General features: G+C 40.2%; 1 protein-coding gene across 6 annotated transcripts; it reads left to right on the top strand.

Annotated features, from left to right (window-relative positions):
* The first annotated feature begins 179,978 nt into the window (after positions 1-179,978).
* LOC136862726 (protein ST7 homolog) lies at positions 179,979-554,622 on the top strand. Of its 6 annotated transcripts, none has more exons than XM_067138948.2 (12): positions 180,041-180,177; positions 222,084-222,315; positions 239,703-239,785; positions 240,062-240,224; positions 284,601-284,771; positions 330,114-330,347; positions 360,344-360,441; positions 439,059-439,249; positions 443,521-443,623; positions 460,196-460,439; positions 495,629-495,768; positions 553,995-554,622. In XM_067138948.2, exons 2-12 carry the CDS (start codon positions 222,228-222,230, stop codon positions 554,088-554,090), a joined length of 1,611 nt encoding a protein of 536 aa, XP_066995049.1. In that variant the 5' UTR covers positions 180,041-180,177; positions 222,084-222,227; the 3' UTR covers positions 554,091-554,622. The 6 variants fall into 6 exon arrangements, with proteins under 6 accessions (XP_066995048.1, XP_066995052.1, XP_066995053.1 ...); XM_067138949.2 differs by lacking the exon at positions 180,041-180,177 and adding an exon at positions 191,105-191,196; XM_067138947.2 differs by lacking the exon at positions 222,084-222,315 and having other exon boundaries at positions 179,979-180,177.
* The last annotated feature ends 22,094 nt before the right edge of the window (positions 554,623-576,716 follow it).

The following is a 576,716-nucleotide window of genomic DNA, read 5'->3' as shown; positions in this document are numbered from 1 at the left end:
AGGTGAACGTTTCGATCCATGTCAAATTTCGCCCACTTTTCACAAATTGAAAAATAATTTTGCCAACTTGGCAGACAGCTACAGTCTTGAAACTTTGCAGGCAGGTTGGCGATGAAACGACCTATAATTTTGCTTATTTGAGTTTTTGCCGTATCTCAACGGGTTTCGCCATAAATTGCTTAAGAATCATAAATTAGGCCGAAATTTCAATAGTGTTTCCACATGTACCCTCCGTTTTCCCATACTTGCAAGGCAGCTAGAATAACGAAAGTCGGTCTACATATGGCCAATGACGTTGCCAAGGAGCGTCCTGAATTTCGTTCATCTATCCATCTTATGAGTGTGTGAATCAGTAAAATCATTTAGTGAAATTTAACAAAAATGAACGATCCCGGGAATATGAAGCTCAATCTAAGGTAGAAGGAGTCGAGATACGACAAAAAGTCATAGGACCAAAGTTGTAGATCTCTTCATTTTAGGGGATGAAAGTGCAGTCCGTTTATTGATAACAATTACCGTTTAGCCACAAGAGAGCTCGAAACGAAAGCCTGCACCGTCATTTAATTTGGCTTAATATTTCGAATTTTTTAGTGGATGAAATATTAAATATTTTAACTTTTTACAATTTCTACGTCGGTTACAGGCTAGGAGCTAGAACTTTGCCAAATATTAATTTTGTGGGGCACTGCATCACGGTATCCGCCATTTTGTTTGGGGGGAGGGGGGCAAAAATTTAAAATTTAAAATTTTTGGAATTTTTCCGTGGGTTACACGCTAATAGCTATCACCTTGCCAAATTTCAAGTTTCTAGCGCATCTGGAACTGAAGGATCTAACCCGAAATTTGTTTATTCCGTGGGGGGCTACGTACACAAAAATTCGAACTTTTTGGAATTTTTCCTTGGGTTACAGCCTAATATCTATCAGGTTGCCGAATTTCAAGTTCCTAGCTCGTCTGGAAGGGTCTAACACGAAATTTCTTTGATTGGGCGGAAGGGGGGCTAAATATAAAAAAAAATGTACTTTTTGCAATTTTTCCTTCGGTTGCACCCCAATAGCTACCAGACTGTAGAATTTCAAGTTCCTAGCTCACTTGGAAGTGGGCAAACATTAATGTCAGTCAGTGAGTCAGTCAGTGAGTCAGTCAATTAGCCTTGTGGCTTTATATATATAAGATAAGATAGAGCCAGGCAATGTGCACGCTAAATAGTGCAGGCTTTCGTTTGGAAATTTATTGCGAACAAACGGTGCGTCGTATCGAGGTACGGATTGCGGCGTTAGGCGACCCTTTTAGTGGTCTACATTACTGTCTTAGGCGCTTTCTCCTATCCCGCATATTTATGCCATAGAAAGAGGTGAACGTTTCGATCCATGTCAAATTTCGCCCACTTGTCACAAATTGAAAAATAAATTTGCCAACTTGCCAGACAGCTACAGTCTTGAAACTTTGCAGGCAGATTGACGATGAAACGACCTATAATTTTGCTTATTTGAGGTTTTGCCGTATCTCAACGGGTTTCGCCATAAATTGCTTAAGAATCATAAATTAGGCCGAAATATCAGTAGTGTTTCCACATGTACCCTCCGTTTTCCCATACTTGCAAGGCAGCTAGAATGACGAAAGTCTGTCTACATATGGCCAATGACGTTGCCAAGGAGCGTCCTGAATTTCGTTCATCTATCCATCTGATGAGTGTGTGCATCAGTAACATCATTTATGGAAATTTAAGAAAAATTACCAAAACCGGGAAAATGAAGCTCAATCTAAGGTAGAAGGGGTCGAGATACGACAAAAAGTCATAGGACCAAAGTTGTAGATCTCTTAATTTTAGGGGACGAAAGTGCAATCCGTTCATTGATAGCAATTACCGTTCGGCCACAAAATAGCTCGAAACGAAAGTCTGCACCGTCCTATATATTGAATCGGTGGGAGGGGGTTAATTATTAAAAATTTTAGCTTTTCGGATTTTTTCCAGGGGTTACAGCCTAATAACTATCAGATTGCTGAATTTCAAGTTCCTAGCTCATCTGGAAGGATATACCCCGAAATTTTAGTCCGATACTTTGATTGGGTGGAGGGGGGCTAAATAGGAAAAGATTCAGCTTTTTGCATTTTTTCCTGGTGTTACAGCCGAATAGCTATCAGATTACCGAATTTCAAGTTCCTAGCTCATCTGGAACAGAAGGGTCTGACCCGAAATTTGAGTCCGATATTTTGATTCCGTGGGGGGCTAAATACAAAAAAATTTAACTTTTTGGAATTTTTCCTTGGGTTACAGCCTCATATACATGAGGTTGCCGAATTTCAAGTTCCTAGCTCATCTGGAAGGGTCTAACACGAAATTTCTTTGATTGGGCGGAAGGGGGGCTAAATATAAAAAAATTCAACTTTTTGTAATTTTTCCTTTGGTTGCAGCCTAATAGCTATCAGACTGCCGAATTTCAAGTTCCTACCTCACTTGGAAGTGGGCAAACATTAATGTCAGTCAGTGAGTGAGTGAGTGAGTGAGTGAGTGAGTCAGTTAGCCTTGTGGCTTTATATATATAGGATTTAAGGAAAAATATGAACAGCTATTGAAGAATGAACGGGAATTACTACAACAAATAAAAAGGCAATTACTTCAATGTTCGGACATATTTTTTTCTCCAGGCAAAATAAACATTTTAATGAACTGTGAAAATAAAATCAAAAGTAAAAATGTTCCTTGGACTTCAGACGATAAATGAAATGAAATGGCGTATGGCTTTTAGTGCCGGGAGTGTCCGAAAACATGTTCGGCTCGCCAGGTGCAGGAACACCGTAGGCGACCTGCGCTTCGTGATGAGAATGATGATGAAGACGACACACATTCAGCCCCCGTGCCAACGAAATTAACCAATGATGGTTAAAATTCCCGACCGTACCGGGTATCAAACCAAGGACTCCTGTGACCAAAGGCCAGCACACTAACCATTTAGCCATGGAGGCGGACTTCAGACGATATACCAGCAGCGATATTATTGCCAAGTGTCAGTCCAAAGGCATACCGTTGCCTAAGAGCCCCACCATTACCCATTTCTGACTCCTTCAGTATTGAGCTCATGGGCAGCATGTTTCTACAGGGTATATACTACGCGATTTGTTTGTTTTAATGAAAACCAAGGCCCGTGAATTATGCCGCCAGGAGCATTTAACTGTTCTGGTATTTGATGAAATGTATATATCGAATGAAATTTGCATCGATAAGAAACTGCAACAGAGAGTAGGATCACACAAGACTTGTCAAATTGTCATAGCTAGAGGCTTAGTTAAAGTGTGGATGACTCCAGGACACATAAATATGCCCGAAGCTTTCGAAGTTACGCCATCAAAAGAAACAATTAATCAGGAAAGCTTGAAATACATTGCTGGCTATATCACTCACAAGTTTCGCAACAAATATTCCTATTTAGGTACAACTGTGTCCACCTCTGTGGTGTTGTGGTTAGTGTGATTAGCTGCCATCCCCGGAGGCCCGGGTTCGATTCCCGGCTCTGCCACGAAATTTGAAAAGTGGTACGAGGGCTGGAACGGGGTCCACTCAGCCTCGGGAGGTCAACTGAGTAGAGGTGGGTTCAATTCCCACCTCAGTCATCCTCGAAGTGGTTTTCTGTGGTTTCTCACTTCTCCTCCTCCCACCTCAGTCATCCTCGAAGTGGATTTTTGTGGTTTCCCACTTCTCCTCCAGGCAAATGCCGGGATGGTACCTAACTCAAAGCTACGGCCACTTCCTTCCCTCTTCCTTGTCTATCCTTTCCAATCTTTCCATCCCCTCACAAGGCCCCTGTTCATCATAGCAGGTGAGGCCACCTGGGGGAGGTACTGATCATCCTACCCGGCTGTATCCCCCGACCCAATGTCTCAAGCTCCAGGACACTGCCCTTGAGGCGGTAGAGGTGGGATCCCTAGCTGAGTCCGGAGGGAAAAAACCAACCCTGGAAGGTAAACACATTAAGAAAAAAAGAAAGAAAGGTACAACTGTTCGACAGCCACAAACAAACAAACAAACTAACAAGCTGGCTCCAATGTGTCTCAAGAGGAAATTTAATGAGACCCAGTTACGAGTTACTGAAAGTTACAAATATACTGGAGAAAGAATTTAATGATCTTCGCGGTAACTACCTTTGCGGGGAACCCTGCATATCTGAGAAACTAACAGAAAGAACCATGAACCATGAAAATTCCTCGTGAAGTGAGTTAATTTAATCTTAGCGCGCACAAGATCTTGTATTCGCTTGAAACAGTTAAACAGGAAGAAAATCAGATAATATACTCTGAGAGAAACGTCCAAGAAAATGTCAAACATTACAAACTACTAGAGCTACTGTATAACGCTTATGTGTAAGGCATTCATTACATGTAATAGTAAAATACACTTAGAATATTAATGACATAATAATAAACTGACTGTAGTAGTAACATGTTTGTGGTCTCTCGATTGTAAATGGATACCTTCTGAACGATGCCCTCTCTTCACAGAGCGAGGAATATTACCGGCTTCCTTGCTTTGCTACCAGCGTGACGTCACTGCGGTAGACTGACACGCCATTATACTTACATCATGGACCACAGAAGGCTGCCTACGATAGCGTTTATGAGCGCGACGTCGTTCTTTTATAGCTGCTGCAATTTCTACGTTCCACCAAGGAACGACTTTCCGTCGAAGAGTTACAGAAAAAATTGGAATTGTCTCCACAGCAGCAGCAAGAATAACTTGTTGTATAAGTTACATCATCGTCTACACTCCGGCTATTCGCGTCGTTGAAGACAGCTAGTAATGTGAACTGTGGCCAATCAGCACATTTAAGAAACCATCGGGGAGGAGGGTTGATTGATTTCTGTTTCAACAAGATAAGAATAGTGGGGAAACGGTCACTATCACAGAGGTCATCGTGTACATTCTCCGAAGAAGGTGAACGAGCGCACGGCTGCACAGACCAACTAAGGTACCGTGCGCTACGCTGAAATGCATGATTTCCCCTGTATGCAAAATGCATAAATCCAGTTCTCCCTTCCTCTGGAGCAAGGCATTTCAGAGCCCTATAAGAAAGAAACTTGACTTTTATCGAGTGGCTCGGCTACATGGTATAAGGGGTGTGGTTGTAAGCTTGTATTTGGGGGGTGGTGGATTCGAAACGCACCGTCTCACACACACACACACACACACACACACACACACACACACACACACACACACACACACACACACACACCGTTACCTTCTAAGTTCTTTTAACCATTCTTATTACTCCGACGCTGAAATTCTTCTTACTTAATGTGGTGTTAAACAGCTCGAACATTGAAAAAAAGGAACCAAAAATATTGCTTGCGTTCTTGAGTGGCTCTACTGCATCTGCTTAGGTGATGTCACGATGCTGAATAAAGCTCGTTATAGCCCTCAGTCTAGGAGGTGAGGTGCATGTTATTCTCTTCCTTCTTTGCTGTTTCAGAAGTTGATGGGAGGAGTCTCATAAATGACAGATCGCATTATAGTACCCAGTAAGGGAAACCATAACCAGTGATGATCAGAATGAACTAACCGATCAGTAGAGACAGGCATAATATGAAGAAAATTTTGTCTCAAAATAAGATGATGTGTAAAATATGAAGAAAGATCAAACAAGTAAAATTCAAAATATGAAAAAAATATGATGGCAATAATTGAAATCATGAAATAGATATTTTAATGCTAAAATATATTTGTCCTTAAACCGTATAAAGCAGGTTTACATCATTATTTTCAAAACAAGCCTTTATAATGTAGATCAAATAATAAAAAATAAAATAATAATAATAAAAGGAGAAAACACAATTATCGTAAAGACCAACCTACTATCAATCATTGGCATGTATGTTCAACCACATACATACGTCAACAGAGGACACAATCGAAAGAATAACAGAGGCCTTGTTACAAACGCAAACAGATGATAGAGTAATCTTCGCAGGCGACCTAAATGCAAGGACTGGCAAACCAACCGTCAGAACAGAATTGATTAAAGAGGCACTGGAAGAAGCCGGCTATGTCCTTGTTAATAGCCCCAACATCAAGACGTGCATAGCCTCGAATGGAACCAGCGCCATAGACTTAGTATTTTTCAGAGGTACAAACATTATCAAATTCAGTCAAAAAGCATTATGGAATTCAGCCATAGCCCCGATTAGGAAAATATACCAATCCCGACAGTCTTTGAAATCACTCATAAAGATCAATTGCCAATACAACCAAGAAAGAAAATATCCAGGATATTAGATCCAGAGAAACTAAGACATATCAGTGATGAAATAGATAAAGCAAGGTTATTAGTTCAATGACATGAACTAACTGAAGCAGTGGAAATGTGTACAAGAACCATTCAATCATGCCAAAGTCACACGAAAGTAAGGAGATCACAACCATGGTTCAATAAAAACTGTTACACTGAACGGAAAAAGACCCTGCTGGCACTATATCGAGCGAAGAACACATCGAACCCGAGTCACCTGGCCCAATACGCCAAACGAAGAAGGAAATATAAATCACTAATCAAGAAAACAAGAACGGAGTACATTGGGGAAGGCACCAGGAGACGTGCTGCAAACGCCCAAAATGACCCATTCCTAGTGCTTAGGAAACCAAAAACTTCAGCAACAAATAATATCTCAATGGAATCATGGGAAAACCATTTCAAAACCATTCTCAACTTCCAGCACCAATCAACAGCTTTTGAATTAACTCCAGTAACAATGACGGGAAATCACATCCCCATAACGAGGCAGGAAATATATAATACAATAACAGCAGCGAAAAATGGAAAGGCCCCCGGGCCAGACAGCATCTGCACAGAACACCTGAAAGACTCTCTACCTGCCATGCTAGACTACTGGGTAGAACTATTCAACACATGCATGCACACTGGGGAAATTCCAGAGCAACGGAGACCGGCTCCATGGCTAAATGGTTAGCGTGCTGGCCTTTGGTCACAGGGGTCCCGGGTTCGATTCCCGGCAGGGTCGGGAATTTTAACCTTAATTGGTTAATTTCGCTGGCACGGGGACTGGGTGTATGTGTCGTCTTCATCATCATTTCATCCTCCTCACGACGCGCAGGTCACCTACGGGTGTCAAATCAAAAGACCTGCAACTGGCGAGCCGAACATGTCCTCGGACACTCCCGGCACTAAAAGCCATACGCCATTTCATTTCATTTTGTCACCAATCAAAATGATGTTTAAGAAAGGAGAAACTAACAATCCTGATTCATATGGAGGTATAGCCCTCGAAAATACATCATTCAAAATCTTCATGAAAATCTTAATAACCAGGCTTGCAGAAGAAATAGACTCCCAGATACCAGAAAATCAATTCGGCTTCCGAAAGGGAAGAAGCACGCTACATGCCGTAAAATACCTAATAGAACAAATCCAAGATACATTGAGGCATCCAGGAAAGAATATTTTGTAGTCTTCGTAGACTATCGTAAGGCTTTTGACCTTGTTGATAGAGCAACACTCGTCCGGAAACTCAATTACCTAATAGGGGCTACACATCCGATAGCACTCATAATCTTGAATATCCTCAAATATAACTTTGTCCAAATATCAGACAACATAACCCTATCCAAAAACGTAACCCAAACAAACGGAGTTCTACAAGGTGACCCAATCAGCCCAATTTTATTCAACATCATGACAGCAGACATCACAGAAATAATCATAGATACCTCAACATTGCTTATACTTTACGCAGATGATATGGCAATGGACTCAGAAAACATAGAAGAGCTCCAAGAAGTCTTCAACAGGCTCACATCATGGGCAGAAAGAAACGGTTTGCAAATAAACCATAACAAAACTAAACAAATGACCTTTAGGAAAGGAGGAAAACATGCACCATGCACAACAAACCTCTAGAAGTAGTGCCGAAATTCAAGTACCTTGGAGTCACCCTCCAAACCTCCAAACCCTCCAAACTACTCTAACATCCTACAATATCCACGTTAAAGAAAGAGCAGCCGCAGCAATAAAAGCCATCTACAACATTCAACAACTTCAACAAATATCATTGGCTACTGTTCAGGACAACCATATCACCAATAGCAACCTATGGGATTAGCATCACCTGGGAAAAACTCACACTCAGCGACCGGATGACAATAGGAAAAGTCAAGGCCCGATATCTCAAGAGAATTCTAGGCATTGGGAAGTCAGCCCCTTCAAGGTTAACATATGTTCTAACCAAAGAGGACTACTTCATTGACGATATCAAAACACAGTTTTGTCTACCAAACACCAAGCCCTACGAAAATGCACGCCGAACCTTAAACGAGAAACGAAATGCTATTTGGTCATAACGACGGAAGAGTGGAAGCAAGCAAATTACGAGCTACGGCACGTAATCACACGTTACGCCACTCATGGGTTTCACCACAGATTCTGCCAAACCAAAATTTTCCACCCGCCGAACGAAGACTGTATATGTAACCTGTGCAACGATCATTGTGAAATATAACATGCACAAAACTGCAAAATGAGGACAGCCTCCGGGCTGAGCAGCGGTCGCTTGATAAGCCATGGCCCTTCAAGGGCTGTAGTGCAATGGGATTATTTTAATTAGCATAATTGACCATCTGTACAAAAATTGTTTTTGCACATTGTGCGCTTTTCATTTAACAAATGAAATACCATAAACCATAAAAATTGTGTACTCTATCAACATCATGAGACCCTTACACTGAGAGAACAATATAAATATTTTTTCTATTTGTTTTACGTCGCACCGACACAGATAGGTGTTATGGCGACGATAGGATAGGAAAGGCCTAGGAATGGCAAGGAAGCGGCCGTGGCCTTATTTAAGGTAAGCCCCAGCATTTGCCTGGTGTGAAAATGGGAAACCACGGAAAACCATCTTCATGGCTGCTGACAGTGGGGCTCGAACCCACTATCTCCCGGATGCAAGCTCACAGCTGCGCGCTCCTAACCGCACGGCCAACTCGCCCGGTACAAAATAAATAAGGGGACATGTAATACATCACAGTAAGTCCGACTCCTTAGCTGAATAGTCAGGGTTTGTATCCCGACCGGGTCGGGGATTTTAATCACCCGGGGGTTGGGTGTTTGTGTTTGTCCAAACACTTTCCTCTTCATTTTCAGACAACATACTACACTACCAACCACCACAAAAAACACGCAATAGTTACCGGTATTACATACCTCCATGTAGAGTTGGCGTCAGGAAGGGCACCGGCCGTAAAACGGGGCAAATCCGCCTGGAGGAGGTAAAACTAGAACGTCTGTCGGTGTTACCAGACTGCTGTTGGTAGGAGTGAATTGAGTTCCCTTTTCTGTCTTAGATTTTAGATGTGTATCCTGGAAATTTTTCTTGATGGAATATCTGGAAAAGACAGTTCATTTCTAATGGAAATATTATAAGAGAAGAAAAGGCGTGTAAAATATTTATAAACGTTACAAGATGTCTAATTTTAAAAGCGAAATATTGTAGGTATACACTGATCAGCCAGACATTAACACCACCTACCTACTAGCGATATAAACCCGTCGAGGCGATAGCAGCGTAATTTGACGAGGAGTTGACTGCTGGTCAGACATACGCACGGTGCATGTGTAGAATGGGGAAGGCGCGCGACCTATCTGAGTTTGACCTAGGGCAGATTGTGATGGCCCTGAGGCTCGGCACGAGCATTTCAGACTTGTCGTGTGTTCGAGAAGTGCTGTAGTGAGTGTCTTCAACAAGTGGCGAAACTAAGGTGAAACCACGTCCAAACGTCGAGGGGTTGGGCGGCCACCCCTCATTACAGATGTCGGACGTCGTAGGCTGGGCAGACTGGTAAAACAGGACAGTCGATCAACTGTGGTGGAACTAACATCAGACTTTAATGCTGGGCAGAGTACAAGTGTGTCTGAACACACAGTACATCGAACACTCCTAAGGATGAACCTCCACAGCCGACGACACATGCATGTGCCATTTTTAACACCACGACACCGGCAACTACGACTGAAATGGGCACGTGACCATCTTCACTGGACGTTGGCGCAGTGGCAGAGCTTTGCATGGTCTGATGAATCCCGACACCTGTTTCATCAAGCCGATGGGAGGGTGCGAATCCGTCGACATCTAGGGGAACAGCTCCTTGACACCTGTACTTCGGGAAGGAGACAAGCTGGCGGTGGCTCAATTATGCTCTGGGGAACATTCACGTGAGCATCCATGGGTCTAGTGGAGCTCGTGCAAGGCACCATGACGGCCGAGAAGTATCATACACTGGTTGCAGACCCTGAAACCCCTTCACGACGAATTTACGGAATTTACGGGAATTAGGTGTCTTGTGTGTGCAGATGTGGTGCCAACTCCCTCCAGAGACCTACCAAGGCCTCACTGCTTCCATGCCAAGCCGCGTCATCGCTGTTCTCCTTGCCGAATATGTACATACCGGCTATTAGGTAGTTGGTCATAATGTTCTGGCTGGTCAGTGTATATCATACGAAATATGAAACAATATGGAGATTTTCATGAAATATGAAAATTCTATCAAATTATTGTGAATAATGAGTCAGGCTACTTGGCTGAATGGTCAGCCTTCAGTTCTGTCAGACAGCAAGAACACAAAACCTGCATAACCCCCTCTTCTTCCCGGCCTTTTTCCCAACTACTTGGGGTCGGTACTGCGTGTGGATTCAGCCCAGTTTCACGGTCAGATTACTTTCTTGATGCCAATCCTATGTGGAGGGCTGTATTTAATATTGTCTGTTCCTGTGGTGGTTTGGAATGTGCTGTATGTAAATGAAGATACACTATGTACTGAGACGAACACAAACGAGCCGGACGTGGTTAATATCACCGGCGCGGCGTCTAACCCGGGGCCCTCTAAACCAAAAGCCACTACGCTGACCATTCAACCATGGAGCCGATCATTAAGCGTAGCACCAAAACGATTACAATTTACTATCTGCGTCGCAGGAGAAATCGCGGCAGCTTGTAGGCACGGTACGAGTAACAGATACTACACTCAAACATTAATCGTGTCAGAAAATGCGAGCTCTCTAGATCATGATCAAACTGTTTATTATGCAGTAAATGTGTAACGAAGGCACAATTACACTACCACTTTGAAACTTCACGACAGAACTTCAGTTCGCAAGAGTCACCGCGGACGGTGCAGGTGTTTATTGTCAGGCCTTGAGACTTGAGACAGGCGCTTGCACGGCGGCACCAGAGTCTTGCAGCCAGGCCCACCGCGCAGCACTTCAAACCCACGGGCTCGGGCAGCCCAGCCCGTGCAGCGCCGTTCTCTTCTGACGCAGCCGCGTACTGGCCCACAGCACTGGTCTCATACAGCCCACCGCAGTCCACCGTACTGGGCGGGCTCAGTAGAATAACCTTGAGTACTTTTCCACAATAACATGTGCACCGTGCACAACGAAATGTTCATATCACACTACTATTCGGATCACTCACTCTACGAATTCCCGTACGCTAATAACATATTTCAAAGTAGGCTAATAGCATTTTGAAATTAAACGGTAGAGATTTCTTCTGCACTGTAATAATAATAATTGAAAACAAAAAGGAACTTTATTATAAACCAATATTCGTCTGCAATTGACATCAAGTTAACTGAAAATTAATCAAAATAACACGGAAGCTTATTCATAGGAATTCATTCGCGTTTACCCCAAAATAAAATACAAACTGAAATGACGTGCAGTATGCCAACAACAAAAACAAACCTGAACATAGCTTTTACTTAGTGCGCGTAATTTATTGGTCATTGCTTATGGTGGTGGAATGGAATTATTGTGAATGAAAAGAAGAGCATCAAGATTGTCTGGTTGCAGAAGAGACCGTCGTGCGTTGAGAATGAAGCCCGCTGAACTGAAATTTCTCTCTGAAGCTGAACTTGATTCTTGCATACATAATACTTTCTTAGTGATCTGGTGAAATTTTGGAGAGTTTTGTTAATTTGTTCTCCAATAGGACGCTATAGCTATTTTCTTCCATTCCACAAGTTTGCTTTAAATATCTTTCCAGCTCATCTGTTGGAATAGAAGCATCATGAACGTCAGTCCACGAAGAAAACTTCATTACTTTGGCAGCTTGTGGCATAGTCGTGGAGTCTGATGACACGGAAATATTAGAATCCTCGTCATTCAAGCACACCTCGTTCATCATTAGTCTTTTTTTATCTAATCATAAAAATACAAAATCAGCCCGACTCCTTTCATTTATACTAATATAATAAAGAGAGAGCGCGAATTTTGTTAGTTTGTGTATATCTGGAGCGTAATCTCAGAAACAACTGGACCGAGTCTAAAAATCTTTTTACTAATGTAAATATACATTATCCCTGAGGGACATGGGCTGTATTTTATTTTAAAAACAATTCGAGGTGGGGGGCGACGGGGAGATATGAAAATAATAGGCTAATTTAGGCGAAATATCGAATTTGTCGTGCAAGGACGAGACAAAGCTCATTTTAAGCCCCTTGACGCAAAGAACAAAACTCGGTAAACCCTATGGGCCCGAAAACCATGTTGTGAGGCTCTAAAACTAACCGTTATGGAGATATTGGCACCATACTATCCCTGCTCTCGGAATCGGATAAAGAAATCAACTGCCGTAACCGTGGCAACGTCAGCTCCAGGATTCCACAGCAGCGATATTATGCGTGTACGTTTGGGCATAGCTGCCAACCATAATTTGTACACATAATCCCTGAGCATATCTACAATATATCTCAAAAACTTAACATGTTACAGAGGTGAAACGGTATTTATAATCTCTTTTAAAAATAGAGACATGTATTATTTTGTTTTCGGAAAAACACGGGGGGGGGGGGGTTAAAAGGACTGAAATGTGGGTTGGCGTGAATTTTTAAGATGAGTATATCTACAGTATATCTCAAACACTTAACATGTTATTGATGTGAAAATTGATATTTTTAATATTTTAAAAATAAAAAACAGGTATTATTTTGTGTTTGGAAAATCCACTTAACGTGGGGGGGCGGGGGGGGTAAAAGTGCCTGAAAAGGGGGTTGAATTATTTGTATTAGGTTACTGATATCTCAAAAACTGAATTTGTTACAGACGTAAAAATTGGTATTTACAGTCTCCTTTAAAAAGAAAGAAATACGTATTATTTTGGTTTGGAAAAATCCACTTATGGGGGGAAGAAAGAACTGAAATATTAGTTGAATTATTTGTATGAGGATACTTATATCTAAAAAACTCAAGATTTTGCAGACGTGAAAATGGGCATTTGAAATCCCCTTAAAACACTCATTTGGGGGTGGGGGTGAAATACGTGTTGAATTCTTTTCATGAGGGTACAAATATCCCAAAAACTGAAGATGTTACAGTCGTGATAATTTGTATTTGACAGCTCCTTTATCAACAAACACGTGTTTTTTGTTTTCGAAAAACCACTTAAGGGACTGAAAAGAATTGAAAAAGCAGGTGAATTTTTAAAATGATTACCAGAATATCTACACTGTATGTCAAAAACTTGACATGTTATAGGCATGGAACTTGGTACTTGGAATGTCCTTTAAAAATAAAGAAACATGTCTTTTTTTGTTTTCGGAAAATCCACTTATGTGGGGTTGGAGGAAGGACTGATAAAGGGGTTGAATTATTTTTACGCGGATACTTATATCTCAAAACCTGAAGATGTTACAGATGTGGATATATTATGTATTTGGAATCTCCTTTAAAAATAAAGAAACTTTTTTTTTTACTTGAGAGAAGACGTTCTCACGTGTACAGTTCTATGTCGCATGGTCATCTTAGCCCTAAAAGGCAATACCACAAACTTGGTTTACAAAGAGTTTCTGGGGTTAATGAAACTCAGTTTTTCAGTGAGGTTTTATGCTTCAGGGATTTTCAGATAATGTCTTAGTACAGTACCGCGGAACGATTACTTTTATCAAATTACGAAATCCACGCGAGAAGCCGCGGGTAACTGCTAGTGTGTACATAAAGTTCACCGCAGATTGTACAACACACAAAATTAACGTCTTTCCCATCACCGTCAACTGCAGGCTTGAATACCAACCAAATACGACTTTTAAGTTTAGGATCCGGTTCAGAAGTCTTGTATTGTATGGTTTTTAGTTCGTTTGTTTCTTCTTTTTTTACTTGACGTTTTTGCCACGGTTTCTTTTCTTTTGGAACTACAGTCTACATTCGTTTCCGATAACAGGATAGACGGAGAAGTCAAACTGAAAACCACAGCAAACTTGATCGTCTCCACTCGACCGTAATGCAACGCACTCCGTTGACACGCAGTACGCTGTACACATTGAAGCAGTCAGCTCATAGAACTACCACTGCGCTGTCCTAAGCTCACCGCGTACGAATGACATAGGGCTGCCCAGACCGGCCCGTGCGATGACGTCACGGACTTCGTATGTTCGAGCCTTTCAAAGCCCATTGCAGTTGTTGTGTGTCCTTCGCTGTCTCAGCTCTGCGCCTGATAGCTCCGCAACACGCTGCAGTCCGGATCTTTCCAGACTCTACGATTTACTGCAGTGCGCTTGCTTGTGACGTCAGCCAGCGCTATAAAAGAAGCTGCATTCCGCTCCTTCCCAGGACTCCCCCAGTGTCCAACGCCAGATTACACTGCAAGTCGAACACGGAGGCTATCCCCCTTAAACATGTGTATCGAACAGGTGGACTGAAATTCTGGTTGTGAGGTCTCACCTCTAGACACTGCCTCACCGCCCGCTTCCTGTAACCAAGTCGAGCCCCGATGTCAGTATTCTACTCATCCCACAGTCTTCAATTAGGCTCCGACATTAACATTAGTATTCTACTAATTGTGAACATTTATGTCAGCTCCTGACAAACCTACGGCAATTACTAGCATTCTGTTAGTACGAACTTTCATTGCAAGTTACACTAGTAATTCTACAAGGCAGATAGTTTTCGACTATCTTGAACTCTTTCTTATTTGACAGACTATCTCCGCAAGATAGATTCGTGTGTATATAGAACTCTCATGTATATAAAGTATATTTCAATAGATCCTCAGTCTGCTGTAATATCGTCATTAGTTGCGTACAAGTTCATCCAACTTCAAGAAAAGGTTAGTTGTATTTATGTATATATTGTGTAAAAAACCTATTGAATCAATAAATTTATGTTGCGTTTTCTGTATACCGATTCCTTGTATACAACAGCAGTCTATTGCCGAAGCAGCTTATGGGCTGGGGCGCTCTGCAGGACTCTGCCTCGCACCTCATACACCGCACCCACGCCACTTCTCGCCAGAAAGCCATAGTAGTATGAACACCTGTATTATATACCCACTCTCTCCTATCCGCGCCTCACGATAAGTCGTGGCAGCTTGTAGGTACGGCGCGAGTAACAGAGCCGGTTTCATCAACGTGGGTTATACCTTAACCCCGAGTTATTCAGTTTTAACTCTGAAGTTGACTATTCATTCTGTTTCATCAAGGAGGGTTAATTTTAACTCTAGGTTAAGGCCGGAGTTACGTTAACCCCTCCTTTCACCAGGGTTAAACTGTTAAATCGACGTTGAAAAGCAAAATGGCCGCCATAAATCATGCGTTTGGTGCAGAGTTGCTTCACTTAGATTTGTCAAATGGTATTCCTAATTGAAATAGGCCTATAATAAGGAGGAACGACTTTCAAATATATCTGAGGAACAATTTCTAAAGAGGTATAGACTGTCAGAAACTGTCGTCAATAAAGTCGTCAATGAAATTCGCGAGAGGTTAGAATACACAACTGCCCGAAACAAGCCTCTCTCACCTATATTAAAGGCATTGATGCATTAAGGTTTTATATCACAGGCTCGTTTCATATAATGGTCGGAGACAACTAGGGTTATTTTTCTGTCAGCTGTCAGTGATACTAATCTCTAAATTTCCGTCTTCCATTATTCGATCACTGCAATCACTTCTGTCAAGATCACGAAAGAATAATATCCACCACGGAACTGAGGAAGAAAACGAAATACCGCGCAAGAAATAAACAAAAGAACAATGCAAGCAGTGTGTTCACAATCTCTGATTTTCAGTTACTGCCTCCTTGATTGGTACGGCAGCTGTTTCCGGCGAGGGGTAATACGGTTTTAGTTAACCATCTACCGAAATAGCTTGGTGAAGCGCGTGAATCGCAAGAATGAGTTAAAATATTATTCCTAAATTAAGAAACACAGGGTTAGAAGATATTTAACCCACGTTGATGAAACCGGGCCTAAGCTACAAACATTAGTCGTGATAAACAGTGCGAGCTCTGTGAAAGAGATGCATGTTCATTATTGAACTGTTAATTATGCAGTACTTACTGTAAATGTGGGACTAAAGAGCAATGGCACTACCAATTTGAAATTTTACAGCAGTACCTTAGTTCACAAGAATCGTCCGGACGGAACCAATGTTTATTGTCAGGCCTTGAGACTTGAGACTGGCGCGTGCGCAACAGCCATGTTTACCCCGCACAAGCACGCGACTTCTCGTCACACGACCATAACTAACATCACCTTCGCTGTCACCTATATTAACAACTAACTTCAGTCGAACCTCGATATCTCGAATCTACATTACTCGAATTTTCAGTATCTCGAAGTAACTTAATTTTCCCGGCCGTTTGTCCTATTCTTCACGTGGATTTATTTCTCTATTACTCGGAATTCTGTTACACTAATTTCTCGATTTCTCGAAGCAAACATTTCCTGCCTTGAAGCAAAAAAAAAAAAAAAAAAAAAAAAAAAAAAAAAAAAAAAAAAAAAACTCTTATAACTCGAATTTTGTGCAACATTAGCTGTGCAATGCGGCATTTGTGGTTTGTTTGTGGGGAACAGTTAACAAGTAAAGAATGGTTTATGTTGGGAGCTAATACGACGGGAACCGAAACACTACAAGTTCTAGTAATCGGAAAATCGGTGAAGCCTCCCTGTTTCTCGGGTGTGAATTATGTACTGGGCACGTACGAAACCAACCCCCGAAGTCGCGGATGACAAGATCCATTTACGAATCTCGGCTGCGTGGTATTGACGAGAAGTTTCGTCGTCGAGGGAGGAAAGGTTAACAGTAACAAACTAACGGATTTTTTTCCAGACGTGTTAACCGGGGTATGTTCCTTGTTTCACTATTTATGTACTGTATTTTGTCGTCCAAAAAATTACTATAATAAGTGTTATAATTAAAGTAATGCCGTAAAATAGAGTTTGTATATTTTCAAATACTGTTAACAATAATGTATTCAGTATAAGCCCGTAGATACATATGATTCAACTATGTGCTATACATGCTCAAAACCGGCATTCTCTATATCTTGAAATTTCGATAACTCGAAATAAAATTTATCTCGCAATGTGATTCGATATATCGAGGTTCCACTGTAATTCGTAATTATGAAAATCCCGAAGAGTATATTCTAGTTCTATTTCTTCCAGTTGTCAATGCATTGCATATTGCACCACTGAGCTTATTCCACGTGGAGTAGACATGCACGCGTCACTGCTATTGGTGAATGAGATTAGAGGTTCCGCCTCCCTGCTAACATTGTCATTTGCTATTACCAAAGGACTGAGCATACCTAGTAGCCAGGACCGTTAAGGCGTGAGGTCTTTAATGTTTTGAAACCGTGGTTAGCCGGTTCGAGTCCTGTTGGTGGAAAAAGAATCACCAGCAGAATGTTGGCCGGGAGGGTAGGAGATTACGTGCCAAAAACCTGGAATTATTTCCATACCTTTCCGCAGTGTTCATATGGAATGACCGAGCTCGATAGCTGCAGTCGCTTAAGTGCGGCCAGTATCCAGTATTCGGGAGATAGTGGGTTCGAACCCCACTGTCGGCAGCCCTGAAAATGGTTTTCCGTGGTTTCCCATTTTCACACCAGGCAAATGCTGGGGCTGTACCTTAATTAAGGCCACGGCCGCTTCCTTTCAACTCCTAGCCCTTCCCTGTCCCATCGTCGCCATAAGACCTATCTGTGTCGGTGCGACGTAAAGCAACTAGCAAAAAAAAAAAAAGTGTGGGAATGCATTATTTAAACATATGGAATGAGGCATATGGCGCTGTTGTTGTGATTCGTCCGTCGGATGGGGACGTTAAAGCCTTGAGCAGGCCCTTTGGTGTTACTCGACAGGAGTAGGATATTTGCCGACACCGGGTTTCACCTTCTCCCCATCTGATTATCATCAGATGATTGGTTGTGGTGATTATCACTTTAAGAGGAAATATCATCATAACCTCACACCCAGATGGGCGTCCGGCTCCATGGTTAGTGTGCTGGCCTTTCGTCACAGGGGTCCCGGGTTCGATTCCCGCCTAGGTCTGGAATTATAACCATAATTGGTTAATTTCAATGGCACGGGGGCTGGGTGTATGTGTCGACTTCCTCATCATTTCATCCTCATCACGACGCGCAGGTCACCTACGGGATTCAAATCAAAAGATCTGCATCTGGCGAGCCGAACTTGTCCTCGGACACTCCCGGCATTTAAAGTCATACGCTAAATAAATAAATAAATAAATAAATAAATAAATAAATAAATAAATAAATAAATAAAAAGGTCTGCCAGCCGTTACCACGCGAGAGGTCGCACCCGCGGCAATTTGCCGCACTTTTAAATATTTGTTATTAATTTCGTTGCTAGCCGCTGTAGGGCTTAGGGCTCTCGTTTCATCCCTCCCCTCCCTCTCTCTCTCGCCTGACGTTGATTATCGTCAGTGTATTGCCTGCTGCGTTCCGGAGTAGTTTAGGTTTTCTCTCACTCTCGCATCTGCCGCGGCATATTGCCGTCATGCGACCCCTCGCGTAGTGCATTCTTACATGACTGCATTTCCAAGAAAGTTTCTTAAGTAAAGTTCATGAGGTTTATGGTGGCTTTCAGTTAAGTGTGATGCTGTAGTTTTATCTTGAATTGTGACCAAATCATTCATTGAAATGTACAAATGGAAACGTTGCGGCAATTTGCTCACTCGCGACCTCTCGCGCTCTTTAAAAACTCTCCTAACTTTACCAGATTTTGCGACAAAATTCATTAATTCTTTTACATTTAAAAAATATTGTTACTGGGTAATTATGTTAGTACTAGTCGAACGGCAGTTACACAGGGTACATATTAATATTTTTATCAGAGCATTCACCGCCAAAGGAAAATAGCAGCTCATTAAAATATGAAGCGTGAGCAATTTGCTTTCGCGCGACCTCTCGCGTTCTAAAACGGGTGCGACCTCTCGCGTGTTAATAAGGTTAACGCGCCTATAATAAACTCTGTGGCTTATGGAGTGTCTTTCATCTTTCTGACGATGAGCGATGGCGATGAGCCGCTATGGCAATTGAGCGAGCGAGACTCCCCGATGAAAGCCGATACAAGCTCCGCGATCTGCAGTTACGGAGTAGATGCATATGATTATTATTATTATTATTATTATTATTATTATTATTATTATTATTATTATTATTATTATTATTATTATTATTATTATTATTATTATTATTATTATTGCCATCATGAACATGAGTCCGATTCGTTGGCTGAATGGTCAGCGCACTGGCCTTCGGTTCAAAAGGTCCCGGGTTCGACTCCCGGCCGGGTCGGGGACTATTTTAATCGCTTCTGATTAATTCTTCTGGCTCTGGGACTGGGTGATTGTGTCCGTCCCAACACTCTCCTCTCCATATTCAGACAACATACCACACTAGCATCCACCACAAAAACACGCAATAATGATTACATCCCTCCATATAGGATTGGCGTCAGGGAGGGCATCCGGTCGTAAAACAGGGCCAAATCCACATGTGCGACTCAGTGCGCACCCATGACCCCACAGGTGTGGGAAAAGCTGTATAAAAAGAGGAAGAAGAAGATCATGAACATACGAGACAAACCGTAGCACCGTAGGGCAGCATAAGATTCTAAAGAAAATGTTGTTAATGTTCACCATTTGCTCGAAGGGAGACAGCAACTGAAGTAGTCGAACACAGGCATCATCAAACCTTTCTTCAATTAAAATGTGCCACTTTCCCTTCTGCCCCGCAGTCTTCAATTTGTCAGTATTCCATGAACTGTCCTGTTGGTTGGGTTAACACCTGTAATGTACAGTATTGATTTTTTTTAAATCTTTGCATACGATACATACCTCGACAGAAAGCACACATGTACTCCTAAACTGAATTTACCAGCTAACTCACTGAAGCAGCGTCTCTCATGCGTCGATACGTAAGGTGAATCCCAGCAGCTGCGCAGGGCCCACTACGCCCAACAAGAACTCCACACCGAACTGCTGCAAAACAAACAGAGATCTTTGTCCTGTCATTACTAACATTCTCACTAAAGCATTCATCTAAACACTTTTGTGAACTGCTTTGTAAGAGATAATTATACTGACAACATTTTGTTTTCAAAAGGAGACATCTACAGTAATTAAAATGGTTCATAAAGAAAGAGAAGAATATAGTGATATCAGATGGCTACTGTGTTCAAAAGATAAAATATACCTCCAGAAAAGAAAGACTCAACGGCATTACGAAACATGCCATCAAGAACACAGCGTAGTTCACGGCATCCATCACTTGATCCTTGAAAACGTTTTCGTAACATGGAGCATTAGATAAAACACTTCTACAAATATATGAAATGCAACTATCACACTCATACCTTTGCCAGTCTGGAGAATTTAGTATAACAGAAATTCAAATTTTGATACCTGTAGGTGAGTTAATCGGCTTTGTTTAAATTAAAAATATGACTTGGTCCGTTTTAGTTTCCAGATTAGGCCTACTCCATTTCTTACTGTGACATGAAGTGGTCTGGTCCAGGAAAGGTAAAATAATCACACTTTTACTCCGCAGCCAATATTAAATAACTTTATTTCGCAATGCCAATGACAATTAACTTGCTATTTAATAGATAAGTGTACCGCCATACAAAAAGAATGAAAGAAAGTTTGTCCACTACAAACGTGAAAGCACAAAAATTCGAGTGCGTTATCCATTTAGTCTCTTTGTGGTATTTCCCATGTTATACTAAAGTTCAAATTAGAACAGCCCGCTGCAGGCTTGCTTCTTCTATAAAGCTGATAGCGTGCTTATGTTGGTCCACTTTGCCTATGGCTAATTTCGAGGTTGGTCAACCTGAATGCGTGTTTTATGCCAAAATGGAAAGTGTTGGAGCTTAGTCCGTTTTACGAAAAGATGGAGCTCCTTTCGTACTGTGGGTTAATCCAAGAGAACAGAAACTTCAGGAATTGAAGATTCGTCCACTCTGCCTCTTAACGCCTCGTTCGTTTCCTGTACACCCAATTTGAACTACTATTTGAGGGATTTGACGGAGGAAAAGCACCAATTACTGGTCGAGAGAGATATAGCTATAAGTGCCCCTCAGAATGTTGTATAGCATCACAAAGCAATTTTCCACAACCGTAGTTAAACTGGAAGGGAAAATGATTTCATATTCTGTAGCGTACGTAAGACCATACGAGTGCTGTGATTGCTTCAAATAGATATTTCGCTCACAAGCGATCACACATATCGCAATAGAATACATATAGATGTCATTCGACGTAAATATGGTGTATAGGATCCTTCTTTACGTTCAGCCACTCGGCCACACGAACCACCGAGATCGATAGCTGCAGTCACTTAAGTGCGACCAGTATCCAGCATTCGGGAGATAGTGGGTTCGAATCCCACTGTCAGCAGCCCTGAGGATGGTTTTCTATGGTTTTCCATTTTCACACCAGGCAAAAGCTGGGGCTGTACATTAATTAAGGAAGGCCACGACCAATTCCTTCCTACTCCTAGCCCCTTCCTGTCCCATCGTCGACATAAGACATATCTGTGTCGGTGCGACGTAAAGCAACTTGTAAAACAATGGCACATGAACCGCAGGTGGTTCTTCACCTTCGCGCAGGTTACAAGAGATGACACTGTAGGAGATTGGTGTTAATTCGTCCAACACACTTTTGTGACATAAACCTAAAAAGCATCCAGCGACGGGCAGCGGCGCAGTTCCACTTAGAAAGTCGTCATGGCGTTTTGAAAGTCAACCATATCAGCGCATAAATGCAAATTTCATGATGATTCGGAATACATACGTACATACATACATACACACATGCATACATTATCACTATAGACTGTTATGCCTTTCAGCATTCAGTCTCCAAGCCTCTGTGAATTTACTAAACGTCGCCACAATCCTCTGTTCGCAACTAGTGCTACAGCCTCATTAAGTTATATACCTCTTATCTTTAATTCGTTAGAAACTGAGTCTGACCATCGTTGTCTTGGTCTCCCTCTAGTCCTCTTAACCTCCATTACAGAGTCCATTATTCTTCTAGGTAACCTATCCTCCTCCATTCGTCTCACATGACCCCACCACCGAAGCCGGTTTGTGCGTACAGCTTCATCCATTGAGTTCATTCCTAAATTAGCCTTTATCTCCTCATTCCGAGCAACCTCCCGCCATTGTTCCCACCCCTTTTTACCAGAAATCGTTCTTGTAACTTTCATGTCTGTTACTTCTAAATTATGAATAAGATGTCCTGAGTCCACCCAGCTTTCGCTCCCGTAAAGCAATGTTGATCTGAAAACGGACCGATGTAAAGATAGTTTCGTCTGGGAGCTGACTTCCTTCTTACAGAATACTGTTGATCGCAACTGCGAGCTCAATGCATTAGCTTTACGACACCTTGATTCAATCTCACTTACTATATTACCATTCTGGGAGAACACACAACCTACATACTTGAAACTATCGACCTGTTCTAGCTTTGTATCACCAATCTGACATTCAGTTCTGTTGAATTTCTTACCTGCTGACATCAGTTTAGTCTTCGAGAGGTTAATTTTCATACCATACTCATTGCACCTATTTTCAAGTTGTGCTTTCGGCACAGCCTGCCATTAAGACCAAGTCGTCAGCATAGGCCAGACTGCTTACTACATTTCGACCTAACTGAATCCCTCCCTGCCAATTTATACCTTTCAGCAGATGATCCATGTAAACTACGAACAGCAAAGGAGAAATATTACAGCCTTGTCCAACCCCTGTAAGTACCCTGAACCAAGAACTCATTCTACCATGAATTCTCACTGCAGCCCAATTATCAACATAAATGCCTTCGATTGATTTTAATAATCTACCTTTAATTCCATAGTGCCCCAGTATGGCGAACATCTTTTCCCTCGGTATCCTGTCATATGCTTTCTCTAGATCTACGAAACATAAACACAACTGTCTATTCCTCTCGTAGCATTTTTCAATTACCTGGCGCATACTGAAAATCTGATCATGACAGCCCCTCTGTGGTCTGGAACCACACTGGTTTTCATCCGACTTCCTCTCAAACACTGATCACACCCTCCCTTCTAAGATGCCAGTGAATACTTTGCCTGGTATACTAATCAATGAGATACCTCGATAATTGTTGCAATCCTTCCTGTTCCCTTGCTTATGGGTAGGTGCAATTACTGCTTTTGTCCAATCTGAAGGTACCTTACCAACACTCCATGCTAATTTTACTACTCTATGAAGCCATTTCATCCCTGCCTTCCCACTATACTACACCATTTCAGGTCTAACTTCATATATTCCTGCTGCTTTATGACAATGGAGTTTATTTACCATCCTTTCCACTTCCTCAAGCGTACGTAATTTCTCCAACATCATTTTCCTCCTCCCCACGAACTTAGCTGTTCGCAACACCACCAGGAAGAGTTCGTTTTACGCTGAGAAGATGATCAAAATATTCCCTCCACCTGTCCAGTGATTCCCTGGGATCAATTATGAGTTCACCTGAATTACTTATTACTCGGAAGAACAATATTTCTTCTGCGTTACCAAAGGAGACAACGTCCTTTACCTTTTATGTCTAAAGTGCTAACTATGCCAAATCAAAATACAGATCTCGTTTGAGTAATGAATTCTCCTGGTGCAAATGAAACTAGCTTAAACTGAAACAAGTACGGCCCCGCAGTGTAGTGGGCAACGCGTCCGCCTGTCACCCGGCAGCCCCGTGTTCGATTTCCGGCCAGGTCATGGGTTTTTAATTGTAAATGATTAATATCCCTGATCTGGGGATTGGGTGTCTGTGTCGTCCTTAACGTTCCTTTTCCCCTCACATTCAACACTTTACACTTCCGCCATTTACAAAATACACGCAGGTTCCTCACATATGTTGCAAGTAGGGGCAAGAGATCTTTCTAGGTCGACGCCCCGAACAAATAGCATTTAAAAAACTGAAACAAACCCAGATTTAGTAAAATAATAGCAAATGTAAAGGGAATGTAATTAAAAGTAAAATCTTATAATTCTAATGTCATATACAAACGGTGATCAGTGTTTGTTTGACAATCATCAACTGACACTGCTCTCATTTTCCGTGTGTGCCTCCACCTTCTGGTTCGTTTCGTATTAGGTGCTGGCTTTGTGGGTTGCTTATCATGTGGTTACAGATTTTCCCATACATGTTACTAAATTTTCGGCAGTTCAAGACAGTGCTCAAACCGATTGAAGATTACCAGCCTTAACAGTATTCACTTAACATCGTTGACGAGGAATTCAATTTTAATACTAATGTGAGTAATACACAATGAGTTCTGTTCTTCTGACTTCGCAGAGTAAGATACTCCTGAACTGTAGCTGGACACGATGACTTCACCATCAGGCCAGAAAGGTTCCAGGTTCAACTCGAGCGGATGTTTGATGTTGACATGCATATGGTTAGTAAGACTGCCTGCAGCAACTGTGATCAGGAACTCTGTTTCCGGTAGTTTATACTTCATGTACATGTGCCTCGTCATAAACTTTTATCAAGAGCCGATAGCAATCAATTTTTTGAACTCACTTTTAAAGCCTACTCAGATTAGTCCGAATAGGTATAAAGGCAATGTCTTATCAGGTAAGGCTTTATCACATTCTCTGCCAGCGAAAAGTGGACGGAAATAGCATAGGGTCTTGATACAGAAATTGTGTAAGCATAAATAGGCTATACACGAACTCCGCCACTGGGAGATACCACGGAAATCCCAATGCCACTCTCAAGCCTGGACATAGGAGGAGGGTCAATGGCTGGTCATTGAATCTCAGTGTGGGCACCAATGCCGAGTGGGTGTCTACGGTAAATACTGAAAAATGCTCGAGTTGGAGGGTTCTCCTACCGACGTAACCAGCAAATCCTACTCCCTAGGGAGATGGGCGAGGGCGAGTATCCGGCGCCTTAAAACGGGATGTTCTCGGCTATGGTATGGTAACCCAGAGAGAAGGTTCCCTGGTCCTCCAGGGTGGGGGTTGTGCGCAGGGCTAACACACCAGCCACGCGAAAAAATCTTGTTACGAGACTTACTTACAGAGATAGCCGGATGGATAAATTGATGATAAGTTGTGGATTGCTGCACTGCAAGACTGGAGAAGGTGTGCAGCAGACAGAGATGGTTGGGCAACAGCTGTAGGAGAGGCCAGGGTTCTGTATGGACTGTAGCGCCAGGAGAGTGAGTGAGTATAAATATACACGAGAATAAGCACATTGGATGAATAGTTCATAGGTGCTGTTAGGAAATGAGCAATTGGAATTTTCAGTCTTCCAGATAACGTTGTCAAGAGCATAAGAGACATTGCATTCAACCGGAAATGCACCTTTTTTCCAGGTGAGCTTAACCATGTGATTGAATATTAGATCGCTGAGCAGATTTATACAGAGTGTATCAGAAATATACCGACAAAAAGACAACAGAACGATGGTGCAATTGGATTGGCGGAGAAAAGTTTTATTCACGAGAAAATGAGGTTAATTTGTTACTTCTGGGCACGCGATTCCAATTGACGAACTCGCCGTATTCGCTATGCCAGAACAAAATCCGCTGCCGTGCTTCAGGGAAAAGAAGGGGAGGGAGGGGAAGTGGGGTGTATGACGGAGACAGAGATAATGCTCCGCGCGTATGCACAAGTTTCCTTGTTCGACTCGCAAAGGGTTGCCCTGGTCTCTTACAGGCAATAACCCAGTTCGTTTATTAAACAGCCGTAACTGCACAAACAGTATAAGAACACGTTAATTTAACCGTACTGGTCAGTCAAGGAATACACCAGATTATTTCTTCACTCGTCTGTTGGTCGCAGCAACGTTAACATGCTCGAATATGCAACGCTGCCGCCCCACAATTGTGCATTCCTTCACTCACAACGTCGTAAATGGAATTAAACACTAAACAAAGGGAACAATACTCCTAATGGTTTGATTATAGTAGATGTTCAATATCCCCGCACCCCCTTCCTCCTACTTCGATGCACAGTTCACAATGGTGTAGTATTGAAACGTATTTAGGATGTGTGGTGTGTCGCGAAAGCTGCCTGTATTCTTGGCACAAGTTCATCTTCTCTTTCTACGGGGTTCGCATAGTAGTCGATTCGTGCAGAACAAATATATACTGCCTTCTGCCTACCAGAATGCTCAGGAAATAGTAGAGCTAGAAGTATATGTGAAGATATCAGCATCCAAGCAGATATAAGCAGGAAAGTATTAAAATATTGGTTAAGATTAAAAAGGGTAGAGGGTAAGACACCTAGATGAGGATTATTGGTTATCGAAAGTAAAAATTATGCTAGATAAAATAGGAATGGGAGAATATTGGGACAAAGAGATGAAGAGCAAAGAGAACAGATTCATTAAAAAATTAACGATTACAGTGAAGGACATAGAGAAACAGATGATTAGGGCAGAATGTGAAACTAAAAGAACACTAGCAGAATTTTGCGGAATTATTCAAAACATGTCAATAAGAAAAAAAAAGAATTCCAAATAGGGAACTAAGTGGTGCGTTGTGGTGACTTATGGGATTATATATATAAACAAGGGATTTTTTTTGCTATTTGCTTTACGTCGCACCGACACAGATATGTCTTACGGCGACGATGGGATGGGAAAGGCCTAGAAATGGGAAGGAAGCGGCCGTGGCCTTAATTAAGGTACAGCCCCGGCATTTGCCTGGTGTGAAAATGGGAAACCACGGAAAACCATCTTCAGGGCTGCCGACAGTGGGGCTCGAACCCACTCTCTCCCGATTACTGGATACTGACCGCACTTAAGCGACTGCAGCTATCGAGCACGGTGAAACAAGGGACTAAGAGAGAACCATAATGAAAATCGTTGTTTATTCTGTGGCGAAATAATGGAAGAAGCTCATTTACTGAGAACATGTAAGGGAACAAATGCACTGAGAACTAAATACCTTGGGGAGAAATATAAATTAAAAGTAGAAAGAGAGAAGGAATTTTATACACTAACCAAATTGTTAAATAAAGAATGGATCACTCCAGGAAGAGTAGCTAAGTTTTTCTGTATTTTAAGAAACATGTGGCAGAAAGAAATAAGAAGAGATTAACAATAACTGAAAGTAATGCCATTGTTAGTACCAAATGTTAGTAAATGTGATGTTGATGAGTGTGATGATAGACAAGTAAACTGGAATTATAAGTAGTATTATGAGGAATGAGGGGTAACATGTAAACAGAATAATGCACATGAAGAAACATGAAGACAATGTAAGACACAAGTTCAGCAGAGATGTAATATGATGACTGTACAACAAGTGGTAGTGGATCGTGTCAGGAGAGGTAGAAGTGGAATGTTATGACTTGCTGTGTCAGACAGGTGAGTTAAAGGAGGATATTTCCCACTGTCGGCAGCCCTGAAGATGGTTGCTGTACTTTAATTAAGGCCACGGCCGCTTTCTTCCCATTCCCAGGCCTTTTCTATCCCATCGTCGCCATAAGACCTTTCTATGTCGGTGCGACGTAAAGCAAATAGCAAAAAAAAAAAGAAAAAAATGGAGGATATTTACCTCTACATAGGTGCCAGTGTGCCGCAATGCCGTAATTCATTTTAAATTTGCCATTCTGATTTTAACTTCTCACTTTAATGTAGTAATATAAAAACTGTTTAATTAGTAAGATAGGCAGGGGAAGACACATGTTGTCCTAGACTATATAATATTGTTAAGGTCTAGGACAAAATAAATTATATTCAGTATAGTCATCATCATCATCATCATCTGTTTACCCTCCAGGTTCGGTTTTTCCCTCGGACTGAGCGAGGGATCCCACCTCTACCGCCTCAAAGGCAGTGTCCTGGAGCTTCAGACTCTTGGTCGGGGGATACAACTGGGGAGTATGACCAATACCTCGCCCAGGCGGCCTCACCTGCTATGCTGAACAGGGGCCTTGTGGAGGGATGGGAAGTTTGGGAGGGATAGGCACGGAAGAGGGAAAGAAGCGGCCGTGGCCTTAAGTTAGGTACCATCCCGGCATTCGCCTGGAGGAGAAGTGGGAAACCACGGAAAACCACTTCCAGGATGGCTGAGGTGGGAATCGAACCCACCTCTACTCAGTTGACCTCCCGAGGCTGAGTGGACCCCGTTCCAGCCCTCGTACCACTTTTCAAATTTCGTGGCAGAGCCGGGAATCGAACCCGGGCCTCCGGGGGTGGCAGCCAATCACGCTAACCACTACAGCACAGAGGCGGACATTCAGTATAGTAATAGTCAATAAGTGCGAAAGGGAAATGTAAGGCATGTATCAAATTTAATGAATTGTAATAAACGAATGCTCTCTCCCCAGCTTCAGGTGATCCTGAACTGGGAGACGGGAGTATTCATTCATTCATTCATTCATTCATTCATTCATTCATTCATTCATTCATTCATTCATTCATTCATTCATTCATTCATTCATTCATACTGCCTTCTGGAGATGAGAAGCGACTATGCGAACCGAACGAGAAACTTGTGCATTCGCATGGAGCATTGCCTCTGTCTCCCACTTCCCACTTCCCCTCCCTGTCCTTCTCTGACGCACAGCAACAGGCAGCGGTTGGTTTTCTGGCATAGTAACGTCAATTTAGAATTGCGCGTCCAGAAATAACAAAGTAAACTCATTTTCTGTCCGGTCCCGCGGTGTAGGGGGCAACGCATCCGCCTATCACCCGGCGGCCCCGGATTCGATTACCGTCCAGGTCAGGGGTTTTTAATTGTAAATGATTAATATCCCTGGCCTGGGGACTGGGTGTTTGTGTCGTCCTTAACGTTCCTTTCCTCACATTCAACACTTTACACTTCCGCAATATCCAAATACACGCAGGTTCATAACTTATGGTGCAAGTAGGGGCAACTGATCTTTCTAGGTCGACGCCCAAAACAAGTAGCATTTTTTAAAAACCTCATTTTCTTGAAAATAAATATTTTTACTCCGCCAATCCGAATGCACCATCGTTCTTTACATAACACGAAGAGCATCCCTGTTTTTTTGGTCGGTGTAGTCCTGATACGCCGGCCCCGCGGTGTAGAGGTAGCGTGCCTGCCTCTTACCCGGAGGCCCCGGGTTCGATTCCCGGCCAGGTCAGGGATTTTTACCTGAACCTGAGGGCTGGTTCGAGGTCCACTCAGTCTACGTGATTAGAACTGAGGAGCTATCTAAAGGTGAGACAGCGGCCCCGGTCTAGAAAGCCAAGAATAACGGCCGAGAGTATTCGTCGTGCTGACCACACGACACCTCGTAATCTGCAGACCTTCAGGCCGAGCAGCGGTCGCTTGGTAGGCCAAGGCCCTTCAAGGGCTGTACTGTCATGGGGTTTGTTTTTGTTTGTTTGTAGTCCTGATACACTCTGTAGATAAGCGTACGAAGGTTGGAGACAGCATTACCGTTCTGGGGGACGTTGTCAATGTTGTCGAGCAAAACTCGCTCACAAAAGCGTTTGACAAATTTTTCCATCGACGGAAAGGCAAAAGTAAAAAATGGAACTAGTTAAGTTGCACTGCTTGAAATGGTTCTTATCTCTTTGTGTTCATCCGAAATAGCAAACAGATTTCGTCCATGCAGTGAAAGTGAATCAAGAGCCAGACAGCAGTTTGCTTAAAAAATGGAAGAGAGACAAAATTGCTTCACCATTCTTGACGAATATTGTAATCAATTCGACCACAGCGGCACTTTGTGAACGTTCCTTTTTAGTGAAGTGGTTACAAATGACGGAAATCCTTACTTTTCTCTCCCCCAAGGAACTTTATGACCTGTTCGGAGGAGACTTTTCCTTACAGGGATAGGAAACATGCCATTATGGGTCGAAATAGCGGGGATGAGGATAATTAAAATGAGGATAGAGATCAATCCTCTAACTTCCAATTTGCATCCAAAGTCTCCTACGAAAAATGTACGTTTGGCAACCATAAATTTATCAGATAGGAGCCCCGACAGTTATTCTTCTTGATTTCACTTTCATTTATACTTTCGAACGGCAATAGGATTGAATGAATTTTTGTATTCGTGCAAAATCTCGACATCCAGCTTTTGCCGGATTTTGACGTTTCATGATCCTTAGATACTGAAAAAGTAATTTTTGCAATATGTCTGTGATTTTTAACATGTCGTGAAGTTCCTTCCTAGGCATGTCAAGGGACTAGGAGTCACGTAAAACTACAGTACAACATAGCTTGTATTATTATTATTATTATTATTATTATTATTATTATTATTATTATTATTATTATTATTTTTTTGCTAGGGGCTTTACGTCGCACCGACACAGATAGGTCTTATGGCGAATTATTATTATTATTATTATTATTATTATTATTATTATTATTATTATTATTATTATTATTATTATTATTATTATTATTATTATTATTATTATTATTATTATTATTATTATTATTATTATTGTTGTCTTACTCCTTGGCTGAATGAACAGCCTACTGCCCTTCGTTGCAGAAGGCCCCGGCTTCGATTCCTGGTCGAGCCAGTGATTTTAACTGCGTCTGGTTAATTCTTCTGGGGTTGAGTGTTTGTGTTGGTCTCAATACAATTCTCTTCATCTACATACATACAAACAACACATTACGCTACCAACCACGACAGAAACACACCATAATGAAAAGGCTACATCCCTCAGCGTAGGGTTTGCGTCAGGAAAGGCATCCAGCCGTGAAAATGGGCCAAATCCATATAAACTGCCGACCACATATAATCCGGAAAAGGAGCCGGAAATAATAATAATAATAATAATAATAATAATAATAATAATAATAATAATAATAATAATAATAATAATAATAATAATAATCACCTGTGGCTACTGTTAGTCAGGTTAATCTTGTACGACAAACACTCCGTAGAGGGTGAGCGGCTTCTTCCACCTATGAGAAAATGCGCGTTATTGTTATAGTGCTATATATCATTGCAAGACTATTGGGGACAGCAAAAATACCCAGTCCTCGAGCTAATGGAAATTAATCGTTTAGGATAAAAATCATTTGACGGATCTCAAAGTGTAACAATGTCAAAGTCCATCACTCAAACAAATGGTGTGCTACAGGGAGACCCCATGAGCACTGCAAAAGGCAATCGACGCACTGGACCAATGGGCACGTATAAACGAACTGACAATCAACTTAGAGAAGACAGAGCATACGACTTTCAGGACGGGAGGACGGCCAGCCGTAGACGAAAAATATATTTACTATTATTTTGTTTTACGTCGCACCGACACAGACAAACCTTATGGCAACGTTGGGACAGGAAAGGGCTAGGAGTGGGAAGGAAGCGACCGTGGCCTTAATTAAGGTACAGCTCCCAACATTTATCTGGTGTGAAAATTGGAAACCACGGAAAACCATCTTCATGGCTGCCCGCAGTGGGATTCGAACCCACTATCTCCCGGATGCAAGCTCACAGCTGCGCGTCCCTAACCGCATGGCCAACTTGCTCGGTTGTTCTGTTGTCATGAAGTATTGTGTATTTTGGGGAAGATCTCCGAACATCACATGAAGTGATGGGAGAAAACTTCACTGAAGACAGTTCATCTGGTTTCACCACCTCACCTCGTAGTATATTGGCTACTTTAACGCTCTCTTGCCACCCTGGGTTTCGTTGCAGGACCCTATGAACCTTTTTCCTGATAGCGGCTACTTTCCCAGATTTTTGCTCAATACTTAACCTAGCTTATTTTACATATGGACTCCACAAGGGCCATGCAACTCCTCTACAACTCTGTGATGGCTCTCAGCAACTTGGTGAAGATGCCTTCAGGCACGCCAAATCTGATCTAACCGATGGGCAGGAGCATGGTTTTCTTCGCTTCTCATATACAGATAGCATCCTCATGGTCAATGGCCTGAATAATACAGCGTTAAAACAAACTAACTTGCCACAATACGTAAATTAGTAATCGTATAAATGCGATGGCGAAATGAAAAAATGATAAAAGGGACAAATGAACTTACTTCCTTACTTCAGGCTTGCCAGAAGACTATCCTTCCATCGGTAGTAAAGTTGGGATATCCTGTGAGCCACTGCTTCATCCAGTAGGACTTGGACCGAGCTCGATAGCTGCAGTCGCTTAAGTGCGGCCAGTATCCAGTATTCGAGATATAGTAGATTCGAACCCCACTGTCGGCGGCCCTGAAGATGGTTTCCCGTGGTTTCCCATTTTCACACCAGGCAAATGCTGGGGCTATACCTTAATTAAGGCCGCGGCCCCTTCCTTCCCACTCCTAGGTCTTTCCTGTCCCATCGTCGCCATAAGACCTATCTGTGTCGGTGCGACGTAAAGCAACTAGCAAAAAAAAAAAAAAAAAAAGTAGGACTTGGAAGATTTTTTTTTACGCATTGCCGAACACACTCCTTCAGAGTCGATCTCAACACGATCTTGAGACATTGTGTCCAACAATTTGCAGCGAAGGGGAGATATGGGTGTGTACAACATAGGTCGACGTTGATTGGTTGACGCATATCATCTGAGGAAGTGGGAGAGGTGGAAAACTTCGAACTCAGATTTTTCCTCGTATGTTCTGAAATGAATTTCCCAAGCGCTACTTCTGCAGGCTTCCGAGAATTCTCCTTATTGTTACTGGATTGAACAGATGTTGAGAAACGAGAAAATAATTATCCCGACCACATCAGCTACAGTATAGTACATTGGAAGAAAATTTGCATCTTAAAAGAGTGTCAAAATGCATTAAAAAGGCAATTATACTCCAAATAGGCACGAACCCTTTATATGGGCATTTATAGGCACAATAAAACCAAATAATTCTTAATAAAACGGGTTAATATCTTAAAAGCCTACTTTTCCGTACACAAGAATAACATAGGTAAATAGGCAAAATCTCATCCCTACTTATAATAGACACCAGTAGTGTACCCAGGATCGCCCGATTGGAGGGCGGGGAGGGGGGGGGGGGAGGTTGTAGTAGAAAATAATGGTAGAACACAATGAAGGTGCATGCATGACTTGTCATTATGTCTCTGAATGTTTATTTAATTTATTGTTTATTGTCAGTTTCGGTTTATTTTCTCTGTTTCTTCTTTCTTTCTTTCTTAATATGTTTACCCTCCCGGGTTGGTTTTTCCCTCGGACTCAGCGAGGGATCCCACCTATACCGCCTCAAGGGTAATGTCCTGGAGCGTGAGGCGTTTGGGTCGGGGGATACAAGTGCGGAGGAGTGCCAGTAACTCACCCAGGGGGTTCACCTGCTATGCTGAACAGGGGTCGTGTGGGGGTGGGGTGGTAAGATCGGAAGGGATAGACAAGGAAGAAGGACCGTGGCCGTGACTAGGAGTGGGAAGGAAGCAGCCGTGGCCTTAATTAAGGTACAGCCCCAGCATTTGCCTGGTGTGAAAATAGGAAACCACGGAAAACCATCTTCAGGGCTGCCGACAGTGGGATTCGAGCGGCCGTGGCCTTAAGTTAGGTACCACTGGGCGAGTTGGCCGTGCGGTTAGGGGCACGCAGCTGTGATCTTGCATCTGGGAGACAGTGGGTTTGAACCCCACTGCCGGCAGCCCTGAAGATGGTTTTCCGTGGTTTCCCATTTTCACACCAGACAAATGCTGGAGCTGTATCTTAATTAAGGAAACGGCCGCTTTCTTCCCATTCCTAGGCCTTTCCTATTCCATCATCGCCATAGGACCTATCTTTGTCGGTGCGACGTAAAACAAATAGCAAAAAAAGTTAGGTACCATCCCGGCATTTGCCTGGAGAAGTGGGAAACAATGGACAACCACTTCGAGGATGGCTGAGAAGGGAAAGGAACCCCCCCTCTACTCATTTGACCTCCCGAGGCTGAGGGGACCCCGTCCCAGCCCTCGTGTCACGTTTCAAATTTTATGGCAGACCCGGGAATCGAACCCGGGCCTCCGTGGGTGGCAGCTAATCACACTAACCGCTAAACCACAGAGGTGGACGTATTCGTCTGATTAAATTAATTATCTAAAATATAAATAGTATAACATTTCTAAACTCTTATGTCAAAAAATCTGGTAGGGCTAAACCCGCCCCTGCGAATAACACTTTAGTATATTCCTATTCATCTCAGATCGATTTCTAGTAGGACATAGCGTTTAAAGTGCACTGTATCTTCTGATGTGGGCTAGGAAAAAGTGTTACTAACACTGACTTGCCTCAGTCTCACCCTTGGCGTTTACTTTATAAAAGTGACTAAGATATGAGCGCTGCTAGTAATGTCATTCTTTATGCAAGCAGTCCTTATGAATGGACTGCTAGTGTCACTCAGAGAGTCAGTGCGTGTATTTCAGTGGACTTGGCAGACATATGTTATAGCTCCAACTGGATCAGGCAGGACAGAAACGGGGAATCATATCTCTCATTTCCCAAGCATGTCTATTCAGTGAGCCTAGACTGTCTATGGCAGCAGATGGAGGACCTGTTATGGATGCAACCAGCCTGCAGGCTCAGGACTAAACATAAAACATATATTTAAAACACTAGTCTGATTTTTTGCTATTTGCTTTACGTCGCACCGACACAGAAAGGTCTTATGGCGACGATAGGATAGGAAAGGTCTAGGAATGGGAAGGAAGCGGCCGTGGCCTTAATTAAGGTACAGCCCCAGTATTTGCCTGGTGTGAAAATGGAAAACCACGGAAAACCATATTCAGGGCTGCCGACAGTGGGGTTCGAACCCACTATCTCCCGGATGCGAGCTCACAGCTGCGCGCCCCTAACCGCGCGGCCAACTCGCCCCGTCTGATTTTTGTGAGCGCGATTTTGAGAGAACGGCTCAACCGATTGACATCGTAAAGCATCCTGACAAAAGCTCTTGGCCTGTAGATTTCTAGTGCCCTTAAAGGAATAAACATTTCTTGTGGTATATTTTTAAATTATTAAAGAAAAATGTAGCATTTTGATTGGCCAAACCGCTCGCCACTACTTCAAGACAGCCTGAACCGTGAGAGCGCTGAGCAGGGGGCACGATAAGTGAGGTGGAAGGGGCATGGGCAGTCAGACGTCTTCCTCGTCAGCTGTACTTTGGGGACAGGAATAGCCGCTGTTTTGCGAGTTTTAACAGTGCACATTACACTTAAATTCCTCTAAATTTAAATGAGAGTTCGGTGTCTGGATTAAAGTTGAATTGCAAAGCAACTGACAATATTCGATTAGCCCGGATCAGTATGGGATAAAGCCCCAATGGCAAATAGTCATTAATATGTGTGAATCGTCTTCTAAAATATATCATAGTAAAGACATTCCATTCCCTCTGGTGGGAAAATGATTGTTCTTGGGGGAGATTTCATAAAGGTTTTGCCTGTTTTGGCACATGTTTACCGCCAAAAAATTATTTATTTATAACTATATTAATACTCTCTTCCTTGGCCCTTCTTTAAAAAACGCCGCTAACATAGAAAAATGCGGGCAAAACCACAAACAAATGGAATTCGCTGATTTTTTGCAAGAAATCGGTAACAGCGACTACCCAGAATTTTGGCACATGGTGATGTGATTGAAATTTATAGCAAAGTGTTCATTTCTGCGAAAGATGTCATCATTTTCTCGAAAGCTGTCATTCTTAAGTCATTGGTCTTATATCCGATAGTTCAAAACTACTCGCTAGCGTCAACAGATTAGCACTGTAGATGAAAGCAGACTACTTCAGTTTCCTACATGATTCTTGAATGTGTAGCCATAGTTAGAATATACTCCTTAAAAATGGGCACGTTTCTAACTGTTCCTCAGTCGAACCATATTGGTGCCTAATTCTAAGAAGTATGTACGAAAATGGTTTAGATTTGGAACTAACTCCGAAGCACACACCACATGCAGTATTGAGAGGTTAACTTCATGGGCACCGCAATCATATACCATACAAACTGTATCTGTTTTAACCACATCTTCATATGTCGTCCTGACAATGTCCAACAACATTTCAGCATGATCTAACAAGCACCACGAGAGCATCTCATTTTATTACTTTGGTTGATGTGGAAACACCATCTAGCAGTTCTCCGTCAGCTGGTGGTTATTTACAGCGGCGTTCAATGACTCGCATACGGCTATTGTAAATGTTGCCATGTCAAGAGAGCTATATTTTAAAGTTCCAATAGTGCCAGAAGGTAATTGTACAAAGAATGCACCGAGCAACTGGCTGCTTGGTTTGGGTTACGTAGCTATCAGCTTGCATTCGGGAGATAGTGGGTTCGAACCCAACTCTCGGTAGCCCTGAAGATCGTTTCCCGCGGTTTTTCCATTTTCACACCAGGCTGTACATTAGAGTAATTAAGGGCACAGTCGCTTCCTTCCCACGTCTAGGCATTTCCTATTCAGTCGTTGCCGTAAGACCTATCTGTGTCGGTGTGACTTAAAGAAAATTGTAAAAAAAAAAGTACAAGGAATTGCGTATATAAGGGAATCCTTCAATAAACAAATACCCCATTGGTAGTCATGTCTTGACGGGATTCAGCTTATTATTAATTATGTATGTTGGGTATTCAGCCCGAAGTGTGGTTTGATCCTCCACAGTTCCGCCAAACAGCTGTCATAGATTGCCTAGACGTCTCTGAAGAGGCATACTAGGGAAATGAGGAGTGAGGTAGCTCCCCGTTGCTTTCCTCACCGAGCCAGACGTTGCTATTACATATCAGTCTGCCAAGCCCACTGAAATGCATGCACCAACCGACCCTATGAGTGACATTTTCACACCATTCGTAACAGGGACTGGCTGCATAAGGATTGATATTTCTAGCATCACACATACCCCGGTCACTTTTATATTGTCAAAGCCTGAGACTGAGACAGGTCAATGAAGGTAACAAATTTATTCTAGCCCATACCAGACCACATCTTTCCAGCAAAGGCACCATCAATATTATTATTATTATTATTATTATTATTATTATTATTATTATTATTATTATTATTATACCGTAAACTTTTAATTAGTAACTGATCATTTTAAACAAACTGCGTACAGCGTTCCTTGATAGCGTGTACTGTGGTTTAAGCCAGTAGGATGCGACTAAGAGGAAGATTTGAAGAAACGAGCTGTGTCCCCAAAGAAGTGAAAATAATGAGTTTGTGGAAGTCAACTTATTAAATAATACAATGTGTATTAAAGGGAGAGTAGCCCCAATGTTCCAAGAACTCGAGAGTTATCCGTAAGCGCAGCCCTCAACGGTACAACAAAAAATGATTAGTTTTCCCGGAAGTCTACTCTTTCTCCGAAAGACTTTCTTCCCACTGCCGAGAGATTAGACATACACAAAAGAGAATTGTATGAGCACACCGGTACAATCAGTGAGAGAAAACCGTGACCAACTGCTGTACATTTATTATTTCTAATTCTGAGAATAATGTCCATATTACCTTCTGTTCGCGTAAAATCATTTAAGAATTATCAATTTAATAGTGTTCTTACAACTGAATATATTACGAGAGTCACTCATTATTGTTTGAGGTTTACCTCTGAACTGAGAATTGTGGTGATGCTAAGAGAAAATTACACTGCAGGCTCTTCCACATATTTCCGCATTTTAGTATGCACCAGTGTTGGACAAAATTCAGTCAGATTATGGACTGAAGCCTAATGACTAGAATGTAATCAAGATTGGTTATTAAAAATTAATCTGTTCCAATCATCGTCCATGATAAGTGATTGATTTAGCTTACATTGCAATCAATCAATAAATCATGATTAAGTGGTATTACATATCCAACATTCAGTCAGAGGTACAGGACTCTATATTATACCTAAGATTCTTTCATCATCATCATCATCATCATCATCATCATCATCATCTGTTTACCCTCTAGGTTCGGCTTTTCCCTCGGACTCAGCGAGGGATCCCACCTCTACCGCCTCAAGGGCAGTGTCCTAGAGCTTCAGACTCTTGGTCGGGGATACAGCTGGGGAGAATGACCAGTACCTCGCCCAGGCGGCCTCACCTGCTATGCTGAACAGGGGCCTTGTGGAGGGATGGGAAGATTGGAAGGTATAGGCAAGGAAGAGGGAAGGAAGCGGCCGTGGCCTTAAGTTAGGTACCATCCCGGCATTCGCCTGGAGGAGAAGTGGGAAACCACGGAAAACCACTTCCAGGATGGCTGAGGTGGGAATCGAACCCACCTCTACTCAGTTGACCTCCCGAGGCTGAGTGGACCCCGTTCCAGCCCTCGTACCACTTTTCAAATTTCGTGGCAGAGCCGGGAATCGAACCCGGACCTCCGGGGGTGGCAGCTAATCACACTAACCACTACACCACAGAGGTGGACATCCTAGGATTCTTTACTGCGCGGAATATATATCTCAAAACAATATAAAAAAATGAAGTAGAAAAAGAAGAAGAAGATGAACACTCACATTATGACATTTATTGTGACAAAATCAATCAAAGTAAAGTTCTAAAAGCAAAATAAAACGTGAATCAAGTCATGAAATAAAATGTCAAGATATGCCATTTCCTGTAAAGTAACGAAAGTGTTGCCCGGCCCTGCGGTGTAGGTGGCAACGCGTCCGTCTGTCAACCGGCGCCCCGGGTTCAATTCCCGGCCGGGTCAGGGTTTTTAATTGTAATGATTAATATCCCTGGCTTGAGGACTGGGTGTTTGTGTCGTCCTTAACATTCCTTGCCTCACACACAACATTCCACACTACCGCCATTCCAATTACACGCAGATTCATACAATATGGCGCCAGTAGGGGCAAAAGATCCATATAGGTCGACGCCCCGAACAAATAGCATTTCAAAAAAGAAAAAAGTGTTTCATAAAGTAACAATAGACTGTTCATCATACCGAAAATCGAGTTATTATACAATAAAGTAAAAACACAAAAGCCGGGCTGTGTGGCTCTGATGATCCCAACTTTCGATCCTGGCTCAGTCCGGTGATGTTTGAAGGTGCTCAAATACGTCAGCTTCGTGTCGGCAGATTTACTGGCACGAGAAAAAGAAGTCTGAGGGACACAATTCCGGCACCTCGGCATTCCGAAAACCGTCAAAAGTAGTTAGTGGGACGTAAAAGAAAATAGACCCTAACATTATTATTATTATTATTATTATTATTATTATTATTATTATTATTATTATTAAAACATAAAATAATACGAAGGCATGCAAATGGAATAAGTTTGTATACCGTATACAAACATTTCATAAAGAAATTTAAATTGCTCTTCAATTTATTTGAAATAAAAAATCAAGTTTTCATTACAAAACGAAAAATTAAAGCTATGAAACACAATATCAACGAAGACGTACAAACACAATAAGTTAACGCCTACCCATATTTGAAGTAATATAAATTGCTCTTGAATACTGAATTTTCACGACCGCATTGTAATCGAAACAGACTTTCAACGTATTAGGTCGTGTTACGTACATGTAGTACGTGTTGAAGAGATGTTAAGTACAGAACAAAAATGACCAGCCGGACACCAGTGGGATCCGACCCACAACCTCCCGATTTCGCGTCGGTTGCTCTACCAATTGAGCTATGGTGGCCTAGGCCATCTTTGTTCTGTTTGAAAGAATCTGAGCTACAGGTCTGGCACTGCTGCTAGCACACTGTAGAGTGCGTTTAAGTCGCCCGTTGTGGGGCATGTCAATGAATATTGAATTTTCACGACCGCATTGTAATCGAAACAGACTTTCAACGTATTAGGTCGTGTTACGTACATTTAGTACGTGTTGAAGAGATGTTAAGTCATCATCATCATCATCTGTTTACCCTCCAGGTTCGGTGTTTCCCTCGGACTTAGCGAGGGATCCCACCTCTACCGCCTCAAGGGCAGTGTCCTGGAGCTTCAGACTCTTGGTCGGGGTATACGACTGGGGAGTATGACCAGTACCTCGCCCAGGCGGCCTCACCTGCTATGCTGAACAGGGGCCTTGTGGAGGGATGGGAAGATTGGAAGGGATAGGCAAGGAAGAGGGAAGGAAACGGCCGTGGCCTTAAGTTAGGGACCATCCCGGCATTTGCCTGGAGGAGAAGTGGGAAACCACGGAAAACCACTTCCAGGATGGCTGAGGTGGGAATCGAACCCACCTCTACTCAGTTTACCTCCCGAGGCTGAGTGGACCCCGTTCCAGCCCTCGTACCACTTTTCAAATTTCGTAGCAGAGCCGGGAATCGAACCCGGACCTCCGGGGGTGGCAGCTAATCACGCTAACCACTACACCACAGAGGCGGACGAAGAGATGTTAAGTACAGAACAAAAATGACCAGCCGGACACCAGTGAGATCCGAACCCACAACCTCCCGATTTCGCGTCGGTTGCTCTGCACTTAACATCTCTTCAACACGTACTACATATACGTAATACGAACTAATACGTTGAAAGTCTGTTTCGATAAATTGCTCTTCTGGATAACACGTGTTAAAAGCATTGATCACATAAATGTGAGATTTCGGCAAATTAGTAATGGTAACACTGCCGGTCCCAGTATCTAGGAGGCATCGGTTTCGATTCCTGGCCATGTCAGGGATTTTTACCTGTATCTGGGGGCTAGTTCGAGGTTCACTCAGCCTACGTGATTACAGTTGAGGAGCTGTCTGACGGTGCGGCAGCAGCCCCGATCTAGAAAGCCAAGAGTAACGGCCGAGAGGATTCATGCGCTGACCAGGTAGCACCTAGTAATCTGCACGCCTTCGGGCTGAGAATTGGTCGCTTGGTAAGCCAAATACCATCAGGGGTGTTTTGCCACGAGGTTTAGTTTAGTCTCGGTAACAAAGGAGAACATTCTCACCACAGGTCAAAATGATGCATTGGAGTGTTGTAGTTTTAAAATACATTTTTAAAGATTGGGGCACCTTCTAGAAGTTTTATGTCATGACTTTCTTCGTTGAAAGAATTGGACGTAGTAATTTTAGCTCTCTTCCTCTGGCAATCTGATCATTTCTTTTGAGTTTCACTATCGGAGCCTGATTTGATGATGATAATGATGACGATGGTGCTTGTTATTTAAAGGGGTCTAACATCTAAGGTCATCGGCCTGGAGGAGCCTGATTTGAAATCACGTAAGTCGTTATTATTTGCTTTAGCATTTGTATTCCTTTCAATTTAGGCTTCAGTCTTTTGTAAAATTAATAATAATGTTATTGGATTTACGTCCCCCTAACTACATTTTACTTTTTTCGGAGACGCCGAGTTGCCGGAATTCAGTCCCACAGGAGTTCTTTTACGTGCCAGTAAATCTACCGATATGAGGCTGTCGTACCTGAACACCTTCAAATACCACCGGACTGAGCAAGGATCGAACCTGCCAGGTTGGGGCCAGAAGGCCAAATCCTTTACCTCTGAGCCACTCAACCCTGCAAAGTTTGTAAAATTTGACTGACTTCTGTACAAATTGCTGACTTTAATACATTGGTACGACTTTTGTTCTTTGTTTTCTTTTTACAATCTGCTTTACATCGCACCGACGTCTTGTGGTGACGATGGGGTAGGGAAGGGCTAGGGGTCGGAAAGAAGCGGCCGTGGCCTTAATTAAAGTACAGCCCCCAGCATTTGCCTGGTGTGAAAATGGAAAACCACAGAAGACCATCTTCAGGGCTGCCGACAGTGAGCACCCACTGTCACCCGGATGCAAGCTCACAGCTGCGCGCCCCTAACCGCACAGCCAACTTTTAAAAATAATTTTTTCCTGATGTTTTCTTATTTGTTTCATTCTTTACTTGTTTTTCCTCTTTAATTTCTATTTAAGTACAACACACACACAGCCTCGATCCAGTGAAAATAACCAATTAAATTTTAAAATCCCCGAACTTGCCAGGAATCAAACCCGGGGCCACTTCAACCAGAGGCCAGCACCATAACCATTTAGACAGACAGCTCGCCCGGTAGTACCGAGTTCAATGGTTATCACTCCATCTTGGATAATAAGCTATATCGCACAGCTGATACACACTTTTACAAAATCTTGAACAAAAAAATACCAACCGGCTGTTAATACATCGCTCGCTTCACAGATCCCAACCAAACCACTTTAAATGAGGTAGGCCTATAAACACACAAATTAAATTCCCTACTTAACCCTAGTGTCTACATGCTTTAAAATAAAACCTCTGTGGAGTAGTGGTTAGTGTGGTTAGTTGCCATCCCCGGAGGCCCGGGTTCGATTCCAGGCTCTGCCACGAAATTTGAAAAGTGGTACGAGGGCTGGAACGGGTTCCACTCAGCCTCGGGAGGTCAACAGAGTAGAGGAGTTTTGGTTCCCACCTCAGCCATTCTGGAAGTGGTTTTTCGTGGTTTCCCACTTCTCCTCCATGCAAATACCGGGATGGCCACGGAAGGCCACGGCCGCTTCCTTCCCTCTTCCTTGTCTATCCCTCCCAATCTGTTCAGCATAGGAGGTGAGGCCGCTTGGGCGAGGAAGTGGTCCTCCTCCCCAGTTGTATCCCCCGACCCATAGTCTCACGCTCCAGGACACTGCCCTTAGGTGGTAGAAGTGGGATCCCTCGCTGAATCTGAAGGAAAAACAAGCCAGGAAAGTAAACGGAATAAGAAAAAAGAAATAAATAAAGAAAGAAAAACACAATGAAATGCGCCTCCTACACTCACTTGTGTGCTCCCTAGGAAAGGGCCACATCTCTCTAGACCAAGATTATCCTAGCCTCATATTGACACTGTGGTTGGGAAGTTGCAAATTATAGACCAACATTGCTAACACTGGATTAATCTTCTTCACTATGAATCAGTAGACTTGATTCTTTAATACTTTCACATGCCACACTCCTATCACTGCTGAAAATAATTAACACCGACGAGAATGAACACACTTTCACACGCAGTACTGGATCACAGCAGGTTTCACTACAAGGAAGTTCCACTGGTTTACATACTTCTCTCCCTGGACAGGTAGACCGCGGCTGAAATCAGACACACTCCTAAAGTGATGATTGATGACCACTGACTCTCTTACCCACAAGTTCTCCTTACTCGAGCGTTAACCTAGATGGCTCAATATGAACAACCTGGATTCATAAAATTCGCGCACAACATTGAAGATACCGTAACCGGCGTTCACATGAACTGCTAAGAAGCTTTCGGAACGTGATTATTGAACCTTCTTTGGAGTTCCTGCTACTAGCGATACATATTCTCACACTGGAAATATTTACAAATTATTTTTTTTCTATTTGCTTTACGTCGCACCGACACAGATATGTCTTATGGCGACGATGGGATGGGAAAGGCGTAGGAAGTGGAAGGAAGCGGCCGTTGCCTTAATTAAGGAAGAGCCCCGGCATTTGCCCGGTGTGAAAATGGGAAACCACGGAAAACCATCTTCAGGGCTGCCGACAGTGGGGCTCGAACCCACGATCTCCCGATTACTGGATACTGGCCTCACTTAAGCGACTGCAGCTATCGAGCTCGGTATCTAAAAATTTAAAGCATGACAATGCCGTATGTGCAAGACAGCGTCCCGCCAAAAACAAGGGTTGTACAAATGTTCCGAGGGCCGAGTGCGGGAGATTCAAACTTAGCGTCCTCACTTTTCTTGCTTGAATTCTAAATTATTCTTCGCTCAAACGCTGTCACTCTGAGCAATCTGGATTAGATTTAACCTTGCAGACCCATGAAAACCTGCCAAAATAGGACAATTTAAAAGTTATTACATCTGGAATTCCAGTAGTACCCCCACATTTTGGCACAGTCTCGTTTTTGACAGTGTCGGAGGCATATTTGATCATAAGACATGTTACTGAACTGACAACTGGCTAATTACAAAATATGACAAAACGTTAATAAATGTTGTCTTATTTATTTATTTATTTATTTATTTATTTATTTATTTATTTACTTATTTATTTACTTACTTATTTATTTATTTATTTATTTATTTACTTATTTACTTACTTATTTATTTATTTATTTATTTATTTATTTATTTATTTATTTATTTATTTATTTATTTATTTATTTATTTATTTATTTATTTATTTATTTATTTATTTATGTTTTCGTCCATAAAACTTATTCTAACTATAATTATTTATCTATTGCGTAGAACCTTCTTCGACACGTGCAGCTTCTAACGTCATCGAGATTAAAATAGTGGAGCATCAAGAAGAACTAGAAGTGGAGTGACACCATAATTTGCTTAGCACAGCCTTAGACTGAGGGCGCTGTATCTATGTATGTATGTATGTATGTATGTATGTATGTATGTATGTATGTATGTATGTAAAAGAAAAGTAATTGGAGACAGTTCTGTGAATCTCCAAATGAGAACTCAAACATGGCAGAAAATAAACAGTTTCCTGAATAAAGATGTTACTCGAGAACCATCTACGAGCAACTGTTGGGTAGAAGACCTTATGTATAGAATTGCTCTCTCTACGACAGAATGTCCTATAAAACCATTTGACAAATCTTCTGGAGATAATTTCCTTTTGTTTCTCACTCACTCTTAATCGAACTTCAGATAGCAATCAAAAGTAAAACGAATACTTCTCATGCCATAGATGACATACATTATTCTATGTTTAAACACATCCCATTGGCAGCACTACAGTTGCTTGGATACGCAACATCTTTTGGACTGAAGAGGACATTCCTAGAGACTAGGCTGCGTAGATCATTATCCTTGTTCTCAAAATAGGAAAATATCCCGGTATAGCATCTTCTTAAAGACCAATAGCACTCTCATCGTGCATTGTGTATATTTATATTGAATATTCCAACTGTCAGACTTTTTTGCAATGTTCTATATATTGTTCAATGTGGCTCCTTTCTGTCACTCGGAAGATATCCCACCTGTATGAAAATTCATCCCAGACAAACGTCTATCTGAGCAACACAACATCTTTGGCCACAACCCCAGAATGCGTTCCGGAAATGTCGTGGCACTTACGATCATTATGCTTTACTAACAATGGGCATTCAATGTTCCTTTCAGAAGAATTAGTATTTAAGTGGTCTCTTTTTGTATATAACTTCAGCGTGCGGCAATGTTCAGATACCCGTTCTTACTGACAAATTGCTAACTTTGGACCTGCCTAGTCAATTTGTGTCAGGAATATATAATATAATACTCAAAGAGATGGGTATATATCCGACACCAGCACCAACTCACAGGACCAAGATGGACGTTTCAAGACCTTTCTCGGGGATCAGTTCTCACCCCTTAACGTATCCACAAGGACGCACACGAGATGCTGTCAATTGGTACAATTATTTTATTTACAAGTATCTACATATTAAACAGACACATAACCTTAATCACTGTTGTCAAAACAAAACACTCACATCACAAACCGCCATTTAAAACAACTACCAACACTTCAATATGGCGAATGCATCCAATGCATGTCACGAGTATAATCTTGCTACACCATAACGCTACTGAACAACAACTCGTCAACCACTCTCTCCAACCAATAACTAACTTCCAATAATTCTCTTCCAACAACTAACTTCACTGTCAAGATCGTCTCCTTATATATATCCTGGCCAGGCTTCCAGAAAGATACGTTACAAGAAAAAATATCTTTGTGAAAATTCTAGAGGGCCTAATACACAGATTACAATGTACGTTCTCGTGCTTATTGCCATTCTGGAAGTTACAGTGTGTTTTACAATTATGGATTGCAATTTATACATACAGGTAAGAATAAATTATAATAATAATTTACAGGTATTTACATTAAATGAACTGATATACATTTCTATATACAGTGCATGTTTCATGACATAACCTCAAAAACAACGCGATCATATCGTATGTACATATGATGTAATAATATTAATACTAACTGTATGTAACACTTCACAGTTATACACACAATAATAATGATCGCAAAATAATAATAATAGTAAAATAATAATAATAATTATTATTATTATTCGAGCTCGATAGCTGCATTAGTTACCCATGGGTGAGAGAATATTGTTTTCAAGTTATACCTGTTATTACACTTTTGTCACCCTTTACTGTATCCTTTGTACACTCAAGACTTAGAAGAAAGAATACCGTAACAGAAAGTTACATTCTTCTGTACGCTGATGATAGGCTATATGCATTTACGCTTCCGGAAAGACAACGGGAGACACAAAATTGCATATGCTTCAATTCAAAGACGGCTTCTGGTAGATGGACTGGACCTTTCCACCAACAAATCTCCTACTCCTAGATATTTTGGAGTATCACAGTGAGACAGTTGTTGTCCCCGCCATGTTATGTTTAACTTCTTTCTGGCTTCCCTATTTCTCAGATGAAATGCACATACCTGAGTCTTTTCCTGATTGGGCTTCAATTGATTATTATCATAATATTTGGCCAGGTCTTCAAGTGCCGTAGTCAGCTTCATCTCTATCTCTTCAAACGTTCTGCCTTGGACGGCAGTAGCTATACCACCTGTATAAATGAGTGCTCTTACCCCAGGGCTGATTGGTTGGTCATTTGTGTAGATATTATATAATAGCGGGCCCCACACTGCCCTGTGGTAGACCATTTTTCTGAGTTCTCCAACGACTCTTCTTATTGTGCAGGGTGACAAAAAATATCATATTTTGCAGGAAACACTTGATGAAGTGTGTTAGGCGGTGGTCTTTTGTGCTGGAATATACTTTTCTGATCAGCTTCTTGTAGTTGACCGTATCATACGCTGCTGAAAGATCAATATAGCCACACCTATAACCTGCAATCTTTCATATCCGTCTACAATACACTGTGTGAGGTTAAAGATTTGACCACAGCATGGCCTTCTTGGACGAAAACCTGATTATTCCTTATTAGAGCTTTATCAACATGCTGTGAGATGCGATTCAGAATCAGTCTCTCCAAGACCTTATATAAATGGCAAGAGTAGTGATACTTGACGGAAGTTTTTTGGAATTGTTGGTTCCTTTCCGGGCTTTAGCAATGTTACAACTTTTGCTTTCCACCAGATTTTGGGGATCTGCATTTTTGAGATACAGATGCTCATTAAATTTAAAATCCAGTGCTTCGTTGCTGGTCTAGACATTTTAGTTAACTCTGTTCGCAGTCCATCTAAGCCTGCAGATTTATTGTTTTTCACAGAACTGGAAAACTACAGTACTTCCAGTTCATCACAGGCGAAATAATATATATAATAATATATTCACCAGAAGATCTATCAAATTTAAATAATAACAGTGATATGGCAAATTAAAATCTCATCCCAGGTCGCGTTCACGAACTCTGGGCCTTATACAATATCCCCTGAAAACGATAGGACTGAGCAAGAAGATGCCACAAGGGTTTCTCAACGAAACATCGATAAACGAACAAACTTAGAAGAATAAATATAATTAAACATTTCAAAACAACACTTGATATAGAATAATCAACAGAATCCGATGAGAAGGCATTCCCTACAATTTGTACAATTTATACACTTCTCCCCTATACTTCCGTTGTAAATACCTTGATGCCTTTTTGTTCGATATTTTAAGAGGGCCACATTTGTTCTCCCAAGTTTCTCATTATTTAGTGAGGTTCGAGTTGTCTAAAGCTTTTGAAACATGCAGGATACGTAATGGTTAGCATCTCGTTCCACCTCCTTGACTCGAACAGCTTCCTTCTTCTCCGTCAGACGGTTGAAGCGCTGCCTTTCTGACCCCCAAATTGGCAGGTTCGATCATGGCTTAGTCCAGTGGTATTTGAAGGTGCTCAACTAAGCCGGTCTTGTGTCAGTAGATTTACTGGCATGTAAGAGAACTCCCGGGCGACAAATTCCGGTAACTAGACGTCTCCGAAAACAGTAAAATTAGTTAGTGGGACGTATTATTATATTATTATTATCCTCTAGCTCTCTTTCTTTCTTTCTTTCTTTCTTTCTTTCTTAATCTGTTTACCCTCCAGGGTTAGATTTCCCTCGGACTCAGCGAGAGATCCCACCTCTACTGCCTCACGGACAGTTCCTGGAGCGTGATACTTTCCGTCAGGGATTAAAACTGGGGAGGAGGATCAGTACCTCGCCCAGGTGGCCTCACCTACTTTGCTTGTGTGTGTAGGGGGGAGGAGGGCGGGAGATGGGAAGTGATAGACAAGGAAAAGGGAAGGAAGTGCCGTGGCCTTGAGTTAGGTACCATCTCGGCATTCGTCAGGAGAAGAAGTGCGAAACCACGGAAAACCACTTCGAGGATGGCTGAGGTGGGAATCGAATACTCCTCTACTCAGTTGACCTCACGATGCTGAGTGAACCCCGTTCCAGCCCTTGTATCACTTTTCAAGTTTCGTGGCAGAGCCAGGAATCGAACCCGGGCCTTCGGGGGTGGCAGCTAATCACGATAACCACTACACCACAGAGGCGGATTATTATTATTATTATTAGACCAAAGCATACATTTCCATTCATACATCAAATCTCCTCCGTGACGTCGTGGGTGCGAACTGTGTAGTACATGTGTACTTGGCCCTGTTCTACGGCCTGATGCACTTCTTGACGCCACCCCTTTGTGAAGGAATGTTTTCACTGTTGTATGTTCTGTGGTGGTTGATAGCATAGTGTGTTGCGTTGTATGAAGAGGGGCATCTTGGGGCAAATACCCAGTCGCCGAGCCGGGATAATGGACCGGACACGATTAAAAACCCTGACCTCGCCTGGAATCGAATCCGGGACCCACTGAACTGAAGGCCTCGACGTTGACCATTCACCCAAGGAGCCGGACTCACACGTGACTCAGTTATCCTAGGACTGGCATTAGATAGAATTTGCTTTACGTCCCACCGACTGAGCTCGGTAGCTGCAGTCGCTTAAGTGCGGCCAGTATCCAGTATTCCGAAGAGAGTGGGTTCGAATCCCACTGTCGACAGCCCTGCAGATTGTTTCCCGTGGTTTCCCATTTTCACACCAGGCAAATGCTGGGGCTGTACAGTACTTAATGCCACGGCTGCTTCCTTCCCACTCCTAGCCCTTTCCTGTCCCATCGTCGCCGTAAGACCTATCTGTGTCGGTGCGACGTAAAGCAAATCGTAAAAAAAGTCTCACCGACACATATAGGTCTTATGGCGACAAAACAAATGAAATGGAGTATGGCTTTGAGTGCCGGGAGTGTCTGAGGACATGTTCGGCTCGCCAGGTGTAGGTCTTCTAAATTGACACCCGTAGGCGACCTGCGCGTCGTGGTGAGGATGAAATGATGATGAAGACGACACATACACCCAGCCCCCGTGCCAGCGAAATTAACCAATTATGGTTATAATTCCCGACCCTGCTGGGAATCGGACCCAGGACCCCTGTGACCAAACGCCAACCATGGAAACGGACTTATGGCGACGATGGGATAGGAAAGGCCTAGGTGTGGGAAGGAAGCGACCGTGGCCTTAATTAAGTTACTGCCCCAGCATTTGCCTGGTGTGAAAATAGGAAACCACGAAAAACCATCTTCAGGGCTGTCGACAGTGGGGTTCGAACCCACTATCTCCCGGATTCAAGCTCACAGCTGCGCGCCCCTAACCGTAAGGCCAACTCGCCCGGTGGCATTAGATATATCAGCAATCTCACTTTGAGGAATAAATCGGCTACAGCTATGTTTTGTTAATGTACTAGTGTTTGACTTTCTTAATACATACTGTCCAATTTTGCACTGGACTAAGTATGTTTTTTTTCTTTCACCTTTATCGCCAAGCATTATACAAAATCTGTCCCATGACATGACCTTTCATTTTGGATTCTCTGCTACAGCATAACTTGTACAAGTGAAATGTTCCGCCACTCTATCTACCGTTGTTGTTGTTGTTGTTGTTGTTGCCATTACAACTGCTCACTGCACTGGCAAAAACAGAGGTGCTCAGCTGGGCGACCGTTGAGGCTAGCCCAGTGCTGCCGGGCTGGCGTGACGTACATGTGGGCAGCTTACGTAGTATGCATACGTCACAGTGAAGCGAGAGAGCGAACACACTTTGCAGAAAGCGAGGGAACAGTGACGTTTGATTGTGATTACGAAGCTCTCCTCCACAACTCAGCGAAGTGATGATTGGGATACATTAATTTAAAATAAAACTCTATAATCGCAGCAAACAAAACCTGAACTTTTCAAGATATTCCGGTTTGATTTACACTGCACTCGCTATAAACAGTCAGTTTTATTTTCTTATATTTATTCATTCATTCAAAGAAAACTGGCACGTTATAATTTTTGTGTTACAGTCTACAAAAGTACAGGATATAAGAGTACAAGCTATGATTCACAATTCCTTGGATGGGAATGACAGTATTTTCATTAAGAAAAGTAAATTTCCTATTATTCATTAAGCAAAAAATAATATAATACCATAATGTAACGATGATTTCGCACAGTGTTGCATTGTTGTGTGACTTTCCCTGTTCACTGAATTTCTGAAAATAGTACTTAAAATTTTTTTGCTAGTTGCTTTACGTCGCACCGACACAGATAGGTCTTATGGCGACGATGGGATAGGAAAGGCCTAGGAGTGGGAAGGAAGCGGCCGTGGCCTTAATTAAGGTACAGCCCCAGCATTTGCCTGGTGTGAAAATGGGAAACCACGGAAAACCATCTTCAGGACTGCCGACAGTTGGGTTCGAACCTACTGTCTCCCGAATACTGGATACTGGCCGCACTTAAGCGACTGCAGCTATCGAGCTCGGTGTACTTAAAATTTAACAGGCGCCCCGTGATAACAGCTAGCCTCCAAATGGAGAGAGGGAGTTTCATCACGAGTGAGGACACAGATATTTACAATCTAAGGTTAAAGTACAACAACAACAACAACAACAACGTAAATGTATCTATAAAATAGATATACAGTTTGCCTTCAAATAAATAACCTCATTGATTTTTTTCCCGGTAAGCAGCCGTGGCCACTTTCAGTATTGCCCGAAACCTACTCTGCATCCAGGACGCCACTCGCCGCTCGCCATTCGCCCGTGTGACAGCCCACACTACTTACTAGCGGCAAGTTGAATACATCTTCATTAGTGAGGTGACATTTTTGTTGCACATCTGGTAAGGTTTTTTTAATTGGCTTTACGTCGCACCGGCTCGGCTAGGTCATATGGCGACGTTGGGACAGGAAAGGGCAATGAGTGGGATGGAAGCGGCCATGACATTAGTTAAGCATGATTGGGTTGTTGGTGAGTTTATCAGATAATTTAAACCCAAACAACCACAAGCCACAGCTTAGCCACCGTAACTCCATTATTATATGTATTAAAGCTGTTTCTAAAACACCTCTTAAGTTGTAATACTGAAAATTGTAATTGATTACGTACATTATTAAAATATTTGGGGTTATAGGCCTGACTCTTTATTGTATCCGGTCAAAATACATTAACTGTAATAAACATAAATACCGTAACTTCATGCCTCTTCTGGCAGGACCTAGTGTTAACAGTGCACTATGTCTTCTGGTATAGGCTAGAGCAATTTTTTTACTTTCATTGATCTGTCTCTGTCTTATCCTTGGCTTTGACAATATGAAAGTGACTGAGGTATGAGCGATGCTGGTAATGCCTTTCCTTATGCAGCCAGTCCCTACTATGAATGGTGTGAAAATGTTGCTCATAGGGTCAGTTGGTGCATGCATTTCAGTGGGCTTGGCAGACTGCTCTGTAATTGCAATTCCTGGCTCAGTGAGGAAAGCAACGGGAAACTACCTCACTCCTCATTTCCCTTGCATGCCTCTTCAGTGATGCCTAGGCCATTTATGACAGCTGATGGTGGAGCTGTTGAGGATCCAACCAGCCTTAGGGCTGTGGACTGAACATACATACCGTAACTTATTTCTTACAACGTAAACTGAAAATGACGTAGATTTCTGCCTCCATTTCAAACTCGGGTATCGCCGCAGTGATCGAGAGCGACTGGGAGAACTTCGCCTAACCTCTATGGCCCGTGACGTAGCCAATCATAGGCTGCGCTTATCGCCTGCCAGTCCGCCCACTTACAGTGCTGGGCGCCCGCAGCGTGAGCACCTCTGGGCAAGAGCGACAAAGCAGGAAAGGGCCGCTACGTTAGTATTGCCCCTTAGTAGCTGCTTACCCGCATAACCCATGTTCGTTAACCCACGAGGTCTTTACCTGTCGTCAGGAAAGAGATTAACATCCGTAACTGCGAAACCTGTTCTCTTACTAGCTGCTACCCGCTCATGAGAAATTGGCTTCGCACTATGTTCACAGTTCATCGTTGCTTATCTCTGGCGGCGGCACGCAAGGGGTCATGGAACACGATCCGCGTTCTACTCCACCTTTCATAAACTGTAATTAACAAACAGTAGTACTGTATCAAACCGTACTTCTTGGTTTACTATCCTTTTCTTCATTAAACAGTCAGCTTTACGTTGCACTGGCACATATAGGTCTTATGGTGACGAAGGGACAGAGAAAGGCTAGGAGTGGGTAGGAAGCGACCGTGACCTTAAGTAGGTTACACCGGGCGAGTTGGCCATGCGGTTAGGGGCGCACAGCTGTGAGCTTGCATCCGGGAGATAGTGGGATACTGGGTTCGAGCCCCACTGTCGGCAGCCCTGAAGATGGTTTTCCGTGGTTTCCCATTTTCACACCAGGCAAATGCTGGGGCTGTACCTTAATTAAGGCCACAGCCGACTCCTTCCCACTCCTAGCCCTTTCCTATCCCGTCGTCGCCATAAAACCTATCTGTGTCGGTGCGACGTATAGCAAGTTGTTAACCGAGCTCGATAGCTGCAGTCGCTTAAGTGCGGCCAGTATCCAGTATTCGGGAGATAGTAGGTTCGAACCCCACTGTCGGCAGCCCTGAAAATGGTTTTCCGTAGTTTCCCATTTTCACACCAGGCAAATGCTGGGGCTGTACCTTAATTAAAGCCACGGCCGCTTCCTTCCCATTCCTAGCCACCTACCTCGCCCATCGTAGCCATGTGACCTATCTGTGTCGGTGCGACGTAAAGCAACTTGTAAAAAAATGTACAAAAGTACATAATTGTTATTTATAAAAGCAGCGGAATATATTACAGTGCAAAGAGATTAAAAGTATGTAGTACTATACTGAACCGGGCGAGTTGGCCGTGCGCGTAGAGGCGTGCGGCTGTGAGCTTGCATCCGGGAGATAGCAGGTTCGAATCCCACTATCGGCAGCCCTGAAGATGGTTTTCCGTGGTTTCTCATTTTCACACCAGGCAAATGCTGGGGCTGTACCTTAATTAAGGCCACGGCCGATTCCTTCCAACTCCTAGGCCTTTCCTATCCTATCGTCGCCATAAGACCTATCTGTGTCGGTGCGACGTAAAGCCCCTAGTAAAAAAAGTACTATACTGCAAAAAGAAAACTGAATTAAAATTCAAATACTGTACTGCATTGTCACAGGTGAACAATGTAGTGGAAGTGGAAAATGTTTATTGAAGACTTTATTTGTAAAGTGTGGTTATTTTTTTTTATTTGTATGCCATGTAATGACCTAACCTGTACAGTGTAATATTTGATAACATATGTATTTGTAAATAGTAGTACTCAGTTCTATATTTACTGGAAGTATCCAGAAACTTTTGTTACATAAATTTTTAAACAGGGTGTGTTGCCTTTTGTTGGTTAGGTATTCTAGAATGTATTTTCTGACTGTTCTGGAAATGGAAGGTTCGCGATCGCGTATTCGAGAATGTAGGTTAAGTTCGCGACTAAAGTTGGAGTTGTGATTGGTGAATCTAGGGGGCGATAGGGGGGCTCATGCATTCTGATTGGCTACTCCAAGGCCAGGGTTTTCCTTTATAAAGAGCGCGAGGCAACTTTCGTGAGGAATTCTGTCGGTCTTGGTCTATCTGTCTGTCTGTGAGCAGCCTATCTGGTTGTCCGAAGTTTTGACGTCGCCTCGCTACCGGGATGGCACATCTTCGGGTAAGCACTCTTGAATTCCGTTCTGGCTAAAATTTCCGTAATGTTCGGTTGCTATTTTGTATAGGAGTCTGCCCTAGCCTAACCTAGATTCGCCAAATTAATTATTTATGACGCCTTAGCTTTTCAGCTGGGCTCGCCTGTTTGTTTTCGAGGCATTCCCATTTCTTATTTCACTAAATATGTAGATTGTAGTTTGATACATTTACCTTGGGGTTTGCCTCTGGTAGTTCAGTGTCACTTGATGTACGCTAGAGTTTTGGAGAGTACGTTTACTTCACTGTAAATTGCATTGTACAACTGGATTTGTAACTAGATGTATAGTTGGTTTGGAATTTTGTAACTTGTACGTAGATATTATCAAAGAACCTCTAAGTTATGTGTATCACGGAGTTGCAAGTCGTAAGTTGCAAGTTTGTGGATTTGGCTTCGGAATGTATTTGTAAAATTTCAGTTGTAAATAATATGTTTTTCAAATTTAAGGATCACGGCGAATTATTTCGGAATCTGCAACCTAAGCCATGTCCTTGGCCTCAGTAGGTCGTAGTTCCTTCCACCTTCCTGGTTTATTGTCCACTAGTTGGCCCTACTGATATTTACGTAGGTTTTGGTCGGCGGAGATCCGCGTAATTTCAGTTAATGTTTCTGAGTGTGTAGTGGTTTCTGATGTTGTGTAGTTGCTCTTACCTTCCCCCCTTTGCTGTGTTTAGTGCTTTGTTTTGTGTAACCACTGTAGTGAAGGTTACAGCATAATTAAATCAGGTTAAGGCTCAATGTTTAGGAAAGTTCAATATAAATCCTTTTTGTAGACATATTATGAAATAGAAAAGCACCATGGCTCTGAAAAATCCAAGAACAAGTTAATTTTAATAAAATAAAAATGGTTCAATACAAATAATTCGGTACAGTTCAAACCGAATGATTGTCTATAGGCCTGATGATGTCCAGGGCGAGGAACATCTCGGACTGATGGAATATCTTGATTCTTTTTCTGAGTCCCCTGAAACATTGTAGAGATATTTTATTATTTCTTGGATTGAGCTCGTTTTTGACAACAAATATTTTGTATAATGTGGAGATGCATAACTTCAGAGACGTGCTATTGTTGGCTCTTTTCTGCGAATTTCACAAAGGTGTTTAAGGCTTGCGAAGACTCAGGCCATGAGACGTTCGGTTTAGAAACCATAGTCACTGTACGTATGAACCTTTCACTGTGCTGTAGTCTTTTTAACTATCGTACACACAGCTAAACTTTGATACAGTAAAATGAGTTTATTAAATAACTGTGAAAGAAAATCGCACTACACTGATGCAAATGCAAGTACCGTAACTTCAGGTCTACGTGAACGAAGTATGCTAGTGATGCTATCACGAAGCCAAGATGGCGACTGGCTGATGCCGCCGAAAGTATGCTCGCACAGTGAGGCAGTCGGTTCCGATATCTCCCGAACGGGTCCAAAAGCACTGCTAATCGTGAAAGTGCTGAATCCCTTAAAATACGGGAAAAATCGATTTCTGATGCGTGCCGGACTATCGAGTGCCGGATTATCGCGGTCCTATTATATAGCCTCAAGCTTGCAAGATCGGGTCACGTAATCCACTCGTCATCTATCTATCTACACACGTTTCCATTCCGTTCCTGAAGGGGAGGGCGGGCCTCCTAGACTGTAACGCCGTCTCTCAGGCCAGGGAGACTTAATTCGGTGAAGCAGATGTTCGGATAATGTGAGGGGGTTGGCAGCCGTGGCCTATATTGGGAACTGTTGCGGCATTTACCTTAGTGCTGGAGAAAAGAAAACACGGAAAACCATTCTCAGGACAGCCGACGGTGGGGACCAGCTCCTCTCCATCTCCCGAATGTAGAGGTATAGAGCCACAGTAGATCCGTGGCCACCCGTCCTCGACTCGATTTGGTCGGACGGAATGCAGAACTGTCGGACAACTTTTTTCTTCGGGTGGGCCCACGAGCTCGTTCCCCCCGCGTGGCGATCGACTCTAATCTACATCGCCCACGACATGCTATTAGTTCTAAGAAGAAAAGGATAGCAGGGAGGATTGGGAGTGTGATACTACAGGAGTATCTGCCTGTCCCCATGCTCAGCATGTTACCAGGCCAGATGAGGTGATGGGTATCAGTAGCGGTAAAAAAAAAAAATGGCGTATGACTTTTAGTGTCGGGAGATCCAAGGAGGGTTAGGCTCGCCATGTGCAGGTCTTTTGATTTGACTCCCGTAGGCGACCTGCGCCTCGTGATGAGGATGAAATGATAATGAAGATAAAACATACACCCAGCCCCGTGCCAGGGAAATTAACCAATGATGCTTAAAATTCCCGACCCCGCCGGAAATCGAACCCGGGACCCGTGTGACCAAAGGCCAAGACGCTAAACATTTAGCCATGGAGCCGGACATCAGTAGCTTTGTAATCAGGTAATAAGGGTCAGTACAAAACCACATAGGCGGAAGTAGAAAGGTGCCTACATGTAAAACCTAACATGGAGCAGCCGTGGCCACTTACAGTATAGTCCGAAACCTACTCCGCATCCGCCGACGCCACTCGCCATTCGCCCGTGTGACAGCTCCCACTACTTACTAGCGGCAAGTTGAATAAATCTTCATTAGTGAGGTGAAATTTTTGTTGCACATCTGGTAAGGTTTTTTAATTGGCTTTACGTCGCACCGACACGGCTAGGTCTTATGGCGACGTCGGGACAGGAAATGGCAATGAGTGGGATGCAAGCGGCCATGACCTTAATTAAGGTACAGCCCCAGCATTTGCCTGGTGTGAAAATGGGAAAACCGGGCGAGTTGGCCGTGTGGTTAGAGGCGCGCGGCTGTGGGCTTCCATTCGGGAGATAGTGGGTTCGAATCCCACTGTCGGCAGCCCTGAAGATGGTTTTCCGTGGATTCCATCGTCGCCGTAAGACCTATCTGTGTCGGTGCGACGTAAAGCCCCTAAGCAAAAAAGTGGGAAACCACGTAAAACTATCTTCAGGGTTGCCGAAAGTGGGGTTCGAACCCATTATCTCCCGAATGCAATCTCACAGCTGCGCAACCCTAACCGCACGACCAACTTACTCGGTAAGGTGGGATTTGTTACACTCGTTTTAATGAGGAAACTGGAAATAATGCAATGTCACAAGCTGTCATTTATAGTAAATTTATTGTGTAATTACTCGTTTCTAACACAAAAACAACACACACAAGAATAATTACAGTACAATAATTTCGTGTGGCTATTTCTAGCCGAGTGCAGCCCTTGTAAGGCAGACCCTCCGATGAGGGTGGGCGGCATCTGCCATTTGTAGGTAACTGCGTGTTATTGTGGTTGAGAATAGTGTTATGTGTTGTGTGTGAGTTGCAGGGATGTTGGGGACAGCACAAACACCCAGCCCCCGGGCCACTGGAATTAACCAATTAAGGTTAAAATCCCTGACCCGGCCGGGAATCGAACCCGGGACCCTCTGAACCGAAGGCCAGTACGCTGACCATTCAGCCAACTAGTCGGACAATAATTACAGTAATCAAAAACATAATCTGAAATATAGATATAGGAGAAATGTCAGCAAAACCACTTTCTGTTCATAAATGTAATACACTGACTGACAGAGCAAATGCAACACCAAGAAGGAGTGGTTCGAAAGGGATGAAAGTTGGGGAAAAAACAGAGACGGCACGGACGAATAATTGATGTTTATTTCAAACCGATATGCAGGTTACACAATGCGCACGGCATCGACTCAGTAGGATGTAGGACCACCGCGAGCGGCGATGCACGCAGAAACACGTCGAGGTACAGAGTCAATAAGAGTGCGGATGGTGTCCTGAGGGATGGTTCTCCATTCTCTGTCAACCATTTGCCACAGTTGGTCGTCCGTACGAGGCTGGGGTAGAGTTTGCAAACGGCGTCCAATGAGATCCCACACGTGTTCGATTGGTGAGAGATCCGGAGAGTACACTGGCCACGGAAGCATCTGTACACCTCGTAGAGCCTGTTGGGAGATGCGAGCAGTGTGTGGGCGGGCATTATCCTGCTGAAACAGAGCATTGGGCAGCCCCTGAAGGTACGGGAGTGCCACCGGCCGCAGCACATGCTGCACGTAGCGGTGGGCATTTAACGTGCCTTGAATACGCACTAGAGGTGACGTGGAATCATACGCAATAGCGCCCCAAACCATGATGCCGCGTTGTCTAGCGGTAGGGCGCTCCACAGTTACTGCCGGATTTGACCTTTCTCCACGCCGACGCCACACTCGTCTGCGGTGACTATCACTGACAGAACAGAAGCGGGACTCATCGGAGAACACGACGTTCCACCATTCCCTCATCCAAGTCGCTCTAGCCCGGCACCATGCCAGGCGTGCACGTCTATGCTGTGGAGTCAATGGTAGTCTTCTGAGCGGACGCCGGGAGTGCAGGCCTCCTTCAACCAATCGACGGGAAATTGTTCTGGTCGATATTGGAACAGCCAGGGTGTCTTGCACATGCTGAAGAATGGCGGTTGACGTGGCGTGCGGGGCTGCCACCGCTTGGCGGCGGATGCGCCGATCCTCGCGTGCTGACGTCACTCGGACTGCGCCTTGACCCCTCGCACGTGCCACATGTCCCTGCGCCAACCATCTTCGCCACAGGCGCTGCACCGTGGACACATCCCTATGGGTATCGGCTGCGATTTGACGAAGCGACCAACCTGCCCTTCTCAGCCCGATCACCATACCCCTCGTAAAGTCGTCTGTCTGCTGGAAATGCCTCCGTTGACGGCGGCCTGGCATTCTTAGCTATACACGTGTCCTGTGGCACACGACAACACGTTCTACAATGACTGTCGGCTGAGAAATCACGGTACGAAGTGGGCCATTCGCCAACGCCGTGTCCCATTTATCGTTCGCTACGTGCGCAGCACAGCGGCGCATTTCACATCATGAGCATACTTCAGTGACGTCAGTCTACCCTGCAATTGGCATAAAGTTCTGACCACTCCTTGGTGTTGCATTTGCTCTGTCAGTCAGTGTATATTTCAAATCATATAGGAGAAATTTACTGCCATTGTTTTTTTTTTTTTTGCTAGTTGTTTTACGTCGCACCGACACAGATAGGTCTTACGGCGACGATGGTACAGGAAAGGGCTAGGGGTGGGAACGAAGCGGCCGTGGCCTTAATTAAGGCACAGCCCCAGCATTTGCTTGGTATGAAAATGGGAAACCACGGAAAACCATATTCAGGGCTACCAACAGTGGGGTTCGAACCTACTATCTCCCGAATACTGGATACTGGCCGCACTTAAGCGACTGCAGCTATCGAGCTCTGTATTGTATTTATATCAAGAATTAATAAACTCCTATTCACTACTATAGTGGAGGTAAATGTCACTGCTTTATATGAAGATAAGTTTAGAGGGCAAAATGAACGTACAATTTCAGTGAACATGTACCACATACTGGTGTTTTACAATCAACGCATTTGATGATGTTTTAATTATTCTTTTTACAATTTGCTTTACGTCGCACCGACACAGATAGGTCCTATGGTGACGATGAGATAGGAAAGGGCTAGAGGTGGAAAGGAAGCGGCCGTGGCCTTAATTAATGTACAGCCCCAGCATTTGCCTGGTGTGAAAATGGGAAACCACGGAAAACCATCATCAAGGCTGCCGATAATGGGGTTTGAATCCACTATCTCCGCGATGGCAGCTCGCAGCTACGCACCTTAACCGCACGGCCAGCTCGCTTGGTGATGATTCATCCCCTAATTCATCCTCCCTATAGGATATATCTTGTTCCGTTTCATTGTTATGATCGCCTTGAAACCTAGGTGCAGCCTGGTGCATCACCGCTATAATAGCTATCTTCATCTTAGGTAGTGCCATTTACCCTGTCCCTAAACCCGAGATCATTCACATACAAATCTGCTTTCGAGAACGTCATTAATAAAACACAAAGAAAGGTTGAACGACATAAAAACTTGTAAACTAAAATACTGTCCCCATACAATATTCAAAATTACATCGAACTACTCAGTCATAAATTGTTACATTCCTGGGGAGCTGAAGTTAGGTGAAACCCCGATGCTAAAAAATGACAATAATTCTGAAGGCAAGTTGCGGTATTTCTATCCACTCAGGCGATTACTAATAAACTGACTGAAGGATGCCTGGGCTATAATTGTCTCCACCACATTATTAATCGAACAGTGGCGGCTTTTATTTTGTTGGGGTACAACAAACCCCACCTTCCCATTTAATGGACAGACTCGGCCATACCAGGAGTAGTAGTTTACCCGACAAAATTAATTAAATCCATAGATGCCCAACAGAGTTTCGGTTTACTCGGTCTGCCATCTAGTAGCCCTAGACTAAAACAGAACGTCGAAATTGACGAGCAGACAGCCAGATGGCGTCAAATTGAAATGTCTGCACATGGTAGCTGAGACCATACGATTATTATTATTATTATTATTGTACCGGGCGGTACACCTCCGCTCCGCTAATTCAAACATTGCGCCAGTTGAAACTCCTCTACTGGAGGAAGCCGGAACTTTAACTTCCACTTTAATTCTCTGAGTTCTCAGAAGATGTCTCTACGGTAAATTTTGAAGTGTTCTGAACTATGTCAGTTTCGATGTGTATTTGTTTGCTCTGTAGTAAGAAGTGTGAACATTCTCTTCTAGATGGCACCTCTTAAGAACTACAATTGTGCACCCTAGTGCGAAGTGAAGGAACCTTTTTTTGAAGAAATTTAGTATTTATAAGTTTGTTCTTTATTAAATTTCTTTCAGCCATTGTTTAAGTTGGCAATGTTAATCCTTTCCTTCCGCCAGTTTTGAAATTGGCCAATCGCAAATTTCTGTAATTAATTTTCCACCAATCCTGGTTTTCTTCTCCAGTTTTGACATGTAATCTTTTGGCCGTCCAATAAAAAGCTTGTGGGCGGGTGTTATCATTCATGAAAGGTCTCGAATGTTCCACGAGGGTATATAAACTGCTGATTTTTGGGTCTCCGCGCCACTTCAGTAACATCTCTCATTGCGTAATTATGTAGCAGGGGGCGGGAAGCGCCTCATTCTTCGGGCAGCAGTTCAACCATCAGGTAATGGCCGTTTTATAACTTATTTTCTTGCTAGCTCAGCAGTTTAATCCTCGGGGCGGGTTCGAAACTTTCCTCATGTAACCTATATTTAAAATGTAGAAGACACTTGGTATAAATTCTGTTTCTTTAACTACAAATTGGGATAGAGAGTGCCTAACCCTCTCGAGCTCCCATTCATTTTGTTTTGAGGTGACTACGTTTTTATAATAGTTTCCCTTCTACTCGTAATGTCATAACATTTTTCAATCGTGTCACCTCCGTAGTATGGGATTAGCCCTTGCATAAGCGGCCTAGTGCCAAATCGGTTTTAAAGAAGTGTATTAGGAGTGCAGTTACGCCTCCTCTCAAGTTGGTATTTTGGGGGCCATGTAATTGTCCTGTTTCTTTATTGAATAGGCCTCAGTAAGTTGGGTATTTTTACCCCTGTTTTCATGTGCTTGGAGGACAGCTTGAAGGTGGAGTTTGGTGTGGCCTTTGATAGGCTTGAACTTTGGTTTCTGTGTGCCTCGAGCAGGGTTTACTGAGTAATAGGGAGCAAGTGCTCCTGGGCATGATTGGGGTTTTCTGCCTCTTTGTCAAACCTTGTATTTGGGTAAAGTTGGGCTAATTGCTCAAGAATTGTGTGTCTGGGTCTCCGAGCCCAAATCCTGTAACAACAGTAATTGTACATTCTTGATTTGTTGCTAGGCTACTGAGTACCTGTTATATTTGTTATTTCTTGATCTTGAAAAGAAAATATAACCTTGTTAAATTTTAAATTGACTTTAATTTCGTATATTGAGACCTATTCATCCCAGCACCTTCTTTCACCTCTGCTGATCCACCAAACCACGGTAACAAGTATTATTATTATTATTATTATTATTATTATTATTATTATTATTATTATTATTATTAATCCAGTGTATCTGTGGAACGCAGAGGTGATGAGAGAAGGTGCGGGCTTGAATGGGTCTAACTACAATATCAAAATTAATTTAAAACTTAAACTGAAGGTTATATTTTCAGAACTTCAAACTTAACAATTTTTCATAACAATGAAACATCAGGTACAGTGATAATCATAAAACAAGTCTAGGAAAAGACAAGATAAGTGGTCTTAACAGATCCTGGGCTTCAAGCCCCTCGCTTTACATTTCATGAGCTCCTAGATCAAATTTGCAAAAGAGCGCAAATTATTCAAGGGCAAAAATCCCCTAATTCACGAGCACTAGCTCTCCAAAATATAAATATCTAGCCTTTCAGAGGCACTCTCTACTATTAAAAAACTTGAAAAATTGCTAACAGGCTCTTAGTTTTCCAACCCTACTCAAGGCAGCATCAACTTACAATTACTGGCCTCTCAAGGCACCATTACATCAATCTCGGGTCTCTCAAACCACCATTTACAAATGGAACTTATTTTTACAGGGGTATTAAACACCCAACCTACTGGGCCTTCGTGGAATAAGAATAACAGGTTAAATTAATGGCCCGAACACAAAATGAATGGAGGCGTATACTTGCACTCCTAGATAAGAACACTAAAAACCCCTAAGGGGCTCTAGGCCGATGAAACAGGGGCTATTCCCAAACTACTGAGGTGACTCGTATAGAATTACTTTTACAAATTACAGGCAGAAAACCGTTACAAGACGAAGTCACCTCAAACCAAGATAAAGGGGAGCTCGAGAGGGCACATCACTCTCTATCCCCGATTTACAGTTAAAGAATTTATAAAGGTTTTACATTAGCCGGAAGAAAGTTACATTTTAGAAAAGATTGTTACATAACTAAAGAGTCGGACCTTTTCCTCGGGTTAAACTGCGGAGGTAGCAAGAAAGAATAAAGTTATGTGGCCGTTACCTTGTAGATGTTCTGGTTGCAGACGAAAGAGGCCGCCCGCCTCCTGCTTAACACACACTCAGATAGAGGTCGATCAATTGGCCAATAAACGTGAAAAGCCGCAATTTATAAACACTCAGGGAAGATTCGAGATCATTCAAGACTAAACCGGCCACACCCTCTCAATTTAATTGGTCAATTTCAAAGTTACACTTAGAATCGAACAAGAAGCCTTTGATAGGTTGAAAATTAAATACAGAAATTAGGGATTGGCTAGATTCAAAACTGGCGGAAAGGAAAGGTAAATATTGCCAACCCAAAAATAAATGAACATCAATCAGTTACAAAAACCTAGAAATACAAAACTTCTTTAAATTATAGGTTCTTTCACTTTGCACAAGAAGGCATGATCATAAATTTTTGTAGTGCCATCTGTGGGAGAATGTCCAAACTTCTTGATGAATGGCAAACAAAACAAGGAGAAATTCACTCAGTTTAGCAAACTTCACAATAACAAAATTACATAATATTTCTCTGGTGACATCTTCTGAGTAAAGTTCTAAGTTCCTGTTGTAGTAGTTTCCACTTTAGTTCGATAGAGGAGTTCATTTAGGCGCTAATTTTGAATGCGCGGCGTTGAGGTGTACCTCCCGTACTACCTTGTAAGGCAGACCCTCCGATGAACGTGGGCGGCATCTGCTAAGTAACTGCGTGTTGTTGTGGTGGAGGATAGTGTTATGTGTGGTGTGTGAGATGCAGGGATGTTGGGGACAACACAAACACCCAGCCCCCGGGCCATTGGAATTAACCAATGAAGGTGAAAATCCCCGACCCGGCTGCGAATCGAACCCGGGACCCTCTGAACCGAAGGCCAGTACGCTGATCATTCAGCAAACGAGTCGGACAATCAACGCAGTAATTAAAACTGAGAGGACTTTTCCTATTTGTGAAACTTACAACCTGACTTTTAACCCGATTTGTCATCATACCATTGCCCGCCGTCCATCTCACAACACTATCGAGGTCACCCTGCAGCCGCTCACAATCTTGTAACTTATTAATTACTCAGTACAGAATAACATCATCTGCAAACAGCCTTATCTCTGATTCCACTTCTTTACACATATCATTGATATATATAAGAAAATATAAAGGTCCAATAATACTGCCTTGAGGAATTCCCCACTTAATTATTACAGGGTCAGAAAAAGCTTCGCCTACTCAAATTCTCTGAGTTCTATTTTCTAGAAATATACCCACCCATTCAGTCACTCGTTTTTCTAGTCCAATAGTACGCATTTTTGCCAGTAGTCTTCCATGATCTACCCTATCAAATGCCTTAGACAGGTCAATAGCAATACAGTCCATTTGGCCTCCTGAATCCAGGATATCTGCTATACCTTGCTGAAATCCTACAAGATGAGCTTCAGCGGAATAACCTTTCCTAAACCCAAACTGCCTTCTGTCAAACCAGTTATTAATTTCGCAAACATGTCTAATATAATTAGAAAGAATACTTTCCCAAAGCTTACACGCAATGCATGTCAAACAGACTGGCCTGTAATTTTCAGCTTTATGTCTATCACCCTTTCCTTTATACACAGGGGCTACTATAGCAACTCTCCACTAATTTGGTACTCCTTCAACCAAACAATAATGAAGTAAGTATTTCAGATTTGGTACTATATCCCAACCCATTGTCTTTAGTATATCCCCAGAAATCTTATCAATTTCAGCCGCTTTTCTAGTTTTCAAGTTTTGTACCTTACTGTAAATGTCATTTTTACATACATACATACATACATACATACATACATACATACATACATTATCATTATAGACTGTTATGCCTCTCAGCGTTCAGTCTGCAAGCCTCTGTGAATTTACTAAACGTCGCCACAATCCTCGATTTGCAACTAGTGTTGTGGCCTCATTTAGTTCTATACCTCTTATCTTTAAATCGTTAGAAACCGAGTCTAACCATCGTCGTCTTGGTCCACCTCTACTTCTTTTACCCTCCATAACAGAGTCCATTATTCTCCTAGGTAACCTATCCTCCTCCATTCGCCTCACATGACCCCACCACCGAAGCCGGTTTATGCGTACAGCTTCATCCATCGAGTTCATTCCTAAATTAGCCTTTATCTCCTCATTCCGAGTTCCCTCCTGCCATTGTTCCCACCTGTTTGTACCAGCAATCATTCTTGCTACTTTCATGTCTGTTACTTCTAACTTATGAATAAGGTATCCTGAGTCCACCCAGCTTTCGCTCCCGTAAAGCAAAGTTGGTCTGAAAACAGACCGATGTAAAGATAGTTTCGTCTGGGAGCTGACTTCCTTCTTACAGAATACTGTTGATCGCAGCTGCGAGCTCACTGCATTAGCTTTACGACACCTTGATTCAATCTCACTTACTATATTACCATCCTGGGAGAACACACAACCTAAATACTTGAAATTATCGACCTGTTCTAGCTTTGTATCACCGATCTGACATTCAATTCTGTTGAATTTCTTACCTACTGACATCAATTTAGTCTTCGAGAGGCTAATTTTCATACCATACTCATTGCGCCTATTTTCTAGTTCCAAGATATTAGACTGCAGGCTTTCGGCACAATCTGCCATTAACACCAAATCGTCAGCATAGGCTAGACTGCTTACTACATTTCCACCTAACTGAATCCCTCCCTGTCATTTTATTCCTTTCAGCAGATGATCCATGTAAACTACGAACAGCAAAGGTGAAAGATTACAGCCTTGTCTAACCCCTGTAAGGACCCTGAACCAAGAACTCATTTTACCATCAATTCTCACTGAAGCCCAATTGTCAATATAAATGCCTTTTGATTGATTTTAATAATCTGCCTTTAATTCCATAGTCCCCCAGTATGGCGAGCATCTTTTCCCTCGGTACCCTGTCATATGCTTTCTCTAGATCTACGAAACATAAACACAACTGCCTATTCCTCTCGTAGCATTTTTCAATTACCTGGCGCATACTGAAAATCTGATCCTGACAGCCTCTCTGTGGTCTGAAACCACACTGATTTTCATCCAGCTTCCTCTCAACGACTGATCGCACCCTCCCTTCCAAGATGCCAGTGAATACTTTGCCTGGTATACTAATCAATGAGATACCTCGTAGTTGTTGCAATCCTTCCTGTTCCCTTGCTTATAGATAGGTGCAATTACTGCTTTTGCCCAATCTGAAGGTACCTTACCAACACTCCATGCTAATTTTACTACTCTATGAAGCCATTTCATCCCTGCCTTCCCACTATACTTCACCATTTCAGGTCTAATTTCATCTATTTCTGCTGCCTTATGACAATGGAGTTTATTTACCATCCTTTTCACTTCCTCAAGCATAATTTCACCAACATCTTTTTCCTCCTCCCCATGAGCTTGGCTGTTTGCAACACCACCATGACGATTTCCTATTACATAGAGAAGATGTTCAAAATATTCCCTCCACCTCTCCAGTGATTCCCTGGGATCTATTATGAGTTCACCTGAATTACTCAAAAAACTGTTCATTTCCCTTTTCCCTCCCTTCCTAAGATTCTTTATTACTGTCCAGAAAGGTTTCCCTGCTGCTTGACCTAGCCTTTCCAGGTTGTTACCAAAATCTTCCCAGCACTTCTTTTTGGATTCAACAACTATTTGTTTCGCTCTGTTTCTTTCATCTGCGTACAACTCCCCGTCTGCCTCGGCCCTTGTTTGGAGCCATTTCTGATAAGCCTTATTTTTACGTTTACAAGCTGCTGTCACTTATTCATTCCACCAAGATATTCGCCTTTTCCTATCTTTACACACACTTGTTCCTAGGCATTCCCTTGCTGTTTCTACTACAGCATCCCTGTATGCCATCCATTCACTTTCTATATCCTGAACCTGCTTACTGTCTACTGTTCGAAACTTCTCACTAATCATATCCATGTACTTCTGTCTAATGTTCTCGTCCTGGAGATTTTCTACCCTTATTCGTTTGCAGACAGATTTCACTTTCTCTACCCTGGGCCTAGAGATACTTAGTTCACTACAGATCAGATAGTGGTCTGTATCATCGAAAAATCCGCGGAAAACTCGTACATTCCTAACAGATTTCCTGAATTCGAAGTCTGTTAAGACATAGTCTATTATGGATCTGGTACCCCTAGCCTCCCATGTGTAGCGGTGAATAGCCTTATGCTTGAAGAATGTATTCGTAACATCTAAACCCATACTAGCACAGAAGTCCAGGAAAACGCTTCCCATTCCCATTAGCTTCCATATCTTCCCCACATTTACCAATCACCCTTTCGTATCCTGCAGTTCTATTCCCAACTCTCGCATTGAAATCGCCCATTAGCACTATTCTATCCTTGCTGTTGACCCTGACCACGATGTCACTCAATGCTTCATAAAACTTGTCAACTTCATCCTCATCCGCACCCTCACATGGTGAATACACGGACACAATTCTAGTCCTAATCCTCCAAATGGCAAATCTACCCATATCATTCGCTCATTTACGTGCCTAGCAGAAACTATGTTCCGTGCAATGGTATTCCTGATAAAGAGCCCTACCCCAGACTCTGCCCTTCCCTTTCTAACACCCGTCAAGTACACTTTATAATCTCCCATATCTTCCTCGTTATCTCCCCTTACCCGAATATCACTTACTCCTAGAACATCCAGATGCATCCTCTTTGCTGACTAAGCCAGTTATACTTTCTTTCTTCCATAAGCCCCATTAATATTGATAGCTCCCCATCGAATTCCATTTCGTTCGCCAAGTTGTTTCCAAGGAGTCCCTCGCCTGTCAAATGGGAGTGGGACTCCATTACTCCCATAGGTCCGAGGCTTGCTTAAAATGTTCTGAGCTCGGTAGATTCATGAAGCAGGATGCTACCCTACTTACACATAGTCCAAGCGAGGATCTCTCCTCTAACGGGTTATGGACCACCGGTGGATTGTATAGTCCTAGCCGCCTGAGCACAAGGAGGGCCAGGACTCAGAATATGTCCGAGATGCCCACTCCCATTCCATAGCAACTGGTATCCCGACTCTCAGGACCACTTACTACGCCATTCAGCCGTTGCCCATGGTTCACGAACTAGGACGTGACTACAGTAACCCACAAACATGAACCATATGTCATTGTTAGCATAGGTAAATTTTAATACTTCTTTAGTATTACTCACCTCCCCTATCTGGACATTATCCTTGTAACCAACAATCTTTACATACTGCTGACTGAATACTCTTGCCTTTTGATGATCCTCGCATACACACTCCCCTTGTGCATTAATGATTCCTGGAATGTCCTTCTTTGAACCTGTTTCTGCCTTAAAGTACCTATACATACCCTTCCATTTTTCACTAAAATTTGTATGACCACCAATTATGCTTGCCATCATGGTATACTTGGCTGACTTCTTTGCTAGATTCAATTTCCTAGTAAGTTACTTCAATTTCTCCTTACTTCCATAACCATTTCTAACTCCATTTGGTTCCAACCTGCACCTCCTTCTTAGTCTCTTTACTTCTCTATTATAATATAGTGGATCTTTACCATTCCTTACCACCTTTAAAGGTATAAATCTATTTCCACATTCCTCAACAATTGCTTCCAACCCATCCCAGAGTCTGTTTACATTTTTATTTACCATTTTACAGCGATCATAGTTACCTTTTAAAAACTTCCTCATGCCTGTTTTATCAGCCATATGGTACTGCCTAATATTCCTACTTGTAATACCTTCCTTTCACATTTATTTTTAACTACGACAAAAACAGCTTCGTGATCACTAATACCATCTATTACTTCGGTTTCTCTATAGAGAAACAACATTATCTTGCATGTCTTTAATTCTTCGTGAAACTGCATTGTTTCAAAACAGGATTGTGTTAATTTTACGACTATTATCCTGTCCTAATATGCACTGTAGGCTACATCATTTTATACATGGAGATATCAAATCCTTAGCAATTTTTTGGTTTCAACCGTACTTAGCAATGTGATAGCTAATTACGTAAGAGGCTTCAGCAGCATTTTCATTGTCTTTATTACCTGCCACTGGAAATGGTGAAACATGTGATTCTTTTTAAATAGTTTTTTGACAGTTGCTCGTAAAACTTATTTCTTTATTTTTGTACTGAGCATGTTAAATATTTAGATGACGCATATGAAAAGAAAAGAGGTTTCCATGCTACTGTTATTTAAAACCTCCCCGCATACTCATCTGAATATTGCCGTTCCTTCGGATCAGTTCCAGTACGTGAAATGTGAATTTTACTACTGTCACGTAACTGCGCAACAGTCATGTCCTGGGATGTGCCCTGTCTACCTGGCCACTACGCACTGCAGGATCATCGTTTTTTCAGAGTTCAAGTTTTTCAACCACTTATCCATAACGGATTACTCACAATAATAATGTATGGTGGAGCTAGTTTTAACTAAGGTGGGTCAAAGGGAGGGGGAGCTGTCCGCCCGTCCACGGCTGTCGGGAGCGAGCACAGGCTTGTGACGGTCAGATGACAGGTTACAGGCAATGCATCGTGAGAGACAAAAGCATAGCGTCCGTCATTACTGTTTATTTTTTGCGTATCCCTGAGTGGTCTGTTGCGCACCCGCCATTGGTAGGATAGGAAAGAGAGGAGCCGTTCCCTGGCCCATCAGATTACCCGATCTTTCACCACTTGGCTTCTTCCTGTGGAGTCAATTAAAGCAGGAAGTGAATGCACAAGAACCTGAAAACTTTGGCCACCTTGGGCAATTGACCACCGAGGCTTGTCACAACAAGCAACGAGCAAGAATGTCTTTACAATGTCGTGCTGAAATCTGTACAAACCAAGATGGTCAACATTTCGAGCACATGCAGCATTGAATATGTAGGGTAGCCTGCTTTCCACCTGCGAACTATCACGTCATAGTCCAACCTGGTCACGTAATATCCGCTAAGACGGTCTTTTTCAGGGCCAACAAATTTCATTCGTTGCAACAAGTAGGTGCGTGGCCATATCACATCAATAGTAACCGTCATAAAGCGAAGAAGAATAGATAAAAGGACGTGTACAAAGTCTGAGAATTGAATCTGTTTCCTGGCAGCTTACCTCCGCAACAGTAGCGATACGTGATTTTGCCGCCTTAGCTACGGAGACTGGCACGTACGGAATCTGTTCGTAGTCGTAATAGACATTTCCTCTCTAAACGTATGGTAGTGACATTCGCTACTGAGATCGTTTCAAACATTCATAGTAGTTTACGGCATTGAAAGAGCATTGGCGCTAATCATTTCATCTATATTCTCGAACTTGAACTCAACGGTATAGTCGTGGTGAGGCATTATAGGATCAGGTATGAATGTTTTTAGGTTGGGTATGATATACGAGTTCGCTAGGTTGCATATCTAAAAACATAAGGGGCGGGAGGGCCACCCGGTATAACAATAATAATGTAATAGCTAAACGATAGTTATAACAATATAAAACAAAATATATATCTACATTTGCCAACTGAACTGTAGCAAAAGATACGCCTGTATGACATATTGCAGTACCAGTGTGTGCTTGAGTCATCAGTCCAGTCATCAGTCATCAGTCACATACCGCAGATATTCAAATGGAAACAGCTGAGTGGCTCAGACGGTAGAAGCTCAAGTTAGGGCGTTTGATTCCGGCTCCGTATATTTGTATCTGAACGAGCTCATATATTACGGTGTGCGCCAGTCTTAAGTAGGTATATTTACCAACAAGTAAAAGAACTCCTGCAGGACAAAATTCTGGCATATCAGCGTCTCCGAAAACCGGTAAAGTAGTTAGGAGGACGTAAATCCACATATTCATTCAAATAAATTTTTGCGTTGGTTGGCTCACATCAACGATTTTTTTGTTCCTGAAAAACTAGTATAGTCTATTTGGGATGCGTGGTTTGTAGAATTAACAACCCCCACCACGGCACTTAACGCCCTTGGAAGGGCTTTGGCCCGCCCAGCGACCGCTGCTCAGCCCGAAGGCCTGCATATTACGAGGGGCCGTGTGGTCAGCACGACGCATTCTCTCGGCCGTTATTCTGGGCTTTTGAGACCGGGACCGCCATCTCACCGTCAGACAGCTCCTAAATTCTAATCACGTAGGCTGAGTAGACCTCGAACCAGCCCTCAGGTCGAGAGAAAATCCCTGACCTGGCCGGGAATCGAACACGGGGCCTCCGGGCGAGAGGCAGGCACGCTACCCCTACACTACGGGGCCGGCAGAATTAACAATTCTTACTATAATTTTTTGATGGATGCAGTATTTTTTGCTTCTCTCACTCGGCACAGGCCAGAGGTAATGTAGTTTCCACCGAAGTCCCAGTCTCATTTATGGCTGTGACAGAACGAAAGCTTCTGAAATATGGGTGGATCTAAGCAGTGGCATTTGAAGCACGATTAGCGCGTCTGGGTGTTATAACACTTATAAGCCTGTTTGTTTTGCAATAACACTTTCTGACCCAATAAGGAAACCAATGGCAAACTATTTCTCTCCATATCTTGCCTATACCCGTAATATTAAGAGAAAAGTTTTGACATTCAGGGCTGGAAGGAGGAACATTGCACGTGCCATTTCACGGTGTTGCCACATTCCTGCATTCTTTTCTCCTACCCTCCGCTTCCGGCTCTCTTGTTTGTTCATTCAGACCGCTGTGTTCTGTTCTATGCAACTTAGAAGTGAGAGGTTTAGCAACTCCTAGCAACATGAGCCGGCCAGCAATCCGGCAACCGCAGTGGGTTCGCTTTCGTTTCCATGGTAACCATACCTCCTGCTCCCTTCACCCCACCCAGGCAGCCAGTAAACGGACCTCCGTCTAAGAACTGTCATAAAGCATCTTTCAATATTACGGCTACAGTATACCCCATTATAACACCACCATCGGTCTTTTCCGATTTCCTTACAACCACACAATATTTGGTAATGCTTTATGAGGATCCAAACAACTTCCGGACTGAAGACTTAACAGACAGAATTAGCAGTTCAATAGGATTGTCAGTGACAAGTGCTTGAATTTTAAATGGCGCCCTCTGAAAAGGAACGGTAAGCTCGCCACAATAATGACCTCTACACATACGCCCACAGGCAATAGACGCTGATGGCGACGGGCGCACGCAAGGCAGGTGGCACGCCTTGGACACTCAACAACTTCACAGAAGCGATACGATCGCCCCACTTGAAGAATGTTAACAGGACGACGGTTCTGAGGAATGTCTTTCGTAAGACCTACTATGAACTCAAATTACAATACTGCACTTCTTCCTTGTTACTTTAACTCGTGCAGCTACTTAACTTCCTAAGTGTTAGATTAGAGTTCTGCGGATTATTGAGCAACATAGATGTTTAAAGCTTGCCTTGTGCGTGATTTGCACCTTGTTCCAGAGTAATCACAACCGTGCATGTCAGGAGACCGTAACTACATGCCGGCCTCACATTCATTCAGCTTGAATGGCTCCACAGAATAAGTCGAAGACTGCAAGTTTTTAATTTAATTTCATTTTATTACTAATGGCGTTCCGCCTCGGAAGATCATGTGGTCAATGTTTATACAGTGAGAGAGCATATCATTATATATATCTTCGTGGCTAAAATAGATTTATATCTTACTAGGCCTAATTCTTCTTCTTCTTCTTCTTCTGCCGCTTATCCAACACCTGTGGGGTCGCGGGCGCAAATTGCGTCGCATAATTGGACTTGGCCCTGTTTTACGGCCGGATGCCATTCCTGACGCCAAACCTAGGAGGGATATAATCTCCATTGCTTGTTTCTGTGGTGGTTGGTTAGTGTGATGTGTTGTCTGAATATGAAGAGGAGAGTGTTGGGACAGACACAAACACCCAGTCCCCAAACCAGAAGAATTAATCAGAAGTGATTGAAATCCTCGGCCCGGCCGGGAATCAAACCCGGGACCCTCTGAACCAAAGGGCAGTACGCTGTTCATTAAGCTAAACAGTCGGACTTAATAGGCCTTAGACAGTCTGATAAATATTGAGAAATTACGGCACATAATTGTGGAGTTAGGTTTGATACGGGGATGACACTTGAGGTTGGCAGTGGGGTATTTACTTCACTAGACAAGAATTACAAATGGTTGTGGTACTGTAGGATGTGGTTCAAGTCGGCTTTTTCTCCAGGGTCTTCTGGGCTGTGAGGAGTGTCCAATACCTTGATCCTGTGGAAATGACTCGGATAGCATCCAGGACTAAAACGCATTTTTAAATTTGCTTTACGTCGCACCGATACACATAGGTCTTATGGCGACGATAGGATAGGAAAGAACTAGAAGTGGGAAGGAAGCTGCCGTGGCAATTAAGGTACAGCCCCGGTATTTGCCTGGTTTGAAAATGGGAAACCAGTGAAAACCATATTCAGGGCTGCCGACAGTGGGATTAGAACCCACTATCTCCCGAAAGAGACGCATTCTTTTTTAGATGTGAGGTGTCTTCAAGACAGCATGTAGGAGTTACTGGTTGACGGTTTTGTTTTGTAATTGCGACAGAAGATAGTCTTGTTGGTTCTACGTCCCAGGAACTACTTCTACGGTTTTCAGAGACGCCGAAGTGCCGGAATTTCGACCCACAGGAATCTTTTAGGTGCCAGTAAACTTATCATCAAGAGGCTGGCGTATTTGAGCATCTTCAGATACCATCAGACTTAGCCGGGATCGGCTCATAAAGACAGCGCTCTAACATCTGCGCCAGTCAGCCCAGCAACATGCCTCAACTAAAAACAATAGTGAGTTAGTGTAATGACAGTCCGCCTCTGTGGTGTACTGGTTAGTGTGATTAGCTGCCACCCCCGGAGGACCGGGTTCGATTCCTGTCTCTGCCATGAAATTTGAAAAGTGGTACGAGGGCTGGAAAGGGGTCCACTCAGCCTCGGGAGGTCAACTGAGTAGAAGGGGGTTCGATTCCCACTTCAGTCATCCTCGAAGTGGTTTTCCGTGGTTTCCCACTTCTCCTCCAGGCAAATGCCAGGATGGTACCTAACTTAAGGCCACGGCCGCTTCCTTCCCTCTTCCTTGTGTATCCCTTCCAATCTTCCCATCCGTCAGCAAGGCCCCTGTTCAGGATAGCAGGTGAGGAAACCTGGGCGAGGTACTGGTCATTCACCCCAGTCGTATCCCCCGACACATTATCTCACGCTCCAAGACAGTGCCCTCGAGGCGGTAGAGGTGGGATCCCTCGCTGAATCCGAGGGAGAAACCAACACTGGAGGGTGAACGGATTAAGAAAGAAAGAAAGAAAGAAAGAAAGAAAAGATTTATAATTTTAGGAATAAATAAAGAATATATTCTCTTAAACTTTATTATACCGGGTGTAGGTGAGTCAGCCGCGTCTGACGTTTTATGCTGTTAGGCATCCCACCGAACGGCGCTTGGTGTCGCTATGGTCTATTTTCTCCTTTGCCATCCATACATTAAGCATCAATCGCCTTCAATCACTCACTGCAACATTACCGTTGCAAAAACATGCACCGTATGCGACAGGCATTTACACAATGCATCAAACTGTCATACGGTTATGTAAAATTTACGTGCCAATTATGAGCTTTCCGTAGGGTATGAAATGAACCCTAAAGAGATGGCATACTGATAGAAAACGTGTGTGCATTTGTGAAGTGGAATTAGTAGTCCATCTAGTAGGCTTTTTGTAAGCCTATTCGCTGGAGTCGCCGTGGTGTCATATGTTAAGTGGCGGTGCTGTTAATACTGCTGGGTTCGAATCCCACTGGAGCGTGTGTATTCTATTCGCATTTTGTACTTCGAGAATCATCCACAGAGCCAATGTATCCTAATCCCCGCACGTCGTGGGTTATTTAATTAATTAATTAACTAACGTATTTTTAATTTATTTATTTGTGTATTTATTTATGTATTTATTTATTTATTTATTTATTTATTTATTTATTTATTTATTTATTTATTTATTTATTTATTTTGGCACTGTTCTGGGCCATTAGGGCTGCTTATGTGGATGTTTTATAAGCAGGGCTGGGCGAGGATAGAATGGTTGGGGGTTTGAATCCGCTTGACTGAGCAACAGCCTGTTAGCGCAGTAAGTGTAATGCGCGTTTCAACACGCCGTTGAACTGCCATTCGGGCTCTTTCTAGCATTGTAGGTGTTACGAATTCACAGGCTTCCGTAATAAGGTTTCGAAGGCTTTCAGGAATTTTTCGGCTGCTGAGTGTACACTAAATCCATCTAATAGCCCCATAGGAAGAAGTCCAATGGCATCAAATGGGGCGATCTAGCAGGCCAGGTGACAGGTCCTCCCCTTCCTATCCATCGACCGGGATTTGTTACATTCAGGTAGTAGCGAACATCTGCTGACATGTGAGGGGGAGGGACGTCGTGTTGATACCACATGGTTACACGCTCACCCAGGGGCACATCATCTAGCAGAAATCGTAGTTGGTCTTGAAGAAATTGTAGGTACTAGGTTCCTGTCATATGATCCCCAAAGAGATATGGTACAATTAGGTGATCACCCAGTATACCACACCAGACATTTACTGCCCATCGTGCCTGAAATGCTGGGTGCCTTACCCAGTGGGGATTTCCAACACTCCAGTAGTGCATATTATGACGATTCACAGAGCCATTATTATGAAAGCGTGCCTCGTCCGAAAATAAAATGTGAGATACAAACGCTGGATCATTTCCCACTTGCGTCAGTATCCACCCACAGAAATCAACACGAGTTTCGAAATCTCAATCAATCAATCAATCAATCAATCAATCAATCAATCAATCAATCAATCAATCAATCAATCAATCAATCAATCAATATTGATCTGCATTTAGGGCAGTCGCCCAGGTGGCAGATTCCCTATCTGTTGTTTTCCTAGCCTTTTCCTAAATTATTTCAAAGAAATTGGAAATTTATTAAACATCTCCCTTGGTAAGTTATTCCAATCCCTAACTCCCCTTCCTATAAATGAATATTTGCCCCAGTTTGTCCTCTTGAATTCCAACTTTATCTTCATATTGTGATCTTTCCTACGTTTATAAACGCCACTCAAACTTGTTCGTCTACTGATGTCATTCCACGCCATCTCTCCGCTGACAGCTCGGAACATACCACTTAGTCGAGCAGCTCTTCTTCTTTCTCTCAATTCTTCCCAGCCCAAACTTTGCAACATTTTTGTAACGCTACTCCTTTGTCGGAAATCGCACAGAACAAATCGAGCTGCTCGTCTTTGGATTTTTTCCAATTCTTGAATCAGGTAATCCTGGTGAGGGTCCCATACACTGGAACCATACTCTAGTTGGGGTCTTACCAGAGACTTATATGCCCTCTCCTTTACATCCTTACTACAACCCCTAAACAAACTCATAACCATGTGCAGAGATCTGTACCCTTTATTTACAATCCCATTTATGTGATTACCCCAATGAAGGTCTTTCCTTATATTAACACCTAGATACTTACAATGATCCCCAACAGGAACTTTCACCCCATCAACGTAGTAATTAAAACTGAGAGGACTTTTTCTATTTGTAAAACTCACAACCTGACTTTTAACCCCGTTTATCAACATACCATTGCCTGCTGTCCATCTCACAACATTATCGAGGTCACGTTGCAGTTGCTCACAATCTTGTAAATTATTTATTACTCTATACAGAATAACATCATCCGCAAAAAGCCTTACCTCCTATTCCACTCCTTGACTCATATCATTTATATATATAAGAAAACATAAAGGTCCGATAATACTCCCTTGAGGAATTCCCCTCTTAATTATTACAGGGTCAGATAAAGCTTCACCTACTCTAATTCTCTGAGATCTATTTTCTAGAAATACAGCAACCCATTCAGTTACTCTTTTGTCTAGTCCAATTGCACTCATTTTTGCCAGTAGTCTCCCATGATCCACCCTATCAAATGCTTTAGACAGGTCAATCGCAATACAGTCCATTTGACTTCCAGAATCCACGATATCTGCTATATTTTGCTGGAATCCTACAAGTTGAGCTTCAGTGGAATAACCTTTCCTAAAACCGAACAGCCTTCTATCGATCCAGTTATTAATTTCACAAACATGTCTAATATAATCAGAAAGAATGCCTTCCCAAAGCTTACATACAACGCATGTCAAACTTACTGGCCTGTAATTTTCAGCTTTATGTCTATCACCCTTTCCTTTATACACAGGGGCTACAATAGCAACTCTCCATTCATCTGGTATAGCCCCTCCGACCAAACAATAATCAAATAAGTACCTCTGATGTCGTACTATATCCCAACCCATTGTCTTTAGTATATCCCCAGAAATCTGATCAATTCCAGCCGCTTTTCCAGTTTTAATCTTTTGTATCTTATTGTAAATGTCATTGTTATCATATGTAAATTTTAATACTTCATTGGCCTTAGTCTCCTCCTCTATCTCGACATTTTCCTTGTAAACAACAACCTTTACATACTGCTGACTGAATACTTCTGCCTTTTGAAGATCCTCACATACACACTCCCCTTGTTCATTAATTCTTCCTGAAATGTCCTTTTTGGAACCTGTTTCTGCCCCAAAATACCTATACATACCCTTCCATTTTTTACCAAAATTTGTATGACTGCCAATTATGCTTGCCATCATGTTATCCTTAGCTGCCTTCTTTGCTAGATTCAATTTTCTAGTAAGTTCCTTCAATTTCTCCTTACTTCCACAGCCATTTCTAACTCTATTTCTTTCCAGTCTGCACCTCCTTCTTAGTCTCTTTATTTCTCTATTATAATAAGGTGGGTCTTTACAATTCCTTACCTCCTTTAAAGGTACAAACCTGTTTTTGCATTCCTCAACAATTTCTTTAAACCCATCCCAGAGTCTGTTTACATTTTTATTTACCGTTTTGCACCCATGATAGTTACTTTTTAGAAACTGACTCATGCCTGCTTTATCAGACATATGGTACTGCCTAATAGTCCTACTTTTAAGACCTTCCTTTCTATCTTATTTATTTTTGACTACGACAAAAACAGCTTCATGATCACTAATACCATCTATTACTTCAGTTTCCCTATGGAGCTCATCTGGTTTTATCAGCACCACATCCAGGATATTTTTCCCTCTGGTTGGTTCCATCACTTTCTGAATCAGCTGTCCTCCCATATTAACTTATTTGCCATTTGTTGGTCATGCTTCCTGTCGTTCGCATTTCCTTCCCAATTGACATCTGGCAAATTCAGATCTCCCGCTACAATCACATTTCTTTCCATGTCGTTTCCCACATAGCCGACTATCCTATCAAATAATTCCGAATCCGCGTCAGTGCTACCCTTTCCCGGTCTCGTCCGTGGAGTTCTTAATGTAGTTGCAGGTAATACGGACGAAAAACTGGAATGCAATATCCTTAAAACAGACGACTGGCTGATGTTGGCCTGTTGTGCTACTGCCCGGGTAATCATGTGAGGATTCTCCCGGAAAGTGTCCAAACCCATCTCAGGAGTTTCACCTAACGTAACTGGTGCCTCCCTCACAGGACCTGTTCGGGAAATTGACGTAGTTATACGCAAACGTCGCTCCACCCTCCTAAACATATTTGCGTTTGGTTGTTGTCTGTGTGGAAATCTTTCCTGGTACAGGCGCTGTGCTTCCTGTGCGTTCTGCCTTGCTTCACCGTAGATGAGGAGCATGTCAACATATTCACCTGTTAGGTACATAGCGAAGAAATGACCAGGACTGCTAGGCTACACCAAGTGTCAAGCCACTACACATTCAACATGCATGCTATTGGTCGAATGTGGTACGAATATCCTCTTATTTGATCCTCAAAGTTTAAAATGTGAATAAAAATACTTATCGCACGTAGTATTCGAACCTACCTACCAACACAACATGCGTCAACACGTCTGCGGTTGGTCCACTACACCACGGTAACTGCTGCCTTCGCTGTATCAGAAAGCATACTTGGTGTAAAACTACGTCCCGCTCCACAAACACACACACGTTTTCTATCAGTATGCTATCGCTTTTAGTGATAATTTCATAGCCAATCAAGAGCTCGTAATTGGCACGTACATTTTACATAACACGAGACTGACCAAATACAATCGGGCTGAGCCAGGGTGGAACCCGCAAAGATGGCGTCAGAAGGCCAGCGCCTCAACCGTCTGAGCCTCTTAGCCCGACTAGATGAATGAAACAGAGTGAAACACATCAGTGTAGAGACAAAGAAGAAATCGGGAGAAAACTTCGGTAACAACCTGGATAGGAATGGGATGAGGTATATAAGAGGTTTTTATATCTTCTATCTTAATCTGTTTACCCTCCAGGTTTCCTCGGACTCTGCGAGGGATCCCACCTCTACCGCCTCAAGGGCAGTGTCCTGGAGCGCGAGACATTGGGTCGGAGGATACAACTGGGGAGAATGACCAGTACCTCGGCCTCACTTGCTATGCTGAACAGGGGCCTTGTGGGGGGGATGGGAAGATTGAAGGAGATAGACAAGGAAGAGGGAAGGAAGCGGCCGTGGCACTTGCCTGGAGGAGAAGTGGGAAACCACGGAAAACCACTTCCAGGATGGCTGAGGTGGGAATCGAACCCACCTCTACTCAGATGACTTCCCGAGGCTGAGTGGACCCCGTTTCAGCCCTCGTACCACTTTTCAAATTTCGTGGCAGAGCCGGGAATCGAACCCGGGCCTTGGGGGGTGGCACCTAATCACACTAACCACTACACCACCGAGAAGGACAGAGTTTTTTTAAGTTATTTTGACAATGTGCTTTACGTTGCACCGACACGGATAGGTGCGGATAGGTGTTATGAAGACGATGGGATAGGAAAGGGCTAGGAGTGGGAAGGAAGCGGCCGTGGGCTTGATTAAGGTACAGCCCCATAATTTGCCCGTTGTGAAAATGGGAAACCACGGAAAACCATCTTCAGGGCTACTGACTGTGGGTTTCGAATGCACTATTTCGCGAATGCAAGCTCACTGTTGCACTCCCCTAACCGCACGGAACAACTCGTTCGGTACTTGTGGTTTTAACGTCGCTCCGTCCGGCTCCACGGCTAAATGGTTAGCGCGCTGGCCTTTGGTCACATGGTTCCCGGGTTCTATTCCCGGCAGGGTCAGAAATTTTAACCATCATTGGTTAATTTCGCTGACACGGGGGCTGTGTGTATGCGTCGTCTCATCATCATTTCATCCTCATCACGACGCGCAGGTCGCCTATGGGAGTCAAATCAAAAGACCTGCATTTGGCGAGCCGAACATGTCCTCGGACACTCCCGGCACTACACCATTGCATTTCAACGTCGCTCCGATTTAGACAGGTTTTCGGCAATGGTGGGATTACAAAGTGCTAGGACATTAGGGAATTATCAAGGAATATTTAATTAAGGAACAGCCCTAGCATTTGCCTGATGTAAACATTGGAAACCACGGAAAACCATCGTCAGGACTGTCTGTGGTACAGTTCTAATTCACCCTCTACCATATGCAATCTCACAGTTAAACGGCCTGTACTGCACAGCCAACTTGCTCGCCTCAAGTTCCAGTATGTTACACTACTGTATTAATACAACCCATCATTTAAGCCGTATGTAAAAGAGTCTTTTGCTTGTAGTTTTCCCACCTAACTGAAAACCACGCTACACAATTATTAATACTTCTCAGAAGGATATTCACGTCCAAACGAAAGAATAATAGTGCCTTTTCATACAGACGAACATACTTCAAACAAAGAACTTACTCCACCACTGCAGGCCTGACTGGCTACGATGCCAAAAGCGCTGGTCTGTTGAGCCCGCGTTGGCGGGTTTGTTTCCAGCTTACTCCAATGGAGTCTGAATGTTCTCACATACGTCAGCCTCGTGACTATCCAGGTGATTATTATTATTATTATTATTATTATTATTATTATTATTATTATTATTATTATTATTATTATTATTATTGAAATGCGTATCTCATAATTTTCGTTTATACAGAGTGTCCCCAGGAATCACCGACAAGGCTTAGTATGTTATGCGGGATGGCGGAGTGATCGGTTTTATAAGGAGTTCCTGTCCGAAAATGCACGGTTTGAGCGCTGGAGAGCGTCTTAGTCTGAGAACGGTTGTGGCAGTTTGTTCCCATTTGGTGTCTTAATATGCAAGGTATGTAACCCTTCAGCCATCTGTGTACTGCGGATGGACAACTTCAGCCTAATAACATTAATGCGCCTGCGCTACATTCCTACACACAGTTCTTGACGCGCATCCTACTGCGTTACTTCTGCACTAGAGTCTGCCTGTCACCCGGCGGCCCCGGTTTCGATTCCCGCCCCCTGGCCTGGGGACTGGGTGTTTGTGTGATGCTTAACGTTCCTTTCTTCATATTCAACACTTTACATTTCCGCAATATCCAAATACACGCAGGCTCATAACATATGGTGCAAATAGGGGCAAATGATCTTTCTAGGTCGACGTCTCGAACAAATAGCATTTCTTAAAAAAACCGTTGTTAACAGCAGTGCGACATGTACAAATTCACAGCTGCGGGAATGACCGACATGGTGCTTGCACACGGCAAAGCGGATTGCAATGGTAGAGCTGCTGCAAGATTGTATGCGGGAAGTTTTCCAAACAGATGTACCCCACATCATTCCACGTTCGCGGCCATCGAGAGACGACTAACAGCAGACGGACAGTTCCACGTAGGTAGTATGAAAAATATGGTGTATGACACTCCTGTAACGTCAGCGGAGGACCTTGTTGCTCGAATCCACAGAGCAATTGAAATTTTTCAAAGATAACCGCAAGTGTTGGGCCTTGTGCTTGAGGCTCAGCACCGCCGATGTAGGCTCTGCAATGACATACGAGGTACACACTTCGAACCCCGTTTGTAATGATCCCGATGTGCTACTCATGTTGGGTTTATAAATCAATCAATCAATCAATCAATCAATCAATCAATCAATCAATCAATCAATCAATCAGTCACTACTGATCTGTATTTAGGGCAGACGCCCAGGTGGCAGATTCCCTATCTGTTGTTTTCTTAGCATTTTCTTAAACGATTGCAAAGAAATTGGAACTTTATTGAACATCTCCCTTTATCTTCATATTGTGATCTTTCCTACTTTTAAAGACACCACTCAAACTTATTCGTCTACTGATGTCCTCCCACGCCATCTCTCCGCTAACAGCTCGGAACATACCACTTAGTCGAGCAGCTCGTCTCCTTTGACGACATGCGGAACGCACACCTATCTCCCACTTTTCGATGCGCAAGAGCGTCCACGCCGTGCGTTTCCGGATATGCGTTCCTTCTTGGAAACGGGCCTGTTTGCCTTCCTGCACAGCATACTAAGCGTTGTTGACGCTTTTTTTGGGACACCTGTATATCGACATGCACAGCTATTGTAACCCTAACAATGGCATTAAAACATGATATGCCTTCTATTTAATTAACGTTTTTTTTTTTGCTACTTGCTTTACGTCGCACCGACACAGATAGGTCTTATGGCGACGATGGGACAGGAAAGGCCTAGGAGTGGGAAGGAAGCGACCGTGGCCTTAATTAAGGTACAGCCCCAGCATTTGCCTGGTGTGAAAATGGGAAACCACGGAAAACCGTTTTCAGGACTGCCGACAGTGGGGTTCGAACCTACTATCTCCCGAATACTGGATACTGGCCGCACGTAAGCGACTGCAGCTATCGAGCTCGGTAAATTAACTTTTAAGTCAGTACAATGCATATAGAAAGTTACGTGTATTATTATAAAGACCAGTCTAGCATATTTATTATTTACCCTCTAATATTTAAACGGCCGTAGCCGTGTTGAAACACCGGATCCCGTGATATCTCCGAAGTTAAGCAACATTGGGCGTGGTCAGGAGTTGGATGGGTTGCCACGCGCTGTTGGTTGGGGGGTAAGGGAATGGAGGAGCGGAAAGGAACTCGCCACCCTACCGCACGTAAACTCCGGCTCAGGAACGCCTCTGCGGAGGTTCGGACCTGCCTTCGGGCAGAATAACCCTTACCTACCCTTCTAATATTTACACAGTATTTAAATATGACTAAGGAGTCCGACCCCCAGGACGGAGTGGGTAGTGTCTTAGCCTTCAAGCCTCGGGACACCTGGTTCGATTTCGGGCTGGATTGTGGGTTTTAATCATAGATGGCTCATTCTCTTGGTTCGGGGACAGTGTGTTTGTGCTTCCACCAGCATTCCTGGAACCCACACACAACAATATCCTCCACCGCAATACGCAAGTTCCTATACATAGCAGATGCCGGCCACTCATCGGAGGGTCTGCCTTTCAAGGGCTGCATCCAGCGGTCACTATGAAATTATTACTATTATTATTAATATTCCTTCATCCGTTTACCGTACAGGGTTGGTTTTTCCCTCGGATTCAGCGAGGAACCCCACTCTACCGCCTCAAGGGCAGTGACCTGGAGCGTGAGACATTGGGTCGGGAGGACACACTGACGATGAGGACCAGTCGTTGCCCAGGCGACCTCACCTGCTCTGCTAAACAGGGGCCTTGCGGGGGAATGGGAAGATTGGTAGGGATTGACAGGAAGAGGGAAGGAAGCGGCCGTGGCCTTAATTTCGGTACCATCCCGGCATTGCCTGGACGAGAAGTGGGAAACCACGGAAACCCACTTCGGGGATGGCTGAAGTGCGAATCAAACGCCCCTCCCCCCTTCAACTCAGCACCTCCCGATGCTGAGTGGACCCCGTTTCGGTGTTCGTACCACGTTTCAAATTTCGTGGCAGAGCCGGGAATCTAACCCGGGCCTCCGTGGGTGGTAGCTAATCACACTAACCAGTACACTACAGAAGCGGACTATTATTATTATTATTATTATTATTATTATTATTATTATTATTATTATTATTATTTGCTAGGGGCTTTACGTCGCACCGACACAGATAGGTCTTATGGCGACGATGGGATAGGAAAGGCCTAGGAGTTGGAAGGAAGCGGCCGTGGCCTTAATTAAGGTACAGCCCCAGCATTTGCCTGGTGTGAAAATGGGAAACCACGGAAAACCATCTTCAGGGCTGCCGATAGTGGGATTCGAACCTACTATCTCCCGGATGCAAGCTCACAGCCGCGCGCCTCAACGCGCACGGCCAACTCGCCCAGTATTATTATTATTATTATTATTATTATTATTATTATTATTATTATTATTATTATTATTATTTAGGAAAAGGGAAGTTAAATTCATATTTCTGTACAAGTACATTCGTGTCTTCGTCCCCAGTTGGTGCAGCCCGTTTCAGGCACACTCTCGATGGAGGTCAGACGCATGTACCAGTTCAACAATGTACCAGCCGTCCTGATATTGTTAAATCTCAGACACACAGGGAGAGCTGGCCGTGCGGTTAGGGGTGCGCAGCTGTGAACCTGCATCCGGGAGATAGTGGGTTTGAACCTTACTGTCGGCAGCCCTGAAATGGTTTTCCGTGGTTTCCCATGTTCACACCAGGCAAATGCTGGGGCTGTACCTTAATTCAGGCCGCGGCCGCTTACTTCCAACTCCTAGTTCTTTCCTGTCCCATCGTTGCAATAAGACCTATCTGTGGCGGTGCGCCGTAAAACAGATTCTAAAAAAACTTCTGACAGTACCGGGAATCGAGCCCAGGCCTTCGAAGACAGAAGCTAGTAACGTCAACCATTACACTATGGAGGCGGATTATACTCACATGAATCATGCAAGTCACTATTTGTCAGATTGTACCACACCACCGTTTTTCTGTTAGCGTCTTGCACGTTTTCGCAATATCACACGCTGAGTCTGTGCGTAACTAACTCCACTAGACTGTACGTTATTTCTGCCGTCTTCTTCTTCTTATTATTATTATTCTTTTTCTTCTTCTTCTTCTTCTTCTTCTTCTTATTATTATTATTATTATTATTATTATTATTATTATTATTATTATTATTATTATTATTATTATTATTATTATTATTATTATTATTATTATTATTATTATTGTACCGGGCGGTACACCTCCACGCCGCAAATTCAAATATTGCGCCAGTTGAAACCTCTCTACAGGAGAAAGCCTGAACTTTAACAAACTGTATTAACTCAACGGTTTCTCGGAAGATGTCACTACTGTAAATTTGGTAATCTTGAAGTGTTCTGAACTGTGTCTATTTTGATTTGTGTTTGTTTGCTCCGTATCAAGAAGTTTGAACATTCTCTAACAGATGTCGCTACCCAAAACTATGGTAACACACTCTGGTGCTATGGAATGAACTTTCTTGAAGAGATATTGTATTCCTAAGTTTTATTTTGACTAAATTTTGTTCTGTGGTTTGTGGGTTGGCAATATAAATCCTTTCCTTCCGCCAGTTTTGAAATTAGCCAATCATAAATTTCTGTAATTAATTTCCCACCAATAAGGTGTTTCTTCCTCATCTTGTGTATTAGTTTTTGCTGTCGGCCAATAAAAGTTTGTGGGCGGGTTGTTATCATTCATGAAAGGTCTCGAATGTTCCACGAGGGTAAATAAACTGCTGATTTTCTTGTCTCGGTGCCACTTCAGTAACATATTTCTCAGTGTGTGAATATATAGCAGGGGGCGGGAAGCGCCTCTTTCTTCAAGCAGCAGTTCATCTACAAGGTAATGGCCTGTTAACATCTTCATTTCGTGCTAGCTCAGCAGTTTAACTCTCGGGGAGGGTTCGAAACCTTTAGTATGTAACCTACCTTTTTAAAATGTAAATTCTTTCTGTCTATCTATAAATTACAAATCTATAAAGCGGGGATAGAGAGTGCTTCACCCTCTCGAACTCCCCTTCATTTATGAAAAAAAAAGGTGACTACGTTTTCATAACCGTTCTTCTCTTCTTTAATATAGTAAGTTTTCTCATACGTGTCACCTCCCTAGATTGGGATTAGCCCCTGTATTATCGGCCTAGCGCCACATAGGTTTTTTGACACAAACGTTATGTTGGAGTGCAAAGTCATCGCCTCCATTCTATTTTGCACTATGGGCCAGTAACTTAACTTGATGTTTGTTTTCCTCATGTAAATGCCCTGTAGGTTGGGTATTTAATACCCCTGTTTCTTGGTGTGCCTTGAGGGCAGTCTGAAGTGAAGGTTTGTTGTAGCCTTCGATAGGCTTGTAAAATTGAGAGCTGGTTTGCTCTTTTTCTTAACATTGTAATTAGGAGCAAGTGCTCCTCGTACTTAGGGGTTTTCTGCCTTTTAGCAATTGTGGTGGTGAGCTGAGAGCTCAGAAATTAATCTTGGGGCTCGAAGCCCAAATATTGTAACAACGGTAATTTCTTAACTTGTTTTCCTGCTACTTGGTACCGGTTACACTGTTGTTGTTATCTGTTGATTTTGAAAAGAAAATATAACCTTTGTTAAAGTTTTAAATTAACTTTAATTTTGTAGTTGAGACCTATTCCAGCCCGCACCTTCTTTCACGTCTGCTGTTCCACAGATACATCGGAACAATTATTATTATTATTATTATTATTATTATTATTATTATTATTATTATTGTCCGCCTCTGTGGTGTAGAGGTCGGTGTGATTAGGAACCACCCCCGGAGGACCGGGTTCGATTCCCGGCTCTGCCATGAAATTTGAAAAGTGGTACGAGGGCTGGAACGGAGTCGACTCAGCCCCGGGAGGTCAACTGAGTAGAGGTGGGTTCGATTCCCTCCTCAGCCATCCTCGAAGTGGTTTACCGTGGTTTCACACTTCTCCTCCAGGGAAATACCGGGATGGTACCTATCTTAAGGCCACGACCGCTTCCTTCCCTCTTCCCTGTCCATCCTTTCCAATCTTCCCTTCTCCTTATAAGACCCCTGTTCAGCATAGCAGGTGAGGCCGCTTGGGCGACGTACTGGTCCTCCTCCCCAGTTGTATATCCTGATCCAAAGTCTCACGCTCCAGGACACTGCCCTTGAGGCGGTAGAGGTGGGATCCCTCGCTGAGTCCGAGGGAAAAACCAAGCCTGGAGGGTAAACGGATTAAGAAAGAATGAAAGAAAGAAAGAAATGTTATTATTATTATTATTATTATTATTATTATTATTATTATTATTATTATTATTATTATTATTATTATTATTATTATTATTATTATTATTATTATTATTATTATTATTATTATTACGTCCCACTAAGAGCCTTCGTGGCTCAGACGGCAACGCGCCGGCCTCTCACCGCTGGATACCGTGGTTCAAATCTCGGTCACTCCGTGTGAGATTTGTGCTGGACAAAGCGGAGGAGGGACAGGTTTTTCTCCGGGTACTGCGGTTTTCCCTGCCGTCTTTTATTCCAGCAACACTCTCCAATATTATTTCATTTCATCTGTCAGTCATTAATCATTGCTCCAGAGGAGTGCGACAGGCTTCGGCAGCCGGCACTATTCCGAACCTCGCCGCTGGATGGGGTTTCATTCATTCCATTCCTGACCAGGTCGACGGACTGGAAACAGGCTGAGGATTTTCATTTTCATTACGTCCCACTAACTACTTTTTACGGTTTTCTTCCTCTCCACCCGGAGGCCCCAGGCTTGAATATATCTTTTTCTCAGCCCGAAGGCTGTTTGGATCCCCAATAGCTAGGTATTTTTTTGCTGTTTTTCTCGCTGGGCCAGAATGTGTTAGTCTGCCAAACCGCTGATCCGCACACTAACTGACACTGTGAGCTACACATTCATAACATTCACAACAGGAAGTGACTGCCTAATGAATGGTATTACAGTACTATAGCATATATTTCCACGTGCACAACAACTGTAACCTTATCAACAGCATTAAAGCGTGATATGTCTTCTGTTTAATTCCCTCAAATACTTTCTAGTTGTCAAAGCCAAGAATAAAACTCAGAGGGGTCATTTTTTTCTAGCTCATGCCAGATTGTAAAAATTATTATTATTATTATTATTATTATTATTATTATTATTATTATTATTATTATTATTATTATTATTATTATTATTATTATTATTGTGGAGCCTCCGTGGCTCAGACGGCAGCGCGTCGGCCTCTCACCGCTGGATACCGTGGTTCAAATCTCGGTCACTCCATGTGAGATTTGTGCTGGAAAAAGCGGAGGCGGGACAGGTTTTTCTCCGGGTACTCCGGTTTTCCCTGTCATTTTTCATTCCAGTACCACTCTCCGTTCTCATTTCATAGCATCTATCAGTCATTAATAAATCACATTGGGAGTGGCGACACCATCGTACTAATAGCCTGTATCTGCTTCATTCATTCCATCCCTGACCAGGTCAATTACTGGAAAACAGGTTGTAGGTTTTCATTATTATTATTATTATTATTATTATTATTATTATTATTATTATTATTATTATTATTATTATTATTGTATAATTCGCTGGGGCCATCAAGGTCCACGTTAAGTCTTCTTGCATTTGACACTGAACTTGGCCTTCTTTAGAGCCCAAATTTCCCTCATTGTTTGTGAGTGGGCCTGCTTACGCTCCTCTGTCCAAGGGGCACCGTGTCTTCTCTTCGGTTGCTCGTCTCGGTTTAGCCCGTTCGTCAATATTTTCTTGTGGAAGCAATCTCTGTTAAGGGCATCTTCCGCTGAGATATGTAGCATTTGCAGGTCTTCTTTGGTATTTCTAAACCAGGGAATTGTGTCTTTGGGATTTGAATAAAAAAGTGAAAGATCCCTTTAGTTAACTTTCTTCCGTCCATTCTTTTCAGATGACCGTAAAATTGTGCCCGCCTTTTTCAGATTGTGTCAGTAATTTTCTCTATTTTGCTGTAGACTTCTTCGTTGGATCTCTTTTGATGGATTCCATTTCTGTACTTTGATCCCAAGATTCCTCTCACAATTTTGCGCTCTTTATTCTCCAGTTCTTCAAGGAGTCCTTTGTTGGCATTTAGAGACAGGGTTGCAGCTGCATATAAAACTACTGCCTTCAGAACTGTTTCATAGTGACGTATCTTGGTGGTTTGGGAAAAGCATTTTTTTGCTGTAGATTGCGCGGGATGTTTGGTAGGCTATTTCCAGTTTTTTATTATTATTATGTTTATTCATTATATTATATTCATGTTTGTGGGTTACTGTAGTCACGTCCTAGTTCGTGAACCATGGGCAACGGCTGAGTGGCCTAGTAAGTGGTCCTGAGAGTCGGGATACCAGTTGCTATGGAATGGGAGTGGGCATCTCGGACATATTCTGAGTCGTGGCCCTCCTTGTGCTCAGGCGGCTAGGACTATACAATTCACCGTTTTTTTTGCTAGGGGCTTTACGTCGCACCGACACAGATAGGTCTTATGGTGACGATGGGATAGGAAAAGCCTAGGAGTTGGAAGGAATCGGCCGTGGCCTTAATTAAGGTACAGCCCCAGCATTTGCCTGGTGTGAAAATGGGAAACCACGGAAAACCATCTTCAGGGCTGCCGATAGTGGGATTCGAACCTACTATCTCCCGGATGCAAGCTTACAGCCGCACAATTCACCGGTGGTCCATAACCCGTTAGAGGAGAGATCCTCACTTGGACTATGTGCAAGTAGGGCAGCATCCTGCTTCATGAATTTACCGAGCTCAGAACGTTTTAAGCAAGCCTCGGACCTATGGGAGTAATGGAGTCCCACTCCCATTTGACAGGCGAGGGACTCCTTGGAAACAACTTGGCGAACGAAATGGAATTCGATGGGGAGCTATCAATATTAATGGGGCTTATGGAAGAAAGAAGGTAGAACTGGCTGAGTCAGCAAAGAGGGTGCATCTGGATGTGCTAGGAGTAAGTGATATTCGGGTAAGGGGAGATAAGGAGGAAGAGATAGGAGATTATAAAGTGTACTTGACGGGTGTTAGAAAGGGAAGGGCAGAGTCTGGGGTAGGGCTCTTTATCAGGAATACCATTGCACGCAACATAGTTTCTGTTAGGCACGTAAATGAGCGAATGATATGGGTAGATTTGTCAGTGGGAGGAATTAGGACAAGAATTGTGTCCGTGTATTCACCATGTGAGGGTGCAGATGAGGACGAAGTTGACAAGTTTTATGAAGCATTGAGTGACATCGTGGTCAGGGTCAACAGCCAGGATAGAATACTGCTAATGGGCGATTTCAATGCGAGAGTTGGGAATAGAACTGAAGGATACGAAAGCGTGATTGGTAAATGTGGGGAAGATATGGAAGCTAACGGGAATGGGAAGCGTTTGCTGGACTTCTGTGATAGTATGGGTTTAGCTGTTACGAATACATTCTTCAAGCATAAGGCTATTCACCGCTACACATGGGAGGCTAGGGGTACCAGATCCATAATAGACTATATCTTAACAGACTTTGAATTCAGGACATCTGTTAGGAATGTACGAGTTTTTCGCGGATGATACAGACCACTATCTGATCTGTAGTGAACTAAGTATCTCTATTGCAAGTTATGAATCTCATTCCGTATTGACGGTTATCACTTTACAAAAGAAAATATTTATAAAATCCTCCTATCAATACAATTCAAGTAACAATTAATCTAACAGATGACTTGAATTGTATTGATAGGAGGATTTTATAAATATTTTCTTTTGTAAAGTAAGTATCTCTAGTCCTAGGGTAGAGAAAGTGAAATCTGTCTGCAAACGAATGAGGGTAGAAAGTCTCCAGGACGAGGAAATTAGACAGAAGTACATGGATATGATTAGTGAGAAGTTTCGAACAGTAGACAGTAAGCAGGTTCAGGATATAGAAAGTGAATGGGTGGCATACAGGGATGCTGTAATAGAAACAGCAAGGGAATGCCTAGGAACAACTGTGTGTAAAGATGGGAAAAGGCGAACATCTTGGTGGAATGATGAAGTGAGAGCAGCCTGTAAACGTAAAAAGGAGGCTTATCAGAAATGGCTCCAAACAAGGGCCAAGGCAGACAGGGATTGGTACGTAGATGAAAGAAACAGAGCGAAGCAAATAGTTGTTGAATCCAAAAAGAAGTCATGGGAAGATTTTGGTAATAACCTGGAAAGGCTAGGTCAAGCAGCAGGGAAACCTTTCTGGACAGTAATAAAGAATCTTAGGAAGGGAGGGAAAAAGGAAATGAACAGTTTTTGAGTAATTCAGGTGAACTCATAATAGATCCCAGGGAATCACTGGAGAGGTGGAGGGAATATTTTGAACATCTTCTCTATGTAAAAGGAAATCGTCATGGTGGTGTTGCAAACAGCCAAGCTCATGGGGAGGAGGAAAAGGATGTTGGTGAAATTATGCTTGAGGAAGTGGAAAGGATAGTAAATAAACTCCATTGTCATAAGGCAGCAGGAATAGATGAAATTAGACCTGAATGGTGAAGTACAGTGGGAAGGCAGGGATGAAATGGCTTCATAGAGTGTGGAGAATTGGTAAGGTGCCTTCAGATTGGACAAAAGCAGTAATTGCACCTATCTATAAGGAAGGGAACAGGAAGGATTGCAACAACTATCGAGGTATCTCATTGATTAGTATACCAGGCAAAGTATTCACTGGCATCCTGGAAGGGAGGGTGCGATCAGTCGTTGAGAGGAAGTTGGATGAAAACCAGTGTGGTTTCAGACCACAGAGAGGCTGTCAGGATCAGATTTTCAGTATGCGCCAGGTAATTGAAAAATGCTACGAGAGGAATAGGCAGTTGTGTTTATGTTTCGTAGATCTAGAGAAAGCATATGACAGGGTACCGAGGGAAAAGATGTTCGCCATACCGCGGGACTATGGAATTAAAGGTAGATTATTAAAATCAATCACCAGGCAAATGCTGGGGCTGTACCTTAATTAAGGCCACGGCCGCTTCCTTCCCACTCCTACCCCTTTCCTGTCCCATCGTCGCCATAAGACCTATCCGTGTTAGTGCGACGTAAAGCAACTAGCAAAAAAAAAAAAATAATAATGCCATTCCTTCTGCAGCCAGTCCCTGCTATGAATGGTGTGAAAATGTTGCTCATAGGGTCGGTTGGTGCATGCATTTCAGTGGGGTTGGCAGACTGATATGTAATAACAACTTCTGGCTCGGTGAGGAAAGCAACGGGAAACTACCTCACTCCCTAGTACGCCTCTTCAGTGATGCCTAGGCTATCTATGACAGCTGATGGTGGAGCTGTTGCGGATCCAACCAGCCTTAGGGCTGAAGACTGAACATACATACATACATACATACATACATACATACATACATACATACATACATACATACATACAATGTTTGTATTTCACTCCGCCCTTCGTCTATCCATTCAACTCATTTCTGCTGAAGACTCTGACAGACGAGTTAATTTATATTCCACTAAATCTACCTACACAAGGTTGATGTATTTGAGCACCTCCATATACCACCGCAATGAGCTAAATTGGGCTCAGAAGTCCAGCAATGTACCGCCTGAGTTACTCAGCACAAATGTAACGAATACTACACTCACCTTGTGCTGTGCGAGGCTCGCTGAAGAGTGGCAGAATGGAGCAGCTAGATCCCGATACCGAGAACTGTGAAGGCATTGTTCCAACTGCCTTCTCTCTTGTTATCAAGCGAAAGGAAACTATTCCATTCATCTCTTTGTTCTAGACTGTATTACCGCACTGATTAGTCTAATGGAAATAGAGCCTATGCTTACGTTTTAAGTAGTACCATTGGCCGCCATGCACGAGAGCCACTTCACCAATGCCGACAATCAACTCTTGGTCTCTTAATAGCTATGACGTAGTACCTGTTTGGTACAAGAGTGGAGATACGACGTCATGAAGGTGGTCGAAACAAATACGAACTACATGAACAGGACGGACTGAGGACTTAACAAACATATATATAGTCTCTCAAAAAATATATGAGCGCATGTATTGTATGTACTTCTAATTTAATTTATCAGACTTAATTATTATAAAAATGTCCGCCTCTGTGGTGTAGTGGTTAGGTGATTAGCTGCCACGCCCGGAGGCCCGGGTTCGATTCCCGGCTCTGCCACGAAAATTTGAAAAGTGGTATGAGGGCTGGAACGGGGTCCACTCAGCCTCGGGAGGTCAACTGAGTAGAGGTGGGTTCGATTCCCACCTCAGCCATCCTGGAAGTGGTTTTCCGTGGTTTCCCACTTCTCCTCCAGGCGAACGCCGGGATGGTACCTAACATAAGGCCACGGCCGCTTCCTTCCCTCTTCCTTGCCTATCCCTTCCAATCTTCCCATCCCTCCACAAGGCCCCTGTTCAGCATAGCAGGTGAGGCCGCCTGGGCGAGGTACTGGTAATTCTCCCCAGTTGTATCCCCGACCAAGAGTCTGAAGCTCCAGGACACTGCCCTTGAGGCAGGATCCCTCGCTGTGTCCGAGGGAAAAGCCGACCCTGGAGGGTAAACAGATGATGATGATGATAATGATGAATTATTATAAAAATACCATTCAAATCTCATGTAGACAAAAAAACAAAAACGTGTGGATAGTCACAACAACCATTATATCTACAGAGGCAATTGTTTCTGGGAAAAGCACACCTGCGAGGAACTTCAATCAATCAATCAATCAATCAATCAATCAATCAATCAATCAATCAATCAATCACTACTGATCTGCATTCCCTATCTGTTGTTTTCATAGCCTTTTCTTAATTGATTTCAGGAAATTTATTGAACATATCCCTTGGTCCTGCTCCCATATTTCAAGGATGGAGTGAAATCATCCCTGATTTGGAAGCAGATAACGCCGCATCATTCAAATATGCAACCTAGTAATCCTAGGAGGAGAAAAGCTGTCACCCCAAAACACAGAGTATCATTCATCGTTCAGCGTCACCTAAGTATTGTACGTAGTTCAGATTAGAACGCAAGGCAGGGCACACATTGGGACGGAGAAGCATCTAAAGCAGCGCAGCGCAGAGCAGATTTTTGTAATCCACACAATCCATTGTAAAATCGCACGTTGAGAGGCAATGCAAGGCGGGACGGGACGGGACAGTTCTGCACCTACTTCCTTCCGCCTACCTCTTTTTTTAAAAATTTATTTTGGCATTTGGTCCGTAAGACCATGCTGCCAGCTCTGTACATTTAGAAAACAGGAAAGTCAAAGAGCAACATCTTTACAACATGGGACCGTTCATGGCATTATGACTAATTGGTGATGGAAAGCCACGGTACAGGAACTTTGGTTGGATGAGAACAGTTTAACTACAGACTACAGAACAAGCTTATCACAATGTTAAATTAGCTTCACTTAAAAATTTGGCTATTGCTTGATATATACGGATGTCATAGCTGCTGAACAACGACGAAACGGAAGTGGGAAGTGGAACTTTCAGTTGTATAAGCGTTTGATATAAGTTGGTCACTTGTGGTTTGTATCTAGTGCATCCTAAAATTGTATGGTTGAGGTCTGCTTCTTGATTGGGGTCAGAGGTACAATTTGGGGAGTCTATGACTTTGAGTCTGAACAGATGACTGGGGTAAGATGCATGCCCAAGTCGCATTCTGATAATTGATGTCATATGGCGGCGAGTTTCTGTGGGATGTGTCTCTGGATAGCGGCGTAATGCTTGCCTTTGATGCGTTGAGTTGTTGCCCAGTAATTTGACCATTCTTTGTAAGCCTGTTTCTTGACGTGGCTTTGGAAGTCCGTGTATGGTAGGCGTAGTGCTTGGAACTGGCCTTCTGTTATGCTCTGCTTTGCCAGTTGGTCTACGGTTTCATTGTGTATAATTCCAGTGTGACCTTTGATCCACATAAGATGAACTTCTTTTCCGTTTTCCTTAGCTTGGTATATGCAACTTAGGATGTCCATGATGTATTTATTCGAACGCGTGTTCCTGCATGGTTGTTCTAGTTTTTGAAGTGCACTCTTGGAGTCCGTGAGAATTAATATACTGCTGAAGTGCTGGACGCCGTACGTGATGGCTGATTTAATGGCAAGTATTTCAGCTGTGAATATTGAAGCTTCGTGGGGAAGGCAGAACATTTTGCTAGTGTTGAATGCAGGGCAGTAGTACGCATATCCGACTCCTTCATTGGTCTTAGACCCATCTGTGTATATTTGAGTATAACTGCCCCAATATGCATCGATAAAATTTGTTACTTTTTCGTTGATATTGGTATTGCAGATAATAAAATCTGGAAGATGGAATGTGGATGGTTGAAATACTGAAAGTTCATACCTCTGTCGAAATACTGGAAGCGCTGTATCTTGAAGAGTAAGGGGTATGATGTGCTGCAATTTCTTGATACTTTTGACCAATAGAGGTGTCCGTAGTCTTCTGTTTGTTCCTCTGTCACACAGTGGAAGGAGGCGGTGCAGTTTAGATGTTATAGGGTGGCTAGTTATGGACGAGCGTTGCAGAAGAAAGTTGTTGGCAAGCAGATCTCGTCTTATCTGAAGGGGCATTTCTTTAGCCTCTACCAGTAGTGCGTTAGTAGGACTTGAGTTCATGGCTCCGAGACATATTCTGAGTGCGCGGAACTGCAGGACATCTAGTTTTCGAAGAACATACTGCGGTGCGTTGCCGAAAAAGATGCAGCCATAATCTAGTACAGATCGGATTAACGATCTATATAATAGTAATAGGACAGATGGGTCAGCTCCCCACCATACTCGACATAATGCTGTGATTATGTTTAACGTTCGGCCCACTTTAGTTACCAGGTACTCGACGTGGGTTCTCCATGTAAGTTTATTATCGAGGTATAAGCCTAGTAGCTTGGCTGAAGTCAGTAAGGGGAAGGAGTATGGCCCAAGATGTACAGATGGTAATATTGAGTGGAATTGCTTTCGAGTGAAGACAATAATAGAGGATTTTGTTGGGGATAAATTAAGACCTGTTTGAAATGTCCAGGCGTGGAGTTTCCTTGCAGCGTCATCTAGCCACAAACATGTTAACCAAAGAGACTGCGATGATGCGTAGATACATACGTCGTCTGCATACTGAAGAACTTTGACTGTTTGTTTAAACATGTGATCGAGATCTGCAGTGTAGATGGCATACAGTAAAGGACTCAGTATAGCACCCTGAGGGAGTCCTTTTGTTACTAGTCTGGGCCCATACAAGGTGTTATCCTGGGTTCGAATATAGATTGTCCGCCGGAAAAATAAGTTATATATACCTCGCACGTATATTTCGGGAAGACCAAGGTCATGTAGCTTTTCAGAAAGTACTTGTATACTAACGCTGTCATATGCCCCAGATATATCGAGAAATATGGCGGTAAGGTAACCATGGTTTAGAAATGTATGTTTAATGTCCGTAGTCAGAATGCTAAGATGGTCGTAAGTAGAACGACTTTTCCGGAACCCATATTGAGATCGAGGCAATAAATTGTGAAACTCTAACCACCACTCCAGTCTTAGTTTCAACAGCCGTTCAAAAGTTTTAGCTATGCATGAAGATAGAGCGATGGGTCTGTAAGAAGAAGCTTCGTTAGGATCTTTACCTTGTTTTAAAATTGGGACAATAATCTGCGTCGTCCAGTCGTCGGGAAAATTAGTTTCATTCCAAATATATGTGAAAAGTAAGAGCAATATTTCCTTGGCATTGCGAGATAAGTTAGAAAGCATACAGTAATGTATATGGTCGTATCCAGGCGCAGAGTTAGCAGTAGTTTTTAAAACTTGTTCTAATTCATGTAGCGTGAAAGGTGATGTGAGAATATCTTGCGTAGGACGGGAAAGTTCGAACGGTGGACGTTGTTTTGGAGGAAGTGAGGTCGTAGGTGGAGCAATAAGATCTGAAAACTCTTCTGCCCAACATTTAAGTGCCTTAGGGGTTGGCGTTTTTTTCTTCATTTTGTTAACCATCGACCATATTTGCGATAGGGGTGTATCCTTGTTCAGCTTTTCACAATAAGATCGCCAGCTATTCTTCGTTACCCTTTTCAGAAAGCGTTTGACTGCTGCATCTATATTCTTGTAATTGAGGAAATTTTCCATTGTAGTTGCTCGCTTTAACTTGCTGAGGGCCTGATTTCTCTTAGCTATCTGTCGAGTGCATTCGGAATTCCACCATGGAGCAGGGAATCTTTTTGAGATGTTGGTTTGTTTTCGTTCAGGAATGGATATGGCGGCAGCTAAATTAATGGTGTGTACGAAGGCGTTGTATTTATCAAGCGTGGTTTTTTGATGTAACACAGAGAGTATATTTGCGTCTATCACCCTTCTGTATTTGACCCAGTCAGCGTTTTGAACGTTCCATTTAATAGTGGGTTTGACCGGTGAAGGACGAAATGGTAAAACAGGCGAAATGATGATAGCATAATGATTAGAACCCATTGGATACGGCGAGATTTTCCAATGAAAATCAGATGAGATATTAGAAGAACAAATGGTTAGGTCGACAGCGGAGAGACGTTGTCCCGGTACTGGTAACAGGGTAGCCGATCCATCGTTTAACACAAATAAATTGAACTCATCTACTATTTGTAAGACAGCATCACCATATGTATCATTTAACTCGCAACCCCATGTTGTGCTATGTGCGTTATAATCACCACAAAAGAGAAAAGGTGGCTCTATCTGTTGCGTAAGCCGATACCATTCTTGAAGTTGGATTTTTGTTCGTGGTGGGCTATATAATGAGACCAATGTAATATCTTGGTTGTTAATGCGAACTCTTGCGGGAACGGCCTGAAAACTTGCAATCTGCGAGTGATCAATAACTGCTTCTACGTATGGAATTGTATTCTTTATTAATATTGCTACCCCTCCATATCCGTCTTCTCGGTCCTGTCGGATGACATGATAGCCAGGAATGGTTAGATTAGAATCGTTCTTAAGCCAGGTTTCACTCAAGGTGGCGAAATCAATACCTTCAGTGTATAAAAATCTTCGTAAGGTCTCTTTATTCGCAAGTACGGAACGTGCGTTCCATTGAAGTATTTTATTCATTACCTGAAGTAAATATACTTGCGATCATGTTATGTATTATAGCCGGGTTAAAGGCCTCGGGCGTTGTAGATTGAGCTTGAGTAAGGAGGAGCATGATAAGGTAAAATATCTTTCCGATCAAATGCTCATAATTTTGGGAGGCGGTTGTCATGATGTTGTGTGGTTGAGGGGGATAGGGGTTGTGGGAAATTAGTGTTACAGGCAAATGTGGGGGAATATACTGACGTTGTTGAATCGATGGATAATTTGGTTGCGGTGTAGATGGGGGAGGAAGTCTCTGGGGCCGTTGCAATTGCTGTGATATGCGAGGATGCACTCTCATCGGCGAGTGTTGTCTTTGAGGAGGCATTATTTGTTGTTGACGGTGCTGTGAGGTTAACGACGTGTTGGTCAAGTTGTTTACTTGCTGAGAAACCTGTTCTGGATACCGAGGCTGCATGTTAGCCGGCGGGATATCCGTGCGTGGTAGATGTGGCTGAAAGTCCGCTGGAGACGGGACCGCTGATTGTGAGAGAGGAGGGAATTCTTCCCTGCTTTGCCAATTGAAAGACGAAGCCAGTACAGCAGTAGAATAATTTCTGTTATGGTACATTTTGATTGCTACTTCTTGAGATACATTATTCTGAGCCATAAGGTATTTGATTTCGGACCATTTCTTGTACTCGGGACACTCCCTATCCGTGGCTAAGTGTGGACCGTGGCAATACATGCATGTTGGTGGTGCAGTGTCAGTACAAGTTCTTACGTCATGGGGTCCCGCACACCTACTGCAGCGTTGCTGTCCTCTGCATTGAGATAATGAATGGTTATATCTTAAACATCGGTGACATTGCATCACTGGAAAGATGTAAGGTTGAACTTCGCACCGTGTTCCTAGGATATAAATACACTGACTGACAGAGCAAATGCAACACCAAGAAGGAGTGGTTCGAAAGGGATGAAAGTTGGGGAAAAAACAGAGACAGCACGGACGAATAATTGATGTTTATTTCAAACCGATATGCAGGTTACACAATGCGCACGGCATCGACTCAGTAGGATGTAGGACCACCGCGAGCGGCGATGCACGCAGAAACACGTCGAGGTACAGAGTCAATAAGAGTGCGGATGGTGTCCTGAGGGATGGTTCTCCATTCTCTGTCAACCATTTGCCACAGTTGGTCGTCCTTACGAGGCTGGGGCAGAGTTTGCAAACGGCGTCCAATGAGATCCCACACGTGTTCGATTGGTGAGAGATCCGGAGAGTACGCTGGCCACGGAAGCATCTGTACACCTCGTAGAGCCTGTTGGGAGATGCGAGCAGTGTGTGGGCGGGCATTATCCTGCTGAAACAGAGCATTGGGCAGCCCCTGAAGGTACGGGAGTGCCACCGGCCGCAGCACATGCTGCACGTAGCGGTGGGCATTTAACGTGCCTTGAATACGCACTAGAGGTGACGTGGAATCATACGCAATAGCGCCCCAAACCATGATGCCGCGTTGTCTAGCGGTAGGGCGCTCCACAGTTACTGCCGGATTTGACCTTTCTCCACGCCGACGCCACACTCATCTGCCGTGACTATCACTGACAGAACAGAAGCGTGACTCATCGGAGAACACGACGTTCCGCCATTCCCTCATCCAAGTTGCTCTAGCCCGGCACCATGCCAGGCGTGCACGTCTATGCTGTGGAGTCAATGGTAGTCTTCTGAGCGGACGCCGGGAGTGCAGGCCTCCTTCAACCAATCGACGGGAAATTGTTCTGGTGGATATTGGAACAGCCAGGGTGTCTTGCACATGCTGAAGAATGGCGGTTGACGTGGCGTGCGGGGCTGCCACCGCTTGGCGGCGGATGCGCCGATCCTCGCGTGCTGACGTCACTCGGGCTGCGCCTGGACCCCTCGCACGTGCCACATGTCCCTGCGCCAACCATCTTCGCCACAGGCGCTGCACCGTGGACACATCCCTATGGGTATCGGCTGCGATTTGACGAAGCGACCAACCTGCCCTTCTCAGCCCGATCACCATACCCCTCGTAAAGTCGTCTGTCTTCTGGAAATGCCTCCGTTGACGGCGGCCTGGCATTCTTAGCTATACACGTGTCCTGTGGCACACGACAACACGTTCTACAATGACTGTCGGCTGAGAAATCACGGTACGAAGTGGGCCATTCGCCAACGCCGTGTCCCATTTATCGTTCGCTACGTGCGCAGCACAGCGGCGCATTTCACATCATGAGCATACCTCAGTGACGTCAGTCTACCCTGCAATTGGCATAAAGTTCTGACCACTCCTTCTTGGTGTTGCATTTGCTCTGTCAGTCAGTGTATGTTGAGGTAGGTGTTGGGCACGAAATGTTATGAGGCAGACTGGAATTGGTCGCGTGTCTCCATTGGGAAGCTTCTTTGTAAATCGTTTCACTTGGGAAATGGGAATAGCACTCTGAATTTCCTTTAGAATTTCATCTTCACTAAATGTCGTGTCTACATTTCTGATAATCCCGAGCCTGTGCACAACACTGTTGGGAATATAGACATCAAGGTGCTTTTCCTTCAAAGAGTTTGATTCAACTAGCTTGTTTGCTGCTATTCCGGATAAGGTCTCGATACGAAGTCTATTCTTACCGGAAGGTTTAATGTCCAGAACTTGTTGACGGGGAATTATATTTTCACTAAAGATCAATCGTCCTATTGACATCGGATGTAAGTTCCCTATATTATCCTTAGTCCCTTCAAGAACAACAAGGAACGGTCCGTTATCGGTATTATTGTACCTATTATTTTGACTGAGACGGGATGACGACGGTGTACCCCCAGTAGAAGATGATGGGGCAACTAATGGGGTATTAACAGAAAGTTGGTTTGATGCATTTGTGTTATTAGTTGTGTCGGAAGAGTCCATTTCATTCTCAGTATCCATGTCTGTTAACTGTTCCGTATGTAAGTTGGGATCGGTACGAAAACGCTTAGTTTTAGGGTCTAAATTGTACTTCATATTAGAACTATTATGACTATGTGTACCTGTACTTGATCCTCGTTCTGTTGATAAGTTGCCGGTGCGGACGTTGCTCTCTTCATGATGTCGAGTACGTAAAGTGTGATGTTGCTCCACTGGGAGGGCTTGTTGCTGTTGATCTTGAAGACTTGATTGAAAATCAAGAGGATTTAATCGTAAAGGTGTTGTAGCTGGATCTGCATAACAAGTCTGTAGGGCAGAATTAATGATCTGCCCCGTATCGGGCGGATCATTCATAGTCCAGTTGATAATGTTAGCTGCAGTTCAAGAACGATAAATATCCTACACGAACACTGAAAGCTGTACGACGGAAATACCAGGCTATGGATGAGTCACACGTAGCGAGCACGAAAGCGACTGCACTCCACCAAGGTTGCGAACGTACTTTCCGCCTACCTCACGCAGTGTTCGAAAGTTTCCTGCGCACGCGTGACGTAGTTTGTTGAGAAACAGAGGGGAAAAACGTATGCAATATCATGCGCTCATTCGGTTTTTTTTAATGCCGGACGGAGTGGTTCAGACGGCTGAGGCGATGGCCTTCTGACCCCAACTTGGCAGGTTCGATCCTGGCTCAGTCCGGTAGTAACTGAAGATGCTCAAATACGTCAGCCTCGTGTCGGTAGGTTTACTGGCACGTAAAAGAACTCCTGCGGGACTAAATTCCCGCACGTCGGCGTCTTCGAAAACTTTTTTTTTACTATTTGCTTTAGGTCGCAGCGACATAGCTAGGTCTTACAGCGACGATGGGATAGGAAAGGCTTAGGAGTGGGAAGGAATCGTCCCTGGCATCAATTAAAGCACAGCCTCAGCATTTGCCTATTGTCAAAATGGGAAAACACGGAAAACCATCTTCGGGGCTGCCGACAGTAGGGTTCGAACCCACTATCTCCCGGATGCAAGCTCACAGCTGCGTACCCCTAATCGCACGGCCAACTCGCCGGGTACCCCGAAAACCGTAAAAAGTAGTTGGTGGGACGTAAAGCCCATAGGCCCTAACATTATTATCCTTTTTTGAGTTACTATACATACATACAGACATACAGTCACTCCCATAAATATTCGGCCACTGATAAAATCCGTAAAAAAGTGATGACAATATCGTAACCATGAGCAGAATGTGTAACCAAATTTGTCTAAGTAATGGAACTACATGTGGTTGCTCATGCCGAAGAGGAATCACGGAGCATTGATTTACAGTGTGCTGTAAAAGAAAGGACATTGCTCACATGAGTGAAATGACACGCCCCAAATATATTCGGTCACCCGGAAAGGCCGGGATTGCCGTTGTGTTCATTAACAGAAACAGGGCAGATAGTTCTGCAAAACATTCAGTTCAGTAGTTCGGTGCCGCAAGACACGTCGTGCCGAAGTCATTTGCTGCAGTGTTGCGGACTGGTATCAAATGGGGTGCAAAAGACAACACAGTACCACGTTTGAATTACGCCAGCTCGTAATATTACATCATGCTCGAGGTAAATTTTATAAAAAGATATCGGAGATGCTTAACATAGCAGAATATTAGTTAGAGATATAATTAGACGATTCAAAAATAAAGACAGAATTGATTCAGCTCCCCAGACAGGCAGACCTAGAAGGCTGACAGAACAAGAGGAGCGGTTTGTGCTTCGCTATGTGAAATGAAATCTGAAGATTTGAACCCATAATTCTACGGTGAGAAATTTTTTTTTCTCGATATTTATTTGGTATCAAGAAGCTACTTTTATTTGTGAGGGCAGCCATGTTGCGCTCCTAAGAGCCCCGATGTCGCGTGGGAAGGATCTCACTCACGGCAAGCTCGTGAAATACCGGGACACCTCGGCGGAACTCGAGTGCCCGACAATTCTCTAAATTCATGGAATTCTATACAACGAGGGATTTTGGCAATACAGTAAATAAAGAAATAAATAAGTAAAATTATTCGTACACCCTACGTGAAGACAGAGCCCCCAGGGAAAAACATAAATGCAGTTAAGCCTAAGTACATGTTAGCGTCAGATCAGTGAACCAGCTACACGTGCCAAGGTCAGGGGATGAAGAAAACGCGCGAAACGCACGGGCAGAAATAATTTATTTCCCCTGTTGTGAGTGTGGTAAAATTATAAGATTAACATCTAAAATAAGTCCAAGCCTGTCCGGAAGTCTGGGACAAGTCTCAACAAAATCGGTCTATTGGACGCAAAATTGGCAGATTACACAATCAAGCTTAATAGTGGGGATAGCGTCCCTTCTGAGATTATAAAAGAAACCCCCCACCGTATATTTTTCAGTGTCGATCTGGAACTTGAAGCCGCGGGAGCTTGTGCCCGTCGTCATTGGAAATTCGCGCCAGATTGATCGACAAATAATTAAATACATGTCCGTGGCGAAGGTCCACATACTCGGTTAAGAAGAGAAGGTGATTGGAAAAGTTCTGAACGTTTGCCGACGAACTAGGAAAGTGTAGGCGTTGGTTAAAATATACACAGCAGATTTTATTTATATCATTTCATGTACGTTTGAAAGTGAAGAGGGTTGGGGAAGCTATTCAGAGTAGTTCTGCTCCCTTTATCTGTTGAACACCTGTTTTATTGGAGTAACGGAGAGAGACAACTCTGGGAACGAACCAGACAGTCGCAGCCGACTGCAGAGCGAGGGAAGTTATTGGTGCAAATTACAGAGAAAAGTGCGCGATTTATGTGGTAATTTTAATATCGTGTGTGAGAAGGGTAGTGGTTGTAAGAGTGAGATGTTGGAGATGATAATGTTATCTGTGAAAATGTACGGCTAAGCGCGAGGTCAGCTGGCGACGATGTAACCAGAATACTGGGAATGGCGCCATTGTGCAGGTCTGTCTATATTTGTATTATGTTGTAGTTAGTTTTATTTGTTCTGTCCCAACAAATTTTTCCAGATGATTGTCGGGTTGATATTCGTAATTATCAGGCGAAAGGTGTTGTAATTTTTGGTCAGCGTGTGAAAATTTCAGTGTGTAAATTTCATGCCAAGAAACGGTAAAATGCGACGTTTAAAATTTGGTGTTAATGTTCGATGAGATATTGTCCAAAAAGCGTGGATTTTTGGAAAGTTATAAGTGTAAATTAGTCGTGGCGAATATCTAAATTTCAAATATCAGTTGAATTCGGAAATGTTTGTCGATAATAATAATACACTGACTGACAGAGCAAATGCAACACCAAGAAGGAGTGGTTCGAAAGGGATGAAAGTTGGGGAAAAAACAGAGACGGCACGGACGAATAATTGATGTTTATTTCAAACCGATATGCAGGTTACACAATGCGCACGGCATCGACACAGTAGGATGTAGGACCACCGCGAGCGGCGATGCACGCAGAAACACGTCGAGGTACAGAGTCAATAAGAGTGCGGATGGTGTCCTGAGGGATGGTTCTCCATTCTCTGTCAACCATTTTCCACAGTTGGTCGTCCGTACGAGGCTGGGCAGAGTTTGCAAACGGCGTCCAATGAGATCCCACACGTGTTCGATTGGTGAGAGATCCGGAGAGTACGCTGGCCACGGAAGCATTTGTACACCTCGTAGAGCCTGTTGGGAGATGCGAGCAGTGTGTGGGCGGGCATTATCCTGCTGAAACAGAGCACTGGGCAGCCCCTGAAGGTACGGGAGTGCCACCGGCCGCAGCACATGCTGCACGTAGCGGTGGGCATTTAACGTGCCTTGAATACGTACTAGAGGTGACGTGGAATCATACGCAATAGCGCCCCAAACCATGATGCCGCGTTGTCTAGCGGTAGGGCGCTCCACAGTTACTGCCGGATTTGACCTTTCTCCACGCCAACGCCACACTCGTCTGCGGTGACTATCACTGACAGAACAGAAGCGTGACTCATCAGAGAACACGACGTTCCGCCATTCCCTCATCCAAGTCGCTCTAGCCCGGCACCATGCCAGGCGTCCAGGCGTGCACGTCTATGCTGTGGAGTCAATGGTAGTCTTCTGAGCGGACGCCGGGAGTGCAGTCCTCCTTCAACCAATCGACGGGAAATTGTTCTGGTCGATATTGGAACAGCCAGGGTGTCTTGCACATGCTGAAGAATGGCGGTTGACGTGGCGTGCGGGGCTGCCACTGCTTGGCGGCGGATGCGCCGTTCCTCGCGTGCTGACGTCACTCGGGCTGCGCCTGGACCCCTCGCATGTGCCACATGTCCCTGCGCCAACCATCTTCGCCACAGGCGCTGCACCGTGGACACATCCCTATGGGTATCGGCTGCGATTTGACGAAGCGACCAACCTGCCCTTCTCAGCCCGATCACCATACCCCTCGTAAAGTCGTCTGTCTTCTGGAAATGCCTCCGTTGACGGCGGCCTGGCATTCTTAGCTATACACGTGTCCTGTGGCACACGACAACACGTTCTACAATGACTGTCGGCTGAGAAATCACGGTACGAACTGGGCCATTCGCCAACGCCGTGTCCCATTTATCGTTCGCTACGTGCGCAGCACAGCGGCGCATTTCACATCATGAGCATACCTCAGTGACGTCAGTCTACCCTGCAATTGGCATAAAGTTCTGACCACTCCTTCTTGGTGTTGCATTTGCTCTGTCAGTCAGTGTAATAATAATAATAATAATAATAATAATAATAATAATAATAATAATAATAATAATAATAATAATAATAATAATAATAATAATAATAATAATAATGTCTACCGCGGGATAAAGAAATTTTTCTATGTTAAAAGTGCATTTAACCAGTATATTTTTACAAGGATCGCAGGCATATTTGGATAATTTCAGTGAAATTTGATAGAGTTACAGTTATTCATGGGAAGTAAAATTTTGAGACATCGTGTATATCAATGATACGAAAAGTCGCGGTGTGTTCTTGGATTCTCGGGGTCCGAAAGTCGTAATAACAGTAAAGTAAGAGACGTGTTTTCCAGTGGTTGTTGTTTTCACCAGGGGATTGAATTATGAAAAAGGGTTTTGGAAATATAAGAAAAGGGATTGAGAGCGACGAATTTATATGTATGTGGAGATGAGAGAGATGGATGAAATGAGGCCTGGATTTTAAGTGATACCGCTGGAATAAAGCGAGGAGAATGAGTGTGAGACAGGCTATATTTTTGCAGAGGAAGTATTTAGGAAACAGGCTGTGTTGAGGCAGGCTGTATTGTTTTCCGCTACCAATCCGAATTTGAGACGACTACTGTGTGAAGCACCGTAGATTTCTAGTAAGACCCCAAGTGAAAACGACTCTAGTAAAAGGTTAAAATCTTGGTAGTAAACGTCCAGCGATGTGTTAGTTAAAGCCCGTATGAATAGTAAGATAATGCGACCTCAAGGATAAAAGAGCATTTTGGACCCATGGTTGGGGTGTATTGAATTTGTTCACTGGATATGTCATTGATATAAATAGTTGGAATTGACGATAGGCGATTTGAGAGTTTCGAATGCGGTAGTGATGATTATTAATTTGAAGGCATCCACAATGGTAAACGTGTGTTGGGAATTATCATTGCTTCCCTAAAACTTCAGTGCACAGGCTGAGATTGTGTTTGAGGTGGAGATTTGTTCGTCACGTATATTTATTTTTGAGTTCACGTATTGTAACGAGGTAGAGACTTACTGTATTTTTTGACTTGCATTCGTTTGATAGTAAGAGACGTGGTTCCGTCGTGCGTTATTTGTCTGACCAGGTTTAGTATTGAATGTCGGAGTTGTTTGAAATTGCTAGTTCGCCTGATATGTTAAGGGAGGCGTAGTACGACCCACTTTGACGCCCAACGATAGATTTAGGACGTCACATGTTATCCTTGGAGTCACTGATGATGAGACGTCCTAGTTCACGCCCGACGATAGAATTTGGAAGGTATCATGTACATAGTGATTAGTGTTAGGATGTACAGATTTCAAGTGAGCCCGACGATAGGTCTGGGATGGCAGCTGTACACACTCAAGTCTCAGATTAGATGTTTCTTTTGTTTTTTTGTTGAAGTGGCCTGGACGAAGGTAGCATCTACAGTATGATATGATTTATGAAGAGGGTCAATGCGTAGCTCTCCTTGAGATAACGGGACCGCTAGTGAGTGAGGGTTGCCCAAATGTTGGACATCAACCTGATCTAAATTAAATATTTTTACTGTGATTCTCCGTGCGTGTCGAGCTTTAGTGAATTCGATATGTTAATTTATTTTACGGACTTAATTGTTTTATCGTTTTGACGTCCGTTTCGTTTGATAGTGTGCATATTGACACTCAGTGTATTAGTGTGAGACTTGAGTTGCGAATGCGGTTTCGATTCGTCAGCCAGTAACAATATTTTTATTTTCAATCTTGTCGTACTTTCATTTTATTCATAGTTGAAAGTAATTAAGTAATCACTTTATAAGTAGTGTGTTGGGACAGACAATAAATAGATAGATCTGTACTGGTAGCATTGTTTTTCAAGGGAAAGAATTCCTTAAAGTTGTAGTAATTTTTAACGTGGACTGGTAATTTTATTAAGCATAACAAACCCATTTCTAACCTGAAAATCGGTTCGATAATAATACTTTTCAAGTGACTTTCCACTTTTTAATTAACTTCAGTGTTTGGCATTTCTTCTAAATGCATGATGAATAAGTGTTTCCTGCATTTCGCAGTTTTGTTCCTTTAGAACGACATAACGTAAGATCCTCACGGATCATGTTGTTGTTGGTTCCTTCCGAACAGCTGTTTTGGGTGATGCACATTTAGCATCGGGATTACCTTATCACTTAAGGGTGTCATGAATGACAAATACATGGTGGGATTTTATTTCAATTGTGAATGATGCTGTTAACTCGTAGTGAACACCATGCTTTCCCATAATATTTCGCAACCTATCCGAAGCAACTGATAGTCAGTTTGGTTCGATTAAGGGTCCATTCGGCGGGTGTTCCGTATCCGTAAAGGGTATTCGACTGGTGGATAACCTTAATTGAGAGAAAATCAGGCGTTCTACTTGTTGAAAGTCAGATTTTCCACGGATCGTGTGGATTAACTCTCAGTTCTCGTTTGGAATAATAGGTGCCCGGTTTTCAGGTCTTCCCTTTTTCAGTTTTTCAGTTTCGCTGTCCACTAATATATTAACTTCTCCGAAGCAACTCTTCGATATTGTAAGAAGCAAATCAACGCTATGTAATGTGACTGTGTTTGAAACATTCAAAAATCAATAATTTATAAATATTTTTTGTTTTCAAGAACGCAGATTAAATTAATAATGTTATCGTGCTATTTCAATTTAATAAAAGTTAGTAAGCACATTTTGCTCCTCATTTCAAGTAGTTAGGCTCTCTTCTGAACCCCATCGTTTGGTTAAGATCGTGACCGAATTTATTCCCGCAACGACCCATGATTTAAGAGTTCTAGATTGTTCTACTGTGGCAGCCGTGGCCGACCAACGATGGAATGGTAAGTTCAAGGGTTCAGATTAATGCTCCGAAACTGGCAGCAGCGGTTTTAGAGGAGTGTGGAAAGAAAGTGGGTACTGAAACCGTTCGAAGAGCACTGCGAAGGAATGAGTTCTTTGGGAGAAGAGCTAGGAGGAAACCATTCATTAGCGCGGTACATGAAAAGAAGCGGTTCGATTTCGCTAAAATCTACGTAAGCAAACCCAGTGCTTAGTGAGAGGATGTGTTATTTGTTGATGAGTCAAAGTTCGACGTCTTTGGGTCCGATGGAAAGTAATTGGTGTGGCGGAAACGTCACGAGGAACGGAAAGCAAGCAATTTACAAGCAACTGTAAGATATAGTGGAGGAAGTGCAATGGTATGAGGATGTGTTGCATCGAACGGGTTTGGTGCACTTAGTTTCACCGAGCTCGATAGCTGCAGTCGCTTAAGTGCGGCCAGTATCCGGTATTCGGGAGATAGTAGGTTCGAACCTCACTGTCGGCAGCCCTGAAGATGGTTTTCCGTGGTTTCCCATTTTCAAACCAGGCAAATGCTGGGGCTGTACCTTAATTAAGGCCACGGCCGCTTCCTTCCAACTCCTAGGCTTTTCCTATCCCATCGTCACCGTAAGACCTATCTGTGTCGGTGTGACGTAAAGCAACTAGCAAAAAAAAAGCACTTAGTTTCACTGAACATATTTTGACAAAAGAGGGCTATCTGCCTATCCTCAAAAACAATTTGCGACATTCTGCGGAACGACTTGGTATACAGCGTACCCAAGCACAGGTCGTAACGTGTTATGGAGTGGCTGCTGTACAACTGCCCGAAGGTTCTGGAAACTCCACCACAATCACCCGACCTGAATCCCATCGAGAATGTGTGGAGTAAAATGAAGGCAGCTTTGCAATTGCTGCCGCCAAGTTCCCTCACAGACAGCTACAAGAATGGGCGGCATTAGACCCTGATTATATCAAGAAAGTTACCGCCAGTATGCCCAATCGACTGGAAGAGGTCATACAATATCAAGGTGGACCTACAAAGTACTGAATGTGTAACAGGGTTGTGAATTATGCGAGTTTATTGCTTTTTTGTACAGTGGCCGAATATTTTTGGGGCGGCACTTGAATTATTGCTTTTGTTTAATGTACGACAGATGGCGTACTGATGACCATCAGAAGAGTTTGACTTACATCACAATGATTCTAAAACGTGGCTTTATGTTTTCCAACATTTCGTTGTATTATACATTACCATTATAGTGTAAGGATAATTGCCCAATAAAAGTGTGTCAAAAATCATAGTGACCGAATATTTATGGGAGTATCTGTAGGTGGGCAGAATGGCTCAGACGGTAGAGTGCCGGAACTCTTAGCCCAGGTTGTACGATTCGATCCCGGTTCTTGTTTAGGTCATCAGTCCATACACTGTTTGATGCAGCTTCCGTGTCACCCTATCTTGTTCTAACCTTATCGGGCGAGTTGGCCGTGCGGTTAGGGGCGCGCAGCTGTGAGCTCACATCCGGGAGATAGTGGGTTCGAACCCTACTGTCGGCAGCCCTGAAGATGATTTTCCGTGGTTTCCCATTTTCACACCAGGAAAATTCTGGGGCTGTACCTTAATTAAGGCCACAGCCGCTTCTTTCCCATTCCTAGGCCTTTCCTCTCCCATCGTCGCCATAAGACCTATCTGTGTCGGTGCGACGTTAAGCAAATAGCAAAAAAAAAAAAAAAAAAAAAAAAATTGTTCTAACCTTTTAATTTCTACGCAACTACATCTTATACCTACTCTAATCTGTCATGTTCATTTCTTGGTCTACCCTTACACTTCCTTCAAAAATTAACTGAGCAGACCTGAATGTCTCAAGATGTGTCCTAACACGCTCTTCATCTAGTCCAATTCCACCAAACCATTCTATTCCCAAAAAATCGCTTCAGTATCTCTTCATCCGTGATCCCATCTACATATCTCTCTTTCAGCATTCTTCTGTACCACCTAGTTTAAAAAAGCTTGTATTCTCTTTTCTTACCAGCTATTTATTGCCCATGTATCACTTCCATACAACGCCATACTCCATACACATTTCTTCAAAAACAGATTTCTCTTAGACTACGTAGGCTTATGTGAATGTCTAAATTCAGCATTTTTTTTCTTAAGAAAGGCCTTCTTTGCTTGTGCTAGTCTGAATTCTGCTGGGCTGAGTGGCTCAGACGGTTAAACCGCTGGCCTTCTAACCCCAACTTGACAGGTTCGATCCTGGCTCAGTCCGGTGGTATTTGAAGGTGCTCAAATACGACAGCCTCGTATCGGTATATTTATTGGCACGTAAAAGAACTCCTGCGTGACTAAATTCCGGCACCTCGGCGTCTCCGAAGACCGTAAAAGTAGTTAATGGGACGTAAATCAAATAACATTAAGTCTGAATTTTATGTCTTCCTTACTTCAGCCATCGATGTTTATTATCCTACAACCCAAGTAACAATATTTATCTCCTAGTCTAAAATTCCTGCGTCACCCGACTTCGTTCAACCGCATTGTCCATTGCATTTATTATTATTATCTGCATAGTCCTACACATACCGTTTAGGCTTTATTTCCATTGATATAATAATATATATATATATGTATTTTCTTCAGCTTATCCAAGGTATTTCTGGGGTCACTGGAGGCACTGACGCTCATTTTGGTTTTGGCCGGGGGTTTGAGACCGGATGCCCTTCCTGACGTCACGTGTCTCTTGAGATGAAAATCTCGACCCAGAATCGACCGCGATTCGAGCCTCAGCCTTCGGGTTGGGAAGATAGCAGCTAAGCCACTGAGCTAATCACGCCCCCTCCCCATATGTATGTATGTATGTATGTATGTATGTATGTATGTATGTATGTATGTATTGTAGCCTTTAAATGTCCTTTTTTTTACCATGAGGGCCGATGACCTTAGACGTTAGGCCCCATTAAACGACAAGCATATTTTTTACCATGAGTAGGTAGTCTCGTGGGTTTTGCCTCGGCGCTGCTCAGATAGGTACCATTTCTTCTCTCATACCAAGGCACAGACCGCCCGTCAATTCGTCATCGTTTGGGGTACATAAATGATCCTAATCCACAGGTTAAGCTACTATGATGAATTTATTTAACAAAGGAAATCGAAATTAATTAAAACGGTTTTAAATTAAGTGAAACCGTACTACAGTAATTTAAAAAACATGGAAAAGTTAAAAACATAGAATTATATAAACTGTGAACAAAATAAAAATGAAATCACATTGAAATAAACTGGGATAAAACTTAAATTGAATAACATTTAAATACAAATGTATTTAAATAAGATTACTGTAATTGTGCCACTTGACCAACGTAGCCTCACCCTGACCTTGAAATCAATACATTCATACTTCATTATTATTAATGAAAATAATTAATTAGTTTAATTACTCACAAATGGATTGATCGATTCATTTAAAGTTAATTAAATGAGAATTTTAAATTAATGTTGAATTATAGTAAATAAAGCTGAGTTAAGTCCGTTAAAATAACGTTTCTTGAAACATAATCTACATGACAGTTATCAAACTCCAAAATGTCAAATGTTAAACTACAGCAATAAAACACACATAATTTTTATGCTCAATAGCATCTGAACTGGTTTACAAGAACTATGTTATGTCACTCTGGACATGCGTAGTACAGTCTTTGAGTTCTGAGACTGACCGCATGATGGCGCTGTTGTGCACTATTGCGCATAGGTGGCGCCGTGGTATGGTATGGTACCATGTCAGTTAGTCTCTCCTCCCTGCAGGAGACAGTTGAGTGCATGCACTAGAAGCAAACGTACGGTCGTTGTTGTGACGGTGCATCTGTCGGACCTTGACATGTCACAGTTTGAGCAACGGGCAAACATCAAGTTCTGCCAGAAATTAGGCAAAACCACTGCCGAAACGTTCGAAATGATGCAGCAGGTTTACGGTGAGGACGCATTGAGTCGCAGTGTTGTGTTTAGGTGGCACCGACGGTTTTGTGCAACATGCCTCGTGTTACCCAGCACAGTGTGCCACGAATCCTGTCGCAAGACCATCGTGATGATTGCATGACGATTTGTGGTGACCTCATCAGTAGTGCCGACGGTTCTCAACCGGATAATAACTGGAGACGAAACATGGTGTTTCCTTTACGATCCGTAACTGAAACGACAATCCGCCACTTGGAAAACGCCGTCATCACCACGACAGAAAAACCCCGACAAGACAGGTCAAAAGACAAGGTGATGCTTGTACTGTTTTTGATTCAAATGGAATCGTTCACATGGAATTCCTCCCAGACGGTGCAACGGTAAACGAAACCCGCTACAAGGAGATCCTTGGCCGTTTACACGATGCAACTCGTCTTAGGTGACCTGGGCTTTGGCGTAGAAAGAATTGGCTGTTGCTACACGACAACGCCCCTGCACATTGCTCTGTCCTTGTCCAAGAGGAACTTGCAAGGCAACAGGTGACAGTTTTGCCACACCCTCTGCACTCACCTGATCTCGCACCATGCGATTTTTTGTCTGTCCTCGCCTGAAATCACTCCTAAGTGGGCGCAGATTTCATTCGTCCGAAGGGATCATGACGGCCACAAGAGAAGCCATACGGGACCTTCCTGCCAACTGCTTTCAGCGGTGCTTCCAGCAGCTATACCAACGTGAGCAAACGTGAATAACGGCCAACGGCGACGTTTTTGAGAGTGCATGTGGTTATGTTTAAGTGGTTAACGGCCAACGGCGACTATTATGAGGGTGGATGTGGTTCTGTGTAGGTGTACGCAGTGTAATGCGGCATCATGTGCAACAAACAGAGTCGTGTTGGTGCCTATCCTCCAGGCGTCAAGTCTCAGAACTTAATGACTGCACTACGTATAACTCTGGACCTTCCACTATAGTGGGCCTTTTTAGATTCTCATCGCTTAAAACTTCCCTCAGGAATGATTATCCACGCAAACAATACACTAGTTAACTTTGGCCATCTAATTCATTATACTTTGCATTTTATGATATTTATTCACACAGCCAAATGTACGCCTTGCTTAAAATATGTTATCAACTAAACAGACGCTGACGACATTGTACTTGTCAATTAATTAATTAATTAATTAAACATCAACCACACGTTAAATACTTGAAAAAACGATCACCAATAATGAAATCGTCACAATAATCCAACAATCACATTAAAAAGCACATGTTCAGTGATAACCTGTTGGAATAATGCTGTTATTTTAAGAATGCTGTTTACAGTTACCCTGTACTAGTAGTCATCCTAATCCCTGTCTATCATTGCACATTGAGAATCGCCGGTCAGTTATGTACATTATAAACATCATCGGTTTCATGCAAAAGCACAAACAATAAATACCTACATACAATTAAACACACTCACATATGAAAAAGAAAAACCTTTAAATCACACGCGATACCCAGGAAGACCTATAAAAGAAAAATACATAAAAATACACTCGCTAAAAATACTGTACAAGGGTTAAGTTCTCGCGTTTTGATTTAAGCATTGATGATTTATTAATTGTAACTGTTACCACATGTGATTTATAGCCGGCAAGCCTCAGAGACTGAACAATATGTCACTGTCCATGGCGTAATGTCCTTTCATGTCAGTCTGCGTATTATCAAATCTCAGTTTCTCGAACACCAACACCTTGAATACAGTCATAGAATATGTCTTACTTAGTTGAATGATACCTCCAAAACACGGACCTAAAACTAACGAGTTATCTTCGCTTATAAACACTTATCATGGCTGCGAGGAGCAAGCTGTCGCAGAAAAAGGCGAAGAAACGTTCCGGGAGAAAGGTGAGGAAGCATGCTGGGCATGGACTCATCAATACGGTGATTGATCTTCTTCCTTTTCCGCTTCATCTTCGTAGTTACCAGTACTGTGGCCCTGGAACACGACTTGACGTCCGCTTGGCACGTGGTGATCATGGTATTAATATGTTAGTTGCTGCCTGCAAAGAGCATGACATTGTTTATCGTCAAAACGATCCAGACCTAAGACGTGTAGCTGATGAAAATCTGCTTCGTAAAGGTATGCAGCGTGTGTCGTCACCTAATGCTTCAGTTGCTGAGAAGATAGCAGCACTTGTCGTTGCTGGTGCAATGAAAGGAAATCTGTTACTAGGTAGTGTCATTAAACAGCGAAGACAATAAAATAATCTATGAAAGAAAGGGCATAACAGATTTACTTGAAGGAAAAAATGTATATATTCCATAATAAATACGAATTGTGACACATATTGCAGGTGTTGTTTAATTTTTAATACTAATCCTACCCTACAGCATGTCCTAAATTATCTAGTAGTAATAATGTTGTCTTGCAAGTATAATCTTGTCTTATGATGTAGAAGAAAGGAGAGACAGACGTTCAAGAACAAAAACACATGATTTAAAGTACTTCCCTCTTTCTTCTTCTTCTTCTTCTTCTTCTTCTTCTTTCGAATGGGCCACCAGAGGACCACGTGTCAATTTCAATTCCTTCTTCTTTGTTCTTTCCTTTTCTTCCAGTACGCTTTCATCTGTTCACTATGTTTCTTCTTTCTGTCTTCAGACCACTTTGAACCAGTCTTTTTTTACTTTCCTACCTTGGAATCCTTCTATTTTCAATACCTTTTCCCGAAAGCTTTCTCTATTACTTATTTCTTCTGTTGTTATATTGTTTTTCTAAATCCTTTCTTACTTCATTGACCAAGCTTGTCGTTGATTTCTTACCCCACAAATATCTGAAAATCTTACTGGTTAATCTACTATCTTGCATTCGATATAAATGTCCAAAAAACATAAGTCTCCTTTTCCTCATTACATCTGATATATTTTCTATTTCTTGATATATTTCAGCATTACTTCGTAATTTCCAACCTTCTGCTGTGTTTTGTGGGCCTAATATTTTCCTCATGATTCGCCTTTCTAGTATTTCTAGCTTATCTAAATTATAGTTTAATGCCAGACATTCGCTTGCATATAGGCATTCTGGCTTCACTACTGTGTTGTAATGCCTTATTTTTGCATTTTTGGATAGGCATCTTTTATTGTAGATATCTTTGGTGACAGCATAAGCTCTCTCCATTTTATGTACCCTCTCCTCTACTGCAGATTTTTCTAAACCATTTTCTTGGATTATTTCCCCTAGATATTTGATTTTTTTTACCCTTTCTATTTGGCCAATATCTGTTTAGAGAAATTTTGGTGCATCCCACATATTTGTTAAAAATTTTGTTTTTTCTGCAGAAATTCTTAAGCCAGTTCTGCTGGCGATTCTTTCCAAGACATTTACTTGGGTTATAGCAGATGTCACATTTTCAGAAAGTATTGCAAAGTCATCTGCAAATGCAAGACAATTTATTTCGATCCTTTTGTTTCCTCTTCCTAACCTTATCGGTGAAATGTTGAGTTCAATAAGTTTTCGTTCCAAATTCTCACTATTTTCTCTAGGACACAATTAAAAAGAATTGGGGATAGTCCGTCGCCTTGTCGTACAACAGTTTTTATTTTGCAAGGCTGTGATATCTCTCCCAGAAATTTCACTTTAGAGACTGTGTCTGTAAGTGTTTCACGGATCAGATTTGCCAGTTTAGACTTTATGCCAAATTCTCGAATTATTTTATATATAGTTTCTCTGTCAACAGAATCAAAAGCCTTTTTTGAAATCTACAAACATGACTACGATGTCCTTTGAATTAAGTAACCTGTGGCGAATTATTGACTTAAGATTACACATTCGTTCTGAGCATGATCTTCCTTTCCTGAAACCACCTTGATATTCACCTAAATGATTGTCTAGTGTTGTTTCTACTCTGTTTAATAAAATCTTGGAAAATATTTTATATGCCACAGCTAATAAAGATATTCCTCTGTAGTTATTAACGTCCTGTTTATTATCTTTTTTGTGGAGTGGATGTATCAAGGCTACTTTCCATTCCTCAGGAACTTTTTCAGTTTTCCAGATTTCATCAAAGAGTAATTGTAGCTCATTTATTAATCCGTGAATTAAAGTTGTTATTTAAACCAAGCCATTTGACATACAGTTTATTTTCCACAACGACGAATAACACGTTCGATTAAATCGAAACAATCCGGTGTTATTAAAGCCGGGGATGTGGTTGTTTGAAGTGTTCTATGCGAATGTTTGGCTTCCGAAACGATCCGCAGTATTATTAAAGCAACGTGAATGAAAAGTCATATCGTAATTGAATTTTCAATGAGATGTTCGTTTTTTTCAACTGTGAAAATTATTCCATCGCGGAGCGATGTACGCTGAGTAGTCTGCTGCAGGATGATAGGCAAGTTATTTCCTTGGAGAATCTTTTCTAGAGATATATACTGTACAATTAATTTTTTATGAAGGAGCATGCCATTCTGTGCATTTTTTCTAAATGTGTCCGTTGGTGTTCAAGAACCAAGCCCATTAGCTAACAGCTTTCCCTGGATGCAATACCTTGATAGTGAGCTATGCCGTATTTTTACTGCGGTACACAATCGAGCACCTGTTGGGAATTTGAATCGTCTATACCCTGTAGATATCATAATCTCGTTGTAATTTACCAAGCCATGCAGAATGGCAAAAAATTTTGGCCTCGAATGTATACGATTTGCAACAGTCATTATTCTACTTCTGTAATATAACCTTTACGGTGTAATAAATTATAAAAACTTAAAATACGCACGTCTTACCAAATTCTAACCTATTTTGCATTTCTGTACTGGACCCCACATTGGAAGATTTTCAGTGCATGCTGTTTTAGGGTAGATTTTCACACCAGGCAAATGCTGCGTGTGTATCTTAAGGCTACGGTCCCTTCCCTCCCACTCCTAGGCCTTTCCTATTCCATCGCCACCGTGTCGTTGTGACGTAGTTAGGACATTTGTTTAGAAGGGTTATAGGAAGGTACATTCAGGGAAACAGGGTGGCCTAGGGAGCGGTGTTAAGGGAACAGGGAACTGGAAATCAAGTACGGATGGCATAAAAATGTTAGTGCTCAACAGTAGAATTATTGTGAAGAAGGGAATAGAATTAAGTAACTTAATAGATATATACTTACCAGTTGAATCATGGCTGAGAAATGATATAATGGATGCAGAAATGTTCTCACGGAACTGGAGGGTATATCGTAGAGATAGGATAGGAATGGTAGGAGGGGGAGTATTCATTCCGGTGAAAGAAGAATTTGTAAGCTACGAAAAAATTAAAGATGACAAACACGAAATTCTAGGGGTAAGGCTCATCTCGAAAGATAATAGGCACCTGGGCGACTGCCCTAAATGCAGATCAGGTATTGATTGATATTATATTATATTATATTATATTATATTATATTATATTATATTATATTATATTATATTATATTATATTAAATTGCGACATTTGTAAACTTATCTTGGTGTTAAATCTGTTGTTCGTATTTCTTGACATCTGTTCCTAAACTTTATCTGCGAAATTTCGTTGCAGGGAGACGAACCCACAGGCAAAGGACAACCAAAGTAGAATTTCTGGATAACGGCATTCTCAATACCATCTGTGGAGACAAACTATCGCCTCAACGTCAGAGAACTGAACAATGGTCTCCTATTATTTACTTCTGCTCCCCGTGGGTAAGTTAAGAAAAACAGTAATTGTTTGAGATTTCCAGTACTTTTCCTCACTGCGAATTTCCCTCTAACGACAGCTGAAAACTTTTTGGTCAGTGGCTTCACTGGAGTGAACTTCCGAAGCAGGTACGTAAATCAGAATTGTCTTTACAGAAAGTCATGTTGACAGTTTGATAAAGTGATCGTGAATCATACACTGCGGATTTTTTTAATGATAGGTAAATCTTCACCTTGCACATATACAGTTACGTAATTGATTGAATGTACATGCGAGCACAGAAATGGTGTCCCGGTAAAAACAAAGCATGGTATACCCCCACCTCCACGCTTAAAGCATTGCTGCAGGTAGACAGCCCGCTACAAGACTGTTGTGGTTGAAATGGGCACAGTGGTGGATGTATAGCAATACACACACCTTGCCTTCAGCACTACCCGTTCTCTCCCTACCCTCTTTCTCGGTACTGGAGTGGCCTTCGACACTACCCCTTCACTCCCTCGCCACCTTTCAGTACTGGAGTGGGGCAGTGTTGATTGTTTACGTCGGGACACCATTTCTGTGCTTGCATGTACTAAACAGGAGTGGTGGATGCAATAGGGTGTTACGTATCAATTACAATAGATAGACATAAGGATTTCACCTAATCTATATATATATAAAATAACTTGTCCTGACTGACTGACTGACTGACTGACTGACTGATTCATCATCGCCGAGCCAAAACTACTGGTCAAAAAAGAAATGAAATTTTGGGGATATATTCATATTAAGATGTAGGTGAGGCTATGCTGAGCAGGGGCCTTCTGGGAGGATGGGTAGATTGGAAGGGATAGACAAGGAAGAGGGAAGAAAGTGGCCATGGCTTAAGTTAGGTATCATTCCGTCATTTGCCTGGAGGTGAAGTGGGAAACCACGGAAAACCACTTCTAGGATGGCTGAGGTGGAAATCGAACCCACCTCTACTCATTTGACCTCGTGGGGCTAAGTGGACCCCGTTCCGTACCACTTTTCAAATTTCGTGGCAAAGCAAGGAATCGAACCCGGGCGTCTGGGGGTGGCAGCTAATCACGCTAACAACTACACCACAGAGGCGGACATAATAATAATAATAATAATAATAATAATAATAATAATAATAATAATAATAATACCGGGCGAGTTGGCCGTGCGCGTAGAGGCGCGCGGCTGTTAGCTTGCATCCGGGAGATAGTAGGTTCGAATCCCACTATCGGCAGCCCTGAAAATGGTTTTCCGTGGTTTCCCATTTTCACACCAGGCAAATGCTGGGGCTGTACCTTAATTAAGGCCACGGCCGCTTCCTTCCAGCTCCTAGGCCATTCCTATCCCATCGTCGCCATAAGACCTATCTGTGTCGGCGCGACGTAAAGCCCCTAGCAAAAAAAAAATAAATTAAAAATAATAATAATAATAATAATAATAATAATAATAATAATAATAATAATAATAATAATAATCTGTTGTAAATATTTGTAGATATCTCCTTGCTTAGGTCGAGTCAGCCCATTATGTTACAGACACAAGCCGAATCGTCCTAAATCGATGTAATAATAATAATAATAATAATAATAATAATAATAATAATAATAATAATAATAATAATAATAATAATAATAACAATGTTACTGCAACACTTGGTTGTAGGTTGAATTTTTGTTTTGATTATATTAGTAATTAAACAATAGTGGTCTTGGTCTCTATTATTCTTAGGATATGTTGTAAGGATGTCAACATTAGTGTTAAAATTAGATTGGAAGGAGTAGTAAGCTTGCATAAATCGATAGGTGTTAGGTTTATTATCACAGAATATTATTGAACATTTCTCAGGATTTGTGGTAAAGATGTTAGTCAATTCTCTACAATGTGATACTTGTAAGGAAGCAGGTGTACAAAAAAGAAAATCCTTATCCATTCGTTTCTTTGAAGAATAGGGGTCGTCTCTGTGTTCCTACGAAAGATGTTCATGTGTGAAAATTATGGAGATGTATTTTAGAGAGAATACATATAAGTATTTAAGGTCAGCCATGAAAGTGAACATGCCTAATGAAGCCACAGCTTATTTGTAAGAAAGAATTTTTTTTTCAAGTTTAAGCTCACATGCTTCAGATCTAAACCCAACGGACACGCATGTTTATCGCATTATTAGCATAATTTCATCACTGTTCTTGAAAATACGTGTGAATTATGTTGTAAGAGAGTTGAATGGAAACAGATCCGACCATAGATCGGTATTAAGAGGATGGCGATTTTTAAGCATTTGTAAACTAATATACCAAAGTTTATTTTTAAACAGTAAAATAAAAGAGCTAATAGGTTTAATTAGTCCGTAGTATTGTTATTATTTCGATGTGCTTTTAATTATTTTAATTATCTCCTGTCCAATATTCCCGTTTTGAGTACTATTTTACATTAATGCATCAGGATAGTATAATGACGTAAGATGGCGGCGGCCGCACGCTTCCTGCTTCAGAATCCTGCTGTTCATTGCAAGTCTAAATCATTGAACTATAGGTAATACTGGAATGCTGACTGTAGTAGTAGCTCTCGCAGAAAACTGCTTCCTGTTCCTTGGCTAGTCACGCCCACTCGTGTACGGCAAAGTTGACAAGATACAGAGACTGGAAGTCAGCTGATGTGTTTGAGGGACTTTATTTTTGTAATATCTAACCTCCCCTGCGAACCATGTGACCTTGCCGCGGTGCGGAGGCTTTCGTGTTCCAATGAAGCAGATAGCCGAGCCGCAGGTGCAACCATATCGGATGGGTATCTGTTGAGATACCAGACTAAGGAATGATTCGTCGAAAGGGGGGTAGCAGCCTTTCGGAAGTTGCAAGGGCGGCAGTCTAGATGATTGACTGATATGGCCTTGTAATAACACTCAACATGGCTTAGCTGTGTTGATACTGCTACACGGCTGAAAGCAACGGGAAACTACAGCCGTAACTAACTCCCGAGGACATGCAGCTCTCTCCGTATGAATGATGTACTCCCGGGTAAAATATTCTGGAGGTAAACTAGTCCCCCATTCGGATCTCCGGGTGGGGACTACACGAGAGGGGGCGATCATCAGGAAGATGGATACTGACATTCTGCGAGTCGGAGCGTGGAATGTTAGAAGTTTGAATCGTTGTGGTAGGTTAGAGAATCTGAAAAGGGAGATGGATAGACTGAAGTTAGATGTAGTTGGTATAAGTAAAGTTCGTTGGCAGGAAGAACAGGATTTTTGGTCAGGGGACTACAGAATTATCAACACAAAATCAAACAGGGGTAATGCAGGAGTTGGTTTAATAATGAATAAGAAAATAGGGCAGCGGGTAAGCTACTACGGCCAGCATAGTGAAAGAATTATTGTTGTCAAGATAGACACTAAATCAATGCCCACCACAATAGTGCAGGTCTATATGCCTACTAGTTCAGCGGATGATGAGGAAATCGAAAGAATATATGAAGAGATAAAAGATTTAACACAATATGTAAAAGGTAACGAGAATCTAATTGTGATGGGAGACTGGAATGCAGTGGTAGGCCAAGGAAGAGAAGGTAATACAGTAGGAGAATTCGGATTGGGACAAAGGAACGAAAGAGGAAGTCGGCTGGTTGAATTCTGCACTGATCATAATTTAGTCCTTGCCTACACTTGGTTCAAACACCACAAACGACGGCTTTATACGTGGACGAGACCTGGAGGCAATGGAAGGTATCAAATAGACTTCATTATCATTAGGCAGAGATTCAGAAACCAGGTGTTGGAATGCAAAAATTACAAAGCAGCAGACGTGGACTCTGACCACAACTTGTTGACTTCATTATCATTAGGCAGAGATTCAGAAACCAGGTGTTGGAATGCAAAAATTACAAAGCAGCAGACGTGGACTCTGACCACAACTTGTTGGTCATGCAATGCCATCTGAAGCTGAAGAAATTGAAGAAAGGAAAGGATGCAAAAAGATGGGATCTAGACAAGTTGAAAGAAAAGAGTGTGAGGGATTGTTTCAAGGAACATGTTGCAGAAGGGCTAAATGAAAAGGCTGAAGGAAACACAATACAGGAAGAGTGGACAGTCATGAAAAATTAAGTCAGTAGGGTTGCTGAAGAAATGTTAGGAAGGAAGAAAAATCAACTAAGAATCAGTGGATAACTCAGGAGATACTAGACCTGATTGATGAACGACGAAAATACAAGAATGCTAGAATATTTTTTTTTCTTTTTTGCTAGTTGCTTTACGTCGTGCTGACACAGATAGGTCTTATGGCGACGATGGGACAGGAAATGGCTAGGAGTGGGAAGGAAGCGGCCGTGGCCTTAATTAAGGTACAGCCCCAGCATTTGCCTGGTGTGAAAATGAGAAACCACGGATAACCATTTTCAGGGCTGCCGATAGTGGGGTACGAACCTACTATCTCCCGAATACTGGATACTGGCCGCACTTAAGCGACTGCAGCTATCGAGCTCGGTATGCTAGAAATGAAGAGGGCAGAAAAGAATACAGGCGATTAAAGAATGAAGTGGACAGAAAGTGCAAGGTAGCTAAGGAAGAATGGCTGAAGGAGAAGTGCAAGGATGTCGAAAGTTGTATGGTTCTAGGAAAGGTAGATGCTGCATACAGGAAAATCAAGGAAACCTTTGGAGAAAGGAAATCTAGGTGTATGAATATTTAGAGCTCAGATGGAAAGCCACTTCTAGGGAAAGAAGACAAAGCAGAAAGATGGCAGGAACATATCCAACAGTTGTATCAAGGTAAAGATGTAGATAATTTGGTTCTGGAACATGAAGAGGCTGTTGATGCTGATGAAATGGGAGATCCAATTTTGAGGTCAGAGTTTGACAGAGCTGTGAGTGACCTAAATAGGAACAAGGCACCTGGAATTGATGACATTCCCTCTGAATTACTGACTGCCTTAGGAGAAACCAGCATGGCAAGGTTATTCCATTTAGTGTGTAAGATGTATGAGACAGGAGAAGTCCCGTCCGATTTTCGGCGGAATATTGTTATACCTATTCCCAAGGAAGCCGGTGCTGACAAGTGTGAAAACTACCACACCACTAGTTTAGTATCTCGTGCCTGCAAAATTTTAACACCTATTATTTACAGAAGAATGGAAAAACAAGTTGAAGCTGAGTTGGGACGTTGCCTACGAGATATACAAGGCCGGGACATAGCCACTAATTTGTCGCTGAAAAACCGTGTTCACGGTTTGGCCTTTTTTTTTTTTCGGGGGGCCCCCGAAGCCCGCTCCCCCCGCGTGACCAACGACTCAATCTACATGGCCTCCGACATGCTATTATTTCTAAGAAGAAGAAAGAGATAGCAGGGAGGAGTGGGAAGTGATACAAGGAGTATCTGCCGGTTTCCGAGTCAGACTCGCTACCACGGCAAAGTTTGTGTTGGTTGGATAGTGTTAAGGTATGGTATTGAAGGGTCAGGGAAAAACCACATAGGCAGAAAGAAGAAAGAGCCTACATGTAAAACCTGACATCTTGTGATAGCACATGCAAGGATGTGGGCTGGAAAAAGACCAGAGGTTGTGTTAGTTAGGAACAGGTAACATGCACAAAACATAAACCAATTCCTCGCCATTCCATCGCCTGGGGATCAGTCCGTCTGGGCACTGCTGGGACTAGCGCGGTCCTTGCCGGCTGCGGAGCCATGCGTCAAGTACCACTAGGGCCTGTCGCACGACTCCACCTCCTTGGGGTACCTCGTACCCAGTCTCCGATCCCGGAGAATGAGACCAAGCCCGCCGAGGCGGGGGCCTCCTGGAATGGGGTGGGTCATGGCGCCGGGCCTCCCTCCTCTCTGCCCGCGCCATGGCCCTGTAGACTGGGCAACTGCGGTGGGAGGCCGGGTGGCCCCCCGCGCAATTGGCGCCTCCTTAAGTGTTGCGCAGGCCGTGTAGTGGTGATCACCACCACAGCGGTTGCACTTCACTTGGAGTCCACAGCTAACTTGACGGTGGCCCCACCTCAGACAGCGGAAACACTGCAAGAGCTGCTGAGGGGGACGTTTGACTCTCACCTGACTGCCGCTACCCGCTGAGGTCCTCTCCTGATTGGCTCCTCGGTTGACTGCTGTCCTGGGAGCAGTCCTGGGTTGCGGCTTGGCGGTCCTCTCCTGGTGAGCCAGCGACGCCTTCTGCTTCCTGGTGCGGCGTCGTCTTCTTCTTCTTCTTCCCGGGGGTTGCTTCTCGGCGGGGGAAGAGGCCTCGTCCTGGTGGCCCTCCTCCCGGCCTGGTGACCCCAGGGTAGCTGGTGGTTCCGCTGCGTCGCCGTCTTCTTCCTTCTCCTGGCTGGCGGCGGCGGCGTCGGTCGCTGCTAACGCTTGACTGCGTTCCCTGTCCTGTGGGGCGCACATCGAGGTCTGCAGCTCGACAGACGTGCTGTCAGGCTGGGCCTGGACAGCAGCCTCAGAACGCCAGGGGGCGTCCTCCTCCACAGAAGTCGCACAGTCGAGACGCCAGGGGGCGTCATGCCCCACCTCCGTGGTGGCGTCGCTGGTCGCCGGCTGGGTGGCCAGGACTAGGTCGGTATTAACCGCCCTATTCCTTAGCCTCCTCGGCGTCTCCCTGGTCTCCGTCGCGGCCCTGACTGCGCCGGTGTTCATCCCTGGCACTCCGTCCCTCCCTGGTAGACGGATGACCTGGAACAGAGAAGAAAGCTCCCTCTCTGCGTCGCGCATCCGCTCCTGGTCGTGATGCCTGATGATGAGGCCTCCTGGTAGGAAGCTCTCGACGGCCATGGTTGTCGAGATGATCCTGCCTCCTCGGCGAGGGCGCCGCATTCTGTCCAGGACGAGGCCCCGTTCAGAAGTTACAGGGCGCCCCGGCCTGTAGTACACGAGCAGCGCTTCGTGCGCCGGGTCGGTGTAGCCTTCGGAGAAGAAGAAGCCGTTAGGGGGGTCACACCCGTCCCTGTAAGGCTCCGTCTCCACCTCGATCTCCGGGTCCTCCTGTGGCAGCTCCGGCTCGGGTGCCGGGGTCTCCGGCTCAGGTTCCAGCGTCTGCGGCTCCGTGTTGCTCTCCGGTGTCGGTGTCATGCCGGTGAAGAGATCTCGGAGCAAGTGCCCGATCGCCACCGCCCGTTCCTGGGTCGTCATCGTATCCGCCTGGTTGTCCATCCTGGTCCTCCTGTAACAAACTCTGAAAGAGAAAGAGCGAGCACTGAGAAGTGCTCAGCTCAGACAATGCTCTTTCGGAGATGTACTAACAAGTACAGCTGCCTGACTAGTACTGGGAAAGTACAGAGCGCCTGGCAAGGAGAGAGAGAGCGAGCGGGAGGAACACGTCCTTCCACTACGGCTGTCGAACTCGTCCTTCCACGGTTTGGCCGCTAGATGTCAGGTTTCCTTTCTGTTCTTGGCAGAGTTTAACATTGTGATATGCGGAGTAACTGAGTAACTGTGATGCTGTGTTGATTTTGTGCAATTCATTGTGGATATTGTTTCTGTCGGTGAGTGTCTGTGAGGTTGAGAAGAAGGTGCACTGTTGTGTACATCTCTGTATTTAGGATGACACTAACAAAGCATGAAAATTGACGTTCCATAGTTTCCCTTCCGAGTGCGGTTTAAGGGAGAAATAGAAGCAAACTATTTCTAGGCAAGGTGATATAGTAGGATCTCTTTAGGTACCTAGCAATTCTCATAAAACAGATTTCAGTGTAAGCACATCAATCAAACTCCCTTCTGTTTTCATTGTGTATCCTGTTCACAAACAGGAAAATGTCAAACGCAAGAAGCGTCCAGCTCCCAAAAATGATGTATTGCCAACAAAAAAAATTTTTAGTGGCTTTACGTCGCACCGACACAGATAGGTCTTATGGCGACGATGGGATAGGAAAAGCCTAGGAGTGGGAAGGAAGCGGCCGTGGCCTTAATTAAGGTACAGCCCCAGTCCCGGATACAAGCTCACAGCCGCGCTCCCCTAACCGCTCGGCCAACTCACCCGGTCCTTCAAAATTTAGTAAAAGTTCCGATTCAGATAACGATGAAAATACCATATCTTCAGAAGTCAGCCACAAACGAAAAAGGAGTACAAGTCTCGTTTCTATACCAAAGAAAGTCTACGAGTACCTCTGTTAAATCTTAAAAAAAAAATACGAATGAGAAAATTAAATACTAGATTACAGAAAAGCAATCTGTAAATTGAGAAATAGGATACGGGTAGTGAAATCAGAAAAAAAAAGTTTTACGGTATCTGAACTTGACCAAAAAGAAAGCAAACCAAATTGAAATGCATGCTAAAATTGGTAATTTAGGAGCTTTATTCCTGTTAGAACGAATTTAATTTTCTTCTTCATTCTTCATCCGTTTAACCTCCAGGGTCGGTTTTCCGTCGGACTCAGCGAGGGATCCCACCTCTACCGCCTCATGAGTAGGGTCCTGGAGCACCAGACTTCGGGTCGGGGGATACAGCTGGGGAGGATGACCAGTACCTCGCCCAGGCAGCCTCACCTGCTATGCTGAACAGGGGCCTTGTGGAGGGATGGGAAGATTCGAAAGGACAGGCAGGGAAGAGGGAAGGAAGCGGCCGTGGCCTTAAGTTAGGTACTATCTCGGCATTTGCTTGGAGGACAATTGGGAAACCACGGAAAGACACTTCCAGGATGGCTGAGCTGGGAATCGAATCCACCTCTACTCAGTTGACCTCCCGAGGCTGAGTGGACCCATTGAAGCCCTCGTACCACTTTTCAAATTTCGTGGCAGGGCCGGGAATCGAACCCGCACCTCCGGGAGTTACAGCTAACCACACTAACCACTACACCACAGAGGCGAACACAAATTTAATTTTACGGGAAGAAAAAAGAGAAATACGGTGAAACGACGCTAAATATTTGCGTAACGGGCCTAACATCGCTCAAACAGCGGCTTCAATACGAATGTCAAAATATCAGATGTGCGGAGGAAAAGATTGGATCGCTGATAATTGGTGAAAGGGCGGTTAAACCCAAAGTTATTTATGATCGCAATCTCGATCCGCTTATCGGATACTCTGAGGCACAATTAAAGGAATCGGTAAGAACTGACAAACTCGCTATCAGATTTCTCTGCTTCTTTCGTGAATTACTTATTTCGTTTAAGCATATTATAAGAAATACGTTGTAGAAAATAAGTCAAACAATTGCTCTTGGTCTATCTTTGATCTCATATCAGTTTGCTGCCTTCTGAAATGACTAGTTTTAATGAATTTTTATAGTTTTTCATATATGAACGTGTTGCAATGAACGGGAGAGACAGAATAGTAAAGAGAACTCTAGCGGCGCTTTCGGAAGTATCTTGAGGACAAGTTTAGTGTGCTGTATTTCCCGGCCTTGTGTATCTCGTAGGCAACGGTTGGGAGAAGATCAATTTGGCTTCAGAAGAAATGTAGGAACACGTGAGGCAATCCTGACTTTACCTCCGATCTTAGAGGATCGAATCAAGAAGGACAAGCCCACGTACATGGCATTCGTAGATCTAGAAAAGGAAGGCATTCGATAATGTTGACTGGACCAAGTTATTTAAGATTCTGAAGGTGATTTGGATCAGAAACTGAAAACGAAGAATTATCTACAATCTGTATAAAAATCAGTCCGCAGTGATAAGAATCGAGGGCTTTGAAAAAGAAGCAGTAATCCAGAAAGGAGTGAGGCAAGGCTGCAGTTTGTCCCCCCTCTTTTTCAATGTTTACATAGAACAGGCAGTAAAGGAAATCAAAGAGGAATTTGGAAAGTGAATCACAATCCAAGGAGAGGAAATCAAAACCTTGAGATTTGCCGATGATATTGTTATTTTATCTGAGACTGCAGAGGATCTCGAGAAGCTGCTGAATGGTATAGACGAAGTCTTGGGTAAGGAGTACAAGATGAAAATAAATAAGTCCAAAACAAAAGTAATGGTGTGCAGTCGAACGAAGGCAGGTGATGCAGGAAATATTAGATTAGGAAATGAAGTCTTAAAGGAAGTGGATGAATATTGTTACTTGGGTAGTAAAATAACTAACGATGGCAGAAGTAAGGAGGATATAAGATGCAGACTAGCACATGCAAAGAAGAGCTTTCATAAGAAAAGAAATTTGCTCACTTCAAACATTGATATCGGAATTAGAAAGATGTTTTTGAAGACTTTCGTGTGGAGCGTGGCATTGTATGGATGTGAAACATGGACGATAACTAGCTCAGAAAGAAAGAGAATATATGATTTTGAAATGTGGTGTTACAGAATAATGCTGAAGGTGAGATGGATAGATCGAATCACGAATGGAGAGATACTGAATTGGATTGGTGAGAGGAGATCGATTTGGCTAAATTTGACGAGAAGAAGAGATAGAATGATAGGACACATCTTAAGACACCCAGGACTTGTTCAGTTGGTTTTTGAAGGAAGTGTAGGTGGTAAGAACGGCAGGGTTAGACCAAGATATGAATATTGTTGTATACAAGGAACTTGGTATACAAGGCACAACATATGCTTCAACACATTTATACAATATGTACATGAAATAGAACGAAACTTTTCTTGAAGCTTGTTGAGTGTTAATAATAATATTTACATACGTAAGAATTGAGATTCCTATATACATTCAATCTTGTCTTGATGAGACAGTCTGTTCAAATGAAAGAATGTTTTTGATAGTCGAAAACTATCGGTCATGTATAATAACAAGTGGAACTTGTAGAGAGCGTTCGTATTAGCAGAATGCTAACAGGAGGCGTATAACTTGCAAGGAACTTGCGTCTAGTGTTCATATATAGCAGAATGCTATGTTTGGAGTCGGAGCACTGAAGGAGAATTGAATGAGTAGCAGAATGCTTGAATGGGTGCTCGACGTGGCTACAGGATGCAGGATGAATGAGGCAATGTCCAGAGGTGAAACCTCACGGCCAGGAATCAGTCCACCTATTCAGAACACATTTTTAACCCTTTCCCACGGAATATCTTTGACTCACTCTCGGGCGAAACCTAGAGTAATAATTTGCTTGTCAGGTATAGTTGTGGAGTACCTTCACTAAATAATTTATTCTGTAAAAACCACTTAAGATATCAGTTTCACATTTTGTAACAATGTAAAATACACTATAATTATTCTAAAATGATACAATGAGATAACCTAATTACACGCAACCCCCCCCCCCCGTTCAGAATGATACATCAGGAAGCATCCAATATTGTGCATAATGTTAAATTGCTTGTTCTTGAAGTCAGTCTAAATTACTGGACATGATGGGGCTCGTATTTCGTTGATAATGCAGAGAACGCAGGAATTCACCCTAAATCTCCCAATTTATTTCGTTTTCAGGATCAGTCGGATGAAGATATTTAGATAGCAAATCGTGCTTCCTCTCGGACATACAAAACTATAAACAATTTTTGACTGAATGGGATTGGAAGATAAATTGACATTAGTTGGAATAGGCTATTATGTAATTAAGTAGAGGCTCAAAGTCCGAAACAGAATTAACTGAAGAATTAAAACTGATAATTATGTTTTTACAAATAGGCCTAATATTTTAAACGGAGACGGTACCTGAATGAACATTTCCTGTTCTGAGCCATATTTCGATTTCTCTCAGATTCATATCCTGTCCCAAATGCTTCCCATACCATTTTTATTATCATACCTACAACTTCAAACTCACTACCATTGCATTTGTCAACATATTGATCTAATTTGTAACAAATATCCTCCGCATTCAACTCGTTATGAGCAGCCATGTTGCTGCAATGTGTTTACATTCAGTCAGCTGTCTGTTCTATCTAAGAAAACGTATAAAAGAACACTTTATTATAGGATTCCGTGCATGCCAGTGGTATCTAGGAAGCGCAGGGAATTCACTGGTTCTAAAAAGTTACATGTTTATCAGACCGATGGCAGAGGAAGTCGGTTTGAAAGTCGAGTACGCTTTACTACGCAACCCGCGGGAGACAATGTGCGACTCCAGTACGCTTTACTACGCAATCCGCGGGAAAGATTTAAGAGGGTACCTCCGTGTCTGACTTGCGGTATACTCTGGTCGTTGGACACTGTAGGAGTCCTGGAGAGGCGAGAAACGTTGCTCCTTTTATAGCGCTGGCTGACGTCACAGGCGATCACGTCAGCGCACTGCAGTCTGCCGCGTGGTCTCTGGAAACGTCATGTTCGGCGGGCTGCGTAGATTGTAGGCGCGGAGGACACACACAACACCCTCCCCTCCTAATTACGCCGGTACGGCGCGAAGCGGCGGCAGCGATGCTGGGCTGGAGAGTCGGCCGTGTCTGTTGTGTTGTCCGGAGACTGGTCTGGGCGCAGAAGCGTAGAATCGTCCTGAAAAGAACCCATGTTGATTAAATGGTCCAGAGCTCGGTCTGCAATGGATTGTTGAGATGTTACAAGGGAATCAACAGAAAGAGATGGACGATAGCGGAGGCGTATCTGGTCCTGGTGGCGACAGATGCGTTTCTCGGCGGTCTGGATGTCGTAGAGACGATGGCCCAAGGTACGGCAGATGATGCCTCAGCCCGATCCGAATGTTGTCGGTACCTCAAAGTGAGCACGTGCTCTGTTCATGCTCAGTGTGGACGGTTGATGACGGGAGGGGTAGTCCGAACAGTATGAGCAGATTGCTTCCGCTATGCATATGCGATCTCGCTCGTGCAAGTGAAGTGAAGGAAGTGTGTGAGAGATAATTTCAAGTTGAAATGTAATTGTCCCAGGATAATTCTCTTATCCTCCTGGGGTACTAGGGCCTACCACAAGTATCCCGTTCTGTGGAACCTCAAGGACGAGTTCTATTACAATACCTTAAAAAAGGACGATGCTTGGAGTGAAATTGCTGTCCTCATGCAATATTTCCAAAAGTGCCGCAAGAAAATTAACATGTAAACACCTGCAGCTTCATCAATACTTAAGAGTATTTTTTCTCTGTATTTGCTATAATAAAATTATTCTTCATCAACTATTTTTATATTTAATTATTATCTTGCTCACCCTCACATAATCCTTTACGATGATTTGACACACTTCAGGTATGATTCTGCCAATGGCTTGATTCGAAATTTTGAAGAGGTACTGCAAACTCGTGTAAGAGTCGGCAGATATGGCTTTCCCACATGTATTGTCCTCTCTCTCAATCGTAGCCCTGATACTATGCAACAACCATTCAAAATCCTCGGATGACATTCTCGTAAAACTTTTAAAATTGCCATCTGTGTCATGTCCGATCGTTTTTAACAATTGAGCATTGCATCTCTCTTCATTCAGTTTTCTTTGCCACCACCGCTTTCTCCGTTTTGTTTTCAAGGAATGCAATAAATACATATAACAATAACTGGCGACTATCAATTTTCGATTCACCATTGTAGCCTTAGATCAGGCAAAACACTACACTACACTACACCTAAACACAGACGGTGTTCTCGGTCCGCACGAGGTCCGAACACAGTGGAAACTTGCTCAACAGATTGGCATGCGGGTCGTGCTTGTGCGCTCCCGCATCGGCAACGCATGCTCATTCGGGGCGTATGCTCAAGTGTATACGCGGCTTTAGAGCTAGGCATCGGAGACTGATATCGCAGCCCAGACTCTCATTCCTCTCCCCTCTACTCCCCCCCCCCCCCGCGGCTTGCTGTTGTATATCGGATAAGAGCGAGACTGGGGGTGGGGAATAGGTGTGCTGTCCGTCAGATCGCCACTGCTATCAACCATGCGTTACTCATCGTATATACTTCCACACCTCATACTTCTGACTTAATTATATAGATAAGAGTGCTGGTATTTCACTTCCGTTTACTTCTACATCCTCGTAGGAAGACACTGCATGGCTGCTATTATAGGAGTAATACAGTTTTCTTTTTATAGGTAGATCTGCTAAATGGTATGCAATCTTTCAGGTTCTCTTTTGATGGTTGGAATCGAACCCGTGATCATGGCTCGGACACCAGCACTGATCTCCGGAGGGAACTAATAAACCAGTGAACGATGGGCACGATCGCTGTAAAATTCAGCATTTGTATTTAATAATAATTGTACCGGGCGGTACACCCCTGAACTGAACTAGTTCTACGGTTTATCAGAAGATGTCACTGAGTGTTTGTGATTTACTTTTGTTTTTCATGGATCAAGAAGTGTGGACATTCTCTAACAGATGTCTCTACAAAAAACGATGGTAATACACTCTGGTGTAATGGAATGAACTTTCCTGAAGAAATTTAGTATTCATAAGTTTTGTTTTTACTATATTTTGTTCTGTTATCTTTGGGTTGGCAACATTAATCCTTTCTATCCGCCTGTTTTGAATTTAGCCAATCACAAATTTCTTTAATTTATTTCCAACCAATCATGTATGTCTTCTTCGACATAGATATGTTGCTCTAAGCTATCCAATAAAAGCGAAAGGGTGTGTCTACTCATTCCTGAAAGGTCTAGAATTTTTCACGAGGGTACAAAAACTGCTGATTTTCTTGTCCCGTTGCCACTAGTATAACATCTAATTCAGTGTGTGGATATGTAGCAGGGGGCGGGAAGCGCCTCTTTCTTCTAGCAGCAGTTCTTCTTCAAGGTAATGGCCTTTTAACATCTTCGTTTCTTGCTAGCTCAGCGGTTTAACTCTCGGGGAGGGTTCGAAACCTTTAATGTGTAACCTACCTTTTAAAATGAAAATTCCTTTCCTGTCCATGTAAAATCTACAAATGTCTTTCACTGTAAAGCGGGGATAGAGAGTGCTTTACCCTCTCGAACTCCCCTTCATTTTGAAACTGAGGTGACTACGCTTTCATAACCGTTTCTTCTCTTCCTTTATGTATTAAAGTTCTCATACGGGTCACCTCCCTAGCTTGGGATTAGCCCCTGTGTACCGGCCTAGAGCCACTTAGGTTTTAAAGGTGTATTTTTGGAGTGCAAGTTCACGCCTCCAGTTCCTTCTATACTTTGGGCCAGTAACTCATCCTGATGTTTTGTGTTTTTTCATGCAAAGGCCCTGTAGGTTGGGTATTAGATACCCTGTTTCACTGTATGTGTGTCTTGAGGGCAGTTAGGAGTAAGGGTTGTTGTGACCTTTGATAAGGCTGGTAAAAAACGAGAGCAGGTCAGCTTTTTCTGGTATTTTGGAAAGTGCCTCTAGGAGGCCTGATTGTTAAGCGGGAGCAAGAGCTCCAGGTACTGAAGGGGTTTTCTGCCCTTTGTTGAATTGTGGGTGTAAGCTGGGAGCTTAGACTTTGGGGCTTGTAGCCCAGAATTGTAAAGCTGCTGTGTACCTGATTTAACTGTTGTTATTTGTTGTACGCTCAAAATTCTATGTTACCATTGTTAAGTTTTGAAAATATAACCTTTGTTGAAATTTTAATTCATCTTTCGAACTTGTAGTTAGACCCATTCCAGCCCGCACCTTCTTTCACCTTTGCTGATCCACCAAAACACGGTAACAACAACAACAACAACAACAACAACAACAATAATAATAATAATAATAATAATAATAATAATAATAATAATAATAATAATAATAATGCTGTATGGCATCTGTATAGGCTTTGTGGTGTCTTAATGAGGACAAAATGAATGGCGAAGACGTCATAAACATCCACTCCCCAAGCCAGGAGAATTAACAGTATGAGGGGGTTGATTATGCAAATTGTTCCGGGGGCATTGGACCACAAAGGCAAGCATTCTATCCATTTAGACACAAAACCGGGCTTTAATCTGCTAAGCCTTGGGTTACCATCTCCACTGATCAGGGGTTGAGCATTGGCAGTAGCAGAGGCCAGGGCAGTAGCTAGTGAACCAGCCTTCTTTATTTTTTTACTACTGTACCGTTCCCGTCTAAAATACAGTCTACAGGCGCCAATCGGAGAGCTGCGTGTTCGGTTCGTAAAAATATGATCAGGGCAAAAATAAATTAAAAGTCTCAGGATTAAATTTATACCATGGGTATGTGAACGGGAAACAGTAACATAATTGCGAAATGAAAATCAAATTAAGGGGTAAGATGGATTTATTATCAAAGAAAAACATTATTAAAAATCGAAAATAAACAAATTAATATAAAAACCAAAATAATATGGCTCAAATAAATACCAGAAAATCAATATATGCCGTGCACATAATTAACGCAAAAATAATTACAAAAAGACGGGCAATGTGGCGTTTTTTAAAATAAAATATTTACAAAATAAAAACAACGACCTGGGGAAGAAATACACACTTCGCCTCGATTCAACGCAGTTAAGTTCATCTTATCGAATCCTGACGGATATCGTTCCATTTACGGTTTTAGGACATGCCGCGACAGAATAAAATTATGCTAAATCCGATCCATAATTAAAAATTATACACTGACTGACAGAGCAAATGCAACACCAAGAAGGAGTGGTCAGAACTTTATGCCAATTGCAGGGTAGACTGACGTCACTGAGGTATGCTCATGATGTGAAATGCGCCGCTGTGCTGCGCACGTAGCGAACGATAAATGGGACACGGCGTTGGCGAATGGCCCACTTCGTACCGTGATTTCTCAGCCAACAGTCATTGTAGAACGTGTTGTCGTGTGCCACAGGACACGTGTATAGCTAAGAATGCCAGGCCGCCGTCAACGGAGGCATTTCCAGCAGACAGACGACTTTACGAGGGGTATGGTGATCGGGCTGAGAAGGGCAGGTTGGTCGCTTCGTCAAATCGCAGCCGATACCCATAGGGATGTGTCCACGGTGCAGCGTCTGTGGCGAAGATGGTTGGCGCAGGGACATGTGGCACGTGCGAGGGGTCCAGGCGCAGCCCGAGTGACGTCAGCACGCGAGGATCGGCGCATCCGCCGCCAAGCGGTGGCAGCCCCGCACGCCACGTCAACCGCCATTCTTCAGCATGTGCAAGACACCCTGGCTGTTCCAATATCGACCAGAACAATTTCCCGTCGATTGGTTGAAGGAGGCCTGCACTGCCGGCGTCCGCTCAGAAGACTACCATTGACTCCACAGCATAGACGTGCACGCCTGGCATGGTGCCGGGCTAGAGCGACTTGGATGAGGGAATGGCGGAACGTCGTGTTCTCCGATGAGTCACGCTTCTGTTCTGTCAGTGATAGTCACCGCAGACGAGTGTGGCGTCGGCGTGGAGAAAGGTCAAATCCGGCAGTAACTGTGGAGCGCCCTACCGCTAGACAACGCGGCATCATGGTTTGGGGTGCTATTGCGTATGATTCCACGTCACCTCTAGTGAGTATTCAAGGCACGTTAAATGCCCACCGCTACGTGCAGCATGTGCTGCGGCCGGTGGCACTCCCGTACCTTCAGGGGCTGCCCAATGCTCTGTTTCAGCAGGATAATGCCCGCCCACACACTGCTCGCATCTCCCAACAGGCTCTACGAGGTGTACAGATGCTTCCGTGGCCAGCGTACTCTCCGGATCTCTCACCAATCGAACACGTGTGGGATCTCATTGGACGCCGTTTGCAAACTCTGCCCCAGCCTCGTACGGACGACCAACTGTGGCAAATGGTTGACAGAGAACCATCCCTCAGGACACCATCCGCACTCTTATTGACTCTGTACCTCGACGTGTTTCTGCATGCATCGCCGCTCGCGGTGGTCCTACATCCTACTGAGTCGATGCCGTGCGCATTGTGTAACCTGCATATCGGTTTGAAATAAACATCAATTATTCGTCCGTGTCGACTCTGTTTTTTCCCCAACTTTCATCCCTTTCGAACCACTCCTTCTTGGTGTTGCATTTGCTCTGTCAGTCAGTGTATATACAACACTAATCAACAAATCAATGTTTCAGGGTACAAACTTATTGCTACACAGAATCTAATAACAGACCGCTCTGTTACAAATTGGATGGCATGAAAGCTTACTTCCCAGAAAAATGAGCTCGGCTTCATATAAAAAAACAAATCTTTATCAACGATGACAATGACATGATCAACAATAAACATATATCACAATTCAATAAAAACAAAACACTTCAAATAAACCTGTAAAATTCATGCAAATAAAATAAACAAAGAAAATCTGTGTATCCGTTATCTGAAATACGAGCAATTAGATGCTAAACTCCTTCATATTAAAAGAACACGGAACTCCTGGCTCAGCTGTCCATATGTTGGTCTTCACTTGACACGCCGAATTATAACTCACGTAACACTTCTAATGAGCCAGCTATGAAGCATTTTGCCCCGCAAGAAAAGAAACTAACTAATTGGATTGGTAATTCCTGCCTGAGAGATTTTAATATATCTGGGAATATAAATTAACGCTGCCACTCACTTCTCTGTTTATGAAACTAACACAAGGCCTCGAACTCAACTTAAGGCTTCAATACACATTCATTTGGCCTTAAATACATATTCCAGCTTAGCACGGCTATGATACGACTTACGGCACATCTGACCTAACACTTCGGAGACCATGGGTTCGACTCTTATATTATCACTGAACATTCAAGGCAAATCAAGCCTCTTTCGCTTATCATGCAGCTTACACCATTATATTTAACCTCTTTTATATACCAGGCACCCACGTCCTGTATAAACACACATTGTAATCTCAGTATCCGGCTAATATTGCCTTTTTCTCGTAAATTTATAAGACAATACCAATTAGCTAGTCTTCTTTGCCGATCTAAAAGATACTAGTTCAACGATGCACGTACACGCTGGTTCCACTCCTGTAAACATGCAACATGCCTTTAAATAAAATGTTCCCTACTGAAATTTATCCCAAAACACGCTTTAGGCTGTGCAGCCTTTTTAATAAAAGAGCTAGATCTTGTTACAAAAAAATGGAATACACAGTTACCTCTTGACAAATATATCCTCATCTACACCTAACATTTCCCTCTTTCCCATCTAATAAAAAGGAAATAAAATAATATATAAAAATCAGGGTTCAAACATGCATCTTCCCTGAAACATGACATTAAACTAAAAAAGGAAACATAGCTCAGCCGCACAAGGACTGGCATTTATAGCTAAATTACTATAGGATCGTATTAGCCTAATTTCTTCTATCTAAGCGTGCCTAGAAGGTTTTTAAGATGAACTTATCTGTTTGTCTCTGCTTCTTCATGGTCCCAGGCCGCCGTGTCAGGAAAATTACGCCATATTTGCAACAGACTGCATGGCGTTATCAAATACACTGCTGGTCCTTTCTTTTACCATCATCCTTGAAATGTGGTGCCCGGCACACACCATTAGATTGTACCGGAACGATAACGACGATTCGCACACGTTTTTCGCGATTCCCGGACGCGTATCGATCACGGTATTTGCACAATCCAAATGCAAATTAAAAATACGGGTTCGGAAATATCGACATTAACTATCGTCTTAGGTATTCACTTGTATATAGGTATTATATTCTCAAAGCAATAACGTTTCAGCTTTCACAAACTATATAGACTCGTTTGATAAAAAATCGTCACTGTAAAAGTTACTTTCATACGACACTGGCTGAATATAAGGAACACCGACCCGCACAGTTATCAGCTTCAAGATAGAGTGCCTTTCCATCTCCAGAAGATGCTATATACACCAAACTTCCGGTATCAGTCATATCTTCGGGGATTCCGCTGATGCGATGACGCTATTGCTCGCCCACTACTCTGCAAAAGCGCTGATTCAATAGAAATATGTTAATTACTTTATTAATTCAAATGAAGTATTGCAACTGTCTACAGGTAGTTTTTTTAATGCTTAACTGGCTTCTATTTCATATCAAAAATGTGGAGTATGGCTTTATAACAGCTTGCCTAATAAAATAAAGAGTAGTGCAGCACTGTAAATCTCAAAGTTGGTAAGACTGACTTAATTTGTTTTGTAAATCCCTTCATTCTGCCATATCGCTTCCAGGGCTGTAATTGGTACTTTTTATAATCGGCCGCTCTCAAACACTCTCGTAAATCTCCGATTGAGTCATACGGAATACCCGAGATATTCGCTGTTGCTATGAAAGATGAGCAGTTATTACTGAAGCCACGCGCTGCCGGGATACTGCATTACGCAACTTCTATGTTACATCATGACTCCTTCTTGTATTAAATACTCAATATTACACCATATTATATAATTACTATTTGGGGCGTATATGATATGGCACACTACTGTACTGAAATTTTTGCTTATTTTTCTCATTCTTTCTGTGTTTTCCTTGTACTTTTTGTTAGAGGACGACACACACACCCAGTCCCCGGGCCAGTGGAAATAGCCAATTAAGGTTAAAATCCCTCACAGGAAAAACTGGGTCAAATATTCGTTTATACGAAGAGGAGTTAATTGGAATAACTGGCCAAGGGAGATGTTCAATAAATTTCCAAATTCTTTGCAATTATTTAAGAAAAGCCTAGGTAAACAACAGATAGGGGATGTACCACCTGGACGACTACCCGAAATGCAGTTCACAACACAACAGGCTTCTCCGTTGACCATAATTTATAGCTGGCCATTTCGCAGCCTCAGCTTTGGGGCCAGATCCGACAGGACGCCCGCCAGGCGTGACCTTCAGAGACCCGGCCTGCTGCTCGCCATCAACTGTGACACCAAGCCTGTCGTGTTGTGCAACATAATCTGTCAACATTCCAGACCCTCCCGTTAATGGAATGATCCCTTTGTTCTCGGCAGGCCAAGCCTCATCCACTGCCCTTTCAAGCTGGCCATACACGGACAGATTTTTTCGCAGGCCTCGCCTTTGGGGCCAGATCCGACAGACAGCCTGCCAGGCGTGACCTTCAGAGACCCGGCCTGCTGCTCGCCATCAACTGTGACACCAAGCCTGTCGTGTTGTGCAACATAATCTGTCAACATTCCAGACCTTCCCGTTAATGGAATGATCCCTTTGTTCACGACAGGCCAAGCCTCATCCGCTGGCCTTTCAAACTAGTTTGAAATCCTTGCCGGTCGGGTCTGTCGTACTTAGAACTGTGCGATGGACATCGAAGCAGGAATATATATATATATATATATATATATATATATATATATATATATATATTGCTGTTGCAGCTGATGGAATGTGTATTTTGTTATACCGGTATGTTAAATAATGCAAACAGAAAAATCGATCGAAGTGGATGAAATCATGGATAGGAGAGCGAGACAGCTTTAGTCACTTGAGTCTGATACAATACCTGAGAGAAAATGAACCGGACGATTACAAGAATTATTTGCGAATGGACCACAGCGATTATGATATGCTGTTAGGTAAGCATGTAGCCGGCGAGTTGGCCGTGCGGTCAGGGGCACGCGGCTGTGAGCTTGCATCCGGGAGATAGTGGACTCGAATCCCACTGACGGCAGCCCTGAAGATGGTTTTCCGTGGTTTCCCATTTTCACACCAATAAAATGCTGGGGCTGTATCTTAATTAAGGCCACGGCCGCTTCCTTCCCATTCCTAGGCCTTTGCTGTCCCATCATCGCCATAAGACCTATCTGTGTCAGTGCGACGTAAAGCAGATAGAAAAAACACAAATTTTGACTGTCTCCAATATACAGATATAGGTCGGAATTTTATTATGAAAAAAAAAAGACACGGAATTGACAGTAAACTGAGGACGAACCCGTACTGTCCAGCATAATACTTTTACACATCCTTCTCAAGTTTTCTGGGTGTCAGTAAGAGCAAGGCGCTAGGTTGCGGAGCACACAAGAGCTTGAACTTGTTCGAACACTGACGTCATCTCTTCGAGCAGCTCGAGTCGGGCTCAAGCACATCACTAACACCGAGGACCTAGGGAATGTTTTCATTCCCCTCCCCAAAGGGGAGGGGCGGGCCAACTAGAAGGTGACGCCTTCTCTCTGGCCACGAGATTCGGCGAGTTTGGTGGATTGTTGGAGTTTGTGAGAGGGGTGATGAGGCGTTGATTCGGTGAAGGAGAGGGGAGGGATCTCGACCTCTTGGCTAAGTGCGTTATTGAATTTCGAGGTTGTACAGCTGAGTTTCGGTTTACATGGTTTTGTGTTTTTACATTTGCCTTTACACGGTTACAATATAGAGTTACTGTTGATCTTTTACAATTTACAGTTGATAGTATATCCATATCCCCCTTTTATTATTTTTTATTCTTTAAATAACTTTATTGGGGGTTATTAGGATATTTACAATATTTACAATTTTTATATAGTACATGGGTACCGTTTTACAGATTTTACTTCATTTATTTACAATATTTACAAGGATTTAATCCTGGATATTTACAGTTTGTCTGGATACAGAAGATTCTTTGCGTTAAGATATTTGCAATATTTACAATTTTAATAGCGTACATATGTAGTATTTTACAATGTTTACCCAGTTATTTACATATTTATATAGTTTTGAGACTGTGTACTTATAGTTTGTCTGGATACAATTGATTCTTTGGTGCTGTCATAGATTATTTACCCTTTTCTTGTATTTGTTTTGCTGATGCGTACCGGCTTTTGGAGGATATGATAATATGTTAGTACAATTACTGTTTTCATTGATATTGCTGGTCTGATGGAGGGGAGGAGACCGACGAGGGCTTACTTGGTTTTATGGTGTTATTTGAGTGTCTTGTTGGGGGTGGGTTGGGGGTTGTGGTTTTCAGGGAATTATGGGAGTTGGGGTGGTGGGATTGGTGCCAACCGGGCGAGTTGGCCGTGCGGTTAGGAGCGCGCAGCTGTGAGCTCGCATCCGGGAGGTAGTGGGTTCGAACCCCACTGTCGGCAGCCCTGAAGATGGTTTTCCGTGGTTTCCCATTTTCACACCAGGCAAATGCTGGAACTGTATCTTAATTAAGGCCACGGCCGATTCCTTCCCATTCCTAGGCCTTTCCTGCCCCATCGTCGCCATAAGACCTATCTATGTCAGTGCGACGTAAAGCAATTAACAAAAAAAGAAGGATTCGTGTCACAGCTTCTATCTATCCTATGTGGCACCACCTACCGGTGGGGAAGAGACCGGAAAAGATGGAACGCTGTTTGGGTGAAGTGAGTGTTGGGGGAAGGGATTCCGCGGAGGAGTTGGTTGAATGATGGATTGTCGCGGTCGAGGGCTCGGCGGTAGGATCGTTGAATTTGTGTGAGGACGTAGGAGTCAAGAGGTGGGAAGGGGAACATGTCAAGAAGGTCTGCCGTGGGGTAGCGGAAAGGGAGTTGGAAGGCGTGGCGGACTGTGCTGCGTTCGATGGAGAGTAGGGAGCTGTATAGATTCGGGTTAGAGTTGGCAACGGCCGCCCAGGTGATGAGGCCGTAGGTGATCGGAGGTCGTACGAAGGATTTGTAGGTGTGGAGGATGAGTAAGGATTTGAAACCCCACCGTTTCCCGGCTGGGCGGCGCACTAGTCGGGCTCGGGCGGCAGTCTTGGTTTTGAAGTACTGGAAGTGGGGGCGGAAGGTGATGTGTTGGTCAAATAGGATGCCTAGGTATTTCAGGGCAGGTTGGATTCTGATAGGGAAGTTGCGGATCTGAATTTGGAGGTGGTCTGTATTGCGGGACATACTGGTTTTTCCCCGTCTACGTCGGAAGAGGATAGACTGTGTTTACTCTGGATTCAATTTTAGGTGCCACCGGTCGCACCAAGAGAGGAAGGTGTTTAGTTAGGGTTGTACGGAACGGTTGATTGCTTGGACTGCATGTAGGGGGGCTAGAATGGCGGTGTCGACTGCGAACTGTAGGAGTTGTACTGGGGGAGATGGTTACGGTATGTCGGCTACCAAATGGTAAATAGAAGTGGGGATAGGGGCGATCCTTGTGGAACGCCGAGTGTGAGTGGGAAGGAGGGGGAGAGTTGGTTGTTGTTGATGGAGATCTAGGATGAGCGATTCAAGAGGTAGGAGGAGACGAAGCGTACGTAGGAGATGGGGAGGGCGAAGAACCTGAGTTTGAATAGGAGGGCGGGGTGCCAGACGGAGTCGAAAGCGAGATGGAAATCAAAGGTGATTAGGAGGGTGGGGCGGGCGCTGTTGAAATTGTTGGCGGTGGTTTGGAGGAGTCGGAGGAGTTGGTCTTCAGTGGAAAGTTTTGGGTGGAAGCCGAACTGCTATGTGGGTAGTAGCTGATGGGATTTTTAGGTGGGGTTGGAGACGACGGACTAGGATTTTGTCTAAGATTTTTGCCAGGACTCTGATGAGGATTATGCGGGGGTAGGAGCTTAGTTCGGACGGAGGTTTCTTGGTTTGGGGAAGTGGAGCATCATTGTGGAGTGTTTCCGGGATGACGGGTAGAATCCGTTGCGGAGAATGAAGGTGTCGAGGTCAGCCAGTATGGTTTTTAGAGTGGGGCGCGTGACGGATATGGAGATAGTGGGTTTGTCTGGGCCTGGGGCTGTGTTCCGGGATTTAGAGAGTACGGACTGGATTTATGTTGGCGTGATGGGCGCGTCGAGAGGATGGTTTGATAGGGTGTGGGTGTTAGAAGGGTTGAGTGGGGGGGAGGGGAAGCGTGGTTGAGGTACAGTTCGGTATTGGATTTATCGAAGTGAGGATCACCGTGAGTGTTGAAGCGGTGGCGGAAATATTATGCGAAGGCTTCCAGTTTCTCCTCGGTATTTGCTGGAGATATGCCTCTGTGGATGATGGGGTACCGGGGTGCGGATTTGGTGCCGAGAAATGAGTTGAGTTTGGCCCAGACCTTGGCTGGGTGGGTTTGGAGGGCGTTAAGTTTGGAACTGGTTTGCGACCAGGAGCTCCGAGTGTGGGGAGCTAGGTAGTTGCGGATGGTTCGAAGGGTTTGACGGTGCATGAGCTGAAAGTAGGGTTCTCGGGAGCGCATGAATTCACGAGGGTAGGAGTGGGATAGTGTTTGGAGGTGGAAGAAACGGAGTGGTAGTCGGGTTGGGAGGGGGAGTGGAGCGTTGTGGGGATACTGGAATCTGAGGCTGCGTTATGGCGGAGAGGATAAATGTATTTAGGTTGTCTACGGTTTGTTGGTCGGTGGGTGGGGGAGAGGTGTTCTCAAGGGCTTGGTTGAGTGTGGTTTGGTAGGAAGGCCAGTCGGTTTTTGAGAAGTTAAGGATTGGTGTAAAGGGGAGGTGGGAGGCGTGGGTTGGTGGATGGGATTTGGAGTAGGACTGGGAGGTGCTCGCTTCCGATACTGGGAAGGATAAATTAGGGAGTTGTGGGCTATTAGGACATCTGGTGTGGAGTTGGAAGTGGGGTGGGTGGGGCCGGGAAAGGGTATCAGGGAGTAGTTTCGATCGCTCAGGAGGTTTTGTAGTTCGGTCATGCTACGGCGGGATTGGTGGCTGAGGTTGATCTCGGCTATGAGTGTGAAGTGAGGAAAGTTGTCGCTGAGGTAGGTAATGAAGTCCAGGGGGAGGGAGATATTAGAACGGTGGTATATGGTTGCTAGGTGGAGGATACGGGAGCGGAAGTATACTGTGTTGATAACGGCTTCTGGAAAGTTGAGGGGATAGGGTAGAGTATGGGGGCGGGTGGGGAGAGAGGAACGGATGACTAGGCGGAGCTCCCATGCCGTATGTCGTGAGGGTGGTCGGCTCGGTGGATTGTGAATCCGGGGAGGTGCGCGGACTGGTGGGGGAGAAGCATGGTTTCATTGAGGATGATGGCGTGGATGGAGTGTTGTGCGGAAAGGGCTTTGAGCTGGAGTCGTTTGGAGTGGAAACATTGGATATTGAGAAAGAGGATAGAGATGGGTTCAGGAGGCCGTGTTGGGCCATGTTTATACTAGGGTCTCAAGACGAGTGAAGTGGAAGTGGGTGTTCAGTCCGGAGTGGGAGGTTTGGAAGTGGGCGTTCAGTGCTTGGTTGGCCGCTGCCTGGAGTTGGGCTAGGACGAGTGGTCGGTGATATGGGTGGATGTTCAGGAGGGAAATTGTGACGAATCGGATTATGTCCTCAAGGGATGGGGGAGGGAAGATGGACTGAGTCGGTTGGGTGGGGGAACCTATGGTTCGGACTGGGGCGACTAATTGAGGGCGGTTTTCAGGTGGCTGTGGACGGGCTTTGCAATTGAGGTAGTAGGTGGGGTAGGGTTCGCCGCAGGTGTTGCATGTTGGTGGGAGCTGGGCGTTGGGGCATAGAGAGGTGGGGTGTGGTTGTGAGCAGTGGCTGCACACTGGAAGTTCGGCGGTGCAGTGTGCCGTGTCATGGTTGTTGTAGGTTAAGCACCGCTCACACCTAATGGGTTGGGGGGCTGGAGCGCCGGAGGGCTCCACCCGATGGTGGTGTCTGAAAATGGATACCGCATTGGCCAGTACCCGGTCCACGTCCTGGGGGTGGAAAGGAGTATCCTTACTGTGAATGTGGGCCCCGGTGTATTCCATACGCGAAAGGCCTTTAGTACTGGAATGCCCTTCGCATTCAGCTCCTGGACTAGAATATCGTCCGGAATCTCGGGGTCCACCCCACGACCACACAACTAAATAAGCTGTGACGGGCTGTTGGGGGTGGGTTCTTGCAGGTGGGTGGGGAAAGGGGTTGCAGGGGGGCGGTTGAACCGAAGTGGGCTGATCCCACCGAGCCCGTGAGCCGTCGTGCGGTGTCCTCTCCATTGATTTTTATAATGACCCAATTGTTAGTGGGGCGTATATCTGCTATTTCTTCCCTGTGTAAGTTGAATTGGATCAGTTTCAGAAATATATTTTGGGGGTTTCTGCATTCTGGCGGAGGCTGTCGGAGGAGGAAAGGATGGCTTCTAGAGGGGGGTTTCTGGAGAGACCGGGGGTTGTTGATGGGTTGTCGGGGTCCGGAGAGGGGGGTTTCGGAGTTGGATGAGGTGCTAGGCGTGGATGTTGTGTTCAGTGTTAAAACTGGTTGGCGGGTCCCTTGCTGGAATCTTCGTCCGTGGCTCTTGGTCGTTGTTTTCCATGTGGCTGGAGATGGGCGTTTGGGTACGGGGTGGGAAGAATCACGGGTCGGGATTGGGGTTATTGGTAGTAGGTGGGATCTAGTTGAGGCGTAACGCTCGTTGCTGGTGCACATTACGGCGCTGGAGTGGGCTTGGCTATAGAGCATCTGGGCCATGGTGGCCTGGCTGATGGTAGTGGTGGTGGTAAACGTGGTACTGCCCCCTATTTCCCGGACAGGCTCAGCCAGTGAACGAGCGTCGCAGAGGTGGAACGTTCGATTACTGGCTTCGCTTATTTTTAGGGACAGTATTTAGGGAAACAAGGACTGACGACAATGGAAAACAAACAATTAAATATAAGGCTTGATATTTATTACAAATAGCACTCCTTTAAACAAAGTGAAACAAAGTGTTATAAACTGTTACGGGGCTATCCGTGGACCAGCAGAGGTGAAAGAAGGAGCCGGGATTAATGGGTCTAACTACTAAGTCAAAGTCAATTTAAACTTTTAACAAAGATTATATTTTCGAAAAAAAAAACTTTAAGAACTTTTCACTTAGATAACAATAACATTGCAATTTAGAAACAAGACTTAGAAAGATCCAAGATTCCAGAACTTTAACATTCTTGGGCTACAAGCCACTACTATTACTATTTTGAGTTCCCAGCTCAAATTTTACAGACGAGCCCAAATTTGTCCAAAGGGCAGAAAGCCCCTAATACCTGGAGCACTTGCTCCCAACTTCAAATATCAAGCCTCCCAGAGGCACTTTTACAACACTCGAAAAAGGCTGACACGCTCTCAGTTTTCAAGCCTATGCAAGGCAATATCAGAAAACGTACAATTACTTGCCACCAAGGCACAACTTACAAAAAATGAAACAGGGGTATCTTGTACCCAACCTACTGGGCCTTCATGGAACACGAGTAATGGTTAAGTAAATGGCCCTACACACAGAATGGAGGCGAGTACTTGCACTCCTAGGACAGATTCCTTAAAACCTAAGGGGCACTAGGCCGATGACACAGGGGCAATTCGCAAACTACTGAGTTGACTCGTATAAGAAAAAAATAAGACTTTACGGAAGGAAGAAAACCAGTTACCAAACGCAGTCACCTCAAACCAACATGAAGGGGAGCTCGAGAGGGTACATCACTCTCTATCCCCGATTTATAGTTAAAGATTTATGAAATTTTTACATGAGCCGAAAGGAGATTTACATTTTAAAGAAGTTGGTTACATAGTTAAAGTTTCGAACACTTCCCTCGGGTTAAACTGCGGAGCTAGCAAAAGGTGAAGATGTTAAGTGGCCATACCTTGTCGGAGTACTGCTGCCTGATGAAAGAGGCATCTCCCGCCTCCTGCTTGACACGAAACCACTCAGTCCACCTGTCCAATACACTTTTTTAAGCGTCGATAAGACGTCGTGCTGGATTACAGTGTGCGGGCTCGTCAGACTTGACACGTACTCTGTGATTCGTGAATACACCACCAGGAGTGCAGTGTCGACGAAGGATTCCTCACTTTTTTCTTTTTACGGGGGGCCCCCGTAGCACGCTCCCCCGCCGTGACCATCGACTCAATCTACATGGCCTCCGACATGCTATTATTTCTAAGAAGAAAAGAGATAGCTGGGTAGAGTGGGAAGTGATACAAGGAGTATCTGCCTGTTTCCATGTCAGACACGTTACCAGGCGAGATTGTGTTAGGTATATGGTGTTGAAGTATGGTATTGAAGGGTCAGGGAAAAACCACATAGGCAGAAAGAAGAAAGAGCCTACATGTAAAACCTGACATCTTTTGATAGCACATGCAAGGATGTGGGCTGGATAAAGACCAGAGGTTGTGTTAGTTAGGAATATGTGTCATGCAATCATAACCATGTACCTAGCTTTTGTCAATTATTATGGGGGATCAGTCCTACTTGTCACTGCCTGGTGCGGCTCGGGTTCGCTGGCGTCTGGGCTTTGGGCCACAGGTTAGTCCCTTGGTCCAGCAGCCAGCAGTCCCTGGTGCTAAGTCTTCTTTTAAGGAGGAGGGGAGTAGTGCCAAGCCTTACTTATTGTAAGGGGCATCTTCTTTCTCGCCTGATGACGTCCCTTCTTTGCGGTGTTGGTGTCACACACTTGTCTCTGTAAATATATACACATATATACACACATCCTATTATATATACATTATTACTTTTCTTCTGTAGAGTTTGGGCCGCTTTTCCGCTCTCGTGTCCTGTAGAACAAGTACAAGTACAACAAGTAAATTAATAGTTAAATGGTATTAGCAGGGGTGGGCTTTTCGTCCACTCCTTTGTCGCTGGTGGGGGCGGGGTTGGATTGGATCGTCTCTGTTATGGCTGTGTTGCCTTCGTCGTGTTGTATTTCTTCTCTCAATCCTCCCTCGCTTGGCTAAATCTGTAACATAGTAATAACATAATCTAGAACAAGGATGTAGGTAGTAAACAAGCATGTACATATATACAGGTGTTGTGGCGTGTGTGCATAATGTTAAGTGGTGCGGTGTAGTGAGTTGGTGTCAGCTTAAGAGCGGGAGAGGAATTCGAATGTTTCGATCTAACGTGACTGTTTAAGTTTTCCCTATAATTAAAATTCTTATTGCACACGTCGCACCTGAATTTCTCCATTCTAAGAATGCCGCGGAACTGGTTTGTCACCTCCAGTTACTAATTATAAGACACTAAATCGTTCTCTCTATCTACCGTAACTCACTCAACAATAATTCTCAACACTACACAAGAACGCCTCAGCGGGAAACTGTGCCTATAAAACCAGCTGTAGGAGCCAGTTCATGTGAAAAGACGCGCCAGATAGAATGCCAAAGTTCTCTCTATACACGATCACTCACCAATTCTCAACACTAAACAACAACGCTTCAGCGGGAAACTGTACCAATAAAACCAGCTTTAGGCACCAGTTCATGTGAAAATATGCGTCAGACAGAATGCTAAACGAAGCAGGACCGAACGTAGCCGAGCTACTCCGAGTGGCTGCACATTGCAAGCAGGACCGAATTTAGCCGAGTTGTTCCGAGTGGCTGCACATTGTCAGGCGCTAGACACAAGTCTACTAAACGTTTTCATTCCTCCTCTGAAAGGGGAGGCGGACCTCTTAGACGGTGACGCCGTCTCTCAGGCCGGGAGATTTGTTACGGTGAAGGAGATGTGCGGAGAAGGTGAGGGGTGGGCGGCCGTGGCCTATACTATGAGCTGTCCCGGCATTCGCCTTAGTGCAGGAGAATGGAAAACCACGGAAAACCATTCTCAGGACAGCCGACGGGTGGAGCCAGGCGTGAGGTGCGGCACTGTGCCCCAGGCCCGTTTCCCGAATGCAGAGGCGTAGAGCCACGGTAGAGCCGTGGCCAACTTTCCTCTGCTCGGTTGGCCGGTCAGAGTACAGAGCTGTTGGACCACGGGCAAGCCGTCAGTACAGCCCGTATTTAAAGCAAACTTGATGTGCAATGTCATGGGGTTGCTACTAGCGCCACGCTAATGCGATTTACTGGAAATTTGAATCAACGTCATCTTTTAGATGTATAAACACGCCAGCCAACTTTCGTTAACCTAGCACATCCCCTTCTTGGTGTTCGGATATCATTTCCGCCAGTGTAGTAGCGTCGCCCTGATGTAATCCCACACACTAGGATTATTTCCAAATATCAGTTAGTACGGTATATTATTTTCATTAACCCATGAACATTTTGAATAACGATGCCACTGTCGCACTAATCACATAAAAACTAACCCCATGGTACTACAGCCCTTGAAGGGCGTTGACATACCAAGCGACCGCTGCTCAGGACGAAGGCCTGAAGTTTACGAGGTTTCGAGGTGTCAGCACGACGAATCCTCTCGGCCGTTATTCTTGGCTTTCTAGACCGGGGCCGCTATCTCACCGTCAGATAGCTCCTCAATTCTAATAGCTGAGTGGACCTCGAACCATCCCTCAGACCCAGGTAAAAATCCCTGATTTGGCCCAAATCGAACCCGGGGCCTCCGAGTAAGAGACAGGCACGATACCCCTACACCACGTGGCCGGCAGTAATCACATATTCTTCCATTTTCAACAAACCTTGAATATTTCCCGATCATGATATCAACTAAAACTTTTAACTCATGCACATCCTCTTGTCTCGCCGCCATCTTCTTGCCACGGCTTGAACATAGAAAAATACACTGTAGACCAGGGCTTCTCAAACGCCCAAAACCTCCCGCGTGCAAAGTGAGGCGCAGAGATTCTGTGTACTGTGCATCGGTCCGACTCGGCTCTGTTCGGACCAGCGTTTTGTGTCGATGGGGGGGACTCGGATACGCTCGACTCAACTCGGCTTAGATTTAGTACGTTTACATGCATGATTCAGATCGATCTGAGTACACTTCCCGTATTGAAAACGCCATGTAAACGGGGACTCAATTCGGATTGAGTCTCAAGGTCGATACGGTAAAATCTGGGATCGTATCGTACTCAGTTCGAATTGAGTTCCATGTAAACGCGGATCGTACTGAGATCGTATTGAAACGACTGCGCACACAGTTCATGTTTGTTCTGACAAAATCATCATCATTAAAGTTCTGTCGAAATATAAGCCAGAAAATATATTTACCTGTATAAATGATCAGCAACTGCAATCATATAGCCCTGGCGATTAAGAAAATAACGATAACCTTCTGTTGGGGGTAAAATTGGAATGTGCGTTCTATCTATTGCACCAATTACATTTAGAATAGCACACATACTTTCAAAACTGAAAGTTATCTCCTGGGCTTCTACTTCATTTGGCGTTTTTAAATTCTAAGAGGTGATATCGATTTTACTACAATTCTGCATCGTCTGTATACGTCGATGTTGCCTGGAGGATTCAATACGATACTCAAATACTACATGTAAACGGGGGTCGTATTCAATACGGTAAGTGTACTCAAATCGATCTCAATCCCCATGTAAACGTACAAATTGTGGAGCGCTGCAGAGCAAGTGAGGAATGGGGAGACAGACGGTGAGACCGAGACAGGCGTAGGGAAGCGAGAGACAGCGCTATTGATCAAGATCGAGGAGTGGGGGGGTCTGCACTCTGGTTAACTTAGCGTAGTCGTTTTTTGCACCTTGCGCCGTGCAATGAACCGGTGCATGCACCCTGAGAGGCCCTGCTATTGACAATACTAGACTCTTTCGTATCCTCCCGTACTAACCTGAGAAACATATTGACAGTGGTGTACCTGGCGGCCCGACCTTTAGCATCAGGCGGAAAAATTGAAACTACAACATTTGCATGTTGAATTTGATAGAAATAATAGAAATAATCCGGCTGGATCGGGGATTTTAATCGCGTCTAATTCAGTATTCTGGCTCGGAGACTGGGTATTTGTGTTTGTTCCAACACGTTTCTCTTCATATTCAGACACCACACCGACAGAAACATGCAATAGTGATTATTAGACCTCCGATTTTTAGGTGCTTAAATGTTATTTTAGCTGCCTAAAATAGATTCTCAAATAGGTTCTAAAACATTTTAGGCCGCATCAGTTACGTATTTCAACGGGTACCATTTTAAAACCATGTTTATTTTGCTAAATTGATAATACCTCATCAGAGGGAATTACAAAACAAGTTTCACCTACCCCTTTACTGCAAACGTCGCAAAATTTCATTTTACCACCCGATGTGAAATGGAGAAGTTCCTGTAACCACTTTTAATTACGGACGACTTGAAATCTGACACTTTTGGGATACGTTGTAGTGTATAGTGCACTACTACACTCAGTTTCAAGGCCATCCTGCTAGGTGTGCTGGCAATTAATGTCTTGCGATATCGCGCAAAGTGGCACGGCTTCTCTATAGTGTACTTGACCATAGTAGCAACACCAGCCTAAATTTCATACCTCTTTTACGTTTCAGTTTCGTACAGTGTTCACGTCTGAAAATTCCTGCTAATACAAACTGCGTTCACCTTATTTACTTCAGTGAGGTATGATGGATTTGACTGTAAAGAACACCTCGCTTTCTCGGGCCTTCCTATAACTCACAGACATATAGATTTAGACTGGGAATGAGCAGCAGGATTCTGAAGCCAGAAACGTGCGGCCGCCGCCATCTTATGTCACTATACTACCCGATGTATTAATGTAAAATAGTAGCCTAAACGGGAATATCAGACAGGAGATAATTAAAATAATGAAAAGCACATCGAAATAATAACATTGATTAATTAGACCTGTTAGTTCCTTTATTTTACTGTTAAAGACAGAAACTCAGGTATATCAGTTTACAAATGCTTAAAAATCACCATCCTCTTAATACCGATCTATGGTCAAATCTGTTTCCATTCAACTTCATTACAGCATGATTCACACGTATTTTCAAGTTGTCCTCCAAGGACATGAAAACAGGGGTAAAAATACCCAACCTACTGAGGCCTATCAAGTGGGGAAACAGAAATATTACATGGCCTCGACAATACCAATTTGAAAGGAGGCGAAGCTGCACTCCTAATACATTTTGTTTAAAACCTAATCTGGCTCTAGGCCGCTAATGCAAGGGCTAATCCCATACTAAAGAGGTGACTTTAGAAAGAAACAATTTACATTACGTTAAGGAAGAATCGGTTGTGAAAAATAAGTTCACCTCAAAACAATATGAGTGGGAGCTCGAGAGGGTTAAGCACTCTCTATCCCAATATGTAGCTTTAAAAGAGAATAGATGCTAAGAGTCTTTACATTTTAGGGAAAAGTTACATGGTGGAAACGCTTCGGACCCGCCCCGAGAGTTAAACTGCTGAGCTAGCAAGAAAAGAAGTTATTAAACGGCCATTACCTTGTTGTTGAACTGCTGCCCGAAGAAAGAGGCGCTTCCCGCCCCCTGCTATGTACTTTACACTTTGAAAGTTGGTACTGAAGTGGCGCAGAGACCCGAAAATCAGCAGTTTATATACTCTCGTGGAAAGTTCGAGGCGTTTCAGGAATGAAAACACCCGCCCACAAACATTTTATTGGATAACCAAGAAAACCCCTACACAATATGAAGAAGAAACACATAATTGGTGGAAAATTAACTCAGGAAATTCGGGATTGGCTAAATTCAAAACAAGGGGAAAGAAAGGATTAATATTGCCAACTTAAACAATGACTGAAAGAAATTTAACAAAGAACAAACTTATGAATTCAAAACTTCTCCAAAAATATAGTTCTTTCACTTCGCACTAGGGTGCACCATTGTAGTTCTTCAGTAGTGTCCTCTAGAAGAGAATGTTCACACTTCTTACTACAGGAAAAACAAAAATACGTCGAAAACGACCCAGTTCAGAAACTTCAAAATTTCCAAGTAGTGACATCTTCTGAGAAACTTGAAAATTAATACCGTAGATAAAGTTCAGACTTCCTCCAGCAGAGGAGTTTCAATTGGCGCAAAGTTTGAATTAGCGGCGCGGAGGTGTACCACCCGGTACAATTATTATTATTATTATTATTATTAGGACCAATGCCGCAATCCATCGCAAGGGGGCTAACGCCAACAAATGTACACCGGAAGGAAGTGAATTAGGCATCCTGCAGTCGCTTAGGTGCGGCCAGTATCCAGTATTCGGGAGACAGTGGGTTCAAACCCCACCGTCGGCAGCCCTGGAGATGGTTTTGCGTGGTTTCCCATTTTGACGCCAGGCAAATGCTGGGGTTGTACCTTAATTAAGGCCACGGCCGCTTCCTTCCCATTCCTAGAACTTTCGTGCCCCATCGTCGCCATAAGACCTATCTGTGTCGGTGCGACCTACAACAAATAGCAAACAAAAAAAATTGGCATCTATCGTAAATTGAATTGCTTTGATAAGTAGGCAACAAGTATACATGAGCACAAGTACGCCACTTACCGGTGTATTGAACCTCCAATTCCTTCCATATTCTTTCTTAGTGAATAGGAGAAACTACACCCAAACACTACACGGGTATTGATCATTCTGCCACACAGTAGTTTTCCGAAAAATTAATATGAAATGCACACAAAAAACATAAAACAAAACTGCACGTAACACAGTAACATTCATATTTACAGTGAATTTGTAGTGACGTAAGATGGCAGCAGCCGCGAGTTTCCGGCTTCTATAGCACCAATGCTACGAGATATGGCGCTGTCGGTCTATTTACTATATGTCTCTGGTCTGTGCTATAACCACGACCCTAGTTACTTCACTCTCATTAGTGGTCAGTAGTGATGGGCAAAGGATACCCGTGTTCGAGCGGGATCGAGCCGATCTGATATGGGCCGAGGTTCCAGCCTGTTCGAAGCACAGTTCCGCTTCAGCCTCAGCACGAGCAACACGTATCACGAGAAAGTGTGTACAAATATGGAGCCGTACAGTGAAGTGGGGAAAGCCCGTTTGGTTTAAGTATTTTTGCGTATTATACGCGTAGGTAACTAAAGACATTACGGAACGATGATAGTTGAAAGGAAAAATACAATCGTCATCACATTCACAGAAAGAGATATTCCAAGACCAGCCCCCTATGAAATCCACGAGTGGATTTTTGAAAATTTGAAACTTGATGAAGCCGACATCGAAACATTACAGCTCAACGGAATTTCCCGACAAGTCTTCATTAAGTGCAGGAGGCAAGAGACAGTTGATCATCTTCTTAAGCACTATGCAGGTGAGCAATATTTTGTTCATAGCAATGGCTATCGTAGTAAAATAACTGTTGATTCGGCCGGCTTAGGGATTAAACTTGTGAGAGTTTTTAATCTCCCCACCGAAACATCTCATGGACACATTTCAGACGTTTTGCGTCAGTACGGGACTCTACTTTCAGTAAGTGATGAAACGTGGAGTTCCAATTTTCGATATAAGGTGCACAATGGTATACGTGCAGTGCGCATCATTCTTTAAAAAAAACATGTCCCATCCTACGTAGACATAGCGGGAAATAAGGCTTTAGTAAGTTAAGATAACCAACCATCAACCTGTGCCAGCTGCAGTAAGATAGGCCATTACCGTAGTGAGTGCCCAACGTGACGTTTACCAGTTCAAACACCTGCTACACCCGACAAGCCAATCTGGGCGACCTTGACTTCAGCCTTGGGGAAGCTACCGACGCAACGTATACCTCTCACAACAACACAACTCACCCCAGATTTTCCAGAGGTGGAACGCGATCAGCTGATATACCAGACTCACATGTAAACACACCGTCCGCACAACAGGCAGAAATTACCACAGAAGAGGAAGAGACACAAGTAGCCAAGCCAGCACACAACCACCTTGAGGAGACAACAGAACCTGTTTGCGATAGAAATTCCCCAGTGGAACAGTCGCTCAGCTCATCAACCTACCAGAATAATACCCAGTTAAACGATGTACCGGTACTATCAGAGCCACCCTCACAGCAACAGATACAACTTTGTGAACCTGTCAGCGAACAGTTCCCCACACCTACCAGTGACATGACTGGCTTAAAAATGACACCACCACACAGTCTGTGCAGACGCATTCCGCACAGTGCACAAACAAAGTAGGCGGTGACGAAGGTAGTTTAATGGAAATGGAAACCACCAATTCAAAATCACACCAAGCAGTTAGTCACAGGGATCCAAGATTAAAAAGACCGGTTGATGGGGAATGATAGGAAGGAAGTAATAAAATTAAGTAAATGTTTTTCGCAAACCTAATCTGAAGAATATTTACGTGCTGTTGGATAACGCCAAACGAGTATGGAAGCTGATAATGTATTTTTCTGTATCCGGGAGATAGTAGGTTCGAATCCCACTATCGGCAGCCCTGAAAATGGTTTTCCGTGGTTTCCCATTTTCACACCAGGCAAATGCTGGGGCTGTGCCTTAATTAAGGCCACGGCCGCTTCCTTCCAACTCCTAGGTCTTTCCTATCTCATCGTCGCCATAAGACCTATCTGTGTCGGTGCGACGTAAAATCCCTAGCAAAATGTATTTTTCTTGGTAATCTTAGCTGTAACGTCAGTAGTTAGCTGCTACGGTACTCTGAATGTGAACTGCCCCCGAAGTCAGAGCAAGCAGGTCTTGCTAAAAGAATTTATTAAAGATTATGATTTAGACGTAGTTTTCTTGCAAGAGGTTAACGTCACGAACTTAGCTTTCCTTGGATCCCAACACAGTTATATAATCAATGCCGGAGAAAATTTAAAACGAACTGCCATAGTCTATAGAGCAGGGATAACTATCAAACTCAGTGAATGTCACACGATTGGAAGAATTTCATCCATACTTACCGAAGATAATACACTGATGATTAATATATATCTACACTCAGGAACACACAGACGCCAAGAACGGGAAGATTTCATTCAGAAGGAACTGCCTTATTTTCTGCGTCACAATTATGATAACATTATTCTCGGAGGTAATTTCAACTGTGTATTAAATGCAAAAGATCAGACAGGTGAATTCCATCCCTCCCTGGCATTAGGTAGAGTATATCGCGAACTTAGGCTTTGTGATGTGTGGGAAGTTATTCATGGTAACAGAGTCGAATATACGTTCTTCCGAGGTACGGCTGCTTCACGTATCGACCGATGTTATGTAAATAAAGAATCAGAGAATGATATCCGAGCAGTAACTGTTAATGTTGCACCATTCACCTATCATCATGCAGTCGTGATGAAGACTGCGGGGCATAGACCGGCGGCACAGATGGGAAGGGGTTACTGGAAAATAAACAGCTCCTTACTGTCTGACGACGACATACAACATGAATTTTCACTCCTGTGGAATGATCTGGAAACTAGAGTGCGAAGAGGTGGACAACTTTCGATCAAATCTTGGCTATACAAGTTTAAGCCGGCTATTCAGAGCTTTTTCAAACGAAAGGGAGTAGAAAAGGCCATCAACAGACGCCGTACGTTGCATTCTTATTACGTGATTCTTCACGATCTTGTCACCCGTCAGCAAGTCGGGAATGACGTATCCAATCATTTGACCGCTGTAAAACGCCGAATCAACTCAATTCAGGAAACTATTCTACGAGGAGCAATCATTCGCACCCGTGCAACATCAGTCATACATGAAGAGAAAGCACAGTTGTACCACCTTGCCTCCGAAAAGAATAACGCGAAAAATAAATACATTCACTCGTTAATTACAGATGACAATAGGATTCTTACCACTACAAGAGACTGCATTACTGAAGCCGTAAATTCCTTCCAAAGAACATGTAGTGAAGGTGAGATATCGATACCCGACCAAAACAAAATACTATCTTACTTAGATCAACGTTTTCCTGAGGAAGGAAAACAACAGCTGACCCGTGCGATCACCGAGGAGGAAGTTCTAAATGCCCTGCGCACTGCAAGTGACAGATCAGCTTCTGGCCCAGACGGTCTCAGCTTCACCTTCTACAAAAAGTACTGGCCTGTCATTAAAGATACGCTCGTAGAATTGATGAACATTCTATTAAACAACTGCGAAGAATCAACTGGATTCAGCGAAGGCATAATCATTCTTATTCCAAAAGTGTCAATACCCCGAACTTTATCAGACTATCGTCCTATAACCTTACTAAATGCAGACTACAAATTATTTATGAAAGTTCTCGCCGAACAAGAAAATCACTTTTAATCTCCAAGCAATTAGAGATGCTATATTATTATGTGAACACTACCCCCACAATGACGCAGCAATACTTAATCTTGACTTTGAAAAGGCTTTTGATCGAGTTCACCATGGTTATTTGTTTACGATTCTCGATACGTTTGGTATTCCACAATCAACATGTAGTATCATTAGAACTCTATACACTCATGCTCATTCCAGAATACTCCTCAATGGCCATTTCTCCAAACCTATTCCAATACGAAATTCAGTGCGACAAGGATGTCCTCTATCTATGATCCTCTTCGCCTTAAGTGTAGAACCCTTCATTCGAGCTGTCCATCACCTCCTAAAGGATGTACCAAATCCGCACAAGATGTTTACCGTCCGAGCGTATGCTGACGGCGTAACACTTTTATTACGGAACCGAGCCCAAGCGGATCAACTGATTGGAATAATATCTGTGTACGAAAGAGCCGCCAACGCGAAAGTGAATTATCAGAAATCTGTCTTGTTACCTCTCGGTACCTGGCCAAACCACATCACAATTGCTGGAATCCCTGTCAAGGATGAAATGACAATTCTCGGTTTGAAATTTACAGGCAAATTTCAGGAGACAGTCGAAAAGAATTGGACTGCAGTCATCAACACTGTCCGGAACACAATGACAAAGCATCTCAGCAGAAATCTTAATCTAATACAGAAAGTATGGCACATTAACTCATTCGCTCTGTCCAAGATATGGTACGCGGCTCAGGTCCTCCCCATTTCAGAGAAACATGCGCAAAGATTGGAACTTGGAATGAGTTATTATCTATGGAGAGGATACATCCATCGCATATCAAGAAATCAGCTCAGAAGGCCAGTTAACCAAGGGGGCCTAGGCCTCATCGCCGTCTCCGCTAAATGCCAGGCTCTGCTTCTGAGATTAATTCTAATGGCAAAGAACGGACTCGGAGGTATTCATGATATGCATTTTTGGACATCACCTCAGACTGGAAGCTAACGAGTACTGCGTGATATTGAATCTTTCTATTCTCATGTGAATCAACAGTGCATTCCACCCACGCAAATCATCTACCGTCGTCTTTTAAGCCGCCATTTGTTACCCCACAGATCATGGAAAAATTCCCCAACAGAAATTGGAAAAATATCTGGAAGCAGTTCACAACACAAGAGATCCCAACAGACTGGAAAAGTTCAGCATACATAGCCATCCAAGATGCCATACCAACCGAGGAGAAAAAATTTCGCCACAACTTGGTCCAGTCACCCTTGTGTCAAAAATGTGAGATTCCAACTATTGACACACAACTCCACAGACTAACACGATGTGATGGTATGATGGCCGTTTGGCGATGGACACTGACTCTGGTGCAGCAGTTAACATCTTCCAATAACCCTAACGATATATATCGTATCTTGTTAGCTTTGGACATACCCAACAGGAACAACAAGTTTGCCCTAGTATGGCTAGCAATGGGCTTTCTTCATTATGCGCAGACCAACGAGAAATGCTCTGTACAATGTTTTAGGCAGTTTCTCAAGACAGCAAGACAAAAACTGAGAGTGTATAGTGCTTCTGGAGGGCAGGAAAAATTCTATGAACTTTATGTTCTTACCTTGTGATGATACAGCTTGTGTAAATACTACTTTGTTTCTGTATGCATTCATTTGTTTCTCTATTCAAAAATTTAAATTAACGATGTAATTGTATAGCGTATTGGTCACTGACGAAAGTGAATCGCCTCTCTGTTCCTCATTTTAAAAGTGTTGGATCACGTGTGTCAATTATTTTAAAAAATACGAGATATCTTAATGGTCGTGTATCTCTGAAGATTTGTTTGTTTGTTGATTTTGTATTTGATGTTTACCTGCAACAGTATGTCTAGTTTAAGCAGCACTGTAATTAATTATGTATCCTTTTCTTTGCTCTAGAAAACAAATTAATTATTTGAAAAAAAAAAAAAAAAAGCAAAAAAAGCAAGCTCGAGCCATGAAGTGACCGAAGGCGAAGTCTGACTCGGGCTAGGGGCGAACGTGCAGATAAGCAAATAACATATGAAGTCGAGTTGGCCGTGCGCGTAGGGGCACGTGGCTGTGAGCTTGCATCCGGGAGATAGTAGGTTCGAATCCCACTATCGGCAGCCCTGAAGATGGTTTTCCGTGGTTTCCCATTTTCACACCAGGCAAATGCTGGGGCTGTACCTTAATTAAGGCCACGGCCGCTTCCTTCCAACTCCTAGGCCTTTCCTATCCCATCGTCGCCATAAGACCTACCTGTGTCGGTGTGACGTAAAGCCCATAGCAAAAAAAAACATATGAAGTGAAGCACCGTTCACGCAGGTGTATGTATGATATTGATAACAAAGGTGCGTGCTATAATATATTACTACCTTCAGTCATTGACGTCGGTATATCTTATGGGGAATAAATATTGCCCATAAAATTAGAAGGCTTAGATTATGATAATATGCCATGAAAATGACAAAGCATATATCCGTTATATTCCCCGCGTATTACCGGAAGTATTTCCTCCCAAGGCAGTACTTGTGTATCTTGTAACAACCGCACGTTTGATGCAAAATTGTGACTACTGTAATATTATTCTTAACAATGTCATGCTTTATGCGGCTAAGACAGCTGTGTAACGCGGCAGGCGAGGTTCTGTTTCTGTCCTGAATGTTGGAGAGTTAGAATCCACTCCTTGGGAGAGAATTACCCTTTTTGTTCGTATAGAAGAATTTGAGTAAGAAAGGATTGGCATCTCATCAATCGTGAACACTAATGGATTTATAAATATTAATATAGAGCAATGTTAATGACTAATTGCGTGAAATATATATGAAGATCAAAAGTGACTCGAGATTTCAAGCTGTATCCTTTACCAAACTTCAGGTCAATCGGTCCAGTAGTTTTCGAGCCCACCTGGAACAAACAAAACTGGCACCATCTCATGGTGTTAAAAATTCCGACCCTGCCAGGAATGAAACCCAGGACCCCTGTGACCAAAGAACAACACGCTACCCATTTAACCATGGAGCCGAGCTGAAGAGAAAGTATCATACATTTTTAGTCTTATAACCATTCAAATATGTAATTCTTTCGACACGTGTAATCGTTTCCTTTTTCTGCATTTATTATACGGCCCAAGCAACACATTTTTGTAGACAATTGTTTTATTCTAATGGATGCATTTGTAACGAAACATCGCACAAACACAAATTTTGACTGTCTCCAATATACAGATATGGGTCGGAAAATATTATGAAAAAAAGACGCGGAAGTAACCGTAAACAGAGGACGAACCCGTACTGTCCAGCATAATACTCTTACACATCCTTCTCAAATTTTCTAGGAGTTAGTAAGAGCACTGCGCTAGGTTGCGGCGCACACAAAAGCTCGAGCAAAGCTCGAACTTGTTCGAACACTGACGTCATTTGTTTCGAGCAGCTCGAGCCGAGCTAGAGTACATCACTAGTTGTTCACTCTCGGAATGCCAAGGCATCCCTTATTCCTTACTCCCTGTCTTCGTCGCGTTCCGACGTTCTTTTAATCGAAAATGATAGCCAATTTTTGGGAGTAACATTTCGTCTCTTAAACGAGAGGAAATACGGAATCCAAAATAATGCACCTAAATATGATAATCTATATATGTAAAATAACTTGTCCTGACTGACTGACTGACTGACTGACTAACTGACTGACTGACTGACTGACTGACTAATTCATCATCGCCGAGCCAAAACTACTGGACATAAATAAAATGAAATTTTGAGGATACATTTATAGTACAATGTAGGTGCTCGCTAAGGGGGGACCGAGCTCGATAGCTGCAGTCGCTTAAGTGCGGTCAGTATCCAGTAATCGGGAGATCGTGGGTTCGAGCCCCACTGTCGGCAGCCCTGAAGATGGTTTTCCGTGGTTTCCCATTTTCACACCAGGCAAATGCCGGGGCTGTACCTTAATTAAGGCCACGGCCGCTTCCTTCCACTTCCTAGGCCTTTCCTATCCCATCGTCGCCATAAGACGTATCTGTGTCGGCGCGACGTAAAACAAATAGCAAAAAAAAAAAAATAGCTAAGGGAGGATTTTTGGATATTCCGTCGCTAAAGGGGTGAAATGTTAAAATGAGTGTATCTATATCTCAAAATATTATACGTTTACAGATGTAAAATGGGTATGTAAAATCTCCTTTAAAAATAAGGAAACACGTATTTTTTTGTTTTCGCAAAATCCCAACAGGAGGAGTGAAAAGGGGTGAAAAGTGTTGGATGCCTTTAATTAGGATACTTATATCTTACAAACTGAAGATATTACAGACCTGAAAATTGGTATTTGGGATCTCCTTTGAAAATAAAGAAACGCGTATTTTTGTTTTTGGAAAATACAAATAATGGGAGGGTAAAATGGGGGGGGGGTTGATCTTTAAAATGAATGTATCTACATCTCAAAACTTTAAGAGATTACAGGTGTAAAAATTGGTATTTAGAATCTCCTTTAAAAATAAAGAAACACGTATTTTTTGTTTTCGGAAAATCCCAACAGGAGGGGTCAAAATGGGTGAAGAAAAGGGTGAATGCCTTTAACGAGGACACTTATATCTCAGAAACTGAAGACATTACAGACCCGAATATTGGTATTTTGGATCTCCCTTCAAATATTTAAACATGTACTTTTTTGGTAAATCCAATTATTGGGGGGGCGAAAAGGGGGTCGATTTATAAAATGAGGCTTTTAAAGTTTACGGATGTAAGAAATGGTATTTAGAATCTCCTTAAAAAACAAAGAAACACGTATTTTTAGTTTTCGGAAAATTCTAATAGGAAAGGTGAAAAAGGGTGAAAAAGGGGTTCAATGCCCTTAATGAGGATACTTATATCTCAGAAACTGAAGATATTACGGACCTGAAAATTGGTATTTGGGATGTCCTTTAAAAATAAAGAAACACGAATTTTTTGTTTTTGGAAAATCCAATTAATGGAGGGTGAAAAGGGGGGTGAATTTTAAAAATGAGTGTATCTATATCCCAAAACTTTCAAAGTTTACAGATGTAAAAATTGGTCTTTAGAATCCCCTTTGAAAATAAAGAAACACATATTTTTCGTTTTTGGAAAATCCCAATAGGAGGGGTGAAAAAAGGTGAAAAAGGGCCGAATGCCAAAATGACGATACTTATATCTCACAAACAGAAGACATTACTGAACTAAAAATGGGTATTTCGGGATCTCCTTTAAAATTAAAGAAACACGTATTTTTTGTTTTCGTAAAATTCCATTAGGAGGGATGAAAAAGGTGAAAAGGTAGTTGAATGCCTTAATTGAGGATACTTATATCTCAGAAACAGAACATATAGCAGACCTGAAAATTAGTATTTAGAAACTCCTTATAAAATGAGGAAACGCGTATTTTTTGTTTTTGGAAAATCAAATTAATAGGAGTTAAAGAGGAGTGACAAATTGGGGTGGATTTTTAGAAAATCTATATCTATAGTATATCTCAGAAACGTAAAATGTTACAGACGTAAAAATTGGTATTTGGAATTTTCTGTAAAAGTAAAGAAACATAGGTGATTTGTTTTTGGAAACTCCACTTAAGGGGAACTAAAAAGGGGGGTGAAATTTTAAAATGAGCATTTCAACAGTATATCTCAAAAACGTAGCATGTTACCCAAGTAAAAAATAGTATTTTTATACCTATTAAAATAAAGAAACTTGAATTTTTATTTTCTGAAAAACTACTTGGTTAGACGGGTAAAAGGGGGTTGCATTATTCAATCAATCAGTCAATGCTGATCTGCATTTAGGGCAGTCGCCCAGGTGGCAGATTCTCTATCTGTTGTTTTCCTAGCCTTTTCCTCAATGATTTCAAAGAAATCGGAAATTTTTGTACGTCTCCCTTAGTAAGTTATTCCAATCCCTAACTCCCCTCCTTATCAAAGAATATTTGCCCCAGTTTGTCCTCTTGAATTCCAACTTTATCTTCATATTGTGATCTTTCCTACTTTTATAAACGCCATTCAAACTTATTCGTCTACTAATGTCATTCAACGCCATCTCTCCGCTGACAGCTCGGAACATACCACTTAGTCGAGCAGCTCTTCTTCTTTCTCTCAATTCTTCCCAACCCAAACTTTGAAACATTTTTGTAACGCTACTCTTTTGTTGGAAATCACCCAGAACAAATCGAGCTGCTTTTCTTTGGATTTTTTCCAGTTCTTGAATCAGGTAATCCTGGTGAGGGTCCCATACACTGGAACCATACTCTAGTTGGAGTCTTACCAGAGACTTATATGCCCTCTCCTTTACATCCTTACTACAACCCTAAACACCCTCATAACCATGTGCAGAGATCTGTACCCATTATTTACAATCCCATTTATGTGATTACACCAATGAAGATCTTTCCTTATATTAACACCTAGATACTTACAATGATCCCCAAAAGGAACTTTCACCCCATCAACGCAGTAATTAAAACTGAGAGGACTTTTCCTATTTGTGAAACTCACAACCTGACTTTTAACCCCGTTTATCAACATACCATTGCCTGCTGTCCATCTCACATCATTTTCGAGGTCACGTTGCAGTTGCTCACAATCTTGTAACTTATTTATCATTCTATAGAGAATAACATTATCCGCAAAAAGCCTTACCTCCGATTCCACTCCTTTACTCATATCATTTATATATATAAGAAAACATAAAAGGCCGGGCTGCGTGGCTCAGACGGTTGAGGCGCTGGCTTTCTGACCCCAACTTGGCAGCTTCGATCCTGGCTCAGTCCGGTGGTATTTGAAGGTGCTCAAATACGTCAGCCTCGTGTCGGTAGATTTACTGGCACGTAAATGAACTCCTGTGGGACTAAATTCCGGCACCTCGGCGTCTCCGAAGACCGTAAAGGTAGTTAGTGGGACGTAAAGCAAATAACATTAAAACATAGAGGTCCGATAATATTGCTTTGAGGAATTCCCCTCTTAATTATTACAGGGTCAGATAGAGCTTCACCTACTCTAATTCTCTGAGATCTATTTTCTAGAAATATAGCAACCCATTCAAGTCACTCTTTTGTCTAGTCCAATTGCACTCATTTTTGCCAGTAGTCTCCCATGATCCACCCTATCAAATGCTTTAGACAGGTCAACCGCGATACAGTCCATTTGACCTCCAGAATCCAAGATATCTGCTATATCTTGCTGGAATCCTACGAGTTGAGATTCAGTGGAATAACCTTTCCTAAAACCGAATTGCCTTCTATCGAACCAGTTATTAATTTCACAAACATGTCTAATATAATCAGAAAGAATGCCTTCCCAAAGCTTACATACAATGCATGTCGAACTGACTGGCCTGTAATTTTCAGCTTTATGTCTATCACCCTTTCCCTTATACACAGGGGCTACTATAGCAACTCTCCATTCATCTGGTATAGCTCCTCCGACCAAACAATAATCAAATAAGTACTTCAGATATGGTACTATATCCCAACCCATTGTCTTTAGTAGATCTCCAGAAATCTGATCAATTCCAGCCGCTTTTCTAGTTTTCAACTTTTGTAACTTATTGTAAATGTCATTGTTATCATATGTAAATGTTATTACTTCTTTGGCCTTAGTCTCCTCCTCTATCTCGACATTATCCTTGAAACCAACAATCTTTACATACTGCTGACTGAATACTTCTGCCTTTTGAAGATCCTCACATACACATTCCCCTTGTTCATTAATTCTTCCTGGAATATCCTTCTTGGAACCTGTTTCTGCCTTAAAATACCTATACATACCCTTCCATTTTTTACTAAAATTTGTATGACTGCCAATTATGCTTGCCATCATGTTATCCTTAGCTGTCTTCTTTGCTAGATTCAATTTTCTAGTAAGTTCCTTCAATTTCTCCTTACTTCCACAGCCATTTCTAAATCTATTTATTTCCAGTCTGCACCTCCTTCTTAGTCTCTTTATTTCTCTATGATAATAAGGTGGGTCTTTAGCATTCCTTACCACCCTTAAAGGTACAAACCTGTTTTCGCATTCCTCAATAATTTATTTAAACCCATCCCAGAGTCTGTTTACATTTTTATTTACCGTTTTGCACCGATGACAGTTACTTTTTAGAAACTGCCTCATGCCTGCTTTATCAGCCATATGGTACTGCCTAATAGTCCTACTTTTAAGACCTTCCTTTCTATCACATTTATTTTTAACTACGACAAAAACAGCTTCATGATCACTAATACCATCTACTAATTCAGTTTCCCTATAGAGCTCATCTGGTTTTATCAGCACCACATCCAGGATATTTTTCCCTCTGGTTGGTTCCATCACTTTCTGAAACAGCTGTCCTTCCCATATTAACTTATTTGCCATTTGTTGGTCATGCTTCCTGTCGTTCGCATTTCCTTCCCAATTGATATCTGGCAAATTCAGATTTCCCGCTACAAACAAATTTCTTTCCATGTCGTTTCCCACATAGCCGACTATCTTATCAAAAAATTCCGAATCCGCGTCAGTGCTACCCTTTTCCGATCTGTACACTCCAAATATATCAAGTTGCCTATTAGCTTTAGAAATGAGCCTTACACCTAGAATTTCATGTGTCTCATCTTTAACTTTTTCGTAGCTTACAAATTCTTCTTTCACCAGAATGAACACTCCCCCTCCCACCATTCCTATCCTATCTCTACGATACACACTCCAGTGCCGTGAGAAAATTTCTGCATCCATTATACCATTTCTCAGCAATGATTCAACTCCTAATACAGTATCCGGTAAATATATATATCTATTAAATTACTTAATTCTATACCTTTCTTTACAATACTTCTACAGTTCAACACTAACAATTTTATGTCATCCCTACTTGATTTCCAGTTCCCTGTTCCCTTATCACCGCTCCCTAGGCCTTCCCGTTTCCCTGAATGTACCTCCCTATTACCCTTCCAAACAAGTTTCCTAACTTATACGTACCAGTGCGGTTTAAATGAAGGCCATCCTTTTTAATTGGGATACTGATATCTTAAAAGCTGAAGATGTTACAGACGCGAAATTTAGTATTTGGAATCACCTTTAAAAATGAAGAAATACGTATTTGTAGTTTTTGGAAATCCACCTAGGGGGGGAATTGAAAAATTAGTTGAATTATTTGTATGATGATACTATTATCTCAAATACGAAAGATTTTGCAGACGTGAAAATTAGTATTTGGAATCTGATGTAAAATTAAAGAAACACGTATTCTTCGAAACTCCAATGATGGCGAGGGGGGAGGTGAAAGAATTGAAAAATTAATTGAATTAATTGTTTGAGGATACTGACACCTAATAAAAACTAAAGTTGTTACAGACGTGAAAATTGGTTTTGGATCTCCTTTAAGAAAAAAGCGTTTTGTGGGAAAAATCATCTTGCGGGCAGGGGTGAAAAGGAGTTTAATTACTTTTATGAGGACACATTTCTCAAAAACTGAAGATGTTATATTCGTGATAATTGTTATTTAGAAGAACCTTTACTATTAAAGAAACGAGTATTTCTTGCCGGAAAATTCACTTAGGGTGGAGGGGAGTGTGAAAGGAAGTGAAAAAGTGAATTCTTTTTATGGGAATACTTATATCTCAGAACTGAAGGTAACAGACGTGAATATTGGTATTTGGAAACTCCTTTAAACATAAAGAAACACACCTTCTTTTTGGGGGGAAGGGAATCAACTTAACGGAGGTTTAGCGGATCAAATATCCATAAACCAATGTTTGTAAAACAAAGAGTTACATTTATCTTTGTGTCACCCCAACAAAATACGGTAAAATACATATTAATAATACCACTAAACAAAATATGCACAATTCCATATGTGAAAGAGCAGTTGAGACCAATTGATTTTACTGTTCATAATGTAGTTATTCTGATCATAAACTGATCATTTTTAATCTTTCCCGGGTTCGTTTTCAAGAGCCATATTTTCCTTTGGAGAACATAAAATTAGATTACAGTAGATTTTCCTGGCATATAAATAAAAATTTCAAAACACTCGAAATAAACAATAGGAATGACATTGACCGTGCAATTGTTCACCTCTATAATAAGGTCATTAATGCACGCATGTATGTCATTCGTGTCGCCAGAAATCTGGCGCTCTTGACTACGCGCGACACTGGTGCTGGTCACATTCTTAGCAATGACATTGGCAGCAGATGTAATTTACCGCCAAGTAGCGGTCTTGCATCTTGCTGTGGGATACAGAACATCAATAATAATAATAATAATAATAATAATAATAATAATAATAATAATAATAATAATAATAATAATAATAATAATAATTGTACCGGGCGGTACACCTCCACGCCGCTAATTTAAAATGTGCGCCAATTGAAACTCCTCTGCTGGAGGAAGTCTGAACTTTATTGACGGTATTAATTTTCAAATTTCTCAGAAGATGTCACTACGTGGAAAATTTGGAGTTTTTGAACTGTGTCATTTTCGACGTATTTGTGTTTTGCTTGTAGAAAGAAGTGTGAACTTTCTCTTCTAGAGGACACTACTGAAGATCAACAATAGTGCACCCTAGTGCGGAGTGAAAGAACTTTTTTTTTGGAGAAATTTTTATTTCAAAAGTTTGTTTCTTGTTAAATTTCTTTCTGTTATTGTTTAAGTTGGCTGTATACCCCTCTCTTTCCCCTTGTTTTGTATTTAGCCAATCCCGAATTTCTTTTATTAATTTCTGACCAATCGGATGTATCTTCCCCCAACTTGAATATGTTGCTGTATCCTACCCAATAAAGTTTTTGTGGGAGGGTGTTCTCATTCCCCTAACGCCTCGAACTTTCCGCGAGAGGATATAAACTGCTGATTTTAGGGTCTCCGGGCCACTTCTGTTCCATCTTTCAGTGTGTAAAGTACATAGCAGGGGGCGGGAAGCGCCTCTTTCTTCGGCGACAGTCAACAACCAGGTAATGGCCGACTAATTACTTCTTTTCTTGCTTGCTCAGCAGTTTAACTCTCGGAGCGGGTCCGAAGTTTTTCCATTATGTAACCTTCCTTAAAATGTAAAGAAACTTGTATCTATTCTATCTTTTAAACTACATATTGGGATAGAGAGTGCTTACCCCTCTCGAGCTCCCACTCATATTGTTTTGAGGTGAACTTATATTTTTCTCAACCTATTCTTCTTCGACTTAATGTAAATTGTTTCCTTCTTAAGTCACCTCTTTAGTATGGGATTAGCCCTTGTATTAACGGCCTAGTGCCAAGTAGGTTTTAAACAAAGCGTATTAGGAGCGCAAGTTCGCCTCCTCTCAAATTGTTATTTTAGAGGTCAAGTAATTAATCTTTTCTCACTTAGTAGACCTCAGTAGGTTGGGTATTTTACCCCTGTGTCTATGTCCAGAGAGGACAACTTGAAGGTGGAGTTTGGTGTGGCCTTTGAGAGGCTTAAAGTTGAGAGCGAGTGGCTCTTTCTTGAAAATTAAGTGTTGTATGCCTCGAGGAGGCTTTTCTGTGTAATTTGGAGCAAGTGCTCTGGAACATGAACGGGGTTTTTCGGCCCCTCTGGTAAAAATTATTTTGGAGTAAAGTCGGGCTAATTGCTCAAGTATTGTGAATTTGGGGCTCGAAGCCCAAATCCTGTAAATCCTGTAATTGGAACTGTTGTTGCCTTGCTACTCTGTACCTGCCGTAATTGTTATTCTTAATTTTGAAAAGAAAATATAACCTTGTTAAATTTTAAATTAATTTTACTTTCGTAGCTTGAGACCTGTTCACCACCCCGCACCTTCTTTCACCTCTACCTACCACCAAAACACGGTAACAATTGGTAGCAGAGCGTGGTTGAATGGGTCTCAATTTAGCCCCTTTTGACGGCTAAACTTTGCTTTGATTCAAACTCTAACAATTTTCTCAGTTGCTGGAATCTTCTGATTTTTTCAAAATTGTTCTGTCATCATGCCCGGCCCTCGCGATGTTCTCCATCTTAACTATTTGCGCAAGGAGGAGTTGATCTATGAATTGACTATTAGAAATGTGCAATCTGGAGGCACGGTTGCGGTAGACACAAACAAGCTTAGAGAGTCCCTTGATTTGCCCATTTCCATCCCCACCTTGGGAGAGAAAGAAATTGACGACTCTCTTTCCACGATCGTCGAGAATATTACTGGGCTAGCGTCTGTAGTTAGTTTTTTTTGATGAAAATGATCCTTCTCCTAATCAAATTAAGCGTGTGCAAGCCAGGCTTTTTCATTTTTCAAATAGAGTTAACGATCTGCTGTCTCTAAAGTTGAATGACGTTCAGAAGAAGGAAGCTAGTACGCTGCTTGAAAATATTTCTGAGTTATCTAGCAAGGTCACTCAATTGTTAACTGGGGAAGTTCCTCCCAAAATTGATCAACCCACCACGATGAATGCAGGTTCCGAGGAAGAGCCTCCTAAGGGAGAAGTTAATAGGATAACCGTTGCTGCTCAAACTATCTCTGCCCCATTGGACAACGAGTCTGGACGCCGTGCATCGTTGAATAATATACGTTCGGAATTAAATTCCTTGCCACTGAAACCTTTACCTACTATGTCACCCGGGTTCAGCAGTTTGCCTCATCCATTGGCAATGTTGCTCAGAGGTATCTCTAAGTTTTCCGTTAATACCACTAGTGAAGTAATTTCCTTTTTAAGATTTTTAGTCGAATTTCAGGATCATGCCCTTGTGTTTTCTCTTTCTCCATGTCAAATTTTGCAAATTATCTATCCCTATGCAATTGGTATTCTCTCTGATAAAATAGTAAGAGCCATTGCCGAGCAATCACCTATTGAGGATTTCCACGCCCACTTGCTAGCTAACTTCATCCCGGCTAGGGCCAGGTCCTCCCTTATTCAGAAGTACTATTATCGTGTACAGCGTTTGGATGAAAACTTGGCAGACTTTATCCAAGATATTAAATTCTATACTAGGGTGTTTGCTCTTCATTTTCCTGAAGACCAGATTGTACAGGCTATTGTAGAAGGAATTTCACCACCTTATAGGTCATATTTGTGTTTCGCGGCGTGCCCGCAAACTTTCTCCGAACTTGAAGCGTTGGCCGTCTCAGCGGAAGGAGTGAGATACGCCGATTCCTTGCGTGTCGCGAAAGAACCCCCGCCTTCTTTTAGTAATACTCGGCCTCCACCTCGCCGATCAGTCACACCTCGTAAATGTTATGCTTGCGGGTCGCCTGACCATCTTCGGAATAAGTGTCCACTGATCAAGTTTAGTAGGGCAAATAATGGAGCTGGTTCATCACAAGGCTGTTTTAAATGTGGGGCTGTCTCACATATCGCCAAGAATTGCCCAAACTCAAATAGCACCCCCTCCTGCTCAACTTCTGGTGCAAATTCCACCAATGCCAATAATAAAATGTGACTAGCGGCTTCGGCTGAGTCGACTAATCCCTCTTCCCGAGGCTCAGCCCCTGGTAAACAGGTCGAAAATTCAGGGAATGTTCTATCTTCAAATTCATCTTTCGAATGCCCCAAAGAATGTCTTAGGATTGCGGCGGATACCCCCGCACCTGTTCCTTTTCTTAAGATTGAGTTAAATAACGAGCCTATAACAGCTCTATTAGATTCAGGCAGTGTTTGTTCAATTATTTCGGACCAATGGTATTCAAAATTGAAGTCTGTTTGTAAATTACCTGACTATGGCTCATCTACTGTTCAATATGTTTCGGCTAATTCATCTCCATTAGAAATTTTAGGTTCTGTACAGGTCAAAATTCGTATTTTTAAATTCACATGGAAAACCAAACTGTTTGTGGCTAAGCACTTGTCTTGCCCCATCATACTGGGAGCGGACTTCATTTCTCGCACTGGTCTTGTGCTCGATCTTCAGAGTAAGTCGTGCACGTTCAAATTTGCGTCCAATTGTAAAATTCCCTTGCTAAAGTGTAATTCTGTATCATGTTCATCTATTTCGCCTACCCAGGATGAGATGTTGTTAGACCTTAGACATCTACCTGAGGAGCAGGCTGATAGGATTCGTAAATTATGTCAGTCATTTCCAGAGGTGTTCTCGGATACTCTTGGTGTTACTGACCTTATTGAATACAAAATTGAGGTCACGGATTCGATTCCCGTCCGTTTTCCACCTTATAGGCTATCTCCACCTAAAATGAAGGCTCTGAAAGAAATCATCGATCAGATGTTGAAGGATGGTATTATTAGGCCCTCTAAGTCGGCGTATTCTTCGCCTATTTTTCTAGTCCCAAAACCCCAAGGGGGCTTCAGGCCTGTCATTGATTATAGGGCTCTCAATCGGAAGGTGGTGTTACAATCCGTGCCCCTTCCTGACCTTCATTCTTGTTTTTCATGGTTTCGTAAGGCCAAGTTCTTTACTATCTTGGACTTGAATCAGGCCTATAATCAAATTCCCCTTGCCGAAGAGTCTAAACATCTTACAGCGTTTGCCACGGACTGGAATTTATACGAATACAACCGCGTGCCTTTCGGGCTCCCCACGGGAGCAGCTGTACTCACTAGGCTACTAGATAGGGTCTTCTCCGACATCAAATTTGAGTACTTATATCACTACTTGGATGATGTCGTCGTATTTTCAGAGACTTTTGAAGAACATCTAGATCATCTGCGAGAAGTTCTCGATCGCCTTCGTAAGGCTGGGTTAACTGTCAAGTTGTCCAAGGTTGCCTTTGCTAAGCCCTCTATGTCGTTCCTAGGGCATATTGTGTCACCTGATGGTGTAGCGGTCGATCATTCTAGAACACAGGCCATCCGTGATTTTAAACCTCCCAATGACATTAAAGGTATCGCCAGGTTCATTGGTATGGTGAATTTCTTCAGGAAGTTCATTCCTAACTTTGCTAATAGAGCGGCGCCCTTGAACCTTCTTCGTAGGAAAGGCATCAAATTCGAGTGGGGACCTTCTCAACAAGCCGCTTTTGTAGATCTTAAATTAGCTCTATGTAATGCCCCTGTACTTGCTATGCCTGATTTCTCGAAGAAATTCATCGTCCAAACCGACGCGTCGTCGTCAGCAGTAGCTGCAGTCCTTCTTCAAGAGACTGAACTAGGGAGGCGACCCATCGCCTATGCATCGAGGACTCTATCGGCTCAAGAAGCCAAGTATTCTATCTATGAGCTCGAAGGGTTGGCAGTCTTATTTGCCTTAGAGAAGTTCCCTCTCTATCTGGAACATGTCAAATTCGACCTGGAGACAGATAATCAAGCCTTAAGCTGGGTCTTAGGTAGGCCGCGTCGTACTGGTCGTATAGCCCGTTGGGCCATCCGTATTTCTGCCTTCCAATTCGATGTCCGGCATATCAGAGGTACCGAAAATGTTGTCGCTGATGGACTCAGCCGTATGTTTTCCAACGACGTCGAGACCCACGAACCGGCCGACAGTTCATCACCTCCCGAGTCCATACTATCTGGTGTTAATGCCATCTTAACTGATGCTCCCATGCTCTTTAGGGATATCGAGAAATACCAACGTGAAGATCCGACGCTGGCTCCGATAATGGAAACCCTTTCTTCTGGGGAACATGTTGTCCCTTATGTTCTGAGGAATGGTGTTCTATGTTGCCCTTCGAGGCATGATAAGATGATGAAAGTTGTCGTTCCAGCTGTTCTTGTGCCTATGATCTTCAAATACTATCATGAGACCCCATTAGGAGGGCATCTTGGAATCTTTAAAACTCGTGAGAAGATTCGTGAAATGTTCATCTGGAAGGGTATGGACGGTGAAATCCGTGAACTAGTAAAAGCTTGTAAATCTTGTTTGCTCAGTAAACCCACCATGTCCACCAAGGTAGACCTTTTGTCTTCGCATCAAGCGTCGCGTCCCATGGAACGCCTGTATATCGATTATGTAGGACCCTTCCCCCAGTCAAAGGGAAATGCCAACAAGTTCATCTTTGTATGCGTAGATGGCTTTACTAGATTTTCCTGGTTATTTCCGACTAAGCTGGCTACCGCTCAGTCCACCATTACTTGCCTAAATTCTATTTTTGCTTCTTTCGGTCCGTGCCAATATATTGTATCTGATAATGCTAAGGCTTTTACATCTAATTTATTTCGTAAGTTCTGCTTTGACCTGTCCATCTCTCATGTGACAACTTCTGCTTATTACCCTCAACCATCTCTGGCTGAACGGGTTAACCGTAATCTCAGGTCCGCGCTTATTGCCTATCACCATGAAGATCATTCCAGGTGGGACACGTCCCTGCATTGGTTAGCTTTTGCGTTGAATTCGGCGGTTCATGAATCACATAAATTTACTCCAGCTTCTTTGATGTTCAAGTTTGTTCCCAACACCCCGCTCTCTAACCTCTGGTCTCTGAGTGACATTCTACCTGAGACAATAGATCCGGACAACATTAAAGATCTTTGGAAGAAGGCTAAAGCCAATCTTAAAGTGTCTCATGAAAAGGTTAGGGAACGGTATGATCGTGGACGGAGACCCACCAATTTGAAGGTAGGCGACCAAGTGATGGTCAAGAATTTTGTTCCCGCGGGCAAGCTTTCCCCCAGATTTCATGGGCCGTGTGTCATTCTCGATTTCCTGACGCCGGTTACGTTATTATTAAGTAATCCAGCTACCGAGAGGATATTTAGGGTTCACCTGTCACAGGTGAAACCGGTGTAATTTCTGGGTTAACTTGCTTCATATAATCGTGAAAGGAATATGAAGGTTATATTTTTGTTGAGTTTTCACTTTTAAGGCATTCTGCCCCTTCTATAATATTTTGTTTCATATGTAAGTTTTTTGTAAACCCCTCCCGCACGGTTAAACTGCCATCCTGTCCTTGCCACGGCCATTACCACGCTCCCGCCTCCTGCTCCACTCTACACAGTGGCTTAATTAAGGCCATGGATTTCTGCACGCCGCTGGCCCCTCAACCTCTCCACAAGCCTGTGCCCTCAAAAAATGATGATGTTCCAACAATTCTGCCGCCTAGCTTTAATGTTTCAGTGCCCCCGCAGCCGCGCGGCGCCGTGCTGCGACTGGGTCAGAGGAAGGGCCCCCTCTTCCCCAGCGAGGACCACATGTGCACGGCGAGCCGGAGCTCTCCTCCCGGCCAAGGCTGATGTGCGGCGCACGACCTGCTACTTGCCCGCAGCCTGTATATGTTCACCGCGGGCGCGGCGTGTTTCAACACCACTGCTCCCCTCATTGTGCGGGCGAGCGGTATCTCAGGGTACTTGAGAGGTCCGAGCGGCCTCCTCTGGACGCAATCTGCAACGGCCGGTCTGGCCATCCAACTTAATCAACATTAACTACATGAACTATTACTATCAGCAATTATTGCACTTGGGAATTCAACAGCAATATTTGGTGGACCTTGCAAAATTTTTCTTCACTTTCAAGTATTAAAAGTTTATCTTCTGAATTCAACTTCTATAAAACATAAAAACTTTACTTCACCAAGTTACAACAAAAATTTTGAAACTGAATCAAACCATATTAAGAAAATCTTATAAATACTTCTGCAATTAATCTCCATATCAACATCAAAACTTGGACCTTTCCAAACAAATTGCATTTGTCACCCCTGGAGGAACTTTTGGGGGGGGGGGGAGGTCTGTACCGGGCGGTACACCTCCACGCCGCTAATTTAAAATGTGCGCCAATTGAAACTCCTCTGCTGGAGGAAGTCTGAACTTTATTGACGGTATTAATTTTCAAATTTCTCAGAAGATGTCACTACGTGGAAAATTTGGAGTTTTTGAACTGTGTCATTTTCGACGTATTTGTGTTTTGCTTGTAGAAAGAAGTGTGAACTTTCTCTTCTAGAGGACACTACTGAAGATCAACAATAGTGCACTCTAGTGCGGAGTGAAAGAACTTTTTTTTTGGAGAAATTTTTATTTCAAAAGTTTGTTTCTTGTTAAATTTCTTTCTGTTATTGTTTAAGTTGGCTGTATACCCCTCTCTTTCCCCTTGTTTTGTATTTAGCCAATCCCGAATTTCTTTTATTAATTTCTGACCAATCGGATGTATCTTCCCCCAACTTGAATATGTTGCTGTATCCTACCCAATAAAGTTTTTGTGGGAGGGTGTTCTCATTCCCCTAACGCCTCGAACTTTCCGCGAGAGGATATAAACTGCTAATTTTAGGGTCTCCGGGCCACTTCTGTTCCATCTTTCAGTGTGTAAAGTACATAGCAGGGGGCGGGAAGCGCCTCTTTCTTCGGGGACAGTCAACAACCATGTAATGGCCGAATAATTACTTCTTTTCTTGCTTGCTCAGCAGTTTAACTCTCGGGGCGGGTCCGAAGTTTTTCCATTATGTAACTTTCCTTAAAATGTAAAGAAACTTGTATCTATTCTATCTTTTAAACTACATATTGGGATAGAGAGTGCTTACCCCTCTCGAGCTCCCACTCATATTGTTTTGAGGTGAACTTATATTTTTCTCAACCTATTCTTCTTCGACTTAATGTAAATTGTTTCCTTCTTAAGTCACCTCTTTAGTATGGGATTAGCCCTTGTATTAACGGCCTAGTGCCAAGTAGGTTTTAAACAAAGCGTATTAGGAGCGCAAGTTCGCCTCCTCTCAAATTGTTATTTTAGAGGTCAAGTAATTAATCTTTTCTCACTTAGTAGACCTCAGTAGGTTGGGTATTTTACCCCTGTGTCTATGTCCAGAGAGGACAACTTGAAGGTGGAGTTTGGTGTGGCCTTTGAGAGGCTTAAAGTTGAGAGCGAGTGGCTCTTTCTTGAAAATTAAGTGTTGTATGCCTCGAGGAGGCTTTTCTGTGTAATTTGGAGCAAGTGCTCTGGAACATGAACGGGGTTTTTCGGCCCCTCTGGTAAAAATTATTTTGGAGTAAAGTCGGGCTAATTGCTCAAGTATTGTGAATTTGGGGCTCGAAGCCCAAATCCTGTAAATCCTGTAATTGGAACTGTTGTTGCCTTGCTACTCTGTACCTGCCGTAACTGTTATTCTTAATTTTGAAAAGAAAATATAACCTTGTTAAATTTTAAATTAATTTTACTTTCGTAGCTTGAGACCTGTTCACCACCCTGCACCTTCTTTCACCTCTACCTACCACCAAAGCACGGTAACAATAATAATAATAATAATAATAATAATAATAATAATAGGAAAACAACAAATAGGGAATCTGCCACCTGGGCGACTGCCCTAAATGCAGATCAGTATTGTTTGATTGATATTGAATGTTCTGGACCGTCGTCAAAATGTGCGGGCCGCGCTGGAAACGGGTCCTGGCCGGGTAATGACTACGAATGCAGTCCGTCCGCGGGTTCAGTACCGCCAAAGTACCCAAAACGACACCACTCCGGATTTCCTCATGGATTTGATCCATATTAAAGATGCTCATAGGAAAAGATGGCAAAGATTTAGGGACCGAACTGACCGGGTGGAATACCTGGACCTAGCCCGGGAAGTACGAAATCGATTGCTAGAAAGAAAGATAGAAAAATGGGAGGAGTTTCGCCGTAATCTCTCAGGAAACGAGTCAGATCGCGAATTTTGACGGATTCTCTCAGCAAACGAGTCAGATCGCGAATTTCGGCGGATTATATATAAAACGTTAAGTATTCAATGATAAATTTCAGTATAATATCGTAGCGAAGCACGGGTATCTTGCTAGTCTATATATATAAAATAACATGTCCTGACTGACTGACTGACTGACTGACTGACTGGCTGATTCATCATCGCCGAGCCAAAACTCCTGGACATAAAGAAATGAAATTTTGGGGATACATTTATATTAGAGTGTAGTTGCTCACTAAGGGAGGATTTTTGGGTATTCATACGTTAAGGGGGTGAAAAGGGGGGAGAATTTCTAAAATGAGGATATCTGTATCTCAAAAAATTACAAGTTTATAGACGTAAAGATTGGTATTTGGAATCTCATTTAAAAATAAAGAAACAAGTACTTTTCGGAAAATTCCAATTTGGGGGGGGGGGGGGGGTGAAAAAGGGGGAAAATTGGTTGAATACCATTTATGAGAAGGCTTATATATCAAAAACTGAAGATGTTACAGACGTGAAATTTGGTATTTGGAATCTCCTTTAAAAATAAAGAAACATGTATTTTTGTTTTCGGAAAATACACTTAGATGCGGGTGGGGGTAGGGGAAGGACTTATCAAGGGGTTGTTTCTTTTTGTGGGGATACTTATGTATATCTCAAAAACGGAAGATGTTGCAGATGTGGGAATAGGTATTTGGAATCCCCTTTAAAAATGAAGGAACATATAGCTCTATTTAATTTTTCGCCTTGAGAGAAGACTTTTGGTTTATGGTGTGGGTTACTGTTGTCACGTCCTAGTTCGTGAACCATGGGCAACGGCTGAGTGGAATAGTAAGTGGTCCTGAGAGTCGGGATACCAGTTGCAATGGAATGGGAGTGGACATCTCGGACATATTCTGAGTCATGGCCCTCCTTGTGCTCAGGCAGCTAGGACTATACAATTCACCGGTGGTCCATAACCCGTTAGAGGAGAGATCCTCACTTGGACTATATGTAAGTAGGGTAGCATCCTGCTTCATGTATTTACCGAGGTCAGAACATTTTAAGCAAGCCTCGGACCTATGGGAGTAACGGAGTCCCACTCCCACTTGCAGGCGAGGGACTCCTTGGGAACAACTTGGCGAACGAAATGGAATTCGATGGGGAGCTATCAATATTAACAGGGCTTATGGAAGAAAGAAAGTAGAACTGGCTGAGTCAGTAAAGGGGATGCATCTGGATGTACTAGGAGAAGTGATAATCGGGTAAGGGAAGATAACGAGGAAGAGATAGGAGATTATAAAGTGTACTTGACGGGTGTTAGAAAGGGAATGGCAGAGTCTGGGGTAGGGCTGTGTATCAGAAATACCATTGCACGCAACATAGTTTCTGTTCGGCACGTAAATGAGCGAATGATGTGGGTAGATTTGGCAGTTGGAGGACGAGAATTGTCTCAGTGTATTCACCATGTGAGGGTGCAGATGAGGACGAAGTTGACAAGTTTTATGAAGCATTGAGTGACATCGTGGTCAGGGTCAACAGCAAGGATAGAATAGTGCTAATGGGCGATTTCAATGCGAGAGTTGGGAATAGAACTGAATGATACGAAAGGGTGAGTGGTAAATGTGGGGAAGATATGGAAGCTAATGGGAATGGGAAGCGTTTGCTGGACTTCTGTGCTAGTATGGGTGTAGCAGTTACGAATACATTCTTCAAGCATAAGGCTATTTACCGCTACACATGGGAGGCTAGGGGTACCAGATCCAGAATAGACTATATCTTAACCGACTTCGAATTCAGGAAATCTGTTAGGAATGTACGAGTTTTCCGATGATTTTTCGATGATACCGACCACTACCTGATCTGTAGTGAACTAAGTATCTCTGGGCCTAGGGTAGAGAAAGTGAAATCTGCCTGCAAACGAATAAGGGTTGAAAATCTCCAGGACAAGGAAATTAGACAGAAGTACTTGGAGTACTACATAAATGAACAGTGTTTTGAGTAATTCAGATGAAACCTTAATAGATTCCAGGGAATGACTGGAGAGGTGGAGGGAATATTTTGATCTTCTCAACGTAAAAGGAAATCTTCCTGGTGGTGTTGCAAACAGCCAAGCTCATGGGGAGGAGGAAAGTGATGTTGGTGAAATTACGCTTGAGGAAGTGGAAAGGATGGTAAATAAACTCCATTGTCATAAAGCAGCAGGAATAGATTAAATTAGACCTGAGATGGTGAAGTATAGTGGGAAGGCAGAGGTGAAATGGCTTCATAGAGTAGTAAGATTAGCATGGAGTGTTGGTAAGGTACCTTCAGACTGAATAAAAGCAGTAATTGCACCTATCTATAAGCAAGGGAACAGGAAGGATTGCAACAACTATCGAGGTATCTCATTGATTACTATACCAGGGTGCGATCAGTCGTTGAGAGGAAGTTGGATGAAAACCAGTGTGGTTTCAGACCACAAAGGGGCTGTCAGGATCAGACTTTCAGTATACGCCAGATAATTGAAAAATGGTACAAGAGGAATAGGCAATTGTGTTTATGTTTCGTAGATCTAGAGAAAGCATATGGCAGGGTACCGAGGGAAATGATGTTCGCCATACCGGGGGACTATGGAATTCAAGGCAGAATATTAAAATCAGTCAAAGGCATTTATGTTGACAATTGGACTTCAGTGAGAATTGATGGTAGAATGAGTTCTTGGCTCAAGGTACTTACAGGAGTTAGACAAGGCAGCAATCTTTCTCCTCTGCTGTTCGTAGTTTACATGGATCATCTGCTGAAAGGTATAAAATGGCAGGGAGGGATTCAGTCAGGTGGAAATATAGTAAGTACTCTAGCCTATGCTGACGACTTGGTCTTAATGACAGATTGTGCCGAAGGCCTGCAGTCTAATTTCATGGGACTTGAAAATAGATGCAATGAGTATGGTATGAAAATAAGCCTTTCGAAGACTAAATTGGTGTCAGTAGGTAAGAAATTCAACATTATAATTGAATGGAATTGCTAGGCGGGCAATAATTCCAATGTGGAGATTCTTCTCCGTATGCAGTTATCAGACTGTGCCTCTTATAATGGGCTTCTGATAAGTTCACCTGCATAGACCCCAGCGTCATTGGGTAGGGTCTGACACATCCCACTCTGATGAGTCTAGTGTCAGACCTAAGACGAAACGCTGGTTAATAGAGCAAACGCCTGAAAAGCCTTACATCTGATCCGATAACAATTGAATGTCAGATTGGTGATACAAAGCTAGAACAGGTCGATAATTTCAAGTACTTAGGTTGTGTGTTCTCCCAGGATAGTAATATAGTAAGTGAGATTGAATCAATGTGTTGTAAAGCTAATGCAGTGAGCTCGCAGTTGCGATCAACAGTATTCTGTAAGAAGGAATTCAGCTGCCAGACGAAACAATCTTTTTTATCGGTCTGTTTTCAGACCAACTTTGCTTTACGGGAGTGAAAGCTGGGTATCTCATCCGTAAGTTAGAAGTAACAGACATGAAAGTAGCGAGAATGATTGCTGGTACAGACAGGCGGGAACAATGGCAGGAGGGGAATCGGAATGTGGAGATAAAGGCTAATTTAGGAATGAACTCGATGGATGAAGCTGTACGCATAAACCGACTTCGGTGGTGGGGTCATGTGAGGCGATTGGAGGAGGATAGGTTACCTAGGAGTATGATGGACTCTGTTATGGAGGGTAAGAGAAGTAGAGGGAGACCAAGACGACGATGGTTAGACTCGGTTTCTAACGATTTAAAGTAAGATGTATAGAACTAAATGAGGCCGCAGCACTAGTTGCAAATAGAGGATTATGGCGACGTTAAGTAAATTCACAGAGGCTTGTAGACTGAACGCTACCAGTCTTCAGTGATAATGTATGTAGGTATGTAATGTATGTATGAGATAAGTCTGTTTCTCACATGTACAGTTCTATGTCGCACGGTCGTCTTTGCCCCTAAGGATAATACCACAAACATGGTTTACAAATAATTTCTGGGGTAAATGAAGCTCAATTTTTGGGCGAGTTTTTATACTTTAGGAATTTTCAGTACAATGCAGAGGAACGATTACTTTGTCCAAATTAGGAAATCCATGCGAGCGAAGCCGCGGGTAATTGCTAGTATTAAATTAAACCAAAGTAAAGCTGTCATGGTACCTTGGGCCTAATCGCCTGTTACTGTTTATCTTTGACTGGAATATTTATTCACTTTTATTCTTTCGTTTTATGATTGACTAGGTGCAGAATGAGCCCAGAATCAGGACTACCTAAATTGTACTGCCCGATTGAATTCCCGTTATGCATACCGGTCCTATGATTTCGAAATAAATGGTCTATTATGAGATACGAGTAATACATGACAAATAATCTATAGGACATTGTAGTGCATTTGCACATGCGTCTATTTTTTTTAATTTCAGCAAGCGTTGCTGAATGTTTTCTTGTGCGGTACTATTGCGCACTATTGCGTAATTGGTAGAATCATGGCGGATACCGTTTTACAGTGTTTTGTTTCTGTGGCAGGATACCTGCACAGAGAGGTGTTAGAATGGTGTTTGTTTTCTTGATGAAAATAAAGTGTTGGATCGTCTGGTCTTGGACATATTTATGGGCATTTTGGTTTTTGTTGGTAGTGTTCGTGATATATTATCTCCGGGGACCTCTCAAAATCAGTGAAAATATTGGAATGGGTAAATAAAGTTTTGAAATTCATTTTATGTGGCGTAAATGAACGTAGGCAATACAATGCATTCGATGTTTGTAGGTGGTGGCATTATTCAACAACTTTCGCTCTTTAACTTATATCTAACAGAGTTGACAGACGTTTCATGTGAAGTTCCTGTTCCGTATAGGAGCAATTATTTTATTGTTACTTTAGTATTACATACACCGTTCCATTATGTTGTTCCTTGTGGCATACCTGTCAATGGTGCTGTGTTGTTGACGTTTTTCCTATCACAGGATATATTTCCTAGCATATAGTAGTACGACTTTTGCTCGGTGGGTTGTAATAGTTGTGAGACTACAGGCTTCGAACCATGTAGCTGTCAGGGATAGTTCCGGTTGGTTCATCACTGGTTATATAGGCCTATGTATGTTCTCCCAATCTAAGGCAACATAGGTGGGAAGACCATATTAAAAGAAATCCTTGATAAGGCCGGTATCTAATAAATATATTGTGTATCCACTTTATGAAGCTGCACACATTGATATTAGTGAATTGCACTTTATATTTACCAGCTCCTCTTAAAAATTGATGAAAATAGGCCTATATTTCTCTTGGATTAGTGGATTAAATTACACTTTAAACTTGAGTCCAAAATTGAATATTTAGCCTTACAGAACAATAATGCAATCAGATCATTATACTTGATGTTTGTAAGTGGTGGTATCGCTCACCAACTGTTACTCCCTTCCAGGAATGTGCATGATTCTTGTATGAAATTATTTTCTTCAAATTAATTCACTGTTAGAATATGGTACTCAGTTGGTGCATCTTGTGTATCACCTATCATTGGAATTCAAACATACTGGTTTGGTTGCATAACCTAAGAAAAATCATGCCCAGAATAACTGGCCAAGATGTAAATTTAGAAACTCACCCTAGTGATGTTATCGTATTGTGTATTTTGTCTTTTCTTAAAAACAAATGGAAAATCATAAATTAATCATGGAAGACCATTTTCATTATATTTTTTTGTCATCATGAAGTAAAAATTGTAAACTAGGCATACTATTAAATATTCATAGATATATACCTCCCCTTTGTTTTACATAGTTAGCAATGAAGTTTCACTGCTCCACGCCAGGTTTTTGTTTGATACGTGGTTTGTTTCCTCAAGAGTGTAGCTTTGTGTATAACGTAGACCAAGTGTGTTTGTTCACTTTTTAAAATGTCTTTTTCATCTAAGCAATTAATAAGTGCACTTGGAATTTATATTAGATGATTGAACAAATTATTTTCATTCTCTTCCAAGATTTTCCATTATTCAATTTTCTTTAAACTCAATAATCATGTGTCATTGCTCTGGAGAGGTTCAGCAGGCCTTTTATGCTGACACATTCCTACAGCTGACCTGGTATGTGGCTGGATCAGTTTAAGAATATGATAATTATTATTTATTGAACCAATAATTAAAGAGTGAATATTTTTGTTTGGTCAAAGCTACTGAAGTTTGTCCCGAACAAAATAGTCTTGTCTCATTAGTGGGATAAAACTGAATGTTAGGGTGCGATTATAGTGGAGCGAAAAGGAGCGGGAGAGCGGAGAGGACATCAACAGAGGAATCAAAATAATGTAACAGCACGTGTAGAATTATAGTGGAGAGAAAAGAGAGCTGCGATGATGGATGTGTACGAAGGTAATTCCAAAAATAAGGTCTCCTATTTTTTTTATAAATACATAGACCTGTTTATTTCTACAATGGTTTACATCATTTTACAGCTTGAACATTTAGCTATTTTTCTACATAATCACCATTTCGGTCGATGCATTTTTGTAGATGTTGTGACAGTTTTTGTATGTTCATGTCATACCAGGTCACCGCCATGCTGTTCAGGAAGTTGTGAACCTCATCTTTCACCTTGTCGTCGGTGCTGAATCGCTTTCCTGCCAAATGTTCTTTCAACTTAGGGACCAAGTGATTGTCACTGGGCGCCAAGTCGGGACTATGGGGTGGGTGGCTGATGATGTTCCACTGAAATTGTTGCAGGAGAGCAATGGTTTGCTGGGCGACGTGCGAGCGAGCGAGCGTTGTTATGGAGAATGTTTACGCCCTTGCTCAACATTCCTCTTCTCTAGTTCTGAATTGCCCGTCTGATTTTTTTCAGGGTCTCACAGTACCTGTCAGCGTTAATTGTGGTCTCAGCGGGCATAAAGTCGACCAACAATACCCCTTTTTGATCCCAAAACACAGTTGTCATGACTTTACCGAGTTACTGTGTTTGCTTGAATTACCGCGGCTTAGGCGAAGAGGGAAGCTGCCACTGGCGTGATTGTTGCTTGGTTTCAGGTGTAAAGTGAAACGCCCATCTCTCGTCATCTGTGACAATTGAGTCCAAAAAGTTGTCCTGTTCGGCTGCAAAGTGTTGAAGAAATGCGCGGGAAGAATCAACTCGTTGCCGCTTGCGGTCTTCAGTCAGCATGCGTACCCATCTTGCTAACACCCTCCCGTATTTCAACTTTTCTGTTAAAATTCTGTGAGCGGCGCTTCGGGGAAACCTCAGGAACCAAAGTGCAGAGATCATCCAGGGTGATCTGCCGATCTTCACGCATGATTTGCTCAACCTTCACGACTCTCAATGGAAATTGACAGTCTCCCGCTCCTTTGTTTGTCTTGATTTTCAGTCCGACCGACTGCAAACTCTCTACACCACTTGCAAACATTTTTGATATCCATGCACGACTCGCCATACACTTCCGTCAATTGGCGATGAATTTCAATCGGTTCAGTACCTTTTGCGTTAAAAAACCGAATAACTGCGCACACTTCGCACTTCAATGGGAGCTCCATTCTCAACGGCTGCCAAGCCAAGGCTGAGTGCTTCAGCGCGGCGTACACATGTTTATATGCGAGCGTGGGAAACACTCTTCACAATATTGTGACCAACAGCCACACGAACAGAGTTCTATATTTATAAAAAATAGGAGACCTTATTTTTGGGATTACCCTCGTATAATAGCGGTGCACAGAGAGCGAAACAAAATTATTTGTTTCACATAGTGGTGGCCAGCGCTGTTGAGTAATTTCGGCAATCCTCAATCGTTTTTGTTTGGTACGTGGTTTGTTTCCTTGGAGTGTAGCTTTGTGTAGGCCATAACGTAGACCGAGTGTGTTTGTTCGCTTTTTTTAAAATGTCTTTTTCATCTGAGCAGTTAATAAGTGCAGTCTTTATACATCTGTTATTATTGGACCAAAGGGTCGAGGCACACCACAACAGATACATTTTTGATAAGCTTTGGGTCTAGATGGCATCTGAGTACAAATAGGCCTATCTCTGACTGTCAAGCCACAGGATATAATCAAATGGTGGAAGAGGCATCCAAAAATACTGCCGAAATTCATCTGGATGTAAACGCAACTTCTCGTATAAACGACTGAATTCCCCGTTTCTTGGCCTACACGTATTATTAGAATGAACGTTCCATCACCTTGGATTTCTGGCTGAATATATGTAATAATATTTAGCTGCATTACTCCTTTCAAGACATATCCATTTATGATACTTCAACAGAGACATCTTGACAACGCAATGTAAAAGCTGTGATTAGATTCAGTAAACTCTGTCTACAACGTAGGACAGTCACTGCTCTATTATAAACACAAAGCACTCTCCGCTCACCTCTCCACTCTCCTCTTCGTACTCCTCCCCGCTCCACTATAAACGCAGACTTAAATTTAATCTGCATTGCGTCAGGCCTGTTTAGTTGAAATCTGACATGGTGTGCCATTCTCTTCCAAATTGCCTCCTTCGTGAATTCTTGCTTTCACTGTTATGCTTCCAGCACTGTCATCAGTTCTGTAAAAATTCAGTAGGTTTCTTCTGCATTCTCTGAATATCTAAAATTCATGACCATGGCACAGATATGTGAATCCTGAATGAAAATACACTGACTGACAGAGCAAATGCAACACCAAGAAGGAGTGGTCAGAACTTTATGCCAATTGCAGGGTAGACTGACGTCACTGAGGTATGCTCATGATGTGAAATGCGCCGCTGTGCTGCGCACGTAGCGAACGATAAATGGGACACGGCGTTGGTGAATGGCCCACTTCGTACCGTGATTTCTCAGCCGACAGTCATTGTAGAACGTGTTGTCGTGTGCCACAGGACACGTGTATAGCTAAGAATGCCAGGCCGCCGTCAACGGAGGCATTTCCAGCAGACAGACGACTTTACGAGGGGTATGGTGATCGGGCTGAGAAGGGCAGGTTGGTCGCTTCGTCAAATCGCAGCCGATGCCCATAGGGATGTGTCCACGGTGCAGCACCTGTGGCGAAGATGGTTGGCGCAGGGACATGTGGCACGTGCGAGGGGTCCAGGCGCAGCCCGAGTGACGTCAGCATGCGAGGATCGGCGCATCCGCCGCCAAGCGGTGGCAGCCCCGGACGCCACGTCAACCGCCATTCTTCAGCATGTGCAAGACACCCTGGCTGTTCCAATATCGACCAGAACAATTTCCCGTCGATTGGTTGAAGGAGGCCTGCACTGCCGGCGTCCGCTCAGAAGACTACCATTGACTCCACAGCATAGACGTGCACGCCTGGCATGGTGCCGGGCTAGAGCGACTTGGATGAGGGAATGGCGGAACGTCGTGTTCTCCGATGAGACACGCTTCTGTTCTGTCAGTGATAGTCACCACAGACGAGTGTGGCGTCGGCGTGGAGAAAGGTCAAATCCGGCAGTAACTGTGGAGCGCCCTACCGCTAGACAACGCGGCATCATGGTTTGGGGCGCTATTGCGTATGATTCCACGTCACCTCTAGTGCGTATTCAAGGCACGTTAAATGCCCACCACTACGTGCAGCATGTGCTGCGGCCGGTGGCACTCCCGTACCTTCAGGGGCTGCCCATTGCTCTGTTTCAGCAGGATAATGCCCGCCCACACACTGCTCGCATCTCCCAACAGGCTCTACGAGGTGTACAGATGCTTCCGTGGCCAGCGTACTCTCCGGATCTCTCACCAATCGAACACGTGTGGGATCTCATTGGACGCCGTTTGCAAACTCTGCCCCAGCCTCGTACGGACGACCAACTGTGGCAAATGGTTGACAGAGAATGGAGAACCATCCCTCAGGACACCATCCGCACTCTTATTGACTCTGTACCTCGACATGTTTCTGCATGCATCGCCGCTCGCGGTGGTCCTACATCCTACTGAGTCGATGCCGTGCGCATTGTGTAAGCTGCATATCGGTTTGAAATAAACATCAATTATTCTTCCGTGCCGACGCTGTTTTTTCCCCAACTTTCATCCCTTTCGAACCACTCCTCCTTGGTGTTGCATTGTCACTGTCAGTCAGTGTATTTATGACAAAATTCCACCCGGCAATATCTGACCTCTTTGCATCTTGCTCTTGGTTCCTGCTATGCTACCATACCATAGTGCAAAGTGTAAGAGTGCTGTCCTGGTATAAAAACATCTAAGATTCAGTATTCATCAGTATTTCTTTTTTCATTTAATTCATATCATACCAAAATACCTCATTTTCATTCAGCAAATTTCATATCAAGACATTCTTTTACAGTTTTTAACAATTGTTGTTGGCATTCATTTTTAATTCCTCATCACCTTAGTAAGTTAATGGTTGTACTGGTTATTAAAAAAATATATTTTTTTTTTTGCAAGTTGCTTTATGTCGCACTGACACAGATAGGTCTTATAGCGACGATGGGACAGGAAAGGGCTAGAAATGGGAAAGAAGCAGCCGTGGGCTTATTTAAAGTACACCCCGGCATTTGACTTATGTGAAAATGGGAAACCATGGAAAACCATCTTCAGGGCTGGCGACAGTGGGGCTCGAACCCACTATCTCCCGAATACTGGATACTGGCCGCACTTAAGCGATGGTAAAATTTTGTAGGACAGAATTTTATTACACTGTCTTTTTCATCTGCATTTATGTCCAGGATTTACCCGATATAGGTTGTGGTTACATACACATTTCGAGACACACATACAGGGTGGTATGAAACAATGTGAATCGGGTATATCAGCGGTAGGGGGTTGGTCGTGCTGATAAATAATTTGAAAGAAATAATTCAGTATCTCCCATCATTGTCATCTTATCAGCTGCTGAATCAGATAAATCCATGGGTGAATTCAAACAGGCTGCACGAAGCGATGTTGCAAAATCTGCACGTGATTTAAGACCGACATGAGCACACCATCTAATGGTTTTGTAAGAAAATATTTTCTACCTAATTGATACCTTTTTATTTTGCATTTAGCAATTTTTATTATTATTAAAAATAACAGTACATGTTTCGATCGCTTAGCGATCATCGTTATCAGATGTATACACAAAAGCTTACATAAAAAAGCATTAAAGTAAGCACATAATAAAATTAAAACAATAAGTGATTTTAATTACGCCTTCGGGACTTAAATAGATATTAAAGACATTTTAGCTCAATAAGATAGAAGTTTTTAACTTATTTTAAATTAACTTCCTTGTAACATCCGTACACTTCCCGCCGCAAACACCCTCTTCCCCCTTTCCAACCCATACGTCCTTTACCAACAATAGTTTTTAAAGTCAACAAGGATTTTTTATGTGCTTACTTTAATGCTTTTTTATCTAAGCTTTTGTGTATACAGCTGATGATCACTAAGTGATCGAAACATGTTCTGTTATTTTTAATATTATAAATTGCCAAAGGCAACATAAAAAGGTATCGATTATGTAGTAAATATTTCCTTACGAAACCATTAGGTTAAATCGTTAATACGGCTATGAAGTGGATAGTTTGTAATATGAGCACACCAGTCGAAGAAAAAACATCGTCAAGGGAGCTGTTTGAATACAGACCTCTGAGCTGACAGCATCGCGCCGAAGCATGTACGCTATAGTGACACTGGCTGAAACTAATGGTGTGTTTGTTGCTGATTTCTCGGTATGGCTCACAAGCCGTTCTTAAGTCACATGCAAATTTAGCAGCAGTGCCACGCAAAGCCTATTTGAATTTGTTCAAGAAGCGATCGGATTGGCTAAATTCAGCAGCTGATGAAATGACAATGGTGCGAGATATCAAATTCTTTCTCTGCATGACCAAACCCTCTTAACACTCATATACCCGGTTCATATTGTTTCCGACCACCCTGTACATATGCTATCCCTTTAACAGCACAGAACCGTAATTAAATACAGACTGACTGCATGACTGTATTGCATAGTTCACTAGATATATGCCTTCAGTTTTCAAGGTTGCGGAATGAATTCTAGTGCAGTTGGTTGACATTAAGACTGCTTAAATAATACAGTATATTTACTGGCACGTTAAGACATAATACTGGCACTGCAGCATCTTCGAAGACCTATAGTAGCTGAAGGGATGATAAACATACTGCATCACCACCATTAAGTAGTTACCATTACTGAACCTGACTTTTACCTATTGGTTTTAGATTGCTGCTCTAAACTTTGACATACCGGTGCGCGTAGAGGCTCGCAGCTGTGAGCTTTCATCCGGGAGATAGTAGGTTCGAATCCCACTATCGGCAGCCCTGAAAATGGTTTTCCTTGGTTTCCCATTTTCACACCAGGCAAATGCTGGGGCTGTACCTTAATTAAGGCCACGGCCGCTTCCTTCCAACTCCTAGGCCTTTCCTATCCCATCATCGCCATAAGACCTATCTGTGTCGGTGCGACGTAAAGCCCCTAGCAAAAAAAAACTTAAAAAAATAATCCTGTATAATAATTAGTTAGTTCAGCAGAATATTCCAAATTTTCAATGAATATTTAAGTCACTTGAACCGAGAGAGTTGGCTGTGCAGTTACGTGTGCGTGGCTGTGAGCTTGCATTCGGAAATAGTGGGTTCAAGTCCCACTGTCGGCAGCCTTGAAATATGGTATTCCATGGTTTCCCATTTTCAAACCAGACAAATCCTAGGGCTGTACCTTAATTGAAGCCATGGCCGTTTCCTTCCCACTCCTAGCCCTTTACTGTCCCATCATCACCATAAGACCTTTAAAACTTCAAGATTTACATACCGGGCGAAATCACTGTGCGGTTAGAGGCGTGCGGCTGTGAGCTTGTATCCGGGAGATAGTGGGTTCGAATCCCACTGTCGGCAGCCCTGAAGTTGGTTTTCCGTGGTTTCCCATTTTCACACCAGGCAAATGCTCGGGCTGTACCTTAGTTAAGGCCGCGGTTGCTTCCTTCCAACTCCTAGGCCTTTCCTATCCCAACGTTGCCATTAGACCTATCTGTGTCGGTGCAACGTAAAGCCACTAGCAGAAAAAAAAAAAAGAAGGTTAACATCATCTGGAAAAGTACTGTAGTCAAAATGGGTTTAAACTTAATGATAAAAAATGTAAAAATAATATTGTTTTTTAAAAACAAGAAGAAAATATCATTTCAGTACAAATTTAGTAATAACTTACTAACTCCTGTTTCACAAGTTAATGACCTTGGTGTTTTATTCAGTTATAACCTATCATTCAATGAACATGAAAATATTTGTAAGAAATCATTACAAAGACTTGCATTCGGAAATAGTGGGTTCAAGTCCCACTGTCAGCAGCCTTGAAAAAATCAACCTACATGTACCAGACAGAGGCACGAGGTTTAAGAATACATTGTCTACAAATTGGCATAGAACTAACTATGCATTCAAAGGGCCAATACTAGAATACTGTACACCTGCATGGAACTCTTCTGATCAGACCTCTGTCCATAGATTAGATTCAGTACAACATAAATTTCTTTGTTTGTATTCATTTAGAGAAGGATTCTCATATGAAAATGTTGATTATACAGCCGTACAACACTCTCTAAATCTGCGTAGTCTGTCCCAACGCCGTGAATTCCTGGATACACTTTTCATTTTTAAATTGTTTCACTCCTTGAAAAAATCAACCTACATGTACCAGACAGAGGCACGAGGTTTAAGAATACATTGTCTACAAATTGGCAAAGAACTAACTATGCATTCAAAGGGCCAATTGAACGAATGTCAAGATTTCGAAACAAAGTGGATATTGATATATTTAACTGCTCATTGTAAAAATTTAGAAATCATTTACTTAATCTCCAGTATTGACTATTACTTCCCTGTGCTTACTTGTATACCTGTATATATATCTGTACATATTTTTCGTATTGTACTCCACTGACCTTTCCTTTTAGTGTGTTTTGTTTTGTTTATTTTTCTCTATTGTGTGTAAAATGATATTTCCGTTAATAAAGTATTATTAAGACTTGTCTATGTCAGTACGACGTAAAGCAAGTGTCATGAATTATTTTACCTTTATTTTATTTTAGTATCATATTTTAACCACACGTATTCAAAGGACCACCTGGATCATATGAATGCCTTGTTATTCCATAGATATATCTGATGAAATGGTTTAGAGTTCAAATCCATTGTAGCATTAATTCTAAGCTATTTACATTAGTATCATTAACAAAGTGAATAGAGGTATAAGAATTTCTATGTACCTGACGCCTGATGTATCTGAAGGGTAGCCTTTTATAAACTTCATACAGTAGAACCCTGCTTAACCAAACTTCGCTTAACTGTAATGCTCTGGCAAAATTGTATTTTAATATTTTGTTTTCACCCTTTCGTTCTTAGCCGTCAATATTAGTTCTCTTGCTAAATGTGCTGAGAGCTACTAGGCAAATCCTATTTTTATATTATGACTTATGCCAGAATGCACATGTGGCATAAAACAAAACGATTTCTTACCCTCTAGTTCGTTCCAAGATACATTTTTTCTTGAACAAGCAGGAATTATTATTACTGTATTATTCGTCATGAAAATTATGCATACGACTCCGACCTTGACTATAGCAGTCCTGATAATCGAGTTACAGCAGATGATGGATTTAATGCATTGGAGGTAAGATTGATTTCGAATTTTTATTAAAATACAGTACCACACGCTTTAATTACAATACACTGATAAAATTACTGTATACAGTTCGATAGTAACAAAAAAAGTTTAATTATTTCAGATTGCTTTGCTCTTTGTTGAACAAAGCAATGGATCTTCACCAGCTGATGTATTGTTGATTAAACTGTGGCGCAACAGCGCTGCACCAAGAAAATTCAGAAGAAAATCACTGATTTTACACAATGAGTGACATTATGTAAACATTTTAATGTTGATGTCCAGTATGCACCTTTGCTTAACAGAGTTTATGCATTTTTATTTCGACATTTAATTTTCGGAAATATTTACCATGTGCCCCCTTTATTTCGGATAAACAGGGTTTTACTGTACTTAGATCAGCCAAATTTATTTATTTAGGAAGCATCAAAGTTTGCACTCTTGGCCCCCCTCTTAACCACTAATGAGATTATTATTATTATTATTATTATTATTATTATTATTATTATTATTATTATTATTATTATTATTATTATTATTATTATTATTTTTATTATTATTATTATTATTATTATTGTTGTTGTTGTATGAAAGAATGTTTATTGAGATCACACGTGAGTTTAATATGCTTTTCATTCAATGTTAAATTAAAGGTAACAGTAGGATTTCTTTCCTTTTGAGTCACTTGGTTACACTTAGGCCTACTACCTCAAATATGTAAAAACACACACAAATACTCTGCTGCTTTTATTACTAAGGTCAGATATATATATACACAAAACTTTTCTGTAACATCTAGTTACTTGCCTTCTTAAAAAATACTTAATTAATGTTGTATGTATCTTCCTATTAAATTGTGGAAAGAAAGAGTCAGAAAGGAAGCTATTCACTTTAAGTACAGCTTACTAATGTGTGATGTGTGTTGCAAGCTTCTGTTTTGTGTCCTCAAACCTTATGAATGATCTGTTGGGTTGCAAGTGGCTCCTCTACCCCTCTTTACCTCTCCCTACCCTCACTGAGCATTCACAGATCAATAACAGGGACTGCCATCTTGCTACTGGGGATGTAAAGTAATGGTTGTTACCTTGCTCCAGTTGTTTTCTTCATCCTGACCCTAGAAAGGGTTCTTTTCTATCATCATGTGGGATTGTGAGTGCAAAAATTTAACAATTCAAAATACATATAGTAGAAATTAGTCACAGGGAGTTGTAATTGATGTCAACATTATTCCTCAATATCTGATTTCTAGACCTAGCCTGTAGCCTGCTGATATTTTTCTAGTTCTCTGTTTTTATCAGGATTTGTTTTTTTCTGTATTGTATGTAGGCCTACCAATTTTGATTTTAGGTTAATATCTCTATTATTCACTCACCAGGAATGTTAAATGCTAGGTTACAAATCTCTTATATAACATTAACATCTGTTTGTGGAACTAGGCACTTGCAAATCATGATGTATCCATTTCTCATGTTCATATCTATACATCATAGGCCTACCAGTAAGTTTCTAATTAACACACATACACATTCCATTTACCACTTTCCATGTGGTGTTTTCATGTAGTTTTGTAGTTTCTGACCTCTGAGCTACAAAACCACTGCTGATTAAATGCCTTAAAAAATTATTGCAGATCTTAGCAACATTTAATGTGTTCCAAATCTGATATTTACCATCATATATGGTGGGAGCTTGTAACACGTGTTAAAGGTACAATGGTCTTAAGGATTCACTACTCCCGTATCATGGCATAGCAAATGCTATGAGAGAATCATAGTTTCCAAATGTACTTTCATTGTAGAATAAAAGGAATTCACAATATTAGTGAATGAAGTGATGCTTCTGCTTCTATCACTTTTCCCACACCTGTGGGGTCGTGGGTGCGAACTGTGTCGCACATATGGATTTGGCCCTGTTTTACGGCCGGATGCCCTTGCTGATGCCAACCTTATATGGAAGGTTATAATCACTGTTGCATGTTTTTGTGGTGGTTGGTAATGTAGTGTGTTGTCTGAATATGAAGAGGAAAGTGTTAGAACAAACACACTCAGTCCCCAAGCAGTGAATGAAGTGATTCATATTATATATATTTTGGCATTGTTCTTGTAAGTTGCAATTCTACTGTCCTTCTGTACTTATTTTCTTGTTAATTTACGATATTAATGTGCATTTATATGGTGTAATTTGGATTATTTAATAACTAACAAAAGACAAGTAAGGCATCAGTGATTAGGTTTACCTTGTAGCCAGATCTTTCATTGCTACCCAGCTGTCTAGGTTTCATAGTGTTTTGTAGTTTGCATCTCTGTAAATTGCTATAGACTTACATTTTTTTATGGTAACCTTTACTCTTATTTGTGTGAAGGGTTTTTAAGTGTATTGGTTTGCTAATAAGGAAATGTTTTTCTCCTCTTACTCTGTGGATGAATAGGCCTGAAAGTAAGCTTAAAAATCAGTCACTTTTACAATGCAGCAATTAAGCGTTATTCTGTTTACTGTTTGCTCTAGATCTTAATCTTATCTGTCTTCATTATTGTTTATTCTAATGCAAATCTAAGAATGTGGGAGCTTTCAAGACATTGGACAAATAGCTAATACAAGAAAACTATAAATTGCTGTTTCTAGGAAACGGACCCAATTAAGTTATGCCTTTCCTACTTATAGGCTGGCTGAAATGAGTCATATTTACATATTTTGGGATTTGGATGGAGTTGTAAGGTTTTGTACCCTTCTTGATGATCATTATTGTATCAAATGAATCTTGCCTCATATCACACGTATTGAGACTCCTGTCCTATGCTTAACCTTCCTTTCTATTGCATTAATTTTTAATTATGACAGAAATAGCTTCATGATAACCTATACCATCTGTCACTTCAGTTACTCTATAGTGCTCATTTGGTTTTATCAGCTCCTCGTTTGGTGAAGACCACACCAGTACCTTAGATGCAAATCGAGGCTTCCTGTTTGAAAGAACTAAGATTAGGGTATTCTTCATCATCCCTTCCACAGAGTATGCTGAATAAATATCAAGGTAATAGAAGTTGTGTTGAAATGTGTAGGATAAGAGGCAGTGGGCCCAATCAAGACCGTCGAGCAATATGGCTGAGGAAGTTTTCATGTTGACTATGTGACATATCTGTCTGGGCAGCAGTTTTCTTGGTAGGCCCACGAAGGATTGCACTGGGTTTGGTTTGGTTGTGTTGTAAATTGCATTCCATTCCTTTCAATATATATTCTGGAAATATTGTCTGAACTATAATAATATCAAACTTAACACTCCAGTGGGCACGCGGAGTACAGGTGTCCTCCAGTGATTTTGTTTTGCGTGACTACAAGGGTTGGCAACACTTGTGACATTGAGCGGCCATATACCTTTCTCCCCACCACCCCCCGAACGTTGCATTGTCAGCTTTTATGCTTGCCAGTTGTCGCTGTGACCTCGTGTTTATTTGCACTGGGCAGTAGTGCAGGACACTTGTCCTCCGTGCGCCCACTGGTGTTACAGTTTTTTAGGATATTGCTGTGGTATCTTTTTAATTTAATGGTTTTGAACGTCGTGACAGTTTAATTGAAATAGTTTATGCGAGGTACGGCGTTGGCTAGATGGGACTGAGGATAACGAGTGTGTTCTAGGTATAGAGGATGAAGATGAACGAGAAGAAGTCCACTTGGAATACCACACAGAGAGTAGACTCATGACTCTGAGGAAATAGTAGTAGTAGAAGAAGCAGTTCCTCCTTCTGGCCCGGTCCCTCCTGTCGCTTTCATCAACCCAAAATTTTATTTGGGAAAAGATCGCACATCAAGGTGGTACTTAGAACCTCAAGTTGCCCAGACTTCTCGTACACCCAGACATAACATTATACCAGTTTTTCATCGCCCATGACCTCAAGGGTCTGCGAAAAATGCTATCACTCCAGAAGCTGCGTTACAGTGTATTACTGATGATGAAATGGTGAAAACAATAGTTGATTGTACTAACATTTACATAACTAAAATTCGCCCTCAGTTTGTTAGAGAAAGGGATGCTAGGCCCACTGATTCATGTGAAATTCGTGCATTGATTAGTATATTATATCTTGCTGGGGTTTTGAAGGTTGGAAGAAGAAACGTATTTGAAATGTGGGATACTTCACACAGCACAGGAGTAGAGGCTGTTATGTAACCATGAGTGCAAAGAGGTTTCTATTTCTTTTACATTGTCTGAGATTTGATAATGTACACAACAGAGATCAAAGAAAATCTGTTGACAAACCAGCTGCTTTTTGAGAAATCTTTGAGATGTTCATGCTCAATTGCAAGAATGCATACAAACCAACTGACTATCTTACCATTGATGAACAGTTAGTTGCATTTAGAGGAAACTGTCCCTTCCGGGTGTATATGCCTAGTAAACCTGCAAAGTATGAGATAAAGATCTTTGCTATGGTTTCCATAACAACCTTCTATGCTACAAACCTTGAAGTGTATGTAGGGAAGCAACCAAATGGCCCTTTCAGAAGAAGCAACAACACTTCAGACCTAGTTTTGAGATTGGTGCAGCCTATCAGCTCCTGTGAAATTGGTTCGCATCTGTGCCCTTGGCAATAAAGCTACGGGAAGAAGAAAAAGTAACTATGATTGCTACACTGAGAAAGAACAAAGCAGCAGTTCCCCCAAACTTTCTACCTGATAAGTCAAGAGAATTCAAAAGCAGTTTGTTTGGCTTTCAAAAAAGCTGTACATTGGTATCTTTAACTTAGGTTCCGTATTGAATCAAGGACGATAAGTTCCAATACTATCTTACGTACTGAAGAAGAACAAGGCTGTGTTGTCAGTACCAACTATGCATGAAAACATGGCAATCGATACAGATACAGGTAATGAGCGAAAACCCATGCATGATTTTTACTTCCTACAATGAAACAAAGATGACACAGCGAGAAACTCAAGAAAATGGCCACTAACAATGTTCTTTCATATTCTGAATGTAGGAGGAGTAAATGCTCTTGTAATCTATAAAACAAATCAAAAACTCGGCTTTGTGAACTGTTGTGATTTTTTTGAAATGCCACGATTAGACCACAAATTGAGCATCGTATCAGTTGGAGATGAGATGAGATGATACTGTAACATTTATAACATAACATACCAAACTTATGCACGTTTTTGTTTGATTTACCGTAATTATATATTTCCTACTTAATATTTTGTAGAATACACTTTTTTATGAAAAAATATGTTTAATATATTTCTACCTAACCCAAAACAAAAAAACGATAATCACTAAATATACATTTCATAGGTTAAAATGGCAAAACGAAGTGGAGGACACCCATCCTCCGCGTGCCCACTAGTGATACAGCAGACCGCGTGCCCTCTGGAGTGTTAAAAGCCAAGGTGTATTGCTTTTGATCAAATTATTGAATTATAGCTGCAGGACTACAATTTTTTTTATATTGAGAAAAAGAAAAATGTTTGAAAAACATCACATATCTGTCAGAATCACAAGATAAGACGTATATACAGCACAGTCAAGTCAATGATCATTCACAAATTTTACATGTTTGAGAGCCACTGCTGTAAGGAAGAAGGATCATAAGCTCTGCAATTAACTGACCTATTTTAACTAATTTAAATATGGAGTAAATTCACCATTTCTTGTGATACTAATAGGATTATGGAAGACATGTTATTGCTGGTAGTAATAAGGGTGTAATACAATCTGTTAAGCAAAAGTAGAACATCTGTTGGATCAATGCATTCCAAAACTAGATAAAGAAAAAAAAAATGTGTATTAAAAATCTGGTTCACATATAACAATTTATTTTGTTTAAATAATACACTGACTGACAGTGACAATGCAACACCAAGGAGGAGTGGTTCGAAAGGGATGAAAGTTGGGGAAAAAACAGAGACGGCACGGACGAATAATTGATGTTTATTTCAAACCGATATGCAGGTTGCACAATGCGCACGGCATCGACTCAGTAGGATGTAGGACCACCGCGAGCGGCGATGCACGCAGAAACACGTCGAGGTACAGAGTCAATAAGAGTGCGGATGGTGTCCTGAGGGATGGTTCTCCATTCTCTGTCAACCATTTGCCACAGTTGGTCGTCCGTACGAGGCTGGGGCAGAGTTTGCAAACGGCGTCCAATGAGATCCCACACGTGTTCGATTGGTGAGAGATCCGGAGATTACGCTGGCCACGGAAGCATCTGTACACCTCGTAGAGCCTGTTGGGAGATGCGAGCAGTGTGTGGGCGGGCATTATCCTGCTGAAACAGAGCATTGGGCAGCCCCTAAAGGTACGGGAGTGCCACCGGCCGCAGCACATGCTGCACGTAGCGGTGGGCATTTAACGTGCCTTGAATACGCACTAGAGGTGACGTGGAATCATACGCAATAGCGCCCCAAACCATGATGCCGCGTTGTCTAGCGGTAGGGCGTTCCACAGTTACTGCCGGATTTGACCTTTCTCCACGCCGACGCCACACTCGTCTGCGGTGACTATCACTGACAGAACAGAAGCGTGACTCATCGGAGAACACGACGTTCCGCCATTCCCTCATCCAAGTCGCTCTAGCCCGGCACCATGCCAGGTGTGCACGTCTATGCTGTGGAGTCAATGGTAGTCTTCTGAGCGGACGCCGGGAGTGCAGGCCTCCTTCAACCAATCGACGGGAAATTGTTCTGGTTGATATTGGAACAGCCAGGGTGTCTTGCACATGCTGAAGAATGGCGGTTGACGTGGCGTGCGGGGCTGCCACCGCTTGGCGGCGGATGCGCCGATCCTCGCGTGCTGACGTCACTCGGGCTGCACCTGGACCCCTCGCACGTGCCACATGTCCCTGCGCCAACCATCTTCGCCACAGGTGCTGCACCGTGGACACATCCCTATGGGTATCAGCTGCGATTTGACGAAGCGACCAACCTGCCCTTCTCAGCCCGATCACCATACCCCTCGTAAAGTCGTCTGTCTGCTGGAAATGCCTCCGTTGACGGCGGCCTGGCATTCTTAGCTATACACGTGTCCTGTGGCACACGACAACACGTTCTACAATGACTGTCGGCTGAGAAATCACGGTACGAAGTGGGCCATTCGCCAACGCCGTGTCCCATTTATCGTTCGCTACGTGCGCAGCACAGCGGCGCATTTCACATCATGAGCATACCTCAGTGACGTCAGTCTACCCTGCAATTGGCATAAAGTTCTGACCACTCCTTCTTGGTGTTGCATTTGCTCTGTCAGTCAGTGTATAATAGTGTTATTTGCTTTACGTCCCACTAACTACTACTTTTACTGTTTTTGGAGACGCCGAGGTGCCATAATTTAGTCCCGCAGGGGTTCTTTTACATGCCATTAAATTACCGACACGAGGTTGACTTATTTGAGCACCTTCAAATACCACCGGACTGAGCCAGGATCAAACCTGCTAAGTTGGGGTCAGAAGGCCAGCGCCTCAACCATCTGAGCCACTCAGCCCGGCTTATTTTGTTTAACACAGAATCAGGTGTTATTCACTGTACCTTATAACAATCTACATATAATTTTGTTTTGCTCAATGTGGGTGGGCTGGCCCTACTCTCTTGGGGTAGTGAGCCTACCTTTTACTGGAGGCTGCAAGTTTGATTCCAGTACTTGGATCACAGGGCTGGATTGTGATCTACTCAGCCTATGTGAGAAAAATAATTGAAGAGCTATTTGACAGTGAGATACAGCCCGGTCTAGAAAGGCAAGAAACTGCCAAGAGGCTTCATCGTACTGACCATGGGTCCCCTCATAATCTACAAGCCTTTGGGCTGTGCCATGGTTACTTGGAGGGCCAGGGCCCGTCATGGTTGTACACAGGGGCGCAGCCGGGGAGGGGATTACTGGGGTTAGACCCCTTCCACCCCTATCGAACTTTTATAGAAATAAAATAAACAGAAACTGACAATAAACAAGTAACTAAATAAACACTTACAGAGGTGTAATTTTAAAATCCCAGATCTGCTGAATCTATTTTCTAAGAAGCCTCAAAAGTTGGATTTTAGATTGCAAACTGAACATACCATTTGCTGTAAAACTGTTGACCTTGATTGGATTGTTCTTGTTCTGTATTGGTTGATATTTAAGAAAGACTAAGCACACAACACTGTAGATTTACTGGGAACTCAACGAATCCATGTGTTGGCAACTGTTCAAAAGCGAATGATTGCTCTTATTCCCTGATAGCTACTCTGTAACCTTAGGCATAATGCACACAGAGATGATGTTGGCTCAGATGACGGGTGGAGATATTACGTGACGTGATGTGAGCGAAGCATACAGAAGAGTCGAAAACCTGAGTGACACAAACTTATTTTTTATAATGTCTTCTTCAAACGATGAAGATATCTTGGCTCTCGTACAGCTTGCTAATGTTCAAAGACAAAGAAGGTGTTTGGTGCACCCTTTGTGGTTTGAAAAGGGAAGTATGGATTATTTGACATGATGAAAGAACTGAACATGTATCCGGAGTATTTCCAGAATTGTTAGAGGATGCCTCAGCAATGTTTGTATAATGTATTACACAAACTAAAAGACAGAAAATGACTACAAATTGGAGATAACCTGTTAGTCCAGAAGAGAGAATTTTGATAATCTTAAGGTAAGTTAAACAGAACACTTAATGTATAGACATTTTATTTTTCCTTTTAGTAGACAAGAAATACTCGAAATTCCTTTTAACTTTCTTTAGTTTCATTCATTGTCTGAATGTAGATATTTACTTCAGTTGATTATCATTTCCTTTAGTATTTTCTGTCATAAAAATGAACGCCGTGTTCTCTGGCTCTGCTGTTTGCAGACGATGTTGACGTTGCGACGTGTGACGGTCTGCTGGTTGATTCAGATCTTACATCACTCTACCTCAGAGGTGCTCAGCTGGACACCCATTTAGGCTAGCCCAGTGCGGCCAGGCTGGTCTGACGTAAATATGGGCAACTTACGTAAGCAGCATACATCACAGTGAAGCGAGAGAGCCAATACACTTTGCAGGGAAGGCAACTGTGACTTCGGTTGTGATTACGAAGCTCTCCTCCACTACTCAGCGAAATGTTAATTGGGGTACAGTATTTAAAATAAGGAAAACTGACTTTTTCAAGATATTCCGATTTGATTTATACTGCGTTTGATGTAAACAGTCAGTTTTATTTCCTTATATTTAATCTTTCAAAGAAAAGTGACACGTAATGTTTTTTGTGTTACGATCTATAAAGGTACGGGTTGAAACGTACAAGCTACTATTTACAATTCCTTGGATGAAAATGACAGTACTACCATTTAAAAAAGTAAAATTCTTGTTATTCATTAAGCAAAACGTAATATAATTACATAACTCAACAAATTTACTGCTTGATTTTGCACAGCGTTGAAGTGTTGTGTGACATTCCCTGTTTACTGAATTTCTGAAAATAGTATTTAAAACTTATCAGGCATCTGATGATGATAGCTAGCCTCTAAATGGTGAGGGAGTTTCATCATGAGTGAGGACATTAGATATATACTATCCAAGTTTAAAGTACAACCGTTTAAATGCATCTACCAATTAGATATACAGTATGCCTTCAAATAAATAACCTAGCTGATTTTATTCCCGGTAAACATGATTTGATTGTTGTTGAGTTTATCAGATAATTTAAATGCAAACAACCACAAGCCATAGCTTATCCACCTTAACCCCGTATTATATTAGAAATGTTTCTAAAGCACCTCTTAAAATGTAATAGTGAAAATTGTAATTCATTACATACATCATAAAAATATTTGAGGTTGTAGGCCTAACTGTTCATTGCATTCGGTCAAGATACATCAACTGCAGTGAACATAAATAACTTATTTCTTAGAACGTAAATTGAAAATGACACGGATAACTGCCCTCTTTCTTGCGTTATTTTCGGCCTCCACTTCAAACTCTAGTATTGCTGCAGAGATCGAGAGTGACTGTGAGAACTTCGCCCAACCTTCATGGCCTGTGACGTATCCATGTTACTGGCTGAATAGCATACGCTCATCACCTGCCTGCCCGCATGCTTACGGTACTGGGCGCCCGCAGGACGGAATGCCCAGCGTGAGCTGCCAAGTCGGGGTCAGAAGGCCAGCGCCTCAACTGTCTGAGCCACTCAGCCCGGCTTTTTTGTAACCATCACTGGCTGCTGATGGAGAACGCTTCCTGCGAGCAAGGCTAGCAGAAGATGTTACTGGAAGAGGAGATTTGGGTAGATCATCTTCAAACCACTGATCACGTTCTTTGTTGCCATCACCATCTTCATTATAGACCGCATGAATATCCTCTCCCTCATTTGGTTTCAGCATGTTGCCTCTGCTAGGGTGGGACTTCAAAAACCTATTACAAAATTGCAGATGTGATGCTAGGTAATATTCCTCGATTGGTTTAACTTTTAAACTGATGGCCAAGCCTTTTTTTAAATACTTTGTGTGACGTCCCCTAATATTTTTCCACTGCTCCTTGTAATCGTTTACTGAAGAAACAGAACGATGTAATATGTTAAGACAACCAGAGTAAAGTATAGCTTTCACCAAAGTCCCAGTCTCATCCATGGCTGTGACAATATGGAAGCTGCTGGGGTATGGGTGGTGCTGAGTAATGACATTCAGAGCACGACTAGTGCATCTGAGTGTTATGAAAGGTGTTGCTCATAGGGTCAGTCGTGCTGTAATAGCACTTTCTGACCCAGTGAGGAAAGCAATGGCAAACTACCGCACTCCTCGTCTTGCCTAGTACGCCTCATTTTGGTGCTGCTGTTGGTTTTGCAGTTTCCTTATAACCGCATAACCTTTGGTGGGGCTATTTGAGGATCCAACCAGACTCTGGTCTGATGACCTAACAGACAGATTAAAATGAAAAATCAGCTCATTTAGAATTTCACAAAATAATAAATTATAACATAGTAACCTAAGCATTTCTTATTTATTTATAGACACTATCATTCTGTTTCCTGGAAGGATATTTGATGATGCGAAACATTGTGCATGAAACCCCTCAGATTATGCGGGAAAACTACAGCCAGAGTTCATACTTGCACCTAGTGCGGAGACACGGGTCAGGATAACGCAATGTTTCTACACCCTGTGGAATTTTCCTAATTGCGTGGGGAATAGATGGAAAACATCTTTCCACTAAATTCATGTTCTGTTCTTGTAAACTATAAAGGATTCTTTTCTGTAGCGTTGCTAGCTGTAGCAGATGGGGTGGTCTATTTTTGACTGGATATTGGTGAAAACAGACAAAAGATTAATGGACATGCTTTTCATTAGGGTGGATATGGACAAGCAATACAAGAAGAACGTCTCCATTTTGCTGAATCAGCTCCACCCTGGAGAAACACACAATCTTCCTTATTATTTCATAGCAGATGAAGCGTCTTCACTTAAAAGAAATCTGATGAAGCCTTATCCTCGGAACCAATCAAAAGATGAACAGAGAACATTCAATACCATACTGTCTAGAGAACGAAAATGCGTAGAACGTGCTCTCGGTGTACTGCCATCAAATTTCAGGGCCCTGACTATGTCCATATGTTATGACCCTTCAAAAGTTGATGGTATAATTCAAGCAATGTGCATATTGCACAATGTCATGGAAGTGTGATGGGACATTTTCCAGATCACATAATGACAATATTAATAGTTAATCCCATGAACGTACCACAACCAAGTAAACTAACACCAAAATACATCAAGAACTATCTTTGCATATACTTCAAAGAACGTGCTCCCATTCCATTTTAAGATAGATATTGCATGGAATGAACATACGGGTCTTCTGTTCCTACTAAAAAAAAAAAAGGTTCCCTATTTATGCTGTGTGCCAGTATTATTAAGCTGATAATAAATTGTTTTAATAAACTTACCTGCTTCGTTTACCTTGCGATAGTTTGCAATGTTCTGTCCTGTACACTTTTGTTGCAATAATCTGAGCAACTGAAGTCATAATGTTGGGTACTTTTCAATCTCTTCATAAAATTGAATATCAAATTCCAAATCATGGCTCATTTTTGTAGTCTTTTATAGCTTGCACTCTACTTTTCACTGAAGTCATACGCCACATATCACTTTCGAGGGCCATTCAAGGCTAGTAGAAGGAGACGTGGCCCTGGCTTCGTGATGGCATGCATGTGACCCGCCACAGCTGTGTACATTGACGCATTTGTTTACATGGAAGGGACTTGAAAAAGAGCCATGTAATCGCCTGATGTCCGAGCCATGTCTTCTCTGTGTGCATTGCGCCTTAAAATAGGCATTAGAGCCTTGTGGATGGTGTGAATGTCTACGTCTGTGTCATTATGAGTTTACTGTATAGTGCTAATTTATTTATCTTTAGCTCTTAGTGCTGGGATTGTCCAATGATAACGTTCTTCTTGCCTGGTGCAGATCTTTCTGTCTGGATATGGGATGATGATAATGAAAGAGGGAGAGGGTGAAACCCAGTTTTACAGCGCACAGCCTACTCCTGTCGAATAATACCAATGGGTCTGCTCAAGGCTTAACGTTTCCATCCGATGGGCGAATCACTATCAACAATATCATATGCCCTCTCTCCATTTGAACACTGCAGAAATGTTGGAAATTCAATCCAGGCTTTAGGTATGCATTCTGATAATTAGAAATTGTATACCACCACTTCTCCTGCCTTGCCGGCCAACATTCTGATTGTAAAATTTTCTTCCACCAGCGGGACTCAAAGCGGCTAACCACGGTGTCAGACTGTATAGACTTGATGCCCTAACGATCGTAGCACCTGTCAGGTGTATAGTGCTCATGATATCTATGAAGTATTCCACTCTCTTGAGTGTTGCAGTTATTTAATGAACATTTATTACTTTTTTTTTTTTTTTTTTTGCTATAGTCTTTAGTGAAGTATTTTGAAGAGTGGTGCAAAAATTAATCAAGCACAGGATGTTACAAATACTTTCTGTAGAGATTCCTGGTTGTAATAATAATGTTGAGTGTTTAATGTCCCTTCAACTGCTGAAGGTTTTAAGAGAGACAGGAGTGCCTGGATTTTGTATTGACAGTCGGTTCTGTAAGTTACTAGTAAAGTGATCAATGGAATACTTCGATAGTTGTTGGAATCCTTCCTATTCCATTGCTTGTATATAGGTGTAACTAGCAAGATACCGTGCTTCGCTACGGTATTATACTGAAATTTATAATTGAATGCTTATTGTTTTAGATATATAATCCGCCAAAATTCGCGATCTGACTCGTTTTCTGCGAGAATCCACCAAAATTCCCGATCTGACTCGATTTCTATTAGATTACGGCACGTTTCCTCCCATTTTTTAATCTTCCTTTCCAGGAATCGATTTCGTACTTCCCGGGCTCGGCTCAGGTATTCCTCCCGGTCAGTTGGGTCCGTAAATCTTTGCCATATTTTCCTATAATCATTTTAATATGTATAAAATCCTTCAGGAGATCCGGCGTGGTGTCATATTGGGTGCTTTGGCGGCACTGAACCCGCGGCCGGACTGCATTCTTAGTCATTACCCGTCCAGGAGCCGTTTCCAGTGCGGTCCGCACATTTGGCAACGGTCCGGAACATTATTATTATTATTATTATTATTATGTGTTGCTGGAATGGCTGATGACAGGGAAAACCGGAGTATCCAGAGAAAAACCTGTCCCGCCTCTGTTTTTTCCAGCACGAATATCACATGGAGTGACCGGGATTGGAACCACGGAACGCAGCTGTGAGAGGCCGGTGCGCTGCCGCCTGAGCAACGGAGTATACTTATAAGTACATTAAGAACAGTAAAATAAGTAGGTCTCGCCTCCTTCTACACCCCACCGCCGTTAAGTTTATTTACCGCCCTCCCCCCCCCCAAAAAAATTAAAAGAAGGCTTATTTCTGTATGTTTAAAGGAGATTCCAAACACCAATGTTCACGTCTATTGCCTTCAGTTTTGAGATATAAGTATCCCCATAAAAATAATTTACTTTTTCACTTCATTTCACACTACTCCCCCCTCTAAGTGAATTTTCCCGCAAAAAATACTTGTTTCTTTAATAGTAAAAGATCTTCTAAATACCAATTATCACGACTCTAACTTCTTCAGTTTTTGATTTATGTGTCCTCATGAAAGGAATTCAACTCCTTTACACTCCCACCCTCCAAGATGGTTTCCCCACCAAAACGCGTTTTTCTTTGTTTTTAAAAGAGATCGAAATACGAATTTTCCCGTCTGTAACAACTTTAGTTTTTATTAGATGTAGCCTATGCATTCTCATACAATTAAGTCAATTAAATTTTCAATCCTTTCACCCCCCATTTTCATTGGATTTTCCGAGAATACGTCTTTCTTTACTTTTAAAGCAGATTGCAAATATCAAATTTCACGTCTGTAACATCATTTTTGAGATATCAGTAGCCTAATTAAAAGAATTCAACACCATTTTCAGTCACTTTTACCCACCCCCCCACCACCCAAGTGGTATTTCCGAAAACTAAAAATACACGATTCGTTATGTTTAATAGAGATAAAAAATACCATTTTTCACTTCCGTAACATGTTAAGTTTTTTTTAGATATACTGTAAAAATTCTCATTTTAAAATTTCACCCCTTTTGAGTTCCCCTTAAGTGGAGTTTCCAAAAACAAATCACCTATGTTTCCTTACATTTACAGGAGATTCCAAACACCCACTTTTTATCTGTAACATTTTACGTTTCCAAGATATTCTGTAGATATAGTCTTTCAAAAAAATTCACCCCAATTTGTCACTCCTGTTTAACCGCCATTAATTGGATTTTCCAAAAACTAAAAAATACGTGTTTCTTTATTTTTAAAGGAGGTCCCATATACAAATTTTCAGTTCTGTAATATCTTTCGCTTCTGAGATGTAAGTATCCTCATTAAAGGCATTCAACCCATTTTCACCCTTTTACACCCCTCCTATTAGGATTTACAGGAAACAAAAAAATACGTGTTCCTTTATTTTTAGAGGAGATTCTAACCACCAATTTTTACATATGTAAATTTTAAAGTTTTAAGATGTAGACACACTCATTTTAAGAAATTCACCCTCCCTTTCACCCCCCAATATTTGGATTTTCCAAAAACAAAAAAATACGTGTTTCTTTACTTTTAAAGTAGATTCAAAATACCAATTTTCAGGTCTGTAATATCTTCAGGTTCTGAAATATAAGTAGCCTCATTAAAGGCATTCAACCGATTATTCACCCTTTTACACCCTTCCTATTGGGATTTTCCCGAGAAAAAAAAAAGAATAAGTGTTTCTTTATTTTTAAAGGAGCTTCTAAATACCAATTTTTACATCCATACACTTTAAAAGTTTTGAGATATAGATACACTCATTTTAAAAAATCACCCCCTTTTCATCCCCCCATTAATTGGATTTTCCAAAAACAAAAAAACATGTGTTTCTTTATTTTTAAAAGAGATCCCAAACACCAATTTTCAGGTTTGTAATATCTTCAGGTTCTGAGATATAAGTAGCCTCATTAAAGGCATTCAACCCCTTTTTCACCCCTTTTCACGATTCCTATTGCGATTTTCCGAAAAAAAAAATACGTGTTTCTTTATTTTTAATGAAGATTCTAAATACCAATTTTTACATCTGCAAACTTTAAAAGTTTGGAGATATAGATTCACTCATTTTAAAAATTCACCCCCTTTTCACCCTCCCATTAATTGGATTTTCCAAAAACAAAAAAATACATGTTTCTTTATTTTTAAAAGAGATCAAAAGTACCAATTTTCAGATCTGTAATATCTTCAGTTTCTGAGATATAAGTACCGGTATCCTGATTAAAGGCATTCAACCCATTTTCCCCCATTTTCACCCTTTTTCACCCCTCCTATTGGGATTTTCTGAAAACAAAAAAATACGTGTTTCCTTATTTTTAAAGAAGATTCTAAATACCAATTTTTACATCTGTAAACTTTTAAAGTTTTGAGATATAGATACACTCATTTTAAAATTTCACCCCCCTTTTCACCCCCTTAGCGAAGGAATATCCAAAAATCCTCTCTTAGCGAGCACCTACATCTTAATATGAATATATCCCCAAAATTTCATTTCTTTATGTCCAGTAGTTTTGGCTCGGCGATGATGAATTAGTCAGTCAGTCAGTCAGTCAGTCAGTCAGTCAGTCAGTCAGGACAAGTTATTTTATATATATAGATTACTGCTTTTGTCCAGTGAGAAGGTATCTTACATTCCATTCTAGTCTTATTACTCTGTGAAGCCATTTCATCCCTACCTTACTCAGTGAGTTGGCCATGCAGTTTGGGTCACGTGGCTGTAAAGTTGCATTTGGAGAATAGAGGGCTTGCACCACACTGTTGGCAGTCCTGAAGAGGGTTTTCTTGGTTTCCCATTTTCATACCAGGCACCTTAATTAAGGCCTGGCCACTTCCTTCCCAATCCTAGCTTTGTTCTATTCCATCGTCACCATAAGGCCTATTTGAGTCAGTGTAATGTTAATCCGATAGGATCCTGACCTTCCCATTATATTCCACCACTTCAGATCTAATTTCATATTATATTCCTGCGACTTTATGACAGTGTTGCTTATAATCCTTTCCATGAGTGTAATTTCACCGCCATCATTGTTCTCTTCCCCATGAGCTGCCAGCTTTCACAAAAAAGAAATTATAATGCTATTCCTTCTGATACAATGGTAATTGGTATTATAGTAACATTGACTTCACATGCTGTCCTCTTCTTGCTCTCTGCTGCTGCCACCTGCTCCTTCGCTAGCCACAGCAACACTGAATGCCTCATTGACGTTTGGAAGATAGTCCTCAGATTGTATCCCCACCTCTGTATATCCTGGATATGCCTGTGGGATGTCACAAAGAAAAATTGACATAATTTGCCCAGATGTTTCGAATCCAGCATTGCCCTGCCTCTGAATTTACACAAACTCAAAAACTTACATATAATGGTAATCAGTATTCCACTCTACCTTAACATTGGTTTCATCAGTTTCCCTTCAATGTTCTGGGTATGGATTTCAGGATCATTAGGTCACACAAACAGTGTGGTGAATATATCACTTCCCTTGGAGCTGGCTGTCAGTCTTCCATCAGTTTATACTCTCATACCACAGGAAAAAACAATGATCAAAATCTATACAAAGGGAAATAATTAATTTAAATGAAGCAGAAGCAGTTCAACACCAGAAGGTTTTACAAAATCCACTAGAAAACCAAAAGTCATACCAAAAGTTTCCTTGCTACTCCATTCAGACCCATACCGTAATGACTTCTGGAAGAACCAATATTGTCAGAATGAACCGTTAATGTGACAGAATGTAGCCAATCAGGAGACAAGAAGAGATGAAATCAGTAACTAGCAAACATGTAAATATTACTCACAACCACCCCTTCTAGTAAGTTTAGAAGCAAGAAATTTGTCATTGCAAAAGAGGATGAGACTATATTATAGATTGATCGATACTGTGATGGAGGGCGTGATTGGTGCATTTCATGATTTTCATCTCATACAGTATTTTCAGGGGGAACAGGACCTAACCAATCACTATCAGTTATTTTATCAAAAACAACCTAACTGTGCCTATCAGTAATTTTGACACTGGCAGTAATAAGTATTAAGGTTGCTCCACAACCTAACTGAACTCTAACCTAACCCTGTCACTAACAGTGCTTTCTGGTAAATCAAAAACTAACTAGTCATTAACTAACCATGTATTGGAGGGAGAGGGGTACAGCCCCCCCATAGAGATGTCATGACTAACAGCAATGTTAATTCACACTGTATTTGTTAGCCAGTAATCCTGGAAACTCGACTCTTGTTATCTTGGCATTCCATAAAACTCTACATCTGCAGAAGTTTTTTTATTTCCATAGCGGATAAATATATATATTTATTTTACAAGTTGCTTTACGTCACACTGTCACAGGAGTAGGAAGGAAGTGGCCTTGGCCTTAAGGTACAGCCCAAGCATTTGCCTGGTGTGAAAATGGCAAATGACACAAAACCATCTCCAGGGTTCAAAAGTGGGATTTGATCCCACTATCTCCTGAATGCTAGCTCACAGCTGTGTGCCCCTAACCGCACAGCCAACTCGTGTGGTAATCGTGAATTAGTCTTATTATTTTATTTGTATACAGTACTTAGACTGATCGAGCGATATGACTAGGGGTAGTGATATATTTTTTTTCCTTTTGTTGGAACATAACATTCCTGGTGACAAGTGACTTGTATGGGGAGATTCCTATATTACCTATCCTCTGGTGGAACCTTATGAAGGTGGGATAACTTCAAATCAATTACCCATCACTCCCTTCATTCCTATCTATTTTTGCTGTAGGTAGACTTTCCATTGAAAAATGAATTGTAAAGATTGAATGGCATCCAATACCTGCATGAATTTATTTCAGTTAAACTTTCCATGGATTGTACTTTCTAATGAATCGATGACGTGAAAGTTTTCAAGTTCAATGCTGCATTTTTTGACCAGTGTATGTGTTGAGTGAGAGGAAGAGGAATCAAAACAACGTGAGTATGGGAAGGATACTGGACATGTTAAAGAGTCTGGATAAAGGGGGAAATGTAGATTAGAAGTTGGATGGACAACAATAATTGGCTGGAGAAAGAAGAGATCAGAGATTGAGCCTTGTTATGTTTTATGTAGTAACCCTTTCCCAAGTCTATAAAACTACACCCTCTGTCTACTTAGTTCGACTTTGTGAGACTGTACTTTATTGGCAGCCATGTAAATCCATCGGCCATCAGTGCACAGATGGAGAATGGGGTGAATAGACAGTGAGAGGGAAGATGGAGTGATGTGAATATTGTTATGACAATTGCAATAAAAAACTTTTTGAAACATTTGTGATGGATTTTTTTGTGTATGAAATTTAGTCACTATTATTGCTACTTGATTCTTTACAGTGGCAAATATTTTTAGACTAGCACACCATTTTCTTTAACTCATTAGTTTGTTAGCATTTTGTGATTGATGAGAATAGTAGTAATAGAGCTTGCAGATATTATAGAACTGATGCCATATGTGGGGTGAGCTTAGCTTCTGGCATTCCATGCAGCATCATAAAGGATCTTTTTTTTTTTTTTTTTTTTTTTTTTTCCTCTCCCAAGTTTCCATTCCCCACCCTGAAGGGGTGGGGCGGGCCACCTAGAGGGTAACTCCCTCTCTCTGGCCAGGAGAGGTGACGGGGTTGTGGAGAATTGTTTAGAAGAAGGAGATGGGAATTGGCGGTGTGAAAAGTAGAGGAGATAGGGAGTAAGGGGTCACTTGGCTAGGGGCCGGTTCTACCACCTACTGGTAAAGTAGCGCGTAGTTTGCCCTCCGCGTAAAAGGATGTTTCCGTTCGACCACCCCCAGGTAGCGCTATCGGCAGCATAAATCGTGGTTACCCAGCGCGTAAATTATCGGCCACTTCGAGGGCCCGATAAGACTTTTTCTGCCGGGCAAGTTTTGAGAGTTGAACATTATTAGCTGTATTTCTGGTGACATACAACTTAAATTAGCTTAATATACTGAAAAAGCATGATACTGTAACAGTGGCCGATATTGTATTGCAGGATCTTGAACATTAATGCTTCGCTTGTGTTGCAACGGTCACACCAGCCTCTCGCATCGGTAGCTTAGTAGGGAACACATTTTATAAGTCAAGCTTTCGTAAAGAAACTTTAAAAGGATATAAAATCAAAATCTGTTTGGAAATAATTTCAAATGGGCTTTGATTTTCTACTTTTTCAATTTTCAGACACGAGGTATAACTTAATGTATGTATCCTAACTGTTGAAGTGTCCTCGTAGCGTAATGGCTAACACGCTTACTTTGTAATACGAGGTATGCAGGTTCGAATCTTCATTATGACGAATCTTTTTTATTTCCATTATGAGGGTCGTGTTATTCTGTATGCCTCTTTTCATACGTTCTTTTGTTAATAATATGTTTCATTGAAATATTTTATGACGAATCTTTTATTTCCATTATGAGGGTCGTGTTAATCTGTATGCCTCTTTTCATACGTTCTTTTGTTAATAATATGTTTCATTGAAATATTTAATCACAATATTATGTCTACTAGGAAATTGCCTTATATGTATGCTACGGTATTTATAGAAAGTGGTGTTATGATTAATAGCACATAGGACTGTCGTCCAGGTAGCAGATTCCCTATTAGTTGTTTACATAGTCTTCTTGTAAATTATTTCGAAGAAATTGGAAACTATTCCATTCCCGAATTCCTCTTCCTATGAATGGATATTTATCCCGATTAGTTCTTTACATTTACAGTACCTACCTTCCAACTTTATCTTCATAAAGTTAAACATTAGAATGAAATGCTTTATCAATAAATGGAAGCATGTGGAATTAAACGAGGTCACAGAACTAGTTGCAAATAGACCATCGTGGAGATACTTAATCAATTCACAGAAGCCTGCAGATAGAATGCTCAAAGGCAATCAGTCCGTAAAGAAGGGGGGGGGGTGTGTGTGTGTGTGTGTGTGTGTGTGTGTGTGTGTGTGTGTGTGTGTGTGTGTGTGTGTGTGTGTGTGTGTGTGTGTGTGTGTGTGTGTGTGTGTGTGTGTGTGTGTGTGTGTGTGTGTGTGTGTGTGTGTGTGTGTGTGTGTGTGTGTGTGTGTGTGTGTGTGTGTGTGTGTGTGTGTGTGTGTGTCTCTCTCTCTCTCTCCCCTATATGGAAGCGCGTAAAAGAGAGTTAAGAACAATGGCAGGGAACGAAAATACATTTTAAAATGTAAATTAGAAATACGATGAAAACCTGCGTACCTTCTATTACGGAGCGAGCGACTTGATCAATCTACTACGAAAATACTTTTCAAAAACGCTGCCTTACATGACAGGTTATAACGGGCGTAAGAATATGTAATCTCGAGGATTTTAATCCCAATTAGGTATTGATCTTGAAGATCATAGATTAAAATCACGAAAGCTTGACATAAATCGTTGTCCATAACTCTTAAGACTCCCCTTATTAGGCTTTTTGGTGATAATCAGCAAACGCAAGCACAGGGAAATAAGACAGTCGAAATGAGTTTCATGCATCTGACGATAGATAGCACCACACTCGAAAGCGAGAAGTCGCTGAAAATCAGTCTAGCCAACTTCGTATATCGGTGTCTAGCTCCGGGTAGCTACCTAGCGCTTGCACGGAGGTGGTTGGACGCAAGCCAAAGTACCAGCCGATTTACACCTCCAGGTAGTTTACCTCCCGGGCAGCTGCCAGCCACTTTACCAGCAGATGGTAGAACCGGCCCTAAGGGGAATGTAAAGATATATATATGCTTTATTGTTTGATTAGGGCATAATTACATGACAAATAATACATACAGATATGCAGAGAAAAGAGCTTTAGATAGGTGTGCAAGGGAAAAGGTGAAGAGCAAGGAGGTGATAAAAGTAGGAGAAGTGAACAAGTGATGTAAGTAGAAGGTGAAGATTGTCGGAGGAAAGTGGATGTGGTGAAAAAGAACTAGGTGGGGGTGGGTTAAAATGTAAATTGGAAGTATGTGGTTGGGGAGGAGGGGCAGGCCGGGGACGCCGACAAGGGGAGGGAGATTAGTTCAAGGGTTGGGGAGGAGACCGGGAAGGTTCAACGCGATGATGGCAGCCGTAGAGATGCAATCCTAGGTTGATGAGACGTTGTGCGTACTCAGGCGTCGGGAGATGGAGGTGCAGCAGGTATGTAGGTCCATCGGCGTTGAAGATTCGGGAGGCATGTTGTATCGGAAGTCCTGATTGGCGAAGGTCGTGTACGATGAGGTCAGAGGGGAGACCGGGATTTACCCCTCGTACAACGCAGCTATAAGTTGTCCGTTGTTCTGGTGGTGGTGGTGGTGGCAACGATGGGCGATGTGCTGGAGTTATGGTAGTTACCTCGGCAGATGGCTGAAGCTGTGCGGGTTGTTGAACAGGGGAAGGAGAAAGAGGGGGAGGAAACGTCATTAAGGGGAAAGGATGGGGCGTTACTGAAGTTGTTATAGGAATGTTAGGGGAGGCGTGTGCAGAAGTGTTGGTGGTGGTAGTAGTAGTAGCGGTGGTTATGATAGGGGAGGAGTAGGGAGAAGTCGAAGGTGGAGGAGGTGGTTGGTATGGAGGAGGCGTTGTTGCTTCAGGCGAAGTAACTGGTGGAGGCGTTTCTTGATTGGTGTCGATGAGCTGGGCCATGATATTTTGGGGCGTAGCTACCACTCGATGAAGACGATGGCGGATCAGTGCTCCATGATGAACGATGTGGTCGCGGTCAGCTGAAGAGGGCAAATATAGCAGTATGTTTTCTGAAGGTTCTGAGCCTTCGAGGAGCCTGGCGGCACAATGGACACCAGATGGGCGAAGGTCATGGAGAATGTCCTCTTCCGGGATGACTAGGTTGACATCACGAACTGTACAAGTGTACATAGTGGGAAGGCCGACCTCCAACTTGGTGCCAGCCTATTTGCTTTATTAAGGTCGGCAGGCTGCGAAGTATAGATGGGGCGTCACCCAGCCGAAAAAAGAATGAGAGAGGGTTGTGTGTGTGTCCTGAGATAAAGGATCCCTGAAGCGGACCTCAAACTTCTTGACGTTTTGCGGATGCCAATTGTGTGAGACTGCAAGCACGACATCATGTTACAGAACCAGTGTACGCTGCAGAGCAGAGCTGCATTGTGTCATGCGGACAGCCTGTCTCGCTGCATCTAAAACTAAAACTAACTGAGCGCGTGGATAAATGTTTCAGTTTTGGAATTTTGAGTGCATTTGACACAGATGGGGACATTTTCATTAAAATATAGAAATAAAATCATAATTTTATGCTGAGTGATTTGCATTTTATAGTTTGTTGAAGAAAATAGCCGTAATCAATTTCCAGCAGTATGCATAGTGTTGGCTACCGAGTGTATGATTCAAAGCAGAGTATCGATTCATTCAACTGTCCCGAGTGAATCAAATCTCAGCAACAGTGAGCAGGCGAGTTCATGGCACATGATTCAGCTGACTTGTATCAGACAGTGCTGAGTGGCGCACTCGTGGATCAGTGAGACACAACACACACAAGGTTCATTATCGGAACATTGGCGAGGAGATAAACTTCCGCTGCAGGCAAGACATACAGAGCCAAGGTTCACTGAAGGAATCGCACACTATAACAGACTCTCGCTCTCAGCTCATTTGAAAAAAATACCCAAAAGCATTCACTGTCTTCTTCTTACAGGGAGGTTTAAATAATAGTTGGATTTGTTTGCAGTGTTAAAATGGTTGTCGGAACATAATTCCAAAGTAACTAGTAAGTATGTTATTCTATTTATTAGTCTAATGAATGTAGTATTATAACTTAGTTGACATTCGACAATTAATTGAACTCTCAAACTTACCATATGATTATGAGTCATGCTTATGACCACTAAAAATTATCTGTTTTATATTGGGAAGAACCGCTCAGTATTCTCTCTGTTTATATGTCACATCATTGCACAAGACTTAAATAGACGAATCACAAATCACAAGATCACTGGTGTACATGGACAAGTGAGTAAGTAAGCTGACTGATGCAATAACTTAACTATGATGATGAAATAGAAAACTGTGAATACAGTGAAATTTCCAAGTTCTTTGAAATCATTTAAGAAAAGACTAGGCAAACAATAAATAGGGAATCTGTCTCCTGGGTGACAGCCCTAAATGCAGATCATTGATGATTATGCGTGTACAAATATTTTTTCATGTAATTCTATGTACTTCTTTAGTGGAGTTGTCACTGTGGGGGAAGGGCTTTATAACATCAAAACTTGATGCAAAGAGGTGGCTGCAGGAGCAACTTGAATCTAAAAGCTGGATGTAACAGGAATGCTGTTGCTGCTGTACACACACACATACACACACACAACAGGAATGGTTACTCTAATGCGTCAATCGGATCTTTGTATTGATTCACTAATGCGAGTGGAAGCAAATGAATCGATTCAGTAAATTGAATGAAAACTTCAGTTCAATTTTTTTTAACATGACAGTTCACAAGACAGACAGAAAGCGGACTAATATTCTTTACAGTTGACATGTCTTGGTCCTCTGGACTACGGACATCTGTTTACAGTACCTTATCGATATTGCAGCTGTGTAAACATCCTACTCCTCAAGATAATATCCCTCGGAAGTAATGAGTCAGCTGTCAGTGGATTAATTTATGCTTTAAGACACTGGTGCTAATGTATATAACGTTGATACAATGAGAGAATATTACCCTATAATCTTGTTATATCACCTCTCTCATCCCCGGAAGATCTTCAGTATTACCACACATTTGTTACTTCATTTAGGGAATTACGACATCGTGGTCATCAATCCTTTGTATGTGTAACTTGCACTGGTTCACACAACATGGTGTCTATGCCGTGTGGGTACTCGGAATTAATTAATGTTAAAATATGAAAGGAAATAGTTGTGGAGCTATGAAAAATTTCATCGCAATATTTGCCTGGAGTTGAAATAAAAACCATGGGAAAATATTTCAGTCATCTCATTTGTGTCTAATCTATGCACAGTACTCACAGTTTCTTTTCACACAGTCAGTTAATGTCATTACTCTGTGGATGAAAAGTATTTTGGTATTGATTTCTGTTTTAGTGAAGTTTCTTGTTTCTTATGTATGACACAAAATATTCTGCAGAAGTAGCTTATCAGCGAGGGAAGCATCTTCCTATTGTTCCATATACTCCATCAACCCTTCAGCCCACTGAAGTGCAACTCCATGGCTAAAAAGCTTCTCTGGAATGAGAGGAATTTAGTCGTCTTTGTCACTTTCATTAGCTTTGTCGATTTGCCCTTGGGCTCATCTCACAATATTGTCACTAAATGCCTCATGACCAGTTTCCATTTGGTCAACTTCAAACCAGTCTTCAATGCTGTCACTGTTGATGTTACTACATCCTGGGGTAGATTGCAAGGCAGTCGCTAGCGCAGCTGATCAAAATTCTTTACCTTCTTCAAAACTGAGGTCTGCTTCTGCAATTTCTGGAATTAAATCTATGTTTTTCCATGAATTGGCTATGGAGGATTCCTTCACCTTTGACACTTGACTACACGACCACTTGCTCGGTCCCACAGTTTACCGTGGTTAATCGAGAGTCTGTTGTAGCAGATCTCTCAAAATACTAAACATAAATTCATAACAAAGTAGGCCTATTAAAATATTACTTTTATGCTGCTGATATCAGTGCCATGTTTTCTGTAATAGAATAAAATCACAAGCTAGGGGCTAGGATAGTAATAATTATGGTATAGCTTTTACATACTTTTTTAACTACTGCAGCTTTAGAGACCCTGGGATGCTGGAATTTTGCCCTGAAGGAGATCTGAAACATACCAGTAAATCTACTGACATGGCTCTCTCACATTTAAGCACAGTCAAATGCCCAGTTACTGCACTGGAATTCGATCTTGCAACCTTGGGCATTGCATGTGAGAACGTTACTGCTGCGCTTCAGTCAGTCTAGGGACTAGGGGTCGCATTTTGTGTTCTCCTAATCTTATTTGGCTGTTAAATTCTATTACTTTACATTTTAAGTAAACTTTGGACTAAAAGGGTGTGTAAAATACATTGCATGATTGTTCTGTTTATAATGAAATTTCACTTCACTCTGTAATAATAATAATAATAATAATAATAATAATAATAATAATAATATGGTAACTCAACTTCCGCTTGCAAACAAAATTAAGCTGGGAGTCCAAGAAATAAAAATTGTAGAAAGCTTTAAATATTTAGGTGAAATAATCACATACAACCTGAACGAGAAACCAGCATGGCAAAATAGAATAGATAAACTGGTTACAGCACAGCATGTTACCAAGAATACATATAATAAAAAGTGTCTCTCAATAGCAACCAAATTGAAACAGTACAAAACAGTCACCCAGCCACAAGTTACATATGCGTGGGAAACATTCTAAACAACAAACACAGTTGCAGTGGATAGAGTACTCAAGTTAGAAAGGGGAATACTGAGAACCTGTTTAAATAAAACATCAGGACATCAGTAGACGAATAAGTTTGAGTGGTGTCTTTAAACGGAGTCTGGAGACTAGGTTCCAATGAGACATTTTATAAAGAAATAGAACCTGTGACTAGCACAGTGAAGAAGAAATGAATATCATTCTTAGGGCATCTAATATGGTCACCAGAAAATAGAATCGGTAGAAAAATAATAGAAAAAATATGGAAGAGTAAGATTAAGAATATTAGATGGATAACAGAACTTAAAAGAGGACATGACAGATTTGCATGTTACAATAGAAGATTTAAAATACAAAACAAATACACTCAACATATTGAAAGATAAACACACTAGACTAAAGATGATGTTATTTTGTACAGAGTAATAAATAAGTTACAAGATTGTGAGCAGCTGCAGGGTGACCTTGATAGTGTTGTGAGATGGACGGTGGGCAATGGTATGATGATAAACGGGGTTAAAAGTCAGGTTGTGAGTTTCACAAATAGGAAGAGTCCTCTCAGTTTTAATTACTGTGTTGATGGGGTGAAAGTTCCTTTTGGGGATCATTGTAAGTACCTAGGTGTTAATATAAGAAAAGACCTTCATTGGGGTAATCACATAAATATGATTGTTAATAAAGGGTACAGATCTCTGCATATGGTTATGAGGGTATTTAGGGGTTATAGTAAGGATATAAAGGAGAGGGCATATAAGTCTCTGGTAAGACCCCAACTAGAGTATGGTTCCAGTGTATGGGACCCTCACCAGGATTACTTGATTCAAGAACTGGAAAAAATCCAAAGAAAAGCAGCTCGATTTATTTTGGGTGATTTCCGACAAAAGAGTAGCGTTACAAAAATGTTGCAAAGTTTGGGTTGGGAAGACTTGGGAGAAAGACGAGCTGCTAGATTAAGTGGTATGTTCCGAGCTGTCGGTGGAGAGATGGCGTGGGAGGACATCAGTAGACGAATAAGTTTGAGTGGTGTCTTTAAAAGTAGGAAAGATCACAATATGAACATAAAGTTGGAATTCAAGAGGACAAATTGGGGCAAATATTCGTTTATAGGAAGTGGAGTTAGGGATTGGAATAACTTACCAAGGGAAATGTTCAATAATTTTCCAATTTCTCTGTGATCATTTAAGAAAAGGCTAGGTAAACAACAGATAGGGAATCTGCCACCTGGGCGAATGCCCTAAATGCAGGAGAGAATGGCCCCTTAGTTGTTTACGGAGGTCTGATGGTCACTGACTTGTTGCTCCATGTGTTGTATGAATTGGGCTATCCACTCCTCAACCAACACAAGGGGCTCACATGTTTCACGTTTTTCATCTATGAGATCTTTTAGTCCCCCTTTCGAAGATCATTGACAGTATATAATGAATAAGACTACGATGAAATATAACACGAGGGAATCTCTTAAAACCGTTTCACGCTAACCTGGCGACGTTTTATCCATCTATACAATTCGTTTTTCAACCAATACATGTTGATCTTAGACATCTATAACAAGATAGCAGTTTACAATAGTTCATTTTATTGTGTAAAAAGTGTTCCCAACTATAAACAGTTTAATGCCATCGTATGAGGATTATGTTCATCGTTCCGTACGAGTAATCATTCACAGCAACGTATCATCAACAATTCATACCATTCACTTACACTTCAAGCTATTTTAATGTCACCAAATGTTTTAATAGACATATTATATTCTTACTGATCATTTTATATTGTAATTAGTTTTATCATTGTATTAATAGACGTTTTTACATAATATGTACTGGAATCAGGGCCCTAGGTTATTTTGGCTGATGATGCTCACAAAGCATGAGCGACACGTTAGCACTCATAGTTGGGGTAACATTATTTTTCTGAACATATGACTTCATTTGAGCCCAAATCATTCCTATGGGGTTTAAAAAGCAGTAATATGGAGGGAACCGCAATACTTCATGTCTACATCAGGCTGCGATCTCCTCTACAGCGTACCTTTTACTGATATTGGCTGATTTTATGCAATATACCTTGATGGATATTGGAAACTGAATTAGATACTGTGTGAGATAGTTTGCATTGTCCATCACGATTACACCTTACACATTTTCGGTCACATGGTAGGTTCTCCATAAGATAGGACTTAAACCAGTTTTTGAAAACTTGAGCTGTTATTTTGTCATGGCTATCACCTTTGCACCCTTCAATTATTTTAGTTGACAAATAAAGAATTTTCCACCCAGCTCTCACTGCCCCAGCATGCAACACCATAATTGCAGTGTTGGCGCCTTAGTGCCTTCAGTATGCAATTACACGTGTCATCATCCCACCATTGCTGCACAATGTCATGCATGTTATACACAGTTACATCTAGATAGACAACTCTGCACACCTCAGAACGCGGCTTATGGAGACAGCCTGTCAATTTGTATCGCCAAGCTACTATTCTAGCAGATTACATTAGTCCTTCCTGAATGTGGAAACAAAACTCAAGTTTTATTAACTGCTATCGTGCAATTTTTTTCATAAGGAAAGTCATACACACACTTTTCAAATATTTCAACAGTTCCTGTATGGTTGGCGACTTGCCCTTAGTAAAGAATTTATATATCTTGCGTCCCATCAAGTCACAGCAAGAAACCTTCAATTTTGTTAAAAATAACCCCATTATAACAACACTTTTTGGAGTTTGAGGACTTTTTGTACTATTTTCCTAGTAGTTTTCTTGTCAAGTTTCAACATTTTAGCTGTCTCCGAAGTATGACCCTTACCTAAGTCGTTTATGTAATGTACTCGTATGCATTACATACCAGTCGTTGACTTTGCTTACTTCAAGTTTGTCATCTTCTTTCAATAACTACTACTACTACTACTACTACTACTACTATTACTATTACTACTACTACCAGGCACAGAACCGCTGCTACTCGGTTGATTATCATTGCTACTGATGTTCAGCTTAGGATTGTTTGTGTAAATTGGTAAATTTAATTCAGAATTTTCTAGTGCATTAATTTCCAGGTTTGATACCCAAGGCCTCCACATTATTGTATGAAGCTGACTGAAAAGCAACACTCTTCACAAATTTTAAATAACGAAGTGAATATTACAAGACTTTCAAACAACGAACAAAACACATTTGAATTGTATTGTCTGAAAAAGAGACTGATGTCTGTTATAATAATAAGAGGTGTATTATAATAATTCTGTGTGGCTATTTCTAGCAGAGTGCAGTCCTTATAAAGGCAGACCCTCAAGTGAGGGTGGGCAGCATCTGCCATTTGTAGGTAACTGCGTGTTATTGTGGTGGAGGATGGTGTGGTGTGTGAGTTGCAAGGATGTTGGGGACAGCATAAACACCCAGCCCCCGAGCCATTGGAATTAATCAATGAAGGTTAAAATCCCTTACCCGGCCGGGAATCGAACCCGGGACCCTCTGAACCGAAGGCCAGTATGCTGACCATTCTGCCAACGAGTCGGACAGAGGTGTATTGGCAACATAGCTATGAAGATTTGTCATGGGGAGTGGAAACTTCATTGTAAATCCTATTACCTTCATAAAATCATCCTGTGCCACACAACCAATGCTTGGAAGGGGCCAGGAGTTCAGTCGCTTGCTGCGGCCTTTACTTACTGGTGGAGATCTGTTGGCGATCCCATCTTTACCTAATATGATGTAGGACTACATTTTGCCAGCAGAACCCACTCACCGAGAAATTGATTCAGTAAGGTGGCCGAATTTATCCTGGGGTATCTGGTACCACAAGTGGAACAGCAGGTCCTCCAGTTGGCGTACACTGCTGGACGGTGTTGATGTAGCACGAATGAGCATCTCCAAGTCGAACTCAAAATATTCACTGGGGTTCATATCAAGCTGTTTTGGGACCCATGGCATTAAAACAAATTCACTATCATTTTCCTTGATCTAGTCCTTGACAATCCTGGCAGTGTGGCATGGCGTATTCTCCTGTTGGAAGTGGTTGTTACAATCAGAGAGCACTGTTGACATGAACGGATGGACTTGGTTCGCAATAACGTCCAATACCAGATAGTGATTGTTGTACTGGAATAATGGGCCCCAGTGTGTCCCGTGAAAACATTGCCCATATCATCATATCTCCTCCACCAGTCTGTCTCCAGCCGACCATGAAACCATGTGTCACAGCCTCTGATGGAAATCTGTGTACATGCGATCGGCAGTTGACGTGATGAACCAGGAATCTGGATTCATCAGACCATACAACCTTTTTCCAGTCATCCACAGTGGTGGTGATTTTGTACCCACCTCATGCATTGCTTTCGGAGGAGTACAGTTAGCATTGGGATACGACTGGGTCGTTGACTCCGCAGTTCCATGTGCAGCAGTGATCGACGAACCATGTGGTGGGAAATATTATCCTGATCATCACCGTTGTACCTGTTGGTGATTTCTCGAACAGGGCCCCATGGGCACTTCAAACAATGCACAACATCCTCCATTGGCCCAACATCAATGAGCTGCTGTCGACACACGGCTGACGCATCATTTATAATACCAATATAATGCTCCGTTATTGGACATTATAAATTTTCCAGCTATCTCATTCTTGGTTGCCTGCATTTTGCCCTCATGTGCTAAGTTAGGCTCATCAGTTGGGACTTAGCACACCACCCAAGATGCAGGGCTAGTGCTTACCATGGAGGCCACTGCATAGGCTACTTGAAGCCACTAGCAGTGCCAATGCACTATGAGAGTTATGTCTCATTTCCAAAAATTGATGTCTGCCTGGCCATCAGATAATACAGCTGTTAATTCCCATAGGGAATTTAAAATATATATATATATATTATATGACGCATCATTTGCCGATCATTGTAACACTTTCAGTACGTGCTCACAACAGCGGCACAAGAGCAGCCCACAAGCTGCGCTTTTTCAGTGATGCTTGTATCAAGGTGCTGTGCAATCACAATTTGCCGTCTAGCAAACACAGAGAGATTGGTGGCTATTCCCCTTTTGACGCCGGAGATAATACAAACGGCAAGCAAGGCTATAGACCTGCCCTGTATACCATGCCTCCAGCATGTTACGTGTTACTCTTCCAGGTGTGCTAAATATTCCCAGGTTGGGGTGGTCATAATGCAGTGGCACATTGCATGCTGTTGACATCTCTTGATAAGGGACTTCTCAAGTTGTGTTAACATTTGTTAATTCATCCATTGTGACTTACATGTTTGGGGCTAATGAAATTCAGTTGAGGTTCTCAAATAGATATATTTCCAGAAGAAATAAGAAAAATTGCTCTTCTGTGCTATTTTGCTTTTTGTCTGTTTGTTGACTATTTTTTTCCTTCCTTTCCCTACCAATTTGTTGGATATCTGCAAATTTGAATCATTGAGAGCTCATCGCATGGAGCATCTGACAGTTATAGGGTTGTAGTCTTACTCTGCTCTTAGAAGGGATGAAGAATGCCTTCTTCTCATTGTTAGAAGCAAATTTTTGTTGTATTAATAAATTGTGGGTTTTATCCTCTTTTTCTTGATATGTACCAGTTTGATACCAGGTTTGCAGGAGAATCACAGATGAATTGTCTGGTCTTCAAGTTAAGTAATAGTCTCCATGCATGATGTTGTTAACTCTAATATTTACAATTCAAAATTTGTATTATATTTCATGTCCTCTGACTGTAAATAGTGGAAAGATATTGGAAATATACATCCTTCTTTGGAGAACTCTGTGGATTTTCCTTCTACCTTGCTGTCAGTGTGTTATCTACAGTCTTATTTGATCATCTATTTCATATATGAATGTGTGGTATTTTTTTTCTTTTACAGTGTTAAATTGATAGCCAACATTATTAAAGAAATTATTCTTGTACATTCTGTTTTCACCCCCTCTCGCAGATAAATTGCAACAGTCTGCTCTGATGGCATGTTTGAGTGGTACTTTACTGCACTTGAAAAAAAAAAAAAAAAAAAAAAAAGAGAGAGATTACATCAGTGGCAGTGTATTTAGGTCCTGGTTTTCAAAGTACTGTAGCTATCTCAGTTTCTGGTAATTGTTGTTTCTTTCTTGTTTGGCTAGGTTAACGTGCTATGGTATGGAGCAGGCTGTACAGCCAGCACCTTGGTGGCTAGTGTTGGGTGGTGGGAAGTAGTTTCACACCTCAAGCAGCTTACACACCTATGCCAGCTGTAGACGACACGGTTGCCGTGCTTGCCACAAGGGATGGGCCAGATGCCACGTGGGTCAGTGTGTACGGTTGCCACCCCTGCTCCCTGGTATGCACTAGCTACCTGCAGCACAACCACACCAGGTTCGAGCTATTGTTGTACACGAGAGGCTGATTTCGGAAAATTTAAATAGATGAATATTAATAAAAACAACTGATTTATGTTAATGTGGTATTTTAACTATTTAACTAAAATTAAGTAAGTTTATAATATTAATTGATTTATGGTTCAAAAACAAGATTTTTTTGGAAATAAGGTTTTCAATGCTGGTGCAATACATGCTTGTGACTTTCAGTGCATAGAATACAGAAAAACATTAATTATATATATATGAAAATGATTCATGCTCAGGGTTGAAGAAAACTAATCGGTGGTTAAAAGTTTTAGGGAAGCTTCTTTATTTGCTTTGTTGGATTTTTGCTTGTCATGGATTTACTTTTTACTTCTGTGGTTAAGAAAGTTACTGGCATTTGGATTTTCAAGTTTGTTACAAAACAGTTTATAATTCATATCAGTGGCTTTTGGGATTATTTTACATATTAAAGTAGTGCTAGGAAATTTCAACAAATGATGAGGTTATGGATGAAAAGATCATTTAGAAAATCTTATCTAATGATTTTGTTTGTCATTTATTTCAATAGTACTCCATACTTCCCCAGTTAAAAATCTTCCTCATGCTTTTAAAATGTTGTGGCTTATATTTCTATATCAAGAGATATACAGTATTAGGATGTAGAACTGCAAAAAAAACAGATTTTTCATATTGAATAAATCCCAAGCTAAAAGTTTGGGTGGCTGTGTAGCATGGTTGGCTAGGTGTTTCCCCTCTTGTGTCCAGTTTCTAATCCTGGCTCCATTGATTGGCATATGAAGCTGCTTAAATGCAAGAGACCCATGTCTCCAATATACTGGGACATTGAGAGGCCCTATTAAGGGCAAAATTCTGCCACCTCTGTTGCCTCATCAGCCCATCACTACATACAGGGATATTAAAATGCATAGCATCATTAGCTGGAAATGTAAAAGTGCCTGCTTTGGAACTAAGGGTTCACCAGAGGTTTTTGACATTGTTATATTGATTCACCTGGTTATCATATACAATAGTATTAATTTGGTAGTAGATAGCCTGTTCTGTACGAAAATGGTCTGAGCTGAAACACATGCATTAACTGCATCCAACCATTCTGATAGTTGTAACTACAAAAGCACGTAGTGCACCATTTCTTTTCCAGCATGATCATTTATATATAAGCACTCACATGATCACGCCTTGGATAATTATGGATTAATCGTCTCAATTTTGTCTTGCTTATAATTCATATATGTGTACCATTGTCCTGTAATGGTACTATTTTAATTATGAAAGTAGAGTATTGATGAGTAAAAATGAATATCCTGCATTTCTGTAAAGTCTTCTGTAAGTATAAGCAGAAGGAAGGTTCACAGAGAACTTCCTGTAGTGTAATAAATGATGAAGGTTCTCAGAGTTACTTTTAAAGAAAATGATAAATTACTTTACTTTATTACTTTGTGAGAATGCTCCTAATTTTGACCGTAATGTTACCGTGTGGAGTAATCCTGACCTGTTTCAGTATGCCACAGGCATGTGATATTGCCATATGTAGCCTATATTCGTATGTTTTTTTGCATTTGTTGTAGAGAGTCTTCACATGCTATACCCCCATTCCCTTCCTGCTCCCTTCTGTTGTTCACAGTCCTCGGTACAATACATAGGTAAAAACAGAACAACTGTATTGTGTATCAGAATTCACCCACTGTCTTAAGTGCACAGAGTGTTGACAAAGTTTTCCTGAACCTATTATTTGAGGAAGCAGCAGCGGTAGCAACAGTCTATGGTTTGTGTTTATATAGGTTGGAAGGTAACTCATGACGAGAAACGTGACTGGTAATAGATCTTGGCAAGAGGATTGCAGTGTTGTATATTTAGTGTCTGTAGATTGCAATGTTCTTGAGAAAATACAGTGAAACTCCTATTTTACACCACTCTGAGGACTATTTTGAAAAAATCTAAAATCAAGGAAAGTGTAAAATCAAGAAAAGTATTTACTTTGTGCAGCTGTTGTTGGCCATGTAATTTAAAATCATAGTGGAATGTTAACTTGTGGACTTTTGACTACAAGGAGGGTAGATGGAACTGGAAAACAGAACTGTCAAGGTTTAGAAATGAAGAGTATGAACATAAGCAACCTACCAAGGGAAGAACACAAAAGGCTACACATCTGAGAGTAGGGTGATATTAAACATAATTGTTAAAGCTTGAAAAGGCACCTTTTATTTGCAGTAGCACAAGAAAAGTCATCAATATCACTAGGTCTACTTCATCAACCAATCAAGAATAGACATTTGCTTTTTCTTCTCATGTTGTTTCATCAAATACAGTTCATTCTCTAACACACTGCATGATACTAACACACTGTCCTCGACATCAAAGTGTGGTAGTTATCTTTTTGCAGATTCCAGCCCTTGAAGTGCCTCCACAAAGGTCTCCTTTCCTGCTGCAGCTTTAGCCCCCTCCACTTCCATCTTTTTCATCATCATCATTCACTTCTCCAGATGTGTAATCCTCTAGCATTTGATCTACTCTTTGGACCTCAGCAGTGCTCAGATCATCGCCAAACTTTATATCGTGTTTGCGTCTCAAAATTGCGCTACGTGACAATGTTGAGGGAAGAAATACTGACCCGCAGCACATGTATCACTTAGAACAAACATCCCTTGATATTATTCATGCAGTACTGAACTTTAGATTACAGAACCTTTCTGGTTAGAGTTCATAGCTGAAATATCATATAGCGGTTTTTCTAGCTGGCTTCAATGTAAACGAGTCAAGTATCTCTTGCTCTGTTAATACAAGCACATCTTCACTGTCACCTCTTCACATCCATTCACAATGCCGCACTTCCTGAAACAGTTCTAAATGGTTGATGTGGTTATAAGTCTCCAAGCTTCAGCCAGGGAGAGCTGATAGAACATTTAAATTAAATTATAAATTTACAATATAAATACATTATAAATACATTATAAATTTTACAGATAACTCATTCTTGGTTGCTAGCATTTTGCCCCAGTATGCCAATTTGGGCTCTTCAGTTGGTGACTGGCACACCTACCAAGATGCATGGCTAGTACATATAGTGGAGGCCACTGTGTAGGCTACTGGGAGCCACAGCCAATGCCAGTGTACTATGAGAGACTTCGTCTATTTTTACAAAAATTGATGCCTGCTAGGCCATCAGATGGTATAGATATTGATTCTCATAGTGAACCTGAAATATTTGTCCTGAATGAGTAAATCATAATTTCAACATAAATGGTCCGTCATTGGACATTATAAATTTTCCAGCTAACTCATTCTAGGTTGCTGTGAGCTTGCATCCGGGAGATAGTAGGTTCGAATCCCACTATCGGCAGCCCTGAAGATGGTTTTCCGTGGTTTCCCATTTTCACACCAGGCAAATGCTGGGGCTGTACCTTAATTAAGGCCACGGCCGCTTCCTTCCAACTCCTAGGCCTTTCCCATCCCATCATCGCCATAAGACCTATCTGTGTCGGTGCGATGTAAAGCCCCTAGCAAAAAAAAAAACATTCTAGGTTGCAAGTGTTTTACCCCAGTGTGCCAATTTGGGCTCATCAGTTGGTAACTAGCACACCTAAGACACATGGCATATTATTGATGGTTTATTTATTTATTTATTTATTTATTTATTTATTTATTTATTTATTTATTTATTTATTTATTTATTTATTTATTTATTTATTTATTTATTTAATTGTGTACTTATTTATATATTTATGTATTTATTTATTAAATTCTTCATAAAAGGAATTGTTTGTTTCTATCTCGGTCTTTCTCTTTTCATTACTGATACCCTCACCAGGCGAGTTAGCCGTGCAGTTAGGGGCGCGCAGCTTTGAGCTTGCATCCGTTTCCCATTTTCATACCAGGCTGTACCTTAATTAAGGCCACGGCTGCTTCCTGCTCATTCCTAGACCTTTCCTATCCCATCATCGCCATAAGACGTATCTGTGTTAATGCGGCATTAAACAAACTGAAAAAAATATTGATATCCTTAAGACTTTGTTTCCACCTGTTTGTACCAGCCATCATGCTCACCTTTTCATATCTGATACCTTTTGCATTTTCATAAGGTATTCTTTATTTACACTGCTTTCATTCCTATAGAGCCAGTTTATTTTAGATAATGAATAATAATTATGTATGGTCATTTTTGTTGGTAAATTAACTTGCCTCTGGTAAAGTTAGTAGTTTTTCAACTGATAACTCATTTCATTAACATTAGTTTTAATTCAACCATATTCTGATTCAATTTTGTGTTGTCTCCTTTTCTTGGTGTTGTGAAATGAGATCCTATCAAGGTTGGCATTTGAAATTGTGCATGTATGAGGGACCTACATTATGTCTCCAGACTTATGGGCATGTTAAAGATTTTCTTGTCAGTACAACTTTTTATTTATTAGGCCTATGAATGTAATGATGCTTAATTTCTATGGAATACTTTAGAGACAGAATTTAATACTACATATTCTTTTGTTGTAATATGATATGTGGTAATGTTTACTGCAACAAAATTGGATTATAATGCCCGACTCAGGTCTCATGACATTTCTCAAGTGCCAATAACTTGCAAGCATGATACTGCCATTCTGCAGAGCAGACCTGCAGAACAGAGAGTCTATATGGCAAGAGGTGCAACAGACAACTTTCTTTCTTTCTTTCTTTCTCTTGTCTGTCGGTTTGTTATAAATTATAAAGAAACACTTTACATAGGAAATATGTGTGAACATTTCACTGGCATCTTTTGGGAACTGCTCAGTTACTTGTGCATTGTTTATTGGAAAGTACAGTATATACTTGTACACTGAAAACAATCGCTCAACATCACAGAAGGTCACTGGGACATACTTCAAGTAAATGGATGTGTCTGGGAGCGAGGTCTTTTGGAGGTTCTCGCAACTCTTCGTTGAGGATATGGCTAACAATAAACAAACTGGTGTAAACTGGATTTCTCGCAAGAACTGACTCATGACTTTCTTATCTACTGACTTGCAAACAGCATTCAGTTTATTTTTTCATGTCACAGGTGAAGTCTATCGATTCCATGAGTGATAGTCCACAAGTTTCCAACTTTCTGATGTTTTCAGGAATCCAGCCAATGCTAGATATGATGTATGCAACATCACATGCAAAGTGAGGATTCCAGAAGATTTTTTGTGTATCTCTCACTGATACGGTGGACTCGAGAGGAAGAGTCATTGGCAGTCTTTTAACATCTAGAAGATATTCATCACTCTTTATCCAAGTGCCCCATTGTGCTAATATTTGGCCGTGGAGCAAGTGTCAATTGTGGTAGTTGCTCCCAGTAGCCTGCACACATAAGGGCACCTACAAAAACACCTTCGTGGTTGAAGAAACAAGTTAGTTGATTTAACGGAGGTGACTTTGCACTTCTTCTGCAACTCAGTGAATGGGATGGACCAAACACTTGAAATGGATGAGGTGGGAATAGAATACTTCATGTACAGTTGAAGCCTTCAGCATGCAGGCTTCTGAGTCAGTGTTCATTAAGAGAACTCTTTCTTCGTGTACACCTCCAGGGCACAATACTTTTAGTTCATCATTACAGAAACATGCCATTATTGTGTGATTTGGGCATTCTAGAACCTGCTGACAGTGTTAGGCAATAATATATGGTTTCGATGCGCCGTCTGAACTCAGTCTTTCCGCAAACGAGTTTGCAGTGAATTGGCCCAAAACATTGGTGGTTTCATCCACAACAATCCAGATGTAAAAAGAGCCTATTTATGTTATAATGGATTTAGCAGTATTATCGTAGCAAGTGTTAAGATATCCCTTGCGAAGTGTAGATTCGTCAAGAACTTGGCAACTACAGAACTTCTTGAGAAAAGCACTGCGTTCTGGCATCTGAACTTTTTCCGCTGTGATCACGGCTTCACATGTCTTTATGTAACTAACTTTGAGAAGAATCTTTTTACGTTTGTGTTAGTCAAGTCTGCCTTTATACTGAAAGCAAGTGCTTATTTTTGTTGTGAAGCGCACTTTGTATGTGCCATTCTGAGATTTCATTGTATAGCCTACTTTTTTGTCACACACTCGACACACCACCACCTACAAGTAACAAGTAACTAATCTCATTTTGTTCTGTATTGAAGATACAATAAGTAAAATCTTTCAAGATTAAAAATATTGTGTCCACCTATTCAATACAAATATATATTTTTAGCGGTTAAATTCTACATGAATTAAACACACCAGTTAGGGACATGTTTCGCCCTAGTTATGAGCATCTTCAGCCTATATTAAACTTAAGGTCAAGAATTAAAACTATAACATTGGAACTTATAGTAAACTAACTTAATACTATTTACATAGTTTACAATAATTTACAATATGTACAATATGTAGATACATTAACTTTGCCAGAATTGATGAACAATGAATTAACTTATTTTATTATGACTAGACTTCCAATTGTGGATTGGATTGATCACAGTGTGAATTGGGGTTTCTCAAATTGTATTGACTAGAATTTATCACTGCGTGAGTTGGGGTTTCTTCAACTGTTATGGTCGCCTGAGTCGTAAGAACTTTTACAAAACCGGAATCTTGGTTAAAATCGTTAATATTCAATTTAAAGTCCACATGTAGTTGGAATGAATTCCATTCCAACAGAGACAACATTTGGGCCAAAAGTAAATGAACCTTATATAATTGTAAATTTAGGAGGGCTTTCTTTTTGTACGTTGCTTTAATTTCATTTCTTATCCAAATCTTGTTGACCTTATTCTGAATTCTATTCGTATTGGTTATACCCTTCCTCTGCGTGGGTTTTAGAAATTTTGGTACCAATTTTTATTCTGCCAGAATTTATGAACAATGAATTAACTTATTTTATTATGACTAGACTTCCAATTGTGGATTGGATTGATCACAGCGTGAATTAGGGTTTCTCAAATTGTATTGACTAGAATTTATCACTGCGTGAGTTGGCGTTTCTTCAGCTGATATGGTCGCCTGAGTCGTAAGAATTTTAACAATACCGGAACCTTGGTTAAAGTCGTTCATGTTAGGGTTTGAAACAGTTTGAATATTCCTTTAGAAAGAAGCATGGTTATGTTTTAAGATTAAAGCATGTAAGTAGGATACATATTGTTGATTTCATTCATTGCTTATCGGATAAAAATATTTGGAAAATTCCGTCGTTCTTGTTGATAAACTTCCCATTGGTGCATATTCAATCTGGGAGGAATATGAGTTGTCTGTAACTGGATAAGGGAAAAAACGGGGAATTAGAATGATGAATGTGGAACCCAATACGGTAATAAATGTAGAGTGAGTGTTTATCGTATGAACTTACTTGTCTTGTTGACGTTAGCTGGGACCAATTGTTCCGGTTGTGTCTGAACGGCTAAGCTTGCTGCTCCTAGTGTAATATTGATGCTGTAGCGGAGGGGTGGAGCATGGTGGGGAAGGGGGCGTGAGTTTCAAATCGTGCGTCTGTATTGTTGCTTGAGAGGCGTTACTTGAATTGGATTGGGCGGGTCTGGCATTAGGTGTGGCTATTGGAGCGCATGCGTTCTGTGATTTAAACATACTGGAAACTTTATTCTGATTTACGGCCTGGATTGGGCAGGTCTGGCATTAGATGTAGCTATTGGAGCGCATTCGTTCTGTGATTTAAACATACTGGGAACTTTATCCTGATTTACGGCCTGGATTAACCTCGGAGTTGTTTCATATAACGGATTTTTGTTATCGATGACATCGTTAAGATTATTATTTTTGTTATAAGTTTGATCCAAATAAATGTACAAGTTTTCCGTTTCGTTCAATAATTTCCCTTTGCTTAGGCTTTTAATGACCGTCAATTCATTCAATTTAGCTGGAAGTACCATTCTGGCATATGCATAGCACTGAAGTGGGGAAATCTCAGGAAAACACTTTTAGGATGGCAGAGAATTAAATTTTAATCCTTGTCTCTACTGATTTATTTTCTACCTTTGGCTGATACACACTGTCCTAGACGCTCTAATCAGTCTGAAGTTCATGCCAGAGGCAAGAATTGAACCTGAGTTAGTTGAGCTGGAAGAATCTTAATAGTTTTGATAAACTGTTTCATTTTCAAAAATCCTCCCCTTGGAATATATTTGCAGGTGTTACACAATCGTATTCTTCCTCCTCACAGAATTAAGATTGTCACTAATAAATATGTCTATAAGTTTATTGGTTGTGCTCTTCCACAAGGGGCCAAATAAACTGTTGTATTAAACAGTCAAAGGTAGGTGCCTACGTTGACTCAACATGTGTCAGTTCAAGAAGCAGATTGCAAACAGTCTAATGTTGTTTTCTATATCATTCTCTTCTCGTCAAATGTCATGGTTCACAGTACGTGTTCGATACTTCAGCTGTAAACATTCCTTGCTGCATGTGGGTCAGTGTCACCTTCAGAGTAATGGGTCAGCTTTTATGAGATAAACCTTTACAGTTTTAAGACACTTGAACTAATAGTGTCAGTCATCTTAATGTAAAAATTATTGGTGGTCAGTTGAGAATTTTGTAATATACTGCATATCTGCACTGTCTCTTTATAATACCACACTCCAATCACTTTTTGTTAGAGGAGTAATCGTCGTTTCATTGAGTTTGGGATATGGTTGCGACCATCAAGAACTTATTTTGTGAGTGAATTCTATTTAAAAGTGTGTTTTACTATGCAGGCTGTAGGCTCTAGTTTAAAGGACAGTAGCTCTGGAGTTAGAAAATATATTTTCCCAGAATTTCCTGGTTTTGAGAAGTCATTCTAAGGTTAGTTTCTTTGTTTTGCTCTACTGAGGCGACAGTGCACTCTGTGTGCAAAGTAGGCTGAGATAATCCAGAAGTTTTTCTCTCTGTTAATTGTTAATTAACTAACACAAAACACAGACTACTTGGTGTGGATATTTAATTTTTGTTTCCATTTACATACATACATACATACATTATCATTATAGACTGTTATGCCTTTCAGTGTTCAGTCTGCAAGCCTCTGTGAATTTACTAAACGTCGCCACAATCCTCGATTTGCAACTAGTGTTGTGGCCTCATTTAGTTCTATACCTAAATCGTTAGAAACCGAGTCTAACCATCGTCGTCTTGGTCTCCCTCTACTTCTCTTACCCTCCATAGCAGAGTCCATTATTCTCCTAGGTAACCTATCCTCCTCCATTCACCTCACATGACCCCACCACCGAAGCCGGTTTATGCGTACAGCTTCATCCATCGAGTTCATTCCTAAATTAGCCTTTATCTCCTTATTCCGAGTACCCTCCTGCCATTGTTCCACTGGTTTGTACCAGCAATCATTCTTGCTACTTTCATGTCTGTTACTTCTAACTTATGAATAAGATATCCTGAGTCCACCCAGCTTTCGCTCCTGTAAAGCAAAGTTGGTCTGAAAACAGACCGATGTAAAGATAGTTTCATCTGTGAGCTGACTTTCCTTCCAACAGAATACTGCTGATCGCAACTGGGTGCTCACTGCATTAGCTTTACTACACTTTGATTCAATCTCACTTACTATATTACCATCCTGGGAGAACACACAACCTAAATACTTGAAATTATTGACCTGTTCTAGCTTTGTATCACCAATCACCCGGCGAGTTGGCCGTACGCGTAGAGGCGCGCGGCTGTGAAGCTTGCATCCGGGAGATAGTAGGTTCGAATCCCACTATCGGCAGCCCTGAAAATGGTTTTCCGTGGTTTCCCATTTTCACACCAGGCAAATGCTGGGGCTGTACCTTCATTGCTTCCTTCCAACTCCTAGGCCTTTCCTATCCCATCGTCGCCATAAGACCTATCTGTGTCGGTGCGACGTTAAGCCCATAGCAAAAAAAAAAAATGTATCACCAATCTGACATTCAATTCTGTTGAATGTCTCACCTACTGACATCAATTTAGACTTCGAGAGGCTAATTTTCATACCATACTCATTGGACCTATTTTCAAGTTCCAAGATATTAGACTGCAGGCTTTCGGCAGAGTTTGCCATTAAGACCCAGTCGTCAGCATAGGCCAAACTGCTTACTACATTTCCACCAAACTGAATCCCTCCCTGCCATTTTATACCTTTCAGCAGATGATCCATGTAAACTACGAACAGCAAAGGTGAAAGATTACAGCCTTGTCTAACCCCTGTAAGTACCCTGAACCAAGAACTCACTCTACCATCAATTCTCACTGAAGCCCAATTGTCAACATAAATGCCCTTGATTGATTTTAATAATCTGCCTTTAATTCCATAGTCCCCCAGTATAGTGAACATCTTTTCCCTCGGTACCCTGTCATATGCTTTCTCTAGATCTCTGCCTCTGTGGATGGTAGAGTGTCAGCCTCCGGATCCCAAGATAGCGGGTTCAAACCCGGCAGAGGTAGTCGGATTTATGAAGGGCGGAAAAAAGTCCATTCGACACTCCATGTCGTACGATGTCGGCATGTAAAAGATCTTTGGTGGCACATTTGTTGTTTACCCGACAAAATTCATTAAATCTCAGCCACAGTCGCCCAAGAGAGTTTTGGTTTACTCGGTCTGCCATCTAGTGGGCCTAGAGTAAAACGGAATGTCGAAATTGACGAGCAGCCAGCCAGATGGCATCAAATTGAAATGTCTGCACACAGTAGCTGAGGCCATACGATTATTATTATTATTATTATTATTATTATTATTATTATTATTATTATAGATCTACTAAACATAAACACAACTGCGTATTCCTCTCGTAGCATTTTCCAGTTACCTGGCGCATACTGAACATCTGATCCTGACAGCCTCTCTGTGGTCTGAAACCACACTGGTTTTCATCCAACTTCCTCTCAACGACTGATCGCACCCTCCCTTCCAAGATGCCAGTGAATACTTTGCCTGGTACACTAATCAATGAGATACCTCGATAGTTGTTGCAGTCCTTCCTGTTCCCTTGCTTATAGATAGGTGCAGTTACTCCCTTTGTCCAATCTGAAGGTACCTTACCAACACTCCACGCTAATTTTACTACTCTATGAAGCCATTTCATCCCTGCCTTCCCACTGTACTTCACCATTTCAGTTCTGATTTCATGTATTCTTGCTGCCTTATGACAGTGGAGTTTATTTACCATCCTTTCCACTTCCTCGAGCATAATTTCACCATCATCATTTTCCTCTTCCACATGAGCTTGGCTGTTAGCAACACCACCAGGATGATTTCCTTTTACATTGAGAAGATGTTCAAAATATTCCTTCCACCTGTCCAGTGACTCCCTGGGATCTATTATGAGTTCACCTGAATTACTCAAAACACTGTTCATTTCCTTTTTCCCTCCCTTCCTAAGATTCTTTATTACTGTCCAGAAAGGTTTCCCTACCCCCTGCGGGTGGGGGACGCACATGTAGAATACACCCACGGTATCCCCTGCCTGTCGTAAGAGGAGACTACAAGGGGCGATCAAGGGATGATTGAATTAGAACCATAAAACTACTCTTGATTCGTGCCATCATGCGGGGAACACCATGGGTTGCCTGTACTTGCGAGTAGTACCACTAAATTGGTACAAAATAGGTTTGTGATTAGTAGCAGTAAAGAGGCTGGCCTGGGGGCTCCCAGTACCCGTGCGTCGTACCCATGTGATCAACACTGCGGGTCTGGGCGTAGCCTGTGAGTTGTACTGCTATATGAGCGGCACCATGGGTCTGCGTTGCCTGTGATTAGTACCCACTATGTGAGGAACACCACGGGAATACCGGCGCCCGTGATTAGTACGCCTAGGTGGGGAAACTTATCGGTTTGCGTTGGCTCTGAGTGGCACCATTGTGTGAGAAACACCATAGGTCTGCGTTCCCTGTACGAAGTGCAATCCTTGTGAGTAGTACCATCTTCTCTGGAACACCGTGAGTCTTCGCTACTTTTGATTAGTACCCCAACATGACAGATGCCATGGTTCTACTTTACTCGCGACATGTACCATTCTGTGGGGCCTTAAACGTGGATTTTGCACCCCTTTAGACATCAATCATCATTGTGCTTTATAAGTGGTCCCTTGGTCAGTAATAATATTATTTACAAAATTTTTTAAATATCTGATCCACTGGTTTTTGTTGTTGTTGTTGTTGTTGTTGAGTTCATGTCCATCCATTCATTCTTCATGATATTTTTTATTTTATTTTGGTCAGTGGATGAATTTGAACTTTTTGTTATTTCATTTCGTACCATTAGGGGGCGATGACCTCGATGTTAGGCCCCTTTAAACATGCAAAAAAGAAAAGTTTCCCTGCTGCTTGACCTAGCCTTTCCAGGTTATTGCCAAAATCTTCCCATGACTTTTTGGATTCAACAACTATTTGTTTCGCTCTTGTTTCTTTCATCTACGTACAAATCCCTGTCTGCCTCAGCCCTTGTTTGGAGCCATTTCTGATAAGCCTTCTTTTTATGTTTACAGGCTGCTCTCACTTCATCATTCCACCAAGATGTTTGCCTCTTCCCATCTTTACACACAGTTGTTCCTAGGCATTCCCTTGCTGTTTCTACTACAGCATCCCTGTATGCCAACCATTCACTTTCTATATCCTGAACCTGCTTACTGTCTACTGTTCGAAACTTCTCACTAATCATATCCATGTACTTCTAATTTCCTCGTCCTGGAGATTTTCTACCCTTATTCGTTTGCAGACAGATTTCACTTTCTCTACCTTAGGCCTAGATTTACTTAGTTCACTACAGATCAAATAGTGGTCTGTATCATCGAAAAATCCGCGAAAAACTAGTACATTCCTAACAGATTTCCTGAATTCAAAGTCTGTTAAGATATAGTCTATTATGGATCTGGTACCCCTAGCCTCCCATGTGTAGGGGTGAATAGCCTTATGCTTGAAGAATGTATTCGTAACAGCTAAACTCATACTAGCACAGAAGTCCAGCAAACGCTTCCCATTCCCATTAGCTTCCATATCTTCCCCACATTTACCAATCACCCTTTCGTATCCTTCAGTTCTATTCCCAACTCTCGCGTTGAAATCGCCCATTAGCACTATTCTATCCTTGCTGTTGACCCTGACCACGATGTCACTCAATGCTTCATAAAACTTGTCAACTTCATCCTCATCTGCACCCTCACATGGTGAATACACTGACGCAATTCTTGTCCTAATTCCTCCAACTGACAAATCTACCTGCATCATTCGCTCATTTACGTGCCTAACAGAAACTACGTTGCGTGCAATGGTATTCCTGATAAAGAACCCTACCCCAGACTCTGCCCTTCCCTTTCTAACACCCGTCAAGTATGCTTTATAATCTCCTATTTTTCCTCGCTATCTCCCCTTACCCGAATATCACTTACTCCTAGCACATCCAGATGCACCCCCTTAGCTGACTCAGCCAGTTCTACCTTTCTTCCATAAGCCCCATTAATATTGATAGCTCCCCATCGAATTCCATTTCGTTCGCAAGTTGTTTCCAAGGAGTCCCTCGCCTGTCAAATGGGAGTGGGACTCCATTACTCCCATAGGTCCGAGGCTTGCTTAAAATGTTCTGAGCTCGGTAAATTCATGAAGCAGGATGCTACCCTACTTGCACATAGTCCAAGTGAGGATCTCTCCTCTAATGGGTTATGGACCACCGGTGAATTGTATAGTCCTAGCCGCCTGACTCAGAATATGTCCAAGATGCCCACTCCCATTCCATAGCAACTGGTATCCCGACTCTCAGGACCACTTACTAGGCCACTCAGCCGTTGCCCGTGGTTCACGAACTAGGACGTGACTACAGTAACCCACAAACATCCCAAATATTTGCTGCCCCTTGACAGAAAATGTTGGGATATTGTGATAGAATCTATGATTTACCTGTCTGCACCTCTACAGTGTATTATAATAGGGACTAAAATTTATTTTAAATCTAGATTAACTCACAATCAGGCAGCTATTGAAAGTCTTTTATTAGCTTGAGTTGAGTCTGTATGTGAGTGAACATGGGGACAGTACATGTATATTTAGTTGTTTATCCCACACTACTTTTACATACTATTGATAAATCTTTCAGAATTCGTCACTTTTGCAAGTTATCTTTTGGCCATCAAAAACCACACCTTAAAAGGTCTTAGAGAACTCCAAACTTCCTAGCATTCATTGTGATCTGATGACAGAGCTCCTTAAAATTTCACTAACATGTCTGGGTAGTTTGTTGGTCCTTGGATTTTACACAACTTTGACTTTGTTTGACATGACAGAGTTTAATTCTTGAATGTGCCACGTGTTTCTACTATAACACTAGCCTGCAAAAAAGAAAAAACTTTTTTGTGTGATAAAAACGAAAATAGGTGGGTTTTATGAATTTCTGAACGCAGAATTCGAGAAAAAAATTAGTTTTGGCGTATCACGTCTGGTTTAGTGGCAATTTTACAAAATGTTATTTTGTTCTTACGTAAAATTGTTGATACTTAGTATTGATTAAATTTGATGTATTAATGTAAATTTCAGCTTGCAAAACGCAATCATATTTTGCATGCATTAAATACACATAAATGCTGCTTTGTAAGCAAGTAGATGGTTTGGATTATATTTTTAATGTATATTGAAATTCGTGAAACTGAAGCATAAAGTGCCTATTTAGTTTCGGCTGTACAGTTGCTTTTAAATTAATATAACCGTACCTTGAATAAAAATTACATGGTTAAACATGCATAGTTTTTTTACTTACATTATGTGCAGGTTAGATTCACACCTCTGTCTTGTCCCGTTTTCCGTGGAATTTCCTGGTTTTTGAAGTTCCCGAATGATCTCTAGAAGGGTTTCCTTTCTGGCCAATTCACTGTATCCCAATGTTTATCCCATGCCCTGCTATCCCATTCACATAGAAAACAGGAAAATTTTGTATAGCCTTTTTGTTGTCCCGGCAACAATCCACTGATCTTCAAATCACCGCATATTTGCCACCCGTGCTCGTGATATTTAATTTTTCAAGCACCAACTTTAAGGTCTCGTATGTTTCAGACATTTTTGTGGAGTGTGCAAGTAGTACGGATGCCAGGAAATTTTGATTATGAAACAAAACAGTCTTTAAACTTGTTTTGGAAGAGTCAATAAAAACACGCCAGTTACTAGGATCATACTCTTTCTCTCCCAATTGACGTAGAAGATTTGAAACATCCTTACAAAATGAAAGTTCATCTTCGTGAGTATAATACTGTCGGACTGTTATCTTTGCAAGGAAACTGCTTTATCAGTCCATCATAAACATTGCATAAGGGCTGGGGCTTTTAACACGTCTGTTTATTCAAGTGGTCTAAGATGAAAGACAAACGCTCAACTGTCTTATCTTCAATCCTACATACCTCGCGGTCTATTGCGTATCTGGGGGAATTTGTTATGAATATACCAGGATACCCCCAACTACAAAATGAAAATTTAGACAGCAATAAATCTATAATAAAATACAAACAATAACAAATCAAATCACATAATTGTATTCTAATAAAAAGTTGCGTGAGAACATCTCTCAACATTACATCTTACGAATTCATGCAGATACTAAAACACTGAATTGCGTCAAAACTAGACGCGATAGGAAAAAAATAGCATCATTTTCGGAATCAGGGCAGCGATTTCCATAAGAATTACATATTTTCTATTTTACCGCAAAATCATGTTGGCTAGTGTAATAACAAAAGAACCATGATTCATTTCTTGGAAGAAGTCCGGAATGGAAAATGTAAACTGGAGGTCGGAGTGTGTTATTCTGTTGTTAATCCTTACAAATGCTTCTCTGTGGTTCATAAATTTCACCATTGCATCTTAAGTTTAAATCTTGGTTTTTAGGTGAAATTTATATTGAACAAGAGGGAGAGAGTTTGCGCAAGCTTTATGTTATATCTCAAGCTACGTTTTATTTTCATTCGGATGTATTTTTGTAGCCATTGTCTTATCTGTGCTGTGTGTTACAGTTCTCTAGGTGGCACAATTTTATACTTTCGATATTCGCATGGTCTCCATTGCTTCACTAAGTGTTAAAGTGGACTTTTGTATTGAAGATCATTGTTAGTCCATACATTAAAAAAGATTTGCGTTTATTTATTACTTGCCGACCTCAGTAGTACAGTTTGTTTGTTATCATCCTTCTGTTAGTAAGATAGATGATCGTTCCTGGCCGAGGATTATAGCATTCGAGGGTGTTTAAAAACATTTAGCATTTATTGCAGTGACTATTCAGAATATTCCAGTCTATCCTGTTTCTCAGTTTAAGACATATTAATGTAATGGTATTTGCTTAATGTTTGTTCAATTGATAGAGGTTATAAGACATGCCGACATATTGGAAATTTGTCCTGCAGGAGTTTTTAATATGCCAAAAGCCAATAAAACATTTTAACACCCTAAAAGGTCACCGATCTCAGTTGTGATCAAACCTGGTACCTTAGGAGCCGGACTGAGTGGCTCAGATGGTTGAGGCGCTGGCCTTCTGACCCCAACTTCGCTGGGTCGTTCCTGGCTCAGTCCAGTGGTATTTGAAGGTGCTCAAATACATCGGTCTCATGTCGGTAAATTTAATGGCACGCAAAAGAACTCCCATGGGACTAAATTCCGGCACCTCGGCGTCTCCATAACATTATTATTAGCTACCAAAAGAAAAGGAGGACAACTACTATCAGACTGGGCCTCTGATGTCAGCTATTACAAGACATACTGGCATATTAGACAAAATATATATAACTTGGATTTTGTATTATTACATTTATCTTGAAGTTGTTTCTAGGAGTGCAGCATAAAATAATTTTTCTATCTGGTATGTAGTTTATGTCTGCTAAGATTTGTTTACTTTAAAGAAAATGAATGATATTTGCAAATTACAATTGTGATATATATATTAAAGGAAAAACAAAAGTAGCCAGTTATCTTCCATGTAAAAATCATTTAATTTGCAAGTTGGTACTGGTTATACTACTTGCTGTTTTTTTCATGGTGGAAATGGAAGGAAGTCTTAGTGTAGGAACAAACACTTTTAAATAGCTTGTGGTTTTTAAAATTTTATATGTTAGCCAATTGGAACAGAGGTTATTTTTACTTATGCACTCTTTAGCATCCCCTAGCTATAGCATGTATGTGGTGCTCTACAACAGGGATTGACAGTACAGCTGATTGAAGTGGTTGTACAAAGGATTTTGTTGTGTTTTTGGAATTCTTAAAAAATGTATAGGCAGTTGACTAGCAGATAGTGATTGATGTGATGTGTTGCCTTTCCTTCATCTAATTAATGGACATATTATTACTACTGAGGTTTGAGGAAAAATAGCTTGTCGATATTCTTTGTGCTTTCTGTTCTGTTGCAATTCATGATTGAATTATTCTTTTATTTATGTAAAAAAAAAGATCTGAAATTGACATTTTATTTTTTCTTCACAGCTACCATGTTTCTGAGTACCTTGACACCGAAGTTCTATGTTGCCTTAACAGGAACATCATCTCTAATATCAGGACTTATACTGGTAGGTATTTTGATATACTGTGATTTATTCAGTCATATTTAGAAGTTCACTGTTTATAAATGCATTTGACTTGAAATAGATTTTCAGCTTTTTAGGTAATGTTTAGTACATATTGCAGTCTATATGCCAAAGAGATGTTAAGTAGAGAAGAAAAATTGCCAGCTGAATACCTGTGGGAATTGACCTACAGCCTGTTAAACTGGAAGTCTATTACAAGTACACTGCAGTCATGAAAGCTAAATATTCAAGACTGAGTTTTTCTTTTTTGTAATTTAGATTTTTGAGTGGTGGTACTTCAGGAAGTATGGTACGTCCTTCATTGAGCAAGTGTCATTAAACCATATAAGTCCTTGGATAGGAGGAGGTGATACCAATGGTGAAACTAACAATGTTACTGCAAGCACCAATACAAGTACAACAAATCAACAACCTGTACCTGGTAAGATGATGTTTCGTCCACTGTTCCTAATCATCTAAGTGCAACATTGGTCTAACTCCTCTCATATATAAAATTAAGGAAAAGGGCATGCAAATAATATTTGATATTATCAGTATTGAGCTGTGAATTTTTCGTATCGTCCCTTAAGAATTAATAACGTGAAATTGAAAAAAAACTCGAAGTTTACAGGAGAGAGAAAAAAGCCATTTATTTTCAAAATAATACATAGTAAGCCTATCTGTAATACTATACGACGACGTTCCACACTCATAAGAAAGAATACAAGGTATTAACTGTGTACCATGATCATAGTTCGTGACTGTCACGTGATTTGTTAGCAAGCGATGGGAGTGGTTAATATGCCAGTTACTTTCGGAATAAGGTGCCCAGCCCTCCACTATACAGCAGGTCAGCAGAGTTAATCACGTGCAGTGGGCCGTGCTGTGGGGCAAACCCAAAAGGCAAAGTCATGGTAGGTACATGGACATGGAAAGAACAGGGAAAATAAAATAACCCCTTTTCTTTTGGAAACAACCAAAGGGTTTGAAGCTATGTATTTTCAAAACTGACAACAAGATAAAGGTAAAAATGTTACAATTTTTTTTCTTTTGGTGATACTCAAAAAAAGCAGGAATTTTATACAAGATACAAGACCAACAAGCCCATTCATTGGGAATTCCAACTAATGTCTAAGCACAATAGTGATCCTGGCTAGAATTGCTACAAGCCTTTTCATTATTATTATTATTATTATTATTATTATTATTATTATTATTATTATTATTTATATTATCTTTTTTTGGTTTACGATAGGAAATAACATGCTTGCGTCACACTAGAGAAATGCACAAAAGGGCCAAAATCTGAAAGGAAGGTACATAATTTGAAGGGACGAACACTGATAATAATACCTGGAGTACACATACAGAGTGAACAATATCTCAAAATAGTACAAGGGTTGTCAAGGAACGACAATATGGATCCTCACAATTCAAAGAAGTAGAGTAATAGTACACATCGGCCAATTAAAAGAAGGGACCGAAGCAAAATGAACATTGGCATACATAATATATATATGTTTTTGAAACAACGACTAGATCAGCACCAATGTTGGCAAAAAAATGATAAAACGACAAAAGTTAAAAGAAGTTGGGGATTTGTGAGCCACAATTTTTTTTTATGAATCCCATAATACAATCTCAATTAGAATATACTCAATCGTAAAATAAATCGGTGTTAAAAGGAGCATGACTAATTAATGACAGATCAGTAACAATCATTACCAATTTTTAACTTTTGGTCCTTCACTTCTTTCTTTAAGGATCAAAAGTGGAAAAACGAATGGAAGGGGAAAGAGAGAGGTTGATAAAGTCCGCACACTCGAAGTCCTAGACAGTTCGCAGAAAATAGACACAAGATTCCAATGATCTACGAGACACCCATTATTAAATTCAAAATTATGTGTCCATAGCTGAAGATACTTCCGCAACACTTTGAAAATATTATAAAACTTTCGGGACTTACAATAAATCGAAAATAGTAAGTCCATGTTTGAAAGAGATAGACTGAAAATGGAGATTGTTATGTCAAGCCAGAAGGGCAAGACCAATAGCTGAAATATTTAAAAGTTTGTATGCATGTCCTTTGCTCACCCACCTCCTCATAGAAAAGCCAGTTCGTAGAACAGCAGAAGTACAGACCAGCTGTACAATGACCAATGAAGCCCTCCACACTAGAATCACCTCATATCCCAACTCGTCACAAAGAAGATCAAGGTGAGCTTATATAGGCAGAGAGTAGCAATCACCGAACATGTGAGAAGGCAGACGTAATACGTGACTTGAGCGGAGGGAGGAGGGGGTGCAAAACCATGCCCAGTAAATGAAGAGCCGGCCGGGCGAGTAGACGCATAGCTGATAAGGAGCGACACATAGCAGCAGGCGGGTCGTAGAATGCAGCAGCACTGGATGACGAGACAAGTAACATAATACAGATGTTGATTCCCATAGGGAATCAACATCTGTATTATCTGATGGCCAGGCAGGCATCAATTTTTGGGAAATGAGACATAGCTCTCATAGTGCATTGGCACTGCTGGTGGCTTCAAGTAGCCTATGCAGTGGCCTCCACAGTATGCACTAGCCTTGCGTCTTGGGTGGTGTGCTAAGCCCCAACTGATGAACCTAACTTAGCACACGAGGGCGAAACGCAGGCATCCAAGAATGAGTTAGCTGGAAAATTTATAATGTCCAATAACGGACCATTATATTGGTATTACAAGTAAGGTAGGCGAAGAAAAGTAGAGTCTCAAATCCCACGATGTAGTAGGGAGAGTACGTGACATGACTCATTTCATGTGGCTCTATTTGGGTACTATAAAAATCAATACGGTTTCTATCATAATTTAAGAAAGATGTTATCGGACAAAGATGTGCCAATGGAAGCAAAGGAAACTATGTACAAGATGTATTACATACCCGTAACAACTTACGGAGCAGAAACTTGGACAATGACAAAGAAGGATGAGAGTCAAATACAGGCAGCTGAAATGAAGTTCTTGAGGAGTATAATACAGAAGAGTAGAAGAGACAAAATAAGCAGTGAGAAAATCTGGGAAGAAATTTGAGTGGAAAAAATGAATGATAGAACAGAGAAGAGCCAATTAAGATGGTTTGGGCACGTAAAGTGAATGAGTGATGACAGAATGCCAATAAAGGTGATGGATATGCAAATGCAAGGAAGGAGAGGCCGGAGACAACCACGATTGAGATGGAAGGACACAATCCAACGCAGTATTAGAGAAAGAAATCTGGACTGGGACACAGTGTTGGAGGAGGAGTAGTGGAAAGACCAAAGAAAGGGGAGGGGAACCATATTTGCCTCTATCTGGCTACAGCTGGATAATGGGAAATGATGATGATGATGATGATGATGATGATGATGATGATGATGACAAAATAATAAAGTGACAATTTGTCACCCCTTCTATTCAACTTGTGTTCTAGAGAAAATTGTAAGAATTTGGAATGTAAAGCTTAAAGAATATAACATTTTGCTGGTAACGTTTGGGGAGAAAAAACAAAGGCATTGAAATAAATTGCCTAGCATTTGGAGATGATTTTGCTATATTGTCAGAAAACCTAACAAGTGCAACAACACAGATCAATCTCTTGGAAGAAATAACCAACAAGACAGGTTTGAGAATCTCTGTAGAAAAAACAAAATATATTACAAACATCAAGAATGCTCCAAAATTTTGGCAACAGATATTGGTCCAGTGGAAAGAGTAAGAAAATTGAAATGTCTGGGAGAAATAATTCAATTAGACAAATCTGCAGTAGAAGAAAGGGTACACAAGATTGAAAGAGCATATGGTATCACAAAGAATTTTTATAACAAAAAGTGTCTATCAAAAAATCTTAAAATAAGGCACTACACTACAGTGGTGAAACCAGAATACCTATATGTAAGTGAATGCCTGGTACTAAAATATAAATTAGATAAACTTGAGGTACTAGAAATGAGAATCATGAGAAAAATCTTAGGCCCTATGAAAACAAAAGAAGTATGGAAATTAAGATCTAATAATGAAATATACAGGAACATAGAAAAGAAACAGAAACCATAAGAAAAAGGAGATTGCAATTTTTTGGACACATTTACAGAATAGATGATTTCAGATTAACAAAAAAGGATTTTGAAGTACCTTTGGGACAAAAAGGCAACAACTAGCTGGATTCAAGAAGTAAAGAAAGATTTAGAAAGAAATAATATAAGAGAAGAAATTATGGACAGAGAGATTTTTAGAAAGGGGATAGTAAGTATGAAAGGATTCAAAGGAAGATTGAACAAGAAGCCTGGTGTGAAGTGGTCTGAGGACAGAAACAGCATAGTGAAAAGATGAAAGAATATTGGAAGGAACAGAAGAGAAAACAACAAAGTATGAAGAACTGAATTGAAATTGGCACGTGGTCCTTAGCAGGCCTCATCGGAAAGAAGAAGAAAGTTATTTTTTGATATTGTGATGTAAACGCATCACTAGGCACTCAAATAGTGCTGTTAAATTAATTTTTATCTTTTTTTAATCCGTAGCATCAGTTACGGGGTATTGGATCAGTTAATTTTCAGAAAAAAGTAGTTTCTATAATCAAATTGATAAAACCTAATTGTTTAAGTAATTTTTACCATTAGATTTAAAATATAACCTTAAAATAAAAAAGTCCAAAATCTTTGATTTTCATAGTACCCAAATTGGGCCACATGAAATGAGTCACAAACTATGATCATGGTACACAATTAATACCTTGTATTCTTTCTTATGAGTGTGGAATGTTGTCGTAATAGGAATGACAGTCTTTAGGAATTACACTTTTTAGTTGCTGAAGATGATCCCATTTTGTATTCTTGATCTTTAAGCGTTCTTGGTAAAGTTTTGGAAGCTCTTGTTCACTTACTGGTGTAGGCCTCCTGGGCATTTCTACAAAATCATCCTCAAAATCCAATTTGTAGTTTTGTTGGCTAGCTTCAACAAAGCATTAGCCATCAGAACTATGTTCCGATTTTGGTAGGTGCATTCGTCGGAATAAAAGACGACATGAACTCGTGACTTTTCCAACTGCTTGCTTATTGTATCAATTATGCAAGAGGCAAAGACTGAAGCCACCAGTTCAACTTGACTTTCATCGAACCAATAGCTTGATACATCATGGGTTTCTAAGTTATATGTAGTAAAGTTATGTACTGAAAGCTTCGTTTTGTAATATAAAGCGCTAGTTCTCAGAAACGGAGCTACCTTTACTGCCTGAAGGTCCATGGTGAATACTGCACATGTTCTGGCTTCTGCATCCTTTTTGTCCTTCGTTTTCTCATTTCTGGCTTTCTCCTTTATGGCGTTATGTTTTAAAAAATCGTACTCATTTATATTGCCAGCTCTGTAGCCCGCATACAGGTCACATTAATATTTTCTTGGCCTGAACAATCCTATATTCAAGTGAGAGAAAATGGTATCGAAGGTGTACCTACTGACAGTCTCATTATTCGTTCCTTTGCAACTCTCTTTGTAGAGAAGATACGAAATAAATTGACAATATAATAATAAATATGTAATATTATTTACTTGATGTATTGTATTGAAAAGGTGGAGTCTCTCGTCAAGAAATAAATTGACAATATAATAATAAATGTGTAATATTATTTACTTGATGTAATGTACTTGGTAATTTCTTATAATTGCACTTCAATATGGAACAAAAATGAAATTTATAGCTTATAATCTCTTTGTACAGTTCATACAGATGACTTTCTGATTGAATTACAGGCTCCAGATATACTTTTTGTCAATTTGCTCTTGCAGTAGCGAGACGGTAATTTCGGCAATTTTTCCAAAAAATCATGTACTCCTCTCTTCTTGTTACGAGTTCCTAATGGATGGTTTTTCTTAGCACAAGAAATGGTTCCACGCTCCGAAGTTTGACTTTCCAGTACCTAACGGTCCACTCATTAATTCCGAATGTGTTTAAAAACATTTTTTGCAAACTTGTTTTCTCTGGTGGTTGATGCGAATATAATAAACCAACGTACCATTGCGTCTTGATTCCTCTGTACATGGTTGTTTTCTGGGGATGAAATCCACGAGCCCAGTAATGTACAGTTTACACTGATTCCAAGACATGGTCTCCCAAAATTCCTTATATACCTCTCTACTTTCTTCGTCTTTAATGTTGTTGCACTACTTCAGTTTGGACTTTTCACACATACTTGAAGTGCAAGTAGGTCTCTGCTTCCTTACTTTTCTCTCGACATGACTTTCCCTTTTCTTTTTTTCTGTAACCTAGGTATGGTTTGCCTTCCATTCTTAGTTTCTTTGTGTTTCAATGCATCTTTTCAAAGTTTTCTTCTTCCTTTTTCTTGATTCACTTAAATTTCCAAAGAATTCTTCATCACGATCACAAACTACTTCTTCAGCCTTCTGGTGATTGAATAGCTCAGCCGATGTTTCAGAGGTGTAATCAGAATCATTTTCTTCAGATTCTTTGTTGTTGGCAGCAGGAAGGATATGTAGACCTAAAAAGCAAAATATAGTACATCTATAAAAATTTGAAGTAATGTTATGAGAGTATTAGCATGTAATTAGACGATCCTATACTGAAAATTAATGCAGTGCAACGTGCATACTTTCATTGTCTGTAGAGGTGCTTGAAGACCCAGGTGAAGATTTTTCATTTGGCTGGAATTTCTGAGTGCCATTCTCACAGCTTCCATCACCAATACCTACCAAAATAGGCAATAAAGCGAAATGTAAGGAAATTAGAACGTTTTATGGCATACGATCGTAAACTTCATTTAGAGTCTGTGAAATAACAAATACTGACTGACTTTGATAATATGATTTGGAATTTGCATCTATAGTTTCAAGGGTAAATAACTGCACAGCTGTGGAATCTAGAATGTTAACAAAACTACAGTAAAACCTCGTTAATTCGAAGTCGTTGGGACGCAAAAATCGGACTTTGAATTACGTGATTTCGAATTAACCGTCAACATGTACTTTGGAAATTCCAACCTTTGTGACACAATATATTCTAAGACCCGTTACTGCATGCAGTTAACCTTGATTCACAGTTTAAAGCTTTCAAATGCCATGGAAAATAACTATTTCCAAAATGTATCCAACAGGGTTCATTTACAGTATTGAAATAATGCACTTGGATAACTCACCGGCAAACATAACCTCATGCAATGAAATCAAAAGAAAGGAAAAACATGATTCAAAGATGAGGAGAAATATATACTGGCTCCCCTGTGCAGGTGCTTATTCATTGGATTACTGTACTGTATGCATTTTAGATACCTTGTGCTTGCACAAAAGTACCTGATGCCCTTAAAACATCGCAGCTTATCGAACATTACAACAGTACAGTGACTATACTTGTACGATTTCCTGCTATGGCACTTCTAAGACCCATTAATGCATGCAGTCACCTTGATTCTCAGTTTAAACTTTTCAAATGCCATGGAAAGCACTATTTCAGAAATTTATCCAACAAGGTGCGTTTACATTATTCAAATAATGCACTTGTATAAAACATTGGCAAACACAACCTCACGCAACAAAAGGAAGAAAAACATGATTCAAAGATGAGGAAAAATTATGCTGGCTGCCCTGTGCAAATGTTTTATCTTTAGGATTACTGTACTGTCTGCATTTTTAAATGCCTTGTACTGGCATTGCATGGAAAGTGCCCATTGCCCGTAAAACATCGTGGCTTTTGGAACTTTCCTATGACAGGGGAAGGAAGTATCTCGCTTCCGTGTACACTGCATAGCAACACAGTACATTTCCCGGCTGACAATTCTCTCCTTTAAAACCGTCTGTTTGGCCTCAGCATTTAAAAAAAATAAGATAAACAAACAGTGCAGTTTCATCAGCATTGACAATATTGTTTGGTGCGTACAAATTGATTATAGGCTATAACCCATAAGACGAGGCTATATGCCAACTGTCAGCATCGCCATTGTTCGCGGATTCTACCTCTCCGCACACTTCCTGCTAAGCCTACATGATATTGTGGCGTTCCTTAAAATGCCGAATACAAAATAATTACAATTCCGCTCGAACATAGCAGATATGAAGCTCATTGTAGACACATGGAAGTAGGTGAAAGTGCGTGCAAAGTTACCCCCACACGTTCCGGAAGGCGCGTTCTTTCATGATGCAGAGAGATTTTGAATTTAAATCACTCTGTAAAGTACTATTTTCTTTTTCAAAATGTAAAGGCAGTTTTGAATTAAAAGTCTGAATTTTGGTAATGAGACTGACATTGTTCTTCAAATTACGAATTATCCATATTTCGAATTAAACGATTTAAATAACATGCAAAACCATACCTCATGTTTCCGGGAATGAGAGCTGCTCCGAATTAGGCGAGATTTTGAATTAACCGATTTTGAATTATCGATGTTCTACTATATTATGTCTCCGTTATAATATTAATTTACATAATGAACAGACCTACTAATAAATTAATAATCTTTCAAAACCACATTATGTAAAATTTAAAGTGCTGAAAATAAACTTACTTGATTTTGCATTTCTTCTGGGAATTTAAGCATTTGCAAATGAGAATCAAAGTTGTGCTTTTATTTCATGCTCCAAGAACATATTATCATCAACATTGTCAGAGTTCTTGAGTAGCATTTCCTCGTCAGCGAACATGTCTCAAACAGCAATTTTCCTCTTCTCCTTCTGAAGCCAAGTAAAGCGGTGGCTTTAATTCTGATTTTTCTGGATAGTAATTACCACAGTTATTTTAACACAAGTATTATTATTACTTTAATACAAGCACTATAGGGAACTCGAGACGAACTTCTCCTCCCATCGAAGTACGATTATTGTAGACCTGGGCTACTGATTGACAGTCGCAGAGTTGGCTGTCTGCAACAATACTGTGCTACTTTCAATTCACTTCGCACGAATGGGCGGGAGTTATAAAAATTCGAGGCCAATCCTCTTGCTTCACAAAACCCCGCCAAACGAGACAAAGCAGTTACGTGGTGTTTGAAAAATATATGATATGCTGTACTTACGCGGTATTGTTTCACCTTCAATTTTTGGACAACAAGGTGTAACTATGAAATTCCCTCTGCTGAAACAGATGAGGGACTCGTTAACGATGCCAACAGTGCCAAAAGGTCATTTTCACCAAAAATGTCAGTTTCATTCTTAAGGGACAAAATATACTTGTAAAGAGCTTATTTGTACCTAAAATCCTTCATTGTGCTCCTTAGTTTAAATGATATCATTATCATCATCATCATCATCATCATCATCATCTGAAGCAGTTTCCAAACGCAAGCTGGTTTTAAATGATGTAAAAATTCAAAATGACTTTGTCGGAAGATCACGACATGAGCAGGAGTCTAATTTTTGAGAAGTGAGAATACCTTGGTCAGCAACATTGCACTAGCTATAGCTTGGAAGTAAATCTTGATTTAGCACAATATATTGAATTTTAATATCAAAGAATTTCCACAAGGAAATTTTGTTTAAATATATATCCACCTGTTCAATACTGTACAACTATTTAGTTGTAATAAATGGTCAATTTAATCATAAATTAGGACATGTTTCGATCCTTGTATGGACCATCTTCAGCTAACATCAGAAGTACAAGATAAAATTAAAAGAAACATGTACAATGATGAAATGAATTAAATTAGTAATCACCATATACTAATTGTGTAAAACAATTGTATCGACAGGCAGACCCGTATTAGCCCTGTTTTCTCACAGGTAGCAAAATAATTAGTAGTCAGTATGGTTCTAACTGAAACCAAAAGTGGTCAAGTTCATTAATACAAATGAAAAGAGTACCAAGACATTTAAATTAAAAATAAACACACGGATACATTTAAAAACATCTTATAAAATGATTGCTATTTTGTGTCTTAAAAAAGGATAAAAAGCAACTAATTCCTTTGGTGTTCTTTGAAAAGCAAAATAAATGAAGTATAGAGACAGATAAATTAAAAATTCAACACATGGACATATTTAAAACATCTTATAAAATTCTTGCTGATTAGCATTTAAAAAGAGGATAAAACCTGATGTTTTTGGAATTCAGTGCAAAGCAATAAAACCACTGGTGAAGAAATCGAAGCTAAAATGTTGCTTTGTTATGGCTAAATGTAACCATCATTATGTAATACTACTGCTGGTTCTTCAATATGAAACAATTAAGATGATAGTTGTTTGAAATCCATAGAAATTGATAATAGCGATCTGAAAAAAGAAATAAGGAATGGAAACAATAGATATATTGAATAAAATGAAGTGAATAATTAACTGAAAATTGCTCACTGAATTATCTTCCTGCCTCAAAGTGTACCAGTACACATTCAAGTGTTGTTGACATATATATGAGTGTCAACATGTGACCGCCTTGAGACAGTCCCATCAGAGGGGAGTGGAGAAGGGGGAAAGAGAGTGACATTGGTAGGAATGTCACGATTGCGGTGTGCTGATAGCAACCCATTTGCTTTTAACCGGGAATTGGTTATTACTGCCGCATCAAACAAACTGCTGGGCTTTTCCAAAATTTTGTTCACATTGTGTATTGGATTATCGCAGGGATGCAGAAATTTTCTCTGAACTAAGGAGCCAGCAAGGATCCCACCAACCTGATACTGTACTTATAAATAATTGAGTTGCACTACTTAGCATTGACCTCAGAATTACTTTTTTAAATCTGAACATTTAGACCATCCAGAAATATTAAATTATAGAAATGTGATCTTGCTACCAAAAAAACACTGGTCCACAGCCCTTGCAGGTAAGTTCCCTTACTGCAGGCCATTCATATTACACATTATCAAATCACAAAAAAATGTTTGTATGTAATGACGATTCATCAACAAATTCCAAATATGTTACAGAACTTAATACATCTAATTGAAGACTAAGTGCTATTAAGTGCACAGAAACAATATTTTTGACCCTTTGTCTGCTGTCATGAATTAATCAATTTTTATGCACCAGGAGAGAAGCAGCGCCATCTGTCCTAATACCAACTAAGTTTTATCCGGATAACCATTCTGAAATGCCAAGATTATCAAGTTCCTTTTCAAGTGCTCTCATGTACTCCATTCAACTTCCACTTTCATTAGGTGTGAGTGATAGAAAAATTGCTTTGATTTTGAAATTTCTTATGAATCTTACATAGAGAATTAGTTCTTCCACAGATTCACCATCCACTGATCCATCCAGCAGTAAACTAACACAACTTTAATGTTGTTTCAGTTCAGATATTGTCACTTCTAGCACTTCAGGTATTTGATAAGTAGATTCCTTGTAAATACAGTAAAATCTGTTAAGAAAATTTTCAATGGCCACTCAAAAAAATCTGCTTAAGCAGGAAACTTCTCAAGAGGGTTATGCCTGAATACTTATACCCTGAAATACACATGAAAACGTGAAACATATAGCTGGCAAATTTCCTTCTTTTTGAATGATACCTACATAGGCCGATATAGTGTATGAACAATAACAGTCCTACTAATAAAAAATCCTTATACAGTTGTTTAACTCTTGGATAGTTAATACATTGAATAAAATCTGTATAAGCATTGCATATTTTTATTACTAGTAAACAAGGTATATGCATTGTGTTACTATACTGCACATATACACTCGTTCCAAGCTGTAGGAATCTCTTCTTCCAGTTCACCGACGTATTTCTTCACTTCATTGCCTTTATGATCGCTTTTGCTGGTTATCTGGGTGCAAAATCTATTGAGAAGCAGTGTGGTAGCACAAATAAAAATAGAATGTTCGAATAAACAAGAACAGAACAGTAATACATATATCTCAGCGGTAAATTATTTTCATTATTAATAATTATATCACTGATAATAATTTATCGTTGCAGTGCAATTTTATCTGGTGCAAATAAATATCACACGACATACGTTCTCTTCCTTGTGTAAAACCACTTTATTGTTGCTAAGTCTATTCCGTAACAACACACAGTTATACGCAGTTATAAGCAACACCACAACACAATACACTGATGCAATTTACTGTCAATTCTGACTAGTACAGATATCAGCAAGTCCTCACACTGATCATTCACTTCACCATCACACAGTCGATTCTGACAAGTACAGATATCAACTCCTCACACTGACTCGCAACATACTCTCGGGCCTCTTGGCCTGTCAGCTCAATATATATACCATTCGACTAGCAGTTTGGAAATGTTCTTACAATGGAACACGTCCGAACAACTGTCAACTGGCCAGTCAAATGTAATAGATAAAACATGAATGTTCGATTACAGTTTACAAGACACGTGGAGAAATCTATAACATTCCTAAAGCTTCCACACATATGTGGATAATAAAACATCATTGTAAGTTTCCAGAAACCTCCATATGTATCAAAATTATAGCGGAATACACCTAATATACGATTATTACAGAGTTTTCTACAGTTTTTGACTATACAGATTTTAAGGTTAGACATATTCACAATATGTATTTGAGGTTATAGAAATTTACAATACATGTTTCGAGGGTATAGTCATACTTAGCATTTAATAAAGGATAATTAAAAGGTTTGAAGGTTTTACAGGAGTTAGGTTAAGTGTAGTGATGGCGTACATACGTCAAATTACTAACCTCATTCCACACTTTGTCCATAGTGCTGTGAGAACTTGAAGTTCACAAGATATACAGTCTCCTCCATGATCTCTGATTAAGTTATTTCTGACTGTGTTAATAACAATTCTGGCGTACTTCTTCATAAATCGATATTTAACTTCAAAACTTCCATCATCTAGGAGAAATGGGTCACTCCACCTCTTAAAGTGTTTTATTTTATGAACATTTCCAGCCTACGTAACTTCTAAATGTTCTATGTTAAAAATATCGTGGAGATCATCGTTATTTTCTGTTCTGTCATTGTGTGCTTAATGGATAAGTTGGATATTTGACCGTGATTATATTACTACTGACAGTAAATACCGCTAAAATAAATCGATGACTTGTTTCTTTTGTCACTCCGCTGCTAGACTATAATGCTTATACAAGAGTCCTGGTCTGTATAAGCAATTCATTGAATAACTACAGTATAACAGACGTATACGAGGCTTATACATGGTTTATTAGTAACAGATAGCACATAAATGGTGTATAAACCTGGTATAAAAGTTATACACCATTTATTAATAAGACTGTAAAAGACTGGATCGAGGATTTTATTTCAAAACCCGTCATACTCATGCTAAGATCTAATAATGCGATGTAATTATTACGAGGAACATCAGTGCTCAGCTTGTAAGAAGGTAAAGTAAAAGATAAACATGTTTATGGCAACACAAGATGTGTGATGGGAGAGAATACGATGCACGATTTTTTTCTTGCTAGGCTCAGTGGCTCAGGCGGTTGAGGCGCTGGCCTTCTGACCCCAACTTGGCAAGTTTAATCCTGGCTCAGTACGGTATACGTCAGTCTCGTGTTGGTAGATTTACTGGCACGTAAAAGAACTCCTGCGGGACAAAATTCTGGCATCTCCGAAAACCGTAAAAGTAGTTAGTGGGACGTAAAACAATTAACTTTTTTTCTTTGTGCATGGAGGGATGTTACTATGCTACCGATATCAGAAATAGATTTGTTATTCATATTTGCAGTTTTGGTACATAATGCATCTGCAAATAATAAGAGTTATGGTTTTATTGATTGTTAATTCATTGCTGCTCTTTCCTTATCTCCAGGCTTGGCACTGTTTGAGCAATACTGCCAGTATCCAATGTTATTATCGTAGCATCAAAATATTCTGTGACTTGAGCATCGACATCATAATATTGTATAGAATGTGGTATCACAACGTGTGCGCGCTTTCTGTCTAGTGAAATAACGATATGTACATTCTGAAGTTTGCTTCTTCCCTGGAGGAGGCAAGGCTGTGGAATGGGGAGGAGGCTTGTAGCTTCTTTGGTCATGGTTTCAATGGCTTCAGGAGAGTGGGTAGGGGGAATAGATATTTGGGAGGACAGAGGCTCAATCGGCTTCTTTCTTTTACAGTCTCTATTTTTTTTAATACCTAATGCTTTCACAGCCGGGCTGAGTGGCTCACACGGTTGAGGCGCTGGCCTTCCGACTCCAACTTGGCAGGTTCAATCCTGGCTCAGTCCGGTGGTATTTGAAGGTGCTCAAATACGTCAGCCTCGTGTCGGTAGATTTACTGGCACGTGAAAGAACTCCTGCGGGACTAAATTCCGGCACCTCGGCGTCTCCGAAAACCGTAAAAGTGTAGTTAGTGGGATGTAAAGCAAATAACATTATTACCTACTGCTTCCAGATGTGCAGGTATTCCTTCATATGAGGGGTTCGTATTATCAATTATTTCATTAAGGTTATTGTCTTGGTTACCTTGTTGATCTGTATATATATATATATATATATATTCTTTCTAGTGTGTTTAGTGGAATGCCTTTATTTGTTTTACATAAGATAGATCCTGCTCTGTAGTAGTTTACTGATGACCGCTTGCACTCATGTGGGCCCATAGATGAAATTTTTTCATGCCTCTCAGCATTAACATGCGCAAGATATTTTAACCTGTGCAAGATATTTTACCATAAAACTCTGTCTGGTCTGCCCTACGTAAGATTTTTCACTTTGGTGACAGTTCAATTTGTATACCCCTGAATCTAAATGATTGTCTTTCCCTAGGGAATTAACACTATTGTAGCTGAAAATTTTTGTTTAGTATTATTGCTAGTTGAGTACGCAATTTTATAGTCATATTTTTTGAACAGATTTGTTACTGCATATATATTGGGATTGTTAAAAGTGAATCTAGCATATTTATCATTCTTCTTTAGCTCAGATGTTAGATTCGTTTGAAACCTCTGTTTGAATTTTCAGATTATTTTGTTCACCATAACAAGTCCAAAACCATTACATTGAGCTTGTTTACGGATAAAGAGTAGTTCTTTTTCTCGTTCTACGTGGGAGAGAGGTATGTTTAATGCTCTGTATATGTGAATATAGTAAGGTGACTCCGGATGCAGCAAGTGGTTCTTTATCTTTTTTTTTTTCTATTTGTTTTACGTCGCACCGACACAGATATGTCTTAAGGCGACGATGGGACAGGAGAGGCCTAGGAATGGGAAGGAAGCGTCCGTGGCCTTAATTAAGGTACAGCCCCACTATTTGCTTGGTGTGAAAATGGGAAACCACGGAAAACCATATTCAGGGCTGCCGACAGTGGGGTTCGAACCCACTATCTCCCGAATACTGGATACTGGCCGCACTTAAGCGACTGCAGCTATAGAGCTCAGTGATTCTTTATCATAGTAGGAGTGAAAGTTATTCTGTCTTATATTTACATCAAAATTTTTTATGAAACCTTCTTTTTTTTCTTTTTCTATGGTAAACTTTACTTTGGAATCTAATGAATGGGGCTCAGAAGTTCATGCATTTGCATGTTTTTTAGGGGTTAAAAATGTATGCTTATACATTATGTGCACGAATTATGGAATTTTCAGTCATTTGAACATGCTTATATGGTGCATTTAACTGCATATTTTCGTGATTTTGATAAATGCATCATATTTTAATATTGTAGCGCTTATATGGCATGTTTTAATCAGTTTAATGGTTTTTACAGTAATTTTTAATCAACTTTTTTCATCTGGTTGATGTTGGCAGTAATGTTGCACATGATGACGCAACTTGTCATGTGGTGAGGAGTTACGATGTCACGCAGTGAATCCCCTGTTTCATCATCTACTCTCAGGTTTTGTGCTTAGCTGTCGATTAGCTGTCCATTGAGTCATGTAACGGTGTTGTGAACTGGTTGTGACCAAAGTTTGTTTCCCTTATAAAGTGTCCGTTAAAAAGTTCTTTAAATGCCGAAAATAAGAGCAACTTCGAGTTGTAGATCAACTAATTTACAGAAGGAGTTTTCAGGTGACCTAATATCTCAGGTAATAGGGTACTGTTCTGTGGCGCATGTGAGAAAACTATACGGAGTGAGAAAAGATTTCAAATAATTCAACACATAAACACAGCAAAACATAAGGAGAATCTAACTAGCAAACTTGCAAATAAAGAGCCTGTTCAAAAACAACTATTAGAGTGTTTAGGAAGTAGGATTAGTGAATTTTCTTACGACCTGTGCCAAGCATTTTTAGCTGCTGATATTCCCTTGTATAAAATTAATAACCCCACATTAAAACATTTTCTTGCCAAATACACTCGACAATATGTGCCTGAAGCAAGTACATTAAGACTTATGTAGGACGTTGTTACAATAACGTATTGACAAATTTACAAATTGAATTAGCGTATCAGTTTGTATGGTTGTCTGTTGATGAAACCACTGATTCTGGGGGCCGATTTATTGCTAATGTAATTGTGGGTGCCTTAAATAAGGAACAAAAGACGATACCATATCATCTTGATGTGTTTGAATTGCCGGCCACTAACAATGTATCTTACGCAGTGTGTGATGGACTCATTGAAATGATTATGGCCATCTGTAATCAAATATGACTGGCTACTTTTATTTGTTACCGATGCAGGTACTTATATGGTAAAATCAGGACAAACATTGAAAGGCATTTTTCCTAACTTAATTAATATAACTTGTTTGGCACATGCAATTCTTTCTCATTGGTAGATCGATTTGTGGCCTGTTCAAAGAAAATTTTTGTTAAATCTCCTTCAAGAGTCAAGTTGTTTAGATCAACAGCACCCAATATCCCACTTCCTCCTGCGCCAGTGTTAACACAATGGGGAACATGGCTGTGGATGCAGCTTTGTATTATGTTCAGCACATAGAAGTATTCAAAGTGGTTGTTAATTCATTGGACTCCAATGAAGCTGCATCAATACAAACAGTGCAAAATATTCTGTCAGGCATTGACTTAGAAGAGAATCTTGTTTTTATAAATGCCCAATTATCTTTTTTGCCAACCACCATAACGTCACTGGAAGCTGTAGGATCTCCCTTAAAGGAAATACTGATTTTTTGAAAAAACGACCGAGCTCGATAGCTGCAGTCGCTTAAGTGCGGCCAGTATCCAGTATTCGGGAGATAGTAGGTTCGAACCCCACTGTCGGCAGCCCTGAAAATGGTTTTCCGTGGTTTCCCATTTTCACACCAGGCAAATGCTGGGGCTGTACCTTAATTAAGGCCACGGCCGCTTCCTTCCCACTCCTAGCCCTTTCCTGTCCCGTCGTCGCCATAAGACCTATCTGTGTCGGTGCGACTTAAAGCAACTAGCAAAAAAAAAAAAATGAAAAAACGATATCCAATCTAAATTCTGTTCCTGGTAGTACCAATCCACCGTCGTCTTGTACGACGTTAGCGGGCCTTCGGATTCTGGGGAGCCTGCACCAACTTGCTCGGAGGTATCGGAGACTCCACGAAAGATCAAACATAGAGCCAAGAATTTCTTTGTTACCTTTAATGCCAATTCTCTTCAGAAGATAGGAAAACTGAAACAGCTCACAGATATCCTATCGGAACAACAAATTTTGATTGCAGCAATTCAGGAAACGAGATTTACAGATGAGCAGGCCTTTGAATCTGAAGGTTACAGGATCTTCAAGGGTAAACCTGGTAAACGTGGCATACAAACTGTCCCCCACCTTGGCACAGCATTTGTAGTCAACAAAATGATTCTGGACTCGATAACAAATTTCACCTGTGTGAATAGCAGAGTCTCGACTCTGTCCTTTCGAAGCACAAACAAAATGTATACTATTGTGAACGTTCATGCGCCGATCAACCAAGCGAACAAGAGAGACCCAGAGGGAACTGATAGATTCTGGGAAGAACTTGAGGAGATTTTATTCAAGATTCCAGACAAACATACCATAATCGTGCTTGGGGATTTCAATGCCCAGGTAGGCAAAGAGAGAAAGTTCCGAAACATCGTTGGAAACCATCCTGCTCACCAGAGAACAAATCGTAATGGAGAAAGGCTAATAGAGCTGTGTAAGGCATTTAACCTCGTAATGAAGTCTACTGCTTTTAAACACCTGCCCAAGAAACAGAAGACCTGGAAATCCCCAAATCACTACCTTGGTGAATTCCAGATTGATCATGTCGCGATCGCACGGAAGGCTCAATGAGAAATTCAGAATGTTAAAGTTCTAAGACAAGCAAAACTGGACTCAGATCACAATCTATCCAAGATAAAAATCAAACTGCTCCCGAGAAACACAAGGAGAGTTCGAGCCAAAAGGATTGAAAAATTTGATAGAGGAAAACTAGGATCTGACCATGAGTTCACTCAGAAACTACAATCGGTGGATGCAGAGAACTGGGAACAACTGCGCAGGACCCTGGTCAAAACAGCTAAAGAGACGGTTCAGCTTACTAAGCCCAGGAAGCACCCTTGGTGGAACAGTGAATGCGATGCAGCAACAAGGCAAAGACAGTTCGCTTGGCAGAAATGGAACTCGCTAAAGAACCAAGTCAACTGGATAAACTTCTTGAATGAGAGAAGGTGTGCAGCAAAAACCATCCGCAGCGTTAAACGTGCTTTTGATAAACACCTGCTGGCTCAAATTGAGCAGGATTTCAAGAAGAACAATACACGTGACTTTTATAAAACATTTAAAAGCAACTTGAGGAAATACGACCCACCGAGCCTAGAGTTCAGAGATTCCAATGGAAACCTAACCCATAACAACAAGGAAAACTGCCGGATCCTTGCAAAATTCTTCGGATCCCTTCTTAACTGCGAGGCCCCAATGTCCAGATTCACATTTGAAGACAAAACAACAGTTCACCGAGATTCAGTTCCACCTACGAAAGAGGAAGTCAGACAGATTATCCAATCCTTGAAGAATAATAAAGCGCCGGGTGAAGATTCGATAATAGCTGAATTGTGGAAGTTTGCTAGTGACAATGCAGTGGAAAAATTAACGAACATCATACATGAAATCTGGAACACTGAAAGACTTCCAAGTGACTGGACATCTGCCCTAATCCACCCACTTCACAAGAAAGGCGACAAGTCGGATGTTAACAACTATCGTGGCATCTCCCTCGTACTTATAACCTACAAAATTCTCTCGAAAGCTCTTCAAATCAGGGCAGAAGAACAGCTAGATCCAGAGCTGGGTGATTACCAAGGAGGTTTCAGGAAAGGACGGTCATGTGTGGAGCAGATTATGGATCTGAAATCTGTCCTTTCATGTCTTAAACTAAGGAGCAAGCCTTTTGTAGTAATGTTCATCGACTTTAAGAAGGCCTATGATTCAGTTGATAGAACTACCCTACTGCAGATCTTAAAGGAATTTGGCTTGGACGGTAAAACAAGAGTGATCATCCAACAGACTCTCACCAACACCATCTCAAAAGTGAAGTTTAGAGGAGAGATTTCAGAGGCCTTTGAAATATGGACAGGAATTAGGCAAGGAGATGGTCTCTCACCTCTGTTGTTCAACTGCGTTCTTGAGAAAGTGATCCGTGAATGGCGCAGAGAAATGAATTATGAAGGAGTCGAAAGCGGAGTCAGACTAGGCCACAAGAACAGGAACCTTTCAATTGACTGTCTAGCATTTGCAGATGATCTCGCGGTTTTCGCTGATTCCTTGGATGTGGCCACGAAGCAGATCAACCAGCTTCAAACACAAGCTGCAAAGGCGGGCCTCCAAATCTCCTTTGAGAAAATGAAATTCATTACAAACATCAAACTGGCGCCAAGTGAGCTAGAAGGGACTCACGGAAAAGTCAACCGAGTTGAAAAATTTAAGTATCTTGGTGAATGGATAGAACCTAACTTGTCCGAAAAAGAAGCCTTTTCTTCACGCATGAATAAAATGGAAATGGCTTACCATCTTACTAAAAATGTCTATAGCAAAAGATCTATATCTCTGAATGCAAAAATCAAACACTGTTGCACTGTTATCTGGCCAGAGGCTCTATATGCAGCGGAATGTCTCGCCATGAACAAAAAAGGCATGACGGAGAAATTGGAGGCCAAGGAAAGATAGATTTTGAGAAAAATCTTAGGTCCAGTCAAAGACAACAGCGAGTTGAGGAGACGGCACAACCAGGAGTTGTACTCGCATGTGGAGAAAATAACTGATGTGATGCGAAAAAGGAGGATTACTTTTTATGGACACATGGCCCGAAAGAATTCAACATGGTTAACCAACCGAATTTTCACTTTCCTCCAAGAAAAAAGGCAAAGGGGGCATGCTTCAGTGAGGTACAGAAAGATCTGCAGGAGATTGGGATCTCATTTGAAGATATCCAGGAGCGTGTCCCACTTAAGAAAAAACTCCAAGAACATCAGAGTTTCCTACCAAAGCCGAAGATGAAAACTGGAAAGGCATGGACGGAAGAGTGAAAGGAGCAACACCGTATACGAATGAAGGAATACTGGACCAACATTAAAACTCAAGGGAAACAGTTGAAATGACGTGGTCCTTAGTTGGCCGAAACGAAACAAGAAGAAGAATGTAACTTCAAAAAATCCTGGTTATAATATTCAAGACATTCTCGAAGGAAAACCGTCTGTCACACCAAGAGACTTGCCTCTTTCTGTGGAGCAGTTACCGTCATTTAAATATGCCTCAATAACATCTTGTCATGTGGAAAGAAGTTTTCACGTTACAGAAGTGTTTTGCAAGAAAACAGACGATGTTTTTCAGTTGAAAATTTGTGCAAAGTGATGGTTGTGAACTGCAATTCATCACTCTGCATTGACAGCGGGACCATTTCTGCTTCAACCTCCATGGAATAAATGTAAGTTTATTATTATCAATACTAACCTGACTTCCCTACTGCCATTTTTTCATTTTAATAGTGCATATTTATTGGCATATTTTCAAGTTTTGAAGAGCATATTTGCATGCTTATTTCTTAGTTTTTTAGGGCATGAACTTCCCAGCCTTACTAATGAATTAAGGATGCTATCACTATTATTCACTCTTTTATCTATGACTATAAAGGTATTGTCTACAAAGCGTACCCATAGGTCAACGCCATGGATCACTTACGAGATAACATCGGTTATGCAAAAGAGGAATAATTTATGCAGTAAATGGAAGGAAAATCCATGTGGCAGTATGTGGGAAAAGTACAGACTTGCTAGGAACAAAATCAAATCATTAATCTGTGAGGCCTACAGTTCATATATCCACAGCCTTAGTTCCAATAGTAAAGAGCTATGGGATTTCATCAGAATCAAAAGCAGCAACAGTGCTCCACCTGTCTTCAAGTACAACGGACTGTCATTTTCCTCTCCCCAGAATTAGCAGACACATTTAACGGTAAATTTAAAAATAACTTCACCGCAGCTGACAAAGACGAAGACATGTTCATTACAAGGACAACCCCTCCCTTCCCGCCCCTAACTAGTCTGTACTTCACTGCTGATGTGGTCGCAGCCCAGTCGTTGGAGAACCAGATCCCATGCAGTGAACGGCCCAAATAATGTGCAGGCAAGAATTCTCCACCACTGTGCAGATGCATTGGCACCTCCTCTTCGCGCAATATTTAACATTTCAGTGAACATTGGGACTGTGCCAGATGAATGGAAGAAAGCAAACGCAGTTCCCGTGTTCAAAGACGGAGACAGGGAAAATGTTGACAACTATCGCCCAGTCTCTATTTCATCTGGTTTATGTAAATGCACGGAATGCCTGATTGGTAAACATGTGTTGGATTTTCTGAATGAGAGAAACCTGTTGAATAACAACCAACATGGATTTCGCCCTGGAAAATCCTGTACTACACTTTTAACAACCTCCCTGGACCGTCTACTGTCTCCCCAGTAGACTATCTAACTCTCGACTGGATTAAGGCTTTTGATCAGGTACCTCATCAACGACTGTTGTTAAAACTTAGCAAGAATGGCATTCAAGGCAAACTAATGGCATGGCTTCGATCATTCCTGGTAGGTTGAATTCAGTGCATTGTGTTCAGTGGGGCCAGGTTAGACCAAACTTTAGTCACTTTGGGTGTGATTCACGGTAGTGTGATAGGGCCACTTCTGTACACGATCCTTATGCTGGATCTACCAGGTTGTGTATCATCTACTATGGCACAGTATGCTGATAACACCATCGTTTACAGAGCCATTCACGATGAGAACGACGTAAATAGGTTACAATCAGATGTTAATAATAGGCTCAGTGCTGCAAAATAAATAAAATGTCTATAAATATACAGAATGTAAATATATTTGTTTAACTAGAGCAGGATCACCGTAACAACATCAAATTTCACTGTGTGGTAAGAACATGATGCCTTGCACCTCAATAAAATTGTTTGGCATTCATATTTGCAATAATTTAAAATGGAACAAGCATGTTGAGGAAATAAGGTGCAAAGCATACAGAGTCGTGGGATTTATCCACAGATCTCTACCGGGAGCTGGAAAGAAAGCAGTTCAGATGGCCTATTTGGCATTAGTATGCCTAATACTGTTGTATGGGCTTCCTTCCCAGCACCCTTCTATAGTAGAAAATATAACTAAACTAGAGGGATTCAATGCCGAGCAGAACAACTAATTGCTCAACACTGTCATTTAAATACAGCAGGGTCACTGCCTCCCATAACAATTCTCTGTAAACAAATAGATATTGCTTTTCTGAGAAAATCCCTTGCAGGTAACATTCACATCAACCTTTTCAACTGCTTACAGCTGAACTACCGTTTCATTCAAAGACGTGTGTCCCTTTTCCCTTCAATTGCAAGAACAACATCATATCAACGGTGGCTTCTTTATTCATTCGGTTTGGCTGTGGAATGAATTCTCACCACAGACAAAAGAACTACCTATTGAAAATTTTTGTAAGGAGGTAAAAAGAATGTATATATAACAAAACCTACTGTACATAACATAATTTTCTACTGAGTGAATATTCAGTATGCGTGGGAAGACGGATGGAAGTTTGTGATCCCAAGTGAATGAGACTGTATATATGGATATGAATGAGCCAGCCAGCTGAAGTATATGTGGAGATTTAGAGAGAGAGAGAGAGAGAGAGAGGGGGGGGGGTGGGGGTTGAACAGGCTTGTGCATATTATATAAATACGGTAACTGTATATAAGCGCATTCTGTAGCTTATAATTGTAATATTTTTAATACTGTAATTTTAAGTGGGGATGGAGGCACCTTCATATATGTGGGACTATGCCCTTTTTCTATTCACCTTCCCTGAATATTATCTACAATTTGTGGAAAATAAATAATTATAATAATAGTGTCCTTTGCTGGAATGCTGGCATACATGCTACATATTAGTAATAAGCTCACCGAACATTTGTCACGGATGGATTGTTAAGTCTGCATAGATGGTGCAGCGAATGGTCCTGTGCTCAACCGCTCTATGTGAGCATAAGGCAGTAGCAATCAGTGAGACATTGATGTTTCAAGCAGACAGTGTACATCAAAATGGTTAGGTGTAAGGATGTGACAGAGTGGCAAAAAGGGGCAATCTTGCTTGGCAGTGCCCATGGCCATTGATATTCAAAGTATGTTACACGTGCCACTAGGGGTATGCGGGATCGTCTCAAGGGGTACACAAATTTATCGTAGCTTCTAACTGCTTATATTGAGAAGTTCAGAAAAGAATCGAGCCTGCTCATTTTCAATAAAATATAGTATCTTTGTCTAACACTACACGGAGTCCCCTTTCTGAACTATTCATTCTAAAATGTGTGTCACTTTGTTCCTCCCACTGACTTGGTATGTAAAAATGCTTGCTTATGCTGCATTTCTCTTGTTTCAGTTTTTTGTTTTGAAATCCACTCTTTCACTTCAATGTAGGGGAGTGTATGTAGTATAATAGTAATTGTTGCATTAATAATACTGTACTTGTATAATATTGTTTATTAGGCAATGAAATCCTTGTAATTTCACTCATGCGAAAACCAAGTTTCCCTCTCTGTCTTGTGAAAATTTGCCACATTGCCTGAGAAAGGAACAGAAGGCTCCAATAGTCGAATAATCGGGCTACCAGTAAGCGATGAAAATGGCAGGAACATTTCTCCGGCCATAGTTGACAGCTCAGTTTTGGACTTCTTCTGTAAACTTTGCCCTGAAGGAGTAATGAGGTTTCCTTTGCTCAGCAGTGATTATATACCATACATTATTGTTATTGTTGGGGAGCAGGGTGGTGTAACGGCTTAGCTTCATGCCTGTCATCCCGGCGACCGTGGTTTGATTCTTGGTGTTGCAGGGGTGGGATTTTCAATTGAAAATCCCATGGTGTCAGGAAGGGAATGTGACCTTAAATCCCTGGTCACTAGTGGTATGCAGGATCGTTTCAAGGGGCATGATAATGCCTCAATGTATGCAGGGACCCTGACTAAACAGGATAAGCCATGGAAGATGATTATATTTAATATTGTTTGGCATCCAGCAACAATCATGGTCATTTCTGGTATAATCGCAGAATACTCGTACTTCGGGGTATGAAGGTAAAACATTTGGATTTTGGGGTATGCCAGTCAAAAGCTATACAGTGCATGAAGTTGCTGGATTTGTTGGTGTTTCACAGCGGACTGTTCAGTGTGTCTACAAGCAGCGGTGTACTACACGTGGCCAGAAAACATGACGTAACAATTGTGGTCAGAAGAAAAAGATCCTGATTGAGAGGGACCGGAGACGTGTTTCATGGCTTGCGAATCAAAATCTCTTCCAAACCTGACAGGAATTGCTGCAGTCAGTGAATGAAGGTCTATCCCTGCCTATTAGGGAGAGATCTTTATGACAGGAACTGCATGCAATGAATATTTGGAGTCGGTCACCTCACAAGAGGCCATTGCTCACACAGGCATGTAAAGTTATATATCTTCAGTGGTCTAGAAATCATTGATCGTGGACAGTAGCCGACTGGCAGAATGAAATGTGGTCTGATGAATCACGTTTTTGCCTGTATTCTGATGATGCACACCATCGAGTGCATCGAAGGCCAAATGAGGCATTTAATCCTGGATGTCTGCAAGATCAGGTTCAAGCCGGAGGTAGGTCTGTGATGTTTTGGGGGTGTTTTTCATACCATGGATTGGGCCCACTCACTGAGGTGACCAGTAACATGTACCAGCGTGGTTATTTAAACATTCTGGATGATCAGGTGTTGCCTTTCAGTCAACATCTGCATGATTAGTATGCTATTGATACCCCGATTTTTCAAGATGTTAACAGCAAAGTTCATTGGGCTGGACGCATATGTGACTGGTTTTATGAACACTCCCTCCCCCCACCTATTACATCTTGATTGGCCTGCAAAATCACCTGACTTCCCCATTGAAAATTTGTGGGACATGTCGGAACAGCTGGTAAAATGCCAATATCAGCATCCCCGCAATTTGGTAGAATTTCGCGATCAAATCCTCAGCGAGTGGCTTAACCTGAATGCGATGTACCTGCACAACCTTGTGGACTCACTTCCTAACTGAATCCAGGCGGTTATCAAGTCCAGAGGCGGAGTTACTCGGTATTAAATGATGCTTGTAATTATTTCTCCAGGGGTGACTAATTTTTTGTCTGGTGGGCTTATCAAGGGAATGCCTAGTGGTATGGCATTATTTTAAGTTTACTAGTAATTTTGCTAAAATCAACAGTGTTCTTAATAGATGCTCTTTCTGGAAAGCAAAAGTGTTTCACTAAAAACTTTTGAATGAATTTAGAGATTTTATAGATTGGGCTTCTTCTATAGTTGATGATAGGTCAAATAGGAATACCACCTTTGTGAATTTTCGGCAGGACCTTAGCGGTGAGAAGGATTCATATTGATAAATTTAGACACATCATATCTATTGAAAAGGAAATAAGAGTTGTTCAATAATCTTTTAAGATCTTGGGATCTTTTCGAACTTTAGAAAAACTGTCATCGGAGAAGAGGATTCATTTTTTTGATGTCTTTTTTACCGATTTTGACAGTAGTATCAGCTTTGGTTACAATTGTAATGTGTTGTGGGGGTCGATAAATAAAGCCAGAATCTGGCCCGCACCCCCCCCCCCCCCACACACACACACGCTCCAAGAGGCAAACAATCCGCAGGCAGGCACACACAGACTGACTGCACTCTTCGCTCACTCATTGACTGCCCCAACTCCAACTCTCGGCTGAGCTCCACGCCAACTCACTCGCTCCTCCGCAGGTGCTCTTGCTTTATATAGACGGGGCCAACGTTCGAGATACGTTGGTCACTGGAACTCCGTGGAAATCTCCAGATATCGAAGGCTCTCGATCTGCGGCACAGTTACTGTAGTCATTATGCCGCACCACCACAGGTGGAAGAGAGAGGGGGGCAGCCTAGCACCTAAGCCCGAACATGACTGGTGTGGCTTCAAGGGGGGTGTGGACCAAATGGTGACATTGTGCACTAGCCCTATCCACGCATGGCGGACATAAGAGGCCACGCACGCAAAAATGTTGTTCTTAATATTTTACTTCAGTTCTATTATTTATGTGTTGGATACTGGAGAATGTGGGTTTATGTTTCAAAAGTGTTCTTTTTTTTCTTCACTTCATATCTAACTCTTCATCTTGTTTATTTAAGGGTAACTTGTTGATAGCAAGCTCTGATTCAGCTGCATTAGTTAAGAGTGTGTGATATTTAATATCGTTAGGCCAATTATTTTTTGGGACTTTTGTTGAGGATATCACATTCTATTCTATTTTTTTTTTTTGATCCGGGTTGAAAGATGTGGGTGGTGTTCAATAGACGTTTAATCTCATTGTTCATTGCGTTCGATGCTTTAAGGTTGTTGAGTTTCTTATTCAAAATATTCTGTTTATCGGAAAGTGTTCAGGAAAGTTTTTGACTTAACTTACGTGGTTCTATAATGAATCCCACTCCAATGGTGCTAGTAGGAGGAGCTAAGTTGGCATTGTACAGTGTAATATGAGAGTGGATTTCTTTTTGTAAAGAAATGTAACTTCAATTTTGATCCTAATAGAAACTAGCTTAGAATTTAGTTTCCATAATTCGTGTTCTTAAAATTCCTCTCTCTGAAATTTAAAAATTTCAGGGTTAGATTGTGAAGTAAGCATTGCTTCAAGAAAAGAAAAAAAAAAAAAAAAAAAAATGTCTTTGCCAGTCTTAGCAATTTTAACCTTCAGATTCAACTAAAGATTAGCTAAGCTTGCCTGGTTGGCATTTGCATTACAAAAAATGAATTTCATTTTTGTTCCATAATGAATTACAATTTTAAGGTCAAAGAATTTCCACAAGGAAATTTTGTTTAAATATACACTGATTTAGCAAATGTCATGGGATAGTCACCTAATAGCGTGCGGGGCTTCCTCTGGCCCTGTAAACTGCAGTGAGAAGCCGTGGAAGTAAGTCGACAAGTCCCTGGTAGTCCTCTGGACGCAGCTGACACCAAATCGTTTGCAGAGCAGCCGCCAATGCTGGTCTATTCATGGGTGCAGGATCCATGGCATGGAGTTTGCGTTCCAGGACATCCCAGTTATGCTCGATAGGGTTCATATCGGGGCTCCTGGGTGGCCATGGCAGTCGTTGGACCTCCGCTGCATGTTCCTAGAACCATTCCCGGATGACGTGGGAGCGATGTGGCAGCGCGTTATCATCTTGAAACACTGCAGAACCTTCTGGGCGCTGGAAGGCCAAAATTGGGTGGAGATGGTCTCCGAGCAGCTCAACAGACTGCATACCATTCAAAGTCTCTCCCAGAACAACTAGAGTGCCCATTCTGTACCAGGAAAATGCACCCCAGACCATAACAGAGACACCAGTGCCCTGGACCACACCTTCGAGGCAGGTTGGATCCATCGCCTCATGTGGTCTGGGGCCGATGACCTTCGATGTTAGGCCCCTTAAAACACCAAGCAAGCATCATATGGTCTGCGCCATACACGTTGCCTCCCATCGGCATGGTGCAGTTGAAATCTTGATTCGTCCGACCATATCACGTTACGCCATTGTTCCAGTGTCCATCACTGGTGATTGGCAACAAATGCGCGTCGTTGTGCCTGATAACGTTGGGTTAACAGTGGCACCCGTGTGCGGCGCCAGCTCCCATACCCCATAGAACCCATGTTCCTATGGATTGTCCACTGGGAGATGTGTCTAGCACGGCCTGTGTTGAATTGAGCCGTGATTTGTTTCACGGTTGCCCGTCTGTCACTATTAACAATCCGTCTCAGATGTCACGGTCATCGAGGGTGGCTGGACAGCCGGTCGTTCGTCTGTTGTGGATGGTGACACCTGCATTCAACCATTCTGAAATCACACTTCCCATCCGTCGGGCACCGACCACCATACCCCGTTCGAACGGTGTCAGCTCATGACGACTTTCCATGTTACACCTGTCACATGCACAGCCACTGCTCACAAGGTCTCCTATACAACTGACGCTGGCACAGAGGGCATGTGGTGCGCAGACAACACACCTGTGTATCAGTGCTCCGCTATACCATGACATTTGCTCAGTCAGTGTATATTCATCTGTTCAATACTGTACAACTATTGTTTATAATAAATTGTCAATTTAATCCTAAATTAGGACATTTTTCAGTCTTTGTGTAGATGATCTTCAGCTAATATCAGAAGTACAAGGTAAAATTAAAAGAGTAAATAAAGATATTTTAGTAACAAACTTTTTTTACAGAGCAGTAAAACCACTGGTGAAGGAATCGAAACTAAAATGTTCCTTTTGTTATGGCTAAACATAACATCAATATGAAATAATAATAATGTTATTTGTTTTACGTCCCACTAACTACTCTTTTACGGTTTTCGGAGAGGCCGAGGTGCCGGAATTTAGTCCCGCAGGAGTTCTTTTACGTGCCAGTAAATCTACCGACACGAGGCTGACGTATTTGAGCACCTTCAAATACCACCGGACTGAGCCAGGATCGAACCTGCCAAGTTGGGGTCAGAAGGCCAGCGCCTTAACCGTCTGAGCCACTCAGCCCGGCAACATCAATGTGTAATACCATAGTGAGTAGAAGGTAAAAGTGTGATCTCTCCCCTACTTCATCTGTTCCTCCGCTAGGCCACTCTTCCAGCAGTAAGCTTACAAGTCAACATACGAATGAAAGATGCAAAATATTATGCTCTTTCTTACCATTGCAGAAGTCAGTTGTCAGATAGTTTAGATAGCTTCTGGGTAGTCTTTGTGGTCTTAGAAGATTTCAGTTCCTTTCTCATTCATCTGTCTTGTTACAAAATAAAATTGACACTTCATATAATGTAACACAAGTTTAGGAATAATGTATGCAACATAGTCATCGCAGCATCCTAATTCTCTCGAATTAATAGTGATACCGTACAAACTGTCCAAACACTCGTAAAACATATTGTCCAATAGACTATGTTCACAGAAGAGTTTTTGTTCTACTACACTTTCAGCTTGAAGGAGCACGTTATAAACTGCTCTTGAAGGATGGGTGAGGAAAGTGCTGTCGGTGCTGTATAGGCCGTAATAAATGTGAGGACTGTGGCAAGTATTTCTTCTGTAGGATTTCCGTGAAGCAGGCTGACACATTTATGACATGACTACCCGATGACAGGACAAGTTTTCTTGGGATATAAATAGACTGCAACATGTGTAAATTCAGAAAATCTTTTGTTGAATGGGGGTCCTCACAGTTTATTGAGCATAGTATACCAAAGTGCCGTTCTAGTAGTTCTTGATTAAATTTGGCTGTGAGTACATATCGGAATCCATTATTCCATAAATACTCGGACGCCTGAATGGTGCTCTCAATTGTTACCCTTAGGGATGTAAGAGTTCTTTCTGAAGCATAATTATTATTATTCCCACTGAAGTTATCTCTCCATTTTATTAAAGTATGATGCACTATTGAATTTTTGTAGAGTCCCTGCTGGTATAGAAGTATTTAATACATCTATTAGGATATTTAACTACCTAGTGAACGTTTTTGCCAGTTCACTGTCTTCAAATCCCTCGGAGTTTATCTGTCTAAAAATGTTATGCCATTTGCAACAGAATTGCTAAATAACTGAAAAGCAAGTCTAAGGGTACGTTTATGCTGCAGCTTTGCTGCTGGCTCATGGATGCTCGCCCTAGCACCTCGCTGCTGGCTATAGCCTGGCTGCTCGCCATGGAGCTTTTACCCTGCAGGAGCCCCGCGCGCATGCTGCTGGCAGCTCAATTCAAAACAGAGGAACTGATAGTTAAGGCGGTTTGTATTTTGAATAATTTGGTTATAGATATAGAGGGCATGAACACTTAGACTACCGAGCTCGATAGCTGCAGTCACTTAAGTGCGGCCAGTATCCAGTAATCGGGAGATAGTGGGTTCGAGCCCCACTGTCGGCGGCCCTGAAGATGGTTTTCCATAGTTTCCCATTTTTACACCAGCCAAATGCCGAGGTTGTACCTTAATTAAGGCCACGGCCGCTTCCTTTCAATACCTAGGCCTTTCCTATCCCACCGTCGCCGTAAGATATATCTGTGTCGGTGCGATGTAAAGCAAATAGCAAAAAAATAAAACCCACTTAGACTACGAAGACGTACTTCCAAGAGCTACCCCGTCGAGGAGAAACAACACAGCTCCAGCTGAAGCTTCTGAAGTGCGGAATAAATTCAGAGATTTTTTAAGGAGTGAGTCGCAGTTCTGTTGGCGAGTGTATCTTACAATAATTTGGTGTACTGAATGTGAAATAAAAAGGAAAAAATGTTTTGCCTGGATTTTTCAGTGCAGAAGTTGATTGAAGAATGAAGCTACAAATGCTTCATTTCGTAATTTAATAGTGTACTTTTGAGTAATGTAAAATAGGGGGTTATGGAGTATGTCATTTGACTTTAGTTAGGTCTCCTTAACAAAATGTGTTTACAGTTTGAAAAAATAACTGTTGAACTTTCCATGGAAAACGAGGTACTTCATATAAATCACCTGCTTGTAATGATAGAGGTCCCCAAAATGGCAAGAATAAAAGAACAAAGTTGACGTAATCGTTCCGCATTCTTTTGCCACGTCATTCCATAGTTTGATGATGATGATGATGATGATGATGATGCTGCTTGTTGTTTAAAGTGGGCTAACATGTAGGTCATCTTCCCCTGATGGTACGAGATGAGACGAAATGGATTAAAAGTTATAATTAACCCACTGACTAGTATTAGAAAAATGCTATTTGCTTTACGTCACACCGACACAGATATGTCTTACGGCGACGATGGGAGAGGAAAGGCCTAGGAATTGGAAGAAAGCGGCCATGGCCTTAATTAAGATACAGCCCCGGCATTTGCCTTGGTGTGAAAATGGGAAACCACGGAATACCATCTTCAGGGCTGCCAACAGTGGGGCTCGAACCTACTATATCCGGATTACTGGATACTGGCCGCACTTAAGTGACTGGATCTATCGAGCTTGGTAGATTAGAAAAATGATAATGATGAGGAGATTTATTATGAATTTAAAATAAGCAGTGGATCTAATTTGCAATGCCTTATTTTCTTCTAAAGTTAAAAAAGAGTAAAACGTAATAAAATTGAATAAGGCACTGACACAGAAATAAAATAATATATTTAATTCCAATTAAAAATACTCTAAGATAAACACACAGTCAATAGAAAAAAGTTTTTTGCTATTTGTTTTACATCGCGCCGACACAGATAGGTCTTATGGCGACGATGGGAAAGAAGAGGCCTCTGAATAGGAAGGAAGCAGTCGTGGTCTTAATTAAGGTACAGCCCCAGCATTTTCTTGGTATGAAAATGGGAAACCACGGAAAACCATCTTCAGGGCCGCTGACAGTGGGGTTCGAACCCACTGTCTCCAGAATGCAAGCTCACAGCTGCACACCCCTAATCGCACAGCCAACTCGCCCGGTATAGTACAATAGTAGTTAACAATAAACCAATTAAAACACAAATAGAAACTTTCCTTTTATACACGATAAAACAAGCACTCTCCCTCATAAAACGTAGGAAAAGGTCTACTGGCCGCTCGTATTCTCGTCGCTCCTTTTATCTCATATGAAACTCTTGTGATGATCCGCATGCAGCTGGCTCCAAATCGCATTATATTCGAAGACAGGTTCAGATAGCAAGTGAGCAAGTGATCACTGAACGTGTGTATAGAGTGCGAAGAGAGGAAGATGGGGAGAGTGGGTGACCTTGAAAGAACCAATCACAGTCCAAGTTACAGGATAGCGGGCGATGGGCCAGGCTCGAAAATCAAACGTGTTTGAGACCAGGGATGTGGCAAAGATAGCAGCCAGCAGCGCAGCTATGAGCCGGGCTCCAGGGTAAAAGCACTGATTGAGATCCATTGGTTTGTTTCATCATCGCCTAACATCGAGCAGCGAAGCTTGGCGATGTGCCAGCAGCTAGACTGCAGCATAAACGTACCCTAATGTTCATGCGCTGAAATGAAGTGGAGTCTGTATGTGCAGATGTTAGCTTGTGGCAAACTTTCAAACCTGTCAATAGAATTTGAAGTCCACAACTTCATTATTGTAATAGACTAACCTTTTGTCATGGAAATTACGAGGGCAGATCAAAAAATAAGTTGCACTTCCCAGTTATGGCCATTTATCACACCACCTATACAACAGCAACACGACTATAACGACATACACTGTAACATCACTTTTCCACATAGTTTCCAAGAGACTCCAAACATTTCTGCGAACGCACAACCAACTTGTTGATGCCGGATGCATAGAAATTTCCTCCAGCGTTCTGCAACCACTCGGAGACAGCGGCCTTCACCTCCTCATCGGTCTGGAAACGTCGACCACCGAGCTCCGTTTTGAGCTTACCAAACAGATGAAAGTCACTTGGCGCTAGGTCGGGATTGTAGGGTGGATGTTGCCAGACCTCCCATTTGAAACGCTGCAGCAGTTCTCTCGTTTGGCGGGCCTTGTGAGGTGTTGCGTTATCGTGCAACAAAATCACACCGGCGCACAATTTCCCCCGGCGTTTCTCTTTAATTGCTTTACGCAACCGGTGCAACGTTTGACAATTCGACGCAGCGTTGATCATCGTTCCTTTCGGCATGAATTCCACGTGCAGCAAACCCTCCATGTCAAAGAACACTGTCGCCATAACCTTACCGGCTGAAGGTTGAACCTTGGCCTTCTGTCGTTGTGGTGATGAGGGGTACACCCATTCCATTGATGTTCTCTTCATTTCGGGGGTGAAGTGGTGGACCCACATTTCGTCGCCTGTGACGATTTGCCGCAGAAAGCCGTTGCTGTCTGCGGCATAGCATTGCAAAAATGCCAGGGAGGATTGGAAACGTTGTCCCTTGTGCTCATCGGTGAGAAGACGTGGGACCCATCTTTGACACAGCTTACGATATCCAAGGTTCTCGTGAACAATGGCGAACACACTGCCATCTTGACAACAATAACATACATCAGCAATTATAGACGATAAAAGAGCCACCATTCTGCAATTGACACTTACGCACAAAAGCAGACTGTATTTTAATACTTTAAGGCAACATTCAATCACAGCTGCACATATCTACCTCTGGTTACACATTAGACTTATCATCAATAACTGAAGAATCTATTAATCATACTAGTGGATAAGCGTAACATATAGCAGAACCCCAAGAGAGCACCGCCTATTAATACAAGCACGGACATTCTCCATTTATATTGGATAAAAATAAGAAAATCGACAAACGCAAGATGTTAAACTCATTTTAAGTGTTCCTAGTCATTATAATGGATTTTAACATGAACTGTGTATTTTAATATGTGATTTTAATATGTACTATATATTTTAAAGTGTTTATGTACCTGTACTTTTAAAATAAGTTAATCCACACGAATTTTAGACCTAAAAGATATACCCAGACTCATTTTTAGATTGTACATATAGCCAGCTTTTACTTTGAAACATGCCCAATTTGAACATTGGACACATTCCATTATTATGACTTTTTTACTAGGCAAGGCATATTAACCAACTTTGACTTATGTGAAGGTACTAATGTACAGCTGAGCTGAGGATGACTGTATAAAAAGTTGAAACCGGTACTATAAGTAGGATCTTATATAAATAAAACTTGTATTGATAAGGTGGAACCTTTCTTATCTATAATATACGAACACACTGCCATACGACATGTTCAGCTATGTCGCGATTTCTGTCAGTTTAATGCGCCGGTTCTGGCTAATGATCGCATTCACACTGTTGACCTTTGCACGGGTCCTGGACATTGCGGGCCTGCCTTTGCGATGGTTGTCCGTGATATCTGTGCGTCCGGCTTCGAATTGCCGGTACCACTTTACCATACCTTGCCGGCAAATGGCTCGTTCCCCATACACAGCACTAATTTCACGGTGAATGTCCGTGCAATTCTTCCTTTTGGCCCATAGGAATCGGATTGTCGCATGCACCTCATATTTGGAGTGAACGTCCAGTTGACGCACCATTGCATTTGGCCGCTATCCACACAATATTAGACGAGACACCACAGCGACCTGCCTAACAGATGTGTGGGCAGTGTCTATTCCTTTCTCCACTGTGCCTATGTTTGCGACACACAGCGTGCTGCTGCGGCGCGTTAGTGCAGCTAACCTTTTGATCCACCTACGTATTTGTGGTGCACTTAGTTATATGTACAGCATCTGTAAAAGCCCAAGTCTTCTACTAGAATCAAAAGGATTAGAAATAGAGCACATGACCTCCTTCTTTTCCATTTATTCTTAAACATTTCCACACCTTTTTATTAGTCTGGCTTCCATCTGAGGTGAAACCAATAATTCTGGCACCAATTTGCTCCATTTGTAAGATCACCTGGATTAAAATTTGTGACAAAATATCACCGGGTGTGGAATTTCTGCTTGCATACACAGCAACCTGTTGAACCCAGTTATGCAATAGGGGCACAAACATGAACACTAACGCATGATTTGAGAGTTTATTTTTCCCGTGTTCTTGGATGTGTTCTCCTAAATTGAAGTCCGGCTCCATGGATAAATGGTTAGCGTGCTGGCCTTTGGTCACAGGGGTCGTGCGTTTGATTCCCGGCAGGGTCGGGAATTTTATCCATCATTGGTTAATTTCTCTGGCACGGGGGCTGGGTGTATGTGGCGTCTTCATCATCATCATCATTTCATTCACATCATGCTGTGCAGGTCGCCTACGGGCGTCAAATCAGATGACGTGCACCTGACGAGCCGAACATGACCTCGGACACTCCCGGCACTAAAAGCCATATACCATTTCATTTCCAAAATTGAGGAAATAAATAAGGCTCTAAGGGCCAAAGTTACACATTTTGAGATATTGTGTGAAATAGAATCTACACGCCAAGCCTAACAATGTATAAAAGGCTCGAGCTGCCACAAATGATGGTGTAGTAACAATATCTATCAACAGATGACATGCTCTATGCTCCATGCCAGTGCCTTCTATATTTTAAACTCATTTTCCTCAAAACTATTATTTTGGCCCTTAGAGCCTTCTTTATTTCAAGTCTTCAATTTATGAATCCATCAACTCTTAGTGAGTTAGTATTAAACTGAACCTCTTAGTTTTACTTTGTCAAATATGGGAATTCCCGTGCAATTGTTTTCACTCCTCTCATCGTAGAAATAATTCTCACTAGCACTAATGGCATGGGTATTCACCCTGTAAGGGCACTTAAGACCTTTTACTAATTTTTGCATATGAGCCTCCGAAGAAGAAGCATGTCATTCCATAAACAGTGTCGATAGCCCTTAGGTAATTTAATTTTAAATAAGAAACTATCTACAAGTACTTCATTTTCATATCTCATCCTTTTCTTATTTCTTAGTTTATATTTTTTAGCATAGTGTCAATAATCACCTTTTGCTTTCTGCTTAACGCCAGCTCACTTAAATAATTTGACTGTAATTTGACATCTCGTAGTTGTTTTTCTAGCAATAAAATCTTAGCATTAAGTTTAGCGATTTTCAATTTATTATGGATAGTCATTACATTACGTCCCTTTCTCTTTAGTTTGTAAGTGAACTTATTGTCTTTTTAGCTGTGTCTGAATGTATTTAATTTCTTTTAACACTCTCAGAAAATGCATCAAAATTTAATTCACGGTGAGGCCTGTGTGATTTGTTCATTGTACTTTCCTCCGTCTTTGGAGGCTGTCTTTTACTGGATGATTTTCATTTGCTTAATTGTTTTGTGAGAGATTGTGGCAAATTGCGGAATATATGAGGGACAGTGCCAGTTTTCAGTTTCCATCTATCTCTAGTAATTTCTGCCTCTTTGCCTTGTATTACAAATTAATCTGATTTAACTATAAATTCATCAGAAAAATGTGAATCTCACACACAACACTTGTAATGCTTTTTTTTCTTTTCTGGGAATCGCCTTTTCCCATTTAGAAAATTCTGCTTCATTTACCTTTTGTAGTTTTATAGCCAGACAGCTTGGAAGCAGTTTGGCATTTTTTTCCTCCTTGCTCTTCACTTTCACATAACAATAATGCACAACACTTAAGTATTTGCCTTGACAGAGCAATACTATCGAACATACACATATTACAACTACAGATACCAACCCTCAAATAGTAACTGTGCTGCCCCTAGTGGACAATTCATCACATTCTCTATACTAGCCAACAGGAAACAACTTTCTCTTCCTCTGTGTGGGTGGGGGACGCAGACAAAGAATACGCCCACGGTATCCCCTGCCTGTCATAAGAGGTGACTAAAAGGGACGGCCAAGGGATGATTGTATTAGAACCATGAAACTACTTGTGATTAGTACCACCATGCGGGGAACACCATGCGTCACTTTTACTTGCGCGTAGTACCACTATGTTAGGTACAAAATAGGTTTGCGATTAGTAGCAACAGAGTATGTTGCCGGCTTTTACAGTATCTGTGCACTTCAGGAGCAACACCGTGGTTGTGGCTTGCCTATGATTAGTACCCACTGCATAAGGAACACCACGGGATAACGCAAGTCCCTATGGTTAGTGCAAGTATATGATGAACACCATAGGTTTGCGTTGCCTGTAAATGGCGCCGCAATGTGCAAAACACCATAGGTCTGTATTACTTGTGCTAATTCCATTACCTGTGAGTAGTACCATCATGTGTGGAATACCACGAGTCTACGCTACTTTTGATTGGTACCGCAACATGACAAATACCATGGTTGTTGTGTACAAGGAACTCAATATACAAAGCACAACATAAAAGTTTATTATTTGTAAATCTTTACACAGTATATACAAAAAAGGAACGAAAACTTACTTGATGCTTGAAGCGCTGCACATGTTAAATAATGACATAAACTAGTAGACTGATGGTCTGAGAAATATGTACAATCATATATATTAATATTCATATGTACAATGCGGTCTATCTTGATAAGATAGGACGCTTGAAGGAACGAATGTCCGTGATAGCTGATGACTATCTGTAGTTTGTAGAATTATACAGGGAACATTTTTTTTTTTTTTGCTAGGGGCTTTACGTCGCACCGATACAGATAGGTCTTATGGCGACGATTATACAGGGAACTTGGATCAAAGTTTGTGGTAGCAGAATGCTAGACTGAAGTTGGAGAACTTGCAGGGAACTTGTGATAAATTTCATGAGTAGCTGAATGCTAGGACAGGACACATGTCGGGATACAGGAGGCAGGATACTTGAGGCAGAGATGTCCTGAAGTGAGACCTCCCAACCAGAATTAGTCCAGCTGTTCAGAACACTTTTTTAAGAGGGTACCTCTGTGTCTGACATACGGTGTAGTCTGATCGTTGGACACTGTGGGAGTACCTGCAGTGGAGAAGATGTCGCCCAATTTATACCCGCTGACTGACGTCACACACGATTACGTCAGCGCGCAGTAGTCCACACCTCGTATCTAGAAGCGTTGGTGCTGAGCGGGTTGCGGAGCTTGCAGGCGGCGGAGGACACACAACACCCTCCCTTCCTAATTATGCCGGTACAACGTGAAGCGGCGGCGGCAGTGATGCTGGGCTGGAGAGTCGGCCATGTTTGTTGTGTTGTCTGGAGCCTGGTCTGGGCGGAGGAGCGTAGAATCGTCCTGAAAAGAACCCATCATGATTAAATGGTCCAGAACTCTTTCTGCAATGGATTTCTGAGGTGTGATAAGGGAATCAACAGAGGGAGATGGACGATAGCGGAGGCGGATCTGGTCCTGGTGGCGGCGGATGCATTTCTCGGCAGTCTGGATGTCGTACAGACGATGTCCCAACATACGACAGATGATACCAGGTATCCAGGGAGGATTGGACTTGAAAGTCCGGACATACACTTTGTCAGCGGTGTTGAACTTTGGTTGCGAGCGATGCGGCTGGGCAGGAAGAGGCTGCAACAAAGAAAGCAAAGTTCTATGAGGGTGTCCATGGAGCTTGTGAGCTGGAGTGAGGTTGTCAGTACCAGGCATAGTCCTATATCTTCCTAGGAGTTGTAATAATGCTTGATCCTTGGTTAAACCTGAAGATATGGCTTTCTTTATGTTTTTCTTGAAAGTCTGGACAAAACGTTCAGCTTCACCATTGGATTGTGGATGAAAAGGAGGTGCCAAAATATGCTGAATGCTATTATGGGTGCAAAAATCCTGGAAGTTAGTGGCAGTAAATTGAGGTCCATTGTCTGAAATTAGCACTTGAGGTAAACCTTCACTAGTGAAAATCTTCTGAAGTGCACGAATGGTAGCTTCCGTAGTAGTAGAATGCATTTCTACGACGTAAGGAAAGTTAGATAGAGAGTCTATCATGATGAGCCACATAGAGTTGAGAAAAGGTCCGGCGAAGTCTATCTGTTCTCTTTCCCAAGGAGAAGTAGCAGGAGGTCATGGAGCAAGTCAGACGACGGTGCGTTCTGATGTACTCGACAAGGTTCACAGTGGCGCGTGATTTTCTCAATGTTGGTGTCAATACCGGGCCAATAACAGTGTTGACGGGTGTTACGATTTTATACCTTCAGCATAGGTCCAAAAAAAAAAAGAGAGAGGAGAGGAGAGTCTCCCTCAATCATATGACAGAGCACAAAGTTTACGTGTCAGGCCAAGCAGAGTAAACTGGAAGCGTGCACGAGCCAGTGCGCAGTTAGTCGCGCAGAACACAAATCAAGGAGGCCCTTCCCGAGAGGTATTCCGTTGTAGGAACATGGGAATGAAAGGGGGACACAAACAAGATAAATAACCCAAAGGTATCAGGTTTTAAGAATCATGACATATATTGTAACAACATCTAAGAAGGCTTATAAACATGATACATATCAATTATATTTCACAAATCTTTGTTATTGGTCAGGTACTGGAGACAATGGACGTCTTAGATGAATAAGTTAAGATAATAAGACGTACAAGCTAGTGCTTTGAGAGAATTACAGACAGATAACTTGATTTGAATAGTTACAATAGTACCAACATCGTAACAGGGTGGCACCTCGAATATACTTCAAAAAGAAACACTACTAGTAGAATGATATATACAATAAAGATAGGGATAGCAATGCGTAGAAACCACCACATTAGTACTTGACAATATTTATCACCCGGTAACGAATTTCATCACAGTAGAAGAACAAGTTGGCAACAATTTATAGACCTTTAAATAGTGAGAACACCTATGAAAATTCGCAGACCATTACAAATCTTTTCTAGTGTATTTTAAATTTCTCATAGAAGAAGAAGAATACGAAGTAATGAGGGCATATACCAGTAGGAGGAGAGGTAGGGAAAATGGATGAAGAGAAAAAAGAAAACAAACCACAGGTAAGGACATTAAGAGTACAGGCAAGGATCAGGCTGCAAAACCCCGCTGAAGGTTAAGTTCATTACAACACACGATGTAAAGTTTTAGCTCGCTTATTGGTCCGTGAAGGATAACTCCCCATTCACAGTTGTTAATGTTCACAGAAATGAAAGATGAGCTCCATAATGTAGGTAGTGTCCAAAAGGGGCCGAAATTATTAGAAGCTCAATATACGTAACAAAGTCTGGTGGAGTTACAAGAATATCAACATGAACAAGTAAAATAAAACATGAGTCTGCTCACCCAGCGAGACGTAGACAGTTTCCACAGGTTGAATAAGTCAGCACGGACCAGCCGCCCACTGCTCACATTAGCGCAATACACACACCTGATCAAAGATTGAGGCGAAACGGCAAGTTTATATAGGCCGGTGAGCCAGCCGTGGAACATACGGGAACAATGATGACGTCAGGGGGGGGGGGGGGGGGGCGAGGAGAGGAAGGCAAGCACACATACAGTCGTGAGACAGCGAAGACAACAGACGGATGGGAAACGCAGCAGTCCAATGTCACTACCCGGAAGCGATGAATATGCACAAGGTAAGAAAACATATTTCGGGAGCATGTTACACGGGCGAGTTGCTTGGTGCGCGATATTCCCAATGACCTTCATGTAACAAGTTGAGAACTTGCTTGCGCAGACTAACTGGGATAACCACTCGGAATAGGGTGCCTGTTTCTAATAGGATTACTCTGGCACGAACTGTGAGACGATGCTGAAAATGATAAGGTGCAAGGCTGGTAGGAAGCTTGTGTTGAAGAGGCCACCCACTGCGGATATACGTACGAACTGTAGTTAGTGTACTATCCTTATCAGTCTCTTTGGCGATGCAAGTAGCGTCAATGGGAAAACTGTAGACTGTATCTTCAAGTTCAATGTCTTACTGAAGACATTCAGATTCTTGAGAATCGAAAGTAGTATCAGGACCTGCATGTAGGCGAGAGAGAGAGCATCAGTATTACAATACTGGGATGTGCTACGATAGGCAATCTGATAGGAGTACTCGGAGAGAAATATTGACCATCTCTGAATTTTCCGTAGAGAATGTTCAGGGATCTTATTACCAGGATGGAATAAGTGAACAAGAGGCTTCTGATCAGTGATTATGAGGAAATGGTTACCAAATAGATACTCAATGAAGCGGCGAATGCCAAAGATAATAGCTAAGGCTTCTTTCTCTATCTGAGAGTAGTGACGTTGGTGTTCGTTGAGTTTCTTGGAAGCGAAGGCTATAGGATGTTCTTGTCCGTGGCAATACTTCTGGGAGAGAACGGCGCCGAGTCCATAATCAGATGCGTCCATGGTGAGAGTGAGTAGCTTACCGGGCTGAAAACGAGTAAGCTTGACAGCGTGGACAAGGGCCTTGTTGATGGTCTGCCAGGCATGCTGACATTGCTGAGACCAATGAAATTTAGCACCTTTCTTGCGTAAGGCATTCAGAGGAGCTGCTACTGAAGTGAAGCGTGGAATGAACTTGTTGTAATAGTTAGCTTTTCCGATGAAGGATTGTAGTTGTTTGATGTTCTGCGGTGCGGGCATGTTGGTAATGGTAGAAACGTTCTGTTTGCTGGGCCGAATGCCATGCTTATCAGTGATATGATCTAGGTATTGAGGTTGAAAGAAGGTGCACTTAGCAAGATTAGCACGTAGGCCAGTTTCTTTCAATTTGGTGAGGAGTAGGCGCAGATTATTCAGGTAATCTTGATGATCTTTTCTGGTCACAATAATGTCATCAAGGTAATTAGCACAACCGGGAATGGAGGCGGTAAGTTGTTCTAAATATCGCTGGAAAATCGCAGCGGAGGAAGATACACCGAAACGTACGCGCTGGAGCTGTGGAAGTCCAAGAGGGGTATTCAGTGTGAGGTACTGCTTAGATTCTTCATCTAATAGCTGTAGATAAGCTTCTTTGAGATCCACTTTAGAGAAGAACTGTCCACCGGCTAAAAGGCAAAATAAGTCTTCAGGACGGGGAATCAGAAAAATGTCTGTTTCAATCTGAGAGTTGATTGTAGAGCGAAAATCACCACAAATGCGGATATTGCCATTTGCTTTTTTTAACTACGACGAGCGGAGTAGCCCATTTACTGGAATTGACTGGAGCTACGATACCAGCTGCTAGCCATCTCTGTAGTTCTTGCGTAACTTGATCCTGAAGTGCAGGTAGGACTAGACGTGCTTTGAAAGAGCGAGGCTTGGCTCCTGATTTAAGCTGAATATGAGCTGTGTAGTCATTGGCTGTGCCTAGGGTGGAGTCGAAAACTTCTGGAAATTGCTCTAGTAGATTAGTGACATCAGAGGTAGGTTGCAAGGCGGAGACGACATTGACGTCATGTACTTGAAATCCGAATAAATTGGAGAGATCCATGCCTAGAATGTTGGAACCAGTAAGGTAACTAACTACTTTATTAATATCTTTATAACTTGCTGGAACAGTGATTTTGCCTTTAATATCAATTTTCTTCTTGTTAAAAGTAACAAGCTGGACATCAGCAGGAGAGAAAGACAGCGGTTCTAAGCTGTGATATGTAGAAAGATTGATGATGGAGATAGGCAATCCAGTATCTAATTGAAAGTCAGTTGAATGATCTGGGAAAGCGATCGGAATTATGATCTTACTAGAATTTCTTGTAGGAAGAATGAGGTTGATTTGATCAACTTCCATGTTGTGCCATGTCTTCTGAGTAGTTTTCTTCGCAGGAGGAGTACGGGCAGGGCGGGACGTACTGTGAGAGACGGTCTTGATATGCCCTATTTTATGACAGCGATCACAAGTGGACTTGAAGAAGCGGCAATCACGGCGTTTGTGATGCTTAAAACATCCTCTGCAGGAAGGCAGGAACTGTGGAGCTTTCTTATGAATGCGTGTCTTCGTAGAAGAGCGAGAATGAACCTGTTTGGAACGCTTCAAAGTGAGTGAGCTGACCTGGCGGTTCGAAGGAGCAGAATGCTTGCTGGCCGTATGAGATACCTGAACGACTTCATGTTTGGTAGCTATTGCAACTGCAGTCTTAGTAGTCATTTCATAGACTGTGGCAATATGCTTCTTTAAAGATATACAAACAAACTCGATTTATGGCATCACTTTAATTATAACCCTTGTTATAGTAACTTTTTAGAAGACAGTATACAGTACATACAGTAGTAAAACAAGAAACATACCTCCATTAACACCTTTGGAAAAAATATGTTAGTCTCTTCTGTGTTTTTTTGTTTTGTTTTTTTACTGTCAACCTTCTTTTCTTCCACATACTTTTCAGTATTATTTATTGCTGTGAAAACAGTGTCATTTACATTCAACTGACTCTGTATGTAGGATCGAAGAATAGCCACTGCACTTAACGCCTGGTCTGCTGACTGTACAGCTCTTCTTGTTGGGAATCATCTTCTTATCCTTCTTGCTCAGCAGCAGCATTGACGGTATCTATAGGAGGCTCGGCCTCTATAACGTCAGAGTCCACATTTATGTAAGCCTCAAAATCAGCTTTGTAGTTAACATGCTGCTGATACACCATCCATTCTTCAGGAATAGGAGGGACTTCTTCCTCTTTTTGTTCGGAAGCTCCTGAGACACCTTTCAAAAATGCTACTTTGCGGAAGCAGTTTGCAATTGTTTCCTGATTCACATCAGCCCACGATTCACTCAGCATTGTTATCGACTTTAGTTAGATTAATGTCCATTAATGATTCCTCAGATTCAATTCCTCTCAGAATTTTCTGAACAGCCCTCTTTCTATTGAAATGATTCAAGTTTTTAATCACACCTTGGTCCATGGGCTGTAGTTTGGATGTTAATTTTGGTGGCAAGAAGACCACATGCACTGCCTTTAACTCCTGAATGTGCACCTTGGGATGAGCAGGGCAGTTGTGTACGAAAAGGAGGATTTTCCTCCCTTCACGATGAAACTTCTTGTCAATACTACACAGCCGAGATTTGTAAATGGAGCTTGTCATCAGCAACTTCGGGGGTTGCTTTCATATATGACCGGTAATTAATTCACATAAGATAAACAGCGAGGTTTCGCCGATTTTCTAATCTCTAGAAATTTTAGTTTTTTGGTTCCATCCCGTTGTATTAGTTCCCAGCATTACTGTAACCCTTTCTTTACTTGTTAATTGTTCCTCACAAACCCCAAATGCCATATTGCACAGTTAATGTTGTACAAAATTCGAGTTACAGAGTATGTATCATGTTAAGGGAGGAAATGTTTGCTTCGAGAAATTGAGAAATTTGTGTAACTGAATTTCGAGTAATAGAGAAATAAATACACGTGAAGAATAGGACAAACGGCTGGAAAATTTAAGTTACTTCGAGGTACTGAAAATTCAAGGAATGAAGGTTCGAGGTATTGAGGTTTGACTGTATTTACAGTGGGAGTATACGGGAGAAGTGTATAAATTGTACAAATTGTTAGAAATGTAATTCTGATCAGATTCTGTTGATTGTTCTTCATAAAATGAAAATGAAAATCCACAGCCTGTTTCCAGTCAAATGTAACAAAAACTTTCCAGTCTGTCAAACACACTGCAATTACAATATAAATTCATTCATTCCTTTCATTCCTTTCATTCATTCCTAAGAAATGTTTCCAGTCATTCGACTGGGTCAGAAATGGAATGAATGAAGCTCCCATCTAGCGGCGAGGAGAAGAATTGTGTCGGCTGCCAAAGCCTGTCACACTCTTCTGGGCCATTGATTAATGCCTTATAGATGAAATGTTAATGGAGAGTGTTGCTGGAATGAAAGATGACAGGGAAAACTGGAGTACCCGGAGAATAACCTGTCCCACCTCTGCTTTGTCCAACACAAATCTCACATGGAATGACAGGGATTTGAACCACAGAAACCAGGGGTGAGATGCCGGCGCGCTGCCACTTGAGCCACGAAGGCTACAATGAGTTCTTGCTAAGTACTAAATTTTCTTCATATAAATAAATGGAAAAGTTAAGATACCATGAACTGTATAAGAATAATTGCTTGAGCACATTTATACAAATGTATGGTTTTGTAGAATAACCTTTGAGAAACACTGGTGCAGATCATATTTTGATCCAGAAATAAGGATAAATTTGCCAAAATCACCCTTTTCCTAAAATACATATATTTGGCATAGTTGTGTTGTATTAATGCTGGTGTTTTGTTGTTTGTAGAATGTAAAGTGTGGAGGAATCCTCTGAACTTATTCCGTGGTGCTGAGTATCAGAGGTTTTACTGGGCCACAAGTAAGGAGCCACTTACTTATTACGATATGAACCTCTCAGCACAAGATCATCAGACATTTTTCACTTGTGAAGGAGACTGTGGGAAAGGTGAATATGAAAGTAAGTTTTGAAAAGAAATATTGGTTTCTTTCTTTCTTTTGTGTGCTTTTGGGTAGTGTTATAATGAATCATTTGTTCAGTAAGTGTGATGTCTTGTATAAATCATTTGTTATCGTAATAAGTTCAAGCAACTTTCATGTGGTAGTGAAGCTGAGGTTGTACCAAAGGTACCTGTTAGATATTGCAGCCATTCTTAACAGTTGTTTGGGGACTTTGTGCATGGTTCCTTCCCACAAATACTTTTAAGCTCTTTACAGACCGATGTAAGGATGGTTCTATCTGAGAACTTGCTTCATTTTTACAGAATACTGTTGTATACAAGATCAGGTATACTGGAACACAACATATATTTATTGCTTCAATATGACTTTATACAATATATACATGAATTTAACGTAAACTTTTCTTGAAGCTGAGTAAATTCACAAGTAACTAATCTTGGTAGTAGACTGAGAGTCTGTAGAAATGTACACTTTATACACATTAACTGTATGTACACTCGAAGCTATCTTGATGAGATAGTCTATAAAAGGGTAAAGTTCATGATAGTCAAAAACTATCGGTTTTATAAGTGTAACTTGCCATGAAAGTTCCTACTAACATAATGCAGTTATTTCTATTGGCATGTCATGAAATGACATGAATATTCACAATTAGAGAATCTAATGTAGGTGTCGGAGCCTGAGTGAGGACTGAGGATGTATAGAATACAGGCATCGGGGCTCGATGTGGCTGCAGGAACGGGAACTGAGGCAGTGACCTGAGGTGAGACCTCATACAACCAGAATTCAGTCCACCTGGCCGAGACACATGTTTAAGAGGGATAACCTCCGTGTTCGACGTTCAGTGTAATCTGGTGCTGGACACTGGGGAGTCCTACTAAGTGGCTGTAAGGTGCTCCTTTTATAGTGCAGACTGACGTCACAAGCAAGCGCACTGGAGTCGTCTCGTAGAGTCTCAAATAATCCAAGCTGCGGCATGCGCGGTGCTGGCTGGCGAAGAGCTAGGAGCTCAAAGGACACACAACAGATACCATTGACTGTTGATCGCAACTGCGAGCCCACTGCATTAGCTTTGCTGCGTCTTGATTCAGTTTCACTTACAAGGGACACCCTAGACCTCAAACACTCTGAACTGCATGAATACACGCTTAGAATATAGATCGTTCATAACAGTAACATTAGTTTAAGTCATCCCTTGCAAAACTGTGCATCCTACCTCAAGACACATCTGAATAATCACCTATTCCAGTCCTAAGAGAGGAACCTGGGTAACAAGGAATCATAATACCATTATACTGTATTTTCTTGCATAATTAATGTCCCAATTATCAAATTAAGGAAAAATCCACCTATTCAATACACAATAGGCTGATCTTTCCTTAATTTGGTCATTGTGTTTCCTTCTCAATGCGGATCATCATGAAATTTATAACTTACGATAGTTAACGTCCTTCCATAATTTCAGCACTCAAATTTTTTTAGTTCACAGCATAAACTCATGTCCTCATTCCGAGGTGGTGCAGCTGTTTCCAGGCACACCTCCAATGGAGGTGAGCTACATGTACCATTTCAACCACATACCAGCCCTCCTGCCAATCTTAAATTTCTGGCAGTACCGGGAATCGAACCCGGAACCTCAACGACAGCAGCTAATAACACTAACCGTTACACTACGGAGGTTAAACTTGAAGCCGCCATCTCCAACTTTGAAAGTCTCCTGATTTCATTGACCTACGAGTAGAACGGATAAAGAACTTTGGCCTAGAACATTGGAGTGGTTACTAAGCCTAATGAACACGTGTGTCGCCAAGTCATACATCCCTAAAACATGGCGGAAACTGCGAGTCATCGCATTACTCAAGCCTGGGAAAGAGCCAGACAGCCCCAATTTTTGTTTGTTGCCTGTTTCCCTGCTGTGCCATACCTTTAAGATGCTGGAATGTCTGGTACTTAACATAATCAGTATCATCTTCGAAGAGAAGTTCATCCCACAACAAGCAGGCTTTCGTGCTGGCAAATCTTGAAATCTCATCCAACACATTGAGGATGGTTTTGAGCGTGGTGAGATAACTGGAGTTACCTTTGTTGACTTAACAGCTGCATATGATACTGTGAATCAAAGGAAGCTGTTGAAGAAAGTGTATGATCTTACCAAAGACCACCAACTAACATCCCTTATCAGCACCTTCCTTCAGAACAGAAGATTCAAAGTCTTGCTACAGGGTAAGAGGAGTAGATGGCGAACCCAGAAGAAGTGTCACCCCCCAAGGCAGTGTGCTGGCTCCATCGCTGTACATCTACACAGATGATCAGCCAATTCCAGCAAGCACCAAGCTCTTCATCTATACCAGCGACACAGCGGTAGCTGCTCAGGGATCGTCCTTTTAAGTAGAAGGAAAGCAGACTTCAGCAATGGATGAACTCTCCAAGTACTATGATGCCAACCATCTGCAGCCAAACTCCAGTGAAACACAAGTGCGTGTGTTTCATCTACGAAACAAGGAAGCGCAGCGACAGCTGAACATCACATGGCGAGGGGAACAACTGAAACATTGTCCATCACCAGTTTATCTAGGTGCCACACTAGACCGTGCTCTAACGTACAGCCAGCAATGTCTGAACACGAAACAGAAAGTCAGTGCTCGAAATGGGCTTACTAAAGATGCTGATCAGCAGCACCTGGGGAGCCAGCCCGTACATCCTGAGGACTTCTGCACTTGCACTGTGTGTGTCAGCCGCTGAATATGCCGCTCCTGTATGGTACACCTCAACACATGCTAAGCTGGTTGATACCGCAGTTAACGATACTACAAGGATAACCTTGCGATGCCTAAAACCAACGTTGCCAGTGCAGAAACTCCCCGATTGTTGGAACAGCCCCACCCAACATCCGGAGGGCCACTGCTGCAGACGCTGAGAGGACAAAGCAGGGGAATGACCATCGACATCCAGTCCATGTAAAAGTTTTAAACACATTTATTTAAAAAAAACACCATTCCAATACTTTACAATCTTTAAGTTTAAGATACAAATATTACATATATGTTAAAATGGGACATGTTTTGCTTAGGCTTTGTAAGCATCTTCAGCCATACTTAATCTAAAGCTAAGTCAGATTAGATTCTTCAGATATAACCCCCCCCCCCCCCGCTTTGCAGAAAAGATTGCACGTAATATAAGGTACATATAAAACAAGTAATGATGTAATAATCAAAAAATAACAAACCTGAAGGAACAACGTCAGGCGATGATACACCAGGAAAAACATTTTAAATTTCAACAACATACACATGGCTACGCAGCGTTACCAACATGACAACTAGAGAAAGGATGTATGGGAAGCAGAACGGGAAACCCTACAGAGGATGAGATCTTACGTGACGTTGTAGGGAAAGAAATGTGAGAGCATTAACCCTTTAGTCTTGTGTACTCACAATAAAGAATTTTAACAAGGTATTAAAACACCAATTAAAAAGATAACATCAATTAAGAACAAGGTTAAATCTAACCACGAGGTTCCTATCAGTGGTTCTTCAGAAAACCAAATGGCAACACAAAATTACAATTACATTTAAGAAGGTGAGCATAACTTCGATAATGAAATTTACAAGGAAAATTTAACAGGGAATATGACATAATTACAACCATCTTACAAGGCAAATGGAAAAGAGTTTACAAGGAACGTAACAACGGAAATTTAAATTTAGCGCAGAGGCCTTTAGAGGTGCAGTCCTCTCCTAATACACATCAGCGAGGGACGCATAGCTTAACAGGTGTACACTAAATTGACGCGGCATTACTGGAGGCAACCCGAATGGAAAAATTAAAATTTACATTTACACAAAAGGTTAATAAAGGGAATTGCCTCCAAAACAAAGGATATGCCTAGCTGACGAACTAAGGCATTACAAAACCAAAACGGTGAAAACCAGGGTCCAAGGTAAACTCCGTACAAATGAATTTACATATTAATTTAACATTTGAGAAAAGAAAACATGCTTACCCCGGGATGACTGGAGCCGCTGAGCGGACCACCTTACAAGGTGCGTCCGATCGTTGAGACGTACGAAAACCAAAGATGCGGAACAGAGCCCCGCTACTACCGAGTAGCCAAAGGCCGGAAATTGAGAAACACTCAAACAGCCAATCAGGGAAGCTACCTATGATTCGACCCGAAGTTTTCACCAATACAAATTAATGTTATTTTCGCCAATAGCATTACAGCACCATATATGGTAATGTGGGAAACATATTCTAGAGGTTTCGATTGCGAAACTCAGCAATTTCGTGATCGAAGCCTCCACGTGGCAACTACAGGGTGATACAAAAAATAGGTTACAACATATACACTATTGGAGATCTCCAATATCAAAATCAATGTGTCTTTTTCTTTTAAGTGAGTCCTGAAAATTCTTTAAAACCAAAAAATTTCACAACAAATAAAACATTAAAATTTACATAAATTTACAGCAACAAAAAACAACAAATATTTATTGAATTCTTCAAAAATGTTTGAGTTCTTCAATTTCCATCCACGTTATTGATTTCTCACCACCGGCGACACTTTAGTTAATTCATATTTTTTTCACTTCAGGTCATATTATCTCATAATGAGAAGAATATTTTCCAGTGTCCGCACTTCAAACGCACGAGTCCAACTTGCCTGATGTACTCTATTTGCATTTTCAGGAGAAAACTATGCTGTAATTTTACACCAAATGATGATAACTGCAAATGAGTTGAACCAGTTTTGTGTATATTAAATTTGATGTGTCTTAAATGAAAATGATTTTTTTGTTTATCTGAATTTATGCACCCGAACATTTTTGTCTGAAATGTATATTAATTATGCAAGAAAATATGATAATATGAGGAAATCAAACATAATTCAGTGCCGTGAGTGTATTGTTAAATTGTTCATCAACAGTGTCATAAACCTTCTGTTTAAATTAATTATCCTATATAAAACACATTTGCTGTACTGACCTGATAGTGCTGCTGTTAGCCTTAAAAGTGCAATGTGGGATTTGAGCGAAGTGGTTGCTGTGCTTCACAGCATAATCGGTGCTCTTTTTATACCAAAATTTTCAAACAGTTAGTACAGTGCACCCATTATGCGAAGAATTCTAAATACCAGTATTTGTATTGCCGGCCCCGTGGTGTAGGGGTAGCATGCCTGCCTTTTACCCGGAGGCCCCGGGTTCAATTCCTGGCCAAGTCGGGGATTTTTACCTGGATTTGAGGGCTGGTTTGAGGTCCACTCACCCTACGTGATTAGAATTGACGCGCTATCTGACGGTGGTACAGTGGCCCCGGTCTAGAAAGCCAAGAATAACGCCCAAGAGGATTCGTTGTGCTGACCACACGACACCTCAATCTGCTGGCCTTCGGGCTGAGCAGCGGTCGCTTGGTAGGCCAAGGCCCTTCAGGGCTGTAGTACCATGTGGTTAGTTTTTTAGTATTTTTATTACTAAAAAAATTAATTTTTAACTAAATTGTATTCGATACAAGTTAAGGTGCATGTGATACTCTTGTATATACAGTAGAAGTCCGATACAGCGAGTACGGCATAGAACGAGAACTCCGTTATAGCGACGACTTTTTCTGTCCCTTCAAAATTCCTATATTAAACTGTGTATCGTCCTTCGGTTACAGCGAGAACCCTATCACTGAAGCATCCGTTATTACGAGCGATTAAGCGCGCGCGATTTTTTTCCGTTACCGATATTTATGCACCCCAGTGGTGATATTGCATGCGATCGATTACCTTCGGAATCTTTTCCTCGCTATGTGCACTAGTGAGTTCTCTCGTCGACATTCGAAGGTGATGTCGGAGTCAATTAGTAATACCCGTCGACAGCTGTTCCCTAAAGAAAATTCGAAATGAAAGAGAACATATTTTCGTAATAAATGCGTAAATAACGTGTGCGATAACGGTTGTTAACTCGTTAAAACTGAAGGCTGATTAATCGACCGCTTAATTTTGAGGCTAAATACTGCAATTAAGTAAGAATGGGATACACCTCGAGATATGGCAGAGTGCTTAATTGATTTCAGAGGTTACCGGTAGTTTAAATTTTGTCGCGTCTGGTTAAATTACGGAAAGACTGTTATGAAAATTTATAGCGAGAAGGTTATCATTTCTCTACTGGCGCTTGAAGTATGTTTTCATCACACGTATAGTACGCTTAAGTTAGGATAGATGACGCTGTTTGAATAAGAAAACTGAAAGTTTGCGACAAAATGCGATCGATCATCTTCGGTACGGTATAGTTTTCTCACTTTGTGCATTTGCGAGCTCTCTCGTCGACATTCAGAGGCGATGTTGGAGTTGATTAATACTACCCGTCGACTGCTGTTCTCTAAAGAAAATTCAAAATGAAAGAGGATAACACGTTTTCGTAATAAATGCGTAAATAACGTGGCCGATAGCAGTTGTTTACTCGTTAAAAATAAAGACTGAAGTAAACGATATCTTAATTTTAATGTTATATACGGAAATTAAGTAAGAATGTGATACACCTCAAGATACGGCAGAATACATCACTGATTTCAGAAGATATTTCATATCTTCTCGCGTCTAGTTAAATTTCGGAACGTATTTACATGTAAATTTTTAGCGAGGTTATCATTTTCATGATACATATACGGTTAGGTTAGGTGACGCTGTTTGAAGAAGAAAACGGAGGTGTTTGCCACAAAAACCTCTGGAGTGATACCGTATTTCTCCGAATCCAAGACTTCATATTTCTCAGAATCTCATTCGAAAACTCAAGGGTTGATGCATTCGCGGCCTAACAGTAACTTAATGGATACCACTGGCAACTACCGCGGTAACCACGCTGCTTCTTGACAATAAACTACCGCCTCTTTACTGTACTGTACATCCCTAGCCACGACAACCGATTGTACAGTGCCTGTGTGTAACGTCTCTGCATCTCAGGAAATAGTGAAGAGAGAATGGCGTTCTATTAGCCTCTACAAAAACGTATCTCAAATCTGCAGAATGGCATCAAAACATGAGACCGCTCGACTTCTTAGAAAAGCCATGGCTACTCAGTGGCGGAGTTATAACGCGTCTATTATACATGACGCTTAGTAAAATTAAGTTTTAGAGACAACAGAAATATTTTCTTGATGGATAGTCGTATTGTACAGATACGTGGAAAAGGTATTGCCGGCAAATTTTCAACGGCTTCTAGTCGATATTATGATGCTAATTTTAAGTTAATGGTTATTAAACACTCGGAAATGTAGAATAATTGTGCAGCCGCAAGAAAATATGGCATAGACCTAACTAAAGCCAATATTTGGCATTAGAGTGAAGACAAAGAGCTAAAAGTGCGTACTGCACAAAAAATGCTTTCAGCGGTCCGCAACAAGAACGCTTTAAAGAAGTCAAAGATGAAATTGTGAGGTATGTGCACGAAAAACTCAAGGGCGCAATGGGCATACCGTGGCGCAATAAACTCGTTCGTTGACTTTCAACGTCCGCGATTAGGCCTATACATCGCTAGCCGCTGAATTTGGCCGAACCTGGCAAGCGAGACGTGCGTGTAGCGGTAGCCGGTTATATCTGACGCTGAGTGAAAGTAACAGTTTTATAGACAGCAAGAATAATTTCCCGATGGATCGTCGCATTGTAGAGACGCATGGAATAGGTATTGCCGGCAAATTTTCAACGCGTTCTCTTCGATATTATGATGCCAATTTTAAGTTAATGGTGTTTAAACCCGCGGAAATAAATAATCGTGCAGCCGCAAAAAAAAAAAAAAAAAAAAAAAAAAAAAAAAAAAAAAAAAAAAAAAAACCGCCGTGACGAAAGTCAATGTTCGGCGTCTAAAAATGCGTAGGCCTACTGTACAACAAGGCATTCATATGAATTTACAAAGTACTTTTTGAGCCCGATTTAAATTTTTTGAAGGAAAAAGTGGGGTTCATCTTGGATTAGGAGAAATACGGCACTATATTTTTTTCGGAATGAAATTAAAGATACACTTTCACGTAGTATCGGATTTCGAAAAATAACAAACAAGTAAGCCGTAGTGGGATATAATCTGCGGAAATGCAAGTTTTGAACAAACTGATTGCAGTTTCATACCGATTTTTATGTGCATGGGGGGGTTTTCCGACTCTTATACAAAGATCTGATATAACGATAATCCGCTATAGCGAGTAAATTTTTCGCCGTTGTGAATTCTCGCTATAACGGACTTTTACAGTACATCAAAATAATGAAAATAGTCCAAATCAAAATTCATAATTTATACGCAAGAGTTCGGTGTATGTTTCTCCGATCTGAAAATAAAAATTAATAGTTGCCATTGATTTGAGCATTAGAGTTAAAATATTTCACTTGGAAAAAAAAATTGCATTATCATGAAATACGGACTGGACAATGAACAGTTTACTCCAGATCTCCTGTGTTGCTATCGCTGGTTTTAGTATCAGATGCTCCATCCTCACCACTGGTCATACCAGTATCAGATTCTTCTTTTCTCTGCCATGGTGCTTCATATTTGGATCCATGTAGTGCATTCAAAATCACAGTCCTTTTGAAGCTCTTGGAGGCTAGTTCAGGTGGTATAAGGTCCCCTACTCTTCATTACCCACGAGCATAACAAGACCAAGGAAGGACACTTAATATTTCCAGTGGGCATCAATTGCAGATAGCTGCTCATCATCCACTCATAAAATTGACATAAAATGGTCTTTAGATAATTTGTTAATACATACGTCCAGTGGCTGCAAAGGCATACCGATGGCTTTTAAATCAGCACATATGAGTTATTGATGCTTATCATAATCAATGCTGTTTAAAATACCTCTCATCATGATGTAATGTTCCTTTACTAGGGCTGCATATGCTACTGGGATGGAAGGAAGCACGTTGCTATTATGTAATAGCACGGCTTTCAAAGTAGTTTTCGAACCATCTATGAAAAGTCTCCAATCGTCCTGTTTGTCATTTCAGTATTTCATTTCATTTGTTGTGTTGAAAAACCTTTTGAGTGGCTTTTGGCATTGTCAAAAAGTAGCCTATATACTTGAGCTTTATCTTCCAGAAGATTCCACTCCATTAAGCGAGAAGCTAATAGTTCGACTTTATGTTCTGAAAGGTCCAAGTCTCTAACAAGATCATTGATTTTACTTTGTGTGATGTTTTGCATTTCACTAGATGATGTTGTGTAAAGGTGGGATCGTTAGATGTGGAAGGATGGCATGTATCTGACTGGTCTTTATCTTCATTGTCACTAGAAAAGTGTATTGTTGTGGCTACTTGAGGATCTGGAACTGGAAGACCCACTCCATGAGGCACTGGTCGCATCACACAGTGTTAGGATACTGTATAATGCTCATCTTTTCCTTGTTAAATCAATTACTTATCGGAGGCGCCAAGCAGAAGTAGCAATTTGTTGCGTGGTTTGTAGGTTCGTGCCAGATGGCCAGCACTGCAAAATGCATGGAAACTTTTTCCCTTTCATCCATGCATCTAGAGTTGATGAACATGTCGCACAACAAACATGAGGAGCCCATGCTTTTGATTAGTCCCCAACATGGCACCCAAAATGCAGGAAATAAGCTTGTTTCACTGCTTCTGACAATGTTCACTTCCTTTGTCAAAAAATTGCATCTCCACATACAGTATGTAACAAAAATTGTTGGGTTATTAACACATCTGCGAGGCATTATTATAGCAGTTTTGATTCCACACAGTAACTCAGAAACTCACATCACAATACACACTAGAACACTCGGGAAGGCAAGCAATCTCAGACTGTGTTAGCCAGAAACAAAACAGTGATGTAATATCACATGGAACACATGTTCACCTAGCAATATATCTCAGGATGTGGTCAAGATCATCACCTCACATTACAATGTGTGTATGTAATAACTGCATGAAACACAGCATTCATTGACATTCCTGAATATCAACAAGAAAACGAGAGCTAAAAAACAAAACATAACAAACTTCATATAGTACAAAAATGTACAAAAACTCACCAAAATCTATCAAGTTGGATATTTTCCTTTGTGTAAAAACTGGGAACAAAAAAAACAAAAATTACCATTTTCAAACAGAAACTAACAAGAAAATAAACTAGACATCACAATCAACAGGAGTAATGACAACCTATCTTACAAAGTATACAGAAAGCCCACTCAGACGTCGCACATTATTGAAAACAAGTCAAACCACCCATACACACACAAAATAGCAGGACAGAATACAATGGTACAGAGAGCTATTTCCACACCAGTGAGTACAACAGATTTCAATGAAGAGATACAAATCGTTAAACAAATTGCGAAAGAAAACAACCATCCTCCAGGAACAGTAGATAAACTATTTAAATAAACAAATATAAAATTAACCCGTAGAGTGGGGCTCGCTTCAGGTGACGCGGCTGGAGCGAGCCCGATGGTGGGCGCGCGTCATGTGAAGCGCGGAAAGTTTTTATTTTTTATCTCCGTTACGAAACAAGCGGTAGGTTTGAAACTTTCTCTGTATGTTCAGAGAGGTGCTGCCATCTGACAGAATTTTTTTCACCTTCGTGTATCTAAGCAGTTCTCGTCTAGGAATCCCCTTATTATCTGCTACATAGCTGCGTAGCGCAAGAACAACCTATGTGGCGCTTGGCGAGAAGCTCAGTCAGTGTGCCGCGACGAGCGTAGTATTTCGTGTCCCGGTGTGAATGTTTTCAGCTCTCATAAGTTGTTTTGTTGATATATAAATTTATCTTGTGATTTATTGTTTTAATTCTACATGTAGCGTTTCCTATTTGTAGTCAACATGTCCAAAAGAATTGTAGATCTTCCGAGTGATGATATACGGGATATTCTCGAGCTCAGTGAGGAAGATAGTTGCAGTGATTCTAGTTTAGATAGTAATGGTGAAACTATCCCGCTATTAGATGCTCCAAGCACGAGTGCTTCCGTCGGAGTAGGCCTGTTGTCTAGATGCCGTGGACAGGTGTCGAGTTCGAGCTCCGATGAGAGTAGCGAGTCAGAAAGTGAGAGTGATTTGCCTCCTACTCCGCCTAATGACTGGGATGTAAGGGGATGTAGGAGAGCCCGATTTCCAGCTACATACCAAAGTGGAATTCAGGGCGAACTTTTAAATAAAAAAGATCCGGACGAAATATTTGAGCATTTCATTGACGATGAACTGTGCGAACTTATTGCAGAGCAAACTAATCTGTACGCTCAGCAGTCAATACAAGCTAGTATAGGAACAGCTAAAATGAAAAGGAGAAGCAGGGAGAGGGATTGGGTTCCTACTAACAAGGAAGAAATAAAACTTTTATTTGGGATCTTTCTTCTTCAGGGTATAATTCAAAAGCCGAAGTTGTCTCATTATTTTTCACGTAATAGATTGTTTGCTACGCCCGTGTTTTACGAGACCATGTCCGAGAAACGTTTTTTCCTTCTACTGAAATTTTTACATTTCTCAGATAATGAGGCTTACGATCAGCAAGTATCCCCAAAACTCTACAAAGTGAAGCCAGTTCTAGACATTCTTGTATCAAAATTTAAAATGTCCTATTTACCAGATGATCGTCTATCAATTGACGAAAGTTTACTCCTTTGGAAAGGTCGCTTGGGGTGGAAAATGTACATTCCGAAGAAGAAAGCTCGTTTCGGGATGGAATCTTTTAAATTATGTGAGGCTAAAACAGGATATGTGTGGAATATCCTGTGGTACACAGGCAAGGAAACTGTGCTAGTAAATGAGGTTTGTGGGGTAAATATTTCTCAGTATACCAAGCCCTCGAAAGTAGTGTTTGCTCTAGCCGAACCTCTTCTAAATAAGGGATATCTCATAGCTCTAGACAGTTATTACAGTAGCCCGGAACTCTTCGATCAGCTCAATGAGTTTCAGACAGATGCTGTCGGCACTGTAAAATCTAACAGAAAAAATCTTCCAAAGGACGTCATGGGGAAAAAGCTGAAAAAAGGGGAGGTGGCTTTTGCCTATAAAAACAAACTCATGGCCTTGAAGTGGAAAGACTTCTGCATGCTGAGTAGTATTCATGACGCGGAAATGCGCACTGTTGTAAACAAGAAAGGAGAAACCAAAGAGAAGCCGGTCGTATGTGTTGAGTACAATGACTCAATGGGAGGGGTGGACTTATCGGACCAATGTATCGTGCCATACAGTATGGCGAGAAAAAGAATGAAGAAATATTACCACAAGATTTTTAGACACCTTAACAGTGTTCAATGCTTTTGTGATATACAAGAAACACGGCGGTAAATTCACTCAGCTGGAGTTTCGTATTCAAATTGTGCAGAAACTATTTCAGAATTATGCGAACGCTACCCCTAACGCAGCCTTGCCAATTCGATCAGTGAGACCCGCACCCGTTGACTTGTCAACTCGATTCTCGGGAAGGTATTTTCCAGATTTCAATCCAGCCTCGAAATCAAGACTGCACGCAAATAAGAGATGCGTTGTTTGCGTGGCGAAAGGCCAGCGGCGGGACACTCAGTATTGTTGTGTAGTATGCAATGTCGCTTTGTGCCCCTCTCCTTGCTTCAGGCTATACCTTACAGTTGAAGTATGAGCATTGAAAATATGCCAGCGAGTCTCAGGTTCCATACTCGGGGAATCTGAGAAGATCGTAGTCTACACTCGGTGACCGCTGTACATTCTGCGTACCGGCAACTATCAGTGACCATCCTGAAATAGTTCTTTTCAATTTTTTCTCCAGTCATTTGTTATAGCTATTGTGTGTAAATAATTAGTGTAAATAGTGTTGAACAGTGTAGTGTAATTTTGTGTAATGTGGTGACAAAATTGTGATGAATGAACTCATGGATTACTCGCTGCCCTCTTCAATGGCAAGTTATAGGCCTACGTGGTGAGTAAATTTTTCTATTTTATTTCAGGAAAATGTGATATTTGAGTGAATGTGTCTGTATTATTTGGAGTATATGATACTTTTTTATTTGTGCGTTACGCATTTCAACTTTGAATTAATATAAGCAACACAAATAATACTCCGAATCGGAGTAAATATGAAATGGCACATAAGCAATTCTTGCACTGACACTGGATGAATTGAAAAATCGTTTTAATTGTAAATAATAACAGAATTTACACCGCAACGTATAATTTTATGCTAATTTTAACATAATATTTAAGCGGGTGTAGGTTGGCAAAAACTATTTCTTTTCTAAAGAAAAAATTTACTGAAAATGATTCCCCACTATGCAGGAATTCCTCTTTTATGACCTCCCCACTTAACGGGTTAATATCGACCTTCTTTAGGAAACTTCCAAGAAAGGCTAAAACATGCGTGTCCCCAAACCCGATGTTAGGTGAGTTTCAATTGAACCATGTAGCTATTTCTCAAAAAAGTATTAAGGAAATTATGAATGTTAAAGTAATAAGAAGTGGGGAGTTTGACTCCGATCACTACCTCTCCAAAATTAAGCTAAAGCTTCTACCTCGCAGGAGTCATAGAAGGCCGAGAAAATTAATGAAATACAACATAAATAGGCTCAACATTACACAAGCAACTATAGAAAACTTTCAGGAAGAAATTAAAATAACTCAGCATGGCAAATGACCAGAATTATCTAAACAGACTAATAGTGCAGCAAAGAAAGTATTTGGATCAGTTAAAACTAAAAAGTTTGTATGGTGGAATAATGTATGTGAGGAAGCACTAATCAAAAGAACGAAAAAGTGGAAAAATGGAAACATTCTGGAAAGAATGAACACTATGAGCTATTTAAACTACAAAGAAAAGAAACAACAAGAATAAGGCTGGTTAAAAGATAATTTGAAAAATCACACGTAATAGAAATAGAGAATAATTTTGTAAGTAATAACTCCCGAAATTTCTATCAGACCTTTAAGAATAACCTGAAAGGTTATCAATCCCCGAGTATTTGCTTCAGAGATGCAAATGGTAAAATTGGCCTTAACAATGCCGAGAATTGTGAGATTGTGGCAAAACATTTCGAACACCTGCTGAACTGCCCTGAGCCAAATCATAAATCAAAATTTTCAGAAACTCACGAAAATCTAGAAGCTGAATCACCACCATCAGCGGAAGAAATTAAGGGAGCATTAAAAAAATCTTTAAAATAACAAAGCTAGTGGGGAAGACTCCATAACAGCTGAATTTTTAAAATGGTGTGAACCAAACATTATAGAAGATCTACAAATAATCTTTGAAGAGATCCCAGAGGATTGGAAAGTGGCTCTAATACACCCATTACACAAGAAGGGTAACAAGCAAGATGTCAACAACTACAGAGGTATATCTCTCTTTCCAGTTGCTTACAAGATATTCTCAACAATACTACTAAACAGAGTAAATTCAACACTGGACAGTCAATTGGGTGAATATCAAGGTGGATTTAGAGAGAGAAGATCTTGCTCCGAACAGATTTTCAACCTGAAATCTATAATTCGACACAGATTAATAAACTCCAATGACATAGTTGTAACATTTATTGACTTTAAAAAAGCTTTTGACTTTGTTGATAGGGAAACCCTAGATAAAGTAATCCGTGAATTTGGAGTTAAAACTAAATTGGCAAACCTAATTCGTGAAACCCTTACAGACACTATCTCAAAAGTAAAATTTATGGGTGAAATATCTCACCCTTTCAAAATAAATACAGGTGTCAGGTAGGGCGATGGTTTATCTCCACTGCTTTTCAATTGTGTCATGGAAAAAACTATAAGAATTTGGAATGAAAAACTGAAAGAATCCAAAATATTGCCACTCATGCTGGAGAAAAAGAACAAAGGTGTTGCAATAAATTGCCTAGCATTTGCAGATGACTTTGCCATACTTTCAGAAAGCCTTACAGATGCAGCAATGCAAGTCAGTCTCCTTGAAAAGACAGCCAATATGACAGGCTTGAGAATCTCTGCCGAGAAAACAAAATTTTCGACGAATATAAAAATCACCCGAAGTTTTTAGTAACGGATATTGGTCAAATAGAAAAGGTAAAGAATTTCAAATATTTGGGTGAGACAATTCAAGAAAATGGTTTAGAAAAATCTGCTATGGAGGAGAGGATACAAAAGATGAAAAGAGCTTACAGTATAACTGTGAATACTTAAAACAAAAAGTACTTATCAACAGAACTTAAAATAAAGCACTACAACACAGTAGTGAAACCAGAATGCCTGTATGCCAGCGAATGTCTAGCACTGAACTACAAGCTTGATACATTAGAAATATTAGAAAGAAGAATTATAAGGAAAATATTAGGTCCTCTAAGAATTGCAGAGTTTTGGAAATTAAGAAGTAACAATGAAATTTACCAGAACATAGAAAACATATCAGAAACAATAAGAAAAAGGAGATTGCTATTTCTTGGACACATTTATAGAATGGATGACAACAGACTAACTAAACGAATCTTCAGGTACCTTTCGTAAAAGAAATCAACCACCACCTGGATTCAAGAAGTCAAGAAAGACCTGGAAAGGAACAACATACGAGAAGAAGAATTATTAGAAAGAAAGATTTTTAGGAAGAAAGTCTTTCAAATGGAAGGATTCCAAGGGAGGGAAGAAGGAAAAGAAAACAGGCACAAAGTGGACTGAAGACAGGAAAAAGCAGCACAGTGAAACAATGAAAGAATAATGGAAGAAAAGGAAAGAACAAGTAAGGAGGAAGAATTGAAATTGTAAAGTGGTCCTTAGAAGGCCGGAATGCAAGAAGAAGAAGAAGAAGAAGAAGAAGAGAAAAAAGAAAAGAAAAGTCACTGGGAAACCACCACACACTACAAAGAAAAATGCGTGGTTCTCAACTACATTAACAAGAACACATACAAAGTAGCTAATATTTTCAAGAAACAAGGTTTAAAAGTAGCCTTTAGAACTAACAACACACTACAGAGACATGTCAGCAAGTGCATCCTAAACAAAAAAGACACTTTCTCAAAGTCAGGAGTATATGAACTCAAGTGCCAAGAACCTAACTGCAATGCCACATATATAGGACAAACGAAACATAATTTCCACACAAGATACAAAGAACACACAAATGCGATCAGATATAATCGGCATTCAGCCTTCGGGAGCACATATATGAATGTTTACACCATTTCACAGACATCGAGACAGATCTAAACATTTTACACATCGAAAATAAAAGTAAATTTTTGAATGTAAAGGAAACAATAGAAATTTACATAGGAAAAAAAAAAAAAAAAGCTAATGTAACCAACCTAAATGATCGTACACACTTTAAAAATTCCCCCCTCTTCGCTCTATTCACATAACATCTGAGACAACACTTACTCTGAGACAACACTTACTCATTAAATTAGCTTTTACCAGGCGAGTTGGCTGTGCGGTTAGGAGCGCGCAGCTGTGAGCTCACATCCGGGAGATAGTGGGTAGGGTTGGGCACTATGTCCCTGTTTCTGCACACTGTGCTGGTGCACAGTTATGTTCCGCTGTTCCAGAACACCGAGTGTCAATTGTTCCGAAACATTCTCAAGTGAGACGGAGACACTGACTCGCTGTCCCGTCATAAGCGCCACTATGCCCTTCGCCTGCTAGCTGAACTGTGCTGTGGGCGCATGGGACGCGGGACTGTAACTGCGCAGTGTAGAGAGAACATCGAGTGGCAACATTACATGGTCTGCGCCAGCAGGAATGTGCCTGTGCGGAACGTGCTGTGTGGTATGCGCCTGTGTGTAGTTATGGCCATGTCCAGCATAAAGCTGCACGGAAAGTAAACGAACAGTCTGAACACTGAAATTCGCGCCCAATAATCACGTTTAAAGGCTGCTTTTAGGTTAAGATTTTTCCGGTCAGTATGAAATACACAAAACATGGTTACAATGGCAGTGCAGGTGTTTAAAAGTAACTAATTTAGGAATATTTTCACCAGTTGAATGTATTGGCCTGTATTGTGAGTAATTAGGGCCAGGATAAAACTTCACGGCACGTGAGAAAGCTGTCGGAACTCTGAATGAAATACTCACCCAAAAAATCATGTCTAAATTTTCTTTTTAGGATAAGAATATTTTCATTCATTTTTAAATACACCTGTCACGATTACACTGGCAGCACAGGTGTTTACAAATGTCACAATGTTATTTTCACCAATTAAAAGTATACTCGCACAGTTGAAGAAACATTCGTCAGTGCTCTATTCACGTACACAATATAGAAGCGGAACACGAAAATAAAAACTGTGGGATGTTTAAGTTTGAAATGTCTTGTCATTGTGCCGGTTGAAGGTCCCTTTGCAGACAAAATAGAACATAAATTGCATTTCACTCTGTCCGGTTTTCTTCTAGTAAAAAAAGTCCCGAACAGAACTCCGATGTGACATTATGCAAAGTTTACCGTCTTTCGTACGGTTTAATTACTTTCGTGGGGTTATGCTCTTTGCACTTCGAATTCCTTCCCTCTCAACTTCCATTTACTTTCTTTAATATCTTGAAAATTTCCCTCAACACTTTCTCGGGGATTGATGTTAAAAATTAATTTGGACTTTAAGGAAACTTTTAAGACCAAGAAAAATATAGGTCATCGCTTTGGAATTAAAGATATAACTGGATGAAAAAATGTTTACACTCCAGCACAGGGCGGCCTACAGCCGGTATCGACAGTCAGACACAGCCAAGGCCAACTAATCTATCTAGTGTGGCCTTGACACAGCACGTTCGGTACAGGCACATTCCAGCTGACGCGGAGCATGTCATGTTGCCTCTCGAAGTTCTCTCTACGACGCAGTTACAGTCCCATGTCCCGGCACTCTGTACCGAAACACTCCGCCTCAAGCTCCTAATGTTGCGGAACAACTAAATGTTCCAGTCTGCCCAAACCTAATAGTGGGTTCGAACCCCACTGTCGGCAGCCCTGAAGATGGTTTTCTGTGGTTTCCCATTTTCACACCAGGCAAATGCTGGGGCTGTACCTTACTTAAGGCCACGGCCACTTCCTTCCCATTCCTAGGCCTTTCCTGTCCTATCGTTGCCATAAGACCTATCTGTGTCGGTGCGACGTAAACCAAATAGAAAGCTTTTTTTTACCGAGCTCGATAGCTGCAGTAACTTAAGTGCGGCCGGTATCCAGTAATCAGGAGATAGTGGGTTTGAATCCCACTGTCGGTAGCCCTGAAGATGGTTTTCCGTGGTTTCCCATTTTCACACCAGGCACCTTAATTAAGGCCACGGCCGCTTCCTTCCCATTCCTAGGCCTTTCCAATCCCATAGCCGCCATAAGACCTGTCTGGGTTGGTGCGACGTAAAGCAAATAGCATAAATTATCTTTTATCATGTTGTTGTTGTTGTTTGAGTCATCAGTCCATAGACTGGTTTGATGCAGCTCTCCATGCCACCCTATCCTGTGCTAACCTTTTCATTTCTACGTAACTATTGCATCCTACATCTGCTCTAATTTGTTTGTCATATTCATACCTTGGTCTACCCCTACCGTTCTTGCCACCTACACTTCCTTCAAAAACCAACCGAACAAGTCCTGGGTGTCTTAAGATGTGTCCTATCATTCTATCTCTTCTTCTCGTCAAATTTAGCCAAATCGCTCTCCTCTCACCAATTCGATTCAGTATCTCTTCATTCGTGATTCGATCTATCCATCTCACCTTCAGCATTCTTCTATAACACCACATTTCAAAAGCTTCTATTCTCTTTCTTTCTGAGCTAGTTATCGTCCATGTTTCACTTCCATACAATGCCACGCTCCACACAAAAGTCTTCAAAAACATCTTTCTAATTCCGATATCAATGTTTGAAGTGAGCAAATTTCTTTTCTTAAGAAAGCTCTTCCTTGCTTGTGCTAGTCTGCATTTTATGTCCTCCTTACTTCTGCCATCGTTGGTTATTTTACTACCCAAGTAACAATATTCATCTACTTCCTTTAAGACTTCGTTTCCTAATCTAATATTTCCTACATCACCTGCCTTCGTTCGACTGCACTCCATTACTTTTGTTTTGGACTTATTTATTTTCATCTTGTACTCCTTACCTAAGACTTCATCCATACCATTCAGCAACTTCTCGAGATCTTCTGCAGTCTCAGATAAAATAACAATATCATCGGCAAATCTCAAAGTTTTGATTTTATCTCCTTGGACTGTGATTCCCTTTCCAAATTTCTCTTTGATTTCCTTTACTGCCTGTTCTATGTAAACATTGAAAAGGAGAGGGGACAAACTGCAGCCTTGCCTCACTCCTTTCTGGATTGCTGCTTCTTTTTCAAAGCCCTCGATTCTTATCACTGCAGACTGATTTTTATACAGGTTGTAGATAATTCTTCGTTCTCGGTATTTGATCCCTATCATCTTCAGAATCATAAACAGCCTGGTCCAATCAACATTATCGAATGCCTTTTCTAGATCTACGAATGCCATGTACGTGGGCTTGTCCTTCTTGATTCGATCCTCTAAGATCAGACGTAAAGTCAGGATTGCTTCACGTGTTCCTACATTTCTTCTGAAGCCAAATTGATCTTCCCCCAACTCAGCTTCAACTTGTTTTTCCATTCTTCTGTAAATAATACGTGTTAAAATTTTGCAGGAATGAGATACTAAACTAATAGTGCGGTAGTTTTCACACCTGTCAGCACCGGCTTTCTTGGGAATAGGTATAACAACATTCTGCCGAAAATCGGATGGGACTTCTCCTGTCTCATACATCTTGCACACTAAATGAAATAACCTTACCATGCTGGTTTCTCCTAAGGTAGTCAGTAATTCAGAGGGAATATCATCAATTCCAGGTGCCTTGTTCCTATTTAGGTCACTCACAGCTCTGTCAAACTCTGACCTCAAAATTGGGTCTCCCATTTCATCAGCATCAACAGCCTCTTCATGTTCCAGAACGAAATTATCTACATCGTTACCTTGATACAACTGTTGGATGTGCTCCTGCCATCTTTCTGCTTTGTCTTCTTTCCCTAGAAGTGGCTTTCCATCTGAGCTCTTAATATTCATGCACCTAGATTTCCTTTCTCCAAAAGTTTCCTTGATTTTCCTGTATGCAGCATCTACCTTTCCCAGGACCATACAGCCTTCGACATCCTTGCACTTCTCCTTCAGCCATTCTTCCTTAGCTACCTTGCACTTTCTATCCACTTGATTCTTTAATCGCCTGTATTCTTTTCTGCCCTCTTCATTTCTAGCATTCTTGTATTTTCGTCGTTCATCAATCAGGTCTAGTATCTCCTGAGTTATCCACTGATTCTTAGTTGATCTTTTCTTCCTTCCTAACATTTCTTCAGCAGCCCTACTGACTTCATTTTTCATGACTCTCCACTCTTCATCTACTGTGTTTCTTTCGGCCTTTTCATTTAGTCCTTGTGCAACATGTAATAGTTTGTCTCCCCTCTCCAGTGTTGATAGAAGGTTCCACAGTGCTCCACTCACTTCGTCCTACTTCCCCCTCCCCTCTCCACAGTACAGTATACTAGATTTTAACATCCAATAGGAGGGATCCACAAAGCTTCACATGGCCCCTCCCATGCTTCCCATGTTTCCCATGTTTCCCCTCCCCTTTTTGCGAGCAGTGTGCGTTACCCAAAATTTTCCATTCTCCTCTCCATGACCAGAGTCCTGAAATAGTCCTTGGTGACAACGGACTTAGCATCGGCAGTCTAGATAAGTACAGAAGTTTTTCATTATATTAATACTTGTAAATTTATTTTTTCTCATAATTGGTTCATATTTCACTAAACATTATCATTGACAAGTTTATGCAACGTAAACAATACTGTACATATATAAGCATGTTTTAAGTGATTTGATAGAATCTGAGAGTGTTCTTGTAGAACGAAACATGTCATTCTCTGTATTATAGTGTGTATTTTTACAGGTATGTTTGTAGTGTAATAATTTATATTGTAATTTACTGCAGTGTATTAGACAGACTGAAAAGTTTTTGTTACATTTAACTAAGTCGACACTGAAAAGTATGGCTTCATTCCTAACAAATTTTCAAATTCAGCGTACCAAAATCTATAAAGATGTTGGAAGGGTATGTATGGGTACTTTAAGGTAGAAACAGGTTCCAAGAATGACATTCCAGGAATAATTAATGAACAAGTGGGCTGTGTATGTGAGGATCTTCAAAAGGCAAAGTATTCAGTCAGCAGTATGTAAAGATTGTTGGTTACAAGGATAATGTCCAGATAGAGGAGGTGACTAATGCTAAAGAAGTATTAAAATTTGTATATGGTAACAATGAAATTTAAAATAAGATAAAAAAGTTGAAAACTAGAAAAGCGGCTGGAATTGATAAGATTTCTGCGGATATACTAAAGACAATTGTTTGCATGAAGTAGCTATACCAAATGAATGGAGAGTTGCTATAATAGCCCCTGTGTATAAAGGAAAGGGTGATAGACATAAAGCTGAAACTTACAGGCCAGTAAATTTGACATGCATTGCATGTAAGCTTTGGGAAGGCATACTTCCTGATTATACTATGCATGTTTGTGAAATTAATAACTGGTTCAATAGAAGGCAGTTTGGGTTTAGGAAAGGTTATTCCACTAAAGCTCAACTTGTAGGATTCCAGCAAGATGTAAAGCATTTGATAGGATAGATCATGGGAGACTACTGACAAAAATGAGTGCAATTGGACTGGACAAAAGAGTGACTGAATGGGTTGCCGTATTTCTAGAAAATACATCTCGGGGAATTAGAGTAGACGAAGTTTTATCTGATCCTGTAATAATTAAGAGGGGAATTCCTCAAGGCAGTATTATTGGACCTTTATGTGGAATCAGAGATAAGGCACTTTGCAGATGATGTTATTTTGTGTAGAGTAATAAATAAGTTACAAGATTGTGAGCAACTGCAAAATGACCTCGATAATGTTGTGAGATGGACAGCAGGCAATGGTATGATGATAAACGGGGTTAAAAGTCAGGTTGTGAGTTTCACAAATAGGAAAGGTCCCCTCTGTTTTAATTGCTGCGTTGATGGGGTGAAAGTTCCTTTTGGGGTTCATTGTAAGTATCTAGGTGTTAATATAAGCAAAGACCTTCATTGGGGTAATCACATAAATGGGATTGTAAATAAAGGGTACAGATCTCTGCACATGGTTATGAGGGTGTTTAGGGGTTGTAGTAAGGATGTAAAGGAGAGGGCATATAAGTCTCTGGTAAGACCCCAACTAGAGTATGGTTCCAGTGTATGGGACCCTCACCAGGATTACTTGATTCAAGAACTGGAAAAAATCCAAAGAAAAGCAGCTCGATTTGTTCTGGGTGATTTCCGACAAAAGAGTAGTGTTACAAAAATGTTGCAAAGTTTGGGGTGGGAAGACTTGGGAGAAAGAAGACAAGCTGCTTGAGTAAGTGGTATGTACTTCTTAAAATTGCTGATTATTTATTTGATCAACTACTTATTCAGTACATAAAAATCTTTATAATTAGGATTTAATCCTTGTTACAATAGTTGATTCAAGAACTGGCAAAAATCCAAAGGAAAGCAGCCCGATTTGTTCTGGGTGATTTCCGGCAAAAGAGTAGCGTTACAAAAATATTGCAAAGTTTGGGATTGGAATAACTTTCCAAGGGAAATGTTCAATAAATTTCCAATTTCTTTGCAATCATTTAAGAAAAGGCTGGGAAAACAACAGATAGGAAATCTGCCACCTGGGCGACTGCCCTAAATGCAGATCAGTACTATAACAAGGATTAAATCCTAATTATAAAGATTTTTATGTATTGCATACGTGGTTGATCAAATAAATAATTTGTAATTTTAAGAAGTACGTTGAATTTCAATATGGACTCATAATGATGATTACTTGTAAGGGGTATGTTCTGAGCTGTCAGTGGAGAGATGGCGTGGAATGACATTAGTAGGTGAATAAGTTTGAGTGTTGTCTCTAAAGTAGGATAGATCATAATCTGCAGATAAAATTGGAATTCGAGAAGACAAAGTGGGGCAAATATTTGTTTATAGGAAGGGGAGTTAGGGATTGGAATAACTTACCAAGGGAAATGTTCAATAAATTTCCAATTTCTTTGCAGTCATTTAAGAAAAGGATAGGAATACAACAGATAGGGAATCTGCCACCTGGGCGACTGCCCTAAATGCAGATCAGTATTGATTGATTGATTTCTCAGTTGCCATAGATTACAAGCAGAGACACTTCAAGTCTGTGTGCGTGCTAATGGTGGACAGTTTGATAACTGATTGGTACAAACACATTAAAAGAAAATTTAAAAGTCTCAAACCATACTTTTTTTGTTCACAAAACAGTTTGTGGCAGTATTTATGGCGAGACTAAGTATATCACAGAGAGAATTCTAATGATGAAATGTCAGTTATTTGTGGTTTTTCACATTGTAGTTTTATAAAATCAGCAGTCTTCATATAAAGCTTATATTTCTGGAAGAAGTTGGCAATATTTTGTTGTTTTCGTTGGCAATATCGTAAGTATTACATGTATGTTTGAAAACCTTGCATCTGAAAGGGTCTAATCTGTGTGAGTGACTAAAAATTATAGAGTAATAGGCTTGTTTCCCCCTAAATGTTCACTAAGGACTGAGGTTAGAAAATGTTTCATATGGTCTTTCATAATTTTTCCATGTTTGCTGGCATCCTCACGAATGTTGCATGGGCATGTTGTTCCAATATTCTTTGAAACATTTATATACTGTACATTAAAAACTCATATACAGCTAAAATGTCTCTCATTGATAAAACCACATCAAATGCATAGCTGTGTGTAGATAGCTGTGTACAGACTGCAATACACAAGTTGTATTTTTGTCTCCTCTGTGAGAGTATTGATATTGAAGAAATTTCAGAATGAAATTGACTTTGATTACGGTCCCAAACATGTCCTTTGTCCACACTCCCTGCTGTTATAAATCTGTTCACATCCTCCACAACCTTTTGTGCCTGCCTACGTATATATGGTTATTCAAAAAGAAGGAACAGATTTCAAACATTTATTTCTTCCAAACTACAAAAGATAGAAACACGAATCCAATGTTCCTGGAAAGAGAAAGAGATCAGTTTTCACTTTTGTAAGGCTTCAGTATGGGCACCGTGTGTTATACGACAAATATCAAAACAATGTCTCATTTCTTGCCACACACGAATCGGGTGGTCTCTAGTTATCGAATTCACAGCCTCAACAATTCGATGTTGCAAACTTTCAAGAGTGTCAGGCATACGCGGGATAAACACATGGTCTTTTACATAACCCCACAGATAAAAATCACAAGGAGTTAGTTCTGGAGACCGGGGAGGCCACAGGTGATATTTTCTGCTCCACCTCTTCCAATCCAACGTCCTGGAATGCTGTTATTTAGGTAACGTTGAACGTGCTGAAAGAAATGAGGTGGGGCACCATCTTGCATGAAGATGAAGTCATCGGAAACATCTTCCATTTGATGAAGTAACCAGTTTTGAAGCATGTTTCGATAGGTTAGTCCTGTCACAGTTTCCTCCATGAAGAAGGAAGGTCCATAAACTTTCTTTACAGATATGGCACAGAAGACGTTCACCTTCGGTGAATCTATTTCATGTTCAATAACTGCCGTACGATTTTCACTTGCCCAAATTCTAACGTTATGTTGATTAACTTTACCATAAAGGTGAAAAGTGTGTTCATCTGAAAAAAATTAATCGTTCAGAAAAATTGTCTTCTTCCATATCATCTAGCATGCTGATGCAAAAGTCGTACCTTTCGTTGTAGTCGTCTGGATGCAATTTCTGCAATAATTGCAGTTGTACGCCTTCAGGTGCAGACGGTGTTTCAGAACTTGCCATACCGTTGGTTGAGGAATGATAAGTTCCTTGCTTCCTCGTGTTGTGGATTTCTTTGGGCTCATTTCATAAACTACACGACAACGCTCGACATTTTCATTTGATGTGCTTGGACATCCCGTGCTTTTCCCTTTGCAGATGCAACTATCCTGTACGAACTTTCGATGCCACTGGTAAATCTGCTTATGCCGAGGCAGTTGTTTATTAAACTGACAGCAAAAAGCACGTTGAACTCCCATAATGGACTCTAGTTTTGCTAATTGCAGCACACAAAATGCTTTTCCCTGTTGTGTCGCCATTTGCTTACATTCCAACTGACAAGCATCAGCGGCAATGCGGCCGGGGACAAGCATCAGCGGCAATGCGGCCGGGATTGGAACTTGCAACAGCAGCGCTTCTGCATGGATTGTTCAAATTTTAAACATTTATCTGTCCAGGAACGTTGGAATTGAGGTTCTACGTTTTGTAGTTTGGAAGAAATAATGTTTGAAGTCTGTTCCTTCTGTTTGAATAACCTTGTACTATTATCTTCTATGTCCTTGTGGGTGATGAATATACAAATATGGTGGGATGAAATGTGATATTCAACTTTAAGATTGTCAATAAAATTAATAGAAGTTTTGAAATTGTCCAAGCCAACCGTTTTAGATGCTTCTAGTGCCCACATTTGCAGATGCCAACAGTGAACTGTAGATCCATATGCTCTTGATTTATCAAATTGTGACATTGGATGCTCTTTTAAAGTCTGTAGTTGTGACAGCATGTTTCCTTTGAACTGAGCTCCTTCTCATCGTTTGCTAGTCACATAATTTAAAATTAACTTGCAATTTTTATTTACTTCTAAAGCACCGCATTAATTTGCTGTAGGAGTTAAAGCCACGATTGTAATAAACTTCATAAATGTTCTCCAGTATGTAGTCTTAAAAATTTTCCTACGCACTGGGTCTTGACTTTTGAGTAGAGATAGTTCGTACTCAATTTGACCTGACGGTTCCTGTTGCTGTGTAGATGAAAGTCTTGTACTGTTGTTCTTCTCCTTCAAAATAAGTATATCTATCCAGTGTAGCGTCATGCATTTCTGTGTCATCACCATTATATTTCTGCATTATTATGCTATATAACATATTTTATTAAAAAGAAATCCATATTTCTTCAGTGTCGACTGAGTCTATAAACTTTAAAGTTTTTCAGTCTGTCAAAACACTAATTAAAAACTTATAACACTATGACATTCTTGTAAAAAAAAACACACTAATGAACAAAGAATGACATGTTTTGTGCTATAAGAACACCTTCAGATTCTATCAAATCACTTTTGACCCTGTGTATTTAGATGTGGCGGCAGGAAGGAAATAAATGTACAAAAGTGATGGCATTAAATTCTATGACAGATTTGTTTACTGCTGCTTCTTACACACTGCGCAGACACACAAGTGCGCCAGTTTGCGCTCTCTCTGCTCTTGCTAACATAAGTCACACTGGTTGCTCATTACTGCTTGCAAACTAACACAATCATACTAGCTATACAGTACACACTGTTCCACTCCTGTCACATATCTATCTATATATATAAAATTAGAGTTTTGTCTGTACATTGCTCAAAATTTAAAAAGGATGGTATTTCTGTACCAGTCATGTTCATAGTAACAAGGAAATGCATTTTTTAATTTTCCGTAATGTCTGTCTGTCTGTCTGTACACGCATCACGAGAAAACGGCTGAAGAGAATTTAATGAAAATCGGTATGTAAAGTCCAAGAATAAGTCGCTACAATCTAGGCCATAAATAATCTTTTTCACGCTGAGAGAAATGGTAGTTTAGGGGAAGGCTTAAAATTTAATTCTCAAATATTTATGTTATTAGTGGTCCTATCTTAACGAAAACTGGTATGTAAAGTTCTAAAGTAAGTTGCTATAATATAAACTGTAAATAATCTTATTCACCCTTAAAGAAATGGTAGTTTAGGGGAAGGCCTAAAATTTTATTCGGAAATATTTATGTTATTGGTGGTCCTATCTTAATTAAAGTAGGTATGCAAAGTCAGCAAATAAGTCGCTACAATCTACGCCATAAATATCTTATTCACGCTGAGAGAAATGGTAGTTTAGGTGAATGCCTAAAATTTAATTCTCAAATATTTGTTATTAGTTGTCCCATCGTAAATAAAATTGGTATGCAAAGTCGGAGAATAAGTCGCTACAATCTAGGCCATAAACAACTTTATTCATGCTGAGCGAAATGGTAGTTTAGGGGAAAGCCCAAAATTTAATGCTCGAATATTTGTGTTATTAGTGGTGTTATTGACAATTACTGTATAAATAAAACTACATAGTATTATATTTCCGATCATTTATGTCTTATACATTTTGTCTGTACTGGCTATGAAAACAGAGATATTCATGAATATGGATTTTTGTTGCTAAGATCATATCAGCGCCGTCACGAGAAAATGGGTAAACAGAATTTAATGAAAATCAGTATATAAAGTCAGGGAATAAGGAACTACAGTCTACGCTATAATTAATTTTATAAGACGGCCTTATATTACAGAGTCGAAAGAAAACTGAATGTGAAGGCCTACAATACAGAAAGCTAATAACATTGATCAACAATAACATTACATTGACCATTTTTTTTTGTGATTTGTTTTGTGTCTCTGTTGCCATTCATCTCCGATAGATGGGATTACTGCTGAATACCGAGGTTTTTTTTAAATTTGCTCTACGTTGTGCCAACACAGAGAGGACTCATGGCGACGATGGGATACGAAAGGGCTAGGAGTGGGAAGGAAGCAGTCCCTATGTTAATTACGTTACAGCCCCAGCATTTACCTGGTGTGAAAATTGGAGACCACGGAAAACCATCTTCAGGGCTGTCGATAGTGGAGTTCGAACCCACTACCTCCCGGATCCAAGCTCACAGCTATGCGCCCCTAACCGCACAGCCAACTCACCCAGTCGTACCGAGTATAACAGCCTGCCTGAAAATTGGCGGGAAGTAGCTGGGGAGTTAGATACATTTCTGATACTACTGATAGTTAACAAACTGGTTCATCATAGCATTCGAGCTATTCAATTCCTACTCTGAGGCACTGATTGGAATGAGCGGTGTGTATATTTAACGGAATAATGGCACAGAAGTGTTCACGGCTGTCTGAGGTCTGGTTATTGTAGCACTGGAACTTTGGACTGTTAGATCGGCACCATAGTACTGTATTACAAGTCATTAACCTCATTTTTTGTCCGTATTGACGATAGTGATTAGACAGTATCGTAAAATTGTACTACAATAGTTTTAACTTGTGTTTGTAACATTCACGTCAAAGTTTTTAATCATGATATTGAAAATAACTTTTAACTTCACAACGTCTCATTCCAGTTTTATATGACCAATACTTGTAAACAGTCTTAATTGTAATTATTTGTTTTAAGGTTATCCATTGTGGTGATGATGCCCATTAAGGAGGGCTAAACATGTTCACGATCTTTCTATTTTTTATAATTATTTAAGCACAAATTGTGGTATTGACTAGGTTAACATTAAACGAATATTTTGTAAATTGTATTTAACCGTAGTACTGTTTGTTAAAAGTGAGAAAATGTGCGGATTATTAATTTGATCGAGTATTTAATATAACATTGCTTTTAATCACTACATTCCTTCTGACAACTTCAGGTAGGAAAACCACATAGACAGTCTTTCTGAGAATCCCGTAGCGAAGCACGGGTACATCAGCTAGTACATATATAAAGCAATTCCACAATTATACTTGCTGTACACTATCTGCTACATAGTTCACAGATTGCACATAACACAATCTCACAATTCTGTACGTCGTCCACTGTCCCTTGCCATTCCCTTGTCGAACTTCCCAAGGTCACAGCTGCACGCCCCTAACTGCACAGCCAACTTGCCCGGAAAAGTTAAACTTTGTAGAAAAACAAATATAAGGTTTAAATTATACAAATAAAATTAACATAGTAGCATTACAAAATTCTATTCTTGCTTACTGAATCATTATGTTTTGCAGTTAGGGGATCCTTGGACATGCATGGGATATGGTAAGGGGTCCTCAGATACAAAAAGTTTGGGAAACCCGGCCCTGTTTGACATGAAATTCATTACATCTGTAAGCTTCTTATTTATTGTGTTCACCAGGCTAGTATCTCAGGTGGTAGAGTGCTGGCCTTCTGAGCTTAAGCTGGAGGGCTCATGAGGTTTCCAGATGACACTAGCAGAGGGGACTGGTGCTCCTACTGTTGGCCCATGCCTCGTGAGGCAAATGTGCGTGTGGTGAACCAAGCTCGATAGCTGCAGTCGCTTAAGTGCAGCCAGTATCCAGTATTCGGGAGATAGTAGGTTCGAACCCCACCGTCGGCAGCCCTGAAGATGGTTTTCCATGGTTTCCCATTTTCACACCAGGCAAATGCTGGGGCTGTACCTTAATTACAGCCACGGCCACTCCCTTCCCACTCCTAGCCCTTCCCTGTCCCATCATCGCCATAAGACCTATCTGTGTCTGTGCGACGTAAAAAAAAAAAAAAGACCAAAACGTGTGGTGAACCAATAGCTTGGCTAGCAGGTGGGGCCAAACTGACTTGCTTGGGAACATTAATGGCGGACACCGTCACAGTATATTTGTACAGTATTGTTTATTTTGCGTAAACTTCATCAGTGATTGTGTGTAGATGTTATGAACAAGTTAGTGAGACAAAATTATGAATGCAGAAGTTCTGCAGTCACCTTAGTAACTTTGAGAAAGTTTTCTGTATTTATCTTAAACTATCATCCATTATTTTCAGTGATTACATTTAGATTGAAGGTAGTTCACTTGCTCTGGTCGAGGGTTGCTATGTATGAGGGTGAGGAGAAGGTGGTAGGCAGTAACTTTGTTTAGAGAAGAGGGAAGAACAAGTGTTATTTGATTATATTATACGTGTTTACGAGTAAATGCACGATAATGATTTTGAATAAACGTGTGGAAATGAATTAGAGTACCTTGGTAGACATTATTTTTAACGATAAAATGTCTCTATTAGTGGGAATGCTGCCTAAATTCAAGGATTTTAGTACATTTTTTTTTTTTGCTAGTTGTTTTACGTCGCACCGACACAGATAGGTCTTACGGCGACGATGGGACAGGAAAGGGCTAGGAGTGGGAAGGAAGCGGCCGTGGCCTTAATTAAGGTACAGCCCCAGCATTTGCCTGGTGTGAAAATGGGAAACCACGGAAAACCATTTTCAGGGCTGCCGACAGTGGGGTTCGAACCTACTATCTCCCGAATACTGGATACTGGCCGCACTTAAGCGACTGCAGCTATCGAGCTCGGTTTTAGTACATTTAAAAATAATCTAAACCACATTCCAAATGTTTAGTGTCAAAGTAGCCTCCAGTGGGATTCATTAAGTGCTAAGGAAAAATAGTGTGGAATGGTGTCGTGGTCTTGGTTTGTTAGGTAGGGTGTGAGGGGAATGTGGACGGCAAAAGCTTCCTTCATCAGAGAGGGGAGAGGAAGTGTTAAGTGGTTATATTATTTTTGCTTCAATACGTGTTTCTATACATGGTTAATGTTTGTGGGTTACTGTAGTCACGTCCTAGTTCGTGAACCATGGGCAACGGGCTGAGTGGCCTAGTAAGTGGTCCTGAGAGTCGGGATACCAGTTGCTATGGAATGGGAGTGGGCATCTCGGACATATTCTGAGTCATGGCTCTCCTTGTGCTCAGGCGGCTAGGACTATACAATTCACCAGTGGTCCATAACCCGTTAGAGGAAAGATCCTCACTTGGACTATGTGCAAGTAGGGTAGCATAATGCTTCATGAATTTACCGAGTTCAGCCCATTTTCAGCAAGCCGCGGACCTATGGAAGTAATGGAGTCCCACTCCCATTTGACAGGCGAGGGACTCCTTGGAAAGAACTTGGCAAATGAAATGGAATTCGATGGGGAGCTATCAATATTAATGGGGCTTATGGAAGAAAGAAGGTAGAACTGGCTAAGTCAGCTAAGAGGATGCATCTGGATGTGCTAGGAGTAAGTGATATTCGGGTAAGGGGAGATAACGAGGAAGAGATAGGAGATTATAAAGTGTACTTGACGGGTGTTGGAAAGGGAAGGGCAGAGTCTGGGGTAGGGCTCTTTATCAGGAATACCATTGCACGCAACATAGTTTCTGTTAGGCACGTAAATGAGTGAATGATGTGGGTAGATTTGTCAGTTGGAGGAATTAGGACAAGAATTGTGTCCGTGTATTCACCATGTGAGGGTGCAGATGAGGATGAATTTGACAAGTTTTATGAAGCATTGAGTGACATCGTGGTCAGGGTCAACAGCAAGGATAGAATAGTGCTAATGGGTGAATTCAATGCGAGAGTTGGGAATAGAACTGAAGGATACGAAAGGGTGATTGGTAAATGTGGGGAAGATATGGAAGCTAATGGGAATGGGAAGCGTTTGCTGGACTTCTGTGCTAGTATGGGTTTAGCTGTTACGAATACATTCTTTAAGCATAAGGCTATTCACCCCTACACATGGGAGGCTAGGGGTACCAGATCCATAATACACTATATCTTAACAGACTTTGAATTCAGGAAATCTGTTAGGAATGTACGAGTTTTTCGCGGATTTTTCGATGATACAGACCACTATCTGATCTGTAGTGAACTAAGTATGTCTAGGCCTAGGGTAGAGAAAGTGAAATCTGTCTGCAAACGAATAAGGGTAGAAAATCTTCAGGACAATGAAATTAGACAGAAGTACATGGATATGATTAGTGAGAAGTTTCGAACAGTAGACAGTAAGCAGGTTCAGGATATAGAAAGTGAATGGGTGGCATACAGGGACGCTATAGTAGAAACAGCAAGGGAATGCCTACGAACAACTGTGTGTAAAGATGGGAAAAGGCAAACATCTTGGTGGAATGATGAAGTGAGAGCAGCCTGTAAACGTAAAAAAAAGGCTTATCAGAAATGGCTCCAAACAAGGGCCGAGGCAGACAGGGATTGGTACGTAGATGAAAGAAACAGAGCGAAACAAATAGTTGTTGAATCCAAAAAGAAGTCATGGAAAGATTTTCGTAATAACCTGGAAAGGCTAGGTCAAGCAGCAGGGAAACCTTTCTGGACAGTAATAAAGAATCTTAGGAAGGGAGGGAAAAAGGAAATGAACAGTGTTTTAAGTAATTCAGGTGAACTCATAGATCCCAGGGAATCACTGGAGAGGTGGAGGGAATATTTTGAACATCGTCTCAATGTAAAAGGAAATCATCCTGGTGGTGTTGCAAACAGCCAAGCGCATGGGGAGGAGGAAAATGATGTTGGTGAAATTATGCTTGAGGAAGTGGAAAGGATGGTAAATAAACTCCATTGTCATAAGGCAGCAGGAATAGATGAAATTAGACCTGAAATGGTGAAGTATAGTGGGAAGGCAGGGATGAAATGGCTTCATAGAGTAGTAAAAGTAGCGTGGAGTGTTGGTAAAGTACCTTCAGATTGGACAAAAGCAGTAATTGCACCCATCTATAAGCAAGGGAACAGGAAGGATTGCAACAACTATCGATGTATCACATTGATTAGTATACGAGGCAAAGTATTCACTGGCATCTGGGAAGGGAGGGTGCGATCATTTGTTGAGAGGAAGTTGGATGAAAACCAGTGTGGTTTCAGACCACAGAGAGGCTGTCAGGATCAGATTTTCACCATGCACCAGGTAATTGAAAAATGCTACGAGAGTAATAGGCAGTTGTGTTTATGTTTCGTAGATCTAGAGAAAGCATATGACAGGGCTCCGAGGGAAAAGATGTTCACTATACTGGAGGACTATGGAATTAAAAGTAGATTATTAAAATCATTCAAAGGCATTTATGTTGATAATTGGGCTTCAGTGAGAATTAATGGTAGAATGAGTTCTTGGTTCAGGGTATTTACAGGGGTTAGACAAGGCTGTAATCTTTCACCTTTGCTGTTCCTAGTTTACATGGATCATCTGCCTTTTCAATACAATAAATGTTATAGTTTATTTACAACATATATTTACACTTGGAACTAGTTTCGACGCTGTTTGGCGTCATCTTCAGCCAAAATGTGGGAAATAGGCTAGCATGTAGACATTTATATTACACAAGGCGTTTCATTAAACAATACACATCTTATGAGGAGATATTCTATATTCGTCCCTGTTTTTATCTCCTCATAAGATGTGTATTGTTTAATGAAACGCCTTGTGTAATATAAATGTCTACATGCTAGCCTATTTCCCACATTTTGGCTGAAGATGACGCCAAACAGCGTCGAAACTAGTTCCAAGTATAAATATATGTTGTAAATAAACTATAACATTTATTGTATTGAAAAGGTGGACCCCTTTTAAGTTTCCTATCTTCCATTCTCAGTTCAATACGGACAAAAATGAAATTCTTAGATTTAAATGGATCATCTGCTGAAAGGTATAAAATGGCAGGGAGGGATTCAGTTAGGTGGAAATGTAGTAAGCAGTTTGGCTTATGCTGACGACTTGGTCTTAATGGCAGATTGTGCCGAAAGCCTGCAGTCTAATATCTTGGAACTTGAAAATAGGTGCAATGAGTATGGTATGAAAATTAGCCTCTCGAAGACTAAATTGATGTCAGTAGGTAAGAAATTCAACAGAATTGAATGTCAGATTGGTGATACAAAGCTAGAACAAGTCGATAATTTCAAGTATTTAGGTTGTGTGTTCTCCCAGGATGATAATAATATAGCGAGATTGAATCAAGGTGCAGTAAAGCTAATGCAGTGAGCTCGCATTTGCGATCAGCAGTATTCCATAAGAAGGAAGTCAGCTCCCAGATAGTGATGTAAGGAAGACACTGGCACCGTGCTTTGACACCGGTGCCAGAGAGGGCACGGTAGGCACGGTGCCACGATTTAAAATGAACCAGTGCCAGTGGCACTGCCATAAGAATAAATCTGTGAAACATTTACAAGAATAAAAAGGTTTGTGACACGAATATTGACCTTATTTATACCGTTAATAAGGACAATAACACACATCAATCGAGTCTGCTTTTCCATGAGTACATCGAACAGTATGGCGGGTACTGGCGGCTGGCACTGTTGCCGAATGAAGCACTATTGTGTGTGGCCACGTGACTGCCTCGTGCCAGTGGTACGGCATGTACAGGCCAGTGCTTCTCAGATCTGTGCCGGTGTCAGTGCCAGTGCGCCAGGACAGATCGTTTCTACAGTACGGTACCTACTTGGTCACTCCGTCCTACCCAGTACTGCCGGACCGTGCCACGCTATGCTTTATTCTCTTTCGTTATATTATCGATTGTCTTGAATTCCGTGTCAATTGCAGATAGACGAAAATCTAGCCCTTTGTGGAGCTATTTCACTCCAGATGATACAAACCAGTACATAGCAGTGTGAGGTATTTGTAAATCTTGTATATCTTTCAAATCGACGATAACATGTTTAAAACGCTATATGCTTCGTCATACCTGGAAGACCCCTTAATAGCTAGGCAGACAGATTCGTTAAAATGGTGATTGGGAAGAAAGCTTCAGTACCCCAACCTTTACTGTTTAGCTGTCCGGAAGTTGTTTGTTGTAGCAACATCCGCGCCTGCCGAAGGTGCGTTTTCGAAAGGTGGCGAACTTTTTGCTAACAGACTGTCAGCGAATCAAGTGAAAAAAATACCGTTCTTGAATGTGAATGGAAAACTTATTTGAGGGTTATTTTATAGTATTTTACATGTAAATATTAATATAAAGTACGGTATATCTATGTGTATTTCCTTTTTTGTCAATACATGAAACATAAACGTTTTTATAAGAGTCCAATGAATAAGTAGTCATCGTGGCACTGACAGTGCCGTGGCACCGGTGTTTTGGCACGGTGACGCGCTTGGCACTGGCACTGTGCACAGCAGTGTCAGCAGAGGCACTGGAATTTGCACCACTACTCCCAGACGAAACTATCTTTACATCGGTCTGTTTTCAGACCAACTTTGCTTTACAGGAGCGAAAGCTGGGTGGACTCAGGATATCTTATTCATAAGTTAGAAGTAACAGGCATGAAAGTAGCGAGAATGATTGCTGGTACAAACCGGTGGGAACAATGGCAGGAGGGTACTCGGAATGAGGAGATAAAGGCTAATTTAGGAATGAACTCGATGGATGAAGCTGTACGCATAAACCGGCTTCGGTGGTGGGGTCTTGCGAGGCGAATGGAGGTGGATAGGTTACTTAGGAGAATAATGGACTCTGATATGGAGGGTAAGAGAAGTAGAGGGAGACCAAGACGACGATGGTTAGACTCGGTTTCTAACGATTTAGGTATAGAACTAAATGAGGCCACAACACTAGTTGCAAATCGAGGATTGCGGCGACGTTTAGTAAATTCACGGAGGCTTGCAGACTGAACGCTGAAAGGCATAACAGTCTATAATGATAATGTAATGATAATGTACATGTTAGTATGTGAATGCATGATAATGATTCGGGAGAAATAAAAATGTAGTAATGATTTAAAATATTACCTTATATGACATTATCATCACTAGTATACCATTTCCTGAATTCATCAAGAAATATCTTAAAACACTTTTAAATTAAAGTCATATAGCAGAACAGTATTTAATGTTCATTAGTGTTATAAAGATTGAAACTGAAGTAAATTAAAGTAAGCCAAGCTGAGTGGCTCAGACGATTGAGGCGCTGGCCTTCTGACCCCAACTTGGCAGGTTCGTTCTTGGCCCAGTCCGGAGTATTCCAAGGTGCTCAAATACATGAGCCTTGTGTCGGTAGATTTACTGGCATGTAAAATAACTCTTTTGGGACTAAATTCCAACACCTCGGCGTCTCTGAAAACAAAAATATTTAGTTAGTGGGACTTAGATTAGATATTCTGGGTTGTTGGCCTTATGGATCTTTGGAAACATAGGGAACTGGGAAGTGCAGGGCTTGTTTGAGATGAAGAGTATGATGGAGGTTTTCCGTAAACCCTTGTATTTTAATATAATTACATCCCATTGTTCTCAACCAATTTTCTATTATGGAACTATTTTCAGGAGTCATTGACCGATACCTGCAACCCCTTGTATGCTCTTCTGACTCATACATTCTGGACACCAGTCATTTTCTAGAATGTCTTTCCATTCTTGCTTATCTTGTCCCATCGGACTGTTGACTAATCTTAATTGATGTAATCTCATTGTGCAGTATCTTGCTCACTGAGGGATTTAGAGCCTCTGAGATGTTTCTTGACACTAGACAATCTAACATCCTGCTGTGCCTTTCCTCATTTACTTTGCAAAGTGCATCTTAACCCAGTACTCTTTAAACTTCACATGTCAATTGTTGTTTGAGATTCAAGGCACTGGAGTTCCTGAAATCCAATAACATGGATTTTCTTCTCTTCATTTACAACCCATTCCATCAAAATACATTTGATGAATATTTTGGTACTTACAACCTTCAACATTTACCCCCGTCTTCTCACCTTTGAGCCCTTAACGTTTTTGAAGTTAAGCATCATCTAAGGCTCAGATACTGGAAAGCACCGAGCCTTAACATGGGATAAACCTTCTTTTTCTGTTATCTTGTCTCTACCTTTACATCTGTGCCTACCCTTTAACAGTTTCATTGCTATTCTTACTCCCTCCAGTGACGAAGGACTCATCCAAAATTTTAGACTTCTTATACGTGTTTCTTAAACCCAATTTTTGTGTGTTTTTCTATAATTATCTGCATGCTTACCTGGTAAGTCTCTGCTCTTGACCTCTTTCCTATGCATATGTATTTTACTTTTGTTGATATTTTTACATGATCATTTAAGTGTTATGATGTGAAAATTAATTGTTGATATATACATATATATATATTGATGTGTGTGGAATGTAAGTCTCAGAAAATTATCAGTTGTATCCTAAATCAATATCCTGTATATCTTTATCCAGATCTTTGCATGTGAAAGCATCCCTGGTATGCAAGTGGATTGTTTAACATGATATTCATTACATCTGTAAGCTGCTTATTTATTGTGATTACCAGGCTAGTAGCTCAGATGGTAGAGCGCTGGCCTTCTGAGCTCAAGCTGGCGGGTTCAATCCCAGTTCAGTCTGGTGGTATTGAAGGTGCTGAAATATATCATCCTCTTGTTGGTAGAACTAATGCCACTTTAAAGAACTCCTGCAGGACAAAATCATGGCACCTTGTCATCTCCGAAAACTGTAAAAGCAGTTAGTGGAACGATTTCTCAGAGGCTAGTGAAATGGATGTGTGTTCTGGGTAGGATGTATTTTTCTAAGGTTACTAGTAATGAGAAAGGGGCCAGTAACACAGTTAAGTAAATTTTGTATGAAGTTCCAAGAACCATCTGCATCATTCTCGTTTGCATCCGGGAGATAGTGGGTTCGAATCCCACTGTCGGCAGCCCTGAAGATGGTTTACGTGGTTTCCCATTTTCACACCAGGTAAATGCTGGGGCTGTACCTTAATTAAGGCCATGGCTGCTTTCTTCCAACTCCTAGCCTTTTCCTATCCCATCATCGCCGTAAGACCTATATGTGTTAGTGTGACATAAAGCCACTAGCAAAAAAAAAAATTATAAAAAGTTTACATCCTAGAATCCTTCTTCCTTAATTTTTGTCACCTCAGATTTTGTCTTGCATGTTCCCTTAATTGGTAAAACCCAGTCTTCAGGAGCATATACAATACAGTAGGCATTGATTTTCTAACATGCTCGATTCTACCAAGCTTTCATATGTTCAACCTGAGAAATCAATCAATCAATCAATCAATCAATCAATCAATCAATCAATACTGATCTGCATTTAGGGCAGTCGCCCAGGTGGCAGATTCCCTATCTGTTGCTTTCCTAGCCTTTTCCGAAATGATTTCAAAGAAATTGGAAATTTATTGAACATCTCCCTTGGTAAGTTATTCCAATCCCTAACTCCCCTTCCTATAAATGAATATTTGCCCCAGTTTGTCCTCTTGAATTCCAACTTTATCTTCATATTGTGATCTTTCCTACTTTTATAGACGCCATTCAAACCTATTCGTCTACTAATGTAATTCCATGCCATCTCTCCGCTGACAGCTCGGAACATACCACTTATTACAAGTGATGAAAATCACAGTGAGATGCCACACAGTGAGAGGCGAAACATGTCTCATCTGAATAATGTTTTAAAGTAAATGCCAACTTCTTGTAATGTATTGAATAGGTGGAAATAAACAAAAGATATTATCCTATATACAGTTTATTTTACATACCACTTAGTCGAGCAGCTCTTCTTCTTTCTCTCAATTCTTCCCAACCCAAACATTGCAACATTTTTGTAACGCTACTCTTTTGTCGGAAATCACCCAGAACAAATCGAGCTGCTTTTCTTTGGATTTTTTCCAGTTCTTGAATCAGGTAATCCTGGTGAGGGTCCCATACACTGGAACCATACTCTAGTTGGGGTCTTACCAGAGACTTATATGCACTCTCCTTTACATCCTTACTACAACCCCTAAACACCCCCATAACCATGTGCAGAGATCGGTACCCTTTATTTACAATCCCATTTATGTGATTACCCCAGTGAAGATCTTTCCTTATATTAACACCTAGATACTTACAATGATCCCCAAAAGGAACTTTCTCCCCATCAACGCAGTAATTAAAACTGAGAGGACTTTTCCTATTTGTGAAACTCACAACCTGACTTTTAGCCCCGTTTATCAACATACCATTTCCTGCTGTCCATCTCACAATAATTTCGAGGTCACGTTGCAGTTGCTCACAATCTTGTAACTTATTTATCACTCTATAGAGAATAACATCATCCGCAAAAAGCCTTACCTCCGATTCCACTCCTTTACTCATATCATTTATATATATAAGAAAACATAAAGGTCCGATAACACTGCCCTGAGGAACTCCCCTCTCAACTATTACAGGGTCAGACAAAGCTTCACCTACTCTAACTCTCTGAGATCTATTTTCTAGAAATATAGCAACCCATTCAGTCACTCTTTTGTCTAGTCCAATTTCACTCATTTTTGCCAGTAGTCTCCCATGATCCACCCTATCAAATGCTTTAGACATGTCAATCGCGATACAGTCCATTTGACCTCCAGAATCCAAGATATCTGCTATATCTTGCTGGAATCCTACAAGTTGAGCTTCAGTGGAATAACCTTTCCTAAAACCGAATTGCCTTCTATCGAACCATTTATTAATTTCACAAACATGTCTAATATAATCAGAAAGAATGCTTTCCCAAAGCTTACATACAATGCATGTCAAACTTACTGGCCTGTAATTTTCAGCTTTATGTCTATCACCCTTTCCTTTATACACAGGGGCTACTATAGCAACTCTCCATTCATCTGGTATAGCTCCTTCGGCCAAACAATAATCAAATAAGTACTTCAGATATGGTACTATATCCCAACCCATTGTCTTTAGTATATCCCCAGAAATCTGATCAATTCCAGCCGCTTTTCTAGTTTTCAACTTTTGTATCTTATTGTAAATGTCATTGTTATCATATGTAAATTTTATTACTTCTTTGGCCTTAGTCTCTTCCTCTATCTGGACATTATCCTTGTAACCAACAATCTTTACATACTGCTGACTGAATACTTCTGCCTTTTGAAGATACTCACATACACACTCCCCTTGTTCATTAATTATTCCTGGAATGTCCTTCTTGGAACCTGTTTCTGCCTTAAAATACCTATACATACCCTTCCATTTTTCACTAAAATTTGTATGACTGCCAATTATGCTTGCCATCATGTTATCCTTAGCTGCCTTCTTTGCTAGATTCAATTTTCTAGTAAGTTCCTTCAATTTCTCCTTACTTCCACAGCCATTTGTAACTCTATTTCTTTCCAGTCTGCACCTCCTTCTTAGTCTCTTTATTTCTCTATTATAATAAGGTGGGTCTTTACCATTTCTTACCACCCTTAAAGGTACAAACCTGTTTTCGCATTCCTCAACAATTTCTTTAAACCCATCCCAGAGTCTGTTTACATTTTTATTTACCGTTTTCCACCGATCATAGTTACTTTTTAGAAACTGCCTCATACCTGCTTTATCAGCCATATGGTACTGCCTAACAGTCCTACTTTTAAGACCTTCCTTTCTATCACATTTACTTTTAACTAGCACAAAAACAGCTTCATGATCACTAATACCATCTATTACTTCAGTTTCCCTATAGAGCTCATCTGGTTTTATCAGCACCACATCCAAAATATTTTTCCCTCTGGTTGGTTCCATCACTTTCTGAATCAGCTGTCCTTCCCATATTAACTTATTTGCCATTTGTTGGTCATGCTTCCTGTCGTTCGCATTTCCTTTCCAATTGACATCTGGCAAATTCAGATCTCCCGCTACAATCACATTTCTTTCCATGTCGTTTCCCACATAGCTGACTATCCTATCAAATAATTCCGAATCCGCATCAGTGCTACCCTTTCCCGATCTGTACACTCCAAATATATCAAGTTGCCTATTATCTTTAGAAATGAGCCCTACACCTAGAATTTCATGTGTCTCATCTTTAACTTTTTCGTAGCTTACAAATTCTTCTTTCACCAGAATGAAAACTCCCCCTCCCACCTTTCCTATCCTATCTCTACGATACACACTCCAGTATGTCTCAGATATTATTACAATATTATAAGCCCACGTTGGTACCAACGTGAAACACTACCACCTTCTCCTTCCCCTCCTCCCTCTCTTCTACTTTCCTCACCATCTGCCTCAACCTAATTCCTGGATAACAAGCTAGCGTTGCTGAAACAACCTGACGTACTTAATACGCACCGTACGAAAAATCCTGATCATTTCTTCCAACAAATGTTTCAACGGAATTATAACATCAACTTGACCATCTTTTAGATCCAATCGACTACCACATAATTTCTGAACTCCGCTAGCTTTGACATACGTTTTATCATTAGCAACGCCTCTACAAGACGTTCCATTTTCTTTTCGACTTTCAGATATCCTAACCATATACATTTTAACATGTTTATTACGTTCACACTTCCGTTTTAAATAACTGACAGTGATTTTACCATCTTGGATTCAACTTGGGAATTGAAGAAACATCCCCCTTTGATGATTGTGTTTACACTCAAGGCCATCACAGTCTTAATGATATTATAAAAAAAGGATCCATTTTAGTTTTAAACTCTCAAAATTTCATGTTTAATCACGTTTTAATCTTCAAAACTGTTAATTTACTCTCTTTTAACATACTTTGGTGCATTATCGTTGTTTTAGATGTTATTGTATAATGTTTTACGAAATCATTTTCAACATTTAACCTATAATTTATAAGATTAGAATGACTTTACATGTATTATTTTTAAGATTGATATAGGCTGATGATGCCCGTAAGGCATGTACCATTGACTTTTATGTATTATGTATAAATTTTTTTGACCATATGAAATAGTGGATCATATTGTATTGTATTGAACAGGTGGGCTTATAATATTGTAATAATATTTGAGACATACGTCAACTTCAATACGGAACCAAAATGAGAATAGTTACTTGTAACACACTCCAGTGCCGTGAGAAAATTTCTGCATCCATTATATCATTTCTCAGCCATGATTCAACTCCTATTACAATATCTGGTAAATATATATCTATTAAATTACTTAATTCTATTCCTTTCTTTACAATACTTCTACAGTTCAACACTAACAATTTTATGTCATCCCTACTTGATTTCCAGTTCCCTGTTCCCTTATCACCGCTCCCTAGGCCATCCCGTTTCCCTGAATGTACCTCCCTATTACCCTTCCAAACAAATTTCCTAACTTATACGTACCACTGCGGTTTAAATGAAGGCCATCCGAGCGCAAATCCCTATCTCCTACCCACCCATTAGGATCTAGAAATTTCACTCCCAGTTTCCCACATACCCACTCCATAGTCTCATTTAAATCCCCAATCACCCTCCAGTCAGTATCCCTCCTACACAGTATTCCACTAATAACAATCTTCGCTTTCTTAACCTTCACCCGTGCTGCATTTACCAGATCCCACACATCTCCAACTATGTTGGTACTTATATCAGCTTGCCTTACGTTGTTGGTACCAACGTGAAACACTACCACCTTCTCCTTCCCCTCCTCCCTCTCTTCTACTTTCCTCAACATCTGCCTCAACCTAATTCCTGGATAACATTCTACCCTGGTTCCCTTTCCTCCACACACTTTCCCCACGTGTCTAACGATGGAATCCCCCATGACCAGAGCCTCAACCCTACCCACCTCATTTGATCCCCTCCCCTCCTGGTCAGCCCTATCTTTCCTGATAGCTGCAGAAGCTACTTCCTCCTCCCTTTTCTCCTTCCCATGACCCTGTTCCACCTGTCTTTTCCTATCCTCTACTCTACATTTCCCTTTCCTACCTTTTCCCTTCCTCCTACTTCCATGCATCTCAGCAACAGTTCCCTGTCCCTCATCTTCCCTCTGTTGTTCTACCTGGAGTGACTCGTACCAATTTCGCACAGACACCTGTCCTGAATTCTGATCCTGAATAGAGCCCTTAGCCTGCAATCTCCTTCCCCTTAGAACATTAGACCACCTGTCTTCTATAACTCCTCCCTTTCCTTCCCCTCCCTCTTGTACACCTACTGTAACCTGTTCATTGTTTGAGGGAGTCCTATCTTCCTTCCTGTCTTTTGTGAGAATCCTAATTATCTCCCTCAAACTTTCCAACTCCTCCCTCATACCCCTCAATGCCTCACCACACCCACAATAAGTACACTCGCGCTCGTTAGCCATTCTTTACGGGGGGAAATTTTTAAATTAAAAAATAAAATAACTTATTTGCAAAAAAATAAATGAACGGAGGGATATATTGTCTGGGATAGTACACAACAATAAGGTAATTAATATACGACTACACTACAATACTACTTAGTCGTGCTCTATATTTTTATCCTACAACGCCTAACAGGATAAAAGCTGCTGTTAATTACTGAATATCGAAAGTAATACACAAGAACTACACAATTCCAAACTGCAATTAAGCCTATCCTAATTTCAACAATATTTTAGTAAGAGTTTCTACGGATACCTCTACTACACCAGTACTACACAAATATTTTACAATAATAAAATAAGCACACTAAATTCTAATAGGATATTACTCGTATACTACTGTACAGTACACTACAGTAATTTTTAAACTACTTTCAGACGTATCCTAATTACGATACCGGTACCGTACCGTACGTCACTACTAAGCACAACAGAAATGAAATTTGCAAGAACTAAAGATTACCAACGAAGCTAAATGCTTAGACAAATTATTATTAGTATTACGGTCTAATAGATATGCACGAAAGATAACACACGAATATAGCAGGCAAGATACGGCACTATCTAAATGTACTGTATCTATACTACAATGTATCTACACTACACTGCGTTTGGTTAAATGCTTAAGTATCAAAAGGATTGCCGTACACGAAGAAAAACACGAATATAACTGGCAAGATACTATCTAATATATTATACCTTATCTTCACTCCAATTCTACTGAAATGTAGTTATGTGATTATTACAGCTGGTTGATTACTATTATTTTCCCTACTCCACGGGACGGAGAAAAAAAAAGTGTCCTTAATTAGGCCTACTGAAAAATACGAGGTTGTCTACAATAATTTCTCAAATATTTCTGTCAAAACTACTACTACTACTACTACTCCAGGGACTTGAACTGCAATTACTGGGATATATGGACTTTATTATTATTAGCTAACCGCTCATAAATACTGAAAGATCGAGGGAGCGAAATATAAATTACGGATACTAACTACCTACTCAGAAGTACAAATGAATGGAATACAAGGTCAGCTGATTTTTATTTATATTTACTTGACTACACTACACCCTTTGTTCACGACTGTAGCCAACAATGCAATATTTGAATACGAGGAGTGACAATAATCAATAACAATACGACTGTTAACTATTACCGTGTAATCTCTTTAACTTCTTTTTAAATGGAAGTTTACAGGCGTATCGTGTTTTTTAATGTAGTAAATTATTACCTTCGCGATAGTTTGAACGTATATCTATACGAAATACCGGAGAAGTTGCTGCAGAAGTTACGGTACTATTCCTTATGATAATCTGCCTTTGTAAGTACAACCAACGAACCTACAGATACCGGTATTTACAAATATTTTTAAAGTTAATATTGTTACCTAAAGTATTACCTAGACCTAAATTCGAAACAAGGTGCACCTAGCTAGCCTACTTAACCTAGAAAACGTAATTTACTGAAGACCAACTGAATTACTTGTTACAAAATTTAAATAAGTATTACTACTCCCAATTTCTACCAACAAGCACTAAACACCACTATATAAACAGCACTAAATGAATCAGATATACACAAAATTAAGCTATTTCAATAGGTTTTCACTACTTTATCACTACAATAATGCAAGAGCTCTCTCAACAGCCAACCGTTCTCAAGCGCATCCAACAATGCTCAATCCTCAAACCAATGGTGTACTGTGGTATGCTCTTTAAAGTGTTGTAAAAGTCCATATAATTATTTCCTTGGTCTTTGCAGTGATTGGTGATTATGTGACAAGTAGAAGATATTTTCAGAAGACCTTTTTGATCTATATAAACATATTTTTATGCATCATCACCCACTATACATTTTTTTCTGTAACTGTATTCTTCGATCTTGTCAGATTTGTACTTTTTTCCACAGTTTCTGCAATGTTTGTACTCCATCTGCTTTCATTCTCTGACACTATCTTCTTCTTTTGATGCTGCAGATGTGTTTTTTTTTTGGGGGGGGGGGGAATTTTTGAGTTGGAACAACATTATATTATGATGATGAGATTCATCCAAGACATATCAAACACATCACTTTAGTAACAGTTATATTCTACCATAATGCACTGATTTCAGTGGAACATGTAACAAGTCATCAGCTGACTGTACATTGAAATTATGGCAGAACAATACTTTCAACTTTACTTGTTTTTAAAATACCGATAATGACACAGTCCAGTGCCATGAACGCACAGATCACTAGAATATGCATTAAATTAAGCATATTAAATCACTTTCTGATTTAGCATCAGTTGGATACTTCTAATATTGTACAATTTCATTAAAATCTACATTCAAAGATTCATCTCTCATTTCTATAATTTTCTCATTAGTAAACAATTGCTTGTATTTTTCTTTTGAATTTGTCATGTAATTAATAATAATAATAATAATAATAATAATAATAATAATAATAATAATGTTATTTGCTTTACGTCCCACTAACTACTTGCATGGTTTTTGGAGATGCCGAGATGCCGGAATTTAATTCCACAGGAGTTCTCTTATGGGCCAGTAAATCTACTGACACGAGGCTGACGTATTTGAGCACCTTCAAATACCACCGGACTGAGCTAGGATCAAGTCATATAATTTTTATGTTTCCTATGTACTTATCATTTTAGATATAACATAGTCAATATCTTCTATGTCTTAAAACATTATTTTAGTCTGAACTAGTTATTAGTGCTTTTAGTAAGTTAAGCTTTTAGGATGATATTTAGTTATGCAGACTGCGTGGCGAGAACGCAACCCTGTTGCCCGAATCAAGGCTGCCCATGAAGCACTAGAGAAGAATCCAGAATGTGCTCCGGCTTATATTCTGCTGGCAGAAGAAGAAGCCACCACTATTCTGGAAGCAGAAAGAATTTTGAAACAGGCACTCAGGGCTGCTGAAATTAATTATAGAAAATCTCAGCAAACACAGCACCAAGGAACAGTCATGGAAGCATCACATAGTAAGTTGTTATATTATTTACTTTTTTGTTTTTTGTGGTGGTAGCTGGAAATTTCATTTATTACAGTTAAGTAAATTTTCATAATTTTTGTAGTTATGAAAGTTTAAATAAATTGTGTATAAAGTTCCAAGGATAATAACTTTCATAATTTAAAATTGATAATCGCAGATTTCATGGGTATAGTTTCTTTTCGGATTGATGTAATGAATCTCCGTAACATGTTACAAAACAGGACTTCTTGAAAGAATTACTTAACCCTCAACCACAGTTGTGCATAATATGAGCCGTCAACACAGACGTGCGGTCTCAGATACCACTGTTGTATTTAATATTGTTGTTGGCACAATAATAAAACAATGGATGTAAAATAACTATAGTGATATTATATTATACTCCTTTGCTTGATTAAAGAAGTAGAAATGCAATATATGGAATATTTTAATTATAAAATAAAAAATGCTCAATGCTGTAGCAACTACTATGAGTGTCCATATAGATGTATCTATCGAAATTCAGTAAGTAGTAATGTTCGTCATGGAATGAAATTAGTGGAGTACTATCCATTTAATTGTTAAATGAAATAAAAACTGAACTAGGATATGTTTAAAGCAAAAAATAGAAATGTTTAAAACATTACTTTCTACAGGCAGTAAATGAACGCTCAAGCCATTTGTGGTGCTCTTGCATTTACAGTTTCAAAACTTACTGTCAACTTTTCTTTTCTCAAGGTTATCACACATCTTCCATGCACGTTTCACACACTTTCTTTGTACACTCCAAGCATACCAGCTTTTTGCACATTTGACAGAGGTATGCTGTTTTTCTCTTCTTCCGTGTGTCACAAGTGTAGCATGTTTTTTGTTTTTCAAGCTCGTCACGTAATGAATCCCCGTAACATGTTACAAAACAGGACTTCTTGAAAGAATTACTTAACCCTCAACCACAGAACTCTTCTTATGCACCCTCGACTTCTCGGCTAATGTGAGGATTTTTCATTTTTCATCCTGCGCTGCATATGTTCTTCCATGAGCTGTCCTGCCAAGGTCTTCATAAAATCAAACCTTTTAATTACATGATTGTCTTTATAGGAGCTGAACAGAATGAAGGCATTTACAAAACTTATGTCCAGAATTCAAAAGAAAATCGCCATTGGCCACCTTCTAGTTCTGCGAATTGATGGGTAGATAGCATATTTCTCATCAAGCAAGTCTACTCCCCCCAACGTACCATTGTAGTAGGAAATCATCAATGGTTTGCCTATTTCATCATCGATCGACTTATCATCATTGATGAAATTTGTATTACGGCCTTGCCCGTTTTTGGAACAAAGGACACTATTGTTGCATCTTTCGTGAAACCGAAAAGCTAGGTACCTTCTTTTTGTGATCTATTGGGCAGAAACTCATTGGGTATTTCACGCTTATTTTTTTGTTTTCAAGGTCCCTACGTATGTTAGCCCTGACGTTCCTATTTGTTCCTTGTATAGAAGAAGAAAGGCACAGCTCTGCTTGAGTTGGCTTTGCTAGCTTCCTTTCTACGGGGGAGAGTGTAGTTCCATCTGAATCTTTCCCAACATATATGTACCCATTGAGAAAGTAGTTGCGAGCATCTGTAAGACACATGATTTTTAGTCCTTACGTTCTTGGTTTGTTAGGCATGAAAACTTTGAACTTGCAGCAGGCACGAAAAGCTACAAGCATCTCATCCACACAAACAGCAGTCCCAGTGGTGTAAACATTCTGACAGTTTTGAACAAACTGATCGAACATCTGTGAAATGGGAGCAGCAGGATCTAGTTCTTTTCGCTCTGTTCGGTTACTAGGATTGTCAAAACATAGAAAAGACAGGAGTATGGCAGATCTGTTACAGTTCATTACACACCGAAATATATCATGTCCTGTACCATCAGTAGCAAACAGAGATCGGATATCCTCGTGATTAGATTTGAATATGGCAGAATATAGTAGCAACCCAATAAAAGCTTTCATTTCAGTGACATCAACATCAGCCATATCACAAAACAGTTGGTTTTTATACTTTATTCTTTCCATTTGGATTTTCACATTGGTCCATGTAACTATGTCTTGCAGCATAGTCTCAGCTATTAAAAAATTCCACACTTTGCAAGGATCTTCTTTAGTAGCTGTTCGAGCAGGAGGGTGTAACCCAGGGAGATGTACTACAATATTATGTTGTCTTGTTCTGGAACAACTTGTGAATGTCTCTGAGGACTACTTATAGTTATTTTTACCATAGTAATTCTTCCGGTTCACAGGTTCGCTGCTAGAACACGACACTTCCTCATATTCGTCACCTGATAATTCCGAACCAGATATATGATCACTCTCAAGGACGTAATCTTGTTCGTCTCCGTAGTCAGCTTCACTACTGTCATCCTCCATCCACTCAAGCACTGTGTCATCAAAGTTTTCATCAATAACTCTGACCTTATGCGAAAGACCTTGTCTAGTATCCATTCTGAGAATGGATAGAAACAATCATGCTACCACGGACGTGCGGTCTACAAGACCGCTAGCGATATTCTATGCCTAATATCTTGAGTACTGCACGAAATAACTCAACAGCGCTAATTGTACACATTCATACAGTGGCGGGAATCTTTTAGAATGAACATTTGAAATTTTGGTGCAGTCGGAGGGTTAAGAGTGTAACAAATTAAACTAGCCTGCAAAATAATATTTTTTCCACCAGTTAGTGGTTTAATAAGTGATTCTACGTAAGTTAGGTGTGCTAAATTAAAATCTGCTTTCTTTCTTTTTTTTTCTGTTCCATGTAAGGAGTTTTCACAATAGCCTCATCATTTTGGTCACATTTCATTAACTTTTTGCCACCCATTAAGGATTGAAAAAAAAAAAAAAAAGTATAAAGGAACATTGAGAGTAAACTCCTGTGCTGATTTCAAATCTCCTTTCTGTTTTACAATATCACTGAAGGATTTTTCACAACAGCCACATCATTTCCTTTAATATAATGATTTGATCATATTTCACTAAATTTTGACACCCCTTAAAGATCTGCAAAAATATGATTTAATTGCCAGCAAAATTAACTTTTTTCTGAGATCTGAGATCTTATAGATGATTGTAAATAATTTTAACACACTGAATTTAGTGCCGGAGTCTGATTTTCTTGCAGTATACAAAACTAATATCATAACAGTTAGTTCTTAAAAAATAGGAGAAAAACCTTGTAGTATGCAAAACAGACTACCTATATACTTTTAAGAAGATCCACTTGAAGAAAAAATATTTATCTTTGCCGGGAAGGAGGGTTGTGTTGACTGAGGTTTATAGCCGTATTGCCTACTTTCCCTCACAAAGCACCAGCAGTAGTCGGCCAACATTGCTACGTTCCACCATCCCTGATATCTTCTTTCGATTTCCTTCATTTGTTGGTGGAATCTTTCACCCTGCTCATCACTTAGGGCTCCCAAATTGTCAGAAAAATAGTCCAGATGATTGTTCAAGAAATGGAGCTTTAAACTCATGTTGCAGCAGAGAGCTTGAAATTGTATCAATTTATTTTTCACAGTTGTCTTATAGTTCACGTATTTACGTTTCCCAAAAATTTATTGATTACTTCTCTGAAAGCACACCATTCCTTACCTTCAGGATCATTCATTGTGCCCAAAAATGCCATGTTCTTCATAAGGAGCCTAATCTGCAGTCCATCGAATATTCCCATCTTTTATCTTAGCTTTTGACAAGAGTGGAAATCTTTAGTATAAATAATCAAAGCACATGCTACTTTTGTCCAGTGCTTTTACAAATTGCTTAATGATCCCAAGTGTGATATGCAAAAGGGGAAGTAGTGTATTTTAGAATCAACGAGTATGCTCCGCCATCAGCTGTCATAGATGACCTAAGCATCACTGAAGTGGCATACTAGGGAAATGAGGAGTGAGGTAGTATCCCGTTGCTTTCCTCGCCGAGCCAGAAGTTGCTATTACATATCAGTCCGCCAAGCCCACTGAAATGCGTGCACCAACTGACCCTATGACCAACATTTTCACAGCATTCATAGCAGGGACTGGCTGGAGAAGGAATGGCATTACTAGCATCGTTCATACCTCAGTCACTTTCATAGTGTATTGTCAAAGGCAAGGATAAGACAGAGACAAATCATTGAAAGTAACAAAATTGCTCTAGCCCATACCAGAAGACATAGTGCACTGTAAACACTAGGTCCTGCCAGCAAAGGCAAGGATCAACGAGACTAGCACAAATTACATTTTTCTCCCCAGGAGTTACACTTTCCCTTTTTGGTCACTCTTTCGTTGTTCAATGTTTATCTCTACTTCTAATATCCCAATGACACAAAAAGCAATGAAATGTTGTGTAACTTGCTTGTTGCATTGCAAATCAATCAATCACTACTGATCTGCATTTAGGGCAGTCGCCCAGGTGGCAGATTCCCTATCTGTTGTTTTCCTAGCCTTTTCTTAAATGATTGCAAAGAAATTGGAAATTTATTGAACATCTCCCTTGGTAAGTTATTCCAATCCCTAACTGCCCTTCCTATAAAGGAATATTTGCCCCAATTTGTCCTCTTGAATTCCAACTTTATCTTCATATTGTGATCTTTCCTACTTTTAAAGACACCATCCAAACTTATTCGTCTACTGATGTCCTCCCAGGCCATCTCTCCATTGACAGCTCGGAACATACCACTTAGTCAAGCAGCTCGTCTCCTTTCTACCAAGTCTTCCCAGCCCAAACTTTGCAACATTTTTGTAACGCTACTCTTTTGTCGGAAATCTCCCAGAACAAATCGAGCTGCTTTTCTTTGGATTTTTTCCAATTCCTGAATCAAGTAATCGTGGTAAGGGTCCCATACACTGGAACCATACTCAAGTTGAGGTCTCACCAGAGACAAATATGCTCTTTCCTTTACATCCTTACTACAACCCCTAAATACTCTCATAACCATGTGCAGAGATCTGTACCCTTTATTTACAATCATATTTATGTGATTACCCCAATGAAGATCTTTTGTTATATTTATACCTAGGTATTTACAATGATCCCCAAAGGGAACTTTCACCCCATCAACGCAGTAATTAAAACTGATAGGACTTTTCCTATTTGTGAAACTCACAACCTGACTTTTATCACCATTTATCATCATACCATTGCTTACTGTCCATCTCACAACATTATCGAGGTCATTTTGCAGTTGCTCACAATCTTGTAACTTATTTATTACCCTGTACAGAATAACATCATCTGTGAAAAGCCTTATCTCTGATTCCACTTCTTTACACATATCATTGATATATATAAGAAAACATAAAGGTCCAATAATACTGCCTTGAGGAATTCCCCTCTTAATTTTTACAGGGACAGATAAAGCTTCCCCTACTCTAATTATCTGAATTCTATTTTCTAGAAACAGAGCCACCCATTCAGTCAATCGCAATACAGTCCAACTGACCTCCTGAATCCAGGATATCTGCTATATCTTGCTGGAATCGTTCAAGTTGGGCTTCAGTGGAATAACCTTTCCTAAACCCAAACTGCCTTCTGTCAAACCAATTATTAATTTTGCAAACATGTCTTATATAATCACAAAGAATGCTTTCCCAAAGCTTACATACAATGCATGTCAAACTGACTGGCCTGTAATTTTCAGCTTTATGCCTATCACCCTTTCCTTTATATACAGGGGCTGCTATAGCAACTCTCCATTCATTTGGTAAAGTTCCTTCATGCAAACAAAAATCAGACAAGTACTTCAGATATGGTACTATATCCCAACCCATTGTCTTTGGTATATCCCCCGAAATCTTATCAATTCCAGCTGCTTTTCTAGTTTTCAACTTTAGTATCTTACTGTAAATTTCATTGCTGTCATAGGTAAATTTTAATACTTCTTTAGTATTAGTCACCTCCTCTATCTGGACATTATCCTTGTAACCAACAATCTTTACATACTGCTGACTGAATACTTCTGCCTTTTGAAGATCCTCGCATACACGCTCCCCTTGTTCATTAATTATTCCTGGAATGTCCTTCTTGGAACCTGTTTCTACCTTAAAATACCTATACATACTCTTCCATTTTTCACTAAAATTAGTGTGGCCACCAATTATGCTTGCCATCATGTTATCCTTAGCTGACTTCTTTGCTAGATTCAATTTCCTATTAAGTTCCTTCAATTTCTCCTTACTTCCACAGCCATTTCTAACTCTATTTCTTTCCAACCTGCACCTCCTTCTTAGTCTCTTTACTTCCCTGTTATAATATAGTGGATCTTTACCATTCCTTACCACCTTTAAAGGTACAAACATATTTTCACATTCCTCAACAATTGCTTTAAACCCATCCCAGAGTCTGTTTACATTTTTATTTACCGTTTTCCACCGATCATAGCTGCTTATTAAAAACTCCCTCATGCCTGTTTGATCAGCCATATGGTACTGCCTAACAGTCCTAATTTTAATCTCTTCCTTTCTTTCGCATTTATTTTTAATTGCCACAAAAACAGCTTCGTGATCACTAATACCATCTATTACTTCGGTTTCTCTATAGAGCTCATCAGGTTTTACCAGCACCACATCCAGAATATTTTTCTCTCTAGTTGGTTCCATCACTTTCTGAATCAGGTGCCCTTCCCATATTAATTTATTTGCCATTTGTTGGTCACGCTTCCTGTCATTCGCATTACCTTCCCAATTGACATTTGGTAAATTGAGATCATCCGCTACGATCATGTTCCTTTCTTTATCGTTTCCCACATAGCTGATTATCTTAGCAAATAATTCTGAATCAGCATCTGCGCTACCCTTTCCTGGTCTGTACACTCCAAAGACATCTAGTTGCCTATTATCTTTAGAAATGAGCCTTACCCCTAGAATTTCGTGCTTGTCATCTTTAAATTTTTCGTAGCTTACAAATTCTTCTTTCACGAGAATGAATACTCCCCCTCCCACCATACCTATCCTATCTCTATGATACACACTCCAGTGCCGTGAGAAAATTTCTGCATCCATTATATCATTTCTCAGCCATGATTCAACTCCTATTACAATATCTGGTAAGTATATATCTATTAAATTACTTAATTCTATTCCTTTCTTTACAATACTTCTACTAACAGTTTTATGTCATCCCTACTTGATTTCCAGTTCCCTGTTCCCATAACACCGCTGCCTAGCGCACCCTGTTTCCCTGAATGTACCGCCCTATTACCCTTCTAAACAAATTTCCTAACTTATATGTACCACTGCGGTTTAAGTGAAGGCCATCTGAGCGCAGATCCCTATCTTCTACCCACCCATTAGGATCTAGAAATTTCACTCCCAGTTTCCCACATACCCACTCCATAGTCTCATTTAAATCCCCAATCACCTTCCAGTTGGCCTAGCAAGAGAGCAGTTACCTTTAGATCCCCACACAATAGCCACCGACATTCCTGGTAGTTAATTTATTGTGAATCGACTGAAAATTTTCTTAAGTTTCTTTGAGAAAAACAGAATTCCCAATGGTATCAAAGGAAATTCTCTTCTGTTATGTAGTAACACTGCTTTCAGGCTTCTCTTCGATGCATCGATAAACACACACCATGTTCCTTAGAGAAAAACTATACTGTTTTGCCTTTCAATACACTTTAGAAACAACTTTATATTATTGATATATAATGGAAAGCCATTTACTTCAGAAGTTTCACCAGTACCTGTTTCAGTTCTTTCGAACCATCTTCAGCTGGCTAATAGTTGCATTGACAAAATATATTCTAAAAATATTAAAACAGTGATTCAAGAATGATGCAGGAATGAAAAAGTACAATAAAGAATGGCATGCTAATTTAAAAACCACTTGTTAAGTATTTAAGTGTTAAATGCACATTCCATTATTGTAAAATGTTTTTTTACACGACAATTAAAATCCTCTTTTTATGGTTCTTATTGCACACTATGTTGTTGTTTAATGGGGCTGTCTTGGTGCAGTCTTATTATATTAAAAGAGTTCTTGATGCTCTAATTTACTCGGAGATGAGCCAGGCTGAGTGGCTCAAACGGTTATAGCGCTGGCTTCCTGTGCCCAGCTTGGCAGTTTGATCCTAGCTCAGTCCGGTGGTATTTGAAGGGGTTCAAATACGTCATCCCCATGTCGGTAGATTTACTGGCACATAAAAGAATTTGTGTGGGACAAAATTCCACCACCTTGCCATCTCCAAAAACAGAAAATGTAGTTAGTGGTATGTAAAGCCAGTAAGATTATTAGTAGTCGCTACTCTTAGAAAATACAAAATTATGTGATGACTGTCACTAAGGATTAGAAGAGTAAATGAAATAAATAAATGTGTACTTCTTAAGTTAGCAAACTTTTAAGTAAGGTAGAAAAACACTGTGAGGATAAACACAGTAATAGGACGAGGGAACAGTAGCAGTTAGAGATTACAAATATACAAATAAAAACACACATAAGAACTACGGTAAACTAAGTGGTAATCTTGACATACACTGCCAACATAATGTTTTCTTTCTTCTCAGTCCTCCTTAAGGTATAATTTCACTGAGAATCAAGTCTTTCATGGTGAAGTTTCTGAGAAAAAAAAGGGATCAGTTTTGTGCAAGTAATCATCATCTTCCTTGATTTCTGATGTCAATGCTGTGAAGTACTACACTTCATTTTTTTTTCTGTTAGAACAAGTACAAAGTGTAATTTCCCTCCATTGCTACTGAGAAACAAGTATTTCCTTTACTCATTAGTAATTAGTTCTCCAAATATTCATTGAAATATCTGCATAGTTGCTACTTTCGACTGTAATGTCCATGCTATGTAATTCATTTACTTACATAAAAATCATGTGTTGAATTATAATTAAACATAGCAAATATTTAGGTTCAGATGTATTATTACGTAGAAAAATATTCCAAATGGAAAATCACTAGAGGAGTATGAGATGTGGAATTAATTCTCTCGAGACTTTGTAATAAGTACATTCCAGCTGATTCTCTTCTCTCAGATGTATTACCAGGGTCCTGGAGCAATTGAAGATGTTATGTTCATATCTTTCAGTGGGCCTGAACATAAACGGTTTGCTATCAGTATAATTTTAGTCAGTGAGATTTTGTAGTCTTGACTACAGGAACAAATTTTGTTGTTACTCCATTCAGATATTTTTTTTACAGTTTCAGTAAAGTACAAGCACATTCAAAGTTACAAAGTCATTTATGCACTTATCAGCTCATATATATTATTTAAATGTATTATTATTATTATTATTATTATTATTATTATTATTATTATTATTATTATTATTATTATTATTATTATTATTATTATTAACAACAGATACATTACAATTGGGAAATATCCCAGTGGCAATGATCACTTACAGTAGTATGATAATGAAGTAAACATAAAATTAGCTTAATATTACAACTCCATCATATGCAAATTCATAACATACCTTAAGTATTTCAAAATTTTCACACTATTATCCTGTCATTGTAAATACATCATGTTCATATACAAATTCACACATACCTTAAATAATTCAGATGCCTTAATACCTTAATACTACAATTTACAGGTGGATTGAACATTACATTAAAATTACACCATCACATAGAAATTTACAGGCAATTTACAGAATGCTGGAGTCTATTCTTGAAGCATCTTACATTTTTGGGAAAAGGCTGTAAGACAGCCACAGGTAGTGAATTCCAACCCAAGTTTTTCTACAATACTTGTCACACTACTTCTAGGACTGAAATCATTCAGCATAAATCTTGCAGCATTTTGCTGTACCATTCCATTAAGGAGCCCTGTTTGTGTGGATGGCTGCTCCATATTCCAGGACAGTCCTAATGAGTGATATATAGACCTTGGGAACTGCTGCCCTTTAGCACCCTCATCGCGAAGTGTAAGGACTTAGTACGCTTTAGAAATTGCACTTCCTATGTGGGTGTCCCATTTTAGATCTCTCTTTACGTGGATTCCTAGGTATTTGCCTGAGTCACTCTCTACAGGAAATTCCAATCCGAGACAGTATTCGAAGTTCCCTATCCACTGAGCTCGATAGCTGTAGTCGCTTAAGTGCGGCCAGTATCCTGTAATCGGGAGATAGTGGGTTCGAACCCCACTGTCGGCAGCCCTGAAGATGGTTTTCCATGGTTTCCCATTTTCACACCTTAATTAAGGCCATGGCCGCTTCCTTCCCATTCCTAACCCTTTCCTATCCCATCGTCGCCATAAGACATATCTGTGTCGGTGCGACGTAAAGCAAAAAAAAAAAGAATTTCCTTGCCTATGTTTCTTTCCCATTCTTATAAGACTGCATTTTCGAGGATTTATTTTAGTTTTGTTATCGAATGCCCACTTATTGAGTATACTTAGATCAGCTTGTAATAACCTATTATTGCCAGCACTCTGTATTCTTCTGCATATTGTACAGTTTGCAATTTATATTGTTCACGTACATACAAATTAACTGGTAGATGTCTGTTCAAGTTCAAAGCATTGGTTTGTCACTTTGTATTATGTATGCCAACCTCCACACAATAAGTGCCAGGTGTCACATCCCCTTGCAATGATCCATGCTTATGTCCTTGGTATTAAATCATTTACTAACCCATCAAGCCGTTGTGGGTGCAGTTCATCCCAATCTTAAATGACAATTCTGCATAGGTATTGCATATTGTGTGGCCTGTCATCATTCATTCATTCATTCATTCATTCCTGTTACTCCTGGAATTCAGAATGGGGCTCGTACAAGAGCTCTCCATCTGACTTGATTCGATTTGCTGCTACTGCCTTGATGTTCTTCCAGAACTTTCCATCCACAGTTGCCTCTGGTTCCAAAAATTAACTCCATATTATTCTTCAGTAGCCTGTCATGACATCCAATAGCATCTTATTTTATTCCATCCTAAGTTTGATCAGTACATTTCATGTCTGGACATTAAGATGGCGTCTCTAATCAGATGGTATCAACATTGCAGTGAAAGACATTGATGACGTTTGCATGATGTATGGGTGAGTTGTTTCATTATATGTCAACAATATGGGTCCACAGTGGGTCGGGGAATGTTGTCTTGGTGTTGAGAAAACATGAGGTTGCCCTGAAGAAGAGGTATATGTTGACTCGATGTAATTGTGTGACAAAGTGTCACTGAACTTCCACCTTACTGCATTGTCTATACAATGTATCGGAGATATGTACCATTTTAGGATTCCCTTCAAACTTGTTGATGACTATGGTCATAAACAAGGGTTATAAACAAGTTATATACCACATTAAGCAGAAAATGGTAGCTTGATCCAGAGGTGAACAGTGCATTCTCCATAATGTGTCCATCCGCACCTCTTCAAGAGGCATAAGTGTTAGGCCTTGCCATGGTTGTTGAGGGTGGAGATTGATATCATGTAACCAGCATCTCATGTTTTTGGTAGACACACAACTTACTGCAGCTGCTGAGAAGTCATTATTGAACATGATAGCATTGGTCCTGGAGTCTCTTCAAGTTAAGTGTTATAATGATCATTGGTTGCAGTTGTAGCCTGTAGTTAACCTGTGTGAGGCAAGTCCCTTACACCTCTTATATTCCTGTAACATTTCATGCCTGGTAACATTCCTTGTTGATAGTTCTTGATGTGAAGTGATCATGCTAACAAAACAAATCTTAACATTGGCTTTCATAGCCCAACTTCTATACAATTGTCACAACAGGATGACAATGCTTTGTTTGTGACGGTATGACTTCAACTAATGTGCTTCCTGTCCTTTGTCTTAATTTTGCTTTTGAGAGAGATTTGTCCAATTAGTACCTGATCCATAGATTTGAAAATTATGTCAGTGAATCGGAGAAAAACAAACTTGAATCCGGATTTGCAGTTTATCAATGTGAAAGTTTCTCTAATGGTATAAATACACTGACTGACAGAAAAAAGTGGATCACTTCGTGGAAATTGAATCAGATGCAGACACCAGTATACGGAGATAGGTACCGTTTAGCGAGGTTTTACGAGATAAGGAACAGGTATGGTACCGCTAATCAACTATTTTCAACTATTTTAGAGATATCAGAGAGGTATAAAGGATCATAAATGCCATTCCATGAGCCGCTCTTCAAATTTAAGTGCTAGGTGTTAATTTTATTGGTTCCATGGGCAATAAAACCTTTTGTATTAAAGCTTTTGCGATATTGGAGCAGATGCTATTAATTATCAATTTTGGTCGCAAATAACTGCATTTCTTCAGTTTTCCCTTCACATTTGTTGAGTAAAGATGCTGTGAAGCCAAGAAAATATCATCACCATAATCATCATCAGTCAGTATCAGTAACCACTGCTCTGTACTTCGGGCTGCCGCTAGGTGGCAGATTCCCTATCAGTTGCCTACTGAGTTGTTTCTTAAATTATTTCAAAGAGGTTAGAAATTAATTGAACATCTCCCTTGGTAAATTAATCCAGTCCCTGTCCCACTTTGATAACTCCATTTTAGCTTATTCGTCTGTTAATGTTGCTATCTCTCTTTGCTTTTGCTTTCTTTATCTCACCTTGGAAAATACCTCTTAGTCGAGCAGCTTGTCTTCTTCCTCCCAGGTCCTCTCAGCCCAAAGTTTGCAACATTTTCATAACACTACTCTTTTGTCGGAAATCATCCAGACAAAATTGTGCTGCTACTTTACTTTGGATCTTTTCCAGTTCTTAGATTAAGTAATCCTGGTGAGGGTCCCATATATTGGAACCATACTCTAATTGGGGGTCTTACAAGTGACTTATACACCCTCTCTTTTACGTCCTTACTACAAGCCCTAAGTACCCTCATAACCATATGAAGAGATCTATAACCTTTATATACAACCTCATTAATGTGATAACTGGAATGAAGATCTTTCCTTGTATTAACACGTACGTACTCAGTGATCCCTATGAAATACAAACACTCCATTATTACAGTAGCCGGCCCCGTGGTGTAGGGGTAGCGTGCCTGTCTCTTACCCGGAGACCCCGGGTTCGATTCCCGGTCAAATCAGGGATTTTTACCTGGCTCTGAGGGCTGGTTCGATGATTACTCAGCCTACGTGATTAGAATTGAGGAGCTATCTGACGGTGAGATGGCAGCCCCGGTCTAAAAAGCCAAGAATAACGGCCGAGAGCATTCATCGTGCTGACCACGCGACATCTTGTAATCTGCAGGCCTTCATGCTGAGGAGTGGTCGCTTGGTAGACCAAGGCCCTTCAGGGTTGTAGTGTCATGGCGTTAGATTAGGTATTACAGTAATTGAAACCAAGAGGACTTTTCCTTTAGTGAAACATACAACTTAGCTTTTTACAGTTTACCATTATACTATTGTCTGTTGTCAATCTACTGACCAAGTTGGCTGTGCAGTTAGGGACGCGCAGCTGTGAGCTTGCATTTGGGAGGTAGTGGGTTCGAATCCCACTGTCAGCAGCCCTGAAGATGGTTTCCGTGGTTTCCCATTTTCACACTAGGCAAATGGGGGGGTGGTACATTTATTAAGGCCATCGCCATTTCCTTCCCACTCCTAAGCCTTTCGTATCCCATTGTTGCCATAAGACGTATCTGTGTTGGTGCGACGTTAAGCAACATGTCAATCTCACACAATTTTTGAGGTCTTTCTGCAGTTGTTCACAATCCTGTAACTTACTTTTAACTTTATACAGTATAACATCATCCGCAAAAAAGGCTTACATGCAATTCCAGTTCTTTACTCGTATCATTTATATATATATAAGAAAACAAAGGTTGAAAAATACTGCCTTGTAAAATCTGCCTTTTAATCAGGATCAGATAATGTTTCACCTACTATAAATTTCTGAGATCTGTTTTCTAGAAATTTAGCCACTCATTCAATTACTCTCTTGTTTAATCCAATAGCCCTAATTTTTGTCAGTAGTTTCCCATGTTTTGTCTTAAAAGCCTTGGATAGAAATGAGGCAAATATTCAGGAAGAGAAATTAGGGATTGGAATAATTAACCTCGAGTGATGTTCGATAAATTTCAACTTCTTGGATGTCATTTAAGAAAAGACTATGTAATCAACTGCTAGGGAAAATGCCACCTGGGCGACAGCCCTAAATGTGGATCAGTGATTGATTTGTCAATAGTAAAACAGTCCGTTTGACCTTGTGAATCTAAAATGTCTGTTATATCTTGCTGCAATTCTGCAAGTTGAGCCTCACTGGAATAATCTTTTCTAAACCTGAACTGCCTTCTACCGAATCAGTAATTTCATGAACATGTCTAATACAGGGTGATTAATTTAAAAGTTCAGAGCGGAGTGCTGAGGATTAGGCACGCTGGGAAGCAGAGACAGCGAGCGCAGTGCCCGCAATGACAAGCAGGCATAGTCTGCTCAAAGAAGTGGCATGATTACGCCTGTAGAAACTAAACAAAACTGAACTCACTGGCTACATAAATGCTCTGGACAAATAAGTAGATGAATAAACAAATAAATAAATCAACTAGGAAATTAAACTGAACTCACCAGTATTTACAGACGATGCTGAAAGTGATCTCCTTCAGACGCTTCACATCTTATAATGAGAGTTTGAAACACACTTTGTAGTTCATAGACACCGATAGAATGCACAATGTTTCTAATTTCAACTTTTAATTCTTCTGCAGTTCAAGGATTATTCCTGTAAACTTTTCCTTTAAGATTTCCCCATAGATAAAAATCACATGTGCTTAAATCAGGCAAACAAGGGGTCCATAAGCCTCTACTGATGATGTGATCATCATCGAACATTTCCCGTAACCGTCGCATAGAGCTATGCGCTGTATGGGCCGTTGCACTATCCTGCTGGAAATAGCTGTACCTTTTCTCTTCTTCAGTCAGTTCAGCAAAAAATGGCTCCAGAATGTTGTGAATATAACGGTCAGAAGTAATCGTCTCCTGAAAAAATATTGGACCGATAATTCGTCGGGCACTGATAGCACACCACACACCCACCTTCACATCGTGTAGAGGTCTCGGCTGTAAAATGTGCGGGTTGTCTGTATCCCAGATTATATTGTTCTGTGAATTGACATATCCACTCAAATGAAACCAGGCTTCGTCACTCATAAAAAGAAAGTTTGGATCCACAAAACCGTCGTGGACACTATTCATTAGCCAATTGCAAAATCGTATTCTTGCACTGAAATCTGTAGGCAGTATGTTATGGACTGAATGAGTCCGATAAGATCTTAAATGTATCAATTTTGTTGCATTACATGCTGAAGAAGGTGAAATACCACTTTTGTGAGCTACTCTCTGAAGCGACTTATATGGACTAACCTGGAGTCTTGCCTGCATATCTTCTAACCTCTCCCGTGTGAGAGCTGTTCTCCTTTTCTTGTTTTTCTTATTAATTACAGAACGAGTACTTCGCCACTTGTAAACGAGCTGATGCACGTAATGTTTTGATGGTACTGTCGCACCGGGAAATTGTCTACAGAATTTTTGAAGGCACCTTTTAACTGGTTTCTTCTTCTTGTGCAAATAACACTCGACCAAAAATATTCTTTGCTCTATAGTGTATTTAACCATCGTGATAATAACCTAGCGAACTGAGGGACAGAGTGCTAAACAGCTGCACGCTGGCAGTGAACACTTCTTATCTCACTAGTGTTGACATAAGCCATATGGCGCTCGCTCGGGAATTCCCACGGCATGCGAGCAGAAGTCTGAACTCATAAATTATTCTCCCTGTATAACCAGAAAGAATACATTCACAGAGCTTGCACAACAATGCCCGCCCTCATATAGTTCGTTGCATTTTAGAATTCCTTTGCAACATCGAGATACAAACCCTGAACTGGCCAACGTAGAACCCGGATCTCAATCCCATTAAGCACCCTATGCATGGGCAAGATGTCCGACGTTGAAATTTTGGCACCCTAAAAGAAGTGAGACCAGCACTATTGGAGGATTTAACGAGCATTCTCCAGGAAGAAATCCAGGATCACGTGGGTAGCATGCTGAAGCACATAGAATCTCTCATTGTCACTGCAGGTAGAAATGCACATTACCTGTGTGAGGAAAGTGGTCAATGACTGCATGAGTATGTTCAGTAGCAAGATCGTGGTTTTAGATAAGTCAGTAAACCCTTCATTCTATTAAATGAAATTTAGAAAAATGTGCAAATTGTAACTTATTGAAAAATGTAATAAAAAATTGGAAACAGAATGTAACACCACCTTTTAATGATGAGAAAGTGCATGGGGCACAGTCAATGCAATTTGTTGTATAATCGATAAGAAACAAGGTTTCAGGTAAATGAAAATAATATAAAAAATTAAATGATTACTTTTTTTGTCAATCAGTATAGTTTGTATTAGAATTGATGTCTGAAGTAAGATTGTAGGCCTGAAAAATGAAAGGCTTTTGAAGTGGTGGTACAACCTTCTTAGTAAGCATATGTTTGTCATTGCATATCGACGGCCTAGTTCTAATACCATGTATCTGACAATGCTGTTCCTATCCATTATTTCCCTCAACTGGTCACGCCTCCCAGCCACAGGTGGATATGCAGTCCATCACAATTTTCGTAGTGTTCATATTCCTATGCTGATATGTAAAGGAAAATGAACCTTATCGTACCATACAGTAGGAATGTTATTTGTATGACGTATTAACGCACTCCTACAGAATATGCTGCAGTTTGATATAACTATGACAACACAGCGTACTTCGTAGTTACTTTGACACATCTCCTGCACTACTAATAGTCAGCTGAACTTAAACAATTTTTTAGTGTGTTTAAATTATATAACAGTGTATTGTAATTGTACTGCATTTTAATGAGGCATTGTCAAGCATATAGTTACTGTGTTTTTAAGACTATAGGGTTTCCTTAAATTCTCCACTTCAATTTGTAATACAGTGTTGTTTTAATTATGTGTTAGTATCGTAATCTGTGTAGCTGAAGATGTCCCATAGAGGAATGAACCATGTATTACATTTTTAATATGACTTTTATTTTTTAATATCTCTTGTTAACTCTCTTGGTGCCAGGCAGTAGTGCGAGCATCCGCCCTTTAAATTGCCAGAGCTGATCTGGTCGGCCTTTAACAATCCAGTCGGAAGTTGCCAGAGCCGATTACATCGGCCGGCTTAAAATTCTGTGATATACATAATTTTGAGGCAACCTATAGTGACGTGCATACTTTTGTTACAACCTGTAGTAAAGGGGCTACACGTTATTGTGTGCCTGGCCTTGCTTTGGCAGTTCTAAGAGGGTGTTATACCTTTCACAAGCGTTGTTTCCTGTGTTTACAAATACCGCTAACCGGTCAGTAAGAGATTCTTTGCTAGGGGCTTTACGTCGCACCGACACAGATAGGTCTTATGGCGACGATGGGATAGGAAAGGCCTAGGAGTTGGAAGGAAGCGGCCGTGGCCTTAATTAAGGTACAGCCCCAGCATTTGCCTGGTGTGAAAATGGGAAACCACGGAAAACCATTTTCAGGGCTGCCGATAGTAGGATTCGAACCTACTATCTCCCGGATGCAAGCTCACAGCCGCACGCCTCTACGCGCACGGCCAACTCGCCCGGTCAGTAAGAGATTGCCCCTTGCAGTGAGTGGATTTGTGACAGGAAAATGGCATGTGGTTCACGTGATATTTTTTCAGCAGGTATTGATGACAATAAATTAATGCAGTATTTGGAACAGTGCGAAGTTAACGCGGATGATTTATCAGATAGCGGTAGGGAATTTACTTCAGAGAGTAGCGACGAAATGATACTGGACATGTACGCGGAATCACCGCAGCTAAAGAAGAGACGTTTAATTGTGTCTAACAGCACTACTCTGAATATAGTGGTAGATGAAACTAGTGCTAACGAATATGATAATATCTCTGGAGAACATTTTGTGGAAATTTGTGCCAATGAACCCAACAACATTCCTCAACCTCCTGTCTCCTTCAAGGAAGTTCTTGGACCTAAACATGTCCTACAGTCTGATTCTCCGCCCATATCATACTTCAATTTACTTTTCACTTACTCTCTGCTAAACCTTATAGTCACATATAGTCCTCTATCATTACCTAAATGACTGTCTCTGCGGGCCAAGTGTAGCGTGCCTGCCTCTCACCCGGAGGTCATAGGTTCGATTCCTGCCCAGGTCAATAATTTTCGCCTGGTCCTGGGGGCTGGTTCGAGGTTCACTTAATCTAAGTGACCCTAAGTGATTGCAATTGAGGAGATATCTGAGGGTGAGAGGGCAACACCGGTCTGGAAAACCAAGAATAATTGCTGAGAGGATCCGTCCACTGACCATGATTCACCTCGTAAACTGCAGGTACCGAACTGAGCAGCGGTCGCTTAGTAGGTCAAAGCAAATCACGGCTTTAGTGCCATACATTTCTTAATTTCGTAAATTCTGTTGTATTGTAAAACTATTTTTCTAATATATACTACACCGAGCTCGATAGCTGCAGTCACTTAAGTGCGGCCAGTATCCAGTATTCGGGAGATAGTAGGTTCGACCCCCACTGTCGGCAGCCCTGAAAATGGTTTTCCGTGGTTTCCCATTTTCACACCAGGCAAATGCTGGGGCTGTACCTTAATTACGGCCACGGCCGCTTCCTTCCAACTCCTAGCCCTTTCCCATCCCATCGTCGCCATAAGACCTATCTGTGTCGGTGCGACGTAAAAGCAACTAGCAAAAAAACAAAAAAAAATATATATACTACAACCGAAAACGAGAAACCTTTTTTTCTGAAAACCAAAACTGTAATATCAACTACTATTTTTTACTTATTTAATAATTCAGAATAATTTTAATACTGTATTGTCCGCACGTAGAAAATTTGTTGTCAGTATTTGCCAAACATCGATACATACACGCAAATTTTATCGGCGAGTAAAATTGTCTTGTTTTTACTAGTGACATATGTTTGAATTTTTATTTTTTACGTTTTTATTTTTCTCGTTCAAATTAGTTATTCTATAGAATTGTATTTAAAAATACATTATACATAATTACGTATATTCTTTTGTATCGTAAATTAATTTTTCAAAGTAGATATTGAGAGAGAAAGTGCGAAAATATTTTTCTCTTCCTAAAAATAAATGTTTTCGACAACTATAAATCAACAATAAAACTTCTTTGACTCTTTATATCACTCCAAACCAGTTTCATATTCTACGTAGTCGATATGTAGAAAATTTCATGCCGGTATTTGCTATACACCGGCAGATATACGCGAATTTTAAAACACATGTATTTCCACAGAAAACGGCCTGGCACTTTACAGCAGTAGAGTGGAGGCGGAGCTCTGGCCTCTTCCAGCTGATGGGGAGCGGCCGACCAGATCGGCTCTTGGCTCCAAGAGGGTTAACTTAGTAATCAAATGTATCACGATTTGTATTGAAAAGGTGGATTTAATACATCTCTTAATAAGTGAATATGTTTGTCAAATAAACACAGTACCTCTCAAGAGGAAGTAGAAAGAAACAAAAAATAACTTCAGTATTGTAAGCAGGAATAAATAAGAATCAGGATTGTTAGTAAGAATCAAGCAAAATTTAAGGACTTCACTAAAGTTGGGCCCATGAGAGTTGAAGTCTGATGTTTGGCGCCACCGGCAAAAAAAGTTGACTAACGCTGCTCGAAAATGGTCTGTTGCTATGGCAACGATAACAGAGACGCCACACTTAAGGATGCTATCGCTACGTGGGTTGGCTTGCTCTCAGTCAGTTTTGTGACATTATTCGTAGTAGTACTGTGTTAGTTGTGTTATTTGTTGCTGGTTTATGTAATAATTTAAGTGTTTGTTTCCTGCATATTATTTTCGTTGTTAGTTTATTTTTGTAAGTTAATCAGTGGCTAGTTGTTCAGGAGTATTCTCTATTTAACATGTGCATTTGTTGAGGTTATTGTCAGTTTAGTGAACATGAAGTCCCATATTTATCAGCAATGACATGTTCTGTTTTAAATGCCGGAATTATTAGCACAAGCTTGTATTGTATTTTGAAATGTTATTTGTTCATGGCGTCGAGCTCTGTAGATTTTTTGCCACTACTTTCACCATATGATATGAACCTGCATGTAAGTGGAATTGCGGAAGTGTAGAGTGTTGAATGTGAGGAAAGGAACATTAAGGACAGCACAAACACCCAGTACACAGGCCAGGGATATTAATCATTACAATTTAAAAACCCTGACCCAGCTGGGAATCGAACTCGGGGCCGCCGGGTGACAGGCGGACGCATTGCCCCCTACTTCGCGGGGCCGGACTAGCACGAGCTTATGAATGGGTCAAAGTTTATTTAATTGCATTATGTCAACATAGTTGATTAAATATTCAGCCTGTATGAAAGGGTGATATGCCGCAGTTTGATATACACTGACTGACAGTGACAATGCAACACCAAGGAGGAGTGGTTCGAAAGGGATGAAAGTTGGGGAAAAAAACAGAGACGGCACGGAAGAATAATTGATGTTTATTTCAAACCGATATGCAGGTTACACAATGCGCACGGCATCGACTCAGTAGGATGTAGGACCACCGCGAGCGGCGATGCACGCAGAAACACGTCGAGGTACAGAGTCAATAAGAGTGCGGATAGTGTCCTGAGGGATGGTTCTCCATTCTCTGTCAACCATTTGCCACAGTTGGTCGTCCGTACGAGGCTGGGGCAGAGTTTGCAAACGGCGTCCAATGAGATCCCACACGTGTTCGATTGGTGAGAGATCCGGAGAGTACGCTGGCCACGGAAGCATCTGTACACCTCGTAGAGCCTGTTGGGAGGTGCGAGCAGTGTGTGGGCGGGCATTATCCTGCTGAAACAGAGCATTGGGCAGCCCCTGAAGGTACGGGAGTGCCACCGGCCACAGCACATGCTGCACGTAGCGGTGGGCATTTAACGTGCCTTGAATACGCACTAGAGGTGACGTGGAATCATACGCAATAGCGCCCCAAACCATGATGCCGCGTTGTCTAGCGGTAGGGCGCTCCACAGTTACTGCCGGATTTGACCTTTCTCCACGCCGACGCCACACGTGTCTGCGGTGACTATCACTGACAGAACAGAAGCGTGACTCATCGGAGAACACGACGTTCCGCCATTCCCTCATCCAAGTCGCTCTAGCCCGGCACCATGCCAGGCGTGCACGTCTATGCTGTGGAGTCAATGGTAGTCTTCTGAGCGGACACCGGGAGTGCAGGCCTCCTTCAACCAATCGACGGGAAATTGTTCTGGTCGATATTGGAACAGCCAGGGTGTCTTGCACATGCTGAAGAATGGCGGTTGACGTGGCGTGCGGGGCTGCCACCGCTTGGCGGTGGATGCGCCGATCCTCGCGTGCTGACGTCACTCGGGCTGCGCCTGGACCCCTCGCACGTGCCACATGTCCCTGCGCCAACCATATTCGCCACAGGCGCTGCACCGTGGACACATCCCTATGGGTATCGGCTGCGATTTGACGAAACGACCAACCTGCCCTTCTCAGCCCGATCACCATACCCCTCGTAAAGTCATCTGTCTGCTGGAAATGCCTCCGTTGACGGCGGCCTGGCATTCTTAGCTATACACGTGTCCTGTGGCACACGACAACACGTTCTACAATGACTGTCGGCTGAGAAATCACGGTACGAAGTGGGCCATTCGCCAACGCCGTGTCCCATTTATCGTTCGCTACGTGCGCAGCACAGCGGCGCATTTCACATCATGAGCATACCTCAGTGACGTCAGTCTACCCTGCAATTGGCATAAAGTTCTGACCACTCCTTCTTGGTGTTGCATTTGCTCTGTCAGTCAGTCAACGCAGCGTACTTTGTAGTTACGGCTTTCACCACCTTTCCAATACTTATCTTTCCTTATATTTGGGTTATAAACATTACAGCAGGCGTTGTAAGATGGGACATGTTTTGCTTAACTTTCGTAAGCGTGATCAGCCAAAATAAATCTTAGCCTGAAGTTAGGTCTGGGCCCCGAACCTAGTGTCCTTAAAATATACGGCAGCCTAAGAATCAACATTTACATTTAGAAAATCAAATAGGCTTAAAACTAGTGTGAAAAAAAACATAGAATGTTACAACATGGCTAAGAGAAAAACACACAATCGTGTTGAAACAGAGGTTAAAAACAGAAAGTACACTACAGAGCTGGTAGTGAAATAATTAAAATCATTAGGATATCATTGCTACCAGTCAGTCAATCAGAATGTTCAAACATAAAACAAGAGTGAAAGTATATAAGTGTGTTCATCATGGCTAAGTGAAAAAAACCCCCCACATAATCATGTTGCCAAAGGTTCAAAAACATAAGGTACAACTCAGAGCTGGCAGTGTAATAATCAAACACATTGCTACTAGTCAGTTAATAAGAATGTTCATACGTAACAAAAAATGATGATTATATTCTTTTGAATGAAGAAATAATGAAATCCCACTCTTGTATGGATACGTGAGTCGGGCAAGAGAAATCACATATTGTAGCAGACACGGAGTAGTAACACTTCAAACAGGATTGATCACGCCTGAAGCCGCTTATAAGGTAGAGGCCAAAATCCACTTCATCCAAAACAATGGTTAAAGCCGAATAACAGGTGTCTTCATTTTTACTGAGAGTTCAAGACCAAAACGGAATAAGATGCAAAATGCGTGAACTGAAGTCTGAAAATGGAAAAAGGAAAAGGATGTACTCAGACCTTGAAAATAGGGTGTTCAAAATGAGAGTCTAAGATTGCCCCCCTCGAACGGCCAATGTCTCCAGTCAACGCTCATCCAATATAAAAGCTAAGCGATCTTAGACTCTCATTTTGAACACACTATTTTCAAGACCCGAGTACATCTTTTTCCTTTTTCCATTTTCAGACTTCAGTTCACGCACTTTGCATCTTATTCTGTTTTGGTCTTGAACTCCCAGTAAAAATGAGGACACCTGTTATTTGGCTTTAACCATTGTTTTGGATGAAGTGGATTTTGGCCTCTTATCTTATAAGCGGCTTAAGGCATGATCAATCCTGTTTGAAGTGTTACTACTCCATGTCTGCTACAATATGTGATTTCTCTTGCCCGACTCACGTATCCATACAAGAGTGGGATTTCATTATTTATTCATTCAAAAGAATATAATCATCTTTTTTTTTTTTTTTTGTTACATATGAACATTCTTATTAACTGACTAGTAGCAATGTGTTTGATTATTACACTGCCAGCTCTGTGTTGTACCTTATGTTTTTAACCTCTGGCAACACGATTACATTATTTTTTTTTTTTTTTTTTTTCACTTAGCCATGATGAACACACTAATATATTTTCACTCTTGTTTTATGTTTGAACATTCTGATTGACTGACTGGTAGCAATGATATCCTAATGATTTTAATTATTTCACTACCAGCTCTGTAGTGTACTTTCTGTTTTTAACCTCCTCAGTCCGTATGTAGCATATGCTCTACATGTGGTTTTCTTTAATTATAATAATACAAAACAATTTAAAGCAAAAATAATAATGGTAGGAAAGTCAACTCAGAGTCCTGATGTAGCATATATGCTACATGTCATAAAACAACTTAGTGAAACATACTACATTCTTTGGTGAATTTTTAAAATTTATTTGAGAAAACTATAATCCATCGGATGCAAAAACAAGCTCGGGACGGAAGAGGTTAACCTCTGTTTCAACACGATTGTGTGTTTTTCTCTTAGCCATGTTGTAACATTCTATGTTTTTTACACACTAGTTTTAAGCCTATTTGATTTTCTAAATGTAAATGTTGATTCTTAGGATGCCGTATATTTTAAGGACACTAGGTTCGGGGCCCTGACCTAACTTGAGGCTAAGATTTATTTTGGCTGATGATGCTTACAACAGTTAAGCACATATGTCCCATCTTACAACGCCTGTTGTAATGTTTATATCCTAAATATAAGGAAAGATAAGTATTGGAAAGGTGGTGTTAACTATTATTCTTATTTTAATGTTCATAATCTGATGTCCAATATGGTCTACAATGAGATTTATTACTTGTAATGTTACTGCTTTCGCCGCTCAAATGTCAGACTTTAACTCTTGTGGGCCCAACTATAGATAAAAATATATTGTTTACTAGTTTCAAAGTGAAGAGATAAAGGATGTGTGCTTTAAGTAAGAAATTGCTGAATTTTTTTTTTGCTATTTGCTTTATGTCGCACCAACACAGATAGGTCTTATGGCGATGATGGGATAGGAAAGGCCTAGGAATGAGAAGGAAGCGGCCATGGCCTTAATTAGGTTACAGCCCCAGAATTTGCCTGGTGTGAAAATAGGAAATCACGGAAAACTATCTTCAGGGCTGCCGACAGTGGGGTTCGAACCCACTATCTCCCAGATGCAAGCTCACAGCTGCGCGCTCCTAACCGCACGGCCAACTCACCCGGTGAAATTGCTGATAAGCATTTACAAATTACAAAGCACACTAATAAGCCATATTTATCTTGGTAGAACTGAAGAGGTAGATATGCAAATTAGCTTTCCATTATGGTTTTAAAGTGTAGCATCTAATATTGATTTTCACAATTTTCTTTCTATTGCAGATATTGTAGCTTTATTACACAAGTTGGCAGATCAGGTTCAACATAAGGAGACTTAATAGCCCAGAATAGTGTGCCTTCCCAAATGCTGATGGTCCTTTTTGTTGTGTTTAATATTGTAAGTTTAAAATTTATATCATCATTTGCTTGTGTAAATGAACATTGCCTGTCGAAGATAGCCATTCCCATAACAAATTAAAACATTAGGAGAAATAAACACAGTGTTAAATTGTTCATAAACCAATTCTTATAATATCTGTTCTTTTGAAGACCAAGCGGATTGGTCATGCATGTTAATGCCTGTTTCTATGGAGACAAGCTTTGCATTTGGGAGACGCGTAGGTTCGAAGCCCACCATTGGTTGTCCTGGGATTGGTTTTCTTTAGTTAGCAATTTTCACTTCCAGGCAAATGCCAGGAGAGCTCCTAGTCATAAGACACAGCCAGTCCTTCCACCCCTTTACCCAATTTCCGTTTACCATCGTTCATTTCATCTTCATTAGTTCCTCACCCAAGGTGGCATCAGGAACGGTATCCAGCTGTAAAACTTGCACTACAAATTCATCTTGCCTCATCCCCGACCTGTATCAAGAAACAGGACTAAGGGGTAGACATACTTTCATATGTTCATTTGAACAATAGCCACAGTTAGATTTGATTGGTATGAATGTACTTTTGTGGCAAATGGTACAAAACTGCTGATGGATGTAGAATAATATGTATTCATAATTCTGTAAATTGTCAGGTCCTCTATTTCCTGAATCAGTATATGATACTGTACGTACAATGAAGACAATCGAGCAGTAATGTCCAACTGTGCTGTTTCAGCCCAGACAGTAAATGTTGGGAGACTAGTTTGAATATTATGCTTTGTACCAGTATCTGTATTGCTTGACGGTTTTTCACCCTGGTGGTGTAAGGATTAATTACAGCATATGGCTGGTACCTTTCAACAGTTCTTAGTGTTCTCCACAGTTTAAGTGTAATGAGGTGTTATCCAGTTTTTTGTGAGCTAAATGGAAAACTCTCAAGGAAATACTGAATATACACAGTAATAATTTCTGTGGCCAAAGTAAAGTCTCTAGATGATGCAGTTCCTCTGAAAAAGGCTGAGTAGACTTTGTCAATGAGCCACATTCCAGTTGACCCATAACCACTTCAATGCCAATTACTGCCTGAGACATAGAGTTGGGTAATTCAGAGCAGTCACTGTATCCATCTGTGAACCTTTACAACTTCAGTGCATATCTAAGTACCTTGCAGAAAAACAGAAGGATGAGAGATTGCTGTCATCTTTGGACCCATGTAATTAGTTACGCTGAAGAAGGGCATGAATTTCTAAAATATATAGTAGATGATTAGTTTTGGTTGCACCACTATATGCCAGAAATAAAACAGACAAGTATGATGATAAAGTCTTCCAAGCCTACCACTGAAAAGTCATGAGCCTGCAAATTTTCTAAAATAAGTCCTAGTGGCTGTGATATGGAATATCCATTTTTTAGCCAGTGTATCATTTTAAATGAAATCAAATTGAAAATGCGTAGGTTGCTATATGTCCATGAAACAGATGTTAGCGAACGAGATATGTTAAAACTGGTGCCAAAGATGGGAAGATAATTTGACCATTTTTATGGTCTTTGTTGGCCCGTATTGACTAACTGCAATCAGTCCTAATACCCGTGGTACAGGAAATTCCAAATTATGTCATGTCATACTGAGAAACATGTGAATGATCTGCACTGTCAGGAGAACTCAATCAACAGCAAACAACATAGAACACATCATTATTCCAACATAGTAATAATTTTTCATAAAGGTCACAGTTTTGTCATGTAATAAAAACTGTAAAGTTGAGATTTTTTTCTATTAAGATTTTAAATTGTAACATTGGGTAAACAGAAGGGCAGGAATGTGTAGCATGGATTCCCATCACACAACAATATCAATTTTAATTTTTTGGCAACATTTTCATAAAGTGTTTTACATATTGTTCTTCAAGTGTTTAAGCAGTTTTCAGGCTTTTCAGATCAGTGAAAAGGGAAACAGACATTCATTGATAACATACAAAAACAAATATAAGAATAAGCTGTGATATTGTTTGTTATTAATATTTTTAAGCAATGTATTTGGTTTGAGGCAAGTGTTTTATAAAATTGGTCAAACAAAAGTAATCCAGTAATTTGAAGATGGAAAGTGTAATATTGTTATATTGTTCTCCCAGTGTAGCTCTTTCCAAAGGGGAGAGTTGTAAACAACTAACCTATATTAATATGGTACTGACAAATCTCTACCCTTTACTGTATAGCAAATGCCGTAGCAGAGATGCTACCGAGCTCGTTAGCTGCAGTTGCTTAAGTGCGACCAGTATCCAGTATTCGGGAGATAGTAGGTTCGAACCCCACTGTCGGCAGCCCTGAATATGGTTTTCCGTGGTTTCCCATTTTCACACCAAGCAAATGCTGGGGCTGTATCTTAATTAAGGCCACGGCTGCTTCCTTCCCACTCCTAGCCCTTCCCTGTCCCATCGTCGCCATAAGACCTATCTGTCTCGGTGCAATGTAAAGCAACTAGCAAAAAGATAATAATAATAATTTTTAAAAAAAAGCAGAGATGCTGCAAATATCAGACTCCTCCATCATAAGGCTTGCTCACATGTTATTGTTCATCATGACAAAATTGCACAAGTTTATGCTCCAGCTACAACTGTTCAATGCGGATGTGGCTTAGTTTAACATTTGTCTACTTAGATTAATGGAAAGTTCCCAGAGCAGCCAATGTATCATTTTAAATGAAATCAAATTGAAAATGCGTAGGTTGCTATATGTCCATGAAACAGATGTTAGCGAACGAGATGTGTTAAAACTGGTTCCAAAGATGGGAAGATAATTCTACAAAATATTGTCATTATCTTTAAAGAAGAGCTATGACTTGTAGCCTCTTTGTCTGTGTTTTTAATTTTGCTTATATACTAAACTATTTTAGAGGGAGCCTCTGTGGCTCAGACGGTAGCGCGTCGGCCCCTCACCGCTGGATACCGTGGTTCAAATCCCGGTCACTCCATGTGAGATTTGTGCTGGACAAAGCAGAGATGGGGCAGGTTTTTCTCTGGGTACTCCGGTTTTCCCTGTCATCCTTCATTCCAGCAACACTCTCCATTATCATTTCATAGCATCTATCAGTCATTAATTAATCACTTTGGGAGTGGCGACCCCATCGTACTAATAGCCTATATATGATTCATTCATTGCATCCCTGACCCGGTCAAAGACTGGAAAACAGGTTGTAGGTTTTCATTTTCATTTCACTAAATTATTTTAGAAGAATGAAGAAAGAAAAAATAGTTTTGTACCAGGCGAGTTGGCCGTGTGGTTAAGGGCGCGCAGCTGTGAGCTTGCATCTGGGAGATAATGGGTTTGAACCCCACTGTCATCAGCCCTGAAGATGGTTTTCCGTGGTTTCCTTTTTCTTTTTTTTTTCAGGACTGCCGACAGTGGGGTTCGAACCCACTATCTACTGCATACTGGCTGCACTTAAGCGACTACAGCTGTCGAGCTCGGTGGTTTCCCATTTTCACACCAGGCAAATGCTGGGGCTGTACCTTAATTAAGGCCATGGCTGCTTCCTTCCCACTCCTAAGTCTTTCCTATCCCATCATCGCCATAAACCTATCTGTGTCGGTGTGACGTAAAGCCAATTGTAAAATTGTAAATAAAATAGTTTTGTTACTATTCGACCTTCCCAGTTGTAATCGAGGTGGCGAAGAGAGAGGTTCTATCATGAGTGCTGATGTAATAATATGGAAATTGTTATTCAGCGGTATTATACAGCCATAGGTCGGTCACATGGAATATGAAGTGCAAGCGAAGGCAAGTGAGGAGAATCACAAACACTAACCTGGACTGCAGTTAACTTCAGTGGCGGCAGCAGGAGTTGCTGTACTGCTTGTGTTTGGAGGCATAGATATAAATTCTGGTCCTAGACCGATGGGATCAGTTGTCTAGGAAGAGATGGATACAATTAAAGAAATAGCAAAAGAGGCTTGTCAGGCTGAATTGTCTCTGATGGTGAATAAAGATATACATTATGATTGCAAGAAATTTAAAAGGTTGCTACAATTGAGGAGTGTGATTATGCAATGACAGCCGACAATGAGAAGTAACTCGTGTCAGGGTCAGCAATCTGAAGTGGGCTGGTGGTTTCGACATATGGAACTGGTGAACATCTCGGTCACTGACCGCCGGCTTGACTCATATCCAGGGTCCAGTGGAAGTGCTGAAAACTGGAAACCGGAAATTGTAATGAAATGTAAAAGTTTGAGTTTAAAAACTTCTGGACCAAAAGAAAGGTAAAACACATTAAGACTGTATGCGGAAAGAAATTTTAGTTCACTAGAAAACAGTATGCTAGAATTAGAGAAAACATGTGTAATTAAAGGTAAGGCTAGTAACCTAACAGATGAAATGAAAAAAAAAAAAAAAAAGACCAGGATGGAAATTAGGATAAGTGAATATAGAGGTATTTTTAAGCAAGGTAGAGAGAGAATGAAAAACTGACACAGTTAATGGCTGAAGAGTAGATAATAACTTTTGCTGAGAACTTTTGCTGAGAACAGGATTGAACTGAAATATTAAGTTCATGTTGATGGTTTTTTAAACAAACAGCAAGATAAAGGACTGGAGAACTCATACAGGAGTACTAATATAACCTTTAGAATGCCAGACAATATATTATTGTTTGGTACTTGTGTGTTAAGTGCCGGGAACGATATCCCATAGTTTGAACAGATTTGTTCATTGCACATTGGATTTCTGAATTTCAAGAGTTTCTCAGGTCAGTTACGTCAGGTCAGATTGGCAGTTACGTAAAATGGCAACTGAGTGACTTTTTGACGATGATTTGGCTGAGTTTGTGAATAATATAAGTGAAAGCGAGGAATATATTGATTCTGGTGAAAATTTCATTCCTCCACATACCATCCTCAATATTTCCTGCAAGTTCAAAGTCAAAATATTAAAAATTATAAGTTATGTGGCACTTTAAAATAGTGACTTGCAAAATGCTACTAATCAGCCTAGCATTCTTGGCACATTCTCAGCATGAAAGCATGGCACTAAGAGTATTAATCATTTTGGGGAGAGAAATTTGACTTTAGAAATAAGAGAATACTTTGGAGAAAAACGACTAGTCTACCTTTCCTTGTGTCATTCTTGTATTGAATACATTTCATTCATGGGTAATGTTCATGAGGGAGGTCCAGTGTTTTAGTATAATGAATGTGTAACATTGATATGCATTTTAAAATAATGATGTATTTGTCATATTTTGCTATGATGAGAATCCACTTATATAAATTATTCTGCTGTTATGAAATTTTATTTTTTACTGTAGTTTCTGTAAATCAAATCTCTGTAAATTGATTACAGTATAATTCCTGCAGACGGCACTATAGACAGTTGCAATCATAATGGCTTCACTTTCTTATAGGAAGAGATACAAATGTCCTAATCTACATAAAAAGAAGATTAGCAATGTGTGCGAGAAAATTGGGAAAACTGAAGGAAGCTGTAAAAATGTTCCGTGATGTAAGTATTGCTAACTTTTATATAATACTGTGTATTTGGCATGAAAAACTTCATAGATTTAAAATTAATAACTGGGCAGATTTGCTTGAAGATATGAGACCTAACTTAGGTTTCTTATATATTGAACATTATTACTTGTAGAGTGTGAAAAATAAAGCTACAACACACTGAATTTGTAGTGTTTATACGAGTATATATCTATTGATGACCCCATTCGTATTATAGATATCCAAAAAGTAAATTGGAATTAAGTGTGTTTTGACTTCTTCGATAATGATGGTATTCTGTAAGAAGTGAATTCATTTCTTTAAAATGGTAAACCACTTGACATAGTAAAGGAAAACTACTCCAAGATCAAGTTATAGGATAATAATATTATTATTAATAATAATAATAATAATAATAATAATAATAATAATAATAATAATAATAATAATAATAATAATAATGCAGTTGTTGTTGTTGTTGTTGTTGTTGTTGTTGTTGTTTGAGTCATCAGTCCATAGACTGGTTTGATGCAGCCTTCCATGCCACCCTATCATGTGCTAACCTTTTCATTTCCACGTAACTATTGCATCCTACATCTGCTCTGATCTGCTTGTCATATTCATACCTTGGTCTACCCCTACCGTTCTTACCACCTACACTTCCTTCAAAAACCAACTGAACAAGTCCTGGGTGTCTTAAGATGTGTCCTATCATTCTATCTCTTCTTCTCGTCAAATTTAGCCAAATCGATCTCCTCTCACCAATTCGATTCAGTATCTCTTCATTCGTGATTCGATCTATCCATCTCACCTTCAGCATTCTTCTGTAACACCACATTTCAAAAGCTTCTATTATCTTTCTTTCTGAGGTAGTTATCATCCATGTTTCACTTCCATACAATGCCACGCTCCACACGAAAGTCTTCAAAAACATCTTTCTAATTCCTATATCAATGTTAGAAGTGAGCAAATTTCTTTTCTTAAGAAAGCTCTTCCTTGCTTGTGCTAGTCTGCATTTTATGTCCTCCTTACTTCTACCATCGTTAGTTATTTTACTACCCAAGTAACAATATTCATCTACTTCCTGTAAGACTTCATTTCGTAATCTAATATTTCTTGCATCACCTGCCTTCGTTCGACTGCACTCCATTACTTTTGTTTTGGACTTATTTATTTTCATCTTGTACTCCTTACCCAGGACTTCATCCATACCATTCTGCAACTTCAGGAGATCCTCTGCAGTCTCAGATAAAATAACAATATCATCGTCAAATCTCAAGGTTTTGATTTCCTCTCCTTGGACTGATTCCCTTAATGTAGTTATAGAATAACATTTCTGGTCCCTTCTGTAAAGGAGAATTTAGGTGGAGGATGTGAAATATCTACTGTAGCCTGTTAGGCAAATTACATAACACAGGATGACCTAGGCAGTAAAATGACCTTCAGCTTTTTCAAGGTATTCCTATGGTTGCTGAAACCACCCTGGCTTATTTTGGTTTTTAACTAGATGACATTTCTTACTGCCTCAAGATGATTTCTGACCTGGATCATGGTTGTATGGCAATCTCACAGGTCTTGAATGACCAGGAACCTGTCATCGCTGGCAGTTGTAGATCTCCAACGGCCGATCTGCATTGTCTGTGATAGGTTCTGAGTTGTTGTTGTTATTATTATTATTATTATTTATTTATTTATTTATTTATTTATTTATTTATTTATTTATTTATTTATTTATTTATTTATTTATTTATTTATTTATTTATTTATTTATTTTCCTTAAATTGTACATGTACAATTTAGGGGTGGTAGATGGAGAAAGGGCAAGCCCCACATACACGGAAGTGCCTCCATCTCCACATGTGTACATAAACTCTACTGAATATTTACATACAAACTTATGTAGACAATTTTAAATGTACATATTTACACTACAAACACTGTACCCTTAGAATAATAATTATCTTGATTTATCCTGAAAATATTAGAGTAAGAACACCCAGCCATTTATACTCTCACTCAGACTCCTGTATACACACTCATTCACAACCACTCCCACACGCGCACGCATACACATTCGCCCACATACACCTGTACTTGCACCCATCCTTCTTGCAATTCTAATTTATACAAGTTATATACATCGTAAATGGGTTTCTATTTACATATACATTTTCTTTACTTCGCGGAGGAAGTGAGGAAGAGGAAGTAGCTTTACCTCAGATGGTATAAGGTTCTAGGTACGAGCAGCCCTTGAGTAAAACCCATTTAAATATGAGGTTGTTCTAGCGAAGGGAGGGACAAGAGTAACTCCTTGGCCTCTTTTAACAGAGCGGTAATTGAGCTGCAGGCGGTGGAAAGGGGAGAGGTGTGTGTTATCTGTCAGGGATTTCCTAAGGAAGGCTACATCTATTTGTGTACATAACGAGTTCACTGGTGGCAGTGACCTGGCTGTGTTTAAGGGGATGTGTTTGTTAATTAAACGTTCTGCTAGTCGCTGGATACCTTCTGGTTTCCTCATATTTTCCATTGTAGTTGGATGCCAGGAAGGAAGGCCATATAATAGTATGGGCCGCACAAGGGAAATATAAGCCGTTCGTAGGGCTTTACTTCTTCCTCCCGAGAGACATCTACGGATGAAACCTAGCACCTAGCGCCCGGTATGCCTTACACCTCACTTCCTCCACGTGTTTATTCCATTTCAGATTGCCCGTAATGTGAATACCGAGCAGTCTGATGGAGTTAGAAGTTGGCAGTTGGATTCCACATAGAGTAGGTTGGTTCTGGAGTCGTTGTTTAGCTCTGCTTAGTCTTATATATTTACACTTCTTAATATTTATATACATTCTATTTACCTCACACCACAGAGCTATACTATCCAAATCCGATTGGAATTTTATAATATTATCACTGTTTTTCATGGCTCTGTAAATGACTGTGTCATCGGCATACTGCGCCATGGTCGAATTTACACAATCCGGTAAGTCGAGAACATAAATCGTGTACAGGAGGGGTCCTATCACACTGCCCTGAATTACTCCAGAAGTAATTGTGGTTTGGTCTGATTTGGCTCCTCCGTACACAACACATTGCGTTCGACCAACCAAAAATGACCTCAACCATGACAGCTGTTTACCCTGAATGCCGTAGTTGCTAAGTTTTAACAGAAGTCTTTGATGTGACACCTGGTCAAAAGCTTTGCTCCAGTCCAGAGTCACACAGTCTATTTGTGAGACATCAGTCTGCTCCAAAGAGAACTGCCAGTCATCAATGACTTTTGTTAGAAGTGTTGTGCAGGATTTTCCCGGAATGAAGCCGTGCTGGTTTGAGTTCAGCAGGTTTCTCTCCTTGAGAAAATCCAACATATATTTACCAACTAGACGTTCCATACATTTACAGACCCCTGATGTTATAGAAACTGGGCGGTAATCATCTACGTTTTCCTTATCTCCATCTTTGAAAACTGGCACTACGTTGGCTTCTTTCCACTCCAAAGGTACAGACCCGGTATTAATGGAATAGTTGAAGAGAGCGCAAAGCGAGGGCGCCAAGGCGACTGCACAATTCTTGAGAATTCTTGCTGGCACTCGGTCTGGCCCGGTCGCGGCATGAGGTCTTGTTTTCAGAAGGCTCTCCTTTACTTCATTCGTTGAGAAATACAGGTTGGTTAGAGGGAAGAGAGGGGTAGATGTTGTCCTTGAATATAGCATGTTCTCTTCCTCAGTAGGTACGGAGAAGTTACTTTTAAATTTCCTGTTGAAGGTGTCTGCAATTTCTTGTGGTGTGGAGACTGCCGTACCGTTATGTTTAAATACAGATGGAGCTCTGTTGCAACCTTTACTTCCGAGAAGAGCCCAGAGTTCCTTGGAGTTGGTGTTGAGACTGTGGATGTAAGAATCGTAGGAATCTCTGATAGATTGTTTAGCCTTGTTCCTAGCCAGCCTGTATTTCTCCCACTCATAATCGGTTGGATTTCTTTTCCATTTCTGGTACAGGCGGTCCCTTCTTCGAATTTCTCGCACTATCTCCTTGGTAATCCATGGAGATTTCCGTCTGCTGGTTATATTTACTGTTGGTGTGGTTTCTTCTACGCATTGAAAGAAAATTTTCTTCCAGTCGTTCCATATCTTGTTTATGTTAGTACTGCCGGTGAAATCTCAGGTGAGAACGGGGAGGCGGTTGGATAGTAAAGTGGATAGATCGTTCCAGTTTGTTCGGGAAAAATTATAAACTGTCCTGGTATGGAGTTTGGGGGATGGTTTTATATGGGTCAGTGTTGCGAGAATTGCCTGGTGGTCACAGAATCCAGGGATAGTATTAAGAGATTGGACGGACTGTGGTATATTACTTAGGAAAAGATCAAGGGTGGAGCATGTTGTTTGCGTAATACGCGTGGCTTCGAACATTAATTGATGAAGGAATAAATCATAGAAAGCGGAAAGGAATTTATTGGCGAGGGGGTTATTTGGAACAGGTGCAGCATTTCTGGACCACGTAATTTCTAAGTTGAAATCACCGACAATATAAATGGCATCGTAATTTTGTTGTACATGTTGCACACGCTCGAGAGAGAGGATTAGTTCATCGTTCATTTCACAGAATCATCTCGGAGCATTCCGGACACTTCCTAATGATGCACAAATTATGTTAGCAGCGTAGCAAATACTTCACCCAGCCTCGATTAATGGGATAGCTCTTGGAGAGGAGTGTCTTCTCAGCTAAGAGGTGTCTACTCAATGAATGTGAAAGAACTAAGGAAGGAATTTTGTTACTTGTGACAAAAATGATACCATATATTGATAACACTACCCAACATTTTGAATTATTTTGCAGCAGGCGGTGTGATAGGTGATATTAACTGATTTTGGTTCGCTGAGCACGAATCCATTGTGCGTACCAACATGTCATGTCTTGTTTTCTCGCAGTAGGTACACTGAAATAAGAGATATATATTGCATGTAGTAATAATAATAATAATAATAATAATAATAATAATAATAATAATAATAATAATAATAATAATAATACTGAAAAAATTAAGATAAGTTTGGAAATATTTACAGAAGTAATATGACATTTTGTAAACAGTCCACAACTTTTTTTTTTCCCCCCACTATTTTTATGAGTGCGGGCCAAATAAACAGAAATTTCATTGATATAAATTTCTTTACTTGGGATCATACCAGGATCTCTATGTTCATGTAGATACTGATATACATACGTAATTTCTGTGCTCTAGCCACAAAGTGTGAGCAAAGAATTCACAAAGAAGGCAATGTATATGTAAAACAACACCAGAAAATGCTATTATAGGAAAAAAATTGTAGCCACCTTAATATGAACAGTCCTAGATGTCCCTTTGGAATGACTGCTTGGCTGCCCAGTGTCTGACTGCTGCACGTTTGCCATATCTTTCCAAACACCCAACAGTAGTCGACCATCTTTGCTACATCCCACTTCCCCTGATACCTTCTTTCTGCCTCCTTGAATGTCTTGGTGAAATCTTTCTCCCATCTCTTCACTAACAACAGCTGCAATATTTTCTGGAGAAGTGATTGGGATGAGAATCAAGGAAGTGCAGCTTCAGGCTCATTTTATACCCCCAACTCTTTCATGGGATCCAACATCATTTTCACTACTATTTCAAACTGTTCATTCTTTACATTTCCCAGGAACTTCATCATGATGTGTCTCAATGAAATCCATGCAGAAAGTTCTACGGCATTCATTGTTTAAAGTTTGGTCCTTCTAATTTCTGGCATATCAAAAATGACTTCCTTTACCTTTGCATCTGATAAATGTGGAAACTTCGTTGCAGTGTACTGAAAACAGGGGCTTCTTTTGTCCAAGGCCTTAACAAACTGCTTCATGATTCCTGTAGCAGTGGAAAAATAACTTTTTGGGGTCAACTAAGGTGGCATTTGTAACATTTTTTTTATACCCGGTGTCAACACTTGTCTCTTGGGCCAGGTAGGTACAGACCAGTGTTTGTCTCTAGCTCTGCTGTCCCATTCACATAAATGACAAGGAATTTAGTATAGCCTGCTTCTTCTCCTAATAGAATACCACGTACCGTCAAGTCACTACATACATCCCACCTCTGCTCATGATATTTGATTTTGTCCAAAACAGTTTGCATTGTGTTGTAAGTTTCTTTTAGTGAAATGGAATGTGCTACAGGTATTGAAGCTAGAATGTTTCTGTTATGAAGTAGTACAGTATTTAAGCTCTATTTAGAGGAATCCACAAACAGTCTACAATCTTCCAGCTTGTAATCAGTCCCCAGCTGTTGTATCAGTCCCAGAATGTCACAGTATTAGGTCAGATCATTGTCCTTCCTGAAATACTTTCCGAACTCCTTATCTCTATGTCTCTACCAAGAAAAGGTAGTACCAGGCACGTGGAGACTCTTTTTCTTTCAATCATGATGCTAACAGTCCACTTTTTTTTCCTTCACGAGACCGAGGTCTCGTATCAGGTTACTCATCTCCACATCCCCAGCTAGTTAAACAACTGTGGACTTACTGCTTCTATGGCTGCTGAGAAATCGATATCAACTTGTTCCTCATCAGAATTTGAGGAAGCTTCAGAGTCATGTAAACTGATAGGAGGTGAAGTTATTGAAATTTCTGGTCCAAGAGAAACAGGTCTCATTGCCGACTTTAAATTTGAGTACACAATACTGTCCTTTTTCTTATTAACTCCAGTTACTTGCTTTACTTTTGGCTCTGGAATGGCAAAAGTTTTTAAAACTTAAAATGTTTTTGTTGTCCATCAGTACTGAAATTAGTACCTATCCCTTAGGATTGAACCAGCAGCTCATGGAGTGACATTTTTGAGTTTGTATGTCTCAAATAGTTGAATACACGTTTCTTAGCTCAAGAAACCTTCCTAAGCAGAAGCTATCTCTGTATGTCGGATGTTTTTTGTTTCTGATTCAATTTTTACAAAGTGTTCCACTTTCTTTTCTTTATTTTTACTGGTCTGTAGGAATTCAGAGAATTTAGAGTTAAAAAGCAAATCATCTGTGATCAATATGAGGACAAGAAAACTGATTCTGAAAGTATCATGGAGATGTGGAAGTGCTATTGCCAAACCCTGTTCAAGGGAGACCCAGCAAGGAACCCTGGAAAGCAATATAGCCTACTAGAAAACTAGGAACCTTCAATCCTGAGATTGGAAGTTGAGAAGGCAATCAGACACCTGCAACGAAACAAATCTCGTGGTGTAGATGGAATCACTGCTGAAACCCATGGGTACAGAATGAGTAAATATATTACTAGATCTTTGCAAGAAAGTATGGGACAGCTGGAAATTGCCAGATGTGTAGTGTGAGTCAATATTCATCCCTATTTACTAGAAAGGAGCTCCCACAGATTGCAACAAAAAACTTAGAACATTGGCACTGATCCATCATGCTAGTAAGGTTCTTCTCCACATCATCAATAGACTGAAAGCCTTCCTACTGCCAAAATAGCTGAAGAGCAGAGTGGGTTCATGTCAGGCAAAGGCACAAGGGAACAGATCTTGAACGTTCGACAGATTCTGGAGAAGGCCAGGGAGTGAAACATCCTGACAGGATTTGTCGACTACAGGAAGACATTTGATTCCATGAAGTGGAAGCTTTGTGGGATATACATAGGGACATGCGAGTTCCAGATCATCTGGCACGGCTTATTAAGGCACTCCACACTAACAACAGATCCAAAGTATGGGTCAACGAAGTGTTCTCCAGCACCTTCAAAACGACTGAAGCAGGAGTCAGGCAAAGATGCATTTTGTCTCCTAGAGAGAGAGAGAGAGAGAGAGAGAGAGAAATGCATTTATTTCTGCTTCCCCCATTTGGAGGCTCGCCAAAAAGACAAAGCTTACATGAAAATTTGAATAATAACTACAAGGGTCATTTAAAATAGGTCTATAAATGATAGGTATACCATTATACAACATCTACTCAGAACACATAGTGAGGAAGGTTCGTAGATGGATGGGAAGGCAGCTTCAGAGTGGGAGGCATAATGATCAGTAACCTTAGGTCCACACCGATGACACACTCATCGGGGAGCTGGAATTCATTATGGATCGGCTTCCAAGAACGAGCAGGGAGTATGGCCTTAAAATCAACAGATGGCCTTCACTTGAACTGCAATGGTACATATAAGTTAGGGGGTTTGTTTAGAAGAATTATACGGAGATACATTCGGTGAAACTGGTGAACTAGGGAGCAGTGTTGACAGTATAGGAAGCAGGAAATCAAGTAAGGATGACATAAACATTTTAGTGTTAAACAGTAGGAGTATTGCAAAGAAAGGAATAGCATTAATTAATTTATTGGATGTATATTTTAACAGATATTGTAATCTGAATTGAATCATGGCTGAGAAGTGATGTCTTGGATCCGGAAATATTCTCAGGGAACTGGCGTGTTCTTCGCAGAGACAGGTTTGGAACGATAGGAGTAGTGGTTATTCATACAGGTGAAAAAAGAATTTGTACAATTCAAAAAAGTTACGGATGAGAACCACTAAATTCTAGGTGTAAGACTTATCTTTAAAGGTAATAGGCAACTTGGTGTTTATGGGGTGTATAGACCTGGCAATGCATTGATGCTACATGATTATTTGATAAGATAATCAGGTATGTGTGGGGAATGACACAAAAATGAATGTTATTGTAGCAGGTGATCTCATTTTGCTAAATGTTAACTGGGAAAGGAATGCAAATGACAGAAAGCATGACTAACAAATGATAAGTTAATATGGGTAGGACAGCTGAATAAGAAAGTGATGGAATCAGCTAGAGGGAAAAATATTCTAGACATGGTGATAATAAAACTAGATCTATAGAGAAACTGAAGTGATCACAAAGCTGTTTTTGTTGTAGACATGATACTGTATAGGCTTTTGGGCTGTGCCGTGTCGAGAAAATAACAGAGCCGAAATATGGGTCAACAAAGTGTTCTCCAGCGCCTTCAAGCTGACTGAAGCAGGAGTCAGGCAAAGATGCATTTTGTCGCCTAGAGAGAGAGAAATGCATTTATTTCTGCTTCCCCCATTTGGAGGCTGCCAAAAAGACAAAGCTTACATGAAAATTTTATTAATAACTACAAGGGTTAGTAGTAGTTAAAAATAAATCTGATAGAGAGGAATATTAGGCAATACCATGTGGTTGATAAGTCAGCCTCTGTGGCTCAGGCGGCAGCATGTCAGCCTCTCACCACTGGGTACTGTGGTTCAAGTTCCGGTCACTCCATGTGAGATTTGTGCTGGACTAAGCGGAGGTGGGACAGGTTTTTCTCCGGGTACTCGGGTTTTCCCTGTCATCTTTCATTCCAGCAACACACTCCAATATCATTTCATTTCATCTGTCAGTCATTATTCAGGAAAACAGGTTTAGGTTTTCATTCACCATGTGGTTGATAAGTGAGGCTTGAGGGAATTAAAAAATCAATTATGATCAGTGGAAAATGCTAAATAATAATTTAACAGTCTGTGAGATGGGTTTAAAGCAAATTGTTAAGGAGTGTGAAAATAGGCTTGTACCTTTAAAGGTGGTAAGGAATGGTAAGGGCTCATTATAGTACAACAAGAAACTAAAGAGGATAAGAAGCAGGTTCAGCTTAGCAAGAAGTAGAGTTAGGAATGGTTGCAGGTTTGAGGAGAGATTGAAGGAACTTACTAGGAAATTGAATTTAGTCAAAACATCAGCTAAGGATAACATCATGGCAGACATAACTGGCAGCCATGTGAAATTGAGGAAGCAATGAAAGGATATGTATTGATACTTTAAAGGCACAAACAGGTTCCAGGAAGGACATTCCAGGGATCATTAATGAAAAAAAAGGGGAGTATATATGTGAGGGCTTCCAGAAGGCAAAAGTATTCAGTCAGCAGTATCCAAAGGTGGTTGGATATAAGGATAATGTCCAAGTAGGGAAGGTGACTAATACTGGCGAATTACTGAAATTTACTTGTGATAAAACATTTACAAAAAAGTACGTAGGCCTAAATTGAAAGCTAGAAAAGCGGATAGGATTGTTAAGATTTCTGGTGATATATTAAAGGCATTGGGTTGGGATATATTGCTATATCTGAAATACATACAGTATTTGATTACTGTTTGATTGATGGAGCGGTACCAAATGAATGGAGAGTTGCAATAGTTGCCCCGGTATACAAGGGAAAGGGTGATAAACGTAAAGCGGATAATTACAGGCTTGCCAGCTTGACATGTTGTTTGTAAGCTCTGGGAAAGCATTCTTTCTGATTATATTAGATGCATTTGCAAAATTATCAACTGGTTTGATAGAAGGCAGTTCAGGTTTAAGAAAGGTTATTCCAGTGAGGCTCAACTTGTAGGATTCCAGCAAGATAAAGCAGGTATTTTAGAGTCAGAAGGTCAAATGGACTGCATCACTATTGACCTAACCAAGGTGTTTGATAGGGCAGATCATGGGATATCACTGAAAAAATGAGGGCTAATGGACTAGACAAAAAGGTGGGTGAATGGGTGGCTAAATTTCTAGAAAATAGAACTCCGATCATTAGAGGAGGTGAAGTATTATATACAGTAATCCTGTAATGATTAAGTGAGGGGTCACACAGGGCCGTATTATTGAAGCTTTGTTTTCTTACGTAATTTATAAGTACTGAAATCAGAGATAATGCTATTTGTGGATGATGTTATACTGTCTAGATCATTAAAAAAGTTGCAGGATTGTGATTGACTACAAAAAGATATAGACAGTGTTGTGAGATATATGGCAGACAATTGTATGATGGTAAATGGGATGGAAAGTCAGGTTGCATGTTTCACCAAGAGGAAGAGTCCTCTTAGTTTTAATTACTGTGTTGATGGGGTGATAGTACCTCATGAGGATCACTGTAAGTACCTGGCTGTTAATATAAGGAATTATCTTCATTGGGTAATCACTTTAACCAAGTTGTAAAGAAAAGATATAGTTCTCTTCATATGGTTATGAGTGTATTTAGGGGTTGTAGTAAGGATGTAAAGGAGAGGGCATATAGGTCTCCGGTAAGACCCCAATTAGAGTATGGTACTATGGGGCCCATAGTAGGACTACTTAATATAAGAACAGAAAAGGTTTCAAAGTAAAACAGCACTATGACAGCATCAATCTATAATTCTTTTTTTATTATAATAATAATAATAATAATAATAATAATAATAATAATAATAATAATAATAATAATAATATTTGCTTTACGTCCTACTAACTGCTTTTATGGTTTTTGGAGATGCCGAGGTGCCACAGTTTTGTCTCACAGGAGTTCTTTTATGTGCCAGTAAACCTACCGACACGAGGCTGACGTATTTGAGCACCTTCAGATACCACCGGACTGAGCCAGAATTGAACCTGCCAAGTTGGGGTAGAAAGCCAGCGCTCTACCGTCTGAGCCACTCAGCCTGGCAATAAAAATAGGAAGGATCATAATATGAAATTAAAAATTTAATTCAAGAGGACAAATTGGGGAAAATATTCGTTTATTTATAGGATGAGGAGTAAAGTATTGGAATAATTAATCAACAGAAATGTTCAGTAAATTCTAAGTTTTGTAAAAACATTTAGGAAAAGGCTAAGTAAGCAGTTAATAGGGAATCTGCCTCCTGGGTGACAGTCCTAAAAGCAGATGATTGATTGATTGATTGATTGATTGATTGATTGATTGATTGATTGATTGATTGATTGATTGATTGATTGATCACCTTTCACCTGTCCCAGATGGCTTAGTTCAGCAGAGACTGCATGGTTACGTTCGAAAAACAAAATGTCTAGTAAAATTTATCGTATAAGATTAGGACAGAATCTAGAATACATATTCGTGAATGAGAATTCAGTAATATAAAGGAAGTAAAATCATAATTTATTACGTCAAGAGCATAAAGGTTAAATCAAACAAAAACCATACCCAATAAAAACTCCAAGTTAAATTACACATAAATTTACAATTGAAAATTTGACACTAAAGGTTGCTCAGAAGCCTCCGGGTTGAGTACCTGGCATATCAAGTTCAATAACTTTGGAAAAGTGAAATATACCTATTTGTGATAGAGATCAAAATAAGTTGACTGTTATTAGCCTGCAGGCTGTGATTAAGTACTGTATCTTCCATAAATATATAACGATCGATTCAATATTGGCCTAAGTACACTAATTCTGAATTTGTCGGATATATATAAAAAGAACTCTGTTTGGGACTGCCCTAAGTTTAAACCACCAAAATAACACAGCTTCTAATACACGATATGACGGGGGTCTAGAAAACCTCGTAACCCAACTACAGCCAATGGGTCGTGGAACACTAATCAACACAAATAATTGACAACACTATCACTCACATAAGACACATAAAAACAATGAACACAAATAAACCACATCTGAAAAAGGAGGACATAAATTATACACATTCACCATCAGATCGAGCGGTAATCGCTCTGCAGATCGGCGTAGTTCTTGTGGCATGACTGGTCACGTTATCGGCTATCTTTGTTTACCTGTCGTAAGCAGCTGGTGAGGGAAAGAAATACAAACATTGTGTAGCTCAGGCATCCCTCTCTCACATAGCTAACGGGACTATGCGTAACTTTCACTGATGGCCTTCCCTGAATCATACAATTTGCTCGCTGTCTACCTGGAACACACTCTCGTCCAGCGGAGAGTAATCTCAGCTAAATAAGCCTTTAAATATATCACTCATTACAACATCTAGTCTGGGATACACCCCTCTCACAAACCAGGTACAATTCATTAATTTAGCCTCGACGCCAATCTCCAATTTTAGGACTCAACACAATCATCATGGCACGTCATAGCCTCATATTTCATAGTCCCCGATTCAATTCTGGAGCACAGTTAGGGTCGCCTGCCACTTTCTATAAATGACCCTCGCTAAATACAACGATGGTGATAGCCCTCTGCACACGTCATCAGCTGAAAAACATGCAACACTACATCATCATGCATAGCCTGTCTAAAGCTTAGTTCTCACTGATCTCAAGGGCAGTGTCCTGGAGCTTCAGGCTCTGGGTCGAGGGATATAACTGGGGAGGATGACCAGTACCTCGCCCAGGCGACCTCACCTGCTATGCTGAACAGGGACCTTGCGGGGGATGGGAACATTGGAAGGGATAGACAAGGAAGAAGGAAGGAAGCAGCCGTGGTCTTAAGTTAGATACCATCCCGGTATTTGCCTGGAACAGTGGGAAACCATGAAAAACCACTTCCAGGATGGCTGAGGTGGGAATCGAACCTACCTCTACTGAGTTGACCTCCCGAGGCTGAGTGGACCCCGTTACAGCCCTCATACCACTTTTCAAATTTTGTGGCAGAGCTGGGAATCGAACCCAGGCCTCCGGGGGTGGCAGCTAATCACACTAACCACAATACCACAGAGGCAGATGGTGACTTTATACTCTACATAATAATCTTCCTAGGGTAGTGTTTTGAGTTTTAGGTTTAGCCTATTGCATCTCATTTCGCATATTCTGGGAGCAAAATGGCAATTAATTTTTGTAGGTTTCCTTTCTCGAGACCTGAACTTCTAAGATCATCTGTTCTAGACCTTATTTACATCAGTAATAATTATGGGTTTCAGACACTGGAGTGGTGGGAGAAGGGAAAGTGTGGTGGGTGTTTTAGGCTGTCCCATTATAATATTTGTGGTATTTAGGGCTTTTTTAAGGGGTGTTACATATTTATGATGATGACCATCAACATTGCTTTGCTAGCTGAATTTAATTAAAGAGGTCTATAATAGTTATTTAGGGTAACAATTTATGAGCTGGAAGGAAGTCATAAAACCATAACCTTAATTTACTGTATTCAGTGTCATAGTCTTGCAAGTGGCAAGGGTGTTTTGATTACATTTCCCCACCCTTTCATTTTTACACCCGTAGTTGCACATCATTTTCAGGCAATAGTAAATTTTTTCGGCCGTTATTATACACTCATTTTTTTGCAATCCCGGAGATTTACTGACCTCGGAATGACGTGTCAGTGACCCCAATATCCTTATGCTTTGAGTGAACATGTGTCTATATTTTTAATTATTCCAATGTGCCATTAATTGCGATTTAAAATTGATTATATTATCATTGCTTCCCCATTAGGAGAGCTCCAGGATGGGTACACCAACATGGCGGACAGCGCACTCAACTTGGCGTACTTTCTCCTGCAGCGGAGAGCTGCCATCAGCGATCCATGTAATAGAGATCAGTGTTAGTTCTATATCTCTCTACATTCCTGTTTGAATCTCAAGAGGTTCTGTCCCTCCAATCTGTATGGATGAACATGACATCACTTATACCTTAGTGTCTGCATGACACGCGTGAAAATATCAAAACATACACCAAAACACTACTCTATCTCCTAACATATCCTTCGTGTCCCAATTAGAAATAACCCTAAAATAAAACTAGATTATAGCATGCATTCAGCCCCAAACATTATTTACAATACAAATGAAAAACAAACCAATGCCATTCTGGCTTACATTACAATTATTATTTACAGTTAATGAAAGGGCCACATACGAATCTGATCACTACATAACATACTTAAAAAAACAGTTCAACTCATCTTTATCTCCTTCTCTGCCATTCGCAGTATCCTTGGGACTGCCTGATTTGTACGAGTTAGTACATGACAGCTGCGCTGTCTACAGGTCGAGAAGTATGCTGGTTCGTTCCTCTTCGGTCCATGGTTTGATGTCTTCGTTCTCGTACTGCTGTTGGTGCCTGCAACCTGGTAACTTTGATCAATACCCGTCCTCTTCTGCACTTCCTTTGTGCATGAATACACAGACGTAACCTTGGCAAGGATACAATAGACGATATCCTCCATCGAGACATTACTCCGCCAATGATAGTAACCAAATTAAGGGGTATTTCCCGGTTCTGATCAAGTCTTTAATAGTGGTACGCCATTAGCTGCACTCAATTTATTTTACCACGCAAACTCACACTAAACATTTATAAACCGGTCAAAATGTTGCTCGGGTGAGCTTAAAAAAACAGTTATTAAGTCTCATCTATCACTGAAACAATTAGTGTGTCCTTTGTAGATTACATCTCCAATATCACTTTGCTACCGCAACACTGACGTACTGAGAATGAGTGTCTTGTAGAATCCGAATGAGCGCAGAATGAGAATAAGAATGAGAATTTGTACTGCCGCTGTTGGCCTTTTATAGTAGGAGGGTAGGGGCGCATCCGCTAGTAATTCCCCGAGATACAACAGCCTTCCTTTTGTGTACAGTCAACTACCTCACAACGGATCTTTCCAAGAAGTCGTAAATAATCAAAACAGGCACATTTACATCGTTTTAATGGCCCATTGTACTACAAAAATATAATACGGAATTGTCCTTATCTTGGATCTCTGGGATATGGCTCTGTCACTAAGATACGGGATCAAATTCAAACGATTCCAGGCCTGGATATTTTGTGTTCGTTGGCAACCTGACATGTTCAGTAGTTCCCCGCTTTCAAATCACTCTCTCCGTCTCTTTCATGCCATGTGCTTTCTTACTTTTCCTTTCACGTACCCATGCCGTCTATGGGGTTCACAGCATCCTGCCTCGATTCATCTGAGGGAATAGCGCCGCACCTTGCATGCCATGGGTTAGACACGTATAACCACACGGTCACCCAAATTAATTTAATTGGACCGTGATCTGATACGGTTCGATTGATTGATTGATTGATTGATTGATTGATTGATTGATTGATTGATTGATTGATCAATCATGAATATGTAGGAAAGCTTGCAAAGAGTGGCATTATATATGAGAAGGGAATAGATGAGAAACAGCTTCATATCAGGAAGGAATGTGATCATTAGCAACACATACAACAACAAAAATCACATTGTCCAAAATTTTCATACATTGTTTGTTTTGGTTGTTAAACAGAGGAAGAGTATCCTTCAAGGAGTAATTTTTACATAAAATTTGCGAATGTCATCCTTTTGTGTCAACTTTTGATGAGGAAACCTAATTTCCTTCTCTGCTAGTTAACCTAACTTCTGCTATGATGGAAGGCGAGAAATATCGTCTTTCTTGCATGGCGCTGTGACAACATTCATCCGTAAGTCTTCTTTCTGCTCTCCCCAACTGCAGGTAGAAGGTCTGTTCCTCCAGAACCAAGCGAGTTGGCCATGCGGTTAGGGTTGCACGCTGTGAGCTTGCATTCGGGAGATAGTGGGTTCGAACCCCACTGTCGGCAGCCCTGAGATGGTTTTCTGTGGTTTCCCATTTTCACACCAGGCTGTACCTTAATTAAGGCCATGGCCACTTCCGTCCCACTCCTAGCCCTTTCCTTTCCCATTGTCGCCATATGACCTATCCATGCCAGTGCGACATAAAGCCAATTGTAAAAAAGCAATATTCCACCTGACTAATTTTCTTTTCATGCCTCATATTCCACAATATTTTTGTTCATATTTACATGAAGAGAATTAACACTATTGTTCACATCTAATCCACTACCGGGCAAGTTGGCCACGCGGTTAGGGGCGCGCAGCTGTGAGCTTGCATCCGGGAGATAGTGGGTTCGAGCCCCACTGTCGGCATCCCCAAAGATGGTTTTCCGTGGTTTTCTATTTTCACACCAGGCAAATGCTGGGGCTGTAGCTTAATTAAGGCCATAGCCGCTTCCTTCCCACTCCTAAGCCTGTCCCATCGTGGCCGTAAGACCTATCTGTGTCAGTGCGACGTAAAACAAATTGCAAATAAAAATATCTAATCCACCAGTGTCCAACAATACTGTTTCTGAAGAACATTTAGAAAATTATGAGACTTAACTGCAAGAGTTTTGGAAGGTTCTATTGTGTGTTGTACAAACACACTATAGGTTCGAGAGGTTTACTAATTTGTGTAAAGGTAATGACCAAGTGAGTTGGTTGTGCGGTTAAGGTCTTCAGCTATGAACCTGCATTCAAGAGTTGGTGGGTTCGAATCCCACTGTTGGCTGGCTGTCCTGAAGATGGTTTTCCATAGTTTCCCATTTTCACACCAGGCAAATGCTGGGGCTGTATTTTATTTAAAGCCACGGCAGCTTCCTTCCCTCTCCCAGCCCTTTCCTATTCTATCATCGCCATAAGACCTATCTATGTCAGTGCGACGTAAAGCAAAATGTAAAAAAAATTAAGGTAATGTAGGTTCAAAGTAAAATAATATTTGTTTGCTAGTTTTGTCACCACACTGCTGGCAGTTGGCCCTCATTTATATATTTCTTTTTTTTTTTTTTTTCATAGAAAACATTTATAAAACCGTCTACAAACAGCAATCAGTCAATTTTTCAGTATAATGAATCCTACCAAGACATTAGCCTGTATCTAATGTGCGGTGATGTGACTATGTTTTTGAAGTGTGTAAATCAGCAAGATCTCAGATGCCTAAAGTAAAATAATCTTAGTTCTGAAATATTTGTTTCTTATTGAAAATGCAAAAGTGAGGTAATTGGCCGAACACACTTTTTAAAATATACAGTAAAACCTCGTTAATTTAGAGTCGTTGGGATGCAAAAATCGGATTTCGAATTACGTGATTTTGAATTAACCGCCAACACATACTTCGGAACTGCCAACCCTTGTGGCCTCACAGTATATTCTAAGACCCGTTACTGTGTGCAATTAACCTTGATTCACAGTTTAAAGCTCTCAAATGTCATGAAAAAAAAAAAAAAAAATACTATTTCCAAATGTATCCAACAAGGTGCATTTACAGTATTTAAATAATGCACTTGGATAACTCACTGGCAAACATAACCTCACACAATGAAATATGAGTAAAAGACGAGGAGAAATCTATAATGGCTCCCCTGTGCAAGTGCTTTATTCATTGGATTACTGTACTGTCTGCATTTTTAGATGCCTTGTACCGGCATGGAAAATCCCCGGCGTCCTTAAAAACATCGTGGCTTTTCGAACTTTCTTATGACGGGAAGGAACTCTCTTGCTTCCGTATGCAGTGTGCACTGCAGAGCAACACAATACATTTGCTGGCTGCCAATTCTCCCCTTAAAACCATAAGTCCGTTTCGCCTCAGCATTTGACAAAATAAAACAAACAGTTCAGTTTCATCGGCATTGACAATATTATTTGGTGCTTACAGATTGATTATAGGCATAAGTCATGCTTTTTCGCCAATAGTCTGCATCGCCAGTGTTCGCGGATTCTACCTCTCCGCACACTGCCTGCTAGGTGATATTGTGAATTGTGGCGTTCCTAAAAACGCCGAATACAAAATAATTATGATTCCGCTCGAACATAGCAGATATGAAGCACACTGTAGACACGCCAAAGTAGGTGAAAGTGCACAAGTCGGGAAGACGCATTCTGTCATGACGCGGAGAAATTTTGAATTTAAATTTCTCTGTAAAATACTATTTTTTTTTTCAATATATAAAGGCAGTTTCGAATTAAAAGTCTGAATTTCGGTAACGGGACCAACATTGTTCTTCGAATTACGAATTATCCGTATTTTGAATTAAATGATTTAAATAACATGCAATACCGAACCTCATGTTTCGGGAACGAGAGCTGCTTCGAATTAAGTGAGATTTTGAATTAATCGATTTCGAATTATCGAGGTTCTACTGTATGTATTTTATACAATGTGCTTTACGTCACACCAACACAGATAGGTCCTATGATGATGATTCGATAGGAAAAAGCTAGGAGTGGGAAAGAAGCAGCCATGGCCTTAATTAAGGTACATTCAGATGTGAAAATATGATACCACTGAAAAACATCTTCAGGGATGCCGACAGTGGGGTTCAAACCCACTATCTCTCAAATGCAAGCTCACAGCTGCGTGATCCTTTTAAATATTTAAAACAGGTCATTCATATGAAATGCATTATCTGGCTGATTAATGTTGCTTTCTGAATGAATACATATTCATTAATGCTCAGTGTCTGAGTGCTAGATCATATCATCTGCTCACTAAGCTTGAATAGACACCTTTTCTCTTCATCTTCTCCTTTCTCTTCTTCTCTCTTGAGACAGGTATCAGCTGGTTCTGAGCATCTTCTTTCAGTTGTTAATAGCTTCTACCTTGACATGTGTTAATATTCCAAACTTTTTTTTTCCCTCTTCTTCCATCTAGTTTTCCCTCCATTACTCTCTGTTGAAGACAATTTCTGCGAAGTATGTGACCCAACCAGGACATTTGGCTCTTCCTTATCATTTTCATCAGGTGGGTCTTGTCTCCTATTCTTCTTATCACCTTATCATTCCTTAATTTATCTGTCCACCTCACTTTTTCCATTCTTATACACAATGATATTTCAAAATATTCCAAGTAGTTTGTATCTTTCTTTCTTTCTTTCTTATGACTGTCTTTTAACACATTGAACGCTGTGGCCGAGTGTTACTGAGGCTTCCTTATTTACTGCCATATATGGTACCCGAGCTCAGGCTTGGTTTGCTTAACGAATAAATCATCACTTGCTGGAACTATGCCTGTCACTCTCCTGGTACCTAAAGAAGAACGACAGTGTTACAGTTCTTTATACTGCCGGTAAATCAGACCACTATCCTCGCCGGATAGAATATGAATGCATGTTTTGAGGAGTAGCAAACTTGTTCTGTGCGCTTTGTTTTCCCACTCATTCCTGCAATGGTGTCACAGTATCTTTCTTCTTTGAGTTACAGCTCAGTAGAAAACACGATGAACTGGAATTCAGGATCTGAACTTGATGGCAGCAATGATGATGAGTGATCTCTCTGTCGGTAATTCTGATAAAAATACATATCAAATTATGATGATAATAGCAATGTGCCTCTCTGTTTAACCAAATGTTTCAAAGTTTATCACACAAAGTCAAAATTTTCTTATTTGTACTGTACTGTAGAAAAGAAACCTTTACCAGTCACATTTGTGTTTTAGATAGCATACTAATGCTAATGTAACAGTTTTAAAAGTGAATTTGAAAAAAATAATTACATACATGATTTTAAGTAGATGGAAAAATAAAAAGCTCAGCAACATGATTAATATATTTGCCGTTTGATATATTAGTTTTGGAAATAAAAAGGACCAGTTGAGTTCAGTGCTGAGCCAGAAAATTATAGTTTACCTCAATATTGACAAAGTTATAAAGCCTCAAAATATGGCTAAAATGTTCAGTGCACAGCAGTTAATACATTACAAATATGCCAGTCTTCAATGTATTAATCATACTGTAATGGATTACATTTCTGTCATTTTGAAGTCTTCTGATGTGGGCTGATTCAGCTTGTTCTCTCTCCAACACTTGCAATGAATTGTTTGTTTACCACATTATTTGAAAAATGACAAAACATGCTGTTGGTGTTTACAAATAGTTTGCAGGCAGTTATTGAAAAGCTTTACGAGGAACAGGTTTTGCCAGTAAATTTTCCTATTCTGCGTGTACTCTTACTTAAAATAATAACTTGAGTTTTCAGTCGATCATTATGTAATGAAGTTCTGATTTACTTTTGGCAGGTGATCAGATGAAACTAGTGAAAATGTTTATTTGATAGAGACATATTTTACAAAAATGTATGGTCTGCTGTGTTCTGTGTCCCAGTCATGTTCAGGAGGATGAAAAAAAGCTTGATGATTGGGTAGCAGCATAGGTTATGTATTGAGGTCTTTATACTACAATCTTCCAAAGATATAGTCTCCCTGACCAAACTGTGCTAACAATACCCATCATAGTTGTATGATAGCCAAATCCAGTGCTTGATGTTAGTATTTTCAAACTTCCCATTGTATTCATATTTGTAATAGATCTGGAAATGATATTCATTATATATCGTATGCTATTTTCATATCTACTGTCTTGTTCCTCCTTGTTATCTGTCTGTTTTTTCTGTATGTCTGTGATGTGCACACCTTGAAGCCTTTGTTATTTGCCTGCCTCCTCCTTGTTACATAGTCATGTTTTGTACATGCAGGAAGCCTGTACCAGAGAGAGAGAGAGCACAGGTGCCAATCTTCACTCCTCGTGTGTGAGAAGACCATCTTCATGCTTGCAAGGTGTGCACATCATTCTTGTGCTCTGAAATTCTGAGTATCAGATATTACTTTCTCATAACTTTCTCTTATGCTGTGAGAGTTCTTTACAGACTAATATCATTATCTCATAAGTTACTGAAAACCTAAGGCAGTCATGTGGTAAAATGATCAAGCATTATAAAGACTAAGAAAGGAGAGACATAGTAGAAATACACTTAAGTAAAGTAATACACTTGTGAGCAATTGAATTTGAGGTATATGGATAGTAGCATATAGCACCCACATTTGGCTGATGTCAGCGGTGTGGCATGGACTCCACAACACATCAAAAGCATTGGGGAGATGTGCTGGTTTAGGACCACTGAACAGCCTTCCATAACACATGGAGAAGGATCAAAAGAGCGTTTATGGAGCCCACATTCCTCTGAACATCATCCCAGTTGTGTCCCGTACTGTCGAGACTTGTTGACCTTGAGAGATGGCAAGCATTCTCATGTCTTTGGAGTGTTCATCCAACGAACTGGCCACAATTTTGGAACAGTGGACCGGTACATTGTCTTGCTGTAGGCACAGGTCTTCTTCAGGGTACTGGAATCTTGGCAGGTGTTCGAGGGGCCTCATTTCATCCTGTGTGAACAGTTCCCACATGAGGGTACCACCACCACTGGCCTGAACATTACCCTGCTGGAGAGGGGGTTCCTTTGCCTTGTTTGGCAATGCACTCATACGCTACTTTTGGTATGTACTTCAACTCGTCTGTCCAGGTGACTTTTTACCATGTTTCAACAGTTCAGTTGTGGTGTTCCCATGCCTTGTCAATCTATGTGTCTTGTGATGTGTGATGAGCAGATTTACGCAAGTGGGAAGGTGGCTTCTGTATAATATTGCAAGGAGATGGTTCTCGATGGTATGGTTGCTGATATATCATTGTTGTCCAGCATTGATGTGATCTGCTGCACTGTGGCCTGTCTATCCACACATAAAATTGAGCTAGGTGAAGGTGATCCCCGTCATATCGTTAGTACATTGTACACTGCGGCATTTCACTGTGGTGGCAGTTGTTTTGCCTGAATCCATATACCTGGGTTAAATACTTGATGTATGTGACTTGGGAAGTCCTATGCCTGCACGACTTTGGAGATCAATTGGCCCATATCTATGGCAGTGAAAACCTTTCTGCGATCAAATGTGCTGGTTTGTCGTGTCTGAACCACACTGTGCTCAGCTGTTGCACAGCCAGTACAAGGCCTCATGACATTGTACCACATTCCACGCCATACTGTTACATTCACCGGGCTGGCCATTTTATTTACATGAAAACTGTAGCTATCTCTGATTCCATTGCTCATTAGTGTATATCTCTGTTCCAGATGTACATGGCACTAAGTCCATTTTTTTTCAAAATTTAGTTTTTAACATAGGTTTACTGTATTTTCTGTACTCTTTTCCAGGGTGAACACTGTCTCATATGCACAATAATAAACCACTATGTGGTAAAAGGTATCAAGTTCAGTATACTACCAAAACAAATGAAAGAATCTCAGTTTGAGACATGGATGTTAAAAAGTCAAATAATATTTGCATTATTAAGTAAAAGAAGTTTATGAAGCTTTCCATTTTAAAAAATGGCAAGTGAAATAAACACTGCAAAACATTCCTTTGCATATATAAAATTGCATATATGTGGCATAGTGCTAACATTGGAGCACAGACATATGAAATGACTTGTCATCAGTGAGAATAATGTAATATGTTAAGTCAATCCTGAGTAATTGAGATGTGAAGTTCATGCTTGAGATACACTCCTCAGCATTTTACTTGATCCATCTGGTGAAAGAAAGAAGAAGAAAACTTCAAATTACCATAAGTGTCTTAAGAACTCAAGATTCAGTAAAGTATTATCTGTCAACTTTTCACCTTTGCTTTGCAGAAAGGAGAAGAAAAGTTCCAAATAAGTGTCTTAAGAACTCAGTAAACTCAGTAAAGTATTACCGATCAGCTTTTCACCTTTGCTTTTTAAAATAATTAAATGGGTTTTGCTATACTCGTATTATTCACGTCAACTTGTAATGACAGTGAAATCAACGTAGATTCAGTTATCTAACTCATAACTTGGCAATAAGATGGATGGAGCTGGAAGATTACTTGTACTAATCTGTGGAATTGTTGGTGTAAGAGTATTTATTACGAGAAAGAACCATAAAAAAAAGGATGCATTGCTAATTACATAGGTCAGACAGGTAGAAGTTTTCAGATTAGGTATCAGGAGCATGTTAATGCTGAAAAGCATTGCAAATTTTCAGCCATGAGTGAACATGTCAGATTTTAATCGCGCATGTACTTGGTCATTTTGTATAGTAGAATATAAAAAGACCTATTACGTAGTATTCTCGAAGATATCTGTATTCAAATGGACCAGAAAAGTAATTAGAGTTAAAATTTAAATGAAATTTCCAAGAAGATTAACATACTTTGAGGTATTGTTAAATATATTTTACTAAACTAATAAACATCCATTCCTCCTTATCTCCCCCTCTTTCCCAACTACCACTTTCAGTGTCATCCTTGCACTGTGTACATGCTAAGCCTCCATGATTTGTACGTAAATTTGAAATTTTGTTTTCTTACATGTAGCGCTGGTGTACATATTATTGATTTATTATATTCTGTCTTGTTTTCCGAGATATTGATCTGACAAAGGATAAAGACAGAGTCAACATTAATGAACGTAGGTTTTTGTGGCTCATTGTATTAAAATACAGAAATAAATATGCGAACTGGATTAAAGCCACTTGTATATATTTAACGAAGTTGAGCTTTCTGCCAAATTACATTGGCCTTCATCAGGGCATGTGAATGTTTGTCTCCGACAGTGAGCAAAGAAATTCTTGGAAGGAACAAAATTAGCTGATAGTGTATTCTTGCTAAGATCTCTCATGACAGAATGTTTAAAAAAGTTTTATACATCGTTCCAAGGTCAGTAGTCTATTTTTAACAGCTGTTTAGATATAATTTAAAAATGGGATTTTATATGAAACTGCTACTGTTAATTTTATACACAGTTATAAGCATTTAATAACGCCAGGAGATAGAAATTGTACAGAACTGTATATAGAACATTTTATGTCTTTTCTAGAACTTTATAAGGAGGTATTTAGGAGGTATTTGTTTGTTAACTATCCAAATGTTTTATGATATAACGCAATTGTAAATTACAAGGTATTTTAGAAGGTTTATGTGTGTACATACATATATTATAAATATTCTAAAGTAACTTGCTGAATGTCCTTGTTATTTCATCCTAGGCTGATGATGGCATATACAATACCAAAACCGGTACCTAAAAATGACAATAAAAATATGACGTAATTATTTCACATTTTTTATAGTATTGAACAGGTGGAAAATCCTACCCTTATCTTTGAGCAGTTGTTAACTTATTAAAAATAAAGGCTGAAGTCCATCGCTTAATTTTAATGCTAAATACTGCAATTAAGTAAGAATGGGGTATACCTCAAGATATGGCAGAGTGCATCATTGATTTCAGAGTTTTATATTTTCTTCTGTCTGATTAAATTTTGGATAGGCTATTATCGTGTAAATTTACAGTGAGAAGGTTAGCATTTTTCTACTGGCGCTTGAAGTATGTTTCAATGATACATATAGTACGGTGACGCTGTTTGGATAAGAAAACTTAAATGTTTGCCACAAAATGCGATCGATCATCTTTGGTACATTGTCGTTTTATCGTTGTGTGCATTTGCGAGCTCTCTTGTTGACATTCGAAGGCGATATTGGAGTTGATTAGTAATACCCATCAACAGCTGTTCCATAAAGAAAATCAGAAATGAAAGAGGAGAACATGTTTTTGTAATAAATACATAAATCATGTGGTCGATAGCAGTCGTTAACTCATTAGAAATAAAGGCTAAGTAAACAATCGCTGAATTTTAATACTCTACACTGAAATAAAGTAAGAATGCAATACACCTCACGATATGGCAGAGCGCAACATTGATTTCTGAGGTTAGATTATATTTTCTCGCGTCTGATTAAATTTTGGTAAGGCTATTCGCATCTAAATTTATAGTGAGGTGGTTATCACTTTTCTACTGGTGCTTGATATATGTTTTCATGATACATATAATACGGTTAAGTTAGGTGACGCTGTTTGAGTAAGAAAACCAAAGTTTTTGCCACAAAATGTGAACTTCGGTATTGTTTTCTCTCTATGTGCACTTGCGTGCTCTCTCGTCGATATTCGAAGGCGATGTCGGAGTCTATTAGTAATACCTGTCAAGTGCTGTTCCGTAAAGAAAATGAGAAATGAGAGAGGGGAACATGTTTTCGTAATAAATACATAAATAACTTGGTCGATAGCAGTTGTTAACTCGTTAGAAATGAAGACCAAGTAATCGATCAATGAATTTTAATACTCTACACTGAAATTAAGTAAGAATGTGATGTAACTCAAGATATGGCAGAGCGCATCATTGATTTCAGAGGTTAGTTTATATTTTCTTGCGTCTGGTTAAATTTAATAATAATAATAATAATAATAATAATAATAATAATAATAATAATAATAATAATAATAATAATGCTATTTGTTTTACGTCCCACTAACTACTCTTTTACGGTTTTCGGAGACGCAGAGGTGCCGGAATTTAGTCCCGCAGGAGTTCTTTTACGTGCCAGTAAATCTACCGACACAAGGCTGACGTATTTGAGCACCTTCAAATACCACTGGACTGAGCCAGGATCGAACCTGCCAAGTTGGGGTCAGAAGGCCAGCGCCTTAACCGTCTGAGTCACTCAGCCCGGCATGGTTACATTTTGGAGAGGCTATTCCCATGTAAATTTATAGTGAGAATGCTATCATTTCTCAACTGGCGCTTGGAATATGTTTTTACTATACATCTGGTATGGTTAAGTTAGGTTAGGTGACGCTGTTTGAATAAGAAAACTGAAGCATTTGCTACAAAATCTGATTAATCATCTACAGTACCGTATCGTTTTCTCGCTATGTACACTTCCGAGACCTTTCGTCATTCAAAGGCGATATGGGAGTCGATTAGTAATAACCGTCGACTGCTGTTCTCTAAAGGAGAATTCAAAATGAAAGAGGATACCATGTTTTTGTAATAAATGCGTAAATAACGTGGCCGTTAGCAGTTGCTAAGTCGTTAGAAATATAGGCTGAAGTAAACGATTGCTTAATTTTAATTTTATATACTGAAATTAGGTAAGAATATGTCCGGCTCCATGGTTAAATGGTTAGCGTGCTGGCCTTTGGACACAGGGGTCCCGGGTTCGATTCTCGGCAGGGTCGGGAATTTTAACCATCGTTGGTTAATTTCGCTGAAACGGGGGCTGGGTGTATGTATTGTTTTCATCATAATTTCATCCTCATCACGACGCGCAGGTCGCCTACGGGAGTCAAATCAAAAGACCTGCACCTGGCGAGCCGAACATGTCCTCGGACACTCCCAGCACTAAAAGCCATACGCCATTTCAATTTCAGGTAAGAATATTATACATCTCAAGATATGTCAGAGTACATCACTGATTTTGGAGGATAGTGTATATTTTGTGGCGTCTAGTTAAATTTCGGAAAGGTTGTTCCCATGTAAATATGTTTTCATGTTACATATACGGTTAGGTTAGGTGACGCTGTTTGAAGAAGAAAACTGAAACGTTTTCCACAGAGGCCTCTGGAGTGTTACTATAATTTTTTCAGAATGAAATTAAACATACACTTTCACGTAGTATCAGATTTCGAAAACAACAAACAAGTAAGTTACAAGTCATTAATCTCATTTTTGATCCGTATTGATGATAGTGATTACATACAATTTACAAAATATACATTTAATGTTAACCTAATCATTACTTACAATACCACATTTTGTGGTTAAATAATTACAATTGATAGAAAGGTTGTGAACATGTTTTGCCCTTCTTAATGGGCATCATCAGCACAATGGATAACCTTAAAACAAATAATTACATTTTAAAACTTTTACAAATATTGGTCATATTAAAATGGAACGAGATGATGTGATGTTGAAAGTTATTTTCGATATCATTAGGAAGTTTGACGTGAATGTTACAAACATAAGTTAAAACTATTGTAGTACATTTTTACAATATTGTCTAAAAATATATATATCAGCATTCATCTGGAATTGAAATGGATCCTCTTTTAATTTTTGGTGAAAGTCAATATTATTGTTGTGTTCACCACCAAGCAGATTTGAAGAAAAAGATATGTATAAAACATGTGTATTTTCTTCAAATCTGCTTGGTGGTGAACACGACAATAACATTGAATTTACCGAGCTCGATAGCTGCAGTCGCTTAAGTGCGGCCGGTATCCAGTATTCCGGAGATAGTAGGTTCGAATCCCACTGTCGGCAGCCCTGAAAATGGTTTTCCGTGGTTTCCCATTTTCACACCAGGCAAATGCTGGGGCTGTACCTTAATTAAGGCCACGGCCGCTTCCTTCCCACTCCTAGCCGCTTTTTCCTGTCCCATCGTCGCCATAAGACCTATCTGTGTCGGTGCAACGTAAAACAAGTAACAAAAAAAAAATGACACTCACCAAAAATTAAAAGAAGAGGATCCATTTCAATTCCAGACGAATGCCGATATATATTTTTTAGACAATATTGTAAAAATGTACTACAATAGTTTGAACTATTGTTTGTAACATTCACGTCAAACTTTCTAATCATGATATCGAAAATAACCTTCAACATCACAACATCTCATTCCAATTTTGACAAATATTTGTAAACGTTCTTAATTGTAATTATTTGTTTTAAGGTTATCCATTGTGCTGATAATGCCCATTAAGAAGGGCGAAACATGTTCACAACCTTTCTATCAGTTGTAATTATTTAACCACAAAATGTGGTATTGTAAGTATTGACTAGGTTAACATTAAATGTATATGTTGTAAATTGTATGTAAACAAACAAGTAAGCCGTAGTGTGGATATCATCCACAAAAACGCAAGTTTTGTACAAACTGATTTCCGTTTCATACCAATTTTAATGTGTATGGGGTTTTTCCCAACTTTTACGGAAAATCAGATATGACGACAATCCATTATAGCGAGTAAATTATTCGCTGTTATGAATTCTCATTATAACAGACTACAACTGTACACTACCTTGACTCATTCTTTTACCTCTAGCAATGTCACGTGAAGTAATGTGTGGGTTCACGGCAACACAAGCTAGCACACTGACCTCACTTTTGCTTCACCTGTGGTGGGTTTGCTGCAGACACATTTGCGTGTTGCTACACTACCTTCTTCAAACAATTATTTGTAGAGGTTTCTAGATGTGCGGCATAATGGATGTTTTCTGTCTGGGTACCATTCTGCATACAATCTATAGGCTTCTGCTGCATTATTCCTATATTTGCCGTAGATTGGTATCATCTCTCCCTTTCCACAGTTTGAAAATACCATTTTCTCAGCACAGTTCTTACATCATTGCACACAGTTGTACTTTCATCTATTGTTTAAAAGAAAAGTTTTCTCAATTTGCTATGTTGTAGTATGGAGTGAATGTTCTTAGTTGCGTACCGTATGACAGACGTCTGGTTACTTCGGGGACTGTCCTGAGTACAAAGACAATGCAGAATAACAGCAAACGAAAATGCTACGCACGGCATATGAGACAACTAAAACAAACATGCACAACATTACAGCCAAAATTGGAAACATTGTAGTTGTCATGCACATAGCTCTGTGCTGCTTTCTGGTCATGGACCATGTTTGTTACAACACGCAAAGGAACTTCTGAGGTATTTTCAAGCATCAACTTTACATTACAATTACTCTGGGTTGAATTAACGTATTACATTGCAACAAATGCTTTTTTTTTTACAAGTTGCTTTACGTTGTGCCGATGATGGGATAGGAAAGGGCTAGGAGTGGGAAGGAAGGGTCCATGGCCTTAATTATGGTGCAGCCCCAGCATTTGCCTGGTGTGAAAATGGGAAGCCACAGAAAACCATCTTTAGGGCTGCCAACAGTGGGGTTCGAACCCACTATCACTTAGATGCACTCTCACAGCTGTGCCCCCCCTCCCCCAACCGCATTGCCAACTCACCCGGTACAGTACGCTAAAAACAAGCGTATGGAATGGAAGTACAGAAGAAGTCCGTTATAGCGAAAATTCACAACAGCGAAAAATTCACTCGTTGTAGCGGATTGTCGTTATATCCGATTTTTGTATAAAAGTCGGAAAAAACCCATACACATTAAAATTCGGTATGAAACAGCAATCAGTTTGTTCAAAACTTGATTTTCCGCAGATGATATCTACACTGCGGCTTTCTTGTTATTTTTCCAAATCCGATACTATGTGAAAGTGTATGTTTAATTTCATTCTGAAAAAATATAGTATCGTATTTCTCCGAATAACTGCCTCTGTGGCTCAGACGGCAGCGCGTCAGCCTCTCACCGCTGGATACCGTGGTTCAAATCCCGGTCACTCCGTGTGAGATTTGTGCTGGACAAAGTGGAGGCGGGACAGGTTTTTCTCCGGGCACTCTGGTTTTCCCTGTCATCCTTCATTCCAGCAACACTCTCCATTCTCACTTCATAGCATTTATCAGTCATTAATATCACCTTGGGAGGGGCGACCCCATTGTAATAATAGCCTATATCTGGTTCATTCATTACATCCCTGACCCTGTCGAAGACTGGAAAACAGGTTGTAGGTTTTTTTTTTTCATTTCTCTGAATCCAAGACGAACCCCACTTTTCCTTCAAAAAATTTAAATCAGGCTCAAAAAGTATTTTGTAAAATCATATGGATGCCTTTGTTGTACAGTACGCTTACGCATTTCAGACTATTTCTAGACGCCGAACATTGGCTTTCGCCATGCTGTAATTTTTTTTTTTTTTTTTTTTTTCGGCTGCACAATTATTCGTTATTTCCGCTGGTTTAATAACCATTAACTTATAATTGGCATAATAATACCGAAGAGAACCCGATGAAAATTTGCCGGCAATACCTATTCCATGCGGCTCTACAAAACGACGATCCATCCGGAAATGATTCTTGCTGTCTATAAAACTGTTACTTTTACTCAGTCAGATATAACCGGCTACCACTACCGTTGCCTACGAGATATACAACGCCGGGAAATACAGCACACTGGACTCATCTTCGAGATACTTCCAGCAAGTGCCGCTAGAGTTCTCTTTACTGATCTGTCTTGCCCGCTCATTGCAACACGTTTGAATATGAAAAACTGTAAAAATTCATTAAAACTAGTAATTTCAGAAGGCAGCAAACAGATATGAGATCAAAGATAGACCAAGAGCAATTGTTTGACTTATTTTCTACAACGTATTTCTTACAATATGCTTAAACAAAATAAGTAATTCACGAAAGAAGCAGAGAAATCTGATAGCGAGTTTGTCACTTCTTACCTATTCCTTTAATTGTGCCTCAGAGTATCCGATAAGCGGATCGAGATTGTGGTCATAAATAACTTTGGGGTTTAATCGCCCTTTCACCAATTATCAGCGATCCAATCTTTTCCTCCGCACATCTGATATTTTGACATTCGTATCGAAGCCGCTGTTTGATGAGCAATGTTATGCCCGTTACGCAAATAGGGCGTCGTTTCACCGTATTTCTCTTTTTTCTTCCCGTAAAATTAAATTTGTGTTCGCCTCTGTGGTGTAGTGGTTAGTGTGGTTAGCTGTCACCCCCGGAGGTCCGCGTTCGATTCCCGGCCCTGCCACGAAATTTGAAAAGTGGTACGAGGGCTGGAACGGGGTCCACTCAGCCTAGGGAGGTCAACTGAGTAGAGGTGGGTTCGATTCCCACCTCAGCCATCCTTGAAGTGGTTTTCCGTGGTTTCCCCCTTCTCCTCCAGTCAAATGCCGGGATGGTACCTAACTTAAGGCCACGGCCACTTCCTTCCCTCTTCCCTGCCTGTCCTTTCCAATCTTCCCATCCCTCCACAAGGCCCCTGTTCAGCATAGCAGGTGAGGCTGTCTGGACGAGGTACTGGTCATCCTCCTCAGTTGTATCCCCGGAGACAGAGTCTGAAGCTCCAGGACACTGCCCTTGAGGCGGTAGAGGTGGGATCCTCGCTGAGTCCGAGGGAAAAACCAACCCTGGAAGGTAAACGGATGAAGAAAGAAGAAAATTAAATTCGTTCTAACAGGAATAAAGCTCCTAAATGACCAATTTTAGCATGCTTTTCAATTTGGTTTGCTTTTTGGTCAAGTTCAGATACCATAAAACTTTTTTTCTGATTTCATTACCCATATCCTACTTCTCAATTTACAGATTGTTTTCTGTAATCTGGTATTTAATTTTCTCATCCGTATATTTTTTAGATTTAACAGAGATACTCGTAGACATTCCTTCATATAGAAACAAGACTTGTACTCCTTTTGCATATGTGGCTGACGCATGAAGATATGGTATGTTTATCATCATCTGAATCGGAACTTTTACTAAATTTTGATGGCAATACATCATTTTTGGGAGCTGGACGCTTCCTGCGTTTGACATTTTCCTGTTTGTGAACAGGATACACAATGAAAATAGAAGGAAATTTGATTGATATGCTTACACTGAAATCTGTTTTATGAGAAGAATTGCTAAGTACCTAAAGAGATCCTACTATATCACCTTGCCTAAAAATAGTTTGCTTCCATTTCTCCCTTAAACCGCACTCGGAAGGAAAACTATGGAACGTCAATTTTCATGCTTTTTTAGTGTCATCCGAAATACAGAGAGATACACAACAGTGCACCTTCTTCTCAACCTCAGAGACACTCACCGACAGAAACAATATTCACAATAAAGTGCAGAAAATCAACACAGCATCACAATTACTCCGCATATCACAATGTTAAAGTCCGCCAAGAACAGAACGGAAACCTGACATCTAGCGGCCAAACCGTGAACACGGTCGGGCCACTTTTGCAGCGACAAATTAGTAGCTATGTCCGGCCTTGTGTATCTCGTAGGCAACGCCACTACACGCACGTCTCGCTTGCCGCCTAGCGATGTATAGGCCTAATCGCGGATGTTGAAAGTCAATAACGAGTTTATTACGCCACGGTATGGCCATTCTGCCCTTGCGAATTTCGTGCACATACCTCACAATTTCATCTTCGACTTCTTTAATGCGTCCTTGTTGCGGACCACTGAATGCATTTTTTGTACAGTATGCATTTTTTTAGCTCTTTGTCTTCATGCTAACGCCAAATATTGGCTTTAGTTAGGCCTATGTCGTATTATCTTGCGGCTGCACAATTATTTTACATTTCCGAGTGTTTAATAACCATTAACTTAAAATTGGCATCATAATATCGACGAGAACCCGTTGAAAATTTGCCGGCAGTACCTTTTCCACGTATCTTTACAATACAACTATCCATCACGAAAGTATTCCTGCTGTCTATAAAACTTAATTTTATTAAGCTTCAAGCACATTAGACGCATTATAAATCTGCCACTGAGTAGCCGACCTGTCTACGAATTCGAAGGCTCGCATGCTATTCTGCAGATTTGAGAAACTTTTTTGTTGAGGCTAATAGCCATTGGATTGTTGCTACAGGTCTCCCCATGTGATTGGTTGCGGGGGAATCAACTCCAGTATACGGACTCTGGTGTAGTGTAGTTGACTTGCAGTCTGTGCAGGGAAGTGTTCCCCGTGAAACATGCCTCGACAACAGAGAAGAGCACGCTATCAACCACTGTCGCCGTTTGAGAGGGTTCAGATAATTGGGCTGTGTGAGGCTGGAGGCTGAGGCTAAGGACTGTCGTTGTACGTGTTGGCCGACAGGCATCTACGGTACAACGTGTATGGCAGCAGTGATCAAATGAAGGTACCCACACTCGTAGGCCCAGCGCGACAGACAACTGTGAGAGAGGATCGCCGCATCATTCGGATGGCCCGGATGGAACCCCATGCAACAGCAGCGCAAATTCGAGCAGCTGTGGCACCCCACGTTACATAACAAACAGTTGGTAATCGCCTGCATACAGCTGGCTTACGAGCCCGTGTCCCTGCAGAAGGTGTTCCATTGACCCCACAACAGCGACATGTAAGACTGGCCTGGTGTCGAGCAAGATCGACATGGGTCGAGGAATGGCATAGGGTCGTCTTTAGTGATGAATCATGCTTCTGTCTTGCCCGCAGTGATCGCCGGAATCGTGTGCGCCGACGTACCGGGGAGAGGGGCACACAGGGCCAACACCAAGCATTATGGTCTGGGGAGCTATTGGCTTTAATGTGAAATCACAATCAGTGCTTGTTGAGGGGACTATGACTGCTCGACAGTACGTTGATAGGGTACTCAATCCAGTGGTTGTCCCTATGATGGCGAACATTGCTAATGGGATGTTTCAGCAGGACAATGCCCGGGGTCACACTGCACGCATCTCCAGAGAAGCTCTCCACGACATCACAACCTTAGAATGGCCTGCCAGATCCCCAGACCTCAGTCCTATTGAGCATGTGTGGGACATGATGGGTCGACAACTGGCCAACCGTCCTCAGCCACCCACAACTCTGGAACAACTGACCCGTGCAGTGCAGCAAGCATGGGTCACAATTCCTCAGGAAGCGATCCAGGGCCTTATTGACTCCATGCCTCGACGAATTCATCAATGTATTGCAGCTCGTGTTGGGCATATCCTGTATTGGTTGTTGTCCAAACTTGCGGTCAGAGGGACCTGAAAGTGTAATCATCGAATCACAACCGAACACTCGTCCTGCATCTTCAATTGCAGCAATATAGCACCACACCTTCTGGGTGTTGCAATTTCCATTTTCTTCAGTGTATAATAAGGAGGCGGTCGTTTATTGTCAATGAGTTTTGTGTGTGCATGCGGGGGTGAAAAGAAGCAGCGTAGTTACCGTGGTAGTTGCCAGTGGTATCCATTAACTTACTCTTAGGCCGCGAATGCAAGACAACCCTTGAGTTTTCGCATGAGATTCTGAGAGAAAAAAGTGTCTTGGATTCGGAGAAATACGGTATCACTCCAGAGGTTTCTGTGGCAAACACTTCAGTTTCCTTCTTCACACGGCGTCACCTAACCTAACCGTATATGTATCATGAAAACATATTTGAAACACATGTAGAGAAATGATAACCTCCTCGTTAAAAATTTACATGTAAATAGCCTTTCCGAAATTTAACTAGAAGCGAGAAGATAATATGAACTATCCTCTGAAATCAGTGATGTACTCTGCCATATCTTGAGGTGTATCACATTCTTACTTAATTTCCGTTTGTAACATTAAAATTAAGAGATTGTTTACCTCAGTCTTTATTTTGAATGAGTTTATAACTGCTATCGGCCACGTTATTTATGCATTTATTACGAATACATGTTATCCTCTTTCATTTCGAAATTTTTAAGAGAATAGCAGTCGATGGGTATTATTAATCGACTTCAACATCGCCTTCGAATGTTGACGAGAGAGCTCGCAAATGCACATAGTGAGAAAACTATACCAGGACGACTATACCGTACCGAAGATGATCGATCGCATTTTGGAGCAAATGTTTCAGTTTTCGTATTCAAACAGCGTCACCTATCCTAACTTATCCGTATTATACGTATGATAAAAACACACTTCAAGCGCCAGTAGAGAGATGATAACCTTCTCGCTATAAATGTTCATAATAGCTTTTCCAAAATTTATCCAGACGCGAGAAAATATAAACTAACCTCTGAAATCAATTATGCACTCTACCATATCTCGAGGTGTATCCCATTCTTACTAAATTGCAGTATTTAGCCTTAAAATTAAGCGGTCATTCAGTCAGCCTTTACTTTTAACTAGTTAACAACCGTTATCGGATATGTTATTTATGCATTTATTACAAAATTGTTCTCTTTCATTTCGAATTTTCCTTACGGAACAGCAGTTGACGGGTATTACTAATCGACTCCGACATCACCTTCGAATGTCGACGAGAAAACTCGCTAGTGGGCATAGGGAGGAAAGGATACCGAAGGTAATAGATCGCATGCAATATAATCGCTGGGGTGCATAAGTATCAGGAACGGAAAAAACCGCGCGCGCACTTAATCGCTCGTAATAACGGATGCGTCAGTGATAGGTCTGTAGCTATAACCGAAGGACGACACACAGTTTAATATAGGAATTTCGAAGGGACAGAAATATATTGTCGCTATAACGGAGTTCTCATTATATGCCGTACTCGCTATTGTGGACTTCTACTGTATAATGTTCAATACAAACTTGCGTAATTCTAGTAATTCTACACCTATTATCTTTAGCACAATTCACAGCAGGAAAAAGGAGATAATAATGGCACCAAGCTAGTTGGCCGTATGGTTAAGGGTGTACAACTGTGAGCTTGCATTCGAGATATATTGGTTTGGAGCCCAACTGTCGGCAGCTCTGAAGATGGTTTTCCGTGGTTTTTCATTTTCACATGAGGCAAAGGTTGGGGCTGCACCTTAATTAAAGCCATGGACCCTTCCTTCCCACTCCTAGCCCTCTCCTATCCCATTGTCGCCATAAGACCTATCTGTGTCGGTGCAACATAAAGCAAATAGCAAAAAAAAAAAAAAAAAATAATAATAATAAAAATAAAAAATTAAAAAAGTATACTGTGCACTTCCAAATAAATTAGGAGATAATTATTTCTGTAAGAGCAAAAGCTGTGCAATGGATATAGGTATATATTACATGTATCAACAATAGTTTTGATTTCCAAATATTTAGTAAACCTACCCATTCACCAATAACAATCAAAAACTCTTAATTACACCCCAATTCCCATAAACAGGCGACTTTTTACAGCTTAATTTATAGAGCATTAAAAATCGCTCTTTCACCTTAAAACCTAAAAATAGAATTTAACTATATAAAGAATTTGGCGAAAGTTAAGGGATATAAAACAGAAATGATCAACCAGTTAATTACAAGCTCAAATTTAAACTATCAACAAACCTCATCAGAGACAGACCAAAAAGAATCTAAATTTGCCACCTTCACCTATAATAATCCATTCATTTTCCAAGTTTCAAACCCCTTAAAAAAGCATAACATCAGTATCGCATTTAGAACAATAAACATCAATCCGAACTTATTCTTCAAATACTACACAGTAAATGTAAACAGTGCCCTTTATTCAGGATCCGGTATATACAGGCTTACATGTTCCCAATATAGCGTCTCGTATATCAGGCAAACAGGCTGGAGTTTTTACACAAGATACTTGGAGCACTATAACGCCAAAAAGCACAGTAAGTTTTCAGTAATGAGCTCTCATATGAAAGAAACAGGGCATCAGTTCACAACTATAGAACAGGATCTTAAAATTATCAAAAGAGTAAGCAAAGGTAAATTAATGAACGAGGTAGAAAACATTTACATTTATTTAGACCAGTACTACAACAAAAACCAAAATCCCAACGATGTAATAGAAGTTACAAATCCCCTATATGAGATATTACCTAATTTATTACAAATATTGAATTTAAAACAAAACAATTTTCTAAAAAAATTTAATTTTTCACCCTCAAAAACTCCCACTACTTCAACAAACACAACTCCCTCCCAGTCCGCCCCTACAAACTCCCTGCAGCCAACAGCGCATAAACTTATGGCCCCGCCTATCCCCTCATCCCCACCACACTCCCCACCTCTAACCTCACACCGATACAACACAAGAAGCAAAAAGGTCAGTTGATCCGGCACTGCCAGTGCAGCTAGTCACCTCCATAACAGTCGAGGGGGTAAGTAATATGTACACAGCGACTTCTTCAAATTCAGCCGTCTTCAATTCTAAGTCTAATTTCTCTATCCTTCTCTCATTACAGACATTATCTACACACTTCACAGTTATTCAGAGCCAACACTCAAGCAACTTTTAATAACAAGTCTGAGCGCCCCCTTCCGACTATTAACATAAAAAGAGGCAGCAGTCGCATTCTGAAGCTAAGACACTTCCAGCATCGCTAATCGAGAACCCATTCTTCATTTCTGCAATGGGATTGAGAAGAATGCCGAGTTCAAACTACATAAGCTGCAATAATAATAAGAAGAAGGTCAACAGGCCGCTACCTAAATAGTTAAACAATCTTACACTCAAAACAAAACCTCAGCTAAGAGTGGTTAAAAAATGACAATTCAACTTCATCACCTTTGAACAAGATCGCCCAAATTCTAGAAAACAACATTTTATGACTTCAACCATTTAAAAAAATATATTTACAACCAGATTCCATTTAACATGCTAAAAAAACACAAACATGTTCAAGTAGAACTTTTAATATATAAACTAGGATCACAGTTTTAGCCATAGACATTCAAACCAACATTGAAAACGCGGACATAACGATCAACTAGTTCTTAATAAGCTTTCTATTCATAAGATTTCATCAACAACATTCATCCATCTCATCCACACTTTTAGATGCTTTTTATTGCGCAAATCATTAAACTGTCAAATAGAACATACAATAAGACTTTAACTTTGTATAAAGTAGTATCTATATAATATTATTCGATATGGTAAATTAGGATCCTGATCAATGACCACAAGGTACGAGATAAAGGCTGATGATGCCCATATAATGGGCGAAACATGTCCCTTAAATTTATTATGACAAGATATAAATCTTAATGCAAGAACTTTACTTGGTATTGAATAGGTGGTTATCTATAAACATTCATGACAATTTTTGACTTAACATACCACTTAGCCGAGCAACTCATCTTCTTTCTCCCAAGTCTTCCCAGCCCAAACTTTGCAAAATTTTTGTAACTTTACGCTTTTGTCGGAAATCACCCAGAACAAATCGAGCTGCTTTTCTTTGGATTTTCTCCAGGGCTTGAATCAAGTATTCCTGATGAGGGTCCCATACACTGGAACCATACTCTAGTTGGGGTCTTACCAGAGACTTATATGCCCTCCCCTTTACATCCTTACTCATCATCATCATCATCATCATCTACTACTAAAGGCAATGCCTTGTTGTTGCTGTAGCCACATCTGACGATCTTGCTAGCCTCTTCATGTTGCTACATGAACCACACGCCAGTTCACAGATGGAGTTCTTGATGTATGACATCCTTGGTCATCCCCTGGGTCTCTTTCGCAGTACTTTACCTTAAGTGATGGTTTGGAGAAGAGAGTCATATCTCAGTATGCATCCAAGGAACTTTGTTTTCCTCTTCTTTATCGTATTTAATAAACGTTCTTTAAAACAAAGTCATTATTAATTATTTTTTTTTTTATCTGTCCAACTTGTTTTTGTAACTCTTCTCCAAAACCACATTTCAGCAGCCTCAAGTTTTGATTCTTCCTGTTTCCCTAATGTCCAGGTTTCGCACCCATACATTAGCACACACAAAACAAAGGTCTTGAGAAATGATTTTCTGGTCTCCAAACTGAGATGATTGTTTAGCAATAAGTTTTTCTTATTTTGGAAGGCTTGTTTTGCTACCACTAATCTTTCTTGATTTCTGATAGGGATCTGTTATCAGAGGTAATTATATTACCTAAATAAGGGAATTCTGTGGCTCGTTCTATCGGTGTGTTATTTAATTTTAAGTGTTTTCTGCCCGTAGGCTTCTTTTTATCTACTATCATGAATTTGGTTTTCTTTATATTTAATTTTAGTTTAAATTTTTCTAAGGATTTGTTGAATGTTCTTAGCATCTTACTCGTATCCTTTTAGAATTAGCTAAGAGAGCAATATCATCTGCAATGTGCACCTGAATACCATTAAAGGTTTTTTGCTTTACATTGCACTGACACAGATAGGTCTTATGGCGACAATGGGACAGGAAAGACCTAGGAGTTGGAAGGAAGCAGCCGTGGCCTTAATTAAGGTACAGCCCCAGCTTTTGCCTGGTGTGAAAATGGAAAACCATGGAAAACCATCTTCAGGGCTGCCAAGAGTGGGATTTGAACCCACTATCTCCCGGATGCAAGTTCACAGCCGCGCACCCTTAACCGCACGGTCAACTTGCCTGGTACCATTAAAATTCACCTGTTTAGTTTGCTCTTTCATTTCTCTAACTACATTTTTTATAAACAGGTTAAAGATGTATGCTGACAGTGGGCAGCCTTGTCACACTCCTCTTCTAATTTTTGCTTCTCTTGTAGTACCATTAATATTAACTTCCGTGGTTTGAGCTTTATATAGATTCATCATAAGGTGCCTGTCTTTCCAGTCAAGTCCCATATTCCTCATTACTTGAAAAAGCAATTTCCACTCAACATTATGAAAGGCTTTTTCCAAGTCAATAAATGCTATGTAAGTTTTCCTGTTGACTTCTATCTTTCTTTCCACAATTTGACGTAATGCTAATATAGCCTCCCTAGTTCCTTTCTGTGTTGTAAAGCCATATTGATTGTTATCCAATTGTTGTTCTATTTTCCTTCTAATTCTGTCTTAGTGATGATAATAAAATCTTAGAAATGTGAGAAAGGAATGCTAATGTTCTATAATTCGACAATCACATGCATTTCCTTCTTTGGGGAGTGTAATTGTTCTACTTTTAATAAAATCAGCTGGAAAGGTTCCTTGTTCATAGCATTCAGTAATCGCTTCAAACAGACCATTTTTCATGGTATCCGACTCATTGGCTGAATGGTCAGCGGACTGACCTTCGGTTCAGAGGGTCCCGGGTTTGAATCCTGGCCGGGTCAGGGATTTTAACCTTCATAGGTTTATTCCAGTGGCTCGGGGGCTGGGTGTTTGTGCTGTCCCCAATATCACTGCAACTCACACACCACACATAACACTAACCTCCACAACAATAACACGCAGTTACCTACACATGGCAGATGCCGCCCACCCTCATTGGAGGGTCTGCCTTACAAGGGCTGCACCCGGCTAGAAATAGCCACACGAAATGAATGAATGAATGAATGAATGAATGAATACTGAATATTTGCCCCAGTTTGTCCTCTTGAATTCCAACTTTATCTTCATATTGTGATCTTTCCTAGTTTTATAAACGCCACTCAAACTTATTCGTCTACTAATGTCATTCCACGCCATCCCCCCGCCGACAGCTTGGAACACACCACTTAGTCGATCAGCTCTTCTTCTTTCTCTCAGTTCTTCCCAACCCAAACTTTGCAACATTTTTGTAACACTACTCTTTTGTCGGAAATCACCCAGAACAAATCGAGCTGCTTTTCTTTGGATTTTTTCCAGTTCTTGAATCAGGTAATCCTGGTGAGGGTCCCATACACTGGAACCATACTCTAGTTGGGGTCTTACCAGAGACTTATATGCCCTCTCCTTTACATCCTTACTACAACCCCTAAACACCCTCATAACCATGTGCAGAGATCTGTAGACTTTATTTACAATCCCATTTATGTGATTACCCCAATGAAGATCTTTCCTTATATTAACACCTAATGATCCCCAAAAGGAACTTTCACCCCATCAACGCAGTAATTTATTATGGTATCATCACAGTTTTTCAAGAGTTCTGCTGGAATGGCATCCACACCAGTGGCTTTGTTCTGTTTTAGTTTAGAGAGTGCTGCATCGAACTCTGCTGTAGTGATGGGTGATCTTCTGTTGACTTCTTGAACTGATTCCACATCCTCCAAATATTCTTCAGTATTGACAATATCTTTTCCATCATATAAGTCTTCAGGGTATTCTTTCCATCGGTCACTAACATTTTTGATTTGAAAGAGCTGTTTTCCATCATTATTTTTAACCACATTGCTTTTAGTTCTTTTCTTGTAGCCCAGAGATTTTCGATTTCTCCACTTCTTTCATGCAATTAGTTGTCTTTGGCTAGTCAGCATTTCACTGTTATCTAGTTTTTTATTCTTTGTATTTTTCAAATTGTATTTTCCTTAATCTGTTCCTTTCTTCAATGAGCTCTAGAATTTCTGAGCTCATCCATGGTTTCCTTGGTTCTAAATTTGCTCTACTGAGGAATTCTGTGGCAGCTATCTCTGAGCCACTTTTATATCATCCCATCCCGAGTTACCTTTCTTCACTTTGGTAGCATTCTTGAATGTGTGTAACACACTGGAATTCTGAATTTTATTTAGGCACCACTTCTTCTGTCTGAGTGTTTAGAACTTCTTGAATCTGACATCACATTTAGCTGCAACAAGAATGTGATCACTGTCGATTTCAGGACCTGGATAACTATGACTGGATTTCACTTGATTTCTGTACCTCTGTTAACCGCTATATAGTCAATCTGATGTCGTCTTGTATCTCCAGGGGCCTTCCAAGCATAACATCTTCTTTTGGGAACCTCAAAACATGTGTTTGATATAACCATCTCGTACTGCTCACAAAATTCTAACAGTCTTCTGCCTCTTGAGTTTGTTTCTCCCAGACCAAATTTAACACTGTATTGAACATTTTCATTCGAACCTACAGAAACATCAAAATCACATTGGCGTTCTTGTCCACAATTTCAAATAGTTTTTGATGTTTTCATACATCTCTTCTACATCGTCATCCTTACTGCTGGTAGTGGGGAAATACACTTGTATTAAGACCAATTCTCCTGGTTTGGCTTTTACTTTCACCATTAGGATTCTGTCATTAATATGAGGTGTTCTCAACATTGTAACCCATTTACCTCTCAGTACAATTGCCACTCCACTACTTCCAGTTCTGTTGTTGCCACTATGAATTATTCTAAAGTCCTCAGATCTGAAGTCACCATTGCCAGCCCATCTTGTCTCACATACACCTAGAACATCTAATCTGTTCTTCACCATTAAATTTTTTAGTTCCTCTAGTCTTCCCAGTTTGAGCAATGTTTTAACATTCCATGTGCCAAAAAAAAAAAGTTTTGTTTTCCGTGCGAGGATTTTGTGGGATTACGACTGGAGAGGCATCGCCGTTATTCGTACTTCTACTGGATCATGGCTTCCGATTTCCATGATCAGTAGAATCAACTGTTATCATCAGAACTCAGCATGGCTACTATACATGAGATATTCTTACGATCTTTAATGTAGTAGTTTCCCGTTGCTTTCTACATCCTCATGTCGTTGACTTATAGGTTCTTCTGCCTTTAGGGACAGTTTCCAATCCCAGGGGCAAGAGATTGCTCTGAACCTTCACCTGCTCATCTGCCCTCATAAGAGGCTGTTGACGTGGTGGAGGAGGACTCCTTAATACAATCCCTAAATACCCATCTGTAGTATAAAGGGCATTGAAAACATTACAGTTTAAAATAACAACAGCAACAACAAGTGGGTTAGTTAGCTATGGTAATAAAGTAGAACATACAGCCAGCGCCTCAACACCACGTTGTGAACAGCTGTAAATAATTCGACTCCCTGAAGGGGTCAATGGCTTTATGCAGATGAGTCCCTTTAGGTGGGGTAATGGTCCCCAGGGTGGAGGAAGGCCACTCGAATCCATAAAGCATCATCTGTCTCCATGGCACCAGCAGCAATCCTGTGCCGCAGAGTGAGCGTTAGAAGTAGTGCTTTGAATTCTGATTGTGCTACACCTAGTACGAATATCAAGGACCAATCGATAGGTCTCACATCTCGAAGAATTGGGGCCAAATGGAGCTTTTATATAGGAACTCTCATTGTCCAGTCACTTACTAGGGTTGGCAGACAGGTTGAGCTCACAAAAGCTCTGGACAAGTAATTCTTTCATTTCAAGAGACAGGTATCATGTGTATGTGTATGTTGGGTAGTCAGCCCGAAGGCTGGTTTGATCCTCTGTAGCTCCGCCAACAGCTGTCATAAACAGCCTAGGCGTCACTGAAGAGGCGTACTAGGGAAATGAGGAGTGAGGTAGTTTCCCGTTGCTTTCCTCACCGAGCCAGCCGTTGCTATTACATATCAGTCTGCCAAGCCCACTGAAATGCATGCACCAACCGACCCTATGAGCGATATTTTCACACCATTCATAACAGGGACTGGCTGCATAAGGAATGGTATTACTAGCATCACTCGTACCTCAGTCACTCTCATATTGTCAAAGCCAAGGATGAGACTGAGACAGGTCAATGAAAGTAACAAATTTGATATAGCCCATACCAGAAGACATAGTGCACTATAAACACTACATCTCGCCAGCAAAGGCATACAGGTATCATATGGCAAGTTATCTTGACGATAAATGGATACCAGCATTCGAATCAGAGGCTAAGATTACATCTGCTAATAGTTCTAGGCACAGCCTTCTTATTTCATGCATCCATTGTGGACTCTGTAGTTCACTTTAAAGCCATCTTCCCCTGTCTGTAAGCTCTCACTGTCCAGTGTGCTAACAAGGCTTACACCCTAATCAGTGGTCATGCTCCTGTCAATCAAAATGACTCCATAAATCTTGAGAAAGGTGAGACCTTCTGGACTTAACCTGATAATGTCCTATGTGGAATTAAGACTCCAGTCACTCTTTTTAAGTGACTTCAATGCCCAGTTCAGTAAGGAGCAAAAGATTAGATACACCATAGCTGAACATCCAGTTTACACCTGAACCAACCACAATAGGGTTACACGCTAACAATGGTTAGAGTGCGGTTTGTACCAATGTCCAATCACAGAACTCAAACACGCAAGATCCATAGTTTTCGGATCAACGAACTAATAAATTCATCAACACCTGCAAGCATATGGACCTTGCAATTATGACCGCCTACTTTGAAAAGAATCCTCGTAAGTTCGTAAGTATATAACCTGGCTCTTACACAATGATCTGATTGGTGAAGTGTCAAATAGTCTTTGTTGCAATCTCCCACCACAATTTCTGTGAGATATGAAATGTGAAAGTGCTTGGAGGTGCTAATCTTCATTCGGACCATTATCTAACAAAGGTTAGAGTGCGGTTTTGTACTAAAGTTCACAGATCCCAAACATGCAAGGTCCATAGATTTTGGATCAACGAACTCATGATAAATTAAAATTTAATTCATGATTACCAGAAAGAGTTTGAGTCTCTAGAATCACACGAGTGGAATGGAATTGTTGGATCAAGAAGGAAAAAATGAAGAATTCCTCATCCAACATAAACTGATCCCTAAAACAAAATGTGCTCATGAAAAGGCTCAACTTGAGACCATTGAAGAAATGTTAAGAGGAACAACAATAATGGTTTCTACCATATTTTCAAATCTGAACTTATCAGCTACTAGCCCTCTGGGTGTATTTCCAGGACAAGAACAGTAACCTTATTCTGAATAATCGTGTGATTCTAGAGACTCAAGCTCTTTCTGGTAATCATGAATTAAATTTTAATTTATCACGAGTTCGTTGATCTGAAATCTATGGACCTTGCATGTTAGCTCAGTATTTTGAGTCCTTAATCACCTCCCTCTCCTACACCAAAGATTACAATTTGTAGTCCATCCTTCATTTCATCTGACAAGGAAACCCTTTCACCTGTAAGTCTCAGATTTGATTGAGATTTGGTGCGAAGACTTCAGTAGGAACGTTTCATTCAGCCATGTCAAAATTAGGTTTCCAATCCTATATCTACGTTTTGGGGCGTCAAGATTTTCTAATTTGAGCACCGCATAGACAGGAGTGAGCAGCGGAAAGTAGGCAGAAGCTCCTCCTGATTGAAGAGAAATCATGCAGATCGTTGCATTTCTTCCCAACAAGACATCTGGGAAGGATTCCATAATGGCTGAACTTCTGAAAATGAGTGATCCCAGTTTTAATGTCAAAATGGAAGAAGTTGTTCATTATGTAAGGGAATCAGAAACTATTCCTTGGAGTAGCAATCAGCTCGTTTACATCCTCTCCTTAGGAAAGGTAATAAAGCACATGTGAATAAACTTAAGAGGCATATGTTTTTATTTAGTTGCTTATAAAATCCCAACAAAAGTGACTCAAAGTTGCATCGAGCCTATTGTTTATCCACAGATTGGTGAATGTTAAGTCAGCTTTTGTAACACCCACTCCTACAGTGAACAGATCTCATCACTGGAGTATCGTCAAAATCAGATCTCTTCATGCCAAACCACTTGTATTGACTTTTGTTGATTTCAAGAAGGCCAATGATTCATTCGACCAATTCTTGTTGATATCCTCAAGGAGATGGGTGTGGACAACAAGGTTTTTTCCATCAGATTAACTCTGACCAACACAATGCTGCATTCATTTTAAGTATCTTAGAGAAATAATTTCCTCTAATACTTTGGAGAAAGAAGCTGTGGAATATCGGGCTAAACGCATGGAAACAGCTTTTAACTTCAGCAAACCGACTTATCAGTTCATATTAATCTCGTGGCAGGCCAAATACCGGCACTACAACACAGTTTTATGTTCTGAAGCCTTATATGTTGCTGACCATCACAGTGAAATCATCTTCTTAGGAAAGGTAATAAAGCACATGTGATCCGAATGAGGAAATTCCTGAGAAAGATCCTTGTCCTATGCCAAAATTCTGAGGGTGAATATCACCTGAGGTCAAATGCAGAGCTGTACTCTAAATTTGCAAAGCTGTCACTTATGAGGTACTGAGAGAGTTGGCCGTGCGGTTAGGGGCGCGCAGCTGTGAGCTTGCATTCGGGCGATAGTGGGTTTGAACCCCACTGTCGGCAGCCCTGAAGGTGGTTTTCTGTGGCCATGGCCGCTTCCTTCCCACTCCTAGCCCTTTCCTATTCTATCGTTGTCATAAAACTTGTCTGTGTCAATGCGACATAAAAGCCAATTGCATGTTATAAATCTCATTCCGTATTGACGGTTATCACTTTACAAATAAAGAAGTCTTATATAATCCTCCTTTTCAATACACAAGAACCATCTATATTAGATGGAACGATATCTATATATGTTTCAGCTTATCTAAAGGCCGTCCTCAGTAGAAGCTCGAGTATTACATTTATGCAAACAAATAAAAACACTGATGAAGTGTGTGGAATTAAAATACAATGATCATGATTGACATAGTAAAAACATGTTGAGGTAGAAAAATTATCTCGTCTAAAAACTCGTTTGGTTGACTAATCCTTTTAGAAGTGGAACACTGTGTTGCGCAGCGTAGTGAGACTGTCAATAAAGGGAATAATGAGTGCGCATTATCTGGAATGGGAAAAATTAAATAAATGAATGGATGAAACAAGAAACCAAAAATCTCATTTGAAAAGGAAAGTCTCAATCAACTTACTCGTTAAAAGGCTGTCGTCTCAAGTGGGACGACCTTGTCGGTCTCATGTCACTATTGATGCTAAGCGTGTGTAGCTGATAGCGGGTCAGAGCTGATGTGGTTGGGTGGGGAACGAGGAGGGGTAAGGTACGGCAGGTGGATATTGATGGAAAGGCGGATCTAGTTCTGGAACATCGATGGTGAAACTCATTTTTATCAACAAATTGTTGACAGATGAGCGGGACAAAGGTTTCCAGTAAAATAGTTTTCTTCTCATTGATTTCATTTAGGTTGTGTGAGGAATTGTTGTATTGGTCAATATCAATATAAATATTCTCAGGTATACTGAGTAAGGGACCTTTCTGTTCATAATGTAAAATCTTTAAATCGTGGTCAATTATTGTTGGGATGATTTAGTTCCTTACAATGTTTGCTCATGGCTGAGTAGCATTTATACTGCAAGGTGTTAAGATGTTCGCTGTGTCTTATATTGAAACTATGGCCTGTTTGGCCTACGTATGTTGAATAACCAGACTGGCACTTTAATTTGTATACCCTAGAGTTCTTAAATTTGCTATTGTCATTGATAGTATGGGAATTAAAAACTATTTTAGCATTGGTGTGAGTGGTCTTGAAAGTTATTTTTAACTTGTTCTTTTTAAAAATATTAGAAATTGGATATATGGTATTATTATTGAAGGTGAATGTGTTAAACTTCTCTTTAGGGGAAGGTTCTTTTTTTCCAAGGTGGTCTTGGGTTTACTTCTAAATTTATTAAGAATTTTGTTCACGAAGGCTTTATTGAAACCATTACATTCAGCTATTGTATAAATGGTGTTGATTTCTTTCTTAAAGTTCTTATGAAATAAAGGAACAGTAAGTGCTCTGAAAATAATGCTATTAAAAGCTGCCTGTTTCTGCATCTGCGGGTGTAGAGAAGCCTGGTGAATTGTGTTAATTGTGTGAGTGGGCTTCCTGTAAATATAAACAGAAAGGGTTTTATTATGATTGCGAGTAATAGTTAGATCAAGATAATTAAGAGAGTTATTGTTTTCGGACTCTATCATGAACTTTATATGAGGGTTCAAAGCTATTAAGTAAATCAAGTACTGTATTGTTATCCAAAGTATGAGAATCTAGGATAATGAAAGTGTCCTTGACGTAGAGTGTCCAGTGTTTGATACCATTAATTTTGCCTATGATATGAGTGTGTTCAAGAAAATCAATGGAAATGTCAGCGAGGATTTCCAAGGCCGGTGACCCCATAGGAAGACCCTTCTGTTGGTATACAGTATTATTAAAAGTGAAGAAAATATTATTTAATGTCAATTTGAGGTTCTGGATTAACTTGTCTATCTCACCTACACTCAATTTGCTAAATTTGGAAAGATTAGTTTTTACTAATTTAATGTTTTTTTTATAGAGACATTCGCATACATATTTACAATATCTAAAGAGTTAAGAGTGTAATGTTTTAGTAAAGTAAGATCTTTAATTCTATTACAAAGTTCTAGGGAATTTTTAACTGACATATTAGCCTGGAAAAAATAATGTGTTTTGAGAAAACCGTGAATGTATTGTTGGTAGGTATTTTGTACGTCGGACTATTTCTGAAATTAATAACGGGCCTTATGGGGACTTTGGCCTTGTGAATCTTCGGTAATGTTTTGCCTTAGGCAACTTAGGGTTCATGATAAACAATTTGGGTTTCTCAACGTCATTAAACAAAAATAAGTGGTTCTTAATAAAAGATTTCAGTTCTCTTTGAATTCTGTTCGTGGGATCCTTTCCGACTACATTAAAATTATTGTTAGTAGGTTTGCTAGTATGTTTCAATTGAAAGAAGAAAGTAACTTCTGTTTTACTTAATATCTAACCTCATCTTGAATGCCTGTAGGCAACCTGTTAACAGATAATTCGGACTCGGCCAACGTAATGATTAAATTGTCGTGATAGGTTAAAGTGGCCCAGTTATGTTTCGGTCCCTAGTTTAATGTCATGAAATCATTAGGATCAAGGTCAACTCGACTAAGATTCACTACTGGTGGGTGAAAAACATTCGATTCTATGTTATTCGACAAATTTGAGGTATTGTCGGAAGTAGTTTTTATCAGATAATTCCACTTCTTGTCAAGAGTGCTTTGTTTTTTCAGTAAAACCTTATTCAGTCTATTGGTGACATGAGCTTGAAAGGAAGTCCATTCGAGAGGACATAAAAGGAAGATAGGAAACTTAAAAGGGTCCACCTTTTCAATACAAATAAATGTTATAGTGTATTTACAACATATATTTACACTTGGAACTAGTTTCGACGCTGTTTGGCGTCATCTTCAGCCAAAATGTGGGAAATAGGCTAGCATGTAGACATTTATATTACAAGGTGTTACATTAGTGCGATTAAATGAGAGAACATGAAGACGCGAAGTACAATGTCAGTTTCAAAGTGGTCATGAAGGGTGAGTCAAAATTGTATAAACATGAGATGACAAAATCACTTAAACAATAAAACATATAAACATATAAACTGTAACAAAACCATGCGGAAGTACGAGATGATTGGCATTGGAGATTCAAATATTTCAGACGCTCTTCCATTGCATGTTGCCTGCCGCGAGTGTAGTACAAAACATAGGTTATATTTCAATTAACACAGTCTTCTCAAAATGCACATAACATTGTAGAATATTTGGGTTGAGGTGAAATTTGGCAGTTAGGGATTGAAACCACTTATTCAATAAGCGTCAATTCAAAAAACAGCTGTAAGGGTGAAACAAGAATTGCACAAGCGTGAGTTTGGACTCGATAAATGGAAAAAAACACATGAAACACACTCTAAAATGTAGGTTCGTGATGGATTTGGCACAAAAGGTCTGCGTTCAATCATTCATTGAATGGCACTGGTGCGAGTTCAAATGTGAGTTAGGATTTAACAGCCTCATAGAATTGCACGTGACATCTGAATTTATGTTGTGAAATGAACTTGGCAGTGAAGGTTCGAATTGTAGATATTCAGTAATGTCAATTCAAAACAGTCCATGAAAGGTGAATGCAAAAGCTATAATTTATACGAGTTAGGACTCATTAAATAATATATTTTTTCAATACAAATAACATATTCAACTTTTCGTGGTACACGGTGAAATTGGCAGTTAAATAATTTGTAGGATTTCTTCGTCAGGTGCCATATAAGTCAAGCGCAGCGTAAGTATGAGACAGGGCTCAACATATCCAAACTGGTAAAATGCATATTTGAATACAAGTGTGAGATGAACATGGTAGATAATGAATCACTTTGTTGAGGGTGTAGTAAACATATTCAGCTCGACAAGAAATATAAAATTGGAATTAAGGAAGACGTTCCTCTGAGAGCTTAGAGGTTGACTGTGCCAGTATTTGTGGTGTATTGTTGCAGCGTTACGTGTAGGGTGGGGGCAGGTTTCTATGATGTTTATTGCGGGACCTAAGGCGGTAAAGCTATGGCGTGAGATGAAGAGGAACAGAACGTATTGGATAGTTTAGGTCTGGGGAGCGGCCATTGTTGGAGTAGGAAGGGAGAGGGAAGGAGTGGTAGGGGAGGAGTGGAAGGAGGGGAAATTTGGAGGGTGATGTGGTGAAAGTGTGTGGCGTGACAAAGTGTTATGCATAATGTGGAAGACAGATCTGTTTTTCGGGATATTAATGTGTTTGAAAAATTCAATGAGAAAGTCGAATAGGATCTTTGGTTTCTCTGAGATATCATTTAAGTTTACGTTTGGATTGAAATATTGGTCTAAATGAATATGGAGATTTTCAGTGACGTTTAGGAAAGAACCTTTGTTTAGAATTTCTAATACCTCAAGATCTTGATTTATTTCAGTAAAGTTGTGCTTGAATTCTTTTATATGTAGGTCGACCGCAGAAAAACGGTTGTGTTTTATGGCATTGACATGTTCTGCATATCTGATTTTAAAACTGTGTCCTGTTTGCCCTAGGTAAGAACTTTTGCAGTCTTGGCAAGAAAACCTATATACACCTGATTTAGAAAAAGGACTACTTTTATTTATTGATGAAGAGTTGTGTAGGATCTCTGTGCTTCTATTGTTAGTACGAAAGGCTATTTTAACATTGTGTTTTTTAAGAACGTTAGTGACGTTGTAAATTTCTTTATTAAAGGTAAATGTAGAAAACGTGGCAGTGCTAGTATTGTCTTTTATTAGGGTGGTTTTTGGGCGGTGTCTGAATTTATTGATTATTCTTTCAATAAAGGTTTCATTATATCAATTAAATTTTGCTATAGAGCGAATGGTGTTCAGTTCTTTATTTAAGTTTTATCTGGACATCGGGATCTTGAATGCTCGGTCTACTAAGCTATTGTGTGTAGCCGCTTTGTGTGTTTGGGGATGTAGTGAGTCATTTCTTATAGTAGTGGCGGTTTGAGTGGGCTTTCTATAGATACTATATTTGAATGAGGAGGGGTGCCTATTGATTGTTAGGTCTAGAAAGTTGATGGAGTTGTTTATCTCTGATTCTAAGGTAAATTTAATGTCATGATCAATGCTATTAAGGTTTTTGAGGGTGGATGGCGCGTCTATGGAGCGTTCATCTAGGATTATAAATGTGTCATCTACGTACCTAGCCCAGAATTGGATATTAGCAAATTTGATGTTATTGTCGATGGCGGTATGCTCTAGGAAATCAAGGTAGATCTCTGCTAAAATTCCTGAGGCTGGTGAACCCATAGCCAAATCATCTTGTTTGTAAATGATCTTATCAAATATGAAATAATTATTGTTAATTAGTAATCTTAATATAGTCATAAAGTCTTGAACTTCTAGTTTACTTATTTGGTTGTTAGCAAGTAAGTTCTTTTCGATGATTGGGAGTAGTGAGTTGGTTTTTATACTGGGATACATGTTGACTATATCAAAGGAGTGCATTGAATGATATGGTTGAAGTTTGAAACTGTTTAGTTTGTTCACTAATTCTACAGTGTTCCTGATGGATTTATTTGACGAGAATTTATAATGTTTATTAAGAAATTGTTGGATAAATTGAGATAATTTATATAAGGGGCTTGGTCTGTAGTTTATTATAGGTTATATTTCAATAAACACAGTCTTCTTAAAATGCACATAACATTGTCCGGTGTTCCTATTCGACCCATAATAAACTACAGACCAAGCCCCTTATATAAATTATCTCAATTTATCCAACAATTTCTTAATAAACGTTATAAATTCTCGTCAAATAAATCCATCAGGAACACTGTAGAATTAGTGAACAAACTAAACAGTTTCAAACTTCAACCATATCATTCAATGCACTCCTTTGATATAGTCAACATGTATCCCAGTATAAAAACCAACTCACTATTCCCAATCATCGAAAAGAACTTACTTGCTAACAACCAACTAAGTAAACTAGAAGTTCAAGACTTTATGACTATATTAAGATTACTAATTAACAATAACTATTTCACATTCGATAAGATCATTTACAAACAAGATGATTTGGCTATGGGTTCACCAGCCTCAGGAATTTTAGCAGAGATCTACCTTGATTTCCTAGAGCACACCGCCATCGACAATAACATCAAATTTGCTAATATCCAATTCTGGGCTAGGTACGTAGATGACACATTTATCATCCTGGATGAACGCTCCATAGACGCGCCATCCACCCTCAAAAACCTTAATAGCATTGATCATGACATTAAATTTACCTTAGAATCAGAGATAAACAACTCTATCAACTTTCTAGACCTAACAATCAATAGGCACCCCTCCTCGTTCACATATAGTATCTATAGAAAGCCCACTCAAACGGCCACTACTATAAGAAATGACTCACTACATCCCCAAACACACAAAGCGGCTACATACAATAGCTTAGTAGACCGAGCACCGGGCGAGTTGGCCGTGCGCGTAGAGGCGCGCGGCTGTGAGCTTGCATCCGGGAGATAGTAGGTTCGAATCCCACTATCGGCAGCCCTGAAAATGGTTTTCCGTGGTTTCCCATTTTCACACCAGGCAAATGCTGGGGCTGTACCTTAATTAAGGCCACGGCCGCTTCCTTCCAACTCCTAAGCCTTTCCTATCCCATCGTCGCCATAAGACCTATCTGTGTCGGTGCGACGTAAAGCCCCTAGACAAAAAAAAAAAAAAAAAAAAAAGTAGACCGAGCATTCAAGATCCCGATGTCCAGATAAAACTTAAATAAAGAACTGAACACCATTCGCTCTGTAGCAAAACTTAATGGATATAATGAAACCTTTATTGAAAGAATAATCAATAAATTCAGACACCGCCCAAAAACCACCCTAATAAAAGACAATACTAGCACTGCCACGTTTTCTACATTTACCTTTAATAAAGAAATTTACAACGTCACTAACGTTCTTAAAAAACACAATGTTAAAGTAGCCTTTCGTACTAACAATAGAAGCACAGAGATCCTACACAACTCTTCATCAATAAATAAAAGTAGTCCTTTTTCTAAATCAGGTGTATATAGGTTTTCTTGCCAAGACTGCAAAAGTTCTTACCTAGGGCAAACGGGACACAGTTTTAAAATCAGATATGCAGAACATGTCAATGCCATAAAACACAACCGTTTTTCTGCGGTCGACCTACATATAAAAGAATTCAAGCACAACTTTACTGAAATAAATCAAGATCTTGAGGTATTAGAAATTCTAAACAAAGGTTCTTTCCTAGACGTCGCTGAAAATCTCCATATTCATTTAGACCAATATTTCAATCCAAACGTAAACTTAAATGATATCTCAGAGAAACCAAAGATCCTATTCAACTTTCTCATTGAATTTTTCAAAAACATTAATATCCCGAAAAACAGATCTGTCTTTCACATTATGCATAACACTTTGTCACGCCACACACTTTCACCACATCACCCTCCAAATTTCCCCTCCTTCCACTCCTCCCCTACCACTCCTTCCCTCTCCCTTCCTACTTCAACAATGGCCGCTCCCCAGACCTAAACTATCCAATACGCTCTGTTCCTCTTCATCTCACGCCATAGCTTTACCGCCTTAGGTCCCGCAATAAACATCATAGAAACCTGCCCCCTCCCTACACGTAACGCTGCAACAATACACCACAAATACTGGCACAGTCAACCTCTAAGCTCTCAGAGGAACGTCTTCCTTAATTCCAATTTTATATTTCTTGTCGAGCTGAATATGTTTACTACACCCTCAACAATGTGATTCATTATCTACCATGTTCATCTCACACTTGGATTCAAATATGCGTTTTACCAGTTTGGATATGTTGAGCCCTGTCTCATACTTACGCTGCGCTTGACTTATATGGCACCTGACGAAGAAATCCTACAAATTATTTAACTGCCAATTTCACCGTGTACCACGAAAAGTTGAATATGTTATTTGTATTGAAAAAATATATTATTTAATGAGTCCTAACTCGTATGAATTATAGCTTTTGCATTCACCTTTCATGGACTGTTTTGAATTGACATTACTGAATATCTGCAATTCGAACCTTCACTGCCAAGTTCATTTCACAACATAAATTCAGATGTCACGTGTAATTCTATGAGGCTGTTAAATCCTAACTCACATTTGAACTCGCACCAGTGCCATTCAATGAATGATTGAACGCAGACCTTTTGTGCCAAATCCATCACGATCCTACATTTTCGAGTGTGTTTCATGTGTTTTTTTCCATTTATTGAGTCCAAACTCACGCTTGTGCAATTCTTGTCTCACCCTTACAGCTGTTTTTTGAATTGACGCTTATTGAATAAGTGGTTTCAATCCCTAACAGCCAAATTTCACCTCAACCCAAATATTCTACAATGTTATGTGCATTTTGAGAAGACTGTGTTTATTGAAATATAACCTATGTTTTGTACTACACCCGCGGCAGGCAACATTCAATGGAAGAGCGTCTGAAATATTTGAATCTCCAATGCCAATCATCTCGTACTTCCGCATGGTTTTGTTACAGTTTATATGTTTATATGTTTTATTGTTTAAGTGATTATGTCATCTCATTTTTATACAATTTTGACTCACCCTTCATGACCACTTTGAAACTGACATTGTACTTTGCATCTTCATGTTCTCTCATTTAATCACACTAATGTTACACCTTGTAATATAAATGTCTACATGCTAGCCTATTTCCCACATTTTGGCTGAAGATGACGCCAAACAGCGTCGAAACTAGTTCCAAGTGTAAATATATGTTGTAAATACACTATAACATTTATTTGTATTGAAAAGGTGGACCCTTTTAAGTTTCCTATCTTCCATTCTCAGTTCAATACGGACAAAAATGAAATTCTTAGATTTAAAAGGACATAAAAGGGTCGAAACTTCCAAATGAGTTTCAATCAATCACTGCTGATCTGCATTTAGGGCAGTCGCCCAGGTGGCAGATTCCCTATCTATTGTTTTCCTAGCCTTTTCTTAAATGATCGCAAAGAAATTGGAAAATTATTGAACATTTCCCTTGGTAAGTTATTCCAATCCCTAACTCCCCTTCCTATAAATGAATATTTGCCCCAATTTGTCCGCTTGAATTCCAACTTTATCTTCATATTGTGATCTTTCCTACTTTTAACCTGCCAGTGGTTGTTAGGATGAAAGTAACGCGAGTGGTCGCGCGTTGAGCAAAATGCTCACGGTATGATATGACGTGTTTACATAATAAATACCAACCGATTTCAAGCGTAAATGTATTAACACATTAAATGAACATCAGAATAAACCTCAGATGGTTATAAAGAACACTAAATGTTACAAATAGGAATAAATCTCAAATGGTTATAAAGGACACTAAAAATTACAAATAAGGCTTTTAAACCTATGGTAATTTGCGACATGTTCTCATTATTTAGAAATAGAAATATATTTATTTAAAGTTAATTACAAGTAGGACCAGAGGTCCCTTTGGCTGTAACTAACTGCCACTTTAACTTAAATGTATCACCTAACATACAAAATCTAATTAAAGAATACATAAAAAGCGCAAGATACATTTTCCTACTGAGGATATAAGAATAAGATTAAAAACTAAACATCTAGGAGGTTACAATAATACTTTAACATTTCATAAACATACACTATACTAACAAGGAAGAGAAGACGAAACAGAAACCTAAGAATTTTAAAGCCGAGGATGAATTAAGAGTAAAATTGAGCATCTAAAATGCATCTAGGGGATTATGATATTTCATACTATTTAATTAATTTGGTGAAAATTCATTTACATGGCTTAATAAGTGGAAAGGTAGCGGTATTTAAGATATTTTTTCTGAGTTCCAACACTACTTTGCTGAATTTCATATAGTTTAAGATCGTATAATTGAGAGGCAGTGACAATGAACGACTTACTGCACTTTACCGTACGATGCTGTGGAACCTGAAGGGTGTTAGCTGTAAACCTATTGTCCCGGTCGTGCACTTGACTCATCTGGACAAAGGACTTGGTCAAATATGAGGGAGCATTAGATTTTAAAATTCTCAGAAGTAAACAAGCAGCTGAGTATGATCGTCTATCCCTGAGTTTCAACCACTCTGCGGCTTTGTAGTAAGATGTTACGTGACAGTCTTTACGAATATTGAAGACGAATCGAACACAGGCATTCTGAATACGTTGGAGTTTGCTGTTATATTTCTCAGAGATATCGCTGTAAATTACAGCGCCGTAATCTAAAATAGGAAATACCATAGTTTGGATCAGCATCTTTCTCACCGAGAAAGGAAGATACGGCAAGTTTCGTCGAAACTGATGCAATATGCCAGACACTTTCTTGACCAAGTGCTTGGCATGAAAGGTCCAGGACAGAGTGTTATCCATTAGAATACCTAAATTCTTAACACATTCCTGATACTTGACTACAGAACCGTTTACAATTACTGGAGGAATGTCCCTGTTGAAAAGATTTGATAAGTTTCTTCGATATCCTAGAAAAATAGCTAAAGTTTTGTTTTCATTTAATAGTAAATTATGACTTAGTGTATATTGATGTAGTCTTTCTATATCTAGATTTATTTTACTAATACTTTCGACAACACGATTCACAGGAAAATGGTAATAGATCTGTAAATCATCGGCATACATATGATGTCTCGTGTAGCGTAAAACTCCAGGCAGATCTTTACATACAGCGAAAACAAAATGGGACCCAACACGGAACCCTGAGGGACGCCAGAATGCACACTAGACCACTTAGAAAAATTTTGTTTGTCAAATACTACACGCAAATTTTGTTTGTCAAATACTACACGCTGAGATCTCCCTTTCAAGAACGATTCAAACCAAGAGAGAGCTGATAGAGATATGCCCATTGTACGTAATTTAGTCAGAAGGAGGTCATGATGAACTCTATCAAATGCCTTGCTTAAATCGAATAATACCAGAAGCGTTAGTTCCTTTCTGTCCATTGCAAACTTGATATCATCGGTGACTTTGAGAAGTGCCGTCGTAGTGCTATGGCCTGTTCGAAAACCAGACTGAAATGTGTTAAGTATAGAATGAGTATTTAAATACAAAGTGAGTTGTTGGTAAACAATCCTTTCTAATCCTTTACCTAATATTGACAAAATACTGATTGGCCTGAAATCATCAAATTTTTGAGGAGAAGGAACTTTAGGAACAGGTCTTATATTGGCCATTTTCCATACAGCTGGAAATACTCCTGATTGTAAACAGAAATTATACAGGTGAGCTATAACCGGAGTGATTATATCCAAACAGTTCATTAGGAGGGGATGTGAGATACCATCTGGTCCAACACCCTTGGTATTCATGCTCTTAAATACCTTGACTATATCCTCTGGGTAAATGTACGAAAAGTGAAAGATCATGTTGAGGTTCATTTGTGTTCATGTAACTATGAATAATTTCGGATATTCTGTGAGAATTGTTTACTGGTGAGATCTTTAAGAAATAATCATTTTGCAATTCTGCAGATATGAATGAGGAAGTATGTTGCGAATTTTTCTTAGCAATACCTAGTGATTTTATAGTTCCCCAGAGAGCAGACGGAGTTGTTCTCTTACTGAACAAAGAATGCATGTGTTTGACTTTAGCATCACGGATCGCGAGTTTGGTTTTATTACGCAAGACGCGAAAGGTTTCAAAGTCTTCAGGTTTCCTGGTTTTGATGTGCTTTCTTTTTGCCTTGTCCCGCGCAGAGATTAATTTCTTTATTGTAGACGTTATCCACGGGTTAGGTGGGTGTTTGGCTCGAATTAGTTTTAATGGGGCATGCTTGTCGTACAACGCGGAAATTAAACTATTAAATTTGATGACTTTATCATCGATATTACGCTGAGAAAATACTTCATACCAGGGAGCGGAAATTACGTCTTTTCGAAAATCTTCAGGATTAAAACTGCGGAAATCCCTAAATGTGATCCATTTTCTTTCATATTTGGGTGTCGATATAGAGAAGACAGCATATAGCATATCATGACCAGAAAATCCACTCGCTGGATTCTGCCCAAATTTAAGAAGGGTATCATTACAATTTGAAGCTATGGTATCGAGATTAGAATGACAATATGCAGTATGGTATGTGTCATCAAATGGTATTCTAGTTAAATTGCATGAGTCGAGTGCATCATCGATTACTACAGTTTCCGAGGACCCTGATCCAAAATGCCCATTCATATCACCTGCAAGTATAACATATTTATAATGAAAAACGTAATTATACATCGCCTCTACAAACGAATCCATGAAACCAATTTTGGGAGGACGGTAGATGCATGAAAATAATACTTTACCTATAGGTAATTCAAATTCTAGGAAAATATACTCTGGCTTACGACAATATTCTGCAGGGGAGGTGTGAATTATTTTACATTTTATATTGCTCCTCACGTACACAGCCACCCCTCCTCCTCTCTTGCCCAATCTATCGTTTCTATATAGATTAAAGCCAGGAATGTTGAATCTCTGAGTCCGGAATGGACCCCTTGAAAAATGTCTCACTTACAGCAATAACGTTAATATTTGAATCAACAAAGCAGTCAAAAAACTCATTGAAATGTACCTTATCAACTAATGACTGAGCATTTAAGTGAATTATTTTCAAATCAGAGGGATAGGTTTCTGATAGATCTTCAATGATTTTGTGAATTTCAGAACACTTAAGTTTAGAAGACATACTTGAATTTGGCTGGTTGCAAAATTCCAGAAAATTAATATTCAGTTATAGGTCCTAATAAAATTACATACAGTTTTAGATTACCTGAAGCAAAGTAGAGACGAGAATACTGAATAGAACATACTAATTTAATTTCAGCGAGGAGAGATCTTTTTAAGTTCGACAGTATTTCTCACACGGTGTTTAACACCCCCTTGTAGTACGATAATTGTGCCATCAGAAGTCCACACCTGCTTTTCGCCAAAGATGGAAATTGCCTGTTTCAACAGATGATGTCTGGTAGAGGTAAGATCTTCACGAATCATCATCTTGGATCCACGTAACAGCCTCTTCGCACGGAAAACTGCCGATCTCTTGGTGTAGGAGACAAATTTACATATGATAGCCCTTGACTTCCCAGACCCACGGGCACCAACCCTATGCGAGCGGTCAATATCTTCAGCGCTTAAGGGGACTTTCAATTTTTGGGCCACAGTGAGCACTAAGTGAGTTGTATCCTCACCAGATTCTTCGGGCAACCCAAAAATTTGAATACTGTTTCGCCTTAAAACTGTCAGAGAGTAATAGGTTAACTAGAGTCATCACTTAGTATTGCTTCACTTACAACTTTCGTTATCACTTTCCTCTGCCGGTCCTGCGCATCGTACACACGTGAAACTTGTATGTTCATTGCAGATTGGCAGCCGGCACTTGGAACAAATTTTCTTTGTCCGCCGATTTTTCCTTCTTGGGCACAAACCGCACATTCCTTCCACAGGAAGTGGAATACTTTCCTCCTCAGTCATCCCAGCAACGCGCTTGATCTGCCGAACAAGTGTTAGTGACAAATTCAGAATAGAAGCCCTTGTAACTAGATGGGGTTTCACAAGTTCCATTGCTAAGTTCTTCAGATAGGCACGACGATCCAGCAGAGTTCTTGTATTCAGTTTGAAAATGATGTAGCTGTTTATGGATCCTACATTCATTAGTGTGAAAAATACTGTTAGTGGCCATCTGTTACTGATTTGTGACACTGAATATGTAGCCTTCATCTCATCTACTATATCAACACCCCCTTTTGTCAAGTTATAAAATGTTACAACTTCAGGTTTGTTGGCATCGCCTGATTCTTCTTCGATATTGTCGGTGTTGTGCATAGTAGAAAGGATTAGGGCGATTCTCCTTGGTTTTGGCATGTAAGATGTCAGAAGGCATTTTTCGCCATAGGCAAACATACTGCTGGATGGGGGTCTCTCTTTCACATATAACAACTCAGACAGGATCTGAGGCTTATTTTTTCTTAGAGTTCCTACTATAGTTAGTCTCTGGTTCTTCAAAAGGTCTTCTGCCAGCTCAACAGATGTAAAATAATTATCCATTGTCACATTGCGACCAGTGTTGACAATTGGTGTTACGAGTCGTTTCACCACGCTGCTTGGTTTGTTGTCAATTTGGAAAGGTCCTTCCGGTTGTTTACCTGCGTAGATCTCCATGTTACTAGTATAAAACACTCTGGAATCTACTGATGCATAGATTTTTATGTCATACTTGGCAGGTTTCTTGGCCATATACTGCCTTAAATTTGCAACGACCTCGAAAAGGTTCCAGCATTTCGTTGATCGTTGTGTATTCCCCTGTCTGGTAATGGCTTTTGCATTTAGCCACGAACTCTTCAAAGACGCATCTTATTGGTGCCAAATTGTCAGTCATTTTTCTGTGTTAACGTGTGTCTAAATCGTCAAATCTAAGAGGTCTAAGGAGTAAATAGAATTGTCTCATTGTCATTGCTGCCCGGGGGCTGTTCCATCATCACACCATAACTCTTGTACATTTAAATGCTGAGACTTTTTCAATCCTGCCATATAGAGCAATATTAGAAGAGCACGTATTTCTTCTACAATTGTATCCATACAATCACATGGACATGAATAACTGGCCCTCATTTTCTTCATACATTTATTTGTGCACGTAACAAGTTCATTTATAACCGTATCTGGAAAAAACAATTCCCAGCTTTCTAAAATAGTTTGTGCATCTTTCGCAATGCCCAATGCACAAGGAGGATGAGTCACTATATTTGCAGCACAAGTACGTGAGCGTGGATTTCTTCTTGGTGGGTGTGTGCCCCACTTTGTCACTTTATCTTCCCTATATAAACATTGTCACTAAACAGGAAATTCTCATTTACCTCCGGCATAGGTTGTTCGCCAGCCACACATTGCTCTCCAGGTACGGTTCCTTCAGCACATTCTTCTGTATCGGACTGTTCAGTATCCGTATTGTGTTCACTGTGTTCACTTTCACAGTCCGAGTCACTGTTTTCGCCCTCGAGTTGATCACTAGGAATTTCATCAAACCAAGCTAAAATGTCACGACTTGAAGCCATCGTCACGCACTAATTACACAACACATTAATACAATAAGTTACAAAGAACTGTTTCAACTATGAAACAACATACAACAATAGCGAAACTATAACAAACACAGAAATTAGCGCCAACGTGACTAGTCGCGCGTGAAGCAGAATGCTCACACTTGACGGTCGCTGATAATTCCTCCCTCTCTGTCCCTTCTCAAGGTCACAGATGGGCGTTTCAATGCAACCGTCCTTCTCTTAAAACTGCAGTGCGAAGGTACACCAGGGCTCAAGTTCGAAACTACATGCTATATAAAATAGCAGACGATCTTCAATGACCGTGAGTATGTTGCTCATATAGCGACCACTGGCGGGTTAAAGATACCACTCAAATTTATTCATCTACTGATGTCCTCCCACACCATATCTCCACTGACAGCTCGGAACATGCCACTCGAGCAGCTCGTCTCCTTTCTCCCAAGTCTTCCCAGCCCAAACTTTGCAACATTTTTGTAACGCTACTATTTTGTCAGAAATCACCCAGAACAAATCGAGCTGCTTTTTGGATTTTTTCCAGTTCTTGAATCATGTAATCCTGGTGAGGGTCCCATACACTGGAACCATACTCCAGTTGGGGTCTTACCAGAGACTTACATGCCCTCTCCTTTACATCCTTACTACAACCCCTAAATACCCTCATAACCATGTGCAGAGATCTGTACCCTTTATTGACAATCATGTAACTTATTTATTTATTTATTTATTTATAGAGTTTCGTAGAGACTATTGTTAAGAAGAGCTTTCTTTCTCTGAAGGAATTTAATTTCTACCCCTATCCAAATTTTATCAGTTTTCCGTTCGGATGCCCGGGTTTTAGCCGTGTCTCTCTGAGCTTTCTTGGTAAATGTTAAAAAATTGGGTGTGACATCATTAATTAAGCATTTTCTCAAAAAATATAAAATAAATAAATAAATAAATTAGCCGTATGAATCCCCTAAGGGCTATGGCCTCTTGCAATGCAGGGACAGTGCTCAGTTTAGCTCATCAGGTGAGCAGGTCCTGAAGAGCATTATTATATTGGTTAATCTGTAGTTTTTCATGATAACGTATTACCGCATATTGTACACTTGTGTAGTCTCACCTCCGAGTGAATGCAATTGTGTTTTTCTGGAACAACAATTCGCGAAAACGCACTGTTGCATTAATGACACGTGTACACTTTTATCCCAGGGAGGGTTCAGGTTGTTTCTAGGTAAAAGCGTAAACTTGCACTCTTCGTTCTTGCATAGCTTTTTCTCCGAATGTTGTAGACGTTTCTTTTAATTTCTTGACCTTATCCTCCGTTGAAATTCTCCTGACATACATTGCAAGTGCATATCCTCCTTCCACTATGTGTTACGTGATGAGTTATCAAATCACTACTGCATGCAAACGTCTGTCTGTTTGACATTCGTCTTGTTATTCTCCCGAGTGCACAGAAGATGACCATCACGGTATCCTCTTCGTCGAAGCGTACAATTGTATGTTGTATTCTTCGCCTCTGTCCTGAGAGCTTACTTCAACATATTTTACACTTGCTCGGCTTCTTTCCGCAGTGTACGCGAGGATGATAATTTTATATTCACCACTTCATAAAAACCTCTTTTTATCAATTTTACTGTATTATGCCGTAGTGATCAGAGAGGTGATCTCCAGGTCTCTTTGCGGAAGCGCACTGTTGCATATTTCACTGCTGCACAATATCTATAATATGTGTCTTGATCGACGTATGTTATCACAGGGCTTGAGCAAAGGTGTATCCCGTAAGGTCAGTGATCTCTGCACACAATTTTTCCCAGCTCTTTCCACTCTTGCCTTATCTTTGCTGTTCTTGTCCATTGTTTTCCTCCCCATCTCGCAAACCAGTCTGCCCATCTAGTTCTTTGCCTTCCCACGTTCCGTCTTCCTTGTCTGGGATCCCACATTGTCATTTTGTAGGTCCATCGATTTTGCTCCAGTCTCGCTACGTGTCCTCCCCATTTCCACTTTAGCTGATCGGCTATCGTCGGAGCGTCTTTCATGCCGGTTCTCCTTCGTATATCTTCGTTCCGTATTCTGTCTCTCAATGATACCTGGAGTATTTTTCTTTCCATTTTGCGCTGGCATATCTGGATCATTTTCCTTTGTTTTAGTGTTACCGCCCAGGTTTGGCATCCATATAGTAGGACTGGTATCACACATTTTTCTAGGACTTCAGCTTTAAGGGTGAGTTTCTGAGTCTTGTCTGTCAGTATGAACTTTAGAGACCAGAACCTCTTCCATTCTTGTCCTATTCGCCGCAAAAAATATAAATCTTTACCTAATTTGGCAACCTTTATCTTCAAATCACAGTAAAGGTTTGCTTTCTTATTAGCCGGGATGCTGTTACCATTGCATGTTGTACATCTCATTCCATATTGATGGTTATCACTTTGCATAAATATAATATTTGAGCTTCTACTGAGGATGGCCTTTAGATAGGCTGAAACATGTATAGATAAGGTCCCATCCATGGCCAGACTACACTAAAGGCCGTGACACTGAAACTTGGCAACACTGTACTGCTACTCTTTGGAGTCTTACTTGTAACATATGGGAAGTTAACCTTCAATGATGTTTTCTCAAATAAAACGTTGCTGGAAGAGCAGTTTTCATTGGATACATATAAAACAAGGTGAACATTGAAATAAATACATCAATGTAAATATGAGAATAAACAAACATATGGCTACAACTAGAAAAAAACAATACAATCCTATGTCCATCAAAATACATTCCTAACATTGGGAATCAACTTACAACATAATCACTCCAGCGTCATCAGTTTTCTTTTCTTGCCAGAACTCTTAACCATGGCATCAGCATCATTAACATGTTTTGTGTAGTTGTTGGTCAAAATATTTGCAAAATAGGGCAAAGATAGACAGAGAAGTTCATGTAGAGGTTTTTCACAATATGAACAGCACTCACTTGTATCACTTACACTTTGCCTAGCAAGCTGAATCAATACACATTTCTAATTCTTACTCTGAAGGAATGCTAGGTGATATTCCTCAGAGATTAAAATCTGAATGATCTTATATACACTTGTACACACATTTAAGAGTAATTCTGATGGGACCGATAACCCACCTCTGTTTAAGCTATTAAACATGTCATTTTCCACTGTTTCATTTGATATGTTTGAGATACAGTGCCTACAATTAAGTTGACTGGCTAACTTAAAAGCTACATAACCTGAAATGTAAATGACAGGGAACATGTTATCAAAGTCTACTTCTATTTCATTTACTTTAACTAGCACACTGGAAAATTCACTGCATACATCTGTTTCGTCAGTTATGTTCAATGAATCGGAATCTAATTCAAACATATCCTTGCTTAAGTATATTTCTATATATTTTGCAGACCTTAATCCTAGCAAACACTGCACTCTTATCTTCTTCTCAGCTTCAAAAACTTGCAAAACAGATACGTTATAATTAGCACAACACAATTGTCTATAAGAACTAAATCTCTTCTCAAGTTTATCGGTTTGAAACTTTCCTGGCAACACATACTCGACTTCAGGTAGATCTAAACAAAAGCTTATCAACTCACTCATGGCACTTGTTGTTTGTATGAGAGCCCTGAAAGTGTCTATTGAAAGACGACCGTATTGCAAGGTCATATTAAACCATGTCCTCAACCAATTCACAAATTCTTCAAGAAACTGTAATCTGATATCGTCTCTTGATGTGAATGGAGAAGCATCCACTTCTCTCTTTCTGCTTCCAACTGACTTGCTCTTAATGTTCATAACTGTCCACCATCTATTAATCAAGTTAAGAAAATGTTCTACTTCAGAATAGCCCCTTGTAGACACTGCTGTAATTGTCTCATTACAAAAAATATTACAAGCAAGAGCCACGTTCTGCCTCTCTATGACTGATGGAAACACTGACTTGTAATTAAGTCTAGAGGCACACTTCAATAACTTGTTGGACTCTAACTTGTACAGTTCTCTCAACACTGAAAACTGGGCTTTGAAAACTGAACAACCATGACCAACAGCTGGATCAAATTTGGGATAAAAGAAGGTTTTAGCTTCATCACACAGATTTAACCAATTATTTCTGACAGATTTAAGGAGATGAACAGTATCAAATAAAAAGTAAATATAAGAATCACAGTTTGGGTTGGGCATCTTATAATTTAAACTTCCACCTAGAACAGAAAACATGTTGCGATTTATCCGATTATTATCAGAAATAATGCTAAGCACAGTACAACTGCAATTTTGGACAGTACTTATAGCATTTTTTTTGTCAAGATAGCTAAGTCATCACCTGTTAAATTTTTTTACTGGCACCAGTGCAACTACAGCAGAAACACTCCCAAAAACAGAACTTATCATAAAGGCCTGAATGGTTCTAGCCAACTTTCCTGTTTGATTCTGAGCATGGCCATGCACAACACCTGACTTATACTGGCAATATGAGTTAACATACATTTCATCCAAAAGGAGATTTACATATCGCTGTCTTACAGAAAGACAGCGTGCTATACTCTTCAGAAAACTGTCATTATCTTTATCAGGTGACACATGTAATGCATTTGCTATGCGTTTGAGATGTCTAGAATGAGGAAGGAACATAATGTTTTGACTGCGAATAGCAGCATAACAGGAAGAAGATATGTAGTAAATTAGAAATGAAAACTGAAAAAGAAGGCAGGAATATAACTTCTTGGACACACACAAGAGCTGAAACTGATGGCTTAAAAACACTGCTTGTTTCGAGTCTGAAAATTCTTCATCTGAGTGAGATTCAATGAAAGTCTCAAGATCTGACAGCTGGCCTTTGATATGGTTAACCATTTTCTTGTAATGCACCTGAGGTTCCAACTCATTATTTGCATGGCATTCACAATAATTGTTCAGAATGTCCCTGAGTTGTGACCACTTCTTTAACTTTCCCTTTAATAAGGGATCATCCTTACCTACATTTTCCCCTTTCACAAACACTGATAGCTCCAACAACACTGACACTTTTACTGCTACCTCAACTTTTGGTACCTCATTGATTGACAGAATGTAAAATACAAATTCATTTTCACTACTTTCTGTCAACCATCTGTTTCCTAAACAGTCAGCAAGGAGGGTTTTACAATCTTTTAAGGCTACAAAATCTACAATTTTGTCTTGTTCAACAAGTTTTTGAAATTCCTCCTCTTCTCTTTTCTGAATTTCTTTACGCCTATCATCTGGAGTTTTTCTTGTGGGTGGACTGGTTTTGGTTAAATAATAGGGAAGGTTTGGGAAAATCCTAGGGAGAGCACCAGGCTTTAATGTAGGCCTATCTTTTTTCCTTGTTTTCCTTTCACCATTGTGATCAATGTAAGTCTCATATATTTCCACATCTTCAGGAGCAAAGTGTTTCGCACAGACTACACTAGATGAAGTAGGGTTCCAGTTGTCTATGGGGATACATTTCAACCAAGAAGCTTTCACTGCATCATCCTTAGGAAATCTGAACACTGAAATGTATCCTTCTTGATTAGAATCATAGTTGCTGGAGCATGAAGGAACATATCTGAAATTAAGCCTAGCTTTAGTTGTGGTTGTCATATTTGTCATACTTGTGCAATGTAAAATAAAATAACACAATCATGCCGCTCTTTTAAACTACTCGATTTTAAAAATACAAACACAGAATGGCTTTAAAAACAATGTGGATTGTCACTCTTATACATATTGTAACATGAGAAAGCTCACCTTTGCCGTAAATTAATGCCGTTCCAGGAAACCAAATAGCATGTAGGTTGATGTTTTAAACTATAACACATAAAATATAATCAGTATACTCTGAATTTTAAACAATGCCATGAAGTTAATTCACACACAACACAAAATACTATGATACACCACGTTAGACTTGTTTACAAATTACGAACACAGAAGTCAAATGCTTGACTCCAAGCGACATTGTCGGATCTCCAATGTCACGGCCTTAGTAAAGTCTGGCCATGTCCCATCTAAAATAGACTTTTTTTTGTAATGGAAAGGAGGACTATATAAGGCTTTTTTATTTGTAAAGGGATAAAGCCAACTGTAAAAAAAAAAAAATGTTATGAGGAAGTGCAATCTTATGTTTTGTGGACATCTATCTTGAATGTTAAACAAGCAAATATCTTGAAGAATTCTTGGTCTTCTCATGACTTAAAAGTATATCACTTCATGGGCAACTGTAGTGAAGAAGGATCTGGCCAGTGACTCTGAGAAACTGGATCAAGAAAAAAGTAATTTAGGACCTCGATACACAGGTTAAAGTATCTTCCAGAAAGAGTATGAAGACTACCTGGTGCAAAGTGGTTCGAAGAGTGAAGAACTGCATACTCCATCAACATGGAGTACTGGAAATCCAGAAAGGTTAACAAGTGTTAATTGTGGTCCAAAAAGAATGTTTATGCACAGTTCAGGCCATAAATACTGCTGTATAACAACAATGCATGGAGTACAGTATTGAAAAGAGAAATTCAATCTTTAGGAATGAAAGAACAGTGTTCTTATACTAGGAATTTTAGGTCATCATCATCATCATCAATGTCCCACTCCAGTCGCCTGGGTGTGGTTAACAAGCCTCCTCCACTCCTTTCTTTCCTTCCACTTTTCCTGCTCCATTACTTCCGCCACATCCAATCCAGCTTCTCTAATGTCTTTCCAGATCTGATCCATCCACCTTCTTCTCGGTCTTCCGACTGGTCTCTTTTACTTCACTTCTCTTTCCAATTCCCTTCTTGCTACCTGTTCCTTTCCCATTCTTTTTACATGTCTGAACCATTTCAGTCTTGCTTTCTGTATGTTCTGTACTAATGGTTCTATATTTAGCTCTTCTTTCATTTTAATATTTTGAATTCTATCTCTTCTTGTTTTTTTACCGATGTTCTTAAAAATTTAATTTCTACCGCTTGGATCTTACTATCTTCTCTCTTACAGGGCAATTCAAAATAATGGACCCGATTTCATACATTTATTATGTGAAATCTAATAAACATATCGTAATGTGAGACACGTGCTAAGAACGGTAAACTCTGAAAGTTTTTTTTTTCAGTCATATCACAAGTGTTCTATGTGCGCACCTCACGTAACACGACATACATCAAGCTGATAGTCTGTGTCCTGCCAAACCTTGTGTAGTGTGTTGCGGTCAATCTCTGTGATGGCTGCTGTGATGTGGGCACGAAGGTCGTCCAATGTTAGTGGAAGAGGTTGTACTTATACATGATCCTTTACGAAACCCCACAAGAAGAAATCACATGGGGTTAAGTCGGGGCGAACGCGGTGGCCAACGAATGAGAGTTTGATCCTCATGAGATGCACGACCTATCCGGCATTGTGGCAATGTCTCGTTGAGATGGCTCCGAACCTTGCCATGGTAATGCGGAGGGGCACCATCCAGTTGAAGGATGCAATCTGCACTATCCTCTTCGAGCTGTGGCAGGAGCCATTGTTGCAGCATATCAAGAAAAGCATTTTCCGTCACAGTAGTTTCAATGAAGAAAAAGGGTCCTTAAACCTTCTCATGGGAAATGGCACAAAACACTTTCACCTTGGGAGAATCACGTTGGTGTTCCACAACTTGATAGGGATTAGAAGTTCCCCAGATCCTTACGTTGTGTCTATTCACAGTCCTGGAAAGGTGAAAAGTCACTTCATCACTGAAAATTACCCTTTCGGAGAACCCATCCTCTTCCATTAATGCGAGAAAATCAGCACAGAAGGACGCTCGAGCAGCATAATCAGTGTCTTTTAAGTCCTGCACCAGTTGCAAGCAGTAGTTTTTTTTCATAAACATTTCCGCAAAATGCGTCAAACAGTTGCCTGTGGAAGTTCAAGTTGCCTTGCTGCCTGGTAGGTGGACTTCTGCGGACACCGCACGAAACTGGCGCGAACACGTTCCACTGTCTCTTCTCCGATCGAAGGACAGCCAGTCTACTTTCGCTTACAGATGCAGCCCGTGTCTCTGAATTTTTCATACCACGCCTGAATGGCTTTTCCAGTAGGTGGGTCTGTTCCATACCTGGTACGGAAATGCCGTCGAACACTAATCACAGACTTGTTTACATGGTAATCAAGCACACAGAACGACTTCTGCTCTCCAGCCGCAGCCATTTTCTTTACTTGCTTCCTGCGCGCTCGTAACGGCTGAAAATGAAACCACGTGGGATGTAATCTAAACTCGACTAAACTTTGAGAGCTTGCCTTTCCTTGCACATATCTCACAGTATGATACGTTCATTAGATTTCGTAGATTAAATGTATGAAATTGGGTCCATCATTTTGAATTGCCCTGTATTAGTTACCAGAGTTTCTAGTCCGTATGTTACGATTGGTATAAAATACTGTTTATATAATGTTAATTTCATTCTCTTGGGTACTTTGTCATCCTATAAAAGCTCCCTGACTTGATGATAAAATGTTGTACCTTTAGTTAGTCTGTTATTTTCAGGGTTGATTTCATTACTTTCATTAATAATGATACCCAGATATGTAAACTGTTCTACATTCTCTAACCGTTCTCCGCCTATGTTCACTTGGCTTCTCTTTTTCTCTTTTCCACAGTGCATGGCTACAGTTTTCTTTTTACTAATTACCATTCCAAACTCCTTCAGATTTTCATTCCAAATATCCAGTCTCCTGTGTACTTCCCTTTCTCCCTTTCCCCACATCACTACATCGTCTGCAAATACCAAAGCATTCACTTCATCACTACTGATACTCTGTTTTACACGTTTTATGATTTCATTCATCAATATAATAAACAATAATGGCAACAGTGCACTTCCTTGCTTGAGACTTTTTCTTTTGTATAAAATGTTTCAGAGTCACCACTCCCCACTTGTACACTGCTTTTACTCTCATGATACAACCCTTTTATCTTCTTAATTAATGATTTTGGTACATTCCTTTTTAGTAGGCATTCCCATACATCTTTTCTCTTAACTGTATCATAAGCTTTTTCCAAATCCAAAAATACAAACACGCTTTGCTTGTTCCTTTCCAGATGTTTTTCCATTATCGTTCGCACTGTAAATATGAAGTCTATTGTTGATCTATTTGGTCTAAAGCCATATTGTTCTTCCTCTAACTGTGTTTGTATTATATCCCTCAGTCTTTTGTCTATGACTTTCTCCATTATTTTTAGCCCATGTGATAATATGGTTATACCTCTATAATTTTCACATTTCTTCCTATTTCCTTTTTTGAACAGTGGTGTTGCCAATCTTCAGGTATCCTTTCATCCTTCCATATGGCATTGAGGGCTCTGTATAGCCACTGTAGTCCAATGCTTCCTGCTGCCTTAATCATATCAGCATTGAATTCATCTTTTCCACTTGCTTTACCTTTGGTCATTGCTTTCACTGCCCTTTCAAGTTCCAACCATGTTATCGGGTTCTCTTCGTTTTCTCCACCTATTATTTCCATTTTCTTATCTCGTTCTTCCTCCACGCTGTCATCCTAATTATAAAGTTTTCCAAAATACTTTGCCATCACCTTCCGAAGACCCTTTTCGTCATGTACTATGGATCCATTTTCTCTCTCTAATGCCTTGATTTTTTCTTGATTTATTCTTTTCAGTTTTAATACTGTGTATAATAGTTTCTGATTTCCTCGACTCTCTTGCTCAGTTTTGTTGGTGAACTCTCCCCAACATTTCTTCTTTTCTTCCTTGATACCCCTCTTTACTTGATATGTTTTTTGCTTTTCCTTATCCATTTCTTTCTTCACCTTGTTCCTTTCTTTTATTTCTTTTCTTATTTTGTCTGTCCACCACCGTGTCTCCTTTCCTTTAACCTTTGCTTTTGTTTTCCTGCATTCCTCAATTGCTGCTTCCACAAATGTCTCTCTTAAATTGTCCCACCCTTCTTCTCCACTTCGTATTTCCGTATTAGGCAACTTCCTTTTCATACAGTCTTGGAATGCCATTCTTTTATCCTCCTCTTCCAATTCCCAAATCCTGATCTTTGGTTTCTTCTTCAATACAATTTTAGGGATTTTTACTTGTTTTACTTTTTTGTTAGGAATTTTAGGTATACAGTTCTAATTGTCCTCATTTTTGTCAGAACATGGGGCATTAATCTTCATGTCCACTCATCGATTGCATCACAGTTGATGTTTATGGAAAAATTGGCTACAACAGTCTTCAAGGCAATTTTTAGTGTCAATATTAGGATGTCACTTCTTGCAGACCATTTCCTCGAGCACTGACCTCGATTTGTAATCCGAAGGATTGTGATCTGGACTACCAGATGATCAGTCAGTAACAGAAATGTAATCGTGAACATTTTCATGCAAACATTCTTGAGGATTGTTAGTCCTGTGTGCTGTAGCAGAGTTCTGTTGAAAACTCCAATTCTGCACCATGGGCAAAGTTTGATTTAAAGGCTTTGCGACAGAACATTACTCTTTTTCAGTACACTTCAGCGGATATTTTGACACCTTCCCTGCAAAAGTAAATACCCGTTAATCTATTGTAAAAGAAAACTCCTCACCATCATTGATGCTGGCTAATGAGCTCTTTGAATTTTGTGAGCCCTTGACCAGCTGTTACTGCATCTGGGTTAGAGACACAGTCATTTTGACAGTGAAAGTGCTCTTGAATTGGGAAAATTTCCTGATTAGTAAAGAGAATTTCCAGATGACATTTTTACATATACTGCTTAACACATTGGGGTCGAAGGCCGTACGTGCTGTGCCATTTATTGCAGAGAACAAAGTCCACATGCTGCATGTTCTCCGGTTTTCATCATTGTTACTACAAAACAAACGTACTGTTGGTGTTGATTGGCACTGCAGTGTAAGGTTTGGTTCATATAGTTCTAAAAAAAATTATAGATGGCAGCTATAATACCAGTATAGTTGGTTCGTTATTGGACAATATAAATTATCCAGCTAATTCATTCCTGGTTGCCAGCGTTTTGCCCCAGTGTGCTAAGTTGGGCTCATCAGTTGGTAAATAGCACATCTACCAAGATGCATGACTAATGTATACTCTGGAGGCCACTGCATAGGCTACTTGGAGCCACCAGCAGTACCATGCACTATGCGAGACTTTGTATCATTTTCAAAAATATTTTTCCAGTGCCAATGCACTGTCATAGTGCAGGAATGAGTTAGCTGGATAATTTATAATGTCCAATAATGGACCAACTATATTGGTATTATAAATTTACTCATTCAGGACAAATATTTCAGGTTCCCTATGGAATCAACATCTGTATCATCAGATGGCAGCTGTCGACTCGACAGCGATGTGCATGTAATGGTGGCTGCGCGCAAACATAGACTGAATGACAGTGATTTGTTGGAAGTGTTATATGTCTATTCAGGATCAGATATTGATGACAGTGATATTGATTATAAAGTGAAAATACTGAGAAAAGGAAGCAGGTGGTTCTGTGAAGTATGTGATGTTGGTCTTTATGTGCCACTGTGTTTTGAACTGTATCACACACAAAGCTATTATACCAACTGAACAGACCTAACAGATTGTTTATGTACTAATTATTACATAGATGTATCTTTTTTACAAACAGTTCTGAATGGCCTAAAAAACAAACAAAATATCAACCACATTTTTTTAGTTACTGGTAAAGGTATATGTTGAACTTAAAAAAACCTACTACAGTAATTTGAATCCACTAGGAATCTATCTATTTTATCACAGGTTTTACAGATATGAAGTAGAAAGTATGAACTCAAATATAGTGAAATTACCTAAGTTCAAAACCAGTATTTAATTTAAAAATCCAAAATTAGCAAAAAATGGCCAGTCTGAAGAGTTAAATGTATGAAAGTGAGCAAGACCTCATGTTAAGTTCAGCTTAGTATTTGACCAGCCTGTGCTCCTTCAGTGTGTTATGAAATACCCAGAGCTACAATAAAATTGTGTGAAACCAAAGTCACATCTTACCACTCTGGACATTGTCTCGAAACTCGACTCTCTTGCCATTACCGTTTGTTTTCGTATATGATCTTGATCCTAGCAGACCTTGGAAACAGCAGAACAAGGATGGTCAGACATCTTGTCAGTCTCATTGAAGCAATTCATTGTTTGATGGACAAACATTCAGCTGATGCCAAGTTTCTTAAGGATATAAAAAATGTCTGAAATTTGTCTTCCTCTCGTGTGCAATGCTCTTACTGCTACACAGTTTTCATAATCTCCTCATTCAGTGATCATGGGAGACTTTGGAGACTGTAGGAGAGGTTTTCCTTTCTTACATGTGCTTAAGTAAGCATAATGTATGCCACTCGATGGTGTTGCAGAAGAAAAAGGTGACGGGTAGTTTGTAATGTACTTGTGACTAGGTAGTAATTATAATTAGAGTTATATATTATATAGGGTGAACCATTTAGTGTGATAATGCAAAATAACTCAAGAATAACTCTCTTGAGAAACCTTCTGTGCCCTTATTTTCAAGCCACTTTTGCCCTGGTTTTAACCTATTATTTAGAAATATTGAACCAGAGTCCATTGGTTAAAGAAAAGTTAAATATAATGAAGATTATTGACCACAGTGTATTCACATTCATATTTTTAGAATACATATCATCACATCCATATCTCTCTTCATGGAGTCATAAGGCTTTTGGTTCAAACTTCCACCTCCTCCCCACCTTTTGGTGATACTAGAGAAAGCATCCTACTCAATACAGAGGTAGGCTGCAGTTATCACATTCCCATGTTATCTAGATCCCTCTTCCTTATGCTACTTTTCTGCTAATAGATGCGCAGCATGCACAAATCTACTTTCTTCCAGATATCTTGGTAATATTATGGAGATTTTTGGGAGAAAGAATTGACAAGGGTAACGATCGTTTGCGATCAAAATGCTTCCCTGATAAAATATTTTCATCTGTGTGTAGAGTAAAAGTCCAAAGTTTCCTTGAGTATGATCATGTTTGAAAGGTGCTGGTTGATTAGTGTCATTGTATGGTATAAAACTATTCACTATTTCAGTGTTCAGTGCAAGGCATGGAACAGTAATTTCTTTTTTAATTCTTTTTAATTCAACTGTTACATTTGGTCCACAGTTTGAGAAAATAGCACAGATGTCCCTGTCGTCATGCAAACTGAAGATGTCGCATCACTCACTTAAACTATTTTACTTTCTCCTCTTTCAGTTTTAGAGATCGAGGATTTTTTAGTTCAGCTGGCTAGTCTCTACGATTTGGTCTTGTGGTTGAGCATACATATACTCAGCTGTCATATAAGTGTTGTAGTAGTCCCACGGATAAGAAGAAATTATCAAAATAAACATTGATGATTTGACCCTAACCTACCTTCTAACAAATTCATGACGACCTTTTTATCCAACAGCATGTCGTTTGTTCTGGGTTTGTTTTTATCATGATAGAAATTGCTTTTGAGAACAGAGCCTTTTGGAGTGGCAACAGTCCATACATTGGAACCCCAGTTCACTGGTTTCTCTTTTATTTTTTATTTCATGACACTGCATCCTTAAAATGGGATCATTGCCTCATCAATTGCTAATTCTCTGCCTTGATTGTATATGTACTGGAAGCTGTCCATTATTTGCAAGAGTGGGGAAACTTTTTGGAGCATGTCATAAAAGGGATCATCTCTGGCCAATATGAAAATATTTTGTGAGAATCTTGTATCTCCTGAAAGATATACAGTTTTTAAAATTATTTTATTACAGAACACTCAATATCTGGACTAAATCAATAATCACGAGATTCTGGAAGTGGACCATGTATATAAAAATTCAGTGTAAGCTTTTACTTCCTCCGACCAAGTGTCGCCCCATTCTGTATCTATTTTATCAGAATTTACCTCTTTTAATGCTGCATTGATATTTGTGCACTTAGTTATGTCATTGAATAGTTTGTCCCCTCCAAGCATATGTAAAAAATTATCTTTCTCTCGTGATCCACTTTACAAATTATGGACAGGTCCAACATCACCTACAAAATCATTCAGAGTAACAGAACAAATGTTTGTTACCTAAATTGCTGGAGCGTTGCCATTAGGTACAATTTCTTGACTTACGTTTTCACTTGCATCACTGTTATCACTAAAATTGTCGTCTTTGATATGTTCTTCACTCACTAAATACCACTACTAAATGATTCTAAGTTGCTTTCTTAGCCTATATTGTCAGTTTCAATTTCTGCAGTACTGAATCCCACCATGTTTTACAAATGAAAAGCTTACCAGCGCTTCCTTAAGTTCAAGACAGATTTCATTACACTTTTATTTGCTAAGCCTTATAGATTGTACTGCATATTCATAAATGCTTTATAAATTCTTCATATCTGAAAAAACTACAAAACCTACACATACGTGGCATTTGTGTGCAGATAATGCACCCAGGCACTTTTGGGCATTAATGGCACGAAAGAGATAATTGAGGCCATGGTTGCTTTCTTCCCAATCCTAGCGCTTTCCCCCACCCTTATTTCGTTGAAATCCTCCCATGTAATAGTGCAACATTAAACCATTGGGAACTGGGCAAGTTGATCGTGCGGTCAGGGGCACGCGGCTATGAGCTTGCATTCAGGAGATAGTGGGTTCGAATTCCACTGTCGGCAGCCCTGAAGATGGTTTTCCGTGGTTTCCCATTTTCACACCAGGCAAATGCTGGGGCTGTACCTTAATTAAGGCCACGGCCACTTCCTCCCCACTCCTAGGCCTTTCCTATCCCATCCTCGCCGTAAGACCTATCTGTGTCGGTGCGACGTAAAGCAACTAGCAAAACAAAAACCATTTGGGGGGGGGGGGGAACTAAAACAGAAACTTATATTGTTTACTTTGTGTAGTTGTTCCTTATAAAGAAAGAACCAACATTTGATTGAACCATTTTCTTTGTGTAGTATGTAGTTTTACACACATATTGGATTAGTAGCAATTGAGATAAATGGGGCATACTGTATACTACTAACTTTTTTAGAACTAAATTGGCACTTTGTGTTGCTATTCCTTGCAAACAATGAAACAACTTCAGGATGAACCATTTTTCTGTGTAGCACTTAGTGTTGCTGATAATTTAAAAGTAAAACTTGACACAAGAATGTCATACTATTTATTGATAAGCATCTGCGTTTTCATAATCTGTCAAAATAAGAATCATTAACATAATTCAATCAGATGAGCCTAATGAATGCTCAGATTGGTGCCTTTTTTTTTGCAAAGTGTATCTTTTCATGTGCAGTTACTCTCCAAGCACTGCCACAATTTGACTTGGGCACTGGTATGTGCACTCTGTGTGTTCAATAAAATGTGTAATTGCTTACTTACTGTATTTTCTTTTTGTAATACTATTTAGTTGTCTAGCGAGTTAGTAGTTTACTGTATGACTTTTGTTTATTTCAATTGTTACCTTCCTAGTCTGTGCTGGCCTGACTGGCTCAGACAGTTGAGACGCTGGCTTTCTGACCCCAACATGGCAGGTTTGTTCCTGACTCAGTCTGGTGGTATTTGAAAGTGCTCAAATAAGCCATCCTCATGTTGGTAGATTTACTGGCATGTAAAAGAACTCCTGAAGGACTAATTTCGGACACCTTGGTGTACTGAAAAACCATAAAAGTAGTTAGTGGGACATAAAGCCAATAACATTATTATTACTAATGATTTTGAAATTGCATGCTGTATCAAACAAGGGTTCATTCAAAAGTTATTCCTTTGATTACAAATAATATTCATAAAAATAAGTATGTATAAGTTTTGCTTTAAAAGCATGTATTGACCTTCAAATAACCTTGAAAACATCCTTCAGATAAAATGCACGGTATATTATTTGTTTTTCCTCTTCCGTCAGTTAAATTGTATTGAATCCATTTATTTATCAAATGCATCGTTTTGAAGATATTTTGCATTAACAGTTTAAATGATGCACTTATTTTTCCACTCCACCACTCTGAGCATAGGCAGTGGATGTCTTAAATTTTTATTACATGTTTCATCATAGTTCCTCCACACTCTTCCTCCTTTCCTTCCTGGTTTTTAGAGACACCCAGGTTCTAGGTTTTTTCCCATTGGTCAGAATAAATGAAATGTTAATATTTTAATTCAGTTAGCTTTCCTGGAGTAAGACCCAAATATTGTCGCCAAGATGAAGCCGTGTAGTAGTATTTATTATTGATTTTATAATGTTCAGGACGATAATCATCAAACCAAGCAAGATCAAGGTAATTTGGAAAATCCCTTACTTACCTACTCTTGTTGATTGAAATCTGCTGATTTGAATTGGTACATACTTCATCTGGTGATACTGTCAAGAACAATTGAATCGATTATTTCAGAAAGCAGTCAAGTGCCAAAAAATGAAGGAAAAAAAATGAGTTAATTGCTGAATATGTTACTAAGAGGGTATACGCACATTTTGGTGCTGAAACCAGTCAAGAAACATCCTCCTATAATGGTCGGGCATTACGTTGAATTTCGTACTTAGTTCAGAAAGCAGTTAAGTGACATCGCTTGGCTGGTTTCTGCAGTAAACTGCTGGTACATATTGTTATGTGCCGCACCTTGCCGGTTGGCGCTGCTGCTCTGAGTCCAGAATAGCCAGCTGTTCAGCTGTTTTTATTGTTATTGTTGTGTTTCTGGAATTGCTTGTTCATAGTTTTGCGAACAACTGATTGAAAAAGTGTTTCTTTTGTTTAGTGCAGTGTTTTTATAATCTTAGTGATATGTCTGAAAGTTCAGAAGACGAACCTGTATCTAAAAGGAAATGAGGAGTGGTAGACAAACAAACTCACACGTGTAATATTATTCGAAATTCAACGGTAAAAGGAGAAAGTTACATTTCTTACTCAGGCAAGGAAGTAGGCCTACCTGTTGTGAGCCCTACATTATTCTTTGTTACAGTTTGTTTGTGCCCATCAATATAAAGAAGATACGTGACCTAAATGCCTTAAAACCTTACCTGATGGGATATGAACACTTTTATGACAGCATTTTACAATGGCCTATTACAGAGACAGAATGTGCTGTGGAGTTTGTTTATGAGGATTGATTACCTCCTGTCATGATGATCAGGCATTGCAGATTTCATCCATTTAATAATTACATTTGTATCAACTATGTAGTCTAAAACTATTAAAATATTTTATATTTTCCCAAATATGGGTTTTACCGAGCTCGATAGCTGCAGTCGCTTAAGTGCGGCCAGTATCCAACTAGCAAAAAAAAAAAAAAGGAGCAAATATGGGTTTTATGACAAAATCCTTTCAAAATTCACGAATTATCCCATAAAAATATGTTTGCAACATTTGTTTATTTCAGAAACCAAGTAAGTGGAAAAATTTTCAAATTTTTTACTGCAAAGTTAATAAGCACAGAGTAATTTTCCATACATAGAAAGTATTAAAAGATATAATATAATTCTTTCAAGCTAAAATATTAAAACTCCTACCATAACATTTTGTCTAATGCTAGACAGTGTTTTTCATTTTCCCAAAAATGACAGACTTGGCGCTTGACTGGTTTCTGAAATAATTGATTCAATTGAAATGCATGTTTATACATTTAAATGAAGGATTGTCTTGTCATCTTTCTCATTGCAATTTGTTGTGAAAATAAACTACCCTGAAAGGGGAAGAAGTTAGAATAGTGATATCCCTTCGGTAACAGCTGCATAAAAGTATGCTGTACAAGTTTATCATGCTTATTCCTGCAGTGAAAGAAATGAGTGCAACTATAATGCAAAGGTTATATCTTTCAACAGATAATTTGGGCATATGACTTGGGATTGTCATCATCCTGTGAAGAACTTGTAGTTCTTTATCTAGCCTTGTGCTTCCAGTTTCCATGTTGATATACAACTAGATAAGAAGTTTCATGCACATCCTGTACTAGCCCATTCATGTATCATGCTTTCTATGTAAAGAAGTTTGGAGATTTTTGTTATGCAAATGAGCTGGAATTGAAGTATTTAATATCAAACTTCATAGTATGAGCTGTGATGTGTAAATAATGAGTGTGTGTCAAATAATCACTTAGTATTTTTTACTTTTTTTCAGTTAACAAAGGAAGTGCCTCCTATTATGAACGTATTAAATATACATGAAAACTTAATAGAAGCCTTGTTGGAAATGCAAGCATATGCAGATGTGCAAGCAGTATTGGCTAAGTATGATGACATCAGTTTGCCAAAATCTGCAACTATATGTTATACAGCAGCACTCTTGAAAGCAAGAGTTGTTGCTGACAAGTAAGTAGAGATCATTCTCTTTTTATAGATTTTTGAGTAATGACCTGCACTGTATTATCATTGATATGCCGACTTAACCATCACAAGGAGTTATTCACTTTTACTCTGTTTGCTGTATGTGTACTTTTAATTACGTGTGGAAAATTAATAAGATGTAAATATAGTCTACTACCAGCTTGGAGGAAGAAAAGTGAATTAAAGTATTTCCCACATTCATTATCTTGCCACTTGAATATTTTCTTGAATAATTGTCCAGTATTAGGGGAAAGTCTAAAGTCCACACACACCTGTCATTTCTCTTCCAGCTGAGGTTATGGCAGAATGTGAGTTCACCATTGCTGTTGTCATTTAGGATACAATTGTTCCATTCAGAGTTCAGTCTGGGGATTCACATTGTAAATTTAATTTCCTCTGAAATAAGTGTTTTTACTGACGAAGGAAGTAGCATAAGTTGGCAGTATAATTGAATTGTAGTTTATGTAAGGTTTGATGTGTAGATTACGATTATATGCAGACTGTGCCTTCACTATTTGTATTGTTCTTCACAAATGTGTACATGTTAACTTATTGATTTCAAAAAATGGGTTGCTGTTATCTCTTGATAAAAAGATTGAGACTGCACATGTCCAGAAACTATAGAATACTGCAAACAGAGTTCCTAATCACAGTAGGTGCATTTTATGGATGCTTGCTGCAGGCAGGCTTCCAAGTTGCACATCCTCTGGAGTGATGTCCAAAATCTCTCTGGTATGACTGAAGTATTCAAATCCACCTACAGTCCAGGAATATCTAATGAAATACGGTATAGACAGGAGAACAGAACTGATTGCAAATTATACATATTAGCAATGAAAAAGGTCATGTGTATGTGGTAATTGTGGTGCCAAATCTCTAAAACTCTTTGATGACAATGAAGTGCAGTTGTAGGCAGTTTACATTTGTAGTGTGAAAACTGTTGAACTGATGTATAATTTAAAACCTCACGTAGAATGGACAAGACTTAATGAAACTAACATTAGGTTAACCTAGGCAATGAGGTGCTTGGGTGTAGGCAGAATCAGGGCAACGCGGAGGCTAGAAAGCAAACCTGCGTCATTCACCGTCAAAATACTGGCTGACAATAGGAGTGAGGGCTAGAGGAGGAGTGGGCAGTTATCTCTGTATATAACAAATACAATCCTAGAAAGTACAGAAATTCCAACTCCCCTACCAACCTTCCATCACCTCTCCATCCTGTCCCCTGCTACCCCTTACCCACCTCTCCCCTAGCTCTCACTCTTATTTTGTCAACAACCGCTCTCACATCACATTTACTGTGGTGCAGGCCTTCGTAGTCATAAGACAACTATGTAACTGTGAAATAGAGAGGTAAGTCTCGTTGAACTTTTGTCTTTGCTTTGTCTTTCTTTTTCTTTCTCCTTGAGTAAGTACGGTATTTCTCCGAATCCAAGACAATCCTGAATGCAAGATGACGCACTTTTCCTTTAAAAATGAATAAATCTGGCTTGAAAAGTGCGTTGTGAAATCATATGAATGCCCTTTCTTGTACAGTACACATTTTTAAACTATCTTTGTCTCCACACCAGTGCCAAATATTGGCTTTAGTTATGCCGTATTTTCTTGTGGCTGCACAATTATTCTTTATTTCCGCAAGTTTAATAACCATTAAATTAAAATTGGCAGCATAGTATCAACGAGAACCCGTTGAAAATTTGCCAGCAATACCTGTGCCACGTCTTTACAACACAGCGATCAATCAGGAAAATATTCCTGCTGTGTATAAAACTGTTACTTTTACTAAGCGTCAGGCACAAACAGCTGCTGCTAGATGCGCGTTGGAGGTCAATGAGTTTAATGCACCGTGGTGTGGCCATTGCACCATTGGATTTTTCATGCACATACCTCACTATTTCATTTCTGACTTCTTTAAAGCGTCCTTGTTGCGGGCCACTGAATGCATTTTTTGTACATTATACATTTTTAAGCTATCTTTGTCTTCATGCTACTGCGGAACATTTGACTATAGTTATACCATATTTTCTTGCGGCTGCACAATTATTCCTAATAAACTGCTAATTTTAGTAAGCATATATCCGAGCAAGAGGATGAGTTACCTACCTACCGGTAGTGTTGTTTACTGTAAGGTCATGAATGTAAGATGACCCTTGATTTTTCACATGATATTCTGAGAAAAAAAACCTTGTCTTGGATTTGAGAAATACGGTAATTGATTCACAATATCTGTTCTTCTTTTTCAGACATCTACCAACATAATTGATCCACATCGACAAATATACAAGTTTTTTCACCGAACCACTTGTCCATAGAGCTAAGTTATAGATGTCCCCCTCAGTCAGTTCAATAAGTTTGTAAAATACAATATCTCTATACTCGAAAGGGAATCAGACTTGTCATAAATATGCCACATCTTGACATTTCCACCAGTCACCTGGACAATGTTACTTCATTTGTTATTATATAACAACCCAGAAAGCAACAAATGGATGGATAATGATTTATTGCTCATACTTTATAACAGACAACATAGACTCAAGATTTTAAAGTGTTTTTTTTTAATATTTCTAATATTTTACCTGTTATTGTTTTAATATAATGGCTGAGGATGACCTCACAATCAAGGTCAAATAGTCCCAATGAATGTTCTATGAAAATATAGTTACATCATTTTTATGTGTGTGTTGAATAGGTGGTCCCACTCCTACCCCATTATATGTGAATTAGCTGTCAATACAGATCAGTATGAAATTTATTACATATGATTCCCACTACCTGCCCTTTCCTATCCCATCCTCGCCTGAAGACCCATCTGTGCCATGCGGCATAAGGCAAAAATTGTAAGTAACTTGTTATGTATTGATGATGACACACATTTTATGTATTTGTAATCTACACACCAATCCCATTCACATAAACTACAGTGTACCTGCAATCACAATTGCTACTTGTGCAAACTCCCTAGTGAGAACACCAAGGTGCCTGCTGCTCTTGTGAAGACTTAACGGAACATGCCATCACTTACTTGTATTTCTTTGGAAATGTACCATGGATAATGCTGTCCAGTTGAGTAGTGATTAGACTATGTTCAGGATACCTTTTCTATCTTCCTCTCCACATTGAAGACGAGCAGAGTGGGTCCTAAATAGGAGGTTTAATCACAAGTTGCTCTAGAGCCTGTCCTCGAGCAAAACATCGTTAACACAGTCGCTGCCTACCTGCTGGTTTATCGTTAAAAGTCCTTGTACAACACTGTCCAGCTCCCATCGCAACTCTTCTGTCATCATAGGGCACTGTTGTGTGTCAAATCTTGTAAAATGCCCAAGATATTTTAATACGGAAATATGGCACACTAACATTCACACGGTTCCCGACAGATGCCAAGCCCGATCCAGTGGCGTAGAAACTTCCAGACTGCAAGGACAAAAGTAAGCAAGCTTGTAGTTTTACGTGAATGTTGATATCATGATTATAGCTGTGAGCCTTCCTGTTTTACACGGAAGGAATCCGAACCACAAGAACATGACTTTTCATTTTATAAATCCCACATGTGTGGCCAGGATTCGAACCACAGCCAGATTGGTAATGTTTCAGTGATTATGCTACTCAGCTATTACACTATCTTCTGCAGAGTTTGTTGGTTGCTCCGTTACTGATATTAAGGATGTAGATGAGCTTCTTCAGTCAATTTGTTGTTCGTTACATTTGTACTTTTTATGGCTATAGGCACTATGATTTGTCCAGGGTGCCATAGCATGAGGGCTGATCTGATTAGGCGATACGTCTGGAGGGATTCAAGCATATGTACTCTTCATAAAAAATTAAAGCCATTGTAACACTGCTGATGGCTTGATACACTTATTAAAATTAAAACAGTCTATATCACCACACATTAAAATAATTTAATCAAATTATGTGAATTTTAATGATCCACTGATGATGGAACGAAGATTCCAAAAACTGGTTTTGGATTAAATTATTTTAATGTGTACTGGTATGGACTATTTTAAGTTTTTGTAAGCATACATCCCAGCAAGGGGATGAGGTACCTAATATTAAAGCCATTTAGATTGATCTGAGATCTGAGAAACCAGTGATATGATCTTGTACATTAGTGCTCATTGGATACTTCGTGGGTGATGAGAATGTCTTTTTGTGTGTATGAGTGTGTTCATGAGTGTGTGTGCATGTGTGTGTGTTTTTATTAATGTAAAAATTTCAGTTTACTTAATCATAGTTATTGCTTCCATTTATAGATTTTCTCCAGATATAGCCAGTAAAAGAGGCTTAACTACTGCTGAAATGACTGCAGTTGAAGCTATTCACAGAGCAGTAGAATTCAATCCACATGTGCCAAAGGTAAGTGATTTGATGTTCTTTTGTTCTAGCTGACAGTATTAATGTACTCTCTTCATATTTGGAAAAAAAAAAAAAAGTTTATGAAATAATGAAGGAATCAGAAAATACACCAGGTAAGTTTGCTCCAGATGTACAATTGTCTCCTTTTCTACTGAGAGTGGCAAAGGTAACATACCGAGAAATTCACAGGCTGGAGCTGGTCCAGTTTGATTGATAGTGCATGTGGCCTCACTGAACGGAGCCATAGCATGATGCGCTGGAGTGATGTATTTAACTGAAGGTTTTGTCTTACCTGTATTTCATTGCAGCTGTTGAATGTGTTTGCTATTCACATCCAAGCACAAGTCGCAGCAATGTAGAAAGTTCTGAAAACCTTGCTGTAGTTAATCTTGGTTTATACTGTTCATTTATACTTGGCTTATACTTACAATATCGTATTCAAGAAAATGTAGGGGGTGAGAATCGGCAGCAATCTTGCTAACCTCTCAAGCCTGACATTGTAAAACTGCATGCTGCACCCACAGCATGCTTTATTTCTAGCCTGCTCCCAATGCTGAGCGCGGTGTCTAATGAATTTCGCTATAATTTTCAAACAGGTGGACAAAAAATTATCAAAGAAACACACAATAACAACATATTGCACTATAATATAAACATATGCCAACCTGGTTATCCCTGGACAGCTGGACATCAATACTGACACTTTGTGTGATAGATTTCAAAGCAGAGAAAATCGCTCCTCCGACATAACATTAGGAATGAAAGGCGTTTCATTGATATGTTTTCTACTGAAATCTACCTTTATGCTAGACTTCTGAACAATGCCCATCAATATAAGAAGTGCAAGATACACCCTTACCTCATTGGCATTAGTGTGCCTCCAGTTCGACAGCCGGGATTTCGTCAGTAATTTTAGGCGTAACCGATGTTGCTGCAATTATTTATCAGCGTACGCATTGGTTTCATGAACGATTAGATCTATCAAAACATTGTCTGCAAACAGTTCGTGAAAGCCAAGTGGTGTTCCTTCAGCTGGGTCCATTTTATTTTTACATGCACAGTCACAATCGAAAGGTATTGGCGGGTTTATGATATCACAGTCGCTCCATGTGTTCGCATTTCTCGGCGTATTATCACGAATTACATCGTCAGTATCGCTATATTCGCTGGACGTTATCGCGAACTCATCCTCTAAATCACTGTCACACTGAATTACTTTCACTGCCACTATTAACCAGTAAATTAATTATTTCCGCATCACAAATCACTCCGCTTGGACCTGCCATGTTTACAAACAAACTCACGGTCCTTTAGCGCGAAACACGTGCAGAGCTCTATGAACTGATAAGATATGCGACATCTCTCGGGAATAATTATTAGTTCTGAGTGTAGCTAAAAGCTGCCTCTTCCTGCCACCTTACGATGAAGCAGATAACTGTTACGAAATCCACGTAGCCTGCGTTTCAAATGTCATGGTGCACCATTGCGCCGTACTCGCTGTGACCGTAGCAAACCAGTCTGCGCGCCATTGCGCCGCACACGCTAGGGGGGGGGTTAATCTTCTCATGAATGAACCGATGTGTGAGCTGTTGCACTATCCTGCTGTAAGTTTATTTCAGCTCATTTCCTTGCCAACTCAAATGTCTTGAACGACCGTGTCACCCAGTGCTCTTTTCGGACATTGCTTTTTCATATCAAAAACACATCCAGTTTATCATCCATTAATAAATAACCACACTGCGGTACTTTTCAATGGTCAAGCGGCCCCTGGGTAGCATCTGTGAAAATTATGTAAGCATTTTTCAAACTACATTTTCTTTAAAAGTTATATCACCGAGCTCGATAGCTGCAGTCGCTTAAGTGCGGCCAGTATCCAGTATTCGGGAGATAGTAGGTTCGAACCCCACTGTCGGCAGCCCTGAAAATGGTTTTCCGTGGTTTCCCATTTTCACACCAGGCAAATGTACCTGTACCTTAATTAAGGCCACGGCCGCTTCCTTCCCACTCCTAGCTCTTTCCTGTCCCATCGTCACCATAAGACCTATCTGTGTCGGTGCGACGTAAAACAACTAGCAAGAAAAAAAGTTATATCTCAACAAGAATTAATATTCGTTGTTGTCTTGTGTATTGCATTTTCACTGTAACATGCCTTATCTGTTCAGATACAAGATCTCATCGAGCTCGCAGCGAGTGGAATGTTTTTCACATAATCCCTCATGGAAGCTCTTGTACCTGGCATCAGATCCCTCAGCCTATGGCTGTTGTACAGCGCCTCCAATGCATTAGGTCTGCCTCACCCTGTACTTCCTCTGCAAATGTTTCATATTGTTGCTTTCATTACATAAGCTCAGGTATATGTTCAGAAAAATCTTCTTAAATCCATTGTTCAACTATTGTTTTCTAGTGGAAAATGAATACAGAACACCTGGAAAGAAGTTATAAAAATGAAATTGTGGTATGTTCATATTAGAGGGCAGGTAAAAGCACTGATCAATATTCTGGTCACATAGACCCAAGGAATGTTATTACAGTATAACTCAGATTTTGCGTGACCTAGATTTAGCGTAAGCCTGCATTAAACGGTAGAAATTTTAAGTCCCAAAAATTATTCCATAGGAGTAGTGCACTTTTATATTCAATTTAACGTAATTCACATGAGGGCAAAACCCGCAATTAGCGTAAGGAATAGTTGAAATTCTCAAGTACTTATTTTTGTTCATTATGGTTATGGGACATTAAGAACTTATGAAAATGTCATAAGCTTGCTAAAAATGATTCAAGGCAGAAGAGGAATTTAGAGCACAGGCACTTATCGATAAAGTGTGATGTCAGACTCAGATACACATCTGACCAGGCCGCTGTAGTATAGTAGAAGCAAACCCTGTTTTAATGAAAATATTATTATCCCCTTCAATAATCCCTATATTAATCTGTGCAATATTCTTCGGTTACAATGAGAACACTTTTACTGATTCATCCATTATTATGGACAAATTCGGGCGTGTTAGTTTCCCGTTATCAATATTCATACACTTTACTTCAGTCTCCAGCGTTTACATCGAATGCGATCGATCATCTTCCGTATCGATTCATCGCCCACGAACGAGCCAAGACTGACTTGAGCGAGCTCTCCCCACAACTCTGACTAGTGTAAACAAACATTGGGTGAACATGTTTTCACAAGAAGTGCACTGACAGCAGTTGTTAACTCTTTAGAATTAAAGGCTGAAGTAAAACGATTGCTTAATTTTAATACTATATACTGAAATAAAATAAGAATGTGATAATTCTCCTCCTCAAGATACAGCAATGTACATAACTAATTTCAGAGGTTAGGTTATATAGTTTTGCATTTGGTTAAATTTGAGAAAGGCTGTTCCCACGTATTTTTATAGTGATACAGTCTGGATTGAAACTTTGTCAAAAATTTCATTGAAGAGACAGACACACTTTATGAAGAGTTTCTAGGCTGATTGACAGTTGAAAGGTGCTAGAACAGGCAATCTCTGTGATCTTTCATTCGTATAAGACATAAAGTGTTTTTCTTTGATTTCAATATGAAACCTGGTGTTTAAATGTAGAAATTGTTAGCCGTTGTTGAAATTTCGTCTAAAAATGAAAAAAGAAAATGGAAGATGAGAGAACAAACTAAAATTCCTTGAATTGACAAGTGAAATAAAAACAAAGACTCGCGTTCTGTCATCCAGCCCTCAGTGTTGACACACTTGCGTAATTTGATCGTCTGAATGAGTGCGAGCTTGTGTTTGTCTTGAGATATTGATGATAAGGGGAAACAGCAGTGAAGGGGAAGTGGGGGGAGGGGAATGATTTACCTTGTATAGATCGTGTTGTGGGGAATTTATTTGTTTGTAAACAGGTGTTGATTTTTATTAATTCGTCAAATAATATGATTTTTTTTTCATTGAAGTTATAAATGGGGTTATTATCTCTTTCACTTTTGAAAATGTTAAGGAATTTTCCCTTATTAGCTGCCGGGATAATTTCCATGCCTCGACTAATGGAAAACTTATGGTTACATTCATTCATTATGTTCATTCATTGCTGAGAATCTTATATGCCTACCAGCAATTACGTGTTCCTTGTAACGCATATTAAAATTCCTACTGGTTTGACCAATATAGGTGGCCTCGCATTGCATACATTTTAACTTGTAGATGCCAGATTGCATGTATTTACTATTATTATTAAAAATGTGGATGTTATAAAATATTTTAGAATTAGTATTGTTTTGAAAGCGATTTTGAAATTTTGTAGTTTTTTTAATGTTCATGATTTGATAAAGATTATTGTTATTGTAATTAAAGGTGACGTGACAGTTTTTTTTTCCTCCTCAGGTTCCTTTTTTTTTCAGGGTAGTGGGTGGTTTATTGTTTGTTCTTTTTATAATCTTGTTGACATAATTCTTGTTGTAGCCATTGTTAATTGCAATATTGTAAATATGATTTTTTTTGCTGTTGTTTTTGTCCGAGAGGGGGATGTTAAGGCTCTATAAATCATGCTGTGGAATGCAGCTTTCTTATGTGCACCAGGGTGAGGGGAATATATCCAGAATGTATTTACTGTCAGATTAGGCTTTCTATGTATATCATGATTGTCATATCTCACCTTCAGCATTCTTCTGTAACATCACAGTTCAAAAGCTTCTGTTCTCTTTCTTTCTGAGCTAGTTATCATCCACATTTCACTTCCATACAATGCCACGCTCTTGTGATTTTAAGGTCTAGGAAGCTGATTGTTTAATTTTTTTTCTGACTCCTGTAAATTCAACATGGGGGCTTAAATATTTGAGTTGATGTAGTATAGTTTCACTATTAGTTTCCCATTGGTCTATAATTGTATAATTGTAAATGTATCGTCTACGTATCTAGACCAGTGATAAATGCCTTTAATTTTGTTCATTATTTTCGTCTCTTCCAAGTTGTCAATAAAAATTTTGGCCAATATTCAAGAGTTTGGTGAACCCATTGGTAAACCTTTTTGTTGGTATGTGGTGGTGGTGGTGGTGGTGGTGGTGGTGGTGGTGGTGGTGGTGGTGGTGTTTGAGTCGTCAGTCCATAGACTGGTTTGATGTAGCTCTCCATGCTGTTCTATCTTGCACTGTACAGTACTAATCTATAGCCTACATCTTCTCTAATATGCTTGTCATATTCATACCTTGGTCTACCCTTACTATTTTTACCACCTACACTTCCCTCAAAAACCGACTGAACAAGCCCTGGGTGTCTTAAGATCCTGTGATTCTATCTCTTCTTCTCGTCAAATTTAGCCAAATCAATCTCCTCTCACCAACTCAATTCAGCACCTCTTCATTTGCGATTCAATCTACCTATCTCACCTTCAGCTTTCTTCTGACCGAGCTCGATAGCTGCAGTCGCTTAAATGCGGCCAGTATTTGGGAGATAGTAGGTTCGAACCCCACTGTCGGCAGCCCTGAAAATGGTTTTCCGTGGTTTCCCATTTTCACACCAAGCAAATGCTGGGGCTGTACCTTAATTAAGGCCACGGCCGTTTCCTCCCCACTCCTAGCCCTTTCCTGTTCCATCGTCGCCGTAAGACCTACCTGTGTCGGTGCGATGTAAAACAACTAGCAAAAAAAAAAAAAAAAAAAAAAAAAAAAGCATTCTTCTGTACTATCACATTTCAAAAGTTTCTATTCCCTTTCTTTCTGAGCTAGTTATTGTCCATGTTTCACTTCCATACAAAAGTCTTCAATAACATATTTTTAATCCTATATCAATTTTCTTAAGGAAGGCATTCCTTGCTTGTGCTAGTCTGCATTTTATGACCTCTTTACTTCTGCAATTGTTAGTTATTTTACTACCCAATTAACACTATTCATCTACTTCCTTTAAGACTTCATTTCCTAATGTAATCCACCCTGCATCACCTGACTTTGTTCGACTGCACTCCAATACTTTTGTTTTGGACTTATTTTCATTTTGTACTCCTTCTCCAAGACTGTCCATACCATTCAGCAATTTCTCCAGATCTTCTGCACCCTCTTTGATTTCCTTTACTGCCTGTTCTATATAAAAATTGAAAAGGAAGTGGGGGGTGGGGGCAAATTACAGCATTGCTTCACTCCTTTCTGGATTGCTGCTGCTTCTTTAAAACCCTCTATTCTTATAACTGCAGAGTGATTTTTATACAGATTGTAGATAATCCTTCATTCTCGGTATCTGATCCCGATCACCTTCAGAATCTCAAATAACTTGGTCCAATCAAGATTATCGAATGCTTTTTCTAGATCTTCAAATGCCATGTATGTGGACTTCTCCCTTTTAATTTGGTCCTCTAAGATCAGACGTAAAGTCAGGATTGCTTCACGTGTTGCTACATTTCTTCTGAAGCCAAATTGATCCTCTCCCAACTCAGTTTCAACTTCTCTTTCCATTCTTCTGTAAATAATATATGTTAAAATTTTGCAGGCAAGAGATACTAAACTAGTGGTGTGGTAATTTTCTCACTTGTCAGCACCGGCTTTCTTGGGAATAGGTATAACAACATTCTGCTGAAAATCGGATGGCTCTTCTCTTGTATCATAAATTAAATGAAATTGCCTCGCCATGCTGGCAACAGCTCCCGAAGGGCCATGGCCTACAAAGCGATCGCTGCTCAGCCCAAAGGTCTGCAGATTATGAGGTGGCATGTGGTCAGCACAACGAATCCTCTCGGCCGTTATTCTTGGTTTTCTAGACCGGGGCCTCCATCTCACCGTCAGATGGCTCCTCAATTGTAATCACGTAGGCTGAGTGGACCTCGAACCAGCCCTCAGATAAAGGGAAAATCCCTGACGTGGCCGGGAATCAAACCCGGAGCCTCCGGGTAAGAGGCAGCTACGCTACCCCTACACCGTAATTCTGAGGGAATGTCATCATTTCCAAGTGCCTTGTTCCTATTTAGGTCTCTCACAGCTCTGACCTCAAAATTGGGTCTCCCATTTAATCAGCATCCACAGTCTCTTCTTGTTTCAGAACCTTGTCATCTACTTCTTTACCTTGATGCAACTGTTGGATATGTTCCTGTGATCTTTCTGCCATGTCTTCTTTACCTAGAAGTAGTTTTCCAACTGAGCTCTTAATATTCATACACATAGTTTTCCTTTCTCCAAAGGTTTCTGTGATTTTCCTTTATGCAGCATCTACCTTTCCTAGGACCATCCAACCTTCAACATCCTTGCACTTCTCTTTCAGCCATTCTTCTTAGCTGTCCTGCACTTTCTATCTACTTCATTCTTTAATTACCTGTATTCTTTTCTGCCCTCCTCTTTTTTTGCATAGTACTATTGCCATTCATCAGTCAGATCTAGCATCTCCTGAGTTATCCATTGATTCTTAGTTGATCCTTCATTACTTCAGCAGCACTGCTGACGTCATTCTTCCCGACTGTCCATTCTTCCTGTATTGTATTTCCTTCAGCCCTTTCATTTAGTCCTTCTGTGACATGTTCCTTGAAACAGTCCCTCGCACTCTTTTCTTTCAACTTGTTTAGATCCCATCTGCTTGCATTCCTTACTTTCTTTAATTTCTTCAACTTCAGATGGCATTTCATGACCAACATGTGGTCAGAGTCCACTTCTGCTCCTGGGAAAGCCATGCATTCCAACACCTGGTTTCTGAGAGTCTGCCTTATCATATTTTATTATTGAAAATGAAATTGCTATTATCTAAGATAAACTTTAAAATGTTTACGAAATCCTCTATTTTAATTATACTTATATTGTTCTGTTTACTTAAATTATTTTTATTTAGGATTATGGTTTCTGTTACTGGAATAACCGGGCGAGTTGGCCATGTGGTTAGGGGCGTGCAGCTGTGAGCTTGCATCCGGGAGATAGTGGGTTTGAACCCCACTGTCGGCAGCCCCGAAGATGGTTTTCCATGGTTTCCCATTTTTACACCAGGCAAATCTTGGGGCTGTACCTTAATTAAGGCCACGACCACTTCCTTCTCATTCCCAGGCCTTTCGTATCCCATCATCGCCATAAGACCTGTCTGTGTCAGTGTGACATAAGCAAATTGAAAAAAAATAAAGTTACTGGAATACTGGCATACGTATTGGTAATATCGTATGAATGCATGGTGAGGTATGGGTTTAATGTAAGCTTTTTGGTAGTGTGTGATAAAAAAATGTATTTGAAACTAGCCTAAGTTGGCCACAAGAAGACTGAAACATGCTCTAGTTTAGGCATGACTATTTAGTTATTGAATACTATATAACATATTGAATAGGTGGAACCTTGATAATAAATTCTTTTTAAAAATTAATCTTTGAATTCGTTAATGTCAATCTGGAACCAACTATGAAATTCATAAGTTGTAATGATGGAACTTGTCAATGACAGCTAACATTGTTCTATTTTTGGGTGCCTCCTTATCAAATTATTCCTTGTAAATTATTTAATTTAAAGCAAACTCGGCCCATTTCTGTTCCCCTTCTGTATGTCTGCAAGAAACACCTTCTCCTCTGTTGTAATTTCAGAAATTAACACTACTAAATTCACAACATGTTGAAGCATTATATACAATAAATACGGGAATCGTGGACACCATATGAGCAGTAATTCCAGTATTGTCATTTTGCCACATACTGTATAACTTAATTTCTCCGAATGTGATAGTATTCAAGCACTTTAGGCTGTTTCAGTTGTGAAATTACCAGCGTTTTGCCCCAGTGTGACAATGGGTTCATCAGTTGGATTAATGATAGTTTTTTAAATACACTGACCGGCAAAAAATAGTGGAACTTGTAAAATATTAATTTATTCCACTAAAGTGTGTCGGTTTTCTACTATTCATTTGAATTTTATAAAAGTAATGTTTGGCTATAGAAAATAGACGTTTCACAGCATCCATTAATTTTCATTTTTCCATACATTTTGCGATTATTAAGCGAGTTGGTCATGCAGTTAGGGTCACGTAGCTTTGAGCATGCAGTCGGGAGATGGTGGGTTCGAATCCCACCACCAGCAGTGCAGAAGATAGTTTTCTGTGGTTTCACATTCTCACACCAGGCAAACGCTCGGGCTGTACTTAAATTAAGGCTGTGGTCGCTACCTACCCCTTTCCCATCTTGCCATCGTTGAAAACCTTTGATGTGTTAGTGTGACATTAAACCACTAGCAGAAACACAACACATTTTGCAATTCTTGAAATTTTTCAGTTACTTCTTTTCCATTTCAGTTTTTTTTTGGTCAACTGTTATTAAATTTAAGATCCATTAAACAATGTTAGTGTTTGTGCTGCATTTCATGAAGCCATTGGTCATTAAATATGTGTTTCCACCCCCTAGCATCTATGGTGGCCTTTAAATGCTCGGGCATACTGTTCAGAAGTTACTGGATGGCCTCTGCCAGGACGCGATCCTACTCGTCCAACAGAGGTGTTTTCATTTGATGGTGGTGTCATATTGTCTGTCATGTCTCTGAAGCGTATCCTATACATGCTCATTGGGATTTATGTTAGGACTCAGGACTATGTGCGGGACAGTCCAGAGTATGAATCCCAACTTCCTGCTGATCGCCATATCACAGCATTTCAGGCAAGAAATAAACGGGAAAAATTATTTTGTTAATGGAAGCCATTTCTCTTCAGTTTCAACTTAGATAATTTATAACATTCTGTCTAAACTGTCTAAATACCTGAAAAAAGAAAACATTTCCTTACCAATTGTACCAGAAAAAATGTATAATTATTTAAAAACAGAGTGACATTTTTCATTCTTGAAAGAACATCATCAGATTGTTCCAAATCATATGTTTTTTTAATGAGTTAAGGAATATGAATGTTAAATGCATTTATGTTTAAATTTTGTTTATACCCTTTTAATAGTTGCATGTTAGAACTTAATGAAGTGCTCAAGCTGTGCTTCCTCTCTCCTTACTAGTCCAGTAAAGTGTGGGACGTGTCATTCTGTTTTTTAATTAATGGTATCTTTTTCAGGAATAGTCCTGTCTGGACAGTAGTAAAGAATCTTAGGAAGGGAGGGAAAAAAGGAAATGAACAGTGTTTTGAGTAATTCAGGTGAACTCATAATAGATCCCAGGGAATCACTGGAGAGGTGGAGGGAATATTTTGAACATCATCTCAGTGTAAAAGGAAATCATCCTGGTGGTGTTGCAAACAGCCAAGCTCATGGGGAGGAGGAAAATGATGATGGTGAAATTACGCTTGAGGAAGTGGAAAGGATGGTAAAGAAACTCCATTGTCATAAAGCAGCAGGAATAGATGAAATTAGACATGAAATGGTGAAGTATAGTGGGAAGACAGGGATGAAATGGCTTCATAGAGTAGTAAAATTAGCATGGAATGTTGGTAAGGTACCTTCAGATTGGACAAAAGCAGTAATTGCACCTATCTATAAGCAAGGGAACAGGAAGTATTGCAACAACTATCAAGGTATCTCATTGATTAGTATACCAGGCAAAGTATTCACTGGCATCTTGGAAGGGAGGGTGCGATCAGTCGTTGAGAGGAAGTTGGATGAAAACCAGTGTGGTTTCAGACCACAGAGAGGCTGTCAGGATCAGATTTTCAGTATGCACCAGGTAATTAAAAAATGCTACGAGAGGAATAGGCAGTTGTGTTTGTTTCGTAGATCTAGAGAAAGCATATGACAGGTTACCGAGGGAAAAGATGTTCACTATACTGGGGAACTATGGAATTAAAAGTAGATTATTAAAATCAATCAAAGGCATTTATTTTGACAATTGGGCTTCAGTGAGAATTGATGGTAGAATGAGTTCTTGATTAGACAAGGCTGTAATCATTCACATTTGTTCGTAGTTTACATGGATCATCTGCTGAAGGGTATAAAATGGCAGGGAGGGATTCAGTTAGGTGGAAATGTAGTAAGCAGTCTGGCCTATGCTGACGACTTGGTCCTAATGGTAGATTGTGCCGAAAGCCTGCAATCTAATATCTTGTAACTTGAAAATAGGTGCAATGAGTATGGTATGAAAATTAGCCTCTCGAAAACTAAATTGATGTCAGTAGGTAAGAAATTCAACAGAATTGAATGTCAGATTGGTCATACAAAGCTAGAACAGGTCAATAATTTCAAGTATTTAGGTTGTGTGTTCTCCCAGGATGGTAATATAGTAGGTGAGATTTAATCAAGGTGTCGTAAAGTTAATGCAGTGAGCTCGCAGTTGCGATCAACAGTATTCTGTAAGAAGGAAGTCAGCTCCCAGACGAAACTATCTTTACATTGGTCTGTTTTCAGACCAACTTTGCTTTACGGGAGCGAAAGCTGGGTGGACTCAGGATATCTTATTCATAAGTTAGAAGTAACAGACATGAAAGTAGCAAGAATGATTGCTGGTACAAACAGGTGGGAACAATGGCAGGGGGTACTCGGAATGAGGAGATAAAGGCTAATTTAGGAATGAACTCGATGGATGAAGCTGTACGCATAAACCGGCTTCGGTGGTGTGGTCATGTGAGGCAAATGGAAGAGGATAGGTTACCTAGGAGAATAATGGACTCTGTTATGGAGGGTAAGAGAAGTAGAGGTAGACCAAGACGACGATGGTTAGACTCGGTTTCTAACGATTTAGAGATAAGAGATATAGAACTAAATGAGGCCACAACACTAGTTGCAAGTCGAGGATTGTGGTGACGTTTAGTAAATTCACAGAGGCTTGCAGACACGCTGAAAGGCATAACAGTCTTTAATGATAATGTATGTATGTATGTATGTATGTATGTATGTATGTATGTATGTATGTATGTATGTATGTCGGTTAATAAATGTTTGCTTTTTCAGGTATTTTCTATATTTATGTTATACTGAATTAGTTTTGACAGACTGAAGAACCTCATAGTGCCAGGCAGAGTGGCTTAGATGGTTAAAGCACTGGCTTTCTGAGGCCAAGAGTGCATGTTTGATTCTGGCTCAGTCCAGTGATATTTGAAGGTGTTCAAATATGACAGCCCTGTGTTTCTAGATTTACCAGAACTCCCACAGGACATACTTCCAACACCTCGGTGTCGCTGAAAACCGTAAAAATAGTTAGTGGGATATAAAACCTTATTACATTATTATGAATCTCACAGTTATTAAAAAATTGAAAATGTCAGACATGTGAGGGTGAGTGACTAAACAGTAAGGAGGAGGTTAAAAGAATTTTTTCTTTCACCCAGGAGACCTGCATGTGGAACTATACTTGAACGACAACACAAAGAAGCACCTCTTTGTTTTGTGAGGCAGCATCTGGAAGGGACCCAGGAGCAGTGGGCCCCTGTTCTCTTCACTGATGAGAGTTACTTTAATCTCAGGTCTTCTGTTGGAAAAGAAAGAGCTTGGAGAATGTCTGGAGAGAGGTACAGCACCGTTACTTTCTCCTTGAGGACTCCATTTGGAGGCAGCTTGGCGATGGTGTGGGGTGACATCAACTATGTGGCCCACTTTGAGTTGATGTTTATTGATCACAGGACCCTCAGTGCCTTAAAGGTACATCGAAGAGAACCTGATGGGCGATGTGATACTCTTTGCACCTTTCATTGGCCAGAATTTCATGCTGATGCATGATAACGCCTGTCCCCATACTGCTTGCTATGTTCTGCAGTATCTGCAGGAAGTTGGGATTCCGAAGGCTGGACTTGACAGCACATAGTCCTGAGTTCTGACAAACCCCATTGAACATGTATGGGATATGCTTGGAAGGAACATCAGGCAAGATGACACCACCACCTTGGCACAATGGAGAACGTCATTGCTGGAGGAATTGCATCCCAGCAGAGGTCACTCAACATTTTGTGAACATTATGCCTGAGCATTTATAGTCAGTCTTAGATGCCAGGGGTTTTCACCTGTTTTTAGTGACTAGTGCCCTCCTGAAGTGCAGTACAAACATTAACATTTTTCTTTGGCCATAAAATTAATAACAATTGACAAAATTAACTCAAAGGAAAACTTTAAAAAAAAAAGTGGAAGATTTCATGAATGACAAAATGTAAGGAAAATTGTGAGTTAATGCGTGTTGTAAAACATGCTTCAGCATTTTCTATAGCCATACATCTAGCTTTTGAAAAATTAAATGAATGTTGGAAAACAGATAACCTTTTAATGTAATAAATTAAGATTTTACATAAGAAATTAGTGTTCCTTTTTTTTCTTCCAGTCAGCATACTTTACCAAGGGGTGATATTAGTGATGTAAATATGATAAGTGAATCCTCAAATTTAATATTGGTAACAATGATCAGATAACAATGATGAAATTAATACTAACAGTGTCTACAATTTTATTTCACTATATTGCATCCTAACTGTGGTACAGAGTACAAGCAAAGCATCAGCATTGTTCACAACAGTTGAAGCAAAATAAGTTCCCTTTACCTAGTGCTTTTATCTATTCTTCACCTTTTCCATAAATGAATCAGTAGTTAAGGAAAGAATTACCGTAGGTATGACAGTTAATGTTGTTAATGCCAAACTTAATTTAAGTGTATGTATGTACTGTAGGTATGTAATCGTGTTTCCTCATGTTATTCCAATGCAGTCTTAGAAAGTGAAATTCAGTTGTGCTTGTTTTTTCCCATCTCTGTATAATAGATTTTGGTGCGCCAGAAACCATATACTCATTTCACAAACCCTTCAACGAAGAAATTTAATACCTCCAAACTTCAAAATGAAACTGTTGCTAAAGAATTCCAAAATGCCATAACAGAGCAGGTGACTTCCAATCCAATCAATACCAAGGGTGTGGAGTGGAATGGGCCACACTTCAAACTATCATCAATGATTCGGCAGAAAAAACAATTGGCTACAAGAAAAAGAAGAGAAATGACTGGTTTGATGATAATAATAATGAAAACATTCTGAAACTAATTAGTAAAGAAATGGGAAGCCTACTGATCCCTTACACAAAACCCTTCCTCTGTAGTGAAGAATGCATGTTTCCAAAAGCTTAAGATGAAATGTCAGGCTGATATAAGACAGATAAAAAATGAATGGCGGCAGCAGAAAGCCAAGGAACTCCAGACTTTGTCCGATACCAGAGATCTTCAGAATTTCTACGGAAAACTAAAGGAAATTTTTGGTCCCTCTCGCTCTTCATCAGGTGCGCTGAAACCCATTGACAATAACACCATCCTTACAGACAGTCAAGACATATTAAGATGCTGGAAGGAACACTTCAGCCTACTTTTAAATCGAAGCTCAACTGCTGCCAAAGACTTCCTCCAACGTGTGCCATCCTCTGCAACTTTGGATGGCAGAACAACCAACCTCCCATGAATTCACCAAAGTCCTCAAAAGTATGAAACCAAGAAAATCTCTTGGACCGGATAACATCCCTTTACCCATACAACTTATTCAAAGTGGAAGACTGTCTTTGAAGGCCAGGATTTTCTCCCTAATTCTAGTAATTTGGGAAACATAGAAGGTGCCCGACGACATGATAAATGCCACCATAGTAACTATTTTCAAGAAAGGTGAGCGAGGTATCTGTGGCAATTATCGTGGCATTTCCCTACTATCCATAACACCAAAAGTTCTGGCAAGGATTTTGTTGAATCGTCTTCAGACTGTCTCTGAAATGGTACTCCCTGAGTGTCAGTCTGGGTTTCAGACCTCAGGAGGTAACATTGACATGATCTTTTGTGCTGGACAGATCAAAGAGAAATGCAGAGAACAAATCTCACTTCTTTTAGTATTTTATGATCCAGAAAAGGCCTTGGATTCTGTTCCTAGAGAAGCTATGTGGATGGTATTACGGCGCTTTGGCTGTCCTGACCGTTTTGTGGGCATAATGCAGGCTTTTCATGATGGAATGTTTGGACAAGTTCTTCACCAGAATGAGCTATCAGAAGAATTTCCTATCACAAATGGGCGTAAGCAAGGCTGCGTGTTTGCCCCCACCCATTTCGCCCTGTACTTGGCAGCCATGCTTCACGAGACTTCTTCTATCGACCATGTAGGTGTGTAAAATAACTTTCGGTATGATGACGGACTGTTCATCTAAACCAGTTCAACCAAACCAGGCTCCGTTCTCAGAGATTGACTCATAATACTTGGATAATGGAGTTTCAATATGCTGATGACAATGCAACAGCTGCCCATACACCTGAGGAGCTTCAAACATCCATCAACTGTTTTAAAGAAGCTTATGAACAATTTGGTTTAACCATCAACACCCATAAAACCAAAGTACTTGCGCAGCCTGCACCAGGTGGTACTGTCCCTGAACTAAATGTCACCATAACAGGAACACCTCTTGAACAAATACACCAATTAACCTACCTTGGTAATATTCTAACTATGCACTGCAGCTCGGAAAAGGATGTGGAAAATAGAATACGCTCTGCCCACGCAGCTTATGGCCGTCTCTCCCACCAAGTTTACTTGAATAAGGATCTCAAAATTTATACCAAACTAATGGTGTACCAAGCTGTAGTCATAACAATATTACTATATGGATGTGAAGCTTGGACACTTTATCGTCGTGACATAAACAAACTGGAATGCTTCCAATAGCAGAAACTTGGATCCATCATGAACATCAAATGGGATGATTACATAAGCAATGCAGCAGTTCTTGACAAGGCGCATATGAACAGCATAGAAGCCTTCATTATCACTCATCGGCATTTGTTGGTCACATCCAGTGTATGAATGTTAGCAAACTGCCTAAACAACTTCTCTACAGTGAGACTGGTCATGGCAAAAGGCCTCAAAGGTGCTCCTTTGAAATGTTATAAAGACCAGCTTAAGAAGACTATGGGGCCGATGACCTACATGTTAGGCCCCTTTAAACAACAAGCAAGAAGACTATGAATAGCACCAACATAAATGCTAACTCCTGGGCAACAACTGCACAAAACCGTGTTCTCTGGTGTCTCGCTGTTTGAACAGGCACGTCCCAGACAAGAAATTGAAACATATGAAAAGCGGAAACTGTGTCAGATCTAACCATGTCCTCCACCCACCTTTAGATGTGACTTAAAATATGGCCGCATGTTTTAAGCAAAGATTGGCTTGGTCAGTCATCAGCGACATCTCCACAGAGCCAACAGACTTTAAGAGGAACTGCAGGAGAAAAACATATTCTCGGAAACGAATAGCGGCCGATGACGATAATAGACTGTTCTCAGTTTGTATGACACAAATGAAAAAATTCCTTATGAAAATACCATTATTTAATGTGATGACTGTCAGTGTTGTAAGATGTCTTACATATTTAAGTAATAGTAATTTAATTGTAACAAGTGCACTTTAAACCTTAAGTATTTGTTAGATTTTCAGCAGATAAATTATCTCCCTGTACTCATTTGGATAGTTGAAGTCCCTTCCCATATTTTGATGGCGTAGTGTACGGTTAGAAGTTCCTTTTATTCTGAAAGGAAGAAATGGATGGAATTGACAAGGAGTGATATTAGTGACGTCAATATGATAAGTGAATCCTCAGATTTTTATATTGATTGCAATAAGATAACCATGATGAAATTAATACTAACATTGAAAACAATTTTATTTCAATCTGCCAGCAACTGGGGTATCTGTAGAGGATACAGACTATGTTATATTGGTCTTTCAAATATTTTTCCAGTATTTGCTGGAGATGAAACCCTTAATTCTTCCTCCTGAGCATGTTCTCAAACGTGGAGATTCTGAAGCAATAGCATATGGATTCTTTCATCTACCTCACTGGAAACAAGTTGAAGGTGCCCTGAACTTGTTGCATTGTACGTGGGAGGGTACATTCCGAATGCTGCCTTATCCTCTAGAGCGGGGCCATCTCTTTTATCCATACCCTACGTGTACTGAATGTGCTGATAGAGAGCTCTTACCAGGTAATCTAACTATTATCTATCTTAGTAATTTATGTATTATTCAGGGAGAACTTAAAAATAGTAAATGTCTGTTAATGAATCTATGAGACTTTGATTCATATATGTGATGTCATGAGTGATATGTTCTTTACTTACCATGATACGGAGCTTAGTGCGTGTATTCTATGATTTTTGTGGGCATTTATTAATTTACGTGACCATTGTGTTGGTTGCTAAAGAATTTTTTTTTTTTTTTTTTCCATTCAGATTAGTTCAGAAGGAAACTGATGTGTAGGAGGGCCATTTCAGACATTTCATGTGCAATAGATGTAGATAGTTTAGTACAGCAACTTTGCTGTGGTTCATGACATAACAGTGCATGTTTTCTGAGTGAGGCTGAACAGTTATAAAGAGAATGTTTGTAAAATTGGAAGTTGTAGAGCTTTGTATGTTTCCAAGAAATACAGTGCAACTTGTAATAAGCCAGAGGAAAGGTTAAAATATGTCTTTGATTTATAGTTGGATTATATTTAAGGCTGGGTTGAATAAAGGCAGGTATGAACACTTCAACATGTACTATTGATACACTCATACATACTTATGTACATACTTACAATTATGTGCATACATCTGAATGGCATGAAAGCAACCATCATAGAAAGGGCATTCGTTGGAAGTTTGCATGCATATTCTAATACATGCCAGATGTAGTGTGTGTGTGTGTGTGTGGGTGGTATTTTCTGTGACAGAATCCTTGTGTTTTTCTTACTTTGTTTCCTCTACACAGATTCTCAGAAATAGAAGTTCTTTAGAAGTTCTTCTAAATGCTGAATGATGATCTGCATGCTCTGCATGTTTTGCTGTCCATCAGAATACTCATTGTTGAAGAAAAGTGGATTAATTATTTAAGATGGACTATTCAAAAGATAGATTTGTTTGATTTGCAATATGTAGCCTGGTGCCAGATGATAGTTTGTCATATTATTACCAAAAAATTTAAAAAGTGGTTGCCTGGCAAAACAGGAATCTTGAAAGTTATGCATGTGATTTTTATTTATTCAAAATTGTCTTGACCCTTGTGCCACCTGTTACGGCCATTGATGGTGGATGTTGTGCGTAATTGTCATGTGATAAGGTGAAACCTTCTCTGTGTTTGAAGTAACTAGAACTGCTGGAATATGGTGTCCTTTTCCTCCAGGACACTGCAGTACTCCATTGACATCATGATGTGCAACACTTACATAGTTCTACAGTTGGGAGTGGTGGCACTCTCTCCTTATTGCCCAGACCTATCACAATGTGATTTACTATATGATAATTCGGCTGAAGGGGCCACTTCAGAATACTGATTTCAGTCTCCACATGACATCTACAAGTTTGTAACAGCATCATCCAGATGATAACTGCACTTTCATTAATTGTCTACCTCATCAGTGGGCGAAGTGTCTTGACCTCGATTGTAGTGAATAAGGAGAATATTTAGGTATGTTTAATGAATCTTTTTTATTGATATGTGTTTGTAGTTTATAATACTGATCACATACAGAAATATTCTGAAATGGCCTTCTGGGATGTACATGAATCTGTGTACATTGTCCCTATCACATATTTGAATTACCATATTAAGAATTACTGAAATGAAAAGAGAACAAATTGACAAAGTTCTTATTATTGCCTTATTCTTTTGTCTCTCCCATTTAATTTTTGCCATGTTGTATTTGTGATAATTAATTTTTTTAAGGAACAAGGGATAAATTTCCATGTAGGGCTCCGATATCATCCCAGTTTTCAAAGTAAATAAAGAATGCTTGATCTTTGCTAGAATGAAGACGGTCCAATTGAAAATTTATATATATATATATAATGATATATTAATTTGTTTGTCAATTCATTCTTTGTAAAGTTGTCTCCTGTTTATGACTGCACTCTGAATGTGGAGGGGGTGTTATGAAGAATTCAAATCTTGTTTATTCACTCTAATTTTGCCTTTAAGCATAAGAGGAGTAAAAACTTAGTCCCATCCCACTTTCGCTACTCTAGTTTACTAAACCTTCATGCCACACTTTGTACCATTCTTTGGAGAGGGAACTAGTTCAATGAAGAAATTATACCCACTACACCTGATGAATCAATCAGAATGCGACATTATACAAAGTATAACAAGGAGTTAGTGCCTCTTACAAAGCAAGTATCCAAAGTATTTGGAGTCTTATGTTTAGTTTGTACAGTTACCACTAATTTGAAAGTTCATTGTGAAGGGAACTTTCTTCCAAGTTTTAGAATAAAAGCAGGCATGAAGAATGAACATTTTAGATATAAAATTTTCTTTGGTTAATTGGTATTCAAAATTTTTAAAAAATATGTTGTAAATTCCATATTTGATTCATATAAACATTTTTACAATTGTTCAACTACTCACTGCTCAGAACCGTTGTTACAAATCATGTCAGTTCTAATAGTTGGAGTCCTTCATTTAAGTTTTACATCAAGATGCATGCGTTTAATGCAATGATCTAAACATTTTTGGCAGAGGTTATTATTGCTTTTAGGCTATCATTCTGATTAATGTTTTTAAAGTTTTGAAAATAAAACAAAAGATATAGCTTCTCACACCTTGAAGAACAGAAAATGAATTTGGTTATACACCTGCTTTTTAATGGTGGAGAATCCTACATCTCTTTGTTCTGAGCATGGCCCACTATATGAAATTTATGGTTAATTTCTTTAATGCGTAGTTGAATAGCATTGTTATGACCATCAGCTAATATCCAAGGGAACCACTGTATGCAGCACGGACAACAGCTAGACAGGTTGGGAGTGACTCAATAAGGTGCCAGAGGTTGTTACAGGAATCTGGAGTCATGCAGTCTACTGTTCATCCCACAGCTATGGAAGATGAATGGCAGATGATCCTTAGAGTGAACACAACAATTGAAGTGATTCCACAGATGCCCAATTGAGATCAATTCCTGGGAATTAGGGGGTCAGGGTAGTACTTGAAAGTTTTCTTCGTATTCTTCCAGCTAGTATCGGAAATTTCTAACTTTGTGATGCATTGCATTGCCATACAGGAAGATTCTCTCTGACCCAGGGCAGACAGTCAGCATGTATGGGTGTACATGATATGCAAGAATGGCTTTATAACCAAATCTGTGAGAATGCCTTCCGAGTGGATGAGTATTCCCAGAGAATGTCACGAGAACTTTCTGCAGACCATTATGCTGTCACCACCAGTTAGAGTTCTTGCAGCATTGGTTGCAGGGTGTTTGTTCTTTGCTGTTAACTCGCTTAACATGCCTTTGTCCATGCATTCAATGAAGCAGAAAACAGGGCTCATTGGAGAATGTAACCATTTGCCAATCAGCAGAGTTCTAATTACTAAACAACCATGTTCATGGAAGTCGTTTTTCACTGATTCACATTTTTTAGCATAGGTGCAGTGATCATACATTTGCTTTGAAGCCCAAATGCATCAGGGTTCACCCCGTGTGGGTGGGGGATGCAGACGAAGAAGTCAGCCATGGTATCCCCTGCCTGCCATCAGAGGCAACTAAAAGGGGCAGCCAAGGGAAGATGTATTAGAACCATGAAACTACTTGTGATTAGTACCATCATGCGGGAAACACCCTGTGTTGAAGATTGTGACCGTGTACCAATTAGAGAATTTTAGTTTTGTATTTTGGCAGTCGATGTAGATAATGACGAAGCAATTGACTGTAGATTATTGTATGTTTACGAGACGCAATAAAAACCACGCTTTAATAGTTTTGTAACAAGCACGCGTTTCAATTAACACCCGTAAAATATACCATGGTGCCGAAACCCCGGGAAATACGGAATACAGGAGAAAATAACATACAATAATCTTTAATCTTGTGTAATATGTAATAAGGTGTTCATTGAAAAACTTGTGAAACTGAACCTATCGGCCAGTTTGTCAACCTACGTTTCACCACCACAAGGAACAGATAAGTACTTACACAGCATTAATACTGTTTTGAATGTTGTTAGAGCACTAAAAAAATTGCTTTTATACACGGTTGAATGTTCCTTGATTTTTAATCATCTCAAAATACTATATTTGATTGCAATATATTTTAGCCACCATGTTGTTATCATATAACCTGCAAAGAGATCATAATCTCTAGGAGACTCTTAACAACGACAGGGTGACATCTAGCACTCTCTCCTGAGCATTGCTGTTACTACATAAGAAAACTTTCAGACAGACACGTCACGAGGAAATTCACAGAACATTATTACACTAACTGACTAACAAGAAAGAATGTCTCAGCCCTCACTTGACAAGCTAAAAAGGAAACACACTACTCAGCGTTCAAACATTACACGTTTCACCAAACAGATAAATATTTTCAGCGATACTGCGGCGCTGGACGATATAGAACCCTGCTTGGAATGGCTTCAAGACACTTTTGAGAACTTAATTGTTTTAGATGATGCTATACATGATCTGATTGAGAACGACAACTATGACAAGGATATAAAAGTCTGTGAAAATTACACAGATAGTGCAATGCGGAAGGCCAGTAAACTTATAAAGACAAAGAATTTAAAAGACGCACATGCTTGCTCAGCTACTACAATGTCGCCCATAGCTACTCCCGAAGTTAAGCTTCCTACTATTAGAATAGAGACTTTTTCAGGAGACATAGAATTATGGCCACGGTTCTGGGAGCAGTTTCAGGCTGTGGTGGACAAGAACTCAGTGGTATCGATCGGTGATAAACAAACGTGTATTCCTTCGAGGATACCTCAACGGTGAACCCCAACATCTGGTGGATGGAATATCAGTAACGGCCGGTACTTACAAACAGGTGAAGAAGATTCTGGAGTCCCGTTATAGGGATAAAAATAAAATTATTCAATCCCACCTGGGTTTTTTGGAGCATCTGCAACCTGCACATTCCGACAGTCCCGAGATTCTCAATGCCACGTATATTGAGTGCCACTGACAGATTCAAGTGCTGAAAGCACTAGGTGAAGATGTAGGCGTCTATGGAAAACTGTTAGCCCCTAAAATTCTTCGCGCATTTCCTGGCGATCTTTGCCGCCGATGTCTACTTAGCGCCAAGAGATTGAAAATACCAGAAAGCAGTATCTCGCATCTAATGCAGTTTTTGAACGGAGGTGGAGTGTGCCTTGATTACGCAAAAGATACGTTGTGACCGGCCATTTTCGAATATCAAGCAAGTCACAGAACCGAATTGCATTTTCTGTGAGAATCGAGGTCACTGGGGTCAAGATTGTCAAACAACAACGATCAACCAGGAGAGAACTGAAAAAATGAAGAAAGCGAACAGATGCTTAATTTGTCTTAGACGAGGCCATCACTCCAAAGACTGTGCGAAGAAGAATAAGGTATCATGCTCCAAATGCAAGAAGACGTTGTGACCGGCCATTTTCGAATATCAAGCAAGTCACAGAACCAAATTGCATTTTCTGTGAGAAATTTGTGGAGGAGACCAGAGAGAAGTTGTGGCAGTGGGCAAGATCGATGTAAACACGCCCCCCCAACTTCACATATCTTCAAACTGCTCGGGTTAGGATAACTGGCCCGACTGGACTGACAAACTTACACTATGTATTTTAGATGCTGGAAGTCAGTCCAGTTTCATCGGAACAAGCCTCGTGGATCAGCTCAAGCTTACTGTTGTCAAAAAAAAGGAAACTGTCTGTTATCGCATTTGAGTGTGATCAACACACGGTTACAACATGCAGGGCTGTCCAGTTTAACATCAGTGGCGTGTGGTCGAAAACTAATATAGTGATAACAGCTTTCGAGAGCGAAAACAAGTATTCCCCGCATCCTGCCATTCCACACGATGTCTATTCCTTATCATGCGCCCGAATGTTGCAATTAGCAGACCCCAAGGACAATGAAAGCGACCTCCCTATTGAACTTCTCATAGGTGGTGATCACTACTGGAAGGTGATGCGAGATAGCCAACCAATACGCCTTTGAGTCCATAGTACTTCTCCTGTCTAACTTGAGTTGGGTTCTTAGCGGAAACAAGTCAGGAATCACAGTCCATCATGTCGCTCTAAATCATGTTCACACAAGTCAAGAATTTGAGCCTAAAGACGACAGCATGCAACAATTCTGGGACTTAGAGACCATGGGAATAAGAGAGCAACAAGGTAGAACACTTTCTAGGAAGGACACTACCATTCTTCAACAGTTGCATGATTTGTTTCGTATGAAAGAGGGGCGGAGAGTAGTTTCTCTACCCAGAAAAGAGGAAGTTATCTTGCCATCAAACCGCATCAATGCCAAGAATTGCTTTAGATCACCTGAAAGGAAACCACAACAATGCTGAGTTTCGAGAAATATACTATTCACAAATGACTGACTATATTGACAAGGGTCATGTTGAAATGACTGTGGCAGGAGATAATCTAAGGGATGTTTTCTACCTGCCACACCATGCTGTCAAGAAAGAGAGGAATGGAGCAATCGTCACACGAGAGAGACTCGCCATCCCTTAAAGACGCTCTGAAAGCAGGACCAAACCTTCTTCCTGAAATTCTGTCAACACTAATCCGCTTTCGTACATATCGGAAAGCAATAGTCGGGGATGGAACCCAAGCCTTTTTACAACTATACCTAGATGAAAAAGACTGAGACTTAACCAGATTTTTCTGGTATCATGTCCAGAAGAGGCAAGATGGTAACTGGCAAACAGCAGATGAAATTGTCACGTACAGGTTCACGCGGCTACCGTTTGGTTTCACGTGCAGTCCCTTCCTTCTACCTGCGACTCTATGTGAACTGGCTTCAAGATGAAGTAACACACACCCCACAGCAACAGAACTCTTAGATCAGAGCACATTTATGGACGACTTAGTTGCTGCTGCTGACAACAATGGGATCATAAGCTTATATTACGAAGTATGCTCAGACACCTACGATTACCAATGAATAAATGGGCAATGAATTCAGAAACACTTTGGTGTGTATGGCAGTCTGAGAGATGAGATATCAAACAAGAAACTGGAGTATTAGGTATCAGGTGGAACACAAAATTGGACTGTATCCTTTTTGATCACCAGGAAATTACTGAAAAGCTAGCTCACATTCCTGCTACGAAACATCAGCTCTTACAAGGAACAGCAAGATTTTACCATCCACTGGAGTTATTCTCACCCATCGCAATTGTTGGAAAATTAATCTTCCAGGATACTTGGTGTCGAGGCATAGAGTGGGATGAGATTCTTTTTGGATCTCGAGCAACAAACAGCTGTCACTTATAAACGTCCCGAGGTGGATTGGAATGTGTAAGCAGATGTCAAACGCTACGCATACACACGTGTTTTGTGACTCTTCTGAGAGAGCATATGGAGCCGCATTGTACACTAGAACGGTAACAGACGATAATATATCAATACACTTGATCTGCAGTAAAAGCAGATTGTCTCCAGTCAAAAGGATTACACTCTCACGACTAGAACTTCTGGCCACTTTGATAGGTTCCCGCCTCTTGAAATATTTCTGCCAGTCAACAGGATTTGACAGTACGCAAGCTGTGGACCGACTCTGTGGTGGCCCTCGGTTGGATACGGAGTGACCCAAATCGCTGGAAGACATTCGTATGCAACCGTGTGACAGAAATTCAAGACTATCTGTTGCCGGTTCATTGTCAATATTATCCCAGTGAAGACAACCCTGCAGACCTTTTGACGTGTGGAATGTTAGCGACAGATCTAAATTCCTCTTCATTATGGTGGAATGGTCCACAATGGCTTGCTGAGACTCCCACTTCTTGGCCACGGAAATCTCACGTCAGGAAGTACCACTACCCGAATCCAAGAAGACAACCCCTCAACTCTTGTAATTAGTGCCAATGAATCACTGACAGATATTTTGCGATATAGTTCATATTGGAAGGTAATACATATCACCTTTTGGATTTTATGTTTCGTGGAGGTGACTCGCAGAAGGGTGCAGTATCCAAGGCATTTGACAACCACAGAATTAGAAGCTGCAAGGCTCTGCTGGATACGCCGAGTACAGGAGGAATGTTTCTGTACAGAGTTTGCTGCCCTGACATGAAAGGAACCGATACTGGCTACATCCAAGATTGCACGATTCTATCCACTTCTAGAAGACAACCTGATTCGACTTGGCGGAAGGCTCCAGTTTGCAGATCTTTCCGAGAATGAGCGAAACCTCCTACTTCATGATGGCTCTCATCATTTCACTAAATTATTGATAAAAGAAACGCACGTAAGACTTTATCACATGGGAGTTCATGTTGTGTTATCAGAATTGCGTCGTGAATTCTGGATTTTGAAGGCTAGGCAAGTAATCAAGAAGGTCATTTACTCATGTCTTCCCTGCAAGATAGTACATGCCAAGAGATGTGAACAGATAAAAGCTCCTTTGCCAATGGACCATGTTAAGTTTCAACGGCCATTCACCGTTTGTGGTGTAGATTTTGCAGGCCCGTTGTTCATGAAGGCTGGAGCTGCAGAGAAGAGATGCTACATCATGTTGTTTACCTGCGCAACGATGAGAGCCATTCATCTCAAGCTTACAACTGACTTGTCAACTGATGAATTCCTACTTGCCTTTCAGCGCTTCGTAGGAAGACGTGGACTTCCGAACACCATGTATTCAGACAATGCTCAAACGTTTCACGCCGCCAACAGAGAAATATCCGAACTCCAGAAATTGTTAGAAGATTCAAGAGTACAAACTCACTCGTCACACCACCATGTTGCATGGAAATTTGTAGTACCAAGAGTACCAAGAGCCGCATGGTGGGGAGGCTTCTGGGAAAGGATGGTAGGGTCCACTAATAGTAGAAATTATATAATAGTAGAAATTATAAACATTCTAAAAAAGGACAATGAGACTCTTAAAGTTGAAAATCAAGAATTAAAAGAAAGACTGCGATCGCTAGAATTTGGGACTGACCATTCTTCGAGTGATATACCGGTACAAGTAACAAACTCGAGCACGTGGTGTCAAGTAGTTCGTGGATGGCTGGCTAAGAAGAAATCTACAACTGAATTTCCGGAAATAAACATTAGAAATAGGTTTTCTGCCCTAAATAATTTAATCCTGGAAGAAAGTGATCGCGCGTGTGAAACCAAATCATCGCGATCCGTTGCCGTGCCGAGTTTAAAATTTAGGCCTAGAATTCAGATTCAAGACCCAGTTAGGCCTAAATCAGCGAAGGTAGCTGTGTTTGGTGATAGCCAAGGAAGGGGAATTGCGGGAGTGATTAACGACAAGAATATAGCAGCAACCGGAGAAATATATCCAGGAGCTTCTATCAGCAGTGTTGTGGAAAACGTAGAAGCAGCAACTAGGAACTTCGGGAGCGGCGATGCAGTGCTTATCATCGGTGGGACGAACGACGTAGCTCGCGACGACGCCAAGAATGTAAGATCACAACTTAAACATACACTAGGGAAGCTGACCCACACTAACGTTTTTGTAGTGAACGTGCCCCACAGGCATGATTTGAGTAGAGACTCATGTGTGAACATTGAAGTGGACAAGGTCAACACAGATATTGTTAAAATTTGTAAACATTTTCGGAATACTCAGGTTATTGAATGCAGCAGTTTTGAGAGATACTGTTATACAAAACATGGCCTCCATCTAAACAATTCAGGTAAACGAAAGATAGCAAATATTGTTCTAGATTTTATTAATCTTAAGATATGTACTGTAAAACAGGCAACTCCCTTGAGTTATAATACTGACCAGGAAAACTAGTAGAAAGAGCCAGCTGTACTTCAAGCTGGCTCAGTCAACTAGAAAAAGAAACTCAGGATAGTAAGGAATTTCAAGTTACCCAATTGCAACAGTCAAGTTTTAGGGAGGAAGGGGGTCTGAGATTGCTCTTGGTAAACTGTCAAAGTGTAGTAAATAAACAATTAAAATTCGGTACATTGATGGAATCTTATGAGACTGATGTGGTGATAGGAGTGGAATCGTGGTTGAAAGAAGGGGTGGGTAATAGAGAAGTATTTCCAGAAGGGTACACAGTCTATCGTAGAGACCGAGGAGATAAAAAGGGAGGGGGTGTGTTTATTCTGGTGAAGGAAACTTACTGTTCACATGAATGGTTTACCGATGACAGGGATGAAATATTAGGGATAAAATTAGTTTGTGATAATATGAAGGAGGTGGGAATTATAGGAACATACAGGCCTGGAAGAGAGAAAAGAGACATGGAAATCTTTGAAAAAATAATAGATTATACTCATAAAAACAATAATAATGATATGGTAATAATTGGGGGAGATCTAAATTTGCCTGAAGTTGAATGGAAAGGAGCTGCAAGTGAAGCCCATGAACAGAAACTGGCAAATAAGTTAATTTGGGAGGGAGGATTTACACAAGTAGTACAAGAACCGACTCGTCTCAATAACTTACTAGATGTATTCTTGGTTAAACCATGGGAAATTGTTGATAAAACTGAGGTAATTGAAGGAATAGGAGACCATAAGGCTGTAATAATGGATGTAGGACTCGTACCAAAAAGGCTTAATAAGAGGGTTACACAAGACAAATTGTACAGAAAAACTAAAGTTGATGAATTTGGGACTTACCTTAAATCACAATTCAGTTGTTGGATAAGTGAAGGGAGTAACGTGGATACACTTTGGGCTAAATTTAAAGGAATTATTTGGGAAGGAGAGAAGAGATTTGTACCTGTTAAGAAGGGTAAAATGACCTCAGACCCTGTTTATTATACAAGGGAAATAAGAAAATTAAAAAGAAAATGTAGAATAGTAAACAGGAAAATCAAAGAGGGTAGGGAGAGTAGAGAAACTAGAAAACAGCTAATGAGGGAACTGAATAGAGTGAAAAAGGAAGCAAAAGAGAATTATATGAATGGCATACTTCAAGAGGGTAATGACCACAAAGGGAAATGGAAAAAGCTGTAGCCTATTCATATATCAGGAATCAAAAAGGAAAAGGAGTCCAAATTCCTACAATGGTGGGAGAAGGGGGTGAACACTATTTAACAGATACTGAGAAAGCAAACCTATTTAGTAGGGAATTTAGAGATTCAGTCGATGATTGTCAAGAGTTGGAAACCGAAACAGAAGATAGAGAGGGAGAGAGACAGAGGGAAACAAGAAGCTTCTCATTCACAAACGAAGATATTTTCAGAGAAATCCAACTGCTTCAGCAAGGAAAAGCTGCAGGAAGTGATCAAATTACTGGGGAGGTATTAAAGACAATGGGGTGGTACATAGTGCCTTATTTAAAATTTCTCTTTGACTATGTCATAAATAATAGTATGATACCAAAGGAATGGAAGGAATCTATAATAATACCAATTTATAAAGGAAAGGGTGATAAAAGGAAACCAGAGAACTACAGACCAATCAGCCTGACCAGTATAGTTTGTAAAATTCTGGAGAGTTTAATATCGAAGTACATCAGAGGGATATGTGATGATAAAAATTGGTTCATGAGGAGCCAGTATGGATTTAGAAAGAAATTTTCTTGTGAGGCACAACTGGTGGGATTTCAGCAGGACATATCAGATCAGTTGGATTCAGGAGGTCAGTTAGATTGCATAGCCATAGATCTTTCCAAAGCCTTTGATAGAGTGGAACATGGAATATTATTAAAGAAATTGGAGGGAATAGGATTGGACGTAAGGGTTACACGTTGGATAAAAGCATTTCTAAATTCAAGGGTTCAGAAAGTCAAAGTAGGAAATAATGTATCGCAGGAAGAGAAAGTTTGGAAGGGAATTGCACAGGGTAGTATAATCGGTCCGTTACTTTTCTTAATATATGCAAATGATTTAGGGAACAATATAACATCAAAAATAAGATTGTATGCAGATGACATAATTGTTTATAGAGAAATAAACAACATTGAGGATTGTTCAGAATTACAAAGGGACCTTGAAAGTATCCAACAATGGGTTGAAGAAAATAATATGAAGGTTAATGGAGGCAAATCAACTGTTACAACTTTTACAAACAGGAGCTTGAAAACTGAATTTGAATATACTTTGGATGAGGTAGTTATCCCAAAAGATGGCAAGTGCAAATACTTAGGTGTGAGATTTGAAAGTAATTTGCACTGGAAGGGTCATATTGATGACATTGTTGGGAAAGCATACAGATCATTACATGTCATAATGAGGCTACTTAAAGGATGCAACAAAGAATTAAAAGAAAAAAGTTACTTGAGTATGGTTCGTCCGTTATTGGAATATGCAAACAGTGTTTGGGATCCTCACCAAGAATACCTAATAAAAGAAATAGATAGTGTGCAGAGGAAAGCAGCAAGATTTGTAACAGGGGATTTCAGGAGAAAGAGTAGTGTATCAGAAATGTTAAAGGAACTTGGGTGGGAAACTTTAAGTAAGAGAAGGGAGAAAACTAGACTTACAGGATTATATAGAGCCTATACAGGAGAAACAGCATGGGGAGATATCCGTGAGAGGCTTCAGTTGGAAAATAATTATATCGGCAGGACTGACCACAAATATAAAATTAGAAGGAATTTTAGCAGAAGCGATTGGGGTAAATTTTCATTCATTGGGAAGGGTGTGAAGGAGTGGAACAGTTTACCAGGGGTAGTGTTTGATCCTTTTCCAAAATCTGTACAGATATTCAAGAAGAAAATAAACAGCAACAGAGAAAATAAATGAAGTGTTAGAGGGCATTCGACCGGTGCAGGTTATTGTAAATAAAAAAATGTGTGTGAATAAATTAATTCCATCCCCTGGTCTAAGGAGTTTGGACAGCCAAAGTAGGGGACTGCCTGTAGGGGTGAAGTACAGTGGGGACTTCGAGGGCCCTGGGACCGCTACGGTAGCTGTGAAGGCCCTTCAGGAACTCTGAAAAGTGGTGGCAAAAGGGGCTCTGGTTAAGACGCAGCAGGTCGTTATGCTACTTAGGATCCAGAACGGGTAAAAAAAAAAATTGTAAATAAATAAATGCAATGTAAATATTATTGTTATACCAGTTTTATAGTATCATTTGAAGCAATTCCACATACTGTATATCAGTTGACTATATTTGTAAGTAGTACAGGAGATATTATAATTAGAATTTTGTAAACAATATAAATTCATTAAGGATGAGCTGTGTGTTTAATAGAAAACATTGTTAGCGTAAATTGTATAATATTGTATTATAGGAAAAATTTTCTTCTCTTGTTAATTTAATATTTAGTGCTTGACAATAATGTATTTTAGTGTACCATTTGCCACCGAGGTAGACACCTCATTTGCAAATAAAGAGATTTTGATTTGATTTTGATAATATGTGCCTCAAGAAGATACTCGGACGAGCTCAAGTAGATGAGGAAGGGCTAAACACTATTTTGGTGGGGATTGAGGCCACTCTAAACTCGTGCCCCATTACCATAGATGACAGTAACTCTGATATCCTGACACCTTCACACTTCCTCATAGGAGAAAGGCTGATATCTCTTTCAAGTACACCAGATACTTCCATCAATCAAGATTTGACTAAGGTGTACAGACAGAGACAAACGCTGATTTTACACTTTGAGCAAAGATGGAAAAGGGAATATCTCCTTCAATTAAGGAGTTACCACGAAGTGAAGCAGATAAAAAAAGAAACCGAACTACGGATGGGTGATGTAGTACTTTTACAAGAGGACTTGAAGCCTAGACTGGCATGGAAATCAGGCCGAATTTGTGAACTGCGCCAAGGACGAGATGACAGAATCTGAACAGTCATTCTGCAGCTCCCGTATCGCTGCATGGTCACAAGACCAGTGCAACTGGTCGTTCCCTTAGAAACTGACCGACCAGGGTGGGGAGGATGTTGAAGATTGTGACCATGTACCATTTAGAGAATTTTAGTTTTGTATGTTGACAGTCGATCTAGATAATGACGAAACAGTTGACTGTAGATTATTGTATGTTTAAGAGATGTAATTTAAAAAAAACTATCTTGTTAGTTTTGTAACAAGAGCGTGTTTCAATTAACACCCGTAAAATATACCACCATGGGTAGCCTTTACTTGTGAGTAGTACCACTATGTTAGGTACTGTACCAGGAAGGCCTAGGTCCTGGTCCATGTTAATTGAAAGAAATGTTATTTCCAGCATTAAAGATCCGACCGACGTACGAACATCCATGTAAAGAATGTTCCAGTATGTGCCAGACCCTACGAGTGCGCTAGGCGGAGTCAAGTGACGTCACCTGTCGCTTGAAGCTCACCTCCCCTAGAGATATTTCTCGAAAGAAATTTTCTCTTAACAGCTTTTTAACGCCTTAACCAATTTCAACGGGACAAACGCTGAATTATAGCAAACATCATAAAAGTTAATCCCTGTAAATTTCAAATTAATTCATCAAACGGTTGTTGAGTTATAATAATTTAAAGTCTCAACGAAATTACGTAATCACGGTCACATGGCCGAGAGAGCCGTCACCCCTCCCTGCGCTGGTATCTATATATGTCAAGGCCAGACAGCCCGCAAACTAGTACAAGGACAAAGCAAACAGCTGTGTGAGTGAGATAGCGAAGAGACCGGCCCGCGTACAGTATGTTCGCGCAGTCACGGTAGAAGTACTTTCCGTCGTATCTCCGGAACGCGAAATTCTATCACCGATAGAATTATTAAAAGACGTCGCACTGCAGTTAGTATACCGCGTCGCGATTACAATATAATCCTAAAGACATTTAAGACTGTAACGCGAGTGAACTTATTGGAGTACAAATATTAACTATTTCATTACGTGTGGACTTAGGTAACTTCAAGTAACATTAAACTTCTACTGAGCCTAATACTTAGAATTACCAGAACTCATATTCACGTCACATCAACATAAGACTCACAATAGTAATTTGAGTGAAAAAGTGAGAACTTTTCTGTGTTAATATAACATTATAGTAACAGGATTAGCAGAAAATAATCCCTAGCAACTTCAGACTGTGTTCAAAGACTGTGCTTATCGACTTACTTTCTTTTTTTTTATGTGAACTGTGTGATTCTGAACGTTTCAATAACGACTGTAAAAAGCATTTCGTACAGAAAGGACTGTGATTCTTCATACGCCATAAATAGTGTTCAACAGTGTCAGTGATAAACTACTCACACTAAGTAAATTTTCGTGTGCGAAAATCACCCGAACAAGCTACAACTCAACGTGATCCAGTTTCAGCTGTCATCACCTCATTGGGAACGTCAACATCGCCAATCCTGATTCTACATGGAACATTCCAGACGTCCATCTTTCGACATTTGGTAGCAACAGTTCTTGTCATAAGTGAGTAACAAACTGACTAAACTTTTTCATTTATTTTGAACAGTGAAACTTCAGTGTCGCGTGTGAACAATTTTCATAATTTCTCAAAAGTGATAAATTTAATTTCTCGTAGAAAGACTGTAGGCTTTCAAGTGTGCTATATATCGAGATTGACGAACTGAGAACTGAAAACTTTGATAATTTCTCATATCCATTTACAATTATAAAAGTGTGCTTAGGTTTAAAAAGACTTTAGGTGGAAATTCCCACATATGAAAGACTTTGAAACCAATGATATTTATGCCATTTTTTTTAAGGAGATTATTTTCGACATTTAATTTCTATGCAAAATGTGAGTCAATAATCATACCGCAGGGTGAAAAATTAATAAATTGTTTTAAGAAAAAAAATTATTTACCATCTATTATTCGCTCTGCGAGACTATCCTTCTCTGTATCGGCTCCAAAACCCAGTTCCACTCCCTGAGGTCCTACTCATGCCCTTTGCCCACAACTTTTCCTAGTACAGTACACAATAGGTTTGTGATTAGTAGCAACAGAAGGTGAGTCTGTATGGGTTTTTCAGTACCTGTGAAATGAAATGGCGTATGGCCTTTAGTGTTGGGAGTGTCCGAGGACATGTTTGGCTCGTCAGATGCAGGTCTTCTGATTTGACACCCATAGGTGACCTGCTCATCGTGATGAGTATGAAATGATGATGAAGACGACACATAAACCCAGGCCCCGTGCCAGCAAAATTAACCAATTATGGTTAAAATTCCAGACTCTGCCAGGAATCAAACCCGGGACCCTTGTGACCAAAGGCCAGCACGCTAACCATTTAGCCATGGAGCCGGACTACAGTACCCGTGATTAGTACCATTGTGAGAAACACCACGGGTCTGGGCGTTGCCTGTGATTAGTACCACTGTATCAGCAACAACATGGGTCTGTATTGCCTGTGATTAATACCCTCTATATGAGGAATACCGGGAATACTGGCGCCTGTGATTGGTACACCTAGGTAAGGAACACCATGGGTTTGCATTGCCTATGGGTGGCATCATTATGTGAGAAACACCATAGGTCTGCCTGTGCGAAGTACAATACTTGTGAGTAGTACCATAATGTGTGGAACACTGTGAGTCTGGGCTACTTTTCATTAGTACCGCAACTTGACAAATACCATGGTTCTACTTTACTAGTGATAAGTACCATTATGAGGGGCCGTTGACCTGCATTTTGGACCGCTTTAGACAACAAGCATCCTCGATTCAGTATTGTGCTTTAGAAGCAGTCCCTTGGTCAGTAATATTGTTGTTTGATAGTTTCTGGGTGGGATCCACTGATTGTTTTAAATTCATATCCATCCATTCATTTTTCATCATCACGCTTTTTATTCGGGTCAGTGGATGATTTTGAACTTTTAAATCATCATATTTTGTATCATAAGGGTCCGATGACCTAGATGTTAGGCCCCTTTAAACAACAATCATCATTATCACGCAACAGGGTTCATTGAACTACTATTTTAGACACATGTCCAGTAGCCTGCTGGTTCATTTTGATGGTGAGCTGCTCTACTGTGGCATGTTAATTGGTTCTCATGCACTTTTCATAGCAGACATTCACCATGTACATTAATGGCATGTAGTGCTGCAGAGTGGTTTCATTTTCTGCTCACAATATACTTTCACCCTCGGCCCAAAAGCCGATAATCACCTCTTTTTATAACTAGGGTAAATTGCCCCTTTCATCCATGACAGCAACAAATGATATGCACGCTAACAGCCTATTGCACACCTTGTATCTCACCAGGTCACAACGTGCAACATACTTCACGGACTATATGCTGCCGATATCAAATATAGATGAGTTCATAATAATGTGACAATGAAGGCTGCAATTGCAGGAGATCAGCAGAAGTCTACAATGCCAGCAAGAGCCGACAATGGTGGCGCAGCAGCGGCTGTGTGTGCTGGTCAGCAGCGAGCAAAACAATACTGTCTGCAAATTGTTGAGCCTTGCACTAAGGAAGCTCCTTAAAAGAAGCAGGAATCTGAGTAGCAATGAAGTGTGTGCCCAGAATGATCTGGAAATGGGAATGGTGGTAATTTGCTATTGGCCTATATAAAGAATGGAATCAGCCATGAGTGAGGCGGTTGCAAGTGAACACATGTAGATTTAAGGTGGTCGCAAGTCCGTGACGAGACATTTCTGTGAGGAGTGAGTACATCAGACAGCTACTCAGGGTTCAGTACAACTTGTTAATTGTGAACTGCTCTATGAAAGAGGCTGGGCTGCAAGAGGCCTGTCAGAGAGTAGGAGGTCAGTGCATCAGAGTGCTCTGTTATTGTCTAAGTTTGTGAGTGAAGAGATGAAGTGGAAAACTCTTCTTAACATGAGTGAACTCGTAAATTACTGTAAATTTAGTGGGTACTAAAATACACTACCTCTTTGAGTAGTGATTTTTATTTTTAAGTACCCTGATAACCTGCCATGATGTACTTCTGAACTTCATATAAAAATATTGTTATAAGGAATGTGCAAACCACCTCAGGATTTTATAAGTGTGGTCAAATCATCTTTGCTGTAATCTGCAGTTTTGTTGTTGTTGTAAAAACTGTAGAGTGCACAAGTCATCTTCAGTAGCAGCTTTTCCTCCTTCCTTTCCTCCTCCTCCTCTGGAATGTTGATCTAGCAGGTAAAGAAGTGTTTCTGTTTCTAAGGTATGCATAAGCTTTCTTGGAAAGCGCCCTTAATGCAAGAGCACTAGCAATATCTTCTAAGGATCTTTTCACTCTTTCCTTCACACTTACAAGACACTGTATTTGTTCTGGTGAAAAAAATTCTGACAGTTTTTTCTCTACCTCTTTTCTGATAACATTTTGTGTCACTTTGGGTGGTCATGGTCGTCTTTTGACTGATACGACATACCTTGGACCGCTACAATTTTTAAGGGGAGACATTTGACATATTGCAGTATAATGTTATTTTCATCATAACTCAGGCTGTTTTATAGTTAGCTTTACTGAACTTTGTACATACATAAATAGGTGTCAGGGGAATGTTCTCTATAAATATAAAAAGATATTTCATTTTCTTCAAATTATGACAGGTCAAATTTTGAAAATTCTGTCATGATGTAAGGAACATTTACTCAAAAACTGCTTTTGCTAACAACTTGAATTTTTGTATATAGACTGTAAGAAAGCAGTTGAAACATTCTGTCGAACAGAGTTTGTCTAAATATTTTTGTTTTTAAGAAATTAAATTTTCAATTTCAGAAACTTTTTTTTTTTTTTACCTTTTGATAAGTATATATAAATGCGTAATTGGTTTCAAAATTTATTTAGGAAGCTATTGTAGACTTAGTTATTTAAAACAACTGTGCCAAATTTCAATAGAATGGCCCTAGTAGTTTAGGAGAAAATGTTCCATCTATGTTGAAATATGCCATTTATGGGAAATGAAGAAAGAAAATTTGAAATGTGATTTGCCAAAAACAAACAACTAATGCTGGCCATAACCATATTCTTCTTCTTCTTGTGACTCTTCTAAACCACTCCTTTTCAGCTGTTTCTTTAGCCTGGACTGTGATGAGCATTTCCCCTGATAGTTCTGAAACAGCAATGTGTCGGTCGTCTATCTTTCTCAAGACTGTCAGCGTATAAGCGCCAGCATCAAAACCAAGCCTTTCAGGAACCTTGATTCTTCTGTTATTTCCATCATTGAACACCAATTATGCATCATATGCAGCAATTTTAACATCAGAAGCAGCAGATGTAGTTTTTGGACACCTTTTCCATATTAATTGGTTGTAACTCTCATTCACGTTTTCAGTTTTGCCACGAGTGCATTTTTTAACAGGTCGGGGTGTGCCAGAATCCGGAATGTGGGCTTGATAATATTCATCACAGCTTCGGGAAGACTGTGTTTATGTTTATATGATCTTCCTTCTGCCTGTGTTTGCTTATATTTATACCAGTTTATGCTGCAGTGTATGCATTGCATGTTCATCAGTAGAGAGCTTGTGGAAAAATATTGCCCTCACTGCTTTTTGCATAGATTTTAAATCTCCAACATTGTCTCTTATGACCTTGCCATTAAAAAAAAAAAAAAAAAAAAAAAAAAACCTGCAGACTGTGTATTTCTTTATCTGTGAACCTATGTAACCCACCAAGTGGTCTACCATCTTCAAGCTTCGTGCCATTCAGTTCCCTCAATTCATTTCAGAAATGTGTTTACAATAACCCAGAAGCCAACAACAATTTGCACCTTTGTTTACAGCGGAAGTGGTATGTGCACACGCGGCCATACAGCGGAAGTTGTCACAGCCTTCTTGATCGTGCAGCAAGATTTTTTCCCAACTTTTGTCCATCCAAATGGACAAAATAGTTCAATTTATGTCATGATGACTGCCACGAAGGGGGCGTGGACTTAAGCACATCGAAACAAAATATTATTTTTGACACACTTGTAGACTGAGTACCATCATGAAACTGTGGGAATATACTGCCAATGTATTTAACTAGATAATAACACTGTTTTCAAAAAATCGCATTTTCAACCCAAAATTGTATACGTCCCAGCACGTCTGGTAGCTTTCAGCGTCACCAAAGTAACAGCATGCTTCCTTTTTAATGCTTCAACTTCTCTTTGAAGTTTTTCTATTTCTTCTTCCTTATTGTTTCTTCAAATTTGTCAGTATTAGTTGACTTGTCGAGTTTCCTCTTCTTGGGGGATAATGTAGTGAGAGTAGACATCGCCCGTTTCATGATGATATTTCGACCTTCATGCTGTATACCTCGTTCAGTGGAGACCTATGGAATGCCAGTACAAACGTGTTTTAGAAAAGTGTTTAGGACAACATTAGGCCAAAGTTTTCAAAGCAGCTTATACCATTAGATTAGAGGACAGATATGGAAGCACAGAATACATACCTGTGACGTAGTTTCACTTGTACTAGATCCTTCAGTAGTAAAACCTCCATGCCAGTTGGGAATAAATTGAGATTGTACAGCATCTGGGTGTAGTATCTTCTTGGTGGGCAAACCTAAAAGCTCATTTTTTCAGATCTTGCTCGTAATCCGTTGGAAGGAAATGAACAGAACATGCGCGAGATATGACACTGCACCACAACACAATAAATACGACTTAACGTTTCCATTTTTTATTATTATTATTATTATTATTATTATTATTATTATTATTATTATTATTATTATTATTATTATTATTATTATTATTATTATTATTACACTGCATGGGTTCATACCAGACCAAAGCATAAAGCAAAACTTACTGAAAAGACCGGCCGTAGAAATACATGTTTTGTTAACAGGGTGGGTGAGTGCTGATTTCATACCACATGACATCAGGCGGGAGGCAGCCAGGGAGAGAAACAAGTGAGCGCAATGTGGGAAGACACTCCCCTAGTTATCACAGTTTCGTGGAAAGGCTAATTTTTTTTTTGGAAGGAAGCACCATTATATTGGTATTACCCCTCGTTACAGTATTGACATTTTGTTTTTCTGGGAGAAAGAAGTTTTGATACTGTATAAATTTTTTGCCCAATTTTCTTCAGGATGTACAGTACAAGCTCTATGAATGGCAGTAACTGTTCATGAGCCTGCCAGTATATCAGCTGCATGATATGGCGAAGCATAGCTGTTGTTGGTTAGTAACTTCGATTATATCACTACCACTAACGTTTGTATGTTCCTGGTTCTCACAAAATTTATTAATACTTTGTAGTACTGCTGTAAAATGTATGAAAGAAAAATGTGTTTTTCACGAAGTGACAATGTGATCATTTATTGTATCATCAGATAACTTTATGAGTAAACATAAATAATTCACGACAAGTCTTGACAGAGACAATTTCACAACTACCTTGGTGATGAAAATTATTATGGAAAAATATATTGGATCATGTGCATCACCGCCATTGTTAACTATTTAGGTAAATAGTAATTTCATGGAAGAAATCATTCATTTTCTTTATTTTGTCAATACTGTGTACTGATCCCAAACTTAATAATTTTCCATACATTTCCTACAAAGATTGCTGTTACTTTTCCATTTCATATTCAAGCACTTGATTGGAATTTAAGGGATTTAACCTTCCGTTGTATTGTTCATTCAAATTTTGCATTAGCTACCATATTGTACCACTTCTTACATATGCACACTATGAATATCTGAGGATTTTAAATTTTGATGAAAAAGGTCCTTGGACTTTTGCTCTTGGTCTTGTTAATCCTTCAAGTGTGACTTAGACACTAAGTAAACTTGCCTCAAAGCATGACTTTTCTCAAGCTACGAATATTTTGAGGGGAATAAACTGTTTCTACGGACACCAACATTTCCACAGAAGCAGAGACTTGTCTTCTCTCACATGTCTACTCGGTTCATGACTTAGTTGTGAGATGGTTCATAAGGGTTATATACTGTATTTTCTTGCATAATTAATGCCCTTGCATAATTTATGCACCCCAGTATTTTTGGGTCCAAAATGGAGAAGAAGAAATGTTCACTATTTGGTGCACCCACTTCTTCAAACAACCATCACACAGCTCTGGATGTGTTTCGAAATAAAGATATCAGCTACTCAAGTAGCAACCTACCTATTGTGAAACTGGGCATTCTGGTAGGAAATACCACTGCACTAGTTCAGTGAGTGAATCAACCCAGAAGTGACTGGTGACGCTCTATTTCGGTCTGGTACAAACATATTTTACGAGTGTTTCGGGTACGGGACGTGCATTTTTTGTGACCTCAAAATTGTTTGTTAGTCCACAGTGAGCAAGTATTCAAGTAATACTGCATCATATAAACTTGCAGTGATCAGTTGCACCGAAACGTACGGGAATAGGGCAGCAGGCTGCCAAGTATTCAGTGTCCAAATGCAGCGTGCGTTACCACAGTAACAGAAGTGCACTTAAAGCGACCAACAAGTCTCGCAAAGCATTTCGCGGACCAAAAAGCGGCAAGTTTCTGCAAGTTGAGAAGGATCTGCTTAAATATATGATTTTGTTGGGCAACGTTTGATGTGCCGTTTCTCACAAAATGCTGTATTTTAAAGGACAAGAAATAACTGGTGCACATGGAATTGGTGTCTTCGATTTGAAGGTTAGCCGCGGCTGGATGAATAATTTTATGAAGAGAAATGGACTTTCTCTTCAATGAAGAATAACATTATGCCAAAGATGCCGAATGATTTCAACCAAAAAGCAATTGATTTTCATTGCGTTGTGATTGAGAAGCGTAAAGTGAAGGGATATTTGATCTCCCAAATAGGAACCGCATGTCAGAAGCTAATCAGTTTTCATATGCTACAAAGTCGAACAATCGATAAGAGACAGATATCAAGTGTTGTCATACACGCTACCGGAAGCGAAAAACAACGATGTACTGCAGTGCTTGCTGTAAAAGCTGACGGCAGAAAGCTTACACTTTACGTTGTTCTGAAACGAAAAACAATGCCTAAAGTCAAATTTCTGCAATGGATCCATGTTCGTATCCAAGTAAAAGGGTGGATGGACACGCCACTTGTACAAGATTAGATACGAATGGTTTGGGGAAATCTAGCAGGGTCCCTCCTTCGATACCCAGCTGTTCTGTTAGACAGTTTTATTTTGTTTTGCTGGTATGTCATTATTATGACATTACATGAATTGTACTTTTATTAGTTCATGTTTAATTCACTTTAGGTCGTATTGTCAGCTCGTAACGGGAAGAATATTTTCCAGAGTTGGTACATCAAACCCACATGTTCAACTTACCTGATATAGGCCTACCCTATTTGACTTTTCAGAAAAAAATTTGCGCTGGAATTTTATGCCAAATGACGATAACCGCAAACGAGTTCAACCGATTGTATTTATATTATATTTGATACACCTTTTAAATGTAAATGAATTGTAAATAATTTTTAAACATCTGAATTCCTTGAATAATTTACTCAACCCAAGTTTTAGCTTGTATTTTTCGTCAAAAAAGTGCATTAATCATGCAAGAAAATGCGTTCTCTTCTTACCACATACATTTGCATGCAATCTGTTGTCAGCAAAATGTAAACATTTACAGACAAGTGTCCGGCTCCATGGCTAAATGGTTAGCACGCTGGCCTTTGGTCACAGGGGACCCGGGTTCGATTCCTGGGAGGATCGGGAATTTTAACCATCATTGGTTAATTTTGCTGGCACAGGGACTGGGTGTACATGTCATCTTCATCATCATTTCATCCTCATCATGACACGCAGGTCGCCTACGGGATTCAAATGAAAAGACTTGCACCTGGCGAGCCGAACTTGTCCTCGAACACTCCCGGCACTAAAAGCCATACACCATTTCTTCTTCTTCTTCTTCTTCTTGCGTTCCGGCCTTCTAAGGACCACGTTACAATTTCAATTCTTCCTCCTTAGTTCTTTCCTTTTCTTCCAGTATTCTTTCATTGTTTCACTGTGCTTCTTTTTCCTGTCTTCAGTCCACTTTGTGCCTGTTTTCTTTTCCTTCCTCCCTTGGAATCCTTCCATTTGTAAGACTTTCTTCCTAAAAATCTTTCTTTCCAATAATTCTTCTTCTCGTATGTTGTTCCTTTCCAGGTCTTTCTTGACTTCTTGAATCCAGGTGGTAGTTGATTTCTTTTCCCAAAGGTACTTGAAGATTCGTTTAGTTAGTCTATTGTCATCCATTCTGTAAATGTGTCCGAAAAATAGCAATCTCCTTTTTCTTATTGTTTCTGATATGTTTTCTCTGTTCTGGTAAATTTCATTGTTACTTCTTAATTTCCAAAACTGCAATTCTTAGAGGACCTAATATTTTCCTTATAATTCTTCTTTCTAATATTTCTAATTTATCGAGCTTGTAGTTCAGTGCTAGACATTCGCTGGCATAAAGGCATTCTGGTTTCACTACTGTGTTGTCGTGCTTTATTTTAAGTTTTCTTGATAAGCACATTTTGTTATAAGTATTCTTAGTTATACCGTAAGCTCTTTCTATCTTTTGTATCCTCTCTTCTATAGCAGATTTTTCTAAACCATTTTCAATCAATCATTACTGATCGACATTTAGGGCAGTCGCCCAGGTGGCAGATTCCCTATCTGTTGTTTTCCTAGCCTTTTCTTAAATGATTGCAAAGAAATTGGAAAATTATTGAACATTTCCCTTGGTAAGTTATTCCAATCCCTAACTGCCCTTCCTATAAAGGAATATTTGCCCCAATTTGTCCTCTTGAATTCCAACTTTATCTTCATATTGTGATCTTTCCTAATTTTAAAGACACCACTCAAACGTATTCGTCTACTGATGTCCTCCCACGCCATCTCTCCTCTGACAGCTCGGAACATACCATTTAATCGAGCAGCTCGTCTCCTTTCTCCCAAATTTTCCCAGCCCAAACTTTGCAACATTTTTGTAACGCTACTCTTTTGTCGGAAATCACCCAGAACAAATCGAGCTGCTTTTCTTTGGATTTTTTCCAGTTCTTGAATCAGGTAATCCTGGTGAGGGTCCCATACACTGGAACCATACTCTAGTTTGGGGTCTTACCAGAGACTTATATGCCCTCTCCTTTACATCCTTACTACAACCCCTAAATACCCTCATAACCATGTGCAGAGATCTGTACCCTTTATTAACAATCATATTTATGTGATTACCCCAATGAAGGTCTTTTCTTATATTAACACCTAGGTACTTACAATGATCCCCAAAAGGAACTTTCACCCCATCAACACAGTAATTAAAACTGAGAGGACTTTTCCTATTTGTGAAACTCACAACCTGAATTTTAACCCCGTTTATCATCATACCGTTGTCCACCGTCCATCTCACAACACTATCGAGGTCACCCTGCAGCCGCTCACAATCTTGTAACTTATTTATTACTCTGTACAGAATAACATCATCTGCAAACAGCCTTGTCTCTGATTCCACTTCTTTACACATATCATTGATATATATAAGAAAACATAAAGGTCCAATAATACTGCCTTGAGGAATTCCCCTCTTAATTATTACAGGGTCAGATAAAGCTTCGCCTACTCTAATTCTCTGAGTTCTATTTTCTAGAAATATAGCCACCATTCAGTCACTCTTTTTTCTAGTCCAATTGCACTCATTTTTGCCAGTAGTCTTCCATGATCTACCTTATCAAATGCCTTAGATAGGTCAATCGCAATACAGTCCATTTGGCGTCCTGAATCCAGGATATCTGCTATATCTTGCTGAAATCCTACAAGCTGAGCTTTAGTCGAATAACCTTTCCTAAACCAAAACTGCCTTCTGTCAAACCAGTTATTAATTTCGCAAACATGTCTAATATAATCAGAAAGAATGCTTTACCATAGCTTACATACAATGCATGTCAAACTGACTGGCCTGTAATTTTCAGCTTTATGTCTATTACCCTTTCCTTTATACACAGGGGGCTACTATAGCAACTCTCCATCCATTTGGTATAGCTCCTTCAACCAAACAATAATCAAATAAGTATTTCAGATATGGTACTATATCCCAACCCATTGCCTTTAGTACATCCCCAGAAATCTTATCAATTCCAGCTGCTTTTCTAGTTTTCAACTTTTATATCTTACTGTAAATGTCATTGTTATCATAGGTAAATTCTTTAGTGTTACTCACATCCCCTGTCTGGACATTATACTTGTAACCAACAATCTTGACATACTGCTGACTGAATACTTCTGCCTTTTGAAGATCCTCGCATACACACTCCCCTTGTTCATTAATGATTCCTGGAATGTTCTTCTTTGAACCTGTTTCTGCCTTAAAGTACCTATACATACTCTTCCATTTTTCACTAAAATTTGTATGACCACCAATTATGCTTGCCATCATGTTATCCTTAGCTGACTTCTTTGCTAGATTCAATTTCCTATTAAGTTCCTTCAATTTCTCTTTACTTCCATTACCATTTCAAACTCTCTTTCTTTCCAGTCTGCACCTCCTTCTTAGTCTCTTTACTTCTCTGTTTTAATATAGTGGATCCTTATCATTCCTTACCACCTTTAAAGGAACAAACCTATTTTCACATTCCTCAACAATTGCTTTAAACCCAGCCCAGAGTCTGTTTACATTTTTATTTACCATTTTCCAGCGATCATAGTTACTTTTTTTTAAACTCCCTCATACCTTTTTATCAGCCGTATGGTACTGCCTAATAGTCCTAATTTTAATACCTTCCTTTCTTTCACATTTATTTTTAACTACGACAAAAACAGCTTCGTGATCACTAATAACATGTATTACTTCGGTTTTCTTGAATTGTCTCACCCAAATATTTGAATTTCTTTACCTTTTCTATTTGACCAATATCCGTTACTAAAAACTTTGGGGCACTTTTTATATTCGTCAAAAATTTTGTTTTCTCGGCAGAGATTCTCAAGCCTGTCATGTTGGCTGTCTTTTCAAGGAGATTGACTTGCATTGCTACATCTGTAAGGCTTTCTGAAAGTATGGCAAAGTCATTTGCAAATGCTAGGCAATTTATTGCAACACCTTTGTTGTTCTTCTGCAGCATGAGTGGCAATATTTTGGATTCTTTCAGTTTTTCATTCCAAATTCTTCATTTCATTTTACAGGCAAGTGAAAAATCTATGCTCTGAAATAATACCTGGAAAATATGGGGTTTCCAGCATCTTTCCTAGTGAAACACATTGATAAGTTTCCCTTAGAAACAGTTCCCAATATAAAATGCCAGCAATATTCTGTTTTGTTTGCTTTGATAGGTGTCCACCTTCTTAATAGTGCCATCTTCGGTGCCCCGTGAACCAAAACTGAGTCAGCATAAATATTAGTTTGTGTTGCTAGTAGTTCAGTCATATCATTGTCGACGAACAGTCCAAAATATACAAGTGGACTGTCATTTAGAACTGGCAAAATTTGTTTACCCTTCAGTTATAAGAGATGGAAATGGTTCTTATTTGCTGACTGCGTAAATTTCTTGTCATTCTTCATGAACAGGAGGCTGTAGCACATGTTCAAAACTTCCTTCACTATCTTCACTATCACTCAATTCAATTTCAAAATGACCACTTTCTTCATTACCGCTGGAATCACGCCCCAATTCAAGTTTGCTTATCTTTACGTCATTCAGCACTGCCAGCACTTGAAAAAAGAAATCAAAGAGTATAAATAACAATCAGCACATGAAATTATGAAGCATAGGCAGCATTGAAGCTGAGAAACAGAACTGTCATGCCATTTGATGACAAATGTCTGTACTTGAATGACTAGTGGGCCTGACCCTCTAAATTTATCCTTTACCTTATTGCAGATGAAAATTAAATAACTGGAGTCGTCGTACATGTTGTGTGGTGCTATACACTGGGGACAATGTTAGCCATCATATACGCTTAAGAGGCTCATGAGTTAGTGTGTTTAGATGTGGATTGGGAAAAATTGTGGTTACAATTGATAGACTTTGTCCGAAAAGGTGTATTGTAATGTAGACTCTTCGTTCTTTTTATAAATGAGATGGAAGATGGAAATGTTTCATAAAAACAAGAGACAGTGTGCAGTACACATGCTTTTTGAAACTTACAGAGCAGCATACCGTATGTATAGGTGTATTGTCAACATTTTTGACAAAATTTCATATTCGAAATTGAATGTGTGAACAATACATAAAGCATTGAAATTAGAATTGATAAAAGCCGAAGTTAAATGTGCAATAGTGCACCTCTCGTGATTACGAAGTTACTTCATATTGCTCCCTTGTCGATGCTGTTATCCTTCCTTCCATTCATTTCATAAGAAATGCCAGTGATTTTGAAGCTCTTCTAGATGAACTCAGCTTAAAGCATACTCTGAACTAAGAGAATTCTGTGGCACACTTCTGACAGTGGAGCCTGTTTTATTCTCTCAGCTGGTATCAGATTGTAATGCAATATTGAATCTCAAAATCTTGCCCTAAAGTACACATTTACCTCAAAGTTGAGTGGCTACTGCATTTTTGTCTTATCACCTCAAAGAATTACTAATTTTGAATTTGTCACACAGCCTAGACTTTTGTGGTTAGGTTGCTGTGGGAACTTTCCTGAACCAGCTCGAAATGTTGGTGTAATAAAGTGTGTGGTGTCCGTACTACGTTAATCTTATCTCTAGCAAATTTGTGCATCATCCAATCATTTTCCAGTGCACGCAGACTAGTTTCTGGAGGAAGGCTTCTCCCTTTGGCATCGTTTTCCTCTTAAACTCTACATAGGGTGGTAACTTTAGTTCATTGCTAGTGATAACAGTACAGCACCGCTTCTGCCATATCGAACCCTCCACTGTATAGCCTGTGTTTTCTAGTAGTCAAAGAATGTAGTGTCATAAAGAAATATACTTTTTATACTTCTTGGATATCTTCTGAGTGAGTGTTGTTCATCAAATTAACTGTCCGACTCGGCTGAACGGTCAGCGTACCGGCCTTCGATTCAGAGGGTCCGGGTTTGATTCCCGGCCGGGTCAGGGATTTTAACCTTAATTGGTTAATTCCTACGGCACGGGGGCTGGGTGTATGTGTTGTCTTCATCATCATTTCATCCTCATCACGATACGCAGGTCGCCTACGGGAGTCAAATAGAAAGACCTGCACCTGGCAAGCCGAACCTGTCCTGGGATATCCCGGCACTAAAAGCCATACAACATTTCATCAAATTAACTAGTCATTTCTAACCTTAAAATTACAGATTCCATTAAAACTAGCTTGTAATTGACTGAAAGAAATGTAGATTGGACATTTCTCAATTGAGATCATTTCAGTAGTTTTAGAATAATTCGGTTGACATAAGTTCATCAAGAATCCAATGGTTGCATCCATCTCAGGATGCACATTTATTTCTAGACACCTTTTCCAGTTGAACATTTGAATGATTTAGGGACTAGCTTCAGAGATTACTTTCCTCCATCAGATTCCGAAAACTTGTGGATAAGAAACCCTTTTGATTGGGCTATGGTACAATCAAAAACCTTTTCCGAGTAGGAACAAGATGAACTTGTTGAAGTTACTTGTAATGTATCGTTTAAAATGTTTTCAAAGGATGTGCATTTGATAAGTTTTATGTGAAAGTAATTTCTAAGCATAAGACAATAGGTGCCATGTGATGCTGTGTGAAAAATGGTACCTCATTTTGTTGCGGACATTTCTTTCCACATTTGATACAATATTTACTATTTTTAGCCCTAAATCAGATTCAACATTGAGGCAATTTCTGTGTTTGTTTCTCAGGAAACAAAGTATCGAAAATGTTTGTTCACACAGGTGATGTGTACTACAAAATTACAAAATGAAGCAAGGTGTTTCAATGAGTTTTCACCTATCTTCTTAAGATTTTGAGATTTTCTAATAACGAGTACAAACAACATACTCATAATATTCTTTTGTTACAGATACATTCATCCACAAATGTTGCAGTAAAATCAATACACCAACAACTAGGTATCATTTATTTAGTGTCCCTTTTAACCACGCTTCAATAACAAACACATCAGCTTTATCTGACCCGGTAATAATTAAGAGGGGAATTCCTCAAGGCAGTATTATTGGACCTTTATGTTTTCTTATATATATCAATGATATGTGTAAAGAAGTGGAATCAGAGATAAGGCTGTTTGCAGATGATGTTATTCTGTACAGAGTAATAAATAAGTTACAAGATTGTGAGCGGCTGCAGGGTGACCTCGATAGTGTTGTGAGATGGACGGTGGACAATGGTATGATGATAAATGGGGTTAAAAGTCAGGTTGTGAGTTTCACAAATAGGAAAAGTCCTCTCAGTTTTAATTACTGCGTTGATCGGGGTGAAAGTTCCTTTTGGGGATCATTGTAAGTACCTAGGTGTTAATTAATATAAGCATAGAAATAAGCTGACTCAAATCAGATGAAGATCGGTGAAAACTACTACTATATTGTATCCAGTAGACCACAAACCTTCAATGTGCAATCTTTTAATAATGTTGTGATTTCTCAACTAAAACGAAAATACAACGAAGGAGAAAAACATCACAAGTTTAATCTTCCAACATCACTAATTTCAAATAGGACATTTAGGGAACCTACGAAAAAATTTTTTTTAGCCAAATCTTACACTTGTTTGGAACATTACTTTGACTTGGATATCAGTATTTTGTGATCAGTGTTTAGTCCATCACAGATATATTTTGATTGTTAATTCTTTTTAATTATGTGTTATTTAGTCGTAATAGTTTATGGATGTAAAACAATTTAATGAACAAATTAATCATAAGAAGGTTCAATGTAAAGACTCAACCTTGAGATTAATCGTTTAAAAAAGGCTGAAGATGCTCGATATAATGAGTGAAACATGTCGCTGTTAATGTTTGTAATGTAATAAAATATCCTTCTAGAGACAATAAACATTTTTATGTATTGAATTAGGTGGAAAATAAAACAAGAATTGTAAGTAGTAGGTTCAATATGGGTTAAAAAAAACATGAAAATAGTTTTATGCAATGTTGGGCATATGCTGAGACTATCACTTCAGCCCAAGTGGTTGTCTGTAGCCAAATATTTTGTGATTGTTGCCTCAATCCTGTCTCCAATGTCAAAAATATTCATCCCAGTACTGTGAAGACTCAAATGTGTGTGTCCAAGTAAACAAAAATATCTACTTAGTAGGCTGCCTACCGACCGAGTTGGCCATGCGGTTAGGCTTGCACAGCTGTGAGCTTGCATTTGGGAGATAGTGGGTTCGAACCCCACTGTTGGCAGCCCTGAAGATGGTTTTCTGTGGTTTCCCATTTTCACACCAGGCAATTAATTCAGGCCACAGTCGCTTCCTTCACACTCCTAGCCCTTTCCTATCCCATCATTGCCATAAGACCTATCTGTGTCGGTGCAACGTAAAGCCAATTGTAAAAAAAATATTTTAAAAAGTAATAATGTATGTCAGCTTCCAATTTCTTTACATAATTTTGAGAAGATTCTGGAATTCATCATTTGATGAAATTTATAATCACCGAGCTCGATAGCTGCAGTCGTTTAAGTGCAAGCAGTATCCAGTATTCGGGAGATAGTAGGTTCGAAGATGGTTTTCCGTGGTTTCCCATTTTCACACCAGGCAAATGCTGGGTCTGTACCTTAATTAAGGCCATGGCCGCTTCCTTCCCACCCCTAGCCCTTTCCTGTCCCATCGTCGCCATAAGACCTATCTGTGTCGGTGCGACGTAAAGCAACTAGCAAAAAAAAAAATTTATAATCTTAAATACCCTCATCTAGTACTTTCTTCAGTGAGTGCATCTTCTTTGTAGCAAAGGCTTCTTGGTGAATACAGCAGTGGTTCCATGTCACATTTCATGACACATTCTTCAAACAGTTTAAAGATATTAACATTATGAAAGTTTCACCTTTACAATACTTACAAAATGTTTTATTCTTAAATCAAAGGTGTAGGTACATGTTTCGTCCCTCTTGGGGACATCTTCAGCCTAGCGAGGAACGAAAATTAAATGGTAAAATTAATATCTTTAAATTGTTCAAAATTGATAATACGGGCTAAACAAGCCATATATATCATGTAACACATTCTTCACTCAAGAAATAAGTCCAATTTTTATGCCTGACATAGCATGTGCACTATGTTTATTTCTCCCGTGAAATAGAATTCTCTTCAAAAAAGTCCTTTGCAGTTTTAAAAATACACTCTGCTGTACTCTGTAGAAGTTCACCTGAAAACATCATTATGTCTCCTATATGTAGGGTATAAAAACTAGCATGATAGCTTTGTGATGTCAATAATTTCATCAGTCTGTAATGAAAAATGTTGCAGGTCTGTATCCTTGAATTGAGAGTCTGTTTAATGTCAGGTGACATATTACATATTCTTTGTTTTGCTATGTTATTTGATAGAGGAACTTTGCTGATTTCATTGGACACCGACTCACCAAGGATACATTTGCATATGGCCACACAGACAGGTGGAATCGCTTCCTTGCCTACAGTATGAGCCATTCCTGCTTTGGAAATAATTTTTGCAACATCATAAGAAGCAGACGTTGCATTCTCTTGAGCATGTACACCAAAATGTTTTTTTACAGTTGATCTTTCTCAATCTCTTTGCTGCTTCTTTTTTTTTTTTTTTTAATTCTAGCAATTTTCTTTTGTGTTGTGTATGTTTGGTTTCCAAATGTCATCTGGCTTCACATATTCATTGGAATTTTCCATGTTTCTGGAAGATTCAGCAAGTCACCTGGGCCATCAGGTATAGGGGTACAGTGTTAATGAATGAGAAGAGTTACATCGTATTCAAGCAAATACTATCCAAAGAACAGAAAGCACTTTCAAACAAATCTTGCAGAACATACTGTATTATTGTGTGTTGGTTATTGTCCTCTAACCTCTGTTTGTCCCGGTATTGTCATTGGTAATACCAATATAATGGTCATTATTGGACATTATAAATTTTCCAGCTAACTCATTCTTGGTTGCCTGCGTTTCGCCCTCGTATGCTAAGTTGGGTTCGTCAGTTGGGACTTAGCACACTTCCCAAGACGCAAGGCTAGTGCATACCGTGGAGGCCACTGCATAGGCTACTTGAAGCCACCAGCAGTGCCAATGCACTAGGAGAGCTATGTCTCATTTCCAAAAATTGATGCCTGCCTGGCCATCAGATGATATATATGTTGACTCCCATAGGGAACTTAAAATATTTGTCCTGAATGAGTAAATTTATAATACCAATATAATGGTCCATTATTGGACAACTGGAATAGATCTTTCATTCCATTTTCAAACTGGAGTCTCATCATCATCATCATCATCATCATCATCCACATCCTATCGCTGATGCATTTTGTAGACTCCACATATTCTTGGATTTCTTTTCTAAGTATGATGGCCACTCCATTTTTTGCTTCAGGTCCTCCGATGTAATACAGCCTTTTCCTTCTTTCAGAGGCCTGTATCCTTCTTTCAGAGGAATCTCTCCTGTACCTCTCTTCTTGGTCTCACATAGTCCAAGTATGCCTATATCTTTTTCTTTCATGAAGTCGACCAGTTCTTCCGTCTTTCCGGTCAGTGTCAGGACATTTACTGTCGCAATCTTGATGTAGTTTGGTGCTGGTTGCTCACTTCTCACAGTTCTCCCAGCACCCAAAGAGCTGCGAGTCTCTTTTAGTAGAGGATGCCCTAACTTTTTCTGAGGCACCATACCTGCTTTATCCATATAGGCTATTGTTACGATGAGCTCGCCACACGCAAAGGCTGTATGGAACAACAAAATATATATTGTGTAAATTTTGTTAATGAATAGCCTGTTCCTGTATATATATATAATTTTTCAATAAATATATTATGCGTAGGAAAAGGAAGGAAAATCGCAGCTACATAGAGCTTCACTGATCTTTCTTCCTATTCATTTGGTCTGAGTTATAGAACCAGATTAGTATGATAAAATCAATTTTAAGATTCACTGGTCAAGGTTTGTGTTGCATATCTCTAGGCAATTCTCTAGTTTGATAATTATAATTGCTTTATATAGAGAACATCTGCAGAATATAAGAGCCTATAATAAAACCCTGAGGAAACTTAGCTGACATTATTAAATAGCATACTGGGAAACTTCTTATTTCAGATTTTAGTACCATTTGCTGTTCATGCATATGTATTGTGGTCAGGGAAGATGACTGTAACATGAGGTAACAGATTATCTCTCTATTTATTTATTTATTTATTTATTTATTTATTTATTTATTTATTTATTTATTCCTAGCATTTGATTGTTTTTTTAATAGTTTGAAATTATTATTAAGGTAGTATGCTGATGTGCGAAAGAAGCTTAACACAGGGATTTAAAAAAATGCAAATTGAATGTACTGAAAAGGCACTTTGAATGCAATATATTTTCATAAACTTTGAAGGTATCAAGTTTAATATTTACAAAAATAAGACAGAATGGAAGTTTTACATTGTGTCCTTTTGGCGCCATTTCCTACAAAGGAGCTTTACATTATTTTGATGTTCCTATTATTTCCTGTTGTTGAACTCATGTCTGACCATCTGTGTAGGCCTACACATTCCACAACTTTTTCATTTAATGTCTCATGAGTAGAGCCCAGATGTTGATGCAGTAATAGGTTAGAATGCAAACTTACTGAAGCGAGTAGTAAGTATACCCTTGCCTGCACAACTGTTATGCTATGAGTTTTGCATAAACATTAGGGGTTCGGCCCATCAGAAGCCCTAGAATTTATGTTACTCTCATGACATTACAGAAGAGCGGCCTAGTCGACAGTTCCTAATAATCAGATATTAGTTTGCATTCTAACCTATTACTGCATAAAAATCCGGGGTCTACTCATGAGGTTCTGTCTATGAAACTTTTGAGTCTGAAAGATGCTGCAAGAGCTGTAGCACTAATCGATGATGGACGCAGCTTCCGTTATGTTGTGAATGTGGTGGGAACATCACTCAAGTGTGCACCGAGCTGTAAAGTGTTTTGAAGAACACAACACTGTACATAGACAACCTGGATCAGGTCGTTCGAGATCTAAATTACCAGAGATGACCAGTTTTTAAATCTAGAGGTGTCAAGGGAATGCTGTGTTATACTGGCTAGAAGGTGTCTTGGAGGAGCACAACATCAGTATTAGTAAGTAGACGTTGAGAAGGATACTAAAAGAGGCAAATTTGTCTTCAAGATGATCTCTTATTGGCCCCAAAGTTGATATGCCAACATTGGTTAGTCTGTCTTTAGTTTGCTAGAAAACATCAGAATTGTAATGTGAGATGTCTTAAGAAGCCATGAAAATATTTTGCATTCCAAGTACCATTTTAGTATGATAATTTTGCATTTGTCAAAAAAATTCAAGTTTTTTTTTTTTTTTTTTTTTTTTTTTCAGTGTATATTGATGTAATTATGAAGAAATTCCTTTAATATGCTGAATTAAACATAGCTTTTGTTTCACCACCATAACATTTCTCTCTCTTTTTCACTTCAATTCCAGCATTTCATGAAGTTAGCGTCTACCCTAAAAAGGAGTTGCCATTTTTTATCTTATTCACGGCTGGGTTGTGTTCATTCACTGCCTTATTGGCACTTCTTACTCACCAGTACCCTGAGCCAATGGGAGTAGTTGCCAAAGCTGTGAGTACATACACTTTCCATTAATTACTTTACTTAATATTTTGCATTTTAATCCTATAATTTTTATAGTTGCTAATGCAAGAACTGTGGTATATTGGTGAACCTGAGTATTTGTTTGAGTCTTTTTATTATCATTCTTACACTCCTCAAGAAGAGTTTTACACCACCTGAATTACTGATGTAATAGGTTGCTTACGACCCAAGAAAATGTATGGGAGGAACATACATACCTTCTGTAACAAATAACATGATTTATTTGAAGAAAACACATAAGACTACAAAAAACATGATGCATTCTTTGGCAAAGCACAGATGTCGCAAAACTAGAAATCACTATCTGTACCCCTTGCATTGAGCATCCTCTGATCCTTCATAGCATGCTGTTCACCAGATGATTGAGGCTGAGACTGTCCCACTCTTCAACAATAGCCCTCTGGAGGTCATACAGGATGAGAAGTGATTGCCCACTTCAGCTAGTCACAGGAATTGAATTCATGACAGCAGACACCGCTAGCCATTCCATCCAATTTTCTTGGACCTGCCTGAGGAAGATATCGGCAAAATGGGAACAGTGTGTGTGCTCATTGTCATCTTGTAGAATAAATATATGTTATCAGTATGGTTGAATAATGGGTTCACTCTCTCTCTCATGATTGTTAGGTGTCAGTCAATTTCTACACTCATTAATGAAGAGGACCTGATGCTGTGCTGCCAAATTCCAGTCTATCTATACCTGGCACCTTGGTGTTGGTTTGGAATATAGATAGGCCCTACTGAAATGATTTTGGTTTGTTTTTGTAGACACAGCCCTCCCAGTTGCCACCAGGAAGGTATTGTGCAGCTGTTTTTTAGAGTCTTCTCGGTTCCTTTCAGCTGGGATTCACAAGTACTGGTCATCAGCTCCTGTTGTTGGTCAAGGGCAACCACTGCAAGGTCATTCTTGAATATTTTGTGTTGCACGATTGCAGCTGTACGTCCTAAGGATGTCACTATGGTGTACCCCAATCAGGCAAGCAATTTTCCTGATTGGAAGACCTTGCTGATGCAAAGTAATGTGCATGTATGATAAAATGTGGTATTGACTCACCGAGGCATGTTTACATGCTGAACAGGCCACAAAATGCACTCCGTGCATGTTGTTTCCAAGGCTTCCAGTTACTGTGCGCTCTTCTGGACAGTCTTGAAAGTGCATATCATACCTCCATGTACATCTAACGGGTGACAGTACATTGCATTCAGGCGTCTTATTTTAATGAGACTTGTCTCGTACATCTCTCAAGGTCACCCAAGATACAGCTGATCCAAAACATTTTTGAGATGTGTATGGCTAAATTGTTATTTTCATTATGTTTATGGTGGCATAGTGATTGAATTGTTTTTCTTTTTTCAATATATTTGAACTGCTGTGTTAAAAATTAATGAAGTTTTGATGTCTGTGAACACTGTTAGTGGGTTGCACTTCTGGGACCTGTCAATGTTAGGTTAGAATCTATCAGTGTTAGTGAAAGCTTAGAATACATTGGCCCTATATAAGTCAAGAATGTCTAACTCTTTCATTGCGGCAGTTGATATTTGTGTTCACTGCGGCTGTTAACTTTGGTTGACTCATCATTTTCTCCACTACCGCTTACATCAGCATTGTTAACAATGTGGCAATTAATAATGCGTATATGTTTATGCTGCTCTTGGGCTTGTACTGTGTGCGCCGTTCGTTCTGTGCCGGGAAGGTCCCAGGACAACACCCTCTGTTGGCGTTGCCACAGAGAGCACGAAACTCTTGCCCATGTCCTGGGAGCCTGTCCTCACGGGGAGGTATTGAGAAATTCCTGCCATCATACAATACGACACATGATTGCGACCTCACTGAGGGATCACAGTTTCACGGTGCACGAAGAGGTCTCTGGCCTAGCTACCAACGGGTGTAACAGGCGTATTGACATGATAGCCTTTCAACCAGTTAGCAAGCAAGGACTAATCTTAGATCCTACAATACGCTTCGAGTCGCACGTTGGCCAGGTCGAAGAGGTGGACGCCGGAAAGAGTCAATTTACCAGTCAACTGTAAACTACTATAAAGATAAATATCACCTAGACAACGTTTCCGTCCATGGACTCATGATCGGAGCTCGAGGCACAATCCCTAAATTTCTTGTAGAGCTATGGGACTCTCTCGGTCTCAACCGGACACGACTTCACGACATCGCTATCGCTGCAATACGAGGTTCAGTGACCATAGTCCCCAATCATCTATATAACATTTGAAGAACCATACATCATGCCATATCCCAAATTTATTGCAAATTTATTCCTGAGCCTTGTGGTAGTTATTTCTATCTGGCACACTAGCAAACTCAACAGTAACTTGGAAGACAAAATACTGTGTAGTCGACATACTTTGTCCTTGTGGCAGTCTTCCCATGGGGGTAGTTGTATTAATAAATATAATAAAAATTAATAAAAAATAATAATTGTTGAAGTGAAAGCCGTTAGTATTAAGCCTATAGTTATTTTTCACCCGCAGACATTCCTGTATGCTCACTCAACAGCATACTGCCCTAGCAAGCAACTTGAGCATGCGGATTGATATGACTAAGGACAAACAGTAGCAGGTACAGGTTCAGGAATGTCTGTAAATGTGGACAGATCAAGGTGGTGTTGATGTACCAAGTAAGTAGAAGTTAACAGTGATGACGATCTTCAAGTTGTACCAAAGGGGCGGTATATTAGTAATGATGAACGAACCAATGCCTACAGGTTGGACCACAAGGACAATAACTGCATGGGTTTTGTAAGTTAAACATTGTATGCTATGACTTAAAATACATAAATATTTTAAAATATTTTTCTTTTGTTATAGTGGAAGTCATTTCTCTTCAGTTTTGACTCAATTTATAGCTGTGAAGTTCTTTGGTCTATCAAAACTAATTCAGTATAATATAAATATAGAAAATACCTGAAAAAAAGAAAACATTTATTAACAGACTAGCAATTACCCGAGGCTTCGCTCACATGGATTTGGTAATTTGATCAAAGTAATCGTTCCTCGGCATTGTACTAAGACATTATCTGAAAATTCCTAAAATATAAAAACTCGCCAAAAATTGAGTTTCATTTACCCCAAAAATTCTTTGTAAACCATGTTTGTGGTATTACCTTTTGGAGCTAAGACGACTGGGCGACATAGAACTGTACATGTGAGAAACAGTTTTCTCTCAAGTCAAAAAAATAAATACATAATATTAGACTTTAACGGCCCGTGTAACTATTCATGAGGTATATTTTGGGCGTATGCCATGTAATTAATTGTAAACACAATCTATGCATTTCGAAAGGAACCTTGCCATTCTTCATCAGGAGACAACAGAGAAATGAAACGACGTATTAAACGTTGCTAGGAGAAAGCAACAAGGAACTTGAAATGGTGCCCTAAGATGTAAAGGGACGCCATTTTACCCCCACGCTAGAGACAACGAATGGCAACAGCAAAGCATTACTCTCTAATGGTCTGATGGTTCTGATAATAGGTAGCCATGATTCACTGAGGTTGTAACCTGTATTGTGGTTGAAATTATCTGGGTGTTTACGTATTTCAACTGCCTCCCTAATAATTCTTGCGTGATATTGCTTTATATGGGCAAGAACATCCACTTCTTGTAACAAGACGACATGACCAGGTGTTAAGGCATGATCAGCAACAGCTGATTTATCAGGTTGGTTGAGTCTGATACATCTGGTACGTACTTTGATGCAAGTACACATGGTTCTCGAAGTCTGCCCAGTATCAACCTTGCCACAAGTACAGGGAACTCTGTAGATACCAGGTTGTTGCAATTTAGGCAAACTATCCTTAGTTGGTCGGCATGTCGATTTCAGAACCCTTGAGATCAAAGCTCTGCTGTAACCATTGCTCTCAAAGGTGGTTCTCAAGGTGTTAATTTCCTCTTGTAAAGCTGACACTTCACAAATCCTTCTGGACCTGGTAGTCAGAGTTGTAAGGATACCATGTTTCTGGGCAGTGTGATGGTGAGAATCTGCGTGGAGATGTCTATTGGTGTGTATAGGCTTCCAATACACGCTGTGTCCTAAAGATCCATCCTCTATCTTGGTGACGAGAGCATCTAAAAATGGTATTTTGCCGTCAGATTCCATGTACATGGTGAAACAAATAGAAGGGTGCTGGCAATTAAGGTGATCCAGAAAGTGACCAAGATTGGCTTCACCTTCTGTCCATACGACGAATGTATCCTTCACATATCGCCACCAGATCTTCGGTTTGCAAGGTGCCGATGACAAAGCTTTCTCTTCGAAGTTTTCCATGAAAGTTTACTGAAGAGATCGCAAGGCTTTTCTATCACTGCATGACCTCCTCCTACTTTGTATGGAATGGGAAATATTATGAACAGACAGATGGTGTGGCCATGGGAAATCCTCTCTCTCCTGTTGAGGCTAATTTCTTCATGTATTTATTTATTCATGAGGTGTATTTTGGGCTTATGCTGTGTAATTAATTGTAAACACACACTACGCATTTCGAAAGGAACCTCGCCTTTCTTCATCAGGAGACAACAGAGAAATGAAACGACGTATTAAACGTTGCTAGGAGAAAGCAACAAGGAACTTGAAATGGTGGCCTAAGATGTAAAAGGGACGCCATTTTAGCCCCACGCTAGAGACAACGAAGGGCAACAGCAAGGCATTACTCTCTAATGGTCTAATGGTTCTGATAATAGGTAGCCATGATTCACTGAGGTTGTAACCTGTATTGTGGTTGAAATTATCTGGGTGTTTACGTATTTCAACCGCCTCCCTGATAATTCTTGGGTGATATTGCTTTATACGGGCAAAAACATCCACTTCTTGGAACAAGACATCATGACCAGGTGTTAAGGCATGATCAGTAACAGCTGATTTATCAGGTTGGTTGAGTCTGATACATCTGGTACGTACTTTGATGCAAGTACACATGGTTCTCGAAGTCTGTCCAATATAAACCTTGCCACAAGTACAGGGAACTCTGTAGATACCAGGTTGTTGCAATTTAGGCAAACTATCCTTAGTTGGTCGCAGGAGTTGCCTAATCTTAATCTATCTTCCAAAAACAGTTCAAACATGGTACCTACGTAAGATTTTAGCAATACGATCCATCATGTTACGTATGTAAGTTAGGTAAGCAGTTCCTTTTACATCTTTTTCCTTAACAGACGTCCGATTATGTATCGATTTCAGAACCCTTGAGATCAAAGCTCTGCTGTAACCATTGCTCTCAAAGGTGTGTTAATGTGTTAAGTTCCTCTCATAGAGCTGACACTTCACAAATCCTCCTGGCCCTGGTAGTCAGAGCTGTAAGGATACCATGTTTCTGGGCAGTGTGATGGAGATTCCAAATACCTATTCCCACATCTGTAACATCTTCAGTTTTTGAGATATACATAAGTATACCCATAAAAAGGATTCACCCCTTGTTCAGTCCTTCCCCCACCCCCACCCCCATTTAAGTGTACTTTCCGAAAACAAAAGTACATGTTTCTTTATTTTTAAAGAAGATTCCAAATACCAATTTTCACGTCTGTGACATCTTTAGTTTTTAAGATATAAGTATCCTCATAAAAAATAATTCAACTATTTTTCACTTCTTTTCACCCCCCATTAAGAGCCTTCTCCGAAAACAAAAAGGTAAATGTTCCTGTACTTTTAAATGACTTACGAAATACCAACTTACTTGTCTCTAACGTGTTCAATTTTTGACATATAATATAGATATACCAGTACTCATTTTAAAAATTAACTGGATTTTCCAAAAACAAAAACAAAATACGTGTTTCAATATTTTTAAAGGAGATTCCAAATACCAGTTTTCATGTCTGTATGTCTCTAACACCTTCAATTTTGAGATAAATGTTTACTCATAAAAATAAATCTTCTTCTTCTTCTTCTTCTTCGTCTTCTTTTTCTTCTTCTTGACTTCTTTCCACCCCTCTCCCGCCTTATGTGGATTTTCCAAAAACAAAAAAATGCATGTTTGTTTATTTTGAAAGGAAATTCAAAATACAAACTTTCACGTCTTTAACAGCTTCAGTTTTTAAGATAAATTATCCTCACAAACATATTTCAACTCCTTATTAACTCATTTTCAACCCCACACCCCTTACATCAATTTTTCGAAAGAAAGCAAATGCGTGTTTCTTTAGTTTTAAAGGAGATTTCTAATACTAATTTTCACATCTGTAACATCTTCATTTTTGTGATACAAGTATCATAAACGTAATTCAACTCCTTTCACTCACTCACTCACTCACTCTCACACACACACACACACACACACACACACACACACACACACACACACACACACACACACACTCTCTCTCTCTCTCTCTCTCTCTCTCTCCCCTCCATTTTTCACCCCCCCCTCCCTTAATGGGATTTTCCAAAAACAAAAGAATACCTGTTTCTTTATTTTTAAAGGAGATTCCAAATACCAATTTTTATGTCCGTAAACTGTTAAGTTTTTGAGATGCAGATATCCTCATTTTAAAAATTCACCCCCCCCCCCCGCCTTTTCACCCCGTTAGCGCCGGAAATCCAAAAATCCTCCCTTAGTGAGCACCTACACCCTAAAATAAATGTATCCCCAAAATTTCATTTCTTCATTTCCAGTGGTTTTGGCTCGGCGATGATGAATCAGTCAGTCAGTCAGTCAGGACATGTTATTTTTTATATATAGATTATGCTGTTGTATCCTTTTACTGATCTCCATGTCCAATCCTACATCCTGGATTAGTTCTCTTGAAGCTGTTCACAATTTCAAGGTCTTATCCCTCAGTTTTTACAGCAATTTTCCCTTCTCTTTCTTCTCTCATCAACACCATTGTCGTACACTACTTACTCTACTTACTACTTGCTCACCTTAATTTGATAATTATTACCAATATATTCGCTCAGTATGTCCAGTTGATCTTTTACTTTCTCTTCATAGGCTCCCCAGACGGCAGTACCATCAGCAAACATCACCATCAGCTCCCTGCCTCCATGTTTTTTCCTTTGTCTTCTTCACAATTTCAGCAAATATCATCATTAACAAGAGTGGTGACAGCATGCTTCCCTGTCTTGTCTAGTTACATTTTGCAACTATTCCATCCTACCCACAGGGGTGTGGACACTGCTGCAACAATTGTTGTACATTGCTAGAACATAATCATTTATTTTCCAATTTCTTTATGCTTCATGACTTTCAATACTTTTTCTGTAGGGACACTGTCATGCCTTTTCTAAATAGAATATCTTATCACCATTTCTCTTCCACAATCCCATTGCATTTCCACTAGTTGTCTCATACTGAAGATGGGGTCTAGTGTTGATCTCCCCACTTCTAAAGCCATGTTGCAAAACTTCTAATTGTTCTTCCTCTTTTCTTCTCATTCTCCTTTCTAGTATCTTTTCAAATATTTTTACTACTTGAAATGAATTCCTGGTACGATTGGTTTTATTTCCACACATAATTTATCCATTCCTGCTGTTTTTCCCACCTTCATTTTTTTAAATTGCAGTTTCCATCTCTTCCATTGTGATATCACTCCTAGTTTCTGTCTCCTCACACTGTGCTTCTGTTATCTCGTCGACTATTTGTCGTATTCAGAATTATTATCTCTCCATGTCTGCCCTTCACTTGCTTTGTGTAGACTCTTTTCTTTTCTCTTATCATTCTTACAAGTCCACAGAACATCCTTTTACCACTATGTGCATCCTCTTCCAACTGTCTTGTAAATCCTTCCCAGCATTTCTTCTTTCCTTCACTCACTACTCTCTTGCACCTCATTTTGATTTCCTGATATTTTCTTCTGCTTTTTTTATTTTTTATTTTATTTATTCGTTTCATACTTGCCATGTTTAATTCTTATCACTCGCTGATTTCTCTACCCCTCATTGCTGTTATTGATGTTTTTCATAGCTTACAGATGCATTCTTGAACATGTCCCATTCCACTTCCACACTCTTTACTGCTGTTCTATGTGAGTGGTATTTCAAACTACCCTGAAATCTGTCCTTTACTTCCATATATTTTAATTTTGATACTTTCTCTTTCTCCCTTATTTCATTCATTCTCACTGTTTTTTCCCACTTTCATTCGTGCTACCACTACTCTCTGATCACCATCAAATGGTACTTCTGGCACGGACGCTACATCCAACAAGTATGATTTACTCTGTCTACCAAAAAGTAGTCCCTTACTGTTTTAGTCCTGTTTGCCCAACCATGCCCTACTGTTCTTCCTGAACCACGTATTGGCCACAATTAATCCAGTTCTCTCACAGAAGTTCACCAGCTTCCCACATTGTCTTTTTCTCTATTCGAAAGGTTCAATTATTTCTTCCATTTATCTTATGTCAATTCCCACCACTAGAGTCACCCATTACTGTCCTTTCATATGTGACCCATTCTGCAGAAAGGGACCTAAAGTCGGATTCTTCATTTTTGAGATTTTTATGGTTCTAAAATTGGCATGAGGTACTGAGCATATTAAAAAAAAAGACTTCATGCTTCTAGGTGCAATACTTCAGAAGATACTAGCAATTACCTGAGGCTTCACTCGTGTGGATTTTGTAATTTGATCAAGTAGGAAGAGGGGGGGTGGGGTGAAAAAGGAGTTGAATTAAATTTATGATACTTATATCTCAAAAAATGAAGATGTTACAGATGTGAAAATTAGTATTAGATTAATTGATCGGCATTGTACTAAGACATTATCAGAAAATTCCTAAAGTATAAAAACTCACCCAAAAATTGCGTTTCATTTACCCCAAAAATTCTTTGTAAACCATGTTCGTGGTATTACCTTTTGGAGCTAAGACGACCATGCGATATAGAACTGTACATGTGAGAAACAGTCTTCTCTCAAGTCGAAAAAATAAATACATGTTTCTTTATTTTTAAAGGAGATTCCAAATACCTATTCCCACATCTGTAACATCTTCAGTTTTTGAGATATACATAAGTACACCCATAAAAAGGATTCACCCCTTGTTCAGTCCTTCCCCCACCCCCACCCCCATTTAAGTGTACTTTCCAAAAACAAAAATACATGTTTCTTTATTTTTAAAGGAGATTCCAAATACCAGTTTTCACGTCTGTGACATCTTCAGTTTTTAAGATATAAGTAACCTCATAAAAAATAATTCAACTATTTTTTTCACTTCTTTTCGCCCACCGTTAAGAGCCTTCTCCGAAAACAAAAAGGTACATGTTCCTGTAGTTTTAAATGAGTTACGAAATACCAACTTGTCTTTAACGTGTTCAATTTTTGACATATAATATAGATATACCAGTACTCATTTTAAAAATTCACCCGCTTTTCCAATTTCTTTCAGCCCCTTACCTGGATTTTCCAAAAACAAAATATGTGTTTCAATATTTTCAAAGGAGATTCCAAATACCAGTTTCCATGTCTGTACATCTGTAACACCTTCAATTTTGAGATAAATGTTTACTCATAAAAATAAATCAACTTCTTCTTCTTCTTCTTCTTCTTCTTCTTCTTCTTCTTCTTCTTCTTCTTGACTTCTTTCCACCCCTCTCCCGCCTTAAGTGGATTTTCCAAAAACAAAAAAATACGTGTTTGTTTATTTTGAAAGGAAATTCAAAATTAAACTTTCACGTCTGTAACAGCTTCAGTTTTTAAGATAAAGTATCCTTGTAAACATATTTCAACTCCTTATTTACTCATTTTAAACCCCACACCCCTTATGTCAATTTTCCGGAAGAAAAAAAAAAAAAAAAGCAAATGCGTGTTTCTTTATTTTTAAAGGAGATTACTAATACTAATTTTCACATCTGTAACATCTTCATTTTTTGAGATATAAGTATCATAAATGTAATTAAACTACTTTTTCACCCCCCCCCTTCCTACCCGTCAAGCTGATTCCCCCTCCCCAAAAGTGCGTGTTTAATTATTTTTAAAGGAGATTCCAAATACCAATTTTCACTTCTTTAACATCTTTAGTTTTTGAGATATAAGTATTGTCATACAAAGAATTCAACTAATTTTCTAATTCATTCACCCCCCTTAAGTGGATTTTCCAAAGACAAAAGATTACGTGTTTGTGTACTTTGAAAGAAAATTCCAAATACAAATTTTCATCCTTCAGTTTTAGAGATATAAGTATCCTCATGAAAAGAATTCAAATACTTTTTCACTCCACCCCCACCCATTAAGTTGGTTTCACCCCACCCAAAAAACTGCGTGTTGCTTTATTTTTAAAGGAGATTCCAAATACCAGTTTTCACGTTTGTAACATCTTTAGATTTTTGTTATATACTACAAATAATTTTTCAATTCCTTCACCCCACCCCCCAACCCGTTAAGGGTTTATCCGAAAACAAAAGAATACGTGTTTCCTTAATTTTAAAGAAGATTCCAAATACCAATTTTCACGTCTGCAACAATACCTTGATATATACTGGAGATATGCTCATTTTAAAAATTCACCCCCTTTTTCAGTTCCCCTTAAGTGGATTTTCTGAAAAAAAAAAAAAAAAAATTATGTTGCTTTACTTTTACACGAAATTTCAAATACTAGTTTTCAAATCTGTAATATGTTACCTGTCCGAGATAATTTGCAGATAGTCTTTTCTTAAATTCACCCCGTTTGTTCACCTCCCATTCATCGGATTATCCGAAAACACAAATATATGTGTTTCTTTATTTTCAAAGGAGATTCCACATACCAATTTTTACGTCTGTAAGCTGTTAAGTTTTTGAGGTACAGATATCCTCATTTTAAAAATTCACCCCCCTTTTCACCCCTGTAGCGCCAGAATATCCAAAAATCCTCCCTTAGTGAGCACCCCAAAATTTCATTTCTTTATGTCCAGTAGTTTTGGCTTGGCGATGATGAATCAGTCAGTCAGTCAGTCAGTCAGTCAGTCAGTCAGTCAGTCAGTCAGTCAGTCAGTCAGTCAGGACATTTTATATATATATAGATTAGTGACTGTTGCTATTAAGAAAACTGTATTTTGAGAAAAACCCAATTGTAGCCTTCACCAATTTTCTTATCAGTTGTATAAGTTTTCATGACATAGGGTGAAGAAGACTCGAACTGCTGTGCAACTTAGCTTTTTAAGAAGATTCATAGGTAGTGCAAGAAGTCAAAACATAGAAATTCAGTTTTATACTCCCCAGACACTTTTGTTTAGCTCTGCTGTAAAATTTCCATTGCCGACTTTGGGTCACTTTCCGCGCAACTGGTCACATATCAGAACTTAATCTTTCCAGTGTCTCAGGGAATTAATCTGTATCTTCTTCCTTGTTTCCAATCTGTGATGGTTCTTCTTCTTCTGCTTCTTCTTTTATTTGGTCTCACCTGGTCTGGATTGGCTAGCAGCATGGTCTCCTTCCTTTTGTCACGTGTGCTGCCCAGGAGCTTCAGGTGGACGTACCAAACTATTTCACCAAATAGTCAGGCTGACAGGAGCTTCAGGTGGACGTACCAAACTATTTCACCAAATAGTCGGGCTGAGATGCTAATATTCTGTCAGGTCCTCTTCTGCCTTCCACTTTTCCTTGAAGTGTTACTTGTATGCCTTTACTGGGGAGACATTGTGTTTGCAGTGCACTATGTCTTCTGGCATGGGCTAGAACGTATCTGTTACTTTCATTGACCTGTCTGTCAGTCCTATTCTTGGCTTTGACAGTGTAAAAGTGACCAACATATGAGCATTACTATTAATGCCATTCTTTATGCATCCAGTCCCTGTAATGAATAGTGTGAAAGTGTCATTCATAGAGTCAGTTGCTATGAATACAAAGGGCACTAGGAAAGTTTTGCAATGTGAGTGAACGCTTCAGACTTTTTCAAAATAATTTCCACCACACTTATTACACTTCTCCATACGTCGAAACCAGTCACTGAACCAACTCTGCCACTTTTCTTCACTTACATTTTTACACTCTTGATCCCATGTTGCCAGAAGCTCCTCGTCAGATGCAAAAACGCTGCCCTTTCAGCTTCACTTCTGGGAAGAGTGCGAAATCACATGTGGCAAGTCAGGACTGTATGGAGGGTGATCAAGCACAGTCAACCCTTATCTGGCAAGAAAATCCATTGTTACATTAGCACGATGTGCTGGAGCATTGTCATGATACAAGGGCCAAGTGTTGAGCCATGACCTTGGACGGAGCTGCTTGAGAGCCTGGATGACCTTAGGCAGACAAGTCTCACTGTACCACCTCGCAGTAACTGTCCTTTGTGTTTCTAGCACAACCCGAGTGAGGATGCCACTTTTGGTGAAGAATACTGCAGTCACCCTTTTCTTCACTGACCTTGACTTTCGCACAGTCACAGGAGTACCCTCATCTTCAAACAGCCACACCTTGTTCTGGGATTTTGTTGGGACATTGTAATAATAAAGCCAAGTTTCGTAACCTATAACGATGCTATTGACGTTACTCGAAGTCCCATTTTCAAACTGTTTTAACATTTTTCGGCACCATTTCACTCAATGTGCCCTTTGTTCCTCTGAAGGTGAATGGGGCACCGATAGGGAACAAACCTTTCTAACATGGAGATGGTCATGTAGAATTGAATGATTAGCCGGTGCAGGGATTTGGAGGGTCTCTTATACCTGCCGATATGTCAACCGCCTCTCTTGCTGCAACATTTTCCTCACAACTTCAATGTTTTTCTCAGTCACTGATTCAGACGGTCGCCCAGAATGAGGATCGTCTTCAACCCCAAAATTTCCCCTCTGGAACTCTTTGCACCTGCGGAAAATAGTTGTCCGATGTGGACAGTCTTTCCCCAGCACAGGAGTCATTTCCTCCAGGCACTGGTCAACAGTTAATCCACGAGCAAAATTGTAGCAGATAATTGCGCGATATTCACCTTTAGACCACTGACATCTTAACTTGCTTTCAATCCCACTGCTTGGTAACAATTGGTGTGAAGGTCATGCCTTGCTGTCTTCTAGACCGGTTTTCACCCCTCTTTTCATCCCTCAACCATAACGGGATGTCCAGCCAACTATCCTAGTGCCCTTTGTATTTCAGTGGGCTTGGTTGACTGATATGTAATAGCAACAGCTAGGGTGGTGAGGGAAGCAACAGGAAACTGCTCACTCCTAATTTCCCTGGTACACCTCGTCGATGGCACTTACGCCATCTATGACAGCTGATGGTGGAAATGTTGGGGTTCCAACCAGTCTTCGGGCTGAGGATTTAACATAAATTACTTGTAACAGACAATACATTTGACGATTTCCCATGTGACCTACAGTATACTCTAGTTTCCTCATTTTAATTGTTTTTATGAGCTCATGTCGACTGCTCTTTCTGTGGAGTATCTCTTCTTTTTCAACTGGTATTCACAAGGTTTTCATCATTCACCAGTATATCCAATCTCGAAAGCTTGCTTCTGTGGCTGTTGCCAATGTCAGTGTGGAGGGGACATAACACTTCGATGTTCTCTTTTTGAGCATTAAGCTTGGATCACGACAGCACAGACATTATAGCATGCTCATGATGGACCTAGCCTTCTCTATATGGTATTTTGAATTATGCAGAATGGTCCCTGTTCTTGTAGCAAAGTTTTGACCCTCCTGATCTGTTGGTTGTTCAGTATAAGGTGAATGTATTCCACTTGCCATCCTTAACTCTAAGCTTATTATTCTATCACTTAATCCACTTGATCCATATATTTTCACCCCAGGCAAATACTGGGGCTGTACCTGAATTAAGGATACGGCTGCTTCCCTCCCACTCATAACCTTTTCTGATCCCATTATTGCCGTAAGACCCATCTGTGTCAGTGCGACGTAAAGCGAATTATTTAAAAACTTAGTAATAATTATCCAAATATTCTTCCAGGAACCTGTTTTATCATCACCCCCACTTCATTCAGTACTTCTTGTCCTCCATTCCAGTAGAGACTGTATCTCTTCCTCAACTTACTCTTTCCTTTTCCTTTCCACTTAACCTCACTCAATCCCATCATTGCTATATTTTACTTCTCCATAAAGTCAGCCACCTCTTCTGACTTTCCAGTCAGGGTCATGAGGTTGATTATTGCCATTTTCATTATCTTCTGTACTGGTCGCCCCATTTTCGTAGTTGCCCATTACATTGCCTCCAGGGAACACCCTAGCTTTCTCTGAGGCTGAGTTAGAGATATAAGCTTTTTGGCTATTATTACAATGAGATCATCACTCCCAAAGGTATTGTAGAGCTACTGCCAGCAGTTGATTAGACTGCTCCTAACGTGGAATACAGACGGCAATCAGAGCTGTCCCAAACCCAGCAACAGATGCTGCTTGGTGTGTTCCATTGTCGTTCCTAGGGCTTGGAAGTTCATGCATTAGTGTACTTTTCCCTGTCCTTATATCTGTATGCTTGTTCATTATTGATATGAATGATCAATTTCTCAGTTTGTTAAACATTGATTCAAGTTGCATATTTTGCAAGGTCTTTTTGTAGTCACTCGCAATCCTGTAACTTATGTATTACTCTATAGCCTACAGTATAACATCATCCACAAAAAGCTCTTTCTGTCTGTGATACACGTTCTTTCCTCCCGTGCTTCGCTACGGTATTATACTGAAATTTAGAATTTAATGCTTATTTTTTAATATATAATCCGCCGAAATTCGCGACCTGACTGGTTTTCTGAGAGAATCCGCCAAAATTCGCGATCTGATTTCTTTTCTAATAGATTATGGCAAGTTTCCTCCCATTTTTCAATCTTTCTTTCCAGCAATCGATTTCGTACTTCCCGGGCTAGGTCCGGGTATTCCACCCGGTCAGTTGGGTCCCTAAATCTTTTCCTATAAGCATTTTTAATATGGATTAAATCCTTCAGGAGATCCAGCGTGGTGTCGTCTTGGGTGCCTTGGCAATACTGAACCCGCGGCCGGACTGCATTCTTAGTCATTACCCATCCAGGACCCGTTTCCAGCGCGGTCCGCACCTTTGACGACGGTCCAGAATATTTATTATTATTATTATTATTATTATTATTATTATTATTATTATTATTATTATTATTAGATATTCTGGACACCACAGCAAAATGCAAGACCGTTACTTGGCGGTAAATTACATCTGCTGCCATTGTCATTGTTGAGAATGTGCACCATTGTCGCGCGTAGGCAAGTGTGCGGGATTTCTGGCGATACGAATGACATACTTCCGTGCATTATTGACTTGATTATAGAGGTGAACAATTGGACAGTCAATCTCATTCCTATCGTTTATTTCAAATGTGTTTAAATTTTTATTTATATGCCAGGAGAATCAACTGTAATCTAAGAACGTCCTCCGAAGGAAAGGATGGCTCTTGAAAAATAAACCCAGGAAAGATTAAAAATGATCGGTTTATGATCAGAATAAGTACATCGAAAATCTACAGCCCGTTTCCAGTCATTTGACAGGATCAGGAATGGAATGAATAAAGCCCCCATCTAGCGGCAATAATCGGAATTGTGCCGGCTGCCGAAACCTGTCGCACTGATTAATGAATGACAAATGAAATGAAATTATATTGGACAGTGTTGCTGGAATGAATGAAATTATATTGGACAATGTTGCTGGAATGAATGATGACAGGGAAAATCGGAGTATCCGGAGAAAAACCTGTCCCGCCTCCATTTTGTCCAGCACGAATGTCACACGGAGAGACCGGGATTTGAACTATGGAACCCAGCTGTGAGAGGCCGGCGCGCTGCCGCCTGAACAACGGAGGCTCCTTATAAATACATTATGAACAGTAAAATCAATTGGTCTCACCTCATTTTACACCCAACCACCGTTAAGTTTATTTACGCCTCCCCTCCAAAAAACTAAAAGAAGGCGTGTTTCTTTATATTTAAAGGAGCTTCCAAACACCAATGTTCACGTCTTTTACCTTCAGTTTTGAGATAAAAATAATTCACTTTATTTCACTTTCACACTCCTCCTTCCCCACCCTAAGTGAATTTTCCGGCAAAAAATACTTGTTACTTTAATAGTAAAGGATCTTCTAAATACCAAATATCACGACTCTCCCCCACCCTAAGTGAATTTTCCGGCAAAAAATACTTGTTACTTTAATAGTAAAGGCTCTTCTAAATACCAAATATCACGACTCTAACTTCTTCAGTTTTTAATTTATGTATCCTCATGAAAGGAATTCAATTCCTTTTCAATCCCGCCCCCAAAACGGGCTTTTCTTTGTTTTTAAGGGAGAACCAAATACCAATTTTCACGTCTGTAGGCCCTAACAACTTTAGTTTTTATTAGATGTAAGTATTCTCATACAATTAAGTCAATTAATTTTAAATTCTTTCACCTCCCCCCCCCCCCTCTCTGATTCATTGGATTTTCCGAGAATAGGTGTTTCTTTACTTTTAAAGCAGATTCCAAATATCAAATTTCACGTCTGTATCATCTTCATTTTTGAGATAACAGTAGCCTAATTAAAAGAATTCAACACCATTTTCAGTCACTTTTACACCCCCCCCCCCCCCCACGTCCACCCAAGTGGTATTTCCAAAAACTAAAAATACACGTTTCTTTATTTTTAATAGAGATAAAAAATACCATTTTTCACTTCTGTAATATCTTTTTTTTTTTTTTTGAGATATACTGTATAAAATCTCATTTTAAAATTTCACCCCCCTTTTAGTTCCCCCGTAAGAGGAGTTTCCAGAAACAAATCACCTATGTTTCTTTACATTTACAGGAGATTCCAAATACCACTTTTTACGTCTGTAACATTCTACGTTTCTCAGATATTCTGTAGATGTAGTCTTTCCAAAAATTCACCCCAATTTGTCACTCGTGTTTAACCGCCATTAATTGGATTTTCCAAAAAAAAAAAATGTGTTTCTTTATTTTAAAGGAGATCCTATATACAAATTTTCAGTTCTGTAATATCTTCAGTTTCTGAGATATATGTATCCTCATTAAAGGCATTCAACCCATTATTCACCCTTTTAACCCCTCCTGTCGGGATTTACAGAAAAAAAGTGTTCCTTTATTTTTAAAGCAGATTCTAAATATCACTTTTTACATGTGCAAACGTTTAAAGTTTTCAGATATAGATACACTCATTTTTAAAATCCAACCCCTTTTAACCCCCCCCCCCCACTATTTGGATTTTCCAAAAGCAAAAACATGTTTCTTTATTTTTAAAGGAGATCCCAAATACCAATTTTCAGGTCTGTTATATCTTCAGTTTCTTAGATTTAAGTATCCTCATTAAAGGCATTCAACCGCTGTTTCACCCCTCCTACCGGGATTTTCCGAAAACAAAAAGTACATGTTTCTTTATTTTTGAAGGAGATTCTAAATACCAATTTTTACATCTGTAAACTTTTAAGGTTTTAAAATGTAGATACACTCAATTTAAAATTCACCCCCCTTTATTTGGATTTTCCAAAAACGAAAGATACCTGTTTCTTTATTTTTAAAGTAGATACCAAATACCAATTTTTAGGTCTGTAATATCTTCAGGTTCTGAAATATAAGTAGCCTCGTTAAAGGCATTCAACCCTTTTTTCACCCTTTTCCACCCTTCCTACTGGATTTTTCTGAAAACAAAAAATACATGTTTCTTTATTTTTACAAGAGATCACACTCATTTTAAAAATTCACCCCCCTTTCCACTCCTCATTATTTGGATTTTCCAAAAACGAAAAATACCTATTTCTTTATTTTTAAAGTAGATCCCAAATACCAATTTTTAGGTCTGTAATATCTTCAGGTTCTGAGATAAAAGTATCCTCATTAAAGGCATCAACCCCTTTTCCACCCCTTTCCACCCCTCCTATTGGGATTTTCCAAAAACAAAAAAATATGTGTTTCTTTATTTTTAATGAAGATTCTAAATACAAATTTTTACATCTGTAAACTTTCAAATTGTATAGATATAGATACACTCATTTTAAAAATTCACCCCCCTTTTCCCCCTCCCATTAATTCGATTTTCCAAACACAATAAAATACGTATTTCTTTATTTATAAAAGAGATCAAAAGTACCAATTTTCAGGTCTGTAATATCTTCAGTTTTTGTGATATAAGTACCGGTATCCTGATTAAAGGCATTCAACCCCTTTTTCACCCTTTTTCAGCCGTCCTATTGGGATTTTCTGGAAACAAAAAAATACGTATATCCTTATTTTCAAAGAAGATTCTAAATACCAATTTTTACATTTGGAAACTTTTAAAGTTTTGAGATATAGATACGCTCATTTTAAAATTTCACCCCCCCCCCTTTTCACCCCTTAGCAACGGAATATCCAAAAATCCTCTCAGTGAGCACCTACATCTTAATATGAATGTATCCCCAAAATTTAATTTCATTATGTCCAGTAGTTTTGGCTCGGCGATGATGAATCAGTCAGTCAGTCAGTCAGTCAGTCAGTCAGTCAGGACAATTCAAGCTATTTTATATATAGCTTGTCCTGACTGACTGACTTATTCATCATCGCCGAGCCAAAACTACTGGACATAAAGAAATGAAATTTTGGGGATACATTCATATTAACATGTAGGTGCTCACTAAGAGAGGCTTTATGGATATTCCGTCGCTAAGGGGGTGAAAATGGGGCTTAATTTTTAAAATGAGGATATCTATATCCCAAAAACCTAAATGTTTATAGACGTAAAAATAGGTATTTGGAATCTGCTTTAAAAATAAAGAAATACGTATTTTTTTTAATTTTTGGAAAATCCCATTTAGGGGGGTGAAAAATGGGGGAAATTTGGTTGAACGCCTTTTATGAGAAGACATATCTCAAAAACTGAAGATGTTACAGACATGAAAATAGAAATTTGGAATCTCCTTTGAAAAAAAGAATCACATATTTTTGCGTTTTTGGATAATCCGATGAATAGGGGGTGAACAGGAGTGACAAACGGGGTGAATTAATAAAAGACTATATCTGCAAATTATCTCTGACAAGTAACATATTACAGATTTGAAAATCGGTATTTGGAATTTCCTGTAAAAATAAAGAAACATAAATATCTTTTTCGGAAAATCCACTTAAGGGGAACTGAAAAAGGAGGTAAATTTTTAAAATTACCATATCTACAGTATATTTTAGAAACTGAACATGTTGCAGACGTGAACACTGGTATTTGGAAACTCCTTTAAAAATAAGGAAACGCATATTCTTTGTTTTTCGGGAAATACCCTTAACGGGGGAGGGAATTGAAAAATTAGTTGAATTATTTGTATGAGAATGTATATATAGACCTACACCAAAAAATCTAAAGATGTTACAAACATGAAAAACAGGTATTTGGAATCTCCTTTAAAAATTAAAAAACACGCATTTGGTTCGGAAATCAATTGGGTGGGGGTGGGGGAGGACGTAGACGGAGATAAATCCCTTTTACGAGGATACATATATCTCAAAACTGAAGATGTTACAGTTGTGATAATTGTTATTTGACAGCTCTTTTAACACGTTGAGTGCCAGACCGATTTTCATAGGATTGCCGTGAGCTAATAACATCAAGTTACTCCCTGGTATTGATTATTTTCACCATGTTGGTCCGTATTGACTTATATTCAAATTTCTGTAAAAAAATATTTTCACCGCCTTGTCAATACTTTATACATTTTATTTTATTTAATTACCGTACATGTACATGTTTCAAGAGCCACTGCTCTTTTCTTCAGCGGTGCCAAACATTAATTGATCCTTGGACTATGGTACAATGGTATAATATAATAAGTATATATGAATTTTGAAAATTGTTACAACAATTTCTTTTAGTTTCACATTTCCTATTTACTATGTCATTTGTTGCAGATTTTACTGGAATTTTCTAAATAATGAAATCTATTAAATTAATCTCTATATGTTAATTTATGTCCTTATTTGCATCTGAAAGAATAAATATTTCTTCTTGTCTAAATTTAACATTTACTTGTCATTTAGTGCAAATCCTTAAATAAATCAATTTGTAAAATAATAGATAACATCTATAAAATAGTCCTTATCCTAAAATCGTAAAATCATAAATAATAAATATCAGTTCGTAAAATAATAAATAACATATATAAAATTAGTTATCCTTTAAAATGTTTCTGCTCTCTTCTTTCTTCTTAAAGTCTGCTATAATTTTCTAGACCTCTCATAAATCAGAATATCTTCTGTTAATCTCGTCCAATTCCTTAAATAAATAAACCAAACAAACTAACTTTAGAGACCTTTTGCGAAAAAAAGATGACTACTCAGATGTCTGGAGAAATTATTTAGGCCTACTTACTTCATTCCATCTAATTTATCCAAAAATTTATGAGATTACGATTTTAGGATAAGGACTATTTTATAGATGTTATCTATTATTTTACAAATTGATTTATTTAAGGATTTCCACTAAATGACAAGTAAATGTTAAATTTAGACAAGAAGAAATATTTATTCTTTCAGATGCAAATAAGGACATAAATTAACATATACCGTCATTTGGGGTAATTTTGGACACTTTTAGCGATTTTTTTGGTTATGATTCTTATTAACGAATTTAATTTCTACGTCTAGGTACATATCTAAGAGATAAAATGAACACCGGAAGAAACACGAGAACGCACATTGTCGTGTTTTAAAAAATATTAAAATGTGTCCGAAGTTACCCCATGTGTTGGGGTAAATTCGGACATGCAGTGTTTTTAAGTTACCGTCCGCGATTACCTCATGTATGGGGTTATTTCGGACAGTTATTTGCGAAAAAAATATATGTGCATGATATAGCAGAATTATTCTTTATTTACATAACAAAACAAACAAAACTTTGCTGCAAAATACAATATAGTTTACTTTCTATTCAATTTAGTCATTCGTGTGGATTATTTACACAACGTCTGTATCAAAGGTGAATATTCCCTTTTCTCTTTTGGTGCCGGTAGAATTTTGGCAATCTGGTCCTTCAGAACTGTGTCCTTATCCTCGACACTCGGAAACACAAATATTTTCTTGCTTCCCCTGTGTGACCATAGGAATTTTACGACGACGTCCTGAGCTCCTATGTTGACCGTCACACCAACATATTGCCTAGTTTGTTTCTTGCTCCCAGACTCGTAATCGTAGTTCACTACGACGAAACTTTCTAGTCCAAGTGTGGAAGTGCATGGTTGGTCATTTGATAACTGTGGAACTTCTTCCTGATTTTGTACAGCAGTTTCACTGTCGCGTAAGTGACCACCCACGATAGATTTTCCGGGAGTAACATTCAGTTTACGACGGCGAGATGATGCGGTAGAACCAGAGCCGTAACGAGCTTGAGATAGTACTGTCTCGAAAGTGGATAACCAAGACGATTCGTTTGCATTTGAATCTGATGTTTCTGGAAACCTGTTAAGGACTCTCTGGGGGTCAAGAGGAATTAATCCAGTGCTGCGGAAGCCACTTCTGATATTATCTGCTTTTCGCGCCTCTATCTTATCTAGCGTCTCCTTCAGAAGAGGTGGGAAAGCATCTCTAGATATAGGCCCACGTGTACACTTCTTCCAGTTCGTCAGCACATCCCTCCAGGCTTTCTTAAGTGGCCCAAAAAAACACACGTCTAAAGGTTGTAGAATATGTGTGCTATTTGGTGGGAGAAGGATAAAAGAAATGTTGTGCTTTTCACATTCTTGAATAACTGAGAGAGACAAATGGCTCGATAAATTGTCCTCAATCATGACTTTTGGTCCATCCAGCTGTTTCAAATACGGCAGTGCCACCGTTAAGAACCAATCTTCAAAAATCGGTAGATCGAACCATCCACTTTTGTTCCTGTTGTATTGGGTGCCAGGAGGGCCACCTTCTTGCCAGGTATCCCACAGATGCTCAGACTTGTGCAAAACGTACGGGGGCAGTAGTTTTCCATCCCCACTTGCACACATCATGACAGAAATACTTGTCTTGGAGAAGTCCATTACTCTCTCCGCATGCTTAATCCCTCTCCTAACAATCACGTGTTTCTTCCTGGGTCGTCACTTAAATTGGTTTCGTCATAGTTTATGACATTTTCCGGTGGAATGTTTTCCAGAGTGGGTTGCACGTTAACGAAAAATTCGCGCACGGACTCCGAGCTAACCTCCGCACGAGCTCTCTTAATGTTCTCTGAGAGACGAACGGGGAGAATGCTGGAGTGCTTCTTTAAGAAAGACCTTGCCCATTCGACGCCTGGAAGATTCTGGGTAAATCTCCTCTCCTTTCTTCCAATCCTGTCAAGGTACCCCTTTACAATGTATCGAATATCACTTGAAGTGAGAGGATATCCCCAGTGTGCTGCTCGGACGATCCCGTGTACAAGCATTTCCTCCTCTTCAGTGTCCAGGACAGGTGGTGCTCCGATTGCTTTGGGGTTGGTGCGGTTCACCTTATTCTCCAGGGTCGATCGCGGTACCTGAAAATACTCCACGGCTTTGCGGTAGGACATTTTTCCAGCCTTAATGGCATTTACTGCCGCATCGAGTTTACTTTTCTCATAGTTGCAATACAACTGTCCTCCTAATCTTCTCTTGTACACACGCGGCATAGTCCGAAATTACCCCAGCCTTGCACAGATTCACAGAAAAATGTGTGTAGAACGAAGTGTTTAAAGATAAACTTCGTAGAAGCCTCACGGATACTTTCAAACACAACAGAACAAATGGTAGACAATAGTGAACAGCAGCTGGACTCTTTTAATACCTGTGTACACTAAGAAGTTCCTGTACCAATTGTCAAGGCTATAATGAAACCGACAACGACGACCATTATTAACGTGATAATTTTGTAAGTAACGCAGGATATACACGCTAAAATTGGCACGGGAATTCGTCTTGAATTCAAAAAATTCGAGCGCGGGAATTCTATCTTGGAAAATTCAGAGTGACCAACCGTGAAACGAAAAAGTACCGTTTTGTCCGAAATTACCTCCTGCGTCCGAAATAACCCCAAATGATGGTAGAGATTAATTTAATAGATTTCATTATTTAGAATATTCCAATAAAATCTGCAACAAATGACATAGTAAATAGGAAAGGTGAAACCAAGAGAAATTGTTGTAACAATTTTCAATATTCATATATACTTATTATATTATACCATTGTACCATAGTCCAAGGATCAATTAATGTTTGGCACCGCTGAAGAAGAGAGCAGTGGCTCTCGAAACATGTACGGTAATTAAATAAAATAAAATGTATAAAGTATTGACAAGGCGGTGAAAATATTTTTACAGAAATTTGAATATAAGTCAATACGGACCAACATGGTGAAAATAATCAATTCCGTACACGTATATGCGCCCCCATATGGGGTCATACTTATACAGTAGTTACTGACACGAACCTCGGTAATATTTACCTTTTCCTTTGCAGGGACGCGTTAAATGCTGTTGATTATGAGAGATGTGTTAGCTTGTTCATACTGGAGCCGTAAAAATGTACGATCCCCGATTTTAGGTCAGGAAATGTTTGTAAATAACGATCTTCCGATTTTAGGTTAGGAAACTTTCGTATGGAATATAGTTATATAAAGTAATGAAAATCATGTGAATTTGGTAAATTAGAATGTAACAGAATAATATTATAAGAAGAATTAGTAGTTAAGTAATACTGAACAAGTATATAATTTTGTTTGTATAAATTTTAATTTGAGTAAGAGAACCTAGCAGCGATGCTTGTGCAACATGAGAAACCAGTGTCTATATCATTGAAGACGGTCATAATTTTTGCAACAGCTGGCTTAGACACCCGGATTACAGTGGGGATACGTATGCTGGAGACAGTAACATCAATGTGGATGAACGTGCGAGATCGCTATTTGCTCTGTACCGGGTTCAAAATCACTGTAACTATATACTTCGTCTACATCATCATTGTCCTACTTGTTCGATATATTGTCCAGACTATCTGCACTAAATCTTTTACTGTTCAAATTACTCGTAACGACTTAAAAAAGAAAAGGAAACTCACAGCTCTGCACACTTACATAAACAATCCATGCGCGAGATTGACAATGACTTTCTCACCCTAAAAAGCACTTTGATGTACCCATATATGGTCGCGCCAAAACAGGAATTGAGGGATGGAAGGTGGACTATGCACGTACTTAAATAGACGACCAGCAGATGGCAGGAAGATACTTTATAGAGCTTCGAAACACATACCTACTGCATACCCAAATGGGTTCGCACAGTTCTTGAGTTAGAACGAACGTACGACCCCAGATGGGGACGTGAAGTTCAAACACTTTACTACTCTCACGTACCCAAATGGGGTCGCATGGCACTCAACGTGTTAAAGAAACGGTTACTGTTTGTTTTTGGAAAATTCACGTGAGTGGGGAGTGTGAAAGGAAGTTAAAAAAATGGAATTCTTTTTCTGGAAAAACTGATATCTCAAAAATGAAGATTACAGACATGGAAATTGGTATTTGGAATCTACTTTAAAAATAAAGAAACACGCATATTTTGGGTGGGGCGAAACCAACTTAATGGGCGGGGGTGGAGTGAAAAAGGAGTTGAATTATTTTCATGAGGATACTTACATCTCAAAAACTGAAGATGTTACAGACATAAATATTTGTATTTCGAATTTTCTTTCTAAGCAAAGAAACGTGTAATCTTTTGTCTTTGGAAAATCCACTTAAGGGGGTGAATTAATTGAAAAAATAGTTGAATATTTTGTATGAAGATATTTATATCCCAAAAACTAAAGATGTTACAGACGCGAAAATTATATTTGGAATCTCCTTTAAAAATAAAGAAACACACATTTGTGGGGGAGGGGGGGGAAATTCAACTTGCGGGTGGGGGCAGTAAAAAAGGAGTTTAATTTCTTTTTATGAGGATACATATATTTCAAAACTGAAGATGTTACAGTCGTGATAATTGGCATTTGGAAACTCCTTTATAAATAAAGAAACAAGATTTTTTGGTTTTTGGAAAATTTGCTTAAAGGGGGGAGGGTGAAAGGAAGTGAAAAATATTAATTCTGTTTATGGAGAAACTTATATCCCAAAAATTTAAGGTTACACTAGTAAAAATTTGTGTTTGGAATCACCTTAAAAAAATAAACTTGCAGTTTTTGGAGGGGAGGAATCAACATAACGGGCTGGGGTGAAAAAGGAGATGAATTCTTTTAATGAGGATACTCATATCTCAAAAACTGAAGATGAAAGAGGCATGAACATTCGTATTTAATTTTCTTTCAAAGTAAAGAAACGTGTTCTTTTGTCTTCGGAAAATCCACTTAAGGGGGGTGAATTAATTGAAAAATTTGTTGTATTCTTTGTGTGAGGATACTTATATCTCAAAAGCTAAAAATGTTAAAGACGTGAAAATTGGTATTTGGAATCTCATTTAAAAATAAAGAAACACGCACTTTTGGGGAGGGGGAATCAATTTAACGGTTAGGAATGGGGGGGCGTGAAAAAGGAGTTGAATTACTTTTATGAGGATACTTATATCTCAAAAACTGAAGATGTTACAGATGTGAAAATTAGTATTTGGAATCTCCTTTAAAAATTAAGAAACATGCATTTCTTTTTTGCGGAAAATCGACGTAAGGGCTGCGGGGTTGAAAATAAGTAAGTAAGGAGTTGAAATATGTTTATGAGGATACTTTATCTTAAAAACTGAAGCTGCTGCAGATGTGAGAGTTGGTATTTTGAATTTCCTTTCAAAACAATATAACGTGTATTTTTTGTTTTTGGAAAGTCCACTTAATTGGATAATAACAGTAAGTCCACTTAAGGCGGGAGACAGGTGGAAAGAAGAAGAAGAAGAAGTTGAATTTTTTATGAGTATACATTTATCTCAAAAACTGAAAGTGTTACAGACGTATAGACATGAAAACTACTATTTGGAATCTCCTTTAAAAATAATGAAACACGTATTTTTTTGGTTTTCGGAAAATCCAGTTCCGGGGCTGAAAAGAATTGGAAAAGCGGGTGAATTTCTAAAATGAGTAGTGGTATATCTACATTATATGTCAAAAACTTCACATGGTAGAGACAAGAAACTTGGTATTTGGAAGGTCCTTTAAAAATACAGGACTGGACGAGTTGGCCGTGCGGTTAGGAGCACGCCGCTGTGAGCTCGCATCCAGGAGATAGTGGGTTCGAACTCCACTGTCTGCAGACTTGAAGATGGTTTTCCGTGGTTTCCCATTTTCACACCAGGCAATTCACACCTTAATTAAGGCCACGACCGCTTCCTTCCCATACCTAGGCCTTTACTGTTCCATCGTCGCCATAAGGCCTATCTGTGTTGGTGCAACGTAAAGGAAATACCAAAAGAAAATACAGGAGCCTGTACGTTTTTGTTTACGGAGAAGGCACTTAACAGGGGTTGAAAAGAAGTGAAGAATATTAGAAATGTTTTTTAAGAGGTTACTTATATCTTAAAACTGAAGATGTTACAGACGAGAAAACTGGTATTTGGAATCTCCTTTAAAAATAAAGAAACGTGCATTTTTGTTTTCGGAAAATACACTTTGATCAGGTGGGGGAAGGACTGATCAAGGGGTTGAATTCCTTTTATGGGGATACTTATGTATATCTCTAAAACTGAAGATGTTACAGATGTGGTAATGGGTATTTGGAATCTCCTTTAAAAATAAAGAAACATGTATTTATTTTTTCGACTTGAGAGAAGACTGTTTCTCACATGTGCAGTTCTATGTCGCATGGTCGCCTTAGCCTCAAAAGGTAATACCACAAACATGGTTTAAAAAGAATTTCTGGGGTAATATTTTTGGGTGTGTTTTTATACTTTAAGAATTTTCAGATGATGTCTTAGTACAACGCCGAGGAATGATTACTTTGATCAAATTACGAAATCGACGTGAGCGAAGCCTCGGGTAATTGCTAGTCATCGCAAAACGTTTAAAGTTTATAGATGTAAAAAATTAGTACTTAGAATCTCCTTTAAAAATAATGAAACACGTATATTTTTGTTTTCGGAAAATCCCAATAGGAGGGGTTGAAAAGGGTGAAAATATTTTGAATGCCTTTTATTAGGCTAATTATATTTCAGAACCTGAAGATATTACAGACCTGAAAATTGGTATTTGGGATCTACTTTAAAATAATAAAGAAACAGATATTTTTCGTTTTTTGAAAATCCAAATAATGGGGGGTGAAAAGGGGAGTGAATTTTTAAAATGAGTGTATCTACATCCTAAAATTTTAAACGTTTACAGATGTGAAAATTGGTATTTTGAATTTCCTTTAAAAATAAAGAAACATGTATTTTTTGTTTTCGGAAAATCCCAATAGGAGGGGTGTAAAAGGGTGAATAATGGGTTGAATGCCTTTAATGACGGTACATATATCTCAGAAACTGAAGATATTACAGAGCTGAAAATTTGTATGTGGGATCTCCTTTAAAAATAAAGATACACGTATTTGTTTGTTTTTGGAAAATCCAATTAATGGCGGTTAAACAGGAGTGACATACTTGGGTGAATTTTTTGAAAGACAGTATCTACAGAATATATGAGAAACGTAGAATGTTACAGACGTAAAAAGTGATATTTGGAATCTCCTGTAAATGTAAAGAAACATAGGCGATTTGTTTTTGGAAACTCCTCTTAAGGGGAACTAAAGAGGGGGTTAAATTTTAAAATGAGAATTTATACAGTATATCTCAAGAAACTTAACATGTGACAGAAGTGAAAAATGGTATTTTTATCTCCATAAAAATAAGGAATCGTGTATTTTTAGTTTTCGGATATAGCACTTGGGTGGAGGGGGGGGGGGTAAAAGTGACTGAAAATGGTGTTGAATTCTTTTAATTAGGCTACTGTTATATCAAAAATGAAGATGTTACAGACGTGAAATTTAATATTTGGAATCTGCTTTAAAAGTAAAGAAGGACGAATTCTCGGAAATCCAATGAATGGGGAGGGGGGGGGGGGTGGTGAAGAATTGAAAAATTAATTGGCTTAATTGTATGAGAATACTTACATCTAATAAAACCTAAAGTTGTTAGGGCCTACAGACGTGAAAATTGGTATTTGGATCTCCTTTAAAGACAAAGAAAAGCCCGTTTTTGGGGTGGGGATCATCTTGGGAGGCGTGAGTGAAAAGGAGTTGAATTCCTTTCATGAGGACATATAAATCAAAAACTGAAGAAGTTACAGTCATGATAATTGGTATTTAGAAGATCCTCTACTATTATATAATAATATTGCTAATTGTTTTACGTCCCACTAACTACTTTCACGGTTTTCGGAGACGCCGAAGTGCCGGAATTTTGTCCCGCAGGAGTTCTTTTACGTGCCAGTAAATCTACCGACACGAGGCTGACATATTTGAACACCTTCAAATATCACCGGACTGAGCCAGGATCCCTCTACTATTAAAGACAAGTATTTTTTGCCGGAAAATTCACTTGAGGGGGGGGGGGAGGAGTGTGAAAGTGAAAAATGTGAATTATTTTAATCTGAGAACTGAAGGTAATAGACGTAAACAATGGTGTTTGGAATCTCCTTTAAACATAAAGAAGCACGCCTTCTTTTAGTTTTTTTTGGGGGGGGGGTAAATAAACTTAACGGCGTTCGGTTGTAAAAGGAGTTGAGACCAATTGATTTTACTGTTCATAATGTATTTATAAGGAGCCTCCGTTGCTCAAGCGGCAGCGCGGCGGCCTCTCACAGCTGGGTTCCATGGTTCAAATCCCGGTCTCTCCATGTGACATTCGTGCTGGACAAGACGGAGGTGGGACAGGTTTTTCTCCGGATATTCCGGTTTTCCCTGTCATCATTCATTCCAGCTACACTGTCCAATATAATTTCATTTCATTTGTCATCCATTAATCATTGCCTCAGAGCAGTACGACAGGTTTCGGCTGCCGGCACAATTCCTATTGTCGCCGCTAGATGGGGGCTTTTTTCATTCCATTCCTGACCCTGTCGAATGACTGGAAACAGGCTGTAGATTTTCGATGTACTTATTCTGATCATAAACCGATCATTTTTAATCTTTCCTGGGTTCATTTTCAAGAGCCATCTTTCCCTTCGGAGAACGTTCTTAGATTACAGTACATTCTCCAGGCATATAAAGAAAAATTTAAACACATTTGAAATAAACGATAGGAATGAGATTGACCGTCCAGTTTTTCACCTCTATAATAAGGTCAATAATGCACGGAAGTATGTCATTCGTATGGCCAGAAATCCCCCACACTTGCCTACGCGCGACAATGTTGCTGGTCATATTCTCAACAATGACAATGGCAGCAGATATAATTTACCGCCAAGTAGCGGTCTTGCATCTTGCTGTTGGGTCCAGAACATCTATAATAATAATAATAATAATAATAATAATAATAATAATAATAATGTTCTGGACCGTCGTCAAATGTGCGGACCGCGCTGGAAACGGGTCCTGGACGGGAAATGACTAAGAATGCAGTCCGGCTGCGGGTTCAGAACCGCCAAGGCACCCAAGACGACACCACGCCGGATCTCCTGAAGGATTTCATCCATATTAAAAATGCTTATAGGAAAAGATGGCAAAGATTTAGGGACGCAACTGACCGGGTGGAATACCTGGACCTAGCCCGGGAAGTACGAAATCGATTGCTGGAAAGAAAGATTGAAAAATGGAGGGAGACTTGACGTAATCTATTAAAAAACGAATCAGATAGCGAATTTTGGCGGATTCTCGCAGAAAACGAGTCAGATTGTGAATTTTGGCGGTTTATATATCTAAAACCATAAGCATTCAATTATAAATTTCAGTATAATACCGTAGCGAAGCACGGGTACCTTGCTAGTTTATATATAAGAAGATATAAAGGTCCAATAATACTACCTTGCAAAACCCCCTCATAATCACTACAGGATCAGTTAATGTTTTGCCTACTTTAATTCTCCGAGTTCTTTTTTCTAGAAATTTGTCACCCACTCATCTTTTGTCTAGCCCAGTAGCCCTCATTTTCATCAGCAGTCTCCCATGATCTACCCTACCAAAAGCCTTGATTCGGTCAATGGCAATACAGATCATTTTACCTTCTGAATCTAAAATATCTTCTATTTTGTTCTGGAATCTGCAAGGTGAGCCTCACTGGAATAACCTAGTAATTTTGCAAATGTGTCTAATATAATTGGGAAGAAAGTTGAGATGACCATCCTGTAATTATCTGCTGTATGTTTATCTCTCTTTCCTTTCTAGGCTGGGGTTGGCATACCAACTCTCTGTTCAATTAGTTATCAATGATCTGCATTTAGGCTGTTGCCCAGGTGGCAGTTTCCCTATCAGTTGTTTACCTAGGCTTCTCTTAAACACTTTGAAAAACCTTGGAAATTTATTGAACATTTCCCGTGATAAAATACTCCAATCCCTTACTCCTCGTCCTGTAAATGAATATATGCCCGAATTTGTCCTCTTCAATACCAACTTTATCTTCATACTGTATAACCCCGATTTTGCGTGACCTCGATTTAAAATAAACCCGCATTTAAGCAAAGAAATTTCTAGTCGCCAACAGTTATTCCATAAGAGTAATGCAGTTTTATATTTGATTTAATGTAATTCACGATAGGGCAAAACCCGCATTTAGCGTTAAGGAAATGTTAAAATTATCAAATATTTATTTATATTCGTTTTTGTTATGGGACATTAAAAACCTATGAAGAAAGACGTCATAAGCTTGCTAAGGGTGATTCAAGGCAGAAGGAGAATTTAGAGCACGGGCATTTAGGGCTAAAGTGAGATGTCGGACTCGGATACACATCCGACTATGGTCACTGTAGTACAATAGAATAAAACCCCTATTTTAATGACAAAATGTTTTTATAACCTTCGAAAATTCCTATATTAATCTGTGCAATATCCTTCGGTTACAATGAGAACCCTTTTACTGATTCATACGTTATTATGGGCAAACATCGGGAGAACATGTTTTCGCAATAAGTACAATGACAGCAGTTGTTAACTGCTTAGAAATAAAGGCTGAATTAAATGATTCCTTAATTTTAATACTGTGTACTGAAATAAAATAAGCATCTAATACTTATTCTCAAAATACAGCGGTGTGCATAACTAATTTCAGAGGTTAGGTTATGTACTTTCGCACCTTGTTAAATTTCAGAAAGACTGTTCCCATGTAAATTTATAGTTAAAATATTATCATTATTCTACAGTGAGCTTGAAATATGTTTTCATAATATGTGCACAGTAAACCTAGGTTAGGTAATGCCATGTGAAGTAAAAAAATGGAAATGTTTGCCCCAAGCCTCCGGAGTGATGCTATTTCAATTTTTAAGAATGAAACTGAATATGCGTGTTCAGACTATTGGAATTAGAAAATACGTGCTAATGAATAAGCCGCTGCTTGGAAAATATCCAAAGATGTTTAAACAAACCGAATGCTGTTTCATACCGATTTTAATGTGTTTTTGTGCGAGTTTGGTATCTTTCCCGACTTTTATGGAAGATCATATATAGCGTTATAAGAACCACCTTAAACCGAAGCAGTTTTGCATTCACCGGCAAAGATTTGTCAAAATGAAGCACAAACCATAACTACAGTACAGTGTGTAGGGTAGATATCTCCTTGTTTTATTGCTGTCACTGTGTAAATAATGTATGGTGGTACAATGTATGTTAATACAAAGATCTCTGGAAAAGGTGTGCTTTCTACTGAAACCTCGATTTAAGGTAAACCCCCATTTAAGGTTTAAAAAAATCAGGTCCCTGTAAAAACGTTAAATAGGGTATTCTAATATGTTACGATCTTCCCTATTTTTAAAAGCTCCGCTCAAGCTTACTGGTATGCTAATGTCATTCCACGCCATTCATACAAACAGTAATCAGATAAGTACTTTAGATACGGTACTATATCCTAAAAATTGTATCAATCCCAGCTATTTTTCTAGCTTTTAACTTCAGTATTTTTATTTGTATCATCTTAGGTAAATTTCAGTAATTCGCTAGTAAGCTCACCGGAGAAGAAATTAGTCACCCTAGTGCGCACACACTGATGGATCGTTAAGCCTATACAGATGGTGCAGCGAACTTGTCCCAGGCTCAACTGCATGTGCACTGAATCTACATGAGCATAAGGCAGTAGTGATCAGTGAGACATTGATATTTCAAGCAGACTCTGTACGTTAACATGGGTAGATGTAAGGATGTGACTGAATGGCAAAAATGGGCAGTCATGTTTGGCTGTGCCCATGACCATACAGTGCGTGAAGTTACTGGATTTGTTAGTGTTTTGCAGCAGATTCTTCAACATGTTTACAAGCAATGGTGTACTACACATGGCTATGAAACATGATGTCAGAATTGTGGTCAGAAACAGATCCTGACTCAGAGGGACCGGAGTCGCGTTCTATGGCTTATAAATCAAAGTCACTTCCAAACCTGACAGGAATTGTTGCAGTCGGTGAATGAAGGTCTATTCTAACTTGTTAGCGAGAGAACATTTCGAGGGGAACTGCAAGCAATGAACATTTGGAGTCGGTCACCTCACAAGAGGCCATTGCTCACACAGGCACATAGAAGCTGTGCATCTTCATTGGGCTAGAAATCATCAAAGCTGGACAGTAGCTGACTGGCAGAATATAGTGTAGTCTGACAAATTAAATTTTTTGCCTGTATTCCAATAACACATGTCGTTGAGTGCACCGAAGGCCAAATGAGGCATTTCGCCCTGGATGTGTGCAGGGTACGGTTCAAGTCAGAGGTGGGTCTGTGATGTTTTGTGGGTATTATTTGTGTCATGGATTGGGCCTGCTCACTGAGGTGACCACTAACATAAACCAAATGTTTATTTAAACATTCTGGATGATCAGATGTTGCCTTTCAGTCAACATCTGCATAATGAGTATGCTATTGATACAGCAAATTTTTCAAGATGACAACAGCAAAGTTCATCTGGCTGGATGCATATGAGACTGGTTTTATGAACCCTCACCCCCCACCCCCACGTGTCCCATCTTGATTGGCCTGACTTGAACCCCATTGAAAATCTGTTGGAAAAATTAGAACAGTGGGTAAAATTCTGACATCAGCGTCCCCGCAATTTGGTGGAATTGCGCGATCAAATCCTCAGTGAGTGGCTTAACCCAGATGTGGTATACCTGCACAACCGTGTGGACTCACTCCCTAACCAAATCCAGGCGTAGTTACATGGTATTAAATGATGCCTGTAATGATTTCTCCAGGTGACTAATTTTTGTCCAGTGAGCTTATTTTCACCCCCCTCTACAGATGATAGATATATACATAAAATGTCCACTGCTGCACTTGCCTCAGCACTGGTAGGTATCACTTCACTTTGCTCATATTCTTCTTTGTTGTCATTAGTGGGAGACTCGGCTACTGTTTGTTCCAGTCAACTCGTCCACTTCTTTCCTTTGTAGTTATCACAGCATCATTCACAAGAAGAAAGACTTCAGTTTGACTGCAACATTCTCCATATATTAGGAAGCAGTTTTCTTTTTTCTCCTCCTCCTCCTTTCCAGCATCCATAAGGAATAAAATTCACTGAACCGGTATCTTCCTATAAAGTGACTTAAAAGGAGTGTATAACCCCTGAATCCATAGGCTGCAGTTTACTTGTGCACTTATCAGACAGTAATTGCAACTGCATGGCCCTCAAATAAATATTCAGGGAAAGTGCAGGACAGTGGTCGATATAAAGAAGGCTCTTCCTAATTTGCGCATCCATTTTTGCATTCAGAGCAACCAACCAGTGTCGAAAAATATCTGAGGTCATCCAGGCTTTATGGTTGGCATCACAGGCAGTTAGTAATGTTTGCACCTGCCTGAAACAATGAGACTTTTTTAGATCTCCCCATCACAATGGGGTGGAGCTTCTCAGAGCCGTCACCATTGGCTCTAAATATCGCTAAGCGACCATGGCATCTGTCCCCTTTGAATTCCTAAGTCTTGCTGGACATCACACTGAAAAACAGTCCAGTTTTGTTTACGTTAAAAAATGTTCCTGGGTTAATATTTGTTGGTCAGATCCCGCCATCTTACTTTGATCCACTCTTCCACAGTTTCACTAACTGCTTTTGATTCCCCCACATACAGTTTATAGGTTATGTTATGCTTTTTCCTAAATCAGTCAATCCGGGCTGAAATTTGTTTGCCACTTTACACATCTTTTTGCTTAAGAGCACACCGTCAGTTGGAATGCCTACGGCTCTTGAAGTTTCAAACAATTTTTTAAACTATATTTTCCAATTCCTCATCTTCGGAACATAACAAACGTTTCCTCCTCTTTGAGTTTGGTCTGCATTCTAAAGCACTTGGTGTTATGCTTCCTCTGTTTTTCACCTTTGTATTCAGCGTGGATACAGAAGTTGCAACTCTCGTGCCACTGCAACGTGGAATGAAACAACTTTTTCCAAGATTTTAACCGTCTCTTCCATGGTGAAAGTTTTCCTTTCCTTATTATTATTTTTTGCATTATTAGCCAGAAAGGCAAACCCCAACAGTAAAGCAATAACACAAAGAAGAATATGCACGAGCGTAAACAAACCACGCAACAAGAAAATCGGGGCAAATTTCTTTAGCCACTTGACGCAGTTGGCAACAACTAACAAAAATAAATTCGTTGAATCAGCAACAATAACTTTGAAAACTTCAGCAACAAAAGTAAGCATAAAAAATAACCACAAAATAATGAACTTGGGCAAAACAAACACTGAATCACTTGATAAATTCATGACTGTACACCAGTGTAGCTTCTCAAAGATTGAACCTGTGCGGGTTAAGCGTCAGCACATGCCTAAATACAAAGTATGTTACAAGTGTTATCGGAAGTACCGTGCTAAGAATTAGACTATGGTTGCTTGATTTGGTCATCATGCTATTGATCACTCAAAGCATTTTAGGTTAGTTGCAACACCATTTTACTTCGATTCTGCCCCCTCACCCACTCTCAAACAACCTGACATGGCATAAATGGCGGGAAGCGTAAAATTTCACAGCCAGAAATTCGAGGATTTTAGTACATTGTATACATAGGAAATCTGAAGAAACCATCAAAAAATGTTTTAAACAACAGGAAAACATTGAATACGGTAATATAAAAGCAGGGTAATAATACTGCTTTTCATTGGTCGATTGGATGGTGGCCTCATTAAAGTTTGTTTAATTCACCATCGAGAGTTCAGTTGTTCACCCAGTGGGGATTCTGGCTCAATGCAGCCTTGTATTGAGCTCAGCCATGGCCATCTTGATATATAGAGGCCTGCTACCAACAGTTGTGACGTCACGCGTATAGTGCTCACTCTCCGTCATCGCGTGTAATTCCTATATTGCTGATACGATACCTTTTATCATAATGTGACAAAGAAAATGCAATAATAAGCCCATAAACACATAACATTGAAGAAACACTATCAAAAGAATACATACGAATACACAAATATATGCACTCAAGATAGTATATTACATATTGTAAAATGTTCGACTGAAGGCTACTCACTTGGACTCTCGAAACAATGTATGCTTTTCTGAGCACATAAATGAGTTAAAAAATGTATTTTCGAAAATATGACAGATCTTGGTCACAACACTCATTAACTCTGCAGCACACACCCACACTTGTCACAGAAATTACCAGGTTTTTCGACTTTCATTATCAAAACATTGGAAAAAACATCCCTACAATTATTACTGAATGAGATATCAAGGTCTGAGTTAATGTGTATCTTTCCACAATTTGAAAAGTATTATGATGGTCACTCACCAAACTCTTGTTGTCTTTGTGACGTTTTATTGGAACAACGTATAGGTTGATTAAGATTTTTTGACAAGACGTTCAAGGAGAAAAGAGCTGGGACCAATTGGAGGTTAGTGGATGCAATAAGAAGAAGAAAAAAAAAAAGTTAATCAAAACAGTATATTGTTTCTACAAAGGAAATCAATTTTAAATTTTACAACTCAAACTTTTGTAACCGGACACACACAAAAGAAAACACTCATCGTGAATGACGTACATAGGATAGAATCCCTAGACCATTTACAAGTTATAATATTTGACTAATCAAATGAACGTGGTAACCTATAAGCCTCGGAGAATATGGACACAAATTTCCAAAAGGGTAAACAAAGAGAGAAGAAAGGCACGGGAAGGACCAAGGACGGGGATCACAATAATGGGAGTCGCCTGAGTATAAACATTGCCAAATGCAGGAACAGTTTTATGTGATAAGTTGTACCGTCCAGGCCACAAGTTCAATCACTCACCAACTCTTGAAATTGGATATTACTCAATGTTCATTTGTTAAGAAAAAAGTGTCACTCATATTAGACTTAAAAGAAAACCGGCCACAGCAATGAAGATAACTCCAAAATCCATAGGAGGAGAATAATAGTGGTAATTATAAAGTAAATACTCTGTTGCTCACCCAATGCAGCAAATAAAAGAAGTGGAGCTTCCCAGCAAATACTGGGAAGTCCTCAGACGACCCTCCAACCACACTCGGAATCAGTGCTGGACTGAAGACCGAGTATGTGGGGGAAGCCTTTATACCGCTGCAGAAAGTTCCGGAAAAAAGTACACAAAACGTCGAGAAATATCGGACACTGACGTAGCAGATGACGTAACGCAGAGGAGACTCAGTGTGTAGTCAGCAGTTCACCAGGACGGATGCACGGCGCGTCAGCAGAGAAGGTCCAAGGCCGGTTAGATGGATGAAGTATCGGCGAGTATATGAACATAGATGAAGTTGCAGATGACGGTAGCCGAAAATAGGTGAGTGATCGTTACATATTCCCCCGCCGGCCAGGAATCCGAAGGATTCCGGAAGTCAAGATGGACCCGACGAATGGCGACAGGCGAAGAGGAAGGAAGAACAAGAGGAGCTGGAACAAAAACAGACTCGGCAAGAAACAAAGTTTAAATAAACATAATAAAGGCACAAGGAAGGGAAGGGGGGGGGTATTAAAAATTTACAATAAATGAACACAATATGGTCTAGGGTATATTTTTTTTTTAACATACATAATATATAAAAAAATAAAACAAAAGAAGGGGAACATTCCCTAATGTTCACCAAGATGGGAGAGTCCAGTTGACCCGGGTGGGGTTGAAGGGTCACTGGGTAGAGCAAAAGAGAAAAGAAAAAGAAAGAAATTACTGAAAATACTGTTTCAACTGCGAAACATGGGCCTTTTTAATAATGGAAGGATCATTTGCATCCTGTAATAAAACAGAAACCGGAGTAGAGAAGTGAATGATTGAAAAAGGGCCTGTCCAACGAGGGCAAAGTTTAGCAGATATGTGATCATTCGCGGAACTTTGAGGATGATTCTTTAACAGTACTTTATCTAAAAGTTTAAATTTTGATGGACGGTGCCCACGGTCGTGAACCCGTCGATGGACCTCCCGTGCCTGGTGCAATTTAGTTAAGGCCCTTTTCCACTCCGCTTGAGTGACTTGATTAGGGGGGCAAAGGAGCAAAGAAGGTAGATCCCATGTTAAATCCAAAGGAGTTTGCAAATCTCTACCCAAAAACAATTTCGCCGGGGAAAGAGAGGTGGAGTTATTGATGGCAGAATTAAGTGCTAGGGCAAAGGCAGGCAATTCAGAATCCCAATGGCGTTGGTCTTCGGAATGAAAAATGGACAATAGAACTTTCAAATTTCTATGATATCGTTCGACGAGATTGGCTTGAGGATGGTAGGGGGAGGTAAAGACCTTGTTAATACCATTCATAAAGCAAAAGTTATAAAAGGATTGTGAGGTAAAAATGGTAGCGTTATCCGAAACTAGGTATTTTGGTAGACCAATAATGGGGAAAATTTGGTCATTCAAAAGCCGAATAATAGTTTGAGAAGAAAGCGTACGCAACGGACGCAAAATCAAAAATTTAGAGAAACCATCAAGCAGAGTAAAAATATATGCATTGCCGTGGGAGGATTTAGTGATAGGTCCGACAACATCAATATAATACCTCTCAGCAGGATAAGTAGAAGGTGTGGCGGAATGAGCACCAAAGGACAATGCGTTCCGGGGTTTGTGTTTTTGGCATAAAGTACAAGATTTAACCCAAGTGATGACATCCTTACGCATATTGGGCCAAAAGAATTGAGATGCCAACCGAGAATAAGTTTTAGCGCGCCCAAAGTGTCCCCCTGTAGGAGATCCATGATAATACTGAAACAGCATCGAACGTAAAGGGGAAGGAATGACTACTCTAGGGATTGATTTAGGAGTTGGTTTAAAAACCAACAATTCATTATGGATCCGGAAAGGTCCGTCATAGTTAGTAGCAGAAAGAGAAATCTTAATATCTTTACAGTAAGAATCGGTAGATTGATGCTGATGACACGAGTCAAAAGATAATGGAAAATCAATAAGAGAAGAAATCGCATTGATTTCATAAGAAGGAAGTTGATCTAAAGTTGAAGAGGGAGATTGGTCAAAAAGGCGAGAAAGAGCATCAGCGACTGAATTTTGATAACCTGAAACGAATTTTACAGAAAACTTAAAACGAGAAAGGCGGAGCAGCCATCGACCGGTCCTGCCTATTTTAGGGGCATTGTTGAGTAGCCAGGATAAGGCCTGATTATCAGTTTGAACAAGAAATTGCCGATGGTCAAGGTATTCCGAAAAATGCTCAATAGTGAGGATTAACGCTAATGCTTCCCTTTCATAAACAGAATACTTACGTTCAGTAGGCGAGAGCAAGCGACTAAAATAAGCAATAGGAAGAAGTTTACCGTCTCGGTTTTGATGTAAGACTCCTCCAACAGCAACGTCAGAGGCGTCCGTAAAAACTTCAAAGGGTAAATCAAAGTCAGGCATTTGAAGAACAGGGGCTTTGGTTAAGGCAGATTTGAGAGAAATAAATGCAGTTTGTTGCTGTTCTCCCCAGTGAAATTTCATGCCTTTTCGTTTAAGTAAATTAAGTGGCTCAGATATGTGAGAATAGTGAGGGATAAATTTACTATAAAAACCAACCATACCTAAGAATGTTCGCAAGTGCTTCAAATTTTTCGGTGGAGGAATACGATCAACTGCAGAAACCCGATCTGGATCAACAGAAATGCCATTATTGGACAGAATATGGCCCAAAAATTTAATGGAAGTCTGTGCTAAAATAATTTTAGAAGGATTGACGGTAAGATTAACAGAACGTAATCTAGAGAGTACTTCACGAAGATGTTTGATATGAGTGTCAAAATCAGGACTATAAATCAAAAGATCATCCACATATGGAAATAGATACTGATATTTTATATCAGAAAAAAGATTGTCAACAAATCTTTGCATGATTTGTGAGCCAAGGTTTAATCCAAAAGGTACTTTCGTGAATTGATACAGCCCAGTAGGAGTAATAAAGGCAGTATACTTAGAGCTACTATCATCTAAGGGTATCTGATTATAGGCTGAATTGAAATCTAAAAGGGAAAAATACTGTGCATTGGAAAAATGTTGAAACGCAGTTTGAACTTTAGGCATGGGGTAAGCATCGTAGAGGATCTTAGAATTAATTTTACGATAATCAACTACAAAACGAAAGGACCCATCAGGTTTATCAACAACGAACGCGGGAGAGGCGTAGTCCGAAGTGGAAGGTACGATGGTATTATCAATCAGCATTTTCTCTACAAGTTGATTAAGAATTTTCATTCTGGGCGGACTCAAATGATACGGGGGAGATCGAACAGGTGTGGTATCAGTGAGATCAATATGAGCTTGAAAATTGGAAACTGTTCCAAGTTTAGAGGTCACAACATCAGAAAATTCAACTAACAAATTATCAAGTTGGGCAGATTGAGAACGATTACAATACACATAATCCTTACGAACCGAAGGAAGATGTGAAAGAGGGAAATCAGAACAATTCACTAATGGAATCCTAATATCCGAAAAGGTGAAATGAATAGAGGAAGAAAATGAATCAAGTACCAAACCAGTATGACGAAAAAAATCATATCCTAGAATTAATGGATATGATAAATTTTCTACAACATTAAAAGAATAGGTCGACGAAAAATGTTGAATTTTTAAGTTGAGCTTGGCTTGACCAAGGGTCTGAAGTAGATTATTTGATGCAGAAGTACAACGAAGGGAAGACTGAGAAAGTTGAAGACGAGAAAAAATAGTCTGAAGAGATTGGAAAAGTTCTAAACTAATTAACGAAGTCGTTGAACCAGAATCTAAAAGTGCAATAGTAGGAATATTGTGGAGCAAGACTACAATCTGTGAAGTTTTGGGTAATGAGCAAAAAATGCGAGAATCATATTTGACGCTCGGTTTAGTGTAAGAAGATCGAAAAGGTTGCCGAGTGGTAAAGGTGTGATGAAAAGCAGGTATTTGATCAGGCAGATTTGCCCCGTGAACGCGTCCACTGCCTACGGACGAGGGTTGGGGGCGTTTCCCGAGATGGGGGAGGCACAAAATTTAGCTATATGTCCTGTACCTCTACAGCGGTAACAGATAATAGGTTTACTGACTGTAACAGAACGAGATGTTGGTAATGATAATGACACCGGGGGAGAGGTAGTAGCAGAAGGTAAGACTGGTGGTGGTGGTGGGACACGATCATAGTAGGAAATATCTGCATACGAGTAAGTCGTATGAGCTTGTGCTGCGGTATACAATTGTAACAAAGAGGTAGGGGGGGAATGTATCTGAAGAAGTTGTCGGAAAGAAGGTACAGCATAAAATGTAACAATTGAAATTAATTCCGATGGATTATTAGCGATATTAAGAACATCACTAAAAGTAAGAAGTGAGTCTAAATAATCGTGTACAGGTTCGTCAGAACGTTGATGACGGCGGACAAATTCGAAACTCAATGTATGACGTACCTCATAAGGTAGAAAGTAATTATGGAGACATGTGCGAAATTGAGCCCAATCCTGAAAATGTGCCATATTTTCAAGCCAAAAATTAGTTAAATGTCCAGTAGTTTTAGACGTTAATAAACTAATGAGTTGGGAAAATGGGGCAAGGTTAATTTTAAGAAATTTACGGACAAAAAATAGCCATATAGTTAAATTTCGAGGATTTGTATCAGTTAAATGAGGCACTTGTGTTAATGACTGTTTAATAATCTCTAAATTCAATGTAGAAATGAGTGGATTTGGGGAAATAGGCGATGAGGTGAGTGGCCTAGAAGATTCAGGATGTAAATGATAAGTGTTACTTGGAAGTTTTGGTTTTAGGTCTTGATCAGATAATTCTGAAGTGTCAGAATGCGAAGACGAACAAATGGTGGATGAAGGTTCTGAGGACGAAGTGTCATCAAAAGTAATTAAATCCGTATATCGGGGGTAAATATAAAGAATTATCAGAAGAGTTTAATGGAAAATTATCGGAAAAAGTTGCCATGTTGAAAAAGAGAGCACAGTAACAAAGAGTAAAAAAAGAGAAAAATTGAAAAAAAAAGACAACAGTAAATAAATCGGGTGGGTTACTCTGCTACCATTTTGTGACGTTTTATTGCAACAACGTATAGGTTGATTAAGATTCTTTGACAAGACGTTCAAGGAGAAAAGAGCTGGGACCAATTGGAGGTTAGTGGATGCAATAAGAAGAAGAAAAAAAAAAGTTAATCAAAACAGTATATTGTTTCTACAAAGGAAATCAATTTTAAATTTTACAACTCAAACTTTTGTAACCGGACACACACAAAAGAAAACACTCATCGTGAATGACGTACATAGGATAGAATCCCTAGACCATTTACAAGTTATAATATTTGACTAATCAAATGAACGTGGTAACCTATAAGCCTCGGAGAATATGGACACAAATTTCCAAAAGGGTAAACAAAGAGAGAAGAAAGGCACGGGAAGGACCAAGGACGGGGATCACAATAATGGGAGTCGCCTGAGTATAAACATTGCCAAATGCAGGAACAGTTTTATGTGATAAGTTGTACCGTCCAGGCCACAAGTTCAATCACTCACCAACTCTTGAAATTGGATATTACTCAATGTTCATTTGTTAAGAAAAAAGTGTCACTCATATTAGACTTAAAAGAAAACCGGCCACAGCAATGAAGATAACTCCAAAATCCATAGGAGGAGAATAATAGTGGTAATTATAAAGTAAATACTCTGTTGCTCACCCAATGCAGCAAATAAAAGAAGTGGAGCTTCCCAGCAAATACTGGGAAGTCCTCAGACGACCCTCCAACCACACTCGGAATCAGTGCTGGACTGAAGACCGAGTATGTGGGGGAAGCCTTTATACCGCTGCAGAAAGTTCCGGAAAAAAGTACACAAAACGTCGAGAAATATCGGACACTGACGTAGCAGATGACGTAACGCAGAGGAGACTCAGTGTGTAGTCAGCAGTTCACCAGGACGGATGCACGGCGCGTCAGCAGAGAAGGTCCAAGGCCGGTTAGATGGATGAAGTATCGGCGAGTATATGAACATAGATGAAGTTGCAGATGACGGTAGCCGAAAATAGGTGAGTGATCATTACATCTTTAAATGCCCTTATATTACACTTATTTGAACACATAGTGTTATTAATCATTTTTGAATGACAGGAAAAATATTTGCCATGATATGATAGATCTTAGACACAACACTCATTAACTCTGTAGCTCACACCCACACTTGTCACAGAAATTACTAGGTTTTTCAACTTCCATTATGAAAACATTGAAAGAAACATCCCTATGATTTCCACTGTTTAAAAATACATCTTTGAATCAGATATCAAGGCCTGAATTAACATGTAGCCCTCCATAATAAATCATTTATTGCTCATTAGGTAAACTGTTGTCTCTAAAATGTCATTATTTTATGCTTGTTTGTGCACACAGTATTGTTAGTTATTTTTGAGTAATTGTTACTAAAAATGTTTCCTAAAATGTGGCAGATTTTGGACACAATACTAATGAACACTATACTGCACACACACACACTTAGATCACAGATTTTACCACTTTCTTCAACTTTCATTTTCAAAAGGTTTGTATAAACTTCCCTGTGACTTCCAGTGTAAAAAAAGGAATCTTCAAAATCAGATATCAAGGTAAGAAATAAAGTGTAGCCCTCCACAGCAATTTGAAAAACAAAATCTCTAGGCTGTTACAACCCCCCCCCCCCCCCCCTCTGCACAGCTTTAGCAAGTATGAATTTGTTTCATCATTCAGTCCTACTGTTGACAATTCTTTGTCCAAAGTAATAAGTGTTTTACAATCAGCACATCCTTTCACATTTCTTAATAAACAGTGTGAAATGTACCCTGCTATGTAAAACAATACTGATGCAGTATTGAAATCAGTTTCTAAGTCCCTTGATTTAGTGATAGCCAAATGCAATTCATTAACTCATTAATACAGTCATCTTCAGTCAAGCACATATTTTTTAACTTGTTAACTGTAACCCCTGATGTAGATGAGTTACTAAAAGCTTTCAAATGACTCGGTAAACACTCAAGTGCTGAACATGTGGTACACAGCAGACTATCTCCTAAAATCCAGCTATATTTTTAGAAGGTATCTTGCAATCATTTAAGCAAACTTGCACATTGAAAATTGTAACAGATATCTCGACAGTCAGAATGTCTCCAGTTTGAAGCTTGTAAAACAAAACTTTATCAACATCAATTTTGATAGAACTCAAGTACATTTAGTGTTGTTAACTTACCCAACAAGTCCTCATAATTTGATATCTTGTCTCCTTCACACCATGTCTTGAAGTTCAGTTCCTCTCTCCTTTCTTCTGGCGATTTTCGTTTGGCAGGTATTGGTTGAGACATATATGACGGCTGCCCATAAAACATAGTTGGCACAACATCGTCAGTTAATTTTGGCATTACCCTAGGTACACTTAAAACGGAACCATCTGGTCGTTTTGCAGTATCAACTCAAATCATGTGATTTTCGGAAAAATGTTTAATACAGATACAGGCATATTTACTGGGTTCAAAATTAACTCGGTGTATAGCATGAATCCATTTAGCTCGCTTTTCCTTATCGCTAGAAAACAAATTTTGAGATAGCCACCTCCTTATTTGAACGGTAATTGGATGTACATCCAGGCACACTACACTCGCACATTATTATAATGATCATGATAAACTTTAGAGTACCTACTTCAGACAATTCATAGTAGCTCAGTGGGTTCACCTAACCTATCACATAACCTAGCAATACTTCCTAACATCAGGCTGCTCAAATTAGAATGCTATAGTATTTAACATATACTATTGCTGAAAATACATCCTTTACTGATACGTTTTCATACAGTTATCACTTTTAAACACAACAAACACCCCTAATAACGTTGAAATAACAACAACGTGCTACGAAACCACCATATAAACAAGACTCATGCCTCCGTACCACTGCAGTAAAAGACTGACGTCATCACTATGGAACTGTCGTGTAGCAGGCCGGAGCTTCGAGTTGGCCGTGGCTCAGCACCTCCAGTCCATTAAGGAGATAGTTGATTCGTTGGACTCAAATGATACAGAGTCCATTGATACTGCTGATATGCACCGTCAGGCCATCAGTTACTATTAATAATCTTGGCCATAATGGCCAGTATTGGGTTCGTGTTGACTTAATCACATAGTATTGACTAGGCGGATTGTCCATCTCTCTATTTACCGAATCCATGAGTTGGAAGGAAATTTTGATTTTATATTAGTGCATATTACCAGCTTATCAGAAATGATCACGTCGCTGGAAAATGCCACCTCTTCTGTGAATAAGTCACTAAAAGTTTTTGATGAAACAAAATGTAATCTGCTTTCCGTTCCTGACAATGTAGGACAAAATATAAAGGAAAATGTAGCTAATATAATTTCAGGAATCCTCTGTACCAAAAGCTGTGCAATATTAGAGACATTTACAAAATAAAATATTAATTAAGGTCAGTGAAATCAATACTTGTATTACTCATGATGAGTTACAATTGGTCAGTACATGTTTTGACTTGTTTCAAGTTATCATCAGCTGATAGACAATAGTAAAGAATAAGCATTCTCTTATAAACTCAAAGACATACATAAAATATACATTAAAAACATACGAACCTTCATGAGGATGACTTAAAATTAGTGTCCCTTGAAAACAGTGGAATGTCATGTTAAATTCAATGTACATACCGGTACATAAATTAGTTGACCCTTCTGAGCAATTCTTAAAATTAACGTTTCTTAAAAAAAGTCATGTTAAAACACTGTACATCAATTTGGTGATGAATGTGTGAATCCTTTCATGTAGTTTGAAGTTAAACAATGTGTGTTGTTCATGGAATGGGGTTATAAAATATGTTAAAACACTGCACATCTCAGGAAATTCTTAAAAATTCATGGTTCTTCATGAAGAGAACATCCTGTTTGAAACACTGTGTTTTGTTGGATGTGAAAAGCATATTCATTTATTTATTTTTTGAAACAGAACATAGATCTTAGTTTGATTGATTCCTTCCAAATAGAAGTGAAAATTTCTAAATTGCAATGTTGAGAAATGTAGATATTAACTATGATGTGGTCAACATGTTGTTGACTTGACATAATAAGATTCTTGATTTTTATTATATATGTCCTTGGAACAAACTAGATACTCTCTTATCCTCTGATGTTCTGTCAATACGGCCCAAAATTTTTAAACGAATGAGCTTGGAAAGCAGAAAAATGTCTGTCTGTTTGTTCCAAAAATATTAGGAAATCTGAAGGATGGGCTTCAGATGTCTTGCTTTTAGGTTTTCTAGTATTCTTAGGTTAGATACAGTAAGTCTCTGCCTGATTTGTTGTTGCCATTCTTCACAATTGAAGATACTTTGAGTGTGAAGAGAGCTGCCATCACTGTTTCTACTGAAAGATTTTGTGGTTTCGAAATGCTGTCTTGTTACTGCAGTTGTCCTTTATCTTTTTTTATTTTTACTTTTTTTATGTGCAGAGTGGATGTTGAGCTACAGTAGTGGTTTGGATCATTATTCCCTGATATTCTCACTTGTAAACATATCTCCCGTTTTGGGAGATTTTCCTCCTCTTCTTAACTTCATAACCTCAGTTATTGAGTGATCTTCAGGGAATTCTTGTGTGCCCGTTTTGTGAGGCTGTTAAATGTTGTTTGTAAATCATTGTCTGTCTATTAAACAGATTTACAAGAGCAGTGGAAGGAATGGTATCCCACAAAAGCTTACAAGCTCAACATGAGGAGCAAGCCCTCAGGTTCTGTGTTCATGAGCCTTGGACTCATCTTCATGGCAGGAGGGTATAGGCACCATTTCGGGAAGCATCTGCTCATGCCAAGCCATGAGCAAGTCCATCTGCATAGTGACTGGCTGCCTGAGATGGACTCCAGTGCACCCCCTCACTGTTATCGTTCCTCCAACTATGCATTGTGTTGTGACAGGCGGTAGAGAGGCAAAAACTTGAGAAGGACCCCAGGCACACCTGATATTCAACCATATGGTGAAACCCTGTCTGAGATCCATAAGGAGCTTTATACTAAATATCAGGTGCGTGTCACTCTGGAAGAAGACAGCACTGATTCAGGAAGGCTTTCTTTGTAAAGAAAAACTGAGCAGTGAGCATCACTTACCACATGCTACTTGGTGGACCTTAAACCAGTTGAGGACGGGAATGTCAAAAGTGCAGAGGCAATTTTGTGAAGTGGAACTATGCTGCAGATGCAAGAATCTATTGGAGAGAGATCCAGTCACCTGCTTGCTTGCTTGCTTGCCAAAAGATGGACTTCTCCACTCAGAAAGATCTCATGCTTACCACGGACAGAAGGATAAGAGCTGTGGAGTTCCAGAAAGAATTTAATGTCTCTCCCAGACATGGGAATGTGAACTAAATAAGCTTTAGCTTCATGTCACCACAAAGACACGCACACACAAAATGCTGTCAGTTGTGTACACTATTTTATTTACAAATTATATATACATATTCTACACATGCGCTAATAAATCGTCATCTTGACAAACATTTGACTGCTACAGTAGCATGTAAACAGAATCACAACACGAGTTCGACTTCCACACAAGTCTCTTTAAAACAACTCCACTCTACTCCCAAGACTGTCTCTTTATATACGTTGCCTGGCCAGGCTTCTAGGAGAATATGACTCAACTTGTTTTCTCGTAATTTTGAGAGTCTCCAATAACCTATTTACAATGAAAAGAATTTTCTATACAATTCTAGTGACAAGATGTGTTGTTTCTGGACTGTTACCATGTGTTGCACAACATTGCAGAGGATTTATATCATAATATATACAGGTAATAATAAATTATTAATTATGTGTTCTTACATAAAATAAACTCATATTAATATACATAGAGCAGATATTTCATGACATAACCTCACAAATAATACGATCGCCCGTACAGAACTACGTAAATAATAAACAAATAGATATAAACAACTTCATAGCCACACCTCACAAGTCATAATAATAATAATAATAATAATAATTTTTAAAAAATTACCATCGAGCTTGATATTTCCATTATTTACTCATGGGTTAGAGAATTGTTTCCAAGTTATACTAGTCCATTACACTTGCATCAAGCTGTAAGTCATTGCAACTTGAAGGAAACAGAACGTTTTAACTGATGATGTTTTTGACTTTGGTGCAAACTTCAAGAATGGAGGCTCTACCTGGCACCAGCAAAACTGAAGTTTCCTGCCTCTATATAATTAACAAGATGGCAAACTGTACACTCCAGCTATCTTTCACCGGTAAAGTTCTTGGGTACGATAATCACCCTAAATATACACTGAATGGCCAAAAGTCATGGGAAGACACTGAATGTGATGTTAATAATTATTTGCTCCTCCGCGATCCCTAAAAATGGCAGCAGTGCGGTGAGGCATGGACTCCCTACAATGTGTTGGCAGGAGGGATCTGGACCCACGCATCTTGCACTGATACCCGTACAGTAAAACCTTGTTAATTCAAAGTCGTTGGGACTCAAAAATCGGACTTCGAATTACGTGATTTCGAATTAACCGCCAATCCGCAATCCAGAAGTACCAACCCTTGCTGCATTACAAAATATTCTAAGGCCCATTACTGCATGCAGTTAACCTTGATTCACAGTTTATACCTTTCAAATGCCATGAAAAAAGAACATAACCTCATGCAACGAAAGAAAGAAAGAAAAAAAAAAAAAGCACAAAATCTATGCTGGCTCCCATGTGCAAGTACTTTATTCATTGGATTACTATAATGTATGCATTTTAGATGCCTTGTATTTACACAGAAAGTACCCGATGCCCTTAAAATCAAACTTTTCTATGACTATCCTTGTACGATTTCCCGCCATGGTACTTCTCTCGTACTTCAGAAATGTAAACACTTGCCGTGTCCAAAGTATTCTAAGACTCATTAATATATGCAATCACCTCGATTCACGTTTTAAACCTTTCAAATGCCATGGGAAAAAAGCTATTTCCGACATGTATCCAACAAGGTGCATTTACAATGTTTAAATAATGCACTTGGATAAATCACTGACAAACATAACCTCACGCAACGAAAGAAGAAATCACACAATTCAAAGACGAGGATAAATTATGCTGGTTCCCCTGAGCAAATGCAATTATTTTTTGGATTTCTCTACTGTTTGCATTTTTAGAAGCTTCGTACTGGCATGGAAAGTGCCCGACGCCCTTAAAACATTGTGGCTTATCGAACTTTCCTATGGCGAGGGGTTAAAGTTTCTGGCTTCCATGTGCATTGCAACGCACTACAATGACCCCCATCCCCCACTCTTGTACGATTCCCTGGCTGGCACTTTCTCCTTTAAAACCATAAGACCGTTCAGGCTCGCATTAAAATAAAGCAATGCAGTTTCATCAGCAATGACAATATTGGTCGGTGCCTACGAATTTATTATATGAGCCAGTTTTTCTTTAACTGTTGGCACCGCCAGTGTTTGCGGATTCTGTTTTTCCGCACACTGCCTGTTGCGTGATATTATAGCGTTCCTTAAAAGTTTGAATACAAAAGAATTCAGATTTCATTCAACTTAGTAATCATGAAGCGCACTGTAGACCCACCGAAGTGAGTGTAAATACGGAAAGCTACGGTACCCCTCCACGTTCCGGAACATGCGTTCTATTATGACGCGGATAAATTTCAAGTTTAAATTACTCTGTAACATACTATTGTTTTAAAATGTAAAGGCAGTTTCTAATTAAAAGTCTGAATTTCGGTAATGGGGCCAACATTGTACGTCGAATTACGAATTATCCGTATTTCGAATTAACAATTTAAATAACATGCAAAACTGTATCTCGCGTTTCCGGGAACTAGACCTCCTTCACAGGATTTTGAATTAACCTATTTCGAATTATCGAGGTTCTACTGTAATTGGTCATGTGTAGTTGGTTATAAGCTATAAATTTCATTTTTGTTCCATACTGAAGTGCAGTTATAAGAAATAAATTGACAAATAAATTGTACCTTTTCAGTACAATGAATGAAAACCTACAACCTGATTTCCAGTCTTTGACCGGGTCAGGGATGTAATGAATGAAACATATATATATATATAGGCTGTTGTTACAATGGGGTCGCCACTCCCATGGTAATTTATTAATGACTGATAAATGCTATGAAATGATTATGGAGCGTGTTGCTGGAATGAAAGATGACAGGGAAAACCCGAGTACCCGGAGAAAAACCTGTCCTGCCTCTGCTTTGTCCAGCACAAATCTCACATGGAGTGACCGGGATTTGAACCACGGTATCCAGCGGTGAGAGGCCGACGCGCTGCCGTCTGAGCCACGGAGGCTCTTTCAGTACAATATATCAAGTAAATAATATTACATCAGTCTTGGGACTAGTTTCAGCCACTTAGTGACCATCTTCAGCCCAATAAAAATTAAACAGATTATGTGATAACTAAAACATATGTATATACCAGACAAACACAATGTTGCAGGAATAATTACAGTTGAACCTGCTTTATACCTACAGTAACTCTGTTCTGCGTAATTCGTATTTGTACGTAATTTCCTTTAGGTCCCGGCAAAATGTAATTTAAACGCGTGTTAATTAAACCTTATTTATACGTAATCCATTTATACGTAATTCACTGTTATATGTATTAAGTGTCAGTGAAATATAACTAAGTTTTGCGTAATTGTAATGAGCACATGCTTTTTAAAAAGAACTTACTGTATTTACGAAGTTTCCTCTATGTCGGCGTAGGCGGAAGCAGAGCGGTCAGGTTTCGGTGTTGAAACAAAACATTGTTTCGCCGAGTGACATTGTTGACCCTTACTTACGGGCGGCTTAACAAAGGCCAACCGAGCAAGACCTCCTTCGCTCTCTATCTCGCTCCTCCTCTACCTTCGTCATTTTTGACATTCACAATGCCACTAAAGATTAAGATGCATTACAAGCAAAGTGGGCGTTTTCGGTGCGCAGAACAAAAGAAAATACAGTAAATTTGTTTGAATATGAGAATTTCTTTAATGGGAACAACGGAGAAGTAAAATGTCCACGGTGCCGGTATCTGGTGTTTACTGTTGAACAGTAGTTTTGTCATTCATTTGCTTTTCATTAGTCATGGAGAACAGAAAAAAGGAAAAGTTATACCCTAGATGAAAAAGTAAAAACTTATAGAAGAAATGGACGCTAATCCACACAAAACAGGAAATTAAATTGCTTCAGACTTAGGTATTGCTTATACCACGCTGTGTAGTCATCAGTATGGATGAATTTTTAAAACTGAGTTCAAAATCAGCAAAGCACAGCCGTCAGCAAAAAGGAAGGTACATCGATTTGGAGAAAGCACTTTTCATATGGTTCCATCAAAAGCGGGCTGCAACTCTACTAATTAGTGGCAATATACTGAAGGCAAAGGCAATAGATTTAGCTAAAATAATGAGTATCACTGCTGATTTCAAGGCTTCATCAGGATGGTTGCAAGGATTTAAAGATCGTCATGGAATCACAGGGAGAACAATTTGCGGTGACTCAAAAGCTGTGGAAGACGTCACGGTGCAACACCGGAAAGAAGAGGTTCTTCCGGGTATCGTAAGCGATTATCAGCCTCCAAAAATCTACAATCTCCTTCCTAATAAAACATTAGCTGAAAAAGGTGACTTCATGCCATGGAAGGGAAGAAAAGTAAACTTTGTGTAACAGTACTTCTCGCCACCAATGCAGATGGGTCTGACAAACGTTCTCCACTTGTGATAGGAAAATCGAAGAATCCGAGATGTTTTATGGGTGCGAAAACAAAACCTACGGAATATGAATCCAATAGAAATTATTGGATGACTATGCTTCTAATGGAACAGTGGTTGAAAAAACTGGACATTTAAATGGAAAAGAAACTGAAGAAGATGCTTCTTCTTATGGATCGATGTGCAGCACATCCACCTCAAATCGTTCTGGAGAATGTCTGAGTGTGTTTTTTCCCTCCTAACAGTACCAGTGTTCTACAACCGCTTGATTTGGGCATCATTGCAAATTATAGAAAAATGCCGGTTCAGCATTTAATAACACTGAGTGATGCAGGAAACAAACCTCTCCATTAATTCGCTACAAGCCGTGGACTTTATTTCGGCTGCCTGGAAGCAGGTGTCATCCTCCACAATCAGCAATTGTTTCCGCAAAGCTGGTGTCTTACTAGAAGAAGCTGCCTCTAATGATGGTATGGAGACGAAGTTTTGTCTGGCAATGAGCTAACGCTACCAGAGGGTGTAGAATTCAATACTTTTGTGCATTTCGATGATAATCTGGCTTTATGTGGAGAACTACCGGATGAAGAGATTATTGCTGATGTATGCCAACAACACGGTGGTGATGGACCAGCTACAGGCGATAGTGACATTGATGGAGATGTGTGTAGGCGGTACATCAGTGTGAAAAGTTGTAGTGAAAATGCTTTGAATTCATTACTAAGTTTGCAAAAGGAGGTTTATACTCTTAATGCAAGAAAAGTGAAACAGGCCAAACTATCTGATTTGATTAAGGCTGGACCAAGTTCTAAATAATATTTTCTGTCCTAATGTATTTATTATTTGCAAGTATTTACACATGTAGGTCTATTCCATTGGTTTTTCAGTAAATATGTGATGTATTGTGTAAGTCTGATTTCTAAGTAATTCTGAGTTACAAGTAGCTTTTTCTCTTCCCCTTGATATATGCATAAGTCAGATTTAACTGTATAACATCAAAATACATATAACAGAAATTATGGTTATGATCTTCTTGCCATAATATGATGTCTTTAAGTTGACTTATGACCTCAGGCAAAGAAGTGAAGCCAGAATTAGGAATGAATAAACATACAGAAAAGAAATTTAAAAGGAGAAAAATTATTTATGAGACTCGCCTCTAATGTCTGATGTAGAATAAGCACTGACTTGCTGGAGGAAGCAGGCAATGTAAACAAAGGAGTAGATGGGGAGGAGAAGAAGAGAAAGGGGTGTCTAAGGTGGGGCTGAAGGATGTGAAAAGAAAGACTGCTGCTGAAAGGGGAAATTAAAAAGTTTATAAAAGAAAGAATTCTTTTTATCTGAGACATGATCACTAAAGATAGAAATTAAAAGGTCAAATAAAATGTTTGATTTCTCTGAAATTTCATTTGGATTTAAGTTAGGATTGAAAAACTGTTCCAGATGGATAAAACAATTTTCCATAATATTGAACAGGGGGCCATGGGACAGCACATGGTTGATACTAACCATAGTTCATTAATATCAACCAAGACATGAAAATTCTTAAAGTTATACAAAAAAGGTCCCCTGCTCAATATTATGGAAAATTGTTTTATCCATCTGGAACTGTTTTTCAATCCTAACTTCAATCTAAATGAAATATCAGAGAAAGCAAACATTTTATTTGACATTTTAATTCCTATCTTTAATCATGTCTCAGTAAAAAGAATTCTTTCTTTTATAATCTCTTTAAATTCCCCTTTCGGCAGCAGTCTTTCTTTCCGCATCCTTCAGCCCCACCTTAGACACCCCTTCTCTCCTTATCTATGCCTTTGTTTACATTGCCTGCTTCCTACAACATGTCAGTGCTTGTTCCCTATCCACTCCTTTGTTTTCATGGCCTGCCTGCTTCCTCCAGCAAGTCAGTACTTGTTCCACATCAAACATTAGAAGTGAGTCTCATAAATAATTTATTTTCTGAATGTTTATTCATTCCTAATTCTGGCTTTCATTTCCAGATTTACTTCTTTGCCTAAGTCAACGTAAAGACATCATATTATGACAAGAAGATCATAACCATAATTTTTGTTATATGTATTTTAATGTTATAATTATTCCTGCAATATTGTCTTTGTCTGGTATACATATATTTTAGTTATCACACAATTTGTTTAACTTTTGTTTGGCTGAAGATGGCCACTAAGTGGCTAAAACTAGTCCCAAGACTGATGTAATATTATTTACTTGATATGTTGTATTGAAATGGTCAATTGTCAATTTATTTTTTGTGTGGTTGGTGCGGGGTTCATGGAGCATACACCAGCATCGACAGCATCCCATAAATGCTCGATTGGATTAAGATCAGGGGATCTGGAGGGCCAATCCATGGTCGTAACTTCACTGGAGTGCTCGTCCAACCACATGTGTGTCACCACAGAGCAGTCACATGGCGCATTGTCCTGTTGAGACATAGCATCTCCATCAGGGTACTCTAGGGCCAGAAAGGGTTGCAGATGGTCGAAAAGAATGTCCACATAACGTGCACCTGTTGGCACTCCCTGCAGCCAGACAGTGGGGCCTAATTGCAACCATGAGAATGCCGCCCTGACCAGAACTGAGCCACCTCCTGCCTGGACACAACCTTGTTGACACGCAGGATCCATAGTTTCATGGGGCATATGCCACACTCGCATGCGCCCATCAGTTCAATACAACTTGAACCAGGATTCATTGGACCATACCACACGCCACCATTGTCCCATGGTCCATTGCCGATGTCCACGGGCCCATGCACGTCGTTGAGCTCTGTGTCAAGGTGTCAGCAAAGGGACATGAGTTGGTCGTCGGCTGGTGAAACCTATGGGGTGCAGTTGCCTCCTTACATTCCTAGTAGGAATGGGTTCCTCACTCCCAACATTCAACTGGCAGTGATCTGACTCACAGTAGCCCGTGGAGCGCCCAGTATGATTCTGCGGAGGCAACGTGATGTCCTGCTTTTATATAGTTACCAAGATGGCAAACAGTACACTCCAGATATCTTTCACCAGTAAAGTTCTTGGGTACAATAACTACCCTAAGTATACACTAAGTGGCCAAACGTCATGTGAAGACAATGTGTTGTAATCGTTCTGGAGAGATCTGGACCCACGCATCTTGCACTGCTGCCCATAATTGGTCTGTGTAGTTAGTATGGGGTTCATGGAACGTACAGCAGCATTGACAGCATCCCATAAATGCTCGATTGGAACTTCACCAGCCGATGACCAACTCGTGTCCCTTTGCCGATACCTTGACACAAACAACGACTAAATTCTGACACCCGTGTGGTGGCTTATGCGGGTGGTAACATTCTCTGTGCGGTATTGAAAATCCACCCTCGACACTGTTGACCTCGGAAACCCTAATTCGCATATAATCTCTGCATTGCTATGACCCATGCGCCGATGATCATCCCATCTTCAAAGTCAGTTAGTCAGTTAACTCGCGAGTGTTGCCATCTTCACGACACTGGAGTCTGTGACAGACTGCTCAGCCATGTGGCAGCTAGCCGCAATGCTCAGGAGTCATACATGGCACATTTTCTAATGGGACACCCCTACCCATGACTTTTTGTATTAGAGTAACATTAGATCAGACACTTTCCTTCTGGCAGCGCTTAGCTAAACACTACTGCTAAGATCAGAAGTCGATATCGAGGTGGTAAGTAAGTAAGTAAGTAAGTAAGTAAGTAATTCGTCTTTATTCGTGGCGAAGTTAGGGCTCAAGGCCCTCTCTTACACTTAACCACAATATTTAAAATGATTAACGTACATATAATATTTAAATGCAACAGATCTTTTAAAATAATATGGTACTAATAGAAAATTTGGAGATTGTAATAAAAAACTATTATAGAATGTACAACACTACAATCTAAGTGTACATGATAATAAATATAAAACTAACACTAGTGATAATAAGAGACGGAAACACAGAAAAAAAACCTATAACTGGCAAATATATTTCTAATTATTATGAATATATGCTCATTCACGCACTCATTCACACTACACACATCGAAAAGTCAGCTAGAGGTATTCAGAAAGTGATTTCGGCAATCCATCTTAAATCTCCTACGAGAACGCAAATCCCTAATGGTAGCAGGTAGGGTATTCCACAGCCTCGCGGCAGTGACTACAAAGGAGCGGTTGTAGGTCCTGGAGTGACTGAGAGATATTGTTAAACAGGAGCCAGATCGTGTATCGTGGTTATGATAGGAGGAGAGGTAATTAAATTTTGAAGAGAGATAATTCGGTACACCTGTGATTAGAACTCCATGCAGAAGAGACAACATGTGGAGACTGCGACGCTCATGAACACGAAGCCATGACAACTCCCTGTAATAAGGTGAAATGTGAGAACCATATCGCAGCTTAAATATGAATCGAATACAGGTGTTCAAATTCCGTTCAAGCATCTTGTTACTGTCTTGAGATATGTCCGTAAGTACAGTGTAGCAGTAGTCTAGAATTGGTAAGATTAGGGATTTTACCAGTTGTATTTTAAGATTTTTTGGAAATATAGTAGAGTAGCGTTTGAGAGGAAAAAGGGATTTCTGCACTTTACGGCATGTATTTGTCACTTGTTCAGTCCAGTTGAGGGTCTCAGTCATTATAACGCCTAAGTTTCTTACTGACGTACAATAGGGCACGACAATGTTATTTAAAATAATTGGGGGTACATGTCTACTTTTCAACAAGTTGAGGTTTATTTTGGTACCAAATATAATAGCCTGAGTTTTGTTAGGATTTATTAACAAGCTATTATTTTTTGCATAGTCATTCAGTCGTCGTAAGTGTTTCTGCAGTCAAACTAAGATGTTCTACCTTTGGTTTGATTTTCCTTACAGCCGGGCTGAGTGGCTCAGACGGTTGAGGCGCTGGCCTTCTGACCCCAACTTGGCAGGTTCAATCCTGGCTCAGTCCGGTGTTATTTGAAGGTGTTCGAATACGTCAGCCATGTATCTGTGGATTTACTGTCATGGGGACTAAATTCTGGTACCTCAGCGCCTCCGAAAACTGTAAAAGTGGTTAGTGGGATGTAAAGCCAACAACATTATTATTATTATTATTATTATTATTATTATTATTATTATTATTATTATTATTATTATTATTATTATTATTATTATTTTCTCTACAGCTGAATATTATGCTTCACTTTGGGTCAGCAGCTGCCACATGGAATTTGTGGGCACGCAGTTCAACAACATGATGGGGATCATTTCAGGTGTAGTGAGATAGCTCTTACCCACTGACTTTCTGTCTTAAACAATGTCATCTCACCCGCCCCACTTTGTAGATCACAAGTACTGTTGAGAGAATACTCAAAGTAAAACAAGAAGCCTGACTTGCCCATTCATTTGAGTATTTCTGATCTCCAGAGAAACCACCTGAAATCTTTTCACTCATCAATCACCCATGCACAGTAGTGTAATTTCAACCCCATTGCCCAATGGAAGGAGGAGTAGACTTCAAGAACAAATTTATATCTTTAGCCTCTCCTACATTCAAATTCGAAGTTTGACCTGACAAGGAGAACTTGGTCCATTCTTACTTGGATCCATTGTGGCCATGGTGCCTGCCCTGCAGCTTTTTTAAGTGTGGTAAAATCCAGTCCCCCAAGTGTGACCGTGGTGCCTCTCAAACTATCAAACACATTGTAGGAGAGTGTGATAGAAGAGCCTATTTTGGTGACTAGTCTGACTTTCTTGGAGGGAAATACAGGGGCACTGGACTGGATACAGGCCTTGGACATTAAAATATAACTCTGCAAAATGTTTTTTAGTCTTAGCTTTTGTATATAGCTGCCTGGTTTGAAAATGGGAAACCACAAAAAACCATCTTCAGGGCTACCAAAAGTGGGGTTCAAAACCACTATCTCCCGAATGCAGGCTGATAGCTGCGTGATCCGAACCGCGCAACCACTTGCCTGGTGTGGTGATCTCTGTTAGCCTTTAATAATACTTTAATTAAGGCCACAGTCGCTGCTTCCCCTCCTCCTCCTCCTCCTCCTCCTCCTACGATTACTTGGGGTTAACACTGCATGAGGATTGCACCCATATCTACGGTCAGATGCCTGTCCTGACACCAAACCTATGTGGAGGAATGGTCCATGTTTCTGTGGTGGTTTGTAGCGTGATATACTGAATATATGTGGGGATGTGCGTTAAGACAGAACACAAACGCCTAGCCCTCAAGCCAAATGAATTAACCACACATGGCTAAAATCTCCAGCCTGGCGTGGAAACAAACCCAGAGCCCTCAGAACCAAAACCACTACACTGGCCATTCAGCCAAGGAGGCAGACAATCTATAATCCTGCTCATTTGCTATGTTATCTTTGTGTATGTGAATTTAACAATCTTAGTTAAGATGGCCATTAAAAAGGAAACATGGTACCTACTGCCAGTTTTCATGTCTTGACTTACTAAGACTGCTGTTGCCCAGCCAGATGGCATGTAAATTTTGAGAGTGCCACATGGTCAGGGACAACATTCCCAGCCATATTGCTTGGTTTTCGTGACCTGGTCTACTGCCTGATAATAATCAGATAACATTTTTGCTGGTCTCACGAAGACAGGTGGACCCCATTCTAGCCGTCAGTGTAGAAGTTTAATAGACTGATGGGAAATTGAATCCGGGGTCTCCGAGTAAGAAGCAGGCATGTTACTCATGCACCACACGGCTGGCAGTTGCCATCTATCTACAGAGAGTTAAATTAGCATTAAATTGGGGACATTAGCCTATGAGTAACTAAGATGAGATGGTCTATTCCTTTCTCCTTCATTTGCACTTTACAGAGAAAAGTGTAATGCTTTTAACTACTGTGTAATATGTCAGTAAGTGCCAGGTTTATAAACGAGATGTAAACAGGGAATTACTTCCTTCTTCCCTATTTCACTTTTGAACATGGGTGCAGAATTTGAAATCTGCTGTTTATAATATTTCCTGTTTGTTCTGCCTTTCAACTTCCCATGCCCGACTGGTGTTTTAGAATATTTTTCACTAAATTTGGTGTTGTGCTTGTGAGAAATTATGTTTTATTGATCTTATTTTACTGCAAAATGGTGTTTTATAATGTCATGTTGATATTGAATTTTGTGTCAGTAATTCAGATTTGGAATATTTTCTCTTTCTAGATGTTGAGTTGGGTTTCTCTTCCCTTCCATTACCTTCTTGACAAACTAGAAGCAATTTTGCCTTCCAATCTCCTTCAACAGCTCTCGAGGATATGAACTGATGTGATGAAGGAACTGAATTGCATCGTGATGTGACACGAGTGATGTACAACCTATGCACAACAACATAAATCGCATATTGTGATAAGTGATATAAGCAATTATAGCCTATGCACAGCCATGAAATGGCACCTGAAGTAATAAGTCTTATGCAAATTCCTTTTTTAAATCTTGGTACTATCTCAGTTAAAAATTTGGGTATTGTAGTACACCTTTCTTAAGAAGACTGAGTAGCAGTTAAAAATTTGCTGTTACTTTACGCAATTGTTAGTGCAAATAAAAAAGTACAAGTACCTCTTTGTGTGTGTTTGACATGTACTTATGTTTCTGCTCTCTTCCAAGCACAGTAACAAATTTTGACTGTATATATGTGGAGAGTGTTGTCAAATTTTAAATGCCGATAAAAATCTTGATGATCTTCTGGATGACATCAATTACTGTTAATACTTTTGTTTTGCCAGTGTTAAATATTTTATTTATGTATAATTTTATACAAGTTATTTACAAGATAAAATGATTGCTTGTGAACTTTTTTTCCTTTGAAGTTTGACCTTTACAAATCCCTTTTTATCCTGAAAAGATAAAAATATACTCATTTGAAGAAAACAAAAACTGATAAAATGATTAGGATTTTGATTTCACCTTTTGTATATCTGTAGGAAAGGCATGGCGAAACAGCGATCCTTTAGCGCGAGTGCTACAGGTGTGTTCCTGCCTGCCACACCGGGCGTGGTGGTGTGGCAGCTCCTCTTTCCACCTGTATTTAGCAAATGATCCTTTTTCTTTTAAACTCCTCATGTGACTCAATAATGCACTACTCTCTCTATATTCTATTCTGGTAATAATTGGTAAATGGTGTGGCACTCTCTAGTCTTCGACCTTCATAATCTCAGGCAACGCATTCCTTGAACATAGCACCATATCAGTCGCACTACCCCGTCTGCCAACATGTCAAAGGAGCACATTTTTCAAATTTCTCATTCTTCAAATGAAGTTATATACTTTAAATTAACACACAATGAGACTATTATCTCAAGTTCATTATCTCAAGATTTATGTCACATGTTCAGTAATTTTACATATCAGAAAACAATGCTTTATTAAACACATAGTTTATAACCCTGTATCGTTTGTATTACATTATATACTGTACTGTTTTACTTCTCTCAAACACCCCTAGATTGCAGTAGTCACTAACAAGTGGTTCAGTGGACAGTCAGCGTTGTGAATTTTTCCCACGACGACGACCAGCAGCTCCTTGTGCAATCCTAAACGTACATATTTACGATATCCCCCCCTCTCCTCCCCCGCCCACAAGTTGTTACTACTGGTTGTGTGCAGCACAGACATGCACTAGGCAGCACATGTTCAAGTATTTGAAATATACTAATAACACCAGAAGGAACGTAATTTGAGAATTTAAGTGTAGGCCCAGCTTTAGAGCCTTTCCCCTGGACAAGAGTGTATGAAGAAATTGTGTCCCAACTTCTACATAACTAATCTATAATCTTATGTTCATATGCAATAATCATAGAGGAAATGATTGCCAGAATAATTCATTCAGTACTGTACATCTGTACATATGGGACAATTCTACAAACAGCAGAACTACACATACACAGTTTGATGCACCGACATGTTACAAGCGCTCACTTTAATACTTTAAAATGTGCGTGAATGGCATCTGGAACTGTGGGAATCAGTTCTTCTGATTCCAATCCTGCACAGAATGTTGCGTGTGAGTAATCGGTTTGGCAATGACATCACCAATGTGCAATGTAGCGAGTTTTTTTCATGTATAATATGAGAGTATTTTAAAATAAAAATTGGAATAACGTTTAATTCTTGAAACAGAGGCATCCAGGTATAAGGAGGGGTGTATATATCAGGGACCAATACATACATACATACATACATACATACATACATACATACATACATACACGTCGCCACAATCCTCGATTTGCAACTAGTGTTGTGGCCTCATTTAGTTCTATACCTCTTATCTCTAAATCGTTAGAAACAGAGTCTAACCATCGTTGTCTTGATCTCCCTCTACTTCTCTTACCCTCCATAGCAGAGTCCATTATTCTCCTAGGTAACCTTTCTTCCTCCATTCGCCTCACATGACCCCACCACCGAAGCCGGTTTATGCGTACAGCTTCATCCATCGCGTTCATTCCTAACTTGGACTTTATCTCCTCATTCCGAGCACCCTCCTGCCATTGTTCCCACCTGTTTGTACCAGCAATCATTCCTGCTACTTTCATGCCTGTTATTTCTAACTTATGAATAAGATATCCTGAGTCCACCCAGCTTTCGCTCCCGTAAAGCAAAGTTGGTCAGAAAACAGACCGATGTAAAGATAGTTTCGTCTGGGAGCTGACTTCCTTCTTACAGAATACTGCTGATCGCAACTGCGAGCTCACTGCATTAGCTTTACTACACCTTGATTCAATCTCACTATATTACCATCCTGGGAGAACACACAACCTAAATACTTGAAATTATCGACCTGTTCTAGCTTTGTATCACCAATCTGACATTCAATTCTGTTGAATTTCTTACCTCCTGACATCGATTTAGTCTTCGAGAGGCTAATTTTCATACCATACTCATTGCACCTATTTTCAAGTTCCAAGATATTAGACTGCAGGCTTTCGGCACAGTCTACCATTAAGACCAAGTCGTCAGCATAGGGCAGACTGCTTACTACATTTGCACCTAACTGAATCCCTCCCTGCCATTTTATACCTTTCAGCAGATGATCCATGTAAACTACGAACAGCAAAGGTGAAAGATTACAGCCTCGTCTAACTCCTGTAAGTACCCTGAACCAAGAACTCATTCTACCATCAATTCTCACTGAAGCCCAATTGTCAACATAAATGCCTTTGATTGATTTTAATAATCTACCTTTAATTCCATAGTCCCCCAGTATAGTGAACATCTTTTCCCTCGGTACCCTGTCATATGCTTTCTCTAGATCTACGAACCATAAACACAACTGCCTATTCCTCTCGTAGCATTTTTCAATTACCTGGCGCATACTGAAAATCTGATCCCGACAGTCTCTCTGTGGTCTGAAACCACACTGGTTTTCATCCAACTTCCTCTCAACGACTGATCGCACCCTCCCTTCCAAGATGCCAGTGAATACTTTGCCTGGTATACTAATCAATGAGATACCTCGATAGTTGTTGCAAACCTTTTTGTTCCCTTGCTTATAGATAGGTGCAATTACTGCTTTTGTCCAATCTGAAGGTACCTTACCAACACTCCACACTAATTTTACTACTCTATGAAGCCATTTCATCCCTGCCTTCCTACTATACTTCACCATTTCAGGTCTAATTTCATCTATTCCTGCTGCCTTATGACAATGGAGTTTTTCTACCATCCTTTCCATTTCCTCAAGCATAATTTCACCATCATCATTTTCCCCCTCCCCACGAGCTTGGCTGTTTGCAACACCACCAGGATGATTTCCTTTTACATTGAGAAGATGTTCAAAATATTCCCTCCACCTCTCTAGTGATTCCCTGGAATCTATTATGAGTTCACCTGAATTACTCAAAACACTGTTCATTTCCTTTTTCCCTCCCTTCCTAAGATTCTTTATTACTGTCCAGAAAGGTTTCCCTGCTGCTTGACCTAGCCTTTCCAGGTTATTACCAAAATCTTCCCATGACTTCTTTTTGGATTCAACAAATATTTGTTTTGCTCTGTTTCTTTCATCTACGTACAAATCCCTGTCTGCCTCGGCCCTTGTTTGGAGCCATTTTTGATAAGCCTTCTTTTTACGTTTACAGGCTGCTCTCACTTCATCATTCCACCAAGATGTTCGCCTTTTCCCATCTTTACACACAGTTGTTCCTAGGCATTCCCGTGCTGTTTCTACTACAGCATCCCTGTATGACACCCATTCACTTTCTATATCCTCACTAATCATCTCGCCCTGGAGATTTTCTACCCTTATTCGTTTGCAAACAGATTTCACTTTCTCTACCCTAGGCCTAGAGATACTTAGTTCACTACAGATCAGATAGTGGTCTGTGTCATCGAAAAATCCGCGAAAAACTCGTACATTCCTAACAGATTTCCTGAATTTAAAGTCTGTTAAGATATAGTCTATTGTGGATCTGGTACCCCTAGCCTCCCATGTGTAGCGGTGAATAGCCTTATGCTTGAAGAATGTATTCGTAACAGCTAAACCCATACTAGCACAGAAGTCCAGCAAACGCTTCCCATTAACCCATTTTAATGAAATGTCTTACTGGTTGTTCCGAGAAGAAGTTAGTGGGACGTAAAACAAATAACATTATTATCGGTTGTTGCGAGTAGTAAAGCAAGGGGGCTTCAAAAGTAATGGGAGCTAAATCAGCATTATTCCCAAGGGTATCAGGTTACATCCAGGTCAATGTCGTTTGGCATAGTCTGGCTCCATGGCTAAATGGTTAGCGTGCTGGCCTTTGTTCACAGAGATCCCAGGTTCGATTCCTGCCAGGGTTGGGAATTTTAACCATAATTGGTTAATTCCCCTGGCATGGGGACTGGGTGTATGTATATAAATTAGTTTGCTGCATGATTTCATTTTTACAATTGGCTTTACGTTGCACTGGCACAGATAGATCTTACAGTGATGATGGGATAGGAAAGGGCTAGAAGTGGGAAGGAAGCGGCCGTGGCCTTGATTAAGGTACAACCCAAGCATTTTTCTGGGGTGAAAATGGGAAAACAAGGAAACCATCTTCAGGACTGCCGACAATGGGGTTGGAACCCACTATCTCCCGAATGCAAGCTCACAGCTTTGTGCCCATAACCACACACCCAGCTCGCTCTATTATTGTCACAAAAGGTGGAATAACATTCAAATGGAGTGCAATTACTCATTGTAGCAGCGTATGCGTAACTTATACCACATGTACCCGTGAAAGAAAATTGTGCGTGACTACCGACTGGAATTTGTCAGATGGGAACAGTTTTACTTTCTGATAGATACACTATTCAGAACATTTGTTTCGCTAGATGTTGACAGTCTGTTCAAAACTTCATCTTGGAGACCAACAGAAATATCACTGGTTTGGGACAATACAGTTGCATAAAGTTAAGTTTCCTTGCTCCTCACTGCTACTGCTACTCACTGCTGATATTTTCTCAATATCCTCTGATGAAGATGATGGTAGGTAATGTGGATCTACATCAGAATCATTGCAGTAACTATTACTTGACTCCCGCTTCTGATCTGTAAACCGAGAAATGATATCAGCGGTACACACTAAAGTATATACTTCATAGATTCCGAGACAGTAAGTACAAGTTGAAGTATAAATACATGCCTCTCAGTAATCGCAATGCAAGTTCCACAAGGCTCCTCCTTCGTTTCATTATCCAACACTGTATAACACAACACTTCACAACATTATTAGGCGCACGCTAGTGTCTGCTTGTGCGACCGCCTTGACCCCAGCCGAACTGCTAGGCCACAGCGGACACCTGTGTCCGCCTTACTTTATTCTAGCTTTTTAACATTGATTTTTATTTTTGTGTTAAAAACCAAAGTAAAATTAAAGTTTCGGCCACAGAGCAAAACTTCATAATTTTTGCTTGGCGCTCAACATGTTATTCGCACGAGAAGGAATGGAAGAGTTTTAAAGCTTCACAATAATCCTTTCAACAGAAAAGTACTCACATTTTAATTAGTGATTCCTTGTTTATCATCTTCTGGTGAGTTGTAGATATAACTGAGAAACTGGAAAGTTGTAAAGATGCATAAAAAGTGTTAGTACATTCTCTCATCTCTAGAATAAATTTGTATAGTGCACTTATATGTAGGGTGCTACAGCGTGCTGAACTCCAGTATTACTCAGTTGCTGTGTGGCATCTCCTGGCCTTGTAAGATATAGTAAGCATTGGGCAGAAGCAACAGCTATACAATTTTCTCAAGGAATATTTAGAGTAAAAAACTCATTGTTAACAAGCTAAAAAATTACCCTCGCATGAATTTTCAGCATTCTCTAATAATGATAAAAGCATTGGTGACTGGTGATTATATTATTAGTAGTGCCACAAAATTCAACATTTGTAAACAAGTCTTTCAATGTTGCAAGTACAGACAGTGCATATTTACCTATGCTATAAGTTACATAACCGGTCTAGAAAACCAAGAATAATGGCCGAGAGGATTTGTCGTGCTGACCACATGACACCTCGTAATCTGCAGGCCTTCGGGCTGAGCAGCGGTCACTGGGTAGGGCAAGGCCCTTCAGGGATGTAGCGCCATGGGGTTTGGTTTTATAAGCTACATGAAATCACATTATTTAACTCTGCTATTGTACAAGATCATTCTTTTAATGAAGTATCAATTGAAACGAATTTATAAACTGAGAAAATAATATAAATATTTACTTTAATCAAAATGCATTTTTCTTGAAATTATTGAACAAATTAACAACTTCTCAGCAACAAAATAATTATGAAGAAAATGTATGTAGAGCCAAAAGTATTTGTTCCAAAACCTTGAACAACACCTTTAAATGAACTAATATGAATGGTACAGAAAGTAGCACATGCTTGCCTCACATAGGAATAAATAACCATTGCTATCACCAACGTACACACAAGCAGTTGGTCACAATTTGAGTTTCTGCAAAATGCCTTACCTTCATCTTCAAGGCCACTTTACACACATAGGAAGATGTATCAGCCACACCCTAAATTATTACACATAAAATAAAGTTAGCAATTTTGATAATCTGTGCTTGTGTTCTGGTAAGTAAAGGTAACTGTATCACCAACACACATTAATGAAGCAGAGCAAAATTCATAGCAAAAATCCTAGATTTGTACATTACAAATAGAGAAAGATCTATTTCTGTTGCTAATATGAGTTTTTAAAAAAGTCGCTCTATGTCTGTCTGAAGATGAGAACGAAGAATATCTTGTCATTAAAAGATATAAAAGTCGTCAGATACAGTGACAAAATCGCTATATTGGTAATACTAGATGTTGAAATATAAAGCAGTTTGACACGTACTGCAATCTAGGTGATGAAATTGAAGCGCTGCTCCACACAGCTGCTGGCACTCCCTCAAACCCTAACAACACATACAAAACCAAGCCACACAGTCATTTGTACAGTGTCTAATGTGTGGAAGCAGTGCCCATGAGATCTGGCTGACACATTCAGACAAGCAACACCAGAGCACATGTGGATTTGCATCATCATTCAAATGAAGGTAGAATAAGATTTGCATACATTTTCTTTAATTTTAGAACATGTGGTTAACACTAATTTTCAAAGATATTAAACAGGGAGGAAAAGGCATATTCTTTCTTTATTACTGTTACCGTGTTTTAGCGGTAGTTATGCGTAAAAGAAGGTGCGGGTGTGAATGGGTTTCAAGCTACGAAATTATAGTGCATGTAAAATTAATTTAAAATTTAACAAGGTTATATTTCCTTTTCAAAAACAAAGCAATAACAGACATGGCAGGTACAATGTAGCAAAACAAGGGGAGTTACAATATTTACAGGTTTTGGGCTTCACGCCCTGACTTCAGCGATCAGCTCAGTTTTACCACAAACACAAGTTTTAACAGAGGGGCAGAAAACCCCATTCATCCCTAGGAGCCCCTGGCTCCGAATTACACAGAAAAGCCTCCACGAGGCATATGACACTCCATTTCAAAAGAGCGACCCGCTCTCAAAATTTAAGCCTCTCAAAGGCCACACCAAACTCTACCTTCAAGCTGTCCTCTAAGGACGTATTCACAGGGGTAAAATACCCAACCTACTGAGGTCTATTGAATGAAAAAGAAAGTTGATTACATGACCTCTAAAATAACAATTTGAGAGGAGGCTAACCGCACTCCTGATACACTTTGTTTAAGATCTACTTGGCACTAGGCCGTTAATACAAGGGCTAATCCCATACTACGGAGGTGACTTCAGAAAATAACAATTTACATTACATCACGGAAGAATTGGTTTGAGAAAATAAGTCCACCTCAAAACAATATGAGTGGGAACTCGAGAGGGTTAGCACTCTCTATCCCAATATGTGGTTTAGAAGATAGGATAGGTACCAGTAGTCTTTACATTTTAAAGGAAGGTTACATGGTGGAAGGCCTAGAACCCGCCCCGAAGATTAAACTGCTGAGCAAGCAAAGAAAGAAGTTATTACTTGGCCATTACCTTGTTGTAGACGCCGCCGAAGAAAGAGGCGCTTCCCGCCTCCTGCTATGTACTTAATACACTGAAAGATGGAACAGAAGTGGCCTGGAGACCCTAAAATCAGCAGTTTATATCCTCTCGCGGAAGATTCTAGGCGTTAGGGGAAATAAAACACCCTCCCACAAAAATTTTATTGGCTAGGGAAAAGAAACCCCTACATAGAGGAAAAAGAAACACATTATTGGGGGAAAATTAATTAAAGAAATTCGGGATTGGCTAGATCCAAACTAAGGGGAAAAAGAGGGGTATACAGCCAACTTAAACCATAACAGAAAGAAATTTAGCAAGGAACAAACATTTGAAATAAAAATTTCTTCAACAAAATAGTTCTTTGATTTCGCACTAGGTTGCACTATTGTAATTCTTCAGTAGTGTCCTCTAGAAGAGAAAGTTCACACTTCTTACTTCAAGCGAGACAAAAACACATCAAAAGTGACACAGTTCAAAAACTCAAAATTTTCCACGTGGTGACATCTTCTGAGAAAGTAGAGAATTAATAGAATAGATAAAGTTCAACCTTCCTCCAGAAGAGGAGTTTCAACTGGCGCAACTTTTAAATAAACGGTGTAGAGGTGTACCGCCCGGTACAGACCTCCCCCCCCAAAAGTTCCTCCAGGGGTGACACATGAAATCAGTTTGAAACAAAGTCCAAGTAATGATGTTGATACGAAGATAGATAGCAGAAGCATTTACAAGATTTCTTAATTCAGTTTCAAAATATTGTTGTTGCAGGTGAATGAAAGTCTTTATGTTTGTAGAATTTGAATTTCTGAAGATAAACTTTTAATACTTGAAATTGATGAAAAATTTGGCAATGTCCACCAATTATTGTTGTTGAATTCCCAAGTGTAGTTATTGCTTATGGTGACTGTCCATGTAGTTGATGTAGATTGAGTCGGATGGCCAGACCGGCCGTTGCAGCTTGCGTCCAACGGAGGCCGCTCGGACCCCTCAAGTACCCTGAGATACCGCTCGCCCGCACTATGAGGGGAGCAGAGGAGTTGAAGTACGCCGCGCCCGCGGTGAACAGATACAGGCTGCGGGCATGTAGCAGGTCGTGCGCCGCACATCAGCCTTGGCCGGGAGGAGAGTTCCGGCTCGCCGTGCACATGTCGTCCTCGCTGGAGAGGAGGGGGCCCATCCCCCTCCCCAGTCGCCGCACGGCGCTGCGCGGCTGCGGGGGCGCTGAAACATTAAAGCTAGGCGGCAGAATTGTGTTGGACTATCATCTTCTTTGAGGGTACAGGCTTGTGGAGAGGTTGAGGGGCCAGCGGCGTGTAGATATCCATGGCATTTACTATTATGAAGCCACAGTGTAAGGTGGAGCAGGAGACGGGAGCGTGGTAATGGCCGTGGCAAGCACAGGATGGCAGTTTAACGGGTCGGGGCAGGTTTTACACAAGGCTTACATCTAAAACCAAAATATTACAGAAGGGGCAGAATGCCTTAAAAGTGAAACTCAAAAAAAATATAACCTTCATATCCTTTCAAAATAATATGAAGCAAGTTAACACAGAAATTACACCGGTTTCACCTGGGACAGGTGAACTCTAAATATCCTCTCGGTGGCTGGATTACTTAGCAATAAGGTAACCGGCGTAAGAAAATCGAGAATGATACAAGGCCCATGAAATCTGGGGGCAAGCTTGCCCGCGGGAACAAAATTTTTGACCATAACCTGGTCACCTACCTTCAAAGTGGTGGGTCTCCGTCCATGATCATACCTTTCCCTAACCTTTTCATGAGACACTTTAAGATTGGCTTTAGCCTTCTTCCAAAGATCTTTAATGTTGTCCGGATCTATTGTCTCGGGCAGAATGTCATTCAGAGACCAGAGGTTAGAGAGCGGCGTGTTGGGAACGAACTTAAACATCAAAGAAGCTGGAGTAAATTTGTGTGATTCATGAACCGCCGAATTCAAAGCAAAAGCTAACCAATGCAGGGACGTGTCCCACCTAGAATGATCTTCATGATGATAGGCAATAAGTGCGGACCTGAGATTACGGTTAACCCGTTCAGCCAGAGATGGTTGAGGGTAATAAGCGGAAGTAGTTACATGAGAGATGGACAAGTCAAAACAGAATTTACGAAATAAATTTGATGTGAACGCCTTAGCATTATCAGATACAATATATTGGCACGGACCAAAAGAAGCAAAAATAGAATTTAGGCAAGTAATGGTGGACTGAGCGGTAGCCAGCTTAGTCGGAAATAACCAAGAAAATCTAGTAAAGCCATCTACGCACACAAAGATGAACTTGTTAGCATTACCCTTTGACTGGGGGAAGGGTCCTACATAATCGATATACAGGCGTTCCATGGGGCGCGACGCTTGATGCGAAGACAAAAGGCCTACCTTGGTGGACATGGTGGGTTTACTAAGCAAACAAGATTTACAAGCTTTTACAAGTTCACGGATTTCACCGTCCATACCTTTCCAAATGAACATTTCACGAATTTTTTCACGGGTTTTAAAGATTCCAAGATGCCCTCCTAATGGGGTCTCATGATAATACTTGAAGATCATAGGCACAAGAACAGCTGGAACGACAACTTTCATCATCTTGTCATGCCTCGAAGGGCAACATAAAACACCATTCCTCAGAACATAAGGGACAACATGTTCCCCAGAAGAAAGGGTTTCCATTATCGGAGCCAGCGTCGGATCTTCACGTTGGTACTTCTCAATATCTCTAAAGAGCATGGGAGCATCTGTTAGGATGGCATTAACCTCAGATAGTATGGACTCGGAAGGTGATGAACTGTCGACAGGTTCATGGGTCTCGACGTCGTTAGAAAACATACGGCTGAGTCCATCAGCAACAAAATTTTCAGTACCTCTGATATGTCGTACATCGAATTGGAAGGCAGAAATACGGATGGCCCAACGGGCTATACGACCAGTACGACGCGGCCTACCTAAGACCCAGCTTAAGGCTTGATTATCTGTCTCCAAGTCGAATTTGACGTGTTCCAGATAGAGACGGAACTTTTCTAAGGCGAATAAGACTGCCAAACCTTCAAGCTCATATATGGAGTACTTGGCTTCTTGAGCTGACAATGTCCTAGACGCATAGGCGATGGGGCGCCTCCCTAGTTCAGTCTCTTGAAGGAGGACTGCAGCTACCGCCGACGACGACGCGTCGGTTTGGACGATGAATTTCTTCGAGAAATCCGGCATAGCAAGTACAGGGGCATTACAGAGAGCTAATTTAAGATCTTCGAAAGCGGCTTGTTGAGAAGGTCCCCACTCGAATTTGATGCCTTTCCTACGAAGAAGGTTTAAGGGCGCCGCTCTATTAGCGAAGTTAGGAATGAACTTCCTGAAGAAATTCACCATGCCAATGAACCTGGCGATACCTTTAATGTCCTTGGGAGGTTTAAAATCACGGATGGCCTGTGTTCTAGAATGATCGACTGCTACACCATCAGGTGACACAATATGCCCTAGGAATGACATAGAGGGCTTAGCAAAGGCAACCTTGGACAACTTAACAGTTAACCCAGCCTTACGAAGGCGATTGAGAACTTCTCGCAGATGATCTAGATGTTCTTCAAAGGTTTCGGAAAATACGACGACATCATCTAAGTAGTGATATAAGTACTCGATTTGATGTCGGAGAAGACCCTATCTAGCAGCCTAGTGAGTACAGCTGCTCCCGTAGGGAGCCCGAAAGGCACGCGGTTGTATTCATATAAATTCCAGTCCGTGGCAAACGCTGTAAGATGTTTAGACTCTTCGGCTAGGGGAATTTGATTATAGGCCTGATTTAAGTCCAAGATGGTGAAGAACTTGGCCTTACGAAACCATGAAAAACAAGAATGAAGGTCGGGAAGGGGCACAGATTGCAACACCACCTTCCGATTGAGAGCCCTGTAATCAATGACAGGCCTGAAGCCTCCTTGGGGTTTCGGGACTAGAAAAATAGGCGAAGAATACGCTGACTTAGAGGGCCTAATAATACCATCCTTCAACATCTGATCGATGATTTCTTTCAGAGCCTTCATTTTAGGTGGAGATAGCCTATACGGTGGAAAACGGACAGGAATCGAATCCGTGACCTCAATTTTGTATTCAATAAGGTCAGTAACACCAAGAGTATCAGAGAACACCTCGGGAAACGACTGACACAGTTTCCGAATACTATCAGCCTGCTCCTCAGGTAGATGTCTAAGGTCTAACAACATCTCATCCTGGGTAGGCGAAATAGATGAACATGATACAGAATTACACTTTAACAAGGGAATTCTACAATTGGACGCAAATTTGAATGTGCACGACCTACTCTGGAGATCGAGCACAAGACCAGTGTGAGAAATGAAGTCCGCTCCCAATATGATGGGGCAAGACAAGTGCTTAGCCACAAACATTTTGATTTTCCATGTAAATTTAAAAATACGAATTTTGACCAGTACGGAACCTAGAATTTCTAATGGCGATGAATTAGCCGAAACATATTGAATAAGAGCTGAGACATGGTCAGGTAGTTTACAAACAGATTTCAATTTAGAATACCATTCAGCCGAAATAATCGAACAAACACTGCCTGAATCTAAGAGAGCTGTTATAGGCTCGTTATTTAACTCAATCTTAAGAAAAGGAACAGGTGCGGGGGTATCCGCCGCAATCCTAAGACATTCTTTAGGGCATTCAAAAGATGAATTTGAAGGCTGATTGTTCTCTGCATTTACAACCTGTTTACTAGGGGCTGAGTCTCGGGAAGATGGATTAGTCGACTCAGCCGATGCCACTAGTCACTTTTTATTATTGGCATAGGTGGAATTTGCACCAGAAGTTGAGCAGGAGGGGGTGCTATTTGAGTTTGGGCAATTTTTGGCGATATGTGAGAAGGCCCCACACTTAAAACAGCCTTGTGATGAACCAGCTCCATTATTTGCCCTACTAGACTTGATCAGAGGACACTTATTGCGAAGATGGTCAGGCGACCCGCAAGCATAACATTTACGGGGCGTGACTGGTCGGCGAGGTGGAGGCCGAGTATTACTAAAAGAAGGCGGGGGTTCTTTTGCCACACGCAAGGAATCGGCATACCTAACTCCTTCCGCAGAGACGGCTAATGCTTCCAGTTCAGAAAAGGTTTGCGGGCACGCCGCAAAACACAAGTATGATCTATAAGATGGTGAAATGCCTTCCACAATAGCTTGTACAATTTGATCCTCAGGGAAGTGAAGAGCAAACACCCTAGTATAAAACTTAATATCTTGGATGAAGTCAGCCAAGTTTTCGTCCAACCTCTGTACTCGATAATAGTATTTCTGAATAAGAGATGACCTCGCGCGGGCAGGAATAAAATTTGCAAGCAGATGTGCATGGAAATCTTCGATAGATGACTGTTCAGCTATGGCTCTTACTATTTTATCTGAGAGAACCCCAATAGCATAAGGATAGATAATTTGCAAAATTTGACATGGGGAAAGAGAAAACACAAGGGCATGATCCTGAAATTCCACTAGAAATCTTAAAAATGAAATTACGTCACTGGTGGTATTAACGGAAAACTTGGATATACCTCTGAGCAACATTGCCAATGGATGAGGCAAGCTGCTAAACCCGGGCGACATAGTAGGTAAAGGTTTCAATGGCAAGGAAGTTAATTCAGCACGTACATTGTTCAACGATGTGCGGCGTTCAGACTCGTTGTCCAATGGGGCAGAGATAGTTTGAGCAGCAACGGTTATCCTATTGCCTTCTCCCTTAGCAGGTTCTTCCTCACTACTTACATTCACAACGGTGGGCTGATCAGATTTGGGAGGAACTTCCCCAGTTAACAATTGAGTGACTTTACTAGACAATTCAGAGATAGTTTCAAGGAGCGTATTAGCTTGCTTCCTCTGAACGTCATTCACCTTCAGAGACAACAGATCATTAACTCTATTTGAAAAGTGATATAGCCTGCCTTGCACACGCTTAATTTGATTAGGAGACGGATCGTTTTCATCAAAAAAGCTGACTACAGATGCTAGCCCAGTAATATTCTCGACGATCGTGGAAAGAGAGTCATCAATTTCTTTCTCTCCCAAATTGGGGATGGAAATGGGCGAATCAAGGGACTCTCTAAGCTTGTTGGTGTCGATTGCAACCGTGCCTCCAGATTGCACATTTCTGATAGTTAACTCGTATATCAACTCCTCTTTGCGCAAGTAGTTAAGGAGGAGAACATCGCGAGGGCCGGGCATGATGACAGAACAATTTTGAAAAACTCAAAAAATTCCAGCAACTGAGAAAATTGTTAGAGTTCGAATCAAAGCAATGTTTAGCCGTCAAAAGGGGCTAAATTGAGACCCATTCAACCACGCTCTGCTACCACTTGTTACCGTGTTTTAGCGGTAGTTATGCGTAAAAGAAGGTGCGGGTGTGAATGGGTTTCAAGCTACGAAATTATAGTGCATGTAAAATTAATTTAAAATTTAACAAGGTTATATTTCCTTTTCAAAAACAAAGCAATAACAGACATGGCAGGTACAATGTAGCAAAACAAGGGGAGTTACAATATTTACAGGTTTTGGGCTTCACGCCCTGACTTCAGCGATCAGCTCAGTTTTACCACAAACACAAGTTTTAACAGAGGGGCAGAAAACCCCATTCATCCCTAGGAGCCCCTGGCTCCGAATTACACAGAAAAGCCTCCACGAGGCATATGACACTCCATTTCAAAAGAGCGACCCGCTCTCAAAATTTAAGCCTCTCAAAGGCCACACCAAACTCTACCTTCAAGCTGTCCTCTAAGGACGTATTCACAGGGGTAAAATACCCAACCTACTGAGGTCTATTGAATGAAAAAGAAAGTTGATTACATGACCTCTAAAATAACAATTTGAGAGGAGGCTAACCGCACTCCTGATACACTTTGTTTAAGACCTACTTGGCACTAGGCCGTTAATACAAGGGCTAATCCCATACTACGGAGGTGACTTCAGAAAATAACAATTTACATTACATCACGGAAGAATTGGTTTGAGAAAATAAGTCCACCTCAAAACAATATGAGTGGGAACTCGAGAGGGTTAGCACTCTCTATCCCAATATGTGGTTTAGAAGATAGGATAGGTACCAGTAGTCTTTACATTTTAAAGGAAGGTTACATGGTGGAAGGCCTAGAACCCGCCCCGAAGATTAAACTGCTGAGCAAGCAAAGAAAGAAGTTATTACTTGGCCATTACCTTGTTGTAGACGCCGCCGAAGAAAGAGGCGCTTCCCGCCTCCTGCTATGTACTTAATACACTGAAAGATGGAACAGAAGTGGCCTGGAGACCCTAAAATCAGCAGTTTATATCCTCTCGCGGAAGATTCTAGGCGTTAGGGGAAATAAAACACCCTCCCACAAAAATTTTATTGGCTAGGGAAAAGAAACCCCTACATAGAGGAAAAAGAAACACATTATTGGGGGAAAATTAATTAAAGAAATTCGGGATTGGCTAGATCCAAACTAAGGGGAAAAAGAGGGGTATACAGCCAACTTAAACCATAACAGAAAGAAATTTAGCAAGGAACAAACATTTGAAATAAAAATTTCTTCAACAAAATAGTTCTTTGATTTCGCACTAGGTTGCACTATTGTAATTCTTCAGTAGTGTCCTCTAGAAGAGAAAGTTCACACTTCTTACTTCAAGCGAGACAAAAACACATCAAAAGTGACACAGTTCAAAAACTCAAAATTTTCCACGTGGTGACATCTTCTGAGAAAGTAGAGAATTAATAGAATAGATAAAGTTCAACCTTCCTCCAGAAGAGGAGTTTCAACTGGCGCAACTTTTAAATAAACGGTGTAGAGGTGTACCGCCCGGTACAATTACATTGGTGGTGCCATGGCACACCGACACTACCTCACGAGCCACCACTGGATAAAAGTAAGTGCACACGTAACCCTGTTGTAGATTTTAAAACAAAACAACGAAAGGATAGACTTAAGTCCTTTTTTGCGTGTTACTAGCCATAAAATTCACTAGTGCAGAATTTTTTGTATTACTGCAACCATACTTTTGCACAGTTTTAATCCGGAAACCTTACTTTGAACAAATTACCTGCATGTTCAGACACAGCAATTGGAACATAATGTTCTACAAAGACCGATGTAAAGAGCAACTCTACATTCGTAACACTCTTTTCCCCACTATTGCCAGAGAAATTTGTTATTGGCCCCAGGTGATCTGTGTTTCACAGATTCAAAATGCCTTCTACAATCATCTCTACCACTATGGACCACAGGAAAATCACAACACAATCTACAGAACATGTGGTTAACACTAATTTTCAAAGATATTAAACATGGCTATCCTTTTGTATATTTATCATGATACTTTTGAAGCACAGTATTTTTATTTGCTGCCCTGTTTTTGGAAGCATGGAGGAAGCATAGGCATGCTTCATTTCTGCAGCAAAAAACCACTTTTTTGTAACCACAAAATAATCAGAATAAGAAAGTCGGGACAAGAACCATGCACGATTACTAACAGAACGGATACAGTGCCACACTGCGAAGCTCTGAAAGGCAAGAACAAATACCAATCAGATTGGTAGGGCAACATGATGTGTATGCTCTTTGTGCATTGTGATGTCATCACAATCTCACCTGGAGCAACATTTAAGATAAAACATTTTGTAGTTTTTCATCTGGAAAGTTAAAAAAAAGCCCCTGATTTTCTGAAACAAATTTGCCCTCAAGTATAATATTAGCATAAAATCCGAAAAATCTGTAATTGTTGGCAGATCTACACGTTTATTGGAGAAACAAGGCAGATCTCTGAGTCACTAAAAAATGACACATGTAAAAACTTACACTATTTCTTCAAAATAACATAATTTTCGTGCTCTGTGATATTAAAGCCTTTGGCCTGAGCAGTGGTCACTTGGTAGGCCATGGCCCTTTGGGGCTGTTGCGCCATGGGTTAGTTTTTTTTATGATATTAAAAGAAATTGTGACCAAATATCTAAAATATCTTCTATGTTGTCATATAGAAGTGTTATGTTACCAAAAATATGTGCAGTTAACTTACTTGGTGCCGGCCCCGTGGTGTAGGGGTAGCGTGCCTGCCTCTTACCCAGAGGCCCCGGGTTTGATTCCCGGCCAGGTCAGGGATTTTTACCTGGACCTGAGGGCTGGTTCGAGGTCCTCAGCCTGCGTGATTAGAATTGAGGAGCTATCTGATGGTGAGATAGCGACTGAGTGAATTCGTCGTGCTGACCACGCGACACCTCATAATCTGCTGGCCTTCGGGCTGAGCAGCGGTTGCTTGGTAGGCCAAGGCCTTTCAACGGCTGTAGTGCCATGGGGTTTTAACTTGCTTAGAACATGCGTTTCAGTGCCCTGAAGATCACGACGAGGTATCCGCAAATTCTTTCCCTCAAAGTTACGCATTTAATTACCACTGTATTAAACAGATTCATTTTTATTTCCATATTGTTCTAAGACAATAGCATTATAGGTTTTCTGTCAAGAATAAAAATATTAGATTGTTAAATACTTTCTTGAGTTCAATGCCACGCGAGGATATCATCGTAGCCTATCACCCCAATACCTTCCTCCCTCTCCCACCAACTGTACGCTCGACGTCAAGGACACACCTAAAATAGTTTCTCAGGAATGTCCAGCATTTTCCGCTAGCAACTGTTGTGCATGGCCCCCCATATACTGTATATTTGTTTGACTGTACGTAACCGATCATTATGCAAGGCACTTGTAAAATAGTATGATTTCATCCCTTTAATAGCTGCCTCTGTGGATCAGTGGTAGAGTGTCGGCCTCCAGACCCCAAGATAGCGGGTTCAAACCCGGCAGAGGTAGTCGGATTTTTGAAGGGCGGAAAAAAGTCCATTCGACACTCCATGTCGTACGATGTCGGCATGTAAAAGATCTCTGGTGACACATTTGGTGTTTACCCGACAAAATTCATTAAATCTCAGCCATAGACGCCCAAGAGAGTTTCGGTTTACTCGGTCTGCCATCTAGTGGGCCTAGAGTAAAACGGAACGTCGAAATTGACGAGCAGACAGCCAGATGGCGTCAAATTGAAATGTCTGCACACGGTAGCTGAGGCCATACGATTATTATTATTATTATCCCTTTAATAAAGTGTCAAAAACCCATTAATTTGGTTAGAAAATCTTTGTTCTTTATGGTAATAATTTGTTACATTCATGCACATGAACACATCTGCATACACATAGTGGAAATGCATTAGTGAACACCCAGTATACATCATCTAGTGTGTGTGTGTGTGTGTGTGTGTGTGTGTGTGTGTGTGGGGGGGGGGGTTGGTGGGGGGTTGAGAGGTGGGAGACATACTGGTCATAGCTTAAATGCCAAAGCAAATCAGGAATGGGGGGGCAGGACAGTCAAGTGACTTTGTTGCTGGCTGCTCTCATCTACGTGGCCGTGATTCGAATACTGACCATTCATGTGGGATTTTTGAAATGTCATGTCCCTGTGGTTAAGAGATTCCACATCAGAATGAAGGTTCTGTGTCTATAATCACAATATCAACAATTTCTATAAAATAATAATGGAAAGGAACAAACTAGTACAAATCAGATCATATTTGATTTTTCCTACCTTTCTATACATGATTGCATTTTCACTTTATTTGTTCCTTTCCATTGCTTAGGTTACCAGTTAGGTTCCTTTTGTATTTGTTCTGTGTTCCTAGTTTTACCACCTGTATTCATCTTGATCTTTTAGTCTCTTCGCTTTTCCTGTGCTTATTCGGCTTTCTTCTTACCATACACTTCCCACGTCAAAACTGCAGATCCGTCAAGATGGCCCCTTGATGAGAGTTGAAGCCTGATGAAACTCGGAAGCAGGAAAGAGCTCACTGGAGGCTGAGCAGAAGACAACTGCTTATTACTGAGAACATTTCCAGTGGTGTCGGGAGAGAATGCATTGGAGAGGCGAATGGAGAGCGATGATGACAGTCATTTCTTCTGGACGAAGTGACTGCCAATGGTTTTCCGTGGTTTCCCATTTTCACACCAGGCAAATGCTGGGGCTGTACCTTAATTAAGGCCACGGCCTCTTCCTTCCAACTCCTAGGCCTTCCCTATCCCATCGTCGCCATAAGACCTATCTGTGTCGGTGCGACGTAAAGCCCCTAGCAAAAAAAGAAGTGACTGCCACGTTCATTCCCATAGATGTGTGGGTCAGCAGCAAAATCCACAGTGCTTTTTGTATCCACATTTCAGTACCCATATCGGGATTTGTAGTGGCAATGAGCTACACGAAGACCCTAAAGTCCTTTCCTTGGAGATTTTTGTGAAGATGGTGAAAAACTAGATGAAAAATTCTGCCTTCCAAGAAAAAAATATTCTTTGTATGAAGCACAAAATAGTCCAACTCACTGGCTGAAAAGTCAGAATTTGAGGCCTTTGGTTCAGGGGGTCTCGGGTTTGATTCCTGGCTGGGTCTGTGATAAATGCGTCTGATTAATTCTTCTGGCTCGGGGACTGGGTGTTTGTGTTTATCCCAACACTCTCCTCTTCATGTTCAGACAACACACCCCACTACCAACCACCAAAGGAACACACAATAGTGATTAAATCCCTCCACATATGGTTGGCATCAGGAAGGGCATCCGGCCATAGAACAGGACCAAACCCACTTGTGTGACACAATTCACACCTGCGACCCTGCAGGTGTAAGAGAAGCGGTAGAAGAAGAAAGAAGTACAAACTAATCTTGAAGTCATGCTAGATCTACATTTGAAGGCAAAGTTTGACATGGATGCAACAGAAATACATCAACAAAGACTAATATATTTAGATTGATGCTTTCATGGCCCGTAATTGTAGACATGATAACAAGCTTTTAGGCTTTTGCCGTCTCAGGAAACAAGGTGAAATTCTTTACATTTCCCAGAGAAATTTGCTCCACGTCTTCAGAAAAAATCTCATCTGTTCACGAGCAAGACTTCTCTAATAACCTCCCCTAGTGTGTGCGGCGCAATGGCACGCCCACTGGTCTGCTACGATCACAGCATGTACGATGCAATGATGTGCCATGACATTTGAAATGCCCGCTATGTGTATTTCGTAATAGTTATTTGCTTTATCCTAAGATGGCAGGAAGGGACAACTTACGGCTAAACTTCGAGCTGTCTATTATTGCCAAGAGATGTCGCATATATTCTCAGTCATTTATTTTTAAAAACTCTGCACACATTTCAAGTTTGTTTGTAAACATTGCACGTCCTGGTGGAGTTGTTGGTGATGCAGAAATACCTAATTTACTCATTATTAATGGTGGGGAAAGTAATTCCGAGTATGAGAGTAATACAGAGGATGAGTTCGCAATAAATCCAGTGAAGATAGTGATACCGATAACGCAATTCATGAAAGTACGCCAAGAAATTTGAACCCATAGGGTGACTAACAGTGGCGTATACTGCTCTGAAGATCTGGGCTTCCACTCAGCCTAGTAATACAGAAAACCTTAAATTACATTTTTTAAAATTTTATCTATTTGTATGTAAAGTTGAGACATCTGGTTTGGGATGAAAATTCTTTGATGATGTCAATGAAGTTGTAGCCAGGCCACTTGCATAGTTTCTCAAGAAAGGACTTCTCAACTGACATCAATGCCAAACCACATAAACGTTCTTGTGTTTGCATTGAACAGCAATATGACTTTATCCTCTTTTTACAGATACTGATGTTGCTGGTATTGTCATAATTAATGTTGCAAATTTTAGTACTTCAGGAATCACTTGCTTTAGTCTGTTTTCATACACGGAAGAAAGAATTTCATGAACTGTTTCTTCGAGAAATCAAATACGTAGTCAAATTTCACAATTTACTTTTTACAAGAATATTACGTTGGTCAGTGTGGAGAGCATGTTGTTTATCTAGCTGTGAATCTATGCTTGCATTACCAAAATTCGCAAAGTTCATGCTACTGCAAATGTGAGCCTTCAATTTATCATATTTTTGAACTACCATGCAAAAAGAGTTCAAATTTGAAAACCCCTCCTTTGATCATACATTAGCTTCATGACTAAATAGCATGGCCAGCAATATAGTTTAGACAGCTTAGAACTACCAGACAACCAATTCCATCTAGCATATGTACTGTAGATGATATGGTATGATATGACATGTATATGCATGCTGTTTTACCTTCACATTGGCACGCAATTGCAGTTCAGGTAGGCCTTGTCGTATTCATAATATGAGCTTTGTCAGTGTATGGACGAAGACGGCTGAAAGGAACTTTTAACAGACTCCCTATTATACAGTCATCGGCATTTAAAGACTCCACAGGTGTTTGTTCCATCATCTTCTCACAAAACCAAAGCTGTCACAGTTAAAATTATAACAATAAGAAAAATTATAACAGCATACAGACACTTAAACAAATCACAAATCGAAAATATTACAACTTCTAAAACATTTTTCACATCTATGCGTCCAATTTATTTATTGTAGGCTATTTGTTGCTTTAAACGCTTTTAAATCAGTAAGAAACCGCTAGCTGTAATGGCAACTAGCTAACTTTCAGTGCTGGGCCTACACTAAACAAATGTGGGTGCGGGGAGATGCGGAGAGAGGCGTAAGGCTGCCTGTCTCCGTTTCTATATGTTGCCGCGTTCACTGCCCATCAACCATCATTTCTTTCGATAAAGAAGAATGCGCATGAATGTCATGATTGTTTGACTGCTCTGTTGAAACTGTAATAAAGGGTTATTTATTTATAACGTAATTTTCTTGGGCTACAGCCAGTAGCCTGTAGAATATGCCCCTGGTGACTAATACATAACGTCACAGTACTGACATGCAACTGTCCAGGGATAATCAGGTTAGCATACGTTTGTAATTTATGTTGTATATACAGTAAAACCTCGTTAAGACGTTTCTGCAGGGGACAACAAAAATGAATGTGTTAAGTGAGAAAATTTACTACTGAATATACAAATAAAAGCTATCCAACAGGGATATGGAAACACTAGATACGATTTTTCCGACATTAAGGCATTTTGCGTTGTGTATCCACGGGTACAGTGAAAACTATATCTACCATTTCTCAAGATGAGGGGAAAGTATTAAAAGGTGTGAAAAATATGAGAGAAAAAATATAAAAACTTTTTTTTAATGGGGCTTATAAAATAACAAGTACACTAAACATGTGAAAAACACCAAACAAAAAATATGAAAACATATGCACGGGGGCCAATAAAAATATCCAAGTATTATTGCAGATCACACTCTTTCTAAAACAGATGTTAGTGGAAACCTTTTATTTTGGAGCAGTGGGTTATAAAATATTACTTTCTGGTCACACTCTTAGATAATGAATTGGAGGTTATATTCGGCCATGTGCGACTGCGACAGAACAAAATGACTCTGGCCACCGTTTTGAAAAACTTTGACCAAGTCGAATC

Source organism: Anabrus simplex, chromosome 2 (genome assembly GCF_040414725.1).
Source record: "Anabrus simplex isolate iqAnaSimp1 chromosome 2, ASM4041472v1, whole genome shotgun sequence".
Lineage (NCBI taxonomy): Eukaryota > Metazoa > Arthropoda > Insecta > Orthoptera > Tettigoniidae > Anabrus > Anabrus simplex.
This window is presented reverse-complemented; position numbering and strand designations above follow the sequence as displayed.

What these genes read in the sequence shown, in the direction of transcription:
- LOC136862726 (XM_067138947.2), top strand. Translation starts at nt 180,036, where the DNA reads ATGGTGTTTGTTTTCTTGATGAAAATAAAGTGTTGGATCGTCTGGTCT. An exon ending in AAATCAACAACCTGTACCTG is followed by an intron (nt 240,225 to 284,600) that starts GTAAGATGATGT and finishes TGTTGTTTGTAG; the next exon opens with AATGTAAAGTGTGGAGGAAT. An exon ending in GCAAGAGTTGTTGCTGACAA is followed by an intron (nt 439,250 to 443,520) that starts GTAAGTAGAGAT and finishes TTCCATTTATAG; the next exon opens with ATTTTCTCCAGATATAGCCA.